Consider the following 427,443-nt stretch of genomic DNA (forward strand, 5'->3'; position numbering starts at 1 on the left):
AGCACGGATGTGCAGGTGCTGACATTAAGTAGGGGTCGGGGGGAGGGCGAACAGCTGGGAGGCACGAGTGGGAGTGACGCGCTGGTGGGAGGGGCCACGGGCCAGCAGCGGTGGGGAGCATGGGAATGAGAGCGATGTCAGAAGAGGAAAGAGGCAAAAAGAGAGGCAAACGAGAAAATTAGATGAGGGGCAAAACAGGAGAACAGCAAATAAAGAGAGGCAAAAGAGAAAAAGCACAAGGACTCAGAGAGAGGCAAAGAGAGAAAAAATTGCAAATAAAGAGGCAAAAGAGAAAAGCACAAGGACTCAGAGCAGGGTGGAATAGCAGAAGAGCAGACTGCTCTTCTATTAGACCACCAGGGATGAGGCACAGGCAGGAGTCTGTGAGTGGAGGAGGGCCTTGAACACCTACCTGGCTCAAGGTCAGAGGCTTAATGGTGGAGCTGCATGGGGAAGAGCAGTGGCACTGACCAAGTAGGTCAGAGGTCTTGCTCCTGCTATGACTCTGAAAACAGGACCAGGTACAACCTTTCAGCACTTGAATCTGGTTGGTAGTGATGGCGAGCAGTGACAGGTTTGTCAGGGAGGTATGCGTGGGGTGCTCATGGTCAGCACTCAACAAACACACATCAGTATCATAAATGTTTATCCAACTGCATGTAGGAAAAGGTACACAATGCAATTTTGGGCCAGATGTACAAAGCTTTTTATTGTTCCCAAACGGCCCAATTCGCCAAACTAAAAAACCTTGAGCCCGATTCACAGAACTAACTTAAGACAAAATCCTAAACTTACTACCATTTTGGTATTCACAAAAGGCACTTCCTCATTTTGGTATTCACAGAAGTCACTCACTCATTTCGAGATTCACAGAAGTTAGGACTCCTAACTTTAGGACTCCTAAATGCCTTCTGTGAATACCGAAAGTCTTAAAGTTAGGATTTCTGTCAGTTTAGTAGTAGTAAAGTTAGAGTCCCCCCCCCCCCCCCCCACTCCCACCCTGACAACAATGCCATTAGTGATCACATCCAAGCACAGGAAATACTTTTGTACAGCATGCATCCGGAAGTTGTGTATTTCAGGGTCCTCTTATATGTGACAATGACGAACAAGCATAGGCATAGCCAATAGGTCTCGCTTTTGGGACCTTATAAGTATTTGGTTATGCAGGACAATATCCTTGGTGCAACAACATCAACTGTTGCATGGCTAAACACTTAGAAGGTCACAAAGGCGAGACCTATAGGCTATGCCAATGCTTGTTTAAACTCTTCTATGTGTTTAAAGAAGTAATTATTTAACGGAGCAGGCAGATTAAGTAATTTGCCCAAAATCACAAGATGTTGAGCTGACCCTGAAATGTGGACCTGGTTCCCCAGCACTAAAGTCAGCGGCTTTGGCTATTATGCCACATCCTCTACTTCAATTTCCACAACAGCAAATTGTAAACATATTTTTAAAATAAATAAATACATTTATTAAATGCACCAAAGCAAGCTAAAAAAAACATAAAGCAACACCATTTTGTCGAAAGATGTATTAGATTATCACAAAGGGTAAAATTGCCTTTAAGCTAATTGTAATGTATTCACACTTTTTTTATCAGCAAAAGAAGGGAGCATAAGCCAAACAGTCTGGGCGAGTATGATAGGTTTGAATAGTTTCTCAAAGTGTTCGGAAAGGAGACAGCGATGGGATAATAAAGTGCAAATTAGGCTCGTAGCAAAGATTGTTATCTTCACTGCAGTGGCATATGTGGAACACACAGTTGCCATAAACAACAAGATCTCAAACTTCCAACAAAAACTATAACTTGCTTCATAAACTGGCGAGCTGTGTAAAGAGCACAGTGAAAGTAGTGAAGCCAAGGGGAAAAAAATTGTACTTTGTCTATTCAAGTCCACAGAAGTAGGGATGAAGAAGGCCAGTAAACGAAAAGTGCATGAAGTCACTAACCTGCCGAGGCACAGGGTGGTGAGTGACGCACATCTGGTGCTGCTTCTGTCTCCATGACGTGCTGCGATTTCACAAGCAGCACAAGTGAGACACAATTAGAGAACTGAAAAAAGGATAGACTCAGTAGAAGCATGTTGTGCACGCTGCACTAAAGAAAAAAATATTTAAAACATGTTTATGTGGTGGTGTTACTTGGACCCCGTGGCAGCCAGGAAATGTTGCAATGGGTTTGGAATTCCAGAGCATTTGTGTGAACTGTGCATGGTGTTTTCTTCTCTATGTATTGCATTGTGATTGGCTACTGCGAGAAGTCCAAAAGAAGACACCGTTTGACTTTTTTAGACACACAATGAAGTCTTTTAGAGGGCAAATGTAGGCTGCCGCAGCACCTGTGTGCCTACCACAAGTGTTACAGTAATTATTAAATGAATCTAGTGGCCAGCTCTGCTTTTGCAAAGAATGTGTCGGGAATGTGGTTGAAGGCTTTATGAAGTAAAGAATGTTTTCCTGATCAGTTTGTTGTTTCCCAATCAGCTGAGTGAGCGATGACCCAATAACAAGCTTTTAGCCCGCATTGTCAGCCCTACGATCACTGCGGGAAGAAAGGGGCACCGAGCGCAGCGTTGCGCTCACTTTCCGAGCTCATGGTGCAGATGGGAGGTGGCTTCGCCTGCATTGGCTTGCCAGCTGTCGTTGCCAGTGGCTGGGCGCCACTCTGAGGGGGCTTGTCGATGGGGCAGGCGCTGGAATACAACCCACAGCTGAACATGAGCCAAGGCAGGAAAAACAATGAGCAGTGCACACACGCGCACTTTAAGGAATGCAGCTGCCATTGTGCCCGCAGCTGCACGCGAAAGTGAAATACCAAGTATCGCGGCCGTAAAAGTAACATTTTGGCTGCGTGAAGTGAAATGCGGGTTAATTTACAAGAACAGGGATAAAGCAGTGGGAGAGCAAAAATTAACAAGCATTGTGGCTGTAAAAGTAACGTTTTGGCTGCGTGCAGTGAAATGCGGGTTAATTTACAAGAACAGGGATAAAGCAACAGCAAAGCGGCCCCGAAAGTGAAAGGGATCGCGATCGCGTACTGCGAGCGATGCTCTTAATGAGCATGACAAGGAAAGCCATATGGCGCCTCTGCTCTTAAGTTTGCGCCCGCGCACATGCACGCAAGCTGTAGGCCGTGTGGCAGCACTTTAAAAAGTCCTTACTAAAAGTCTTGCCAGATTAGCGCATGAGCTGGGTCAGGCGAGACCTAAAAAGGAGGGAAATTGAAATAAAACAATTGCCCAGGGTCACACAATTTGGTCAAGTGGAGAAACCAGGATTCACCCTAGGTTTTCTGGTTTCCCATTGCGCAATTGAGCTCAGCCAGTAAATGTACATGCTTCACTTCCCGTATACCCACTTTACATCCCCTCCCCCGCTGGCATCAGAGATGCCCACGGTCACACCAAAGACCAAACTTTGCAGCCCCTGGTAAAATGTTTGTGAGTACCCATGTGCTAGAGTAACTTGGCGCCTCTTCCTGCTGTCAGGACAGTACCCTTCGCCGGATTAGGTTCTAGCATGATTAGGTTCAGGTGCAGCGTATGCTGGTACTCTGGTTTTAGCACACAGTCTTTATACCTCAATTTACTGGTTTTTACCTAAAGAGTCTCTCTAAGTCTGGGAACAGGCCAGTGCTTCTTGGGGAGCTGCCTGGCTGCTCCGATGTTTGCTCACTCACCCTCTTGCGGGCAACCCCCTATCCCATGCCCACATAGTTCATCCCTTTCTCCTTTAATTACTCCAGTGACAACGTGATTTGGTGCCTTGGAAGGTCTTAGTTTATCTAAACATAACATGGTTGTACATTTCACAATTGTATTTGGTCATTCATAAACATACATACTATAGCATACCTTTATTGTTCTTGTACATTACTTGTCGTTGTTTGCTCCCAGACACCACAGTTATTGCGAGGTGCCCCTTTTGCCGGGCCTCTGTGCTTGCGGTTCCAGGCTTCCCCTTGCTACCATTTTCTGTGGGCGTCCGTCAGGACCTGCCCGGGCTGCAAGTGCCATTCTGCCTGCCCTGGATCCTTTGTTGGCCACTCGCCTGCTCCTCAGGGGCCCAGCCATGTGGCATCCCAAGGTCCCTGTGTGAGCATCTCATCTACTCGGCCTGTGACTGTGTGCCGTCATTAGCTCCCTCAGTGTCCCTGCCATGAGGCATCCCAAGGACCCTGTGGGAGCATCTCATCTACTCTGCCAGTGGCTGTGTGCTGTCATTTAGCTCCCTCAGTGCCCCAGCCGTGAGGCATCCCAAGGACACTGTGTGAGCCTTCTGTCTACCTCTAATAATTTCTTTTGTGTACCTTTCCTGGGTTTCTTCCTACCCTCACCACTACCCTGCGGCTGCGACGCCCGCTTCCTTTGCTGTGGGTGGGTGGGATTCTGACTTTGTCTGGGGGAGGGGGTTTGAATGCCAGTACTGGGCCCTGTGCTCCATCCTAACACCCCCAGCCGCTTGCCACCTCTCTCCCTGGTTGGGGTGGCCAGCGGCTACTTCGGGGCGACCAATGCTGTTCACCCCTTCTTTCGCTGGCTTTCTGCAACGGGGGGAGGGCTTCCCGCCTCAGGGCAGCGTTTGACCCGGGCGCCCAGGTTTCCTCTCGTCCTTGGTCAAAGAGAACTCAGAACAGAAACAATGAGTGGGTCACTGGGTACCACTTTATAGTCAAAGCAGACCGGACATGTCAATCCAGTTTATACTGTCAAAGCAGGGCAGAGATGTGGATCCGCTTCCTGCACTTTCAGAGCCGGGTTGGGCTAGTCTTCATTTCAAGTTTCCTCTGCAGGCTGCTCTCCGGACGCAGAGCTTGTGTAAAGTGATGCTTCTCACAACTGTTCAATCTCCAGCCTGGACCACCCAAACCAGTAACAAAGAGGTACGATCTTTAGACACCTAGCTGTCATCAGCCACATCGAATAGTGATCAGGGTAAAGACAAAAGTCAGCATAATCTAAGGGGCCCCACACCTTGGACATAGAGACTGCTGACCCACCCTTCACTCCCACTATCTAGCAAAGGCAAGTCCTGCAGCAAGACTGATCAGCTGCCCCTCTCAGCACAAGGCCTAACGGAATTTCAAATGGCGCCTTGCCTCTTCTCTCCCCAGTTCAGGTCTCCTCCCTCCAAAAAGGATCCTACCGGCCTCCATTCCTCTGGCTCGCTCACAGACAACATACATGTACCAGCACACACTTGGGGCTTTAGTGTTATCAAATCAAATCAAGCTTTATTCGTGTGCAAGAAAAACAACCATAAAAGCACATAATAGTACATATAGAAAAGTTCCAGTTAAAATTCGATTAAAAAGATAGTGACTAGGGGGCGTGGCTTAGCCAGCGAACATGGCGGTCGTCTAGAGCTGGAGCTCCGACCAGCCGAACAACATCCTTGAATAAATATCCTGGCCCTGGTCGAGAATCGGGGCTCCCTGCCATCCTTATCACTCCCTAGCCCCGAAACGCTTGAAACCTGCAGCTGGTGCCGCCAGAGTTGCCTTCCGCGGCGGTGAGACATCCCGGAGGGGGGCCGCGAGCCGAGCTGGTGGGCGCGGCCCTGGGAGCCAGGGACTCGAGTGACAGAGCGTCCCGCCCGGCAGAGGAGGCCGCGCCGGAGCGGTGGGGACGCCTGACCCGGGTGCTGCCGGAGCTCGGGTGCTGCGGTCGACTGACGGCCCCGGGCCCTGGAAAGGCATACACCGCTGTGAGACGTGGCGGGCGGCGGCGGCGGAGTGGGCTCAGCGAGTCTCGGCTGCGAGAGGAGCAGAGGGGCGTGGCCGCCATCTTGACCTGTGGGGAAGGTCGCCGTCGGCGCTGTGGGGGCTGTGCCGCCCTGCCGGGAGTCTGCGCTGGGCCGGTGAGTGACTGCTGCGGACCAGAGGATGGCCAGACCAGGGGGACACTGAACTGCACTGCCACTGCGGGGGTCGGATCGGGCCCCAAGACCACGTCTGCCTACTTCCCTGAGTCGCCACGCTGCCCGGGGGATCCGGCTGAGGGGAGAGCGGGCCCGGAGCTGGGTGGACGCTTCGGTGGGCTCCCAGGGCCGGTGGGGCCCCGACGCATCTAGGGGGTCGGATCGGGCCCTAGCGCCGGACATTTGTTGAGTGGACTGCGTGGTGCCCCCCCCCTTCTCTCCTCTCCCCCGCTAGAGCCTAGTGACCACGGACTGCACAAGCAGGAAACCCTTTTCTTCTTGTGGCACCGGCTGTCCTCTGCTAATCGCAGTGAGTACATCAACACCGGTACCGCCGCCTTGGCTCGGGGTGCAGAGTCGCAGACGCCATTATCGGAGCGGGGTCCACTGAGACTGTCTGGGGAGAGGCCCTGCTCAGCTCCAACAATATGACGCGGGGTGGAGGTGGAAGCCAGGGCAAACAGGGCCCCATCGATAAGTTCACTGAAGCCGCTGGTGCGAAAGGGGCGCCGACTTCCACGCCGGACAATGCCGCGCTCCTGGCGGCGATCACGCAGTCCCGGGATGCTCTAGACGCCAAGATCGGGGCCGTGGGCGCCGACGTTATGCTCCTCCGACAGGACCTGCGAAATGCTGTGGAACGCATGACGGGCGCGGAGACGCGCATTTCAGCCGTGGAAGATGACATGACTACCCTAAAGAGGAAGGTGGTGGCCCTTGAGCGGACACAAAAAGGTCTTGTGGCCAGGGCGGAGGAGGCAGAGGGGTGCACCAGACGCAGCAATCTTCGCTTCCTGGGGTTCCCGGAAGATTGCGAACAGGGCAATGCTGAACGCTTCCTTACACAATGGCTGGATGCCTCCTGACACCCTCTCGCACTGCTTCGTGGTGGAGAGGGCCCATTGGGCCTTGACTCAGAAACCTCCGGTGGGAGAACGCCCTCGCCCAATGATTGCCAAACTGCTGAACTACGCAGACAGAGACGCTATCCTGAAGCAGGCGAGATTGAAGGGTCAACTTCTGTTTGAGAACTCCCATATTCTTATCTTCCCGGACTACACAAAATTGGTGCAACAGCAGAGACAATCCTTCGCAGCGGCCAACGCCCACCTCGGGGGCCTGAAGCTACCATATGCCCTGCTATACCCGGCTCGATTGCGGGTTGTCTTCCAGTCCCATACCTTCTTCTTTGATACCCTGGAGGCCGTCTTTCAGTGGACGGATGAGACTGTCAGGGTGCGGGTCCATACGGCGAAAGGTGGTGAGTCCGATTCATCGACTGGGGGCCCCTCGGGCAGGGGTCCTGAAGGTCAGCGTAGGCGCCGGGGCAGATCTCGCTCGAGTCGCGGATCGCAGTCGCGGTCCAAGGCGCGCAAGGACGAGGAGTCACAGGAGGCCGACGAAGAAGTGTCCTGATGGTGGGGGGCAAAGACATTAGCCTATCTGATAGACTGTTATCTTTGACCAGGACGACTAAGTTTGGCTGGCCGCCACGCTTACTCGGGGTTGGGAGGGGGCCACAGCCTAGTTTGTCATGGGTTGTGCAGAGGGGATCCATTGGAGGGGAGGCTCCCTGGCGCCCCGTTGGGACCAGGAACGCTCCCTGACCGCGACAGGTGCTTCCGTGTTTGGGAGGTGGGGGGGGGAGTTGTGGTTGGAGTTTGGGGCTGGTTTGAATCAGGGGAAGGGTCTGTGCGAATTGTGCTGCTTCCGATCTGCGGTGAGTGCTGATGCCGCTGTCTGTAACGCGCTCTGTATTAGTTATATGCCATTACACAAATGTCTTCTGATGCGGGGGGCTGGGGCTAGGTCTCTGTGGGACGCGTGTACTGAGCTGGAATGTGAGAGGGATGCTGGACAAGGTGAAGCGGGGGGCTGTCTTTGCTTGGGCTAAGGGGAGGGGGACGGATATTCTGCTGCTACAGGAGACCCACCTAATGGGTACCAAAGCGCTATGTCTCCAGCGAAATGGCTTCACGCAGGCCTTCCACTCGGGTTTCACAAGGGGGTCGCGGGGCGTGGCCATCCTAATCCATCGTAGGGTCCCTTTCATACATAAACGCACTTGGCTAGATGCGCAGGGCAGATATGTGCTTGTGCAGGGGGAGATCGGGGGTGCAGGGGTAATCCTTGGCAGTGTGTATGCGCCTCCTCCGCTGCAGTGGGCCCTAGTTGAGAGGTTGTTGTACCTATGGGTAGATATGCCTACAGCCTTGTCTATTGTGGGGGGGGGCTGGAATGACGTTATGGATGTGACGTGTGATAGATGGCGGGGCGCTGCAGACGAGGTGGCTGGGAGGGAGAGGCAGGTGTCCCGACTGAAAGCGATGGTCATGGGGTTGGACTGGATTGACTCCTGGAGATACAAACGAGGAGTGCGTAGGGATTTCACTTACTATTCCTCAGCGCGAGACTCGTTTTCGCGCCTGGACTATATTTTCCTTCCGCGGGCAATGGCCGACAGACTTCTGTCAGCGGAGATTTTGCCACGGGCACTATCGGACCATTCCCCGATTTCTGTCCTGGTTGATACTGGGCGCACCAGGCAGCCGTTCAGGTGGCGCCTGTCGCCTTGGCAGTTAATGCAGCCTCCCTATCGCGCACACATTGCATGCGAACTTGCGCACTTCCTGTCCACCAACGTGGGCTCTGTGGCATCCCCGGATGTGGTGTGGGAGGCCATGAAGCCCACTATACGGGGCGTTGATATCTCGTGGTGCTCGGCGGCACGGAAGGCGAAGCGTGGGGACCTGGTGCGGCGGGAGGCAGAGTTGGAGGACCTAGAGCGTAGAAGCAGGGGGGAGGACGGCGAACGGATAAGGCGTCAGCTAGTGTTGGCGCAACAACAATACACGTCAATACTGTTGGATGAGGCCCGCCAGGCGTGGCTAGCCACACAAAGTCGTATATACCAGTGGGGCGACAAGTCCTGTAAAATGCTCCATCGCCTGTGTCAAGGCATTATGCATGCGCAGCAACTACCCCAGATAGTCACCCCGGATGGGAAGCCTCTGTTGGAGCCAGGAGCAATAGCTGGCAGCTTTGCCTCCTACTACGAGACTTTGTATGCCCCCTGGGAGTGCCTAGAAGCCGACCTAGTGCAGCGATTCATAGATGACCTCCCTCCGAGGGCTCTCTCGGATGAGGTCCGCGATACTCTGGATGGGCCACTCACGGACGATGAGCTAGCCGCGGCCTTGGGTGAACTTAACCCGGGCAAGGCGCCGGGCCCGAATGGGTTTCCGAGCGAATTCTTTAGACATTTTGCGACGCAGTTGACTCCCCACTTCCGGCCGGTCATCGAGGAGGCCCGGGAAAGGGGGGTGCTGCCTCCGGATTGGAGACATGCGGAGGTGGTAGTATTTTTGAAGCCAGGGCGCCCCCCGGAGCGACATGAGTCCTACCGGCCTATCTCGCTGCTCAATACTGAGGCCAAGATCCTGGCGAAGGCACTCGCTAATAGGCTCAAACCCCATATCACGGACCTGGTCCACCCAGACCAGGCCGGCTTTATGCCCCAGCGCGCCACTCGACATAACATTAGAAGGGCCCAAGTAGCGATCTCAGCCTGGCGAGGTTTGGGGGAACGGGTGGCGTTGCTGCTGGCGGATATGGATAGGGCGTTCGACTCTTTGAGTTGGACTTATTTATTTGCCCTCTTGAGCCGCCTGAACCTAGGTCCTCGATTCCTGGCGTATATCCGGCTCCTCTACACAGACCTGACGGCGGCAGTGCGTGTGGGCGGCGGGACCTCCCGCTCTTTTAATATCCAGCGGGGGACTAGGCAGGGGTGCCCCCTCTCCCCGTACCTGTTCGCGCTCGCCATGGAACCTCTGGCGGCGTGGGTGAGGATCGATGCCCAGTTGAGGGTTTTCAGTGGTCCACTGGCGTGGCTGATAGAATAGCCCTATACGCCGATGACGTGCTGTTCTTTTTCTCCGACTTAGATCGCTCGGGGCCCCGCATTCTGCGGATCCTCCAAATTTTTGGAGACACGTCAGGGCTCTTCATGAACCCCGGGAAGTCCACCCTATGGACTCTAGGGGGCCCGCAACCTCTTAGTGAGTGGGCCGACGGAATTCAGGTGGCCGTGGATGGAGTGAAATATTTGGGGCTGTACCTTACGGAGGATGCGACTGTGGCCCTAGAGCGTAATATTACCCCAGTATGGGAACGCACGAGGGACGATCTCAAGGCATGGGCCAGGATGCCGCTTTCCATCCAGGGCAGATCCGCCATCTTTAAGATGGTCGCCTTGCCGCGCTTATTATATCAATTACAGAACCATCCGACGTTGATTCCACATTCTTGGTTCCGGCGCCTGAACGCAGCATTGAATGGCTTTCTGTGGGAGGGGGGAGCAGTGCGGGTGGCACTGAGGACCTGCTTTCGCTCCACGTATACAGGCGGCCTTGCTACGTCGGACGTACTGTCATACTATCAGGCGTCTCACCTCCTGGTTCTGAACGACTGGTGGTATGCGGACAGGGGCGACCCCGCCTATGCAGTTGAAAGAGCCCTCATGGGTTCTGCCTCCTTGCACACGCTACTTTATTCGGCGTCTCTTCGGAGATCCCTACCATCAGTCACACAGGTGGTCTTTCGGATTTGGCGGCAGGCCCTGTGCAGGGTGGGCTGGTGGAATGTCCTAACCCTGGAGACCCCGTTGTGGCAGAACGGAAGGTTACCTCAGATGGCGGCCCTGGTGGGCTTTCGGAGTTGGGATGCGATTGGCATCTCCACACTGGGAGATGTCATGTCTGGGGGGGTGCTCAAGTCATTTGCTATGTTGCGGGAGGAGTTTGAGATGCCACATACTCAATTCTATAAATACCTCCATCTCCGACATGCTCTGACCCCATATCTTCAGGGATTGGCAGATATACCTGAATTTAGCCCTATTGAGGCCAAGGTCTTCATGGGAGAATTACCGGACAAAAAGATATCCCGCATATACCAGACCCTTGTGCGCCATAGCGCGTCTGACCTTGCCCATCTTAGGACCCAGTGGGAGAGGGATGTGGGAGAGCTAGACGAGGAGGATTGGGTGGAGGCGCTGGAGGGACCTAGGGGAGCGGCCATCTCTACGCGCCTGCGACTGATACAATTCAAGTACCTTCACCGTACGTACTACACTAGACAACGCCTATGGAGGGCGGGCTTAATTGCATCCCCGAATTGTCTTCGGTACAACACAGAGGTGGGGACGCTGCTGCATACAGTGTGGGACTGCGAGGTTCTCCAGCGTTTTTGGGACCGAGTGTTGCGTTGTCTGAATGAGGTTCTGGCCTGGGAGGTACAGAAAGACCCTAAACTAGTTCTTCTTCATGTGCTGGCGGGAGTGGGGGGCAACTGATATAAGCGCCACTTAATGCTGTTGGGACTGACCCTCGCCAAAAGGGACATTGCGAGGTCTTGGAAGGCGCCACGTGCCCCTTCCTTCATAGCGTGGCAGAATGGCATGGACTTTTGTATGGGCCTGGAACAACCTGTCTATATAGCGAGGGGGTGCCCGCCCAAGCACTATAGAATATGGAAGCGTTGGGCCGATTACCGGGGCCTGGACCTGGACCCGCCCCCAGAGGACGACATGCCACAGTTAATCTGACGGCCAGATGGCCTGTGCTATGGTGGACATTGTAGCGCGAATAGCACGTCATGGACAGAGTAAGCAGCAGCACGCACGGGGGGGGAGTTTTGGGAAGGTGAAAGGGTGGGGGGGTTTGTGCAATAATGCATTTCTTTCTTTGTTGGCTCATCACTCATGAAAATGTTTGCATGTTAAGGTAATGAATAACTTGTCCTAGTGAATGTCTCTAGAGCTCAGAGAATTACTTGATGTATTCCTACCATGCAACCAATAAAATCTGTTTAAAAAAAAAAAATGATAGTGACTAAAACAGATAAAAACATGCTAAAACCAAATAGCATATTCACATTGTATGTTAAGTCTTTGCACATTGTACGATTTCAGCCGTATACAAGCTACTAAACAAATGAACTCAAAAACTAAAAACAGTACTGAGATGACACAATCTAAGATCCAAAAGTCTAACACCCGGATCTAAAATTCAGGGGCTAGCATACCGCAGCATGTTTTGACATTAACAATTCAGCCCAAGTTGTGCCTATGTTTAATAACTAGTTTCAGAAATATCACTACCAGTCTGGCAAAAGGTTCAGCATCTAGGAATTGTAGTGCCAGGTAAGCTGGGTGGCACCTACGTAAGCCCATGACTTTGAGGATAGGTAAAAGCCAATAGTGCCTCAGTTCCTTGTAAAACTTACAGAACAGTGTGATTTGAATTGTCGTTTGGGGTGAGCTGTCGTCACAAGGACAAGTCTGAAGGTTTTTTTTCCAAATGTTGGTCTTAGGGAAGGTGACCAAGTGGTGGAAGATGTCCAGTCCAAACCTGGTTAACAAGAATCTCTCATAGCCCGAAAAGTTGTAGGTTAGATAGGGCTGGATCTTAAAAGATGTTTGTATCTGAAGTGAGTGCTGGACCGTTACTTTTGAGACCTCACTAATAAGTCGAAGAGATTCTAAGTGGGCCAGGCAGATCTTTTTAAACTTCTTTCTCGGGATGACAACTATTGAGGTGGGTGAAAGATAGTACTGAATCATGCCAAGGTCGGTTAAGAATTTTCTTACATAAGCAATCCAGCCAATATTTAGAGCCATGTCTAGGGAAAGACAATCCTCTATGATTTCCCGGCAGAGAGTAGTCTTACATGCCGTCCAAATGCGGTGCCACAAAAGAAGAGGCTGGATCCGAATCCGGTCTACTACATAGGACATGCCTACTTCCAAATGATAAGCATACATTGATGTGCCCTGAGGCACTGCCAAAAGGAAACGTAGGAAAGTGTTTTCCACTTTTTGCAGCTCCTCGACCTTGGCGTGTCCCCAAACCCCCGCCCCATAAAGTGCACTTGATATGCTTTTAGCTCTGTATATTTCTAATAGTTCTACAGTGGGCCGCCTGCCCAGTTTATTCGCGAACTTACATAATGCAGCAGTTGTTCTGGTGAAGGACAGTTTTCTAGATTCTATGGCAGACTTCCAAGAGCCTTTATGGTCAAATGTAATACCCAAGTAAGGATACGTAGGAGTCGTCTCTACTTTTTGTGAGTCGAGATACATAGGCTTGATGTTATTTGTTCTCGACCCTGCTACCATCACAAAGGTTTTCTTAATGTTCACCTTTAGGTCAAGAGTAGCCATAAATGTGTGGTATCTTGTGAGAGCACGCTGTAACTCCATGGGGGTGCGGGCTAGGATTACGGCATTGTCCGCATAAAGTAGGACCGGGATTGGGCGCTTATTTATTATGGGGAGGTCCTGGCTACCCGTCAGCATGGCTTTTTCCAGGCCATTAGTATACAAATTAAATAAAAACGGGGCCAGGACACAACCCTGTCTTACCCCTCGCTCTACTTTGACCGACTTTGTAAGTTCACCCCCGTGCCATATCTGACTTTAGCTGTGGCGTCTGAGTATAGTTCCCGCAAGAATGTTAAAAGAGGGGACTCTATACCCATATCTGCTAAAATAGTCCACAGCCTATTGTGGTTGACGCAGTCAAATGCTGCGGAGAGGTCGACGTATGCCATATAAAGGGCCCCTCCCTTAGCGCTTACATATTTCCCTATCAATAAGGACAAATTAAGTGCTTGCTCGATGGTTCCCACGCCCTCCCGGAACCCGAATTGCAGGTCAGAAAGATCTTTGTTATCTGAAGCCCACAGTTGAAGGCGCTCTAAGATAACACGACCTGCCAATTTCCCCAATGAGTCCAAGAGGGATATTGGACGGAAACAAGATGGGAGTTGGCGGTCCCCTTTCTTAAAAATAGGTACGAGGATTGACTGGAACCATGATTCAATAAGCCCAAGGTCACATGTTGCTTGAAGGACCCTGGTTAGAATTGGGGACCATAGATCCATGCTGTACTTACAAAGATCGATTGGGACCCCATCAGGGCCTGGCGCCTTGCCATTCTTACTGGCTTTTAGGGCAAGTTCTACCTCCTCGTGGGTAATATGGATAGGCAACGGGAAATGCATTTGTTCTGGCCCAGTAGAAGCTGGTCGATTTGCAGTTAAGGGGAGGCTGAATATCCGCTCAAAATACTCAACCCACGACTGCTCATCAACAGCAACTTCGATACTGGGGTTATCCGGTGTAACTAATAAGAAAGGGGACTTCACAACTCTCCAAAACACGGCACTATCTCTTAAAGAACACGATCTATGGAGTTGTGACCACAGTTCTTGTTTAAGGGTATTCTTCCTGGTTTTTAGTGCCTGATTATATGTCTTTCTAAGCACTGCAATTTCCTTTGGCATTCTGTCTTTACTGCTTAAGGCTACTTTCAAGTTTCGATGGGCTTTTATGCAGGAACTATCAAACCACCCCTTAGCGCTGATTTTACCGGTTTTCCTTTTAATGAAAAGGTTATCCTTGATTCCTATCAGCAATTTGGAAAAATTAACCAGTATTCCCTCACTTGTGGTTGCTGGGTCTAAACAGTTTGCGAACTCCTGCCTAAAACTTGTAACCAGAATTCTTGTAATAGCCAGCGGATCCACTTTCTTCCATCTTAGTGAGTAGCCATTTACTCTGTCCATTATAAGGTTATTCTGGGACAGAAGGATTTCAATATTGGGCCTCTCGTAATTCTTGGGAGATTTTAAGGTGATGCTGTTCGGGTAGTGGTCGCTGACAGCAATGTCATGTGTTTTGCAATTTAAGAGGGCCGTTCCCACTGTCCCAGATATAAATATAAAATCTAAAAGCAATGTCAAGCGCACACAACCTGCATCAGTGTTCAACAATTAAGTTTAGTATTCATGTACTGAAAAGGATAGGATCAAACTCCAATGTCTTTGACTTGTAAGGTGTTTATTCATTCAATATAGGTATTTGTTTCACAAGAAAAACCAGCCGACACGTGTTTCGTCAACACCGGGGTAAACCCGTGACTCTTCAGGGCTGTAGGGTACAATGATGTGAGCTGTGTCGTCGGACCGGTGATAATTCCAACCCGGTCCTGATCAGGTGTGAGCGAGAGAAGACACGTGGAGGAGGTGCTTCTACGCGTCTCAGTAGTCAGAAATGTTGGGAAAGACCGACGCCGGATGAGCGATCGGGGGGCAAAGGGAAGCAAATCCGCTTGCCCTTGCGTTTGAGCTTGTGGTCGTTATATCGAGGTAGAAAGAAGTCCGCGCGTCTATGAGTATGATGGGGTTTGCATTCACTACAGCAGGTGGTTGCCCTAGAGTAGTCTGGCGACTAAGCAACATTTTCTCCAGATGATCTACTTTATCTCCTATACGCTTTACTCTTTCCAAGAGGGGGGCCATTAGAGATTTCATTAAATGCTCTATTTTGTTCAATAAGCCCACATTATGTGAAGGGAAGAGTAAGGAGTTCGCCGGGTTATCGTTATTTCTGTCCTTAGGACTGCTGTCTTTACTTAGAGCAGGTGTTACGACAGGCATGCCTTTTTTAGTGTATGAACCCCTTGTTTTGGCTGGTATTGTAGCAGCCTTCTTGTGTTTCTGTATTAGCCCTCCCACGTTTGAGTTATCATTAGTAAATAAATGTTCAGGGTTAGAATTCTTTGTGTTAAGTTTGGCTTTTTGCCCTCTGGTTGTAACCCTCAGAATGACGTTCCTTATATTTAACGGGGAGACAGGAATAACGATTGGGCTTGTAGAAGCGTCACCTGACCCAATAGCTATAGGGTCCTCAACCTGAAATGGTGGATTAGTTAATGACTCATTGGTAAAGATGGTTGGAGTCACAGATAATCTAGGCGGCACAGGAAGAAACTCTGGCGATTCATTGCCTATAGTGGAAGGACTGATATGAGTGTTTACAACATGGTGGGTACCAGGGAGGGAAACAAAGGATGGGGCCAAAATTGAATCCAAGGAGGTAATTGTAGTCAACGAAGTATTAGTAGGTGGAAAAAATGGAAGAGACCCAACAGGAAGTGATAGGCATCGTTCGGTATGCTCGATGGCATTAGCCACTACCCCAATGGTTTTCTGGAGCATACGATCGATCGCTGTTAGGCTGGGTAATGGGGGTTTTGGGGCCGCCTGTTTCTTTATTTCTGGGGCAGGCATCGGAAAGGACTAAGCTTCCTCGTGTTTCGATTACTAGCGTCTAGCTATGTAAGATTACCACATGGAAAAGTGGAAAAGTAAATTTTGCCATGTTCTGTGTCCCTACGTGTTCCCCATCTTATGTTATGTGTGCATGATTAATATGCATATGTATCCCCTATGTTTGATTAAAGACGCAATTACAGTTGTGTCCATCTCTAGTATGCCAGTTTCCAGTTCTCGTGAAAGCTACGAGTATCAGGCCTATGTAAGGTTACGTTGCCACGTTTCTCAGTGTGCACGTTATTTCATTGAAAAGTCCCCGTTTCTAGGCCTCAAAAGGGCCCGGACACCAGATTCAGCTCCTGTCTCCTGAGCCCTCGCTGAGGAGCGATACAGCCCCCACCTGTATTCCTGACCCTTCACTTACTTCCTGCCTCACAGTGCCCGGCTTGGCCTGGCTCTGCCTGCTAGTCTGCCAAAAGTATGTTATGATTCTAGTTATCAGTCCAGCCCTCCTTCTCTGCATTCCTTAGCTACTGAATCGCATCAATAGTTTCAGTCATCGTCTAGCCTTTACGTCTCCATGTAAGAGAAATACTGTATTAATGGTCATTTCATATTCTTCAACACGCACTACATGTAGAATAATGCATGCACCAGTCTTAGAGTCTGTTAGCCTTTACCCCGATAACTTCTGGATTCTATCAACATGTTCTCTAAACATCAGATACTAGATAGTGTTTGGGTACATGTCGCCCTGACTCTCCAGACTTCAGTCTCTGCTCCTAGCGCAGAAGTCATAGCCCCCAGCTTCTCCTAGTAACACGTCATTGTCAGTTTGCGCGCACCACTAGGTTAGAGGTCCCGGCTCCTCAGATAGCCCCCTCCATGTTTCCGCCCCATTTATGACATATTCTGTTACGTTTACATCACATGTCTATGTAAACGCCTTCTGTTACACCTCTTTTCACCCTTATCTTTCGCGACTGCTATTGACCACACCCACTGCTCCGCCTATTGTATGTATTGTAATGCAATTGTTTTAGTATATATACTTGTGCACTGTTATTAAATGTTACGCCGATTCCGATCCTGCCCCCGGCAGCGCTGCCATCCTATTCCTGTGCAGGTTGTCCTGTTCCTGTCCTTATGCTGTATTAAACCTGCAAACTCCTACTACCTCGAATCTTGACTCTTATTTATTGAGCTATCTGTTATTACTATGTCCAGTCAAAAATAGATCCGGTATTATTTATTTATATACCACATAATGGCGCCCGAACAGGGACTTGCCCTTTCCCCACGCGCCGGTGAAGCCACGTATGCCCCCTGACCCTCTGCAGCCGTGACGGAACCATACCGTGCACGTGCAGATATTTCTGCTTCAAGTATCCCTCAGGCCCACGGAGGAGACGGAGGTTGCGGTCCAGCATCCAGACGAGGCGGTGGAGGAACGCGGCGAGTCCCGACCAGAGCCCAAGCCGAGAGTCCAAGGTCCGAGGTATCCGGAGGCCCACCCGTAACAGAAGTCCGAAGTGTGTCCGTCCGGCGTCGAAGCAGTCCAGTCCAGTCCGAGGCCTTCCGTTCTTGCTGCCCGGTGAGTACCGTTGCTGGGGTAGTATCTAGACAGGGTCAATCTAATTGACTCTGGTCCGTGGGTTTGGTGGTACACAGATCCAACACGAAGTGTCCACTCCGGTGGATGCGGGTCCTGACGTGTCTCTTCATGAGACCGGTAAGTTTCGTACTGTTTCAGCAGTGCATCTAGTCTCTGTTCTAGTCAGTTCTGTTCTCGAGAAAATTTATGTATTCTGTTTCCAGTATTCCAGGTAGTATTTTGTCAGAACTGTTATTTTAAATGTCATTCATGTATTTTAATGTCGTGGTATGAAAGTGGTGTAATTATCGTGTTCATTGTGTATTGTATTGTGTCTAGATTACAGTTCAGTCATGCCGTTGTTTTCCAAACTGCGTCAGTTAAGAACTAGAAAAGGTCTGTTAGAAGCAGCGGTTCCTGTCCCGCCTAGGGACAGTCCAGGTCACTTTATGTATCAGAAGCATGGCATAAGTGCCATATTGTACCTAGATTTATGGGTAGAGTACACCAAAGAGTTAGAAGAAAAGTATAGATGGCCCGTATCAGGTACGTGGGATGCCGAGTGCATCATGCGAGTAGAAGAAGCATTATGGAAAAAGAAAGCCAGACAGTCACAGAAAGATGCCATCGAGTTATGGCGCAAAGAATCTCATAAAAGAACCGAAAAAGAAATCAGAAAGTCAGAATTAAGTAGAGAATCCTTAGAAAGAGCGAAAGAAAGGGAACTAATCGAGATAGGTGAACGAGTTAAAACCGAACAGTCAGACAGACAGAGGAATGCCCTTATTAAGGGTATGTATCCTCTTCTTGCCGAGGGCTTGCCAAAAGCGACCCCGGAGGCATCCAGTAATTTTCCGCCACCCTTAGTTCCGACCAAGCTACGTCACAAACCGACCGCAGCTGATATTTTTATTTCGTCCTATTTGGACGACACAGTCCCGGAATATGCAAATCCTGTTCCGCCAGTTCCTGTAAATAATGCAATTTCTGCTCCTCCAGACACCGGGGCACCTTTTGCAGTACCTGCTACGGTACCCCCGGTCCAGCCCATAGTACAACTTCCCGCCACATCAGCCACTCTGCCAGCACGAAGAGTATCAGTCGACGATTCTAGTCTAGGGGCCGCAGGAGGAGGTCCTCCTGGTACCCCGCCACCACACCAACGTGTAACGTTAGTCGAGTTACATGAACGTGCGTTACAGCGTACGCCCAAATATAAGTCCGTTGCAGACATCCGACGAGCTCTTACTGAATGCCGCTATGATCCAGTCACAGGCGATGATAGTACGGTTATATACTCCATACGTGTAAGACGGGTGACCGGGTATTTGGACACCCTACCGGATATGAAAGAAGATCTAGACAGAATATATCGTTTCATCCGTACAGGGGATGATCCAGAAAGTATTGGCGAAGCCATGTCTCAAAGGAAAGCTGAGATCCAGCTCATGATATTAAAGTTTCTGATTAATTGTTTAATAAGGGAACAAGATTATCCGACCAAAGATCCGGCCGAAATGAGAACCCTGACAAGGTGGAGTGATAATATAGCCGAGGGTAAGCACAGAACTATCAGTAGTATAGAGAGTATGTACAAGAAAATTCGTAAGGAAATAATAAGGTTACACGAACAACGTAAAACAGCACAAGTAAGCGAGAAAGAGAATGACTCTCCTACAGAAGAGGTAGAGGACGAGAATACCGCCAGAATAGCGTATGTAGGAAAATCTAGATTTCCAGACCGCCATTTACGCCTAGAACACTAGAAAATCTTTCATCATCCAGCACCAGAACAAGGTTCTCTAGAACAAGTATTTCAAGCTACCGATCACATTTTGAAATCGCGAATCGGTTATAGTGAATTAAGTACTATGCATGAACAAGAACTAGCCCGATCAGCAGTCCGATGGACTACTGATTCTACCACTTTTCCAGACGAAATAGTGGCACAAATGTTTCTGAAATTGCCCCCAGCCGAGCAACGACTGGTGGGTATGTATATGATTCAACACCTCATCACATTGTATGAGGGTCAACATTCTGATCCAGGTCCGTTACATGATGTCCTGAACGAGTTACTCCAGTATAGATGGAAAGGTTTAGGTACCGATTTAATTAGTGTCATTCTAGAACAGCGCCATAAATATAGTATGTTTTTGAACCCGCATTTTGTTCATGTCTCACCTCCAGAAAGTAAACCGTTTTACATAGATAGACAGAATCCGTTACGAGAAGTACACCCAGTCAGGACAGCAGATGGTGAAATGCAACGAGTATTTGTTTACACCCCGATTACAAAAATGGAACTCTTAGAGATGAAGAAATTAATTCCTTGTCATGACAAAGATCCAGCAGGGTTCCACCGAGAATTAAAGGACATGCTCCGTATGGGAGAATATACGTATCCAGATATTATTAAAATGTTAAAAGTCCTGTTGCCTGCGGGCATATATGAGAAACTCAAGGAAAAAGAATGGGAGGTGGGAGAGAAAAAGATCGATTGGGCAGTTCTAGAAGCTGAAGATAAGATACGAGTACCAGGTACCGGTCTTGGAGAGAAATTTAAAGAATTACCAGAACTGTTAATACAAGTTTTGCCCAGATTGTTAGCCACTAAAAAGGAAGACTGGGATGCAATCTCAGCCTGTAAACAGAAACAAGATGAAGACACTAGTGATTTTTATTCTAGATTTGAAAAATGTTTTATTATAAACAGTGGATTGAAGACGAGTAGCGAGTCATACCCTCATCTTTTTGTTACTAAATTAGTCGAGAATTCAAGTCCACAAGTTAAGAATCGAGTTTTGAAAGTCGAAAGTACATGGCAAGCTAGTACCCCGTCCCAGATGTTACAGATGCTCCAGTATCATCAGAATAGAATCAGAGAAGAGCAAGAACACGAGAGAAAACGTATGAAAGACACGAAAATGAAAGTACTAGTTGCACAATCTATTCCACAAGACAGTCAGAAGAGGGGTCCGAATCAAGCCAGTCATCCTACAGCTCCCGTTAAAGGGACATGCAATTATTGTAAACAGCCAGGTCATTTCATAAACGAGTGTGCAGTTCTGAAACATAATATAGCTACTGGTAAAACTAAAGAAAGACCACGTCCGCCTAGACAAGTACAAGTTTCACAGACTTCTCAGCCACAGAATGCACAACAGACAGTTCCAGCACCGCAGCCTATTGCTGCAACACAGCATGTTACACAGCAGATGTACCAGTATGCTCAGACAGAGTATCCAGAGTATCAACAGTATTCATGAAACAGCCTAGAGAGGGAGGTAGGCTTGCCTCTCATCGAGATTCCTGTAGATCAAGAAGGTCCCTATGTTCATAGTCAAGTATTAGGGAAAGACAGAAAGTTTCTGATTGATACAGGGGCAAGTAGGACCACTATAAGTCACGCCGAAGTTCCAGGGGCTCCGCTCTCAGGCTCTAGAAATGTTTCCCTTGGATTTTCAGGAAAGCCTATTATAAACGAGATATCTAAGCCAGTTACTTTAGAAGTAGGTCCATTGTCCCGCACTACTGATCTATTACTTACGAAGTCATGTCCAGAAAATGTGTTAGGCATTAAGACACTGAAAGAATTAGGTGCAGTCATATGTTGTTCCCCCGAGGGAATACGTTTGTTTTTACGTGACTTCAAGGGTCACTATGTATTACGAGATTTTGATCTGAGATTGTCTAATGTTCCGCAGCATCTATGGGCGCAAGGTCCAACTGACGTTGGCTTCATGCAAATCACACCCCATCGTGTGACTCTCAAGCCAGGTGTAGTGTTACCACGAATCAGACAGTACAGATTACCACCTGAGGCTGTAGCAGCCTTATCCAAAATTATTGACGAGCTCATGGCTCAAGGAGTAGTTGTAGAAACTGACTCCAATGTATGTAATTCTCCGATCATTCCAGTCATGAAACGTACTGATCCAAATGCACCCCCAGTATATCGATTAGTGATTGACCTTCGAGAACTCAATAAATGTATTATTCCCCAGTACCCAGTTGTCCCAGATATCTCTTCCCTATTGACAGCCATTGATTCCGAAGCCTCATTTTTTACAGTCATAGACCTCAAGAACGCGTTTTTCAGTGTCCCCATTCATCCAGACAGCCAGTTTCTTTTCGGATTTTGTTTAAATGGAAGGAGCTATAAATTCACACGGGCTCCTCAAGGTTTCACAGAAAGTCCTAGTATTTATAGTCAAGCACTTAAGAGACAACTAGACAACATTCACATGCCAACAGACACTGCCCTGCTCCAGTATGTCGATGATCTACTGATCACAGCCCGTTCTGAACGTGCTTGCGAGCGAGCATCACTTACAGTCTTGTATTTCCTTGCCGAGATGGGGCACAAGGTGTCCCCTTCAAAGCTTCAATTCTGTGTCCAGCAAGTGATCTACTTAGGCCACTTACTGTCCAAGTGGGGTAGGCAGTTGACACCAGACCGTATCCAGTTAATAGCGAGTCTTCCTCAGCCCAAGACCCAGAAGGAGGTACGTGCTTTTATCGGCCTTACTTCTTATTGCAGACAATGGATTCCTCAGTATGCATTTCTAGCCAAACCACTGATACAGTTAATGACACAGGAGGCAGCCGTATCGACTGTCCTCCCTTGGACATCTGAACATACACTTAGTTTCAATGAGTTAAAGAAAGCTTTATGCCAAGCACCTGTTCTAGCTACACCGAACTACAGTAAGCCTTTTACACTTTTCGTCACAGAACGTGATGGTACAGCATTATCTGTTCTCACGCAAGATCAAGCAGGACAATACAAGCCCTGTGCTTATTTTTCGAGCACATTAGATCCAGTAGCCCAGGCTCTGCCTGCGTGCCTCAAGTCAGTTGCAGCCACAGCACTAGCTATCAGACAAAGTGATTCCATAGTATTAGGACATTCCTTGACAGTACAAGTTCCACACTCCGTGGAAGTTCTTTTAAACCGAACACAGACTCAGCACTTGACAATTGCACGTTTAACAGGTTATGAACTGACACTGTTCCAGCCACACATAGAAATCAGACGCTGCAACGTTCTAAATCCTGCTACACTGTTACCGTCAGTTATTTCGAATCCTGCCACACACGACTGTGTGGAAGCAGTTAACACTATGACTAAGCCAAGACAAGATCTGACAGATATTCCATTACCAGATCCCGACCTGACACTTTATGTGGATGGTTCATGTATGAGAACGAGTACAGGAGAACTAGTAGCCGCGTATGCAGTGACTACTGACACTGAAGTTATAGAAACACACCGTATTGACACCCTGTCTGCTCAAGCAGCAGAGCTAGTTGCTCTGACTCAAGCCTGCATTCACGCCAAGAACCTGAAAGTTAATGTTTACACAGATTCACGCTACGCATTTGGAGTTGTACACGACTTTGGAGTGCTCTGGCAGGAGAGAGGTTTCATGACTTCTCATGGAACCAAGATTCAGCATGGTCTCCTTATTCAAGCTCTGTTAGATGCCATACATTTACCGACATCTATTGCTATCATGAAATGCAAAGCACATACGAAAGTTACTGACATTATTTCTCAAGGTAATGATCTAGCAGATCGCACAGCCAAGCATACAGCACAGACTCCAGACATGTCAGTTAATCCGACACAGACACATACTCCAGATCCGACTACCTGTATGACAGTTAAGGACCCTACTCAAGATGTCATAGATATCCAGTTACATGCTACTCCCGATGAAATCAAGAAATGGTCCGAACAAGGAGGGGTCCAGACAGATCAGGGATGGGTAACGAAGGGAAAAGCCACATGGTTTCTCCCCGACTCTATGGTTCAAGTCATTATCAATACCGCACATAGTCCAGCACACTTAGGAGAAAAAGCTATGTTAGACAGTATCCAGAACATTTGGTTTAACAAGCATTTACGAGCTGCAGCCAAGCAGAAAGTCCGTACCTGTATGATATGTTGCCAGTTTAATCCAGGTAAAAGTGTCCCGGTGGAACAAGGTGGATTCCAACCCCCTGACCACCCTTTTGAGGTCCTCCAGATGGATTATATTCAGATGGAGCGATGTCGAGGTTTCAAGTATGTCCTTGTAGTTGTATGCGCTTTGTCCAGGTGGACAGAAGCATATCCAGTCCCAGATTACACAGCCGCGACCACTGCCAAGCAGTTGGTTCGTGAATTCTTCCCCCGTTATGGACTCCCTAGGGTCGTATATTCTGATAACGGCCAGCCATTCTCATCTGAACTGATGAAACACGTTTCCCTTTTGTTAGGGTACCAGTGGAAGTTCCATTGTGTACGCCATCCTGAAGCAGCCGGTCTAGTAGAGAGACATAACCAGACCCTGAAAATCCGCATTGCTAAAGTTTGTCAAGAGAAAGGTGTGGACTGGTTAGTTGCTCTGCCAGTCGCTCTGTTTTATATGCGCATGGTCGCACATTCCAGATCAGGTCTGTCCCCGTATGAGGTCGTATTCGGCCGCCCCCCTAATATGTGGGGTACACCTAGACCTCGAAGTATTACAGATGTTTCAAGTAATATGCTGACAGATTACCTAGCTTCCTTGATGTCTGCCCTACACTCTTGTCGTTCACAGGTTGCCACCGCATTTCCAGACAATACCGAGGTGGCACCGCATGAAATCGTTCCCGGAAATCTGGTTCTTGTAAGGAACTTTGATCGTTCAAGTCCGCTGGAGCCCCGCTGGAAAGAGCCCAAGCAAGTCCTCCTGGCCACCCGTACTGCCGTCAAACTGGAAGGCAGGAAGGGCTGGGTGCATTTGTCGCATGTAAAGAAGTTTTATGGACTAAAGACTGTTTCCAAGAACATTTCCCAGGATTTTAAAGACTGCCAAAGTACTATTCTCAAGGACTGTCCCGCAAATGACATTGATACGAAACCCTCCCTGTTAGAGAAAACTCCGCAGCAGGAGTATAAGTTAAAATTAAGGTCTAGTAAAATAAGTCAGCCAGTTTGATTGTCTAAGTCCTCCCCTAGGTGAAACGGTTAGACCGGTTTCTGACATGTATATAAAAGACCCCCATAGAGAGAGAGTTAGTGAGAACTCTAAAAGTTGCATTATTATTTTATGTTTTCTGCTATATCTCAGCCTTATGATTACCTGCATAAGTTATGCATTGTATTTATATTTTCCAGTTTCTCATGTAAATAAGTCTTCTAATACTACAGTAGAGCATACGTTTAGTGATCTGCCTCCTCATGAACTATCTTATCGTCTTGCTATGCGAAATAATTCCTTTATCCGCATGTTACATTATTCACACCAGACCAGCAATGCCACTAATTGTTGGGTGTGTGGTCGACTCCCCCCTTTCCAGACACCGGAGGGAGTTCTGCCACTGTTTCCTTATCCATTTTCACATAACGGTTCATGTGGAGCATGGTCCACGTTAACGTCATCCTCAAATGATATGTCCTTTCTGAACAGTACATGTTTTCCAGACAAGCAAGGTCTTCCCCACAGAACAGGGTTAGATCTAGAAAATGAAGTTTATAATTTGGGTAATTATTCTTCGAATTTCATGGTCCTGAATGTTCAGTCTGATACTACTCCAGACTTACCTGCTATGTCAGTATTACCAGTCAAAGGTGAATTATGTGTCAGAAAGAATGGTTCCGTACATGTAGGACATAGTGATTGTACTACTATTGTCAAGTATAGTGACAGTGGGAAATCTATTTTCAAAGCTTCACGTCATTCTTATTTTGTTTGTGGTCAGACCGCATACGTTCGTCTGCCCCTCGATTGGGAGGGAACCTGTTACATTGCCTTCCTACTGCCACCAGTTTTTCTAGCCCCACCTGACTATCATAGGAACTCCCACCTAGTACATACTAGACACAAGAGAGACCTCCCGATTGTCGATTATACTGAAACTGCTCTAGAACAATACATAGATATCAATAAAGGTGTCTTTCCCTACTTAGGTACTGTCGTGAATAGTAAACTGATACGTAGATTAACCAGAACACTTGAAGCAGTAGTGATTGAGACTACCTCTGCTCTAGGTAACTTAACCGAAGAGCAATCCTTTATGAGAATTGTCGTGCTCCAGAATCGTCTCGTCCTTGACGTCATACTGGCCGATAGGGGCGGGGCATGTAGAGTCATCGGATCTAGTTGCTGCATTTTCATTCCTAATAACGCGCCGTCTGTTTATTCAGCTATAACCAGACTCCATAAAATTGCCCATCTGTTACACCAAAATCCAGGCACCTGGACATGGTCCGGTTGGTTCTGGAATATAATTTCCGCCTGGGGATGGAAAGTATTGTCCTTTCTAGGTATTGCAGTAGCGATCATATTTAGTTGCTGCCTCTGTATACAATGTGGCCCTGCAGCATTTGTGCTACCTCTTGTATTCCTAGTTCCAAGTCCCGTTCTAAATCCAGTTCCAAGAAAATTCGAGACGAGCAAATGATACTGTATGAAATAATAGATGGTATCATGAATATTGATGTTTCCTGATGGAAACGTAGTGACAAGGAGGGAATGTGGAAAAGTAAATTTTGCCATGTTCTGTGTCCCTACGTGTTCCCCATCTTATGTTATGTGTGCATGATTAATATGCATATGTATCCCCTATGTTTGATTAAAGACGCAATTACAGTTGTGTCCATCTCTAGTATGCCAGTTTCCAGTTCTCGTGAAAGCTACGAGTATCAGGCCTATGTAAGGTTACGTTGCCACGTTTCTCAGTGTGCACGTTATTTCATTGAAAAGTCCCCGTTTCTAGGCCTCAAAAGGGCCCGGACACCAGATTCAGCTCCTGTCTCCTGAGCCCTCGCTGAGGAGCGATACAGCCCCCACCTGTATTCCTGACCCTTCACTTACTTCCTGCCTCACAGTGCCCGGCTTGGCCTGGCTCTGCCTGCTAGTCTGCCAAAAGTATGTTATGATTCTAGTTATCAGTCCAGCCCTCCTTCTCTGCATTCCTTAGCTACTGAATCGCATCAATAGTTTCAGTCATCGTCTAGCCTTTACGTCTCCATGTAAGAGAAATACTGTATTAATGGTCATTTCATATTCTTCAACACGCACTACATGTAGAATAATGCATGCACCAGTCTTAGAGTCTGTTAGCCTTTACCCCGATAACTTCTGGATTCTATCAACATGTTCTCTAAACATCAGATACTAGATAGTGTTTGGGTACATGTCGCCCTGACTCTCCAGACTTCAGTCTCTGCTCCTAGCGCAGAAGTCATAGCCCCCAGCTTCTCCTAGTAACACGTCATTGTCAGTTTGCGCGCACCACTAGGTTAGAGGTCCCGGCTCCTCAGATAGCCCCCTCCATGTTTCCGCCCCATTTATGACATATTCTGTTACGTTTACACCACATGTCTATGTAAACGCCTTCTGTTACACCTCTTTTCACCCTTATCTTTCGCGACTGCTATTGACCACACCCACTGCTCCGCCTATTGTATGTATTGTAATGCAATTGTTTTAGTATATATACGTGTGCACTGTTATTAAATGTTACGCCGATTCCGATCCTGCCCCCGGCAGCGCTGCCATCCTATTCCTGTGTAGGTTGTCCTGTTCCTGTCCTTATGCTGTATTAAACCTGCAAACTCCTACTACCTCGAATCTTGACTCTTATTTATTAAGCTATCTGTTATTACTATGTCCAGTCAAAAATAGATCCGGTATTATTTATTTATATACCACACTAAGAGCAGAAGTACTTAATATTACACTATATTCAAGTTCACCACAGATTACGAATAGCAATAGCCAGGTTGAAAGCAGAATCGTAATGAGTATATAAGATTTCCTGTATCCCAGGCCTGTCCACAGGGCCAAGGGAGATGACCCGACCCGACCTCTTCCGGCCACTAACGGCCAAAAATGGCCGAGCCCTTGTCCCGGGCTTCTCCCGGCGCCGCCCGCGTGCGTCCCGCGTTGCATGGGGGAAGGCGGCGCTTTAAGCGCGATGACAGCGCCTCCCCCAGCAGCAGCAGCTGTGAGCAATTGGGCACTCCACCAGCGTCGGAAACAGCACGGTGCACCCTAGGACCATGGGTCCCACCAGGGCGTCGGAAACAGCACAGTAAGTAAGGGCAGGTTCATTCACCCCCCGCAGCCCGCCAGCAAGTCCGCAGTTGGCAGCCACAGGTCACCAAAATTAAATCACAGGGCCCCGTGCTGCATGGGGGAAGGCGGCGCTTTAAGCGCGATGACAGCGCCTCCCCCAGCAGCAGCAGCTGTGAGCAATTGGCCACTCCACCAGCGTCGGAAACAGCACGATGCACCCTGGGACCATGGGTCCCACCAGGGCGTCGGAAACAGCACAGTAAGTAAGGGCAGGTTGATTCACCCCCCGCAGCACGCCAGCAAGTCCGCAGTTGGCAGCCACAGGTCACCAAAATTAAATCACAGAGCTTTAGTGTTAGGATCTGATTAGTGCATAGAAGCACAACAAGTGAGCCACTATGCCTCCACTCATTCAACAACAGTTAATTATAAATTCAATGTACATTTAAAATGAATATTACCTGTCACCCAAGCCATTCTTTAAACTTTTGGTGGCCTGGAATGGTCCGAATTGTAACACTTGTAGGAGTGTGATGGGTAGTGGTTGTGTTGTTAGAGTCATTGTCCGGGGCAATGGGTGGTGCAAGCTGCAGTGGCCTCCTGACGAGTGCCCTGGCACTTGCTTTTTAGGTTTCGCGAAAACCTAATGAGAATACTATGTGGCTTGGGAATCCGCCCTCTGTTCCATTGGCTAGCTCCATAAATGGAGGCTAGCCATTGGAACAGAGATCTGTCGTCATGGCCGGACCAGATTCGTGGGCGTTCCCGCGATTTCTTCCCTCTCCACCCTTTTCTGATCGTCATGCGGCGGTGGGCGGGGTTTATTTTTTTTGTAGTCCACGTTTCGTTTGGCCATTCTGCGGCTGACCGCCGCCGGAGGAAGTCCAGGCCCAGGTGAGTGCTTTGATCGTTCCCGCCCCCCCCTCCCGCTGTCCGTGCCTTTCCCGCCCCCCCTCCCGCTGTCCGTGCCTTTCCCGCTCATCTTGTGTATCCCGTCTTATGTCGTCTCCCCTTTGTGTGTCTCGTTGCTGTGTTTGTGCGTGTATCCTGTCTCGTCTATCCCGTCTCATGTGCCCCAGGCCAAAGTGCAGCACAAAAGAGAAACTGCCGCGCGCCCTAGAAAGATGCACCCCCCCACCCGCCCCCCCTCCCGCTGTCCGTGAGCCCCCCCCTTCCGCTGTCTGTGAGCCCGCCCGCCCCCCCTCCCGCTGTCCGTGAGCCCGCCCGCCCCCCCTCCCGCTGTCCGTGAGCCCGCCCGCCCCCCCTCCCGCTGTCCGTGAGCCCGCCCCCCCCCCTCCCGCTGTCCGTGTGCCCGGATAAGACCCTTCGTGCGTTGGGAATTTCACAGTAAAACATTTTTCAAACTGCAACACACCTATTACATTATTTTTTTAATTCTAGCCATGCTGCACTGTAGCCACGCTGGCTACAAAAACATTGACATGGTAAATAGCTCTGGTAAGCTAGACCTATTGGCTTTGCCAGTGCTTGTTTTGTTACCTTCTGACTAGGTTTAATCTATCTCCCTTTCAAACACTGTAATAAACTCTCTGAGACATGTGAGACTTGTGTGTAATCTTCTGTTATTCCGCGCCATTAAGGGAGGGGGAGGGGGAGTAGTCGACCTGCATTTCACAAATAAACGCTGTTGTCGGAAGAGTTCACTTCGCACCTCTTGGGGTACGGGGCGAGGGGGCATCCCTAGTTCGGGTCCACAAAGGCTTGCGGCAGCCCCAAGGGGGCAACATTCGCACAGGAAGTTAGTACGGTCACCTGGACTCCTGGTGGTACCGTCCTGTGCACTGCCTGCCTCCTCGCTGTTTTCCGTGGAGGAGAGTGGATTGGGTATCATAATATTGCATCAGAGACTGAGAGCAGCAGCATGGGTGCAGTGGCACCCGTCCAGAGCTATGAGGGGTCCGCCGCACCCTATGTAAGGCTGTCCTTTTCTACCTACCCGCGGGTGTGATGGCCCAATTCTTATGAGGGTTCATGGTACCCTTGGAAGCGTCTCTTTAAGCAGCTTCGCTAACCCACTGAGCTATCTTTGCAAGGCGTGATACCACGCGGGACACAGTCTGTCAGGACTCCATTGTCCTTAGAATGATGCCCTGCCCATAAACCCTCGACTGGACGGATATACTGTGGGAGAGCCGTAAAATGGAAGTGCCATGAAATGGATTTAATTTAACTCCGAGCACGGATCTGCCGGGCGCCGTCCCCTCGAAGACCTGCTCCACGGAGCGGGTGGGGGGCAGTGATTTACCTCCCCGTCCTTGCGCCAACAAATCACTCTGAATTTTTAAAAGTGAGGATGCCCGGAGTTTTACTGTTAGTCACTACCTCGGGCCGGTCCATATATCTCCCGCGCGCCGGAGGAATCTCTGCCAGACTGTTACATGAAGTAAACATTGAAACACATTAAACAGCGTATAACGTCTTAGACGGCGCTTTCTCCGTCATTTATTTATGTATGCGTTTTTATATTTGTATATGTTATATAGTAATGACCCAAAGACTTGTAAAAACGGTTGTTATTACCAAAATCAGTGTGAGGTCACATGGAGTGCTAATGCTGCTCCTTGCCTTCTGTGTCGCTTGCTATTCTTCCCTTCATCCTGAACCCCAGCCTGGGCTCCTTTCTTCCATCACTGACAACTTTCATTCCCACTCTGCAGATCCCACCCATTCCTTAACACCCACTCAGCCTTTTTACCTCATAACCTGTTGCCAGACCTCTTCATGTGCTTTCAACCTCTACTACTCATATTCCTGTACCTCCTTTATATTACCCAGTTACTTTTTATCTTCTTTGCAGCCTTGGCTGGCTCTGTGTGTGTGCTGCTGGCTCTGTGTGTGTGTGTGCGGCTGGCTTCGTGTGTGTGTGTGCGGCTGGCTCTGTGTGTGTGTGTGCGGCTGGCTCTGTGTGTGTGTGTGTGTGTGCGGCTGGCTGTGTGTGTGTGTGTGCGGCTGGCTCTGTGTGTGTGTGTGCGGCTGGCTCTGTGTGTGTGTGTGTGTGCGGCTGGCTCTGTGTGTGTGTGTGCGGCTGGCTCTGTGTGTGTGTGCGCGGCTGGCTCTGTGTGTGTGTGCGGCTGGCTCTGTGTGTGTGTGTGCGGCTGGCTCTGTGTGTGTGTGTGTGTGCGGCTGGCTCTGTGTGTGTGTGCGGCTGGCTCTGTGTGTGTGTGTGCGGCTAGCTGGCTCTCTGTGTGTGTGTGTGCGGCTGGCTGTGTGTGTGTGTGTGTGTGGCTGGCTGGCTCTGTGTGTGTGTGCGGCTGGCTGGCTGTGTGTGTGTGCGGCTGGCTGGCTGTGTGTTTGCGTGCGGCTGGCTGTGTGTGTGTGTGCAGCTGGCTGTGTGTGTGTGTGTGTGCAGCTGGGTGTGTGTGTGTGTGTGCGCAGCTGGCTGTGTGTGTGTGTGCGGCTGGCTCTGTGTGTGCGCGGCTGGCTCTGTGTGTGCGCGGCTGGCTCTGTGTGTGCGCGGCTGGCTCTGTGTGTGCGTGGCTGGCTCTGTGTGCGCGTGGCTGGTTGTGTGTGTGTGTGTGCGGTTGGCTCTGTGTGTGCGGCTGGCTCTGTGTGTGTGTGTGCCTTTGTGTGTGTGTGTGTGTGGCTCTGTGTGTGTGTGTGGGTGCAAATGCAATAGGTCTCACATTTGCGAGAGATTAAGCTAATGGCAATGTAAATGACAATGCCATTTATTTATCTGTTTTCAAAACCAACACATAAATACAAATGTTGTCATTTACAATGCCAACAACTCTAACTTTTCCAAAGGCGAAACCATTGCATTGTAAATGTTTGTTTGTTTTACAAATTCAACACTGCCTCCACGACAGTGACCGAGAAAAGAGGGTCAGGTCACAACGATGCGCCCCTCCCGGTCCAAGACGTTACGTGACACATGTGTGAGGGGAAAGGCCCGGGCTTCTAGGCACACAGCAGATTAGAGCAAGGCTGGGACAACATCAAAAGCCCGGATGTCAGGACCACGCATCCGGGCACCCAGGGAGGGGACACGACTGTGCGCCATCAAAGGCCCCAAAACCATTTATTACGCAACATATCACAGTAGTGCCCATTTGTTTAGTACTAAACCCCCTAAGGAGCTCTTTAAAATCTGTCAAATTGTAAGCGCTATGACTGGCCCGTTGCGCCTAGAGTGCACTGTTTGAAAACACCCTTGGGGAATGTGAGATACCATTTCTGCATGAGAAGCACATGCTTGATCATACGTGACGCCACCTTACACCAATATGTCGCCAGACAGACCTCCCAGCACGAAAGGCGCCCTGATGCCAGAATTGCACACTGGGCGCTACAAGAGTGCTACGCAACGAGAACAATAATTACTGTATTGTTTCGTATTCTGACCTCCCCATGCCCCCCCCGTATGTGACTCGGACCCATCTTTTGTGACCCTGCCTCTCCGCCCCCTTGCTGTCTCCCCTCTGCCTCCTTCTGTTATCTCCCCCCTCCTCTTTTGTTCCCCAGCTGCTCCCCCCACTGTCTCTGTGTTTCCCCTCTAATTTGCACCCACGATTTTGCAGTCTTTTATTATTTTTATTGTATGTTTTTACACAGTTTGTGAGTGCGCCCCCTTGTCGTTGTGTCCCGCTCTCACCCCCCCCCATCCCCCGGATCCCCCCTCTTTGTTTTCGCCCCCTCCCCCTCCATCTTTTGTCCCCAGTTTTGTGCTCAGTATCTTTGTGTCACTTTCTCCCTCTGTTGTTGCTGCAGCCGCCTCTTCCTCTATTTGCCCCCCCCGCAGATCATGCCCCCCCTGCAGATCATGCCCCCCCTGCAGATCATGCCCCCCCCTCAGATCATGCCCCCCCCCTCAGATCATGCCCCTCCCCACTTTCCCTCGCAGTAAGTGCTGGGTGTCATTGTTGCGCCTCTATCTCTGCCCCCTCCTCCGCCGCTGCCAGCAGGGGGGCCCTGGCCCGGCCGGGAGGCTGCGCGGCCCCTTTAAGAGGGAGCCTCCGCCTGTGAGTGAGAGCCCTCCCACCCTCCTCCTCCTTCTCTCCCCACCCTCCTCTTCCTCACACAGAGCGAGCTGCAAAGAGGAAGAGGGAGGCAGGCTGGCTTCCTGCAGGCTGGAGCCATCTTCACCCCCAGGGAGCCCCCGCCCTGGCTGCAGCCCCTGCGTCCTGCCCCGGGGGCCCTGAGCAGGACCCCCCACACCACACCCTGCCCGGTGTGCACCTGAGCAGCAGCACGAGAAGAGCAGGGGACCCCCACCGGTGTGCACCTGAGTCTGAGCAGCAACACCAGCAGAAGGGGCCTGAGGGACACCCAGGACTGAGCAGCGCCCCCCAGTGTGCACCTGAGCAGCAGCACCAGCAGACAAGGACCCTCGGGGCTGAGCACGACCCCCACCACTGTGCACCAGGCTCTGAGCAGCACCACTAGCAGACGAGAGGCCTGAGAGAGCGCACCACCAGCAGACAAGAGGCCTGAGGGGGCGCCCAGGCTGATCCGGACCCCCTCCCAGTGTGCACCAGCACACAAGGGGTCAGAGGAACACCCAGGACTCAGCAGGTCCCCCACCCCCGAGGGAGTGACCCCAGGGGGCCCAGTGCACAAGGGATCAGAGGGGCCTCCCAGTCTGAGCAGAGACCCCCTTCAGCGTGCACCTGGCTCTGAGCACCACCACCAGCAGAACAGGGGCCTGAGAGAGCCCCCCCCCCCCCCTGGAAGGAAGCCGGCCTCTAGGGGGCACCTGGATCTGAGCAGCAGCAAGGGGCCTGAGTGGGCACTCGGGCGAAGCAGCACCCCCCCCCCCCGGCGGGAGCTGCCCCAAGTGTGCACCTGAGCACCACCACACCAGGGGCCTGAGGGCCCCCCAGCACTCTGCAGAGCTTCTAGTCACTACAAGCAGCAACCAGGAGGAGGTCGGAACGGGGGCCCCCAGGATTGTGCACAGCCCCCCACCCCTGCAGGGAGCTAACACCTGCTGAACACCTGTGCAGCAGCAGCCCCAGGGGGGCTAGCAGGACCCCCAGCCCACCCCTGCGGGGGGGCTAGCAGGACCCCCAGCCCACCCCTGCGGGGGAGCCGAGCCCCGGATGAGCCTCGGGCCCTGAGCAGCAGCACCCAGGAGGGGCTCTGGGGAGACCCAGGGGGGTGGCGGCTGTGAGTAAGGAGGAGAGGCGAGCAGACAGCCAAGATGGCCGACCTGGAGGCAGTGCTAGCAGATGTCAGCTACCTGATGGCCATGGAGAAGAGCAAGAGCACCCCGGCGGCCAGGGCCAGCAAGAAGATCGTGCTGCCGGAGCCCAGGTGAGGCCGAGGGGACCCTGCCTGTGTGCATGGACAGCCCCTCTCTCTGTGTGCATGGACAGCCATGGGCAGCCCTCTCTCTGTGTTCATGGGCAGCCCTCTCTCTGTGTGCATGGACATCCCCCTCTCTCTGTGTGTGCATGGACAGCCCCCTCTCTCTGTGTGTGCATGGACAGCCATGGGCAGCTCTCTCTGTGTGTGCATGGACAGCCATGGGCAGCTCTCTCTGTGTGTGCATGGACATCCCCCTCTCTCTGTGTGTGCATGGACATCCCCCTCTCTCTGTGTGTGCATGGACATCCCCCTCTCTCTGTGTGTGCATGGACATCCCCCTCTCTCTGTGTGTGCATGGACATCCCCCTCTCTCTGTGTGTGCATGGACATCCCCCTCTCTCTGTGTGTGCATGGACATCCCCCTCTCTGTGTGCATGGACAGCCATGGGCAGCTCTCTCTGTGTGTGCATGGACATCCCCCTCTCTCTCTGTGTGCATGGACAGCCATGGGCAGCTCTCTCTGTGTGTGCATGGACATCCCCCTCTCTCTGTGTGTGCATGGACATCCCCCTCTCTCTGTGTGTGCATGGACATCCCCCTCTCTCTGTGTGTGCATGGACATCCCCCTCTCTCTGTGTGTGCATGGACATCCCCCTCTCTCTGTGTGTGCATGGACATCCCCCTCTCTCTGTGTGTGCATGGACATCCCCCCTCTCTCTGTGTGTGCATGGACATCCCCCTCTCTCTGTGTGTGCATGGACATCCCCCCTCTCTCTGTGTGTGCATGGACATCCCCCTCTCTCTGTGTGTGCATGGACATCCCCCTCTCTCTGTGTGTGCATGGACAGCCCCCTCTCTCTGTGTGTGCATGGACAGCCCTCTCTCTGTGTGCATGGACAGCCATGGGCAGCCCTCTCTCTGTGTGCATGGACAGCCATGGGCAGCTCTCTCTCTGTGTTCATGGGCAGCCCTCTCTCTGTGTGCATGGACAGCCCCTCTCTCTCTCTGTGTGCATGGACAGCCCCTCTCTCTCTCTGTGTGCATGGACAGCCCCTCTCTCTCTCTGTGTGCATGGACAGCCCCTCTCTCTCTCTGTGTGCATGGACAGCCCCCCTCTCTCTCTGTGTGCATGGACAGCCCCTCTCTCTCTCTCTGTGTGCATGGACAGGCCCCCTCTCTCTCTCTGTGTGCATGGACAGGCCCCCTCTCTCTCTCTGTGTGCATGGACAGGCCCCCTCTCTCTCTCTGTGTGCATGGACAGGCCCCCTCTCTCTCTCTGTGTGCATGGACAGGCCCCCTCTCTCTCTCTGTGTGCATGGACAGGCCCCCTCTCTCTGTGTGCATGGACAGGCCCCCTCTCTCTGTGTGCATGGACAGGCCCCCCCTCTCTCTGTGTGCATGGACAGGCCCCCCCTCTCTCTGTGTGCATGGGCAGCCCTCTCTCTGTGTGCATGGACAGCCCCTCTCTCTCTCTGTGTGCATGGACAGCCCCTCTCTCTCTCTGTGTGCATGGACAGGCCCCCCCTCTCTCTGTGTGCATGGGCAGCCCTCTCTCTGTGTGCATGGACAGCCCCTCTCTCTCTCTGTGTGCACGGACAGGCCCGTCTCTCTGTGTGCACGGACATCCATGGGCAGCCCCCTCTCTGTGTGCATGGACAGCCCTCTCTCTGTGTGCATGGACAGCCCTCTCTCTGTGTGCATGGACCCCCCTCTCTGTGTGCATGGACAGCCATGGGCAGCCCTCTCTCTGTGTGCCTCGGAGTTCAGATTGTATCTTCTTTCATGGATGCAAAGTCCCAGTATTCTTTCTCCTCTTGTCTTTGATGCTGAAACCTACATCTCTTTTAATGTGTCGATGCTCCGGTCCTGTGTCTTCTTACTCCTCCTCCTGGGTATGGAACCGTACCTCTATGTTATGTATAATGCTCAGGAGAGGTTTTTAATGTCTCGCTATAGGCTTAACCTTTTACCTAACTTATTAGCTGTCCCACCAGGTTTTACATTATCAGTTGAGCAGAAGGGTGCCTGCGGCTGCGACAATAGGTCTCCGCAGGACACCCTTCACTTTGTACTTCTGTGTCCCTTTTACGCTGCTCCGAGGCGCAGCTTTCTGGTGGGTATTTTAAAACAAGCCAAGTTGAGACATGCTAAAACGGCGCTGCTCTTTTTGCAAAGAGCGAATGACCCCCGTACATTATTCAGTGTCATGAATTTTTTAAAGGTCTCATTAAGATTAAGGAAAACAAGAGGGTTGGCCTGATCATGCACCATGTAAAACCTTTTAACCCATTTGTATAATTATGAGTCGGGATCTAAATAATATATATTTAGGTTTTAAATTGTGTGTATGTATATATACAGGCCTGAGTCTCCTTCCTCGCCAGGGGCTCTCTGGAAATGGTTGGGATTTATGTGTGTGTATATGTGTGTGTGTATATATATATATATATATATATATATATATATATATATATATATATATATGTGCTTTTATGGTGTTTTTTAATCACCGAATAAAGATTCTTGACTTGACTACTCCTCCTGTCTCTGATGCGCAGGCCCAGTGTATTCTTACTGCTCTTGTTCTTGGTGCTCGGGTCCTGTGTCTTCTTACTTCTCTTGTCATGTGACAAAGGCCTCCGTGTAGGCCGAAACGTTATGCTGACGAGGTGCGAACAATAAAAAACTCACCTGCATCTTGGGTCTTTCGTTCCTTCTTTCTATCGCGTTCCAAAGCTGAGGGACTTGTTTGTCAGTTTGGAATAAGCAGGCATATGTATATGTATATATATATATGTGTGTGTGTGTATATATATATATATATATATATCTCTTTTATGGTGTTTTTTAATCCCCGAATAAAGATTCTTGACTTGACTACTCCTCCTGTCTCTGATGCGCAGGTCCAGTGTATTCTTACTGCTCTTCTTCTTGGTGCTCGGGTCCTGTGTCTTCTTACTTCTCTTGTCCTGTGTCTTCTTACTGCTCTTCTTCTTGGTGCTCGGGTCCTGTGTCTTCTTACTGCTCTTCTTCTTGGTGCTCGGGTCCTGTGTCTTCTTACTCCTCCTGTCTCTGATGCTCGGGTCCTGTGTCTTCTTACAGCTCTTGTTCTTGGTGCTCGGGTCCTGTCTCTTCTTACTCCTCCTGTCTCTGATGCTCGGGTCCTATGTCTTCTTACTACTCTTGTTCTTACTGCTCGGGTCCTGTGTCTTCTTACTTCTCTTGTTCTATGTCTTCTTACTGCTCTTGTTCTTGGTGCTCGGGTCCTGTGTCTTCTTACTGCTCGGGTCCTGTGTCTTCTTACAGCTCTTGTTCTTGGTGCTCGGGTCCTGTGTCTTCTTACTGCTCGGGTCCTATGTCTTCTTACTACTCTTGTTCTTACTGCTCGGGTCCTGTGTCTTCTTACTTCTCTTGTTCGGGTCCTGTGTCTTCTTACAGCTCTTGTTCTTGGTGCTCGGGTCCTGTGTCTTCTTACTGCTCGGGTCCTATGTCTTCTTACTACTCTTGTTCTTGGTGCTCGGGTCCTGTGTCTTCTTACTACTCTTGTTCTTACTGCTCGGGTCCTGTTTCTTTTTATTTCTCTTGTCCTATGTCTTCTTACTGCTCTTGTTCTTGGTGCTCGGGTCCTGTGTCTTCTTACTACTCTTGTCTCTGATGTTCAGGTCCTGTGTGTTCTTGGTGCTCAGGTCCTGTGTCTCCTTACTCCTCCTGTCTATGATGCTCGGGTCCTGCGTCTTCTTACTTCTCTTGTTCTTGGTGCTTGGTCCCCTTGTCTTCTTAGTGCTCATGATCTTGGTGCTCAGACCCCGTGTCATGGGTCATGGGTCTTGTCTTACTCCTCTAGTCTCTGATGCTCAGGTCTCATGTCTTCTTACTCCTTCTGTCTCTCTGATGCTCAGGTCCCGTGTCTTCTTACTCCTTTTGTCTCTGATGCTCAGGTCCTGTGTCTTTTCACTTCTCCTGCCACTGATGCTCAGGTACTGGGCCTTCTTATCCCTCTTGCCTCTGATGCTCAGGTACCATGTCTTCTTAATCCTCTTGTCTCTGATGCTCAGGTACCATGTCTTCTTAATCCTCTTGTCTCTGATGCTCAAGTCCTGTGTCTTACTCCTCTTGTTTCTGATGCTCAGGTCCTGTGCGCCTTCTTACTCCTCTTGTCTCTGATGCTCAGGTCCTGTGTCTTTGGTGGTGTGTCTTCTTCCTCCTCCTTTCTCTGATGCTCAGGTCCTGTGTATTTTTCCTCCTCTTGTCTCTGATGCTTAGGTCCTGTGTCTTTTTCCTCCTCTTGTCTCTGATGCTCGGGTTCTGTTTCTTGGGTCCTGTTACTTCTTCCTCCTCTTGTGTCTGATGCTCAGGTCCTGTGTCTATTTCCTCCTCTTGCCTCTGATGCTCAGGTCCTGTGTCTTGGGTCCTGTTTCTTCTTCCTCCTCACGTCTCTGATGCTCCGGTCCTGTGTCTTTGGTCCTGTGTCTTCTTCCTCCTTTTTAGGTCGAGCAGACGTACTCTCAATGCGTGAGCATTGAGAGTGTCTGTCTCGACAACTATTGTTGCCCGTTAATGGGAATGTGGACACCAATGTGCACGAGCGTTTCCTTCGCAGTTTTCACCGCGGCAGCGCGCGTCTCACCCGCGCATGCGCAGAGTAACTCAGCCATTTTTTTTTTTTCCAGCCTCTAACCGAATCAGGTATCAGAGCGCTTTACATATAGGCAGCCCCCACCCCCACCCCTCTGCATGCGCACACACAGGCGAGCGCATGCACACGCAGGCACACACATACAGGCACACGGCACAGACACTCGCTCACACACACCCCCCTCCCCCACAGTCACACACACGCACTCCAGACACATACACACACGCACGCACACACACATACACAGACCGCCCCCCCCCGCACTCGCGCGCGCGCGCACACATCGCGCGCACACATGCTAAACCCCCCCGCCCCGCTCAGCAACCCACTCACCGGCTTCATTCCTGCGGCGGCTCTCCTCAGCTGCAGGGCCCGGCAGCAGGACTCTTCTTCCCTCCTTCGGCACCCGCAGGGTAGGCTCCTGCCAGCTCCGGTGCTTCAAACGCGGCTCCTCCGTTGGAGGCGGGGTAGGCTCCCGCCCTCCTACTTCCTGTTTCCTGTTGTCGCGGACGACGACTTTGCAGTGTTGCAAACGTACCCAATACCCGACTTGTGTGCTTATGTTGTAAAGAGACCAACACACCCCCTTGCACACTCTTGAACACAGGGCAGTGACACATAAACGTGGGCGAAGACGCAGCCCAAAATAACCTCGGCCTGTTGCAGACAAAGGGAGACGTACAGAGGAATATAGAACGTGTGGGCAGCAGGCATCAAGGGAACACAGGGTGTGTTGTGTACCAGGAAGGCACAGTGATGTATGTCAGGAGAGCACCAGGAAATGTGCTTCTAGACCGCCTAGCGCTGTCTTTAAAAACACCCAAAAAAGGACTGGGACAGGTAAAGAGTCCGAGGGATGGAGAAAGACCATATATAACGCACCTGCATTGTGCATACGCTAATCAAAATGCCAACAGGTATCCATGCACACTGTCCAACAGGCGTCAGGCATTCCCTCACAAAAGGTTTACATATAGGCATACATGCATGCACACAAAGACAACAAGAAAAGGCACCATTACAGACAACACATAAAATCACTATTTACACACCAAGAAAGCACGTAAATGCACAACTGTACACAAAGACACACATAGACAGCACTCTTACCTGTGTGTGACAGACAGACAACACGTGCAAACACAGGCAAGAATCATACAGGCAGACATTGCTGGTGGGATGAAAGGACAGGCAGGGGCACCGGGACCGACTAAAGGATTCCTTGGTGCTGGAAGAGTCAGTCGCCGTTTTAATTTAGGCTCTTATTAAACGTATGACGGTAATCCCAATGTGTTAGCCCAGAAAGCACGCGCACTGGGAGCATCCCAAGTTCATATTTCGCAAGGCAAACCCTGATGAAATGTTAATGTTAATGGGAAAAAGGTCCCGTTTTTTTCCTGGAGAAAAGGATGAATTCAGCATGCAAATAATGGCCTTCCCAGATATTCCCTTTGCCCAGCCCTCCAACTGATAACTGAACAGAATTTTGCTACTGGGAATTACCAATGCCTGTGGTATTGGTAATTCCCGGGTGAAAGAATTCTCCCGGGTGAAAAAATTCTCCCCCTATCACTGTATCAATACCTGTCACGATGTAACGGTCAGTAATGTCCTTCCGATTAAACCCTTCCTAAGTAACCATTCCAAAAATGTTTTGGCGGGGCGTGTGCAGTGTAGCTAAGTTCCCGTCTTCACAAGAGGCTGTTTAGAAAGATTTCCTGAATCTGCAAACGGGTCGATACTAAGAGGTGCACAGCAATTTAAAAATATTTCAAACATTAACAAAGCCAATGCGCTTGCATTATGTATTCCAGAGGGACACATCATAAGGGTAAATGTTGTAATGCTTCTCTCTTCTGCTATAAGTGTCACATTTACAAAAGTTATAAGTATTTGCATTGGAAATGACAAAGCTATTAGTTTCGCTATTTTCAAAACCAACACATAAATAAAAAATTTGGCGTTTACAAGACCAATAGCTCAAACTTTCCTAATGCGAGACCTATTGCATTGCAAATGCTTGTTGTCTTTGATGCCCAGGTCCTGTGTCTTCTTACTCCTATTGTCTTCGGTGCACAACCCCCTGTCATCTTACTTTTCCGGTATCTGATGCTCAGGTCCTATGTCTTTGGTCCTGTGACTTCTTCCTCCTCTTGTCTCTGTTGCTCAGCTCATGATGCTTAAAGGCCTGGGTCTGTTGCCTCCTGTCTCGGAGTTCAGGTTGTGTCTTCTTTCTTGGATGCAAAGTCCCAGTATTCTTTCTCCTCTTGTCTTTGATGCTGAAACCTACATCTCTCCTAATGTCTTTGCTCCGGTCCTGTGTCTTCTTACTCCTGCTGTCTCTGATGCTCCAGTCCTGTATCTTCTTACTCCTCCTGTCTCTGATGTGCAGGTCCTGTGTCTTCTTACTGCTCTTGTTCTTGGTGCTCGGGTCCTGTGTCTTCTTACTGCTCGGTTCCTGTGTCGTCTTACTGCTCGGTTCCTGTGCCGTCTTACTGCTCGGTTCCTGTGCCGTCTTACTGCTCGGTTCCTGTGCCGTCTTACTGCTCGGTTCCTGTGTCGTCTTACTGCTCGGTTCCTGTGTCGTCTTACTGCTCGGGTCCTGTGTCGTCTTACTGCTCGGGTCCTGTGTCGTCTTACTGCTCGGGTCCTGTGTCGTCTTACTGCTCGGGTCCTGTGTCTTCTTACTGCTCGGGTCCTGTGTCTTCTTACTGCTCGGGTCCTGTGTCTTCTTACTGCTCGGGTCCTGTGTCTTCTTACTGCTCGGGTCCTGTGTCTTCTTACTGCTCGGGTCCTGTGTCTTCTTACTGCTCGGGTCCTGTGTCTTCTTACTGCTCGGGTCCTGTGTCTTCTTACTGCTCGGGTCCTGTGTCTTCTTACTGCTCGGGTCCTGTGTCGTCTTACTGCTCGGGTCCTGTGTCGTCTTACTCCTCCTGTCTCTGATGCTCGGGTCCTGTGTCTTCTTGCTGCTCTTGTTCTTGGTGCTTGGGCCACGTGTCTTCTTAGTGCTCTTGTTCTTGGTGCTCAGAGCCTGTGTCATGGGTCTTGTCTTACTCCTCTAGTCTCTGATGCTCAGGTCTCATGTCTTCTTACTCCTTCTGTCTCTGATGCTCAGGTCCTGTGTCTTTTCACTTCTCCTGTCACTGATGCTCAGGTACTGGGCCTCTTTATTCCTCTTGCCTCTGATGTTCAGGTCCAGTGTCTTCTTACTCCTTTTGTCTCTGATACTCAGGTCCTGTGTCTTCTTACTCCTTGTCTCTGATGCTCCTGTTCAGTGCCTTCTTACTCCTTCTGTCGCTGATGCTCAGGTCCAGTGTCTTACTCCTTCTGTCTCTGATACTCAGATCCTGTGTCTTCTTACTCCTTGTCTCTGATGCTCTGGTTCAGTTCCTTCTTACTCCTTCTGTCGCTGATGCTCAGGTCCTGTGTCTTCTTAATCCTCTTGTCTCTGATGCTCAGGTTCACTGTCTTTTGTCCTGTGTCTTCTTACTCCTCCTGTCGCTGATGCTCAGGTCTCATGTCTTCTTACTCCTTCTGTATCTGATGCTCAGGTCCTGTGTCTTCTTACTCCTCCTGTCTCTGATGCTCAGGTCTCATGTCTTCTTACTCCTCCTGTCTCTGATGCTCAGGTCCACTGTCTTTTGTCCTGTGTCTTTTTACTCCTCTTGTCCGATGCTCAGGTCCTGTGTCTTCTAACTCCTCCTGTCTCTGATGCTCAAGTCTCATGTCTTCTTACTCCTCCTGTCTCTGATGCTCAAGTCTCATGTCTTCTTACTCCTCCTGTCTCTGATGCTCAGGTCCACTGTCTTTTGTCCTGTGTCTTTTTACTCCTCTTGTCCGATGCTCAGGTCCTGTGTCTTGTGTCTTCTTCCTCCTCTTGTCTGATGCTCAGGTCTCATGTCTTCTTACTCCTCCTGTCTCTGATGCTCGGGTCTCATGTCTTCTTACTCCTTCTGTCTCTGATGTCCGGGTCTCATGTCTTCTTACTCCTTCTGTCTCTGATGCTCAGGTCTCATGTCTTCTTACTCCTTCTGTCTCTGATGCTCAGGTCTCATGTCTTCTTACTCCTTCTGTCTCTGATGCTCAGGTCCTGTGTCTTCTTACTCCTCCTCTCTCTGATGCTCAGGTCTCATGTCTTCTTACTCCTCCTGTCTCTGATGCTCAGGTCTCATGTCTTCTTACTCCTCCTGTCGCTGAGGCTCAGGTCTCCTGTCTTCTTACTCCTCCTGTCTCTGATGCTCAGGTCTCATGTCTTCTTACTCCTCCTCTCTCTGATGCTCAGGTCTCATGTCTTCTTACTCCTCCTGTCTCTGATGCTCAGGTCTCCTGTCTTCTTACTCCTCCTGTCTCTGATGCTCAGGTCTCATGTCTTCTTACTCCTCCTCTCTCTGATGCTCAGGTCTCATGTCTTCTTACTCCTTCTGTCTCTGATGCTCAGGTCCTGTGTCTTCTTACTCCTCCTCTCTCTGATGCTCCGGTCTCATGTCTTCTTACTCCTCCTGTCTCTGATGCTCAGGTCTCATGTCTTCTTACTCCTCCTCTCTCTGATGCTCAGGTCTCATGTCTTCTTACTCCTCCTGTCTCTGATGCTCAGGTCTCATGTCTTCTTACTCCTCCTGTCTCTGATGCTCAGGTCTCCTGTCTTCTTACTCCTCCTGTCTCTGATGCTCAGGTCTCATGTCTTCTTACTCCTCCTGTCTCTGATGCTCAGGTCTCATGTCTTCTTACTCCTCCTGTCTCTGATGCTCAGGTCTCATGTCTTCTTACTCCTCCTCTCTCTGATGCTCCGGTCTCATGTCTTCTTACTCCTCCTGTCTCTGATGCTCAGGTCTCATGTCTTCTTACTCCTCCTGTCTCTGATGCTCAGGTCTCCTGTCTTCTTACTCCTCCTGTCTCTGATGCTCAGGTCTCATGTCTTCTTACTCCCCCTGTCTCTGATGCTCAGGTCTCATGTCTTCTTACTCCCCCTGTCTCTGATGCTCAGGTCTCATGTCTTCTTACTCCTTCTGTCTCTGATGCTCAGGTCCTGTGTCTTCTTACTCCTCCTCTCTCTGATGCTCAGGTCTCATGTCTTCTTACTCCTCCTGTCTCTGATGCTCAGGTCTCATGTCTTCTTACTCCTCCTCTCTCTGATGCTCAGGTCTCATGTCTTCTTACTCCTCCTGTCTCTGATGCTCAGGTCCACTGTCTTTTGTCCTGTGTCTTCTTACTCCTCTTGTCTGATGCTCAGGTCCTGTGTCTTGTGTCTTCTTCCTCCTCTTGTCTGATGCTCAGGTCTCATGTCTTCTAACTCCTCCTGTGTCTGATGCTCAAGTCTCATGTCTTCTTACTCCTCTTGTCTCTGATGCTCAGGTCTCATGTCTTCTTACTTCTTCAGTCTCTGATGCTCAGGTCTCATGTCTTCTTACTCCTCCTGTCTCTGATGCTCAGGTCCTGTGTCTTGTGTCTTCTTCCTCCTCTTGTCTGATGCTCAGGTCTCATGTCTTCTTACTCCATCCTGTCTCTGATGCTCAAGTCTCATGTCTTCTTACTCTTGTCTCTGATGCTCAGGTCTCATGTCTTCTTACTCCTTCAGTCTCTGATGCTCAGGTCCTGTGTCTTCTTACTCCTCTTTTCTCTGATACTCAGGTCTACTGTCTTGGGTCCTGTTTCTTCTTACTCCTCTTGTCTCTGATGTTCAGGTCCCTTGTCTTCTTACTCCTCTTGTCTGATGCTCAGGTCCTGTGTCTTGTGTCTTCTTCCTCCTCTTGTCTGATGCTCGGGTCCTGTGTCTTGTGTCTTCTTCCTCCTCTTGTCTGATGCTCAGGTCCTGTTTCTTCTTACTCCTCTTGTCTCTAATTCTCGGGTCCTGTGTCTTCTTCCTCCTTTTGTCTTTGATGCCCAGGTCCTGTGTCTTGGGTCTTCTTACTTCTATTGTCTTTGGTGCACAACCCCCGGTCATCTTACTTCTCCGGTCTCTGATGCTCAGGTCCTGTGTCTTGGGTCCAGTGTCTTCTCAATCCTCTTGTCTCTGATGCTCAGGTCCTGTGTCTTGGGTCCAGTGTCTTCTCAATCCTCTTGTCTCTGATGCTCAGGTCCTGTGTCTTGGGGCCTGTGTCTTCTCACTCCTCCTGTCTCTGATGCGCCGGGCAGCATGGGAGGAGGGTGGCACGCTCTTGGTTTATGAAGCAGGCTTGCCCGATTAATGAATGATGATGTAGCTAGCATGTCACACCACCAGATGGCGCCAGATGCTGGCGCTGCCGTGCATTATGAAAGCAGAGTATATACATGTATGTTTTAACTTGCAACGGTGCTTGTGCTATGTGGGGCCCCGCATGCAATGCATGCCCCGAGCCCCTCAAACTCTGACATGCCTACTAATGTGTGGCCCTGCTTCTGTTGAGGCGGAGCCCGGTGTTGTTTCTGCATGTTTGAACGATGCATCATGTCTTCCCTCATCCTGTCATGCATCTGTGCCTGCAGAGCACCGGTTTGAGCACAGCCCATCCTGTGAAACAGGTGTGCCGGTTCAAGGAATCTGTTTGCTTCTTCGACCAGTATCTCTGGTGAATCTTTAACCCGAGCTGCGCCCTCGTGCGCAGCTTTACTCGGGTGATTTAGCGCAATCTGCAAAATCTTTAAACAATGACGTAGGTTATGCGAGAGAATGTTTTTTTTTTTCATCCTGTGCTTTTTTTTCTTCTCTCTGCCTCGTTAACCTGCCGTGTGCGTTTGTTTTGTTCTCCAATGAATTATTTTTTTTTGCAGGCAAAGGCCTCTCTCTTTGCCTTTCTGACGCGCAGCTCTGTTTTTCCTCTGGTCTCTGATGAACAAGCACTGTCTCCTTTCTCCTCCTGCCTCCTGTGTGCATGTCCAGTGCTTTTGTGTTCTTCCTCTTTCTGATGCCGTCTCCGCCCCTGTTTCTCCCCCTTTCTGTCTCAGAAGCTGACGCCCACCCAGTCTGTTTCCCTTCTTGCCTCTGCAAAGATTGTCTTTTCTTCCTCCCTTTTGCGCCCATGTCTCTGATACACACATTTTGCTTTTTGTTGTAACCTTAAGGTCTATTTAGCTGAATTATTCTAATGCAGTTTTAAAGATGTATCAATAACTTGCAGTTTTTTTAGACCTAATGCCTGACAACGCTGTCTTTACATGATCTGAGACTTTCCCCCAATGAATGGGTGATTTTAGGTGTGGCATTAAGCCAAGACTTATTTCATTTTTACTAAAATTGTAAATAACATACTTACAATGGTCTTCAGTCAGCCCTCCCTCTCCATTGGTCTGCTGTTGTCATTCACTGCTCACTACAGCAGGGGGCGGTGGATCGAGCGGATCGAGACTGGATATGTTCACTGGGAGTTTCAGCAGTCTGCCCTCACAAGGTGCGCATGCGCACACAAAGTAGTTCCGCTTGAGGCTTCAATGGCGGAGTGTTTTTTTTTTTTTTTAGCCCAAAAAATATTTTTGCATTAAGGTAATTTAATTTTTACATATTGACGAGTGGCTGGGCACATCTTTCAACAATGACGTTTTGCAAAAGCAATGAAAACCAGCATTGGCAAAGCAAAAAGGCCAGACTTCTTAGCTTTTTCAGAACTTGTTTAGAACTGTGCTGGGTTTTAAACAGCAGAACTGTCAAGCATAGCTCTAGCAATATAAATCGAGTTTAGTTTGGGTCTGCCCCTTTCAGACGTTGGTTTACTTGACTAGCTACTTACAGCTGTTGGCTGGAGACTGTCTTTCATGTCTGGGCTCAGCCCAGTGGAGTGTCTTTCTGTTACCTAGTGCTATTGGCTGTTTGAGTGTATCCTTCCACCGTCTGTATGAATTGATCTGTATGAGGGACTACTGTACAACGGTAGCCTTCTCTGTTCTCTCCTGCGGGCTCACTGTAGATGCTACAAACCATAGCACATTTAACCCAGATTTTCTGACTTTGATGTTTGCTATGTCTTAATAAATCAGGTAACACACACTTTTGAAAGCTGCGTACACATTTTTAGTGCATGTGTATGGTAGTGCTGCTCTGCACTACTGTGGTAATCCCGAAGCATACGACAATAGTGCATGTTTAGTACATATGGTGGGGCACGGTGCGTGTGCAAAAAAGCAAAGCCAGGCTGCATGCACTACATGTTCACTGATGACACACTTCATAGATTCTGGTAGCGTGTGCACTCAAACAAGCTGAAGGCCAGCAGGCTTTGCTGATGAGTGTGTTGATTTTTGTTTTTTTGTAGCAATTTTTATTATTGGTATAAATCAAGTACTAAAAAATAACTGCGAGTACAGTGACATGCAAGGCCAGCATGGACCCGTATTGAGATATATATGTTGATTGCGATACATGCACCAATAACAATACTAATCTATAAGAAAGAGAGAGAAGAAAGAGGGATAAGAAAATAAGGTAGCGAAGGAGAAACATAAAGAAAAGAAGGGAGGGAAGACGATACTACAAAGCATGGACGAGAAGGCCGGTCAGACAAAGTTCAAGTATTGTAATGCGGGGTGGTGGGGTTGGATTCATATTGACAGTGCACAGTCTCCATACTTCTCAGACACTGGAGACTGCCGCCTTTGCTATTCAGGATGTTTAGTGCACGCGCGGCCTATCTTGTGAGTGCCACCCGTGTACACCAAACGCTGCTCAACACCATCCAGCGGTGGCTGGTTAGCGCTTGGGCAAACTTTGTGCACATAGCAGAGCTGCTTCACTCTGCTTGTGAAGCTGCGATGCTGGTTTGCCCGTACTCTAGGTAGAAAGAGTTCGATGTATGTTGAGCCTTTGGCTGCACTTCCAACAAATTTCCATTGGTGTCTAATTGAAGCCCTTGAGGGTCAATGTCCACTTATCTTCTCGACAGGATCCGCCAATCCCGGTTTGATTGTAAATTCTGTCACCGAGAGCAGCTTTTCCTAAAATACCATCTCTTCTACTTGTGAGCCATGCTATGCCACTGCCTGTGTCGGGGCGTGCCCTCCAGCCTTGAGGCTGTGATCGCCGCGGTGGGATTTTGATTTGATCGCAATTCACAATCTCAAGTTGCTGGGTCTTCAGAAAAATGTTCTTCCATTTACAGCCAATCTTGATTAGAATTTTGGACTTAATTTAGCATTTCGGTTTACAGATCTCCTTTAAACCCTCTGAAGTAAGCTACCAGAGATGTGTAGCAAACTTCAAACCTTCTGAACAAATATGTAAAGGTGTACAGACATGATACTTCTCCTTTTTGGAGGTGCAAATGTATCCTTCCCAAATATAGCATGCAAACAATCGTAATGACTGGTCCCACGTTTTGAGATTGTGTGTTCAATTCTCCTTTTGGATTCTCTAGATAAGTGGTTTTAAACTTTTTGACTTATGGGGAACCCTACTTCATCATTACTGGAACCCGGGGACACCCCACTGAGTCATTACTGGAAGCCGGGGACCCCCACTGAGGCATTACTGTAATCGGGGGACACCACTGAGTCGTTACTGAAAGCCAGGGACCCTGGCCTATGCATTGTCGATGATTTGAGCCTCAGAACAATGCACAAAAAATATAGAAAAAACACTCCTCAACCAAATGCACAAATGATGACCCATATTATTTAATTGACAAACAAAATAAAAAAACTAATTTTAATAGTAAGTTTGGAGCTTTTCTAAATTCAATTCAGGCCAATCACTTTCAATACTATATTCTGTTTGATGCACCTGCACTGCTCCCACAAATCAATCTGTGGGTATTCATTTAATTTTTAATCTCCAATTTCCGATTCTTTCACATTTGCAGTACGTTTTAAAATATTCAGCTCTACATTTAGCTTCTTTATTTATATACACGTTATTCATCTGTTAATATTGTTTCATTTTCTAAGTAGTTGCAGACCCCCTCCCCCCAGGAGACTTTGCGGCACCCCAGGGGTCCCCAGACCACAGGTTGGGTACCACTGCTGTAGATGGGAAAATGAATAAGGTGCCTGGGTAAGGGTGTAACCTGTAGGACCACCGCTGCAGTTTTGGCCCTTTGATCAGTCTTGTTTTTTGTAGTATTACCAGTTTCACTTTCCTGAATAACTTTAGTGGTGACTAGTGACAAGTTGAGCCATAAAGATGACCGACTCATAACTAGTGATAATAACAGTAAAAAAAAAAATATATAAACATTTTTTACGTCACCTTCCGTGCATTCATTACCACCACCGGAACGAGAGTTGCTTCGTCTGCTTTCGACCCCACGGAAGCAGGTCGCATTAAATTCCACTCCAAACCTATTACATTTGTAGAAGGAAAACGAAGCCGTATGCGGTTTGTAGAAGGAAAACAAAGTCGTGTGCGGTTTCAAGTAAATTTATTCGTATCCACTCGTCAAACGCGTTTAATAAATTTACTTGAAACCGCACATGGCTTCATTTTCCTTCTACAAATGTAATAGGAGGTTTGGAGTGGAATCTATCTATCTATCTATCTCATATACAGTTTCCTCCAAGGACGTGGATTAAAGTTGAATCTTTCTTAGGACTTCTATATGTACTTGCGTTTGCATTTTGAGGGGGGGGGGGCCTGATCGATATGATACAAAAACAAGTAACTGTGTTATATGACTCAATGTTGTCGTTGAGTGGTTCTGGTATCCTCCTAAACCACAAGGCTGAAGGCAGTGTGGTTTGTAAATGTCACCAGAAGCCAAGACGGCAATATAGGACTATATTGCAAGTTACATGTTACCTGTTTTGTATTTGTTTATATTCCATGTTTCTTTTTACGGGTGTTGGCCTGAAAAAGCTATTTTCTTCAAAATGGCCTCTGATTTGGAATTCAATTGTTTAGGTTTTGGTTACCGTTAATTAATTAATAAATAGTTTTAAACAGTGGCAAGAATTGTGCAATTCTGTGGCTGCAGTGTTTACTGCACAACTATGGATTTGTCCTATAATTAACAGATTTCACAAAAATTGTTGTTTCTTGCTCCAATGCACAACAATCACACTGCCAGAGGATGTGCCAATTTTTTACTGCATGATTTATATACCATTGCCACATAATTGGGTACTCCACGCTGCAAAATCTTTGCAGCCCTGACGCTTGCAAAGCTCTAAAGAGGGATTTAGGGTCTGTTATGACAATGAAATCCATGTTTCACGATTCCCTTTGAAATGTGTGATTTACTTTTTAAAATTCTTTTCTTTTTTTTTTTTTTTAATGTACCACTTCATTTTGTGCAATTAAAGCACGACATGCAATTTATGGTTCGCAGATACCCAAAACGAGTTATTGTATTTGCCTTTTATAGAGCTCTTCTTATCACTGGGGTGGTGCTGAATCTCTTCGTAGGTGTGTGGCGCTGTATTGTGTGGCAGCGCCTTGGATAGAAGCTTGTGTGGCTTGCATGTCTGGTGTAAATGCTGTGTGAGGAATCGGGTGGTGCACTTATCTTGTGTTTTTCTCCCTGCCCATGCTAGAGCTTGAAGTGAAAACGAAGGCTAGAGGACAGCCATTTAGGGCCATATGTAGGTACAGCGGTTTTTGCGATTCTCAGTATGCATTTATTTTATTTATTTATTTATTTTAAGGGACTCTCAATTAGAGAATCACAAAACGCAATGGGCTAGAAGGCCCATAGGAATGAATGGGAATCCCAATTAGAGAATCGCAAATTGAGAATGCAATTTCAAGGTTGCAAGGGTGTCAATAGGACACTCTATTGCACCCCTGAAATAAGCATGTGTGCACATGTGGCGCACATACATGCGCTAAGGGCATGTATGTGCGCCACATGGCACTTTGAAAAATGCAATAAAGTGCATTTGTCAAAGGTAGGGGTGGGTCAATGATTTTGCTCCACTCCTTCTACAGTGGTAATTACTACTTTACTTCATTGAGCAGGTCTGCACCTGTGCTTTATCCAGTCGGTATAAAAGTGAGTTAACCAGCCCTCAAGGTGTTAAATCTCTGCTTTGGAATGAACTCTCTTCCAGGAGCCTTGGGGTCTGGCACCGCTTGTGGGACTCGTGAGCCGCTGAGCGTGTTTGCACAGTCACTTCACCTTTACCTCCTAATAAGAGGGTGTTTGATATTTGCACTCTTTTAATGAGTGTGTAATGTTACCATACTTGTAAATAGCATGTTTTATCGAGCCGCATTTATTGTCGCTGATATGGCATAAGTAATGTATAGTATTTATAGAAAATAACACAACTGTACTTTTAATTAGGCTAAAAAAAACATGGATTTTTTTGCCAGATTATTTCTCCAAGCTATGTGCAAGGCTGAGAAAAAGACAGTTTTTTTATCAAAAAGGGCCTTCTTGCGGCCTCTGTTTGGCTCCTGGGGTCGTAGACTGTTAGACGAATTAGGAATCTTTTAGATGACCCGCCTCCTTAGGATGAGACATTAGTGTTTAAAAGTGACCCCTTTGGGTGGTCACTTCCGTTTTGTTTTTGGGGAGGCGGTGAGTAGCAGCTACAATCTCTCATTTGTTCCACGGGGTAACAGCTTTTTCTTTAAAAAATTGACAAAGTCCCTTTTTAGGATTAGGAGTTTGATACTTTTCACTTTCAGACTTTCACTGGACCAACCCGCTGGGTGTATCCGACTGGGGTTTCGGCGCGGTCGGGCTCAAATCGCGCCTAGGTCCCAATCTACTGTGATCCTTGACCAACATTGACGTTTTGTGCTTTTTGGTGCTATTTTCACTTAAATCTTTAAAAATTCATATCTCTGGTTCCCCTTATTGGATATTTGCCATTTTGGACTTACTTTACTCACAAAAGTTTTCTCCTTGTTTTAAAATTGGTTGTGGAACTTTATTGTGTTACCTTTTCTCATATGTACACACTCCTTAAATAGTTTACACATTGACTTTGATTTAAGCCTGACTGCTTTGTGTCTCCTTACTAGGAACTGAGCACAGTTTTATCCAATTTATGGCATCTAGCAGGCGGTTGCCTTATTCTTTGAGGTGGACACTTGTCCATCACAAAGAATCCACTTTCCTACAGCCCTCATTGGCTCAAACACCAAAGAGGGAGGGGAGAGGGCAACAAAGATGGAGGGTAGGAGGAATGTACATGCATGTTTTTGTGGTTATGCAAGTCAGCAGTAGCAACCTATGCTTTTGGTTGAGGCCGCAAGTCCAGAGAAAATAATTTTTTATGTACTTTTGGATATGCAATGTTTCTGCCCCTATTCTACATATTTTAATGGCACTTTTCATTTAAAGAGTACATGCATGTAACTTTGATAAACAAAAGCTTTTTTGGTATTGGGCAATGTAGGGAGCAAATTGCAGCGCTCACTCCAACTCGTTAATTTTTTTAAAGTTCTCATAAATATGTTCCCTTAATATTAACCTAGTTATCACTTGGCTAATGCATCAAAAAATAAATAAAAACCTGGCATCACAACTGTGGCATCTACTTTGTGTGCTATCTGTAATTTGTTGCAGGCTAGTCCTGAAGTTTTTAAAACATTTTGTAAATAAAAGAATTGCAGTATTAACTTTTGGGGTTGCAAACTGAAATATGAACTCTCTGAAGGATTGTATCCCCCACTCCATCAGTCGTATACCACACGCATTACGGGTCTGCACCCTCCAATCCCAGACCTTTGGCGAGTAGCAGCCATCGAAATGTCAATTCTTTCTTTGCCCATATTCGTGTTCATACCACTTTCTTGGCATTTACAATCAAAAGTAGATGGTGTAAATAAAAGGGTTCTCTAGTCGCACAACTCTGCTTTGAGCACCACTACTTATCAAGAGAATACGTACGCCTTCCCTTCCAAATTTAAGGATGCATTGTTTAATGACGTGTTGTGATGCAAGTTGTCATGTAGAAATATGCAGACAACACCAGTGGGTTAAGAGAGGGTTTATTGTAAGTTGAATGGTAATATAAATGACTCCATTATGAGCAGTCGTTGGATTCTCAGCCCTGATCCGTCTGCCTCAACTGCTCTCCAGGGAGCCCTCATAAGACCGACAGTCCATGACATCAAGTCAAGTCAAAGTTGACTTTATTCAGTTAAAATTTAAAACCATCAAAGCACAGATCACATTACGTACTACCTATAACACGTTATAAATAAAACGAACATTGGATACAATTCATATGCCAATTACAAAAAATCCATTTGCCACCCAATAACACGTACTCCCATCGAAAAACGCCATTGGGGTTCAAATAAATGTTAAAAAAGTTTGTCACACAGCAAAATCCTTCATTAAAAAGGTCAATTTTACATAAAATACTTAAAATAGAAAAGAGACCGCGCTATATTTTAAGTTTGTTCCTTCGCCTAATGGCCCCTGAAATATAGCTAGCTACCCCAAAACACACCACCGTGGAACCAAGCATTTGCAAATAGGCTAACGCTGGCCTAACTTGCTCAAAGTTACCCCCCCTTAACAATGGTAAAATAAATTTCCTGCGTAATGGTACATAAAAATCACAGAAAAATACCATGACAGCATTGGGTAACCTTACAAGCTGGATACCACATGAGGCCAGCTCTCTACCTAGCTTCAAACACTTTACCTACCTCTAATTGTTATTTTGAAATCCTTTTGAAAATAAGGTTGTCGTGCAGTCGGCAGTGGACCACTGTCTACTCTTATATGTATTTATTTATTTATATATATTTTTAACACAGCCCTATTTCCTTTTAAGATTTCTGGCGGCATTCAAAGAAATATATAATGTGTGCATACATTTTTTAAGGAATGACTGACGTGGTGGTCTGCGGATGGCTGTGATGGCCGCCAGTCTTAGTGCGTAGCACTTAGCGACCTACCTCATTAATATTGGTGGAGTAGGTTGGATTGCAACCTACTCGGATTTAGAACTTTGTGCACCCACTTAGTCTTACATAGGTCGGTTTGCAAAATACCTCACTGATCGCAAAAATGCTGGTCTCCATTTGAGACTAGTGTTTTGTATATCGGACCCCTAGTGTCACTTTTATTTCCAATCCTTAGAGTCCCACATTAGTTCTTAGTTGACAGCATCAAAAACCGATACTTATACCGTATTTTACCGTATTCCAATAATTCATGCTCCTGTAAAATGATAGGACTATCCCGCCATTTTTTTTCCATTCTGACCCAAATCTTGGGCGTCGGTTTGGGCGAAGTGCAATGTAGTTTACGTTAAAGAGGTTGTCACAGAAGGCCGGTTGATCACCTGAAATACTACAAATCGGGGAATTGAAGAGTGAGGTATCTGGTGTGGATTTCTAGATTTGCATTTAATAAGTGCGTTGAAGTCCCTCCCACTGAAAGAAATTTCTGCAGTAGCAGAAATACCAGAAAAGCTAGTTGCCCATGCTGCATGGCCATATTGCCCTTGGACGCTTGTCAAAAAATGGCAAAATATGCAGAATTGGCATTTTGCTAAAATTTTGCTCTGAAGTATGCACATTGAATGTTTCTAGAATCAGGAGATCGAAGCTGCACAAGATGCAATTCGATGCGACATAAAGGCGCTATCATAGCCGGCTTTATTGCATCAATTCGATGATCATATTTCAAACAAGAAAGATTCCATAATGACAACAGAGGGTAACGAGGCATATTTACTAGCATTAGTACATATGATTGAGCAGGTATAGGGCCATCGCAAAGTGATTATGCTTCTGGGTTACTCTGGACAAAAGCCAGGACTGGATCTACATTTACATACATTTATATTTATAGCTGCTCTTATGAATCTATATAAAATATGACTCACCACTGGAAACTGGCTGATCTGCCTGCATTTTTCGAATGGTGTAATAAAATGATTAGTTGGCAGATATACATTTATACAATAAGGAATGTAACCTGGAAAAAATAAGCTATGGTCCAGATTTCATACCAGAAGATGTATAAATATAAGCGGTTTTGGGATTTTTGTAAGTATTAGTTGTAAATAAATTATTTATTTCTCATTGTAGATTTTTTTAATGCTGGTTGTTTAGCACGCTCTGTGTACCGAATCGCCTCTGGGAGCCCTGGGGAGTGTGACGGGGTGGTTTAGTGCTGTTGATGGGTGAAGCTTTTCTTGTAGGCGCCTTACGTTTTAAATTCAGATGTCTTATTTGCTGAGTAAGACTCTTACAGTACTTAAGGGTAAAAATGTACGATTGCATCCAACAATCGACGAGACATGCACTGGTCTTTCAGGCGCCTGTCAGTGAGGAGAGACTTGTTTTGTCGTTGTTGCTACACAAACCGTGGACACTTTTCTTATTGGATTCATAAAGGCTCTGGATGTATTTTTTGCTCATGGTGTTAACAACATTAACACACAGTTCAATAGTACTGGTTTTACCAACCTTATAGGATGGAAGGATCAATTTGGAGCACCCTACCCACCGGTTCTGGTGCATTAACGTGTTTATAACCCGCCAACATAGCTGTCAGCTGACTCCATGTTGTGATGGCGACTTCCCGTCCTGAATTTGCAGCTGGCAGCACTAGGCATGTTTGGGTTTCCTCTTCATCATATGCTTTGTAAGTTTTGCTTTGCCAAGCCAAGATGTTTACTGTTGTTGGCTGAAAAATTGGGACTGGCTAAAAATCACCATTGTGACCTAGGGTCAGATGACGGCAACACACTAGGCGGTCTTACCCGCCATGTACGTCATTGTTATATCTTGCACCTTCTTAGTGTTGACCATGACTTCTTTCCCAAGAAGGCTTACAGGAGGCCTCTCCAAAATGTCCAATTCCTGTCCCGGAGGTGAAGCGGTACCATCGAAACGAGGCCAAGTGACTGATCTCTGCGATCACATATTGAAAATGGCGGGATCAAGGACCCAATGGCGCGTTTTGTTGTTGACCGTTTTGAATTCCGCAATACAGTACAAGAGAAGACAGTTCCAAGTCCTGTGTAAATATTGCTGACTGGGGGTGAGGTGACATCATACCATAAGAAATATAACTGGGATATGTGTAAGTATCCGTTATCCGGCCAATGTAGAGACAAGTAAGCAAAGCTTCCGTTCTTTTTCCTTGTTGGACAGCATGGAGTAGGCACAGCCTGGTGTAATCATCCTTAAGTGTGGGTGCTGTGAACCCAGGAAAGGCAGTGCTTAATTTGTTCTGGTGGTTGCAGGTGGACTTAGTTTTCATCATCACAGGTTGACCCAAAGGAAGGGAGAAAGGTAGATCAGCGAGACGGAAGGAGGAAAAGACAGGGAGGAAAACAGCAATAAAGGGAGAAAGTGGGAATAAAAAAGAACCTGTAAGAAGGTGATAAAGAGACTGTAAATGTAAAGTAGTTTCAAAAAGAGGCATGAAGTGAATCGAGACTTGGCAGCCTCGGTATTCATGGGATAAAGACACAAGAAGTGTGGGGTGCTAAAAAAAGAGGCATGAGGTGGAATTGAGACCAAGCAGCATCAGTATTCATGAGATAGAGACAAGAAGTGTAGGGTGGTGAAGAAAGAGGTGTGAGGTGGGATTGAGACTGAGCGGCCTCGATATTCATGAGATAAAGAGACAAGAAGTGTAGGGTGGCAACGAAAGCGGCATGAGTTAGAAGAAAGCATGGCCTCTGCATTTATGGTGATGAAGAAAGAGGCATGAGTTAGAAGAAAGACCGCATGGCCTCTGCATTTATGGTGATGAAGAAAGAGGCATGAGTTAGAAGAAAGACCGCATGGCCTCTGCATTTATGGTGATAAAGAAAGAGACATGAGATGGAATTGAGACCTTGTGGCCTTGATATTCATGAAATTAAGAGACAAGAAGTGTAGGGAGGTGAAGAAAGATGTGTGGCAGCGCTGGGCTCTGCTCTTATTTTTCATACAATTCAAGCATCGGAGAAGGGGTTCTAAGGTCCTGTTATCTGGTCCTTTTGTTATCGCAGACTTTTTGTTGAGGCAAAGAATTTAACCTCCAACAGTCTCCTCTGCTTTACTTTCTTATTGCCCAGTATTTCTTCTTACTCCTTTGAATGTGTTTTCCTTCTTTTTTTTTTTTCACCAGCGAGCAGTGAATTATTGCTTCCTCAGAGTATTTTAACCTAATAGGTTTGCTATTCCTGCCTTCTGTGTTCACTTTTGCATTAATTTGCTTTTTCTTGAGCATTTGCTGATGTTAAGCAGATGTGTTGCACTGAGCTTGCTATTTCTTTAGTATAAATGTTTTTTGGAAAAAAACTCTTCTTTGCATTTTTTATTTTAATTTTAACTTCTGTTGGCAGGTGGCTAGCGCCTTCTCCCGTGTAGCTCACTCACAACCATTGTGGCTTCTTTTATGACCTCGTGTCTGGACTTTGGAAGCTCCATCTTGGTTGCCTCCTGGAATACCTGGTTCAATGACAACCGGTGATCCAATACGCAGCTTCTCGATTAATGCTGTGCCTCCCCGCCAGATCATCCGTGTCAACCTCACTCTGGACCCTTCGCTGGTCGTCATTATTTTTTCTTTTTCTTTCCATGTATCTAATCTACAGAGCAGTGAATAACTGTGGTCCAATTTATTCGCGATCCAAATTCAAACCTTATGTTCGAAGTCGCACTAGGTGCTCCTCATCGAGTAGGCTTCTTGCGACTCCCCGGATAAGGAAAAAACCGTTTGGGGTGACGGTCAGTGAGATCTAACGGGGCCAAGCTTTGAGATGAGCTGAACTTTAGACTATCTCCTCTGTGTTCTGAGGGATGGCTCGTGCTCTGATCTTTTTGGAGTCTTTTTAGCTGCAGGGCGCTCTATGTTTAGAGTTATTTGTCGCGCTCTATAAAATCCCATTACCGTACACTACATTGCCTTTGGTTGAGCATTTCTATGACAAAGTTGCAGGGAAAAGTACGGTGAATGTTTTCTAGCTGGCTGAATTTGAGGAGTAAAAACGTTTTCGGTGTGCAATGAAAATTTATATTGCAATGCTGAAAAACATCTCTGCTCAGTCCAGGTAAACCGGGAACCTTCAAAACATTTTTCACAGGGTTTAAATTCCGCATATTTATTTTTGTTCCACACCCTTTGCGGCGACCAGTCCGTGTATTATATCCTTATTGGGAGCTGGGGCTTTGGCCACTGAGGGGCCAGGGCTCCTAGAAATGTCAGCCAGGGTTCTTCAGGCAGAGGAACTTGAGTGAAGTCACCAAAGTATCCTCCTTGAAATGACTAGATCGGCACACAAGTGCAGAGTGAATCCCTCACTTGGTTCAAATTCTTGTGTCTGAGTACCTGTCGCTGAGATGTGTAGTGAACAAGCTCGAAGCAAGGTTGAATTTCCCCAGTTTGTGCCCAAATCCTTCTCTTACGGTTGATACATTTGGAAGGGCATATGCTTGTTTTTTCCATCTGCATGAATTATTTGGTTTGTTTGTCGAGCAGCTCTCTGGTAGATTCTTATTGCATAATTTGAGTGCAACAAAGTCTGCTTCAGGTTATTAAACACTTGTAGGCCTTAAGCAAAGTTACCAGTATGTGTAATGAGGCCACAGAGAACTGTGGGTTGTGTAAAGTTAGTGGCAGTGGCACAGGAAGGTGGGCACCTGAAATGTCTTGACTGCTTGAGTTAAGGAAGTTGTGTAGCTTGTAGGGGAAGTAACCGAAACCCGTTGGCTGCCTTAGTTGGGCAACTGTTCTTCCTTGGTGGTGTCTACCGATAACCGCTTCTGTCTCCAGATGCTGTTTTCATTTTACTTCCTATTTTTTTCAGAGCGTATCCAGGAGCAAAAACTAGACTGTAATCTTGCAGACTAACGTAGAGGTTCATCAGCAGAAGGATGCATTAACCCCAGTCTTAGTCGAGCGGCTGTTGTGGGGCTTAGTAAGGCGGCAACATACATACATTTGTTGAAATAATGACGTAATAACATTATGAACAGATGTGTAACCCATCAACTATGGTGGCCATGGTGTCTTGGCTTTGTTTGGATGGGTTACAAGTTAACACAGACACCTGTATGGGTACGGTTCAGCAACCTGTAATGCGAACCTTTACAACGCTGTACAGTGAAGAAAGATGGTTGAGAAGAGAGACTGCAGCCCTGAGTATGGTTGACCACTGAGGTCGAGGTTGCAGCGAGAAGATAAACAACGCTGGGCAGAACAGCGAGGTTGTTTCAGTGTGCGAAAGTATTGAACACTTCCTGCCACGCGGCTCTAGCATTGGGCGTTGAGGGTTCTGGAGAGGATATGGTGCGTTTGATCTGGGTTGAAGTAGGGTCACTAGCCAGGAGGTTTTTGTCAATCAATCAATCATAACACTTGTATAGCGCGCTACTCACCCGGAAGGGTCTCAAGGCGCTTGGGGGAAGGGGGCCGCTACTGCTCGAACAGCCAGGTCTTGAGTTGTCTCCTGAAGGCGAGGTGGTCCTGGGTCAGCCGAAGGTGGATGGGGAGGGAGTTCCATGTCTTGGCCGCCAGGTAGGAGAAGGATCTGCCTCCGTTAGTGGCTCTTCGGATGCGTGGTACGGCGGCGAGGGCGAGGCTAGCGGATCGTAGCTGGCGGGTGGGCGTGTGGAAGGTCAGGCGGTCGTTGAGGTACTTGGGGCCCAGGTTGTGGAGAGACTTGTGTGCGTGGGTGAGGAACCTGAACGTGATCCTCTTGTTGACGGGGAGCTAGTGCAGTTTCCTCAGGTGGCCGGAGATGTGGCTGCGTCGAGGGATGTCCAGGATGAGTCGGGCGGAGGCGTTCTGGATGCGTTGTAGCCTTTTCTGTAGCTTGGCTGTGGTTCCGGGGTAGAGGGTGTTTCCGTAGTCCAGCCGGCTGGTGACGAGGGCCTGGGTGACCGTCTTCCTGGTTTCGATCGGGATCCATCGGAAGATCTTGCGGAGCATGCGGAGGGTGTGAAAGCATGAAGAGGAGACGGCGTTGACTTGTCTGGTCATCGAGAGGGACGAGTCCAGGATGAAGCCCAGGTTGCGTGCGTGGTCTGTCGGCTTGGGGGCGGTGCCCAGGGCTGGGGGCCACCAGGAGTTGTCCCAGGCGGTGGGTGATGGCCCAAGGATGAGGACTTCCGTCTTGTCTGAGTTCAGTTTCAAGCGTCTGTTCTTCATCCACTCGGCGACGTCTTTCATCCCTTCGTGGAGGCTGGTTCTGGCGGTGTCGGGGTCTCTGGTGAGGGAAAGGATCAGCTGGGTGTTGTCGGCGTAGGAGATGATGTTGAGATTGTGTTGGCGTGCGATGGCTGCGAGAGGTCTCATGTAGACGTTGAAGAGGGTGGGGCTGAGTGATGATCCTTGCGGGACGCCGCAGATGACTTCCGTGGCCTCGGAACGAAACGGGGGGAGGCGGACTCTCTGTGTTCTTCCAGCGAGGAACGAGATGATCCACTTCAATGCCTTCTCTTGGATTCCGGTGTTGCTGAGGCGTTGGACTAGAGTGCGGTGGCAGACAGTGTCGAATGCGGCGGAGAGGTCCAGGAGGATGAGTGCCGCTGTTTCCCCGTTGTCGAGAAGGGCTCGGATGTCGTCGGTGGCTGCGATGAGGGCGGTCTCGGTGCTGTGGTTGGCTCTGAAACCGGACTGCGAGGGGTCGAGGGATCCATTCGTCTCGAGGAAGGCGGTTGGCGATCTTCTCGATGACTTTGGCAGGAAAAGGGAGGAGCGAGATGGGGCGGAAGTTCTTGAGGTCGGTGGGGTCCGCTGTTGGTTTCTTCAGTAGGGCGCTGAGCTCGGCATGCTTCCAGCTCTCCGGGAAGGTGGCGGTGTCGAAGGAGGTGTTGATGACATCTCGGAGTTGGGGTGCGATGGTGGAGTCGGCCTTGTTGAAGACGTGGTGGGGGCAGGGGTCAGTCGGAGATCCGGAGTGGATGGTGTTCATCGTGCGGGTTGTGTCTTCGGTGGTCACTGTGGTCCAGGTGCGGAGGGTGGCGGTGGGGTGCGTTGGTTCGACGGTTGGGTGCGAGGATGGTGTGCCGAAGCTGTTGTGGATGTCGGCAATCTTACGGTGGAAGAACTAGGCGAGGGAGTCGCAGAGATCTTGTGAAGGGGTGATGTCGTTGTTGCCGGTGCTGGGGTTGGAGAGCTCCTTGACGATGCTGAAGAGTTCCTTGCTGTCGTGGGCGTTGTTGTCCAGTCGATCCTTCAGAGATTTCTTCTTGGTGGTGCGGATGAGCTGGTGGTGCTTGCGGGTCGCGTGTTTGAGCGCGGTCATGTTGTCAGTGCTCCGGTCGAGGAGCCAGGCTTTCTCGAGGGTGCGGCAGGTCTTCTTGGAGTCCTTGAGTTCGTCGGTGAACCAGGGGGCCTTCTTGCTTCTGGGTTTGCTGGGAGGGTTCTTCAGTGGTGCGGGGTCGTCGGCGCAGGCGGTCAGCCACTGCGTGAAGTTGCGGGCTGCTTCGTTGGGGTCCGGTGTGCTGGTGGGTGGGTTCTGGCTGAGGGAGGCGGTGAGCTGGTCGGCGGTGATCTTGCTCCAGCTTCTGTGAGGAACCTGCTGCGAGTGGTGGTGGGTAGTGGTTTTTCTGAAGCTGAAGTGGACGCAGCTGTGGTCGGTCCAGTGAAGTCCGGTGGAGTGGCTGAAGGTGATGTGCTTGCTGGATGAGAAGACGGGGTCAAGCGTGTGGCCGGCGTAGTGGGTGGGGGTGTTGACCAGTTGCTTGAGTCCGAGGTTGGTGAGGTTGTCCAGCTGGGTGACGGTGTTGTTGTCGTTGTAGTTCTCCAGGTGGAAGTTGAGGTCCCCTAGGAGGATGTATTCGGCGGAGGGGAGGGCGTGTGGGCTGATGAAGTCCGTGATGTCTTCGCTGAATTGTGCGCGTGGTCCCGGGGGTCTGTAGATGAGGGTGCCTCTGAGGGCCGTCTTTGGGTCGGTGTGAATCTGGAAGTGGAGGTGTTCGGCGGCGGTGTAGGTGTTGTCGGCGTCGGTCGTGATGCGGATGGTGTTCTTGTGGACGATGGCGATGCCTCCTCCGGTCTGGTTGATGCGGTCCTTCCTGATGATCTTGTATTCATCCGGGATGGCGATGGCGATGTCGGGGGCTGAGGAGGCGTTCATCCATGTTTCAGTGAGGAAGGCGACGTCTGGAGATGTTGTGTCGAGCAGGTTCCAGAGTTCGACGGCGTGTCTGTAGACGGAGCGGGTGTTGAGCAGGATGCACTTGAGGTTGTTGCTGGAGCTTGGCTTTGCGTGCGCGGTGCATGTTCGGAGGCAGGTGAACTTGCAGGTTGTGCAGGTGAAGGGTCCGTGGAAGCGCTTCGGGGCGGCCCGGCAGCAGGCGGGGATCCGGCCGGCATTGAGTACATTGAGGGTGGCGGCGTCGTAGGTCTGTCGGGTCGTCTTGCGTCGGTGGGGGCCAGGGGTCCGGGCGCTGGGCGCGGCGCACAATCGGCGCGCCCGCTGCGCTTACGCGCGGTTGCCATTTATGGCGAAGTGGGAGGGAGGAGCAGCTGGGAGGCGGGAGCGGGGAGGGCACAGAACAAAAAGGGGGCGTGGCCGCTAGGACGGCGGCGGGCAGCGGGGAGCGGGGCGGGCACAGGGGGACAGAGACAACAACAATGAGCCTTCACAACAGCGTGCAGGGGACGTGACGATAAACAGAAATGAAATGGCAGTTACAGAACGAAAAAAAGGTTAAATACAGTTATCAGCAAAGCACACGCACGCAAAATGCGGCGGAAAGGCAGGGAACAGAGAGGCAGTCACAGCGGGGCTGCGGGCAGCAGCGAGGCAAGGGGGCACACACATAGCTGGTGGCCGTGTGGCGCGGGGGTGTCCTGAGAGCAGGTCACACTCACCTGGGCCGCGCGGTCGCCATTTATGGCCAAGTGGGAGGGAGGGAGGAGCAGCTGGGAGGCGGGAGCGGGGAGGGCACAGAACAAAAAGGGGGCGTGGCTGCTAGGACGGCGGCGGGGAGCGGGGCGGGCACAGGGGGAACACACACAGCTGGTGGCCGTGCGGCGCGGGGGTGTCCTGAGAGCACGTCCAGTTTGTTCCGTAGACATAAAGAGCTGTAGAGGGCACACTTCAGCATAGTCGAAGGAGTTTGAGCTTTCCTTCAATATGTAATCCACACCCACCAGGTGTGAATAGATAGGTGTTCCGAGGATGTAGAAGTTTGCTGGCAATGATGTTGGTAGTCTTGGAATCAGGGGGATGGGGGGCAGAGCTACTCCCCAAGGATGCAGTGACCAAGTCCAACTTGCAATTAAGGATAATGTGTTCTAGGCGGCCCTTCGTTTCTTTGGAGGGCAGCATTTGTCTGTTTATAGTAGGCCCAGTTTGGCTATATTGGGTAGTTTCCCGTACGCTTAGTTAAGAGAGAAGACTTTACATTGAGCAAGTGAAGGAGATATTTTATTTTTGCAGATGTTGGCTCCTATCACTGCCAAGTCTTAGTGGAAAAAGGCATTCGGTTTACCTCCAGTATTATGTCACTCCATCTAACCAGGTAGAAGATGTGTGTGTGTGTGTGTGTGTGTGTGTGGGGGCGGGGAGGGGAGGGGGGGGTTGTTTGCTGTTTGTGATGGTCGTGATTTTATATATTCTTGAGGCATGGTATCCAGAGTTGTTTAGTTTGCTTAGAAGGTTGGGAAGAGCTAGGTGTTTTAATTTGCCCAGCTTGGGCAAGCTTTAAAATGCAAGAAGTTGTAAAACTCAAAGTCTGGGTGATCATATGTGTGGTGGTGGTCTGCGGAAACGATGGCCCGCTCAGGGTTTCTAGGACCTTAGCCAGACTCCTTTCTGTGTCCAAGATTGCCAGGAGATGTTTTTTTCCTACCTCAGTTAGGTTTTTGGGCCAAGTTGCTAGCCAGTTTGGATAACCAGACCAAAAGCAGTCTTCTATCCAAACAAGGAGGGAGGATGGTGTGTCTGCCAAGGTGTTTGTAGGGTGTGGGTCTGTACGTGTTGTCACTCTTTACAATGGATTTGTTACTACCTTTCCTATACCTGACCATGCTGGTTGGTTACAAGGTAGATCTAATGCCCATTGTGCAGGAAGTTAGCCGGATTGTTAGCCCGAAGGTACTATGTTTTCTGATGCCCTTGCTCTCTTAGTTTTCCGCACAAGGGTGGAACACATTTTATTCAACAGGGAGAAGAAGTTATGAGAAAGTCTGCCGGGAATCATCCTTGATAAAAAGTTGTCGGTTGGTGTGAACATCATCTTCAGGGTTCCTAGTTGATCCCGCCCGGATATATTTTTGGCGACCAGTTGTCCTAAATGCCTTTTATTTTATCTAAGCATTTCGATTCTTTGTGTTTAACTCTGCCAGCCAGCCCTCTGGAGAACCCAAGGCCCAGGTACTTATTAAACGTTGTGTTGCCACTGGAATCCCAAACCTTTTAGTGAGTGGGAGGTTCCTTAGATATCCATTGTAAGAACCTTAGTTCTGTCTGTGCTCGGGCACTGGCCTGATGCTTCTACGTGTTCCTGTAGTATGTTGAAGAGCTAGATTGTTAAACGCTAGATTACAGAACAGCCGTCTGGGCCTGTCCTCTGGTACGATGCCTTTAAGGCTACCCTTCGGGGTCTTATGATCAAATGATGACCAGTAAAAATAAATCGATATGCTATCAATTAAACTACTTAGCACAAGAAATCAAAAAGCTGGAAGCACTGCACTCGCATTCGAGCAACCGATCCAGCTAGAAACACTAAGGTGTTCAAAATAAGATTATAATAAAATATAAAAAAGAGAGCAAACTTGAGGCTTCATTAACATACAGTGGAAAATATATGCTTACTAAATGGAGCAGGCACTACATGGCCTCCTACTTTACTGGCTGTAACTGAACTGTTATTTAATAAAGACCAGGAACTAAACAGTCGAAAACAGATAAAATTGTTAATGCTTTCGAAAAAGTTGATGTAACCTTTATTCCAAAAATGACTGTCGCGAGTGAGAAAGCTGTTGCCTTCCATGAGATATTCAATCCTTTTTGTGTTTTTATAGATCTAAACAGACTGTAGTTGTCTGTTAACACATTTGACACGTTAAATTTGGATTACATATATTCTTTGGCTGGAGATTAAGAATTGTTTTTGTTAATAAATTAAATGCTACCTGCAGAAGCTGACCTTAAATGTTAGGAAACCAAACAAACCCTTCAATAAGCTTTATTGTTTTATTTCTTACTGGAGAAGGGCGGCTGCTACTTTGGAGCAGGAAACCCGGCTCTTCATCAAGGCTACCCTGGTGGATTAGAACTGTAGGTTGACTCTGCCCAAAAAAGCCTGTTTTGTTCGCTACTGGCGTTGGCTGACTCTTCGCAGCAACTCTGGGTTCTGACTGGGTCTGTAGATGGCCTGCTCTAGGCTCTGATTGATGCTTCTCCAGGACTGGCCGGTCTCTGATTGGTGCTGCAGACAGACTGCTCTACTGCTGGACATCTCTGACTGGTGCTGGAGACAGACTGTCTGCAGCACCAGTCAGAGCTAGGAGCAGCCCAGGAGAAGAGCAGTCTGTCTGCAGCACCAATCAGAGACAGGCCAGTCCTGGAGAAGCACCAGTCGGAGCTCAGTGCAGCCCAGGAGAAGAGCAGTCTGTCTGCAGCACCAATCAGAGACAGGCCAGTCCTGGAGAAGCACCAGTCGGAGCTCAGAGCAGCCCAGGAGAAGAGCAGTCTGTCTGCAGCACCAATCAGAGACAGGCCAGTCCTGGAGAAGCACCAGTCAGAGCTCAGAGCAGCCCAGGAGAAGAGCAGACTGTTCTTCTCCAAGGCTGCTCTGGACTCTGTCTGCTCTTCCCCTGGGCTGCTCTGAGCTCTGACTGGTGCTTCTCCAGGACTGGCCTGTCTCTGATTGGTGCTGCAGACAGACTGCTCTTCTCCTGGGCTGCTCTGAGCTCTGACTGGTGCTTCTCCAGGACTGGCCTGTCTCTGATTGGTGCTGCAGACAGACTGCTCTTCTCCAAGGCTGCTCTGGACTCTGACCGGTGCTAGATAAAGACTGCTCCTCGTCAGGGATGCTTTGAGCTCTGACCTTGCTGTTTTATACCCTTTCCACATTGTTGTCACATTTCTCTCCCACATTGGGGTCCTTAAGTATAGCTGCAACGCTCTTTCCTCATCTGTCACTTTTCAGACCCATTCTTTTTCAGCCCAAGTGGCTCAAAAGAAATTTCAAACCATAAGGAGGCAACTTTGTCCTGGCCTACCGTGGCCATCAGCTTGCACCTTTTGGAAAGATCCAATCGCACCACGGTTTTTAGGTCTAGCTTGAGAGCCGAGCTGTCACTGACCTTCTGTAATCAACCTAAAAAGAGCTTTCAGGAGTCTTTCAGAGGGTTTGGCTCTGCCCACATGTAGGTGGACAGGAGTACATGTTTTGACTGATTCGAGGTTGTGTGCTTCTGCAGAAAGTGTTTCCCCTCCACACAGCTATGATTATCTTGTTTATCCAGGTGCCCGAACCAGTAGTATGGCCGCCTAGAGAAACCTCATTAAATGCACAAAGTATCAACCTTACGATAAGATGGAGCTTAAAGTTTCAGTGGCAAGCACACGGTACTCTCTGAGTGTCTTAGATAAGTAGATCATTTACAGTGTTTATTTTTACTCTTGCATTAGCAGAGATCCCCGTCCCTTCCCATCATTGGCTTTAGACTTCAGAGTGCAGTTGTGTTTTGAGAGCTGTAAGCGGTCACAGGGCTGGAGTAATCCTCAGAAATGTTTTAGGTCTGCCTCGGGAACTTATGTGATCAACAAAAGAGAGCTTTCAGAGCACTACGGAGAGAGGGGGGTTAAGCCACACCCACACGCTGGTTTATCTGAAGAGAGCATTTGATTGGACCGATGCTGTGTGCTTCCACCCAAAAAAAAGTGTTGGTGCTGCACTTTTTAACTTGTGGCAAAGCTTCCACTCAGTACAGTAGGACGGAGTTAATTATGGTGGGTAACCAAGGATCATGGCTGTGTTTCTATGTTTATTATAAAATGTTACTGAAAAGGCGGTAGGGCTGATGTATTTGATATGAAAAAATATGTTAAAATCGCAGATCATTTTAAAGGTGGATTGTTCTTACTCTATACTGAAGCCTACGGTCAATTATTTTATTACATGGAATGAATCTCAGAGTCCCCTTAGAGATCTCCCTGGATAAAAAGCCCCTTCACGGGTGCCCGTCGTGCATTGCAGCGCCGGCCCGACGAGGAGCGCTGCCCTGTGATGAAGCATGACACCCACTTGGGTGTGTGAGGGCTTCAGTTCCAAAAGGAACTTGTCTGTTTACTTGGACATTGACCGACCTGCTAATCTTTTCCTCCCTTCTCATCTTTTTAATGGAACTGCATTCTGTTTTTGAGATAATTGATGTTTTTGAGTGGTATATGCTGGATCTACAAGTGCCCCTGGTGCCCTTTCTTTGCGATAACTTGTGCATTCCTGCCCATCTACTGTGGCACACCAGAGATGGCAGCGGCGTGCCCTTGTGCACTCTGGACATTGTAGCGGCACGCCCTTGTGCACTCGGGAGATGGCAGCGGCGTGCCCTTGTGCACTCGGGAGATGGCAGCGGCGTGCCCATGTGCACTCGGGAGATGGCAGTGGCGCTGCCTTGTGCACTCGGGAGATGGCAGCGGCACACTCTTGTGCACTCGGGAGATGGCAGTGGCACGCCCTTGTGCACTCGGGAGATGGCAGTGGCACGCCCTTGTGCACTCGGGAGATGGCAGTGGCGCTGCCTTGTGCACTCGGGAGATGGCAGCGGCACACTCTTGTGCACTCGGGAGATGGCGGTGGCAGGCCCTTGTGCACTCGGGAGATGGCAGTGGCACGCCCTTGTGCACTCGGGATATGGCAGCGGCGCTGCCTTGTGCACTCGGGAGAGGGCAGCGGCGCGCCCTTGTGCACTCTGGGCATTGTAGCGGCACGCCCTTGTGTGCTCGGGAGATGGCAGCGGCGTGCCCTTGTGCACTCGGGAGATGGCAGTGGCGCTGCCTTGTGCACTCGGGAGATGGCAGCGGCACACCCTTGTGCACTCGGGAGATGGCGGTGGCAGGCCCTTGTGCACTCGGGAGATGGCAGTGGCACGCCCTTGTGCACTCGGGAGATGGCAGTAGCACGCCCTGGTGCACTCGGGAGATGGCAGTAGCACGCTAAAGTGCACTCGGGAGATGGCAGTGGCGCTGCCTTGTGCACTCGGGAGATGGCAGCGGCACACTCTTGTGCACTCGGTAGATGGCGGTGGCAGGCCCTTGTGCACTCGGGAGATGGCAGTGGCACGCCCTTGTGCACTCGGGAGATGGCAGCGGCACGCCCTTGTGTACTCGGGAGATGGCAGCGGCACGCTCTTGTGTACTCGGGAGATGGCAGTGGCGCTGCCTTGTGCACTCGGGAGATGGCAGCGGCACACCCTTGTGCACTCGGGAGATGGCGGTGGCAGGCCCTTGTGCACTCGGGAGATGGCAGTGGCACGCCCTTGTGCACTCGGGAGATGGCAATAGCACGCCCTTGTGCACTCGGGAGATGGCAGTAGCACGCCCTTGTGCACTCGGGAGATGGCAGTGGCGCTGCCTTGTGCACTCGGGAGATGGCAGCGGCACACTCTTGTGCACTCGGTAGATGGCGGTGGCAGGCCCTTGTGCACTCGGGAGATGGCAATGGCACGCCCTTGTGCACTCGGGAGATGGCAATGGCACGCCCTTGTGCACTCGGGAGATGGCAGTGGCACGCCCTTGTGCACTCGGGAGATGCCAGCGGCACGCCCTTGTGCACTCGGGGGATGGCAGCGGCACGCCCTTGTGCACTCGGGGGATGGCAGCGGCACGCCCTTGTGCACTCGGGAGATGGCAGCGGCACGCCCTTGTGCACTCGGGAGATGGCAGCGGCACGCTCTTGTGCACTCGGGAGATGGCAGTGGCGCTGCCTTGTGCACTCGGGAGATGGCGGCGGCAGGCCCTTGTGCACTCGGGAGATGGCAGTGGCACGCCCTTGTGCACTCGGGAGATGGCAGTAGCACGCCCTTGTGCACTCGGGAGATGGCAGTAGCACGCCCTTGTGCACTCGGGAGATGGCAGTGGCGCTGCCTTGTGCACTCGGGAGATGGCAGCGGCACACTCTTGTGCACTCGGTAGATGGCGGTGGCAGGCCCTTGTGCACTCGGGAGATGGCAGTGGCACGCCCTTGTGCACTCGGGAGATGGCAGTGGCACGCCCTTGTGCACTCGGGAGATGGCAGCGGCACGCCCTTGTGCACTCGGGGGATGGCAGCGGCACGCCCTTGTACGCTCGGGAGATGGCAGCGGCACGCCCTTGTGCACTCGGGAGATGGCAGCGGCACGCCCTTGTGCACTCGGGAGATGGCAGCGGCACGCCCTTGTGCACTCGGGAGATGGCAGCGGCACGCCCTTGTGCACTCGGGAGATGGCAGCGGCGTGCCCTTGTGCACTCGGGAGATGGCAGCGGCGTGCCCTTGTGCACTCGGGAGATGGCAGCGGCGTGCCCTTGTGCACTCGGGAGATGGCAGCGGCGTGCCCTTGTGCACTCGGGAGATGGCAGCGGCGTGCCCTTGTGCACTCGGGAGATGGCGGCGGCGTGCCCTTGTGCACTCGGGAGATGGCGGCGGCGTGCCCTTGTGCACTCGGGAGATGGCGGCGGCACGCCCTTGTGCACTGGGGAGATGGCGGTGACAGGTCCTTGTGCACTGGGGAGATGGCAGCGGCACGCCCTTGTGCACTCGGGAGATGGCAGCGGCACGCCCTTGTGCACTCGGGAGATGGCAGCGGCACGCCCTTGTGCACTCGGGAGATGGCAGCGGCACGCCCTTGTGTACTCGGGAGATGGCAGCGGCACGCTCTTGTGCACTCGGGAGATGGCAGCGGCGTGCCCTTGTGCACTCGGGAGATGGCAGCGGCACACCCTTGTGTACTCGGGAGATGGCAGCGGCACGCCCTTGTGTACTCGGGAGATGGCAGCGGCGTGCCCTTGTACAGCAGCCGCAAGGCACCCTATTCTTTTCTTCTGCTTCTTCGCTGTGACATTCAAATCTCTTTTTTGGTATCTACCATGCAGTCTGCGCTTACCTCTCTGCCCACCTCTACAAGCACCCTCGCCTGTCCCTTCTGCCCATGCTGAAGGAGTGTGCTGATCTTGGAGAGATGGTGCGTTTTGGGGACCATGCCATCGCAGTGCCAGGGTCTGGGTCCTTCCTTCACCTCACAAGACCTGCCAGGCCTGGAGAGGTGAGTGCAAGCATTGACCATGTCTGCACAGCTGTCTTGGCTTGATGCCGCTTACGAACTCGCAGATTGATATTCTATTCTGCATGTCTGCTCGTGGAGGGGAAATCAATATTCCTCCTGTACTAAGACAGTGCCTGATGTTCTCAACCTTGAGCTCTTCGCGATATGACCTGATGATGTAGCTGTACTCGTGCAGTGCACAGGAGCAGGAGCTTTTGTGATCAGAGCATCGTACATGTCCCTTAGTTGTCGCTCAGCAAGTTGGGACTCTTGGGTCCAGCTCCTTGGAGCCCTGGTTTCGTGGCACTAGGATCACCATCCGTTCCAGCGCTTGCAGCTTCACTCTGACCGTTCTCGTTTCATCCTGGTGCTACCAAGCTTCTGTCCTCCACTGTACGTGCCGGTCCTGCCACTTGATCCCAAGAGCTCTTTTATGCCACTGTGGCTTTTCATTTTGACCATTTTGACCAACATCTTCTGGGGTTCATTCCTTGCTCCCCGTGTTGCTGCCTAGGCAGACAGTGAGGTTTCCAGAAGTGGTCCTATTTGTGTTGGGGACGGTAGCGACCAATCCCCCTACGTTCAGCCCTGGATAACTTCTGTCCCCATCTCCGCCCACCCCCACCTGTCCGGCTAACCAGCTCATCGTCTCCATTGGCTCTCGGCACACATGCAGCCAGGACACCCGTGGACTAGAGATGAAAAAGTGCAGGAAAAAACACAAGGCAGTATGCCTTCTCCATATATGCACGACCTCCCCATATCCTGCAGGACCGCCCGTCGCTGGTGCAGTTTGGGAATGAGCTGAAGACCTATCTCATTTATAAAAAAATAAAAAAATAAAAACATTTTAATGATTTTACAACTCGGGTGAGAAGTGGAGTGCAGCAATAGTATAAAGTACAATACCACATTGTATTACAGTTAAAAAAAAAAAAGCCGTAAAACTACCAAATCCATACAAGTCACCAAAACAACAATCAATATTATAACCGGGCGTGGCATGATCCTCCTGTTTGTACATTGATAGTGTCCATGCCACGGTGTCCTGTGCCCCCACCATTAGACTATGGCCTGTCCATGCTGGACTCCAACTGTATCCCCCTGTACTCCGCCCTGTCTGCAAGATAAGGATTTGTAGACCAAGCATCGGAGCTTACAGAGAGCTTGCTTCTTCATAGGAGGGCTCTGAGTGAGGATTCAGAGATCAGGGTAAAGGTTGCACACCAAACAGGCTGCCATATTTTGTACAACTTGGAGCTTGGCAAAAAGTCCTTCATTCATTGCAACCATCAGAGCGTCTCCGTAGTCCAGGCGACCAACAATAAGAGCCCGGGTGAGTGACTTTCCAGTCTGCAGAGGTAGCCATTTCCTAAGCATACGCATCAGACCACATCATGTGCCTGAGATCGAGGTTACACGTTCTTCCATGGAGAGGTTTTTATTGGAGTAGGAGTCCGTCCCAGTTCTCTAGGCCACCAGTCGCTGGAGAAGATGGTAGGCGCTTTTCCAAAGAGCAGAATCTCAGTTTTACTGGAGTTCAGCTGAAGGCGATCGGCAGACATCCAGAATGCAATCTCGGTCATACAATCCCTGAACCTGTATTTCGTAGATTCCGGGTTGGATCCCACAGTTATGACTAATTGGGTTTCATCTGCATATGAGATGACCTCCAAGCCACAGGATCTTCTTATATTGGCCGGGTGGGGGGGGCACATATGTATTAAAAAGGGTAGGACTCAAAGATGATCCTTGCGGCACTCCCTTATCCAAGGTCCTAGTTCTAGAATTAAGTGTCCGAAGGTACTGAGTACTTTCACTCGGTCAAAACATTTTTCAACTATCCTAGTGCTTTGCCCCCGACACCAGACTCTTGCAGTATCTTGATCAGGACTGCATGAGAGGTGGTGTTGAGTGCTTTGCCCCCGACACCAGACTCTTGCAGTATCTTGATCAGGACTGCATGAGAGATGGTGTTGAATGCTGCGGATGGATCAAGCGGGACTATCCTAGCTGAGTCCCATCCCCCTCCCCACCGAGGACATGTCTGAGCAAGTGAAGGTACAAAAAAAAGGGTATGCTGTTCCTATGGGGGGAGGGGGCGTGTAGGGTTGGATGGTATGGGGGAGGGGGATTGGGTACAAAGAACTACGGGGGGTCCGGAGAGGGCACACTAATAGGAAAGGGGAGAGCTCCAATAGGAGCAAGGGCCCTCACACACCCCAAGGGGTGTCATGCTTCATCATAGGGCATCTCCTCGTCTGGCCGGCGCGGCAATGCCCGACGGGCCCCGCAGAGGGGCTTTGTGCCGGAGATCTTCTGTGTTTGTTCAACTAGAAGGCCCTATGCGATGAGGTGGTGGGGTCAAAGTGTAGTGAGTAGAATGGTGTCCGTGGTGTTTAAAAATAGCTATGAGTGTCCGGAAAGTCCTTTATTGGCTGGACACTGATGCTATGGCCAAAAACAGACAGACTACCGGAGTCAGAGCTGGCAGGACAATTCAACCTGCTACAGCTAGCATGTGTAGTGTGGGGGGATAGTGTGATAAAAGGTCGACATGTTTCACGCCTTGTTTCTCCTGATGGATGAGTGGCGTTTCTTCAGGACCGGGGTGCTAGGGGTACCTAATCTACTCTCTCTTTTTAGAAACGGTCACAGGAATCCTAAGGTCTACCCTTTCCTATAATGAGGATTCCTAGGTAATCCGGGTGGTGGTGGAAAAAACAATGTTAGGATGGCTGAAACCGTCCTTCTCACGGACCTATGGGTTCCGGAGCGGGGGCTTCAGCCTGTGCGTCCACACTAACCGCAACATTGACGGAAGGAAGTGGCCTCCAATTCGGAGCTCCTGCACGCGGTACCTACCCATGTAGGGACCTCTATAAGTGCTGTTTCTGTGTTGTGTGATGCACGGACACCAGACTGAGAGGGATCCGTCAAGGAATGGTGTTCAAGGATAGAGATGAGTTGTTGATTGACTAATGTCTCCATCACCTTTCCAAGAAACGGGAGCCAGGAGCTCGGCCTGTAGTTGACCAACTCTCGGGGACCAGTCGTCGTTTTTATTAGATTCGGTTTGATACGGGCTGCTTTCCATTTTACTGGTAGCGATTCCCAGTTCAGGGAGAGATTACACAGATCCGTGCTGGGTCCTCAGGTGATCCGGATTTAATTCTGTTAACCAAGGCCAGATCTTGCTCTGGGGTGACGAGGTTAAAAGTTTTCTAAAATCGTGGGGTGGCAGATGTCCTAAGGAATTGATGGCATTGAACCTTCTGGTTCTAAGTTGTTGGGGAAAGATTAATGGATTTGGGATATTTTTTGTTCAAAATGATCTGTGAGATCATCGCAGAGTGACCGAGAGGCTGGATAGGCGCTGTGCAGGTTGTAGGATTTGTAAATTCCTTCAGAATCTTCTAGAGTTCTTTTGAGGAATTGACGGCCTTATTACTCCTGTCCGCTATAAAGGACATTCTGGTCGCTTTAAAGTTTTTACGATATTTCTCGAGTACAGTTTTGTAAGTGATCCGGTCTTCAGGAGATTTTGAGGCCCTCATTTGCGTTCCAGCTTTCTACGAGCGTCTTTGTCCCTTTTTTAAGGACTCCTCCATAAGTTATTTTTAAAAGACAAAATAAACATTCTAGTCAGGAGAAATCGCTTGCAAAAAACGTATTCGGCTGGAAAATACGTCTTCACACTTTATTATTTGAACTACGTTAATTTAGTAGTGTTACGGCCAAATCCAAGTTGTTAATAGCAGCCATTGCCACTAAAAATTATTATTATGATAAAATAATTGTTAGGTGAGTTTGCTGAACCACACAATGGATCGCTTAAGACCAGGCACGGTATGGCATGTTCACAGAGGAGCTTTCGGGATTGACTCTTGCAACCTTTCCTCCAAAGGACTCCGCCTGGCCCCTGAAGCCGGTTCTAGCTCTCCAGTAACACTACTTTTTTTTTTTTTTTTACTACTAGCATGCGCAGATTTTTAACATATATCTAAAAGCGAATCTACTAATCCCAGAATGCAACACGTGGTTTGTTGGCTTAAACCCAGGGCTGGCTGAATCTTTCATGCATTCGGTTGAATCCTAGATATCTGTGCATCTTTGAGATGTCAAAACTGCAGAACTAGTGGAGAAAAAAGGGGCTAGAAAAAAAGGAGGTGAATTTTCTTCCTTTTTATCCAGTTGTGCAAATATCAACAGGTAAAAATAATGAGCTAAAAAAGTTGGCCAAGAGAAAATGTGCATGCAACAGAAGTTGCAAATTGTATAGACTTTGGGGGTTACAGAGGTTATGGAAATATACAGCCGGTTAGAGGCGCTTTCTTGTATGTGTGTATGTGAACTTTGGTCATTTTCACCATGTAAATTGTTTAGATACATATTTTGATGACCCCTGAACTATTGGTCTACTGCTGGTGATGGAATAGATGCTGGTGTTTATTGTAGACTTTGTGAATTTTTCATAGCAGAAGAACAATTTTTAACAATTTGGATTTTTTTGTGTGACTACAGATAATAGCAAGATTTTCATGCTGCTTCTAAACCTGTTGGGGTGGAGTCCCTGCTGTAGAAAACAAAATAAATAAAATGTCAGATTTAAGCATTCTTGGATAGAAAGACTTAACTCTTGGCGAAGGTCTACTAGCTTTCACACACATTTCTGTTCTGTTTCAGAGCTTGATATATCCTTCCCTGTAAATTTACATTACGGATCGTGTTTAGAAGCACAGTGAGTCAACATAAATGGCTTCATGGGGAACATGTAAATACAATAAGGAACTGAAAACATGGAACAGTTGTAAAGAACATGCCTGTAGGCAGTCTTCATGCTGCACCTAACTGGCATCTTGGTTTCAGTTGACTCCGGAGGTGGCTCACACGCCTGAGCCTCGCATGACGTTTCGCAGCCACCCTTCTTCAGGGCACTGGCGTGCGACTGTTGCTGGAATACATCGGAAGTCTAATCCAGTAGAACCGGTATGCCAGCATTTCTACCTTCTCCTTTTCATAATCTCCTTTTTATGATTTAATTTTAGAAGACATATTTGTAGACTACAGTTAATCAAAATGACAGTTTGCCTTTCCAGTTGAGGGCCAATTAGTTGGGCAAACTCGGCTGTCACAGTTTTGGCAAAAAAATCAGTTGTGCAAGCTTGGCTGTTGCTGTTCAGCCATGCTGATTCAGCTGGTTGGCAGTAACTAACTGAGTTCAGTTGTTTTCAGTCCCTCACAGACTGCAGTCCTGTGTGTGGTGGGGGCCGGTCTTGTTCTCCTAGACCGAAATCCAATCTGTGAACGAAGTCCGCCTTGTTTTGACCCTCATAGACGGAAACCCTGTCTTTGTTGGATAGTCGTCTTGTTTTCACTCTTACAGAGTGAATGAAGTCCAGTGTCTGAGTGGAGCTGGTCTATTTCTAACCCTCAGAGTTCAGTCCTGTCTGTGAAGAGAGTTCTGCTTGTTCTCATCCTCAAAAACTAAAGTCCAAACTCTGACTAGAATAGCAGTTCTAGCTGGAGCTGGCCTTGTTTACACTCTCACAGACTGAAGTCCTGCCTCTGAAGGGAGTCAGTCTTGCTCTTACCCTCACAGAGTGAAGGCCTGCCTCTGAAGGGGAGTCAGTCTTGCTCTTACCCTCTCTGACTGAAGTCCTGTCTTTGAAGGAAGTCAGTCTTGCTCTTACCCTCACAGAGTGAAGTCCTGCCTCTGAAGGGAGTCAGTCTTGCTCTTACCCTCTCTGACTGAAGTCCTGTCTGAAGGGAGTCAGTCTTGCTCTTACCCTCTCTGACTGAAGTCCTGTCTGAAGGGAGTCAGTCTTGTTCTTACCCTCACAGAGTGAAGGCCTGCCTCTGAAGGGAGTCAGTCTTGCTCTTACCCTCTCTGACTGAAGTCCTGCCTCTGAAGGGAGTCAGTCTTGCTCTTACCCTCTCTGACTGAAGTCCTGCCTCTGAAAGGAGTCAGTCTTGTTCTTACCCTCTCTGACTGAAGTCCTGCCTCTGAAGGGAGTCAGTCTTGCTCTTACCCTCACAGAGTGACGGCCTGCCTCTGAAGGGAGTCAGTCTTGCTCTTACCCTCTCTGAATGAAGTCCTGTCTGAAGGGAGTCAGTCTTGCTCTTACCCTCACAGAGTGAAGGCCTGCCTCTGAAGGGAGTCAGTCTTGCTCTTACCCTCTCTGAATGAAGTCCTGTCTGAAGGGAGTCAGTCTTGCTCTTACCCTCACAGAGTGAAGGCCTGCCTCTGAAGGGAGTCAGTCTTGCTCTTACCCTCTCTGAGTGAAGGCCTGCCTCTGAAGGGAGTCAGTCTTGCTCTTACCCTCTCTGACTGAAGTCCTGCCTCTGAAGGGAGTCAGTCTTGCTCTTACCCTCACAGAGTGAAGTCCTGCCTCTGAATGGAGTCAGTCTTGTTCTTACCCTCTCTGACTGAAGTCCTGCCTCTGAAGGGAGTCAGTCTTCTAACCCTCATCAGAGTGACCTCCACTCTGCCAGTTTGGCTCCCGGCTCCCTGCACTGCAGCCCTCTTCTCTGCTGCACTTTGCTCCCTTTGCTCAGAAGCAGTGCTGTGGCAGGCCTGAAGTCGGTGGATTGGGCTGCCTGCCAGAGTGCGGTAAAGTGCCCACCCTGGTAAGGAGGGGGTGCAGCCGCAGAGCCTGGCACGGGGCACCAGGCCGATCCGAGCTCTGGCTGCCAGGCAGCCGGTGGCAGGACCCCGCACCAGCCCTGCCGCCGGGACGCGCTTGCCCCAGGGAGGTTGGCAGGCTCCTGTCAGCCGAACTGTGCCTTTCCAGGAATTGTAACTGAAGGTGAAACTTTTTGTGCAGGGCGGGAGGTGCGGGAGTTATAGGCGTGTTCAAGGCGTGGCAGCAGGTGCCAGCGGGGAGAGGGTGCGTCTGCCTGGCACCGGGGTGGGCACAGGAAACTTCACTCCTGCCATATGGGCCCTGCCCAGACTGCTCATAGGACCGTACTGCCGTCTTCCCCTCCAAGGCCCCGGGGGCATTTAATAGGCCTTGATTTAGTCCCTCCACCCCCTCCAGGTGGCCCTGCCCCGGCTCCTCTCCTGGGGCAGGTGGTGAGGGCGCCAGCCTCGTATTTCAACTTGTTGTAGGTTACTTGTGAGATGTAGGCCTCACCCCGACTGTTTATGAATCCCTGCTGACTTCTTTGCCTCCGCCCTCTTGGGGCTCGGATCTGTTTTTATTGCTGTAAGTGGTTTTGTGAAGCTACTCTCTTCTGCAGACTCCATGCCTCCCACCTGCTCCACAGGGCACCCGTACCTACGCCCTGCCATCCCCCACATGGGCAGGTCTTGAAGTATTGCCCACCTCCATCCTCCCCAAGCCATTGGCTGGTATTTACACTCCCTGACCCGCACCCCCCTTCCCCCCTCGAGTGACCATGGAGTTGGTTTAGTCCCCACCCAAGCCCCCTCACAGGTAGACACTTCACAAGGCACTGGACTGTTCCATGGCTGCCTTACACCGTGGGGTGAGAGCCCCCTTTACCAGCGAGTCCCATGCGGTGTTCTCTCCACCATCACCTCTTTGGACCAATATTCCATCTGGGGACACTGCTGCTCCCTACATAGTCGGGCGCTGGGTGTTCAGACCCCCCATCACTTTTGACGTCAGAGGCCTGGGTTTCAGTCCTGGCTCTGCGGGGACTGGTTTCCACCTAGATTCAAGCTGTTAGGACTGCGCCTTCTCTTCCATGAACTTTTCTGTCACTGGTCCTTGCTACTCGGTGCACTTGTTTTAAGCTACCAGAGCGCAGCAGGAAGTCGACCAGAAGCCAAGACCGGAAACAAGATGGTGGCCTGATGACCTGGTCTGGGGAAGAGGGGGGCATACTACCCAAGGGTTTATACCATGTCTCATCTTTTTAAAGGATACAGGGTCATAATTTGGACATGGCCCCTCTTTTGAAAGGTTACAGGTAACATTTAAGCCCACACCCTCCTCACAGGGCCGTTGATGGCTTCACTTCACATAAAGAAGCCTCTTGTACATTCCAATTCTTAGACCTGTGGTTTTGCGCAATGTAGTATGCACAATGTATGTACCCTGGGCCCCCCTCCTGCATCAAGGCTGGTAGGCCTGGACTTGCTTTATGAAGGCTCTGGGGTAGCTTGCACCCACTGACGGCGACTCTTCCCTCTCCTACTTCTCCACCCCCATGTCTTCCTGCGCTGTCCCCATTCCACTTCCTGCGCGGTCCCCATTCCACTTCCTACATGTTCACTGCTTCCTGTGGGTCTCCGTTCCACTTCCTGTGTGTCTCCATTCCACTTCCTGCGCTGGCACCTTGTGGTCAGTCTCCGCTGCCTACCACCTCTTCCCTGCCCTGGTGACTTCAGGGCCCGCTCACCGGATGGTGAAGCAGTCTATTGATCCTACCATGCCATGTCTTAGGTAGGCTGTAGGTGGACTGATGCAGTACTGGCTTCCGATCCATGCCCTTCCCACTCCTGACACCTGATATTGTGGTAGGTGGGTGGCCACCACCTCTTGCTGGTCCTCTACGGTGGCATCTGAACACCGTGCAAGGGGTAATGCGTATGAGGCTCGTGTACTCCCTCTCAGTCTACATATTCACAGTCGCTGCATTTCCAGAACAGACCATTCCCTGTCCCTAGTGGCCTCAGCTGGCAGGGCCAGCACTCAGGCTGTCTTGGCACGCTCTCCTGGTGCCCAGGCATAGAAGCCCCCACAGTGGGCATGTGCCAGAAGGTCACGTTGCCCATGGGGCCGGATCTAAAGATGGGTGCAGCACAGAACCGGATGGGTGCGCGGCTTGCACTCTTTGTTTCACCACAGCCCACACTGACCCGTCTTCTGAACGCTTCCAGCCTTGTATTTTCTACTCTAATATTTGAAATATACGAATTGTGGCGAACAGAATCATGTTGACGCATTATTAATAGTGCCCTGTGATTGGTAAGGTGATATAAGTCTATGAATGTATATATTCCGCTTAGTCCTAAACTTAGTGATGGTACTTTTAATGTAACCGAAGCCTGTAATTATAATACTACAGAACAACCTCGCTGCTGTTTGAAGCAAAATTGATGGACGGAATGCTGAATGAATTATACATTCACCCCAGTCAAGACATCTGGGTTAAATCCATCATTTTTTTGCTCACCATGCCTCCCCAGTTTGGTCCCAGATATGCAAATCAGTGTTGACCCTGTGCCTCATGTGAACAGTCTAGTCCAAACTGCCAAGCCAGGTCCTCCCTGGACCGGAAACCAGTATTCTGGGACCGGTTTTGGGGCATCACCCCTCATCAGCCAGGCTAGCTTTAATCCAGTGGCGCAGTGCGTCAGAGACTCACGTCTGAGCATACCCATGACCACTAAGGGCGAACAAAGCAAACACAACAAGATGATGGACGGAGCGCTGAAACCTTTCAAACATTCACCCACAGTCAAGAAGTCTTAATCCATCGTTCTTTTGCTCACTTGACCACCCCAGTTTGGACCCAGCCATATGCAAATCAGTCTTGACCCTGTGCCTCATGGGAACAGTCCAGACTGAAATGCCAAGCCAGATCCTCCCTGGACCGGAAAACGAGCATCCTGGGACCGGTTTTGGGGTATGTCACCCCTCATCAGCCAGGCTAGCTTGAATCCAGCGGCACAGTGAGCACTGGCTGTACTGTACTCATGAGGAGCAGGGTCAAGATTGATTTGCATATGGCTGGGTCCAAACTGGGGAGATTTGGCGAGCAAAAGAACAATGGATTCACCCAGATCTCTTGACTGGGGGTGAGTGGTTGGAAAGTTTCACCACTTCGTCCATCATCTTGTGTTGGCTTAAACTGCCTGTCATCACGAGCCGTTCTTCTGCGAGAGGCTTTGGGTCTGCCCTCTTTGACCAGGGTAGGGGGGCGTGTGAGCCAGGTCTTTAAATGGGCCGGTACTGAGTAGAGGCTTTTTTTTCATTTTGAGAGGCAGAGTACCGGCACTTCTCAAGAGAAATGTAATACTTTTAATTGGAGCGTACCGGCACTTCTCAGAAACAAGCAGGTACTCTGGCAAAGAGTACCTGCACTTTTATTTGTCCATTTCAAGCACTGGTGTGAGTGGTGTTGTGACTGACGCTCGGAAGAGGGGTGTCTGTCCCCCTCCCCCCCCCCCTCCCTATGGTGTCCTGTTCGGTTCCACGGTGTCCCTTTTATATCCGTCTAATGGTGTGGAGTTACTGTGTGTCCATTGTTTCATAGAGTGACATATTTGGGAACCTGCTTTAAAACCAGTTGATCCTTTTGCCAGTGGGGTGATGCTGGCCTGCCTTTCACAAGTTATGCTTACATTGTTGGCTGCACAATAGGGAGTCCAGCTGGTGCAGTGTATGTTACAGGCCAACTCCAATGGGATCAAATATCCGCTGAGTTTGGAGGGGCACTGTCAGTTGTAGGGGTTGGTGCCATGTCACCCACATAGTTTAAAATTAGTGGGCAAGGAGACCACCCGGTTTAGACCTCCTTGTTGGGGAGAGTAGAAGCATTGATAAGTGTAGCGGATTTGCAAATACCATGAAGGTACTACTTCCTTGGCTCGGTAGGATCAGTTCAGAATGGCGGTTTTTGACATTCTTACACGACCGCCACAGTTGTTGCTTAATTACCTTATGCAACTACTGGCCACAGCTCATAGGTGACCGGATGAGTAACCACATGGGTAGATGGGCAGAAGACTTTCTGGTACTCATTGTGGGGTGCATAGGGGACTTTTCTAGAAGTTATCTGCAGATCAGTATTTGTGACACACAATGGGTTTTGCACACAGCAGGGGAAAGGGCCCGTCCAGGTAGTCACGGGCAACGCTATTGTCAATTTTTGTACCTTGTTTAAACCCACAAGGTGAGAGGGTCAAGTCTGGACTTCCGTAAGCGCGGCAAGGGCCCTCCACTGATTTTCAGCAGCGAGTTCTCCTGTGCTATATTTGACAAGATGGTTTAATAATGTTGTTTTCTGGTGGGAAGCACCATCACCATTGTCACCACTGGCGCCCCTGACAATCTGCCATGAGGTGGCACTGTCTGGCTTTTAGGGAGAACCACTAAAACAGGCTCTCAGTAAGTGAAGATCATGGTTGACAATTGTCTTTGGCCCAAGCCATCCTTTTAGCCTTAGGGGGGCCTGGTTTGCCTCATTTGACACACTTTGAGTTCAAGTTAAATAGAGGCTTGTCAGCTATGTAAGGTTGATTGCAACGTTTGCTGCACGTCAAGGACAGAATGAATGTCTCTTGACAAGTTCTGCTTGCATTTGAGGTTGACATTGGGTTTGGGATTTGCAGTATCCTACCACTTGCGGTCAGAGAAAGTATATAACTGGTTTGATATAGCAGTGCAAGATCTGGAACACTTTGCAGTAAAGTAGGCATACATGAAGCACATATGTCGTCATCTGGAAGGGGGATACAGATGGGTCAGTTCTGTTTGGACGAATGCTCCGTTAGTAAGAGTTCCTTAGGTTAAGGCGTGCGCGGCATGGACCTGGGGTAACCAGCACAGGCTTGCTCCTGGGTTTGTAAAGTTGATGTGATGGGCCAATTGATGCTGCACCATGCGTAAGCCTGATGAGTTGAATACTAGCGCATGTCGTGCATAATCAAGACTCACAGTTTTGGATATTAACACGTGCCCTATGCACAGTTACTATTAGGTTCTGATTCCCCTACTCCGGCACAACACCACATATATTGTACATTCAAGGCACATGTTATACGTTCCACCGACCCCGATGAGAGGTAACTACACATCTTCAGTGGTGTCAATCATTACGGGTCAAGAGGGGCGAGTAGGGGTCGCAACAAGACTCCTGCAGCAGGGAGTGCCGCAAAGAGTTGGTGAGAAAGAGGACTGGCAGGTACCGCTGGGTGCCTGCCACCTGGCCACGGTGCTCTCCAAGGTCTTAGGAGGGGGCATGGCAAAGTAAACCTGGGCTGAATCACATGCGGGGTGTGGTGGACCCTACCTCATTTCAAAGGATCACTCCGTATTGGGTCTAGTTAACTATCATCTCAGTTGACTTCTAATTTTCAGCCACTCATTTTGCCATCTGTGACTAGGTTAGCCATGAAACTTAATAAAGCGATGTCAGGCATGTCCTAATAAGGGTCAAGAGGCCAGAAGGCGGCCCTGGTTTTCAAGTTCACAGACCTGTTGAGCGGCAGAACTGTTAGGACTTGTGTTCAACCTCCTGGTCACAGGTTCAGATCCTGGTAGGTCCACTCAGCATTTCATCTGTCTGAGGTCAATAAATCAAGTACTATGGAGTTGAGTATCATGAAACATATGTGAATTCTCCCGCCCAATAGCCTTAGCTGGCAGCCACGCAGGGTGGAAGTTGTCATCCAACAATTGTGCTATGGTCCAAAGATTGGGAAAACTGGGTTAAAGCACTAATGCGCGACAAAGTATTAGAAAACATTTCCCAAGAATACTAGTAGAAGTTTGGGAGGGCAAGGCGTCTCCTAGGGTGGTGACTGGCTTAGTTAGAGGGACATGCTCCAATGAGTGCTAAACACAGAGGTGTGAGTTGAGCATCAAACTGGGGATCGGTGAATTTTGGTGGTCTGAAATAACCCCCCGGCAGGTGTGGCAGGGGAGGGGGGCGTTCAGGGGAAGCCATGAGGACCTCGCACAGGAGGGTGAACAGTGCTATGCGTATAGTTGGGATACACCTGTCCAAAGGGGGAATTAACCTATTCATTTTTTTTTATTTTTTTTTTTAAAAACCTTTATTTGAGTAAGCAAAAAAGTACAAGGATGGGCCTACAACCACACGGGCCGGCCGCTAAAGAGGAGTAGACACATGTCATATATGCCCGCAGAGGTAAAAGTCAATCAACAATGCAATACTCATCACTATTTACAGGACAAAAACAGATTTTATTTATATGAAAGAACAAACACACACAAAAGGCGAAAGTGTATTACTGAAGGTCAGCTCAATGGACGTAAGGGGGGGGACAGCAACAGAAGTACAGTAGCAAAACACTAAGCACTGAGGAGCTCGGGGGGGGGGGAGGGACACAGAAGTCAATACAAAAAGGGGGGGGGGAGGGCCGGAGACACCAGCACAACCCCTATATGAAGGTTCCAAGAACGCTTGCCTAAGGAGACAGGGCAAGCCCAATAGTGCCCACAAGGGGAGGAGTACAAATGTCGCCACGGTAGTCGTTCCATTGACCCCACACCTTCACCCATGCCCCGGGTCTGCCCCTGGCCACATAGACAGTTTTCTCACGGAACATGGACCAATCCATGTTATCCTCCCATTTCGAGAGGTCAGGGGGCCTGGAGGCCCCCCAGAGTTGTGCAATATCTCGCTTTGCAACCATATAGCCCAGGGTGGCCCATCTAGTCTGTGCCACCGAGTAGTCCGTGGGCTCCCAAACATTCAAAAGACATCGACGAGGTTCCGGACGCAAGGACACACCTGTCACCACAGCCATCACTTCAAGCACGGCCGCCCAATAAGCAGCCACCATCGGGCACTCCCAAAGAATATGCAGGAAAGTAGCACGTAAACCACACCCACGCTTACACAATCCATCGGAGGAAAAGCCCATCACCACCAGTCGCGGTCCCGTCACGTACACCCGATGAAGGATCTTCAATTGGACCAGACGGAGACGAGCCGGAATAGCCACCTCCTTCGGGGAGGAGAGGGCTGATTGCCAATCCTCATCATCAAGTTCTAACCCATCTCCCATCCACAATTCCCGAAGTCGGGCCAATAAGTCGGTCCGATTGTTAATCAACTTTTTATAGATCAGGAAGATGTTCATCAAGGATACGGTCCTCAAGGGGGGAAGAGTCAGGCGGAATCTCACCAGGAGCAAACACCGAAGCCAGGGCGTGCCTGAGCTGTAAATAACGAAAGAATTCCCGACCACTCAGGCCATAGTCAGCCTGGAGGGCCTGAAACGAACGCACAGAACCCTTAGAGTATACATCCCCCACCTTAGAAATCCCAATCATGTCCCAACGGTCGAAACCCTTGGAAGACCAAAGACCGCCCAGACGTTCTGAAGCATAAAGCGGCGTCGCCAACGTCAAGCGATCCTCCCAGCCCAAGCTCACATTCGCGGCACGCCACACCGTCAAAGCAGTCAATGTAGGTCCCACAAGATGGCGCCCAGCGGAGCGAGAATAAAGCACTCCGTTAAAGTCACCTCCCGGAAGCTGAAGTTTATCCATTTCAAACGCCGGATTACGACCTGGCGAAAACATAGCGTGATTGATAGCGGACAGATGGGAAGCCCAGTAATATCTCTTAATGTCGGGGAGCGCCATGCCCCCATCATACCACGGGATGGAAAGTTTCGCGAGAGCAATGCGCGGACGCCCATCCCAAATAAGCTGCCTCTGAAGGCTCTCAATCTCCCGAAAATAGGACTTAGGGATAGGATCATAATAATTCTGGAAAGCATAGAGAAACCGCGGCAATGACATCATCTTAAACAGGGCCGCCCGACCCAGGGGAGACAGGGGAAGTTTGCGCCAACGGGCAACGTCCAAACGTAGCCTAAGCAACGGGGGAAGGAGATTACAATCAAAACGAAGGGACGAGTCCAAGGTAACAAAAACCCCCAAGTATTTGAAGCCATCCCTGGCCACCTGAAGAGGAAGTCTGCTCGGCAACGGAGGCAAGACACCAGATAAAACATATACACAGGATTTAGTCCAATTGATGACGAGGCCTGAGTTAGCGCCAAAGGACACAAGAACGTCAAATAAAACAGTTAAAGACTTGCGAGGGGAAGTAAGGTACAAAAGGATGTCGTCCGCATAAAGCGAGACGCGGTCTTCGAAATCCGGGGCCCAGCGAATCCCTTTAAGGGACGGTTCCCACCGGAGCCAGGCCGCTAATGGTTCAAGAGCGAGCGCAAACAACAACGGGGACAGGGGGCAACCCTGACGGGTACCCCTGCCCAAGGAGAAGGGAGCCGACACTCTACCGTTTACCACAACTTGTGCCAGAGGTTCCGCGTACAACAACTGAATCCAGCTAATAAACTCGCACCCGAATCCAAATTTCTAAAGAGTCGCCCATAGATAGGGCCACTCCACAGTATCAAAGGCCATAGAGGCATCCAGGGACGCCAAAATGGCCGGCTCAGTCAGAAGCCCCGCCCTCGCCATCACGCCGTGAAGGCGTCGCAGATTCAAAGCAGTGTTGCGATGCGGGATAAAGCCAGACTGATCCGGATGGACCAAATCCCCGAGAACCGAAAGGAGACGGGTCGCCAAAAGTTTTGCCAAAACCTTGGGTTCAACATTTAACAGGGATATGGGTCTATATGAGGAACAGAGGTCACGTGGTTTACCATCTTTAGGGATGACGACAATTGTCGCCAGGCGCTGATCATAGGGAAGGATGTTACGTTCACGAGATTCTAGAAACATGGCGCGAAGATACGGCGCCATCTTATCGGGGCGCAGCTTGTACAACTCAATAGGCAACCCGTTCGGGCCCAACGCTTTGCCCGAACGGAGCGAACGGATAGCAGTCGCTATCTCATCATTCGTAAAAGGGGAGTCCAAAGCAATACGGTCCAGGTCGGTGACACAGGGCAAAGTGATATCGCGCAAGAGTAAGCGGGAGTCAGCCACGTCCCTCACAGACACGGGAGCATATACAACACGGAAATATTCCGCAAAACGATCAACAATGGCAGTCGGGTCAATCACATTCTCACCACTCGCAGACTGAATCACAGGCACCACACGATTAACTCTTTCTTTCTTGTCCAACCACGCTAGGAGTTTACCTGCCTTATCACCCACATCGTACAATCTGCCTTGTTGCTCACGAAACATCACCTTTGCAGCGTCAGTGACCAGGGATTTATATGCAAACTGTTTTAGACCCAGGGCATGGAGTTTCTCAGGCGTGACACCAGATTCCAACTCGTCCTCCAAAGCAGAGATCTCCCCCTCAAGGTCCACCACCTCCCTCCTCCCGGCTTTTTTGGCTTCAACAATCAAGGAAAGGGCCTGTCCACGAATCACAGTTTTAAAGGCTTCCCACAGGGACACAGCCGAAGGGACCGACCCCTCGTTTTCCAGGAAATATGCATCCATGGACTTGAGCAAGAGGGTACGAGTCTCAGGGGAGGAAAGATACCATGGGTTAATTGGAGCCACTCGGCCCGCTGCCTCCACCCCAACCTCGAAACGAAGCCAGAGCGGCGAGTGGTCAGAAATACCCCTTGTCAAATGCAAAATCTCACGAACCGCCGACGACTGGGCCGCGGGCATCAGGAAATAATCCAGCCGAGACAGACTGCCATGAGCCCCAGAATGGAAAGTGTATTGGAGCTGAGTGGGATGCAAAAGTCGCCAGCAGTCCACAAGGCCAAAGGTATCTAGAAACCCACCCAACCACTGCTGAGCCTGCGGAGTATCCCTAGGGGGATGGCGATCGTGAAGGCCGGAAAGCACCGAATTAAAATCACCGGCCAGGAAGAGAGTACTTTCAGGGAGATCTAACAAAACACGGCCCAAATCAGTGAAAGTAGAAGTCTGTAAACCCGGGGGAACATAAACATTAAAGAGAGACAGGGTGCGGCCCTCATATCTACCCACCAAGACAGTATATCTCCCACGGTCATCTTGAATCACCTTGTCAATTGCTAGGGGGAGGGAGGTTCGAACAAGGATACCCACACCCCTAGATCCGGAGGTAAACCCCGAGTGCGCCACAAGGCGGTAGCCCCATCTATTCATTGCATTACAAACATTACCAATCAAATGGGTTTCCTGCATGAAAACAATGTCTGGCGACAAACGTCGTATAAAATTCAAGACCACACTGCGCTTAATACGATCTCCCAGGCCATTAACGTTCCAGGAAACAAATTTCAACCCTCTACCCCCCATCCCATCCACCCGAGCCAAGACCCCTCATCCACGAGCAAGACACCAGAAACAGCAGCAGACACAGGAGCAATTCGCCTTGAAAACAACACACAAAAAAGAAAGAACTTCCCAGCCCCCCTCCCCCAAACTGAAAGGAAACACCCCCCACCCTGCACCCCTGCAAAAAGCTAAAGAGCCACCCCAACCTGCAGTGTGCCTGTCGCCCCATAACCCCTAGTCTACACAAAGACCCCGGAGGAGGAAAGGTCTCCGTTCCACCCGCCCCTGACAAACATCAAGAACGAAAAGTAACAAAAGAAAGATAAAATAATCACACTGCAGAGGAACGCCGGTCAACAATCCTGAAAATGTATTCAAAAGAAAACATGTGAGCCAAACAGTCAGATCTCCACACCACCTTCGGCACCACCAGGGTGAGCGGCGGATTCAGTCTCAGGAGTACGGTCAGGCAAGGAGTCCAGCCAATCATTAACAGCATCTGGGCGATCAAAGAAAAGGGTACGCTCATTGTACTCGACCCGAAGTCTGGTGGGATAGAGCATAGCATAGCGTAAGCCCCGATCCCGAAGACGTTTCTTGGCCCCACGAAACTCCATCCGTTGTCTCTGAACTTGTTGGGAAAAGTCCGGGTAAAAGTTCACCGTAGCATTCTCAAAGGCCACCGGGCCCTTCACCCGCGAGGCCTGCAGGATAGCGTCCCGGTCTCTATAGTGAAAAAGCTTCGCTACAATGGGTCTCGGCGGGGCTCCCGGCCGAACTTTGCCCCCTGGAACACGATGTGCGCGTTCCACCGTGAAGAACTTCGTATGGCCGGAAGGGGCAAGATGGTTCAAGACCAGATCCTCAACCAGGAGATCCACCGAGTGGGGTTCAGGGTTCTCCGGTACACCAACCAGGCGAACATTGCAGCGACGTGCCCTATTTTCAAAATCCTCCAGGCGTCGGGGCATGAAGTCGTTCACCCGACGGAGATTTCCGACTTCTGTCTGGAGCTCCGAGACGTCCTTCGTGAGGCTGGACGATTTAATGTCCAACGATTGCACCCTCTCATTCGTCTTGCCGAGATCAGCACGAATAAGATTAACCTCAATAGCCACGGTGTCAAGTTTATGGGCCAAGGCCTCGTACTGTAGGCCGGTGGATTCCCTCACGCCCGAGATGGCGCCCATGATGTCCTGTAGGGAGGGCTCCGCCGACTCTTCCAAAACTCGTTCGGACGCTGTACTAGAACCAGGCAGGGCAGCTCCGGGGAACCCCTTAGAATGAGTATAGCGGTCCATGACATTTGATTGAACCGGAGCTCCGCGCAGAGGTGCTTTCGTCTTGCGCGTCTCTCTGTCCCCTCTGCCCGCCATTTTGAAGATGCGTCACAGGACAAGCCAACAGGGTCGACGGGCCCGACACCCAAAGCACAGGATCAAAAGTACACAAAAATGAGGGGCACAACTCGGGTAGAGGTCGCCAAGCCAGCAAATAGTCCGCAGGAAAACCCAACAGCCGATCCGCCACCAGGTCTCAGCCGCAACTCGATAGTCACACCCGTGGCCCAAGTCGGAACAGAATCGAAACCGAAACTTAGGAAGGGGGACCCACAAGGCCAGATCTCCTGCCGTTGTTGTTCAATTCCAGGACGGCTACAGAACCGCACCCCGTCCCGGGCGCACCTCGAGGGCGGAGTCCAAAAGTTCAGACCATCATATCTCAGGAATAAGAGATCCAAATCAATTTCTGAAAGGTGCCAGGCTGATCAGCCAAACGTCCTCCACACGGATTCTTGCAAGAAATCAGGATTCAGTCAGGATAAAATGCCGGGAGCGGCGAGGGTCCGGAGAGCGCTGTGCTCAAGCGGCCATCTCGGATGCCCGCCAAGCTCCTCCCCCGAATTAACCTATTCTTGCTTGATCTGGGTGAGGCCTTGGAATCAGCAGGGTGTAGGTAAATAGGTCTATCGTGGTGGGGGGCCCTGGGGTGACAGTGGCCACACCCAGTGCTGTGGCGGAGTTACAGGGCGATCCAGAGACTGTAAGGTACAGTAAGGGTACCCTCTGCAGGAGCACAGTAAGGGTGCGAAAGCAAAAATCCTCAGGGAGGTCCTCACGTTGGACCCTGGAGGAGCGACGGCGCCCCGTTAGTCCTTCGAGCGGTTGTGGACCTGAGCAACCGGAGGTTGCCTGCAACTCTCCGCCCCCCTGAGTTGGGAGGTCCGTGAGTAAGGGGGTGGACTGGCTGGGTATGCAGTTCCTATGGGGGGAGGGGGCGTGTAGGGTTGGATGGTATGGGGGATTGGGTACAAAGAACTACGGAGAGTCCGGTCCGGAGAGGGCACACTAATAGGAAAGGGGAGAGCTCCAATAGGAGCAAGGGCCCTCACACACCCCAAGGGGTGTCATGCTTCATCATAGGGCATCTCCTCGTTTGGCCGGCGCGGCAATGCCCGACGGGCCCCGCAGAGGGGCTTTGTGCCGGAGATCTTCTGTGTTTGTTCAACTAGAAGACCCTATGCGATGAGGTGGTGGGGTCAAAGTGTAGTGAGTAGAATGGTGTCCGTGGTGTTTAAAAATAGCTATGAGTGTCCGGAAAGTCCGTTATTGGCTGGACGCTGATGCTATGGCCAAAAACAGACAGACTACCGGAGTCAGAGCTGGCAGGACAATTCAACCTGCTACAGCTAGCATGTGTAGTGTGGGGGGATAGTGTGATAAAAGGTCGACATGTTTCACGCCTTGTTTCTCCTGATGGATGAGTGGCGTTTCTTCAGGACCGGGGTGCTAGGGGTACCTAATCTACTCTCTCTTTTTAGAAACGGTCACAGGAATCCTAAGGTCTACCCTTTCCTATAATGAGGATTCCTAGGTAATCCGGGTGGTGGTGGAAAAAACAATGTTAGGATGGCTGAAACCGTCCTTCTCACGGACCTATGGGTTCCGGAGCGGGGGCTTCAGCCTATGCGTCCACACTAACCGCAACATTGACGGAAGGAAGTGGCCTCCAATTCGGAGCTCCTGCACGCGGTACCTACCCATGTATGGACCTCTATAAGTGCTGTTTCTGTGTTGTGTGATGCACGGACACCACACTGAGAGGGATCCGTCAAGGAATGGTGTTCAAGGATAGAGATGAGTTGTTGATTGACTAATGTCTCCATCACCTTTCCAAGAAACGGGAGCCAGGAGCTCGGCCTGTAGTTGACCAACTCTCGGGGACCAGTCGTCGTTTTTATTAGATTCGGTTTGATACGGGCTGCTTTCCATTTTACTGGTAGCGATTCCCAGTTCAGGGAGAGATTACACAGATCCGTGCTGGGTCCTCAGGTGATCCGGATTTAATTCTGTTAACCAAGGCCAGATCTTGCTCTGGGGTGACGAGGTTAAATGTTTTCTAAAATCGTGGGGTGGCAGATGTCCAAAGGAATTGATGGCATTGAACCTTCTGGTTCTAAGTTGTTGGGGAAAGATTAATGGATTTGGGATATTTTTTGTTCAAAATGATCTGTGAGATCATCGCAGAGTGACCGAGAGGCTGGATAGGCGCTGTGCAGGTTGTAGGATTTGTAAATTCCTTCAGAATCTTCTAGAGTTCTTTTGAGGAATTGACGGCCTTATTACTCCTGTCCGCTATAAAGGACATTCTGGTCGCTTTAAAGTTTTTACGATATTTCTCGAGTACAGTTTTGTAAGTGATCCGGTCTTCAGGAGATTTTGAGGCCCTCACTTGCGTTCCAGCTTTCTACGAGCGTCTTTGTCCCTTTTTAAGGACTCCTCCATAAGTTATTTTTAAAAGACAAAATAAACATTCTAGTCAGGAGAAATCGCTTGCAAAAAACGTATTCGGCTGGAAGATACGTCTTCACACTTTATTATTTGAACTACGATAATTTAGTAGTGTTACGGCCAAATCCAAGTTGTTAAAAGCAGCCATTGCCACTAAAAATAATTATTATGATAAAATAATTGTTAGGTGAGTTTGCTGAACCACACAATGGATCGCTTAAGACCAGGCACGGTATGGCATGTTCACAGAGGAGCTTTCGGGATTGACTCTTGCAACCTTTCCTCCAAAGGACTCCGCCTGGCCCCTGAAGCCGGTTCTAGCTCTCCAGTAACACTACTTTTTATTTTTTATTTTTTTTATTTTTACTACTAGCATGCGCAGATTTTTAACATATATCTAAAAGCGAATCTACTAATCCCAGAATGCAACACGTGGTTTGTTGGCTTAAACCCAGGGCTGGCTGAATCTTTCATGCATTCGGTTGAATCCTAGATATCTGTGCATCTTTGAGATGTCAAAACTGCAGAACTAGTGGAGAAAAAGGGGGCTAGAAAAAAAGGAGGTGAATTTTCTTCCTTTTTATCCAGTTGTGCAAATATCAACAGGTAAAAATAATGAGCTAAAAAAGTTGGCCAACAGAAAATGTGCATGCAACAGAAGTTGCAAATTGTATAGACTTTGGGGGTTACAGAGGTTATGGAAATATACAGCCGGTTAGAGGCGCTTTCTTGTATGTGTGTATGTGAACTTTGGTCATTATCACCATGTAAATTGTTTAGACACATATTTTGATGACCCCTGAACTATTGGTCTACTGCTGGGGATGGAATAGATTCTGGTGTTTATTGTAGACTTTGTGAATTTTTCATAGCAGAAGAACAATTTTTAACAATTTGGATTTTTTTGTGTGACTACAGATAATAGCAAGATTTTCATGCTGCTTCTAAACCTGTTGGGGTGGAGTCCCTGCTGTAGAAAACAAAATAAATAAAATGTCAGATTTAAGCATTCTTGGATAGAAAGACTTAACTCTTGGCGAAGGTCTACTAGCTTCCACACACACATCTGTTCTGTTTCAGAGCTTGATATATCCTTCCCTGTAAATTTACATAACGGATCGTGTTTAGAAGCACTGTGAGTCAACATAAATGGCTTCATGGGGAACATGTAAATACAATAAGGAACTGAAAACATGGAACAGTTGTAAAGAACATGCCTGTAGGCAGTCTTCATGCTGCACCTAACTGGCATCTTGGTTTCAGTTGACTCCGGAGGTGGCTCACACGCCTGAACCTCGCATGACGTTTCGCAGCCACCCTTCTTCAGGGCACTGGCGTGCGACTGTTGCTGGAATACATCGGAAGTCTAATCCAGTAGAACCGGTATGCCAGCATTTCTACCTACTCCTTTTCATAATCTCCTTTTTATGATTTAATTTTAGAAGACATATTTGTAGACTACAGTTAATCAAAATGACAGTTTGCCTTTCCAGTTGAGGGCCAATTAGTTGGGCAAACTCGGCTGTCACAGTTTTGGCAAAAAAATCAGTTGTGCAAGCTTGGCTGTTGCTGTTCAGCCATGATGATTCAGCTGGTTGGCAGTAACTAACTGAGTTCAGTTGTTTTCAGTCCCTCACAGACTGCAGTCCTGTGTGTGGTGGGGGCCGGTCTTGTTCTCCTAGACCGAAATCCAATCTGTGAACGAAGTCCGCCTTGTTTTGACCCTCATAGACGGAAACCCTGTCTTTGTTGGATAGTCGTCTTGTTTTCACTCTTACAGAGTGAATGAAGTCCAGTGTCTGAGTGGAGCTGGTCTATTTCTAACCCTCAGAGTTCAGTCCTGTCTGTGAAGAGAGTTCTGCTTGTTCTCATCCTCAAAAACTAAAGTCCAAACTCTGACTAGAATAGCAGTTCTAGCTGGAGCTGGCCTTGTTTACACTCTCACAGACTGAAGTCCTGCCTCTGAATGGAGTCAGTCTTGCTCTTACCCTCTCTGACTGAAGTCCTGCCTCTGAAGGGAGTCAGTCTTGCTCTTACCCTCACAGAGTGAAGGCCTGCCTCTGAAGGGGAGTCAGTCTTGCTCTTACCCTCTCTGACTGAAGTCATGTCTCTGAAGGAAGTCAGTCTTGCTCTTACCCTCACAGAGTGAAGGCCTGCCTCTGAAGGGAGTCAGTCTTGCTCTTACCCTCTCTGACTGAAGTCCTGTCTCTGAAGGGAGTCAGTCTTGCTCTTACCCTCACAGAGTGAAGTCCTGCCTTTGAAGGGAGTCAGTCTTGCTCTTACCCTCTCTGACTGAAGTACTGTCTGAAGGGAGTCAGTCTTGCTCTTACCCTCACAGAGTGAAGTCCTGCCTCTGAAGGGAGTCAGTCTTGTTCTTACCCTCACAGAGTGAAGGCCTGCCTCTGAAGGGAGTCAGTCTTGCTCTTACCCTCTCTGACTGAAGTCCTGCCTCTGAAGGGAGTCGGTCTTGCTCTTACCCTCTCTGACTGAAGTCCTGCCTCTGAAGGGAGTCAGTCTTGTTCTTACCCTCACAGAGTGAAGGCCTGCCTCTGAAGGGAGTCGGTCTTGCTCTTACCCTCTCTGACTGAAGTCCTGCCTCTGAAGGGAGTCAGTCTTGTTCTTACCCTCTCTGACTGTGCCTCTGAAGGGAGTCAGTCTTCTAACCCTCATCAGAGTGACCTCCACTCTGCCAGTTTGGCTCCCGGCTCCCTGCACTGCAGCCCTCTTCTCTGCTGCACTTTGCTCCCTTTGCTCAGAAGCAGTGCTGTGGCAGGCCTGAAGTCGGTGGATTGGGCTGCCTGCCAGAGTGCGGTAAAGTGCCCACCCTGGTAAGGAGGGGGTGCAGCCGCAGAGCCTGGCACGGGGCACCAGGCCGATCCGTGCTCTGGCTGCCAGGCAGCCGGTGGCAGGACCCCGCACCAGCCCTGCCGCCGGGACGCGCTTGCCCCAGGGAGGTTGGCAGGCTCCTGTCAGCCGAACTGTGCCTTTCCAGGAATTGTAACTGAAGGTGAAACTTTTGGTGCAGGGCGGGAGGTGTGCGAGTTATAGGCGTGTTCAAGGCGTGGCAGCAGGTGCCAGCGGGGAGAGGGTGCGTCTGCCTGGCACCGGGGTGGGCACAGGAAACTTCACTCCTGCCATATGGGCCCTGCCCAGACTGCTCATTGGACCGTACTGCCGTCATCCCCTCCAAGGCCCCGGGGGCATTTAATAGGCCTTGATTTAGTCCCTCCACCCCCTCCAGGTGGCCCTGCCCCGGCTCCTCTCCTGGGGCAGGTGGTGAGGGCGCCAGCCTCGTATTTCAACTTGTTGTAGGTTACTTGTGAGATGTAGGCCTCACCCCGACTGTTTATGAATCCCTGCTGACTTCTTTGCCTCCGCCCTCTTGGGGCTCGGATCTGTTTTTATTGCTGTAAGTGGTTTTGTGAAGCTACTCTCTTCTGCAGACTCCGTGCCTCCCACCTGCTCCACAGGGCACCCGTACCTACGCCCTGCCATCCCCCACATGGGCAGGTCTTGAAGTATTGCCCACCTCCATCCTCCCCAAGCCATTGGCTGGTATTTACACTCCCTGACCCGCACCCCCTTCCCCCCTCGAGTGACCATGGAGTTGGTTTAGTCCCCACCCAAGCCCCCTCACAGGTAGACACTTCACAAGGCACTGGACTGTTCCATGGCTGCCTTACACCGTGGGGTGAGAGCACCCTTTACCAGCGAGTCCCATGCGGTGTTCTCTCCACCATCACCTCTTTGGACCAATATTCCATCTGGGGACACTGCTGTCCCCTAATATGACCGGGCGCTCCCTACATAGTCGGGCGCTGGGTGTTCAGACCCCCCATCACTTTTGACGTCAGAGGCCTGGGTTTCAAGTCCTGGCTCTGCGGGGACTGGTTTCCACCTAGATTCAAGCTGTTAGGACTGCGCCTTCTCTTCCATGAACTTTTCTGTCACTGGTCCTTGCTACTCGGTGCACTTGTTTTAAGCTACCAGAGCGCAGCAGGAAGTCGACCAGAAGCCAAGACCGGAAACAAGATGGTGGCCGGATGACCTGGTCTGGGGGAGAGGGGGGCATACTACCCAAGGGTTTATACCATGTCTCATCTTTTTAAAGGATACAGGGTCATAATTTGGACATGGCCCCTCTTTTGAAAGGTTACAGGTAACATTTAAGCCCACACCCTCCTCACAGGGCAGTTGATGGCTTCACTTCACATAAAGAAGCCTCTTGTACATTCCAATTCTTAGACCTGTGGTTTTGCGCAATGTAGTATGCACAATGTATGTACCCTGGGCCCCCCTCCTGCATCAAGGCTGGTAGGCCTGGACTTGCTTTATGAAGGCTCTGGGGTAGCTTGCACCCACTGACGGCGACTCTTCCCTCTCCTACTTCTCCACCGCCATGTCTTCCTGCGCTGTCCCCATTCCACTTCCTGCGCGGTCCCCATTCCACTTCCTACATGTTCACTGCTTCCTGTGGGTCTCCGTTCCACTTCCTGTGTGTCTCCATTCCACTTCCTGCGCTGGCACCTTGTGGTCAGTCTCCGCTGCCTACCACCTCTTCCCTGCCCTGGTGACTTCAGGGCCCGCTCACCGGATGGTGAAGCAGTCTATTGATCCTACCATGCCATGTCTTAGGTAGGCTGTAGGTGGACTGATGCAGTACTGGCTTCCGATCCATGCCCTTCCCACTCCTGACACCTGATATTGTGGTAGGTGGGTGGCCACCACCTCTTGCTGGTCCTCTACGGTGGCATCTGAACACCGTGCAAGGGGTAATGCGTATGAGGCTCGTGTACTCCCTCTCAGTCTACATATTCACAGTCGCTGCTTTTCCAGAACAGACCATTCCCTGTCCCTAGTGGCCTCAGCTGGCAGGGCCAGCACTCAGGCTGTCTTGGCACGCTCTCCTGGTGCCCAGGCATAGAAGCCCCCACAGTGGGCATGTGCCAGAAGGTCACGTTGCCCATGGGGCCGGATCTAAAGATGGGTGCAGCACAGAACCGGATGGGTGCGCGGCTTGCACTCTTTGTTTCACCATAGCCCACACTGACCCGTCTTCTGAACGCTTCCAGCCTTGTATTTTCTACTCTAATATTTGAAATATACGAATTGTGGCGAACAGAATCATGTTGACGCATTATTAATAGTGCCCTGTGATTGGTAAGGTGATATAAGTCTATGAATGTATATATTCCGCTTAGTCCTAAACTTAGTGATGGTACTTTTAATGTAACCGAAGCCTGTAATTATAATACTACAGAACAACCTCACTGCTGTTTGAAGCAAAATTGATGGACGGAATGCTGAATGAATTATACATTCACCCCAGTCAAGACATCTGGGTTAAATCCATCATTTTTTTGCTCACCATGCCTCCCCAGTTTGGTCCCAGATATGCAAATCAGTGTTGACCCTGTGCCTCATGTGAACAGTCTAGTCCAAACTGCCAAGCCAGGTCCTCCCTGGACCGGAAACCAGTATTCTGGGACCGGTTTTGGGGCATCACCCCTCATCAGCCAGGCTAGCTTTAATCCAGTGGCGCAGTGCGTCAGAGACTCACGTCTGAGCATACCCATGACCACTAAGGGCGAACAAAGCAAACACAACAAGATGATGGACGGAGCGCTGAAACCTTTCAAACATTCACCCACAGTCAAGAAGTCTTAATCCATCGTTCTTTTGCTCACTTGACCACCCCAGTTTGGACCCAGCCATATGCAAATCAGTCTTGACCCTGTGCCTCATGGGAACAGTCCAGACTGAAATGCCAAGCCAGATCCTCCCTGGACCGGAAAACGAGCATCCTGGGACCGGTTTTGGGGTATGTCACCCCTCATCAGCCAGGCTAGCTTGAATCCAGCGGCACAGTGAGCACTGGCTGTACTGTACTCATGAGGAGCAGGGTCAAGATTGATTTGCATATGGCTGGGTCCAAACTGGGGAGATTTGGCGAGCAAAAGAACAATGGATTCACCCAGATCTCTTGACTGGGGGTGAGTGGTTGGAAAGTTTCACCACTTCGTCCATCATCTTGTGTTGGCTTAAACTGCCTGTCATCACGAGCCGTTCTTCTGCGAGAGGCTTTGGGTCTGCCCTCTTTGACCAGGGTAGGGGGGCGTGTGAGCCAGGTCTTTAAATGGGCCGGTACTGAGTAGAGGCTTTTTTTTCATTTTGAGAGGCAGAGTACCGGCACTTCTCAAGAGAAATGTAATACTTTTAATTGGAGCGTACCGGCACTTCTCAGAAACAAGCAGGTACTCTGGCAAAGAGTACCTGCACTTTTATTTGTCCATTTCAAGCACTGGTGTGAGTGGTGTTGTGACTGACGCTCGGAAGAGAGGTGTCTGTCCCCCTCCCCCCCCCCCCCCCCCCTCCCTATGGTGTCCTGTTCGGTTCCACGGTGTCCCTTTTATATCCGTCTAATGGTGTGGAGTTACTGTGTGTCCATTGTTTCATAGAGTGACATATTTGGGAACCTGCTTTAAAACCAGTTGATCCTTTTGCCAGTGGGGTGATGCTGGCCTGCCTTTCACAAGTTATGCTTACATTGTTGGCTGCACAATAGGGAGTCCAGCTGGTGCAGTGTATGTTACAGGCCAACTCCAATGGGATCAAATATCCGCTGAGTATGGAGGGGCACTGTCAGTTGTAGGGGTTGGGGGCCATGTCACCCACATAGTTTAAAATTAGTGGGCAAGGAGACCACCCGGTTTAGACCTCTTGTTGGGGAGAGTAGAAGCATTGATAAGTGTAGCGGATTTGCAAATACCATGAAGGTACTACTTCCTTGGCTCGGTAGGATCAGTTCAGAATGGCGGTTTTTGACATTCTTACACGACCGCCACAGTTGTTGCTTAATTACCTTATGCAACTACTGGCCACAGCTCATAGGTGACAGGATGAGTAACCACATGGGTAGATGGGCAGAAGACTTTCTGGTACTCATTGTGGGGTGCATAGGGGACTTTTCTAGAAGTTATCTGCAGATCAGTATTTGTGACACACAATGGGTTTTGCACACAGCAGGGGAAAGGGCCCGTCCAGGTAGTCACGGGCAACGCTATTGTCAATTTTTGTACCTTGTTTAAACCCACAAGGTGAGAGGGTCAAGTCTGGACTTCCGTAAGCGCGGCAAGGGCCCTCCACTGATTTTCAGCAGCGAGTTCTCCTGTGCTATATTTGACAAGATGGTTTAATAATGTTGTTTTCTGGTGGGAAGCACCATCACCATTGTCACCACTGGCGCCCCTGACAATCTGCCATGAGGTGGCACTGTCTGGCTTTTAGGGAGAACCACTAAAACAGGCTCTCAGTAAGTGAAGATCATGGTTGACAATTGTCTTTGGCCCAAGCCATCCTTTTAGCCTTAGGGGGGCCTGGTTTGCCTCATTTGACACACTTTGAGTTCAAGTTAAATAGAGGCTTGTCAGCTATGTAAGGTTGATTGCAACGTTTGCTGCACGTCAAGGACAGAATGAATGTCTCTTGACAAGTTCTGCTTGCATTTGAGGTTGACATTGGGTTTGGGATTTGCAGTATCCTACCACTTGCGGTCAGAGAAAGTATATAACTGGTTTGATATAGCAGTGCAAGATCTGGAACACTTTGCAGTAAAGTAGGCATACATGAAGCACATATGTCGTCATCTGGAAGGGGGATACAGATGGGTCAGTTCTGTTTGGACGAATGCTCCGTTAGTAAGAGTTCCTTAGGTTAAGGCGTGCGCGGCATGGACCTGGGGTAACCAGCACAGGCTTGCTCCTGGGTTTGTAAAGTTGATGTGATGGGCCAATTGATGCTGCACCATGCGTAAGCCTGATGAGTTGAATACTAGCGCATGTCGTGCATAATCAAGACTCACAGTTTTGGATATTAACACGTGCCCTATGCACGGTTACTATTAGGTTCTGATTCCCCTACTCCGGCACAACACCACATATATTGTACATTCAAGGCACATGTTATACGTTCCACCGACCCCGATGAGAGGTAACTACACATCTTCAGTGGTGTCAATCATTACGGGTCAAGAGGGGCGAGTAGGGGTCGCAACAAGACTCCTGCAGCAGGGAGTGCCGCAAAGAGTTGGTGAGAAAGAGGACTGGCAGATACCGCTGGGTGCCTGCCACCTGGCCACGGTGCTCTCCAAGGTCTTAGGAGGGGGCATGGCAAAGTAAACCTGGGCTGAATCACATGCGGGGTGTGGTGGACCCTACCTCATTTCAAAGGATCACTCCGTATTGGGTCTAGTTAACTATCATCTCAGTTGACTTCTAATTTTCAGCCACTCATTTTGCCATCTGTGACTAGATTAGCCATGAAACTTAATAAAGCGATGTCAGGCATGTCCTAATAAGGGTCAAGAGGCCAGAAGGCGGCCCTGGTTTTCAGTTCACAGACCTGTTGAGCGGCAGAACTGTTAGGACTTGTGTTCAACCTCCTGGTCACAGGTTCAGATCCTGGTAGGTCCACTCAGCATTTCATCTGTCTGAGGTCAATAAATCAAGTACTATGGAGTTGAGTATCATGAAACATATGTGAATTCTCCCGCCCAATAGCCTTAGCTGGCAGCCACGCAGGGTGGAAGTTGTCATCCAACAATTGTGCTATGGTCCAAAGATTGGGAAAACTGGGTTAAAGCACTAATGCGCGACAAAGTATTAGAAAACATTTCCCAAGAATACTAGTAGAAGTTTGGGAGGGCAAGGCGTCTCCTAGGGTGGTGACTGGCTTAGTTAGAGGGACATGCTCCAATGAGTGCTAAACACAGAGGTGTGAGTTGAGCATCAAACTGGGGATCGGTGAATTTTGGTGGTCTGAAATAACCCCCCGGCAGGTGTGGCAGGGGAGGGGGGCGTTCAGGGGAAGCCATGAGGACCTCGCACAGGAGGGTGAACAGTGCCATGCGTATAGTTGGGATACACCTGTCCAAAGGGGGAATTAACCTATTCATGCTTGATCTGGGTGAGGCCTTGGAATCAGCAGGGTGTAGGTAAATAGGTCTATCGTGGTGGGGGGCCCTGGGGTGACAGTGGCCACACCCAGTGCTGTGGCGGAGTTACAGGGCGATCCAGAGACTGTAAGGTACAGTAAGGGTACCCTCTGCAGGAGCACAGTAAGGGTGCGAAAGCAAAAATGCTCAGGGAGGTCCTCACGTTGGACCCTGGAGGAGCGACGGCGCCCCGTTAGTCCTTCGAGCGGTTGTGGACCTGAGCAACCGGAGGTTGCCTGCAACTCTCCACCCCCCTGAGTTGGGAGGTCCGTGAGTAAGGGGGTGGACTGGCGGTCCACCAGTGGGAGGGGCTATCCCCTCCCCCAAATAGACAAACACCGGTTGGCAAGGGCCACCGGGTATTTGGCTCATCAGGTGGGCAGGCGGCGAGGGGCTGCCTGCCCTGGGATCGCCCGTAAGATAACCCACCATGTTGGCATATTAGTTATGCAAATAAACCTGCAGCAATTTTCTCCACTAAAAAATGTGTTGTCTGATTATTTCTCCAGTGTATTGCTGTGGGAGGGATGGGGAGTGTTACCGATATTGGCACTAAGCTCCTGGTTCATTGTGTGATCTTGGACGAGTCCTGTGCCTGTTATCTGCAGGGGAGGGGAGGTCTCTGCTCTCTGTAGCGCCTGGTGTCCCCAGCTTCCTTGTTCAAGCGCCACCAGTGTCTGTGCCCCAACAACCAGGGAGAGGTGTTGGCTGCAGCCAGGCAACCACCGATGCTGCAATTAAAAAACAAAAGCCAGCTATTTCGCACAATGCTTGACTAGCGACTCCCCCCGGGGGCTGCTAATTATATTTAAGTTCTGAGAAGTGCACATACCTTAGCTCGTGTCATATAATGTGACGGGGGAACTGGTTTCGTTGGAAGCATTGCTACAGCTCGGTGGGTTCGGCACCTGCTGCAGCTGTCTCCTACAATCTACACGTCACCGTTTCAGAGGCCAGAAGAAACCACTCCTCCTTTTATCCTTACGAGGCAGCTTCCACGGGCACCGAGCAGCAAACACTACGGCGGACTATTAAAAAAAGAAAGACATTCTTACCTGCCCAACTTTTAATTTGTGTTCTTGCTCATGAACTGTATTCTGAGCTGCTCGGGGTTGTCAATCAATAATTTGTAGAGCGCACTACATACCCGTGAGGGTCTCAAGGCGCTGGGGTGAAGTTTGTTGGTGTCTAGAAATAATCCAAACATGCTGGTTAAAACGTCATCCTGTTTATTCTCGCGCCTTCCCTGGACGTTGTGCATGTATTGAATAATATAGATTTTGGGTTTTCAAAACACTGATTTTACATTACAGTGTCAAAATATGAAATCCGCGGTTTAAGACCAGTATCGCACATGCTATTGATGACGTCAGATCGATATTTCCAACTTGAACTTGTCCCTGGTACCCACCAGCTCTCACTCTCACATGGGGTCTTTAAGAACCGGACACATCAAACCGGGAGGGCTTTACAGCAGAATGATGGATGAGCGTCAGTGTGCTATCCTGTTTAGGTCTGGCTGGGCAGTGCAACTCTTGCTTGACTTTATGTGACCAACTGTAAAGGGAATTCCTGTGTTGCACGTTTTGCCTCGTGGAAAAGCTTAACACAGCAGTAGGAGCTGGTTACGGTGAAAACCCAACGATAAAGGCCATAGGCCTGGGCTGTGTATTGTTACAACAAAGGCCTTAGGCCTGGGCTGTATAGTGTTACAACAAAGGCAGTAGGCCACACCTTTATTGTGGGACACATTTGTTAAAACCAGCTCACCTTTAAGTTTTGACATCTGTAATTTAGTGCATATTTATAATTTTGACCGTATTTTAGTAGCTGCCTTAGGTGAACGCTTATGAGGCACACACTTGGCCTGAGTCACCAGCTAGTGACGAAGGCCAGAGGCCATATGGGTTTGTTAAAGACCGATCTGTTTTATGAAAAGTTATGACAAAGGCCGTAGGTCTGACGCCTTTACTGTGAATCCTATTTTATGTTATGTTAAGAAAGTATTTATAAAGATCACAGCTACTCGATGGAGTGTCCCAGCGCTGATAACCTTGTGACGGAGCTGGCCGTGTGCTGTCAGAACCAAGTCGAGTACTATTGCTGAAATAACCAGGTTTTCAGTGACTTCCTAAAAGCAGGGCGGTCCTGCATCTGTCTCAGTTCCAGTGGCAGGGTGTTCCAGAGTTGAGCCGCCTGCACCTGGAAGGAGCGTCCCCCTTTCCGCGCTTGATGATATTTAGGGGTGCGTGCCAACTGCAGCGTTGATGACCTCCGTATTCGGTGCGGGCAGTAGAACTGGACTCTCTCCCTGATGTACACGGCACCTGTGCCATGGAGAGCCTTAAAAGCCAGGACCATTGCTTTAAAACGGATCCTCTTGCGGACTGGAAGCCAATGTGTGGAGTTCAGATGGGGAGACATCCGTGATCTAGGGCCATGCATGAGTATTGCTCTGGCTGCTAAGTTCTGAGTCACCTGCAGGCCTGCCAAAAGATATTCCGGTAGCCCCAGGTACAGGACATTACGTAGTCCAACCTGGAAACAATCGGTGCCGGGACCACCGTTTCCCTGTGTGTGACAGGCAGAAGGGGCAAGAACTGCTTTAGCATTATCAACATGCCAAAACATGATCCAACAACTGCCTGAATCTGGGCCTGCATGGAAAGATTATCATCCAGCTTCACTCCTAAGTTTCTAACTGTCTTTTCAGAGGTTGTGGGAGGCGACATGTCCACAGGCCACCAGTTTCGCCACACGTTGTTAGGGGGGAGGCCAAAAAAGATGATCTCCGATTTTTCAGAGTTACATTTAAGTTGGTTTGATTGGAGCCAGGAGAACACCTCTGATAAACAGAAATTGATTACGTCTCCTTTAAAATCTGAGTCTTTGTCGCAGGTAAAGAGCAGCTGCGTATCGTTGGCATATGATACTATTTTGCTACATGGGCCTCTGCCAGATTCGTGACTTCCGCCAGGAGGGTAAAGAAGGCGAGAGGATTCTAAGATATATATATATATATATATATATATATATATATATATATATATATACACACACATAATGGAGAACCCGAGCGGGTGACATTGATTACGGCTAGGGGGAGGAGCTAACCTGAGCATTTACCTGAACGTGGTTGGGCAGAACTGTTGAGCGGCGCATTTATCTCCTGTATTACAGGCTGGGCGCTGAGGAGGCCACACGGCCGAAATGCATACGCCCGCCCGCGCATTTGTGCTTTGCAGCAATAAAGATTCTCCGATGTGTTCCCCCTAAGTGGCCTCAGACTTTCTTTTGGGAAGGTTACTGGACATATTTTGCACTACTTGCCAGTTTAGTGCTACTGGGCCCCCTGTACACAAGCTGGCTTGATCGTCACTGGCAGCGATGTGCTCCGGCGCATCTTTTCTTCGACTCCGAGGTATCGGAATGCATCAAGCCCACCACTGCAAACAGGAGGGACAGACGCGGTGGTAGAGTCACTGAACTCTGCTCTGGGCTCGGCGCACTGTCGCACTTGCCCCCGTGGATTTACGTACCTGAATGTGGTGGTTGTGCAGTGACTGGGGACGCAAGGAGTTCTTTGGCTGTTGCAGGCAGTGCGGGACACGAGGAGAAAGCTGCCTAACAGTCCTGTTATTCCCCGCAGTAACGTGGCAATCCTGGCAGAACATTGCATGCTGGGACCAGTAGTTCCTCACCACAATGGAGAACCCGAGCAGGTGACATTGATTACGGCTAGGGGGAGGAGCTAACCTGAGCATTTACCTGAACGTGGTGGGGCAGAACTGTTGAGCGGCGCATTTATCTCCTGTATTACTGTGATGCGGCGCCCTCCCATACCGTCCTTGCTCCGCGTCCCTTCAGACCCTCGTACAAAGCAGAGACCGCATCCCGAGCGTCCATGGCAACAACCCGGCCCACCAAACGTCCAACCCTCTGTCCTCTGTTCCAGGAACCAATCCGGAACGGCGGACGCCCGGAAACACACCCTCCTGACCCCGGAAGTACCTCCCCTTCGCGAGGCCCGGACGCTGGTAAAGCAGGAAACAGGAAGCAGTCAGGCGTCGGATTAAGCTTGTGGCAGGAGACCCCGACCGGAGTGGCGAAGGAGAAGGCGACCGAAGAGGAGGAAGAGTGGTCCGAAGATTGGTGGTGTCCGCAGGAGGTTGCTGGGGAGCGGCCGCAACTCAACTTGGAGAGTTGCGGCGGAGCGGGTGAGTGAATCGGAATCACCCCTGTAGCACATTAGGTGCAGTGTAAATAACTCCCTTGTGTCTAGACCTGTCCGTAGGATCACGCCGTCACCCGTAGCACCGTATATATATTGTAAAGCACCATACCACTTTGTAGATAAATCCCCTTTGTCCCCTTCACGTCCCTCCACTCAGCACGTCTACCAGCTCTCAATACCCGTCTTGTGTCCCATACCTACCCCGACCCTACCGTCCCCTCCTCACTGTCGGTTTCTTCCCCTCACGGATACCCCGGTGTTGGTACAAGGGTCCGACCTACGAAGTCCGGTGAGACTAACGGCTACTTTGTTTTGTTTCTTTGTTTCCCCTCCCGGAACCTCCGAGGACGACCCAGACCGGTACTCCGGAAGACCCAGCTTTCCACGCGTCCCGGACCGGACACATCCTTCTACCCGAGGAGCTGATTTTTTGTTGTGATTACAAGACTGTCACCTACCCTGTTTCTCAAGGACATAAAATAAAACAAACATTGCCCACTACATACGGCCTCCGCGCTTGGTATTCCGGTCCGCCACACCCCCACGTCCACAATTACATGCTGGGCGCTGAGGAGGCCACACGGCCGAAATGCATACGCCCGCCCGCGCCATTGCGCTTTGCAGCAATAAAGATTCTCCGATGTGTTCCCCCTAAGTGGCCTCAGACCTTCTTTTGGGAAGGTTAATATATATATATATATATATATATATATATATATATATATATATATATAATATATATATATATATATAATATATATATATATATATTCTCAGAATTGAACCCTGAGGAACTCCCACCTCCAAAGGGGGAATAAGGGCGGCGAAAGGCGGGGACCAAACTGTTTGCTGGCGATCCTTTAGAAAGGAGGCAAACCAATTGAGTACTGTACCCCCAAAACCACACTCCTGGAGTCTCAGCTGGAGTCTGTAATGGGGGATGGTATCAAAGGCTGCAGATAAGTCCAGTAATATCCATACAGCCTTGCCTCCCTTATCTAAAGCATCCCTTATGGCCTCCGAAACTTCCAAGAGCGCCCTGAATCCAGACTGGCTCTGGTGGAGTACTTGATTAGATTCAACAAATGAGGTGGTAACAAGAGTCGCTCATTTTTCCAGGGCCTTGGAAAACAAGCATTTACAATGCAACGCCTTTGGAAAAGTTAGAGCGATTGGCAATGTAAAGGACAATGCCATTTTTTTATCTGTTTTCAAAACCAACACAAATACAAATGTTGTCATTTACAATGCCAATAGCTCAAACTTTTCCAAAGGCGAAACCGTTGCATTGTAAATGCTTGTTAAGGTTATGGCGCTATTGTAAAGCACTCGGACACCTTTGGTCAATGTCCGCGCTATATAAAACTGCAATGAATGAGAGTGACCAGATGTCCCATATTTCACGAGGCCGTATTGGTTTTCAGAAGCTTGCTACGGTGATTTTAGCAACTTCAAATACAGATCTTATTATTTTAAGAGGGAGGGAGCATTTGACTTCCACGGGTGTGGCTCTAGTATGGAACGTAGGTCATCTCTTAAAACAGACTGCATCAGCCCATTTAAAGCAGTACAGGAACGGCTCTGGTGGATCCTCTCGTTAATGATCCCACCAAAGGAATAAGGTCCTGTCATAGGTAAACTTGTTTGAAAATTAGTAGTGCGCGTGCACACACCGATTGTACGGGAGGAGTAGAAGTAAAAGTAGGCGATTATTTTAGAGTGACGTTTGAGCATACAAGACTAATAAAGAGATACCTACGCACGGTTAAATTCCTATTTTAAAAAAAAAAAAAATAGGAGTCTACTTTCGGGTGGATCCTGAGTTTCAAGATCTAGTCATCCTCTTTCCAACTCCACATTACCAGGATACCCCAACGCCCCGTAAACAAATTGATTCTCCCTTTCTATAGCCAGGATGAGAGGTCAATGCTATCTATCTCTCATACAGTAAAGATTCCTCCCTCTCAACATCCCCAAACACCACCACCGAGCCTCCTAATACGGGAGGGATTGTGCAATGCGTTAAGAGTTAGGGGCATTTGTATTTTTCGGGTGTATCCGAAAAACTAGGGCCCTTACCTGCTGCTAACACCAACGGGAATACGACCAGCAACTTCATAGCTGCCTGCGAAATGGATTGCTCGGCTCTTCAAGACAGACTCAAACTATACGCAAAGCCCTCTGTTCCCTTCGTTACCGGAGCTCTGGGCCGCAGTGCAGGAAGTCAGCTGACCAGCTTCCACACCGTGCAATTTATCAACAAGCACCTACGAGGACACAGGGGGCGGGAGAGGACACGGACGCCGGGAGGGGGCGGGAGTGGACACGGACGGCGGGAGGGGGCGGGAGTGGACACGGACGGCGGGAGGGGGCGGGAGAGGACACGGACGGCGGGAGGGGGCGGGAGTGGACACGGACGGCGGGAGGGGGCGGGAGAGGACACGGACGGCGGGAGGGGGCGGGAGAGGACACGGACGGCGGGAAACGTGCACAGGACAGCGAGGGGGGGGCGGAAAGGCACACGGAGGGGGCGGGAATGGACAGACTTTCAGTGAAAGGGGAGGGAACGGGAAAAAACGTAACTCCGCCCTGGGAAAAAATCTCGGGAACGCCCCCGAATCTGGTCCGGCCTTGACGGACAGATCTCTGTTCCAATGGCTAGCCTCCATTTATGGAGCTAGCCAATGGGACAGGGGGGCGTATTCCATTTTCCTTACTGGAATCAAGAGATTTCTCTGGAGGCGGAGCTAAGAGCTCCGCCCTCCAGCGAAACCCTGCTCTGCTGCCTCCCAAGTGCACCTGACACTGTCCCCACAAGTCCCTGCTCTGCTGCCTCCCATGTGCACCTGACACTGCTCCCAGAAGTGCCTGCACTGCTGCCTCCCATGTGCATCTGACACTGCTCCCAAAAGTGCCTGCACTGCTGCCTCCCATGTGCACCTGACACTGCTCCCAGAAGTGCCTGCAGTGCACTGCTGCCTCCCAAGTGCACCTTACACTGCCCCCACAAGTGCCTGCTCTGGTGCCTCCCATGTGAACCTGACACTGCTCCCACAAGTCCCTGCTCTGCTGCCTCCCATGTGCACCTGACACTGCTCCCAGAAGTGCTCTCAGTGCACTGCTGCCTTCCAAGTGCACCTTACACTGCCCCCACAAGTGCCTGCTCTGGTGCCTCCCATGTGCACCTGACACTGCTCCCACAAGTCCCTGCTCTGGTGCCTCCCATGTACACCTGACACTGCTCCCACAAGTGCCTGCACTGCTGCCTCCATGTGCATCTGACACTGCTCCCAAAAGTGCCTGCACTGCTGCCTCCCATGTGCATCTGACACTGCTCCCAGAAGTGCCTGCAGTGCACTGCTGCCTCCCAAGTGCACCTTACACTGCCCCCACAAGTGCCTGCACTGCTGCCTCCCATGTGCATCTGACACTGCTCCCACAAATGCCTGCTCTGCTGCCTCCCATCTGCACCTGACACTGCTCCCAGACTGCTGCCTCCCATGTACACCTGACACTGCTCTCACAAGTGCCTGCTCTGCTGCCTCCCATGTACACCTGACACTGCTCTCACAACCCAGAATGATTTTTTTTTTTGTATTTGTAAAGTGAAACGATTCGCTAACATGCAGTAAAAGTATGGAGCGGAGAACAGCAACTCAAACGTCACTGAGAAACTAGCAGCTGCTGCTGTTAACCATGTACCCACAGTGCTGTTTGTCACTCAAACCTGCAAAGATCGTTATAAAACCTGAAAGTAAAACTGTTTACTGTTACCAATGAGGGTCTATTTTGTCCTGGCTGCATCAAGTCTGGGCTGGCGTTCCCAAGTGATGGATTCAGCAGCTCTCAAGTTGTCCTAACAGTCCAGACTCGAGCAGCAGTTGTCTACTGGTTTTAACGGTATTAGCAATAACAATTTTGCCGTTCATCTCTGAAAACAGATTGAAGGCTGGCAGGAATCCTTTGCACAGAGGACACGGACGGCGGGAGGGGGCGGGAGTGGACACGGACGGCGGGAGGGGGCGGGAGTGGACACGGACGGCGGGAGGGGGCGGGAGAGGACACGGACGGCGGGAGGGGGCGGGAGTGGACACGGACGGCGGGAGGGGGCGGGAGTGGACACGGACGGCGGGAGGGGGCGGGAGAGGACACGGACGGCGGGAGGGGGCGGGAGTGGACACGGACGGCGGGAGGGGGCGGGAGAGGACACGGACGGCGGGAGGGGGCGGGAGAGGACACGGACGGCGGGAGGGGGCGGGAGAGGACACGGACGGCGGGAGGGGGCGGGAGAGGACACGGACGGCGGGAAACGTGCACAGGACAGCGAGGGGGGGCGGAAAGGCACACGGAGGGGGCGGGAATGGACAGACTTTCAGTGAAAGGGGAGGGAACGGGAAAAAACGTAACTCCGCCCTGGGAAAAAATCTCGGGAACGCCCCCGAATCTGGTCCGGCCTTGACGGACAGATGTCTGTTCCAATGGCTAGCCTCCATTTATGGAGCTAGCCAATGGGACAGGGGGGCGTATTCCATTTTCCTTACTGGAATCAAGAGATTTCTCTGGAGGCGGAGCTAAGAGCTCCGCCCTCTAGCGAAACCTAAAAAGGAAGCCGAGATATTGGCCTGTAATTTGAGGCTATCTCTGGATCAGATGACAGCTTTTTTAATAAGGGGAGGATTCTCGCCCTCTTGCACCAGCCCCTTCTGCAGAGAGGTTAAGAATCTGATTTACCTCCGGATTAATAATCTCCGCTATTGAAGCCAGAACAGTGGGTGGGCACGGGTCGGAGGGGGAGCCTGATTTGAGGCCTTTCATGATTTCCAGAGATTTAACCATAGTGACAATGGGGAAACTGCGTGAAAGACCGTTCCATTACTGGAATTGAGGGAGGCTCACGCTCTGTACTGTCTCCGTGCGCAAGAGGCAATTTAGGGGAAGTATCTTAAATATTTTTAATTTTATCATAGAAGTAGGAGGCCATACTGAATGTCCATGCCTCTGAGGGGGTAAATGGCCTGACCACCGCTGCAGGGGAAGAGAATTCTCTAACTATTAAAAAAATGTCCTTATCTTGTTTGCTGCAGATTTAATTTTAGAGGAGAAGAAAAGTTTTTTCTCCTCTTGAACTTGTTTGTAATGAGCCTTCAACGCCTGTTCGTAAGTAATTTCATCGTTCGGATCAAAATGCTTCCGCCAGATCCTCTCCAGGTGTTTACAGGCACTCTTACTTTTCTTGAGGGCTGTCGTGAACCATGGGGTCTTCGCAGAGCGCAAGGCAGGGGTGTTAATTCCTGTGGGTGGGCACATTGGCGCATGAAATCTCAAAAATGAGTGTAGTAATTCGGAAGTGGTGTTGATAAAGTCCTTTCACAAACCCTGGACGTACAAGGTTTGCACTGGGAGGATCTTTACTAGACTAATTTCTGAGGGTCTGGCAGGTGTAGTTGTCCGTGTAATTAAAGACATTATATAAATTCTCTTCATATTTATAGAGTTTTTAGTCCGCCCTCTTCTGTCTGTTCATGGGTCATGCCCTTTTTTTCTTCTTCATAATAATAAACTATGTAGGCCAATCTGTTAGCCAATTTCTGCCAGTAGCTCAGTTGCTCTGGATTTTGCCTGTTCGTAAGCACAGCAGCCTTCAAATGAATGCCCTTCAGTCTCCAGGTTGGTGGCCAGTGCTTTTCGTTTTTTCTTTTCTTTTAAAAGTCCCTCTGCAGTTCCTTTGTTTTCCTTTTATTTTAGAGCATCCAGCAGCGCCCCAGATAGTCCTACCAGGTCACTCTCCTGACACTCACTGCATCTACCCGGGGCTCAGTAGGCTTTAATTACAACCTGAGCAAAATCACACTTAGCGGGGTGTCGCCATGAGAGGTTACAAAATGAGCCAATGCGGTACTAAGTAGGGACTACTAAGCCTTTTGACCAATGAACAGCCACAGTTTACTGTGGGCAATGACAAGCCAATGAAAAATGTGGGCGGAGCTTCAAGTCCTTACCTCAATACAGCATGCCTTGCAGAGCAGCGTATGCGCTGCCCAGGCTCGACCTAAAATGGACAGTGTGACGAAGATGCTCCCCAGGCCCGAGCCAGTCCCATCAACAGTGCTAACGCCATCGCACTGTAAAAAGTCACCATTCCCCTGCAGGAAGTAGCGGTGAGCATTGGGTCATGAATGTCTCAATCTTTGTGAGCGTCTGATCTTGAATGTCTCAATCTTGGTGATGATTGAGCCTGGAACGTCTCCGTCTTGTTGAGCACGGAGTCTTGAATGTCTCAGTCTAGGTATTGAATGTCCCCATCCTGGTGATCAATTCAGTCTTGAAGGTCTCCGAGGTCTTGAATGTCTCCATTTTGGGGGCATTGGGTCTTGAATGTCTTTATTTAGGCATTGAATGTCTCCTCCTTGGGGTGCATTTGGTTTTGAATGTCTCAATATTAGTAAACATTGGGTCTTGCATGTCTTAATTTTGGTGATCGTGTCTTGAATGCCTCTATCTTGGCGAGCATTGGGCCTTGAATGTCTGTCTTGGTGAGCACTTGATCTTGAATGTCTCCTGCTAGGAATTGAATGTCTCCATCTGGGTGAGCATTTGCTCTTGAATGTCTCTTTATTGGCGATCATTGGCTCTTGAATGTCTCAATCATGGTGATCATTGTGTCTTAAATGCTTCCATCTCTGCGAACATTGAGTCTTGAATATTTCAATCTTGGTGGTCGTTGAGTTTTGAATGTCTCCATCTAGGTACTGACTGTCTCCTTCTTGGTGATCACTGGGATGGGCTTGTCGCGGTCTTGGTGAACTTTGGGTCTTCGGGTATGTTTCCATCTTTATGTGCATTTGTGCCTTGAACACGTCTCCCTCTTGGTAAGTTTAGGCTTTCGGTTGATGTCTACTTCTGGGTGAGCATTAGGTTTGGGGAATGCCCCCCCCTCCCCATCCCTTCCTTCCATGTTGCTTCCTTCTTGTTTTCTCATGCATATATTTGCTTCGGTCATGGCCTTGCAGGGCTGTCCTACATCAAAGAATGGATGCAGATCCAAATTCTTAGGCTGCCTGGTTACATTTTTGTCAAGTGAAAATCTCATCATTAAATGTTTCGTCATGTTTGTGGTTTTCTTTGTAGATATTTCAATTGATGCTAACAGGAGCCTGTGTGATGGGCCATGGATAAATATTGGATGGGTCACACAAACTGATTGGTTTGAGTTGTGGCAATTGTTACTACCAGTCGCGTTTTGGACGGTTATACGCGAGCAGTGCATTATGGACTAGTTAATCTTGTCAGATGACCGACTTATCATGGTCTGGCCCCTCGACGGTACATCGTCCGTTTAGAAATGGACGCTTGAATTAAGGTTACCATTGGCACATTTTACGCCGGATGTTACCACGTTTGATTTACACCAGTTCTCAGCTTGGCCAATATTTGGGGGCTATGGTACAAGTTACCAAGAATTAAACACGGGTGGCTGTTGAAGCTTGAGGATGTATACAACTTTTCTGACTCGCCAGGATCTCTGGATGAGCTCTGACTTGTCGTTAGGAACTTACAGTGCACACCATAGACTTCGCGTACTGATGACCCTTTGCGTCTTGAATCTTTGGTTGACAGCATAGCTAATTTGCCTTGCGAAAGTCTGAATACGGATGTGTACAGACGAAACAAGTGTTAGCTTCAGTAACTGCTGGGAACTTTGTTTACACCAATAAAAATAATTTTTCTATGGATGATGTTCGTGGATTACCTCTGAAAACCTATATGGGAGTGGAATATATTATGCTCTCCTTTGGACTTTAGGATCTGACCAGTTTGGGTTATGATACTCAAATATCCTATAAAGTTTTTTGGATTTATTGTAACTAGTAAGGGTGTGCAGAAACAGCTCTTTTCATGAATGTTACAATAGGAAGGGGAGTAGTGTTGTAGCATCCACTGAAACTATTAAAATGACTAAGAATTTTACAGCCTTATTAGGGAAGAAACCCAATTTGTTTGGATTTGAACAACGAATTAGAGAGAGCTCAAAGGTAAACCATGTTTCTCCTGGATATACCTTGCTAGGCATTTGTGGGGCACAGTGTTTGTGGTTTATACTGTTTTGAGTGTTGCTGATTAGCGAGGGAGGCCTGTCAATGGGACGTAACCTATTGTTGTTCTGGATATCTGTGACTGCCTTGGTTAGTATTGTCGGCAGGTTATGGGTTTCTCTGCTGAAGAAGTCTTGAAGAAGTAGCTGGCCATTTACCATTACTTTGTGGTTATGTTGCATTGTTATTTGACTAGCACACAATTGAACATCAGTATGCACTTTAGGGAGCTGGGAAATTACGTTTGTGATTGATTTTGAGGTTTCCACCTCAGATCAGGGATTGATTTGTTTTTGTGGCGGTCTGTGTGTGGGTTGTATATTGAGACCTGAGTATGGTTCATGTTCCACCACTCTTCCTGAGACGTTAGGGCAAGGTCACTGCAGTCGGACAAAGGTACTCCATCGTGCCCTAAAGAGTTTGTAGCAAGGCAGTGGCACAGCTTGTGAGGTGGGATTTTTATCTTCCAAGATATCCGGGCTCTCCCTGTAACCACCTCCTGATTTGTATGCTTTGGTTGGTTTATGAACTTATGACGTCTTGGGTTGACGTGTGCGCTGTTTGCGGAGGGTGTGTTTGTCTTTTGACAGATGGTGTTTTATTACATCTTCTACACTTGTAGTGTAACCCTTAGAGATGCATGTACCGGAGATAGGACTCTCTGGTCTGATGATACACCTCAACCTTTAGCGGCTTGACTTCTGCCTTCCTTGTTGTTGACTCCATGTCTATCGCTTGTTGAGCATCCATCTAGCATCAAGGTTTCTTTTTGCCTCTTTTGTCCAATCTCTACTGCCCCCTTGTACCGCTGACTCTTGTTTCACTCCCATCTCCCTTTTCAGTTTATCTTCATTACTTTCACGTGTATTGATTGGTTGTGCACCTCTCTATCTGCAGGCTCCTGCCAATGTTTACTCTACCACCTCGTTCTGTTCAGTTTCTCTCGACTTCCCATTCGCTGCTTCCTCACACTCCTTCCGTGCCTCTTGGTAGGCCAGCTTAGATTTCCCTGTTGTCATAATATAGCTTCACTGTTTTTACTCCAATTCTCTACTACCATTTCTGAGCCAACACTTTATAATCTAAATAAAAAAGAATAAGTATTGACTGAAAAGGCACCAAAAGATGTGTGTGAGGACACCTCGGTGTTGGCGGTTCCTCCCCGCCCACGGACACTTCACTTCCTCTTCAGATGCCGGATGTGACTCGACGTGCTGGCTTCCCTTGTGCAAGTGTGAGCTCCTCGTGACACTGAGGACTGTGGTTTTGGGGTTTTCTGTTATTCTCCTGGGGGGAGGGGTGCTCAGTGCTGACAGTGTTTGTGTCGGCAGTTCTCGTGGTGACAAAAGCTGGAGCACGTGGGACCTGCTGTCGGCCTGAGCACGCCGGGTCCTTGTTGGACACCTTGGTCCTGGAAGTTGCCTGCCCCACTGGTAGTAATGGTTGTGATGTGGCCTGTGAGGTATTGGTCCTGTGTACAGGGCCTTGAGGTCTGCTCTGGGCTGGTACGCAGTGGATGGTTATGTTGACGGGATGTCCTCAGCAGCCAGAGGTGGTTGCTGTGATGCCTCACCTCAGAAGAGGAAGGTCCCCAGTCTTCCAACACTAACAATCACCACAAACAGGCATTCTAAAATGCTACCTTGTTTGTCTTCTTGGGTTTTATGAATTATTGGGGCATCATTCATTGGATGAGCCTCTACTAAGAAGGCCTAAGAATGACCTTCTAGATTGAAAAATGACCGGAAAGACCTCCCCAAGGGTATTGTTGCAAGCAGAACTCTGCTGGGCCCCCCAATGAGTGTTTGAACGGAGCAAACCTGTAGACATGGCATATACCGGAAGCCATGGAAAACGTTTTTTGCCCCATTGGGTGGAATCTGAGGTCAAAGGCCAGATGCTAAATATGTTTGTTAGATGGTCCACTTAGTGAAGTCTGTGGTAGTCCACATGCTCAATATTCCAATGTGGTACAGCCCACAAGCAGGGTAATGAAGCCGAGGAGAGATCTCAGCAGCTCTCCAAGGTGCAGCCCGTACCATACCCTCCTTCTCTGCATCTTGTTCTGAATTGAACTTAAATTATCGAACAGCTACCTTTCTAGCTCTTCCTTAGAACCCTAAAGTATTATAATTTTTACTTTATTTCAGTCTATAGACCATAAAAGTACATAGCAACGCTTCGCGATCCTAAATAATGTAAACAAAAATGGAAGGCTTAATGAATGAATTGGAAATAAAATGTTGATCACAAATAGCACAACGGTATCTTCTAATTCCTTTGTGTACATAAAAAGGAGCAAAGCATATGGTGCATGTAGAATTGAAAAGAATAACCTCATACTTCTCAAGATAAAACTGCAATACAAGTATAGTACTAAAACGTAGTTGCAACAAAAATATCCATAAATACTAAAATGAGGCCCATATAGGAAAAGTAAATACTAAAAGTTAAAGTGCTTGAGAAACATCTGTGCAATTCAAACATCAGGAAGATCTATTTCTAATAATTAAGGGCGAGAGCAATATTTGCTAAAGGCAAACACAAATCTCCTAGTGGTATCAGATTTAAAGACCCTAAGAACTGTTGGATAGTTTATTAGGCCAAGGTTAAGACATAAAAGACGTAGCCATTTGCGTGTAGGCTTAATATCGTTCACACCTTTACATGGGAGAACCCCTTGATTTTAGTGTTAATGTCTACGCTCCTAACTTCGAGTAATCCAGACCCTTAAGAGGCTAATTTGTGGTGGGATCAAAGTCTCACCCAGTGCAAAAGAGGCTTAAGAGCGGTTTATGACTTTGAGAAGGGCATCCACAATTATGAGAAGATTAGTAGAGCTAGAAGGGTGATTAAGTGGTGATTTGAGAAAGCTAATCTCTTTTGCCACCATAGTGCTTACGTTAACAAAGCCCCATAGTTCAGTCTCGTACAATGCGGCTGATTGTGCTTCAGCCCTGTACACCTGTAAATCCGGGGAAACTGCTTGCTTTAGACTGTAAGGATCTATGTGTTTTTAAGGTAGCAGATACTCTATGTTGGATAATAAGTGAGTTTTTAAATATCTGTTGGGACCATGTAAGCAAGTAAGTAATTCTTAAACCCAGATAATCAAAGGTTTTGTCTACTCAGAGGTGGTCCGCCCCCACGCAAGGTTTGCTTGATCTGTTTTTGTACGGTCTGTAAGCCAGGTCTTTTGTATGTTGATTTCAGGCCCTCTATCACTACAACTTTCTAACTTGTTCAAAAGGCATTGAACGCCAGACCGGATCCTTGACAAAAGTAGCATCTCATCTGCAAAGAAAAGTGCTGGGGTCTTTTAATTTAGGTGCATCGATATTACCACTGTTAAGATGTTCTATAACCCCGTTGATGTATAATGAAAATAAAGTATGGGCCAAAACGCATCCTTGTCGAACTCCTCTGCCCATCGATATTGCATCGGTCATTTCTCCTGATCTGCCCTATCTAACGTAGGCTTCATCAATCCTCCTATGCCCAACAAAAATATATAAAATGTGAGAAGAGACTCCCGTTGATCTACGAACTTTCCATAAGAGGTTTCTGGGAACCAGGTCGAAAGCTGCTCTCGGGTCTACAAAAGCCACATACCAATGATCTTTTTGTAGAGTGATGCATTTCCAAGTGATCAAGGAGAGTCTACTTATTTGATCAATAGTACTGACCTTCAGTCAAAAGGCAGCTTGGACTGGAGAAAGAATATTAAAGCAAACACAAGGAGATGATGGACGGAGCGCTGAAATTTTTCAGATACTCCCCCACTCCCCTCCCCGGTCACAGATCTGGGTTGAATCCAAAATCTTCTTTATCTCACTTCGTCACCTCAATTCAGACCCAGCTTTATGCAAATCAATCTAGACCCTGTGGCTCATGGGAACAGTTTAGCCCGAACTAACAAGCCACGTCTTTCCTGAACCGGAAACTAGCATCCTGGGACCGGTTTCTGGGTAACACCCATCATTAGCCAGCTAGCTTGAATCCAGTGGCAAAGTGAGCAAGGGACCCACGTCTGGGCATACCCTGCCAAATTTGGGCGAACACAGCTAACACAAGGAGATGATGGATGGAGCGCTGAAACTTTGCAGACACTCAACCCCAGTCACAGATCTGGGTTGAATCCATCATCGTCTTTAGCTCACTTCGCCACCTCAGTTCAGACCCAGCTTTATGCAAATCAGTCTTGACCCTGTGCCTCATGGGAACAGTCCAGCCCGAACTGCCAAGCCAGCGCTCTGTCCATCATTTCCTTGTGTTTACTTTGTTTGTCTAAAGAATATTAAAGTCATCCATCCAATCCTGCAATTTGTCAAGAAGCTGAGAGCAAAACATTTTTTGAAGGTTGTCAAGAAGACTAGTAGGTCTATAGTTCCTTGAGTCATTCCTTTCACCTTTCTAATACATTCGGATGATGTAAGCTCCAGCCCAGGAAGCAGGTAGTTTAGCTCCATTCAATATATCATTTGATAGGTGGTAAATAAGGGGGCCCAAATATCATTTTCAGATTTGTAAAGATCCCCTGGGATGGCGTCGGGTCCTGGGGCCTTCTGTGAATGGAGAGATTATATGGCCTTTCTTGTGTCAGCCAATGAGAAAGCTTCATCTTCATGAATTACATGGACATAGTATTGAGCTGATAACCGCTAAATGTGCAGGGGTGACTCTGTTGGAGTTTAGATCTGAAAAGTGCTTCACCCATGTGAGCGAAGGCACAAAGTGATCAGTTTGGAGATAAAGCCTCAATAACCATTTGCCATAACATCATGTTAATCCTGATCTGAGCAGCCACTAAAAGATCCTGTCGGGGAGGAGCCAAGCTCGCGTCCGAGATGGCCGCGTTTTAGCTCGGCTCCGATCACTCTCCTGTCTGCAACAAATATCCTGTACTTAATCCTGCCCCGGGAAGTATTCCACGATGTGCAGTGGAACGACGATAACTCACAGGCACTTACCGTTTGCTCCGGTGATTCCTGGGTGTCACGGATCCTGAGTTACGCCCCTGTCTGCTTCGGGGCCTCCGGAGCGGCCGGGCCTGGCACTCCTTGGCGGCGCCCGGGCTGGACGGGGCGCGGTGGCCGGCCCTTGGTGGTGGTGTGGAGTCGGTCGGAGGGGCCGATGTGCTAATAGACCGATCGCGGCCTCCCGGGCCTGGTCCGGCGGTCCTGCGGCCTGGTGTTGGGGAGCTGACTTCCATGGACGGGGTTAACCGTACATCTGGCTCGTCTCCCCTTTGTTCTCCGGCCCGGCCATTTTGAGTTCCTCCGCCCGGACTCGGAGAACGGTGCCGGCGGCGTGTGGGGTGCCGGCGCATCGCCTTCTTCTGGTGGCTCCCCTTCCTGCCTGGTGGCACTTCCGCTGGTGGTTGCCGGTGTCCTGTTTTGCCCCGCTGATATCCGGGCGGGGGTCGGTGTTTGCAGCGGCCCCGCCGGGCTTCTAAGATGGCGGCCGGCCCCATGATTCTCGGCCTTGCGGGGACCGGCGATGCGAGTCCGCCGCGCGGCACGTTTGCTGAATACTGTAAAGGTGAGCCTACGCTCCGCGACATCCTCGCCGCCCTGCGCTCCTGGGGGGGCACCCATGACCGCACCGACCACTATCCTGGAGGGGGGTCCCCTTGTTGGGTCTGCCGGACCCCCCTCGGTTTGTGCGGCTTCATCTCTGTTGTGTGCTGCTGGAACTTTCCTTGGGGTCGTGGACCTGGAGGCTGCTGATGGTGTGGATGTGCGAGGGTCCGCTGCCCTTCTTCGTCCTGTGCCTCCTTCTGATCCGGAGGTTCCCCGGCTGGATCCCGTCTGGACCGACCTCGATGGGTCTCCTTTTCCTCTTTTGCCTCACATGGCCGTACGAAGATCCTGTGACGGTGCCGCTGGACCGGCTTTCTCCGTATTCTCATCGGAACTTTGCCTGCTTTGCCTGAAGTGGTTACTGTACTTTCTGGATCATCCGGGTCACGATCGCTACAACTTGAGTGTATTTTTGATTCGACTCCCTGTTATTCACCTCCTGTTCTATGTGATCTGGTTCCTGGTGCGCTGGACGATTACAGTTTGCGAAAAACGGGGACAGGGTTGAGCTGATCTTGCCTCTGTGGACTGTTATTTTGTGGTATGGCTGGGTGATCCGTTCATAATTGTATGATTATGTTTGATACGTCTTTACGTTCCTGGAGCTTATCCGTGTGTTTATTATCTTCCCGTGGGCTCTGAGTATTTTCGGGCGGGGGGGTGGGAGCTGAAGGGGTTTTGATTATGTGGCTTCTCTCCCGCTGTTTTTTCCCTGTTTCCCCTTCCCCCCCCCTTTTTAATCTAAGTGATTCTTTCTTTCTTATATTTCTCTATATTTCGGGTTCTAATTAGGGCGATAGGCACGCTGCTGGGGGGTAGGCCATAGCCTTCTGCAGGGGTGCAGGGTGGGCTGTGCGGGGTGGTGGGGGGGTTTGTTTATTGTATCTTTCCCTGTTCCTTTTTTTGGTTCTATGGCTCTTATGTATCCCCTAATTTCGTGGCGCGGTGTCGGCACGTAGCCCCCCGGGGTGTTTGTGCTGGCATGGCCCTTTTGGTATGTCTACTGTCACGGTTTACTACGCATTCATTTCTCCTGTTGCCACTAGTTCCATGTGCCGAATTAGTATTGGGTGCTTTCTTAGCCGTGGGGGGCGTGCACTGACGCTGCGCCCTCACTTTCCCCCTCCCCTTTTTTTGATGTCCTCTTCCTCCCCTTTTTTCCTTTTCCCCACCCCATTTTCTTTTCCTCCCTTGGGTTGTTGTAACGGAGGGCTTTTAGTTTTGTAAACGTATTTTTCGTTGTTTCATTATTATGTGCCCTGATAGTGGTGGGTGGGTGCTGAGCAGCGATTGTGATTGTTCTTGATGTGGGACTCACGTTCTGCCTTTGCCAAAATGTATGGTTCTGTTGGTCTTTTCCTGTATTCAAGACTTCGGCTTGCTCACGGCCCACCGCGGCCCTCTGGCCTTTACAGATTGACATTATCCTGTGACACCCTTTGTTCTATTATAAAATTAACCTACTTTTATCCTGTCCGTGATGGCGTCTCAAAGACTTGTTGCCTTTGCCTTTCATATGAGCTATTTAGAAATCCTGTTGTCTCTCCTGTATTGCCTCGTATGTTTCTTTATTGTGGTGGCCGGCCCGGTGGGTTGTAGGCCCGTATCTGTGCGCGCCTTCTGTACAATAAAGGTTTAAAAAAAAAAAAAAAAAAATCCTGTCGATTGCATCATCCCAGCTTCTTTTATTTTGTACTCAAAATGTTCTGATAAATTGACCTGAATTCGCTGACAGCTTCTGAGTTATGAGATGTAATGGATGTGATGAGGCTGGATTTGGCCCGACAACGCTCTTGAGTCGAACCTGGGGCATTTTGATGTCTTTTATTAGTGTTTTGCTTGATATGCCTATTAATGAGATCTTTAAATTAAGAAAATAGTTTCATGTCCATGTCTGGCATCAACTGATGCTCGTTGGATGAAAGAGGTCAAAATGGATAAGAATGCATCATACATTTTGGTCACTCTAACATGATTACCTGCTAAACTGGGCCATTTGATGTCTCTTCTATTAGTTGGAATGAGTAGAGTTTGAATATCCCTTCCCTTGGCAGACTGATCTTCAAACATGGTTGCTGAAAGTGAGAGTTCCACGCCACCGTGGTCACTATCCCGTCTAGAGATCACGTTAAAATCTGAGCCCCCCCTCCCAGTGCCTAATATCCAAGTTACAATAATCAATTCAACTTTTCTGATTACTTCTTTCAAATGTGAAGGCCCTGTCCTTATTAAGTTTAGACCTCCCATTGTAGGCTCTGAGATCATATGTCCAGGTTAATGATGCAAGCTGTAGAACTGCAGAGTTGGTTTGAGGTGTCGTCTTCCCACTGCGTTACACTGGTCATGCAGGCAAGTGGTTCATAGGTAGTATTCAAATCACCAGCTAGGGTCATGGGGAAAGAATTCTTAGAAGTGGAAAGATATTCTTCAAGCATGGATAATGTTGGAGACTCTTTGTTTTTGGCTACTGAGTGATTATAGATGTTAAAGATATTAACTGCAAGCCCATTTGTGACCTAATATTTATCCCACAATGTCTTCAGATGGAATGTCTGCTTTTCTACAATGCATTGCAAAGAGATCTTAACCCACATAATCAGCCCACCAGAAGGCCTACCATAAGTAGAGGGTGTGGCATTGATTCAATAAGCACCATACCCCACTCTATAACCTGGAGACGTAGCCCTGGATTCGAACAATATGGAAAGTGTCCATAAAGTTGTTCCATTGGGGGTCAACAACCTTGAGGCACATACTGGAAGTGTTCTGCGAAAGAATGCGGATATTATGATCACAGGTAGAACCAACAGTGGAATCAGAGTTTAAATTAATCAACTGTTTGGGGAAAGGCGACAGTTTGTTAGCTGGTAGAAAAGAGTGCTTTTGTAATATCCGGAGTGCCATGGGGTGGCAGGCAATCCGTATCTTTTGATGGTCCGGTGGAGTAAGGCTGAGGGTGTAGAGTAATATTTGGTGCACCTGCAGGACACTCTACAGAACGAATTGTATGCGATTGTTGACAGTCAGGAAAACGATAGATTGTGTTTGGGAAAGGAAGATCTTTGGTGTGCATCTAAATGACCCGACAAGAAACAATCTTGATGACTGAAGAGGAACAGAGGAATATGTTGTATTTGAACTGAATATTTGAACCTGAGGATGGAATAGATTTAGCATCCAGGCTCACTAAACCCTCGGCAAGTTTATTAGTCCATTCTAATCTGATGTAATCAGAGGAGTTGGAACTTCTCGTTATAGGTTGAGCAGAGAGAATTTCAGAATGGATAAGAGATAGGCTTCCCCTCTGGCTCCTAATCCAGTGTGTGACCTTGTTAATCGGGGCATCTGTATTTTGTTCAACCGTTTTCCCTCCATTTGGGGACATTCCCAATGCATCCAGTGGGGCCCTCCCTTCTAGTCCAGATGGAATTGCAAGGGAGAGCAGAATAATGACAAGGCTTTCCAAGACTGTATATTATGGGTCCAGGGGGAATTTCTGATTACAGCCCAGTCCCCCAGGTTAGCTTCGTGAGAGGAAGTCGGGGCGCCGGGGCAATAAATTAAATAAATTAAAGAGAGCCTATTCAATGGCCATTTTCCCAGGTCTAAGACTATTATGAGTAGGAGCTCTGGAACATGCTTCAATCCTCGTCGTCCTGCAAATAGGCTGGTTAGAACGAAGCGGGGGTTGACAGGGTGGCACTACTAAGTTTCTACTTTTTCCGATTGCAGGCACTGGTGGGACATCACTCATAATAGAATGTTCAACAGTGATCTCGGGGTCTATGGCACCTTCTGTGCAGGGGACCCCTTGTTAGAAGGTTGTGAGTTTTTGAGTAGGGTGAGTTACTACAGATTTAACTGCTCAATCTCGTCTGTAAATTTGCACGTAACTTGAAGAAGGATTTTTATAAAGGGCGTATCTTTATGATTGAATTGTAAAGTATAAATCGAGTCCGTGGACGTTGATGAGTTTACTATCTGTGGCTTCACACGATTTTTGATCACTGCAAATCTATCACTACGAGGGAAAAGATGTTCCATTGGTTCTTTTTCTATGTGGGCATTGGGGTCTTTGATCAGAGTAGTTGCCTGGGATTCAGTGGTAGGAATAGGGATAAGGGTTTGGTTAGGTGGTGTGGTCATAGCGGAGGATGCACTTTTTCATGTTGGAGTATGAAAATGAGTTATCTTCGATGAAGCCATACCTTCCTGGCCTTGCCGTAGTTAACATGTGATTCAACCTCTTCAATGAGGGTGTCAATTTCTTTGATGGTACAATGTTTGGGTGCGTGTCTCAATGACGTATTAAGCTTGAGAGAACCGTGAGGGACCTCCTCTGGACCTGGGGATTCCCATACCGGACGGAGACTGCGAGACAACTGTACAGAGAACACCAATGGTATCTAGAAATGACCGATTTAAGCGAATCAATTGTTTTGTCCAACATAGGGCATATTTGACTCCAGGGTGCATTAATAATAAATATTTTAATCTGATCGAGGCATCCTGTCCAAGATACGGGGAGGTGGGAACGGAACTCCTGCACATGTTGTGGACTTGCCCCTTTCTGACTCCTTACTGGAGGAGGTAACGAGTGGTTGCGGATGTCTTATCGAGGGAGGTTAAGTGCTCACCTGCCCATTGTCTCCTGCACTGCTTACCGCACACTTCTAAGACTAAGGTCACAAGTAGATTCCTAGACTTGGCTTACATATTGGTGAAGAGGGAAATCACTAGACACTGGAAGATTTGTGGGGGTCCCCGAAGTATAACTTGACGCAGGGAGCTTGAAAGGTGGGCTACACATGAGGGGGGAGGTATTGCTGCGAGAGGCTAGGCTTAATGGATACGGCAAGGGCATGGGGAACTCTTGATAGATTGTCTGACGGACCTTGAACATCAGTCCCCAAGGATGACGCCAGGGGGCGCACCTTCTGCTGCTTCCCCTTAAACATGGTTGCTGTGTGCACTGACTGCATTTACGATCATCTACATTTCACTGACCGCATCAATTGGCATGAATAGCCGGAATAATGGGTCGATATTACTTATACTTTTTAATCTGCTGTTTGTATCATTATGGGGCACAGCTCAAAGTGGGTCGGGAGTTTGACCTTTGAAGACTGAAGTACTGAGGACAACTTTTGATGTATGTATTGCAAAGTATTAATGATGCGGATAAGGCTGGAGTCTGTAATTTGTTGATTTCGTAAACTTCAATAATTTTTTTTTTTTTAAAGTAAGGGCCCTTCTCAGTTTTTGTCTTCCGCATTGGAACTTGTGCAAGAATTTTTTAATAAGTGTCAGTTAAGTACAATAAACGTCTAAACTTTTACTCCAATCACTAATGTTAAAAAAACAAATGTAAGAAAAAGAGTTGTACCCAAATTGTAAAAACAAATTGAGCCTCAAAACTGGAGAATAAAGGCGGATGGCACAGTCCTGCTCCATCTGGTGATGATGGCCAAAGACGGGCCAGTGTTTGCCTGGGTGGGTCCCACGCAGCAGGGAATGTTGTGGTGGTCAATAGTGCTATGGGGTCTGGCTTTTCCTCCCCCTCGACGTGCCTCACATACACAGTGGGTTGTAAGGTCTCGAGTCCCCCTTTCACGACAAGCGCTAAAGTACTTCTCGATCTTTGACGTTGTGGGGAACCGATGCATGTTACCAGTAAAAAACATGTTCTTACCCATGGGTATCTTTGGGTGGCCCTTCAAAGGTTGATACTGGAGCATTGACCCTTTTGTATCCAGAGAGCTCGCGGAGTGTACGCTGGGACGTTTGGTCTCAATAGGTTCAGCGACATGTATGGCGAGAACAGCAGAGCCCTGCCTGGTATCTGCCCTGCCGATGTCACACGGAGAAGGAGTGGCCTCCTGGGCGACTGTGTCGAATGCTCCTGATTGGTCCATAGGCACCATGATGATGATGATGATGATGATGATGATCATGAATGGGACCTATATTGCGCTCTGTTACTCCGCAGAGTGTCCCCTCGCATTTGCACAGCTCAGAAAAAAGAAAGGCCTGCTTCGTCATTTAATCCAGATTAAGAAGCCAGGTATTCAGCTTTTTTAAGTGCTGCTGGGCGACTAATGGCACAAGGTTCCAGAGAGAGCTCGTTCCAGGGGCACCCAGAGGAGACCAAGATCTGCCTCCGGGTTCTGGGTGTCGCTGCCAGCAGTCTGTTGGCAGACCTCGGGTTTCTAGCTGGAACATGAACACTAAACCTTGCTCCTAGTTATTCTGCGCCTGATGAGTACAATGCTCCATGCACTAACACTAGAGCCTTGTACCAAATTGTTTTCCTGATTGGAAGCCAGCATAGAGCGAGCAGATGAGGTGATATGTGCGCTCTTGCCGGCAATTTCAGGAGGGGACGGGCTGCAGCGTTGTGGACCACCTGCAGTTTCTCCAGCAGGTCCTCTGGCAAGTCCAGATAGAGCACATTGCCATCATCCAGCCTTGACTTGATCAGGGCTGGATGATTGGTTTTTTTCTTCTTTTTTTGCAGAAAATATAGAAACTTTTTCAGCTAGCGCAATACACCGAAACAGGTGCCCACCGCTCATTTAATTTGTGGCTTAAATGACGGGCAATCATCGAATTTAACTCCTAAATTCTTAGCAATGCCTTCCTGAAGACTTAAAGGTGGGGCATTATCGGGCCAGAAAGCCTGACAGCTATCTGAAGAGCTATTGGCAAAAACAAATCTGTCTTTTCCGCATTACATTTAAGCTGGTGTAGAGCCATCCAATTAAAGAACAGCCATCAGACCGGTTTTAATCAGACTCCCGGGAAGCTCTTCTCCCCGACACATGAAAACAGTAGTGGCTTTTATGCAGGGGGAGTTAAAACGATGCTGGAGGGTGATATATGTGTCGAGGCCTAAATTTTAAAGTTTAATCGTGTTTTGCGACAGTTCTTACAGTCTTTTTTGTATAGGTCTCTTAAGAATTATTTTATGTATATACGCAAGCTTTTATGATTCTCAAGAATCGAATAACGTTATTTTGACTGACTGAAAACAGTAGCTGCTTATCATCGGCGTAAGATATAACTTTGGCGTCCAGGGACTCCGCTAACTGAGCAAGAGGAGTAAGATGTGCATTAAATAATGTAGGGCTCAAAGCAGAGCCCTGGGGTACTCCCACAGTCAAGCTACTGGGCTCCGATGAGAAAGAAGTGATTCATACCTGTAGACTTCTTCCAGAAAGGAGGAGCGCTAAGGCCTGACCCACTACCAAATCAACCGTATCCGACCGTATCGAAGGCTGCTGATGGATCTAGCTTGATCAGCACTACCTTTCCCCCTACATCTAGACTGCCTTTGATGTATTCCCAGACCTCCGAGAGTGATGTCTCTGTGCTAAAGTGGGGTCTGAACGCTGACTGGCTCGATGGAGAAGGTTATTGGACTCCAGATATGCGGAGAGCTGATGATTCCCAAGCTTCTCCAACACCTTAGAGAATACCGGGACAGGGAGATTGATCTGTAATTAGACTGAACTCCAGGATCAGCTGAGGGTTTATTCAACAAGGGCAGGATTTTGGCTTGCTTCCAGGAGCTAGGTACCCTAGCTAATTCTAGGGATGAGTTAAGCATCCTATTTACCAAAGGGTTAATTACATACGCCCCTAACGCATACAGGTCATGCGGGCAAGGGTCCGATGGAGAACCAGATTGTAAACTCCTTAAAGTTGGCCATGAACCTTCCAGCAAAATAGCCTAAAAATTGAATGAGGGCACATTGATTACCGGGCCTCGGCTTCTCTGTATCGTGTTCAGTATCCCAACACTTGGTTGAAAGCTGGAGGACAGGCTGGCCTGAATTATCAGAGTCTTGGACTGGAAATAGGATGCTAACTGTTCACACTAAGCAGTCACGGGCAGGTGGGAGCAGCTGCTGGGGCTAGAAACTTTTTAACTGTAGAGAAAATGTCCCTTAGTTTTGTTACCTGCTCTTGCAGTTTTGGCCTAAAAAAACTCTAGGTTTTTTGTGTGCTGATTTCGGCATGATATTTCTTAAGGGCCAGTTTTTATAGCTTTCTTTATCTTTCAGATTGTAACCTTTCCTCCTTTTGTCTCTTTAAAACTTTGCATTTTTTCTTCTCATCCAAAAGACTGCTAGGGAATCGGGGAATAGACAGGTTGGTTATCTTCGATCTACAAGTAAGAGGCGGAGCTAATCTCTCCGTTGAGCCCCTAATCCAGTTTACTAACAGTAGGCCTCCACCTGACCAGCCAGAGAAGGGGAGCTATCCTACAAGGTGCGGATGAATTCCACCGGCTGGATTTTATGCAAAGCTCTCCTAAAAGACACCGCATCAGGTAAACACAGAATCTATGTAATGGCGGCTGACCAGGAGAATTGAATCAAAAAATGATCTGGAATAAAGGATCATCTACCTGCAAAGGCGTATTAGAAAATAACTGATCAATCACGTGTCCCGCTTGATGAGTGGGATTAAATATATGTTGAGTAAGATCTAACGACATTATCAATTCTTTAGGTTCTAATACCCCATTATTGTCCACCTTATCCACATGGAGATTAAAGTCCCCATAAATATAAATTGTGCATATCTCAGTACAAAGTGTCCAAAGCTTTTCCAAGGGATTTCAGAAACGGGCCAGCAGGCCCTGGAGGTCTGATGAGACAACAAGATATACAAAAGCCTATTGCTTCAGCTTCAGGTAGGCTTTCACTTTCTAACGTCTGGCAGTCTAAGTCATCCCTGAGAATGATGGCATTTCCGCCTCCCCTACCAGACTGGCGATTCTCACAGTGTATTTTATAACCTTTGGGCATGTCCAACGCAATTGCCTTTTGACCAGTCCATAAAGGTAGTCCGCCGTCCTTTTGACTTTGTAAGACTAAAGACAGAGTTGAAACGGGTGAAAAGTTGGATAATTCACGAGTGGAATACGTTTAGACTTCTCGACTGTCCTGGTTGTGCCATCCCCTGAGCTATGACAACAGTGGCTGTCCGGCCCCTGAGCAGTAGCCGGGTGGTGGTCCTATCCTGTTCCTCAGTAGAGCATACATTTCCTCCTCACCCACACTGTGTGTAAGCCTGAGCATGTCAGGCACCTTCTATTGAGAATTTCCGCTGGGGAGGTCCCTTTGCGCTCCCTAATCCGGACTTATTCCTGTTCCAAGGGTGCAGGTTTCTTGATTTTCAAGTCAACAAACCATACCTAGCACTAAAACGAGAAAGTAACAAATGGACCTCGAATGCTAAACCTGTTTACTCCCAGGGTCTGCCCAGCCCTACCTTAAGGAAAGAAATTGTAAAATATTAGGACCAAGAATCTGAGGTAAGAGGAGTTTGGAATAGAAGAATGGCGACTCTGCGGTTAGACTTCCATCACGACTGATTGTGGAAGATCTTGGTACCCAGATGCAGGGATCCTTTAGCTCGGACCAGTGAAGGACGTCATGGTGGACACAATGCTAAAGATGAGTAAGGTTAGGCGCTCGATCCCGACTCTAGAATGAACTTCAGTTGTAATGTGTGTAGGCGCAGGTGTACTGCAGGATCCACAGTCGCAAGGAAAGATGTGCACAGTGGCTGACACAGCGTGGAGACGACGGGACAGCAAGAGCTGTTGTCTTCTGGTGTTTTGGAAAGGGCTGGTCTTCAGTGGGCTTCATGCCGCAGGGTGTGGGATTCAACCTGGGACGAGCTAGTCCACAGGTAAGGTGGTCTCTTGGTGTTCTGCAAAACCTGGGAGCTGGAGATAGGAGTGTGTCCCCGATGGTCCAAGCGCCCTATCTTCTCAGCGAGGAGCTGCGCTTTGACCAAAGAAGGCATGGTTGGTGATGGACAGAGCCTTGAAAAAGAGCCGGCCATGGTGGCATCCAAGTGTGGGCCAGGAGCTGCCCCCCTCTCCACCTCTGACGTTTCTGTGCACACTACAGACCATTACCACCAGAACCTGGCTGGCCCCAGTACAACCTGTTGGCATAACCAATGTCCCCGCCGCAGTGAGTGGGAGCTGTTGGTGCCGGAAGGCGATGGGAAGGCCTCTTGTGGGCTAGAATGAGAAACGCATGGAAAATGACACCTGTGGCTTTACCAATGGACGTAGAGTAGGGGCCCTTTACCATGGGGAGGCGGGCAGGCTCTGTAGTAGCCCCGCTCCCTGGTACTCCATGGCGATCTCTCATTGGTGGAACCCATTCAACCATTCATGCTCTGCTTGTATTCAACTAAACTTCAAAAAATACCCTTATTTCAGCTGTTTAAAGCATTACTGCAGGCGTCTCAAAACTCGAGCCTGCGTCAACCTTCCCATACACTTTTCAATATGGGCATTTCTTCCGAGGGCCAAGGAAAAAAGTTCAAAGTAAAACTGAGAAAAACCATGAATTTGAATGAGCACATTTAAACGGGTTCTGTACTGGAGAGTGAATACGTGAGAGAGAAGTCATTTGAGAAACCCAAACTTAAAATCGGTATATTATTAATTGGTCATGCACACACGTTCTTTAAAAAAGAAAATCACCTGGTAGCATCCTATTGGGGGAAAATGCATTTTCCTCTTTTTTTTGTGCCAAACTCTTGCTGTAGACCCCGACCTCGGCCACCTCCAGAGCTGTGATCACGCTTTAGCATGAATGCTCTCGGTGCAGTGAGTAAACAGAGCGCCTCGGCTGGCGGCGCTGGCCTCAGGGCGCTGTCCTGGCGGCGCACGTCTTTGTTTTCGGATGATCGCAGAGCTGCGCTCTCTGCATCCGTGAGTTGTAAATGCGGACCCAGATTAAAGCGTGTCCTTTTCCTAGAAATGCCGGATCGCTGTTTACGTTTCCTGAAGGGCACGCAAGGTCACGTGGCTCCAGGCTTCTAGGCGCACGCCTAATATGGTGAATTGGAAGTCAGACGCCGTTATCTCTGACCTTTCGCGTGTTACTGATTTTCAAAGTGTTTTATTTTCTTTTTTCACCTTTTACCGCTGAACATTGGTGGATTTTGGTGAAAGCTGCGAATTTTGGAAGCGAAAGGTAATTTCGAAAGAGTGCATGCGATGTAATCTGTTTCAAACCGGCGCTGCTGCACCATTAATCATAATATACATCATAATGTCCTTAAGAGGATGATCCGGGCTTCCAATACTGAATTGTGTGGCACTTTAGAAAAAAACAGCCCCTGGTTCTTGATCGGGTTTCCGCTTGTTCTAGTGATGAGTGGGAGCACTTTACACCCACCCGTGACGCGCGTGTGGGATTCGGTCATGTATCACCCAAAACAACATTTAATTTGTAGATTGTGGATGACCCCTCCGATATAACTAATGTCGTGTTGCATTGTACAGAATTGAAAATGCAACGATTTTCCAACCTCTTTGGCAATTTTTGTAACCCCATTGTAGCATTTGAACTGTGCGTTAAACTGGACGTCTGAGTGTAAAACACGTTTTTCGAGGTGGTGGTCGCACTCGCGATCCAAAGATGCGGAGTTACTCAGCCTTTTATCAGAACGACAGATTTAATGAGATGCGAGTCATCCGTAGTTCGTGTTTGTGCAGAACAAGCAAAGTGCCATTTGGCGCGTGTGGACAACGTGAGCTGCAAAGTGCTGGCAATAACAACACAACTTTATTGTAATTGTATTTATATAGCGCTCACTTCACCTGATGAGTTGTTCGCTTTTCGACTACTAGCACGTTTAGGATTAGGGGTGGATTAGTCTAGGGAAATATAAATTGCTAATTTGTTAATAATATCGCAACAAAATGGCATATGTTCATTTATTTTCGTTGTGAAATGCTTTGCATAAAGGGGTGGTTGGGTCACGGGTCCGAGACCAGCACCGAGTGGACGTCATTATCCACCCAACCCAGGTAAATGCAGGCTGGGAATGCACATTCAAATAAATAAACGTGCTGGACAGATACCAGCTTTGCACGTGCATGCCACTAAACTGATGTAGAAAAACATATATTGCAGCTGACAAACTCTTTACTAAATGTTACACAAACCACTCTCCCTTTCATCCAGTTGCAAAAAAAAAATCGTTTTTGCGAAGTAGGCCCAGAGTACTTTGCTTAAAATACAAAAATGTCGTTTTTTAACTAAAAGCGCAGAGTACTAAGCTTAAAATACAGAAATGTCATTTTTAAACTCAAAGCGCATCACATCCTATAGAAAACCCCAAATCAGCCCGAATAATCTCCAACGTACCAGCTACATCTGGACTCAGTATGGTCTTGATGACCTGTTCCTACAACGCGGGCCTTTCTGTAAAAAGCACCGTAAGGGGTGTACCCCTCTCCCCTTTTTTAAAGACCTTGTTTTAGTCTGTGGCCATTGTGTTGTTGTTGTTGAAACCCATGCGCATGTGTTCGTGAAGGCCGCCTTCCCGGGCACTTCCTCTGCTCTTTGTAAGAGTTGGCAAGCCTTGGCGGTTGGGTTGGCTCCGGCGCTTCCTGTTGGCTCCTTGGTGGCATCGTATGAAGAGGTTTCAGTGCCTGTTGATGCTGTGGCACCTTTGCGCGCGGGATGTGTTTGTACCAGCCCTTCCTGTTCACAGTGCAGCGAGGAACTAAATTCAGAAAAACTGTTATTACGTAAGTCGCTAAGGTTGTGGCCCGCCTCGAAGGCTCCCAAAGATAAACTCGACCTTCCTCCGGTGGCGCATCCCTCAAAACGGACTCAAAACTTTGTTTACCTTCAAACTTCCTTGCCTCAAACCGTTGAACGATGTTAGAACCAGTTTGTTATAAATAAATCTGTTTAACAGTTTACACACATCTCCTTCACTGGACTTTCATAAACAAGCTTGGCTATCCTTAAGGATTCAGTTCTTTTCTCCGTCAACTCTTCATTTCTTCAATACTACCTCTTCTTCTTGGACTGTGATCTTCTAAACTTGCAGTATCTTCCAGCAGTTGTCACAGATGCTTTGCTTGTCCTCTGGTCGGCGGTGAGAGAGCTGGTTGGTCACGGTAAAAGGTCGCCATGATACTTTGACCAGTTGCTTCCCTTTATTTTATTATGAAGAAGTTTCACTGATCACCTAATTATTTTTTTGTGCAACGAATTGCTGACCTAAAAGCTAAAAAAAAATCCTTTTTATTTTTTCCTATTTACATTTTAAGACTTATTTACAATTTTACCAGCTGAAAGTAACACTTAACATCTGCCATCTTCCTCTCGCCTTGCTTCTCTCTAACCCGTATCAAGTAGCTGGGGTACACCTGATACTTTGTTGCTTCACGTGGAGCACTCAACTCAGCTTCACGCGTGCCTCTTGGATTTTGCATGGTGGGCATTCGCTGGGTGGAACTTCCTCTTATCCTGTGCGGTGCTGCACTCAAGCGGGAACACGCGCCTCGCACTTTGAAGTATTTACGGAACACTGTTCTTCTGACTTGGAATCCTACTGCTAATTCTCTTTTTGTTAGAAAGGATTGGAAGTGACCTGTTGGTCATCGAGCTACAGGTTTGCTGTACAGTCAGATCTGGTGGCGTCTGATCAGTTGGTTCTTGGCCTTTTATTACTGACCCTGCGATAGTGGTTGTAGCGGACGATCTTGTTGCATGCTCTGTGATTGACAAGAAGCTCTTCTGCTCGGCACTGATCTATAATCAATGTTCTTTTTTGATCGCATCGATTCTCTGAGGTTTTTGTCTACAGTCTGCCATTTCCTGCAAAGACAGGTGGGGTTTCAAGGGACAGCCCTGGAGTGTTTTATCTTGTTTCCCCCTGCTCCTCCCAATGGTAGTCCTTATGTTAAATGTATCTTCCTACAAGCACCGACCCATATGTGGCAGAGTTTCCTCTGTGGTCGACGCGGTCTCCGCGTTTGCATACTGTTGGTCGATCAGAGCTTTGAAGCTGCTAGTGAATAGGACTCAACGCCAAAGGTAACACCAATAAACAAATATGGATCTGTGGCTTCGATATGTAGCCATATATCGATGCCTCCTATACCTACCTTCATTTTACATCTGTCGAACGTCTGCACTTTTTAGAGGGTCCATTCTGAGGTTGGAAGTCCAGATCTTGGCATGCTTTCTGCAGGCACTTCCTAAGGTAGCTTTTTGTTGGTTGCTTCTCCCCAGAGCATCCGAAGAGCTGTAGGTCTCAGGAAGATAACACTGGTGGCTTTTGTCCTCTGTGGGTTTTGAGAAGGACTTTGATCTGCTGAGGTGGGGCAACCATGGCTGACTGCAAACGACAACTGAAAATGCACCCGGTCACTGTTATCATAAAAATAAAAATGGTTTGATTGCTAGTGTTTTGTGACCACAAACATTTCTGAATTCAGTGGAAGGAGCGGTGATCAGCCAGGAAAGACCTGTCCTTATTCGCCTTTCTGATATTAATGAGCCAGCGGTTCACATTTAATTCTTAAAGCTCTTTTACCTGCTGTCCAAGGCCTTCTTCAAAGTCCTCAACCTATCTGCACCGCGAGTAAAGTACACTGAGGTGTGAATATGTGATTGGGGTTCATAGGGAACTGCGATTGAAGCCTCCTGAGATGGCTAGTCCCAGTGACTGAAAGGGGGACTTCATGTTCCAGCAATTTCAGAAATCTGGATTCTGCTTAAAATAATGATTTTGGGCCAACGTTTGGGCAAAATATCAAAATTGCTGGCGTTAAAAATAGACATTTTAAAATGTTAATTAAACCAGCGTTTTAAAATTCACTATATTGTCACGTTTTGTGCTTTAAGCCATTTTCAAAGCTTGCATTTGGAATGTGTTCGTCGCGGCCTCTTCTCCCCCCGCCCCTTCGCCCGAGATCAATCCCTCGGTTATCACCACATTTATTGCTGGTTTCTCAAAGGGCAAAAAGTGCTTCCAATGCCCTGTTTGTGTTCTTTCCTTTGCCCTCCAAATAATGATTTCATTAGAACCTGCCGCGGCGCTCTTTTTATGTCCTTATTGCCATTGTGAAGGAAGTAGACACTTGTACTGAACCTAACGGCCCTTTTAGCCGGCATTTTAAAATATTTTCCATTTCAGATATATTCCAGCGTGAAGCTGAGATTGACTCAGTTGCTCTTTGTGTGAGCTTAAAATAGCCACATGGGTCGATGATAGCAATTTTTAGCGAATAATTGACCTGTTTTGTTCCGTTGTTTCAGGTTCACGATGTATTCTGAGTCTTTGGCGTGTCCGCCACGCCGCGGTGAAAACAAGTCAATAAAAGTAGAAATGGATGACTTCTGAACCTATCTACAGCAGTGTCCTGGGCCCTGGCTTTAGTTCGAACTAAGACTTTGAGGCCTTGTTGGATGACAGGTCTACCAGGCTTTGGCCCATCTGGTCTGGCCTAGATAACCATGGGGGAAATGTAGGGACCCGCTGTGAGAATGGGGTCAGGCCCCAAGAGTCCTCCAGTCTGGACCTACTGCAGGACATCCACTAGGTCTGGAGTTAGCAGAAGTATGGTGCAAAGGCAGAACATCTTGCGGTTATCCCCCAGATATTGCATTGTAATCGCATTCATCGATCGCTCATGACCTCTGACGGGCCGTTAAAGTGCCCTACGGTGAGTAGGGCTCTGCTCTGGTACCCAAGGTTAGATGTTAATCCACGGGTTATTAGCTATTGTTGGTTATTGGGATCAGCCATCAGGAAACTGTTCCATGCATTTTTTCCAGTTCCTTTGTGGTCGATGAAGTTAGTTGGCGTTAGTTGGGTTCATCAGTGTGAGCGAATGGGAAGTGGTGTAACTGGGTGGCCTGGGCGGTGAGATACTGTAAGATTGCAAGGACGGGTTACACAAAGGAGAGTTTGTGATGTTCAGAGGGGGGCCAGTTGGAGCAGTGCTTGCATGTATTTTTATCTTTACATTAATTAGATGTTCGGTTTTGTTTTGGTGACAAAAGTAAATAAATGTATTTAAACCACAACGTTTGTCCAACTAAATGCATACATATATTATTAATAATCTTATACGTTAATTTCAAGCCCCTCTATCCTGTGTAAAGCCAATTCAAATCTTGCAACAGCACAAGTTGCATCAAAGTTGCATGCTGTAAAGAAGGTGCATCGCTTCCGTCATGGTCTCAATTGCACACTTCTTACAACTGGTTTGAATAACCGTGTCTAAAATATAAAACGTATAAAGAGTCCATTAATACGTGTACTTGAGAACAGCTCACCCCTGACCCACAATTGCAGTTCCCTTTGTCACTTCGAATATTTCGCCTTCTCCCTGCCAGTGCAAAGGCCCGGTTCTGTCCCACGTTTATGCACTGCGGGGCTGGGCATACTGGACAGACGGGGGCGCAGTGGCATGCTTCCTGCAGTCCCTTAGGGGGGAGGTGGAGGACAGAGGAGTCAGCTGGCCCAGATCTCTCCTCCTGGACCCCAGAACGCCTCCTCTTTCTTTTAATTCCCTTTCCATATTGAAAGAGGGCGTCACATTTGACATGCTTTACATTAGAGTATTGCACGCGTGTTTGCCCCCTTCCTGGAGTCCTGCCCCACACTCTCACCATCTGGGGACAAAGGTCTGTTCAACACACACCTCATCCGCTTACATGCTTACATGCACACACACACACACACAGCTCTCCCCCGCATACATGTTTACATGCACACACAGCTCTCTCCCGCATAAATGCTTACATGCACACACACAGCTCTCCCCCGCATACATGCACACACACACACACCTCATCCGCATACATGCTTACATGCACACACACAGCTCTCCCCCGCATACATGCACATACAGCACTCCCCCGCATACATTCGTACATGCACACACACAGCTCTCCCCCGCCTACATGCACACACAGCTCTCCCCCGCATACATGTTTACATGCACACACAGCTCTCTCCCGCATAAATGATTACATGCACACACACAGCTCTCCCCCGCATACATGTGCACACACACACACACTCACCTCATCCGCTTACATGCACACACACAGCTCTCCCCCGCATACATGTTTACATGCACATACAGCACTCCCCCGCATACATTCTTACATGCACACACACAGCTCTCCCCCGCATACATGCACACACAGCTCTCACCCGCATACATGCACACACACAGCTCTCACCCGCATACATGCACACACACTGGTCTCCCCCCGCATACATTGTTACATGCACACACAGCTCTCCCCCGCATACATGCACACACACAGCTCTCCCACGCATATATGCACACACACAGCTCTCACCCGTATACATGCACACACACTGGTCTCCCCGCATACATGCTTACATGCACACACACAGCTCTCCCCCACATACATGCTTACATACACACACACACACAGCTCTCCCCCGCATACATGCTTCCATGCACACATACTGGTCTCCCCCGCATACATGCACACACACACAGCTCTCCCCCTGCATACATGCTTAAATGCACACACAGCTCTCCCCCGCATACATGCACACACAGCTCTCCCCCGCATACATGCACACACAGCTCTCCCCCGCATACATGCACACACAGCTCTCCCCCGCATACATGCACACACAGCTCTCCCCCGCATATATGCACACACACAGCTCTCACCCGTATACATGCACACACACTGGTCTCCCCGCATACATGCTTACATGCACACACACAGCTCTCCCCCACATACATGCTTACATACACACACACACAGCTCTCCCCGCATACATGCTTCCATGCACACATACTGGTCTCCCCCGCATACATGCACACACACACAGCTCTCCCCGCATACATGCTTAAATGCACACACACAGCTCTCCCCCGCATACATTCTTACATGCACACACACAGCTCTCCCCTGCATACATGCACACACACAGCTCTCCCCCGCATACATTCTTACATGCACACACACAGCTCTCCCCCGCATACATGCACACACAGCTCTCCCCTGCATACATGCTTACATGCACACACACAGCTCTCCCCGCATACATTCTTACATGCACACACACACAGCTCTCCCCCGCATACATGCTTCCATGCACACACACAGCTCTCCCCCGCATACATGCACACACAGCTCTCCCCCCGCATACATGCTTACATGCACACACAGCTCTCCCCCACATACATGCTTACATTTCATATACACACACACAGCTCTCTCCCCCCGCATACATGCTTCCATGCACACATACTGGTCTCCCCCGCATACATGCACACACACACAGCTCTCCCCCGCATACATGCTTAAATGCACACACACAGCTCTCCCCCGCATACATTCTTAAATGCACACACACAGCTCTCCCCCGCATACATGCTTACATGCACACACACAGCCTTCGCACATGCATGTGAGTGTTTGTGTGTGCCCCTGGCAGTGGGGCCCGGAGCGGCCTCACTCAGCACATAGGGGACGGGAGGGAGGTGTGTGTGTGTGTGTGTGTGTGTGTGTATGTATGTATGTTGTGTGTTTCCAGGCCCCTTTGTTTGCAGTGTTTCATCGCAGGCCCGGCACGAGCCGCCGGCCGCGCGCTCGTTTCCTGGATCCTCGCGCGCCGCAGGAACCAGGAAGTGAAATGGACGGGGCCGTTGCTAGGCCACAGCCCCCCTCCCCCCTGGTTCTTGCACCCTTTGACCCCGCCCGGGAGGGGAAATCCGAACCACGAGTCTCTGCAGCAGGACACGAATTACACTCGAACAGAAAGAGGTTAATGGACGTTAATTGTATTAGCAATTATTCGGTTATTTCTTCCAGGCTTAATGCTGAATTGTAAAAAACGTGCCGTTCACGAGACGCACATATCCTCATTTGTGACAGTCTGTGTGAATGTAAGGATCCCTCCCTTAGCTGATGAGTGAGGGAATGCTGCTGTGGAAGGCTGAGGGCTCCCTGTGTGCCCTGCTCCTGGTGGCCCCAGAGGTGGAGATGCTGTGACACAGCTGGGGCACAGGGAGCCGAGTGACCCTACCCTCCTGTACCAAGGACAGGCCAGGCTTAGTGTGCATGTAAGGATCCCTCCATCCCTTACTGGATGAGTGAGGGAATGCTGCTGTGCAGGTGGAAGGTGAGGCCCCTACTCCTGGTAGCCCCTGAGGTGGAGATGCAGTGATACAGCTGGGGCGGAGGGAGCTGAGTGACCCTATCCTCAGCCAGGCTGTCAGTGTGCATCCCTCCCTTACTGGATGAGTGAGGGAATGCTGCTGTGGAAGGCTGAGACCTCCTGTGTGCCCTGCTCCTGGTGGCCTCAGAGGTGGAGATGCTGTGACACAGCTGGGGTGGAGGGAGCTGAGTGACTGTATCAGCCGGACCAGGCTGTCAGTGTGCATGTCATGATCCCTCCCTTAGCTGATGAGTGAGGGAATGCTGCTGTGGAAGGCTGAGACCTCCTGTGTGCCCTGCTCCTGGTGGCCCCAGAGGTGGAGATGCTGTGACCGCTGGGGCACAGGGAGCCGAGTGACCCTACCCTCAGCCAGGCTGTCAATGTGCATGTCATGATCCCTCCCTAAGCTGATGAGTGAGGGAATGCTGCTGTGGCAGGCGCTAGGCGAGGACCTGCTCCTGGTGGCTACGGAGGGTGGTGATGCTGTGACATTGCTGGGGCGGAGGGAGACGAGTCACCGTACCCTCCCAGCACCATGGACGGGCCCGGTTGTCGCTCTTCATGGTCTATGGTTGTGACCAAGAGACTGTGGTGGGATGGCCAGCCTGAGGAGAGCGGGTGAGAAAGGTGAGCGGTCTTGGCTCGCCGCTATCACCCAACAACTCTTTCCACTCTGAGGAAAGGCGCAATTATTAGAAACCAATTGACGACAGTGCCTACATTATCTAAAAGTGAAGCCAGTCTGACTGAGATCCTGCTGGTGGGCCCGCTTCAAAGACCTGGTGCAAACCCTGCTGTGTAAGTCCCTGTGCAGGATCTGTCCTGGAGGTGGAGAAACCTTGAGATCCGATGGACCACGAGCTTGCGATGGAAAAATAACCTGCAGTTTCTCAAGACGATCCCTGGATAATGAAGGTTTCCATCAAAGCATGGCCCATGTCTGTTCTCCAGCCCGTGTCAGTACTGCACTGATCCATCTTTGGAGTGGGGAGATCCCTGCTGGATTACAAACCCTCTGAGCTGTTGTTGCATGGGTCCTGCCTCACCTCTACTGTGGAGGACAAATCATCTCTGCACACCAAACCTTGTGTCTTCTCCAGGAGGAAGATTGCGCTCAACGCCAGTCTGTGCATGATCCACCATGTCCTTCCCATAGACATTCCAGCTTCTTCCATCAACGCTTAAAAAAAACGAAACCTTTTAAATATTTGCATTTAAATATTTTACCCTGCTTATAAAGCCTAGATGCACAGTCACAGGCGGGGCTTTAGGCTAAAACCAAAACTATCTATCTATTCACGCCCCTTCCCTTCATCTTCTGGAGCCTTGGCCTCAACCTTCTTCGTAAATCACTGGAGGAATTTCACCATTGCAGAGTTTAACCTGATGTGCGATGATTTGAAGGAGGCCAACACTGCCTCTCTGCAGGACCTTATGCCTCGGTCATTCCACATTCTTCGTAGGAGTTCCCACCTGTCCCCCATAGCACAGTATATGGATAATGTCTTCCAGACCCTGGTCGCATAGACTACAATCCACCTGCGCCTCTCGTCCGGGCCGGCTTTAGTGCTGGTGGCGCCCTGTGCGACTGTGTCTGTTGGCCCTCCCCACCCAATGACCACCTCTGCCGCGGATTCCCTCAGTAGCACCCTTTAATAGTGCCTCTCAAGTCTCCATAACCACCGTCTCTCAGATTCATTTAGTTTTATAGCGCCACTCATCATAGTGTAAGGTGTCAGAGCACTTTACACCACACACACATTGCACAGAGACAATCATATGTGTGTAAATCAGTGTATAGGAAATGTTACATCAGACCAACAACAAAGTGTAGTGTAGGAGTGACATGTCATCGATACTGGTAGGCAGTATAGTTTAAGTTCTTACTCCGGAAAAGCACAAATTCAGAATTTAAAGCGTAACATCATTGTTAGGGTACTCTTTCATAATAAGAATTGTTCTCTACCCAAATTAAACCTTTTCACTAGATAGGGATGTTGAAAGGCTGGGCAAAAAAACATATAGCTCTAACATATACCTTGTCGTTTGCAGCAGCTCTAGGGTGACATATAATAGCTCAATGATCTATATTAGGATTTTGACTTATAAACGACAAGTAACAGAAGGAGCTCTCTTACACAAGTAGTAACCCACTGACCTATTTACATTATATGCATTTCGTTATCTGCAGGGTACACATTCTTAGCAGAAGGCATTTTACCCCTCTACTCTACCTTAGGATGAGTCGAAACTTCCACTAGACAAACCTCCGGTCACTTTCCAGGCAGACGATTAATCACAGGACTTCTCTTAACATTTTAATTGATGTCTGAAAGTCGCAGGAGGCCGGGAACGAGGCAGCAGGTGCTTTTAAAATGTTAACCATTTTCAAAAATGACACTCCCCCCACCCCAAGTCAACGCCCGGTGCGGTCGCACCACCCTAGAGCCGGCCCTGCCTCTCGTCTTTTGCATGCAGGATAGTAAATTGAAGTCGGTTGTATCCCCATCTTGTATTTAATTAATTGTACCCTGGTCCAATCATTATAGTTTGCTTACGTAACTCTGTGGTTTCAACTGCATATAAGTATGAACCGCCATCCAGCTGTGTTTGCGTCGAGGCAGGCCTTGTCCTCCAGTAGTGAGAGCACTTGTGTGCTTGCTTACGCCAGCATTTTGAACTCCTGATGGCTAATGGGTAGGTTCCAAGTGTTCGTTAGACCAAGGGAGCTCAAGGCCTGCGACAGGTAGGACCTTGCCGGGGACCTGTGCTTTTGTTTCCAGTTCAGACCACAGGTAATGGCCGAATGAATCTTCTTTTGCTGACCTGAGTTTATGACAACACACCATGAAGGCTGCCTTAAGTGCCAGTGACTGCTTAACAGTGCCAAACTCAGCCTTATCTGGGCTGGAGATGAGTGGGAGGGAAGTTGAAGCATTGATCTGTAGGCTTTGAGTAGCATTTTGTCCAATATTGCGCTATCCCCTCTCCTTGAGAGCCTCGCTTCCGTAAGTTATAGTTGAAAGAACCTTTGCTTGGGCCACCTGGAGGATCGGCATAGGTGTAGGACCTCTTTGTTTTGTGTAGAGGGACCTAAGGCCGAAGGTCAATACATTGCCCTACTTTCTGACTTCTTCAAGTTGATCTCTGTATCTCTCGTTCTTGTTGAAGTAGACTCCGAGGTTCCTAAAACTTTTAGTTGACTCTTAGTCCAGAAACCACGTGGGTTTTTGTGATACAGTCCCCTGAATTATCAGGATTTTAGTTTTCTTTTTGTTAATTGCCATGCCGTTCCTAGTTGAGTAGGCTGAGGTTGCATCAAGAAGACGCTGCAGGTCGCCATTGGTTCTACTGATCAGCACTAGGTCATCCATATACAGCAGATTCGAGGGCTGAAAGCCACCCAGTTTGGGTGGGTGGGAATTAACTGCGTTTAACCCGTTTACCTTTGCCCGTTATTTTGCGGAAGTGCGGCACTTCCGCAAAACGGGCGGGGCCGCGTCGGCCATTGGCCGACGGCAGCACTGGGGAGGTAGTGCTGCCGTCTTAATATGGGAGTCAGGTCAGATAAGAACAGGTTGAATAATTTTGGTGAGAGGACGCAGTCCTGCTTGAGACCTTCCATGGTGTTGATTGGCCTGGACACGCGGGAGCCGTTTTCGATTTTTATGATTTTTATTCCAACATGTGTCTTTGTGCTGTAATTCCAGAGCCCTTAGGCCATCCTGGATGTTAAGGATGACCAGTGTCTGCCAGACCCTCCCCTGGAGACCCTGTCGAATGCAGACTTGTAGTCAATAAAGTCCAAGTAGACAGGTTGACTGTTGGATTTTGCCTGGTCAGATAATAGGGAGAGTGTGATAATGATGATTTGGTTTGATTTAGTAGAATGATGGTATTTGCTCGGCCTAATGCTATAGCTCTTCTAATAACACCACTGCGAAATATTTGGCGTCATTGTCAATTAGAGCTCTTAAACGCTAGTTCCCAGGGACCCCTTTGTCTCCACCCTTGAATGATACAGATTTTGTGGAAAGAGGTTAATAGCGAAAAGAAATATTTTTCCCCTCAAATGTATTTGAAATGCTTACATTTTAGAGAGTGGAATGAATTAAATTGTATTTTACAGCTTGTATAATGTGCTCATTATAAAATGTGGCTAATTGACAGTAGCATGCAAGCCCAGACTTCTGGTTAAAGTACTGTTTTTCCCAATGCCACTGGGAACCCAACTTGCTCCACCCTCTACCTCTGACGTGTGAGGCTCTGGTGAATATCTCTCAAATATTGCCACATTTTGACTTCTAAATTGACTCAATGTACTTTTAGGAAGAGTTGTTGATATTTGCACTTTGAGACTAAAACAGAGTACAGGGCAAAGTGAACCTAGAATTCCTTTTCGTCCTGTTGTTCCATGGTACTGGAGTGTGAGTTCACACTGGGCAGCTGGACTCTTCTTAGGACTGGCACTATTCACAAGTAACTCCGAGAAATGGAATCCCCTGGATTTGTTTCCTGGGAGATTGCGTGGCGGGCAGCTCTGCTTACCATAGGTAAGCTGGGGAGAACAATGTCATCAGGTCCTCGAGTGCCATCTGAAGAGGTGCTGTAGGGTCAGTGCGAATAGTCCCTGGAGCTCAGTGCATATGTAAGACTTGTGGCAGACATAATCTGAGGAATTGCCTGAGATGTATCCTTGTCCAAGGATGCATAACACATTTAATGCATAATCAGGGCACTGGTAACAAGACCCATGGACTTGTCAGTTGAGGTCACCCTATGCATACACCACAACAGACTGGGGTTTAAGCTGTACAAGGCCACACTATGCATACACCACAAAGGAGTGGGATTTTAGGTAGACCCGGTGACCCCATGCATACACCACAATAGACTGGGGTTTAAGCTAGACATGGCCACCCCATGCATACACCACAACCGACTGGGGTTTAAGCTAGACATGGCCACCCCATGCATACACCACAACCGACTGGGGTTTAAGCTAGACATGGCCACCCCATGCATACACCACAACAGACTGGGGTTTAAGCTGTTCAAGGCCACACTATGCATACACCTCAAAGGAGTGGGATTTTAGTTAGACATGGTCAACCTATACATACACCGCTACAAACTGGGGTTTAAGCTAGACGTGGTCATCCATGCATACACCACAACAGACTGGGGTTTAAGATAGACAGGGTGGAGATAGCTATTAAATGTCCCCTCGTTATAACCAGATACCCAATGCTGCCTTCCCTGATGCATAGACTCTGCTCATAACTCTCCAGTTATTTGGAATGTTGGCCTTATTCTGGTGTACAATCTTGGCTATTGGCCCACTGCTTTAAGTCAACCTTTGTAGACTAAGGCAAGACCGCTTAAGCAGTGTTCTCACTTGGATTGGCGAGGAGGCTCCCATTGGTCAATATCAGAGCTGCTCCAACTGTTTGCAGTGATTTTATGAAATACCATTACCGAGAAACCATTTCACCTAAATTGTTTAAGGGAAATTTCAAGATTAATGGTATTGTACCATGTTAAATAAACCAATGTGTAACGAATCTTTGTTTAATATTACAAATGCTACGAAATGCTGTTTTAATATTGAAGAGTTATCTCTTTTTTGTTGTTGTTGCAAGGTTATACTGATCATTTAATGCTTTACTTCCTATATATCTGTGTATACATACATATATACATTAGATATCCTAATAAAGGGGGAGTGTTGGGTGATTTCCCCCCTAAAACGATGTATATCGTGGAGTGAGGATTGTGCATCTTTTCATTGAAAGATGGTTCGATTTAAAAAAAATCTATTAGTGTTACTATTCGCAGTATACATCGCCCCATTTCTAAAAAGAGTGGATTTAAACTTGAATATAATCCCTGTGATACTGCAAGGGCCTGGCACGAAGGGTTTTAGCTTATTCTGACGACATATCCTTGGGTAACTCCCAACCCTGAACGGGCTGTAATGGCAGTAGAAGAAGAAGCTTTGACATTTGGGTCACTATCAGGGTATTCTTTGAATAAAGAAAAGACACAGATTATTATTAATGAGTATGCATCCTTAGTTGGCAGTAGAGTGGTTGAGAGAAGTCTACTTGGGTGGTTTATAAGGGCTGAGTTGGATGAGCTTGTTAACGAAAGCTTGTCGCCGTTCGTTCAGAAAATTTAGAACTCACGGGGTAGGTTGGATAACGTGCACCTGACACTGGTGGGCAGATGCAATTTAATTAAGATGGTCCTTTCCCCCAAACTTTTGTATCTTATGAGAGCTGTCCCTTGTCTTCTCTAACCAAAGGCTGAAGAAATTTTAACGTATGTCTGGGCTTATTTGAGACCAAGAAGATCAGTCAAATTCCTGTAGCTCCCTAAAGAGCGTGGGGGGATTGTTCTTCCTAACCTCAGACTATTTTACAGGTCTACTTCTCTAGCTCATTGTACAGTACTTCCACGGGAATGCCCATCAGTGAGGTGCAGAGGGATCCCTCGCCAAATGAGTTACTAATTGGTCCTGTAGCCTGGGGATGCTTATGGGGACAGCAAGATTTTGGATATTATTTAAAGGGTACATTTCAAGACTCTTGGCCGTTTTTAAAGTTTGCTCTCCCCTGCACCAACAATTGGGTTTAGGCAGGTTGCACTTTTACACTCCCCTCCAGGGTAACAAGAATCTGCCTGAGAGCTTCGATGATCCACATATGATTAATTGGTTTAAGGTTGGGATTAATAAAATAGTTTTTTTTTATTTATCATCTGGTATTAATTCTTATGGTGATCTCTGATCAAATTTTAATCTCACCCATAAAGAATTTTTCAAGTTCCTTCAAATTATAATTTATTTGCAGAAGAAGGGGGAGGGCTATGGGGTTTGGTAAAAATGAGCTTGTACAGAAATTGAATTATTCAAATCAACCCGCCCCTGTGTAGGTAGCATATATAACTTTCTGAACAATTTCTTGAAAGATGATATGGAGAAGTGCTCTGCTAAAGTGGCAAACAAAATTAGATTTTATGGATTCTACGTTTCAGCAAACATTTTCAGTAGCACAGATATTTTTAATCTTCAGGTTCAATTTTATAAGACCTACTTTTCACTATACTACCCCCCACATCGAATTGCTAAATGGGGTGAAGGGAAAGGAATGCATTGTCCACGCTGTGCCCTTTATAGGCTAGATGTTGTACCTATGTTTGCAACTTGTAATTCTCTCTCCTCTTTAATAGATTCAATTAATAGCTTTTTAAGAAATATATTGTTTCTGAACATAGTTATGACTCCCCGCTAATTTTGCTGGGAATACAAAATAACATCAGAATGGAGGAGGGAGGGGCTCTCTTAAGTACTGCAATGTCCATATTTAGGTTATGTATTGCTTCAGCCTGGTTGGACTCAAATCCCCCTTTTCAGCAATGGCTGGCTCGGTATATAATGTGGAAAAAGCTATAAAGGCTTGAAAGGGCTATTGAGCCAGGCAAATTAGGACTACATTTGGAAACACTTCTCTAATTGGGCTGAACAACAGAATGTATAAACTGCACATGCACTTTATGGATTACTCTGTTATCAATCTGGCGGATGGGAGTGTGTTGATTTTTATACCCAATTAGTTTACCCTCTGCAGCTAAAATTGGTTGTTAAATGATGGATTGTACTGAGATGTTGTTGTTAAGAGCTTAATTCACAAAAAAATCTTGTATTTTTGGAATTATGGTTGATGGATCTTTTCTTTTTTCTTGGAAAAATACTGTGTGGGTGGGACGAGGGCAGAGGTGGAAAAGTGATATATTAAATAAAGACATTTTAATAAGAAAAAAACTGCTAGTGAGAACCCGTGCCTTTGAGTTAATGTAGTAAAATTCTGTATTTTTTTTTCCTTCACTGGGATTTGATATGGAGTATGCTGCTTTTTCCCCGTATAATCGGTTGTAGATATACTGTACCTTCTCCTTTTTAAGTACAGTAAAATAATTTTGGTTAGTTTTTCTTTTTCAGTTTTAATGTTATTTTTGATTTAATTGTCTTTCCTTAAAATTGTTTTATTGAAAATGTCTACTTTATTTTTATTTCCTTTACATGGTCTTTTCATAATATTGTTTTTCTATTTGCTGGTTTCCTTTAATTTGGAATCTCCAATTTGCTTTTTAAATGGATTCACATATTTCAGTTCCAACGCGGAGCTGCACTGCCTGCTTCAAACCCCTTGCTCACACCTACTGTGATGCCACTGAAGGTCTGTGCACAGTTCCTATGGGCTGTAATGGAATGGGAATGGCTCATTCTATTATTTACAAACAACAACGGAAGAGTAGCTACTTGAAACAGCTATTAAAGAAGGGACACACAAAAGTTTGTTTTAAGGACCCTCACTCACCAACTTGGTGGTGACATGCTTCATCATGGGGTCCCCACCATGGAAGCTGAGCGCTTCCCTGGTGTGCTACAACGCCTGCAACTGCAGCGGAGCTGGTTGTTTTGTGTGGAGGGTCAGTGTGAATTTAAAAAGTCACCAAATACTACCTATAAAATAATTTATTCCAGGTGATTTGGTTACTGTTAAAAAACTTGGTGACAGATCTGTACTAGCTGATAAGTGTAGCCAGGAGGATCCTATAAATTAAGAGCGTGAAGAACGGTCAACATGTTTCTGCTTATACATGCCCTTTCTGCAAAGCTTTCATCAGGACCAACAAAGGAGAGACCATGGCGGTATACGCGCGCTAAGGCGTATCCTAACCTCTGGTCTTAAGTGATGGCAAAACTCACGGTTCGCCACTTCGATCTTCAGGAATTTTCTAGATCGGGAGTAGTTTTAAAAACTGATGCAGCTTGCATCATGAGTCCAAGGCGGGGGAGCTGCCAGGAAAATTTTCCAAGTTAGCAGAATCCCGCCGTACATCTCATGAAACACGCCTTGGCCCGAATGAACAAGAAGATCGAAGTGGCGAACCGTGAGTTTTGCCATCACTTAAGACCAGAGGTTAGGATACGCCTTAGCGCGCGTATACCGCCATGGTCTCTCCTTTGTTGGTCCTGATGAAAGCTTTGCAGAAAGGGCATGTATAAGCAGAAACATGTTGACCGTTCTTCACGTTCTTAATTTATAGGATCCTCCTGACTACACTTATCAGCTAGTACAGATCCGTCACCAAGTTTTTTAACAGTAACCAAATCACCTGGAATAAATTATTTTATAGGTAGTATTTGGCGACTTTTTAAATTCACACTGACCCTCCACACAAAACAACCAGCTCCGCTGCAGTTGCAGGCGTTGTAGCACACCAGGGAAGCACTCGGCTTCCATGGTGGGACCCCATGATGAAGCATGTCACCACCAGGTTGGTGAGTGAGGGTCCTTAAAACAAACTTTTGTGTGTCCCTTCTTTATTAGCTGTTTCAAGTAGCTACTCTTCCGTTGTTGTTTGTAGATTTAACTGGAGGACTAACAGTGCTATTTTCCCTCACTCTAGTTGTTTTGATTCATTCTATTATTTACCTGGGCCAGTACCCTATGATTCTCTTTTCTTCTTGACAGGCTTTCCTGAGTGCTGTATTTAAAGTTTGGAATTCGCATGCAATAGAAATTGAATGTTTCTGGGTCTCTTGCTGTACAGGAAACAGTGATTTTCTCTTCTCGAATTTTTGTGTAGCTTGACAATTGCCAATAGTGCATCCTATGGGCACTTGGATGCTTGGAAACTGATAACCATTGGGTGAGGCACCCAGCCTCCTTCTTTCCACCTTCCATTGTTCAGAGATGGTTGGCCTGAGTGAGTCACCTCAGTTGTTGATGTGCTCCACTGCAATGCTTGGTGCATAATGTGACCATGGGAGACTTGTTTGTCTCACTCAGTCCTTGTGCCATTGCATTGCATCTTTTGCCGCTGTTTCGCCTTTCTCTGACGTCCATGACGTTGTGCTTTCTGCCACAACTCGTTGGATTAGAGTCATCTTCTCTGCGTCTTGTCCCTATGAAAGTCTTCTTCCAAGCTCTGCGTCCTTGTTGGGTATTCCGTGTGCCAGCTACTCTAGCTTTCGTGGTGGCTTGAAACTGAGGTGAGTTTCTACTTCCTCCGTCTCAGTACATTGACTGGTGCCTTCGGAAATCCTATAGGAGAACTCACAGAGTTGTGATTGCAACTGCAATCTATCTCTCTTGTGACCAAGGCGCCCACGTCCTAGCTCTCTGGAGGCGCTTTAAGCTGATGAGGTTTTCTAGGTGCTTTGACGTTGCAATGCTGGTGTTTTTTTGATGATGTCGCTCATCTTTAAAACTGACATTAAACTTGCAAAAAGACTGCTATCCAAGAGACCTTGTGTTCATGGTTTTTGCTCCTGCATCAGATATCCTCATGTTTCTGCTACAGCTCTTGATGCACGATAGTATCTCCGACCGCCTTACTGCTAGTTTTTAGCTTCTTTTGGCCTGCTCTACTCTGTACGAAAAGCAACAATTCCCAAGATGCTCATCAATGTTGCAGAATTTAAAAATGCATTACATACACCTCTAAAAAGAGAAACTCATAAAATATTAAGAGAGTCAGTCGATAATGTACTAAAACATCCTCACTTGACCATTTGGGAACAGCTTCTTCTCCGATTCGCTCCTGCATTTGCAGTTTTAGACTCATTTCTCACTTTGTGTCTTAATTATTCGATCTTCCTGGTTGTACAAGCTCTTCGTTGCCAAGTCCTTTTTTGAAACGGTGCTGCGGGGTGAACAACTCACAAATCGGTGGTGTCAATATAAAGCTCTGTAGCCTCGCACCCTCCCTCCTAACTCCCCTCCGAGGTAGGGAGGACCTTAACCAGATTTATCTGCCCACTCACCCTCCTCCAAGAGGAGTAAAGAGCAGGAAGTGTGCAACTGACTTTTGAGGAAGCCTTGGCGGGCACATGCTTCTGTGGCTTTTGCACCCCGCACGACTACCAGAGGAAGTTACAATCTGATTATACTGGGGTGGTCACAGAAACCTTTCCAGTGGCCATTCGATGCACATAAATGCATCTGGCTTGACGCAGCTTTTGGCCAGGCTACATGATGCTATTCTAGTGAGGGCTTGTCATGTTATTGGGATGTCCCCTCTCCTTCCATCTTCTGATGCATCCCAAGGTCACAAACTCCAGCTCAAGAAGGCTTGCTGTAATTTGGATGTGCAGCTGCCCCCTTTCTCAAGTCAAGATTGGCACCTTAGCAAAGGAAACCTATTGATTGAATGTTAACTAGACTCCAAAAAGTGTGAGGCCAAAGGCGGGTCTTGTCGTTCATTACAGCTGTTCCCATGTCTGCTCCAAAGACTGGTTTGTGGACGGTCCTTTGAGGGAGCTTTTTAAAGAGACTTTCTAGGGATGCTGGATAGATGAGGAAGATCTCTGTATTTAGAAATACCTAAAAAATTGAAATTACAGGTATGAGACATTAGCATGCGACTGCCATCATCTAAAAATACCATGGGAAGAGAAGAATAAGCTGACAAATGCCACAGAGAGGAACAGAGATCTAATCCCCTTTTGTTTCCTTGTCGTATCCGCCCACACAGCCCATCCTGCTGCATGTTGGCCTAGAATCTCTTTAGTCCCGCTTTAAACCCCAGAACTTGGCCCCCCCACAGTGCCGCTGCCACTGCTGTGACTGGTAAATGGGAAGGAGCTCTCCTTCTGCCCACCCTTGGTACCGCCGGTTAAAATCCAATACCCCATAGACCTCTTGGTGAAGGGCAGGCCTGCTTCTGCTAACCTCTACCTTCCATCTGCTGTTTCAGGCAGTTGTCGTAAGGACTTGTGCAGCTGCCGCAAACTTTGAGGGGAGACTGTTTATCCAGGACCACATCTTGGATGTAGGTATATTTATTACCAGGAGCTTGATTTGCATAAGGTGCTCAGGCAGCGAGTGCAACATCTGCCTTGCTGTGGTACTCACCACAGCTTCGCCCGATGATGGGAGCAGACCTTCATCATCCATCCTCAGAGACCCACCCGTGCCCTCTCAATGGATGTGCCTAAGTTTATGTGCCATCCTATTTGGGTTTTGTGTAGTTCACTGTGCTCTGGATGATTTTGCGTCTTCCCAATCTTGTGACGTTAAGATTGACGCTGTCCTTGAAGGCAGTGGTCTTAGGGTAGAAGAGGGCCTGAAGTGCATTAGTAGATGTGCAGTCCAGTAAACAGCAGCATTGCTGTGCCGGTGTGTGAGTAGCAAGTTGTCCGAATAAGGCATTTTACCCACCAGGTACATCAATGATTACTTTGTGGCGACAACCTTAGAGCTTTATTATTATTATTATTATTATTATTATTATTATTATTAATAATATTATTATTAGTTTTTAAAACACAGCCATTCATCTATCAGGGGTATCTGAGAAGAGTACACAAACATTAGCTCCTACAACCCTGCTTATGGTTGAAAAAAGAATCGAACTAGAATTATAAGGCAGGAAAGAGCCATCATTTTAAACCCTTGGGCGCGATTCTGTGCCTGTGCGGCACTTTTAAACCGTGTTCGGGGTCATGACGGCCCCCAGCCGTCATCAGCACACGCCCACCGTGATGCATGGAAGGGGTTAAAGATTTGTGAACTTTGAGCGGATTGGATTTCTGCCGGAGGCAGATATTTCATCTCGTTGCTGGAGCCACCCCGAAGACTCCACCTCCTACGGTTCAAAGAGCACCTTTGGCACCTCCTAAAAAATGTTTTCCCCTTGAATCTTCAATCGCAACGCAGATGGTACAGTGGAAACACTGGTTGAAGGATGAATTCTTGAGTTAAACATGGCCTTCTGTATTGGACACAGACTTGAAAACAATCCGTTTTTTACATCCGCTGCCAGTGTAGGTTTGTAAATGCTGGAGCGCTCGGGTTCATTGGGCGTAGGCCCAGGACTAATCTTCCAGCAAGTTCTGGACTAGCTGAATATATACTCAAGAATTCATCTTTAATCAAGAAGACATTTTGTATCTTTTCTCTTGTCACGTTTCGCCCCATCCTCCCTTCAACTTCACGCTCTCCACCTTGTCTTTGTTAGAATTGTTGTTGAATCTGTACGGGAGATGCTTATGGTCTTCAAAGAATCCTGTGGATCCAACAGTTTCTCTGTAAGGTTCTCCGATACCCTGTAGGCCTTATCCATGCCATAGACCTATAATGCAAGTAACTTACACAAAGTGTCATGTCTTGATGGATCTTCTGAACCCATACGTGCCCTATGTAGATTTAATGTGTTCCGTAGCTGGGAAGCGGCGATCGAGATGACGCGCCTCCAAGCTGCATTACACTGCAGCACTTTAAGTGGTTGCGTGCGGATAATACTGGACTGCATGGACTAGAGAAGGTAAACCACAGTGCTTTGAGTGTTAGTGGACCAGACACAGAGGTTTATACTTCACTCGATTCAACATGGGCCCCTAGTGCCGGGCTATCAGAGCTAGGGTGCTGTCAGTGGTAGAACTCCTTCATCCCCAGGCTCCCCAGGGCGCTTCGTTTAAGCTTCAGAGAGTTGTAGGGCACTCGCTGGCAATGCCACTTCCTGTGCAGAGTTGACACGTGTAGTTTAGGGTAAACGGGCTTGCTTTTCTCAAGTTTAACATGTTGATTGTGTGTGTGTGTGTGGGGGGGTGTAAAGTCTGTATCACATTAGGTAAATGATAGATCTATTAGTCTGCCTTTTGATCTGTAACCAACACCACAGAACTGTTCTAGGCCAGGGGTCATATGGTGGACATCTTCACTTGGTAAACTTTCTGACTCTTACCGCGTACTGCCGGCATATATGGAGGGTCTAAGTTGGCCCCAATACCTTGGAGTGCTATGCACGGTGAATAAGCACCTCAGTAAAGTGGTATACCTTTTCAGTACCTTCAGTACCTTGTCAGAAGATCTACAGGTGCACAGACCACAAGCCAAGGTAACAATAGAGATCGGAATCTTTTCAAGTAATCTCATACTTGGCGAGACCTTTATGAGCCACAAGCCACACTGGCTCCCAATCCAGAAGAGATGCCAGTTCAAGATGCAGACCCATGCATGCAAAGCCCTGCACAACGAAGGACCAGCATACATCCACAAACGAATGACATTCCACTAGCAAATCCAGCGCCTCGAGCCTCTCACGGGTGGTTTGCTGTGCTTTATAAATCCTGATTGATTCCTATTACTCAGGTGTGGTAGACGACAAGCCTCTAAAACCATGGAATGCATCCCTGTAGAATAATTGGGCAATTTTTCTGAAAACTGATTACTAAAAAGCAAGTGGATCACTCCTTTTGAATTGGAGCATCCGTAGAACAATCTTTATGCGTAAAGATTAACGGATTTTTCGATGTCCGGAAGTGAGAGGGCAAGGATCCTAGCTGCTCAGACCAGAGAGCTTTCTGCACCAACACATCCCCCCCCAAATTACCCTTCTACTGAAGCTCACATCCAGTCATGAGTGGCAGTCAAAACCCTTGGGGATGGCATTATCCGTTCACTCGTCCCACCTGAGCAAACTCAGAATCCACCTTGAGAGAAATCTTCACCATATTTACAAAGCTGTTTATTACAGAAGTTGTGCTGAATGTCACCTGTGCATAACCTCGACATATGAGCTGACTGTGCATTATGCGAGTTTTCATTTTTAAAAAGTTTAGCAGTAAGTAAAAAGGAACACACATTACTCAAACCCATAGGTTTGTCTTAAATGAGCTCACACAAGCAGCCCTTGGTCATGACTTTGTTTACCAGTTTGAGCACAGTAAAGTCAAACCTATGTCTTTACAAAGAAGAAAAAAAACAGGCATTGTCCACTTGGAAAAGTCTCACAAATTACAACAGAGAGTAAATGGCCATTTGAACAGGATGAGTGACGTCATTTCTAGTGACTGTCCCATTATGAGACTAAATAAAGTGTTCTATACCTGTGATATATACCCGTATGCACCTTTGAGATGATTGCGCATGGGGGTAGAGTCTTTGCCACCCGGATGTGGCGATGCCCTGTGTTTTGATTGAGCTGGTGGTACTGCGCATGCCCAGATCTTGAGACACCGATCATCTGGACATGATAGACCATGGGTACTGGCAAACATTTTCCCAGGGGCAAAAATGGTCAGTGATGTGAGCGTGGGCCGCATTGAAGCCAGCAGGGTGGCTGTTGATGGGGCAGGGGGAGATAAGGTGGGTGTAGGGGATGCAAAGCATGTATTTCTATTGGCTGACTTGCACAATGTGAAACCAGAAAATCAGGATCAATCCTGGCTTCCCCATCAGATAAAACAGTAATCCTAGGCAATTGTTATATTTCATTTTCTCTCCATTTACTTCAATATCACATATAAGATGACCTCCAAATACAAGACTTCGGGTTTTGCGCTGTACAAAACCTTCTGTTTTTGATTTAATAAACTATGATGATGTTTCTGAATAATCGCAAACCAGGGTGCACATAACTGACTTCCCTCTTGGTTCACTACTGGCATTGTTGTCAGGGTGGGTGAAGGCATGAATGTTTCTAAATTCATATTTGAAAACTATCACTTTTCAAAAATACTTCTCAATGCACCGATATAAACTGATGGACTAAGGTGAAACAGCTCTGAAGGTAAATACACCTTTTGAGTGTACTTTATCACATTTTACACTTTTACTGCAAAGTTTAATTAACATTTGAAGAAACACTTGCTTGTTTATTTAACTAAAGTTTTAAAAGTTTAATGGAGTCCAGTAAACGGCATCCAAGTGCTTCTTTAAAGCAGGTCAGGAGGGCCGCATGTGGCCCCCGGGCCGTACTTTGAGTATTGCTATGTTGACTATAGCAGCACAGAGGGAGCCGGAGGGCGAAGAGTTTGAGTGATCAGAGTAACCGATTGAGGCATCCTCGAAGTGAGTGAGCCGGACAGTAGCTGCACTCCCACAAAGTCACACAAATGCAAATCACGCAACCTTTGAGTTTCTCTTTAATATATTACACTTTGAGTGAAGTTTATTACAATTATTTGGGCTACATTGTAATACACTAAATTTAATGTGATTGAGTTATTCAGAATGTGTTGCTTTCAGTGGGTAGGGCCTTCTTTCCAAGATGGTTTCTCTGTTCAGCCAAAAGTCTGTGCCATCTTCTGTAGTTGGTGAAAACATTGCACCCCATGCGTTGCAAAGGAAGCGCTTCCATGGAGATACAAAAATGCACTAAAAGCTCCAAAGCCTGTAGTTGAAGGAGAGACCTTTCAAAGCTCATTGTGGCTTTATTGTTTCCTAGAGGTCTATCAACTGCTAAAGCGGCCATTCCAGCCCTTGCACAACTCCATCCCAAACTGTAGACATTGCACCCTTGGCACACCCGCTCCTGCAGTATTGTTTCACATCGTACACGCTCCTCTTTGTCAACCTCGCCCTCCTGTCGGGTGCCTGAATAGGGCCTTGAGGCAGAGACTTGAGTAACGCATGCAGATCTGCAGGAGAGGAGGGCGGGCTGTGAATGTGTGGCTAGAAGTGAGGTTGTGTGGGGTCTTCCATCCTGGGGTCTCCCCTGCAGGATGGCCCTTTCTCCTTGCATCCTCTACTGGAGTGCCATGCTTTGGGTACCAGGCACTTCCTGGGAGTTGAGCTGGAGGTTGGCTTGGGTCAGTTTGCTTTGTGTTTGCCTTCTTGGGGTGGTTTGTGTTGTCTTGGAGAGTGTGGTGCTGGAGGTGTTTGACCCTTTCTCCCCGCTGACCAACATCTTGGAGGATGAGGATGATTGTAACTTTACTGAGAGATGTAAGTTGAGCGCAATGGATAGAAGACCTGGAGGGTGTGATGGGCATGTCCTTCAGATGAAAGGTGTTTCATAGCCTCAATTGAGTTTGCAGAAAGAAGGATTGCAACTAACATTTTGTACTTCATGTGCGCAAGGTTGCATTTTGGGGGTGGCCTCACCAAAAAATGGGTGTTTTTCTGGATCCCAATGCAGCTCCACAGATCCAAGTCCATGACTTGTTGGCGGAGACTGTGGACTTGGAAAATTATTTTCCTGGCGTGTTTAGTGCGGTTAATCACCCCTAAGGGTATCCAGGCGCTGGTAACAGTGCTTCTGCTGACATCAGGCTATAATTTGTATTTCGAATTTGCTGTTTTCTAACATTTAATTTGCTCCTTTTGACATCCAAATCCATGTGTAAGATGCCGTTGTGTGGAATTTTGCTGCTGCATTTCATTATGTGGCGCTTTCCCACCTCTTGTCAAGATTCCAAAGTTCTCAGCAGACCAGGGCTTAATGACTCATATTCTGAGATGCACGTTGTAGTAGTGTAACCTAGTAGTGTTGAGCATTGGTGTCATGTGAGCTTGTTAGTAAACAGAAGTGTGAAGATAGGTCCACAAGGAAAGTGCACCGACAAGTCAGGGTGTCTGATCGCAGGTATCAGAGCAGGTTCTTGAAACGGCCCCTTCACCCATCCAAGAAGAGTCTTTTTTATTGTCTGTATTAAAAAGTGAGTCCACTTGGCATTCCATGACAGGGGACCCCAGGCCGGTGATGTTGTCTGAAGCAAGTCCTGAGAGACCCCCTGAGAACCATCTCCCTGGCTACAGGGCAAGAAGCAGGTAGCCCGTCCTATCGCCACCTGCCCTGCAGTTCGCACATGCGTTGTTGCCCTCTGTTACGATGGCAGGCGGGTGCACAGCAAGAGTGTCATGGGATCTTGTGTTTAGAGCAGGCACAGCTACAGATCTTGTCTTAAGAGAAGCACAGCTTTCATTGTCCTACTGTGGTTGCATCACTTCCTGTTCCTGCCAACCTGCACTGCTTTCTTCCATTAGACTTATTTCTACCATGGCATTGTCTTGGGCGGTCCAGCTGTCGCATAGTGTGTTGTGGGTGTTGACGCTAATCATATGGCCTGTGATGGGTGACTTGTCGGCTCATGCCATCTAGGGCTTCTGGAGATACGATAAGGAAATATAGAAGTGATTTAAGATTATAGGAGCCCCCTTTTAGGCAGCCGAGAGGTGTCTTTGGCTGGTTGGCTGTCAGTAGTTTACATTTAAATAAAACATTTGTGTATCCCTGGTTCCTGGACTCAATTTCTAGATCTCCCTCCTTCGGTGGGTGCATCATTTGCATTCAGCGTGGTAGCTCAAGGATGCCCTCTGAGGCCATCTTGGGACTTGCTATTTAAATCTGTTTGTAGGCCTACCTGTGCCGGTTCCTCCCCTAATTCCAACCTTTCTCTTCACCACTAAAAGACCATAAGACGTGCGCTGGTCACTGGCTGCTCTCGGCTGCAGGACGAGACTTCTTTGCTTTGTCATAGTAGATAGGCTAGGGTTTGGTATTCACTTCAAGATGTTACATCGGTGAAACTGTATGTGCAGTGCGTAGCTGTTTTAAGGTGTGGCCTCCCGGCGTGCGGTCTGTGTGGCCTCCCGGCGTGCGGTCTGTGTGGCCTCCCGGCGTGCGGTCTGTGTGGCTACCTGGCGTGCAGTCTGTGTGGCCTCCCAGCGTGCGGTCTGTGTGGCCTCCCGGCGTGCAGTCTGTGTGGCTGCCAGGCGTGCGGTCTGTGTGGCCTCCCGGCGTGCGGTCTGTGTGGCCTCCCGGCGTGCGGTCTGTGTGGCCTCCTGGCGTGCGGTCTGTGTGGCCTCCCGGCATGCGGTCTGTGTGGCCTCCCAGCATGCGGTCTGTGTGGCCTCCCGGCGTGCGGTCTGTGTGGCCTTCCGGCATGCGGTCTATGTGGCTGCCAAATGTGTGGTCTGTGTGGCTGCAAGCGCTCTGTGTTGCCTCCTGCCCGTGCAGTCTGTGTTGCCTCCTGCCCGTGCGGTCTATGTGGCCTCCTGGCCGTGCGGTCTATGTGGCCTCCTGGCCGTCCGGTCTGTGTGGCTGCCTGGCGTGCGGTCTGTGTGGCTGCCTGGCGTGCGGTCTGTGTGGCTGCCTGACGTGTGGTCTGTGTGGCTGCGTGCGCTCTGTGTGGCCTCCTGGCCGTACGGTCTGTGTGGCTGCGTGCGCTCTGTGTGGCCTCCTAGCCGTGCGGTCTGTGTGGCTGCCGGGCTTGCGGTCTGTGTGGCCTCCCGGCGTGCGGTCTGTGTGGCCTCCAGGTGTGCGGTCTGTGTGACTGCTTGGCGTGCGGTCTGTGTGGCTGCCAGGCGTGCGGTCTGTCTGGTTGCCTGACGTGTGGTCTGTGTGGCGGCGTGCGGTCTGTGTGGCCTCCTGGCCGTACGGTCTGTGTGGCTGCCGGGCGTGCAGTCTGTGTGGCGTGCCGGCATGCACTTCCTCAGTGCGCAGGCTCTGCAGGACTGGTGCACCCGGACTTCAAGGACTTCAGAAGGAGCAAAACTGAGATCAACTCCCAGATTCTTCAAGACTAGCTGGGGTGGCAGGAGCTTCCTGGCAGCAGCCACTAAACTCTGGAACAATCTCACCCTCTCCATTATAACCCTTTCGACCCTGTCTGCTTTTAGGAGGTCCCTGAAAACTTGGGTGTTTAATAAATGGAGGCCCTTGCCCACTACAGACCACCAGCGTCAAGACACCTTTTGATATTTGTGCGCTTAACAAATTTATTACCATAACATAAAATGGCCTGAATATAGGCAACCTCGGCCTGGATGTAACGTACATGAACATGTGTCTGATGTATTTCTCTCTGTCTTTGCAGCATTCGCAGTGTGATGCAGAAGTACTTGGAAGACCGAGGCGAGCTCACCTTCGAGAAGATCTTCTACCAGAAAATAGGTATGGAGGCTCCTGGGCCAAATATTCTAGAGATCTTCATCATGCCTTGTTATCTGAAGGAAATATTTGATTACTTGTATACTTGTGCAAAGGTCCTTTGCCAAGTGCAACTCTCCTTCGTCGCCTACACAGCCACCCCTGCCCACCACCACTTACAGAGCATCTCCCCTCACCCTCCACTCTTCGGTAACCTTCTGGCCCTTGTTGAGCTGGGTTACTAGCAACACCTGCTTTTGAGGTGTACCACTGTTTCTTTTTCCCCATTCACAAAAGTCCAGTCTTGCCACCAGCACTTCTTTTGGAGGTGGGAGTTCCCAGGTCCACTTACACCTCCCCCTGTGGATTCCAGACAGACATGTCCTGCTTCAAGCACCTTGTTCTGATGTTTGAGGCCTTCCCTGCCCCCACACCTAGAGTGCTCCATCTTCTTTCACATGCAACTGAACAGAAGCTCTCCACCTGTAAGGTCCCCTGTGCACTTCATCTCAATTGTCTTTCAACCTCTTCTAATCCTTTGCTGGAACCATCACCGCCTGCACCCCAGGACATTCAAGATGGCCCACATCCAACATATTTCATGCATGAGATGCATTGTGAATCCGAGAATCAAAGAGTATCTATTGGCGTTCGGTGCACGCGGCGCGTGTTGATTCTCAGAATCAAATTTGTTTGCAGCGCGTTGTGAATCTCAGAATCAAAGATGTTTGGCATTAGGTGCCGCAGCCGGTTATGAATCTCAGAATCAAAGAGTATCTATTTGGCGTTAATAAATAAACCTTCAGCGTCTTCTTGAAGCCACCAAAGCTTTAGCTTTCCTGATCTCTAACAGAGGTGATTTGCAGATGGACCTCCACTACTTGGAGGGATTGTCCATTGTGTGTGGCGTGAACACTGAGGTGCCTTCTTTGGTTTCTTTGGGGCCAGATTTCAAGATCCATATTGTGGTGAATGGTCGCACACCTTGTTCAACACGTTTCGCCATTCTTCTAAAAACAAAATTCACGAAGGCTCCAAATTCCATTCTGATTTTAATAAGAATCCAGTACAGGTTTACATTTTTTCCCCTTTGTTTTAGAGCAAGTCCTATTTGTTCCTCCTAAGTCATATCGTCTCGCCCTCTGGTGGCAGGGTTCTTGATTTTTTTTTTTTTATGGTATGCCTTGTAAGCCCTTTAGGTGCCTTGACAAAACTGGCTTTAACAGTAGTTGTGGTAAGGACCCGCAGTTGCTCAAACTTCTCCATCCATAAAAAGGTTCAAAAGGTACAAAAATTCTTTATTGCGTGATTAGTTAAAATCCTTGCAATGGGAAACTCATTCAAGTTAGTCTATATTAAAATTACTCATGAATACAATTAGACAAGATATAAAATCTTTAAAAGTACATATGACATTCCATTTCTGAGCAAAGTTAAAAATACAATAAACAAACCAGACATTCCAGATTAGCTGCTGTTGAAATCCGCTCACCCTACCTTAAAGCATAAAGCTGGTTTGCTTTATCAGTACAATAGTCTGCATATAAGTCTTAAGTCATAGTTTCAGAATTCTCGATTATGCAGCTTAATCAAACTTCTAGTAATAGCGTAACCGATCGGATCATCAATTCGTATTTAAATTGAACCTAGTTTTTGCAGTATTCATAAATCGGACTAGCCTACATGCTAGCTGAGTGTCATTTCCTTCAAAGTTGGCTATTAGTGCTTGCCTACGTGTTCGTATTCCTATTTGGTTCCACAGTGGTTTTAGTAGAATTCTTCGCTCATTCTTTAAAGCTGAGCAGCTGCACAGTATATGCAGAACGTCCTCTTTAAAATCGGCAGTTTGTTTGCTTCTGAACGTTCCCAAGGTGGCAGGTGCTGATTTACGGGCAGGATACCCATCCTCAATTTCACATAGGACTCCTTCGTTTTTCTTGAGAACCCTGTTCCCAAATAAGCTTGTGGCAGAGACTTTGTATAACTTTGAATAACACACCACCCGTGGGCCCTCTTAGTCAGTGTGGCCTTATCTTCCTCCAGAGATAGTCATTTAACTGTTTTATTTACTAGCTTCTTAAAGATTTTGTGAGGCCCATTGAGTTCCCAGAGATCTTGTAAAGCAAGAGATCTTATTGCTGCTTGGAGGTAGTTCATTGTAGGACTGTCTTTTTTTTCTTTCTAGCTCCTTCCATAAGAATGAGTTTATAGAGCCTTCCTCTGCTCCCTTTATCTTGTGCCAGCATTTGGTATATGCTCCTTTTCGAGCTAATTGCTGTTTTTGGAGGCCAAACTCTAGCCTTAATTGTGCTGGCGAAGTGTACTGTGGAAGGTTAAATATTATTCGTATTGTTTTTGACATCACTTGGTCCAAGATCAACTCATCTCTCCCTCTCATACTTTCACTGTCTTAAGTGATGGTTGGTAGCAGTTTTGCTCGGAGCACTTCTAGTAAAGGAGATAGACTCGGTCTTGCTAGTTTTTGCTTGAGATTTTTTTATGCTATTGCTAGTGTGATTCCTCTTGTTTTAATCAGTGCTTTTTGTTGTCCGAATGATCCCCTTCTATCGAACGTTATTCCCAGATATTTATATTCTTTGACCACCTCCAACTGTTGACCTTGCAGTTCCCATTTAGGATAATGTTTATTGTCCTTCCCGTTGAGTATCATCACTTTTGATTTTTCTAAGTTTATTGTTAACCCGTTCTTGTCTGAGAAACTGCTTGTGGTGCTTATAAGATGTTGCAACCTGACTGGGTTCTGCTTATCAGTATTAGATCATCCTCATACAATAGGTTCGAGAGAGATAAACCTCCCAGGTTTGGGGCATGATGGTTACAGGTGTTAAGCTCTAATGGAAGGTCGGAAAGAAAGAGGTTGAACAAGGTTGGGGCAAGAACACATCCCTGCTTCACCCCCTTTGTGGTCCTTATTTTCCTCGATAAGCAGTTACCTGATCCTAGTTTTATTTGCACCCATGTCTCCGAATGAAGTGCGATCAATTGGTTCAGACGTTTCGGATCAATGTCTCAGCCGGATAGTTTAGCCCCTAATTTCTATGCTGTCAAAGGCCGACGAATAGTCGATAAAACAGACGAATAGGGGCCGTTTTAAATTTTATAGTGGTGTCTATTAACAGTGAAAGAGCAAGGATATTAGTCACTGTCCCTGAGTTTTTTTTGAAAGCCAGACTGATTAATAGGAATTACGTCATCCACAATGAATTTAAACTTGGGCTGAATCCTCATCAGTTTCTACTGTCCGTGTCATATGCCCAGCACCTGCCACAAACATTCCCTGCCCTTTTCTAAATAGTGAAATAAATAGTGAAGTTTTTACATTTCCCACCACTTCCCTTCCAACATACTATTTTTATTTTAGTTTAGCTTTATAAATGCAGCATTGACATGTACATGAAGTGTGGAGAAGTGTGGCTCACCGGTTAGAAGCGGCAGACCCTGAAGCAGAGGTCGGCCCGGGACCAGGGTTCAATTCCCGACGCGGCAGGGTCTTGGGTCAATGTCCGCGGACTCGATAATTCTCACTTAGGTGCCTACGCTAACCATGGGTCCCACTCTGCAACTCTGGGCAATAGCTTGCTTAATCTCCACAACGGCCCCAGCAACGCCGGGGATGCCTGGCTTCACCTTGGGGTGCCCTCTCACAGGGAAAGCCAGGACGGGTTCCCCAGCGGTATACAGCGCCAGGACACCACGTAACGAGGTAACAGTGCGCTTTACAAGTATACATACATTACATTACATTACATATGTCAGATCATTTTAGAGAGATGAGACCCGGGTGCACTATGTGTCATGTTTTGCTTTGCAGTGGTTGCTAAGAAGCTTGCAATAGTCATGCTCCAGCAGTGGAGTGTTGTAATGAGATTCCTTCTTGGTAAGTAGGAGTCAGGAATCCAGTTCATGTAGAATAACCGGTTTTAGGTTTATTGAAGAGGTTACAAGTGACATAGTAAAGTACCCCACCAGGAGCAGCATCCTCTCTGCTCACCCCACTCTCTGCAACAGCCAGCCAATCACAAACCAGCATTCCATGACCTCACACACTGGCTGAGCAGAGCAGGGAACAATGGAGGTGTGCACAGAATGCATCACAAGCATAGCAGATTATAACATGGAGTGTAGCTGTATGTTTCTCCTCGCTAGCGTTGCATCTGAAGCCATCGTTGGGGGTGTGCCGGAGGCAGAACCACACTCGCCCAATAAGTCAAGACACGCAGTGTATTGACCGATGGTAACAAAGTTCAGGTGTCTCTTATCACACTCATCCCCTGGCAAATATTGATTGCTGGTACCCTTTGCGCTGGCGTGCAGTGTAAACAGAGGCTGTGGAAAGGTTGAGAGTGAGCAGTTATTAAAAAGAACTGGAATCATGGAAGCGCCACCTTTTGTGCGTAGAATGGGATGGACAGCAGAAGCATAAAGCACCCGAAGCAACGAAACAAGACGCGTCACATTGAGATGCTCGTGAATGGGCGACGTGTGTTTTGCTTTCCTTTTCATTCATTATCTTGCACAGCTGCCACGTGGCCCACATCAGGTGTGTTGTCTTCTGCAGTTTTACTCTTTAGCCTGAAGAACTTTCGGGGACTTGTAGTCTTGCTTTTACCATTCTATGAATGTCTTACGCCTCCAGCGTCTACAGTTGTGCTGTTAATGAAGGCGGACAGGCTTAAAGCCTCATAAACGAGCTGGGGCACTTGAGTCTACCCCCCCTGTTGTACATCAGACTTTGACCCTATATGCCAGTGGTCTTCAAACCTTTTAATGCCGCTCCCCGTGCAAAAAAAAAGCATCCAGCCCTCCTCAAACTTTTTCACAATTATTCTTTTAAACTGGCAATTTTTAAATATGTCAAAAGTTATTTCAACATTGCATGTAAGTTCTGTTACCGTTTTAAAAATGCAATCAAATACATGATGGCCAAACATACTATTCTGGTCAGGCAGGCCTCACTAATGTGTAAAAGTATCCACAGTGTGATTATTAGAAATGGGGGTGGAGGTTTTGAGGAATATTTGGAGTTCCTTCCCTTCTGACACCTTCTCCCAGCCAGGATATAAATGACAAAAGATGATAGTGATGGCCCATTACAGAGCGGCTCACTGCCGCTCATTTCCTTCCACCGAAAATGAAGCACTGTGATCAGCATAATGCTTCTTTTGGCTAGAGCCTGCACCCCCTCCCCTGGGATCACTGGATGCCCCCCAGTTTGAAGACCCCTGCCATATGCACTTTATGGCACCGCTTTTGCAACAAATGTCTGTGACTGATACGGCCCTCGCACTGAGCCAACCATATCGCGTTATTCTTCGGGACTTCAACACATGGTTGAGCTTCAACCAAGGGACCACTATTGGAGGTTAGAACGCTTTACCTTTCACTGCTCATTGCCGATCCCACACACACTGTAGGACAGACTGTTAAGGGAGTTTTTCCAACACTGGCAACAGAACCTCATCTCATTCAAACCTCTACTCCAACACAGAGTGACAATCTTGCCATTTCTGTCACCATCGCTGTACAAAAATAATACAACTTTAAAACAACCTCCTCCTAGAATGCTAGTGTGTGCCTCGAAGTTGAAACTAGACAGTGTAGAAACAACAGGGACACCCTTAAGACCTGCTCCTGAAACATCAGCTGCTGGGCGTTGCGGATTCCATAATGGAACGAATGGCTGTTGGACCTGACAGCCGTAGGTGTGGTCTTCCCCCAAACATTTTGCCTTATCACCTACTGCTTTGCTGAAATTCGTATTTGTTGGTTTTAGGATTCTGTGCTCTTTAGCACTGCTAACGTGCTTGTGCCCCCTCCTTAAAACATGGTACAATTGGCCTACAACTGATTGGCACTTTTAACTTACTAATAAGTCCCTATTAAAGAGGTACTACATGTACCCAGGGCCTTTAAACTAAATGCTACTAATGGGCCTGCAGCACTTATTGTGCCAACCACTTCAGTAGCTCTGAAAAGCATGTCTCAGGCCTGCCATTGCAGCCTGTGGGCAGGTTTAAACTGCCAATTCGCCCTGGCAGAAAAACATGCCTAAACTTCCCTTTTTAATACATATAAGTCAACCATATGGTAGGCCCTAAACATAAAATAGGGCAGAATGAAGTGTATTTAAAAATTTGGACATGCACTTCTAAGTTTTACATGTCCTGGTAATGAAAAATCAGTACATTTGTTTTTCACTACTGTAAGGCCTACCTCTCCCATATAATAACATTGTGTTAACCGATTACATTTAAATAGTGCCAACTTTGGGTTGGGAAAAGGTAGGAATGTTTGATCTCAAAACAATTTATCTCCATGAGGATCCATAAACGAAATACTTGAAAACAAATGTGGGGAGGGTCAAAGGGGGATATAATTTAATGACCTGTCACCTTATGCCCCAATGATAGATATACAACACGAAAAGGAGACCAGGTCAATTTATGGTGTGCTGTCCTAAATGGTGAGAAGGAGTCACAAGAACACCCATGTAGGATAGATAAGTGGGGTTTCACTGGGCTGAAAAAGTCCCATCAGACCACCCTCTTGGCGGTATATCATCATTTGGGGATGGCAATTATTCCATAACCCGCCTATGTATCAGTGCGGGAAAGGAAATAAACGTATTCTGCCACCATAGTGCCCAAAATGAAATGTGCAGACAAAAGAAAGCAGTGCTGTAAAAGAAGTGATACTTAAGAATGACTACCTAGACTGTGGAAATAACTTGACAGCAAAAGTGTAGGTGTCATGATTAAAAACACGCCTGGTAGCGAAAGAGTAGAGCTACATTATGGCGCTGTGTGGAATGGTCGACTAGTTCTAAAGACATGTTCTACCCAGCTTTGTGAAGGTCACTTCCGCTCGACTTCGAGCAGAGGCACCGACGGATAGAGCGGGGCCTCAATTTCCCGAGCGGTTGCCGGGTAAGGTGAGGCTATCACCCACACAAAGCTGGGTAGAACATGTCTTTCCTGTCTGCAGAGGACACAGGGGTTCCAAGTCTTGGGTGATACTTTTCCATTTATATAGTATTTTGATGCAACCTGTGCTTCCTTATACTTGTACACCCTGTAGTTTATTTGGCAGTAGCGTTCTTTATTCAAGGTCCTGATGAAAGCTGGAGCACTACTCTATACAGCTGAAACTAGTCGACCATTCCACACAGCGCCATAATGTAGCTCTACTCTTTCGCTACCAGGCGTGTTTTTAATCATGACACCTACACTTTTGCTGTCAAGTTATTTCCATAGTCTAGGTAGTCATTCTTAAGTATCACTTCTTTTACAGCACTGCTTTCTTTTGTCTGCACATTTCATTTTGGGCACTATGGTGGCAGAATACGTTTATTTCCTTTCCCGCACTGATACATAGGCGGGTTATGGAATAATTGCCATCCCCAAATGATGATATACCGCCAAGAGGGTGGTCTGATGGGACTTTTTCAGCCCAGTGAAACCCCACTTATCTATCCTACATGGGTGTTCTTGTGACTCCTTCTCACCATTTAGGACAGCACACAATAAATTGACCTGGTCTCCTTTTCGTGTTGTAGATCCATAAACGAAACCTCAGATCGGCACAAATGAACCTGCTGACGATTCCATGAGTAAAAGAATGGGTGGCTCACAATTTTCTTTGCTGGGCCCCCCAATTCTGGAACTCCTGGCCGATTGAGATAAGGCACACGACGGATTACATGTGCTTCAGAACAAACCTGAAAACTTGGCTTTTCACTCAGGCTTATTGCTAGATATAACTTCTGGGGTGGCTTCAACTCAGCACCAAGAGACCTTTGGTGAACGTGTGCTCCATAAATTCCCTATAACATAAAACAATTTGTAATTTAAAATCCTCTTTAATGGTAAAGTCGCATTTTAAGTCCCAGGTCTGAAAAAGGCGCTTTTAGAAAGTTGGCATTTTCTTGTCCTAAACATTTGGTGCCTGCAGCCTGTGTCCTATGTCACATGACCGTGAATAGAGTGGCAGAGTTGGCCTTTGTGTTTTCCTCACAGGCAGTGAGACAAAGGGGGACTAGGTGTTGGCAGGATGGGCCATCCGAATAGGCTATATGGGTGAGAGGTGGGGCAGAGCTGTTCCCTGCCCCACTTACATTTCAAAGGGGCTGCCTCCAGCACACTCACAAAGAACTTGACACCAGCCTATTGCCACCCTACACCTTTTGGAAGCTGGGCAGGGGAGGAAGATAATTTCAAGAACTAGATGTGGAGTAGGGGAAGTCTAGAGGTTTCTTTCACGTGAAAGGCTGACACCAGGTATAAATACTGGACCCTAAGACCAACTCTTCAGTTGCTGCTACCAGAGGACTGTGTGCTGCTTAAAGCCTGTCTTTCACCCACAGAGGCCTGCGTTGCTGTGTGAGGCCTGCCTTTGGTGTATGATAACTGCCTTGCTGCATGAGGGCTGCTTTGCTGCATGAGGCTTGCCGTGCTCTGAGGCCTGACTTGCAGCTTGAACCTAGAACTACCACAGTAACTCCAAGAGTTAGTTTTTGGCCTCCTGTTCTGAGCTGCAGGGATGCAAAAGCTCTAACAACCTTAAAAATCTGTTCCTGGACCCTGCCTGAAGTGAGTCCAGCCCGCCAAGTGGTGCCCCAGCAGTCCTGATCACTTGGAAGTGGTGCTAAAGGATGCCCAAAGCCAACAATAGAAACTTGGGAATTGGAAAATTTTCTGCTAAAAAGTGGCCAGAGAACCGATAGACCAGGATCTACCTGCTCACTGATCCGCCCAAGGTCTATTGCCAGTCAGCTTAACTTTGCGGCAGCTCCTGCTACCTTCTTCCCGCAGGTGCAAATCCTGTTCAGCTGGTCCTCTAGGAAAGGTTATCCAGCCTCGTGGAGCCCTTGTCCTCTGCGGCCTGCAGCTTCGTCCCACTGGAGATTTTGGACTTCCAAAAAAATGACCTAGTACAAACGTAGAAATCTTCACTGGAACCTCATCTTGCGGCTCCCGGCTATGACGAGTCTTCTTCGGACACTGCCAGCTGCCTTGATGCACTAAATTTGACCTTCTCAGACATTTAAAAAAAATGATTCTAGGCTTGAAGGCGAGCTGAGAGCGGGCCAAATCCACCGCATGTATCTCAACTGTGCTGCATCACAGCAGTTTTTGACTTTGTATCGATCACGCGGGACTTGATTCTTAACCCCAGTTCTACCGATTGGAATTTTGTCATTCTGGTGTCAAATTTTTCTCTTTTTTTCTAAATTGGTTTTGGATTTTTCTTGTGTTGCATTTTCACTTTATTACTGTTTGAGTGCTGAATAAAGTTGCATAAATACTTAACATACTGCCTCTTAAGATAAGCCTGACTGCTAGGACCAAGTCAGGCAGTGATTAATTTAGTGACTTTTTGTGGTTCACCCTGACGGGGATTGTGGCTGTTGCTTGAGAAGGGTCTTCATACCCCTCAATCAAAAACCCAATTTCTCCCCTCTGTCCAGTCAGTCCCTTATGTAACTTTCATCACAGAGCAATACACCTGGATCACTAGCCAACTCATGCCCCCATCGTTGCACAAACGAAAATCAAATCCTCGCTTAGGTTGTCTGCGGACTAGGAGCTGTGTTTGTTGGTCTGCGTACATGATTATCTTTGATTTTATTATACTTTTTCAAACAAATTTGTTTAGGTCAAGCCTAGAGTCAGCACGCATGTGCTGCTCTGCGAGGCATGCTGTATTACCTCTGTGCACTTTGGCAATGCCCACCGACTTTCATTGGATTCTACTTTGTGCCTTTCAAAATGCCTTTTTTTGTATGTTGAATTGGTTCCATTTGTCCCTCTTTTTGGTGTGTTTGTCACGCCCATGGCGACTGGCCCTGTTACATGGGACATTTTGCTTCAGGCCCTTACTTTTATGTGCAGTGTTCACTTTTTTAAAGTTTTGTGTTTGGCCTGAATACGTACGTTTGTTTTTTAAATCGCTATGCCCTTCACACATGCGATCGTGTTTTTGGGTGCTCTCAGGCGGCTCCTTCTTCACTGTCAATGAATACGGATCAGTGTGACACGCCACGCTTCATTTTTTTCTTTCTGACACCCCTTCCCCCATTCTATCTACAATGCGACTCCTGTCACTCCTGCCCCTCACACGCTCCATTCTCCACAACACTCTGGCACCTTTCACCTCGCCACCAACCCCTGCCTAGGACTTCCACTCAAAAATCCCTGGAGGCAACTGGAACGCAAAATATACTCCACTGTAGTCTGGTCCGAGCAGGTAAACAAAGCATACCCTCCACAGCGCCTCGCGCCGCCGCCTGCCACACCTCCCCAGCAACAGCACTACCCCATCCAAAGGCACCGAACACGTGCACACCCGATGGGCCCAGTGGAAATCCGCTGAACCTTTACCAAAGAGAGATGCCGTACCCCAACTGTGCCTATGGCAGCGAGGTGGGTGGGGTGGGAGGGAGGGGAAATATGTCACGCCTTCCATGCGTGTCCCTCCTGAAAAGGTACTCTTGTAACTCCTGGGAACTGCATTTTGCTTCGCCCAAGTCCATGCGGTGCATCACGCACACACTGGTATCTGCATCGCCCAAAGTGAGACCTGCTCTGCTCTCCATCCTCCCCCGCAAAGCCGCTGGTGAAAGTGTGCTGTGCGAGGAATGTATAAATAGAGACAGGCCACGCTCCTCCCACCTCCCCGAGGCCGCCCCCAGCATGTCTAGGTCCATGCCGCCGGCTATCCCGTCACCTGCCAACCGCACATCCTCTCCAGTCTTCCTCTCACGACATGGAAGTAAAGCAACCGCCAGTGAACCACCACGAACCCTTGTCAATGCCACTGTATAAAGTAACTGCCCCACTTTGCACCAGTCTCGCCCACATCCCTCTCCCATGCCAGCAAGACTCTGTGGTGCTGCCGCATCACTGACCCCGCCAAAACGTGTTCTCCTCCAAAACCATGCAACCCCTCCCTGAACAGCTGCTACCCTCCTCTGCTCTCAGGAAGGAACAATAGCCAAGTTGCAGTCCTTGGGCATCCCACCTTGGCTCCCGCCCAAGCGTGCCAAAATGGGCGAATAAGTTAATCTGCCTCAAAATTGACACGTGCAAGACATTTGTCATATGCTACGCAGTTATTTGTATGATTATGTTTTATGTACTCTTTTTAGTAATGCTTTTATTTTGGCTATATTTGCCCACTCTGCTTTTCTGACATCCATACCTTAGCCTATGCACACACTGTTACCCAAGTCGACACACCCTGCCTTACCTACCTCAGAACTATATCGCACATAGATTCCACCGCCCTTCCTATGCGCTGTTCCCATGTATCTGCGACTACTCCATGTAACGGAGTTTATTCCATATGGAACTAGCACTACTATCACTGTTTACAGTATACTTTTATGTATACTCTTGCTATATCTTTGTGCCTACTCTATACTTACCCCATATGTAACTCTGGTAGCTATTTCTATGACAAATATTTATAGCACTCCGATACCTTCGAGTCGAGTTTGCGCCATACCAAACACTATTACTAAATTACCCATTCTTCCTCCAAAGTTGTCTGTATTGCGCTGACCAAACAGGCAGCACCTGTACCCTGAAGGGTGCCCCCTCAAACTTTGCCCATGGACAATTCATGCAGCGCCCGAACATTCTCACCACCACAAGGTTAAAAAGCTGTCAAGCACCATTTCTCAATCGCCTGCCAGATGCTCCCTCTCTCCCCATACGGCGCAAAACTACCCTCCGGCACCAAACACATGGGCAAAGCCAATAGCTCTGGCTAAACGCTTATACGGTCACAATCGTGAGATCTATTGGGTATGCCAATGCTTGTTTTTTAGAGAAGATAAGTGCGCGTCCTTGTGTATAGTGTCTTACCACCTGTGCTTTATGTGCAGGCACTATTAAAGATCTTATGCCTACAGACTTTGCTAGCCAGTCTCCCGTACTTGCAACCCTTGCAGGACATTTGTTTGAAATATTGAAATCCATCCTAAAAATTCTGGATTAGCGCCAGGTGGGGGTGCAGACATAAAGTTCAGAGCCCTGTGGCCCGGAACTGAAGCAGTAGACGATGCAGCTCAGTGGGAGTACACGAAGTGCTGGTGACGCAACAAGGTCAGTAGCGGCTCCTCGAGGGAGAGCCGAGGGGTGGCGGTGCGGGGGAGGGGCTAAGTGGTGGGTAGTAAACTCCGGCATACGGCCGACCGGAGTTGAGTGAATAAGTAAATAAATAAACAAATTACATTGCGCACGCTGCAACGCCAAATCGGCGATGCAGAGCTCAACTTAATTTGTTTTATTTATTTATTTACTTCTCTCCGGTCGGCCTTATGTCGCAGTTTACTTCTCCCCACCCTGCCCCGCCCTGCAGCACTCCCTCGAGGAGCCGCTATTGAACGAGGTACACTGACCCAGCTCAGTCCAGTACTATGAGAGCAGCTAATATACAAGTGCCCCGGGGGTGCAACAGGCGTTTGCTCCCACTTTGCAAACCCCCCCACCCCCCACCCCTCTGGGGCACTTTGGTATTACAGAAGGGGGGGGCAGAGGCTTGTGAGGCCCCTTCTGTGATACTGAAAGCGCTGGCACACATACAGATCCATCTCTTCCTCAAAAGGGCGTTTCCTCATTTGCACCGGGTTGTGGCCTCCTGCAAATGAGGGGATCCCTTTGCTTCTGCGTCCGCGCAGTATTACAGACGAGGGAGCAGTGCCTAAGAAGCTCTCAGTAGGCGCACTCAAAGTGCACCATCTAAAAGGTGACGCACTTTCAATGCGCCCCGCTGATTGCAGTCCTCTCGAACGGGGAAATGAGGTCCCATGGACCCCCAGACATCCCCTTGCAGGTGGGTGCAGTTACTCACTGCACCATACAGGTGTAAAACATGGCGTTTGATTAATAATTTTACTGTAAAAAGGTAGGCTCCGTGGAGTGAGTGTTAAAGTTTAACTCGCGCTCGCTGGTCATATGGGCCTTTGAATTCTGTTTGACAACCAAAATCTGACAGCTCACCTCTACCTCTATCATCAAGTGTCCTGAGGAGTTTGTAATGGGTGTCGTTTTACATCTTTAACTGGGGGAAGTTGTGAGGCTTTAAAACCCCAACTTTTAGGCCTCTGCCTCATACACACCCCCCTAACTCATTTTACTCAGCTAGGACCAGACGAGCTTCTAGGCACCTCAATCTCTGAAAATAACTGCACCTGAAGAAAGGGGGTGTGGATGGTGTGGGGTGTGGATCCAAACGTTAGTATCATGACTGGTAAACAGGAAACTTTGCTGAATTTACACACTGAAAATGAAACTAATCTCGTATAAGAGTGCTGAAGAGGTGTGGCGCCGCGGCCAGGGCGACTGACGCTGGAATCTGGGGACCACGGTTCGATCCCCGGCTCCGGCAGCAGGTTAGCCCAGCACCATGTGACTCTGGGCAATAGCTTGCTTAATCTTCCCGACGGCCCCCAGCGCCTAGAGACCCTTACGGGTGATTGTGCGCTTTACAAATGTGGATTATATGAAAGATGTAAACAACGTCCCATCGTCCTACATTTTGAAATCGAATATATTGGGCCCTTCCTTGAAGGACATGGCTGCAGGCTGGAATGTGTGCGTGAACGCTCTGGTGGTCCAGCGCGTTAGATTTATGGATTGCTAATTAGGGGTGACACAAGGTGAAAAAGAGAAACGCATCTTAATTCCAGTAGTACAGGCGTCACACTCAGCGGTCGCTCGGAGCCAGGGATCTGTCCCATTAACATTCCCCCTACTCTGGGATACAGGCCATGTTACCAAAGGATGCTCACACATTCCAAACATGCCTTCTTGGTCGAGAGCTAGAAGAAGAAACCGGCCACAAGCCTGCCACTGTTAAATTTTTATTCTGTTACAAATATGATTATAATACCTTCATTGCATCCCAATTACTTTAGGAATCTGACAGGAAGTACTCCCGAGGTCGTGCTTACACTCCTCCCGCCCACCTGTAAAAACAAGCATTTGCAATGCAATAGGTCTCGCATTAGGAAAGTTTGAGCTATTGGCATTGTAAATGACAATATTTTTGTATGTGTTGGTTTTGAAAATGGATACATTAATAGCATTGTTATTTACAATCCCAATAGCTTAAACTTTTGCAAATGTGACACCTATTGCATTTGTAATGCAATATGTGTTGTGTTGAGAGTGGGAGAGCGGGACAGTGGGAGAGTGGGTGGGAGAGTCAGTGAGTGGGTGGGTGGGAGAGTCAGTGAGTGGGTGGGAGAGTGAGTGGGTGGGTGGGAGGGAGAGTCAGTGAGTGGGTGGGAGAGTGAGTGGGTGGGTGGGAGAGTCAGTGAGTGGGTGGGAGAGTCAGTGAGTGGGTGGGAGAGTGAGTGGGTGGGAGAGTCAGTGAGTGGGTGGGAGAGTCAGTGAGTAGGTGGGAGAGTCAGTGAGTGAGTGGGAGAGTCAGTGAGTGGGTGGGAGAGTCAGTGAGTGGGTGGGAGAGTCAGTGAGTGGGTGGGAGAGTCAGTGAGTGGGTGGGAGAGTCAGTGAGTGGGAGGGAGAGTCAGTGAGTTGTAGGGCTGGATTACATTCCATGGCTTCCAATTAAAATTACCATCGGACAATGAATCCAGCAAATAAGGACTTTGGCTAAACAGCTCCCCCATTACCTGTTAAGACATTTTTCATCAAGTATCACTTGGACGCTCATGGACTGTGTGCTTGTGGCAGCTGTATGGGGCATTTGTTATTAGCATGCATAAGCTACTGCTGAAGGTCTTCGAGCAGTTTCCGGTTTTGCTTTATTATGCCTGAACATTAGTATGCAAACTACTAAAGATATTTCAATGTGATTCTCTCGAGGCTCGTTAGTCCCTTATCACATCCCCAAATTCTCCTACAGACTTTACAGACTTTAACTTAGAGATTACTCTCCAGGTTAAGAGGGAAAAAAAAACTAAACATACACGGCGTTCCTGGCGATCAGAATCACGGCAGTAATGGTAACTGCTTTTGCTACTCGAAATGCGAGCCTTAGCGATTTTATTTAGGAGTGGCTATAATTAAACATAATGCATTTTATTTTTCTTGACTGCTGTACTGACCTGTGAACAAAAGAAACTAATTCTGACTGCCAGAAGAGAGCATCATAGTTGCATCCCAGAATCATGCAAGGTCAATAGCCACTGCACAGTATGCCTTTTACAGTAAAATAACAAGGAAGTGTCAGCACAGAAAAGCGGGCGAATAAAATAAAACACAACTTTTACACATATCGAAGTCCTATGTGCTGACGCGGTGCCCAGGGTGATGTGTCTACAGACAGGAAAGGGTTAAAACGCAAACTCACCGCAGCAGCCCGGCTTCAACAGGAAGCCAGGCAACCTTTGTTGGGACGGGGGCGGGGCCGGACACGCGACCGGAGCTTCCCAGGAGGCAGGCTGCAGTGGCTGGCGCATGGCTCCGGTGCAGAGAGAGGAGAGCCCTGCGTGCAGCCGGCGTCCGCCCGGGAAGCCAAGGAGCGGAGTGCCGGTGTCCCTGTGCCCGTTGACGTCGGAAGAGTCCTGCGGAGTAGAAGTCCCGGTGAGTGGGGCTGCAGCGTGTGTATGTGTGTGTGTACGCGCGCGCGCCTGTGTGTGCGTGCGTGCATGCAGAGGGGTGGGGGCTGGATGTGTCCGGTGAGTGGGGCTCCGTGCTTGCGTGTCTGTGTGTATGCAGAGGGGTGGGTGGGGGGCGGCAGCGTGTGTGTGTGAGCGCCCGCCTGTGTGTATGCGTGCATGCAGAGGGGTGGGGGCTGGCTGTGAGTTACTCTGCGCAAGCGCGGCTCAGACGCGCGCTCCCGCGGTCAAAACTGAGACTGCAAAAGCGCGCGTCTGAGTCGTGTCCACTCTCCTGAATACGGGTCACATTAGGTCTGTAGCAGACACTCTCAATGCTCACGCATTGAGAGTACGTCTGCTCGACCTAAAAATGGTGGGGAGCGACGGGCAACTGCCAATTAGGTCATGGGAGCCACGGGTCAAAACAGTTTGGGAACCACTGGCCTAGTGAGATGAACACACACAGCTCAGCCCCGGTACTAGTATAGCAGGTGAGGTGCACAACTCGGACCCAGTACTAGAAGAGCGGGTGCCCCCCCCCTTCCGCTTGAAGTCTGTCTCTGGTGAAACTTGCCTTCAAAGGTCAGCGCCAGAACAAGCGCAGCACCGAGGAGAAGGCGGCAAAGAGGAAATGCGATTTCCTCTTAAACTGTAACTGTTCATTCTTTTCACTTCCGGTGCAGCCTTTAAATGCCAAAGACACCCCTCCCAGGTCACCGCATTACCGCTCTGTAGCCCCAGTTAGGGCTCAACTACTGCTCTGCCGATGCTCCTCAGTCTAAACTACAACAAGCCTTACCGGTCGGATACTGACCACAGCACACCTTACTGGACTAATACAGGACCCATGCACAGCTCTGTCAGTGCACCTCAGTCGTGCACCACAGCACAACTTACTGGACCCACGCACAGCTCTGCCAGTACACTTCAGTCCTGCACCACAGCACAACTTACTGGACCCACGCACAGCTCTGCCAGTGCACCTCAGTCCTGTACCACAGCACAAGTTACTGGACTAATGCTGGACCTATGCACAGCTCTGCCAGTGCACCTCAGTCCTGCACCACAGCACAACTTACTGGACTAATGCTGGACCCATGCACAGCTCTGCCAGTGCACCTCAGTCCTACAGCACAGCCCTGCACCACAGCACAACTTACTGGTCTAATACTGGACCCGCCCAAAGCTGCCAGTACACCTCAGTCCTGCACCACAGCACAACTTACTGGACCCACGCACAGCTCTGCCAGTGCACCTCAGTCCTGCACCACAGCACAAGTTACTGGACTAATGCTGGACCTATGCACAGCTCTGCCAGTGCACCTCAGTCCTGCACCACAGCACAACTTACTGGACCCACGCACAGCTCTGCCAGTGCACCTCAGTCCTGCACCACAGCACAACTTACTGGTCTAATACTGGACCCGCCCACAGCTGCCAGTACACCTCAGTCTAAACTACAACAAGCCTTACCGGTCGGATACTGACCACAGCACACCTTACTGGTCTAATACAGGACCCATGCACAGCTCTGCCAGTACACCTCAGTCCTGCACCACAGCACAACTTACTGGACCCACGCACAGCTCTGCCAGTACACCTCAGTCCTGCACCACAGCACAACTTACTGGACCCACGCACAGCTCTGCCAGTACACCTCAGTCCTGCACCACAGCACAACTTACTGGACCCACGCACAGCTGCCAGTACACCTCAGTCCTGCACCACAGCACAACTTACTGGACCCACGCACAGCTCTGCCAGTACACCGCAGTCCTGCACCACAGTACAACTTACTGGACCCATGCACAGCTCTGCCAGTGCACCTCAGTCCTGCACCACAGCACACCTTACTGGTCTGTTACTGGACTCATGCACAGCTCTGCCAGCGCACCTAAGTCCTGCACCACAGCACAACTTACTGGACCCACGCACAGCTGCCAGTACACCTCAGTACTGCACCACAGCACAACTTACCGGACCCACGCACAGCTCTGCCAGTACACCTCAGTCCTGCACCACAGCACAACTTACTGGACCCACGCACAGCTCTGCCAGTACACCTCAGTCCTGCACCACAGCACAACTTACTGGACCCACGCACAGCTGCCAGTACACCTCAGTCCTGCACCACAGCACAACTTACTGGACCCACGCACAGCTCTGCCAGTACACCGCAGTCCTGCACCACAGTACAACTTACTGGACCCATGCACAGCTCTGCCAGTGCACCTCAGTCCTGCACCACAGCACACCTTACTGGTCTGTTACTGGACTCATGCACAGCTCTGCCAGCGCACCTAAGTCCTGCACCACAGCACAACTTACTGGACCCACGCACAGCTGCCAGTACACCTCAGTACTGCACCACAGCACAACTTACCGGACCCACGCACAGCTCTGCCAGTGCACCTCAGTCCTGCACCACAGCACACCTTACTGGTCTGTTACTGGACCCATGCACAGCTCTGCCAGTGCACCTCAGTCCTGCACCACAGCACAACTTACTGGACCCACGCACAGCTCTGCCAGTACACCTCAGTCCTGCACCACAGCACAACTTACTGGACCCATGCACAGCTCTGCCAGTGCACCTCGGTCCTGCACCACAGCACACCTTACTGGTCTGTTACTGGACCCACGCACAGCTCTGCCAGTGCACCTCAGTCCTGCACCACAGCACAACTTACTGGACTAATGCTGGACCCATGCACAGCTCTGCCAGTGCACCTCAGTCCTGCACCAAAGCACAACTTATTGGTCTAATACTGGACCCACGCACAGCTCTGCCAGTACACCTCAGTCCTGCACCACAGCACAACTTACTGGTCTAATACTGGACCCACGCACAGCTCTGCCAGTGCACCTCAGTCCTGCACCACAGCACAACTTACTGGACTAATGCTGGACCCATGCACAGCTCTGCCTGTGCACCTCAGTCCTACAGCACAGCCCTGCACCACAGCACAACGTACTGGTCTAATGCTGGACCCATGCACAGCTCTGCCAGTGCACATAAGTCCTGCAACACAACTTACTGGTCTATTACTGGACCCATGCACAGCTCTGCCAGTGGACCTCAATCCTGCACCAAAGCACACCTTACTGGTCTATTACTGGACCCATGCACAGCTCTGTCAGTGCACCTCAGTCCTGCACCACAGCACACCTTACTGGTCTGTTACTGGATCCATGCACAGCTCTGTCAGTGCACCTCAGCCCTGCACCACAGCACGCCTTACTGGTCTGTTACTGGACCTACCCACAGCTCTGCCAATGCACCTCAGTCCTGCACCACAGCACACCTTACTGGACCCATGCACAGCTCTGCCAATGCACCTCAGTCCTGCACCACAGCACACCTTACTGGTCTGTTACTGGACCTACCCACAGCTCTGCCAATGCACCTCAGTCCTGCAGCACAGCACACCTTACTGGACCCATGCACAGCTCTGCCAATGCACCTCAGTCCTGCACCACAGCACACCTTACTGGTCTGTTACTGGACCTACCCACAGCTCTGCCAATGCACCTCAGTCCTGCACCACAGCACACCTTACTGGACTAATACTGGACCCACGCACAGCGCTGCCAGTGCACCTCAGTCCTGCACCACAGCACAACTTACTGGACTAATGCTGGACCCATGCACAGCTCTGCCAGTGCACCTCAGTCCTGCACCATAGCACAACTTACTGGACTAATACTGGACCCATGCACTGCTCTGCCAGTGCACCTCAGTCCTGCACCACAGCACACCTTACTGGTCTGATACTGGACCTATGCACAGCTCTGCCAGTGCACCTCAGTCCTGCACCACAGCACAACTTACTGGACTAATGCTGGACCCATGCACAGCTCTGCCAATGCACTTCAGTCCTGCACCACAGCACACCTTACTGGACTAATACTGGACCCACTCACAGCGCTGCCAGTGCACCTCAGTCCTGCACCACAGCACAACTTACTGGACTAATGCTGGACCCATGCACAGCTCTGCCAGTGCACCTCAGTCCTGCACCACAGCACAACTTACTGGACCCACGCACAGCTGCCAGTACACCTCAGTCCTGCACCACAGCACACCTTACTGGTCTGTTACTGGATCCATGCACAGCTCTGTCAGTGCACCTCAGCCCTGCACCACAGCACGCCTTACTGGTCTGTTACTGGACCTACCCACAGCTCTGCCAATGCACCTCAGTCCTGCACCACAGCACACCTTACTGGACCCATGCACAGCTCTGCCAATGCACCTCAGTCCTGCACCACAGCACACCTTACTGGTCTGTTACTGGACCTACCCACAGCTCTGCCAATGCACCTCAGTCCTGCACCACAGCACACCTTACTGGACTAATACTGGACCCACGCACAGCGCTGCCAGTGCACCTCAGTCCTGCACCACAGCACAACTTACTGGACTAATGCTGGACCCATGCACAGCTCTGCCAGTGCACCTCAGTCCTGCACCATAGCACAACTTACTGGACTAATACTGGACCCATGCACTGCTCTGCCAGTGCACCTCAGTCCTGCACCACAGCACACCTTACTGGTCTGATACTGGACCTATGCACAGCTCTGCCAGTGCACCTCAGTCCTGCACCACAGCACAACTTACTGGACTAATGCTGGACCCATGCACAGCTCTGCCAATGCACCTCAGTCCTGCACCACAGCACACCTTACTGGACTAATACTGGACCCACTCACAGCGCTGCCAGTGCACCTCAGTCCTGCACCACAGCACAACTTACTGGACTAATGCTGGACCCATGCACAGCTCTGCCAGTGCACCTCAGTCCTGCACCATAGCACAACTTACTGGACTAATACTGGACCCATGCACAGCTCTGCCAGTGCACCTCAGTCCTGCACCACAGCACACCTTACTGGTCTGATACTGGACCTATGCACAGCTCTGCCAGTGCACCTCAGTCCTGCACCACAGCACACCTTACTGGACTAATACTGGACCCACGCACAGCGCTGCCAGTGCACCTCAGTCCTGCACCACAGCACACCTTACTGGACCCACGCACAGCTCTGCCAATGCACCTCCGCCCTCATCAACTGGATACCGTAAAGGTCTAATATTAAGATGGCCTGAGCACATCTCTCTGCCAATACACCTCACTACTGATTATAATATCCAATTTTATTGGCCTAGTTGCACCCACCGACAGCTACACAAGTGTACCTCCGTCCTGACCTGCATGTTACTTTTCTGTTCCCTGTCGGGGACCACCAAGCAGTGCCACGCAGCTCAGGATGACCTGCGAGGTCTGCTCTATTCCTTTAGTAGAACGATAGAGCTTGGTCAGTGCACCTCAATCCTGACCTCCGCATGGGCCGTTGTACCAGTCCTGTGGCAAGTGGGCAGTGCCAGTGCATCTGCTCTGTATGTTCTGGTGCCCATACACAACCAGTGTCTCTCCAGCTGACCTGTAGTATTCACTGTTCTTCCAGGGCTAGAACCACAGGGCTCTGTCAGTGCACCTCGGTGCATGCCGGCCTCAGCCCTGGTGAGTTTTTGCTGTTCCAGGGCTAGAACTGCAGGGCCCTCTCAGTGCACCTCAGTGCACGCCAGCAGCAGCCCTGGTGAGCTCTTGTTGTCCCAGGGCTAGAACCACAGGGCCCTGTCAGTGCACCTCAGTGCATGGCACTGCAGCCCTGGTGAGTTCTTGTTCAGGGCTAGAACTGCAGGGCCCGACAGGGTCAGCGCACCTCCGTATATGCTAGCAGCAGCCCTGGTGAGCTCTTGTGCCAGGGCCTCAGCCGCAGAGCCCTGTCAGTGCACCAGCGTGTATGCTAGCAGCAGCCCTTGTGAGTTCTTGTGCCAGGGCTAGAACTGCAGGGCCCTGTCAGTGCACTTCGGTGAATGCCAGCATCCGCCCTGGTGAGTTCTTGTGCCAGGGCTAGAACTGCAGGGTCGGTACACCTCACTGCATGCCAGCAGCAGTCCTGGTGAGCTCTTGTGCCAGGGCTAGAACCTCAGGGCTCTGTTAGTGCACCTCAGTGCGTGCCAGCAGCAGCCCTGGTAAGCTCTTGTGCCAGGACTAAAACCTCCGGACCCTGTCTGTGCACCTCGGTGCAGGCCAGCAGCAGCTCTAGTGAGTTCTTGTACCAGGGCTAGAAACACGGGGCCATGTCGGTGCTCCTCGGTGCATGCCAGCAGTAGTCCTGGTGAGTTTTTATTTAGACCTGGAGGCCGGCCATGTGTGGCGAGGTTCACAGGATGTGTGTAGGGGCGGCTGTGTTTACTATCTCTTTCATTTGAAGGCCTGTGGGTTCAGACAGGAAGTGAGGCGCTACTTCCTATTTCTAACTTATCTGCATGCTGTGCTTTATCGTGAACCCCCCCTCACCCTTGTGTCGTTCTGAAAGGCCCCCACGCACGCACGCATTTATCGGCCCACCATTCGCGCATGCATCTTCCTCCCACCATTCATGCATTCATCCTCACGCGTTCATCCCCCTCCACTCACGCATTCATCCCACCAGCACTCGCGCATTCATCCCCCCTCCACTCACGCATTCATCCCCCCTCCACTCACGCATTCATCCCCCCTCCACTCACGCATTCATCCCCCCTCCACTCACGCATTCATCCCCCCTCCACTCACGCATTCATCCCCCCTCCACTCATGCATTCATCCCCCCTCCACTCACGCATTCATCCCCCCTCCACTCACGCATTCATCCCCCCTCCACTCACGCATTCATCCTCCCCTCCACTCACGCATTCATCCTCCCCTCCACTCACGCATTCATCCTCCCCTCCACTCACGCATTCATCCCCCCTCCACTCACGCATTCATCCCCCCTCCACTCACGCATTCATCCTCCCCTCCACTCACGCATTCATCCTCCCCTCCACTCACGCATTCATCCTCCCCTCCACTCACGCATTCATCCTCCCCTCCACTCACGCATTCATCCTCCCCTCCACTCACGCATTCATCCTCCCCCCACCACTCACGCGTTCATCCTCCCCCCACCACTCACGCGTTCATCCTCCCCCCACCACTCACGCGTTCATCCTCCCCCTCCACTCACGCGTTCATCCTCCCCCTCCACTCACGCGTTCATCCTCCCCCTCCACTCACGCGTTCATCCTCCCCCTCCACTCACGCGTTCATCCTCCCCCTCCACTCACGCGTTCATCCTCCCCCTCCACTCACGCGTTCATCCTCCCCCTCCACTCACGCGTTCATCCTCCCCCTCCACTCACGCGTTCATCCTCCCCCTCCACTCACGCGTTCATCCTCCCTCCACTCACGCGTTCATCCTCCCTCCACTCACGCGTTCATCCCCCCTCCACTCACGCGTTCATCCCCCCTCCACTCACGCGTTCATCCCCCCTCCACTCACGCGTTCATCCCCCCTCCACTCACGCGTTCATCCCCCCTCCACTCACGCGTTCATCCCCCCCTCCACTCACGCGTTCATCCCCCCCCTCCACTCACGCGTTCATCCCCCCCTTCACTCACGCACTCTTGGACTTCCCACCACAGTGGCGTCCAGATCTTGGACTTCCCACCACAGTGGCGTCCAGATCTTGGACTTCCCACCACAGTGGCGTCCAGATCTTGGACTTCCCACCACAGTGGCGTCCAGATCTTGGACTTCCCACCACAGTGGCGTCCAGATCTTGGACTTCCCACCACAGTGGCGGCCAGATCTTGGACTCCCCCTCCACAGTGGTGTCCATATATTGGAAGGCAGTGTATGAGGTTGTTCTGAATGCTTGTGGGAGCTGAAGTAATCTTTTCAGTTTTGAGGTGGTGCAGTCGAGATTCTGCAAGCCTTTCATGAAACATGCTGCAGTATGTACAGTGCCTTTCAAGGGGGCCCTGCTGATGCTGGGGGGCGGGGGGGGAGCAAGAGAGTAGGGGCTAAGCAAGGCTTATCTGATCACGCTGTTCCTCTCCCCATACCCCTATTCCTCTCTCCCCATATCCCTATTCCTCTCTCCCCATGCCTCTCCTCCTCACTCCTCCATGCCACTCCCCATGCCTCTTTTCCTCTCCCCATGCCTCTTTTCCTCTCCCCATGCCTCTTTTCCTCTCCCCATGCCTCTTTTCCTCTCCCCGTGCCTCTTTTCCTCTCCCCGTGCCTCTTTTCCTCTCCCCGTGCCTCTTTTCCTCTCCCCGTGCCTCTTTTCCTCTCCCCGTGCCTCTTTTCCTCTCCCCGTGCCTCTTTTCCTCTCCCCGTGCCTCTTTTCCTCTCCCCGTGCCTCTTTTCCTCTCCCCGTGCCTCTTTTCCTCTCCCCATGCCTCTTTTCCTCTCCCCATGCCTCTTTTCCTCTCCGCATGCCTCTTTTCCTCTCCCCATGCCTCTTTTCCTCTCCGCATGCCTCTTTTCCTCTCCGCATGCCTCTTTTCCTCTCCGCATGCCTCTTTCCCTCTCCCCATGCCTCTTTTACTCCCCCCATGCCCTTCTTCCTCTCCCCATGCCCTTCTTCCTCTCCCCATGCCCTTCTTCCTCTCCCCATGCCTTCCTTCCTCTCCCCATGCCTTCCTTCCTCTCCCCATGCCTTTCTTCCTCTCCCCATGCCTTTCTTCCTCTCCCCATGCCTTCCTTCCTCTCCCCATGCCTCTTTTCCTCTCCCCATGCCTCTTTTCCTCTCCCCATGCCTCTTTTCCTCTCCCCATGCCCTTTTCCTCTCCCCATGCCTCTTTTCCTCTCCCCATGCCTCTTTTCCTCTCCCCATGCCTCTTTTCCTCTCCCCATGCCTCTTTCTCTCCCCATGCCCCTCTTCCTCTCCCCATGCCCTTCTTCCTCTCCCCATGCCCTTCTTCCTCTCCCCATGCCCTTCTTCCTCTCCCCATGCCCTCCTTCCTCTCCCCATGCCCTCCTTCCTCTCCCCATGCCCTCCTTCCTTTCCCCATGCCCTCCTTCCTTTCCCCATGCCCTCCTTCCTTTCCCCATGCCCCTCTTCCTTTCCCCATGCCCCTCTTCCTTTCCCCATGCCCCTCTTCCTTTCCCCCATGCCCCCTTCCTTTCCCCATGCCCACTTCCTTTTCCCATGCCCCTCTTCCTTTCCCCATGCCCCTCTTCCTTTCCCCATGCCCCTCTTCCTTTCCCCATGCCCCTCTTCCTTTCCCCATGCCCCTCTTCCTTTCCCCCATGCCCCTCTTTCTTTCCCCCATGCCCCTCTTTCTTTCCCCCATGCCCCTCTTTCTTTCCCCCATGCCCCTCTTTCTTTCCCCCATGCCCCTCTTCCTTTCCCCCATGCCCCTCTTCCTTTCCCCCATGCCCCTCTTCCTTTCCCCCATGCCCCTCTTCCTTTCCCCCATGCCCCTCTTCCTTTCCCCCATGCCCCTCTTCCTTTCCCCCATGCCCCTCTTCCTTCCCCCATGCCCCTCTTCCTTCCCCCATGCCCCTCTTCCTTTCCCCCATGCCCCTCTTCCTTTCCCCCATGCCCCTCTTCCTTTCCCCCATGCCCCTCTTCCTTTCCCCCATGCCCCTCTTCCTTTCCCCCATGCCCCTCTTCCTTCCCCCATGCCCCTCTTCCTTCCCCCATGCCCCTCTTCCTTCCCCCACGCCCCTCTTCCTTTCCCCATGCCCCTCTTCCTTTCCCCCATGCCCCTCTTCCTTTCCCCCATGCCCCTCTTCCTTTCCCCCATGCCCCTCTTTCTTTCCCCCATGCCCCTCTTTCTTTCCCCCATGCCCCTCTTCCTTTCCCCCATGCCCCTCTTCCTTCCCCCATGCCCCTCTTCCTTTCCCCATGCCCCTCTTTCCTTTCCCCATGCCCCTCTTCCTTTCCCCCATGCCCCTCTTTCTTTCCCCCATGCCCCTCTTTCTTTCCCCCATGCCCCTCTTTCTTTCCCCCATGCCCCTCTTTCTTTCCCCCATGCCCCTCTTTCTTTCCCCCATGCCCCTCTTTCTTTCCCCCATGCCCCTCTTCCTTTCCCCCATGCCCCTCTTCCTTTCCCCCATGCCCCTCTTCCTTTCCCCCATGCCCCTCTTCCTTTCCCCCATGCCCCTCTTCCTTTCCCCCATGCCCCTCTTCCTTTCCCCCATGCCCCTCTTCCTTCCCCCATGCCCCTCTTCCTTCCCCCATGCCCCTCTTCCTTTCCCCCATGCCCCTCTTCCTTTCCCCCATGCCCCTCTTCCTTTCTCCCATGCCCCTCTTCCTTTCCCCCATGCCCCTCTTCCTTTCCCCCATGCCCCTCTTCCTTCCCCCATGCCCCTCTTCCTTCCCCCATGCCCCTCTTCCTTCCCCCACGCCCCTCTTCCTTCCCCCACGCCCCTCTTCCTTCCCCCACGCCCCTCTTCCTTCCCTCACGCCCCTCTCCCTTCCCTCATGCCCCTCTCCCTTCCCTCATGCCCCTCTCCCTTCCCTCATGCCCCTCTCCCTTCCCTCATGCCCCTCTTCCTTCCCTCATGCCCCTCTTCCTTCCCTCATGCCCCTCTTCCTTCCCTCATGCCCCTCTTCCTTCCCTCATGCCCCTCTTCCTTTCCCTCATGCCCCTCTTCCTTTCCCTCATACTCCAATTCCTGACCCCATCCCCTCTACCTCTTTCAGCATGTCCTCCATACCCCTCTTCCGCTGTCCTCATGCCCATCTTCCTCTCCCCATGCTACTCTTCCTTACCCCATACTTCTCTTCCTCTTTTCCAGTCCTTTCTAACTTTCATCATGTCCTGCTTCCTCCCCATACCCGTCTTCCTTTCACCATTTCACCATGCCCCTCTTCCTTTACTCCGTGCCCCTCTTTCTCTGCATGCTTCTCTTCTTCTCCCCATGTCTTTGTTCCTGTTCTCATGATTCTCTTCCTCTCTCCATGCCTCTCTACCTTTTTTATCATGCCCCGCTTTCTCTCTTCCCATGCCCTCCCCCTCCCCATGCCCCTGTTCCTCCCCATGCCGTCTTCTTTTCCCATGCCTCACTCACTCTCCCCATGCCCTTTGTAATATTGTGGGTATACGTGTTGTGTGTAGATATTCCTTTATTGTTATGATTTCAGAAAATAGTTGTGAAAAGAGATCAGTTTCCAGAAGTATTCACTGAGAAACTGGGAAAATTGGAAAGCTATTTACACAAAAGCAAGGTAAAACGGAATGCCAAGCCTGTCGCACACAAACTTAGAAATGTTCTCATCAATGTAAGAAAAGAGGTAAAGCAAATGAATAAGGGTGTCAATGAAGAGGTGGAATATTCTGAGTGGGTATCACCTATAGTTTTGTTATGCTAGGCTGGCAACTCTGAGATTATGTATAGACCTTAGATCACTTATTGCCAATATTGTCGTGGATTGTCGCCCGCTAACTAATATCAATGAAGTAGTGTGTTTGTTAGAAGGAGCAAACATTTTATCTACCTTAGATCTGAGGTCTGCATACCACCAGATTTAGTTAATAGAGGATTCCCGTCAACTCACGCATTCCTCATGCCACAGGCTTTATTCTAATTCGAGAGAATGCCTTTTGGGTTAGCCTCTTCAGTGTCTGTGTTCCGGAGAGCAATGCTTCATTTATTTAAAGATATGGAAGGCTTTGTGAAGTGCTTCCAAAATGATTATATTTATTCAAGAATAGAAAGGAACAGATAGAGCACTAAGTGTGCGGCGTTGAAAAAGAAAATAGATTGACATACAAAGAAAACAAGTTCAAGTTTTTGGGTGAATTGGTGGAGTATTTAGGACATACTATGTCTGGCCATGGGGTGATACCCAAGAGATGATTGGTAGATGCCGTTGTTAAAGCTCCTGCTCTTGACAACACTGAGAAATGTCTTATGTCTGCAGGACTGCGGATAATATAGTATGTTCATAAAGAATTTTGCTACGAAGATGGAATCTTCGTAGAGCACTTATATACAAACATTTTGAAGGGGTTTGGACTGATGGTCAACAAACTGCTTTTCATTAATCAAAACTGAAATTGCGGATGCACCCACTTTAAAACCTTTTTGTTTGAACGAGGAATGTGTCATCACGGTGGATGCCAGTATGTATAAAACTGGGGTAGTATAATCTCAAAGATGTGGTAAAGATATATGGAACATGGCTTTTGCCTCTCGCACTCTCAGTGATATTGAGAGGAGATTAGTCGTAATAGAAAAAGAGCGCTTAGCGTATGTCTAGAGAATTGAACATTTCCAAAAGTACATTTGCGACTCCCGATTTGAACTGATCATAAACCGCTTGTTGGGATTTTGCCCCAGGAGGATAGTAGTCTGCTACTGCACATCTTGCAAGATTTATGTCGAGGTTACAGGACTACTGTTGCAAGTTGGGGGTATATGCCTGGTAAAAGCAAAGTGGTGGCTGATTGCTTGTCTAGGCTACCTCGTGAGGAATGCAAGAGGGTTGTTGAAATGTTGAAATTGATGCAGTGGCCGGTGTATCTGAGTTTGTTTTGGATAAGTTCATAGGCATCGAGGAAGAGAAGTGGAGAATGTGTGAGGAAGGTGATGAGCTATTGCAATCCGTGAGAAAATGAGTGGTAAAAGAATTGCCTGGAAAGAAATTGTGCCAGCAGAAAATATAACATTTTGGAAAGTGGCTGAGGATTTGGAGGTAGAAGGTAATTTGCTCTTTAAGGGTGGGAAGTGTGTTCCGCCCAAAGGTATGCAAGACAGGAGGAATGACCCACCTCGGAAATGAACTGGTTTCTGACTCGTTTTTAGCACCAGGACTCCCTAGTGGAGTGACACAAGCACTTCATACAACATATCTATATATCTATCTATCTATATATATATATATATATATATATATATATATATATATATATATATATATATATTAGAGATATAGAGATATGTATGTATATGTATATTTAAATGCAGGCCGGGGTTGCTGAAGAATATGGTAACGGGTGGAAACAAGTTGCTGTCCAAGATGAGGTAGTTGGGCAGGGCGTCCTAGAACTTTAAACGATAGATGTAAGTCAGGGTGTGCTGAAAATGCACGTCACCAGGTAGTCCCTGATCTTGGGGTATACTGTTCAAACTGTTGGTGCTTTACCTGAGAACGCTTGTGATGTTGATGAAACAAGGAGCTTCCCATCAATGGCGTTAATTCTCTTGATCCATTGGGTGTGTGGTAAATTTATGAGATAACATCCTTTGTTTTGGGGACATTCCTTTTTGATCTTTTTAGGGCGGCCTCGATAGGTGTGATGTGGTCCTATTTACAGAGGAGCCCTAAGGCAAACTGGTATTAGTGGTTGTTGGACTTGGCCCTCTTGGCAGGGTCATCCCTGAACTTTTTGCCTTCCTCCAATATTCTCTCGGACCTGTTTTTGTTGGTTTAATGACTCTGGGCACTTTACCACTGCTGACCAGTGCTAAAGTGCATATGCTCTCCCTACTGTAAATTGCTATATGAGATTGGTTTCCATGATTGGCTTATTTGATTTACTGTCAGTCCCCAGTAAAGTGCACCAGGAGTGCCAGGGCTTGTAAATACAAATGCTGCTGGTGGGCTGCAGCACTGGTTGTGCCACCCACATAAGCGGCCTAGTAAAATGTGTCTAAGGTCTGCCATTGCAGAACCTGCGTGCAGTCTGGTACTGTCATGCTGTGTGATGTATTCCTATAGGTTCTGAATCGATCCCCCTATTCCTGACCCTATTCTGGTTAAACAAACCAACAAGTTAACTAGCAGTCAGCCCATGAGGCAGAAAACCCCCATGATGCAGATACCGTTATCTGACGCAGTCACACTACGGCACAGGAACGTGTTATCTGATTAGGTCATAACGCTTGCGATCTAATTAGACAAGCGATATTCCTCCAGCCCCTGATAAGGCATACGGAGTTCTCATAACAAATCAAACCTATGACAACCTGGGCAAAACCCTGCGGCCATTGTTTTGATTTCACCGAGAACTTCAGCAAAAGAATGTGCTAACGAGCAAGTCGTATGACATCCTTATTGACGTATCTATGTCCATCCTTACGTCAATCTCGGCACCTTAAAGGTATAAATATTACCGATATTGCCCTATGCAAACACACGCGGTGGTGACGAGACGGAGCAGCCATACTTGCCGAAGCCCAGAGCAGACCCCGCTGGCACAGCCCCGCCTTCCTGACGCGCTGAGAACGAGACGCGCTGCTTTCTCCTGCCGAGAAATCCAGCACCGGCGCTTCCGGGTAGCCCTCGCAGGCAGCCTGGAATATCGAGACCAGAGAGAGAGATACCATCCCTCATTCATCCTTAATTCCAGGTACAGAACTGAATAACCCCTCGCAGAGAATTCTTTAGTTATTCACTTGGCAAAAACAAACTTAACTTAAACTGTAACTTTCTATTCCCGCCCACGTATTAGGCTTGGGTCAGGTACACGGGGTAGGCGTATTTAGAAACACCAGTTGAGTACGTTTAGTCAAATGTATATGTGTATATAATATATTTTATTCATTTTAAAACATCTTATGGCTTAGAAACCATATCAATGTTTTTACAGTATTATTTTATACTTCTGCTTTTAATGTATGCACTTTACTTAACTATAAGTATTGCAATAATATCGATCCATTTCTCTTGTATGAGAAAAGAGACTGATCAATAAATAACACCTTTTTATTGAACACGCCCGTCTCTTCCTTTTCTCTACATTCTGATGAGACTAAGAATGCACGTACTGACTGAGTAAAATAAATTGCCTTTTGTTCACACGACTCTCGAGATACACTCTTGATTAGGGGCGAGCAAAGTTGTCATGTTCTATGGTTGTCAGAAACTAAATCCCTTCTTGTCTAATCAGGGAAGTTAATTCCTTCCTGAACATTCGAGAAAGTTTCTAGTGAACTCTGAGCTAGCTGGCAAACCCAAAACTTTAAGTCTAATATCGTCAGTAGTAGACCTAGTTAACGTCTGGTCTAGGCCTTTACTATTGAAGGTATTATTCCAATGCGCAGAGCCTATTGGGATAATAGGAACTACACTACAGCTGACTGCGCAAGTACACCTACTTGCCAGTCCCTAAACCTTCCCTTAACTTCATATTAGTCACCCCTATGGTAGGCCCAAGGGCAGGGTGCATTGTAAGCATAAGGTAGGACATGCCCTGATATGTGTGGCATGTCCTAATAGTGAATTACAGCCATTTTCGTTTTTCACTCTTGTAAGGCTACCTGTTCTCATAGGCCAGAATGGGCTGCTGGAATTATTACACTCTATAATCCCAGCAGGCTCAGGGAACATGGTAGAAAGTCAAGTTTAGTATGCCTGAACTCAGAATAATAAAATACTTATTTTAGTAAAGTTTATTTTAATATCCTGTGTTTGCAAATGCTACTTTTAGAAAGTTAGCATTTGCTTGCCTGACTATTTCAGCCCGCGTCTGCCAGGATGTGTGTCTGCTGTCTGGGTTGTGTGAGTGACAGGGCTGGGGATGACAGGTGGTGAAATAGAGGGATTACACCAGAGTGGGTGGTGGGAGTGCCCCTTGACTCTGAATAGGGCTATGCTCTGCCACCACAATGTTGGCTCTGCCCCCTGGGGAGCGACTGATGACTCTGCCCGACACCTGGTCCAGGAAGAGGGAAGACTGTCAACAAAGTACTCCTGACTGTACTTGTCATCACAATGCTGGCTCCACCTCCTGCGGAGCGTCTGCTGTCCCTGCCCCACACTCTGAAAGAAGAAACCAGAGCCTGTAAAACAAAGTGCTCAGAGACTGACTGGATTAGGCAAAGGCCCCCCTGGCCTGCAAGAACAAAAGAAATGTCCTATAAAAGTAGGAGCCCTGCTCCTAAGAAATCAGATCCTGTTTACGCTAAGAAGAAACTCTGCCTGAAGAGAAGGACCTGGGAAAGCTGCATGGAGGACTACTGTCTCTAATCCTGAGAGACTGGCCTGTGGTGGGTGCCTTGCTGCAAGAAGGAAAGAGGACAAATACTAAGAAAGACTTTATTTATTTCAACTTGTGCATTCTTCTACAAAGATCTCCAAGGGCTTGCTGGTGAACTTGCCCCCTGAACTGCGCCCCAGGAAAATTGGGAGCTACCCCCCCAGAAGGAAGAGCTGCTGTTTGAAGGGGTCTGACCCCCCAGTGCTGATCCAGGGAAGCGGAGTGCGTGAGGGAGCCTCCCCGCACATTCCACGAAGCAGGGTGTCCCCCGTCCCCTGAGCACCGCGATCTCTGCTTGGCCGCCCCACAGGAGCAAAGTAAATCCCAGCCACACTGGGCCGAGCACCGTCTACTGTGAGGAAACTGAGCCGTCGTTTTGCAAAGTAAAGAGGACCCGTCTGGTCCGAGCGCCACGAGCTTCTGGCCCCCACGCAGTAGCCCGTAAAGTAAAGACGGACCTCGATCTCCCCGCCGGGATCGCACTGAAGGAAGCGCCCCGCTGCTGTGAAGCGCACAGCTACGGATCGTCCAGCAGGAGAGTACGTCCCGTTGCGCCCAACCCGTACTCCTGCCCGCACCACCTGCAGCCGCTCCCCCTCCTGGGTAGAAGCGTACGATGCGGGTACGTCTGGTCCCCCCCACAATGCACCGTCAACTGAGGAGCACCGCGCCGGCACCAGCTTCGAGCCGTAGCTCGCATTGCCCTCCAGGAGACATCGCGACGTGAAAGGACTGACCTCCGCCGCCATCCGCTTCGAACCCCCCACAAAAAGGTACTGTGTACGTGTTAGAGTGCGCCGCCCTTAGGACCCGAAGTCCATGAGGCGCGCACCACTTTGAGCCCGCTGTTGTCCACACGCGGTACGAGCTGCACAGCCCCCAGCACTCAGTAAGCCTCGTTTCTGCCTCAGCGCCATACGCGTGATACGCGAGACGCGTGAGGATTAGCGGTGCCCTTCTGTTCCCGGCCGTACGAGACATACCGAAGCGCTCTGAAGCGTACCAGCATTAACGAACTGAGTCAGCACGCGGCACCCTGTGCCTAGACCATCGTAGGGCCAAGTTTAAGCTTTCAAGGGTCATTTTGAGACCCAGTGACACTAATTTAGAGATTGAACATTGCTCCTTAAATAACTGTGGCATTTCTACAAGCAACTGGAATATTACTAAGTCATTGAAGCCTGGATTTAAATCCTGCTTGAGAGTTTCTATATAAAGATATATATTTTTACAGAACAAACAACCTTGAGTCTCTGTGTGGGGGGTTAATGATTTATTGTGCGTGTTGTACAGATGCTTAACCACATGTGCTCCAGAGATTAGCCTTTTTTTTTGTCAAATCTATTTTATTAGCATTTTATAGTATTCAAAAGGCAGTGCAATATTCAGATATTATAACAGGACAATCCAGGCGCACCAGTGCATTGTTAACATTACACATATCGGCTTGTTGTACAGTCCTGTGGCCACATTTGGGCAGTGCGTGTGCTGTGGCTCGGTACATACACGCAGGGTTGTGCCCCGGAGTCCTCTGTAGTATTGCACGGCTTCCTGCCAGTCCAATTTGTGCACAGTAACATAATCGCATAATCATGAGGTGAATCCCACTACTGTATACTTACACATAGAGATGACAGTAATCTAACCGTTAATGCAAACATTCAAACTATTGTGGCACAACCACATCATGTCATTCATCCCCTTCCGCCCCCGCTTCAGAGATTAGCCTTGACTCCTTGCGCCACACTACCTAGAGGATGAGCAGGGGTTATTTCCTGAGATAATCCTTTGCCCTGACTTAGAGGAGAGGGTCCCTGCTTGTCGCAAGTACCTACCTGCGCCAACCAGTGGCCACCAAGTCTTAACAGTGGTGTCAAGTAAAGCCTGACCATAATCAACGCAGGAGGGTACGAGTGATAGCATCCCAGTTTTGAGGTCCTTCGTAGGCTGAAAGACTGAAATGTTGGAGGAGTTTCCATAGTTCTGGCCTCACCCACTGTTTCTTTCTTCCTTTCAGGTTATTTGTTATTTAAGGAGTTCTGCTTGAACGACATGGAGGAGGCCAAGCCGCAAGTGGAGTTCTATGAAGAGGTGAGCATGTCCCATGAGCCAGGAGTGCTAGTGAGGGCACTCGCCCTCTGTTGAGTGCCCACTGCTCTCCTGGTAAAGCTGACCTGTCCAGCCTAGCACCGTGTGCGAACGGGGGCTTCAGAGCTGGTACCAGGCCAGTGTCTATGCAACACTCTTTATCTCCCAGCACTTTAAAGCAGTCACTTACAAGGCTGGTGGTCAGGCGAGTGCGGACCCTATATCAGTGTATACCCAAACTCTCCCAGCAACCTACTCTAGGCCCAAATTAACCAGATTGTTTCTTTGGTGGCACCCATGATGCATCTGTTCTGTCTGTATGAGGGGGAGGACCCTGCTGCTGCATAGGGAAACAGCCTTTACCCCACAACCAGTACAAAGCATCGATTTACCCTGCATGTCGTTGCAACGAAAAAGGTGTGTAGCAGTGGGTAGAAGGTGTTGGATTTAACTCCAACACCTACCCTACTGTTACACACACTGGAGTTGGAATAGAAAATGTATCTTTTCCAACTTCTGCGCTCCCCTGACAGCAAGTCGGGGTAAAGTTTGGCGTTGCAACAGCATGCGGGGAAATGGCATGCATTGTAACATCACGTAACCGCTCCATCCGCAGCTCGTCTACTGCTCTCACTTGCATGGAGGAAACCTTACACACAGCTGGCGACGCTTCTGGTTGGAAGCCTGTCCACTGCTGTTCATGAGGTGTGTCGAGGAAGCTTGCCTACTGTGCTCACTTCTTTATTTAGAGTACACCTTAGCTGCTGCTGGTCACACTTCCTTGCATGAAGGAAGCCTTACCTACTGCTGGTCACACTTCCTTGCATGAAGGAAACCTTACCTGCTGCTGGTCACACTTCTTTGCATGGAGGAAGCCTTACCTGCTGCTGGTCACACTTGCTTGCGTGGAGGATGCCTTAGCTGCTGCTGGTCACACTTCCTTGCATGAAGTAAGCCTTACCTGCTGCTGGTCACACTTCTTTGCATGGAGGAAGCCTTACCTGCTGGTGGTCACACTTCTTTGCATGGAGGAAGCCTTACCTGCTGCTGGTCACACTTCTTTGCATGGAGGAAGCCTTACCTGCTGCTGGTCACACTTCTGTGCATGGAGGAAGCCTTCCTTACCTGCTGTTGGGCACACTTCTTTGCATGGAGGAAGCCTTACCTGCTGCTTATAACACTTCGTTGCATGGAGGAAGCCTTACCTGCTGCTGGTCACACTTCTTTGCATGGAGGAAGCCTTACCTGCTGCTGGTCACACTTGCTTGCGTGGAGGATGCCTTACCTGCTGCTGGTCACACTTCCTTGCATGAAGGAAGCCTTACCTGCTGCTGGTCACACTTCTTTGCATGGAGGAAGCCTTACCTGCTGCTGGTCATACTTCTTTGCATGGAGGAAGCCTTACCTGCTGCTTATAACACTTCGTTGCATGGAGGAAGCCTTACCTACTGCTGGTCACACTTCTTTGCATGGAGGAAGCCTTACCTGCTGCTTATAACACTTCGTTGCATGGAGGAAGCCTTACCTGCTGCTGGTCACACTTCTTTGCATGGAGGAAGCATTACCTGCTGCTGGTCACACTTCTTTGCATGGAGGAAGCCTTACCTGCTGCTGGTCACACTTCTTTGCATGGAGGAAGCCTTACCTGCTGCTGGTCATACTTCTTTGCATGGAGGAAGCCTTACCTGCTGCTTATAACACTTCGTTGCATGGAGGAAGCCTTACCTACTGCTGGTCACACTTCTTTGCATGGAGGAAGCCTTACCTGCTGCTGGTCATACTTCTTTGCATGGAGGAAGCCTTACCTGTTGCTTATAACACTTCGTTGCATGGAGGAAGCCTTACCTACTGCTGGTCATACTTCTTTGCATGGAGGAAGCCTTACCTGCTGCTTATAACACTTCGTTGCATGGAGGAAGCCTTACCTGCTGCTGGTCACACTTCTTTGCATGGAGGAAGCATTACCTGCTGCTGGTCACACTTCTTTGCATGGAGGAAGCCTTACCTGCTGCTAGTCACACTTCTTTGCATGGAGGAAGCCTTACCTTCTGCTGGTCACACTTCTTTGCATGGAGGAAGCCTTCAACACTGCGTTGCATGGAGGAAGCCTTACCTGCTGCTGGTCACACTTCCTTTCATGGAGGAAGCCTTGCCTGCTGCTGGTCACACTTCCTTTCATGGAGGATGCCTTACCTGCTGCTGGTCACACTTCCTTTCATGGAGGAAGCCTTACCTGCTGCTGGTCACACTTCTTTGCATGGAGGAAGCATTACCTGCTGCTGGTCACACTTCTTTGCATGGAGGAAGCATTACCTGCTGCTGGTCACACTTCTTTGCATGGAGGAAGCCTTACCTGCTGCTAGTCACACTTCTTTGCATGGAGGAAGCCTTACCTTCTGCTGGTCACACTTCTTTGCATGGAGGAAGCCTTACCTGCTGCTTATAGCACTTCGTTGCATGGAGGAAGCCTTACCTGCTGCTGGTCACATTTCTTTGCATGGAGGAAGCCTTACCTGCTGCTGGTCACACTTCTTTGCATGGAGGAAGCCTTACCTTCTGCTGGTCACACTTCTTTGCATGGAGGAAGCCTTCAACACTGCGTTGCATGGAGGAAGCCTTACCTGCTGCTGGTCACACTTCCTTTCATGGAGGAAGCCTTGCCTGCTGCTGGTCACACTTCCTTTCATGGAGGATGCCTTACCTGCTGCTGGTCACACTTCCTTTCATGGAGGAAGCCTTACCTGCTGCTGGTCACACTTCCTTTCATGGAGGAATCCTTACCTGCTGCTGGTCACACTTCCTTTCATGGAGGAATCCTTACCTGCTGCTGGTCACACCTCTGGTCAGAAGCTTGTCATCTCCTGCTCATGAGATGACTAGAAGGGGATTGCCCCGCTGCAGATCCCTGTGTGTTGGGACTGGGGGGGTCTTAGAAGGGAGGGTTGTTGGTGCCACTGTCTTCCCCATGGGTCTCAGTTCTCACAGCCCCTTTCTTTCCTCAGATCCGGAAGTTTGAGAAGCTGGACTCGCAGGAGGAGCGATTCGCCAAGAGTCGGGAGATCTTCGACAACTACATCATGAAGGAGCTGCTGTCCTTCTCCCATGTGAGTCTGGGCCTGGACTATGAGGGTGGCTGAGGTGGGCGGGGCTGGGGGAGCTGAGGGGTGGCTGGGGGGAGGGCTGGTGCTAGGGGGGGGGCAGACACTGACAGGAGCTGCTGTCCTTCTCCCATGTGAGTCTGGGCCTGGACTATGAGGGTGGCTGAGGTGGGCGGGGCTGGGGGAGCTGAGGGGTGGCTGGGGGGAGGGCTGGTGCTAGGGCGGGGGGCAGACACTGACAGGAGCTGCTGTCCTTCTCCCATGTGAGTCTGGGCCTGGACTATGAGGGGGGCTGAGGTGGGCGGGGAAAGGGGAGCTGAGGGGCGGCTGGGGGGGAGGGCTGGTGCTAGGGGGTGGGGCAGACACTGGCAGGAGCTGCTGTCCTTCTCCCATGTGAGTCTGGAACTGGGCTATGAGGGGGGCTGGGGGTACGAGGGGGTGATGGAGGCTGGGGGGCAGGGCTAGTGCTGTGTGGAGGCAGACACTGACAGGAGCTGCTGTCCTTCTCCCATGTGAGTCTGGGCTTGGACTATGAGGGGGGCGTCAGGGGGCAGGGCTGGGAGTGCATGGAGGCAGCTCTCTTCCGTGCTGATCTCCCTTGCTCGTCGTGAGCTGGGGTACCGCTTCCATGTGGTACATGTGATTGACTGATCCTCCCCAGACATGGAGAGTGCACAGGGGTCTCTCTTCCACAGCTGAGGGGGTTGGGGGGCTTCCTCTCCCTGAGCCATGAGCATATGTGCGCCTCCCTGTCACAAGAACCGATTGGTTACAGAGGAGGTTTTTCCCTACAGGGAGTGGGCATTCCATCCACAAGCAAAAGGTGCCCCTGCGGCAGCCGGACGCCTGCCCTCTGCAGTGGGGTAACTGCCCCAAGAGAGAGGGAATGGACGTTGTATCTGGTTTTTGTGCGGCCTTCGAGGCCGAAACGTCATCCCTTGGAGAGGAGTCGCTGTGAGGGGGGCGGGTGATGCAGCTCGTTCAAGGGAGGATGACGCAGAGCAAGGTCTGGCTACCACCCTTAGGGAGGCGAGTCTGCGTCATCTGATGATGTCATTGATTCCGCTCTTCTCTCCTCAGCCCTTCTCCAAGAACGCCAGCGAGCACGTGAAGACGCACCTGAGCAAGAAGCTGGCGCCGCCGAACCTCTTCCAGGTGTGTATGACCGCAGCCGAGAATGACGCCACGAAGGGGCGCCTGGCACCCAGCGCTTCTTGGCGCTGTGCCTCACAGTAGACTGAAGATGTGAATGCAGAACGTTAGTGTGGATAAACCAGGCCTTTTCAATTCTGTGGAGTTAGGCAATGGGATAATATTCTATAATAAAGACCCAGTTTTTGGTGACTGAGGCTGCCTCCTTTTTGCTCTCGCCCTGCCCATACTGGTCTAGTGAAGTAGCCCCTGGTTGCCCTAGTAGTTCATACAAACAGTAAATAAAATAGTAGTTCAGAGGGATGGTGCTAGAGTGAGCAGCCCTTCTGTCATTGCCATCTGTCCAGGTAAGGAGGACACTTGGATGCCTCAGGCAGCCTGAGCTCGATGCCCCTCCGCTCCCTCCACACCCCAAACGGCTCATGCGGGGTTCCTTGAGCCATGAGGCATCTTCTTCCTTTTAACAAAGCCATGTAAAGTCTGAAGACAGGAGGTGCAGCTATGATACCCGATGAGCTGCTTTCTGATTACATGGTTTCTTGGGGTTGGGGTGGGAGTTCAGCACTGATGGTGTGATGCGCCACTCAGCGTTAGAAACATTGACTTTTGGTGATGCTAATAAGGTGAATGGAAGCACCTGTAGTGTAGCGGCCCTTGACCAACAGAGCAAGCGCCCTAATGGTTTGAATGTAGCTGGTCAGGAGGGCAGCGCTCTGCCCCGTCTAGCCCTGGTTCCAGTAACCTCAAGGTGGGATCTGCTCCTGTTGAAGGGATTGCATAGATTTGGGGACATAAGTTGTTCCCCCAGACTGGGCTCTCACGGAGCGGCAGACTGATTTTAGTTTTCATGATGTTTGAGTAGAGTGGATTGTGACTTGTCCACGCGTCTATCCCTGTCAAACATCACTAAGCAAAGGTCTTGCGTCCCATCCCTGGACCAGATTTGAGCAGGGCCGAGGCGCCTTCGTTTATAAATGTAGACGCTGCTTGAGCACGTGGCAAAATCATAGGGGGGGAAAAAGAAGGGAATAGAACAAAGGAATTGATGGAGTGGGCGGGGCAGTCAGCAGGCTCCACCTCCGCAGAAGCCATCCAAGGCTTTTTCCTGACTCACCACCAGATGTTTGGAGAGTTTTTACTATTTGCCAAGTGGGACGTACTGTCACATCTGTAACATTTTAATTTTTCATTTACTACCTGAGATCTATCCCATTTTAGGTCTCGCCTAGGCAGCACATGTGCTGTGTCTTTGAGACATGCTGTATCTAGGATATGGGCTTCAAAAGCACCCATCTTTTTTATTGGTTCCTTTTGCTTTCCTTTAGAAATGCTGGCTTTTCATTGGTGACTACACTTAGTAATCCCTCCTTATAGAATTTTGTATCATCCCACGAGAACTGACCCTGTTACATGTGTTCTTACTCATCAGGTTATTTATGCCTTGAGAACACTTTTTTTGGTAGGCTTGCCTCTTTGCTCGTTAAGTGTTCGGTTTACTTGTGCAATGAAACTTCCGTTGGCTATATATGCTTGCCGTTCCTTAATTTCCCTGTGCCTCTCCCTCACACAATACTGCTTACAGGCCCTCACCACTCCTCCAAGACCACTTCTCATTTCTTCATTTGCTTAATTTAGGCATACATTGCAGTGTGATGCCCTCATTTAATTTTGCATTGCAGTCTCCCCATACTCCCTCACACAGCACTGCTTGCCCCCCACCTCAGAGATCTCTGCATTGATGTTATTGTTGTTTTAAATCAGTAGCTTTAGTTTTATATAGTGCAGTTATCCAGGTGATTGGGGGGGGGGGGTGGGGAAATTAAAGGATCAGCCCATAATCACAAGATGTTGAGCCAACACCAGACTTGAACACGGATCCCCAGCTCCCCAGTGGCAGTTCTCACTGCTGCGCCATATCCGTTCCCTATCCATGTTGTATGGTGCAGTATCTTATTTTGCCAAAAGAGGTCCCAAGGGACACCTATTGACAGGCTGTTGTACCGCACACTCACAACACTGCTTGCCGGCCCCCACTTCCAAGCTCGCTGCATTTATTTTTGGGAGGTATTTTAAATGAGTAGCTTTCTTTTACTTAGCGCAGGTAACCAGGTGCTCGGGGGGAATTAAGAGATCAGCCCATAATCACAGGATGTTGTGCCGACACCAGACTCAAACACAGATCCCAGCTCCACAGTCGGCAGCTCTGGTCGCTGCACCATATCATTTCTCTAACCATGTTCTAGGATGCAGTACCTTATGCGGCCAAAAGAGGTCCCTAGGGACACCAAGTGACTGCCTTTAATACTGTACTCTTTCACTTCTTCGTGCACAGTAGAACAGTAAATGTTTCTGTACCCACAATAATTTGCTGCATAGCTGAATATTTATAAGGTCCCAAATGCAAGACCGATTGTATTGCAAATGCTTGTTTTTTTATATATATATGACTTGTTCCCAGTTTTGTCAATGGTAACTTTTGCTACTACCTCAGACCCTGGTTCAGTAGTTTTCTTTATCGCTTTAGCACACCTTCCTGACATTTTTGTCTTGCGTATTATAGGCCATGCATCTTTTAACTCTGCATCGCCACTAATCCACAACTTTTCCTGTAATGTTGAATCACGTGCATGCGTTACTACCTGAGCTCCGAAAGAACAGTTCGAGGCATGTGGGCTGCTAAATTCATATCTGATGCATAGATCGCCGCCTAGTGTTGGGTCCGGATGATTGCACATTGTTGTCCTGGAAGAGTCTTCGAAGTATCACGAGATAGGTGGCTCCTCCCCTGGACTACAGTGCGCATGGGCATCGGCTCCATCCCCAGATTGTTTTTTTCCGCCATTGGGTTCGGATGTGATTTCGACGGCTCCCTGTCGGAATCGAAAAACCTTCCTTCTCAAGGCCAAAAGGCCTTCGGTATTCGCGTCGGTATTGTGTGCGAACGGTCCCGAGCATCGTCTGACTCTTCCGGTCAGATTTCAGCGGAGTGGTTTACCCTTCGCGCATCGAGGCCCTGTACTCGCAGCAAGACCCCGACGGCTTCATCATGGAACGGAGCCCGTTTAAGCGTTGCCCCATGTGTGGGTCCAAATACCCACACATCGACGTGCATCCAGTTTGTAATAGATGTCTTTCGCCGGACCACGACGAAGACAACTGCATGGCCTGCTCCAAATTCAGGTCGAAGAAGACGCTCAAGCATCGGCGCGCGGCGCGACTTGAGGCCTTCCACGCAGCCCCGGCACCCGACGACATATTCGACGACCCCGCAGAAGAAGGCCACGGCCATCACCTTCAGATCTCACCACCATCGACGGAGGTCGAGGCGGATCCAGAGGAATACATCGAAGGACAGAGCCAAGACCTTGAATACGTCGAGGAGGTAGGGGACGACGAAGAAGTCTATGGGGCCGCGGAAGATAGCTCAGAGGACGAGCTATGCCCCGAACGTTACTCGATTCAGGCTCCGGTCACGGGATCGCCACTCGGCCTTACCCTCGACCCTGCACCGATATCCCCAGCCCCGCCTTCGGGCCCGGCTACGGATACACCGGAGGAGCCACCGTTGCGCGTATCGAAACCGAAACCGCAACTACTGTTGTCGACGGCGCCTAAAATGGCCGACATCACGCCAAAAACGAAACCGAAACCTTCGGTCTCCACGGCTCCGAAGATGGCCGCCGACTCAGCAAAAGTGAAACCGAAACTTCCGGCTTCCACAACATCTAAAATGGCCGACGTCCCGTCTAAGCCAGCAAAGCCGACTCCGTCTTCAACTCCGTCCGCTTCCAGCCACACGAAGTCCAAGAAGACTGTCGACGCATCGGCGCCACAAACGGCGGCTAAGGACAAGTCCTCAAAGAAGGTCGTCCATCCCGCCTCGGCGCCTACGGCCCAGGATCCGACGACCTGTAGCCGCTACTCATCGGCACAAGGATGCCGGGTCGGCATCGCCGGCGTCGGCGCCTACACCGACCGCAAAGCAGCGTCCCGTGGGAGGCCAAGAATCGTCGGTGCCCACTTCTGCTACGCCGAAGTCCTCCGAAGCAGACAAACATGAAGCATCGGTTACCAAACCCTCGGCTTCTTTTACAAAACAGGTCACCGACTCCCTCAAAAGGATTCGGGAGAAGGCACAGACGTCAACGTCTACCGCATCATCGGATCCGACACCGGTGTCCATACCGGCGAAGTCGTCCTCCAAGCTTCTCTACGTCCTGCCACCAAAGGTGGCGCCCAAAGCGTTTGTGGCCAAGACGGTGTCGAAGAACACCGACACGTCGGAATATTCGACGCCCAGTCCCAGTTTGCAGCGGCCAAAGGCGTCAGGGGACAATTTAGAGCATTACATCGATGCCAACACAGGGAAATTGACACTTTATAAAAGAAAGATCACTTCCCAACCTTTAGAAGCATTTGTTATTCCACTGAAAAAGAAAAAACAAGCACAGGACATACCTCCACTTGTTGAACCTCTTCAGCCTCCGCCAAGGAGGAGTCCAACACCTTCCCCCCACCACTCAGGGGGTGAGGATGATGAACAGGATGACCAGTATAATTTTCCTACTGACACTGACCCTGATGTACACCAGGACCCATATGATGACGCTGGGGACCAGGACAGCCATCAAGTAGTACATGACCCTCAGGTTTTTGGAACACGTACATCACCTACTGAGGACTCAGCAGCATTCACTGCTTTAATAGAACGGGCAGCTGCAACTCATAATGTGGACATGCACTCTGACCCGGTGGAGGAAGATTTCCTGTTTGACACCTTTTCTGTCTCCGAAAGAACAGTCAAAACACTCCCCATGCTGAAGGGTGTCCTTAAACATGCACCAGAGATCTTTAAGGAACCAACAAGGGCAAGAGTGGTAAACCCACGTATTGAGAAGAAATACAGGCCAGCACCTGGAGACCCTGCTTATATTCGGGGACAGTTGCCTTTGGACTCATTGGTGGTCGCAAATGCCCGCAAACGGGCCAACTCCCAAACAACGGGTGAAGCTCCTCCCCCGGACAAAGAGTCGAAAGTGCTTGAGGCTTCTGGCAAGCGGGTGGCTGCGCAGGCTGCCAATGTATGGCGTATAGCAAATACACAAGCACTACTGGCGCGTTACGATAGGGCGCATTACGACACCCTAGAACAGCTCCTTCAACATCTACCTGATGAGTATAAAGAAGCAGGCGAAATGCTCATTCAAGAGGGGAAGCTTATATCAAATGCTGCCATTAAGTGTGCACTTGATGTCGCGGACACAGCAGCTAGGGGTATTAACACTAGCGTCATGCTAAGGCGCCAAGCCTGGCTTCGTATATCTGGGTTTAAGCAGGACATCCAGACTACGATCCTCAACCAGCCAGTCAATCCTGACAGACTGTTTGGCCCTGATGTAGACACCACACTTGAAAAAATTAAGAAAGACAACGAGACTGCTAAGTCCATGGGGGCTCTCCAATCACAACAGTTCAGAGGCAACATTTTTCGTCGCTCAGGTGCACGTGGTGGTACCAGAGGACACTTGGGACAACAAACACAATTCGCAAAAGGTGGTGCGCAATCCTCGTACCCCAAGCAGGGTAGAGGGGGTTACCGAGGTAACAATGCCAAGGGCAGGGGCAGAGGAAACAACAGCTCACGTTCCTCTGCCACCACCAAACAGTGACTCCCTGTCGCTGCCCCCGACCATCCAACACCTGTCGGGGGAAGACTACAGCAGTTCCTGCCAGTCTGGTCGTCCATCACCACAGACAGGTGGGTGAGAAAACTAATCCAGTACGGTTATTGCTTGGAGTTAACATCCACTCCTCCCAACATCCCCCCAAGACGACGTCCTATGTCGGCAGAGCACTTGCACTTATTGCAGCAGGAAGTGCTAGTTATGCTGCAAAAAGGAGCAATCGAACTCGTGCCAGTGGAGGAGGAAGGAACAGGGGTCTACTCCCTGTACTTCCTCATCCCAAAGAAGGACGGATCGCTCAGACCCATTCTAGATCTGCGCCCCCTCAACATGTACATACTGTCAGAACATTTTCACATGTTGACACTGCAACAAATCCTTCCCCTTCTAAACCAAGGGGATTTCCTGACAACCTTGGACCTCAAGGATGCTTACTTCCACATCCCACTCCACCCATCCCACAGAAAATACCTCAGGTTCACCATTCTCAACAAGCACTATCAGTTCAAAGTCCTACCCTTCGGGGTGACTACTGCCCCCAGAGTGTTTACGAAGTGTCTAGCGACAGTGGCGGCGCACCTCAGGAGACAAAACATACATGTCTATCCGTACCTCGACGACTGGCTCGTTCAAGCAAAGTCGGAAAGACAGTGCGCCTCACACATGTCCCACATTATTCACCTCCTTCACAGCCTGGGGTTCTCGCTAAACTACCCGAAGTCGCACCTTCAGCCAGCCCATGTGCAGCAGTACCTAGGCGCGACCATAAACACCCTGTCTGCTATGGCTCAACCAAACACAGTCAGAATCAACAACATTCAGTCGCTAATCCAGAGGTTCAGACCGCAACACTCCCTGTCAGCGAGAGTGTTCATGCAGTTAATAGGCATGATGGCCTCCTGCATCTTCATAGTCCCGCACGCAAGGTTGCACATGCGTCCCCTCCAAGAATGCTTGGCAAATCAATGGACACAGGCTCAGGGACAACTGACAGACCTAGTGTTGGTGACCGGTCGGGCATACAACTCTCTGCATTGGTGGAATCCACACAACCTTTGCAAGGGACGACCGTTCCAGGAGCCGGTGCCACAGATTGTCCTAACAACGGACGCATCTCTCCAAGGGTGGGGAGCGCATGTGCTCCACTACACAGTGCAGGGACTATGGTCAACCCATCAACAAAGGTTGCACATCAACTACCTGGAATTGATGGCAATCTTCATGGCGCTCAAGTCCTTCAAGGTGCATTTGTGCAACAAGGTCGTGTTGATCCGGACGGACAACATGACAGCCATGTACTACATCCAAAAGCAGGGCGCTACTCACTCACCACAGCTGTCTCATCTGGCTCAGAGCATGTGGAAGTGGGACATTCAGAGGAACATCTTCCTCATGGCAGAACACCTCCCGGGCAAGGACAATCAGATGGCGGATCTGCTCAGCAGATACAGCCATCAAATGCACGAGTGGGAGATTCATCCATCAGTACTCCACCCGTACTTCCAGCAATGGGGTCATCCAGAGATAGACCTGTTTGCCACAAGGGAAAACGCAAAATGCCAAAGCTTTGCCGCCAGGTTCCCTCACCCAGAATCGCAAGGGAATACGATATGGATGAACTGGTCAGGCAAATTTGCGTACGCTTTTCCCCCAGCGCCTCTCATTCCGCTGGTGGCAAGAAAGCTAAAGCAACACGCGATGACTCTCATCCTGGTTGCTCCAACATGGGCACGCCAACCATGGTACACCACGTTTCTAGAACTTTCCGTGGTACCGCATCAAAAGCTGCATCTCACACCCAGGCTCTTGACGCAGAACCATGGCGACATTCAGCATCCAGATCCGCAACAGCTCAATCTGGCGATCTGGCTCCTGAGGTCTTAGAATTTGGCTACCTCAACCTGCCTCCTGAATGCATGGACATCATCCGGGAGGCAAGGAAGCCCACGACCAGAGCTTGCTATGCAGCAAAATGGAAGAGGTTTGTAATTTACTGTACTAACAACAATATCAACCCGCTAGATGCATCCATCCCTAACATCATTTGCTATTTGTTACATCTTTACAAATGCAATCTAGCGTACGCTTCCATTCGGATACATCTATCCGCCATAGCGGCTTATCTCCAGAATAGGCAGCACCTCTCTGTTTTCAGGGTGCCTGCCGTTAAAGCCTTCCTGGAGGGACTGAAGCGAGTCATTCCTCCAAGAACTCCACCAGCTCCAGTGTGGAACCTCAATGTTGTCCTCACTAGGCTGATGGGCCCACCTTTCGAGCCACTGCATTCTTGCGAAATTCAATTTCTGGCGTGGAAAGTGGCTTTTCTCATTGCTATCACGTCGCTCAGACGTGTTAGCGAGCTGCAAGCGCTCACAATCCAAGAGCCCTTCATCCAAATACATTCTAACAGGGTAGTGCTCCGCACTAACCCCAAATTCCTTCCCAAGGTGGTGTCACAGTTTCATATCAACCAAACTATTGACCTGCCAGCATTCTTCCAAAACCCACAAACCGTGGCGGAAAGAATGCTTCATACACTAGACGTTAGGAGGGCGTTGATGTACTACATCGACAGGACTCAACCATTTCGAAAAACACAACAACTTTTTGTTGCCTTCTCACCACAGCACAAAGGCAACCCCATCTCCAAAGCAGGGATAGCCAGATGGATAGTTAAGTGCATTCAAATCTGTTACCAAAAAGCTAAGCGCACTTTATCAATTCCCCCAAAAGCGCACTCCACACGCAAATTGGGGGCATCCATGGCATTCCTAGGGAACATTCCCTTAGAAGACATTTGTAGAGCAGCCACTTGGGCTACACCACACACGTTCACTAAACACTACTGTGTGGATGTGCATTCCAAACAGCAAGCAGCTGTAGGACAGGCTGTTCTCAAAACACTTTTTCAAGCTTCTGCAGCTGGCACGGGCAACCGCCGTTAATGGAGGGACTGCTATATATTCTATGCATCAGATATGAATTTAGCAGCCCAGATGCCTCGAACTGAATATGCTACTTACCAGTATGCATCTGTTCTTGGCATGTAGAGCTGCTAACATTCATATCGCCCGCCCTCCTCCCCGGTGCCCGTAGCGGCTGCAGACACTCTTGCATTCATCATTAGCATGGACATCATTTACACTATTTAACTCCATCACTGCCACAATGGCTAAAAACAATCTGGGGATGGAGCCGATGCCCATGCGCACTGTAGTCCAGGGGAGGAGCCACCTATCTCGTGATACTTCGAAGACTCTTCCAGGACAACAATGTGCAATCATCCGGACCCAACACTAGGCGGCGATCTATGCATCAGATATGAATGTTAGCAGCCCTACATCCCAAGAACAGATGCATACTGGTAAGTAGCATATTCATTACCATACAAATTCAATGAGTTGGAGTCTGTCCCTCGTGGTGCATGGAGCAGAGAGCTGCAGAGGGAAGGGACGTGTGCTCATTGGAGAAGCGTTGTGTGTGGCATGGCGCCTGTCTCTCATGAGGCAGGGAGGAAAAAACACCAGGCTGACCGTGTCCCAGCGGTAGAAAGAACTTCAAAGCCATGGAGTCTGCCCTAGACAAGTTGTGACAGCCCAAAGTGATTCGGAGTTATAAATCAGCAGTCACATCTGGCATCTGGTGAAGACAGACCGAGGTTTACCAAGGAGGAGCACCGGCTCCTCCTTGGTAGACCCCTGCTCCTGAGAGCCTCGTCCACACTGCGGGGCACTGTCTCCTCCATGGGAGACCCCTGTTCCTGAGAGCCGCGTCCACACTAGGGAGCACCGTCCCCTCCGTTGTAGACCCCTGTTCCTGAGAGCCTCGTCCACACTGTGGGGCACGGTCTCCTCCATGGGAGACCCCTGTTCCTGAGAGCCGCGTCCACACTAGGGAGCACTGTCCCCTCCTTGGTAGACCCCTGTTCCTGAGAGCCTCGTCCACACTGTGGGGCACTGTCTCCTCCATGGGAGACCCCTGTTCCTGAGAGCCGCGTCCACACTAGGGAGAACCGTCCCCTCCTTGGTAGACCCCTGTTCCTGAGAGCCGCGTCCACACTAGGGAGCACCGTCCCCTCCTTGGTAGACCCCTGTTCCTGAGAGCCTCGTCCACACTTTGGGGCACTGTCTCCTCCATGGGAGACCCCTGTTCCTGAGAGCCGCGTCCACACTAGGGAGAACCGTCCCCTCCTTGGTAGACCCCTGTTCCTGAGAGCCGCGTCCACACTAGGGAGCACCGTCCCCTCCTTGGTAGACCCCTGTTCCTGAGAGCCACGTCCACACTAGGGAGCACAGCCCCCTTCTTGGGAGAACCCTGTTCATGAGAGCCGCATCCACAATATGGAGCACCGCCTCCTCCTTGGGAGACCCCTGTTCCTGAGTGTGCTCCACATCCTCTCTCTGGGGAGGGCTTTCTGCGTGTCTGCTCAGATGAGGAGTGCTCCGCTTTTTAACATGTATGTGCAGCTTCTTGCGGCCCTTCTGCACACATTGAGAGGTGGAGCCCATATGTGCGCAAGCGACACCCAACTGATGTTGGGTCTGCCTGGAACACAAAGGACGACAGCAGGTGGGGTCCATCGGGCCTTCTGACTTCCTGTCCAGCACCAGTGCCTGGTGCTTGTCTGTGATCCATCCAAAACTCATCACCGCCAAAAGGCATCATTGAGAAAGACAAGACTCTGGGATAAAACTTGCTGCGATTTCTGCAAACCCACTTGACTGCTACCCGTGGCTCATCACAGTGTTGACCTTGTGAACCAACTTCAACTGTGACAAAGTGTAACACATCAATAAGAAAATCGAAACCGTGCCTAAAAAACTCAAAATGAATGTGGAGTAATGAGGCTACTGCCTCCATATCCAAAAACTCATCACTGTCAGAAGGCATCTGACAGACGAAGACAAGACTCTGCACACACACACGCACACGCACACACTCGCACACACACTCGCACACACACTCGCACACACACTCGCACACACACTCGCACACACACTCGCACACACACACACACGCACGCACACTCGCACGCACACTCGCACGCACACTCGCACGCACACTCGCAGGCACACTCGCACGCACACTCGCATACATACTCGCATACATACTCGCATACATACTCGCATACATACTCGCATACATACTCGCATACATACTCGCATACATACTCGCATACATACTCGCATACATACTCGCATACATACACACATATATACACACATATATACACACATATATACACACATATATACACACATACATACACACTCGCATACACACTCGCATACACACTCGCATACACACTCGCATACACACTCGCATACACACTCGCATACACACTCGCATACACACTCGCATACACACTCGCATACACACTCGCATACACACTCGCATACACACTCGCATACACACTCGCATACACACTCGCATACATATATACACACATATATACACACATATATACACACATATATACACACATATATACACACACATATATATATACACACATCGCCACGACCTCCACGCAGGGTGCACTAGCCTAGCCGGGGGTAAAGACCATGGCTACAGATTTTATTCTTGGCCTTTGGTTGTGAGCGCACAATGGAGCCCAGGTCTTGGCGGTGACAATGCTTGTTGTTGTTGCGCTGTTGGCTGCAGAATCCCCCCTTGATCCGATCCTGGTTCATGTGACGTCACTTGCATCGTTCAACCTCCGCTTGCAATGGAAGTGGCCTCTCTGCTTCCAGGAAGCCTCTTTACTCCGCGCGCAGGGACCCCAGCTGCAGCCGCCTCTCTGAGGGGGTGTATGGAGGGAGAACCCCCACCTCCAGCGCAAGGGCCCCAGCTGCAGCCACCTCTCTGAGGGGGTGTCTGGAGGGAGAGCCCCCACCTCCAGCGCAGGGGCCCCAGCTGCAGCCGCCTCTCTGAGGGGGTGTCTGGAGGGAGAGCCCCCACCTCCAGCGCAGGGGCCCCAGCTGCAGCCGCCTCTCTGAGGGGGTGTCTGGAGGGAGAGCCCCCACCTCCAGCGCAGGGGCCCCAGCTGCAGCCGCCTCTCTGAGGGGGTGTCTGGAGGGAGAGCCCCCCCCCCTCCAGCGCAGGGGCCCCAGCTGCCTCTCTGAGGGGGTGTATGGAGGGAGAACCCCCACCTCCAGCGCAGGGGCCCCAGCTGCAGCCGCCTCTCTGAGGGGGTGTCTGGAGGGAGAGCCCCCACCTCCAGCGCAGGGGCCCCAGCTGCAGCCGCCTCTCTGAGGGGGTGTCTGGAGGGAGAGCCCCCACCTCCAGCGCAGGGGCCCCAGCTGCAGCCGCCTCTCTGAGGGGGTGTCTGGAGGGAGAGCCCCCCCCCCTCCAGCGCAGGGGCCCCAGCTGCCTCTCTGAGGGGGTGTCTGGAGGGAGAGCCCCCCCCCACCTCCAGCGCAGGGGCCCCAGCTGCAGCCGCCTCTCTGAGGGGGTGTCTGGAGGGAGAGCCCCCACCTCCAGTGCAGGGGCCCCAGCTGCAGCCGCCTCTCTGAGGGGGTGTCTGGAGGGAGAGCCCCCCCCCCCTCCAGCCCAGGGGCCCCAGCTGCCTCTCTGAGGGGGTGTCTGGAGGGAGAGCCCCCCCCCTCCAGCGCAGGGGCCCCAGCTGCCTCTCTGAGGGGGTGTCTGGAGGGAGAACCCCCACCTCCAGCGCAGGGGCCCCAGCTGCCTCTCTGAGGGGGTGTCTGGAGGGAGAACCCCCACCTCCAGCGCAGGGGCCCCAGCTGCAGCCGCCTCTCTGAGGGGGTGTCTGGAGGGAGAGCCCCCACCTCCAGCGCAGGGGCCCCAGCTGCAGCCGCCTCTCTGAGGGGGTGTCTGGAGGGAGAGCCCCCACCTCCAGCGCAGGGGCCCCAGCTGCAGCCGCCTCTCTGAGGGGGTGTCTGGAGGGAGAGCCCCCACCTCCAGCGCAGGGGCCCCAGCTGCAGCCGCCTCTCTGAGGGGGTGTCTGGAGGGAGAGCCCCCACCTCCAGCGCAGGGGCCCCAGCTGCCTCTCTGAGGGGGTGTCTGGAGGAAGAGCCCCCCCCAACCTCCAGCGCAGGGCCCCCAGCTGCAGCCGCCTCTCTGAGGGGGTGTCTGGAGGGAGAGCCCCCACCTCCAGTGCAGGGGCCCCAGCTGCAGCCGCCTCTCTGAGGGGGTGTCTGGAGGGAGAGCCCCCCCCTCCCCTCCAGCCCAGGGGCCCCAGCTGCCTCTCTGAGGGGGTTTCTGGAGGGAGAGCCCCCCCCCCTCCAGCGCAGGGGCCCCAGCTGCCTCTCTGAGGGGGTGTCTGGAGGGAGAGCCCCCCCCTCCAGCGCAGGGGCCCCAGCTGCCTCTCTGAGGGGGTGTCTGGAGGGAGAACCCCCACCTCCAGCGCAGGGGCCCCAGCTGCAGCCGCCTCTCTGAGGGGGTGTCTGGAGGGAGAGCCCCCACCTCCAGTGCAGGGGCCCCAGCTGCAGCCGCCTCTCTGAGGGGGTGTATGGAGGGAGAACCCCCACCTCCAGCGCAAGGGCCCCAGCTGCAGCCACCTCTCTGAGGGGGTGTCTGGAGGGAGAGCCCCCACCTCCAGCGCAGGGGCCCCAGCTGCAGCCGCCTCTCTGAGGGGGTGTCTGGAGGGAGAGCCCCCACCTCCAGCGCAGGGGCCCCAGCTGCAGCCGCCTCTCTGAGGGGGTGTCTGGAGGGAGAGCCCCCACCTCCAGCGCAGGGGCCCCAGCTGCAGCCGCCTCTCTGAGGGGGTGTCTGGAGGGAGAGCCCCCCCCCCTCCAGCGCAGGGGCCCCAGCTGCCTCTCTGAGGGGGTGTATGGAGGGAGAACCCCCACCTCCAGCGCAGGGGCCCCAGCTGCAGCCGCCTCTCTGAGGGGGTGTCTGGAGGGAGAACCCCCACCTCCAGCGCAGGGGCCCCAGCTGCAGCCGCCTCTCTGAGGGGGTGTCTGGAGGGAGAGCCCCCACCTCCAGCGCAGGGGCCCCAGCTGCAGCCGCCTCTCTGAGGGGGTGTCTGGAGGGAGAGCCCCCACCTCCAGCGCAGGGGCCCCAGCTGCCTCTCTGAGGGGGTGTCTGGAGGAAGAGCCCCCCCCAACCTCCAGCGCAGGGCCCCCAGCTGCAGCCGCCTCTCTGAGGGGGTGTCTGGAGGGAGAGCCCCCACCTCCAGCGCAGGGGCCCCAGCTGCAGCCGCCTCTCTGAGGGGGTGTCTGGAGGGAGAGCCCCCCCCCTCCAGCGCAGGGGCCCCAGCTGCCTCTCTGAGGGGGTGTCTGGAGGGAGAACCCCCACCTCCAGCGCAGGGGCCCCAGCTGCAGCCGCCTCTCTGAGGGGGTGTCTGGAGGGAGAGCCCCCACCTCCAGTGCAGGGGCCCCAGCTGCAGCCGCCTCTCTGAGGGGGTGTCTGGAGGGAGAGCCCCCCCCCCCTCCAGCCCAGGGGCCCCAGCTGCCTCTCTGAGGGGGTGTCTGGAGGGAGAGCCCCCCCCCTCCAGCGCAGGGGCCCCAGCTGCCTCTCTGAGGGGGTGTCTGGAGGGAGAACCCCCACCTCCAGCGCAGGGGCCCCAGCTGCCTCTCTGAGGGGGTGTCTGGAGGGAGAACCCCCACCTCCAGCGCAGGGGCCCCAGCTGCAGCCGCCTCTCTGAGGGGGTGTCTGGAGGGAGAGCCCCCACCTCCAGCGCAGGGGCCCCAGCTGCAGCCGCCTCTCTGAGGGGGTGTCTGGAGGGAGAGCCCCCACCTCCAGCGCAGGGGCCCCAGCTGCCTCTCTGAGGGGGTGTCTGGAGGAAGAGCCCCCCCCAACCTCCAGCGCAGGGCCCCCAGCTGCAGCCGCCTCTCTGAGGGGGTGTCTGGAGGGAGAGCCCCCACCTCCAGTGCAGGGGCCCCAGCTGCAGCCGCCTCTCTGAGGGGGTGTCTGGAGGGAGAGCCCCCCCCCCCTCCAGCCCAGGGGCCCCAGCTGCCTCTCTGAGGGGGTTTCTGGAGGGAGAGCCCCCCCCCCTCCAGCGCAGGGGCCCCAGCTGCCTCTCTGAGGGGGTGTCTGGAGGGAGAGCCCCCCCCTCCAGCGCAGGGGCCCCAGCTGCCTCTCTGAGGGGGTGTCTGGAGGGAGAACCCCCACCTCCAGCGCAGGGGCCCCAGCTGCAGCCGCCTCTCTGAGGGGGTGTCTTGAGGGAGAGCCCCCACCTCCAGTGCAGGGGCCCCAGCTGCAGCCGCCTCTCTGAGGGGGTGTCTGGAGGGAGAGCCCCCCCCCCTCCAGCGCAGGGGCCCCAGCTGCCTCTCTGAGGGGGTATCTGGAGGGAGAGCCCCCACCTCCAGCGCAGGGGCCCCAGCTGCCTCTCTGAGGGGGTGTCTGGAGGGAGAGCCCCCCCCCTCCAGCGCAGGGGCCCCAGCTGCCTCTCTGAGGGGGTGTCTGGAGGGAGAGCCCCCCCCCTCCAGCGCAGGGGCCCCAGCTGCCTCTCTGAGGGGGTGTCTGGAGGGAGAACCCCCACCTCCAGCGCAGGGGCCCCAGCTGCCTCTCTGAGGGGGTGTCTGGAGGGAGAACCCCCACCTCCAGCGCAGGGGCCCCAGCTGCAGCCGCCTCTCTGAGGGGGTGTCTGGAGGGAGAGCCCCCACCTCCAGCGCAGGGGCCCCAGCTGCAGCCGCCTCTCTGAGGGGGTGTCTGGAGGGAGAGCCCCCACCTCCAGCGCAGGGGCCCCAGCTGCCTCTCTGAGGGGGTGTCTGGAGGAAGAGCCCCCCCCAACCTCCAGCGCAGGGCCCCCAGCTGCAGCCGCCTCTCTGAGGGGGTGTCTGGAGGGAGAGCCCCCCCCCTCCAGCCCAGGGGCCCCAGCTGCCTCTCTGAGGGGGTTTCTGGAGGGAGAGCCCCCCCCCTCCAGCGCAGGGGCCCCAGCTGCCTCTCTGAGGGGGTGTCTGGAGGGAGAACCTCCAGCGCAGGGGCCCCAGCTGCCTCTCTGAGGGGGTGTCTGGAGGGAGAGCCCCCACCCCTCACCCCAGCGCAGGGGCCCCAGCTGCCTCTCTGAGGGGGTGTCTGGAGGGAGAGCCCCCACCCCTCACCCCCAGCGCAGGGGCCCCAGCTGCCTCTCTGAGGGGGTGTCTGGAGGGAGAGCCCCCCCCACCTCCAGCGCAGGGGCCCCAGCTGCAGCCGCCTCTCTGAGGGGGTGTCTGGAGGGAGAGCCCCCACCTCCAGCGCAGGGGCCCCAGCTGCAGCCGCCTCTCTGAGGGGGTGTCTGGAGGGAGAGCCCCCCCCCCCCACCTCCAGTGCAGGGGCCCCAGCTGTAGCCGCCTCTCTGAGGGGGTGTCTGGAGGGAGAACCCCCACCTCCAGCGCAGGGGTCCCAGCTGCAGCCGCCTCTCTGAGGGGGTGTCTGGAGGGAGAGCCCCCACCTCCAGGGGTCTGAGATTCCTTCATATGCTTCCTGGGCTCCAGAGTGTGGGTCCCAGGTCCCGAAGCCCAGTATTATCCGAGGTAAAGTCCTCCTCTGTGGCCCTCGGAACAGGCCAGGGGCGCCCTCACTGTGGCCTGCCAGGCTCCGGGATTTCCTTCCTCCTCCTGCTCTAGGACTCGTAATCCTGCCGATTCCCAGAGTCCCTGGAAAGTCGTCTTCCAGCCAGATAGTAAATGTCAGGGTCTGCTGGTGCTGTGAGTTGTATGTCAGTCGCCCAGCGCCTTGGCGCTTCCGTCAGGGCGCTTTATTAATGATGAATAACCCAGCTTGTGGCTGTGAGCCTGTCCCTCGGCGGAGGGGACCGCCCCTTGTAAGGAAGGCTGCAAGGTCCAGCGCCTTGGCGCTTCCGTCAGGGCGCTTTATTAATGATGATTAATCCAGCTTGTGGCTGTGAGTCTGTCCCTCGGCCCGGGCGGAGGGGACCGCGACTTGTAAGGAAAGCTGCAAGGTCCAGCGCCTTGGCGCTTCCGTCAGGGCGCTTTATTAATGATGATTAATCCAGCTTGTGGCTGTGAGTCTGTCCCTCGGCCCGGGCGGAGGGGACCGCGCCTTGTAAGGAAGGCTGCAAGGCCCAGCGAGTTCACAAATGCTAACATCAAAGCCCGGCATCTGTGTGTGAAATCTGTTTATTAAACAGAAAGCGAGAGAGAACCATGTGGGAGTGATGGAGGGGGCGGCGCGGAGCCGGGCACGTGCAGTGAGGTGAAGGAAGCACGCACTACAGCTGTGCACAGTGCAGTGGGGTGAAAGGAAGCACGCACCACAGCTGTGCACAGTGCAGTGGTCTAAAGGAAGCATGCACCACAGCTGTGTGCAGTGGGGTGAAAGGAGGCACACACCACAGCTGTGCACTGTGCAGTGGGACAAAAGGAAGCACGCACCACAGATGTGCATTGTGCAGTGTGGTCAAAGGATGAACGTACCACAGCCGTGCATTGTGCAGTGTGGTCAAAGGATGAACGTGCCACAGCCGTGCATTGTGCAGTGGGGTAAAAGGAAGCATGCGCACTGATCAGTGGGTTAAAGAAAGCACACACCACAGCTGTGCAGTGGGGTGAAAGGAAGCACACACCACAGCCGTGCATTGTGCAGTGGGGTAAAAGGAAGCATGCACCACAGATGCGCACTGAGCAGTGGGTGAAAGAAAGCACGCACTACAGCTGTGCAGTGGGGTGAAAGGAAGCACGCACCACAGCTGTGCATAGTGCAGTGGGGTGAAGGAAGCACGCATCACAGCTGTGCACAGTGCAGTGGGGTGAAGGAAGCACGCACCACAGCTGTGCACAGTGCAGTGTGGTCAAAGGATGCACGTACCACAGCCGTGCATTGTGCAGTGGGGTAAAAGGAAGCACGCACCACAGCTGTGCTTTGTGCAGTGGGGTGAAAGAAAGCATGCACCACAGCTGTGCACTATGGTGAAAGGAAGCACGCACCACAGTGTGCACTGGGGTGAAAGAAAGCACACACCACAGCTGTGGAGTGGGGTGAAAGGAAGCAAGAACCACAGCTGTACAGAGGTGTGAAAGCACCACAGCTGTGCACAGGTGTGATCGCAGCATCTCACAAGCAGTGCTGCCGCCCACGCGTTACTGCTGCCAGTCACTCACATGCTTGTGTCTGCTGCCACCCGCTGGCCGGACAGGGAACTGCTTCTGAAAAATGTCTTATGAGGTTCCATCCCATGGAATTGCATTAGAGACATCCAGTCCAAACTATCAAACTCCTCAAGTCATCAACTGCAGAGCTCCCGTTGTGTGTGGCAGCCCGGGCTGAGACAGCCTCCCGGGCACACACAGCCGCACCGGAGTACTTCACAGTTCCTTAAAAGACCATTTGCTTGTTAATGAGGCTTTGGTGTTTTTTCACCCCTTCTTAGAGCTCCTGCATCTCCACTCTGCCTATTGCTGGAAGAATTAGTTCCCCCAACACCCCCCCCCCCCACCCAAATAAATTCTTAGCCCCCGCCCCCACCCCAAAGTTGCTCCTCTGACAAGTAGTGTGTACACAGTGCTGTAAACTGGTGTATGAACTCACTGCACAAAGTGACATATAAAGACCCCCCTCTAACCAGTGTTAGTCATGAGGGACTTGTACAATTTTACATGTAATGTTTCCCCTCTTTGCTCACCTGTGTAACTTTCTAGTGCACTTTCCAGTCCCCGTTGTGTTAGATTTTTATTTATTTGTTCTGCTCTGTTAAGAATCGAGGCATTACGTTTGACAGTCTCTCTTTTCCAGGGCACAAGTCCTAAAAATAAAATGGGGGGCCTAACCTAATAAATCAGAATGCAAGTGGCATCACGGCGCGTGACATCACGGCGTGTGACATTTAGGCACATGAGATGCATGACATCACAGGAAGTGGCATCACAGGAAGTAACATCAAATCTTAAGCCCTCACATATGTTTAGCAGGTCTATCATGAGTACATTTGAGCACACTTTAAGTATACTTGCAAACCCTCCTGATTTAGGCAGAAGATTCACACTTTTGTTCACTACGCATAAAACAATGTTGCCTTTTGTCAGTGTAAAGCTTTCTCTACCCATAGTGCTTTAAAAGAAAAAAATATTGATATTTAAATTATTACAGCGCCTCCTCAGGGGTAGTAAGCGCTATATAAATGCTATTTATTTTGTGCAAATACTGGGAAAGATCAACACATTTGGCGTCTTATGGTGCATGCATACCTCATAAACAGAGCCTGAACAAAGTGAAAAGCAGCCTCTCGTAAGTATGTGTGAAGTGCTAACAAGGTGTGAGCCTTTGTTTCCCCTCTGCTGCCTTTGCTTCTAGGTGTGAGGCTCCTGACTGCTGCCAGCCAGGAGACTTGAACAAAAGGAGGCCTGATGACCCCTCTGATTCGACCTTTGTTATGGGCCCAGTAGGAGTCCGAAATAAGAGAGCCCCATCCCGACCCCCCTGCACGTTGTTACGGATCGAAAGCAGATAACAACCTTTAGGTACTGCTGAAAGTGTCCCGGTGTTTGGAAATTACACCGGGACGAATTCAGCATCTTTTTCAGTGGGGCCCGACTTCTTGGCAGGGGGACGGCATCCACCCTGTGACAAAATTGGGTGTACGCCTGTGAGAAAGGGCCCTCTTTCTTGCATGGTATGCCCCCACTTTTTGCTGAATTGCTGATGTTCTTTGACTGAGTGTGCCCTGTGCTCCTGCTAATCAGGTACGCAGGGCCTATGTTCCTTCCCTAAAATTGCATTGAAGCCTAAACCCAATTGGCATCCCTGCCCACATGTCAGCCCCTGGTAAAGGGTACCACAAGTACCCAGGGCACTATGATCAGAGAAGGCCTCTAAGGACGGTTGCACTTATTGTGCCACCCTTAGAGGCCCTGTACCCTGACACACCCACTGCCTTTGCAGGCTGCGTGACTTGGTGCAGAACAAAGTGAAGAGTTGACATGGCACACACTGCCCCGGCATAGATCAGTCACCCCTCTGGCAGGGTGCACTATATTTGTGGTGAGGGTACAGGTGCATGAGCCCTGTACCCCTACAGTGCCCAAGTCCATTCTTGGGCACTGTAAGTGCAGTGCTGCCATTAAGAGTATATGGTGCTTGGAGTTTGTCATTACGAACTCCACAGCACCATAATGGCTACACTGAAGACTGGGCAGTTTAGTATCAAACTTCTCAGCACATTAAACCCACACTGATGCCACTGTGGGATTTAATATAAAATGCACAACAGAGGGCATCTTTGAGATGCCCCATGAAACTCTACCAACTTCTAGTAACCCGACTGAGCGGCTGCTTAGGCTGCCACCAACAGACCTGTTTCTGGACCCCTGGGTTGAGAGCCTGCTGCTCTCGGGGGGCCTGAAACAATGCACATCGTGGGACGAGGTGCCAAGCCTCCTCCCCCAGGATGGGCAGGGTTCACGAAGGAGAGGCTTCAAAGGCATGCCGCCTTTGTGAGCCTCTCCAGACCATTTGCTGCTTTCAGCAACTGGTCCCCACTGGTTCTACCCCCCACTTTGGGCGGGAGAACCGGTGGGAAAAACAAGTGAGGGAAAGAGGATTGCCCACCTCTGCCAACTCCACCCCTCAGGTGGGGGAGGCGAGGTGAAGCACAAGTCTGAGTCCCCGCCATCTTGAGGATGGGGGGACCCAGCCAACCAGGGACAGGCTCCTGCCCCCCTCGCACTGGAGGGTGGCACGATAGGGGGTGTAGCCACCCCAGGGAAGGGACCCATTGGTCCCTGCCCTTAACCTGCCTGTCACACCCCTAAATCTAGTATTTCGGGGCACCCTGAACCTTGCTTCCTCAGATCCAGACAAGAAGAAAAGAAGGACTGAACAGCCGTGCAGCCAGCTAACAAGAGGAAGACACCCACTGACTTGGCCCCAGTCCTACCGGCCTGTCTTCCCCTCAAACCTGCTCCTGCGAAATCCCGGTGTGTCCTGCAGCAAGCAACCTCGAAAACCCCGGAGGACCTGCCTGCCTTCACTTCCAAAGACTGCTTCTCCCGTGAACACCGGATTTGTTCAACTGCAACCTCTGGCAGCAGCGAGAGACCGCAAATCCAGCCTACTCTGCACCCGCCGAACCCGGCCAGAGCTTGAGCAGAAAAACACCACGAGGAGGTCACCCTGGCGAACCTGACCCAAGATCCTGCGACTCCTGACCAGCCTCAAGCCTCCAGCCGACGCCTGCAGCCTAAATCCAGAAGGCCCCCCTGACCGCGACCTGGAAAGAAGATCCGACCCCAAAAGGCACCCCTGCACCCGACGCCCCACGGCCTTGTGTGCCCAAACCGACAGTGCCTCACCATACCTTAACTTCCCAACTTACCTCTCGAAGTGGTGGTCGCACCCAGAAGTCCTTTGTCTCCCTGCCTGCAATGCTTTTGCAAACCGGAGGCTCTCCATTGATAACAGGGCACCCTACACCCGGCTGCCCCAGTGCCGCTGAGGGTGCACCTTTTGTACTACTTTGTTTCCCCATTTGCCCTGACCTAAACCCTAGGAGCTTTGCTCCCACAACCCAGTGGCCTGCTTGCCAGCAGCCACCAACCGGAGGCCCCATATCCCCCATTGGATCACATTGGGCCTCAACACTCTGCACCCGGCCGCCCTAGTGCCGCTGAGGGTGTAACAAGAGTGCATCACTGACCCTGGGGGACCCCTGAGTCTAACCCCAGAACCTTAACTCCCCCAGTATATAACTGACCTGTGAAACGATAACCTATTTTTCCTTCATAGGTTAACATTGACAATTTTCTTCCAAAAAGTTTCTAAGTGTGGAGTTTGGAAATCTAAAAATATTCTTTAAAAATTGCACAAATAACCAACACACGTTTGCAGGAAATGTCCCAGTGCTGAATCTAGGTATCCAGCACTGAGTTAGAAAAGTAACGTAAAAAGTAAATTACCTGTAATTTACTGGAAAAGCCTATTCATTTCAATGTTCTGTATGTGCTAAGTGTTTCAACCTACTGCATCCCCTGTAAATCAAACAAAGTACAATTTCCATCGCATTTTCAAACTGTTCTATATTCAGCAACATATTACTGGAAAGTATTTAATGCTTACCTGTGCCAGGCTTACTTGGTTCTAAAATGAAACAACAGTATATTTTTTTTATACTAAAACAATTGGCCTAGAGTTCAGTTCTTGAGTGTGTGAATTCATTTCCTGACTTGAGTTTGTACATCAAAAGCTTAACACTGTCCTCTGATACTGCCTTACTGCTCGACCACTCTACCACAAATAGAGAGTAAGGTTCTATCTAACTTTAACCTCTGCCTACCTCTGGGGTCATCTGGACTCTATACACACTATACCTCATTTTGGTGTAGTATATATAGAGCCAGTTTCCTACAATGCCGTCCACCCACATGTACCCCCCGACCCGTGCCCTGCTCTTTTCCACCTCCAGTTAATGCAGTGGTGGGGAATCTCTCTGGTCTGTTCCATGTGCAAACAAAGATTTTGACTTTCTCAGCTTGGAAACGGGTAGTACAGGCTTTAATAATATCTAGGCTTGTCTACTGTCATGCACTGTACTTAGGCCTTCAGGACTATCTGACCAATACATTGCAGCTGGTCCAAAATGCAGCAGCCTGTACTCTTCTGGGCATGCCACTGAGAACACGCGTAACCACATCTAAGGGCGTTGCACTGGCTGCCTATTAGGAAGAGGATCCTTTTTATGACCCTATTATGCGTACATAGGACCCTCCACCACACGGTGTGGATGCCTCTGAGCAAGGATCTGCTTCTATGCTCCATCTAGGCTCCTTTGTTCAGCTACCCTTTTTCTGGCCAAAGTCCCTAGGCTCCGGCGGTCCGGAACTGGTGGCCGGTGCTTCTCATTCTTGGGCCATCAGCATGGAACAAACTCCCCCTGGAGACTCTGGTCATCTCAGCCACCTCCAAGTTTCAGAAATAAATGAAAACATGTTTTTTTAAAAAGCACTTTAATGGTTAGGTCTCTGAGCCAGTCAATATTTGAGGTGCAGAGCGCCAGGACACTTCCTGGAGTAACAGTGCGCTATACAAATGCCCTTTACCTTACCTTACAGTACAAGTCTGTTTCAGTCCCATGGCGAGCCTTTGTTTTTATCCCAGAAAGCTATGAAGCTACAAAGTAACACATTTACATTGATATTTGACAGCACTGGGCAGGTCGGCTGCGGGGCAGAAGATCTGGAAAGTGTCTTGATCTTGGATCACCTTTTTGATGAAGGCATCAGAAGAACCCTCGCCTGATGTCCGGGTCTGGTGGCTCAGTGGACTAATGCATCCACTGCAGGGGCCTGTGTTCGACCTCATGGTCACAGGTTTAAATCTCGGCGGGTCCACTTAGCCTTTCATCCATCTGAGGTCGATAAAATGAGTACCATTGAGTTGAGTAACAAACATCTGTTATTCAGCGCCAAGATGCCTCCAGGTGTACGTGTGCTTTACAAATACAATTTATGTTATGTTTATGATGATGAACTATTCATATTTTGGTAACACAAGGGGCTATAACTTTTCCCATTGTATTGGTCCCCAGCCCTGGTCCCTGTCCGCGGTCGTAGCACGAGGGCTTCAGTGTCTCTAAACGCTCTTCAGGTTTATTGCTAGCACTTTATTAAGGAACTGCTTTTTGCCCTTCAGAATAGCTTCTTTTTGTATATTCGGAGTATCCCTTTAAGTTGTCGTCGTCCTCCATTACCCTAGTCTTCCGCTGCTTTGTTTCCAGTTTCCCACATAGATGGTTGATCCCCCCCTCCCCCAGAGCTGGGGTTAACCAAGATGGAGAAGAGGGCCTTCCTTTGAAAAGGGGTGGAGGCAATGAGTCAGACCCTGATCACTTACTCAAGTTAATCGTTCAATACGGATCCTTATTCGGGTCATCCTGCCTGATGCAAAATTGTTCATCAAGTTTAAGAAGGGTACCTGTCGCAGGTTTTGATAGAAGTGTTTTCTTTGAAGGTGTTTGACTCCACAACTTTTAGATGGAGACAGTCTCTCTTCCCAGGAAGTGAGAAGGTGACCAGAGAGTGGGGTCTGACCAGCCCATAGGGTCTATGCTAATCAGCTTTAACGTAAGCAGTTTATCATATTAGGTTGAGACCGAGACCCTTACTTTGTGGCGGTGCCCTACTTCGTAGATGAAAACTGAGTTTTGATTCAATCCCTTCTTTTGTTTGAAGTTTGGTTGGGTTATCCACCCTAGTAATACAATGTCCAAGTATGATACTCTGGGTCATGGGCAATAACCCGATAGTCTGTAATTCTTGAAGGGGGTCTCTGTTTCCAAAAATTGCCAAGTGCACTTCAGAGTGGTAGGATTGGGACAGTGGAATGTCAACCATTACGAAGAGTTTCAAAGCATATGCTGTCCACCACTGTATGAGCCTGTGTTCTGCCCTGCCTCTAGGGGGCAGACTCACTGCCTTAAAGAAGGAGGTTTCTGGGTCTTAAAGACCGCCGCTTTTGCTTTCCCTCCCTAGAAGTTTAAACTGAGGTTTGGACTCCTCACACAGACTATCGATGGTTTACCCCGACGCCTCTCTTTCTTGTTTCAGCCTTACATTGAGGAGATTTGCCAGTGCCTGGAAGGGGAGGTGTTCCAGAAGTTTATTGAAAGGTGAGAATTTAAGTGAAGAATCACTTTTGGATGTAGAATACAGTGTGGGCAGTTATGGCTGGGGTATGTGTTCTATGCCTCTGGGCACTAAAGCAGTTAGCCATGTCTTCATTTTGTCAACTGGGGAATTATAAAAATGCAACTGGGTTTAGTGTGCACCTGCTATGAACTCCAAAGTGTAGTCTTCACTCTGCACAGGTAGACGAGCAGTTGGTCCTGCTAAACCCTAAGATGTACTCGTGAACTACCCTTGCGGTACTTCATTGAGATGAAAAACTATCTCCTTAAAGTAATTCTTGCTGCAGCTCTACCAGTTTTCAATACTCTTTCCTCTCTTCTTTCACAACCTATTTTGTTGTACATATCCTTTTTTTACTCCCTCATTTATTATCCCATCTCTGCTCGCTCCATCTCTTTGTGCCTCTCTCTTCCACTCAGTGCAGCCCTCTCTTCTCCTTTAGTTCTCCATCTTTCCAGCCTCATGTCCCTTTCCTCACTGCCTCCTACTTCTTCCCTCATTCCCTTCCCATCTCTCTGTCTCCCCGTCTGCTCAGTTAATCTCTCCACTTTCTTTGCAGTGAGAAGTTCACACGGTTTTGCCAGTGGAAGAACACCGAGCTGAACATTCATGTGAGTGATGTCGTACTGCAATGACTTTCCTCATGGTCTTTTTGTCTGGCTCCTGTGTATGTAGCTCCTTTGGGACGTCATCCTTTCCCCAGACGTGGGATGCCCTTCTTGGGTTTCCTGACATGATATTGCCTCACACGGCACCTTCCACCTCCACAAGCCTCTAATCGATGTTCTAAATGTAATCGGGTAACTTTGTAAGCAGGCCTTTGTACAGAAGCAGAATTCACCAGTTTCCCTCTTCAGCTGGTATGTGTTGCACTGTGAAAGGCTCTTGCACTTGCATGGTGTGGGTGTTTATCTGGGACCTGCTCTCACAGGTTCCTTTCCTTGCTGCACCATCACTGGCAGGTGTTTAAGGGAGGGGGGGGGTTCCTTCAGGATACTTAAGAACAGAGTAGGCCTTTCACATCCTTATTGTAACTTGTAGGGTAGGTAACTTTCCCCCTGCTGCACGGTAGCAGAGCTCTTGCACTTCCTCCCCATCTGGATCGTGAAAGTTCCAACCAACTTTCACTTTAAAATGATCTGAAGTTCTGCATTTCCAAGAAACTCCTCATCCATGTGTAGCTATTTCTGGATAAAAGCACATTTCTAAGTGGACTCCCTTCTCTCTACTCTCCCACCCCACCGACCCAAGTGCAGTGGACCCCTCCTCTACTTGCTGTAGTATTAGTCCACCCCCCCTCCTGGCCTCTGTGCTGAGACCCTCACCCTCTTCTACTCTTTCTAGTATCGGTACAGTCCTCCCACCCCACCAGCCCCTACTTCACCCTTGCACGGCATGCACGCAGTTCTGTGCTTTCTTTACAAGTGTCCATACATAGATATATTTTCACGCTTAGCATTCTTTTTTTCCCTCCATTTCCTTGCTAATCAGTTGACCATGAATGACTTCAGCGTGCACCGGATCATTGGCAGAGGAGGATTCGGAGAGGTCTACGGCTGCCGCAAAGCGGATACCGGGAAAATGTAGAGTATTCTTCATCTTATTTTAAGCCTTATGGTATTATGGCAGCCAGTTGTTGACTCTCAGCCCAAAGCGTGGCATCCACCTCCTCAGCACCATTTTTTCAAATTACCATTACATGCTGACCTGTACCATTACGTCAGCTGCCATTAGTGAGACCTGTCATTAACTTGACTTTTTAGTGCATAATTAGTTTAAAAGTAATTCATTAATTTAGGTTTTGAGTCTGTTATCTTTCCTGTATCTCAGATTAGTTGAAATAACATCATTAATAAGTAGCTAAATATTTAACATTTTAGTTTCATTTAAGTTGACGCATTTTAAAATTTTTGTATTTTCCAAAACTATATGCACAATGTATTTACTTCTAGGGTCTTTCAACAAGCCATTTTCTTCCATTGATAGTAGGCCAGCACAGTTAAGCCGTTCGCTGACTTCACCTTTCTTTAATGACCTGGGACGTCTGTGGCAATGTGTGCTTCTTGAGACCAAAAACTGTTGACTTGGCAGCTTCCACAACAATCGAGTTTTGCAAAAACCAAGGCAAATAAAAACAGGCGTTTGCAAAGCCAAAAGGCTTGCGGCCACCACAGACCTATTGGCTTTGTCAAGGCTTGTTACTATTATATGTAAGTATTTAATATTCGACCTAGGATTATCGATACTTTTTCAGTGAATATTATTTAATGTTAATATTCACTTTTGAATTTATTTAAATAAATTTAGGGTAGTGCAAACATGATGGGGATGAAGAAAAGGATATTTACATTTTAAGGTTTAAGGATCAGGGGATGGAAGTTATGGCTTTGGTGGTAGAAGGTCGAGGTAATGGTTTGTCAGTGGGACGGCAGGAAGATAATGGTATCCCAGAGAAATGATGGTGCAAGTAATGACATCCAGCCAGCCCTCATGGCTAAAGTCCCAAGTAATCACCGGAAGCGACCGCCAGGACGGAATTCCTCACTCGTTATTCCGTAGAATTTATCTGAAGAATATTTTGTTTATATTTAGAGTGAAAACTAAGTAAGGCCAGATTTTCAGAGTTAAGAATCTCCTGTGGGTCAACATCCAGACATCATATGTCTGTGAAGCATTAATCTGGCTGGCTGTCTGTCTGTCTATCTAATATTCTTACCAATTCAATTGAAAGATTTTGAATTGAATTGAATATTCTTTCCATGGCCTGTAATGATTGACCCTCTTCCCTCACAACCCTGGTTCCAGGCGTCTCTCATGCTCCCGTCATGCATCAGAGTCAACCCCTGGTCCTCCAGTGTAACTTGTCACCATCCGTGCCACAGTCCAAAACAAACAAGCGTTGATCAGTTCAAGTAAAGGATTCCTTTACCCGACTGTGGCTCGGGTACTGGCATGTTACAATGTGTGACGAGGGACCGAGTTTGATAGATGTTTGTTTCGTTTTGGGGGACGTCCTAGCATTTATTGGAGGAGTTCAGTTCTGTGGCGTTCGTCACCAAACCCAGGGGTATTATTCAGTCTCTATTCTTGAGCACACCGACTATATGTTAGAGGGAAGAAACCTACATGCTACAGCGCATTGTAGAAGGGACAGAGCCAATGTACTGGGAAGGGTGATCCCAGTGCACTGGGAGTTCACCAGTGCCTTCATGTGAATGATGACGTAGTCCGGCGTGCCTATAGTGAAGCGTGTCTGTGAAAGGCCGCACACCCCTCCTTGTTGTCACTCCCTATTCTTACTCTGCGATTGGACAAGGCAGCTCTTCTTTTCTTTCTGTTCTCCTTATTCTTCCACCCGCTGCCCCCTCTCACTTGCCGTACCAGGTACCCACCCCACAGTACCTGCCTTGCTTGCGGTCCTGGGGCGTGTGCAGCCTGGCCGCCCTGTCCTCACTCTGCCTCAAGTAGCGAGTCTATTTTATTCTCCTAGACAGACACTTTAGAGGTTACCGCTATACTCCAGGCTTTGGTAAGTGTGGTTTCTTCTTTCTTGTTTTTCTAAGGGTGGATTTCTTCCTTCTCATTGATGTCACAGAAGTACTGGACATTGGGGGTCCTGCAACCCTCCCTACATTCACAGTATCTGTAGGAGGCCTTTTCCTGGGTCGTGGGGCAGTCAGTGGTTACCGGGAAATTTACTCTCTGGATCCTGTTGTGTACCACTGATGTCCTACTGACTCAGTGCAATGAATTCCATTACACTAGAACCAAATGGCAGTGCTCATAAAGAGAAGGTCAGCACCTCCGAAGGGTTTGCTGTACGTTCGATTCTTAAGGTTTCTGCGTGCTCAGTGTAAAGACTGTGCCATCTAACCAGTATTACCCTGTACAGGAAAAATAATTCTCCTTATACTCTTGAAATCGAAAACTATAGTACAGAGCACAGCATCAAGTTGGTTTTGTAAAACTTACCCTGTTGTCAGTTAGATTTAATCATAAATACAGCGCCAAGAAAAAACACACAATGGACAAGATAATACAGTCCAAATACCAGTATGGAAAAGCCTAAATTCTTGAAAATGTTGACACAAAGTTGTAGCGTAGGTGCAGACATTCGACACGTTTCGTTATGCAGACGACTTTTTCAAGGCTGTTGATAGAGATAAGCAAACACTCAACATAATAAAGTTTGTGGAAAATAGATTGATTTCCTTAATTAACAATTAACAATTTCAAGCAGGTGTTGTTACAACCAACTAAGAAAAGGAGGGGGGATTCATGAAAATTAGAACCCTGGATAAAGTATCCAAGGTTCTAATTTAAAAATACATTTTCAAATTAAATTTACAATACATTTGAAGATAAAGTTTTCAGGGTTCTAATTTTTATAAATACGCCCCTCCTTTTCTGCTTGAAATTGTTAATATCAGGAAATCCATCTATTTTCCACAAATTTTATTATGTTGAGTGTTGTATTGCTTATCTCTATCAACCGCCTTGAAAAGGTAGTCTACACAAAGAAGTTTTGGCTGTCTGCATCTACGCTACAACTTCGTGTCAACAATTTCAAGAATTTTGGCATTTCCATACTGGTATTTGGACTATATCATATCATCTTGTCCATTGTGTGTTTTTTCTTGGCGCTGTATTTATGATTAAATCTAACTGACAGCAGGGTCAGTTTTAAAAAACCTACTTGATGCTGTGCTCTGTACTATTGTTTTCGGTTTCAAACAAATTCAATGGTGTTAGCCAAGGTGCAGCCTTTGGGCTCCGGTCTCTCGCTCTGTAGTGAGTGCGATCACTCAAGGAGTTGGTATGGATTACATAGTTACCGGTTGTACGACACAACGTAAATAATACACTTTGACCTCCAAGTACAGTGAGTGTTTGAACTTCAAAAAGGAGACACGCTCTGTGGGCAGTTAAAATTAAGTTGTACACAAAAAAATCTATATGTAGAGCGGTTACTATCCCAAATTCTACAAAAGCGTTCACTTTTTAGACTCTAGAACTTCTTTAATATTGATCCCCTTGAAAAATGTTACTATTTTTATATACAGTGCTTATGTCCTTTCCTAGTGCTGTAAATAAGAGAGTAATGTTCCTATACGATTGAGACCAGTGTTGGGCCGTGAGGAAGGTCTTGGGTGTTCTCAGCAGCAGTCTGGGAGCTTTGCATTTTCTGCAGCCTCTTAACCTTTCTTGTGTCAGAGGAGAAGTATTATCAGACCTGGGGAAAGAGCGTATTTAATTTGCATATGTGTGGTCCTTCCCTACACTGTGCTTCTGGCGTCCTGCTTTGAGTGACTTCACTTGTCGGGCGACATACAGCTGAATACGCACCGCACCGCTGGTATTTGGTTTTTGGAGTGGCTGTTACACTTTCTGTGTGGGTTACTGTGCTCTCGGGGTCCTTTGGTTGGTCCCTCGCTTCAGTTGGCCGCTGGTTCAGCCCCCTTTTTGGGTAAGAATGTACCTTTTGGCTGTTTACTAAGCCTTGTGTGGTTTCTGCCGCAGGTTTATGATTTTGTTCTCTGATGCGGGATTGTCTTCCCTAAGAGTGGTTCCCATGCTTTCTTTGGGACGTGTCCTACACTATGTGGGGTACTTGTAGCTATCGTATAGCCCTGTCTTTTGCTGGGAGGGTGTGGACTCCCCCTTGCGGGTTCCTCACCTTTTCTGGTGTTGCTGTATTACGCTGGTGCGGCACTTGGTCCTTACTTGAGTGTGGCGTTGGGGTTTTTGCCCTTTGTCTGCCGTTTGGACTGGTCCTCTGTCTGGTGTTTCTGAGGGGATGATTTCCTGTGTCGACAGCCTGGTCCGTCCTACTTGTTTCTCCTCTTGTCTTCTACCTGATCGCACTTCTTCGTGGTTCGATTCTGTCCGAAGCGGTCCACTTTTAGGGGTTGTTCGGGATTTTTTCTGGCCTTTCCCTTGTTCTGAGCCAGATCTGGTCTGGGCGCTTAGTTTGTGGCGCTTGTTAGTGACTAGCTGCACCCGCTTGCTTTTCTGTTCTGTGGCCGGGGGCCTTGGCGTGGGCCCTGGCACTCCTGCATCTTGTTCTGTGGGACTCTTGTGAGATTAAGTTCCTCTTCTCCCGCCTGCCTTATTGCTGAGGCGCCTTTCTGTTTGTCAGTTGACTTCAAGCTGTGATAGGCTCGGCTGCCCTCTTTACTGGGTGTGTTTCCCGGTGGAGGGCTTTGCCTGTGTTTCTGCCGCTTCTCCTTGGAGTCTGTGGGTGGCTCTAATTCCTCGGTACTCCTCTGCATTGCCTGTACCTCTGGGGCTTCTGGTGGAGATCCCTGGTTCCTTGTCTGGGCTTGGGGTGAACTGGCCTCCTTTCGCCTTGTCCTTGCTTCCTCCTGCTTGATGAGGGTTGGGCCGCTTCTTTTTGTCGTCATCACGCACCCCCTGTGGTCCTGATGTTCTTTAGTGATGACGAGGTTCTCTTCTCCCTGGGGGACTGGGCTATTCTCCCTGTCCCTCTGACTCGTCCCCTATTGGGGCCCTGATTTGTCCAGGCTAGAGAGGTTCTCTCGCAGACCCTCCTCCCCCTTGGGTATGGCTAGGGTATCTATTCTACGTTAAGGAATCTGCGGCTAGTAGTCTCTATCAGATGTACGAGTTACTTACCTTCGGTAACGATGTATCTGGTAGAGACGATTCTAGCCGCAGATTCCTTCACGACCCGCCCTGCCTCCCCGTTCTGCGAGGACCCTTCTTTGGTCTTCTGCACTTGCCTGCCTCCGGGTGGTTGTTTTCTGCAAGTGCCTTTTCTTACTCCCTCCCTAGGGGGATGCTAGTCTTGTTGTTTGCTCCATTTCTTCCCTTCTGGTGCTTGGTTGATGATTTCATGGGTGCTCCTTTGCCCCTGTACCCTAGTCTACAGTGTGGGGTCTGCTCGTGCTCTTCTTTCTTTCGTTGCTTGCACTTCTGGCCCCTTTGCAGTCCTGAGGGTTGAGGTCCCTTGGCCGGGTCTCGACCCTTAGCTCTTTTAGGAGATGTCTCTCCCTGCTGGTGTTATCTGGGGGTAAATTGTCGTTTCTCTTCCGTTCTGGCCTTGATGCCCTTCTCTGTTCTGCGCTGTGGTTGCAGACTTCTTCGTCTGCTGTGCACTTTCACATGCTTTCTGCCCCCTGGGAGGCTGTCATATTTGTTTGCAGGCTTGCTTGCAGTAGCTGTGCTCTGTTCTTTCCTTCAATTACTTTTGGTGCCATAGTGCCTGGAACTGTTCTGGATGGTGCGGTTCCACACCATTCGTTTCTTCCCTTTCTGTTAGCTGATTTTGTCGCACGCTGTTCCAGTATTCTCACAGTTTTTGTTGTGATGGCTCTGCATTGTGGAGCGGAAAAGTTCTCCGAAGAAAACTGACATAGGTGCACCGGGGTGGGACTTATGTATCTTCGGTGATGTCACGAACGTGGACGACGTCAGGGCGAAGTCACGTGGTGGCGTCCCCCTAGCGCTGGAAAGCTGTGGCAAAAAGTTTTCCGGATCCAGTCTCATGCCTGGGGATAATTCTACGTTGAGGAATCTGCTGCTACAATCGTCTTTACCAGATACATCGTTACCGAAAGTAAGTAACTCATACTTCTGGCTTTCTTCTGTGGAGTCTTTCTGTAGATGTGACTCATGGTTGAAGAAGTTTCTATCAGCAAAGGACTCACTGACCTTCACTGACACTTCTTCTGATAGCCTGTCTTTCTACAAACTGATCATCCGTCTTTGGGATATGGGGACTACATTGGGGCAAATGTTTCCCTTTTGCCTCATCTTCCTCTCTTGTGCAGAGTGGAATAAAGTTGCATCTGAAGTGAGCGACAGAGCTGTTTTTTTTCTTTTCAAAGAGCTGGCTGTGGCCTTCATATGGCCGCTAAGTCTGCTTTATAAGTTGCTCTTTCGCCACCTTGTGCCTTCATTTAATATTTTTTTGTATGCCAAGTAGAACATCTGCCTATATTTCTTTTTAATGAATAATATACATTTATTAAGGGGGCGTTCCCATAAAACAATTTCATTAAATAAAACCTAGACCATAAACTAAAAACATACTTCACATTATTTTCAATCACCTTCATTACATATTCATGTGCAACAAAGAAAGATTTGCAAGCTGTCATCGAAATCGCTATAATTTGTAAACATTACATGTTGATCAGTCGATCATTGAATGATCTATCTGAGCTCATGATCGATATTCGCCCAATTAACATTACAGATCGGACTATTCTGTTTTGCACAGTATTTCCTTTGGAATAACGATGAATTTGTTTCTTATTCTCCAAGACTGTTTTAACAATTTGCAGAACCGACTGATAGCAGAACAGCAGATTTACAAAATAACAGGGCATTTCGATAGTCAATGCTCCCTCCGATACTGACCAACATTTGAAAGGCTGAATAAGTAGTGAATATAGGGAATAATAAAGAGCCCTTTCTGTCGAGTCTTGGCACACATTACACTCTTTGGATGAGGGATATTTCCTTCCTCCGTGTTTGATCGTATCGGTCTAAACCCAGGTGAGTAACCATTCCTGATCTGCTAGCTTGCTGCGGAGTGGTGCAAAATATAGGTTTACCTAGCTTTGGCATTGCAAACTGGGCACGGGTTGAATTCAGTCTAGAAACTTCACAAACTCAGTTGACCTGTAAGCCTTGTGGCAATTTGCAGATGTTTTGAGCTTTGACCTGTCAAGTAAAAAATGAGAAACTCCATGACCAGATGCAGCAGTTGCAGCCCTAGAGGAAAGATGAGTTTCACCCACTCCCAGCCATGTAAAGCAGGGATCCTCCTTAGAGCAGTATTTGATTCTCCCTCTTGACCCTTTCACTTGAGATGGACAGATTGTCTGCAACTCTTGTCTCTACAGGGGCTGTCACTCCAGCTGTACTGCCAGCTCACTCCTGCAGGGGTCACTGTAACAGAAGCACTGTGCTCTCCTTCCTAGGAGCCATTTCTTCAGGTGCAGTCCCAGACTTGGTCAGCAGGTGTCACTGTAAGATATCTAGTTGTACCTCTCCTAAATCACGGCTTGCCTATGATGTGGCTCCCACTTTGTGTCTGTTTCAGGTATGCGATGAAGTGTCTGGATAAAAAGCGGATTAAGATGAAGCAGGGTGAGACGCTTGCCTTGAACGAGAGGATCATGCTGTCTCTTGTCAGCACAGGGGTGAGTAAAGCGTACAGTACGGTATTGTCCTTTTAAAAATACAGAAATAAATATAAATATATATATATATATATATTAGAGAGATATAGATATATATATATATATAGATGTGTGTTTATATGTTTGTGTGTGTGCGTGTATATATATATGTGTGTGTGTGTGTGTGTATATATATATATATATATATATATATATATATATTATTTATTATTAAACTGCTTATGGCTGCTGCAACACCTGTCACACTCCAATTCCAATTAACTACCAGGATTCTGTAGGGATGGGAGTAAGCAGTCTTGTAAAGGAATCAATCATTCAGGATTTGTAAAGGGCGGATAATCACATGCCAGCTTGCAGATCCCGAAGGCTCATTCGAACAGCCAGTTATTGAGGGCCCTTTGGAATTCCGGAAGTGAGCTGGTGTTCTGAAGTTGCGTGGGGAGGCTGCACCAAAAACGGGGAAAACCAGGGAGAAAGCAGTGAAAGCGAGGGAAAAGCAAGGAGATGGCACAAAAAAATGGGGAAACAGCAAGGAGAAGACAGGAGCAAGAGCGACGCAGCAGCACAGGGAGAGCTGTGCTTGGGAGCAAAGGAGTAAGATGCAGCTGTGAGTGTCAGAAATAGAGACCGCAGTCTTATTTTCAAATGTATGTTCCAACTGATAGGACCACAAACGCTTCTTTCGTGCCGGTTTTTTTTACTTGTTTTTCATATAAGACGTTTTACTCTCTAGCTTTACAGATGCGTACATTTTGGGGATGGCTAATCATGCAGTGATGTGTAGGTAGAGAAACCAAATACCTTGTATGGCACCATATCATCACCTCATGATGGAATAAAACAGAGAGTATTGAGCATCAGCAATAGAAGAGGTCATTTATTGACTCTCAATACTTGGCAAACTGAGGACAACTTGTTAAAGTTTGGCCCTAAGCCTCGACCCCAGGAGAGTGTACATTAAATAGTTACATTCTGGTCGATTCTTTAGGCTAGTGACCAGGGGAACCCAGGAGCTATAATTTGCATGCAGTCTACAATCAGAAGCTAAGAGTGACTGCACAATTTAATTAGATGGTATCTAACTGTATATGAAATGAGTTAGTAAGAGCTTTACATTGTTATATCTACCGAGGAAAGGTAAGAGTTTTAGATGTGCTCTGACTGCCCCACATCCGACCAGTCTTTGGATCTGCAAGTAAGAATATTCGGTGCCCTCAGCAGAGAGTCCTCACAATCCTTCGAGTTCTTCTACCTGCGACTAAGCAGCAGAGTTCTTGCACATGGTTGTACTCGTGTCTCACTGCTGATTCTTGAGACCTCTGCCGAAGAGTGTCCCAGTGTTGAGATGATGGTGTACAGCACTTCGCCCTGCGTGTGGAACTTGAAGGCCTTGCTGTCCCTTCTCATCGACACTGGGGCTCTTTTGCACAAGCGAGTTGAGTGACCGGTGTTCTCACTTGTGGAGGAAGTTAAACACTCATCCATGAGTCCCATGATCCTCTGACTGGTAAAGGAAAGGCGTGCCAGAGGTCTTGATTCTTGCGTTGCCTCTTATGTTACCCATATATGTTTGCTGGACATTATGTGTAGCCCACACTGTGATATAAGTGCAGATGTTTGGCCCCAAATACTTGCTCCATCTGCATGTAGGATAATGCTGCTTCCTGGACCTTTGGCTGTATACTTTGTCCAGTGCAGGAGAAAGACCTTGCCTTTTCTGTGCACTCACGGCTGCCTCTCTCCTCTTTTCAGGACTGCCCGTTCATCGTGTGCATGACCTACGCCTTCCATACGCCGGACAAGTTGTCGTTCATCTTGGATCTGATGAATGGTAAAGAGTAAAAGTTATTGGGGACTGGGATGCAGAAGGAAATGCAAATCAATGTCTGGTGCTGAGGAAGGGGGTGCATGGTGTATGGGGCAGCCGGTAATAGTGGGACAATTAACGGGGCTTAGGGTTATCATTAACACCCAGGTTTAATGTTCCTCTGCCCACTTCCTCCGATTGTCCTTATCCCTCCCTCATCCAAAAGGGTAACTACTAAGGCACGACGGCAGTCTTTCTTTCTGCCTTAGGCAGCTTACCAGGTACTCGTGCAGATAAATATCTAGGTTTAAATTCCACACTTACGTAAGGTGGGGTAGGGTTAACTGTCCTGTCTCCAATAACCATGGCATGCTTTTCTCTCTTCCTTCAGGAGGCGACCTGCATTACCACCTGTCCCAGCACGGCGTCTTCACTGACGTTGAAATGCGATTTTATGCTGCTGAAATCATTCTGGGTCTGGAGCACATGCACAACCGCTTCGTGGTGTACCGGGACCTGAAGGTGAATGCGTTGGTGTACTTGTGATCACATGCGCAGTCGGACGCTCTTTTTTTTTATGCTACTTAGTGCCTGGAGGTGAGGTGGGGGTTGGCGCTTGTATTATTGGAAGATGCCTCATGGCTGGTGTAGATTGTGGTGTCACTGAGTAATCCTCTGGATAGGTCAAAATAGGCCTCAATCCCCCCCTCTCCTCCCCCCCCCTCCCTCCCACCCCACCCCCCCCCCCCGACATCTCTGCATAGCCATAGCTCGAGGGGAAGGAGCGCTGTGTTGGGTGAGGCTAGTTCATTGTTGAAGTGGTTGAGAACTCACGACCTAACGAAAGGATGGATGGAGCTGCTTATTTATGCCACTTATGTGCACTTACCTCAGTTCCTTTCTTTCAGTGCCTTCAGATGCAGACCCAGAGCTCAACTCCTTTCCCCTCTGATTATTTTTCCCTCAAAATGTAACACTGTGCAAGGGAAATATCCCCTCGTAAAACAACAGGGTTTAAACCTTGTGAGGACTGTTGCAAACAAATGTCTGTGGCAGATCCCCAGAAGGCATGCCTCTGGTGGCAGATCTTCATCACTGCCAAAGCCCTCGGATAAAGCATAGAAGCACAAGACGTCCATGCATGAATCTGCCCCTTCCTGCCCTTCCTGTCAGCATGCCACCCGGTCTTGCTCCAGAGAATCTGGTTCTGATGGATCCTCCCTTTCTGGCCCTGTCGGCACTGCCACAGCAAGTCAGGGCCTTGAGGGAGGCCATGTTGCACATATAAAGCACGCTTCCAGCTACCTCAGGCCCCACGGATCTGCAGGGACTTCCAGTCAAACTCCCACGGGTGGGTTTGCCCTCTGCGGTGTCTGTGCCTCTCAAACCCTCCTCAGCTCCACACTGCTTTCGGTCTTAGCACCACTTTCTGTACGGGTCCATTGACCACAACCTATAGTCGTCTCTGACTCCGCGCTGAATCCGTCTTGACCTTGGCCGAGGTGATGCTTCAAGTCCATCAGGGTACAGCCTTTTGGCAATCCTGCCAAAACTGACTCATTGCCTTTAATGTGCATCCACGCACAGACATTACATAACATTTTTGGCTCCGATTCAGACTAGAGCTGTAATTGGAGAGTGGTTGAATTTTCTCCACAATATGGTGGGGGTAATTGGTACGAAGACCTACAGGATGCCAGTGCTCTGGACACTTCACCAGTCTCTCCCCCTGGTCATACCACAAAGGAGAGGGCATCTTTTGGTGTAGTGATCAAGAGGTGCAGAGTTCCTTGATCTGCCCGCCCTAAAGTTCAGAAAGGATCTGAAGACTCCCCTCTTCTGGGAACATTGGGTCTCTAAACACCAGGAATCCTCACCAAGGATTCTTCTCCCTCTTATAAATGATCCTGAATCGCAGCTTTGATGACTCCTATGTTAACGGCTGAAATGTTTTCTTCCTAGGATCACAACTAATACTTTTACATATATTACACACACAGTGTCTCTGGCTTGAGTGGGGACTTATCACTCGCCCAGACAAGATTTTGTGCCTTCGAGAGAGCTAATTGTGCGGGAGGTTCCTAGCCAGCATTGCTGTGGGTGTCCTGGCTTAGCTGAGCCTGTAAATGCAGCCTTTCGCTTGTCTGATTTGTCTTGTTGATGGAGTGAAAACCTGTCCCTGGCTACTGAGTGGGTTTTATCATCTTTATTCTGGGGATAGCAGGGGCAAGTCAATGTTCTTTGCTTTCTTTCTTTCACTGTTTCTTTCACTTAGTGGATTCCTCTTTCTTTCGCTCTTGTCTAGCCAGCGAATATTCTCTTGGACGAGCACGGACATGTGAGGATATCAGACCTGGGCTTGGCTTGCGACTTCTCCAAGAAAAAGCCACATGCCAGTGTGTGAGTATTTCACTGCGTCTTCATTTACCAGATCATGGGTATTTTGCTTATGTACCAGTCACCCTAACTTTATGTAGTTAATTACTGGGCTGACTGGATCACGCTCCCACAGCAAGCCTTCCGCACCCTCTCGTACAGCTCTGCAGTCAACTGTCCTGGACCATAGCGTGGAGTGCCCCACATCCATCCCACCTCCACCCTCATGCAGCTCTGCAGCCGGCTGTCCAGGACCAAAGCGTGGAGCGCCCCACATCCATCCCACCTCCACCCTCATGCAGCTCTGCAGCTGGCTGTCCTGGACCAAAGCGTGGAGCGCCCCACATCCATCCCACCTCCACCCACGTACAGCTCTGCAGCCGGCTGTCCAGGACCAAAGCGTGGAACGCCCCACATCCATCCCACCTCCACCCTCATGCAGCTCTGCAGCTGGCTGTCCAGGACCAAAGCGTGGAGCGCCCCACATCCATGGCACCTCCACCCACGTACAGCTCTGCAGCCGGCTGTCCAGGACCAAAGCGTGGAGTGCCCCACATCCATCCCACCTCCACCCTCATGCACCTCTGCAGCCGGCTGTCCAGGACCAAAGCGTGGAGCGCCCCACATCCATCCCACCTCCACCCTCATGCACCTCTGCAGCCGGCTGTCCAGGACCAAAGCGTGGAGCGCCCCACATCCATCCCACCTCCACCCTCATGCACCTCTGCAGCCGGCTGTCCAGGACCAAAGCGTGGAGCGCCCCACATCCATCCCACCTCCACCCTCATGCACCTCTGCAGCCGGCTGTCCAGGACCAAAGCGTGGAGCGCCCCACATCCATCCCACCTCCACCCTCATGCACCTCTGCAGCCGGCTGTCCAGGACCAAAGCGTGGAGCGCCCCACATCCATCCCACCTCCACCCTCATGCACCTCTGCAGCCGGCTGTCCAGGACCAAAGCGTGGAGCGCCCCACATCCATCCCACCTCCACCCTCATGCACCTCTGCAGCCGGCTGTCCAGGACCAAAGCGTGGAGCGCCCCACATCCATCCCACCTCCACCCTCATGCACCTCTGCAGCCGGCTGTCCAGGACCAAAGCGTGGAGCGCCCCACATCCATCCCACCTCCACCCTCATGCACCTCTGCAGCCGGCTGTCCAGGACCAAGGCGTGGAGCGCCCCACATCCATCCCACCTCCACCCTCATGCACCTCTGCAGCCGGCTGTCCAGGACCAAAGCGTGGAGCGCCCCACATCCATCCCACCTCCACCCTCATGCACCTCTGCAGCCGGCTGTCCAGGACCAAAGCGTGGAGCGCCCCACATCCATCCCACCTCCACCCTCATGCACCTCTGCAGCCGGCTGTCCAGGACCAAGGCGTGGAGCGCCCCACATCCATCCCACCTCCACCCTCATGCACCTCTGCAGCCGGCTGTCCAGGACCAAAGCGTGGAGCGCCCCACATCCATCCCACCTCCACCCTCATGCACCTCTGCAGCCGGCTGTCCAGGACCAAAGCGTGGAGCGCCCCACATCCATCCCACCTCCACCCTCATGCACCTCTGCAGCCGGCTGTCCAGGACCAAAGCGTGGAGCGCCCCACATCCATCCCACCTCCACCCTCATGCACCTCTGCAGCCGGCTGTCCAGGACCAAAGCGTGGAGCGCCCCACATCCATCCCACCTCCACCCTCATGCACCTCTGCAGCCGGCTGTCCAGGACCAAGGCGTGGAGCGCCCCACATCCATCCCACCTCCACCCTCATGCACCTCTGCAGCCGGCTGTCCAGGACCAAAGCGTGGAGCGCCCCACATCCATCCCACCTCCACCCTCATGCACCTCTGCAGCCGGCTGTCCAGGACCAAAGCGTGGAGCGCCCCACATCCATCCCACCTCCACCCTCATGCACCTCTGCAGCCGGCTGTCCAGGACCAAGGCGTGGAGCGCCCCACATCCATGGCACCTCCACCCACGTACAGCTCTGCAGCCGGCTGTCTTGGACCACAGCGCGGAGCGCCCCACATCCTTGGCACGTTCACCCTCTCTTACTACTTGCCATAGCATGCGATCCTGCGCCGTTCCCCACTGCTCCCCAACAACCAGCCTGCTTGCACTATTCGGTACAGCTCCTCCGTGGCTAGGCCTCCAGGGCCATTTCATGCAGCCCCCAGAAGCTATTGCTCTTGCACCAATTTTACATTTCCCCACAGCCATCAGATATGCACCATTCCATATTATTCCTCTGCGGCCATCAGCCTTGCACCATTCACTGCTCCAACCAAGTCCTTCATACAGCTTGACGTCTTTCTTCTCTCTCCGCAGTGGCACGCACGGTTACATGGCTCCGGAGGTCCTGCAGAAGGGCGTGGCGTATGACAGCAGTGCCGACTGGTTTTCACTGGGGTGCATGCTTTTCAAACTGTTGAGAGGGTGAGTGTGAAGAGCAGATACTTTTCTATGGATTGGTATACTATGCATTAAGATTCAGGGGTGGGGAGGTGTAGGGCCTGAGCAAGGCCAGAGTACGGATTATTTGCAAGATTAATGGCCTGTTCACAAACTACATTTTTAAGTATGTTTAGTAGTTCTACAATAGTACTACTAAATGGCAACAAAATGCCATTTACAAACCCTTGAGTGTAAATCACATCCACTTCTCCAAACGTTACTATGGGGAGGTCTTCACACATGTACGTTTACTTCCTAGTAGTACATGTGGGAGGGTCCAGGGTAGTGGTTGAAAAATGGGGCGTACTTATTGCAAAATAGGTGGGGCTTAGGGAGGAGTACAGAGAGGTTAGGAGAGGGTTAAGGAGGGGCTTTGGGAGGGATGTGCATCTACCCACTGGGCGGAGATCTTCTTGAAGTAATATGTAAAAGGTTTCTTGAACCTGGAAAAAAATGTGTAAAAATATGTTTAAGTTCAATACTTTTGTAAAATGACTTACTGTATTAATTTTAAATGTATAACAATATAAAAAGCTACATCATTAACATAATTTCAAATTAAATATGAATTTAAATATATTCAATTAATTACAGAATACGTTGTAAATATTTATTAACAAAAAGCACCCTAAAATAAAATTTGTATTTAATTATGTATTAAAAATGACATTTAACATTTAAATTAATTTACATTCAAAAAACAGTTGCATTTATTTTTAAATTTAAAAATTATTAATATCGTTAACCATTAAATATTTTAAAATATATATTTCTTTACCAAATAAGTTTAATTTATATATATATTTTTTTTAAATTTTATAAATACATTATTGTAATTTATCTATTTCCTATAGGGGTCTACGGTAAGCCCCTGCCTTCATTATTTTCGGCAGTATCAGTGGTTTGCCATGTGTGATGCTGGACTTACAACAGCTCCTTTTTGGCTGCAGTAACTTACATTTGTATATTTGACTCCCACATTTAAGCCTACACCTTTGAGTAACTTACATATCCGTAAATGGTGAATAAAGCAAAAGTAGTAAAATTACTCAAGCGAAAGAGTAAAATTAAATGTGTAGATTACTCACAAATGTAAGTTGACTTTCTGACTAGCACTGTGGTTGTACTGCGATTATAGGACCTTTTCCAGCAAACCATTCGGGCTAAGAACTCGCTCTTCCCAGAAACATCAATTTATGGACTATATTTACACCACAAGCAGGCAGTTTGTTTATGGGCGAGGCTGTCTCCAAAAACAATTTTTGTCAGCAGGGATGCCCTTCCGGCAGAGAGGTGAATGAACCCTTATAGCACTGAAAGCAGGAAAGTTGCTTCTAACGGCAGACCGGTGAACGAGTCTTCGACTGCCATGAAAAAGGACTGCAGGCAGAGAGGCGAATGAACCCTCTTGTACGGAAGACAGTAGTCCCTTTAAGCAGTTTGTGGAATAACACGCAATAAGGTCTTTTTTGAACTCCTTATCCCTTCCCGCTCTTACACGTGGTATTCTTCAAATGTTGTGTACTTGCTCACCTCTTGAATTTGGGTGGGCCTCGAATGGCAGAATTTTGAAAACTCCTAATGTAAAACATTTAAGAAGTACGTGTCCCACCATTCAGCCCTCCCAAACCTCTCCACCCCAAAATGATGGTTTGCAATTTTCAGATATATGGAATGTAAAACTTTGGAATCATATGAGCAATAGAAACACATAGAAGGTAAATAGGGGGAGATCTCCATCAAGAAATGGAGGAGGATGCTCAGTAATATACTTTCTTATGATTAATATTTGGGAATTGAAACCTTTTCAGGCCTACTGAGACAGATAATAATTTCTAGCATTACTGAAGAACACAAGTGGCAAAGAAAGTTGAGCGAAGTTTTTTAAAAACTAAAAGATTTTCCAAAATAGGTCCTCTTGTTATTTAGTTTTTCAGGTATTGCTCAGCTGTATCTTTCTCAAAGCACATTTGCTTAAACTCTTTTTGGGTCAAGACACTTGTAGCAGAGGGAGCCTCAGTGTAGAACATTCTGCCTTTTCACATTCTAGTAATGGCCTATCCCACAGTTTGAAGACTACTGTTGGACTGGGACATCTCCTAATGTAGAGCAGACACCTGTGGAAAACCTTCTTTGGTTGCTGTGGTCGCGAGAAAAACCTTTAATTGCTGTTGCTGCGGCCTTGGTCCGCTGGGGTTTTGCATGACGGAAGGCACAGGAAGGTCCCTGGTTCTGGAGGATGTGGGGAGCGGAGTATGGTGCAGCCAGGCGTCTCCTGTCTATTTTACTTTGATCTTGATCTTGGCTGTTTGTCCTTTCCTTGTCTCCAGGCACAGTCCCTTCCGCCAGCACAAGACGAAGGACAAGCATGAGATTGATCGAATGACACTGACCATGGTAAGTAGCGGGAGGGTGAGCTGAACAGATCATATGTCATTGAGGGGTCAAGTGGGCAGTGGGGTCAAGTGAGCGGTCCAAGCAGTGATTGTGATAGGAGGGTTTACTTTCTATGAGAGAAAGGTGAAGCTGTTGGCTAGGAAGGGGAGGACAAGGAGGCAGCAGAGCCATTGACCGGGGAGGTAAGTGGGCTGAGCCATTGTTTGTAAGGGTCTGAAGAACCAGCTTGTTAATGAGAAAGAAGGAACTCTGCTACTTGGCAAGCTGAGTTTACTCTAATGAACTCTGTGGTTCCCTTTATAAGCACTTCTCCTATTCCACTTGCACCGCTGGAGGAACCGTTTAGAGCGGGAGTCTTCATGACTTATCATGCTCTGTAGTGAGTGTCTTTCAGCCAGAGCGGACGCGGTCAGTTTAAAGGCTGGGTCCCTTTTAGGTGCACTTGAGGCCTCGTTCTTACGCAGTCCAGGGTTCTGAAGTTCATTTCTGACTTGCCTATGACTGCTGCATCTCATGCCTATGAGATGGCCTGATGCTTTAACTCAGTTATTTATTCACAACCCAACTTTGCCTCAAAGTTGACACCAAAGAAATAGGTAAATGTCTTTTTCTCAAAATGATCTCCTGTCACTGAGCCTATGCTCCTCGAAGTTCTGAGCTGTAGTCGCCCCTTTGGTTCTTCCCGGTGTTATGAACCCCAATATAGGCATGTCCTAACAGTAAATACACAAAACCACCCTTTTTCGTGCACACTCCTCCTTTCGGTGATAGTGCGCAGGGGCATCAACTCTATTGTTAGTTTGTTTTTTTCCGCCATCGGGTACGAACGCGTATTGCTGCGCTCCGGTTCGAAGCCATTCTTCGGGTTCCCCTCGGAGCGCAATCCACTCTACCCGCATCGGTATTGTTTCAAACGCGTATCCCACTTCTCTGCGTATTGTATCTGTCAAGGAAAAACTCTATTTCTATTGAAGATATTCGGGAAGGCCGTTTGGCCTAAACGTGTTGGTACACGTTGCTGTGGATGGAACGGACTCCATTAAAACTTTGCCCTCGAGCCATGCCAAGTATCCGTGCACCGACTCGCACGAAGTGTGCAACTTCTGCTTGTCTCCAGAGCACAACGAACAGGACTGCGATGCGTGCAGATCGTTCCGATCAAAGAAAACACTCCGTGATTGTCAGGGCTCGACGTTGCGAGATGCAGAGTAAAAATGTCGATTACATGCCCATCATCTTTGGCGAATCCGAGCACGAATTTGACGCACTAAGGGCTGCGGAAGAGTAAGAAGAACTTGTCTCTATTCCATAATCGGACTCCGATATGAAAGAAGCCTTGCCACAAGGTCAACCTCCCGTGAGTACTGAACGCCCCTTAACACAAACTCCAACTCAGCCGATATAAAAGGCTTTGGTCCCACCCCGCCTTAGGGCCACAGTCAACACCGATAAGATGTTTCTGACGTCCCGCCCTCCGGCTTGGTAACTAAACACGTCACTAAGCCTTCCGACTCGGGATCGAGTCGGCCAAAGTCTGGCACCGAAACCTTCAGGCTCGGAGCCGAAAACCTCTTCAGAGCCGAAATCATTGACCCCAAAAATGTAGCCTCAATCTGAAAGAGACACGTTAGTATTAGATTCCTTACCTTAGAATATCCCCAGGCGTCAGACTGGATCCGGAAATGTTTGCGTAGCAGTACCCTTGCGCGTCGGTAGGCGTCGTCTGCGGCTCTGTGTCCGTCATCGGCGTCGTGGGCGCCGTGATGACGTCGTCGGAGTACTTAGACGCTGCCTCCGCGTGCTGACGTCAGTTTTTTTCCGCGCCAGCAAGCGCAGATCTGGAAAAAGCAGTAACCCTAGTCATTTTTGACTAACTTTTTGATAATTTTTTATTGTTCTCGAAGTCTTTTGACTCCGACGGTGCCGTAGGGATGCCCGGCTTTAAGCACTGCGATGATTGCGACCGACTGATGTCGGTCACAGATCCTCACCGCGTGTGTTTATCTTGTCTCGGCGTCGACCACGACGACAAGGCCTGCTCCGACTGCCGGGCCCTCTCTTCGAAAGCCAGGCGGGAGCGGTCCCGCAGGCGGCTCGAACTCCGGCAGTCGGTCCCGTGCCGCGAGAGGTCTTGATCCCATGGGAGGTCGAGGGACAGGTCGCGGGCTCGGAGCCACCACAGTTCCGAGAGTAGGCCGCACTCCTCCGGGTCGAAGTCGTCGTCAGGTAAGCGGCACAAGAAGTCCAAGCTGCGTCCTCGCTCTTCGGACTCCCCCGCCGACGCTCGCGCGATGCGGCCGGGGGTTCGGGTGACACCACCCACGCGGCTCCGACGGAGTCGCAGGTGCCGCGTCCAGCCCCATACCCTACGGTCCCTGGGCTAAACGCGACGCCGGAGGAGATCGAGCGCTTCCTCATGGCCATGAGGAAACTCTCTCCTCCGACGGGCTCCGCGGCGCCTTTGGGCCCAGCGGACCCGTCTGGGGCCCCTAGCGGGTCGGGGGGATCTGCCCCGACACCGTCGGGTGCTTCGGCCCCGGCGCTGCCGACGCCTTCGGGCCCGGCGCCGCAGGTTCCCGTTATCCCGACGCCGCCGGCGCCTTCGGGCCCGGCGCCGAGGGGTTCAGTTGTTCCGGCACCGCCGGCGCCTTCGGGCCCGGCGCCGCAGGACGCCGCTGGACCTCCTTCGGGATCTGGTTCGTCGCCGGTGGACCTTACGACCTTCCCGGCGTCGGACCCTCAGGTGTCGCCTCCGGCGCCGTCCTCGGGCGGCGCCGTCCCAGGTTCCACCTTCGTTCCTGTTCAGACGCCGGAACGGCCCCGATGGGCGCCGCTCCAGACGTCGTTTGGAGAGTTTCACTTCTATGAACAGGCCCCATTAGTTGAGAACCCTGAGTTTCAGGAGATGGGTGATGAAGAGGACTGGGAGGGGTCTGAGGACCCTCTGACCAGGGAGTGTCAGTCTCATGAGGACTGGACAGGTGACCTTGGGGATGCCAGTGGTCTGGACACTTCGCCGGACACTGGCTTTGTCTCCCCTCTTACCGTGGCTTCGGAGGAGGGGGCAACATATAGTGGGGTGCTGATGAGGGCTGCCAAGGCCCTGGGCCTTGAGCTCCCCGTCGCGGCCGTGAGGACTTACCTCCTCACTGAGGTCCTTAAACCGCAGTCAAGCTCGGCCGAGCCTCTGCTGCCCTTTAATGAGGCCTTGACCGACGTTCTTCTGGGCACTTGGTCCAAGCCCGCTACGGGTTCGCCCGTAGATAGGAACGTGGCCAGACGCCACCGCCCAGCCCCGGGCGACCCATGTTTCCTGTCCTCTCACCCTACCCCCGAGAGCCTGGTCATCCAGGCCTCCAATTCCCAGACCGCATTCCCGTCGGCCCCGCCGGACAGGGAATCCAAGAGGTATGACCAGTATGGGAAGAAGATCTTCTCATCCCTTAGTCTGGGCCTGCGGTCTTCCAACACCGCCTGCCTCTTGGGACGTTACACCCACTCTGTGTGGGATAAGGTCGCGGAGGTGCTGCCAGAGTGTCCGTTGGAGGTGCGGGCCAAACTCGGCCAAGCCCTTGTGGAGGGCCGGGATGCAGCCAAGTATTCCATCAGGTGTGGGCTGGATACCACCGACTCGCTAGGTAGAGCGATGGCAACGACGGTGGCGGTCAGACGCCACGCCTGGCTGAGGTCCGCCAACTTCTCGGCAGATGTCCAGAACACACTCATGGACATGCCGTTCGATGGCCGTCGCCTCTATGGCGACAAGGCAGACCATGCGCTTGAGCGCTTTAAGGACTCCAGGGCTACGGCCAAATCCTTGGGCCTCTCGGGCCAGCGCCAGCAATCGGCTGCCTTTCAGTCCTTTCGTGGCCACAAAAGGGGTGCGCCCACACACGCCGCCAGCCACGCTCCGCAGGACAATACCCAACGCGGTGGCGGCCGTGGGAACCGCCGTCCGGGCGGTCGGGGGCAACGGCGAGGTCAGTCCACACCTTCCCCCGCAGCATCCGCCTCAAAACCCTCCTAGTCCGTGCTTTCAGGCCCATGTGACGCCAGTGGGGGGCAGGGTTCGCCATCACCACCTCCACTGGCGCATTGTCACATCGGACAGGTGGGTGCTGCAAATCGTCCGAAGGGGCTACTCCCTCCCCTTCGAGGCGACTCCTCCAGCCATGCCACCGCAGAACCACCGTGTATCGGGGGATCATTTGCGACTTCTGCAGGAGGAAGTTTCGGCCCTCTTGGCCAAGGGGGCCATCGAGCGCGTTCCTGGGTCAGAAGTAGGGTGTGGTTGCTACTCCCACTACTTTCTGGTACCCAAGAAGGACAAAGGGGGCCTGCGCCCTATCTTGGACCTACGGAACGTCAACGGCTTCCTCCGGAAGGAGAAGTTCAAGATGCTGACACTGGCTCAGGTCCTAGCTGCCCTGGACCCAGGAGACTGGATAGTAGCGTTGGACTTGCAGGACGCTTACTTTCATATCCCCGTCCTGCCTGCCCACCGGCGCTTCCTGCGGTTCATGGGTTGCCACGAGCACTTTCAGTTTACCGTGCTCCCCTTCGGCCTTACCAGCGCCCCACGGGTGTTCACCAAGGTGATGGCGGTGGTCCCAGCTCATCTGCGCAGGTTAGGGGTTTCAGTCTTCCCCTACCTCGACGACTGGTTGTTGAAGGCGGGCTCGCCCCAGACAGTCGTCAGCCACCTCCAGACTACGGCAGACCTCCTGCACCAGCTGGGGTTCTCCCTCAATGTGCCGAAGTCACACCTGTGCCCCTCTCAGAAGCTCCTCTTCATCGGAGCGGTTCTGGACTCGGTGCGGTTTCGGGTTTATCCGCCCGAACAGCGGGTCCGGGATATTCAGGCTCTGATTCCCATCTTTCAGCCGTTATCCCGGGTTTCGGTCAGGTTGACGCTGCGGCTTCTGGGGCTGATGGCCTCCTGCATCCTACTGGTGCATCACGCCAGGTGGCGGATGCGGGCTCTGCAGTGGGACCTGAAGTTTCAGTGGGCCCAGCATCAGGGCAACCTATCCGACCACGTCCTGATCTCGGAGGGCACTGCGAGACAGCTGCAGTGGTGGCTTACGGACCGCGATTGGGTCAGCGGCAGATCCCTCTCCCTTCCCCAACCGGAGCACGTAGTTGTGACGGACGCGTGCCTCCAGGGCTGGGGAGGCCACATGGGAGAGGCGGAGATCAGAGGCCGCTGGTCTCCGGCGGAGACCCGGCTCCACATCAACCTGTTGGAGCTCCGGGCGATTCGTCTGGCACTGAAGGCATTCCTCCCCTCTGTCCAGGGGAGTGTAGTGCAGGAGTTCACGGACAACACCACCGCCATGTGGTACTGCAACAAACAAGGCGGGGTGGGGTCGTGGATCCTTTGTCAAGAGGCTCTTCGCCTTTGGCAATGGCTGGAACGCCAGGGCGTGACCCTGGTGGCTCAACACCTGGCAGGTTCTCTGAACGCCAGGGCGGACGAGCTCAGCCGTCGGTGCATGATGGATCACGAATGGCGTCTGAACTCTGACGTGGCGCAAGGCCTCTTTCAGCGATGGGGAGAGCCTTGGTTAGATCTATACGCCACCGAAGAGAACGCGCAATGTCATCAGTTCTGCGCGTTGGAATTTCCAAGGCGGCACTCGCTCGGAGACGCTTTTCGTCACGAGTGGAGTTGCGGTCTGTTGTACGCCTTTCCGCCTATACCACTTCTGCCCAGAGTGCTGAAGAAGATCAAGCGCGACCGGGCCCAAGTCATTCTTGTGGCTCCGGACTGGGCGAGAAGGTACTGGTATCCAGAGCTACTCAGTATGTCAGTCGATCCCCCGGTTCGTCTGCCTCTTCAGGAGGACCTTCTGTCGCAGCAGCCGGGGACGGTCCTCCACCCGAACCTGTCCAGTCTCCACCTCCATGCTTGGAGATTGAGCGGCGACAGTTGAGGCCATTTGACTTGCCTCCTGAAGTTTGTAACATTATTCTGGCAGCCAGGCGTCCCTCCACAAAGTCGGTATACGCCTGCAGGTGGAACAGATTTGTGGCATGGTGCACAGCAAAGGCTGTGGATCCCCTCAATACCCCTCTTTCTGAGGTCCTTCTCTTCCTTCTTTCTCTTGCCCAGCAGGGCTCTGCTCTGGGCACTATCAAGGGCTACCTTTCTGCCCTTTCAGCCTTTCTCAGGCTGCCTGATCAACCTTCTTTGTTCAAGTCCCCTATTGTTAATAGATTTCTTAAGGGCATCACACACACGTTTCCTCCTGTTCCGTTTGTGATGCCTCAGTGGGACTTGAACCTGGTTCTTACATGTCTGATGTGCGCTCCCTTTGAGCCACTTCACAATTGTCCTCTACGCCTTCTAACTCTGAAGACTGCTTTCCTGGTTGCCATCACCTCTGCCAGGAGAGTGAGTGAGCTCCAGGCCCTTTCTTGTACTCCACCTTTCCTTTCTGTCCGTCCGGACAAAGTGGTGCTGCGTACCTAACCTTCTTTCCTGCCCAAGGTTGTCACGGCCTTCCACATCGGGCAGTCTATCACCTTGCCAACCTTCTTCCCGCCACCGCATCCCTCTAAAGAGGAAGAGCGGCTCCACCGTCTGGACCCAAAACGTGCGCTCTCATTCTACTTGGATCGCACACGCCAGTTCCGGGTGGATGACCAACTCTTTGTTGGTTACGTGGGCGCGAAGAAGGGGAAAGCTGTGCACAAGAGGACCATCTCTCGGTGGATCATCCTGTGTATCCAGGCATGCTACTCCTTGGCTAGGAAGGAGCCTCCTGCTGGATTGCGGGCTCATTCTACCCGAGCCACGGCGACTACCACTGCCCTGGGCAGGGGAGTGCCCTTACAAGACATCTGTCAGGCGGCTACGTGGGCATCGCTGCACACGTTTGCAAGACACTACTGGCTGGACAGCGAAGTCCGGAGGGATGGCTTCTTTGGCTGTTCCGTCCTCTGGGACTTTCTGGTGTGATTATTGGTTCGCAGACCCACCACCGGGGTTGGTATTGCTGGGGTATCTATTCTAAGGTAAGGAATCTAATACTAACGTGTCTCTTTCAGATGCACAAGTTACTACTTGTGTAACGATATATCTGTAAGAGACATTAGTTAGTATTAGATTCATTACCGACCCACCCATCCTCCCCGTTCTGCGAACCAATATCTAGGGTTAGGGTTGTCCCCTTTCAGGGCCCTAGTTTCAATGGCACCAGTGTTGGTTTTTAACATGGCTCTGCGTTTCTGGCGCGGAAAAGCTGTGTCTAAGAACTGACGTCAGCACGCGGAGGCGGCGTCTAAGTACTCCGACGACGTCATCACGGTGCCGACGACGGACGTGGAGCCGCAGACGACGCCTACCGACGCGCAAGGGTACTGCTACGCAAACATTTCCGGATCCAGTCTGACGCCTGGGGATATTCTAAGGTAAGGAATCTAATACTAACTAATGTCTCTTACAGATATATCGTTACACAAGTAGTAACTTGTGCTTCGGCACCAAAACCTTCCTTGCCGAAACGTCATTCTACTCCGGCACCAAATCCTCTGTGCTGAAACCTAAAACTGTTCTTCCGAAGCTGCAGGATCCGATTTTCAATGCCCCAACACCCAAATCAAACCCAAAATAAAAGGAACTTCCAGATACACGACGTGTTCTTACTAAATCCCCTCAGAAACGCAAACCTGAGTCAGAGGACACCCCTTACTATATTCCTTTTGAAGAGGAAAAATGTAGGTACTAACCCTTCCCCTCCTCCACCATATTCCCCTCCACCAACTTCTCCACCTTTGCATCATTTACTGATTACACCAACTAACTCTCCACCACCACCTGAGGATGATGATGATGATGGAGATGGGCGTGGGGGGGGCAATATTTTACTGATAGACCCCTGGAAGTATTATAACACAGATTCCCCTTCAGATAACCACCTAGCTCTTTATCCTGTAAAGCCTTCCCCTCCTGACGACAATGTAGGATATCTAGAATTACTTGATTGAGCTGCAGAATCTCATGGGGTACAGTTACACAAGGAATCTCTAGAGGAAGATTTCCTATTTGAATATCTAAGTAGCACACAAAGAGCTAACCACACTCTACCTATGCTTAAAGTTATGATGAGAAATGCCAATGATATCTTTAAAGATCTAGTGCGTACTCGCATTCTCACCCCAGAATTGATAAAAATATAAGCCTGCTCCCTCAGACCCAGTCTTTATTAAAGGATCGTTACCACAAGACTCCTTGGTGGTCTCCAATGCCCGTAAACGGGCCAATTCACAGACTACAGGGGATGCTCCACCTCCAGACAAAGATTCAAAACTATTTGATGCCTCCGGTACACGAGTAGCTGCCCAAGCAGCAAATCATTGGCGCATTGCCAACACCCAGGCCCTATTATCCAGATATGATAGGGCACACTGGGACAAAACGGAGCTGTTGCTACAACACCTCCCAGATGAGCACAAAGCAAAAGCCCAGGATTTAGTCCAGGAAGGGAAGGTCATATCCAATTCCTCAATTAGATGCTCTTTAGATGCTGCAGACACAGCAGCTAGAGAGATCAACACTAGTGTGTTATTAAGGCGACATGCATGGTTGAGGATTTTTGGTTTCTAACCCGAAGTACAACAGTCTATTTTAAATACTCCTTTTGGAGATGAATATCTCTTCGGGCCCGAAATAGACAAGTCATTAGAAAAGATGAAAAAAGACACAGAAGTGGCCAAGTCTATGGGTGCTCTGTAGTCTCCCTCTAATCGGGGCTCCTTTCATCGCTCCTTCTACCTTGGAGGGACAAGGCTGCTGCCTCCTACAAAGGCAACAGTCAATTTTCCTCTACGATGGGCTTCTTTAGAGGAAGATACAGAAGCAACAACAACAAACGTAGAGGCAGGGGTTCCACACAACGTAATTTCCCCTCCTCCAACAAGCAGTGACTTGCCTACACTTCCCCTGATCATGTAACACCTGTTGGGAGACGTCTTCTACAATTCCTCCCCGTTTGGCAATCTATCACCACAGACAAATGGGTGTTAGGAATTATCCAACATGGTTATTGCCTGGAGCTTACCAACAATCTTCCAAACATTCCACCACGTTCGCACAAAATGTCACTAGAACATTGACATCTACTTCAGCAAGAGGTCCTATCTCTCCTGTCCAAAGAAGCCGTAGAACCTGTGCTGTTACAACATCAAGGGACAGGCGTGTACTCCCTGCACTTTCTCATCCCCAAAAAGGAAGGTTCCTTGAAACCTATTCTAGACCTCAGAGAACTAAACCTCTACATACTTTCAGAGTATTTCCACATGATGACACTTCAACAAGTGCTTCTAAAACAGGGTGACTTTATGTCTACTTCAGTCCAGCACCACCCCCTTTTGTACCACTTTGTTCGCCATACGTTGGCAGGGTATGCTCAGACGTGAGTCCCTTGCTCACTTTGCCACTGGATTCAAGCAAGACGGGCTGAAGACAGCTGAAATGCCAGAGGCCGGTCCTCGGAGGCTTGTTTCCGGTCCAGGGAAGGCATGGCTTGGCAGTTCGGGCTGGACTGTTCCCATGAGGCACAGAGTCAGACTGATTTGCATATGGCCATGTCTGAACTGGGGTGGCAGAGTGGGCTAAAGAACGGTGATGGATTAAACCCAGATCTGTTGACTGGGTGTGAGTGTTTGATTGGTTCAGATACTCCGTCCATCACCACCCCCTGTTGTACTACTTCAGACTCAAGACTCATATTTCCACATTCCAATTCATCTCGCTCATCGCAAATACATCAGATTCATGGTAGCGGGTCATCATTACCAATTCAAAGTACTACAGTTTGGAGTCGCCACTGTTCCCAGGGTATTTACCAAATGTCTGGCAGTAGTCGCAGCACATCTGAGAAGACAACACATCCATGTCTTCCCATGTCTTCCTATACCTGGACGACTGTCTCATCAAAGCCAGCACTTATCAAATGTGTCTCCCACACACTCGAACCACTATCCACTTACTTCACCAACTAGGGTTTACAGTGAATGCGTTGACTTCTCATCTGAAGCCTTTGAACACACAAACTTACCTGGGAGCCACGATAGACGCTCACAAAGCTCTAGCCTCTCCCAATACAGCCAGGATTCACAGTATTCAGTCCCTTCTCACTCAATTTCAACCCAACCAATCATTGCCAGCAAAAGTATTCATGCAACTGCTAGGGATGATGGTGTCTTGTATTATAATTGTTCCCCACTCAAGACTTCACATGCGTCCCCCTTCAAGAATGCTTAGCAAGTCAGATGGCCGGACCCATCGCTCTCTGCAGTGGTGGAACCCACAAAAGTTATCCAAAGGGTGGCCGTTACTCGGCCCTGTTCCACAGACGGTGCTAACAGCAGACGCATCGCTCACTGGTTGGGGTGCTCAATTACAAATCACACAATCCAAAGATTATGGAGTCTAAAGTACAGAGCTATTAGCAGAGTTTCTAGCGCTCAAAGCCTTTCAGACACCAAAAACAAGAGTGGGGAGGGGGGAGAGAGGACAAACACTCTCTCCAACTGTCACACCTAGCACAAGCCATTTGGAAATGGTCCATACATCACAAATTGTATCTCCTGACAGAACATCTTCCAGGAGTAAACAATCAAATTGCAGATTTTCTCAACAGACAGAGACAGTGTGAAGAGGATGTAACCTTACGGCTAGAGCAGTCAACTTTGAAGCTGGGGAACCGGGTTCGAATCTCGGCAAGGATGTTCAACATCCTATGATTCTGGGCAAATCACTTAATCTCCCAGTGCCTAACAAAAATGAATGTGTCCGTCTGTAACAAAACTGGTGCTAATGTAAAGTGCTCTGATACCTGATTTCTTTGGGTCGAGATCACGCTATGTAGAACTCAAAAAAAATATACACAAGTCGGAACTTCATCCTCAAATTCTTCTTCCCTACTTTCAGGAATGGGGATTTCCTCACATAGACCTGTTCGCCACAGCTTAAAACGCAAAATGCCCAAGCTTCACCTGCAGGTTCCCACACCCACTCTCCAAAGGCAATGCCCTATGGATGAACTGGTTAGGGATATTTGCGTACGCTTTTCCGCCTCTCCCACTCATTCCACTGGTAGTTCAGAAGCTCAGACAATCATCCTTCAAACTCATTCTCATAGCTCCCACATGGACTCGTCAACCTTGGTTTACCACCCTGCTAGAGCTCTCAGTAGTTCCACACCAAAAGCTGTGTTTCAACTCCAGTCTCCTCACTCAGAGCCCTGGAGAAATCGGGCATCCAAATCCCAACGAACTCTACCTGGCGATTTGGCTCTTGAAATTTGGTTATTTACAATTTTACCACCAGACAGTATGAATATCCTAAAGGAGGCTAGGAGACCTACCACTAGGACATGTTATGCAGCAAAGTGGAAACGATTGGTTATATACTGTAGCAATATCAATCCCCTTGATGCTTCAACCCAAAACATCATCTGTTATCTCTTACACTTACAGCAATCTGGATTAGCTTATACATCCATTCGGTTGCATTTAACAGCAGTAGCTGCATACTTACATAACAGACTACACTTCGCTCTATTCAGAGCATCAGTGATTAAATCCTTTATTGAAGGACTAAAAAGAGTAATACCACCAAGAGCTCCGCCTGCACCAGTATGGAACTTGAACATAGTCCATTTGGTCTCGCGTTTAAGGGGAGGTTACTCTTGTTTTACCTTAAGCTGTGTAATGATTTTGGGTATTAAACTGCGCCTTTTCTACACTTGTGTTTCAATAAATGTTTTTGCATTCACAGAACATGTTATCAATAGAAAAATTAAGTTGCCTATGGACTTCTGTTAATATTATATAGTGCTGTAGATTTAAATATAATCCACCCTCCACTCCAGAGGCCAGCAGTAATAGTGCATATTTTTCTGCTAAGTACACATTAGTTAAGAAATCACAATGTACACGGCGCACACACAGTTAGTCTACTCTCACCCGCTGAGTTATAAACAAATCTAAGGTGTAGTCGGTGCCCATACCCTAAAGGAGGAGTCCCACAGCATCCTGTGACATGAAGCTTCTTCGAAGGAAAATAACTCGTAGTGTTCAATGCCACCACAAGGTAGCATGAGCATGCAAGGAATGTGCATCTACAGCACTACACACTATGAGCAGATACTTACAGGGTAAGTAACATTTTCCATACTAGCTATGAATATAAAGCAGGCAGTGTCACTATTGCTTTGAAAGAAGCAGCGCCAAAGCATGCTAAGCGATGATTTACCAACCACATCACAGACTTCTTACTGACTCTCTGGGGTTTCTTTTACACTTAGGATGCTGATACTGTTCTGGCGAAGACCTCTGTTGATAAGTGCTGGAACTCGATTTTCCCAAATTTTCTCCTTCCTGTATTAACTTACTGCAAGTCTGAGACTGCTTCTCTAAACAAAATAGAACATTGGGAGACCTTTAACCACTGTGAGGTGACTTTAACACTGCCAGAGACATCACCTGCAGCTTATTAACCAGTGTAAGGGGATGTCACTCACTCTTCTATTAACCGTGTAATCACCTTGAAGTAACATCTTACACCATTCGAGATATCACTCGAATCCACCTGGATAACCAGCATTGAAAGACTTTTCCAGCATGAGATCTTCCCTAGATTCACAACCCTAAAATACCTTTCCCACATTAGGAGTAGATCAAATATGTTCTCTTTACTTAAACACTTTTTAAAATCTGCCATTCTTTCCTCCAGCAGGACTTTGTTGCTATAAGAGTCTGAGCTTGTTGAAATGCTAACTCTATTATTAAGGTCATTTGGAATAATCTGAATGTTTTTTTAAATCCATTATTTTTGTGAGGATCTCTGAACGCTCCTTTTTATCTATTCATTTTCTTTCCAAAATCTTTGAGTGTCCAATTTTTCCCTTTTTGCAATTATTTTGGCTTTTGGCCATCATTTGAGACCAGAAACATCAGATTCCAGGTGGTCTGATGTTTCTACTTTGTATGCAGTTATTGCATTTCAGTGACTGAGTATTGCCTGGTGTAAAGAGATTCTATGATCCTAATGAGGGATAAAGGCAGCCTTCAGGAGAGGTGACCATTTAACTGTGACTAGAGAGTGATTTCTTATTGGCTGACCCCATGTCCATTCTCTGGGAGGATATAATGACGAGGGGAAGAGTGCACCTGCAGGCCTGCCTGAAAGCTGTGTGCTTCGCTCGAGCATTATGGCGAGCTATATCTCAACAACATGTTTTACATTATGGAGAAGAGCGTTGTTTGGCAGCAGCATTGAGCTGCTCTGGCTGGCCGTCTGGCCCCGCCCAGTGGACCAGCTTGAAAGGACCAGTGTGTGGGCAGTGTTTTTTTGTTTTGTTCCTGTGGGTAGTGACTGGATCAAAACAAAACACACACATTAGTCTTTTCAGATGGGCACAGCTGACAGTGCCCAACAGCCTGCCCGGCCAGGCCAGTTCAACAGTGCCTGGAAGGCGGCCTGTGTTGAGTGTTCTCTGGGCGTGTGTCAAGGAGGCACTTTGTCTCTGGGCAGGGGCCCAGGATCCTCTTGCTCTCTGGATATGTGCCAAGGATGCTGCTGGTGGCTGGGCGTCTGCTAAATAAGACCTTTTCTGTATCTCTTGGTCTCTTTTTGCTGAGGAGCCTATTACGCCAAGGGCGCCCCTAACCTGGCTAAAGTGGCTTCATTGCAGTAGGATCTGAAAGAGCCATACATATCAGCCCTGTCGTCCTAGTCGTAAAGTGTAACTGATGCCACAGATGTCTTACAAAGCGGTTTTAAAAAGTGTTTAAGTAAAATGTCCTGGTATCCCTCCTGATAAAGGAGAAGGCATTTTGGGATTAGGAATACAGGGAGATGTGGATGCTGGAGAACTTCAGCTACAGATATAAAAGAAGTGTCTTTTTTTTTTTTCTCCTCTGTTCATACCGACTCATCTCTGATGCCTTCCCTCATCTTCTCCAAACATTGCAGGCAGTGGAACTTCCCGATGTGTTTTCTCCAGAGCTGCGCACCCTGCTCGAAGGGCTGCTGCAGCGCGATGTCAACCGGCGTTTGGGCTGTCTGGGCAGAGGGTGAGTGTCTGTGCGTTCCGCTCTCTGGGCCTTCTTTCCTTTTGGGTTATTCTGATATATGTTGCTGTCTCTCCTTGTCATGAGATGTTAGTCGCTAGAGACATACATATCCAACTCGCCTTATGACAAACCTCTAGAGCCGCGTGTCTTACAGTCATGAGTGCCCGATCCGCAGCTTCTCCGCAGTATGGCCCAGGTGCACAGAGTGTATAGATTCTGACTTCTCTCATTACAAAAAAAATAGTGGAAATGTTCTAATGCAGAATAAGAAAATCCAAATAGGAGCCATTGCACAGTAATCCTATAGTGAATTTTATGATGGGCTGTGAAGTCTGTCATGTGTCACACTGACCATACATGACTGACGGCCCAAGTTTTGAAAAGCCCAGGTTTATCAGTGTGAACATCTTCTAAAGTCATATGCTGTGCATTATCCTGCCATGTACTACTGGGTATGGAATTGTATCAAGTCTTTAAAAATGTTTGACTTTGCACGTCGACCATAGGTAAATTCATAGTGGCTCCTAGTTTAGGCTGGACTGTTCCCATGAGGCACATGGCCAAGACTGATTTGCATATAGCTGTGTCTGAACTGGGGTGGTGATGTGAGCTAAAGAACGATGATGGATTCAACCCAGATCTGTGACTGGGGGTGAGTGTCTGAAAAGTTTCAGCGCTCCGTCCATCATCTCCTTGTGTTTGCTCCCTTTGAGGTCTACCATAAGCCCAATATGTCATTATCCTGTAACAAGCATCCAGCTCGTATGTTCTATCTAACGAACAATCACAATTTAGAAAGGTGTTATGCATGCTCCCATTTTAAAACTAAAACTCCAAACACTAGAAACAAATTGGGGTTAGTTCATTGGGCTAAAATGGAAGTGTCAATGGATTAAGGTTGGAAAAAGTCCAAGAAACATAAGACCTCTATTTTAGGAATGGTTTTGTTTCAGGTTGAGATGGAGGTAACCACAGTTGAAGATCCCAAGGGGAACATTGACTGACTTGGGTGTTGAAGTTCTCAAGTTACTTGTTTGAAAAAATCTCACTAAGCCTTCGAAAGACCCTAGACCATTAATGTCTCAGTGATCAGCTGTTCGGGCACAAAGAATCAACTTTCCATTCGAAAGAAAAACTCTCTATGTCAAACCATTCCAAATTTGAGTGGTCATTGAGAAGCAAAAATACCTCTCTCAACACTGGAAAAAAAGAAATCCCTCGAGACAGAAAAACGCATTTACTGCAGAAAAAACTGTGTTTGAGGATGCCCTTTTAGAACATAACTTGGAAGACAGTCTGAAACTCATGGAAAAATCCAGGCCACGCCTTTCTACATTCCCAGAGGGGCAGGAGAGTAGGAAGATAATTTAGAAAAAGAGTGACTTCTAGAAATGCCTAATAATGTAGAGAAAGGTGTGCCTCACTTACAAGAAAATGCAGGTTTAATATGGCATAATATAGACACTGATTCCTCCTAGGAGGAGATGGAACTGTATCCTTCAAGAGCATCACCTCCAGATGACATGGCGGTTTATCACAGGGGTATCCAAAGGGTGGCAGATACTTAGGAGGTACAACTAGAAGAGAAACAGGAGTAGTCCCCCTCCCTTAGAGACTCTAGAGCCCTATCCAATGAGCAGGTTGTTTTCTTGCCTATGTTCCCAAATAGAATAAAGAATAGAAGAGGATTCACTCTGCAAAAGAGACCATTTACTTGCCTGTAAACTCATTCAATTCATTTTGGAGTTTTCATCACTTCTAGGTTCACGTGCAACCCTCCCACTTCCGCGGTGAAATATAGCGTATATATGAAGAAGAAAAAAATCCAACATGTTGGTCACATGAAGGGACATTATGGGCTTATGGTCAAGGTCATATTCTTTGACACCCATCAAGAGCAGGGAAAACATTTGTAATGCAGCACTTCCAGACCCAGCCGCTAGATTGTGACCAGACTTTTAATCTAGAAGAGCTTCATGCGGTTTCTTATTTTCACTCTTTTGAGCCCCAGCCTGATCATTGGTAGCAATTCTCCTTTGGAAATCTGAACGATACCAACACTGGAGAACTGTTTCTACAAATAGTAACTCATTTCATATGGTTCACCCTCATTCCATGTTTTTCCACAGGGACAGCGCTGTCCTCTGTTGCCTTCTTTCATACAAGTGTGTCAAATGATGATAGAGAAGGGCAGCTAGATTAAAGTCTGTCTGTTTTCCTCTGTATTTAAACCTACTGAGATCCTGGCCATGTTCAAATACTGCATGCACTTAGTGTCAAAGGCAGCACAGGTCCTTCTCCCTCACACCCCATGATTCGAACTGCCCGAACGCTCTTCATCAGGGATAAACTGCCCATAAGGCACCCACTCGCCTGGATACACCGTGCCCCAGCGTGGGTGGCACTCTTCAAATATAAGATCAGTGTAGGAGATCACTAAAAGGCCCTTTGTCCTGGGCAGTGGCTAACAAACACATCAAGTTCCCTGTGAGAAATAGGGTGACATCACTTCCTGTTTTCCTTCTTAGGCCTTCAACCATATGACTGTCACCTTTTCTCTTTTTCATTTCTCTGTTCCCCTTGCTGACCCACCTTCCTTCACTCTCTGCCTTTTCCTCTGCATCTTTCTCTTATATGTTCTCATTTTTGTGGTATCCCTGACCTCTTCTCTCCTTGCCTCTTTAGAGCACAGGAGGTGAAAGAGGAGCTGTTTTTCCAAGGCCTGGACTGGCAGATGGTCTTCTTACAGAAGGTGAGGTTAGCTGCTAGTGCTCTAGAGGTGCACATGGGTATCAGGAGTGAGGCATGGAGGGTGGTGAACCATGTTTTAAAGTGACTCTAAGGCAGCAAAATGTGGCTGGCAGATGTACCCTAGGTTAGCAAAACTTGGGAGTGAGAAAGTCAAATGTAAATAAGATTCTTCAAGGGGGCCTGAGTACTAAAGCAGTGGGCTGAAGAAGTAATAGCGCAGTGGGACTGGAAATGGATGTGAGCCACATCAACTAAAGCAGTGCATGAGGTAATTAAATGGCACATGATGGGGAAGTGGGTTTCTTCGCCTGTGTCTTACCACTCGTGTTTTAAATGCCACTTATTTCATGCAGTATCCACCTCCGCTCATTCCCCCACGAGGGGAGGTGAACGCCGCAGACGCCTTCGACATTGGCTCGTTTGATGAAGAGGATACCAAAGGCATTAAGGTAACAATTCTATGTTCTTGTGGTCTGCTCTGACCTGGTCTCCCAAATTGGGAGGCAAATAGACAAGTCTTTAGTGCTCCAGATTCTGTTTATCTGCCCAGAGCTTCTCAGTGCTGATAGTGACCACAGCTGACCCTGAGCATTACCTCAAAATAGACTGAAGAGGTGGATCAGCTTGGCATTGCGCCTGGGCAAGCCCTGGCACTGCGCCTACGAAGCTTTCTGCTGCAGGATGCTATGCCCCAGCCAGCTCGAATGTCATGGGGTCTAATGCTGGTTCATCTTTCCCATCTCTGTAAGTGACAGCTGGTGCTTGGAAAAGCTTGAGATGACGGAAGGAGGGTGCCATGCTCCAGATCTGAGACACGCATACATTTTAAAGGCTCACTTTAAATGTATATTGGCTGTGCAGTTACTAAGCGTTGCTGCTGTTCCTCAAGATGATCCATTTGTGTAGTCAGCTGGTGCCTGCTTCACCTTCTACAACTCTGTGCCAATTTCAACCAGCACGTATCGTCCTGTGGGTTAACACACTTGCTGCTGTGACACATTCCAGGTCCTTTGCCTTTTTTAGATCTGCATTAAGAGTGGATTTGAAAACTCAAGCTTGGTGCGCTGAGAAAGAATTTGAAATTCGGCACATTTATTAGTTGCCTTTTGCTTTTCTGCCCAAGCCTGCTTTTCCTTCCTATGCGATGCCGTGCATTTTAACTACTATTGCATCATTCATAGGCCGTCACCTTGGCCTTAGCACTGTTCATCCTGGCCTCTTACCCTGTACTCATTCTCCTCTCTCCCAATGCCTCTGCCTCTACTCCTGTTCCATCATCCTCCCTTTTCATTGTTTATTCCATGTGTTGCTTCCCATTCCTTACATTTGACTTTTGTCTTCTTTATTTACTGTTGTCTCCATCTCTCTGCCTCTAATTCCGGGAAACAACCACCACAACGCGGCAGTTTCCACGGAAACATTAACCACGCATGCATTACAACGCATGCATGGTTACCATTACCATTACCATTACTCTAATTCCCTGCTCTTTCTAAATGTCCTCACTACAAATGGAGGCCAAAATGAATCTCAAACTGACCTAAAAGCAATGACCGTCAAGATGGCATTCACAACAAAGTGTAGATGCTGAGGAAGAAAGTGTGCAGTAGAGTGGATAAGAAGACGAGGTCCATATAGAGGAGAGGTTCAACAGGGCAAAGCATCACGTGTTTAGTGTTTTGCTGAAGAACGTACCAATGCAGGGGCTAGAACTACTTGGGATTGAGAAACACAGAGAAGAACCTAAAAGTAAAGTTGATTTGTTTTGAGATAGGGATTAACATCTAGTAGACATAAATGAGTTCCTGCGCTGATCAAATTAGTTGCTGCACATTCAGAAAGAGTGAAAGACTGTCGCAAACAGGTCCCATCGTGTTGTAGAGCTGAGCTTCAACACAGATACAGTTGAATCCCAGCATACACAGAGCAGAGTCCAAGCACAGATGAGCCGAGGGCATCTAAATATATTGTTGAGCTCATTTACAGACAATTTATTTCCTGTACTGAATAAGAGTGGATTCCTTGGTGTTTATATATAGAGAGCCAGTTCACAGGCCAAGTTGACCTATTCCAGTACTCATTCCAACAAAGTAAAAGCTGATCTCTGTGGAGACTGATATACTTTGCACCAGCTCATGTTCAGTGAAAGAACCACAGACCTCTCTCACAGGTTAGTCTTCCACGTGGCCTGTCTCTGATAGGAAGAGAGGAGGAGGAAGTGGGAAGGAGGATGACACAGAGAGAGAGAAGGGACTGATGTAAGAAATTGTGGAGCGAGATAGAAGAGATAGAGAATAGTGAAAAAGAAGAAAGCCAAAGTGAGAGAATATGGAGGGAAAAGAGGAGAAAGAAATGAGTGGAGAATGTGACTGAGACAGTAAAGAAGAGAGGCGTGTGAAATGAGAGATGACAAAGTGAGTCATTTGTGAACAAGCAGTACAACAATGATGCTAAAGCACATTATACAGCAGATTTCACCGATTCCCTTCACTCCTTTCTTCACTAGACATGTGGGTGTCGTCTTGTCAGTGGGTGATACCGATGCTGGCAGTGGGTGGCTGCTGCAGGTACTAATCGATAACTAAACATTCTGGACACCAGCACCTGGACGCCTGGTGACCTGAGTTTGAATCCAACTCTGACTGAAATTTGTGCAGTTATGGGCAAATCAGTTAATCTCACTGTGCATAAACTTTAAATATGAGAGATGCTAGTGTAAGTGTGTGTGTAATTGAAAGAGTTGAACCCCCACTTGAGATCACTTCCCATAATGCATTGGTCTGTGCAATATAAATATCAACACACACTTGTTTTTACATTGTGACCAGGTATTCCAGTTGGTGAATGCCCCTATCTTTTGAGCTCTTGGTGACCCATTGTCATTTTATGACAGCCTATTATAAGCCCCCAATATATGTATTAATCCCAGTACATGCTCCACATCATTATGTGATTCATATAAGTCTACTACTCTGTGTCTGTGAGAGGATGTTCATGTGCTCATTGGGAGATCCTCCCAAAACCTCTTTTTGTTCCTTGGAACCGTTTATTTATTGTTCGACTTATGTTGCATTTACTAAGTAAAGACACTTTGTAATAAGGCTTCAGTACTTTCTTTTCTGTGTATCAAAAATGAAGACCAGACACAGGACTCAGTGCTTAATTTGAGATGGTGGTTGCTGGTGCTCGGCACCTGCAATTAATTGGTTTCCGGTGGTCATCAGCAGCACTTAATTGTCATCACCACACTTAAGATGCTCTGCCACATGGTGGCGCTGTGTAGTAAATTACTTCTCTACTGTTCTCCACTGAATAACTCTGTAGAATGTACCATGACATCATGGAATATCTGAGTGTCTCTCTATGCTTAGTGTCAGTTGGTCAACTGAGGCTGAGCGGCTAGGAGCCTGCTCCTGGTGGGGCTACATCTATACCTTCTATCTTCTCCTACTCTCCTATCCTAGAACCAAGCTTCATTAAAGGTTTATCTACTTATACAGCTGGACTGTGTATCTTCATTTACCACACGCTGCTCATCTACTTTATAGATGAGCAGAGCAACGTTTGTTTATGAATACAATATGCATTAAAAAAATACTAATAGCTGCTTCCGGCTCCCCAGTCGTTCCTTTAGCTTTAGGGACCTGGAATAATCTGAACTGTCGTACTTGCAGGCCAGAGGATGGTTAGTAGTTGTTTTGGTACCCTCATTGGCAGCGATGACGGGCAATGGATGGTGCAAGCTGCAGCGGCCTCCTGGTCAGGGTCCTGCCACTTATTATTTTAGAAACCAAGCCCTGTGCAGACTTCTGATGCGCACAGGTCTGGTGGACACACTTGAAGCTCCAATGGTGCTAAATGTCTCAGGGGAAAGCACTGGTAAAGCCAAAAGATCTGGCTAGAAAATACACGCATGCATCAATTCTGTTTGCGTGCGTTGTTAGCACATCAAAGACGCATATTGGCACGGGGAGATTACGTCATAATTGTATGTATTTTTATTTTTAAAATTAATGAAATAATGAACAAAAAAAAAGACATATTGGCTTTGCTAATGTGTGTTCTCACACTGGATCAGAGGATGCATCCACCCTCATTGCTTGAAGTGGTAGTCTCCAAACCCCCCCCCCCCCTAGGGAGTTCAAGTCTAGTTGGCCCTTTATTCGGCTGTGTGGTTGCTGCCGTCCTCATGGTGGATGGAACATCATTCCTTGGGTGTCCTCTAAGCGAATCAATTAAATTGTCATAAAACGAGCTTTCTTGAAGTGAAACTCATGTATACGCATTTTGCTAACTTTATGCTCTTCGTGCAGTTAAAAGCGCTCCGCTGTCAATGCAGCGTCCAATCTCTGGTCTTGCATCGTTTGACTGTCCGTGACATCGACGTAGCGCGAGCTCCATCTTGTGGCCATTTGGCAGAAAACACTATTCGATGTTCCTGTATATACGGCACGGGAGAGCTCTCGGCGTGTTTGCGTGCCACTGACGTCACACGCAGACGCCATCTTTATTTGGGACAACCTTCTAATTTGTATTTTTTGTATTTAAAAAGCCCGGAATTAAGCCCCGAGGCGTCTAGGCGCGTAACCTGAAAGGCAGTAACTGGAGGGAGAAGTAGACCGGTTTAAACCTAGGAAAAAAGATGCTACAGGATAAAAAGCCAGGATTAAAAAAAAACGGAACACCCACCCAATATTGAACAGGTGTGATGCGTAGAGCCATTGAAATATGCTTTATCTTACCTATATTCGCTTTCAAAAATACATCGGTACAGTAATTCTGCAACCTTTTGGAATATTAAAGCAGTGGTTGCCAGTCATTAGGCCTTGCAGGACTTTATTTCCTATTTTTCTCTGACATTAATTATCGGGATTCTTGACGTTTCATTAACTTTGTTAAACTTTTCAGTTTCTTTAAAAAAAATCAATTGTGACTCGTATCCTGATGTAAATTCACGCACTATTTAACGATCTCCTGTTTTTCTGATCAATTTGCAAACCCCATCTCTTTGCACTTGCATCATGCAACAAACAAGCATAGGTACATATCTAACAAAATTGTCTGTGATTAATGGTTTGGTTTTCGCTCTGATTTGTTAGTAGTTACTGAGGATATGAGGAATTAAGGATTTAACTTTGTCGCATAGTGACATACCAGTATGCATGCAATGAAGAGATGGATAAGGTAACAATTTTGGCAGCCAACACTGCACTGAAACAGATACTATTTTGTGCAAGATTCTTAGTCATGTACAGTTAGTGATAAAGCCCAAGTCCCAATTCCCTATCCTACTGAATGTACCTAAGCCTGATAAGGCCTGGAGTAAGCTGCCCATAGGTATCTTAGGTTCTGCTGTAGTAGATGGAGGCATTCTGAAGTATGGCATTTTTGTGATGGATTTTGATAGCTGTGGCCAGAATTTAAATGTGTGAAAGTCGCTAGTAGTGCCAAAATAATTTGATTTTTGAGTCTGTTTTGGCAGAAAGAGTATTCCCGGTGAGATCTTGTTAGATAATGGAACCATTTCACACCCCTACAGTTTAAAGGGATTTCGAGTCACCTAGGTGTGAAGCACTCTAGAACTTCTTTTTATCCCTCGAGAAGCAGTAGTCTGACTGAAAGTTTTAACAGAGTTATCAAAGAAAATTTACAACTGGCAAGGACTAACAGATTGGATAGTGTACAAAAGATAGGAAAGCTTCTTTGCCCTGTGAGAACTGCTCCGAATGCCATTCCAGGGGTTTCACCTTTTTGTGTTGCTAAGGGAAGAGGATCTATTCATTTAAACTGTTGAGGTCTTAGACGAGAGAATTTTCGTTACCGGATAGAAAGTTACAACAAATAGGTAGCAAAAAATGACATACCCACTCTAAATATGTGGAAAAAGAATAGGGAAATCAGGAATTTCAGTTGGAGATTATGTGAGAGTAAAAGTTTTGAGAATAATACCGAAAGACTTTTCTGCTCCCAAACGAGCTATAGAGATGACCAGTGTGATGAAACTGAATTATAGTAGGTGGCAGAAATATAAAGTGTCCATAGTTTCATATCTTTCCAATGCCGGGAAATGACGAAGTGTCTCATTATGGGAAGATATTGAAACACAAGAGAATGTTGTTGAGAGAGTGCAGGACTTTGTAATGAACATTACATACAGTTAAAATGTCATTTGTGTTTCACATGGTCTTTCATCTATGATTTTTATTGTGTTTTGGAAGATGCATCTAAGGAAAGCTGTCTTAGGGGGGAGGTGTGTTGGCGCGTCTGTTGCTTTAGAGTTAAGACGTTTGTCTTGAATATAGAATGTAGATTAATCATACTGTGCATATCATGAGGAAATAGGAATGTAGAATTTTCGGTGTGGAAGTTTACTATTGTGATTTGAATTTCGAACCCACAAGCAGCTCCTTCCCAAGCTCTTCCTGTTGTCTTTGTATTCTGAATAAAAGAAAACCTACAGAATCCAGCGCCATCTTTACAGATATTTTTCCATTCTCATCTGTTTGCATGCATCTGGAGCGGGTTTGTCCAGCCAAACTGCTCGGAACGCAGGCACCCTTAGAAATGTCTCCTCCTTGTTGGGACTCATTCACGAGGAGCAGTTTGAGTACTATATAGCTTCAAAATCAACAATGAGGGAGAAAGAAGCATAAACGGGAGGTACACTCAGCTTCCTGGGTTAACATCTGAAAAAATCTGTCAGTGCACCCACACCATTCTCAAGCAATTAGTCTCTTCTCAAAATAGTGAGACCCTCAGTGACTACTTTCCTTCAGTGGTATATATTCTCCACTAGAGTACTAGCAGTAGTCAGTAGCGTCATCACAAGGTCTCGCCTCCACCTGGAGGTAGTCTTTCTCTCATAAGAGACATGGTGGGATCTGTGCATAACGTGAATTAAAAAACGGGGACCAGGACAAGGTTAATAGTGTCAGATGTGCTGAAGAAGTTTAGTCTGTCCTTCACATCCAGTAGGTGATCATAAAAAAAGGTCGACATGTTTCAGCCTACTTTTTCGAGAACAGACTCTTAATTCCTTGAGAATGGTTTGGGTGCACTCCCATAAAAAAAAAATTCCAGATGATTACTGTCTAGCTCAGCAAAATGCACAGGCCATCTCTGACTATAACTGTCCTTCTTGGGTAGCTGCTTATTAAAAAGAACAAGAAGTGATGGTTGAAAAGCTGCAGTGTCAGCCAGCAGGAATTACTCTGGACTGCATTCCAGTTTTTCTGTTTTATCCTTGCTGTGCCATTGCAGAAAGACATTAACTATATGAACATGACCTTTGTCCCTGACCTTACAAAACCTTGTTGCTAGTGTAGGTCTCCTCTCTATCGGCCACAATCCACCCCAGACTATCCATACAGAGCACCTGTAATGCATTGGATGCCTGAAGACAGTGGCCATCCCGCGTCAGCATATCCAGAGCATAGCACCAGTGAGCGCTACCTTGACAAATGGGCCAAGGCAGTAATGGGTAGGTGCAGCAGTGGGAGAGCCTCAGATGGGAATCAGCAGCAGCCTTGTTATCGAGCAAGGTCAGGAAGGAACACTGCTTTCTCTCCTTTAATACGGCCTACAGCTGGTCGCCACCATCTATTCTGTATATAATCGATCAAACTATATGATATGCCCTTGACCTGTTCACTATTCCCAATTCACAACACCTAACTTTCATTCACTTTCTGTGCCATTATAACATGCAATCTGCCTGAAGTAAGCCTTTTAGCAACGATGCTGCCATAAAGGAATTGATAAAATAGATACAACTTTAATAATTATATATTTCCCTGCATGTGGCGACTGCTTTGTGACAAGGCCTTGTATTTCCTTGCCCCCTGGCTACATTGCCTCAAGATCTGCCTCTTTTCTTGCTTCCAGTTATTAGATAGCGACCAGGAACTTTACAGGAACTTTCCTCTCACCATTTCTGAGCGGTGGCAGCAGGAAGTGGCGGAAACCGTGTTTGACGCGGTGAACATGGAGACCGACCGGCTGGAGATTCGCAAGAGGGCGAAGAACAAACAGCTGGGACACGAGGAAGGTAAGAGGAGCAGATGAACAGTCACAGTGCTAGTCTGCCTTCAGGGTGTCTCTCAACGCATGCTCAACTTGCGTCTCCCAGCCTGCATGTCAGTCAACACAGCAACAAGCCATCCGTCTCTGGCCCCAGAGCATGCATTCCCATCAAAGTCCCCCACAAGGCTGATCCATGTCAGATTTTCAGTATATCCACCTGAGATTAAATGAATGTAGTTGGTGGTATTGAAACCTTTAGTGTGGGGGACTTCAAAAGGGGACTCGAGACCTGGCTTTTAGACTGAGACCAGCAAAAACTCTGCACCTGGATACCCTCAGCGCTTTATAAATACTGATTGATTGATTCTGCCCTCTTGGGTCTGTGTCTTACACTAGTGCTCTGGGGCCTGTGCCCCTGCTTAGATGCCAGACAGCAAGGATTCTCTACCCCAGCTAGACCACTAATCTCCTACATACTGCACACAAACATCACCCCTTAAAGTCAAGGCCTCTGCACTACATCAGCATAGCCGGCGATCTTGCTCTTTTGCGTATTGAGGCTCTTTTCCTTCCTGTCCCTCCCCTTCTCAATATTCCTGCATTACCTCCTTGTGTTCTTCTTTTTTTGTTTGTTTTCTTGTTAAATGAACTTTCTTTTATCTTTCTTTTCATGACCCCCTCTCCTCTTCTATCTTCTGTTCCTCTTCCTCTCTTCTTGTTAATTGCAATTATCTATCATCACCTTCTTCCTCCATATCACCTTTTCCTTCGCCCCATGGCCTACACTTTCTTCTTTTCGTCCTTTAACTGTTTTCGCCATTCCCTACTTGTTTTCTCACAAATCTTATTTCTCCCTCTTTGCTTCCTCTCCTTTTGTTGTGCTTGTTCTCCCTGTGGTGCATTTTCATCCTCTCTCTGATTTCTTCATGTTTAATCCACTCTCTTCTTCCTGTTGACTGCTCTTTGTACCATTCACCTCTTCCTCCGTCTCTGCTGTCCTTCAATCTCTCTCCTCTTTGCACCCCAGAGTACGCCCTAGGAAAGGACTGCATCATGCATGGCTACATGTCCAAGATGGGGAACCCCTTCCTGCTCCAGTGGCAGCGGCGATATTTCTACCTCTTCCCCAACCGGCTCGAGTGGAGAGGGGAAGGAGAGTCTCCGGTAAGACCATATTCTTTCTCCATCTCCACCCCACCTCCTCTATCTGGCATGCACTCTATGCTCCTCTTGTGAATAGATGTGCACACATGCGGGGTCTCCATGCCGCTAGTGAAACCTGATGACTGTGGTGCACCTTTGAAATCTGGAGCTGTTTGCTTATTTGGCTGTTTTGGGTGAACAGCTGTTCCTTTGAGTCTGTTGAGTTCTGTGACGCCATGCAGCACTTGTGCCATGGTTATGGGGTGAGTTGTGGGGCTGTGTAACCGTGCCTCTCTGCCATCTTCTAAGATATTTCTGGGGGTCCTGGGGCCGTCTGTGGTTAGTGGGCAATATCCTGTGTGGGTACTGACATTTACACTGCCTCCCCTGAGCACAATACTTGTGTACTCCCATTGGCTACCAAGTCACTTCTTTTGGGCACTTCACTTTCTCAAGGTAGCGAGACCAGACAGTCGGTGGAGGAGCTTAGAAACTGTGATTCAGTCCTACACAATAAATAACAACCACATCAATGCCCAGTCAGTGCCTTATGTTTGAAAAACAAGATTACTTTTAGCAAAAGGTAGGTAAATATAATGTTTAAACATTAGCTCAGAAAAGAAAACCAGGCAGTGAAGGCTTATCTGGGGCTGAAATAGTCCTCAAGTGTTGCTATTGCTTCTTATCGCTGAAGTTTTCTTTTAACCTGGATCCTGCAGCCACTGTGGGTAAGAAGACTCAAAATAAGGAAAGTTTACACTTTATTGTAGAGCCGATCTGTCGGCAAAAGTAAAACTCAACTGGCCAAACCTATTTAAGAGACACAGACCAGAGCAAAGGTTTGAGAAAGAACACAAAGGCAGCAGAAACCCTCATATTAATAAGAGTCTGGTGAGTCTGGTACTATCCTACATACAACGCACCTCCCCTCTCTAAACCGCTGAGTCTTATACTATTCTACATACAACGCATCTCCCCTCTCTAAACTGGTGAGTCTTATACTATTCTACATACAACGCACCTCCCCTCTCTAAACCGCTGAGTCTGATACTATCCTACATGCAACGCACCTCTCCAAACCGGTGAGTCTTATACTATTCTACATACAACGCACCTCCCCTCTCTAAACCGCTAAGGCTGATACTATCCTACATACAACGCACCTCCCCTCTCTAAACCGCTGAGTCTGATACTATCCTACATACAACGCACCTCTCCTCTCTAAACCGGTGAGTCTGATACTATCCTACACACAACGCACCTCTCCTCTCTAAACTGGTGAGTCTTATACTATTCTACATACAACACACCTCCCCTCTCTAAACCGCTGAGTCTGATGCTATCCTACATACAACACACCTCCCCTCTCTAAACCACTGAGTCTGATACTATCCTACATGCAACGCACCTCTCCTCTCTAAACCGGTGAGTCTTATACTATTCTACATACAACGCACCTCCCCTCTCTAAACCGCTGAGTCTGATACTATCCTACATACAACGCACCTCCCCTCTCTAAACCGCTGAGTCTGATACTATCCTACATACAACGCACCTCTCCTCTCCTCTCTAAACCGGTGAGTCTGATACTATCCTACACACAACGCACCTCTCCTCTCTAAACCGGTGAGTCTTATACTATTCTACATACAACGCACCTCCCCTCTCTAAACCGCTGAGTCTGATACTATCCTATATACAACGCACCTCCCCTCTCTAAACTGGTGAGTCTGATACTATCCTACATACAACGCACCTCCCCTCTCTAAACCGGTGAGTCTTATACTATCCTACATACAACGCACCTCCCCTCTCTAAACTGGTGAGTCTTATACTATCATACATACAACGCACCTCCCCTCTCTAAACCGCTGCATCTGATACTATCCTACATACAACGCACCTCCCCTCTCTAAACCGCTGAGTCTGATACTATCCTACATTCAACGCACCTCCCCTCTCTAAACCGCTGAGTCTGATACTATCCTATATACAACGCACCTCCCCTCTCTAAACTGGTGAGTCTGATACTATCCTACATACAACGCACCTCCCCTCTCTAAACCGGTGAGTCTTATACTATCCTACATACAACGCACCTCCCCTCTCTAAACTGGTGAGTCTTATACTATCATACATACAACGCACCTCCCCTCTCTAAACCGCTGAGTCTGATACTATCCTACATACAACGCACCTCCCCTCTCTAAACTGGTGAGTCTTATACTATTCTACATACAACGCACCTCCCCTCTCTAAACTGGTGAGTCTTATACCATTCTACATACAACGCACCTCCCCTCACTAAACCGCTGAGTCTGATACTATCCTACATACAACACACCTCCCCTCTCTAAACCGCTGAGTCTGATACTATCCTACATACAACGCACCTCCCCTCTCTAAACTGGTGAGTCTTATACTATTCTACATACAACGCACCTCCCCTCTCTAAACTGGTGAGTCTTATACTATTCTACATACAACGCACCTCCCCTCTCTAAACCGCTGAGTCTGATACTATCCTACATACAACACACCTCCCCTCTCTAAACTGCTGAGTCTGATACTATCCTACATACAACGCACCTCCCCTCTCTAAACTGGTGAGTCTTATACTATTCTACATACAACGCACCTCCCCTCTCTAAACTGGTGAGTCTGATACTATCCTACATACAACACACCTCCCCTCTCTAAACCGCTGAGTCTGATACTATTCTACATACAACACACCTCCCCTCTCTAAACTGGTGAGTCTGATACTATCCTACATACAACGCACCTCCCCTCTCTAAACCGGTGAGTCTGATTCTATCCTACATACAACGCACCTCTCCTCTCTAAACCGCTGAGTCTGGTACTAATTTACATACAACTCACCTCCCCTGAGTCCTACATAGAACACACCTCCCCTCTCAAAATAACAAACGAAAAAAACTGAATATTACAAGCAGAAATGCAAATATTAACAGCAACTTATTAATAATAAACAACATAGCGTTGAGTTGTTTTGGAATTTGTGATTCTCTGAATGGTCTAGAATGTGGAGTTGTTTTATTCTGTGAAATCCTCAAATCGTGTTGCATTTCACCATCTTCTTGAACAATCCCTGAAGCGCTTGACATCGCACAGAGAGCATCAACTCTACTAAACCAGGATTTAAAAACACATCCTGGACATCAGCACTGAAATCAATCTTCACTTTTGCATGTCTAGACACCCCCCACCACGAGCCATTGTTTAAAAGAGCAGAAGTTTTACATACAAAAACATCTATAAAGCTCTTTCAAAACTTGGCTCACCTTTGTTTTTTTTTGTTTTTTGGAAAACCTTTATTTATACAAAAGTGTACACAGCTATTCAGCCGAATGGCACGGCACGGCAGCACATTAAAAGCATAAACTTAGCGGCACACACAGATCATAATATCAGGATACCTGAGGTTTAATTTCCATTTTAGAATCAGGATGAAATTGAATAATACGAATGAAATTCCCCTATGGAATAGAAAAGAAGGGGGGGAAGGAATCCGGTGCCAGACTTTAAAACATAATCATCGAATGAGCGGGCCAAATGAACGAATCCGATACATATAACGATATCAATTAGACGAGTGACTTAGGATAGGCAGGCATACAATCACTATGTGCAACCGTCAAGCGCCCGCCCATTGCTACCAATGACACAGAGAGTGTTAAGGCACAGGCCTCGACATATCCTCGAGATCTCAAAGAGTAACCCAATACACTGATTCCAAACCCAGAAGAAAGAAGTGAAAGAAAAGCCAGAAAAGCAAGGAAAAAAGGCCATAGAAACAAAAAACGGAAACAATAAAACCCCTCCCCCCAACCCTGCACCCCTGCGGATGGCTACGGCCTACCCCCCTTAGCAGCGTGCCTGTCGCCCCGTAACGAAACCCGAAATATAGTAAGAGTGTAGAGTTATAAAGAGAAGAAAAGAAGAAGAAAAAGAAAAAGGGTGGAGGAGAAACTACCAGAATAAACTCCCCGGAAACTCCCCATTCCTCCCGTCCGACACGTACCGCCCTAAACGTAATCAACAATCATGAAATCGGGTCATACAAGACTATGAAGGGAAAACGTTAAACAGCATCCAACCGCCCGCAAAGCAATGCGTTAGTGTCCCTCTCCACTCCCAACGCCCCAGCTTCCGTCTCCAACCAACCGTATCATCCTTGTCCCTTCCGAAGCATCGAGCAAACACCGTCCAGTAGTGCCACTGGAGCCCTTGAAGAATCAAAACGGTCGAACAAGACAATAACCGGTGGTGCGCGTGTACTCGGACTACATTTCACCTCGTAGCCCTCCGTAGCTACCGTGGTCCCCATCACCAATTCAATGTCCCGGGGCACAACAGTCCACAATCCCGCACAGTCTACAGGGACAGCAGAGGGGTCATACATCCATCGGTCGCCATCAAACCCCGGGATAGGGAAGAACCACGCCGTGATTCCAGCAGCTAGGGCACCCGACGGTGGAAGCAAATTTCCTTCCATAGTAGTGAGATCAGTAGCGCTCCGGGACAGAGACAGTGGAGGCAAATCAGGTTCACGGCCGTGGTTCCGGTCCTCCATCTGGCAACCCAGATTATGCCGGTGCTCAGAAGGAGCAGGCGCCAGGCACGATCGCTCGGTGCCAGTGTCATCGGCGACCAGTTCATGAAGCCTCACCTTCACAATGGAGTGTAGGTCCTCAATGGCGGCCATCACGGTCCGCAAAGACGGCTCATATTGTCCCCGGGCTGCCGCCCATCGCTCCGTTCTCAACATCAGTGAGTACCCGATGTCACCGGGCAGGATAACTGGAGTGGGGTCGTCCGGTGACTGAGAGTGCACCTTCGGGTAGCAGATCACGAATGCCGATCTGTGGCCTCACTCTGGCGGCAGCTCAGGCTCCGGGCCAGAAACCCCCCGGAAGGGCAGCCCGGCGATGACAACAATGCTTCTCTGCGTGTATCAGGTCAACCGTTCTCCACATACTCCAGGCCAGGAGGTTCTTTTTCGAGGCAAGGGGCCGGTCGCTGTCCAGATCTCACGGCCGATGTTGTGCAGTTGCGACCCGGCGGGGCCAATACTCGAGACCCCGGCTCGTAAGGCAGTCGGAGGCCGGAGATTTCCACACGATGTAACTCCGCAAATCTGAGCGTTGGAAGGCTCGGGACCACACCAATGGACACAGCAGTCCTTCATCCGTGCGGGGATCAGGCTGGAAATCAGGATGTGAGACAGGATATACGATCGGCGGACAGTGGTCAGCGGAGCCGAGGGCTCAAGCGACCATCTTGCTTCGTTGCATAGCTCCTCCTCCCACCTTTGTTTTTTTGACACACGTTTATTTTTTTTAATCTTACCATGATCGCCCATATTTCCATAGGTATGTGAACTAAAACCGGATTAAAATAATCATTGAAAGAGGTTTGAGTATTTTCAACATTTTCCTTTGCTTCAGCACCTGTTTTTTTCTATTTGAATCTGTTACAACTTACTCGACATCCATCCAGGAGTCAAACCTGTATAGGTTTTCACCCAATGAGAATTTCAAAAGGGGGAAAACAGTGGTACTGTCAGGCTTAACGTTTTGCACCCACCCAGGAGCAAAAGAAAGAACCACACCAGACACCATAGTTGCGGAGGAACAAAATGAAATGTATTTGTTGGTACCAGTGCTAGTTGGCCAGCAAAGAAGAAGTATGTGTACACCATGATGTACGTGGTCTCTTCTTTCCCGGGGTGACTGGTCTTTGGGCCACACATAAAATGCAGTAATGCAACCTCAACAGAACTGGAAGGGAGCTCAGTGCCCAACATGGGCAACAGAGTAATGTAAGGTAGACCCCCTTGCCAAATATACAGATACACAGTGTAGGCAGAAATGAACAACCCGATGAGCAAACCAACGTGGAAGTCTGGAAAAACAAAGTGACCTCTAAGTGGGCTGTGAACAGCTGATGAAGCTTGTCCAGGCAAGGTCCAATGGGAGGCCTTTGCAGCTCCGAGCAGCTTGCTAAAGGGAGAAGTGATAGTTCAGAAGGTCTCTGATAGTGCGGGTGAGAACTTGAACTAAGTATATCTATGTAATGTGTATATATGGATATATATATATTTTTTTTTTTCTTACCCAACAGGTATACGAAGACCAAATTATTTTAGATCTATGCCTTTCTAAATGTATCCCATTTTTAATAGCTAGTTGCATACCTTCAACAATGACTCTATTAAATCTTTCAACTTGACCTTCTATATTTAGAGAATATACAGCTGTATGTCATGCTTGATTACACATCTTTCTAAAAAAAAAAATCCTTAAGTTGAAGCACATTTTTCCCATTATCACTGATAATGATATTAGGGAAACCTTCTTTTTGAAACCATTTTATGTCAAGACGTTCGTGCAGGTAGCATTTTCCAATTTGCCCGCAAAATATGTAACACAAAAAACTATTAAAAACTGCAGTTCACCCTCCTTTACTGGCTCTGTGGTGCCACTAAGCCAGTAAAGAGAGAGTGAGCAACAGGCCAACAGGCAGCAGAGGTGTTAAATGCCTGTGCTGCCTTCCTTTGAAATGCACCTAGCTATTGCTCAGGAGCAATAGCCTGCAGGCCGCCTCACACGTTTGTGTGCCCCCTGTGGACTAACCCCTAACCTCCCACGTCTCCTAATTGTATTTTTTACCTACCCTCAATGTTCTCTGCCTCCACCCCCTGGCCCCCACCCCTCCACCGCTTCTGGTACCGTCTGGGTGTATGCATTAATACATCCATCACTGGAATACATACCTTAAGGTGGCTTCCCTGCTCACTTCTTATACCTAACAATAGAACTGGACATTACAGGGGCACATCTGCCCATGCTGATATGTCAGCACATAAAATACTATGCACCCTGCCTTAGGGCTCAACGCCTGCTGTTGGAGTGACTTACATATATTAGATGCAGTGACTTTGGCATGGTACACAGGAGGGCGTCATGTCGTGTTTTCACTCATGGTTTGTACCATGTCATGCAGCCTGCACTGGCAGTCTGTGTTGAATTTGTATGTGGGTCCCTTAGGGTGGCATAAGATATGCTGCAGATCTTGGGGACCCTTTTTAGTCCCCTTGCCCTAGGTACCTGAGGTACCATTTTCTAGGTACTTGCAGGGGGTTCTAAAGTCCATTGGCAATTGTAGCAAAATTATTGTTTACCTGTTTTTAGGGAAGGCACACTGGCTGGTTAGCGGGCCTCGGTGCACTGTCAAGAGTTAAAAATCGGCATCTAGTGGCTTTTAAAACCAGCATTTGCAATGCAAAAGGTCTCGCATTTGTTAAAGTTAGAGCTGTTGACTTTGAAAATTACAATGTTTTTTACTTTTTTTTATTTGCAGTGTCATAAATATATTTGCATAGCGCAATTGCTATTGGTATAAAAAAGCAAAAGTAAAAAACATTGTAATTTTTAACGCCAACAGCTGTAACTTTAAGAAATGCAAGAACTATTGCATTGCAAATGCTTGTAGAAAGCTACTGATGGGAAGAAGAGAAACGGGAGCGAGCTTAATGTGCAAGGCAAAAACCGGGAGGTCAGAGGGTTATAAGAGAATGCGAGAAAGGCGGCTAGGAAAAAGAACGACGGGTAAAGAAGATTGTGAGGAGTAGAGACAAGGGAAAATAGAAGATAAGCGTCAAGAGACACTCTGAGACAGACACAGAGATGGACACAAAAAGAGACAGACTAGGATAAAAAAAAAAGGCAGAGCTTCCACAACATACACTGAGGGAGGGACGAGAGACACTCCGAGAAAGAGACATTTACAAAAAGACAGGCAAGCGCCTATAAAAAGACAGAGCTACCACAAATTCCCTAAGGGAGTGACGAGAGACACCCTGAGACAGACACAACAAGCTGCACCCAGGCCACCGGCAACGAGCCACGACAAGACTGAGCCCCTGATCCCCTCCCACATAGGTGTAATGCCCACCCCATCGCCCTCTCCCACTACAAGAACACCCCTCAACTCCCATCGCCTACACGATGAGAGGAGGGTGTCACCAGCGAACTCGCAAGTGGCGGGAGCACAGTATAAGGCTGCACCCACGACAGGGGTTCCGAAATAAGAGGGCACACACGTGTGTGACATCAACAGAGACAACACAAGCCCTAAAAACATGAGGAGGGCTCAAATACTATGGTGCGCCCTACTGTCAAACTGCATATACTAATCTCTTCTGCACAACTCATGCCCTGATGCCCTCGGCTCTGCAGTAAAGCTGAAAACCTACACCCTTCTCATAGCCATTCCATGACTATCCCATTAATCCTGCGGGGCGTTCCTGTCCTTCCAACAGGTTGTAAAGAGGGGATGGCGGCTGTCCAGAGCTAAGCAAAACCTAAAATAAAAGGAAAGAGACACGCACGGAAAATACACACGCACAGTAACACAGGACACAAAGTAACACAGCACACACAGACATTCGCATAGAGAAACTTACAGAAAGCGACTAGCGCAGTGACCGAATCACATGCGCACACGCACATACAAACACACACACAAACGTATGCACAGAAAACACAGACAAACAGAAACATAGTACACACATGCACATACAGACATTCGTATAGTGAAACTCACAGAAACAGGGCGGCACCGTGACAGGCTTACATGCGCGCACAACACACACATAGGCACTCAGACAAGCACATACAGGCATTCAGAGTTACACACACACACACACATATATGCATATATACTCACATAGATACACACGGACACACATGTAGGAAAGAACACAGTCACAATACGGAGGTGAAAAGCTAAGAAACTGCGAAACTCCAACATCTTGATCACAACCGGACATAATAATGACAAACATTTATCACAAGTGTAGTAGCCTTATAATAGACTTTATAAAGTGTTTCTGACTTTGTCCCAGCCCACCTGACACATGAGAACCTTACAGAATCCGTCTGAAATCCCCTGCATAGAAGGTGCCTCCACACCAAACATTGGCCGGGCAGGTGGGGGGGGGTGGCGAAGGAGGGGGCATGCAGATTTACTTCGGACTTTAATCCGGATCAGACCCGTCCCAACGCCCTTGATTCACAGTTCGGGGGCACACTTCTGTGGCAAATGATCCCCGCTTAATTTGGCAGCGATGAAGTGGGTTGGTGCCTCTAAAACGCTCATCAACTTGTAATTGCTGCTGTTTTAAATAATGAATATTAAGGGACACTGGGGTTCATAAATGTGCAAATAATTACGCATTTTTTCTTAATTTCCCCCCTTTTTCGTCTGTTGGTTCTTCTGGCAACATAAGATTTTCGCTCAGAGGCAGAAGATGCGAAAAGTATTAAGCGCCATGGAAATGGGACATGGACGCTGGGACAGGAAGCCATGGACGGTAGGAGGGAGAGATGGGGACACTGGGGCAGGTAGATACGGACACTGGGGCGGGAAGACACGGACACTGGGGCGGGAAGACACGGACACTGGGGCGGGAAGACACGGACACTGGGGCGGGAAGACACGGACACTGGGGCGGGAAGACGCGGACACTGGGGCGGGAAGACGCGGACACTGGGGCGGGAAGACGCGGACACTGGGGCGGGAAGACGCGGACACTGGGGCGGGAAGACGCGGACACTGGGGCGGGAAGACGCGGACACTGGGGCGGGAAGACGCGGACACTGGGGCGGGAAGACGCGGACACGGGCGGGAAGACGCGGACACTGGGGCGGGAAGACGCGGACACTGGGGCGGGAAGACGCGGACACTGGGGCGGGAAGACGCGGACACTGGGGCGGGAAGACGCGGACACGGGGGCTGGAAGACACAGGCACTGCACGAACGAGGAAAAAAAAGTGCTCTCATGCTTTTTCATGGAGCAATGTCTGCCTAAAGAGGGAGGGGTGTAAGAGCAAACTGCAAGCAGCGCTAGAGGGAAAGGTAGTTTTATTTAGGGGGTGGGGTCCAAGGGTTATTTTTACTGTTATATTTTTTTGATTGTGTTACGGAACCCCGATCATAGCAGCATTTTGTGTAGAATTCAAACGTGAACTTTACTCTGACTTCAATAACTCGAAAGCACTGCGGGACTAGACCTCGTTGTAGAGAGTTGGTGAGTTTAGTACGCGGGTTCGTCTTTGAAACCCAAGAAAAAGATACCCCAGTAGTGAAGAGCAGCCCTACCTTTTAGCATAATAGGAGAGACCCGGTACTCCTTACGAAGCTCTCTCCCTTGGCATCCTTTAGCCGCCAACGGTTGCCTTCCATGTTCCTGAACACATCCAGGTAGCCCCAGCCCGCCTTCCACTTCCGGGCGCACCACACGAGAACCCCAGCGAGAGTCCTGGGCCTGCAAAGTCCATCTCCTCTAGTCTCCTCCAAGAGCAGATCTTAAGCATGGCACTATGCCCGAGGCAAAGAGCAGGGGAGAAGGAGCCTTGCGCCACCTGCTGCCCTCCACCACCATGCCATGAGGGTTTGGGGGATGCCTAACACTAGAGATGGGGGGGAGCTGCGCATAACTCCCCCCCACCTCCCCTCCCCCCCTGTGGACAACAGGGGGGGACATAAAAACAAGTGCGGCTGAGATCTGAACATTACAAAGAAAGAACGTGATGTCCCTGAAGGGGACACCGTGCTCCAAATCAAAGTAAAAATAAGTAAATAAACTGAGCACGGTGCCCGCTTCAGGGAAACCGCTCTCCGAACCAAAGTAAGTAAATAAACTGAGCGCAATGTCTCTGAAGCGGGCGCCGCACTCCGAAATAAAGTGGACATACCCCCTAAAAATAATAAAAACATAAGTCACATTAAAACAAGCGTGCAGAGGCAGCGCCGCTCAAAATAACAAAGAAAAAGAAGCCCACGAGTGGTGCGCGCGCGCCACAGCGAGACTGACATGTGAGTTCAATTATCGTGCCCGTGTCTGGGCACGATAATTGAAACCACATGACGGCCGGTGTGCGTAATAGACACCAATAGGCCGTGGGCGAGGCAATGCGCCCGCCTTTGGCCTATTGCGTGCTCTTTTTTAAAAAAAAAAACACGCTCGCAAAGCCCAATAGCGTGCCACAAAAGGAAAAGCCCACGCTTGTGCGTGTGCCATTCCTAGGTCAGCTTCTGAAACCCCATTTTTACCTACTAAATGTCTCGCGCTGCGCAAACAGTGCTGCGCTCAGGCAACGCTAGGCGCGAGACCTAAAAAAAGGGGGGGGGTGAGGGCGGATAACATCAAAAAAGCCAAGTGCTCTACAACAGGCATCTTTAAAACCATAAGGGCTAGAAGGATGGTTCAAATGGTTCCACAATCAATGTGAGCTTGCTACAGCGCGGCTCCAGAAATCATTTTTTAATTGTTACTCACCATTTCCCCGAAAGCTAAAAACACACAAATCATGCATCAGTGGGGCCCATAACACTGTGCATTTACCCTGCTCACTTACACTTGGCTTCAAGGCTTTGGTGAAATGCAATGGAGAAATGCTGTAACATTTGGTGGAGCGTCTAAACCTATTTAACTAATTATTATTTACACCTGCAGATTATTTACACTTTACCATGGTTTTATTCAAACATTTAATTATTCAGACACACCACCATAGTGGCAATGGATCTACTAGAATGAAAATTAGGCGTAGGAAAATCACAAGACCAGCTTTAAAATTCCATTTCCCAATTTTTTTATTAATAGCAAAACTTTATTATGTCTGACACTTATATATTAGTAAATTCTTTATTCAGTAAAATCTTAAACTTTATTTCAAAATGATCATTTTATTTAGAGCTCAGAAAAAGTAGAATTTTTAGAATTCAGTTAAAGTTGAGCAAAGAACAGATAGTTCCAAATTCATTCCCTCCTAACATCCCTGACTAACACCCTCATCTTATCCTTCAATTCTGCAAAGCAAACAAATAGAGTTCATAAGAAAAGATCTTACATCCAGGAATCGGTCATCAATCTGGCAGCACTTCGTGAAGAAATCGAAAGAGCGACCCCAACTAGACAAAACCAGGGGTTTTTATACCCTAAATCCCAAACTTAATCTATCTAAAATGTAACTACTGTCACTTATTTGGTTTCTGAATGGACAAAATTGGGGTGGGTGAGCATCATCTCACCATTACAACATCATTTTCTCGATGGTTCAGCAGAAAAATAAAGGGTCTTTGTTTAGTCAGTCCGTGGCCTAGGCACTTCCTTGCATTTGAAACATGCATCAACTTTCTCAGGCTCTGAGCATTACATCGTCCATGCTTGGCACTCATCCTAGGTTTTGGGCCATGGTAGCCTTGAACCTCCTCGAACACAGGCAGTTCACTCTGACTTGCAGGTTTTTTGGTGCGCCTGCGCTGTCCAGCTCTTGCTCACAGTTTACCCAAGCAGCCATTTTTCACGTAGGCCTCAGAGGCCACTTTTGGAACTATCATATAAACAAACACAAATTCATGTTAATTATTGAATTGAAACCCGTTCTGTTTCCTCCCACCATACTAATATTTCCCATTAGTTGTTACCTAGCAGATAAGCCACATAAATGCGTTTTATACTTACATTTTCGACCACTTCACAACATAAATGAATACGATAAGCACATTTAATTTGCATTTTGTTTATAACTAAGCTGTGCATTAATCCACAACACAATAACAATACATATTAGCTAGTTTAATTGCAACATGCAAGCAAAGTTAGTTTCCCCATGTGTAATAAAAAGAAAATAATGTGCGCATCTTACTCTATGGTTGGTTAATTTCACAAAACATGCAATCAGTAAATATTAACGTTATGGGATATTAACTTTGAGAGGGGTACACAAAATGTTGTGTTTGCCACCTCGCTCCATCAATCTCTTCCAGCCAATTTACTCGAGTGGTCGAGATGTAATACAGGAACCCTCGAGGCACACAGTGGTTCATGGAGTTTGCAGGTACGTAATAACGATCACCAGCAGTCTACGGTTCAGATCTTCTTGGGATCAGGTTGATAGGCGCAATCCAGTCCTTGTGGGAAGCATTGAGGCAGTTTTGCAAGCTTGACAGGTTTCCTAGTCTGGAGGGAGATCAGCAAACCAGCAGAGGCTTCTCTCCAGATCTGCTGTGGTGGCCAAGGTAGAGCAAACCAGAGGTTTTCAAACGTTGGAGCGCCCTCTGACCCTGGGTGAGACTGTCTTCCTGTTACTGGCCATATTTCACTGGTATCTGGGCTAACAGCACAATCTGACCAGTTTGAACTACACAAGTTGTGATGTGGAATAATGTCAGGCATAGATGAACATTAGATTCCATTGCAGAGGAGAAAACAATACAGGAAATTGGGAAAGAACAGTAGGCAGTCTCTCCAGACGACAGCTGGTGCCTTCTGGATCAGCGGTACACTCGGGTGTCCTCCAGTCATCAAAGCGTAGCACTGCTGACCGCCAAATCCAAGAAGACGTGAGCAGCTCCACCGGACTGGCATACTAGAGGAATACTCTAAGGGCTGTCCAGAAAAATGTGTTAGGGCAAGGCAATACAGCTTTACCAAGGCTATTGCTCTGTGTCTATTGTCTTTGTCTGAGAAACGTACGCTGATGACTCTTAGGAAGGTATCCTTACGTTTACTGCAGCGCCTATGTCTCCCGCACAGTTTCTTTCCCGTCTGTTCTCATGTGATGGAGGGGGTGGGTATCCCTTTCCCTGAACTGTTCCCTTCTTTATGGTCTCTGTGTCTCAGGGGTGGGCATGTTGTATCTCTGCCTGACTTGCCCCCTTCTCTCCAGTTGCTCATGTCTCGGTTATGAGGGTGTTGTGTATCTTCTGGTGTGCATGTGTATCTGGAGGTGGATGTTGTATGCCTTTGTATCCCCTGTTCCCTTGTATCCTGCTCCAACTGTCTCGAGGATCAGGGTTGCGTGTACTTTTTTCTCCTTCTGTGTCTCCGGAGTATGAGGATTTTTGGTCTCATGGTTGAAAATGCTGTGACTTTCATCTTCTCTCCTGCTGGGCAGGTGTCTTGTGATGAGGATAATGTGGCTTGGGGGTTGTGGGAGTAGAGGTTGCTGTCTCTGAAATGAGACTGCTACATCACAGCAGTGTGGCTGTATGTTCCCTTCTCTCCAGCTGATCCTATGTGCATCTATCTGTTTCTTTCTCGTCGTTCTCATGTGAGGGGGGCTGTACCTTTCTCTGAACTGTTCCCTTCTTACTCCTAACTGTTCCCGTCTCTCTTGCCGTACCTACCTGTGTCACTAGTGGGAAGATGTATCTCTTTTGATATGGATGGGAGTTGTCTCTGGGGTGTAGATGCTGTAATGTTCTGACCTGTTCCCTTCTCTCCAGCATATCTAGTGACTATGGAGGGAGGACGTTGTCTCTGGCCTGGGGATGCTGTACCTCTGTCTGACCTGTCCCCTTCTCTCATGCTACTTTGTGTCTCTGGGGTGGGGGTTCGATGGATTTTCTCTTACATGTACCCTTCTCCTGCTGCACCTGTGTTTGGGCTGGGGTTGCGATGTCCAGTTTAATCTGTACCTTTGCTCCTGCCCTCCTCAGTCTCCGGCTTGGGGCCCCTTATCTCCTGCTGTTCCTGTGTCTTACCTGAGGCTGCTGTGTTTCATGGGCAGGATACTTTGCCTCTCTAGCTTGGCCCTTTCTCTCCTGCTGTCTCTGTGTTTACAGTGAACATGCTGCTTTTTGGTGGATGTGGGGGAGCTACTGTTCCTCCAGAGTAGAAACACTGTGGCTCAGTCTGACATGTCCCCCTTTCCCTGTTCTGCTTTGTTTCTGCAGCAGAGCCTTCTTGCCATGGAGGAGATTCAGAGCGTGGAGGAGACTCAGATAAAGGAGAAGAAATGCATCCTTCTGAAGATCCGGGGCGGCAAACAGTTCATCCTACAATGTGATGTAAGTGCTAACTTTCTCCCTCCGAAAGACTAAACCCTTTTCTTCCCACCACCACCAGTGTCAAAATGAAATCCTTCAGTAGAGCCAAGAACTCTGGCGCCTATATACGAAGGGAAACTTACATGTGAGCAAATCTATACATATAAATGTACTCTTAAGCTTTAGAATAAACTTGCTGCTTTGTGTGGTTCACCATTTCCGCTTGCGAATTCACTCAAATAGTGTAGACGTGCATGTTTCCACTCCCAAAAACCAGGAGGTGGAGCCTAATTTATGAACCTAGTTTACAATTTCATACACTTAGCATTGATCTCCGCCACAAGGGCGGAGATCGGCACCAGATCTCCCTATGGTAAAGTATAGGAAAATTTTAAGAGTTTATTGAATTTAAAAAGAATATTTTTTTGTTAAATATTAAATGTATACATTCATTTTAAGCTTAGAACATAAACAACTTGTTATAGTATGTTTAACTTAATTTTAGATAAAATAAAGAATTCATTTTATTTGCTTGATTTGAAATATATTTAAGTATTATTCTTGAATAAAATACTCCACATACAGTAACATTGTTACATTTATTTTCCATGTATTAAAAAAAATTAAGTAAAGGCTTTAACAGAAATTTTTGATTAAAGAGCAATGGTAAACTATATATTAGTCCCTACCCATCTCTTAGGCTGGACTAGATAGGAGTGCAATCATAGTCTACATTCTGCCTATCTTTGGGACACTATCTCCAAGTATCTTTGGCTAATTCATATACATATATCCTTATTGTAGATCGATCTGCCAATCGAAATGTCCAGTACTGGTCCCTGTGCGGTTCCCATCCTATACCGTTCTTTGATACTTGTATATAGTTTTATACCATCCATTTGACCTACCCGTCGTATACTACATAGAATTCTTTATCTTTGGTTGTTTGTCCTGTATTTTCTGTAAAATTACTCCGTGTGATACACATCCTGGACTTTGCTATTGTATCTTACACATACTTGTGTACCATACATTTTTATTTATCTAACTTATCCAATATATTCGCTATCTGTGGTGGTCTTGTAATGCAAACAGTTGTTTGTGAAAGATCCCCATAAGGTGTGTCTCCGGTGTTTGTGTTCAGGCCATGCAAGGAGTGTGCCCTTATGAACCCGAAGGTGAAATTGGAATGTGAAGCCAAGCTATACATTGCCACGCACCTGAGTAAGTCACATAAGTCCCATTCCTGCTCGAAGTAGAGGGTGCTCGGGCCATTCCCGCAACAGGCCATTATTGCAGTCTTCTTTAAAGCTGAAGTTGAATCTCAGGAAGGTCAAGAGGGACTTGTCCAAGTGATCATTTTTCGGGATCGTCTAGAATGCAGCCCGCGATAGGCTTTCTAGAACTTCTGACACTAAGGTATTTGTCAGTGTGCCAACCTGAGACAGAAAGCTAGTTGAACTTTAAGCACGCACAACCCTCTGAGCAGTATCTGAGTGAGATGCTTTACTCTCAATTCTTTGAGATATCACAGGTATGATTAGTGGAACCCAAACCCTCTTTCATAATAGGAAGGCATACTCAAGAGCACTAGGAAACAAAAAATATATATTTTAAAGATTTCTTTTAAAAACATAATCCTAGCCTAGTGCACACAATATGAATAATAACTATAATAAAAATGAACAGAATAGTAGCTGCAATGGTTTCGAGCATTTTCGACAGCGAATATTGCAACATATTGGTAATGCATAACACTTTCTTAATCTCATTATTTACAATCCCCCCTTCATCTCTTTGGCTAATGAAACTAACCTTTGCCCCATCGAAATAGCCTGATTTGAGTTTCACATGTGCATGCCGTTTTGAACAATGAGACTAATGTTCAATGTAATAGCATCGCCTTGTCTTCGTCATCGTCCTCTTCTTGTCTCGCTTGGCAAGCAGCTAATAAGCCCAGCAAGTGAAGGCTAAATGTGCCTCCCGTTACCCTTAAGCAGAAGTAGGTGAACGGATTCAGCATGGCCTGTTTCAGTCTTCGGTATGACGTTCCCATCTCACCCTTCAAACTCTGTTCTTAGATGATATATCATGACCTGGTCATTGTTGAGTTTCTAGAATTAACGCTTAAAACAAAAATTCCCTGAAATCCGTTACTTATTTTGTTTTTCCAAAGGCATGCCCTTTAAATAATGACAATTATAATCGGATATTATCAACTTTCATGGAACCTTGGTAATAAATCAAAAGCAATTATTTATCACAAAGACTTGAATTTAGATTAAATACTTTGAATATATTCAAGCAGAGTAAATTTTCATGCTACAAAGAATAATGAAATTAAAAAACATGCTCTCTATATTTGTCACTTGTCGTTAAATAATCGACATATGTAACTCTGAAAAGGGGAGTATCTAGAAAGGGAAAAAACATAATTATAACACTAGTCCCTCCACTCTCTTCTGAGAAGTTGGAAGGACGTCAATGTGCTCCCAAGTCTCTCTTCCGGTCTTGTGCTACGAAGCAGATTCCGTTGCTGATGCAGTCTGGAATTTCTGGGCAGTCTGCGACCTTGCAACAGATGTAGCCTTTCAGAGAAGCCATGTTGCAAATCTTTGGCACGCTCCCGGCTCCCTGTGGCATGCCTTTGGTTCCATGGATCCACTGAGGCCTCCAGCCGTATTACAACTGGCGGCTCCATCTGCTGTGTGGTCTTTGTCTCCTGAGCCCATTTTGGGTTCGGGCTGAGCTGGATCTCTGGAGGAGACTTCAAATCCTCCACCAAGATCCACGCCACTTCCTGCCATGTCAACTCAGGCCCTGATGCTGGAGGAGGACGCAGTTTCTATTGTCCTATCTAGCTCTAAAGTAAATTTATCAAGCAAGGTCGTGTCCTAGAACAGTTCTGACACATCTGGTCCCAGTTCATTCTGGCTCTGACAAAACATTTCCTTTACCCATGAGCCGCCCACCGGCGGTCCAACATCTTTTTTGATCAGACTCTGCTCAAAATCAACCAGCTTTCGGTGACAGTGGGGATGAAGGGGGTGAGTTACACCCCGACAGTATGACCACAACAATATATTCTTGCACCTACAAGATGCCACTCTGTTGGACACTTCCCTTGACACTAGGTTGGGTTCTTTCACTGACTCCTCAGTGGAAGAGACAGCCTATTTTGCTGTGGTCATCAGATGTGCAACTGAAGTCTTAGACGTATGGTTATGTATTATTGAAGAAAAATCAATTCTTCACCTGAGCCCTTATCATTCAACAAACCCTGACTTACACACTAATGGTACCTGGGCTAAGCCTTGCTGTAGCCCACCTGGGATATGGCAGGTAGCCCGATGCACTGGTCCTGTTCCGGACATAGCCTCTTATACTAGGGAGCTTGGTGTTTAAGGCATCTACCAGCAGAGTTAACTCCAGCTTATTTCATACAGCCCCAACCCTCAGTCAGAGTCAATAAGAATTGTGGCATTCAGGAGACTAATGTTCTCCTCAGCCAGCCTTTGGGTCAGTCAGCTGCAACTGTTTGCTTGGTCGTCATTCTCATGTATTATGGGGCATGGTCACAGGAAACTTGCCAGCAGTCTTCGAGGAATTCTATGCCAACTTGATGCAGTCTGTTCAAGTTGGCCAGGACACTGCGATATATCATCAGATCAAGACTATGCGCTACTTTTGCAGCGTGAATCTTTCTGGATTCACTATGCTGTGCATTATTCCGCGGTCTTGTGGTTGGGTCCGGATTCGTAGTCTTTTCTTTTTTTTCTTTCTTTTTTCGTAGCCCAGGTGGGCGTCGGCGTCACAGCTCCTTGGGTGCATTTCCGGTGACGTCGGCATGCTTCCTGCGGAAGCTACCACTCTTGGGCGCCATCTTCAGATTCTTTTTTTCCGCGGTCGGGTCTGGATCGTTCCCGTTTTGGGCTCCTGACATTTTTGGAGAAAGAAGAAGGAAAATACAGAAATTGGACAGAAAAATCATCTGAAAACTCCAGGAGACTTCATCGACCTAGAACCAGCAAAGGAGAAGGAGAATTCATCGAGATCTTCGACGAACGTCGACGAACACGCGACCAGGGAGGCCCTGAGCGCTCGATGATGGACAACACGCCGTTCAAGTTCTGCCGTAACTGCCACCACAAGTACGCGCAGAAGGACCAGCACCCGGTTTGCAACCTTTGCCTACTGGTAAATCACGGAAGCGAGGACTGCAACGCCTGCTCCGCCTTCACCCCGAAGACCCTTCGTATGAGAGAGAGACAGAGGGTAGCGCACGCCACCCTGCAGGGGAAGGCCCCGACTCCATCCCTCCGTGAGCTGGGGATGTCCTCCGAGGAAGAGGACAACGATGCCGCCGAAGACGACAGCGACGTAGAGACCGATTACACCAAGACTTCTGATAAGGTAGGAGACTCTCCGGTCCCCAAGAACCCGAGAGACTTTGAGTCTCGAAAAAACGAGGGCAAGGCTCCGAAAACGCTGGCGCCCGCGACTACTCACAGGCCCAGCGGACCCTCTCAGAAGGAGTCCCCGGCACCGAGAGCTGTTAAACAGCAAAAGTCGTCGAAAATCGTCCCCGAAAAGGATCGATCGACGCCGAGGGAGAAGGACCCTAAGACACCGACGCCGACCAGAGACCCGAAACACGGCTCGACATCGAAGCCTCCGGCACCGAAAAGCACGGCGCCGAGCCAACCGCCGAAAAGAGCGGCCAAACCATCCGACGCGGAACACTCAGCCGAGATGGAGAAAAAGAGAAGGCGCCTCGAGGCCGAAATGGAAAACGTCTTGCAGCGGAAGAAAGAATTCGACGCATAGATGAAAACCTTCACGATTCCACACAAGACCAAGCCACCAGTGGTGGAGGTGGTCGAGGAGCAAGACGAGGTCGCCGAGGAACAAGATCCGGATGTCGAGGTGGTCGACGACCAGGAAGAGGACGACAGTCCCTACTATAGTTACAACTATGGGTAAGAAGAGGACAGCAGGACGGACGCCGAGTCGGCCCCCTCGGACATACAGGAGGTGGATTACCTAGATGTCGACACCGACAGCCCAGAGGAGGCGGTCAACACATATCCCTCGAGGCCCTCGCCGCCGGACGACATCGGGGCCTACAACTCGGTGATAAAGTCTGCCGCAGCAGCTTTCAAACTCAAGCTCGACGAAGAGAAGCAGAAAGCAGACTTCCTTCTAGAGACATTGCTCCCCACACAAACAAGGAGCCAGTACCTACCAATGCTCGACAGCGTCTTGGCTCAGGGGAAGGAGGCATTCAGGGAACCCGCAACATGCAAGGCTGTAACTCCCAGAACAGAAAAGAAATACAAACATTCCTCAAAGGACCCACCCTACATTCAGGGCACGGTCTCCGCAGACTCCATTATCACGGCCACAGCAAGAAAGAGGGCTAACGTGCCCACTACTTCTGGACCACCACCGGATAAGGAGAGCAAGAGGATGGATCTGGTGGGCAGAAGGATCGAACGGAATGCCGCGACCCACTGGCGCATGGCTAATTCCAACGCCCTGATAAACAGGCACATGTACCAGATCATGGAGGAGCTGGGGCAGTTGGTGAAGGACCTGCCCCAGGATGCCAGGCAGAAGGCCGAAAAACTGGTTGAAGAAGGGAAGAACGCGGCAAATTATTGCCTCAAGACGGCCCTGGACGGAGCAGACACCTCCAGCAGGCTCATGATGATGGGTGTCACTGAAAGAAGACACGCCTGGCTCAGGATTTCAGGTTTCAAACCCGAGGTGCAACACGGCATCCTGAACACACCGTTCAACGGCGATACGCTTTTCGGAACAACAGTTGATGAGAAGCTGAGTCAACTAAAAAAGGATAACGAAACAGCAATGTCCATGGGAGCATTGCAGTTCAGAGGCAACAAAAGGGGCACCCCGTCGCGGAGGCCTGGCGGGAGAGGTGGAAACCAGCCAGGTACATCACACCAGGCTTTCCAGTAAACGCACCAGGCAGACTCGCAGGCTCAGCAGGGTCAGCAGAAGCAGTCCTACCAACAAAGAGGCCAGTCCTTTCGAGGGAGAGGAAATGGACGTGGACAGAATAGAAGAGGGGGACAGCAGCCCGCCTCTAATTGACTTAAAAAAACTCCGTGTGCCCGCCCACAGAAAAGATCCCAGGGGGCAGCACGTACAGAGGGGTCAAGACAAGCTAAACATCTACGACCACATAACACCAGTGGGAGGAAGACTAAGATTTTACCTCCAAGAATGGAGAGAAATCACATCAGACAAATGGATCCTCAACATCATCCAATTCGGATACTGCATAGAGTTGGAGGGGAGGCCAACAAGCAGAAAACCAAAAAGAAAGCCACTAGCAAGCAAACAGCTAGAGCGCCTTCAGGAAGAAGCAAAAGAACTCCTGCAGAAGCAGGCCATAGAACGGGTACCCTTCAGGGAAAGAAACAAAGGAATATACTCAACGTACTTCCTGGTACCAAAAGTAGACGAGACAATGAGACCCATTCTGCACCTAAGGTCCCTGAACAAATTCATAAGAACGCAAAAATTCAAAATGACCTCCCTGCAAGAGGTGCTCCCGCAACTGCAGATCGGGGACTTTATGGTCACAATAGACCTCAAGGACGCCTACCTGCACATCCCAATGAACAGAAAGCACAAGCATATGCTCAGATTCACCATCGGGGAAAGCCACTACCAGTTCACGACACTAGCCTTCGGGCTGAAATCGGCACCAAGGGTCTTCACAAAGTGCCTCGCAGCAGTCGCAGCGCACCTACGAAGGCAGGGAATACACGTATACCCCTACCTGGACGACTGGCTGGTGAAAGCAAACTCATACCAAAAATGCAAGCAGCACGCACAGACAGTGACGAGCACGCTCATAAGCCTGGGGTTCTCCATCCATTGGAAGAAATCATCAATGGAGCCGTAACAAGTGAAGATCTTCTTGGGGGCATAGATCAACACCTTACAGGGCAAGGTGTTCCCCAGCGAGAAGAGGGCGAGGGCGCTGGTGAAGGAAACTCGCCTCTACCGGAAGGGACAAGCTCGGACAGTGAGGACTGCGAGCAAGATCATGGGTATGATGGCATCATGCATCCACCTGGTACCAAATGTACGTCTCCACATGAGACCCATTCAAGAATGGCTACAGGAGCAATGGTCACAAGCTGCAGGCAGTTAGGAGGATCTAGTGGTTGTGACGCACGCAGTGCAGAAGGAGATGACATGGTGGTCCTTGGAGAACATAACAAGGGGAAAGCCTCTAATGCACCCATACCCAACAGTGACCATCACCACAGACGCATCCCTGAAGGGATGGGGCGCTCACATGGAGGAGCTCAAGGTGAGGGGACTGTAGGCGCCAGCAGATGCGACAAAGCACATTAATTACCTAGAATTGAAGACAATCTTCCTTGCACTGAAAGCTTTCCAAACAAGACTGTACACGCACAAGGTGTTGCTACAAACAGACAACACCACCGCGATGTTCTACATCAACAAGCAGGGTGGCACACAGTCAGCCACGCTTTCAACGCTGGCGCAGGAGATATGGAGATGGGCCATCCCTCTCAAGATAGACCTGCTAGCCATACACCTACCAGGGAAGGACAACATACAGGCAGACTGGCTCAGCAGACAGACATCGGCATCCCACGAGTGGGAGCTCAATGCTCAAGAGACAAGGTGGCTGTTCGACAGATGGGGAACACCATCAGTGGACCTGTTTGCCACACGCCGGAATGCAAAATGCCAAAACTTCGCATCCAGACAGCCCGAGGAGGGGTCCCTGGGGAATGCCCTATGGATAGACTGGTCAAGGACATTTGCTTACGCTTTTCCCCCGATACCACTGATGCACAGAGTGCTGAGCAAGTGCAGAGCGAGCAACATGACCCTGATACTGGTCGCGCCACAGTGGGCCAGACAGACATGGTACTCGCAGATCATGGAGATGACACAGTGTGCACCCCACAGATTCGGCAGGAGGAAAGACCTACTCTACATGCAGAACGGAGAGGTGCTACACCCAGAGAGCATGAACCTAGTAGCATGGCTCCTGAGGACATAGAGTTCGCACATTTGAGACTGCCAGAAAGCACCCTGAGGGTCCTTCAGGAGGCACGAAGGCCCAGCACTCGGAAGTGCTATGTTGCGAAATGGAAAAGATTCACAATGTGGTGCAGAAAAGAAGGACTTCACAATAGAATGAAGAAGGACTCCACAGTGCTAAAGTACCTGACGCACTTGCTGGAGAAGAACCTTAGCTCATCCTCGTTAAGAGTGCACTTGGCAGCGATGGTCACCTACACAAGGGGAGAAACGTGCAGGAGTTTCTTCACATCACAGGTGGTGAAGAGATTCCTGGAAGGAGCGAAAAGGATCGCACCACCCAAGCGGGTGCCGCCACCTGCATGGAACTTGAACATAGTCCTAACGGAACTCATGAAAGAGCCCTTTGAACCACTTCACAAGGCCTCCCTAAAGATGCTAACTATGAAAAACGCTTTCCTGGTTGCAATAACGTCCTTACTCAGAATAAGCGAGCTTCAGGCGCTCACGCTACAAGAACCCTACATACAAATACACAATGATAGGGTTGTGATGAGGACTGACCCACACTTCATGCCGAAGGTGGTGTCCAAATTCCACATGAACCAGTCTATACAGATACCGAGTTTTTTCCAAAAACCAACCACTAGCGCAGAGCGAGCCCTGCACACCCTGGACGCCAGAAGGGCAGTCATGCACTACATTGAGAGGACGAAGGGACACAGGAAAACAAAACAGTTCTTTGTGTCATTCGCCAACAGTTTCATGGGCAAGGCAGTAACCAAAGAGACTATTGCACGATGGATCGCACAAACAATTCAACTCTGCCACAAACGTGCAGGACAAGAGCTAGCAGAGGGGACACGTGCCCACTCGACTAGGAAAAAGGGTGCTACAATAGCCTTCCTGGCTAACACACCCATACAAGACATATGCCTGGCGGCAACATGGGCTTCGGTGCACACGTTCACGAAGCACGACTGTGTGGATATACAGATGAACAAGGAAGCACAAGTCGGACAAAAGGTGCTCCAGCACATATTCAATAACCAACGCTCACCTTCCACCCAGCCGCCACAGAAATGAGAAACCGCTACAAAATCTATGCACAGCATAGTGAATCCAGAAAGATTCACGCTGCAAAACGAATAGTTTTCTTACCTGTCGGTGTAGTTTTGCAGCTTGAAGATCTTTCTGGATTCAGAACCCACCCGCCTCCGCCAGAAAGATGAGGCTGGAGAGAGAAGAGGTGGTTAATAGAAGAAAAAAAAAGGACTTTTAAAAGTACAAAGCGGTAAAATATCACCTAAATAGAACATTGCCATTACTTCTCAAACGAAAGAAACACGGAAAAAAAGAACCCGAAGATGGCGCCCAAGAGTGGGAGCTTCCGCAGGAAGCATGCCGACGTCACCGGAAATGCACCCAAGGAGGTGTGACGCCAACGCCCACCTGGGCTACGAAAAGAAAAAAAAAACAAGAAAAGACTACGAATCCGGACCCAACCACAACACAGCGGAATAATGCACAGCATAGTGAATCCAGAAAGATCTTCAAGCTGCAAAACTACACCGACAGGTAAGAAAACTATTCGTTATTGCTTCGGCAGAGCATCCCGTACAAGCATGGGGCTGTGGACCCATGCTTGAATGAGATCCTCCAGCTTCTCTGGTGATGTCACTTGTGGATATGCCTGTTGATGGGTCTCACCTGTTTGATGAAAAAGCAGATTCTGCATTAGAACTCTTCAAAGACTGCAGATTCGCAGCGTGCTCCTTGGGCCTGTGTGTCCGCAAGGCATTATCCCCAACAGTTTTGCCTCTCTTCAGGCCTCTCCATGTTTTGTTTTATTTGCAGTTTTATATAGCGCCAACTGAAGCCCAAGATATTGGAGCACTTTACATGAGTAAAAGTCACATTACAAAAGGACGCATTCATTTTTTGTTAGCCCCTGAAGATTAAGTGATTTGCCCAGAACCACAGGATGTTGAGCTAAGGTTTTTTTCCTGAGCAAGGACAAATTCAGGATGCTCACGCTGACCCAGGTTCTATCTGCCCTGGATTCAGGAGACTGGGTGGTAGCATTGGACCAGCAGGTCTCCTGTTTCTGTGTTCCCATGCTGAGGGCCACAGGCACTTCTTGCTGTTCAAGGTGAGACCCAAGAATTTTCAGTTTGCCTCACCAGTGGTGTTCACAAATGTGATGGCAGTGGTTTGCAACATGTCTTCGGAGACTGGGAATACTAGTCTTACTCTACCTTGATGACTGTCAACTGTCTGTTGAAGGCAGGCTCGCCACCTCCAGTCTTCCTGTGACAACATTTGGGTTCTCTATCAATGTGTCAAAGTCACACCTGACTCCTTCCCGAAGACTCCCATTCATCAGAGCCATTCTAGATATAGTGCATTATCAGGCCTTCCTCTGAACCAATGAGTTAACACATTCCGGCTATGATCCTGATGTTTCAGCCTCAGTCTGGGTATCCGTGAGAGTGGCTCTGAGGCTTATTGACTTCCGGAATCCAGCTCATCGACTGTGCCTGATGTCATTTGCGGGCTCCGCACCAAGGGAACCTGTCCAATTCCATCCTGGTTTTGTTGGAGAGATCTGCCGTGGTGGCTGCTCAACTTCAACTGGTCCTGCAACAGATCCCTCTTCCACCCAGAGCTGAGAGTGGGGACACTCATCACTGCTGGGTTGGGGAGGTCTCCTGGGAGTTATTGAGATCAGAGGGCTCTTATCTCTGGTGTAAACCCAACTCAACACTAACCTGTTGGAGATATCAGCCGTTTAGTATTGGAAAACTTTGTACTGTTGGTCCAAGGAAGGCAGGTACAGATTCTCATGGACAACATTACCACCATGTGGTATTGCAACAAACAGGGCGGGTGGGGTCATGGGTCGTATGCCAAGAGGCCATGTGGCTCTGGAACTGGTTGGAGAGTCAGGGCATTTCCCTGCTCCTGCTCCACCTGGTGAGATTTTAAAACGCCAGCGTAGACTAACTCAGTGGACGACGCCCAGAGTATCACGATTGGCAATTACATCCAGAGGTGGCATCTTCCAGCAATTAGGTGAACCTTGGCTCAGTTTTGTCACTACTGCTTAGAATGCACAGTGTCAACACTTTTGAGTGCTGAAGGCTTTCTCTGAGACTCATTCCTCCTGGAGTGGAGCACGGGACTCCTATATAATGTCCTGCTTTGCCTTGATTTCTGAAGAAGATTAGGAACCACCAGGCCCAAGTCATCTAGTGGCTCCAGATTGGGCCAGGAGAGTGTGTTACCTGCAACTTCTTGCTATGAGCATCTGTCCTCCGATCAGGCTGTCACTTAGGGAGAATCTTTTGTCTCAGCAGCAGGGCAGGGTCTTGGACCCAGGCTTGCACAATCTGCACCTCCATGTGCAGAGATTGAGCGGTGGCAGTTGACAGTATTCAGTATTAATATTGCTGCCACGCGTGCTTTTTATGTTAAGTTGTGTCGATTTGTTGAGCGCACTAATCGCCATTGAGTGTATCAAGGAACGTGAGCAGGAGAGTAGGTGTTGTGGACACCGCATAATTATTTAAAGAGCTTGGTCTTCAGGTTCTTGCAGAACTCAAGAAGTGAGGAGGCGGCTCTGATGTGTTGAGCAAGATTGTGACATGTTTCGGGTGCGATATAGGAGAACAAGTGGCCTTATCTGCTTTTTGTGAACTCGAGGGGTGTGCGAGAGTGAGGCTGGGTGTAAATGTCTAGGATTCTGGTGAAAGTGTATGCAGCTGTTCAGATATGCTGGCCCATTGTTGTGCAAGGCTCTGTATGTGTGCGTGAGGAGTTTGTATTGGCTGCGTTTATGAGTTGGGAGCTAGTGGAGTACCCTTCTACAAAGTCTGTTTATGCCGAGCCCTGGGACAGGAATGAGGCCTGATGTTGCAACTGTAATATGACCGCATTGCAGGCCAAACGGTTGAATGTTTTTGTTGTTTGTTTTGTCTTTCTACCACAAGGACTTGTATTGGACAATGTTAAGTGATTCGTCTGCCCTTCAGACTTTTACTTTACTGGGCCAGCTCTTTGTTTAAATCACCTTCTGCAATGAGATTTCCTAACAGCTTAGCCTTTATGTTACCCCGAAACCTTTTGTGGTGTCACAGTGGGATCTTAATTTGGTTCTCTCTTTTCGTATATGCACCCCCTTTGAACCGATACACAGTTGCCCTTTATGTCTCCTGACTGGAGAATGTTTCTTGTCATGAAAACTTTGCTTATCTCATGAGTGAGCTCCATGCTTTCAGTCGAGCTGCTCTGCACCACCTTTTGCCAGACAAACTAGTGCTGAGGAGTAGAGCAGCCTTTTTGCCAAAGATTTTGACTCCTTGTCATGTCGGACAGCCCGTTACTCTTCAACATTCTTTGGTCCACCTGAACCCTTGAAAAAGACAATAGGCTCCTTCGTTTGGACCCCAAACGAGTGTTGAGTTTTTATTATCACACCAAAGACCGTCAGGTGGACGATCGGGTCTTTGTTGGGCTCTCAGGGAGACAAAGCAAAGTACGGATGTGCAGAAAAGGACCTTATCAACATGGATAGTCCTTTGTAGTAAGATCTGCTACTCAAGGTCTGAGGGCTTATTCCACCATTGCATTGACGCGCAGAGTGCCCATTCTGGATGTGCGCTCGTTCACGAAGCACTAATGTCTTGATAGCCAGGTTTGATTGCAAGGGCATTTTGCCTATTTGGCCCTGCAACACTTTTTGGTCTGAATCATTGCACAGAACCACCACCTTGGGAGGTACTGCTTTCATATCTACTCACATGGTAATGCATCTAGGCTTAGAATTATCCATTAGAAGGACAAGCTGCCTTAATTAAGGTAATGGATCTAAGGGGATTTTCCTAGCACTAAAACTTTCTCAAAGTCAAATTACCAAAACATGTAGAAATGTTCACATACAACACAACAGCAATGATTTCTCTGAACATGCGGGGACACTCCAAAGCTAGCAAAAGAGTTTTGGACATGGCAATTGCAACAAACCTCTCAGTTGTAGTACTGGGATACCGTAGGCACTTGCTGGAGTGCAGGACATTACAGCTTACACTAAAGGCATTCATAACCAGCAGATGTGCTCCACTCCAGTAAAGAAACGTTTTCGGGAGGGTGTAAAAAGGCAACCTCCTCCATATTCTGTTACACCACTGCAGTCGAGCCTGAATTTAGTATTGGCAGAACCAATGAAAAGACCTTTTGACCGGCACACAAAGATCCTCTGAAATATCTAACGACCTTTGTAATTGACATAGGCTCTTTAAGAAAAGTCGGAGAAATTCAAGCCCATCCAGTTTAAGACCTATATATGATTATTCAAACAGACAGTCATTTTGTGAACATAGCCAAAATGTATCCCAAGGTAGTTTCACCCTTCCAAGGTAATCAAACAGTACAACCACCATTCTTATTTTATTTCTCCAAAAAGTCAACAAATGCAGCAGTGTTGCATATGTGAGAAGGGCCATAATATACAACATACAAGACACAAAAGATTCCAGGAAAACTAAACCGTTCTTTGTAGCTCATGCACCACGGCATTGGATACACCAGTAGTTAAGAAAACGACTGCACAAGAGACTTCCACTTTTCAAACCCCTACACACCTGTGACCTAATGTGCCTACCTTGAAAGGTGGCTTGTCTATCAGCAATCACCTCTTTCAAATGTATTGGTGAACTCCAAGTTCAACCCCAAGTTTCTATGAAAGGTTGTCTCACCTTTCCACACCCTTGAGCTGCCTGTCTTCCAGAATCCTTAGCTAGAAGGGCCCTTGACACCCTACACTTTAAGAGGGCACTGTTGTGTTCTGCTGGTATAAATGTTTTCGTAAATCCAATCAACTTTTTGTAGCCTTCATCAAACCCTACAAGGGCTACTCTATATACATTGAGCATTGCAACATGGATTATCAAGTGGAACCACATTTATTATGCTAGGTCCAAGTAGCTCCTTTAGACCCACTCTGCACTAAAAGAAAATCAGCCCCTTTGTACTGTGTGACAACCCTTTACCTCACTTCTGCACGGCTTCCACTCGTTTAGCTCTGCACACTTTCACCAAGCACTACTGTGTGGCTATTCTGGCCTGTCAAACAGGCTTTAGTTGACCAAGCTGGCTGAGGAACTCTGTACCGAACATCTGCTCACAAGCTGGCTGAGGAACTCTGTACCGAACATCTGCTCACTAGCCACCTCTTTGGGGAGAAACTGCCTTCGAGTTTATGCAGAGCACGTGCATCTACAGCTGCACCCTTTACAAATTAAAATGTTACTTACCCTGTAACCATCGCTTTCTAGAATGTAGTGCTGTAGATTCACCTGCACCCACCCTCCTCCCTGGAAACCAGAGATGGTCACAGATGTTCTCTTCTCTCCACTTACACTACTCACCCGCTGACCAGAAAACAATTTGAGATGGCGCCCGTGGTCGGGTGCATTGTGGATCAAGGGTAGAATCACAACTGGTTTTGTGACTCAAATTTCCTAGAAGATGAGTTGAAAATGTCCATGCCTGTCATTTGATGGCAGGAGTTTGTAGAGCATGTGAATTTATAGCACTACTCACTATGAACAAATGGTTAAAGGGTAAGTATCATTTCCCATATATGGGTGTGTAGGACTTTGATATCATTCAATGAATCTTCACAAAACTTTCCAAACAAAGTCTCTTACACCTCAACTCCTTCCCGGACCGTTTCAAGGTCATCCATGAAGCAGGGACTGAGAAAAAAGGGGGTCCCAAAACACGTTTTCCCTATTCATTTCAGCAGTAGGAAAGATACACCTGCAGCCAAAACTGTTGAACGTAATTACACCATGTTTGGCAGAAAGCAAGACCTGCTTTTTGTGATTTGGTGTAATTCCGGTTCTGTCGTTTTTTGAGAAATTAAAGGTAAAAGAAATATAGATATTTAACACAGTGGAGCACATAGATGGAGAGATCAGATCTGATTGGCTGCCACCAAATCAACAGAAGCTTAGTCCCCTGTCCTGAAATTGTTTTTTTTAATTTTTATTTTAAATCATATGGGGCAGGGGGTGGGAGAGCTAAGTGCAGGGCATGGTTGAAGGTCAAGTCCTGTGGCCAACCCCACAATGCGGTCGGGGCTGGCCTTCCGCAGGGGATGGGTGCAACCAGCCCCCACCCCAACCGCTGTGCTCAGCCAGAGGCCATGTGCGGTTGGGGGTGGGCAGCCCATGCGGAGTTCGGCACTGGGCCTGGCTGAGGGCGGTGGAAGGTTGGCATAGTTGCGTAAGGTAATGACATTTTAGTTTTTTTAAAGAAAAAACCCTAGAAATTCACCTTGCCATGTATTTAGGAGAGTAGGATCTGCTTACTATGGTTACTCCCACTTTTTGCTGGTGTTTCACTGTCTTTGGACTTTAGCATGGCGGGGGCCCTGCTATTCAGGACCCCAGCCTAGCTGCTTCCTCTCTAAATTGATTACATGTACTTTAGGTATACGCTCCAGATTGGTTACCGGGATACCCTTGTGAGTCCCTAGTATATGGTATCTTAGGTACCAAGGGCATAGGTACTCCAAAGGCCTACCAGGGGCTGAAGCATGTATTATGCCACCCCCGGGAAGCCTTCCAAAATGGCACCACAGGTCTGCTACTGCAGCCTGGGTATGGTGGTGCTTGCACCCCTTACTAAGATATAGGCTACCTATATCTACCTTTAATCACTGACACATATGTACCTGTAAGTCACTCCTGTGGAAGGACTTATCAATCCTGAAGGAAGAGTGTTTGGTTTTGTGTGAGAGGGTGCCCAAGCATGAACTGAGCCCCTCTGCAGCTTTCGGAATCTGTTCTCTGAGGCTGTTCTGTGATGCAGCCAGACCATATACTCTTAAGTGCATTATAACCTCACGGTAAATGCTAACTTTGGAATGGCTGCATGAAAACATGTTGTGTTTGGTGTCAAACACTTTGGAATCCTACACCTCCCCCCCCCCCTGCCAGTTCTGGCAGCGGGGGTAGAATTCCACCCTTCTAGAGGGAGAAGACATGTACACACTTACCTAACCGGTAATAGTTTAAAAGAGCCACAGCATCACAAAATGGATGCTGCTGCCACAGACACGAGTCTGACCTTCTGCTGCTGGACGAAACTCTGGCAGGGGAGGCCTGGACAATACAGGCTTTAGTGCCGGGGTCTCCAACCGGTCGATCGCGAGCTACCGGTAGCTCGCGGAAACCCCGGGAGTAGCTCGTGTAGCCCTTCAGTTGTATTTGGTAGTATTTTGGGCTATTAGCCTTTCCAGCTCCATTTGCCCGCCCTCACCCAAACCAGCCGCTCGGATTGGAGCTAAGCTGGGGTGGGGCGGGCGAAGAGGATGACGTTCCTCTCCTGGAGCTGCAGACTCCTCTCGTGAGAGTCTGACTCTTGTGACGTCATTGTGTACTGAAAACGCGCGGGCATCGCAATGTCTGCCATTGTGCGCCGGATGCCAGCGCGGAGCAGTAGGAGACGTGACTTCGACCGCCAGAAGCAGCCAGGAGACGTGCATTCCACCGCAGGTAAGCTCAATGGTGGAATTAGGGATCCCGTGGGAGGAATGGCTGACAAGGCGTCAGAGAGCGCTGGTGGAACAGAGGGCAGAAGAGCACAAAAAACGAAGGAAAAACGAGTGGAACAGAGGGCAGAAAGGCACAAACAACGAGTGGCACAGAGGGCAGAAAGGCACAAAAAACGAGAGGAACAGAGGGCAGAAGGGCACAAAAAACGAAGCAAAAACGAGTGGAACAGAGGGCAGAAAGGCACAAAAACGAGGGAAAACTAGTGGAACAGAGGGCAGAAAGGCACAAAAACAAGGGAAAAACGAGTGGAACAGAGGGCAGAAAGGCACAAAAAACTAGTGGAACAGAGGGCCGAAAGGCACAAAAGACGAGGGAAAACGAGTGGAACAGAAGGCAAAAGGGGCACAAAAACAAGGGAAAAACAAGTGGCCTTTTGGTGTTCTAGGGAACTCTTAAGTCAGGCCTGTCTTGGGTATTTTGTTCAAACCACAGTATGGGCTCTGATGAAATTAGGCTTAAAGTCAATGAAACTGGGCGTGGGGGGTCTCTCGGAAAAATGTGCAAGTTGCTTCGGGTTCAGTAGCTCATGATGATTTTCACTGGCCAGAAGTAGTTCTGACTACACAAAAGGTTGGAGACCCCTGCTTTAGTGTATTGGGGCTGGGTGGGTACATTCATCGAATGCTTTTCAGATTGTGCTGGGGGTGCACTTGGTGGCCCTGTGCATGTCCCAGTTCAATACAGTTGCAGGGGCATTCAGCCCCTGCTGTGGCACGAAACTGGACAAAGGGAAAGGGGTGTAACCACACCCTCCCTGGGTCCTCCCATAGGTGGGACCCTAGAGTAAGTACATCCCCTAAACTTAGTACAAGTATAGGAACCCAGTCCTTAGGACTTTAGATTATACCCGGACGAAACTCTGCAACATAAATCCTGGAACTTCGACATTCTATTTTGACTAGAAGACGGAAGGATCTCCCTTGGGGTCATGGAGTGACTCCCCTGCACAAGCAGGCACCAAAGAAGCATCTTGCCGGTCTGCATTTCCAAGGCTCCCGACGGATTTGCGACACAGGACACAGACTTTCAGACTTCACCGAGGCCGGCACGAGATCCCAGCAAAGCTGAGACCCGCAGCCCTCACGAGTGACGTGGACCTGGAACCCCTGGACACCGTGCACATTTGCTAGTGCATCAACTTCCCAAGCTTTCCCGAAGTTGTGCATTGGCTAACTGTAGTCCAAGCCCCGAGCACCATCTGCACCGAAGATTGTGGGCCTACAATCCTCGAGTGTTCCACGAGCCCGCTTCTAGCATTTCTGCTCGAAGGCCCCTTCACGATCCATGCTCCGTCGACTGGTAGGTCCCCACGAAGGTAACTATTCTGTTTCTTGGGCTTCCCTGGTTGCTCCAGACGTGCCCTGACTCCCCTCCAAAGGGTGAGTCCATCAGACCTCGCTGGTCTGCACCGAAGCCAAACCTTTGCTTTCTGCATGGGTTGCTGTTGCCAAGGCTTGTTGTGTCCAATCCAGAAACTGACACCGCAGCACTCCACATCCTTCGTGGGACAGCTCGAATCCAGCTCCTGGTCGTCGTCGACGCCTCCTGGTCCTCGTGGCTGAAGAGTCAAGCTTCACCTGAAATCACCCGACATCGGTGGGCATCTTCTCATCGCTTTCCTGGTCACTGGCAAGTGACCCAGACTCTGTCCCCTCTGCTTTCAGGTTCTTCAGGTCTCCGATCCAACCTTGGATCCATCCAGACACTTTCCACTTGGTCGCATACAGCACTTTTCAGCAGCTCGCCATAGAAAACGACGACGAAACCCAACACGAAAAGACACCTATGCTCCCGGCTTCCCTGGGTGAGGTAACTCAAGTACTCCGGTGCTCCCATGGGTATTGACTCTAGAACTGCTTAGTTCTAAAGGGGTTTGCTCCAAGTCCACTTCTAAGTGTCCCTATTCTTTAAAATTCTAATCGCAACTTTCTCCATAGAAGTCAATGGTGATTTGCGGCTGTGTTTAGACACTGCACGTGTCCCCCGTGGGTCCCCTGTGTCACTACCTTGGGTGGGTCCTGGTTGCCCCAGCGGTTCTACAGGCTCTAGGCCTGGTCTCTGTCTATTGTGGTTCTTATACCACTTTCTTGGTATATGGTTTGGTACTCCGCTAGGGCTAACCATCTATTGTGCTCATTTACTGTGTGCTAAATAAGTTTACTGAATGCACTTTTGCCTCTAGCCTCATAAAGAGACTAGAGGGATGTGTTTAGAATAAATACATATATTTTATAAATATACCTAGTGTGGTTCTCCTTTCATTGGGTCATTCATGAGATTATAGACTGGTAAAACTAGCTGCTTTACATTCCTTCAAGACTTACCTGAAGGCTGCTCTCCACAGCTACCACTAGGATAGCTTTCTATAAAGGTTGTCTTTAAACCTACCATCAATAAGGGTCGTTTGGACTGGTGCAAGGTGCCCACTAGAATAGTGGACAGCATATGCCAGGCCAACTTTTCACAAAGCACAGCTTATAACCTCACATATTATATCACTTATGACATATATTAAATGACACCATTAATACCATCACTGATATCTCAAAAGACTTCATTGATGACATTACTGATACCAACCTTGGTGTGATTCTGTCCTGCTGGTTTTCTTCTGTATTGGTGAGCAATCTTTGATATGAAAATTAAAATTAGAAGTCACACATTTGGGATACCCCCCTTTTTTTCTTCATCCCCACTTGATGGATCATAATCAAACGTTCTGTGAAAGACCCACAGTGGACACATTTTTTTTTAATGTTTTGTCCAGATTTGTTAAATGGCACCAAAGTTATTATGAAAACAAAAAATGTCTTTCATATCAGTTCTACAGCCTAAATATAACTAGACTTGAGGTATTGCAGCCAGTGTAAACATTTAAATTACACCAGCATAATTCATGTAATTGGTGTAATTTTTGTAATTGCAAAACTTTGCCAGTAAGACGTAATAAGCTGGCATTTCTGGTAAAAATGTACTGGAACGACACAACGCAAGTGGCTGATCACAGTGCTTTTTTTTTTTTTGCACTCATTGTAGCGCGAAAGATGTTCCTGTTAAAAAAAAAATTACAGCTAAGGAGTTTTTACGCTAAAATATAGCACTACATAGAGGATTTGAATTTCACATAATTTCTTATATTTTTTGTAAAATGTTGCATAATCTCGCGGTAGGAAATTGCACACATTTTGCACACTTTAAAACTGTTGTTACAGGTAAGTAACTTTGGCAGCTTGAGCGTGTTCTGAATTCACACTCTGTGCGTTACTCTTCTTCTGTTCCATCCTTCTGCTCTTCTGACATGGTTTTTCGTTCTCTTCCTTTAGAGCGACCCGGAGTTCACTCAATGGAAGAAGGAGCTGCGTGACGCTTACCAGGAGGCCCAGCAGCTGCTGCAGCGTGTGCCCAAGATGATCACGAAGCCCCGCTCGCCAGTAGAGACCAGCAAGCCACCACTGGTCAGCCGCAGCGCCAACGGCCTCTGACCTCTGGATGGCCCCGTCCACTGCTGGCAAATGGCGCCTGCCCTTTTATTCTTTGCACACTCGAGCACGCGTGCACATATGTGCGCACACATGCCCTCTCCTACCAATGCCGCTGGACTGTGAGAGTGCTGGCCAGGCGAACGGTTGTGATAGGTCGTGGGAGTGGAAAGGGAGGAGATAGCCAAGCCGGCTTATAAAAAAAAAAACCTGATGTGGAGTGAGGAATGTTATTTGTTTCAGGAAATTTTAATTTATTTTTTTGGAATTATTTTTCTAATTGTTTCCTGCTGGGGGGGGGGGTTATTGTTTTATTGCCAAAAAAGGAGGAAGGAAAGAGGATACCTTTGTTTTCTTCCACCTTCGCCATATGTTTTATCTTCTGAGCCCCTCCTGAAAACACTTTGTCTGATTGTTGTTTGATGAGATACTGAGGGGTGCTGAAGAATGGGGTGGGACACTAGGAACAAGAAGAGACACCTTGGCTATGCCCCTCCCTGCCACAGGTTACCCTGGTGTCATTTCAGGCACTGACTTATGCCCGGCATCTTGGAACCTACTGAAGGTGTTTTTGAGTGTTCACTGAACTGTATCAGCTCCTGCAGTACTGAGGGTTCCAGGGCTACGGGCAGGTGTGTGGGGGGCCTGGGAATGTCAAGCTGCAGATTACAGAAATCCAAGCAAAGTTTGGTAGTCATGCTAACATTTTGGGAAAGTCTGTAGGAGTTCAACTGGGGATTGCAACTGGTCTCTCTCTCTCTCTCTCTCTCGCTCTCTCTCGCTCTCTCTCTCTCGCGCTCTCTCGCGCTCTCTCGCGCTCTCTCTCTCTCGCTCTCTCTCTCTCGCTCTCTCTCGCTCTCTCGCGCTCTCTCTCTCTCGCGCTCTCTCTCTCTCTCTCTCTCTCTCTCTCTCGCGCGCTCTCTCGCGCTCTCTCGCGCTCTCTCTCGCTCTCTCTTGCGCTCTCTCTCTCCTCCCCCCTCTGTATACATCACCCTCCTCTGTCATCTCATACCTCAAAACCTCTCGCCCCTCGCATACAGAGCCATCCTCTTTTTATTGACTCATACCTGGAAGCCTCTAACCCATCTGTTTACGGAACCCGCCTATGTTTGTAGTCTCATACCTCGAAACCTCTACCCTCTCTGCATACAGAGCCCTCATCTGTTAGTACCCTCGTACTCTTATGTTCTATTACGCTCTCTTACTTGAAGTCTTATTCCTCCCCACCTGTCATACTTCTGTCTACAGAACCTTTACCTTGTATTGGACCACTGTTCATCCCTAGCCTGCAAGACCACTCTTTCCATAGAGCCCGCTGTGCGTAGCTCGGCTACCCCAGTCTGTAACTGCTCGGCTCAAATAGCACCCTGCCTGTAGCTCCGAGTCCTGTGACCTGGCGGTTGCGCTTAACCCACAGCCCGTAGCCCTTCTGGATACTGGATAGTCCTACTGTATGTTGTTTTTATGTCCTGGTCTGTAGCACATTCCTGTGAACATCCCCCGCAACCCCCATATCTCTCCTTCCCCTCCTCCCGCTTCCTTGCTCCCATCCCTAAGTCTGAGACCAGTTTGCATAAAGATCCTTGTGCGGCATCTCCTATTCCACAGCCTGTACCCCCTCATTGTGAAGTACACTGTTGCCTGTAGGCTGTTATGCCACAGCCTGTTACCTTTTTGTACAAAGAGCCGCTGTTCTGTTTCACGTATTCCGCTCACATGTACCTCTGTGTGAAGAATCCCCTATCTGTAGGTCCCAATCCCACAGCCTGTAACCCTCTGGGGTGAGGAGCCCCTGTTCTGCTGCTCCTATTCCCCAGACTGAAGGGTTCTGAGTGAAACCTTCCCTAGCCTGTAGAAGGCTCTTTGCCACTCTCTTAACCCTCAGCCTAGTCGGTGGGTGTTTGTCCTTGCTTTAAACCCAGGGACTCTTCTAGCTGTTGGACGAGACTTGCAGGGATGAGGCGAGAGAGGCCTACCCTGGGCTAAAGATGCAGGCGAAGGCCACTGGAAGGGGCAGAGAGGCCAGGCCTGTGGGAGCAGAGAGAGACCAGATTTCTTTCTAGGTATGACTGAAGAGGAGTAGGGTGAAGTTCTGCCGCATGTGAAAAGTGGTAGATAGAGTGAATCGTGATGTCCTGGCAGAAGGGTAAAGCTGAGGGGAAAAGGCTATTTGCATCATTTCCATTCATGGCATGACAAGCATTGGTAATATGTTCGGCCACCAAGTGAAACTCTGTGCTTGTTTTGTTTAGGAGGTTTACACATCAGTACTACACCATAGTACTTTTTGCAATACCAGCACTGGTACCAACTCAGAGCAGCGCCAGTGCACCTCAATAGTGATCTCCTATCGCGGTTTCTATTCTGCAGCAGAGGCCCCTAAACCTTTTGCCTACGCACCTCAGTCTTGACCTGCAGCAACCCTTGCTCTTCCAGTAAGGAGGGCCATGCAGTTTTCCAGTGCATCTCAAGCTTGACTTGCATTGTTCTGTGACTGTTCCCTATGCTAGTATTTTTCTCACTTCTTTGCAGACACTTCCTGTTCTTTACTTGTCCGTAGGCTGGTTTTATTCTGATCTGCACCCGATATCCATATTAAGTTGGATAGTAATTCCTGTTTCTCCTGTCCACTCTCTTCATATAGACTGTACTCGATGTGTCTCCGGTCTTCCTTTAGAGTGAAGGCAGGAGACACCAGTCTACACACTGTCTCTTTTATCTATACTTTGTGCATGGATGCTTTACTCTGTTCACTTCACCATATTCCATAGTGTGTTCTCTGTTTCTCTCCTGAAAATTGACTGGTGTCTCCTGGCTGCACTTCATGCAAGAACGGTTCCTCACGTCTCCCCTGTACACCCAGATAATGTCCTCTGTTTTTCCTGTTCATACTTTGTGCATAGAGGGCTTCCTGCAACTCCCATCTGCTTTCTGTCCATAGATTGATTAACAGGTCTTTCCTGGCCCACCCTTGTTCATAGACAGTCTTCTTCCTTCTAAGTCCACTTGTTCTCTAGATCTCCTTACTTTCACAGTTTCCTGCTTAGCTCTCCATGGGGTCTGCTGTACGCATCTCTCCTTTATCCTGAGAAGCGGTTCTAGTGCCTCTCCTTTCCTCAACAGTTCATATTCACTTATCCATGCTTCCTTATATCTGTTCAGACACTTCTGCCTGGTTTCATTTTACATGAGCAGTTGCTTGTTTCTCTCCTCCCTGCATCTGTCCACATCTGCCTTCCAGTTTCTGTTCTCATCTGTCTGTAAGTGATCCTCAGTGTCTCTATTCCTTATAAATATATAAACTGTTCTCTATCTCGTCTTTACATGCTATGCCCATAGATGGTTCGCCAGGCCTGGCTTTACCTGTTTGTACATGTTTGTCAATATCTTACTTAAAGTTTCTAAATGCGTATCCTTGTGGTCTGTCTCCACTTCGCTCAAGTGTAAATGGACCACTCTCTGTAGCATTAAAGGTAAATAGTCTGTTGTCCTGTCAGTCGTAATCTGTTCTCCATGCCACTTGTTTCCATCCTCTATCTTTAGGATGTTCTTCCTCTGTCTTTTCTTTGCTCCCCTGACCTAGAACACTTCTGTCTGTAAGCAATTTTCAGTGTCTCCTTTTCCTATATTTAAATAAACTCTCATTGTTCTGTTTCTCACCCACCCCCGGACGGTCCAATGGGCCTCTCCTGTAATTACATGTAAATAAACTAGTCAACTCTGCCACTTGCCTTTCCTCATCTGTTGATATGCTGTTCTCGTGATCCTTTCCGTCTATAAACAGGTATCCCTAGCATGTCCATCTTCATTGTTAATCATGAATCTCCTTCCCTCAACTGTCCATGTACAGTTTTGCATTACCTCACATCTGTGGGCCTACATTCCTCACTCGGCCACTTCCATTATGGACGTCGCTTCCTTCTGGAGAAGAGGGAGTTCATTAGCTGGTTCTTCTTTGTCTGAAACATGACCAGCGACAGCAGGAATCTTAAGTTCCTAAACTTTAACGCCACTTGCTACATGGCAGAGGCTGACCTTCCCAGTATAGAGTAGGGGAGGCATGCTGCAGGCAGTAGCCTCCACCTCTAGATCTAAGTGATTGTGTCAGATTAGCCCACTTTCTCACCTATTTTGCTGCTATAGCAGGGATTGCCAAATTAAGTTTTATGCTTTTGCCAGATGATAGTTTTTGTGTAGCAGTTTAGGCCTCTCGGGTATACTGCCGTTCAGCGTGCCAATTTCTGTGGGACCAAGCCAAGATTGATGCACTCTATTTGACATCACCTAAAGACACCCAACTTCCCAGCTATACGTAAAGAGAAGACCTCTTTCCTCAGCAGAACCTCAAACTGCGTTGATCCAACTCCACCCAGGATACTTGTCCCGTTGACCACCACCAGCCATTTGGTTGTCAATTCTCGGTCTGCATCTTTTTATTAACAGATTCTCAGTCCAGCATTCCCCTTGACTATATTCCAATTCTGCAATGTTACCGTTGAGCTCCATGTCGTGGTCCAGTTTCTGTCCCTGAACAATGAATTTTAGACATAAACCAATTGCCTTTGCCTGGAGCCTGTGTATTTGGTTCCATCCAATAACTAAGTTATAAAACTTCTTCTGCTCATTGTCCTTAATCCAAATGCACTTCACCCTCCACCTTAGGGAGGTGGTAAAGCAGCTTCAATTCTCTCATTTTCCTATGGTCCTAATGCAGAGCTTTTTTCAAGAATCTGCTACTTCATAATGCCGAGTCAGTGCTCATTGGTAAATGCACTGTTGCTGGCCTTTACTTCTCACTACCATCTCTTTCATTGGTGCTCTCATTGGATTGAGGCGGATCTCATTTTTTTCTTTACATGTTTTTTACATTGTAAGTGTTAATCTCTGCAGTCATGGACTGCATTGAACTAGTAGGCATACATGCCAACATTTAGAAATTCTCAAGAGGGGAGTTTTGCAGAAGGAGCATATTTGGTTTTGACAATTGACATTGGACCAGTGAAGAATTTTGGAGAGAAAATCAATTTTTTTGTTTAGAAAAAAAATTGGATCCAAAAGATCAGATTTGGAGTATATGCCGCTGAGAATCGCGCACAACCATTTGGAGGCGGATGCCTGGCCAAGCCCATATTATCTTCATTGAAGCTCTTTCCACATTCCAGCCCTATGCTTACAACAATGCCTGGGGAGGGAGGGTATTTATTTATAAACTTCATTATATTTTGTAAGCTGCTTTTTTAATTATTTGTTTTTTTAAACTGCTGCATTGTGTTTTGAATTTTTGTGGCCAAATATTGATAACATACATTTTGGACTTCTTTTTTGAATTATTGCCAAAATTGGAATTCTCCCTCTTTGGTGAGGCACACTACTGTAAAGACAATTTTAGGGAGAAGTTGAGGAGTGGCGATGCATCGTGATTTAGATTGGGTTGCTGTAGCGAATTTGTTCTTTCTCAGGTATCATTCCTGGACTTTTTGTCAATAACAAGTCATGTGATTAAGAGGTCGTTTAAGGTTGTTCTGCCTTCTCTGAAAATATGGAATGCTGAAACGCAATTGCCTTAGATGGTATTTGTATTATGGTAATCAGTGTTGAAAAAGTCCCCTCAGTGCCAGTGTATTAGGATGCAGGTGTTTTTTCCATGAGACATGCCTCCTCCACCATCTGGTAACCTTGCCTGTAGTCTTTGTCAATTGACTTACAATGCTGTGCTTTGCCTGCTTCAATATAACCATGTGCCCTGGCAGCTGCTGAACGTTCCTGCAATATAGTCCTGAATAGGGGTCTGCGAGCTATGAATTCAGCCTAGCCATTCCTACTCCTCTGGCTGATTTGCCCGGATGCATTATCAGTCTTGTTTCCTCAATCACTCCAACCCCTACTTAGTGTGTGACTGTGTTTCATTTGCATAAATCTCATCTCTTCAGATTTGGGTCTGATTTTGTGTGTCACTGCGCTGCCCATCTGTAACACCTTGTCTCTATTCAGTGCCAATGTGGCCTTCTGTAAGGAGCACAAATCACCAACTCAACCTTCAGAGGCACTGTTGAAATTAATGATGCCAGAAGGAGAGGAACCATGATTATTATTATTGTGATCAAAAGCAAAAAGGAAGCTGTCTCTGAATACGTATTACTTCCCATAGACCTTAATGGATACATTTGAGAAAGTGGTAACTCTCATCAGATTAAACAGATAATAGTTTGGAACAGAGTGCACGTTGGAAACCTGCTAAGGTAGGGGTCACTAGTGCAAATTCACCCTCAGCCGGCCAATGATCTGGGTCTCCTGAAATTCTTTCTTCTGTAAGACCCTCTTTTAAATTCGTTGCCAATCATTCCAAGCCCTATCCTTTCCCACTTCCCCTCCGTGCACCTGTTCAATACTATTCATCCCAGAGGCAGACTACAATTCTGGACAAAACAAACCCTCAAAGAAAGTAATCAATGCAACGGTTAATAAAGTCTGTAACAGTGGAGACACCACTGGGATTAGGCAATGCAAGCGTTCTGCTGTTTGTTTTAATTTGTTTTTAGAGTCTCTTCTGTGGTTAGAGGACACAATTCCAGAAGGAGGAACCTCACATGAGGAATATAATGGGCAAAATTCAGTTCTTTGATGGCAGTGAGTCACATAGATCCAGAAGAGGAGTATTCGGGCTAAGGCACACTTCTATCTCATGGTGGAGCTGTTTAAGGAGGGTGCATAATGTGACTAAGGCTAGCAAGTTGAACTACTACTCCGTCAGTTGGACAACTTTATAGGAAACGCAGGTTGGGGCCGGGGTAAACTGTATTTCATGCATACTCAAAACTGTCACATCCTGATCTGTACCAGCACATAAGCACCACCAGTCCTTCAACAGAGTGAGGATTGTGTTGGGTAACTTATTCAGATGTGACGTTAGGATAAAGCACATTGGGTGTGTTCAGAAGAGGTGAATGTTATTTTGTCTGAGTAAGTGCGTGTGCCCCCCCTTTTACCGCCATAAGTTTGCACCAACATTGGGGACTTTACCTGTGTCTGTTTTTTTTTTTTTTTTAATTTGTGTTCATTTGCCAAATCTGCTGAGTTATGAATATTTGTTGTTTTATTTTGAAGGAGAAAAGGAATAAAGTATCTATATATAAATATATATATATATACATATATATAATTTTAAAAGATGTTGTCTTAAGCATGTAAATATCGGTCAATGATTCTTCTCAACTGTGGGTATGATAGTAAAAGAAATCAAGACTTTTTACCAACCTGTCTCAGACTCTGCTTCGTCTCGTTGTCTCATTGAATGCTGTGGATGCAATTTTGTTGAGGGCACATGGTGGCGAGGGTAAGCTGTTGTGTTTGAATTGACTTTGACGTGGAGTTCAGTTTGATGCCTTGATATGGAAGAAAGGAGAGTGAGGTAAATATGCTTGACAGCATCTGACATACACACACCTTTGTCAAATGAGCATCCAGCTATCATGGTTAAAAACCTGAGCAAACATATGTTTGCCGACATGTGTAGCGGTAAATCAGGAATTTGCATTGTGCGGCCCAGGTGCCACTAGGGGTCCTCCTGACATTTACACGTGGACCCTGTGAACAGCAATGCTGGACTGCTGTTTACTGTACTGAGCTAGAATTTTCAGAAACATATTAAACAAACAAGCATGTATTTACACATAACTGAAGTAAACAAAAAGAGGCACAGAATGTGCCCTGCATCACATTTATCTTTAAGATTTATGTTTAAAGAAATTGGACATGGGCAACAAATGTAAAAATATGATAGTCAAAATTCAAATAAGTGTATATTCAAAGCATGTGTTGGCTGCAGATACACATGCTATGCATACTTCTGCCATCTAATGTTGGGCCAGGACTTTGCAAGTTGTTTTTCTCGAGGAAGCTTTATGGTCGGCATGGTTTCGTCCCCCACCCCCTACGAGGTATTGCGCATATCGAGCACTTTGTGCCTCAAAGTTTTTTCCACCATCGGGCTCAGACGGACTACGTGGAAGCTGTTCAGAATTCGACTCTACACGACCTACAGGAAAACAATTGCTATCCGAATCAACTTCTACACTGGCAAAGGACTTCGAGTAATCCGACATAATCGTCTCTGGGTGACGGAGACGAAGAAAGAACTGGGCTCAGAGCCAAGTGGACACACTCTGACACACAACATTTGTAACGTGTGCCTCTCTCCGGAGCACAAGGAACAATGTGCACGACTCTTCGACGAGATCGACGCCTCGCACACACTATGGAACATGCAGTCGAGGCAGAGTTTAGCCATGACCGTGACGTGGACAGTAAGGCCAGCGCTCCGACAGGATGTACGGACATTGCCAGCCCACACCACTGTGTGCAAGATATCTTCTGGGGAAGAACAAGCTCCGGGTCAGCCCAGTTCACTGGCGCCCATCACAGACTCAGGACTGCGGACCAAGACAACACCACGTACCGTTTGTACTACTCCTCCCCCCACCTACCCCCATGCAAAGAAGATAAAACACTCACCACCACCAGTACTCCACCATCAGGGTGACCAACTGGCATTGGTGCAAATTCAGGACGGTGAGTGTAAAAATTCAGGACAAAGGGTCAAAATTCAGGACACAAATTCAGGACAGGAGGTCAAAATTCAGGACAAAACTTCAGGACAATAGGTACGTTTTACAGACACATCAGAGGTCGCGCAATAGTATATAAGTAAGCCCAGCCATTTCCAAACATATTCAACCATTTGCAAACCTATCCATCATGTATCCTTCCATCTATCATTTCACTCATCCATCCCTTCATCCATCTCCTCATCCATCCTTTCACTCATCCTCCATTATCCATCCATCCATCCACCCTTTCACCCTATCCATCTGTACACTTATCCATCCACTCTTCATCCCATCCATCCATTCACTCATCCATTCAGCATTTACCCTTTCACCAATCCAGCCATCCTTTCACTTACTAATCCTTCCACCCATCCACTCTTTTAGTCATCCATCCATCGTCCATTTCTCTCTCCATCGACCCTTTCACTCAGCCATCCTTCCTTCCATCCATCCATCCACCCACCCGTCCATCCATCTACTCATCCACTCATGAATCCATCCATTGACCCTATCACTCATCCATCTATCAATTCACTCCTTCACACATCTATTCATCCTTTTGTCCATCTACCCTCCCTTTCACTCGCTCATCCATCCTTACATCCACCCTTTCACTCATATGTCCATTCATTCACCCTTGCACTTATCAATCCATCCATCATTTCACTCATCCACCTACCCACCCATCATCCACCCAACCATCCATCCACCCACTATCCACCCACCCACTCATCCATCCTTTCACCCTCCCACCATCCAATCCACTCATCCATCCTTTCACCCACCCACTCATCCATCCATCCTTTCACCCACCCACTCATCATCCATCCATCCTTTCACCCACCCACTCTCCATCCATCCATCCTTTCACCCTCCCACCATCCAATCCACTCATCCATCCTTTCACCCACTCATCCATCCTTTCACCCACCCACTCATCATCCATCCATCCTTTCACCCTCCCACTCATCATCATCCATCCATCCATCCATCCTTTCACCCACCCACTCTCCATCCATCCATCCTTTCACCCACCCATCATCCATCCGTCCGTCCCCTCATCATCCATTCATCCTTCCCCTCATCATCCATCCATCCCCTCATCATCCATCCATCCTTTCACCCACCCCCTCATCATCCATCCATTCCCTCATCATCCATCCTTTCACCCACCCCCTCATCATCCACCCTTCCCCTCATCATCCATCCTTTCACCCACCACCTCATCATCCATCCTTACCCTCATCATCCACCCATCCATCCTTCCCATCCATTTATCCTTCCCCACTATCCATCCATCCTTCTCCTCATTCATCCATCCTTCCCCTAATCCATCTTTCCCCTCATCCATCATCCAGCTACCCTTCCACCCATACATCCAGCTATTTACATTTTCTCTCCATCCTTCCCCTCACTCATCAATCCATCCATCCTCTCTCATTATCCATTTATTCAATCTTTCATTAATCCATTCAACCTTTCACTAATTCATCCAGCCATTCACCCATTCCTTCCCTTACTTACTCGCCCACCTTTCCATATAAATTTTGAGCTGAGTCCTTTTGAGAAGAGGCCCATCAAGAACTTCACCCTCGCTGCAGGGGCCGTTCCAGGACTGGGACAGAAGCCACCCAGGGCGGAGACAGGATCCACCACAGGGGAGGGACAAGAACCATCACAGGCGGGGGTGGACTGGAGCCACAACATAGGGGGACAGGAGCAATCACTGAGGGGAGGGCAGGAGCCATCACAGGAGAGGGAACAGGATCCACCAGGGTGGGCACAGGGGTGGGCATGCAGTATTCTAGTATCATCTTGGGCTCCTCGCCCCCTCCTGCACAAGACAACGAGAAAACAGGCTCTCTGTCCAAAATGCCATCCCCCACTGTGATGTATAGTACTTACAGGAGATACTCTAAGAGAACTGGTTGAACTGATTGTCCTCCATACTTTGTTAATCAGTGTGGGTGCGATTGTGCCACTTCTTTATTGTATTACATTATAGACTGCATGTTCAAAGAACCGAGGTTTGCTTACAATTTAGTGACAGTAATTAAGCTCTGTGAAGAGAAGCACGTGCTGCCTCGGTGTAATCAGGGGTGTAATCGCCCTGGGTAGAAATGGAATGTGTGAGCCCCCCTCTAAATAGCAGAGACATGATGCATTCAGGGCTGTTTGCATCTGAATGGATGCCCCTGCTCCTGAACCTGCAGCCCCTCCTCTCAGTCACCTTCGAGCACCTCTTAACAGCTCATCAAGGGCTGGAGGTGTCAGGGGTGCCATCCTGCTGTGCCTCTCCAATGCTGCTGGTGTCTGAGATTCGCTACTGCATGGGAGTCAAGAAGGGAGGTGGGGGCAAGCTGTGCCGGCTTTAGGGTGGGGCGACCAGGGCCCGGCTAAAATGACGGACAAAAGGCGTCCGTTAAAGAATCCTTCACGGGCAACGGACAGACGGCCGAAATTACGGACTGTCCGTGAAATTTACGGACGGTTGGTCACCCTATCTGGTGCCTCACAATCTTTGGGTCCAGGCTGACACCGTGACTAAGCCTCTGAGATGAGAAAGGACGAGAATATTCTTGATCCTGATTGGGTGGCCAGGCAACAACAAGGGTAAGGTTAAAAAACGCTAATGGCACCGAAGAGTGCATTGGTGCCGACCAAGCCTTCGACACCAAGGCTTCACTCAGAACCAACAAAAATATTGGCACCGAGGAGTTCCAAGAAACCTACATCGGAGCCAAAAAATCTTTGGAATCGAGCAGAATGAAGTCGAAAACTTCAGAACCGAGTTGTGAGAAACACCACGGGCACTCTTCTAAACAGAAGAAACTCCATGATTCCACATTTCAAAGCCTCAAACTGCTTCTCAAAGCACTTCTTCTGCACACAAGAAACAGAAGACAAAGTACTAACCCACTTAAAATCAAGGGGTAGTATTTGAGGGACTGCAATATTTTATGCTAGAACAAAAAAAAGAGGCTGCTAAAAGAAAGGCAAAAGAACAACAACTTCCTCAGCCTCCACAAAAGATTGTACCTCAAGCCCTTTAATGTTTAGCGTACCTGCTTCCCCTCAAACTTGTTTACCCTCTCCACAAGGAGAAGAGGGAGAAATACAGGACTCTGATTACAAGGGCACACAACATACTGATGACACACCTGCCCCATGGGAAGACTATGTTATGGTTCTTCCAGATTCACATATGGAAGCACCAGAGTCTACAAAACATTCGCCCCTGATGACACTTCATCCTATCATAGCGTCCTGCAAAGAGCAGCTGATTGCATGTGCCTCCAATGCATCCCACAGAAGAGGAAAGTGGCTTTCTCATTGAAACACTTTCACGCACAGCACACACTTTCCAATGTTTCAAATCAAGGGTCCTAACGCCACGCATAGAGACGTTCCAGGTAATCCCGCAGCAGATTGCCTTGTAGTCACCACTTCTAGGAAGAGAGCAACTGCAGAAGGCACTGGAGAGGCACCTCCTCCAGATAAGGAAAGCAAAAGGATAGACGCAGTTGCAAAAAACGTTGCCAGAGGGCACGCAAATCATTGGAGAACTGCAAATTCTGTGGGCTTGCTTCCATGCAACAGAGCAACCTGGAGTGAAATACAGGAGCTCATGCAACATCTTCCAGAGGAATATAGAAAAAAGGGAGAAGATCTGGTTAATGAGGGTAAAATCATATCAAATGCTACCATCAAATGTGCCTTTGATGTAGCAGACACTGTGGCTATGGGCATAATAATAATAATAGGAGACTTGGAAAGAGCACGGGCTACCTCCAATGGAGATGTCCCGGCGCTACTAGTGCTAATGATCTAGTTGTGATGAGCCATGTTTTTAATGCTCTCCTGAAGATCTGTTCAGGATGTATCTTCCTTAGGTAGTCAGGCATGGTGTTCCACAACTTTGCCTTTTTAACCGAGAAGGAGCAACCACCGGTCCTGGCCTTTGCAAACCGTGGAATGACCAGCAAGTTCCTATCATTAGATCTGAGTGCTCTCTTGTTACTGTACCGTACAAGTCTTCGCCTCAAATATAGAGGACCGATGTTGTTCATTGCTCTTTGGGCCAAAATACGTGCTTCATACTCTTTATACTCTACTTATCACTGGCAACCAGTGAAGACTAATCAGGTGGGGAGTTATGTGGTGCCCCATTGGCACGTTACGCACAAGCCTTGCTGCTGCATTTTGAACAGTCTGCAGTCTTCCTAGTAAGTACTCCGGAAGCACATGTATTATGCTCAGAAGACGTGTGGCTATGCATTTCTGGGTTCAAATTCAAAGTACAACAACATATTTTAAATGTGCCTTTTGATGGAGAACATCTTTTTGGCCCTGCAGTAGATGCTCAGCTGGAACAAAATAAAGACACCGACACTGCCAAGTCAATGGGTGCTTTACAGACCATAACACAAAAACAACCCTTTAGTAGATATCAAGGTAGAGGAGCTTCAAAAACATCTCCCACAGAGAATACTTCCTACTGGCGTCAACAGCAACAATACCATCAGCAGGGGCATGATTACTATCGTAGAGGCTACAACAATAATAGAGGAAGAGGCACACCTAACAAGGGCACCTCAACCCACACAACAAAATGACTTGCTCACACTTCCCCTGAACATAAAACACCTGTCGCGGAAGGCAACACTTCCATCTATTGTGGCAGAACATTCATTTAGACCAATGGGTATTAGAAATTGTTAAGCAAGGATATTGCCTAGAAGTACTCCAACAACCACCAAATATTCCACCAAAGAAGAAGGTATTAAATCCACAACATCTACACTTGCTCAATAAAGATGTAAAGGCATTAGTACGAAAGGGGGCCATCGAAATAGTCCCACACAAGTACCAAAAGAAAGGAGTGCACACCATTTATTTTCTAATACCGAAGAAAGATGGAACTCTTAAGACCCATCCTGGAATTACCCCCACTAAATTGCTAGATACGGTTAAAACATTTTCACATGGTCACACTACAAGATGTAATACCAATACTTCAACAAGCATTGGCATAGCCAATAGGTCTCGCCTTTGGGACCTTATAAGCACAATATTGTTTTTTTGAAGGATTAGTGGGGGTAGGATTAAATCGGGTATTTGTTTGACAAGTTAATGTTTTGAAAGTAGCTGTGTATTATCACAGCAGCAAAACATGTAGCACAACATCTGTAGCTATCGACATGAACCATGTTCCCCACTTTCCAAGATTCATTATGCTCTCCCCATGCCAACCACCCCTAAAATAAACTAGAAATGAAGCGCACTATGAAATGAGCCAGTGGACTTCAGTATATTCAATGCATTAGGCAAATGAAAAAAATATTGTAAAACACATGAACACATTTTTTATGCCATTGTCAGTGCATAATATTCCAACAATGTTGCATCACATTATTATTGACATTGAATACATTCCTAAAGTTATTAACAGAATGGCAAATCATGACGTGCGTAATTACCAATGCATTTCGGGTTATTCCACCCTGCTTCAGGGGCAGCTGTAAACCCAATAATATGCCAATTACCACATTGTAAGGAACGTGACTCGTTTCTAAAGCAATCTAGTTCTATCAATGGTATGAAAGAGAAATCAACAACAAGAAGTATCTAGTGGTCAACAAAAGGAAACAAACTCAACTCACAATTTATCCTCAATCAAGACCCATTTTGTTGTATTAATGAAATTTGTGTGGAACCCCAGTGCTCATTTGTGCAAAATTCTGTCACTATCACACCTTTAGACTGTGGACATATTTACTCCTGGGTAAGGAGTCCCCAGATGATGTCAAAAGGGCGGTACAGATCGGCAACTGATGGGTAAACTTCATCTGCCCTTGGGGTTTCTTTGCCCTCGTGTATTGAATTTTGCACAATTGAGCACTGGGGTTCCACACAAATTTCATTAATACAACAAAATGGGTCTTGATTGAGGATAAATTGTGAGTTGAGTTTGTTTCCTTTCGCTGACCACTAGATACTTGTTGTTGTTGATGATAGTAGTGGGGGCGTGTAAATAGTATTGGGTCATTAAACTTGCCCTAGGACCCCCTTTTTCAAATAAATTGTGTGTTGTATGAAAGAGAAATGCCCGGCACAGTGTTGTAAACCAACTCTGCAAATCAGTCATCATGCACTGTAAATATTCAGCACACCACCAGTATGTGCTTAGAACCATGTGCTCAGACACGAACGTTATAGTGCCGCTCTTAGTTTGAGTACCCAAAACACACAGTAAAGACTAAAAAAAGGAAGAACAACCAAAACCCTTGCTACCAGTGCTAATAATTTTATAAAAATGAAATGTCTTTCTGATACGGGGTGCAGCATACTACAAGATCCAGCATGCATCAGAAATCTTACTTGTGCACTGAATCATGCTGGCTGAATCTGAGTGCAAAAACTGCGTGTCCTTGTGCACCACAATCAGACATTGATAGCCTCTGGAAAAAAAGTACTGCGCAGTGTATGTATCTCACTCCCCAATAAAATCCTGGTAAGTAAATATTTAATGTGGAAGCACTGAAACCGTAAGCGAACCGTAAAGCGATTGACTGTCCCCTCCCCGTCTGATGCCCGGCTCGAGTTTTCTTAAAGAAGAAAATAATCGGATGCCGTCCTATCTACCGGGCACTATGCCTGCACGAGTTACCAATAATGCAGTTACCTCGGTTTGAAGTGTCCATTCTCTGTTATGTGAAGTGGTAATACAAGCCCTGTCCCATTCGTCCTTAGAGAAACGGAAGTGCCCGATCGTGTATTCTGCTACCCTATACACATAAAAAACAGACTATCTGGACCAATGAACCCCATCTGACGCTGCGAACTTCAAAGCTAACTAAACCAAGTGTGGCAGCGAAAGTGAAAGCCACCGCGCTGTTTATATAGTAACCATGACCCGAGAAGGAATGCAGCTGCACCCTGCGCGCCGCTACTCGCTCCCGAGACCCAAACATCGTGGGAGTGAACATTTGAAGATGAGGTGGGACATACACACGCCTTTTGCCATTTGCATACTTTCATTATTGAAAGCCACACGCAAAGGCCAATCAAATGTGTGGGCAGAGTCACACCCACACAGAGAAGTCTCAGGGAAGTTTGGAGTGCTCACAAGAAGCCTCCCATAGAGTAGAGCATGTGCGCTGCGCTGGGCTTGATCTAAAAAGGCGACTTCATGAATGCTTTATTCCTGAAGGATGCTTACTTCCACATTCCATTTCATCCAGCACACAGGAAATACCTGAGATTTTTGATAAGTGGGTGTCATTATCAATTCAAATCACCCTTTGGAGTAACAGCAACCCCAAAGGTATCCACAAAATGTCTAGCAGTAGTAGCAGCAAAACAAAGAAGACAAAACATTCATGTGATTCTCTACCTTGACTATCCAGAAAAAACAAATATCTACCGGGCCCCAAAGGACAATAAATCTACTGCATCGATTGGGTTCCTCTATCAATGTAACAAAATCACATCTCCAACCATCCCAAATTCAACATTATCTGGGGGTCAATTCTCAAACCCATCTCGGGGACTGCTTACCCTAATCCTCAAAGGGTTCTCACTCTCCAGAACCAACTGTAACTTTTTCAGCTGCATCATCACCTACCAGTGAAAACAATCATGAAAGTATTAGGAATAATGGCACCTTTCATAGCGATAGTGCCTCATCCTCGCCTACACATGAGGGATGTTTAGCATCTCAATAGTCACAAGCGGGAGGGAACATGGACGATCTCGTGTTGGTTTCACCCAAAGTTCATCAGGCTGTATTATGGTGGAACACTCCAAGCATGTTGGTAGGGCGAGCCTTCAAGGATTCAATCCCGCAAATAACAATCAAATTCGATGCATCACTTATGGGATGGGGAGCTCATATAAAGGACATTGTGGTTCAGGGACACTGGACAACATAACAACAGTTACACATCAACATGTTAGAACTAATAGCCATTTTAATGGCTCTCAAAGCGTTTCTCACAATTAGCAGGAAAGACTGTCCTTCGACACACAGGCAATATGACCGTGTGTATTACATACAGAAACAGGGGGGGGGAACCCATTCCATACAATTGCCCCAATCAGCACACAACATATGGAAATGGGTCAACAATCGCAATATTCACCTCCTAACACAATACATACCAGGAGAGGAGAGCACAACACTGTACTTCCTCACCAGAACACACCAGCAAGTTCACAAATGAATGATACACAGTACGTTACTATAAAATTCAAAATGCCAAAGCTTCGCATCCAGACCGCCACACACAATCCAAGTGCAATGCTCCATGGATGAACTGGTCAAGAATATTTGCTTTTCCTCTTCTCCACTAATACCTTCTGTGGTCCTGAAACGCAGACAGACTTCAAGGACTCTGATTATGATCGCACTCACATGGGTTTATCAACCGTGGTACACAACACTCCTGGAGCTCTACCTACAACTGCACTGTAGAGGCCTGGGATTAACCAGGTCTGTGAGGCGCTCAGCCCGATCCCTAAGGTTGCCCGATCCCTAAGGTTTCTACTATAAACTTGAAAATTAAATTTGTGTTAAACTAATGGTTATATTTTGTATGTAAACATTACACATGTATCTTCAAACTTTTAACGAAAGCAAATAGTATTGAAGCATTTCTTATATCAAAAGCAATTCGAAACAAAGAGACCTTATTTAACAAACAGTTGCCTTGTACTGTTGTTCTTTGACAGCAAAATGTGCATCATACATTAACAAAATTCTTAGCATAAAACAAGAAAAAAGCCCAATGCATTTCGGGTTTTCTAAAAACCCTTTGTCAGGGGTATGATTCCAATGTGTATGTTTTTCAGATAAATTGCATGCTGTCGTTCCTTCAGTAGGACGCTACAACGAAAAAAGAACAGTGCCATGACATGTCCATAAAACAAAAACAGTATCAGTACATCACATAAATTACTAATAGGATTTGCACATGCAAAGAACCACGAAGGAAGTACCAGCGAAAGTGAACCACCACGTGAAGAGAAAAATGCGCCTCATTAATCAGCCAGGTGATGTGGACAGTGACACTTCTGAAAAGAAAACCAGTGAACTAAAAAGTGCCTGAAAGACGTTATAACATACATGCCTGCCAAAAGTAACACAAGCTCTGCGTACTCACTGAGATATATATAAACGGCTTCACTCAAGACAGATGTCTGCTGAGTGTTATCAACCGTGAAATCAATGCGCAAAACCCTGTAGTCAGAAGTATAGGTAACGTGAATATGAGTCTACAAAAGATCTACTATTCACGGTAATCAAACCCGGTGACCGAATGCAACACATGTAGAATACCTGCTCACCTTAAGGTATCCAAAAAACATACACGCGAGACCTGCCACAGATAATATGACCCATCATTTAATACAATGTATCCATCTTTCCTTCGTGACGGACAAAGCTGTACTACGTTATACTTAGAGCATACAACCGAGAGCACTCACCGCTCCTTGCAAGGCACCACCAAATCAACTCCCTCTCCACCATAAAGACACAGCGCGATAACTGTGCGCCGGCACGTATCTCGTTTAAGTGGGCCCGGCCGTCCACCTTGTTATGTGAGCTTAACCGAAACTTTATTGAGCATACGAATCCAAAAACAGTCTACGACTTATACCGCTATTCAGAAACAGTGAGTCTCCGTTCTCTAAAGCTTGCCTAGTTATACTATGGAACGTGACCAAATCCAGATGTCTTAAATCTGCTTGACCGCTAAAAAATACATATCAGTTATGTCACTGATGAAGGGCTAATGCAATGTTGAACACAGCCACAATGTGCAAAAAAAGCGAAGAAACACTAATAATAAAAAGACAGAAACAAATAGGAAATAACAATAGAACAAGAGAATGAAAGTGATATGAGCTGATAGAGATGCATGTGCAAATCCTGTACATGCAGATGGTTTGGTTGCAACTGTATTATACCAGAGCCATCTCATACATATATCATTAATCCAGGTCAGAGAAAGCACAGCATTTCATATTGATCATTAAGACCACCTGGGGTAGGAGTGCCTAAATTTTTAATCCAAAAGGTGTCCCTGCGGGCCAGGGATGTGTGATAATCTTTACCCACTGTGTCTTCAACTTTCTCTAACATTGTGTACCTGAACGGAGGGATGGTTTGTGGAGTGTTCACCCAGTGAGCAGCGAGACTTGATGTCAGATGTTTATTACAAATTGTACTTTTATGTTCAATGATGCGGGTTTTAACTTTTCTTAAGGCCCTTCCTACGTACACTAACCCACATGGACACTGGATGGCGTATAGGACGCCCTCAGTATTGCAATCAGATGTGTGTTTTAGAGGCATTTTGTTGCCTGTTTTAGGGTGTGCAAATGCATTGCCTACGATCATGTTGCTGCACTGGCCGCAGTTCCAGCATTTCCGCATGCCCTTAAATGTGATGTTCTTTGATGTACTTTTCTTTTTCAATGTTTCCCTAATGTTTTGGGGCGATTATGTGCAAACACTAGCATGCCCTTAAATAAAGCAGCGAAGTCTGGTTCTTGTGCAATGATCTCCCACTTCTGTCTGATAATCCTTTTGATTTGTGAGGCTTGCGCTGACTGTTTTAAAACAAATACCATACGTTGGCCGGAGCCCTTGACTGATTTCTGAAGTAAGTCTGTGCGGTTCCTTTCGTCTACCCTCCGTAGTGCGGTTTTCAGGACATCATCTGGATAGCCACGTACCTTAAATCTCTCGACCTGTTCTTGGATGAGATTTGCATGCAACCAACCCTCCTTTTCATCCCATCGTACCTGGATGTGGATCGATACACGAACCTATTGGTTGGTTCATGGACTACCATTTACAACCATTAGGACAGGAATGGGGAACATATGTGAAGGATACCACAGTCTGTCTTAATAAACTTGAACATGTGAGACACCTTATAAACGATGAGACCCTATTCTGCACTATAGATGTAGTGGCATTATACTCATCCATTGCTCACAATGAAGGTCTTCAGGCGGTGAAATGGAGGCTATTCAACTCAACTATCGATCAAGACTTTGCTGTATTCTTATTGGAGCTACTCCATTTCTCTTTATATCATAGCTATTTCATCTGGCAAGAACACTACTATTTGCAATGGACTGGAACATCAATGGGGTTTCCAAGGGCCTTTTCGTATGCAAATACGTTTATGGCATACTTCGAAGACACTCATATTCTACATGACCAGACTTGGCGTGAAAATACCACTTTATACCTGAGATACATTGTGGATATTTTAGTCATCTGGCAAGGTGACAGATTGACCCTGGAAGAATGTATACGTGATCAGAACCTGAGGAACCCAAGGATTAAATTCACACATAACATTCAACCGCTTAAAATCCAGTTTTTGGATATGGAGATCCAGGAAACTGAACAAGGGTTCTCCACTACGGTTTATTGCAAACCCACTGATGTTAAGAACGTATTACATTAATTGAGTGTGCATCCTTTGGCTTTAAAAAATCATTTACCAGTATCACAACTAATCAGGATTAAAAGAATTACATCTGACGCAAAGATCAGCGAAAATCTCATCCAAGAACAGGTCGAGAGATTTAAGACATGTGGCTACCCAGATGATGTCCTGAAAACCGCACTACACAGGGTAGACGAAAGGAACCGCACAGACTTACTTCAGAAATCAGTCAAGGGCTCCAGTCAACGTATGGTATTTGTTTTAAAACAGTCAGCGCAAGCCTCACAAATCAAAAGGATTATCAGACAGAGGTCGGAGATCATTGCACAGGAACCAGACTTCGCTGCTTTATTTAAGGGCATGCCAGTGTTTGCACATAATCGGCCCAAAAACATCAGGGAAATATTGAAAAAGAAAAGTACATCAAAGAACATCACATTTAAGGGCATGTGGAAATGCTGGAACTGCGGCCAGTGGGGCAACGTGATCGTAGGCAATACATTTGCACACCCTAAAACAGGCGACAAAATACCTCTAAAACACACATCTGATTGCAATACTGAGGGCGTCCTATACGCCATCCAGTGTCCATGTGGGTTAGTTTACGTAGGAAGAGCCTCAAGGAAAGTTAAAACCTGCATCATTGAACATAAAAGTACAATCCGTAATAAACATCTGACATCAAGTCTCGCTGCTCACTGGGTGAACACTCAACATACCATCCCTCAGTTCAGGTACACAATATTAGAGAAGGTGAAAGACACAGTGGGTAAAGATTATCACACATCCCTGGCCCGCAGGGACACCTTTTGGATTAAAAATTTAGGCACCACTACCCCAGATGGTCTTAATGATCATTATGAAATGCTGTGCTTTCTCTGACCTGGATTAATGATATATTTATGAGATGGCTCTGGTATAATACAGTAGCAACCAAACCATCTGCATGTACAGGATTTGCACATGCTCTCTATCAGCTCACATCACTTTCATTCTCTTGTTCTATTGTTATTTCCGATTTGTTTCTGCCTTTTTATTATTAGTGTTTCTTAGCGTTTTTTTGCACATTGTGGATGTATTCTGCATTGTGTTAGCCCTTCATCAGTGACATAACTAATATGTATTTTTTAGCAGTCACGCAGAATTAAGTCATCGGGATTTGGTTCCGTTCCATAGTATAACTAGACAAGCTTTTGAGAACGGAGACTCACTGTTTCTGAATAGAGGTATAAGTCGTACACTGTTTTTGAATTAGTTTGCTCAATAAAGTTTCGGTTGAGCTCACATAACAAGGTGGGTGGCCGGGCCCACTTAAACCTGATAGTGCCGGCGCACAGTTATCGCGCTGTGTCTTTATGGTGGAGAGGGAGTTGATTTGTTGGCGTCTTGCAAGCAGCACGGTGAGTGCTCGCGGTTGTATGCTCTAAGTATAACGTAGCACGGCTTTGTCCGTCACGAAGGAAAGATGGATACCATGTATTAAATGATGGGTCACATTATCTGTTGCATGTCTCGTGTATATGTTTTTTGGCAACCTTAAGGTGAGCAGGTATTCTACATGTGTTGCATTCGGTCACCACGTTTAATTACCATGAATAGTAGATCTTTTGTAGACTCATACTCACGTTACCTAGACTTCTGACTACAGGATTTTCTGCATTGAATTCACGGTTGATAACACTCGGTAGACATCCGTCTTGAGTGAAGCCGTTTCTATATATCTCAGTGAGTACGCAGAGCTTGTGTTACTTTTGGCAGGCATGTTTGTTATAACGTCTTTCAGGCCCTTATTAGTTCACTGGTTTTCTTTTCAGAAGTGTCACTGAACCACTGTCCACATCACACGGCGGATTAATGAGGCACATTTTTCTCTTCACGTGGTGGTTCACTTTTGCTGGTACTTCCTTTCTTGTTCTGTGCATGTGCAAATCCTATTAGTAATTTATGTAATTTATTAAGCAAAGTTCAAGGCTTTGAAAGCTAAAAAGGCTGTTCTTAAGGGGGTACACAGTCACAAGAAGAAGAAAATTAGGACAGCCAGCCCCCACTTTCAGGAGGCCGAGGACCTTGAGGTTAAGGAGGCAACCAAAGTATCCCAGGAAGAGTGCTCCTCCTATGTTATGTTATGTTAAAAGAATGTATTGAGCGCAACTAACACCATTAGGTTTCTTGGCGCTTATGCTGAGGGAGCGGTGAAGGGAACGTGAGACAGAATCTAAATATAGGACTCAGTGAAAAGGAGGGTTTTAAGAAGTGATCTGAACCCGGAATATGAGGGTGACAGCCTAAGAGAAAAGGGAAGGGAGTTCCAGAAAGATGGAGCCAGAAATGAAAAACTGAGGCCACCATGTTTCTTCCTCTTGAATCTGGGAACTGATAACAAGGCCATCTGAGATGACCGGAGATTGCGAGAAGGGACGTACGGATGGAGGAGGGAAGAGATAAAGAGAGGGCCTTGGCCTGCAAGAGATTTGGAAATAATGCAGCCGAGCTTGAACTTGCAGCGAGCAGATACCGGAAGCCAGTGGAGACTTTTTAGGAGAGGACGAACATGTTGATCTCTAGGTTGGTGGTAAATCAGGCGAGCAGCCTGATTTTGGATCAACTGGAGTCTCTTCAGATGATAATCAGGAATGCCTACGTACAGTGCGTTTGCGTAGTCAAGCCGCGAGATGACTAACGCAAGCAGAGCCAGAGTAAGGGCTTCGGTGGTAAGCAGGCGAGAAATTTTTCGGATTTTCCTGAGTTGAAAATGGCTAGCGGACACTACTGCGCTGATCTGGGGTGTCATAGAAAGATCGTTGCTAATGACAACACCCAGGCTTTTGGCACAGTTAACTGGGGAGGGAGGGCTACCCAGACTAGCAGGCCAAAAGGACGGCTGCCAAGGATTGGAGGGTCCCCCGACAAGAATCAGTTCGGTCTTGTCGGGGTTGAGCTTCGGATGGTTTGAGCTCATCCAATTACTAATGAAGCCAAGCGTGTTTTGGAAGGTAGTGATGGAATCATCAGAAGAGTCTATGGTGAAAACCAGTTGTATGTCGTCCGCGTAATTAAACGCGGCGACATTAAACCCACGGAGGGAGCGAAGTAGAGGAGCCAGGTACAAATTAAAAAGAAGAGGGGACAAAGAAGAGCCCTGCGGGACACCACAGGTCAGCGCGACCTGGGTAGCAGAGAACTGGGACAATCTGACAGCTTGTTGGCGTTCAGTCAAGAAGGACTGAACCCAGGCCAGGGCGGTGCCCTGGATACCGGCCTCTCTGACACGGCCGACCAAAATACCATGGTCGACCGTGTCAAAAGCGGCCGATAAATCCAAGAGGACCAGGGCCTGACGGATGTTAGCGTCGGCCCCTCTGCGCAGTTCATCCATCACGGAGAGGATGACTGCCTCCATGGAGTGCGCAGGTCTGAATCCGGCCTGCTGGGGGTCCAAGACACATTAATCTTCGACAAAGGTGCTGAGTATGTGGGTGACATGCGACTCCAAGACTTTGCTGAGGAAAGGGAGAAGAGATATAGGGCGATAGTTGCTCATGATGGAGGGGTCTGCCAAAGGTTTTTTCAAGATAGCGACCACCTCAGCCTGTTTAAAAGAACAGGGGACCTCCCCGGTGGCCAAAGAGTTGTTTAAGAGGGCCAAGGGGGGTTCAGGGCAGGAAGTGAAAGCTTCCCGAAGGGCCGAGGGAGGGCAACAATCGCGTGGAGAGCCGGAAGAGACTTTGTGCAAAAGGGAGAGAAAGTTGATTGTCGAAATAGGGGGGATCTGGGTTAAGATGTGAGGATTGAAAAAGTTGATAGGGACGGTGAGCGGAGAAGGGGCTGACGGGGCTTGGACAGAGATACTGGTTTTAATTTTAGTAATTTTATCAACAAAAAATTGATTCAAAGAATCACACAAGGATTGGGAGGGGGAGGGCGCAATGGTTACTCTCGCCGGGTTAGAGAGTTCCTCCACAATTGAAAATATATCCTTAGATTTGTTGGAGGAACCTAAGATTCTGTTGGAGAAATATAGGGATTTGGCCGATGCTATAGCTGATTTATACTTTTTGAGCAGGGAAGAGAATATCTCCTTGGTCTCGGGGGAATACCCCCGGCGCCAGCGTCGTTCTGCCTGGCGGAGACCAAGTTTTTGGGCTCTCAAGTCCTCGGTAAACCACCTCTGGGCGTCGTGGCATCATCTCGCTCTGACTAGTTTTAAGGGTGCTACCACATCAGCAGCAGAGGTGAGCCAATGGGTGAGGCTCAATGTCTGGGAATCGATGGAGACGGATGGACCGGTGGTGGGTGGGACAGATGAGCTAAGAAGAGATGTAAATTCATTTAAGTCTGCCCTGTTCCAATTGCGGGCCAGGAAGTTGGTATCTCGGGTCTTAGTGGCAGGGGAAGGCATTGCTAGGGTAAAAGTAATTAAAAAGTGGTCTGACCAAAGGCAGGGGAGGACAAGGGGAGCAGAGATGTCTAGGCAGGATGTCCAAACCTGGTCTAAGGTGTGACCCTTGATGTGCGTGGGTGAGTAAATGTGTTGGGTACAGTTTAGGCCTAACATAAGGTCTGAGAAAGCTAGAGAGCCTAGGGTTTCATGGGCATCCGACGGCCAGTAATTGAAGTCTCCCAGGACCAAGACGTTGGCGTTATTAATAGTGAGCTGGGAGATAAGATCGCCAAATTGGGCCGGAAAATTGGGCATAGATCGGGGAACAAACTCGACCATTATGCGATTATTAAGTTCCCTCTTACCACAGAATCTGCCATGAAGAAGATTGAAGATGACAACACGCTGGTCGTCATTGTGGATGTCAAGGCTAACAAGCACCAGATCAAACAGGCTGTAAAGAAGCTTTATGATATGGATGTTGCCACGGTCAACTCCCTGATCAGGCCAGACGGCGAGAAGAAGGCATATGTGCGTCTAGCTCCAGACTATGATGCACTGGATGTAGCCAACAAAATTGGCATAATCTAAGCCTGCTCTGTAGACGCCGGACAGTTCAGAATAAAATTTAAAAACGAAAAAAAAAAAAGTAATTTATGTGATGTACTGATACTGTTTTTGTGTTTTGGACATGTCATGGCACTGTTCTTTTTTTATTATAGCGTCTTACTGAAGGAACGAAAGCCTGCAATTTATCTGAAGAACATACACATTGGAATCATACTCCTGACGAAGGTTTTTAGAAAACCCGAAATGCATTGGGTTTTTCTTGTTTTATGTTAAGAATTTTGTTAATGTGTGATGCACATTTTGCTGTCAAAGAACAACAGTACAAGGCAACTATTTGTTAAATAATGTCTCTTAGTTTCGAATTGCATTTGATATAAGAAATACTTCAATACTTTTTGCTTTCGTTAAAACTTTGAAGATACATGAGTAATGTTCACATACAAAATATAACCAGTAGTTTAACACACAAATCTAATTTTGAAGTTTATAGTAGAAACTTTAGGGACTGGGCTGAGCGCCTCACTGACCTGGATAATCCCAGGCCTCTACAGCGCAATTGTTAACTTAGGGGTTCGGGCTGTACCCCTTGTGAGGCAGCACGCCTATTCAGTTAAAGTAGTGACCAAGGTGCACAATAACTTTTGTTTCACACAATCAATAGGGTGTTAGGTTCCACACCACGTCAGAGCTCTCCCTGCAACCTCATGAGACGCTATCCAATTATCAAAATCTTCTAACACACAGCAATGGCCGGGTGAGCCAGCCCAACCCTCAACAGCTCAATCTTGCGATATGGTTCCTGAGGTCATAGAATTTGGATACCGCAATCTGCCTGAGGAATGTATGACTATTCTAAAAGAAGCAAGAATACCTACAACAAGAGCTTGCTATGCAGCAAAGTGGAAGCGTTTTTGCATTACTGTGCAACACAACACCATTTATAAAAGTCACAGTTAGCATACACCTCAATATGACTACATTTAGCAGCTATTGCAGCATATTTACAAAACAGGAAGCACCAGTCATTTTTCCGCCTTCCAGTAATCGAAGCCTTCATGGAAGGATTAAAGAGTCATTCCACTACGTACTCCTCCAATACAGGCGTAGAATCTAAACATCGTCTTAACACCACTTATGGGCCCACCATTTGAGCCGCTATAAATGCCAAATACAATTTATGACATGGAAAGTGGCTTTCCTTATAGCAATAACATCCTGAAGAAGGGTCAGCAAAATACATGCCCTCTCAATTAAAGAACCTTATTTCCAAGTCTTCTCAAATAGTGTGTTAACGCAATAGTCCAAAATTGTTACATAGGTTATCTCACCACTTCATTTGAAGCAAACCTTTGAATTGCCATTCTTTCCAAAACCACAAACTGTTGCAGAATGTTCATTACATACATTAGAGGAGTAGTCACACTGATAAACAAGAGAGCCAGACTAGCAGTACATGAGATCTACGCCGATGAGGAAGGGAGAGTCCTAATAACGAGCCTCAAACGGGGGGGGGAGAGGAGACGATCCACATTGCCAACATGTATGGGCCCAACACAGACGACAATGAGTTCTGGGAAGAAGTTGAGAACAGACTGAGCAAGCTTCCCCAAGAGGACCTCCTGATCGTAGCTGGGGACCTCAACCAGGTATTAGATCATGCCACAGACAGATACCCGCAAAGAAGCAGCCACTGCACTCAGGGGCAGAATACCCTGAAGAACTTATGCACCAAGTTCCATCTTAGGGACCCCTGGAGACTCCAACACCCCGACACCAGGGACTACACCTTCTACTCGCATCCGCACAACTCCTACAGCAGGATGGACTACATCCTCATTTCAGCCTCACATACACATCTCATAGATCACACAGAAATCGCCCCAAGAACAATATCAGACCACTCACACATTAGTCTAACACTCAGCGGGCGACATAACGAACACGCAAGCCGCAAGTGGAGATTCAACAGCGACATCCTTAAAAACCCGGCCAATGTAACTGAAATAGAGGGAACCATAAAAGAGTATCTAGAGTTCAACGACAATCAAGAGACAGATAGAGACACCCTTTGGGACGCCATGAAAGCCACAGTCAGGGGTAAAATACTTAGCATTAAATCTAGAATGAACAAAGAAAGAAACAAAAAAGTATTAGAGCTAGAACAGCAGATTAAAGCCCTGCGATTAAGCCATATGTCCAACCTAACAGACAAGAAGACCCTCACAGACCTCACCAGGAAGAAATATGAGCTCAACAAGATGCTAAGTGAAAGGGCGGGCACGTGGATAAATAAATACAAAGCAATAAACCTATGCACAGCGAACAGAGCAGGGAAAGCACTAGCCGCATAACTTAAGAGCAAACAGAGGCAGCACACAATTGCCGCAATTACTGACACTAATAAGAAGTCGCAAACGTCAAACAAGGGAATCCTCAAGGTCTTTAAAGACTTCTATGAGTGCCTTTACAGGGAAGACAAAAACCTCAAAACGGACGGAGGAGCCAGCCTCCTAATCAAACTAAACCTACCCAAGCTGTCGGATACACAAAGATCGTCCCTAGAACAAGACATAACGGGGGCAGAGATGGAGAAAGCGGTAGCAGCACTCAAGGACAACAAAGCCCCTGGGCCAGACGGGTACACAGCAGCGTTCTATAAACACTTCCTCCGCCTAATCAAACCCACAATGGAAGAGGTCTTCACACACTGCATCCAAAAGGGTAAGATGACCAGCTCAGAGGCCAACATAATAGTCATTCCAAAAGAGGGCAAGGACCCACAACACCCACAAAACTATCGTCCCATCTCACTAATTAACGTAGACTGCAAGATCTATGCAAAGATTCTTGCAGCAAGACTAAACGTGCAGCTCCCAAATCTAATCCACAACTCCCAGGTGGGATTCCTCAAGAACAGGATGTCCCAAGACAATACGAGACTCCTATGTCATTTAATTAACCACGCCTCCACCAACGACGTGCCAGCAGTAATGATCGCACTTGATGCAGAGAAAGCATTTGACAGGGTATCTTGGCCTTTCCTTGTGCAATGCATGCAAAAGTTCGGAATAGGAGAAAAATATAGAAGAATGATGATGGCGCTATACAACGCACCGAAAGCCCACGTGGTAGTCAACGGGGGCACCTCTGAGCTGCTGACACTAGGCAGAGGGACTAGACAAGGCTGCCCACTCTCCCCAGCACTCTTCCTACACTCCCTGGAACCACTTCTGTCCATGATCAGGGATAATAGTGAAATAAAAGGAATCCCAATCAAGGGCATGACGATTAAGCTAGCTGCATACGCAGATGACATACTCATTACAACTGAGAACCCCGGCCCCTCGATAGCAGCTCTAATGTCAACCATCGAGGAATACGCACAAGTCTTGGCCTATAAACTCAATAGGGACAAGTCGGAATGCAAACCTTTAAATGTCCATACAACTAGGGCATTATTGGGTGTCTCTGGGCTGGCTTGGCAGAAAAACTTCCTGAAGTATCTCGGTCTTCACTTCGGAAGGGATCTCAAAACGACACTCGACTACAGCGAAAAATCAATACTAAACAAACTGAAAGAGAAGTTAGACGCATGGTCACCAAAATTTATCAGCTGGTGTGGAAGGGTGGAAACAATAAAAATGATGCTAACACCCATGGTTAACTACCTGCTCAGCATGCTCCCACTATTAACCACAGAGGATGTCCACAAAAAAACTAGATACCCTGACCAATAAATTCCTCTGGAGAGACAAGAAACCCAGGATTAGCCTGCAGAAACTAAGACTAAGCAAAACACTAGGAGGACTAAACTATACCAACTTCAAGACATTCCAGACAGCATGCCTAGCCAAACAAGGGATATACTGGCTATCATCCGAGCAGGCGTACACACCGGTATGGCTGGAGCTAGAGAGAGCAACCCTAAATGGTCTCGACCCCTTAGCCCTACTTACTGCTAACAAACATCCCGAGGCCAACAACACCATACACAAAAACACTAAGAACGCTCTCCTCAAGGTCGAAAAAAAGATGGAGAGGAGCATTAAAAACACAATTTGGGAATCTATATGGTACAATACCAAAATAAAATACAATGACAAGACACTAAACTTTAACACATGGTACGAACGGCACATCTCCACGGCCACCCTAAAACACTTGCACAACCTACCAGATATTGAATTCTATAGCTTCCTAAAAATAAAGGCGGCAATTACAAGAGCAGACCTTACCAAGAAGGTCCCATCGATTCTGCTATACACGGCGAACCTAAACAAAATTGGACACCAAACGTCACACCTATACAAACTCCTCTGCCCGGTAACAACAAGATTAAACGCCAAAACATTAGATTATTGGGAAAACCAACATACTAGACAATTCAGTGAGAGAGAAAAGCTCCGCCTCTGGACCTCAGCATCCAAAAATAAGGTGACTCCAACCCTAGCCCAAACTAAATACTGGCTCCTCCATAAAGCATATTGGACCCCAGCCCGACTGGCAGCGGTCGGGCTATGCGAGACTGACCTATGCTGGAACTGCCATAAACAAAAAGGAGACCTAGCACACCTCATCTTTTACTGCACCAAAGTTAAGACATTGTGGGGTAAAATAAGAGACTTCATAAACAGCATAACAGGCCACTCACTACAGACAGATTTCCTGGGGCTAGTAGCAGCCTTCATGGCCCCAGAAATCCAGTCCAAAAATGATAGTGAACTAATCGACCTCCTTCTCACAGCGGCAGTCAAAACTATCCTGGCGAACTGGAAAGACACAGGGAAGGCAACCTTTAAAAGCTGGCTAAACTGGATCACATTTCTAAGAGGGGCGGACAACATAACATCAAAATACTCATCCCACCCCACCACAAAGGGCGAGATGTGGCACTCCTTAGACAACTACCTGAGCTCACACAAACCACCCTAGGTAGGACGTCCCAGCCTCCATGCAATATATACCCTGTAGCTTGGCGTACAATGACCGCGCTACCAACCCTGTCCTCTCTTTCTTCCTCTCTTTTCCCTCTTTTCTCCTTTTCTTTTTTCCTTCTTACGAGGGCAACACATAAGACCGCCAAGGTCAGCGCACACCTAGAACTCGATTGCCTAACTATTGGACATACGACCAATCATGTCAACAATACGCCTCCTGTAACCCTAACAGCATAGAACCACACCAGTATTGCCTTCACTATATATGTACTGTGTATATAAAATGTATCTAATAAAATCTTTTGAAATAAAAAAAAGGGCACTTATGTACTATGTGGAATGTCCTAAACCCTTCAGATAAACAAACCAGCTTTTTGTCTCTTTTTTTTAAATCCAACAAAATGAAATCTTAGATCCAAAGCAGGTATAGCAAAATGGATTGTTATACGCATCCAAATATGTTAAGCAGAAGCAAAAAGAACACTTCAAAATGTGCCAAAGGCTTATTCAACAAGAAAAAAAGGAGAAACCATGGCTTTTTAAGGAAATATCCCTCTCTCAATGGTTTTTGCAAAGCAGCAACATGGATAAATCCACAAACTTTCATAAAATATTGTGTCGATGGTCAATCAAGACAACAAGCTTTAGTTGGACAAACAGTCCTTCAAACATTATTTCAAAAGACTGCAATATCTCATTCCGAATGCCACCGAGTGGCACGGTACTGCTTTACAGTCTATGAATGGCACGTGTATCTGCAGCCAACATTTGCTACGAATGGATCATGTTACTTCCCCTAAGAGCATCTATTCATTGCGTGTAGTGCTGCAGATTCACATGCACCCTCCTGCCTCCCCGGCAGGTATTAGATGGTAACAAAATACCTAAGAAACAGCAAAGCAGCATGTCTAACAGAAAACGCTTACTAAGCAGACTATACCCTCACTCCTTTGACAAAAAATCTTTCTGAGGAGCAAAGCGTTCGACATGCGCAATACCTTGAGGGGGAGAAGAAACTACGCAAAACGCCAATCATATAGCTTCCTCGAGAAAAACAACTTGCAAAGTCTGGTCTCAACACTAGATTGCAGAAGTATGTATAGCATGTGAATCTGCAGTACTACACGCTGCGAATTGATGCTTGCAGGGTAAGTAACATAATCCTTTAGTAGCATGTGTGACTGTAGATACTCATGCTTCTCATACTCATACCATCTAATGTTGGGCTTGGACTGCACCAACTTGTTTTTTCCAAAGACGTCTTTTGAGACTCAAGGCATCAGTGACTCCTCTTCTAGTAGTGAACGTTCATGGGCACCAACTCCATTGTTCGATCATTATTTCCTCCAGGTTTGGATATGTATCAATGTTGCTACTTGTCTCGTTTGCTGAACGGCATGGTCCCAGGACCTGTTGATTCCCTTCCCACTGCTGAGAAGAGCTCTACTTCAACAATTGGCCAGTTTCCTTTTTCATCTTAACCTGCTCTGAATATCGCCGTTTACGACTGGCACTCATGCCAGGCCCCCCTACCTTCCTTACAGATTCCATGCGTTGAGGGTGATGGACAGGGCACCCTTCAAGTGAAGCCCTCAGTGGCACTCGAGGTACCCCATGGCTGACCCCTCAGCATCTCTAATTTGTGGCTCTCCAGAGCGCAATGACATCTGCTACGACTCCTGCCCAGCTTTCACCAGCAAGAAGACCCTTAGGCAGCAGAGATACTGGAGCTCAGCCTACAACAAAATGTACCACTTATTCTCTGAAACACGGGACATCTTCGGTGAGGTGGACCCACACGGTGCTGAAAAGGAGGAATAAGACGAGCTGTCTGGTGTACCAGCTTATCATCCCAACTCAGAGGTAATCCACTGTGGTTCTTCAAGGCCAGAGAAGGAGGAAGTCCAAGAGGAGCAACAGACGCTCAAGGACGTCTCGTCTATCTCACTTGACACCGGACCTCACGCCACGTCCATGCTGAGGTGCATGAGTATAGTCAATGTTGGACTTGGCCCTTCCTTCTGGCAGGTTCACCCATAAACCTTTTGCTTATAGTTGTGACCTGGTGTTAGTGATTTGTGGCTTCTGCCCACTTTAACACTGTGTCATAGTGTAAAGTGCGTGCGTGTGGTGAGATTGACCTGCCCTCCCATAGGAATACATTGGGAATGTGTGTGTCCATGGTAGTTCCTGTTGTGTGGGGAGTGCAGGGTCGAGTTTGGTATGTGCGAACTCATGAGATTGAATGCTGCGCGATGATGTTTGCGGCGTTAATGTGTCTAGTGTTGAAGTGCCACTTCTAGAAGTTGGCATGTCTGTGTAATAAATGTGAAGTGACTGTCTGGCTTGTGATTGGCTTGTGATTGGCTGGAGCTGGCTGGTGAGCCCGGCCCCAGGAGTCAGGATGGGTCTGCCCCGGTGGTGAATGGAGAGATCTGCATGTTAATGTGAGGGAGGGGTGCACCTGGGACCTGAATAGGGCTGGGCTTTCCCTACATAATGCTGGCTCCGCCCCTTGTGGTGCGACTGATGTCCCTAGCCTGTCCTGTGAATGGGGAGAGGGGCTGAGCTCAACAGAGTGCTCCAGAACCAGCTGCGTCTGGGTTTCCCCCCACCCTGCAGCCAGAGACAAAGGAATATGTGTATAAAAAAGGGGCTGTGACCCCATGAAAGGGTTCGCTTCCTGATCCTAACTTGAGGGGGGCCTGCTGCTGCTGCTGGGCGCCAGGAGAAGCGCCACTGGGGACTGCCTCCCTGCCTGGAGGGCCCTGTGAGCTGGCCCCTGGGCCCAGCCTTTGCCCCTCTGCCTTCCTAAGGACTTTTGCTGGACTTTCCCTGGACTTTGGGGACCGTAGCACTTGGGAGCACTTGATTGTGGTGCTGGGGAGTGCAGTGCTTCCCGCTTCGAACAGCAGCACGGAGCTGCGATTCCAGTCCTGAGGGATTCCCCGGCGTGGGGATCCCCCTTTGCTTATTTTCGAAGCAGATGCCCACCCTGCATTTTGCCCGCACTGTCTGCCGCATTATTGCCAATTTCGGCGCGGGTGCCCACCCCGCGTATCTGCCGATTTTTGTTGAAGTCCCTAGTGGGTGCCCACCCTGCTTTATCAGTTAATTCGAGGGACCCCACCCCTCATCTAAAATTCACCGCCGCGACCCGGAAGTGCTTCAACCGAAAACCGGAAGCCGACGGGAGCCCACCCCACGCTCCGGTGTGGAAGGGAGAAGTGAGCGGAACGTAGAGCCCAGGCGGGAGCCTACCCCGCATTGGAATCGGACCGAAGGAGCAGAAGAGTCCCGGAGAGCCCCCGGAGCTCCAGCCAGGTCGAAGCAGTTGACCGCCTGACGTCAGGGCTCCCGTGTGAGCGAGGGGAGCCCCGCCCAGCCAAAACCCAGAGAAGAGCACCAGCACCGAGAGAAAGCAGCCAGTGAGTGTCGACGGGCTGGGGGGAAGCTCCGGCCCGTTCGTAGTGCCTGAGAGAGGCACAGTTGTATTCGGGCCCACAAGGGTCCAGGGGGCATTTGGTGTTCAGAGCCCCGTGGCTCCAACGTTAGTGGCGGCATTGTGGTTTCGAGCCTGATAAGCTCCAACGACGGGGGCCTTTTGTTATCTCGAGCCCACGAGGCTCCAAGGGCACATTTTTGTTTCAGAACCCAAGAGGCTCCGACGTGAGAGAGGCTCAGTTGTTTCGAGCCCACGAGGCTGCAGGGGGCATTTTGTATCTAGAGTCCACGAGGCTCCAACGTATGGCTGCATTTTAGTTCCCGAGCCCACGAGGCTCCAACATGGAATTTGGTGCATTGTCTTTATTCCGAGCCTACGTGGCTCTACCGTCGTGAGGGGCATTTTTGTCATTTAGGAGCCCACAGAGGAGGCTCAGAAGGCACGCTGGTGCCCATACGCAGTTCCACGGCTGCCCAGCACTTAGTGGGCAGCTGCTACGTTTAGGCCTGTTCTTTGGCGCATTCTTCTTTGGCTGCCTGCGCAGCCAGCCCAGACATTCTGGACATTGGGCCTGTGAGCCCCTGAGAGGCCAAGTTGGCCTGGGGTCAGTTCTGTGATCTTTTGTGCAAATGTAATACTTGCCTAATGTGATATATGCATTACCTTTTTGCCTATACCTCTAAATGTGTGTTTATGCTTAGGAGGTTGTTTTTCCTAGTATTGTTATGCTAGTGAGTTCATGGTTCCCTGCGTGATATATGCCTAAGGTGTTTATGATTGCGTAGGGTGTACTTACCTTTTACCAGTGGTTACTGGTTGTGTGCTACATTTGCTATTTGGTGCTACAATTATTCTATGTTCTAAGTGCTATTTCTACAAAGTGCTAGTTCTACCAAGTGCTTATTCCTGACAGTGGTCCATGTGGCCCTGTCCTGTGTATATAATCCCCTGTAAATTCCGCCCGTGCCAGTGTCACAGTGTAAAATTATCTAATGTGTTTGGTATAATACAAAGGCTATTTTTATATATAACCTTGTGTGGAGTTTCCTTTGTGGTGGGCCTTGGGTGTTGTTGCTGGGTGCGCGTGCAAACGCTTCACACATCGCCTCCGGGATAAGCCTGACTGCTCGTGCCAAGCTACCAAGGGGGTGAGCAGGGGTTATCTTGAAGTGTGTCTCCCTTGCCCTGACTAGAGTGGTGGTTTCTGCCTGGCTGTGGCGCAAGCCTCAGCCAACCAGCAATCCCCATTTCTAACAATCAACACTTCGACTTCCAAAAAACACAGTAGCCACTGCCGAGGCGGAGCATGCCGTGGTCTTGTGTCTCAAGCCCCATGCTCACAACCCCACCAGCTCCAGTAAACACCACGGCAAGATGTCCAAGCTGAGAAGGGATCCAGCCTCAAACCTCGACCCCCATCAGCCTTCAAGTCTGGAAGCACACTTCTGGTCAAAGATGCCAAAATCTGCATTGGCACGGAGACTATCCATGGCCAACTCTTGTTGAGAGGCCTTTCCTCAAGATGCTCTAAAAGGTACTTGAGACTGGCGGTGATGCATCATCATCCATCCCTGCAATGGCAAGATCTCTGCCTCCTCTGGAAAGCCTAAAAAAGTGGAGACAATCCTTTGAGGACACTGCACAACCAGACACTCCTACATCCTGTGTCTGCCAAGAAAGGACAAGGATACCAGCCCTCCAGCACCTCTTCCTCCTCTGCCTCCACATCCTTCTAACACTGGTACTGGCTTGCCTCAACATGTAAGAACTTGGGCACTAGACAAAGTAGAGCAGCCCTGAGAATCTTGACTATGGATCCCTCACCTTGCTGTGCAATCCCTTTAGCTAAGTTTCTAAGGTGGATGTGGTGCATAAGATCAAAATTTGCTGTGAACGAGAATAATCTTGCACCTGTATAAGTTGTTGTTTCTTTCAGTGGGACATTGCTATGATCTCGCTATCTAAACTCTATTACTTTATTTGCACATCATGTCACGATTATGTTTTTAATTCTTGCTGGTGTTTTAACTTCATGTTCTGATTTTAATCTGTCGTCTTTTCATAACATTGTTACCTGTAAGACTCACAGCCTACCCTCTTCTGAGTTGTGGCTCCCAATTTATTTAAATATTAACTTATTGTTTAAACTTGTGTACTCGCTGTATTTCAGAGTTTTATTAATCAACTTGACCATGGTCTTTTAGCTTTATCTCTGATGAATTTGCAACTTCTAAATGTGAACGATTGTGCCTGAAAGATAAAAAAAAAGTTACGATAATTTTATATTTTATGCTGTAACGCTTTTATGAAATTTTGTCGAAATAAAGCTCTTTTGAATTGAATTAAAATTGTCAACAGGCTGCAATGGCAGACCTGAGACATGTTTAAAAAGTATACTTAAGCAGGCCGACTAGTAGCATTTCATTTACAGGTCCTGTGCACACGTAGTACCACTAGGTGCTCATAAGTGAAGTAAATGTGCCAGTTGGGTGTAAGGTAATTTTACCATGTTTAAAGGAGAGAGCACAATCACTTTAAAACTGGTTAACAGTGGTAAAGTGCACAGTCCTAAGGCCAACAAAAACGAATTCAGAAAAATTGGACAGATCAAAGCAAAACATTTGGGGATGACCCAGCAGATAGGGCCTAGCCCCTAGTACATTCACCCCATCGCCCAGATAATAAATACTAAAGGGGTAGCACATGCAGCTTTTTGCAAATAGCCACTGCAAATAAGAGCATCATCTCAATCTCCTGCTCTGAGAGATTTCTTCTCCTCTGAACAGGCATCATAGCTGAAGCACGATCACAAGGGAGCGGCCTGGTAACAGTCTGGAAATGTTGAAGTGTGAAGAAACCGAGGCATGGTCTTGGCCACCTGGTTAGAAATGAATGATTTTCAGGTGTAAATGATTGATTTCAGGTGGATATACTCACTAATGAGGTTGCCTTGTGTAGTTCTCACCTTCTCTGCCATGCGAAGTCCTTCGGAGACCCTTTCACTTCCTCCCTGCCCAATTTCCCCCACAACAGAGCGACCATTCCTCAGTCTTGCAGCAAGAAGTTGACCATCTGCTGGCCAAGAGTGCCATTAAGCAGGTGTCTGCTTTGGAGATAGGAGAATGGTGCTACTCGCCCTACATCATACTATGGAAGAAGGACAGACACCTCAGGTCTATACTGGACCTCCATCCTCTTTAGGCCGTTTTGCAGCGACGTTGTCCGAGGCATACCCGAATACTATATTTCCTCTGTGACATACTTGGGAAAACACATTTCCAAATCACTGCTCGCCAGAATACAAAACAAATAAAAGATGAATGTACACATGACTGTCAACATAAATGCACTTTAAGAGAACTAATAAAACCAAGAGACAAATACTCTAAAAGTTATGAAAACCAGCACAAAGAGAAACAGAGTTATGCAAGAAATAAATCATACATTATAAATTAGAGCCACACACAGGGACATATAAATATTATACATCTCTGATATTTTTGTATATGCGAGCGTATACACAGAGACTTACACAGACACTAAGACACACACATAAACACTGCTTAAATATCTAAGACATACAAATGCTCTAAATTTGACCTTAACACTAAGAACCACACAGAGTCAAAAACTGCATCTTACAGAGAGCAGATGTCTTTTAAAAGGTCTCTAACAAAGCTTAATTGCAGAAAAGGTAAGAATCTGATAGAGACATCTAGCCGCAGATTCCTTAATTTAGAATATCCCCAGGCGTCAGACTGGATCCAGAATTTTTTGTGCAGTAGCACCTCTGCGCGCCGGGGATGGCACCACACGACCCAGCCTTGACGTCGTCCATGTACGTGACATCAGCGAGGTCATAATAAGTCCCTCCCGGGGGGGTGACGTCAGTTTCTTTCTTTTCCGCGTGCAACGCGGATCCGGAGTAAGCGGTTCCTCTGGCCTGTTTTCAGGCCCTTTTTTGACGCTTCGCATCTAGAACAGTGTGCGATGCCTTCGGGCTTTAAAACTTGTACTTCCTGTTCACGGCAAATGTCCGCGACGGACCCACATCTTATCTGTATGTGGTGTCTGAGCGAGCACCATGACTCCACGGACTGCGACGCCTTCCAACATCTCAACATCTCAAGTCCCGGCGGGAGCGCCGGATGAAGCTTCTTTCGGCATGGCTGTCCCGGTCAGAGTCGTCTCGTGCCCCGGCCTCTTCAACGTCGGCAGGCCCCTCTACCTTCCAATTCCACCGTCAATCGCCCTATGGGGTCCGGGGAAGTAGTTTGCCACTTATTGGTAAGTCGCGGCGCATGTTGCAGAGGTCCTCAACCTCACTTTCATCTGTTGTCGGGGGCACTGGTTCCCGGAACATTCCGGATGTGTGCCCCAACAGGCACCCCCCTCTATCTGCCCTATCCGGGTGCAGGGGCGACTCAGACCCAGATGGAGACCTATGCGCGGGTCTGCAGGCCTCCCTTGGGTCCTCTCCCGTCCCTGGGGCGTCCTCGGGGCCTCCGCTACTTGTGGTGTTCCCGATGGACTCGCTGGTGGGTTCGCCCCCAGCGCCAAATGAGACCTTGCCCTCCAGGGATGTCGGAGATGTGGTGTCGTCAGGGCGCTGCCCGGCTGGGTTCCCCTCTACGATCCATATAGCGTTGTCCCGGTGCAGCCCGGCTGGGTCCCCCTCTACGACCCATTGCACCCCTGCCCCGCCACATCGTCCCGTGGGGTTCCCTGTGGCATCGCAGGTAGTTGCTGGTGCTCAGAGCCTTGCTTTGAGCACGCCTTGGCCTTCCTGGCAGGCAGCCACCTGTCCGGAGCCGGGGTTGGTTCAGTTCCGGCACCGTAAACTCGCCTCCCCGGCTCCGCCTCCGCTTCTTTTATCGGAGTCAGAGCCTGTTGTGGTTGAGGCTGAGTCGGCGCTGGTGTAGCACCGCAGGCTTGCCTACTCGGCGCCATAATCCTTCTTCGGAAGGGGAGCTTGTCGTGGATTCGGCGCCGGACGTGGCCGACTCGACGCCAGATGGAGTCGAGTCGGCACCGGACGGGGCTCGATCCGCGCCGACTAAAGTCGTTTTGGCGCCGCATCGACGTCTGGTTGTTGACTCTTCTCCGGAAGCATCTGGAGAGAGTTTGGCGTCGCCCTCATGCCCGGGGACGCCAAATGTATTTTTGCCTGTGCCCCCCCTTAGAATATGTGGAACCGGCAGGATCCCCGCCTCCTCAGGAGCCCACGGACCCAGCGGCCTCCTCGCCTCCTCAAGTGCCCCATGGCCTCCTCGCCTCCTCAAGTGCCCCATCAGGACCCCCATTTGTCAATGGGGCTCCCCTGACTCGGGCATTGGTCGCACCCTCAGTGTCTTGGGAGGGCTAGCTTACAGCCCTCACCTACAGATGAGCTGCTGTCCACTCCACGGAGGGCTACCGAGGCAGGTGCAGCTTTTCTGAGAGTAGTCTCCTTGGCTACTCAGATTTTGAACATGCAACCCCCTTCAGCACCCTTGTCTGTGGACCCTCTACTTGATGTCCTTCACTGTGGGTCAGGGAATATGGAGCTGCTTCTACCCTTTGAAGCTTCCCTTTATGATGCCCTTTTGGGTACCTGGGTTCGGCCGGCATCCGGTGGCTCGTTCTGTCTTGCACTGCCACCGTCCTGCTCCACATGATCCAGTTTGCTTATTTGTGCATCCTGACGTGCAAGGCTTTGTCTTGCAAACTGCCTTCCCTTCCTTGCCCCAGCTGATGCTTCCTCCCTCCCGGGAGTCCAGATGGCTTGAGTCATGGGGTCGGAACATCTTTGCCTCCACTAGTGCTGCCCTATGGTCACTAAATACAGTGTGTGTCCTGGCTCGGGCTACCTCTGCCCTGTGGAACTCGGCAGAGTCTCTGCTCTCTGCCACGTCTGAAGGCGCTTGTGTTGACTTCCTTCATCTTCTCTGGGATGGCCGTGACCTTGCTGAGTTCACGATCCGCTCGGCCTTGGATACTGCTGATTCCTTAGGCCGGGCTATGGCTGGTTCAGTTGCCTTGCGGCGCCATGCTTGGTTGCAGGATAGCGTCTTTCCGGAGAATATACAGGAGCGACTTGTTGATTTACCCTTTGATGGGGTTTTGTTGTTTGATGCTCACGCCAAATCAGCTCTTCAGCGCCTCCTTGAAGGCTTTCCCCCTCTACCTTAGGCCTGTAATCCTCAGGCATTTGTTCTGGGGTGGTCCCATTCCATTCAGCATCCTCTGGATGCGTTATGTGTTTTAGGCCGGCAGTAAGCCTCCGGTCGTCTTTTCGCATGGTCGGGGGTAGTTACCCTGTTATTTAGCATCCTTTGGATGCATTATGCATTATGCGTTTTGAGCTGGCAGTTAGCCTACTATGGCAGTGTTCTACAGATTGTTGTGACTGGTCCTCTGACAGTGGTTTACCATAAGAGGTGTTCCCCGTTGTTGGGGTATGCATGCTCCGTGTGGGGTACTTGTATGCTATTATATAGCTCTGCTTTCTGCCAACTGGGCCTAAGAGATCCCTTGGGCTCTATGTGTCACCTGGTGCTCTTATCTGCCGTTGTATGGTGCTCAATGTTGTGCCTTGGTGCCTCTTCTATACCTCATGGGTCATCTTGCTTATTTGCCTCATTCTCCTCCTTGGGAGGTTTTCAGGGTGTTTATAACACTTTAAATGCGGCTACCGTCTGCCATTAATGCACTAGGTGTATTCCTGTGCAACCATGTTGCATAGTTGTGGCTCATTTACCTATCTTTGCTATATATATTTATATTCTGTACTCTTCCTCCTATGTCTTCACCTCTCTTCAAGGCTGCGAGGTCTGGTCCAATGTCTCCATGTGTCAGGGAGCTTTTCAGTGATACATGCGGATTGCCAATGAGCTCCCATTTTTGCATTCCACTTACTGGGGCGGTTCCCCAGTTTTGCACTGCTCCCTTCTTGGTGTTCAGACACTGAACGATATCTCTCTTTCTGGACAAGGGTTACTTTCCTTCCAGTCAGAGGGTGTGGTCTAGAACTCTGAGATTCTTCCTCCGTTTCTACGCCTTGGTACTTTGGTGCCTCTGCTGCCCCTTCCTTTGGATGTGCCTCCTTCATTAGGTATCACCCTTTATTATATCAGCTGGGCATGCGGGATGGCTCTTCTGATGTCAGTCGTCCTAGGTCTACACCCTGCATATCTGTATTCCGCGTGTTGGTTTTCACCTTGGTCTTCAGCTGTCTGGTCGGGCAGTCTTATGATTATTTTAGCTACGCGACCTTGTGGTCTCTGTGGCTGTTTGCTCTGTGTATGTTTCTGTGGTGGCCCGCACCAGCGTGCTTCAAAATGTTACTGTTCGCCCCTGTTTGGGACTGGGTGTGCACTTGGCGTGTTTCTTGTTTCTGCCTGCACTTCTAAAGGCATTGCTGAGTTCTACCTCTTGTCCTTTGGTTCTTGGCTGTAGCCTCTTTGTCCTTCCTTCCATGGGCTAGCCTGGTAGGCTCTGGTTGCATCTCTTCATGTTTCTTCTCAACCTTTGGTAGGTGTTCACAAAGTGCTCCATTAAGCTGAGAGTATTCCTTCTTCCTCTCTCTCTCTTTTATTCTGGTATATGGCTGGTGCTGTTTCTACCTCTCATGCTTGTACAGGTATGGTATAGCACCATTCTGGCATTCTTGGGATGTCTTGCATCCCGTTATCTTCTGCTCTTCCGAGCTAGTTGGGTTGCAGTCTGGCTGTTCCTCCACAGCTTCCCCCACTGTCCGTCACTCTGTTGCCGGCTCAAGTGCTTGGTGCTTTCTGTTGTACTGTTGCAGACCCACCTTCCCCTTTGGGTAGGGCTGTGGAATCTATTCTAAGTTAAGGAATCTACGGCTAGATGTCTCTATCAGATGTACGAGTTACTTACCTTCGGTAATGATGCATCTGGTAGAGACCATGTCTAGCAGCAGATTCCTTAACGCCCACCCAGCCTCCCCATTCTGCGAGGACCTTACCAAGTGGGGTTCTCTACTGGCCTCTTTCAGTTACCACTGGTTTTTTCTCTCACGGGTGCTCACATTTTTGCATCCCTTTGAGAATTGCCATTTACAGCTGACTCTCTTCAAGGGGGTTTCTTTCCTGTAAAATGGTGCCTTTTGATTCACCTTCACCAGGAGATCCATCTTTTTCTTTTCCTCTCCTGCTGCCTTTCCTCCCTCCCACCTTCTATATTGACTCAGGGTTCTGGTCTCCTCTACAGTCGTCCTTTGGGGATCTGTTGACCTCTGTTTCAGACCTCCATTACTGTTGGAGCATTGCTAGTCTTTTCATACCTTTCTGCAGTGGACTGTTGTCCTCTCTGTGCTCCGTTCTTGCTGGATGACACAGTTCCACATGGTAATGACAATCTATTTCTGTCTGTTGAGATATTCTTCCCTTGTTGCACTTGGGGAAAGGTCTTCGCTTCGCTTGCAGGGTTTTTTCTCACAGCTTTTTCACTTATATGTGGGCAATGTCTAATTCTGTCTTTTACAATGGTACTTTTCACCATCCTCTTTCTTTATTCATGGATTTTTCATCCCTCGCACACTGTTTCCATACTTTCACAGTTTTTCACTGGTGGCTCCGCGTTGTGCCGTGGAAAAGTTTCTCCGAAGAAAACTGACGTCAGTGTGCCGGGAGGGACTTATATGACCTCGCTGAGGTCACGTACGTGGGTGACGTCAAGGCGGGGTCATGTGGCACGGTCCCCCGGCGCGCAGAGGTGCTGCTGCTGCTGCAAAAAATTCTGGATCTAGTCTGACGCCTGGGGATATTCTAAGTTAGGGAATCTGTGGTTAGACAACGTCTCTACCAGATACATCGTTACCGAAGGTAAGTAACTCGTACAACAGAAACACTGACTTAGAGGCATCATACACATTCTTTGCATCGCTGCACCCTACAGAGCCTCATGTCATTGAACTAATGCTAGGGTGCACACATTGATGCGTTTGTATACCTTTTACTATGAGACCGCATCTATCAGTGTCTTACATCCTGTTCCTCTCCGTTACTCAATAAAGATAAAGAAAGTAATATGAAGAAGTAAAAGTACTGATATACACACCCAGTCAGTCCTCACAGATTATTGCGAAACCCTAGATTAAAATCTTTTTAAAAACCAAATGCGCTCATAAAAGAAATCCATTACTAAATGACACCACATTAAATACAACAAAAAACTAAAGAGGAAAGAAAAATAACAAAGTAAGGAACAATTGACACTAAGCATGTGAGAAGCACTCTGCCATTTCAGAATAGTATAGGCTTCAAAATACTAACTAACATCACACGTTGATCTTTGTTCCTCCATTTTCATACAAAACCGTTACTCTTTTTAATGGATACTTCTAACTGCAGATTCCTCAGCGTTAGGATATCCCCAGGTTCCAGACTGGATTTGGAGATTTTTCTTAGCAGTGTTCCAGGACACAGGTAGATGGCATGGGGAGGCTCTGTGGTAACTCTGTACCGCCGTGGAAGTGATGGAGCAGAATCGCATGTATCTCGGCAGCTTCTGATGCTAATCTGGAGCTCCACTCCCAACTTTGTCAGTCCTCTGATTTTGAAGTTCATGAAAAGTATTCTAGGGAACAATGACCCCACCGAAAACGACGGGCTTTGAGTTGGGCCATGACTGCAAGAAGCAAATGTCAGTCACAGAACCGCCCCAGGTAGATCTCTGGTCCTGGGTGACAAATATACCATCAGAAACCTGCAGGTGATCCGAGACTGGAAGGCAAAACTCTGTCACCGAACACAAGAGGAGGTCCTGGTCGGACCATAGGTCCTGGTCTAAGTTGGGGACCTAGTTGTAGTCCTGATCAGTACGCTATTCCTGCGAGAGGTCTACATCCTGCATGAACTCTTTTAGGAAGTCAAAAACGAAGCCCAAGCATTAGAAGATGAAACCATACTCATCCTCTTCCTGCCCCTCGGAATCCCACAAGTGAGCACAAGGGTGTCAAGATAAAAATCACACCCCTTCAAAGTTCCCAGAATCCAAACCAATTCTGCAATTGGTCCTGGTGCCCCACGTTTCCTGGGCCATCATGGACTCTGCAGCTGATAGTGGCCTTCAAGGAGGCCACGCTGCAGATTGTTGTTGTGATTACAGCTGCATGTATGTATGCATGTGTAGATGTAAACATACATGTGTGTATATATATATATATATATACATATATATATATATATGTTTGACCAAAGAGCCCCTGTGCTCTAAGAGGGAACACACGCGCTACGTGTTGCTTATGGGTGAAAACAGCACGCAAGTTGGTCTTTCTGCCTACTGAAGGTTAATGACATTGCAAACCACACAGGGGGACCCAGCCCACTTAGGGATCGTATGTATTTCACCATTTTCGGGACTATATTGAGCAGCATGCTGCTGGATTCCTTGTAAATATGCCACGCCCACTGGGGCGGTTCTTTCGACAATAAAAGGTCGGAACAAGGAAATGGGGAATGTTTTGAGCCCTCCTGTGGAAGTCCATGATGAAGGGGCGTTACCGCCTTGAAACGCGTCGGATATCAGCTTAATGAAAAGAAATTCTAACCTGCGAGCATCAGAGAGGCATTTTAAACCGGATGGCAAGCAGCGCGTGTATTCCCTCTTAGAGCACAGGGGCTCTTTTGTCAAACATATATATATATATATATGTATTACCTACTGGTGATTGCCAGTCGGTAGTTATAGTTAGGACCTTGCTTCTATTCAAAAAAGCATTTTTTCTTTTGCCAATATCTTTGGGGCCGTTTGACGAATCTTCGTGGAATATTCAAAACTAACGGTTCACTCTGGTCAGCTCCTGTCTTGAAAGTTTCAGGGTGATTCGTCAAGCGGGGCAGAGATAAAAGGGTGGTCCCAAAACACGTTTTCTCCATGTTAATTTCTGTAGGAAACTTTAGACAAAGCTAAAGCCCGAATTGCTGAACAGAATTACACCAAACTTGGCAAAAAAGTAGCTCTTGGTTCAGAAAGCGACCTTTTAAAAAAAACTTTGTGTAAATCAGTTCAGTAGTTCCTGAGAAATTCAAAAATAAAAAATATCAATATCTGGTGGCCGTGGAGGATTCGCGAACACTCTCGAGCATGAGCTTCATTTTGATTGGCGGTCAACAAGAAAAGGGGCAGGGTAGAAACACCCTGACACCCTAGGCCTGCTCACGGAGTCTCTCAGGGACCCCCAGGACCATAAAAAGCATTTTCTTTTTTTGGCCGGAGTCTCGCTGGTTGCACGAATCCGGGCGGAAACATTTTTTAAAAACGAAGCGCATGTTCTCGTGCTTCGTTTCTTTAAACCCCTGGGTGGGCCACGTCCCAGGGGCAACGTCCAATTTATTAGCAGGGCCCCTGCAGCCCCGGGGACTGCTGCCTGCCCCAGGGCTTCATCAATGTGTGGGGGGCACGCAGCCCCCCACAGCCCCAGGGACCGTCACCACCCCGGAGTGATGTAATCAGTCATGTCACTGACCATGTCATGAGTGATGTAATATGTGATGTCATCAGCAGTGCATTGCAGGGGCGCGAGTTATAGTTAGCTCAACTAACTATAACGGTGGATTTTCTCTGGTTTTATACAAGTGAAATATCCAACTAACTATAACGTCCCTGAAACCTGTGTTTTTTCAGTGAAAAAAAAATATATTTTATCCAACAAAGTGCTCTGCTGCTAGGACGCACTCCACAACAGATGGCTCCCAAGACCTTTAATATTCACACCAACAAATGCGTTCTGAAAGTTCTTCATGTCTGACGCGTTTCGAAGCAAGGCTTCGGTCGTGAAGGGCTGCTGTGTGGGGCCGGAGGAGCTGGGAACATTACAGCATCTTAATGGCACAACAGAATTCAGAAATAACAACCAGAGTGCTGCCTGAAGCCCACTGAGGGTTGAATAACTGCAATAATTATGGAAGTATTTTCGGGACCCACTAAGGGGAATAATGAATTTGGTGCACTGCGATGACCACAATGCACTGTGCTATGTCAGGAGAGCTACTTAAGCCAACTCGTAACGTAGTGCGTCAACAGTGCCGGAAATCTACATACACTGCCTTTGAGAAAGAAGCCTTGCTTCAAAACGCGTCAGGCACGAAGAACTTTCAGAATGCATTTTCTGGTTTGAATATTACAAGTCTTGGGAGCCATCTGTTGTAGAGTGGGTCAGTACCAAACTTTATACAGTCTCCCACAAAAGTGCCATGCCAGTCCCCACCACATCAATGGTGACGCAAACTTCACCAGTGCCAGTAGAAGACCTGTTGCCAACACCAATCTCTTGGCATATGCCAAAATCAGCCTGATCTAGATTGAGGTCATACTACGAAAATACTGAAGCGCAAGCAGTTGTTAAACAGCTTGACTATAATCCAAGATCTCTGCCTTGACCCTACTACCAGCAGAGACTCCATGATCATTTTGACTCTGATTCTGACCTACTACAGGAGGTACACATGGCCCTTCAGGTCACTGATGAAGATTAGGATGGATTTCTTCCCCTCTAGACCTGTAGAATGTCAGTGGGCTAGAAACATCCCCTGAAACACATCTTGTCTCGCAATATGGACCATCAACAATGGAAAGTACCTTCTTTGCAGTGTTAGTTCGAAGGGCAGCTGAGACACTAGAGCTGCTTTTGCCCACCACTGAGGTAAAAACATGGCCTGGCTTCCTTATAAGGGCCTTTTCATTACTACTATTTCATGAAGACCATATGCTACATTCCTCAAATATAGTGGTCCAACCAAAATTAACACAAATTATGAGTCAAAAAAGTTCAAGTAGAATGTCTAATTTTCTGTTTCTTCTTTATTTTATATTCCAATTTGCTTTTGAATTTTGATCATTGATGTTCACACTGTTACAGCCTCAGCCAGCTAACAATACAAACAAACACATAAAAAATAACACTACATGCACATAAAAAGCAATGATAGTGCTTCATAGGTGATGATGCAAACCTGTTCTCACATTATGCGTATAAAACGGAGGCAAAAATAATCCCTAAGTATGAATATGCCTGATCCTGCGTAGAAGATTTACTCTGCTGTGCTGTACTTAATTTGTCAAGGTCTCACCTGGGTAAATAACCTAGAATCATCTTTTGACTCAGGATTTATTATCGTTGGGTGCACCTCCATGTTTGAGGAACGTTGTCTGCATAGCACAAGTACCTAGAAGTGGTGGATACTGATAGAGTGTGCACCATTTATATACTTATTGAGATATAAGTTAACCTTTTCCCGGCCGTCCAATGTCACGGTGGGTGTGTGTGGAAGACGGCTGGGGGCACAGCTGCAGAATGTCAGCCGCAGCAAAGCGGTTATGAAAAGAGAAGGACGTGCCATTAGGTTTACCTACTATTTTTGTTGGAACCATTTGCTACATTGTCCAAAACATGTTCCTGCTCGCCAGTCAATTGACCTCCAGTTGGAGGACATAGACCTGTTCACGATGAGCCGAACTTTCTTACTAAGCACTCAACACTGGAGAGCCTGACTGTGCAGACCCTACTTCTGAGAGTCTGGTGATTTAGGAGTCCACTAGGAGAATGAACCCAATTCTTTTCCCACAATTCCCACCACCCCCCTCCAGACAGAGAATTGAGGCTTTTAGGAAGAGGATGTTTTCTTCACCTAGCCTCATCCTCAGACCAGTCAGTGCTAGCTGTTTTCTGGTGTAGAGTAGTTCCTATATTCCCAATCGGCTCTGCGCATTGGAATAATGTTACCTATAGATTAGACTTAGGACTGAGGTCAACTAGGTCTCTATCGAATATACTAAACTTAATTGTGTAGGTGCCAGCTAACTCAGAGGTCACTAGAAACTTTCTTGAATTCACAAGAAGGGATTCGTTTCTGACAACCGCATAAACATGACAACTTTGTTTCCCATGAATAAGAATATATCTCAGAGTCGCGGAAACAATAGATAAGTATTTCACTTAGTCAATCGTGCATGCTTCATTTCTACAAAGTTGCAGATAAATAGACTGGGGTTTTCAATAAAAGGTTTATTGAACAGTCTTCTTTCTCATGCAAGAGAGGTGAACTGCTACAATTGTTATGCAGACTGCAAAGTATAATGTGTACAGCTTAAAAAGTAATATGAATTAATATTGTAAGAGCACTGTATGGTTTTCTAAGCCATATAAAAATACATACATAAATAAACAGACTAAAATACTCAACTGGTGCTTCTAAAATACGCCTACCCCAATGTACCTAACCTAAGTCTAGTACGCGGGAAGAAGTAAGTGTTGTTTAGCATAGGTTTAGTTTTTCTCTGCCAAGAATCTACCAACGTTTTTTCTAGGTTCTAATCAGCTCCATACCTTAGATCAGAATGAAGGATGTCTGGTATCTCTGTCTCGGGACTCGATTTCCCAACACCCCGCAAGGGGAGCCGGAAACACTGGAGCTGAATTCTCGGCAAGAGAAAGGCAGCTTCCTGATCAGCTGGAGAGTCGGCTTCCTTCGGCACTTGCTGTAGCGAGCTGCGTCGGGCAAGTAGGCTGTAGATCTGCTCCGAACCACAGTAGTTTGCCATAGCAAGTGAAGGTATATTTATACCTTGAAGGTGTTTAGGAATGCCATAGTTTGACGTAAATTCGGGCATATGAATGTCATAATGAACCCCTGGTCAATAGTTGTTAATTGTAAAACTAACTGAGTTCTTGGAGAAATCAATATTCAAGCAAGGGGAAGTTCCCTAACTTAAGCTTAAGCCGATTTTCCAAGAAATCGTTGTGACGTTTGGTACGGGCGAAAGTAGCCATGCCTGTATTTGGGTAGCATGGGCTATGCCTAAATAAGGGCTTGATTTATATGCCTATACAAGGGCAATGTGAATTGTACCTATATAAGGGCATGAATCTGGGAAATTCACTTGGAGCCTAAAACGCCACACAACACCCACTCCACTGTCTTATGTACGACATTACTAAGTTCTAAACACATAAACACATATCTAAACATGATGTGTTAAAAACCCACCCAAAATACATAAAAATGCATTGGTACTGGTTGTACACGAAAAAGAGCATTTGTGCTGTACACATTTAAAAGCAATGTTTCATTCAAAGCATATAGTTTGACATTTAGAAAATGCTATCCGAATTAATCACAAAAATACATTCATGAAATGGCTCTTCAATACAGAAGAAAAAGTCGAGATCATTTCATGGCAGATTATATAAACTGTTTGAATGTGGACAAGGTCAAATATTGTCTCTGGAAGTTGTTTCAAAGAAATCTATTTCTCTATGAATAGTTCTACTTTAAGCAGATTACTTTGTGCCAAATAATGAAAAATAAAAATTTGGAAAAATTAATAATCATAGAAAAAATTGAGTTCCAAAGTTAGATCTTTGTTTTGAAAAATGAAGGTCAAATTCAGAGTCTCTCAGAACACTGTGTGCCAATTTCAAAAGTCAGTGTTATTGTTTGGAGAAAACATCAAATCTTCTAAGTCTGTAAAGAATTGGTCTACCATTGTAGGTGAAAGATGGATTACCTCGTTAAGATCAATCGCACATATATGTGAAGCATTGGTCGCATTAGCAATGTTCGAATTGGAAGGTACCTGTGTGCCTGTTTCCTCTCGTACCTCAGCAGTAGCATTTTGCGTCTGTGAGATCTCCATGAATGCCGTCATCAGAATTGGTAGCCATTGGGGACAACACAGTGCATGAGCCGTTAATGGTCCAAGCAAAGTATCAAGATCCGATGGCATGACTGATGGGAGTGTGAGACAGATGTCTAACATGCATTCTTCTCCGCTTAGCAGGCAGCATAGAACAGGTAAGATGCAATCTTGCCAGATTGGTCTGAATGACAGAAAACATGTGGTATTAAATTCTCTTAAACGAGTTAGTCCCAAAATTTGGATTATGCGCTCACGACACTTCATCGCTAGTAGAGTGTTTTCCACGGTGAACTGGGTATCGCTGGTGATTTGGCTTGCCATATCGGAGAGGTAGGAGCACAAATAGTATCCCTGCTGTGAGTCCCAAAATGAGAGGCAGTCCGCCAAACACAGAGTGCACGAAGTTTGGAAATATTCCTAGGACTGCTTCAAAAGGTGCTAACAGTCCCGAAAAAACTGTCTTAAATACACGTACAATACCACTCGTATTAGACATGTTTAAGATACGACCTAACATTTCTGAGAAATGTATAGGGCAATTTGTGGTCAAAAGGGCATGTATCTCTGCAGAAGTCCTTGCGACTTGCAGATCATATGTCTCTTTGGCCGAGGTCAGTGGCACAGTTTTTTGTAAAAGAATGGCTTTCATTCTGCTTAAAGTATCAATTCATATAGAAGAGATGTTCAGTGAAGGCCATAACGGTGACTCCAGGTCTGTCTTGGTTTTTGGAAAGAATACTTGCATACAGCAAGTGACCCTGGCTGACACAGTTACGAGATAGGCTAAACCTGGCAACATGCCACAGCAACTGTGATGATTCAACATAATGTAACTTCCATTAGAAAGTTGCCTAAAAATTGGACCAATCACTATAGCTGGTGAACCTTTCAGGTGGCAGGATAAGTTGTTCGAGGAACCATCGCAGGCCCAATGTGAATTAATACCCTGACAAAGGAGAGAACCACTTAGTGCGTTTTCACAATTTTGTACCACTAGGAAACACTTCTTTCCCCCCCTACTCCAACAGCTGTGTGTGTATGGTAAATCCCAGGATGTCTTGATGTATTCTCTACCCAACCTTTCATGTATGCCTGCTGGTATATGTTTTAAGCAATACTGAAAATGGAAAATTGTTACAGGCAGAGTGATTGTACCGTGTATTATCCATTCTGTTGCTGGTCTTTCAGCGACAGTTAATGGCAATCTTTCCAGGTTTTCAATGCTCAGCGCTGTATAGTCTGCTCCCCTCTGTGCCAGTTTGATCTGCTTATCAGGGAGATTGAATTCTGTCTGAAAACAGTGACGTGGTGTTGATTAGACGCCAAGGCACATAGCCTGAATGAAGGTTTTGTAACGTCCAGCCTAATAGCATTATAGAACGTAATTGCGACTGACCATGTTGCAACATGACCAAGTCCTGTTCCATATGTCTATGGCAGAGGATACTATGATGTCCAAAGAATATATCCTGGATGATAGAGTCGTTAACCCATTGTCAACTACAGAGAGAGATTTCTCTAAGTTAATACGATCAATTTCTCGTATTCGTTCTGTAGTCTATGCTTGCGTAATCTTCCATGCTTCATTATACAATGCATAGATACCAGCGTATATAAAACGTTTATGACGCGGTGTAGTAGGTCCATGTAAGAAGTCCCTCAGATCAGCGCCATCTTTAAGTAATGTTTTACTTCCTTTAGTGTAGATTTGTGTAGCCACTCAAGGCACAGTTTCCCTACACTGTATGTTGTTACTATTCCTGGATGCTGTCTCTGAACATATCTTGGATCTGGCCTAGTGAATCTGAAACCCTGGATTTTGTTCAGGAATCTATCTTGACAGGTGTTTGTGTCTGTGGGTCATATGAACCATTTTTTCCAATCTGGATCTGTTCTGTTGTGATGAAAAATAGTATGTACGTCGACCACCCCCTGTGTAGTGTTGTTACTATCAGGTGTAGGTATGGACGAATTGTTTAAATCTTTTATCTTGGCTAATCCAAGACAGGATGTCTGTTGGACAGTGTCATTCAAAACATAATTTGCTCAGGGATGATGCAGGCTCTAAATAAGGCTTCCAATCCCTGCTCCTGCCAGTCTTTTGTGTCCCAGACAGTTTTTGTCTCAATGTTGTCTTTTCAAAAGTGAAAACCTAATGTAGACAGCTGAGCATAAAAGGCCGCAGAATAAATTTGCTTGGTATTTGTTACATACTTTTCATTCCTGTTCTATTGACATTTTTAAAGTGAAATGATTCTGGATTTGAAACATTAAAACCTGAAAAGTATGGAAATTTGCCATAAACTTTTTTGGAGCTACCCTTTGGTGACGTAGGACAATGCTCCCATTGATTATACAGTAATTCATTTCTAGAGTTTGCAGATTTGTGCCAGAAATGATGACCATAGTGATTATAACAATACATTTTTTCATAATCTGATGAACCTTCTAAATATTCATGATTTGTAAACTTTGCAGACTTCATATTATTACCAGTCTCGAAGTCCCAATCATCAGAAAAGGTACTAGATGGAACAAAGTCATTCAAGGAAATCTTGAACTGGTGTGGAATCTTCAACAGCTCCGCAGGACCAAAAATGTAATAGTCCGTTCTATCCCAAGCTATACCACCAGGTGTAGGCACGGCTGTGATGTTCACTGGTGACAAGTCTCTTTGTTCACGATGAGATGATTTGTGTGGCTTGAGTAGTAAGTTGATGTTCTTACTTGCTGTGTCCTTTTTAACATATCTCCTATTTATCAGCATTCCCAAAGTTGTTACAAGAGTCAACCAAAGTAGAAGAAAAAGTACACCCCACTCAATCCAATATTCAATCCATGGTGAAACCAGATAAGTCTTTTCCAGGCGATGAAAAGTTCTGTTGCTTGTTCTTTGAAAGTTATTTTTGCTGGCGTCGTTTCAGGTTTGATGGGATCCTCTGAAAACGTATCAAAGTTAATGAACTAGCCAGAGGCAGTTCTGTCAATTGTACGGATTGCATCAGGATTCGTTGAAATCGCTGGAATCACTTGATCACGTGTTACATTTGTATAGTCAGATGCTTTTTCATTGTAGACAGGCGTTTCTTGATGTACTGTTATTTGGGTCTCAAGAGGTACAAGTTCCATGGTTTTGTTGCATAGTCCTTCATTTCACACTGCAGATTCTCCAAAAGTGATGAGTCTCTCAGTTTGAACCTCTTGGATAGTAGCCAGATTCCGACGTCGGCTACATCTTTGGAGTCCACTTGGCCTACTGCTTATGATCGGCCACATAATGGGGTTTTACCGGGTCGATGGACACAAACCTGTTCTCCTTTTTACCAGCAAGGGGCGGAAGTATCACTGTTCTTGATCCGTAGATGGCTAGGACAGGTAGTGGTTGTCTGTAAGAAGGTCCAAATTCCTTCTTGTCCGCAATCTTTTCTCTGACTAGATTACCAATCTTTGGAATCCAGACAGGCCTTGCTGGGATGGTCGGTTTCTCTTCAATGGTCGTTGGCTTCAGGAACACATTACTTTGGCTTTTTCCTATTTCATTTAATTCCTGCAAAACAGCCAAACTGTCTTTGATATCAAAGGGTTTTTGTTCTACCACTGAAGTGTGACAATCTAGATCCGAAATAATCATTCTTGTTCCAAAAAGGATTACATATGGAGTGATTCCCCCTAGAGAACTTCTTGGCAGATAGTTAAGACTACGTTGGACACTTATTAGATGTTTGACCCACCCGTCACCCGAGCCTAATACCCTAGCTGTTATAGATTGCTTTATGTCCCGTTTTTTTCTCTCCACTACCGAATTTCCTCAGGATGGAATGGACTAGAGTACCGCAATGCAATGCCCAATTAGGCCATGGCCTCCTTGTAAGCTCGAGAGCTAAACTCAGGACCCTGGTAGAATGTAGTGTGCCGACTGCATATGTGCCGATAAAGACTAGCAAATCTTTTATAACAGTTCGTGCGTCAGCCGAGCGCTGAGGCCACATACAAATTAACCTTGTCTTAATATTTGTGGGATTGCGTTTGTCCATAGGGATGTCTGTGTGTAGATAGTCTAATGCTGTCTAACAGTGGTGTCTGTACTGGGCTGGCTATGCTATGCTATAGTCTGGTATCTGGCAGTGTTCTATGATGCGATCTCTTTTGCAGCCTATGCAGTCAGTGACAAACATATGAATGTGAGCATTCATTCCTGGCTACCAGTACATCTCTTTTACCTTCAATATAGTTTTAGTGATCCCTTGATGTATCAGACCCTCTCCCAAATGTGCTTCGTATTTCAAAGCTACTCTACATTTCCTGTTTGGAATTACTCTATCCCCCACTCCAGGGATTTGAGCAAAAGGAACAGAGTTTGCATCAATTATGTATGAGTATTTGAGTGGAAACTTATTAGGTAACGCTGCACTGCTGCCTTTGCACGAAGCATTGACAGCTAGCATTATTTCGCCGTCTATTTTCGTTTTTGAATGAGTGATTGCAGCTACGGAAGCCGTTTACACAGCTGCCTTCGTGGCTTCATCAGCCAATGAATTCCCTGCAACGTGAGCGCCATCACGCTGATGACTCAGTGTATGTATCACGTGAGTCTTTTGTAGTTCTTGTTGTACCTGAACTATTTGTTCCCAAAGCAATTTATGCTTGATTGTGCCACATTTTGCAACTTTGTAACCGTTTTGAATCCAGTTTGCAAGTATTGATTGTAAGATTGAACACAGTAATACGAATCGCACACTGAGTGTGGGGAATTCGCGATCAGTATTTTCAAGCACCATCTTGAATGCTTGTAGTTCAGCTCACTGAGCTGCACAATCTCCTAGAGATTGAGTTTTAGTGACCATTGGTCAGCTGCACTTAAGGTTGCAAGAGGCAGCGCTCCATAGAATTCAAGCATTCTGTTGCGAAACAGTGCCAGACGTGACAGCTTGTCTCGAGACACAGGATGTGCATCCATTTTGAATGAAACAAAACAGCAAAAGAACGCCTGCAGCCAGAGCCAGTAGAATGGGAAATCCACCAAATAGGCTGGAAAAGATCGAATGAAAGAAAGCAGGAAAGACCCCGAATATAGTTTGAAATGAAGTCACAAGACCGCTGCTAACCACTTTAAAAAAGTGTGCCAGCCTCGTTCTGGAGGATGCATTAAAGATAGTGTGAATTAATTCACCGAAATGCAAGGGCAAGTCAGTATTTAATAAAGCATGCACCTCCGTGCGGGTGTTAGCCACGTGAAGGACAAATGTTTCACGAGCAGATGTGAGGGTAACTTCTGTTTGGGACAATAGAGCTCTTATTGAACTCTGCTTTCAAGGTCGGAATCTTGGGCCAGATGGAAACATCGAGTTTCCCATGTGGGGGTGGATACATTACATTCTTACAGCAAACCACACGCTCACTGACGGTAACGACATAAGCAATACCTTTTATTAACCCACAACAATCTTCATTGTTTAAAAGTAAATAACTCCCATTTGCCAGTAATGTGAATGTGGGAACGATAGCAGGCACAGGGGTACCTTTCAAAATACAGGCTAAATTTGTCTCGTTCTGATTACAGGAGCCATCTAATTGGATATGTCTACACATTAATGAGCGATCCGGTGTTTCAGTGCAATCCTCACCATTCAAATAAACTTCCATGCCCTCCCTAAGGCATCTATATGTAAAAGGAAGCGACCAGGCTTCATGGAGATAAGAACTACCAAGAGGCTTGTATCTACCAATGGCAAAGTACTTCATACAGCTTTTGAACTCAAACAGGGGAAACAGGAGAGTTATCAATCCGTGGATAAGCCACGTTGCAGTATTGGCCTCTGCCACAGAAAACAGTAAAGACTCCAACCTCTCAATGTGTAACATGGAAAAAGAGGCATCCTTCATTGAAAGTAAACGCTGCTTGTCAGTCAAATTAAACGGGGCAAACAGGGAAGAGGTATTCATGTAATGCCATGGCACTTTTCCTGCCTTAAGCGTCTGCAGGGTCCAACCAAACTGCATAATAGAACGCAATTGATTTTGACCATGGTACAACACTGACACTTCATCTTGCACAATATCAACAACAGATGACACAATATTATCCAAAGTGTAAATGCGGGAAGAAAGCGTGTTTATGCCATTATCTACAACTGCTAACACTTTTTCTAAATTAGCTTGATCTATAGCCCTAAGGCTGGTAGCCGCCTCAATCTGGGATGTTTTCCAGAATTCGTTATAAACTGCATATATCCACCTTTTAGATCTACTTTTAGCCGGGCCTTTTATGAAATCATTCAGATCAACATCGTCGGTCAGTTTAGATAAATGCTGTTTAACTGACGCCAAGGTAGAATGTTTGAGCCAATTCTGACATAATTTGCCTCCAGAATAGGTAGTCACAGAATGGTCACTTTCAAAACGGGGATCCACCCTGACCTGTGTAAAGCCTTGGGCCAAACCCAGAAAACGATGCTTGCACAAGTCAGCACTTCTGTGCCAAAGCAACCAGCCATTGGGATCCAAACTGGATATGTTAAAATAAGAATTTAGCAACAGATTTTGCAACTCCCTGATGGAAAATTTTGTAGTATTACCCCAACCTGAATATTCTTCTAAATCAGGGAAGGAAGGAGCATTTCATTTTTTAGAGGTAGCCAATCCAAAGCAAGTTGTCTGTGAAATTGTAGAATTCAAAAACAACATATGATTCGGGATGAGACATGCACGGTGCAAAGCCTCAGTGCCTTGCACCTGCCAACTTTTAGAACCCCAAACAGATTTAAGGTCAACTGTTTCCTTCCACAACTTGTAGCCTCCAACAGCTAACTGGTCTAGAAAGGACTTCGAGTACAATAATTTAGTATCGGTAAGTCTAACTTTGGATGTGGACTTTTCGGTCATTTTAAAATAAAATGTATTAGGATTTGATTGATTAAAATCTGTAAAATAAGTGAACCTTTTAAAAAAGGAAGCAGAACTGCCTTGTATAGGAGCTGGACAGTGCTCCCATTGTGTATAATTTACAGTGTTTCTCCTGGTATTAGTTTTATGCAGGTAGTGATTACCAAAATGTTGGTAACAATATAAATCACCGTAATTAGCAGATTCTAAATCCGAATCTTCAGCATCAAAGGCAGCATAATATTTCAAATCAGAAAACAACGCTTCTACGGCCTGAACATCCCAATCATCAGAACGTATATTTTGTTTAACTACATAACCCATGTTAACTCTAAGCACATTAGGGACATTTATAACCTCAGTGGGGCCATGGATTTGAAATTTAACAGCATCCCATACAATCCCATCTATGACAGGCAAAGCAGTGATGTTTACAAAAGCCAAGTCTCTCTTCAATCTGTGTGATGAGGAATGGGCTGCCAATGTTCCATTGATATGTCGAATGCATGTTCTCTCCTCGACATAGTGTCCATTGACGAGACCGAAAAAATAAAACACAAAACCAATTGACATAAAAAGGTAAATCGAAAAAAGCACCATCCAAATATAGGTCCAAGGGGGAATCAAAAAATGCTTTTATAAACAGTAATCCTCGAAGGCTTTCTTGATGTGTGTGAAACAGTGTCAAATGAAAATCTGGATTCTGTGGGCAAACGAGTTTGTAAATCAGGCATCGATAAGTCAGTTGGGTAAGTGCAGTCAGTTTCATCAAGTTGAGTACCAGGCAGTGTACTCAATAAAGGACTAGAAATTGCAGGCATCTCAAGGGAAACATCAGGCACAGGATCTGAAGCCGGGGCCAAAACAGAATTTCTCACAATCGAAGGACATGAGACCGCCGGTGTCATACTAAGAAGAACCGGGCACTCTGTGTATCTTGACATTGTCAATGGAGATATACCTGTTTTCCTTACGACCTGGAAGTGGTGGTAAAATGACTGTTCTTGTGCCCTTCACACCAAGCACTGGAACTGGAGCTCGAAAAGAGGGACCAAATTCTTTCTTGCTTTCGATCTTCTCCCGAACCAGTTCTCCAACTTGGGGTAGCCAGCCAACTACCGGGATCTCCAACACATCATTCGAGGTGGAGGGCAAATGTTTCTTTGCAAGACTATCTCTCGTTTCTTTTAGATTCTGTAAAACATTGCAATGTTCATCTACGTCAAAGGAGTCAACAACAGCCGCCGAGTCTAGACCGTCAAGGTCCGGTACGAACATCTTGATACCAAAGAGCATTTCGTATGGGGTCCGCCCACCCAGAGACCTTCTAGGAGATTATTTAGAGCACGCTGCACGCTATTGAGGTGGGCCAGCCAGTTCCTGCCAGTGCCTAGAACTCGAGCTGTCAAAGACTGCTTTAAATCTCGGTTCATTCGTTCCACAACACTATTACCCTCGGGTCTGTATGGAGACGAAAACTTGATTTGGACCCCAAACGAAGTCATGGCATCCTTACACGCCTTAGAGGCGAAAGCCGGACCCTGATCCGAATGGAAGGTACCACAGGCAAAAATCCCTACAAAGACACGCAAGTCTTTTATGACAGTTCGTGAATCAACGCTGCGGTGAGGCCACACCCACACAAAGCGTGTGCATGAATCAACTGCTACTAAGATGTACTTATACGCAGTATCAGAAGAAAAAGGACCGCAGTGATCTAAGTAAACACAACCTAGTGGTTTATTAGATATGTACAACTGTGTCTGGGGCGGATGCGCAGCAGTTGAAGGCTTAATCTGCTGGCAAATGTCACATTGAAGGACATAATCACGCGTCTGTTTGTACAGTCCCCGCCACCAGAAACGCTGTTGTAACTGAGCCACAGTAGCCGAAACGCCCGCATACGCAACTACTTCATGGGCCGCTGTGAGCAACGTATGCCTGCGATCTGCGTTGGGAATTAACCTCTCACCAACGTCAAGTATTTTCACATAAGGAACTTTATCAGGACTTAAGTGGTATGAATACTTCGAAGGGAACCCCTTAGGATATTTAATTCCCTTCTCTGTCGCAGCAACAGCTGCCAAGATATCATAATCAATATTACTTTTGGACTGTGTAACTGCTGCAACCAAATATGACAATACTGCTGATTTCGCTGCCTCATCGGCCAATGAATTGCCAACAGCGTGGACTCCCACACGCTGATGACCTAGAGTATGAATTACAAACACGAGTAGCAACTGCTCTTTAAGCTCAGCCACTCGGACCCAGATCATTTTATGTTTTATTGTGCTATCCTTGGAATCACGAAAATCATTCTGAATCCAAAAGAACAGGTTTTCATTGTAAGACTGGACACAGTAGTAAGAATCACTCACAATAAGAGTTGTCACACTAGGATCAGCGTACTCCAATGCAAGCATCAGAGCACGAAGCTCTGCCAATTGTGCGGTGAGTCCCCTAGAGTCTGCGTGTGCACGACTCTGGACTTGAACTCATCATTCACCATGGCACCTACCACAATGGCGCAAGCTGAAACGTATGCGTGCTTAGACCCATGCGCAACTTGCGCTGTACCATCAGTGTATATGATGCAAGGAAATCCTCCAAAGGTGCAGGATGAACAAATTCATATTGCAAAAACTCATGGAGTTGGAGATGTATTGATGCATGCTTTGGAAGATCTCAATGCACATTTTATGCCTGTGGTGTGTGTGGGAGTCGACAGATACAACTTTTTCCAAAGAAAACAAGGAATTACTGAACGTGTGGATAGTATGTTTCTGCCCTGAAGTGTCTTGCCAACACTTCAAGATGAGTTGATATGTGATCAGATTATTATGCATGCCAGCAATTCAAACATTCCCTGCAAATTCTGGGTTAGTTATGAAATACCATTAAAGCATGTGGTCGCTCTTGTAAATAAAAAAAAAACATAGCATGAAGCTGATTTAACAGGTCGTTTTGCAAAGGCTGTTATTGATGAAGTTCAGGATATAAATATGGTGACATAGTTGCAATTTTTAAGAACAGGAAAAGTGCCTCTTTGTAGGCAATTGGGGTTTATGTTTCAGGGAGGTGATAACCTTTCTCAATAAAAACCACCATCCTTGTCAGGGTCAACGTCACTAAATTAGCCTGTGCTTAACCGTCTGGTATCTCTGCACAAAAGCAGTCAGGCTTAACCTTGAAGCAATGAGTTAAGTTTTTATGCAGCGCACAAACAGTAATGAAGTGGAAACGCAACACAAGAAAAATCCCACACCAATTTAGAAAAACAGAGTGAATTGTAATATATAAAATGATACTAGAACGACAAAATCCAATCAAGAACTGGAGATATGCAATATCAAAGTTTTAGGTAAGTATAGTGCCTGAAAGCAGAAAGCGCCACTCGCAGTCGTCTGGGCATGCTTGCATTCCGCGATAGAGTGCAGGAGGGATACAAGGACCAGGCTAATCCTGCAAAAAAAGTTATCTTCTCAAAGACCGGCACAAAGTGTCCTGTTCGTGGTGGAGGATGCCGGCAGGAGCATGGGGAGCATCGCGGATGGGTTTCACTACAGCATGAAGAGCAGGCATGGCGTTGTGGATGATTGTTGCAGTACTGCGAAGATCCGGCCGGGTGTTGCGGACAGTCGTTGCTAGAGCTTTGCATTGTCAGTCACCACAGGCTATAGTTGATACAGCGCCAAGTGCACATCTTGCATTACCTGTTGTCACTGGTGGTCACTGCAGCGTGAAGAGTTGGGTTCACTGGAGATTCAAGTTAGCGGTCGTCACGGGCGGCAGAGTCTCAGCTTGAACTGACCCGGTCACGAAGAGCTTAGAATTTCAGGATTTCTCCTTTCTGTTCAGAGGAGTGTACTCTGAATGCCAGCCAAGTGTCCAGTACCTGGAAAGGCACCTCCTGGGGATCAGGGACTCACTCAAGTAGAGTCCAGAAGGGCTCACGTAGGTACAGTTGCAGCAGATCAGCTGGGCAGGTGGAGGGAGACATCTTGAGCTTATTGTGTCTCTGTAGCTCAACACAGGAGGCCAGGCAAATAGTCCTTAAGTCATTCTGCTGGTCCTGGGTTCAAAGAGCAGGTTCAGGCTTCCTTCCTCAGGACACAGGGCAGTCCTTCCAGAAGCAGAGAAACAGGGCAGTTCTTCTCCTACGCATTCCACTGATTTGATGGGTGGTTCAAGAGGTCTAATATTTATACTTGGTGCCAGCCTTTAATGTGGGAGAGGGCGGCTCCCTATACTACCCCCACTTCTACTAGGCTATTCACAGTCATGTGGCCCAGGAAACAGGCTGCAGGCACCAAATTTTAGGACAAACAAATGCCAACTTTCTAAAAGTGGATTTTTCAGGATTATAACTTAAAGTCCGACTTTACCGTTAAAGAGGATTTTAAATTACAAGTTATTTGAGTGTAAACATCATTCTCTGCTCTGCTCCCAAACTAAAGGGTCCTTTAGGAAAGTCCGCCCACCACTCTAGCGGTGCTGGGACCGGCCGCCAGTGGTGCGGCGATCCCGCACCAGCAATTAGGATGCCACCGCCACGTGGCTGTGGCATCCCCCATCCACAACATTGTGGTGGGCGGTGCTCACAGCACTGCCCACCACAATGCTGTGGATGCACCTTGTGCATTTGCATGCATGCGGTGCCTGCTACGTTGTGCCCTCCCTAACACGCCCACAGTCAGGAACCGCATGCCTTTCCATGGCGACAACGCCGCCATGGAAAGGCACTACTCCGTCTGTATTGTAATATGGATGGTGGTGTCTTGCAGACACCGCCACCATATCCAGCCCCTTTTCGGCCCGCTCGACTCATAATATGGCGGGGGGAAATGGGAGGCAGGCGGCAGGTAATGGCGGGCGGATCGCCACCGCCCGTATGACGGTGATGATCCGCCCGCTATTATAATAGACCCTATAGTTATCACTTATTGAGTGTAATGGTAACCCAATGGCATCCTATTGGAAAGATAGGCCTTGCAATAGTAAAAAACGACTATAGGAGTTTTTCAATACCAGGACATGAAAAACTTAAACCCAAATGTACTACGTTTTAAAATACAATGCAACCTGCCCTATGAGCCTTTAGGGCCTTCCTGCGGTGTGTAATATGTTTAAAAAGGAAGGTTTAGGCCAGGTAAAAAGTTTGGCAGGTCGAATTGGCAGTTTGAAACTGCCCTACAAGATGTAGTGGCAGGGCTACGTCAGGTTTAAAAGGCTACTTTAGTGCACATTGAGTGCTGCAGGCCCACTAGTAGAATTTAATTTACAGGCTCTGGGTACATGTGGTACCACTTGCTAGTAAATTTAATGTTCCATTTAGGTGTAAGCCAATTGCAACATGTTGTAGCGAGTGAGCACAGGGACTTTAGCACTAGTTAGCAGTGGTAAATTGCAAAGAGTCCTAAAGCAAACTGTAGTGTAGTTCCTATTATCCCAATAGGCTCTGCGCATTGGAATAATACCTTCAATAGTATAGACCTAGGACAGAGGTTAACTAGGTCTTCTACTGACGATATTAGACTTAAAGTTTTTGGTTTTGCCAGCTAGCTCAGAGTTCACTAGAAACTTTATCGAATAGGCAAGGAGGAGTTTAACCTCCCTGGATAGACAAGAAGGGATTTAGTTTCTGACAACCATAGAACATGACAACTTTGCTCTCCCCTAATCAAGAGTGTATCTCTAGAGTCGTGTGAAAACAAAAGACAACTTATTTTACTCAGTCAGTTCAGTGCATTCTTAGTTTCACCAGATTGTAGAGAAAAGGAAGAGACGGGCGTGTTCAATAAAAGATGTTATTTATTGATCAGTCTCTTTTCTCGTACAAGAGAAATGAATCGATATTATTGCGATACTTATGGTTAAGTAAAGTGCATACAATAAAAGCAGGAGTATAAAATAATACTGCAGAAGCATTGATATGGTTTCTAAGTCATATGATATTTAAAACTGATAAAATAGATACATGCATATATACATTTGACTAATCGTACTCAACTGGTGCTTCTAACCATGCCTACCCCAGTGTACCTGACCTAAGCCTAATACGTGGGCGGGAGTAGATAAGTAGCAGTTTAAGTTAAATTTGTTTTGCCAAGTGACTGACTCAAGAATTCTCTGCAAGGGGTTATTCAGTTCTGTACCTGAGATCTAGAATGGTTGAGGGCTGGTATTCTCGTCTCTGGTCTTGATATTCCAGCTGCCTGCGAGGGCTGCTTGGAAGCGCCGGAGCTGGATTTCTCGGCAGGAGAAAAGCAGCGTCTCATTCTCAGCGCGTCAGGAAGGCGGGGCAGCGCCAGCGGGGTCCGCTCTGTGCTGGCCTCTTCGGCAAGTCTCGCTGCTCCGATCTCGTCACCACCGCGTGTGTTTGCTTAAGGCAATGTCGGTAATATTTATACCTGTAAGGTGCCGAGATTGACGTAAGGATGGACATAGATACGTCAATAAGGATGTCATACGGACTGGTCGTTAGCACATTCTTTACTGAAGTTCTCGGTGAAATCAAAACAATGGCCGCAGGGATTTTCCCAGGTTGTCATAGGTTTGATTTGTTTTGAGAACTCCGTATGCCTTATCAGGGGCTGGAGGAATAGTGCTTGCCTAATTAGATGGCAAGCGTTATGACCTAATCAGATAACGCGTTCCTGTGCCGTGGTGTGGCTTAATCAGATAACGGTTTTTGCACCGTGGGATGGCTGCTAGTTAATTATTAACCAGAACTGGGTCAGGAATAGGGGGATCGATACAGAACCTATAGGAATACATCACACCCACTCCACGCAGACTATGTCCATATTTACAAATCTAGGCATAGTAAATATACTAGTAGAGCACGTGTATACCGTACCACCCCAAAATACATCCATATGCATTTTGAAACCATGAAATATACGAAAATATATTTATATGCATTATATGCACTCAAGCAGTATAACAATGCTAAATAAATTACGCATATTCATACATCATTATTAATAAAATATGAAAATTACACATGAAATGGCTCTTAAGACAGAAGAAAAAAATGCGAGACCATTTCATCACAAAATAAAATATATATGAACATGCCAGAGGGCAGCTAATGTCTCTAAAGTTCCTAAAATAGAATTTTAGTTCTCTAAGAATAGTTTCTACTTTAAGCAGAAGATAAGTGTCCCGAAAAATTGCAACATATTTTGGGGCCGCTGAAAAAATTATGTTCCGCTGTCCGTAAACTGGAGAAAAATTGTTCACAATACTTTATTATCAAAGTTGAAGGCCAAATTCAGGGTGTTGGGAACGCCGTGTGCTAGCTTGCTCAAAAGCCATTATTTCTGCTCTGGTGAGAACATTATATCATTCAGACTCTCGAAAAAGCTGTCAACAGCTTCCTGTGAAAGTTCCATTAACTCGGAAAAAGATGTTATCATGCATTCATGAGCATGATTGCCTTCCTTGATGTTTCGATCAGCATAGCTGACAGAAGGTCGTACCTGATTGATGCTGCTTTCATCTTGAACCTCACTACCCCTCAATCGTAGTGGTGAAGTCTCCACGAATGCCGTCATCAGGATTGGTAGCCGTCGGGGACAGCACAATGCATGAGCCGTGACCGGACCCAACAAAGTTTCTGCATCCATTGGCGCATCCGATTGTAGCGTCAGACAGGTGTCCAACACGCATTCTTCTCCGCATAGCAAGCACCTTAATACAGGTAAAACACAGCTTTGCCACATTGGTCTAAATGAAAGAAACCAAGTCATGTTCAGGTCGCTAAGCCGGGACAGTCCAAGGATTTTAGATATCTGGTCCCGGTATCCAATGGTTAGGATTGTTTCTTCCCTTGTCGCAGGTGTTTTGTCTGTGACACGGTTTGCCATAGCGAAATAACAGGATCAAAAATAGGATTCCTGCCACTAGTCCCAAAAGGAGCGGAAGTCCACCAAAGATGGAATGGACAAAGTCCGGAAAAATACCCAGAATGGTTTTAAATGGTGTTAAAGCCCCCGAAAACACTGTCTTAAATACATTTGAGACTCCACTGGTATCAGAAATATTTAAGATTTCGTTCAGGATTTCTGCGAAATGTATGGGGGAATTAGTTGATAACAATGAATGAATCTCTGCCGTTGTCCTTGCAACTTGGAGATCATATGTTTCTTTTGATGACGTGAGCCTGGTCGGCGTCTGAAGGAGCACTGTTTTCATTCTGCTTAAAGTATCAACTCGAATGGAAGCAATTTTCAAGTTCGGCCATAACCATGCCTCCCTGTCTGGCATTGCGCTGGGGAACAATACTCGTTCACAGCACATGACCTTCGCTGTCGTAGTTATGAGATAAGGTATTCCGGGCACCAAGCTACAACATCTGCGGTCTACAATTATAATGTAACTCCCGTTCGATAGTCTCCTAAAGAATGGTTCTATTTGTGTCGCAGGTGTGCCTAGCTGGTGACATGAAAGGTTATTTGAGGACCCTTCACAGGCTCCGTGTAAACTAATACCATTACACAGAAGTGTACCGCTTAGTGACATCGCACAATTATTGCCACTAAGAAACACTTTCCGGCCTTTATTACTGACACAAGCATGTGAATAGGGCAAGTTCCATGTTGACTTAATGTACCCTTTACCCAATTTTTCGTACATGCCAGCCTGTATATATTTTTGGCAGTATTGAAACCTGAAAGTAGATATTGGAATATTAATTATTCCATGTATTATCCATTCACTGACAGGTCGTTCTGACATTGTCAATGGTAATCTCTCGAGTTTCTCAATGCTCAGGATTGTATAATCAGCACCCTTCTGTGCCATACTGATTTGTTTATCAGTAAGGTTAAAGATATTGAATAGTGACGTTGTGTTGATTAAACGCCAAGGCACATAGCCTGAACGCAGATTTTGTAACGTCCAGCCAAGTTGTACAATAGAACGCAATTGGGACTGACCGTGTTGTAACAACAGTAAGTCTTGCGATATTATGTCGATTGCTGAAGACACAATGCTGTCCAAAGAGTATATTCTGGAGGACAGAGTCATTAACCCATTGTCCACTACAGAAAGTGATTTTTCCAAATTAATACGGTCAATTTCCCGTATTCTCTCTGACGTTTCAATTTGAGTTATTTTCCAGGATTCGTTATAAGCTGCATATACAGAGGCTGCTATGAAGCGTTTTTGACGCTGTTTGCGCGGTCCCATAATGAAATCACGCAAGTCAGCACCATCAGTAAGTAAAGTCAGGTGTTGCTTAATTTCTGCCAGTGTGGATGTTTGTAGCCATTGAAGGCAGAGCTTGCCCACACTGTACGTGGTAATTATCCCTGGGTGTTGTCTTTGGGAATATCTAGGGTCTGGCCTTGTCAATTTGAACCCCTGCATTTTGTTCAGGAATCTGTCTTGACAGTTATTAGTATCTGTGGGCCACATCAACCACTGTTTCCAATCAGGATGTGTTCTGTTTTGGCTTAATATATGGTTTACGTCTATCTCCTCATCTAAAGATATATTACCGTTCATTGATGGTTTAGGAATAGATGGTTTGTTTAAGTCTTTGATTTTGGCTAGGCCAAGACAGGTAGTTTGTTGAACAGTGTCATTCAAAAATATAATTTGTTCTGGGATCATGCAGGCTCTAAACAATGATTCTATACCTTGTGCTTGCCATTCCTTTGTACCCCAAACACTTTTTACTTCAACATTTTTGTCCCAGTATTCAAAACCAAATGTACTCATTTGCTCAAAAAAGGAGTCTGAATATATCAATTTAGTGTTTGTAAGCATGGTCTTTGTACCTGTCTTATTTGATAATTTGAAATAAAATGTTTCTGCATTACTTGTGTTGAACCCTGAAAAATAAGAATATTTGTCATAAAAAGTTCTTGAGCTACCTTTTGGAGGGGTTGCACAGTGTTCCCATTGATTATAATTTAAAACATTTCTAGGTTGTGCAGATGTATGCAGATAATGATTACTATAGTGATTATAGCAGAACATTTTATCATAATTAGATGAACCCTGCAAATAATCATGTTTTGTAAATTTAGCAGACATCACTAGGTCAGACATCATATTATTAATGCTTTCAACGTCCCAATCATCAGCAACTGAGCTTGGTTTTACAAAGTCACTCAATGAGATCTTGATTTGATGTGGATACTTCAGGATTTCAACCGGACCATAGATTTCATAATCAGTATTGTCCCATGCTACCCCACCGGGTATAGGATTGGCTGTGAAGTTGACTGAAGAAAGTTCTCTTTTCTCGACGTGTGAAGACGTGTGTGGTTTGAGGACCAAGTTGATTTTCTGGCTTGCTGTGTCCATTTTAGCATATTTTCCCTCAATGAAGTGTCCCAAACATAGTACCATGATGAGACAAAGTATGAGGATAAGTGCACCTAAGGCCACCCAGAATTCAATCCATGGAGAAATCAGATAGGTTTCTTTCAGATGTTGAAAAAGTTCCTTAGCTTTGTCTTTAAAGGTTTTTGTTGATGTTTGTTCCTTTGATTCACTCAGGTTTTCAGATGAATCATTGAAGTTGATGAAGTAACCGGATGCCGTTCTGTCTATTGTTCCTATTGTTTCAGGATTGCTGTTTGCTTTATTATTGTGTTTTGTTGCAGCAGCATAGTCATTTGTTACTTCATTGTAGATTGGTGTGTCTCTGCTAAATGTTTTTATTTGGGTTTTTAGAGGTTTAAGTTCCATAGCATTGTTGCATAGTCCTTGTTGTTGTTCTGTTGGCATTTCAAATGTGAGTAGCCTCTTAGATTGAACCTCAGTGCTTGTAGCAAACCTTGGTGTTCTACTACTTATCGGGAGTCCACTTGGCCTACTGTTCGTTATCGGCCATATGATTGTGGTTTTATCAGGTCGATTGATACAACTCTGTTCTCCTTTTTACCAGCAAGGGGCGGTAGTACTACTGATCTTGTCCCGTTGATAGACAAGACAGGAACTGCTTTTCTGTAAGAAGGCCCAAATTCCTTCTTTACCGCGATCTTTTCTCTGACCAGATCCCCGACTTTTGGAATCCAGACAGTTCTTGCTGGGACAGGTGGTTTTTCTTCAGTGGTCGTTGGCTGTTGTTTCAACTTTATGTTGCTCAGGTCTTTCCTTGTTTCGTTTAAGTCCTGTAAAATAGCCAAACGATCTTTGATATCAAAGCTTTTTTCTTTAACCACTTCAGCGCTAATGACAAGGGTAACTCGTCATGGACTTTCCATTGATTTCAATGGAAAGTCAATGGAAGCTCATCAGGTACCTTAGCAGCCAAGTGGTTAACCACTGAAGTCTGACTGTCAAGATCTAAGACCATCATTCTAGTTCCAAACAATAATTCGTACGGACTGAATCCCCTCAGAGAATTTCTTGGCAGGTTATTTAGACTACGTTGGACACTTATTAGATGTTTGACCCACCCAGCTCCCGAACCTAATACCTTTGCTGTTATAGATTGCTTTATGCCTTTGGTTTTTTCTTTACACCATCCCGTTCGCTCAGGTAGGAAGTGAGAAGAGTCCCGCTATGCTATGCTCATTTGGCCATGTTTTTCATACGCTTTAGGGCAAGAAGAAAAAACATTCAGCCAAACGTAGCATGCTTCTAGCGTATATGCCATTATAGACTCGCAAATCTTGTTATAACAGTCCAGACGTCAGCCGAGTGCTGGGGTCTACATCACAAGTGGAAACTAGTCTTTATATGTTAATTGGACGCATTAATTTTTATTGTTGATCAATTCTGTAGTGAAACGCCATGCTAATATACCGTTTCTCTCGCCACTGCGATCTCTATTGCAGTCTGGGCAGTTCTTTACAAAGATGTGATGATGCAGGCTCATACCTGGCCACCAGTACACTGATTGTAATTCTTCCAGGGAATCTTTTAGTTTGAGGTGTCTGAGACCTTCACCCATATGTGCGTCTGATATTAACAAACCTCTCCTGTCCATGTTTGGAATCACTCTGTCCCCCACTCCAGGGATTCGAGCAAAAGGAACGGAGTTTGCATCGATTATGTATGTATAATTGAGTGGATAGTTGATCGGTAGTGCTGAGCAGTCGCCTTTTGATGACGTTTTCACTGCCAGCACTGTTTCACCGTCAATGTATTTTACTGCACGCTTTTTCTTGACTACGGAAGCCGATTCAGTTGCTGCCGTTGTGGCTTTCTCAGCCAATGAATTCCCTGCAACGTGAACGCCATCACGTTGATGACTCAGTGTATGTATCACGTGAGTCTTTGGTAGTTCTTTTTGCAAATGAACTACTTGTTCCCAAAGCACTTTTTGCTTTATTGTTCACCTGTGTCATCTTTGTAACCGTTTTGAATCCATTTCTGTAAATCGTTATTGTATGATTTGACGCAGTAATACGAATCGCACACAATAAGTGTCGGGAATTCGCGATCGGCATTATCTAGCGCCATTTTTAACGCTATTATTTCAGTTTGTTGTTCTGAATTATTTTCTACTGAGTGTGTTTTTGTAAGTAGAGGTCTTAATTTACCTCCGCGCCACACTTCTTTTACAATTTCGCATGTGGCCTTGTAAGCCAGCTCTCCCCAAACTGAGGGTTGAGCATGCCCGTCTGTATGTATTACACAGGCGTACTGTCGTACAGGCAGAATGTCGATTGGCAGAGGGTATGTCATTTCATATTCTAGATATTTTAATTCCTTTAATTCCTGATCAAAGTAGTATTTTACTTTGTCCGTTGTAATTGAATTCACCCATTGTATCCATTCTGGATTCAACGCTGTTGTTGGTAAATTACATGGGGTTGTTAATGCCTCAAAGGCTGACTCCGCTGTTCTGACTGTGATACGTCTACCGTCAGCGTTGTCTTTTTCTCTTGCTATAGCCGTTTGAACTGCATGAACAATGTTGTCTTTAATACTGAACTTCTTTTCAGCTTCTGTGTACAAGTGTGATTTGTATGCAATTGGTACCTTTTCTCCCTCATTAGAGGTCAGGTATGTGAATCCGCATCTTCCTGGGATGACTCGAATCACAAGATTGCGTGTGTTGTCACGTGTTTCTAATTTTGTTTTAATTAACATGTCTGTTTGTAAAGATCTCAAAATTTCTGTGTGTTTTTGAGTCCAATTGATTCTTTTAAAATCTGGTTTTATTAGATCATAAAGGGGTTTGATCCTTTCTGCGTAATTTGCAATGTATGTTCTTCCGAAATTTAGGAAGCCTAGAATTGATTGTAAGTTTTTTAGTGTTCTAGGAGCTTGGAGTACAGCACATTTCTCTAGGAAATTGTCAGCCAGGCTTTTGCCTTCACTTGATAATTCATATCCTAAAAACAGGACTGTTAGATGGGCAATTCTTGATTTTTTAAAGTTGAATTTGTAACCCTCTGCTGCGAACCCAAGTATTATGGTGTTCACTCTCTTCAAGTGAGTATCCAAGTCATCATCTGTTAGGTAAATGTTGTCGACATATGATAATGCCTCGTCATCGTATGTTTGTAGTAATTCTGTTACTCTCGTTGAGAATAATCCTGGGCTATTCTTGTGCCCCTGGGGTAAACGGCAGAAACTTTTTTGCGAGCCATTTACCGAGAACGCAGTCAAATATCTGCTCTCTGGTGCTATATTTTGACAAAAGAATCCATTAGAGATGTCTAATGTTGTTTTGTATTTTTTGCGCACTATGTTATTCATTAGTGCAGCACTATGCGAGTTTTGTACTGCAAATGTTTTGCAACATGAGTTAAGGTGTCTGTAATCCAAAACTAGACGATATGAGTTGTCTGGTTTGGAGACAGGAAACAAAGGATTGTTCATTTGTGAGGTGCAAGTTTCAATCACCCCCTGGTATTCAAGTTGATCTAGGATCTCTTTTACCTGTTTTTTAGCTTCTTGCTTAATTGGGTACTGCCTCTGTGCAGTAGGTTGTGATTTTAACTGGATTTTGTGGGGAGGAGAGTCCTCATCCCATCCTACATGATTTTTATATAAAGCAGGAGCTTGAGCTACTGCCCACTTTCTAGCAAGTGTATATTTTTTATGAATTGGAATATGATTTGAGAAGGCAGGCATAATTATTTCTTCGCCATGAGGGCACTCCCTGACAAATTCTGGAGGCCAGTCTCGTTCAGCTAGAAGGATGTCATAGCCCTTGGACAGATTATCCCAAAATAGTCCCCTTATTTTTCTAGTCTTATTCCCCTCTATACGCAATGTAATTTCATATATTTTATGAGGTTTGCTAACTCTGGTATCTGCAGTTTCCACCTGAATGTATTCATTCGTGTCCACTGTCTCCAGATGATTCATAAGGACTTTGCGAGCTATGCTCACTTCTGCTGCGCTGTCTAGCATTGTCTGAGCCCATTCTCCGTTTTTCAGCTGTGTTCTCAGTATTCTCGGCATCTTTGATTACTTTAATACTGGCTACCTTCTTTTTTGGAAATTGTAACTTTTTATTTGGATGAGCAGGTTCCTTGTCTTTGGACTTGACGTGCTCTTCCCTGTGTTCTGATCGTCCTCTTCTTTCCGATTTCTGCGAGGAAGTCTGAAAAGATTGAGAGGGACGTGTATCATTATCTTGATATCTATCAGGTTTCTTTATATTATCCCTATTTCTAAGGTTGTATTTTTTCCCAGAGGGCTCACTTTGGGGAGACCTGCGTCCTTGGTTCGGAGATCTTTCTCTCCGCCGAGGAGACCTTCCTCTGGACTGGAATCTTTTTTCTTTAGGATTGGATTGTTTGTTTCCATCCCAGCTCTTTTTTTGAGTGTTTAAATTATTTTTAATAAATACCTTTTCAGGACTTTCAATCAGTTGAGGTTTTACCGGTATTCCACCCAGACTATCTCTTCCTAGTTCTTCGTAGGATTTCTCTATGATTCTGGCAATTTCAGTTGGTTGGTCTGCTATATCTGTCTCTTTTAACCTTTGGCGGATCGCCACGTTTGCTGCTTCTCCCTTTATGTTGGCTAATAATATAGCCGAGACCTGCTTGAAGTCTTTCAGTAATTTCATACCAAGAGTTAAGGCGGGTTCTGGACCATATTCATCTTGAATTTGTTTTAGCACATCTGGTATTACTGACATGGATGGTACACCATGTGTTTTGTGTATATGGAAGCAAAGACTGTACCCCAAGTGTCACAGTCTTCCACGTGTGGTGCGATTCCCATTGGAAGACAGATAGTCAGAATCCTGTGTTTTTCTACCGGGGTGGTGTCTGGAAACACCGCCTCTATTTGAGTGATTTTTTGTGCTAGCCAGAAAGGTATTTGCTCCCGTTTTGCGGATACTTTACCCAGACAGGACTGTATGTTCTGTGGTGTAATTTTATTTGTGTTACCCTGATGAGGGTTCAGCTGTGGAATTTTAATTGCTGGTTGGACTGTTGAAGTCCGCATTACATATTGGACTAATTGTCTATGTATTTTGATTAGTTGTTTTAGCTGTATTAAAAGCTCTGCTGCAGGCATTTCTTCAATGTCTGGATGTGGTGTATATCCGGCTAGGACCGGCCACGTTGCTCCTGGTCTACCTAGTGGACCGAGCCTGGTGATGTGATTATTATGTTTTAGGGCGCCATGAAACAAGAGCAGGTGCTCTTGGAATTTGAGTGGTATTTCCACCTCCTCGAAAGGAGTGTAGATATCCGGTGGTTCCTCTATTTTATAATAGTGGAACTCTTTTGTTACAGCGTTTGCTGCTGGAAAGTTTATCCATGAATAGAATACCTCTGTCTGCCGATATTCGTGTGCCTCAATTACGAATATGACTGTACCACCTCTTGGTGTCAGTCCATTTTCTATAAGTTTTAAGGTTATAGATTTCCTTATGTTGACCGGGATGAGTATTGCATTTGGGTCATTTTCCAGCAGAGTATTGTCTGCTACTAGGAGTTCAGCTGCTATTCTAGCTGTCTCCCTTTCTTCATCACTGTCTATCATTTTACCGACAGGAAGGTTATTCTGTTTGTTTGCAGATCAGGTTTCTATGGAAACAAAGATTAGATGCACAATATTTTGGAACAGTGTATCCTTCAACGTTGACTAAACCAAGAACCATACATAGGAGTCTCCTCCTGCGAGGTTTGGCGGATATGACCTTTCACCCACTCCAGACGTCTTTGGAGTATTATGGGAAAAAAGGGGTCTGTGTGAAAAAGCACGACTGAGTTACTCTAATGTCTTGCGTTAGTTTTATCGCCTATCCAAACGTTTAGCGCCATGTAGTGTAGTTCCTATTATCCCAATAGGCTCTGCGCATTGGAATAATACCTTCAATAGTATAGACCTAGGACAGAGGTTAACTAGGTCTTCTACTGACGATATTAGACTTAACGTTTTTGGTTTTGCCAGCTAGCTCAGAGTTCACTAGAAACTTTCTCGAATAGGCAAGGAGGAGTTTAACCTCCCTGGATAGACAAGAAGGGATTTCGTTTCTGACAACCATAGAACATGACAACTTTGCTCTCCCCTAATCAAGAGTGTATCTCTAGAGTCGTGTGAAAACAAAAGACAACTTATTTTACTCAGTCAGTTCAGTGCATTCTTAGTTTCACCAGATTGTAGAGAAAAGGAAGAGACGGGCGTGTTCAATAAAAGATGTTATTTATTGATCAGTCTCTTTTCTCGTACAAGAGAAATTAATCGATATTATTGCGATACTTATGGTTAAGTAAAGTGCATACAATAAAAGCAGGAGTATAAAATAATACTGCAGAAGCATTGATATGGTTTCTAAGCCATATGATATTTAAAACTGATAAAATAGATACATACATATATACATTTGACTAATCGTACTCAACTGGTGCTTCTAACCACGCCTACCCCAGTGTACCTGACCTAAGCCTAATACGTGGGCGGGAGTAGATAAGTAGCAGTTTAAGTTAAGTTTGTTTTGCCAAGTGACTGACTCAAGAATTCTCTGCAAGGGGTTATTCAGTTCTGTACCTGAGATCTAGAATGGTTGAGGGCTGGTATCTCTCGTCTCTGGTCTTGATATTCCAGCTGCCTGCGAGGGCTGCTTGGAAGCGCCGGAGCTGGATTTCTCGGCAGGAGAAAAGCAGCGTCTCGTTCTCAGCGCGTCAGGAAGGCGGGGCAGCGCCAGCGGGGTCCGCTCTGTGCTGGCCTCTTCGGCAAGTCTCGCTGCTCCGATCTCGTCACCACCGCGTGTGTTTGCTTAAGGCAATGTCGGTAATATTTATACCTGTAAGGTGCCGTGATTGACGTAAGGATGGACATAGATACGTCAATAAGGATGTCATACGGACTGGTCGTTAGCACATTCTTTACTGAAGTTCTCGGTGAAATCAAAACAATGGCCGCAGGGATTTTCCCAGGTTGTCATAGGTTTGATTTGTTTTGAGAACTCCGTGTGCCTTATCAGGGGCTGGAGGAATAGTGCTTGCCTAATTAGATGGCAAGCGTTATGACCTAATCAGATAACGCGTTCCTGTGCCGTGGTGTGGCTTAATCAGATAACGGTTTTTGCACCGTGGGATGGCTGCTAGTTAATTATTAACCAGAACAGGGTCAGGAATAGGGGGATCGATACAGAACCTATAGGAATACATCACAAAACAAACACTAGTTCAGCAAAATAGAAGGGGTTAAGACAAAAAGTTTGATGGGCTACCACCCAAGGGTGTCAGGTCTAATGCTCTCTGGAAAAAATCAGAGGGTAATAACACTAATTAAACAAAACTTGCATCGGTGGAAACACTTAGTTCTATCGAGGTTTGAAAATTTTATAGGTGTGGTGGTCTTGGGCATTTGGCTTTTTAACAAATGATGCCCGGCAAAAAACATCATTACATATGCGGTATTAGAGGTCATTACACCAAAGTATGTAGAAATAAAAATGTCTCTAAAGTTGAATATATTCAGGGGAAAGAAAACTCAGGATCAGATGAGCAAGAGGTTGCTGATGTTAGATGTGTTTATGCATTGAGTATGATGTGTTGGGTATTGATCATATTAAGAAAAATAAGCCCATATGTGAATTAAATGTTGATGCAATAAATGTGAATGTTGTTGCTAATTCTAGGTCATCCTTTAACATATTTAATGAGGATGTGTGGAGGGGATTGTCAGTCAAATATACTTTTATTTGATTTCATTAAAAAAATCATAAAAGGGTGGGAAAACCACCATAGATAAAACATGCAGAAGTATACATTGTTGTTAATATTAAATAAGGTATAAAAAGGCAATATTTTAAGAAGAATTAACACGTAAACAAGGCAGTCAAGGGATTTCAAAATCAAATGTTCTAGCACTGCTTGAGTTGGTTAGCAGGTTCTGCATTGTCCAGTTCTTTTGTCGCATTTTTTAAAAAAGTTTATGGTTATGCAGGACTGTGGGATAGATGAGCCCCTAAGACAATGAATCACTGCTGCTCTGCAGGTTCTTATTTGTTCCTTCCTGAAAACCTCCCGAAGGCCCATTTTGCGTGTTACTATTAAAGTGGGACAAATGCATTTTAGATGCAATAAAGACTCGTCCCAAGCTCCGCACAGGCGGCATTCCTTTGATTGCCATTCGTATTTCCATTTAGGGGTTAGGTCCTTTGATGGATAAGACCCAAGCCTTAGTAGCGTGAAAAAGTGATTTTTCTGATGCGGGAAATGGTCTAGCAAATAAGGTTGGGGTTGCAACCTCTGGTATGTCTGTATCACGGACCAGGTGTGTTTTTTTTGTTGCTAGGGCTGTTTTATCTAAAGATAACGAATTCCGTTTTATGGCTTTGTTAACCACAGATTTGAAGCCGGGGTATGTAGAGACAGTGAGCCAGGGCTCCTCTAACTTCAATGCCAAGAACGAAGCCTTCAAAGCTTCGAAGATTGAATTTTTGATTCTGGCTTGCTTTTCAATTTCTACCCAACAAGAGTGGGCGAGTGTGTTCTCCTCTGCGTCCCGCATCCTCCAGTAGTACTTAACTAATGCACCTTGTCTATTGAGGATCTGATATCTTAGGCCATATTCCAGTCGGATTTGAGCTTGCGGAATACGGCGGGGATTGCAAACAGTTTCTTAAAAAGAATTGATTGTGCTAAGTTGAAGCCTGTGGCGTCCTTGCCATTCAAGATTTCTGTGCTGTATGAGATGGAGGGCAAGAATGTTGCTGCTATGATCTTTAGTAGGTGACCGGTGGCACCGCCTGCAAGCTTGTTTTTTAAGATTTTGAAGGCAAACTGCAGCTGTTGAGATTTTGTGCGACCTTGGTGCAGATGTGTCTCATGGGTACGTTTGCGATCAATTTGGAAGCCTAAGTATGTGTATGAGTCCACCTCGGTCAAAGGTCGCTTGTCCAAGGTCCACGGGAATGTGCAGTCAGCTTTATGGTGTTTGTTAAAGCATATCACCTTCGTTTTTTGGTGATTGATGGTTAGTTGGACTGAGGTGGTATAATCTCTAAGTTTGGTAATTAATCGTTGCAATCCGACTGGCGTTTGCGCTAGTGAAACAATGTCATCCGCGTATTGAAGACTGTGGATGGGTATTGTGTCAAGTTTCGGAGGATCAGATTGAATTGACCGAAGGTGCTCGTCCAGGTCAGCAGTTTAAATGTTGAAGAGGCAGGGTGCCAGCACACACCCTTGTTTTAGCCCGTTGAGTGTTTGGATCTTCTTAGTAATGAATGAATGCCACTGAATGGCAGAATCAAGTGGCCGCCACGGCTCCTTAGATTCCAGGGGATTTAGATGAGGCCACATGAGTATATACTACCTGGCTGGAAGGAGCTACTAACAAACTAGCCCCTATGAAAACAGTCCGTAGCAATAGGGAACGGCGTAGTGCACCATGGTACTCACAGGACCTTAGGAACAGCAAAATCCTCTGTAAACATCAAGAGAGGATGTGGAGGAGGGAGTACAATGTAGAGGAAAAGGAGAAATATAAAGCCTGTTTATCAGATTACAAAAAACTACTACATAAAGCAAAACAAGAATTCTTTGTAAAGAAAATACAGTCGGCAAAAAACTCCACTAAGGAACTATTTAAGACAGTCACAACCCCAGCGCATCCTCCCTCAAATCCCGTGGCTGCTAGCCAAGAACTGTGTGACAAAATAGCCAACTCTTTCCTCAAAAAAGTGGATGATATCTACAGCACCTTTACAGTAGATATCAAGTACATTCCTCAATCAAAAGTGGCTAAGGAAGAAGAGTTGGGGTATATTGTACCTCAGCTCTCCCAATTTACACCTACCACAGAGGTGGATGTCCATGCCATTCTGATGAAAATTAAATCAGGATCCCCAACAGACCCATGTCCCCCCTCCAGTACTGAAAATGGGATCAGAACCAGTCATACACACTCTGACCAAGATTATTAATAAGTCTCTCTCAGAGGGATACTTTCCGAAGGTTTGGATAAAGGCATCAATTTTACCTTTGCTCAAAAAACCAAAACTTGACTCAATGGATGCCAATAACTTTAGACCCATATCTAGATTACCTCTTCCAGCAAAAATCACAGAAAAAATTATAAATACCCAACTGAGTCGATTTTTGGAGGAGGGTAATAAATTGGATCCCACGCAGTTTGGCTTCAGAGGGAGCCATAGTACTGAATCGGCCCTCCTTAAATCAACGGAAGAAATTATGGCCACTCTCGATCAAGGAGGGAATGGAGCCCTGATTATGTTGGACCTCTCTGCGGCGTTTGACACGGTCCATCATAATGTATTGATGGACCAGCTCCAGGAGATTGGTGTCACTGGCACTGCTTGGAAACTGATTAAATCTTTTCTAACCGATAGAGGGCAGACAGTTACGCTTGGAAATTTTTATGCTAAGCCTTTTTCCCTCCCCTGTGGAGTCCCTCAGGGATCATCTATGAGCCCCACGCTATTTAATGTTTATGTTTCTCAGCTGGCTCCCCTCATTCGCCAATGGAAAGAGGAATTTCCCTGGACCGTGATTTTTTTATAAAAACACAAATTATGACAATATAATATAACAACGTAAATCTATGTATAAATTGAAAATTTATTAAAAGTGCATCTTAAAATTAAAAACAGTAAAACTTATGTGCATTTCTTGGTCCCCACAATACAAGAACATAAATGAAATCACTTTTAACACAATAAGACAATTATGACCAGCATAATTTACACAAGACAGAAAGGGTTGTATGACTTGAATTTGTAACTACTATTTGTACATCTCATATATTCTTTTGCCACATAATGTCATACACTTTCAAATAATTAATGATTGACAGAAGTGTGCTTCATGGGATTGTACAGGTGAATGCGTCGACGTGTTTCGATGGCTTGAATGTTTTACACCATCTTTTTCAAGACAAATGCATTTTGTCTGTCTCTGTCAGGGTTATTTGTCTTTTCCCTATAAAGATATACAAAATTAGATTCTATTCTCTCTTAATCATATCATTTCACATTTTATCCATCAGGTAGATTTAAATGCTATACTTCGACATCATACACGTTGCTTCACATCTAGAACATTTGATACATTTGAACACAGTCTTTATGCAGCTAAGGCATTATCATTCTTCCTTTATTCAACAATGTATATGCCCCCATATGTATTGGTTAATCAAATGTTCATGAAAAATCCGTATTTTTTTGGGGCATTTTTCTATCGTTGTAATTGTATACAAAACAACAGTTGATGGACAGAATGCAGAACAATGTCATACATTCACACCAGTACAGCGATCTGGGCCTAAATCCATCGTTTTTTTGCACTCCACACCACCCTACTTCAGACATGGCCATATGCAAATCAGCCTTGACCCTGTGCCTCATGAGAACAGTCCAGCCCGAACTGCCAAGCCATGTCTTTCCTGGACCGGAATCAAGCATCCTTGGACCGGTTTCTGGCTATCAGCCGTCTTCAGCCAGAATAGCTTGACTCCAGTGTTGTGGAGAGCATGAGACTCACGTCTGAGCATACCCATCCCACTCGGGGTGACAAATGCAAAACAACAGTTGATGGACAGAATGCAGAACAATGTCATACATTTACCCCAGTACAGCGATCTGGGCCTAAATCCATCATTTTTTTGCACTCCACACCCCCCCAGTTAAGACATGGCCATATACAAATCAGCCTTGACCCTGTGCCTCATGGGAACAGTCCAGCCCGAACTGCCTAGCCATGTCTTTCCTGGACCGGAATCAAGCATCCTAGGACCGGTTTCTGGCTATCAGCCGTCTTCAGCCAGGATAGCTGAAGATAAACCATCCCATTCTTTGAGGGTACTGTCTTGGGGGATGTTTGTATAAAGGGCTTCAATATCAAGGGTGACCAGATTCTGTGTCACCCTATTGAAGCCCCGTCCCTCAAAACCAGAAATGGAATGCGCCGTATCCTTAAGATATGATTTCTGTTTCCTCACTAATGGTTTCAGAAAAAAGTCCACGTATCGGCTCAGAGGTTCTAATACTGAGCCGATACTGCTAATGATGGGTCTCATTGGGGGATTGTCCACATTTTTGTGTATTTTCGGTAGTCCATAAATAGCCGGAGTTATGGGATGGAGTTTAGACATATATTTATACTCTTTTTCACTAATGGATCCTATCTGTCACGGGTCCAGCAGTCAGGAGCCGAGTACCCCCAAAGACTGGTGGTCCGCCACCCCCCTCTTACCATGCACCTTCTCCCCACAGCCGCAAGCCTGCACTTGGTACGAGAACCCCGAAGACCCCGAAAGTGAATGGCCAGAGGAGGATGCCGTGGACGGCTCCTTTAAGGAACTGGCTCAGGACTACGAGACTCCGCCCCTCACCGGGAGGGTGACGCCAAAAGGCGGAAGTGCCAGGAAGCGGGGGGACGGCGATTCCCCGGAGGAGACGGAGCGCGAGGAGGAAGGAGGACGGTGTCGAGAGGAGAGAGAAAGCGAGAACGACAAGCCAGGAGGCCAACGGTCGGACGCTTCGCCCTGCCACGCGCCCACAGGAGGAGCGTGGCTTCGAGAGGTACGGGGCCGGGTCGCGGGTTGGGTTGGGAGGCGGAGGCAGCCCCCGGTGTGAACCCTGTATGAGACTTTCCCTACGTGAGCACGAGCACTCCTCAGCACGCCCGTTTATAACTTGAGCACGTTACACGGTCTCTGTGTCCTCACTCCCGGCCCTTACCCCTATTCCCAGAGTTCTGTGCCTGACCCGTGTTTCTCCTTTCATTTACGGTACCCGACGAGAGGTCCCCGGTGAAAAGACGTCCCATACAGAAAGAAGACCTCCAGGACCACGAAGCTTCCTGAAGTACTACCCTGTCTACAGACTGAGTTCACTCCCCCATCTTTTGTTAATGAAAAAAACGTACATCCCAATAAAACCTTCACTAACACCCTTATTGAAGGCACCAGTGTTTCTGTTCACTCCGCCCACTCCAGTTCAGGTGGTTGAGAATCCGTCCACCCCGGCACCCCCGGGACAACTGGTGTCAGAAGTGGGATCTCCACCAACATCCGTCTGCCAGAACAAGATGGAGGCCCTTATCGACCACCTAATTAAAGGCCAAGAAAAACTGGAATGGGCAGTGGAAAGTCAGCTGACAATGGCCCAGGCGGACAGGGAACTGTTTACCAAAACCATAACTGCCCACGTGGAAGGCATCAAATCACTGCCGCTCGGCTCCCAACCCACTACCAGCGAGGTCCGCCTACACAGCCCCCACCCCCATGGAATGGCACTTCAGAAATATGTGCCCGGTGAGGATCCCAACGCATTTCTTTTGAACTTTGAGAGGGCGGCCCGAGCAATGAGCTGGCCCGAAGAGAAATGGCCGTTTTTCCTAGCTCCCCTTCTTACGGCTGAAGCACAATCCGCGTATCAAGCCGCTAACCCCCTGGGAACTACCCCATATGTGACCATTAAAATGGTCATTTTGGACCACCTGGGACTAGACCAGGAGGCCTATCGAGTCCGCTTTAGAAAGGAAAGGGGGGTCAAGGGGAGAACCCTAAGACATTGTTCTTTCGATTAAAAATGGCAGCCGACAAATGGCTGCGCCCCGATGTCTGTACGAAAGAGGATGTCCTAAATAAAATCTACCTCGAACAATTCATGGAGGCATTGCCCTATGCCACCCAACGATGGCTGCGTCAACATGTGGGGATTACGGTAGAACAAGCCATAGAAATGGCTTCGCAGTACGCCCGTGCCCAACCTAATACCACTCCTTGGGAGCAAGAGAAGACGTCCAAGACCCTACCTCCCTCAAAGCAGGACAAAAGACCGAAAGTAGTACCAGAGGTTCCCAGAGTCTTTAAGCCCCCAGGGTTGATGACTGCTATGAACAAAGGTCCCCAGTGCTTTGAGTGCGGGGAATGGGGCCACATAGCGAGAATGTGCTAAAAAAGGAAGACCCAAGATGAACCCATGGAAGTCGGCTACCTTCCGCGGACAGTGATGTACTCAGCAGAAATGGGCAGCACGTTCTATGTGAGTATGTGGATGAATGGTTGTAAATTAAAGGCCCTATTAGATTCAGGGTGTCGACAGTCAGTCATACAGACGCGTTTTGTCACGTCCGAACAGATGAATCCCCAGAGTCCTGTATACATTAGGTGTGTCCACGGGGATGTGAAGCCTTACCCAGTTGCCTCTATCACCATAACCCTACCGGATAGAGATCCATGTACAGTCCGGGTGGGGGTGGTGGATTCCCTACCAGAAGATATGATCCTAGGGACAGACAATCCCGACTTCCTTTCCCTCTTTAGGGAACACCTGTCCAGACCAGAGAATAGGGAGAACATTCCGTCTTATTTATCCCCTGAGCCCTGGGTCATAGACCGAAGTTTTCGCTTTGCCCAGGGGGAAGACAGAACCCTGTACCATGCCTGGGAGAACGCACACAACCCCGATGGAGTCTCTTCCCAGACATACCCCCGCTTCCTGATAAGGAACGACTTGCTATACAGACAGGCCAGCTCCGAGGGAGAACTACAGCTGCTGGTGCCCCGGTCCTTTAGGGAACAGGAGCTCTTTTTTGCTCATGCCCATTTGACGGCCGGCCACGCCGGCAAGGAGAAGACCACAGATAGCATCCTCAGAAATTTCTTTTGGCCAGGGATCTACAAAGATGTACAGGACTTTTGTGCGAAATGCGAAATATGTCAACGCCGAAATACCCATCGACCCCCGGCTGCGCCCTTACAAAGGATGCCCCTCATAGGAGCACCGTTCGAGCGAGTCGGCATGGATATAATTGGGCCCCTACCAAAAACAGGACGCGGACATCTGTATGCATTGGTGATTGTCGACTACGCAACCCGGTTCGTAGAAGCATTTCCTTTGCGAACCACCACAACAGCAGCCATCGCCGAGAAATTCGTAGAACTGTTTTCTCGTGTTGGGTTCCCCAAAGAAGTGCTGACGGATCAGGGGACCCCCTTCACCTCAAAACTCATGAAAGAAGTCTGTGCCTCTTTGGATATCAAACATCTGAAGACGTCAGTGTACCATCCCCAGACCGATGGCCTCGTGGAGAGGTACAACCAGACCCTTAAGCAAACCCTGAAGAAAATGCTGACGGCCGAGGGGCCCAAATGGGACCGACTCCTGCCCATTGCCCTGTACGTCATAAGGGCCCAGAAACAAAGCAGTTTGGGATGTTCTTCCTTCGAGTTTTTGTATGCAAGACTACCGAGGTCCCTCCTAGACATTACGAAAGAAATGTGGGAAAACGAGGAAACCCAAGAACAGAAGAGCATGCTGGAATACACCACTCAACTAAGAACTAGACTAGGAAAGCTCCGAGAACTCGCCTTCTCCTCTATGGACCACCAACATGAGAGATATAAACGAACGTACGACAAGGGAAAGAGGTTGAGAACCCTAGCCGTAGGAAAATGGGCTCTGGTGTTGTTGCCATCCATCAGTAACAAGAACAAAAACGAGTGGCAAGGCCCCTTTCGGGTTATCAAGTCCATTGGAAGAACCACCTACCGACTACGCCTTTCACCCACCAAAACACAAACATACCACATCAACCTCTTGAAGGAATGGCTGGGACCGGTACCCCGAGCGGACCATTTCGTGGGACAGACCAGCATCCCCCACACCTCGACCTTGGAACATCTGGTAGTGAACCCGGCGTTGACCTTCAAGGAGAAAAACGACCTGATAGACACACTGAAACCGTATGCCGACGTGTTCTCAGACCTCCCCGGAAGAACCACCCTAGCAGAACACCGCATCGAAACCCTACCGGGAGAAGTGGTGAAACAGAGACCCTACAGAATTCCAGCAGCCCGGAAAGAGGCAGTGCGGCAGGAAGTCCAGGACATGCTCAAGTTGGGGGTCATTCGGCCCTCACAAAGCCATTGGTCCTCACCTATTGTAATGATACCTAAACACGATGGCTCAAAAAGGTTCTGTATGGACTTTCGGGCCCTGAACGCAGTCTCTCACTTTGATACCTACCCTATCCCTAGGGTAGACGACTTGATCGAGAAAATTGGAGCTGCCACCTACATCACGACTATCGACCTCATGAAGGGGTATTGGCAGGTGCCTCTTCGTGAGGAAGACAGGAAGAAAACAGCCTTCGTAACAGACGACGGGGCATATGAGTTCACAGTCCTTCCGTTTGGCCTACATGGGGCCCCAGCGATGTTTCAACGCCTTATGAACCAGGTCCTACAACCGTACGCCGCCTTTAGCTCCGCCTATTTAGATGACATTGTCATTTATAGTCGGGAGTGGGAGGAGCATCTGCGGCATTTGCGAACGATACTGACAGCACTCAGGCGAGCGGGACTCCATATCAACGCAAAAAAATCACGAGCCGCTTTCCAGAGCGTGAACTACTTGGGATATGTTCTAGGGGAAGGAACCATTGCTCCCCAGAGTGAGAAAGTGCGAGCGATAGCGGCAGTCCCGTTTTCCAGTTCCAAAAGAGACCTACGAGCCTTCCTTGGATTAGTCGGGTACTATCGCCGCTTCATTCCCTGTTTCGCCAAGTTGGCTGCCCCCTTAACAGACATGCTTAGAAAAGTTACCAAATCCCAGGAATTTGGTCATCCCTCACCTGAGGCCTTGCATGCGTTCCACACCCTGAAAACTACCATGACTACTGCACCCGTGCTAGTGTCCCCTGATCATGCGAAGCCCTTCACGTTGGCCACCGACGCCTCAAATCAGGGGATAGGCGCAGTGTTGTCCCAAGTCAATAGCGAGGGGGTTGAACATCCTATTCTGTATGTGAGCAGAAAGTTATTCCCCAGGGAGTGTAGGTACTCCACCATTGAGAGAGAGGCCCTGGCTATAAAGTGGGCCATAGAGAAATTAAGGTACTACTTGGAGGGCAAACCATTCATCCTACATACCGACCATGCCCCCCTGAAATGGATACATCAAAACAGCAGTCACAACCCCCGAGTGTTAAGGTGGTTTCTATCCTTGCAGCCCTACTCCTTTACTGTACACCACCGAAAAGGGAAGGACAATGGCAATGCGGACTTCCTTTCCCGTGTCTTTCCTCTCCCCGAACGGGAGAAGCCAGGGGGGGAGGTATGTCACGGGTCCAGCAGTCAGGAGCCGAGTACCCCCAAAGACTGGTGGTCCGCCACCCCCCTCTTACCATGCACCTTCTCCCCACAGCCGCAAGCCTGCACTTGGTACGAGAACCCCGAAGACCCCGAAAGTGAATGGCCAGAGGAGGATGCCGTGGACGGCTCCTTTAAGGAACTGGCTCAGGACTACGAGACTCCGCCCCTCACCGGGATGGTGACGCCAAAAGGCGGAAGTGCCAGGAAACAGGGGGACGGCGATTTCCCGGAGGAGACGGAGCGCGAGGAGGAAGGAGGACGGTGTCGAGAGGAGAGAGAAAGCGAGAACGACAAGCCAGGAGGCCAACGGTCGGACGCTTCGCCCTGCCACGCGCCCACGGGAGGAGCGTGGCTTCAAAAGGTACGGGGCCGGGTCGCGGGTTGGGTTGGGAGGCGGAGGCAGCCCCCGGTGTGAACCCTGTATGCGACTTTCCCTACGTGAGCACGAGCACTCCTCAGCACGCCCGTTTATAACTTGAGCACGTTACACGGTCTCTGTGTCCTCACTCCCGGCCCTTACCCCTATTCCCAGAGTTCTGTGCCTGACCCGTGTTTCTCCTTTCATTTACGGTACCCGACGAGAGGTCCCCGGTGAAAAGACGTCCCATACAGAAAGAAGACCTCCAGGACCACAAAGCTTCCTGAAGTACTACCCTGTCTACAGACTGAGTTCACCCCCCCCATCTTTTGTTAATTAAAAAAACGTACATCCCAATAAAACCTTCACTAACACCCTTATTGAAGGCACCAGTGTTTCTGTTCACTCCGCCCACTCCAGTTCAGGTGGTTGAGAATCCGTCCAACCCGGCACCCCCGGGACACTATCCTAGAAAATTAGACAGCCGTGAACACCCGGAACTAAACTGAAGCAGCCAACGATCTCTATATCTTTTATGATTTAAGATAAGGTAAATGTAGCAATAGGGTGCAAAGAATGGGATAGTTTATATAAAAATCCCCACACTGACAGGGATAACAAGAAACTCTCGCCTTTATTTTAGATTGGTTTTAAACAAGAGACAACGCTCCTAAAGGCAAGCAATAACGGAAGAATAAGACGTTTTAAACAGCATTTAGGAACTTAAAGATAAATTCATATGAGGTGAGCAGCCCCTCTTTCTTGGTTGTCCACGACCTGACCAATTGAGAGTAAGCTCTCATTAGAGACATCGATTCAAGAATTTTTCAAACTAAAAAAGATTTTACACTTATTACCTAGAGCCCACGAGGGACAGTAACAGAACAGCCCGAGGGGACTTATCATACACGATAGCATTGGGAGCAAAAAGCACGGCAAGCTAACAAAGGAAAAAGATGGTGTAAAACATTCAAGCCATCGAAACGCGTCGACGCATTCACCTGTACAATCCCATGAAGCACACTCCTGTCAATCATTAATTATTTGAAAGTGTATGACATTATGTGGCAAAAGAATATATGAGATGTACAAATAGTAGTGACAAATTCAAGTCATACAACCCTTTCTGTCTTGTGTAAATTATGCTGGTAATAATTGTCTTATTGTGTTAAATGTGATTTCATTTATGTTCTTGTATTGTGGGGACCAAGAAATGCACATAAGTTTTAATGTTTTTAATTTTAAGATGTACTTTTAATAAATTTTCAATTTATACATAGATTTACGTTGTTATATTATATTGTCACAATTTGTGTTTTTATAAAAAAATCACGGTCCAGGGAAATTCCTCTTTCCATTGGTTTAATCACCCCACTTCCCTTGACGCTTTCAAGGGGTACCTCTCTCTTTCTGAGTCCCCTCATTGGTTCCTTTGGACTCAATTTGACCTCATACGCTGACGACACCCAGATAGTGGTCTCTGTACTTCCTAAGGAAACCCAGGAGCCAGGAAGGCGGTTTTTCATGACTGTATGACAGCTGTAGGTGGTTGGATGGCCCAAAACTGCCTAAAACTTAACTCAGCAAAAACGGAGGTGAGTCTTTTTGGAAACAATCCGCAATTGTGGACCCCAGATTGGTGGCTAGACTCCCTGGGCCTGCTTCCTACACCAGTGAGAAAAGTGAGGAATCTGGGTTTCGTTATTGATAATAAATTAACTCATAAAGATCATATCAACTCAGTGGTGGCTACAACGTCGTACACCCTCAAATCTTGTAGAAAAATATTGGATTTTATCCCCACAGCTAGCCAAAAAACGGTGGTCACAGCACTAGCAATGTCCAGGCTGGACTATTGTAATGGCCTATATGTCAATGCACAAGAAGGTCTCATTAGGAAACTGCAACTCCTACAAAATGCTGCTGCCAGACTGCTGTCGGGCACACCAAAACACAAATCCATCTCGGCAGAAATTAAAAAGCTGCATTGGCTGCCAGTTAGGAAACGGGTGTTATTCAAGGCCCTATGCATAACTCATAAAGCATTGCATTGTATGGGTCCTAAACACCTGATCCAAAATACAAAATGGTATGTCCCGTCTAGATCTCTACGTTCCTCGGGTGCCAAATTGATTCGGATTCCATTGGCAAAGAAAGCCAACTGGGGTGGTAGAAGTTTCTTTGTGGGCGCGGCTAAGGCATGGAATGCCCTCCCATTCCCACTTAGAGGCACAACAGAGCTGCTTGCTTTTAGAAAAGCCTTAAAAACCTGGCTGTTCAACACATAAAGTCTAGGCATTCAAATGTGCCTGCAGGGGATCATCATCTATAGCGCTAGGACGCCCTTGGGCAACAGTGCGCTCTACAAATATCTTTAACATTAACAGTAATGCTGCCCCCATCTCCTTTCCTGATCTGGACCCATGTTTGAGAGTACAGGTTGATTGTAGCCTCCAGCAACTTAGCTGGGACAGTTGTACATTTTTGCCCAGAGCTTGGCTCTTGAGACCTTATCAAAGACCGCTTTGAGGTCGATGAAACATGCATAAAGTGGCCTTGATTTTACGAGGGTTTGGTTGGCCAGGAGGCTTACAGCAGAAATATTCGTGCCCATCCATGCCCTGAATCCGGTTGGCGTATGAGGAATCAGGTTTATTCGCGCCGCCCAGTCCTCTAGATCTGCCAGAAGGTTTGAAGCGTATATTTTAGCCTCCACATCAATTAACGCGATCAATCTGTAATTTGAAGGATCGGAACGAGAGCCGGATTTATATATTGGGCTTAGAATACTTCCCCTCCAGGAGTCAGGGATAATGTTAGAGGCTAGGATGTCCGAAAAAAGAGGAGTTAGGTTATCCGCCCAAAACGGTGGATTGTGCCGAAACAAGGCGTTTGGGAGGCCGTTAGGCCCAGGGCCACCCTCAGATCTTAGGTTTTTTATTGTTTTTAAGACTTGTTCTTTAAGGATCTGAGGAGGAAGGTCTAAATCGGGGCGTTGTTGTTGTTTACTTGGTCTCTGGCAATAGCTGCGTTATTTAGTTTGAAGCCGCAATCGACAATGCCTGGAGGTGGAGTTTCATTATATAGTAATTCAATATGGGCTCTCCATGTTTCCTCCATGATGTCCGAGTTGTGGTGTTGGTTCCTGCCGTTGGTTAACTGATTGATAATTTCCCAGAAGAGCTTGGAGTCTCTTTTTTTACAGGAGTAATGGGGTTTCGCCCAAAGATGTTCATGGAATGCTTTCTTAGCTGCCTTAATGCCTCTTTCAAAGTTTTTTCTGGCTTTGGAAATTAGTAGCAGTTGGTCTTGGATGGATGATGAGCCCTGAGTTCTTAGTTGTCGTAAATATTTATTCAATTGTTCTTTTTGAATTCTAAGGCTTTTGGTGAACCATGCTGCCCCCAATGGTGTTCCTGCTTTTCTGCCAGTTGTTTGTTTAGAACACTTTTGATTTAGCTCTCTAGTAAATGACTCCCAGGACTGGATACTAGATGGTTCGGTTTTGGACTTCGTCAAGATGCTGATACATGAATCCATAAGCTAGCTTATGATGTCCTTTTTCCAGGTGAGGCGTTTAAGGTTATAAAAGCAAGTGGTGATGGACGGAGCATCTGAACCAATCAAACACTCACACCAAGTCAACAGATCTGGGTTTAATCCATCACCATTCTTTAGCCCATTCTGCCACCCCAGTTCGGACATGGCAATATGCAAATCAGTCTGACCCTGTGCCTCATTGGAACAGTCCAGCCTGAACTGCCAAGCCATGCCTTCCCTGGACGGAAACACGCTTCCTAGGACCGGTTTCTGGCATTTCAGCCGTCTTCAGCCAGGCTTGCTTGACTCCAGTGGCAAAGTGAGCAAGGGACTCACGTCTGAACATACCCTGCCAACTTATGGCGAACAAAGCGGTACAAAAGGGGGTGGTGATGGACGGAGCATCTGAACCAATCAAACACTCTCACCCAGTCAACAGATCTGGGTTTAATCCATCACTGTTCTGTAGCCCACTCTGCCACCCCAGTACAGACATGGCCATATGCAAACCAGTCTGACCCTGTGCCTCATGGGAACAGTCCAGCCCGAACTGCCAAGCCATGCCTTCCCTGGACCGGAAACAAGCTTCCTAGGACCGGTTTCTGGCATTTCAGCCGTCTTCAGCCAGGCTTGCTTGAATCCAGTGGCAAAGTGAGCAAGGGACTCACGTCTGAGCAGACCCTGCCAATTCATGGCGAACAAAGCAGTACAAAAGTGGGTGGTGATGGACGGAGCATCTGAACCAATCAAACACTCACACCAAGTCAACAGATCTGGGTTTAATCCATCACCGTTCTTTAGCCCACTCTGCCACCCCAGTTCAGACATGGCCATATGCAAATCAGTCTGACCCTGTGCCTCATGGGAACAGTCCAGCCCAAACTGCCAAGCCATGCCTTCCCTGGACCAGAAACAAGCTTCCTAGGACCGGTTTCTGGCATTTCAGCTGTCTTCAGGCAGGCTTGCTTGAATCCAGTGGCAAAGTGAGCAAGGGACTCACGTCTGAGCATACCCTGCCAACTTATGGCAAACAAAGCGGTACAAAAGGGGGTGGTGATGGACGGAGCATCTGAACCAATCAAGCACTCACACCCAGTCAACAGATCTGGGTTTAATCCATCACAGTTCTTTAGCCCACTCTGACATCCCAGTTCAGACATGGCCATATGCAAATCAGTCTGACCCTGTGCCTCATGGGAACAGTCCAGCCCGAACTGCCAAGCCATGCCTTCCCTGGACAGGAAACAAGCTTCCTAGGACCGGTTTCTGGCATTTCAGCCGTCTTCAGCCAGGATAGCTTGACTCCAGTGGCGTAGTGAGCATGGGACCCATGTCTGGGCATGTCCGGGCATTCTGCTCCCACATAGGGTGAACAGCAAAATACACAAGATGATGGACGGATAATTAATTCATTGGTAATTATTGGTAATTAATTTTTAATTGATTAATTGATAATTATATTAACAGTGTTAATTTTTTATTGGAGCGGGTTGTGGGTTTCTGGGAGTATAGGGTGGGAAGTAAATTAATTATAATAAATTAATTAATCATTCTTATTTTTTGGTATTGATAACTAATTTATTGTTTATTAATTATTAATTAGTAATGCATTTTTATTAATTGATTAATTGATAAATATAATAATTGTGTTAATTTAGTTTAAGAGCGGGATGTGTGATTATAGGGGAATCGGGTGGGAAGTAATTTATTATAATTAAGTAATTATTAATTAATATTTATTGGTATTGATAATGAATGTATTGTTAATTAATAATGAATTGGTAATTTGTATTAATTATTATTTACTGGTATTGATCATTAATTTATTGGTAATTATTAATTGGTAATTCATTTTTATTAAGTATTTGATAATTATATTAATTGTGTTAATTCTTATGCAGAGCGGGTTGTGGGTTTATTGGGGAATAGGGTGAGAAGTAATTTAATGTTATTTAAGTAATTATTAATGTTATTTTATTAGTATGTATAATTAATTTATCGTTAATTTATCAGTAATCCATTGTTTAATGTAAAAAATGATTTAATTGATCAGTATGTTATTTTTAACCCCTACGCTATCCAACACTTTCCCTACTGTTGCACTCACTGGAGTGGTAATAGTAATTTTTACCCCTACGCTATCCAACACTTTCCCTACTGTTGCACTCTCTGAAGTGGGAATAGTAATTTTAACCCCTACGCTATCCAACACTTTCCCTACTGTTGCAATTATTTGAGTGGGAATAGTAATTTTAACCTCTTTGCTATCCAACACTTTCCCTACTGTTGCACTCACTGGAGTGGGAATAGTAATTTTAAACCCCTACGCTATCCAACACTTTCCCTACTTTTGCACTCTCTGGAGTGAGAATAGTAATTTTTACCCCTATGCTATCCAACACTTTCCCTACTGTTGCACTCACTGGTGTGGGAATAGTAATTGTTACCCCTATACTATCCAACACTTTCCCTACTGTTGCACTCACTGGAGTGGAAATAGTAATTTTAACCCTTTCGCTATCCAACACTTTCCCTACAGTTGCACTCTCTGGAGTGGGAATAGTCATTTTAACCCCACACTATCCAATACTTTCCCTACTGTTGCACTATCTGGAGTTGGAATAGTAATTTTATTCCCTCCGCTATCCAATATTTTTCTGTATTGTTTTAGTTAATGTTGTGTATATTTTATTTTAAAAAGAGTGAAAATATTGTAGTTTTTTAATTTGTTATATATATTTTTTATATTTGTATTTATATTATTTTGTATGTGGATATATGTATTTATAATGTTTAAAATGGTTTTAACAATTTATAAGTTATTAAAATAATTATTTACGAATATTAAGTAAATATTTTATATTTTATATGAAATGAAATACCAGTATTTGTAAAGCGCACAGCTACCTCCGAAGTGGTGTCCTGGCGCTGGGGGCCCTCTGGAAGATTAAACGAGCTATTGCCCAGAGTCACATGGTGCTGGGCCAACCTGCCGCCGGGGGCTGCGCCACACCTCTTCCACAATGTATTGTTTAATTTATTTTCACATTATATGTATTAGTTATGATTTGTACATATTTTTAACTATGTTTCTTTTAGTAATATGTATTATTTACTTACATTTTTTTTAAATAGACTTTATTGTCAGACTACACATATTATGCAGGGCCCTGAATGGCAAAATATTCTCAGATGCTTTGAAAAGCAATTTTACATGCTTAACAGCATATAACCAATTCACAAAAATGAACTTTTACAATGAAAACAGTAGATAATGAGAGAGCTGATGATTTTGGGGTCCCCCCTAACCTAGGGGGAGCACCAAGCAGATGCCTTGAACACCAAGGGGCAGATTTATGTTAACTGGCGCATCCCCAGGGATGCGTCAGTTAACATGCGCCACAGTGCGCCACTGCTCCGCCACCCATGGTGCGCCGCATTTATGATGCGGCGCACCATGGTGCAAGGAAGTGAGGATGCGTGACGCATCTCTCGGCGTACGGGCGGCGCATTGCAGGAGTCATGTCTCCTGCAATGCATGACATGACTCCTGCAATGCACAGGAGCCACCTATTCCATGCATTGTGCGTCACCCTTACGCCTGCTTCAAGCAGGCGTAAGGAATTGACGTAGAAAGTGGCTGAGTGAAATCTCATAGATTTCACTCAGCCACTTGTAGGAGGCGTTCCTGCGCAGGAACGCCCCCCCTGCGCAGGAACGCCTCCTTATGGCGCAGGGGTTTCCAACGTGACGCATCTCCTAGATGCGTCACATTGTAAATAGGGCGCATTGTTTGCGCCGCCGTTGCGTCACATTACGTGACGCAATTGCGGCGCAAGGGCATCATAAATCTGCCCCAAAGAGCATAAACAAAAAGCACATTTTGTTGAACTTCAGTGGTGATCCCATCATTTTAGGACCACCCCAAGCACAGTTATTGGCAAAAAACAATCCAAACCAAAGGCCCTGCAAAGCATTATGGGACAAGATTAGCAGTGGCAGTGAATATTATAGTATCCAATATCAAAATAATTCTACAAAGAGCTGCAGTTCCACAGGTCGTCCCTAGATGTCCCTCACGAGTCAAATGCAAAGCATTGAAATTATTCTTACATCAAGCTGCAGTTCCACTGGTCGTCCCTAGATGTCCCTCACAAGTCAAATGCAAAACCATTGACACCCTTTCATCAAGCATTTGCATTTGACTTGTGAGGGACATCTAGGGACGACCAGTGGAACTGAAGCTCTTTGTAGAATTCTTTTGATATTGTATACTATATAATATTCACTGCCCACTGCTAATCTCATCCCATAATGCTTTGCAGGGCCTTTGGTTGGGAATGTTTTTTTGCCAATAACTGTGTTTGGGTTTGTCCTAAGAGGATGGGAGCACAACTAAATTGTTCAATAAGATGTGTTTTTTTTTTGTTTTCAAGGCATCTGTTTGGTAATCTCCCTAGGTTAGGGAGGATTTCAAAATCATCACATCTCCCACTGCTTGCCAAGTTGTCAGTTTCACCATTGTGAAAGTACTGTATACATTTTGGTATATAAAGATAGAAAAGCTTATTTTATCATATCTGGTCATGTACAGGAAGCTTATAGCAATTATTTTGTAATTATAGCACAGTACAGATAAGTACACAGTGTCTTCAGCTATGCTACACAGACTACTACGTGTACTACCTGAAGCTACATGTAGTGCTGCTACGCAAACTACGCCCAGGCCTAAATAGAATGTGTGTATTTGACAAGGGCAATTTATTTTAAAATCTCGCGGTAGACAACATTTCTTGTTTCATTAGAATAGGGACGGTTAGAATAGGTACGGAGAAGGGCCAGCTGCAGCCCTGGTTGATGTTAGCAGGCGAGTGTAATTGGTGTAGTGATCCGCCGCCTGAGCCCGGCTACAGCCCTGATTGATGTTAGCAGGCGCGTGTAATGTCGTTGAATGAGAGAGTTATCAGCCGCGGGTAAATCCGTTTAATGAGAGAGTTCAGTGACAGCGAGTAGGAGAGGCTGCAGTAATTGTCCCCGCAGACATGCTCATTTGCGTGTTCCCCCGCTTGAGGCCCAGATGCAGGCCTGTTTGATGTTAGCAGGCGCGTGTTCCCCCGCTGGAGGCCCAGCTGCAGCCCTGGTTGATGTTATCAGGCGCGTGTAATTAGTGTACTGATCCGCCGCCTGAGCCCGGCTAGAGCCCTGGTTGATGGTAGCAGGCGCGTCTAATTTCGTTGAATGAGAGAGTTCAGTAACAGCGCTCAGGAGAGGCTGCAGTAATGTTACTTACCAGGCCTCCAGCTGAACGCGTTTGTCATGCCCCCAAGCACACGGCCACAGCAGACGATCTTCTGATTAATGTACGACCCACATGGCATGAAGGGCGGAGCGTTTCTCGCGCCCCCAGCGTGCCCCTTGATGCAGCGCAATTAGGTTCACATGGCATGAAGGCCGGACACACGCCGCCAGCATTTCTCATGCCCCCAGCGTGTCACACCCCCAGCGTGCCCCTTGATGCTGCGCAGCAACGTAATTGGCGCTTGTATGTACGACTCTCATGGCATGAAGGGCAGACACACGCCCCCAGCGTTTGTAACGCCCCAGCACACGCCCACAGCCCACGATGTGATGGCCGTACCACACGCCCCCAGTGTTAGTCACGCCCCCAGCCCACGCCACAGCACAACGCAGACACGCCCACAAGGGACTACTTTGCTGGCACGTTCTTTTACCATTTAAATGTATATGGTGTCCTACGGTACAATTGTATGTCTTGCACTGTATGATTGTGATGAACACCACTGTTTCTTGAAAAGTTAATAAAAACAAACAATTTTTTAAAATAAATATGTATGTGGTGGCCGTCTGCATAGCCTATGTCCTTCTGCTGCAACTGCCCTTTCCAACGCTGTAATGGGTGTTGTGATTGGTGCTGTGGTTACTGAGATTACCCGCCTCAAATGTTTGGGCTCTCTCTTTATAATATTAGAAAAAAACAATATTTTTAACAACGATATTTTAGACATCGATATTTTTTTCTCAATATTTTTGTACTTGCCATGATGTAGATAGGATGTTGATATTCTTGACTTCGATATTTTTGTATCTCGATATTGTGGTAGTCGATATTTTGACAATGATTCGAATGGAAGATAATAAAAGTCCCAAAACCCTTGCCAAGTCTCTAAGTAGTATTGAATCTTTGGATAAAACCAATCTCACATCCTTCTTTATCTTTGTCACTTTCTTGTGCGGAAGAACTAATTGAGATACAATAGAATCTACCTGAAAACCTAAAAACTCTATGCTTTATGTGCGGACGATGACGGACGTCTCTGTATTTATTATAAAGCCCAAGCTTTCTAGAAGCTCCATTGCCCAAGACAGATGTTTTTGAAGCGCTGACTTGTCCTGTGACATAATGAGTATGTCGTCCACGTATATAATTAGTCGAACTCCTCTTTCCCTGAGGTAGCTTACTAAAGGACAAAACACTTTGGTAAAACACCATGGGGCTGAGAACAGTCCGAATGGTAGGCAGAGGAACTGATAAAAAGGCCCCTCCAAGCGAAGCCAAGATACTTCTGGCTGTCCTTGTCCATGAGTATTGTCAAATAGGCGTCCTTGAGGTCCAATTTTACCAGCCAATCCTTAGCCTGCAAAATGTCTCTTAAGAGATGGTTACCCTTCATCTGGAAGTGTCTGTAGTTTAGAAATGTGTTCAATTCCTTTATGTTTATAACCAGGTGCCAGCCCTTGACTTTCTTTTTGACCCAAAATATTGTACTCACAAACCCCCCTAATGTTTTTCAGTTCTGTGACTTGGGTTAATGCTCCATTCTCCATCATTATGGACACTTCCAAGTCTATGAGAATTATTTTTTCTGCATCTAAAATCAACTCTCTGGGATTTGTCAGTTGAACTGGGTATTTCCAAAAGTCTGTTTTGAAACCCCCAAGGGTTTCGCACACCCATGTGTCCTGCGTTATTCTTCTCCAATTCTGAATAAAGAGTTTTAACCTTCCCCCTAACCTTATGAGGGAAGAAGTAATACTGCTCACCTTGCTATCCTTGGTTTGAGCTTCTAGGACTTCATCCAAGGTTTCTTGAGGTCCGTCCTTCCCTTGTTGATGTTCGCTTGTAGTAATGCAATCCGGCAGTGCATCAGAAGATGCAATGTCGTGTCAGTTGATCATTGTTTCCAGGGAGCAAACTTGTTGCTAGAAGACTTGTGTAAGGATAAACTTTGGTTTCTCTTTATATTTTAATATTGAGGCTTGCTGTAATCTTTTTTTAAATAGAGGGCGGAGGACGCGACACTGCTTTAATAAAGGCGATCGCGTCTTCCGTGCTGAATTCATTGCGTTCATCTCGGTGGTCAGCATTATGTAGCAAACATCCAGTGTTACTTCTTACGCTGACAATTTTAATTTGTTCAATAGGTAATTATGGTAACCAAATTGGTACTTACCTGGCCCGCCCATAAATTGGATGGGCATACGAACTCCAGGGCATTGATACCACCTATAAATACATTTCCAAAGTGAGATAGCAATAACAAAGGAACCAATATTATACTATAGTTTAAAAACCATTATTTAATATCTTAACCATAATATCGTAACATGTTTCTAAGTTTTAGTAGTAAAGGTAGATATACGTATCTTGTTGAGGAGCAGCTAATAAAAGAGAGGATGGCTTTGTGCACTGGATACTTATAGTCCCTCACGAGCATTCTAATGTTTTATGATGTATTAATGTTCTTTAAAGGGCTGCCGGTCTTGTAATGAAATTAGTATAGATAAAATGGTACCAATATATGGTGATAACGATGACAGTGAGTACATTATTGGGTTAATGGATCACTTTCAAAATGGCAAAATGTGGAGCTTGTGAGGAAAGCTGATGGTGAAAGTACTGTGCATTTCATTGACAAAATCTTTATGAGAGAAGGATTATTGAAGTGTAATATTTCTGATAACAGGGCTCAATTTTTGTCAGACAAATTTTCAAAAACATTTTGAAGAGAAATGGTATCATTTATATTTATTTATTTATAAAGTTTTATATAACGCGAACAAGATCCCGAAGGATATCAGGGCGCTTTACAGTAGGCAGAAGGAAAGAACAAGGGGGTAGTATAAACATCAACATCAATTGAGAAACAGCAGCAAAAAAAAAGGAAGATAGTACGTCCACATGTGGAAAAAAACAACAACAGAGGAGATGATCCATTGTATAAAAACACCACTGTGTATAATCCCAAAGGGAATGGGGTGTATTATATGGTGTGGTTGTGAGATATCATGGTATAATACTCTGCCAAACCTTCTAAGATCAGTCAGGTTTAGTTTGTCAAACCTTACCTCAACCATGGGTAGCTGAGGCTTCAAGCAATCAGGCTTCAACAAACGAACAAGAGTAAAGCAATTAAACAGAACGAAAACAATTGAAGAAGAAAGAAACACGACTTTCAAGACATCTGACACCAATTTTTAAAAATAGCTTACATTTTAATGAATTTGTGGACACCAAAATAACATAAAAAGATCCACCGCAGGGTTCCAGACTTATAGATTTTACAAACAATAAATCAAGACTTTTCACTTACCCATGAACAAGCATTAGCAAATTCTAGAAATTTTACGTTTAGAAGCTTTTTAAAGAAAACTCTGGTCAACGTAGAAATAGATACTTTGGGTGACCCACTCTGTCTGGGAGCCAGTCAAGGGGACCAGCAAGGTCCGAAAAAAAAGTTACCTCAACAAGAAAAGCAGTCTTCAGTCTAGTTCTAGTGTCTGTGGTCCATTGCTATTGACTTTTATGGAGTGGTCCTGATGGAAGGTATAAAGGATGCTGAAGATGTGCCGTCGACGGGGACCTTCCTGGGGTCACTCCTCAGTCATGGTCCTGGTGGGACAACTTTGTCCACAGGGGTTGACTTTCCTTGAAGTCCGCTTGGGTCAAGCAAAAGTCCAGTTGCCATTGGACTACTGGTCACCTGGCACAACAAAGTCAGCGGTTCTCTTCTTTTGGAGATAAGTTTCCTCTTGGGAAAGTACACTGCACTCAGACGACTAGCCCAGGTCCAGCAGACTTGGGTGCAACTTTTGAGCGACGAGGAGTGTTGATCCAGTGATATTGGCTACCAACTTGCCCAGGCAGGCCTTTTCTGCTTTTGTGGCCCTGTGCTGCGAGCAGGCAGTCAGCCAACTGACTATTGGAGTCTCTACTTTTGCCTGGCTCATGGGATGACTTCTCTACAAGCAAGACAAATCTGGCACAGTCCTTCTCTTCACTAGCCCAAGGAGCAGAAGTTGCACTTCAAATTCAGTGCAGCAGCTTCTTTGTCAGTTCTAGGGCCAGCAGGGCAGTCCTTCTTTAGTCCTCTTCTCCAGTCCAAGTGAGGTCTGAGTTTGGATTGCCATGGGGGCCCCTTTAATGGCCAGAAAGTGACCTCGGGGTAACTTGCGGTCACTAGCCAATGGGCTACTAAGTCCCTTCACGCCTGATGACAACTCTTGTGCAGTGTGGCATCTTGCTATCCTACAGTGCCCTACTCTGCCCACTCCCAAGATGGCTAAACCCCTCTCTTGGGGCTGTGGAGCTCATTTGCCCATCATAGAGAGGTGGCTACATGCCACACGGACATGGGAAAACCGATCTGGCCAGTGTTTCTCCCTTTCTGTCCCCGACTCTAACCGGTCTACCCAGACAAAAGAGCAATCCCTCTCAAGTGTGGTTACCATCTGCCCTTCAAAGGTGGCTTCTCCTTTGAAGCTCACTTTTTGTGCTCCCTGTGTGATTTCCTTTCAGGCAGAAGTAACACCTCCTCCAGCGGCGGTCCTCTACTGTTGCCTGTCCTGGGAGCAGTGTCCCGTATCCCCGGCTGAAGGCTGTCTCATGGCCAGGCTTAACAACCTGCCACTGGAAAACTTGGGCAACAGAGTGGTAACTTTCTAAAAGTTGCACATGGCATCAAGGTACATTAATTTGGACTTGAGGCATTCAGTTGGGCTTAATGTAACAAATTGTTTGATAACTTGAAGTACTAACTTTGATAGTCCCATTCAGAAGTTACCACAGCTGAGTTGTCAGCGTATAACTCTGTACTCACCAACCGGGCTACCTATCCCTCTCACAGTAAATGTTTTAAATAGAAATAGTAAAAACGACAATGATAGGTTTATATTGTTACAACCAGGGCACAAGTCTTAAAAAAAGAAGTGGGACGCTGTCACCGGAAGTGACGTAACGACAGGAAGTGACGTCACGAAAGGTGGCTTGCACCATCGGGCTCATTGCCCCCCTCGCTCACCCCTTAGATGCGATTGCTTCTGTGAAGCCAGCGTGTGTGCAGCGTGCTGTGAGCTCCGATCTCGTCCTAGAGAGGGCAAAGAGTAAAGTTCAGCTGTTTGGCAGGGGGGACGGCGTACCCCGGTAAAATAAGTGGGGGAACGCCGTCCACCCGCGTGGTACCCCGACTCGAGCCCTGGATACAACATGTTAAAAACATGTTCTAGTTTTGTCAGATCTGTAACCAGTAACCTGGTCAATCCGGCTGGCGGGGCAATGGTGAGAAGACAGTCCAACCACTCCAGTTAGTGTTCAACCTGAGGGACAGATGAAACTGCCTAACAAGGAGAGTACCCAGGGGAATGGGGGAGTGCAGAAAACAATAAAAAACAGCCTATGAATACTGGATGGGCTTCTCTTTTTGCGTCTTCTGGAAGAGTCTCAATGACCAGCGTAGGAAAGGAGCCAAACCTGAATGGCGTAACCTGCAGTCAATATAAAGGGAACAGAGAAGACAGTATTACACTCGCAGTCCTCCGACCAATCTCTTCACACGCACACATTTGCTCCACCACCTCCGGTACTCAGTCAATATGCACATTTAGAATGACAGCTGAATTGAAGAGAAAAGAGTTTAAGAAACATCACTCCTCCACTTCACACTGTTTCGAATTGCATTGAGGTCCATCTCAATGAACCCTTTGGCAACAGGTTTTTTTCCAGAACATAAGCAATCCAAAGGAACGAAGAGAAACTAAAACAAAGTCAAGGGTTCTAGAGATAATCTCTCTCTGGTGCTGCTGAAAGGTCAATGATATGCCAATAAAACGATAACCAGGTTGCTATGTGCATACATGCATATAATAGTCAGGGCACAAGTCCTACAAAAAGAAGTGGTGGGACGCTGACGTCACAACAGGAAGTGACGTCACAAAAGGTGGCTTGCACTCAGTTGCAGTTTATAGTTCTCGAACTCCCGGTAAAATAAGTGGGGGGACGCCGTCCACCCGCATGGTACCCCGACTCGAGCCCTGATAATAGTATACTTAACTCCTGAGCGCTGCTCTGTCCTTGAGCGTTCTCCCCAGGAGGTCAGCAGCAGAGCGTCTATAACCGCCAGAAGCCGCAGAACTTGAGAGCGACACCGGAGTGAAAGGATGCCGGGAAACAGCGGGTGCTAAGAATGCGCACTCACCCTTTGTTCTGGGCCGGGAGAAGCATCACCAGAGTCCATGACAGAGCCCGCCTTTGTCTAGGTGATCAGCCAGCAAATGTGGAATCCCCAAAACTGCCTAGCAAGGTCTGAGGCACCTCATGGCAGGTGCCGGCAAACAGCCGGTCGAGTCGGGAACTTCAAAAGATGCCCAGTAGGGACCAGGGAAGAACACGCCCAGAAGGGTGAACAGCCTGCACAACTCTGGAAACTGGGCTGGTCCAGCAAGGACCGGGTGCTGGTAAAGTTGCATGGTTTGTGAGGTAGAACTGTCTTCCCTGCTTCCGGGGTAGTTCGACCAGCAGCGGGCACCTAAAAGGGGTGTGGCCTTTATACCGCTGGGAATCAATATTTATTTATTTATTTATGCGTTTTTCTATAGCGCGGACTTTACCCGAAGGCGTCAGAGTGCTTCACAATAGGAACAGAACTGATACAAGAGAAAATTACAAGTGAACAAATTACAAAACCAAAAGTTACATTACATGAGGCAAACAATATACAAGAGGTAGCAAAAGGTGCATTACAGGAGGAAGAAGTGACATGTGTGCAGGTTACAAAAGCGTACAAAGTACAAGTAGAGGTATAATACTGCAATAAATGGAGGACACTCAAACACCAGAACAAACGTTACGTAGGCAATGGTGGCAGTTGTGCTAGTATCGAAAGCAAACAAAAAGTAAGAGGTAGCAAACAGTGTGTTACAAGAGAAAAGTGACGTGTGCAAGTTACAAAAGAGTACCAAACACAGGTAAAAGGGTAGTACTGCAATAAATGGCAGACTCTCAAACCACAAGAACACACTGGGAAGGCACTTCCATAGTCATGGAGAGTAGAAATTTTCTATACTAAAAGGTCTTCCTTCAGATAATAGGGCCCGATTCACAGAATGAACTTAAGACACAATCCTAAACTTACTACTATTTTGGTATTCACAGAATGCACTTACTACTTTTGGCATTCACAGAATGAATTTACTACTTTTGGTATACACAGAAGTTAGGATGTTGTGGCATAACAAGTGCTGCAGTCCCTGATGGAGCACTCTAATTTACAGGCCCTGGGTACTCTTGGTACCATATACTAGTGACTTAGAAGTAAGTGAGCTTAGCCCAACTGGGCAGCCAAACATACACATTTAAGAGTCTGGGCTCTGGCACTGAGGTTTGAGTGCAATCTCAGAGTCGAAAAACCTGCAGCATCAGTCCAACACTTATGGGGTGATCATACAAAAAGGTTACAAATGGTTTGGATGAAAGCTCCAATAGAGTGAACAAGGGCATTACACAATATGCCATGAGCAAAAGACTAAAGTGGGAAGAGGAAGTTATGAAAATGGTTTGGAAATATAAAATCCCACTGTGCGACGCCACAGATCAAAGTCTATTTTTTTTTATGAGAGGACGAAAACCGGCCAGTAGGGATTTGTGCTGGTTACCAAAAGCTAAACAAGTTAAATGGTCACCTGAAAATATCAGAAAGAAAAGTGCAGTGGCGCAAAACGTATATGAGGCTTGGTATGACAAAAAATGAGGACACAAGGACTTGTCATTGGAGGCTGGTGATTGGGGGAGAGTATGAGAGGAAAGTGTGCAAAGTTTTAGGGCAGCTCTCTAACCCTTTGAAAGTGTACAAGATATTTTGTAATTCAGTGATGTTGATTGACGGGAAAGTGTGCCACATGAGTAGATTGTATAAGTGAAGCGATGAAATGAGAGAGAGTGATGCTAAAGAAAGGAATTATGATTGGATGGATGGTGAATATATCAGATGATAAAGCGATAAATGTTCCAGATAGTTGTAATGAAAACTCTGCTCAGGATTATGTATTGAGTGGAGATGAAAGATCTAGTCAATCTGAGTCGGAGCACCAGAATACTTCTGGAAGGAGTGGAATAGTTATAACCCAACCAAAGAAAGTTAAAGATGATATTTGTATATATTTATTGGTTAGAGATTATCTTTGCTTTCTTTTATTCAATTTATCTCCTGTACAAGGGGATGAAGTGTTATAATGTCAAAGTGTAGTCTTTTCAATGTATTCTGGACACTTAGGGGCCCATTGGGATGTCGGTGCCTGCCGCTTTGTGTATCCTAAGTGTAGGATATGTGTGTAGAATTCCTAGAATGTGGCAGTTCAAGGGAAGCTTTTTGTGAAGAAGGGTCCAAATTTGTGTACTGATCTAGGGCTCCAATAAAGACAAGACTACATTTTATTGTTTGCCAGTTTCCTGGAATTATTCACATTGTGGTATCTCCTTTTTACCCCCATGCTATCCCTCTCCCAAATGCAAGACCCTCCCTTTGCTGCAGTGCCTCCTTCCTGCCTCCGTGGGCGCCACCGGGTAGGAAAGTGCCCCCTTTTGATATGGTCACCTCCACTATTTGCCTGGTATTTGATGTGATTTCGACTGTAAGTGCACTGAGTTTCTGCTAACCATGTCCCCAGTGCCAGATCTCTTTCCTAAAACTGTGCAATTGCTTACCCAATTGGCCATACTTTTAGCACCCTCAGTAGGTCCCTAGTAAATGGTACGACAGAGGATCCTCAAGGGCTGCAACATGAATTGTGCCCCTCACCAAGCTCATGCAAACTGCCACTGCTGCTGCCCATCTTGGGTGCAGACCAAAAGTGAAAACACGACATGGGACACAGCCTGTTTGCCCTGTCTGCAGACACTGTATGCAGTATAGGTAAGTCACCCCTACGGCAGGCCTTACAGCCCTATGACAGGGTGCATTATGCTACATGTGAGGGCATAACTGCGTGAGCAGATATGCCCCTGTGATGGTCAGTTCCATTACTGCCAATACATGTGATCAGGTAAGACATTTTAAAAGCATGTACTGAGTACTGGTGAAAACGAGTTCCCTAGCTACATGATAGCGTCAATGAACATAGGGATGTTTGGTACCAAACATCTTGTATTAATAAACCCACACTGATATCATTATTGGATTTAGTAATACATGCACCCAGAGGACACCTTAGACGTGCCCCCTGAAAACCTACCAGCTACGGGTGTGCTGACTCATTTTTGCCAGCCTGCTACCACAGACACATTTCTGACCCCAAGGTTGAGGGCCTTTGCACTCAAGAGGTCAGAAACAAAACCTGCAGGCAGGGGGTGTTTACACCCATAGGAGAGTAGGATCTGCTTACTATGGTTACCCCCACTTTTTGCTGGTGTTTCACTGTTTCTCGACTTTAGTCTGGCTTGGGCCCTGCTATTCAGGACCCCAGCCTAGCTGCTTCCTCTCTAAAATAATTGCATGTACTTTAGGTATTCTCCAGATTGGTTACCGGGATACCCTTGTGAGTCCCTAGTATATGGTACATTGGGTACGAAGGGCATAGGTACCCCAGAGGCCTACCAGGGGCAGCAGCATGTATTATGCCACCCCTGGGAAAATGCTACTAAAGCTTAAGGAGTTAGGTCCCGGGACGTGGGGGGGGCTGGACCCTCTGAAATCAATAATATACAACTTGCTCCCCTCACACTTCTTTGTTGCTTGATAGTACAAGTACATGAATCAGGACTACTTCTGATTATGTAGGTTTATTTAGTTTCACCCTTTACTTTTCAATTTCAAATACAAAAAAGTTTTTCATTGCATGTATGAGAAACACGAAACATATAACACGTTATGACAAATAGGAAAACCATAAATGACAACACAATAATTTCAAAAACATCAAATTCAAAAAATGAAACAACACATTGCACATTATTTTAGTATTGCAACATTTGTTCAAAATACTCAAATTGCAAACAAAATGCTGGTATCAAAATTACTCTTTTTCATAAGATCATTGAAGGACAAAGAGTCTGAAAGAGGGCTAATTGGATACAAATCAGTGAGTCCAAATCGCAGTTAATCCTGTTTGTTTTGTAGCCTTCTTTGTGCCGACGCGTTTCGAACCCGTTAATTGAATGAACGGGGTCTCATCAGGGCCTTGTCACTTCTAATATCTGTATGTTATGTGCAAAAAGAGAAAAGAGAGAACAACATCTTAGTTCTGTTGTTCTGTCCCATTTCGCTTCACTTTACCTCTGCCTTTAAACAAATTCATACCTGTAGCTTTACATGTGGCCGGATTCAAAGGTTCAACAGCCTTCTAGCTCTCTGACTGTCTCTGGGAATTCTGTAAGAATAGTTATACCTATTTAGAAAAATGGAGACTGGGTGGTGATCCCCCTAGCTCGTGAACGGTGCTTCCAATTCATACCTGTTTTTGGCACCGCTGCTCATAAAGTGTGTCTTCGTCTCCCCCTTGTTTTCTGTCATCTGTTTTTGTATTACTTCTGGAACTGCGATATGGCTTGTGCTCCCTATTTACAAAAAGTCGAGGTTTTAAAAAAATGCATATTTGGGCGTGCTTATTTTTAACGTTTGTGGATGCTCAAGATCACCCTACCTTCAAGGGAAACGTCCCTTGGCAGGCGTGAGTCTGCTCTCTTGGCGTTGCGGTTCCGTTTTTCTTCAATCTATCGAAAAAGCGGGGATTTGAATCACTCTGTGTTTCGCTTGCGTTTATGTGGCATATTTTTATTTATTTCAGCCCGTGGCTCCTACCTTTAGTCATAAAAACGTGGGGCTCAGAGTTGGAGCATCTAGCAGTCTTCAGCGCTCGATCGTTCTGTGCTTCCGCGTTCCAGCCGGCGTTCATTGGCAACAGCCATCTGGCTGCCGGCGTCATAAGGAACTTTCGGTGACGCAGTCCAGGAATTGTGGGACTTGTGGTTCGAATTAATTAGGGTGCCACCTTGCATGAAAGATGTTTGCCAAAGTGGCCCATTGTTGAGCTGACTCACACGAAGCACTATTCAAGTATTTAACCATAACGTTTTTGAAGGGAGTTAGAGCCTTGAGACTTCTGACAATGTGTTTAGCCCACTTGGGGTGCTGTTAAATTTCAAAATTAGATATGCCTCTTTTGTTAGAAGAACATTTTCAGTGTCTGGGGGACATTTCATCTGATTGATTCTGTATAGTACTGTCCATTTAAATTCAGTTTCTCGATGGTTTGCCTCTGTAAAATGCTGCACCATAGGCGCATTTGCTACCTTATTCTTTATTCTAGATCTGTGCTGTGTAATGCGAGTATTCACTTGTTGGTTGGTTTTCCCAATATAAATTTTGTCACACGGACATACAATTGCATACACAACATTTCGTGTCCGACAATTAGAGAATCCTACATTCTTCCATTTGATGTTTTTATGGGTGAATTCAATCCCTTCCATTGTGGTATCGCAAGATACGCAGTTCCCACACTTATGGTGTCCCACTATGGGTTTGAGGCCCCATTGGGAGAGCAAGTCGCTTTTTGGTTTTTGGATTCGCACATCAGCACGTACCAGTTGCTGACCTATGCTTTGGTTCTTTTTATATGCAAATATTGGCCTCGGGAAAGGACATTCAAGTTCCTCTAGGAGATGCCAGTTTTTCAGGATCATTTGTCTGACTTTGTGGGTGTCGGGGCCATATGTGGTCACACAGACCATCTTGTCAAGCTCTGGTTTTTGCTTATCCTGTGTTAGCAGGCACTCACGGGGAGTGTATCGTGCCCGTTTGAACGAATGCTTAAGTAGTTTTTTAGGGTAACCTCTGTTGATCATCTCACCACAGAATGTCTGGGCATGTTGGTCATATTCCGCAATTTCTGAGCAGTTTCTCCTTATCCTAAGGAGCTGCCCATAGGGAAGGTTTGCTCTAAGATTTCTAGGGTGGTCACTACTATGGTGTAGGATTGTATTTTTGTCGGTCTTTTTCTTATAGAGGGACGCTTTTAGGTGACCCTCATCATTGGAAATTTCTACATCGAGAAACGTCATTTTGCTGTTGCTTTGTTCAATAGAGAATTTAATATCCTGGTGTCTGTTGTTCAGCCATTGGTGAAATGCCATCAACTCAGTGTGGCTCCCCTGCCACAGGAGCCACACGTCATCAATGTATTGCAACCACTGTTTAATATGTGCTTTAAATGGATTATAGTTATCCACAAATTTGTGCTCATATTCTGCCATGTACAAAACTGCCATCTCAGGCGCATAGGGACAACCCATGGCCGTACCCTTGATTTGAATGAAGAACTGATCATTGAAACGAAAAAAAATGTTCTTCAATGTCAGTTCAGCTAGTTGTAGAATGAACGATGTGGGGACCCGATGGGGTCTCTCTCTGGTATCTAAGTACATTTCCATAACCTCTAACGCCTCATCTTGTGGTATTTGCGTATAGAGTGACGTGACATCCATGGTCACCATGATCTCAGTTTTATTGTCAAATTCCGTTCCCTCAACTTTAACCAAAAAGTCGGTGGTATCCCTGAGGTACGATTTTACATGACTCACAAACGGCTTCAGGAAAAAGTCTACATATTTAGAGATCGGTTCCAGGCACGAATCGCACCCGGAAACGATCGGTCGGCCTGGTGGATCATTTAGGCTCTTGTGGATCTTGGGTAAAAAATACAAGATCGGTGTTCGTGGACATTTCTTGACCAAGAATTCTGCCTCCTTGGTTCCTACGAACCCACTGTCAATCCCTATTTGCACTAGTTCTTTTATGACCCCTTGTATCTGTTTAGATGGATCTTCTTGGAGTAGTCTATACCACACCTGGTTATTTACCTGTGTGGACCCCTCTGTAAGATATTTGTCGCGGGGCCAGATCACTACTGCCCCGCCCTTGTCGGCCGGTTTGATGACCACAGTTGGATCCTCCCTCAGTGCCCTCAATGCCACTTGCTGTCCTTTGCTTATGTTCTGTTGAACATACTTTTGGTTCCTTTCAAGTTTGTTTAAGGAGGATAGCAAAACTTGTTCAAATACATGAATTTGTTTCGGAATATTATGATTCGGACAGAAGGTGGATTTGTTCCTGAGTCCTGTTGTTTCCATATCAATACTTGGGGGTTGGTTGGCAAAAAATGCCTTTAGTCGTATCTTGCGACAGAAAGCGATGATCTCCATTTTGGTTTTTGCAAAATCTGTATGTTTTCTAGGAACAAATTTTAATCCTAGATTTAGCACGGACTCTTCGTCCTGTGTTAAAACTTTTTTAGACAGATTGACAACAGAAGAGGGTGCTTTTACGACTTGTAGAATTGTTTGCGTGTCCGCATTTCCCATGGTATTTTTTGCCTTTGTTTTGGCTGTTGGCCCTTTTCTAAAAAAGCAACTTGTTTTTTATTGTTATTACCTCTCGATCAAGAACCCGAAGAGTCTGATGAGGTTGTCTCTGAGAATGTTTTAAATCTATTGCGAGAGCGTCCCTGATAGTTATATAGTGCTCCGCGTGAGTCCGCTTGTGAGTAGTAGTCGTCTTTCAAGAATGGGTATGCCTTCTCTAACGTGAATGACTTTGAATCTCGTTCGTACTGGGCAGTTTTATTATTGATAGTGATGTCTTTAAACTGCAGGATTTCCTTCTCTATTAAAGTCTTTGCATCGGGGATCACCTCACTTTCTGCAATACTTTTGGTTAATTTCTCAATTTCCTCAAGTTCCTGTCGACAAAGTCTTTGTGCGGTCTCAATGGTGTGAACCATGAGGTCCCGGCTACATTTTGTATTTATCCGACTGAAGCCTAATTTGTATTCCGCGTCCTCCGTAAAGATTACTGGGACATTTTTCACCTGTAGCCCCTGGGAAAATGGCACCACAGGTCTGCTACTGCAGCCTGGGTAAGGTGGTGCATGCACCCCTTACTAAGATATAGGTTACCTATAGCTACCTTTAATCACTGACACATATAAACCTATCAGTCACTCCCATGGCAGGCCTTATCAATCCTGAAGGCAGAGTGCTTGGTTTTGTGTGAGAGGGTGCCCATGCATGAGCATGGCCACTCTGCAGCTTTCGGAGCCTATTCTCTGAGGCCGTTCTGTGATGCAGCCAGACCATATACTTTTAAGTGCGTTATAACCTCGCGATAAATGCTAACTTTGGAATGGCTACATGGAAACAGGTCTTGTTTGGTGTCACACACTTTGGAATCCTTCCCCCCTTCCCCCGCCAGTCCTGGCGGCGGGGGTAGAATTCCACCCTTCAAGAGGGTGAGACATGTACACACTGACCTAAGCGGTAATAGTTTAAAAGAACCCTAGCATAACAAAATGGATGCTGCAGCCACAGACACAGGTCTGACCTCCTGCTGCTGGACGAAACTCTGGCAGGGGAGGCCTGGACAATAGGTTTCCTGTCACAGGGATGTGTAACCACCTCCCAGACAGGCTTTAGTGTATTGGGGCTGGGTGGGGGCACTCGGAGTGCTTTTCAGACAGTGTTGAGGGCACACTTGGTGTCCCTGTGCATATGCCAGTACAAATTGGTTGCAGGGACACTCAGCCCCTGCTCTGGCGCGAAACTGGACAATGGGAAAGGGTTGTAACCACCCCTCTCCCCAGACCCTCCCATAGGTAGGTCCCCAGAGTATGTCCAACCCCTTTCTTGAGTATAAGTAATGGACCCCTGGCAAGAGGACTTTAGATTATACCTGGACGAAATTCTGAAGTTGAATCCTGGAACTTCGACACACTACTAACGACTAGAGGACTGAAGAATCTCCCTTGGGGTCAAGGAGTGACTCCCCTGTTCAAACAGGCACCAAAGAAGCATCTTGCCGGTCTGCATTTCCGAAGCTCCCGCCGGACTCCAAAGTATTTGCGACTCAGGACACGGACTTCCAGACTTCTCGGAGGCTGATACGAGATCCCAGCAAAGCTGAGACCCGCAGAACTCATGCGTGATGTGGAACCGGAACTCCTGGACACCGTGCACATTTGCTAGTGCATCGACTTCCCGAGCTTTCCCGAAGTTGTGCATTGGGCTACTTGTAGTCCAAGCCACAAGCACCATCTGCACCGAAGATCGTGGGCCTACACTCCACGAGTGTTCCTTGAGCCCACTTCTAGCATTTCTGCTCGAGGCCCCTATGCGATCCCTGGTCCGTCGACTGGTGGGTCCACACGAAGGTAACTCTTCTTTTCCTTGGGCTTCCCTGGTTGCTCCAGACGTGCCCTGACTCCCCACCGAGTGGTGAGTCCCTCAGACCTTGCTGGTCTGCACCAAAGCCAATTGCTGCTTTCTGCGTTGGTTGCTGTTGCCAAGGCTTGTTGGGTCCAATCCGGAAACCGACACCGCAGCACTCAACATCCTTCGTGGGACAGCCTGAATCCAGCACCTGGTCATCGTCGACGCCTCCTGGTCCTCGTGGCTGAAGAGTCAAGCTTCACCTTCTTCACCTGAAATCCCCCGACATCGCCTTCCTGGTCACTGGCATGTGACCCAGACTCTATCCCCTCTGCTTTCAGGTTCTTCACATCTCCGATCCAGTCTTGGATTCACTCTCACACTTTCCACTTGGACGTCAGCAGCACTTTGCAGCAGATCGCAATTGAAAACGTCGACGAAACCCGGCACCAAAAGACAACTATGCACCCGGCTTACCTGGGTGAGGTAACTCGAGTACTCCGGTGCTCCCGTGGGTATTGACTCTAGAACCTCCTAGTTCTAAAGGGGTTTACTCCAAGTTCTCTTCTAAGTGTCCTTTAGCTTTAAAATTCGAACTGCGACTTTCCCCATTGAAGTTAATGGTGATTCGCGGCTGTGTTTAGACACTGCACGCGTCCCCCGTGGGTCCCGTGTCACTACCTTGGGTGGTTCCTGGTGGATACAGCGGTTCTACAGGCTCTAGGCCTTGTCTCTATGTGAGTCATGGTTCTTATACCACTTTCTTAATATATGGTTTGGTACGTCCCTAGTGCTCAACGTACATCGTGCTGATTTACCGTGTGCTAATTAAGTTTACTGAATGTACTTCTGCCTCCAGCCTTATAAAGAGACTAGAGGGATGTGTTTAGAATAAATACATATATTTTATATATATACCTGGGGTGGTTCTCCTATCATTTGGTCATTCACAAGATTATAGACTGGTAAATCAAGCTGCTTTACATTCCTGCAAGACTTATCCTGAAGGCTGCTCTCAACAGCTATCACTAGGATAGCTTTCTATAAAGGTTGTCTTTAAACCTACCTTCAATAAGGGTCATTTGGACTGGTGCAAGGTGCCCACTAGGATAGTAGACAGCATATTCCAGACCAACTTCTCACAACACCCCTTCCCACAAGATAACCTGCAGATTAGCATTCCAAGGCAGGAGAGCTTCAACAAGCCCACTTCCTCTGGTGTGCAAATCTGGCTTCCCTTACAGGAGAGGATGCTGCCTCCCTTTATCCTGAGCCCTTTGGCACCTGGGCAGATGGGCAAATTAGCATGTCAGATGGGCGTGTACACCCTCAGGCTAGTGTCATTCCTAATGTGGGCTACCTGATATGGAGGCCACTTTTCAAAGCAAACATAGGAATTCTGGGACAGGGCGATGCCCACTTTCCACAGGAAGTGGTCATTTAGGGGGCGTAGTGACCCCAAGGGTAGGTAGCCCATTGGCTACTACCCTACACTCCTGACACCCCTAAATTCAGTATTTAGAAGAGCCCAAGGCACCAGAAAAGGAGATCCTGCTGACCTACAAAGAAGGATACTGAAGAGCTGTGAAAGCAAACACTGAAAATAGCGGAAATGACCTGGCCCCAGCCCTGCCGGCCTTCCTGCCGCACTCTGTCTCTTCTCCCTCACTCCCTTCTTCCTGCCATCAGTCCCTCCTCCATGCCGTCAGTCCCTCCTCCCTGTCATCAGTCCCTCCTCCCTGCCATTATTGCCTCCTTTCTGCCTCCCTCAGTCCTTCTAACCAGCCTCGCCTCAATCCCTGCTTCCCTCAAGTCCCTCCGTTCTGCCTCCCTTTGTCTCTCCTCTGTCACCCTGTCTCTCCTCCCTCACTTCATCAGTACCTCCTCCCTCAGTCCCTCCTTCCTGCCATCAGTCCCACCTCCCTCCCTGCAGGCCTTCCTCCCTCAGTCCCTACTTCCTGCCTCCCTCAGGTTCTCCTACCTCTGTCCCTCCTCCCTCACTCCCTCCTTCCTGCCTCACTGCCTCTCCTCCCTCACTCTGTCTCCCCTCCCTCATTTATTTATTTATTTATTTAATGCGTTTTTATATAGTGCAGACTTTACCCGAAGGTGTCAGAGCGCTTCACAATAGGAAATTCGACCATATCTCCCCTCATCTAAAAGCATTAAATTGGCTCCCATACGAAGCCAGAATCCAATTCAAAATGGCATGTGTTACCCACAAAGCTGTACACTACAGAACACCAAGATACCTGGCCCAGAAGATCGAGCTGTCTGGAGGAAGCAGACCAGTAAGGAGCGCCAATCTGCTGATGCTGAAACCACCCATCTTCCGGAAAAAGAAAACATACGACAGAGCTTTCTCAGGGGCAGATCCTAGAATTTGGAACTCACTCCCTCCAAATATCAGAAAAATTACAAACACAACAACATTCAAAAGGGAAACAAAGATCTTCCTAATGAGTAAGTTCTTTACATAGCCAAGAAAGGACCACTCCGCCACCACGTAAATGTGTCAAATCTGAACATTGAATGGAAGAAAGAGAAAGTATATACTAGTCAGGACAAGCTGGAGATACTTTATTTACCCAGAAACGGATTGAAGAATACACAGATAAAAGACAATGCAAATCATTTGAACTGTAGTACAACTTACAGAAATAATAGATTAGTAGAATAACCGGGCTGACGCAATCTGAAAATATAGAGAAAGATGTAACACTGATGTCAATCACTTTTCTATTCTTACGAATCCAGAGTACATATGCTAGGATAGGTTCCTTATATACTTATACTTAACCTACCTCTTAGCAGCGGGAAATGTTTAATATATAACTTATACTTTAGACTTATACCTAACCTACCTCTTATCAAGGGAAATGCTCACTACATATCTCTGTACTTCCTAACCCATGCACTATATGGTAATGATGTACGAAATATATATATATGTACTTATGTTCTATATAGCCCTATACCTTAGATTATACCTACCTACCTCTTATCAAGGGAAATATTACTATATAGCTTATACTATCTACCTCACTCACGGTATGGCAATGTTTATGCAAAGTATACCCCAATACCATGTATATGTATCTGTGAAGCGCTCTGATACCCAAGGGTCACGTTCGCGCTATATAAAACTCTCTAAATAAATAAATAAACAGTAGTGAATCATGAGGAAAAATTGCAAATCAGCATGTTACAAAAGCAAATGTTACGTTACATAAGGCAATAGTGACAATTGTGCATGTATCAAGAGCAAAAAAAATACAAGGGGTAGCAAATGAAACGTTACAAGAGGATGTGTGTATGTTACAAAAGCATACAAAGTACAAATAAAGGTATAATACTGCACTAGATGGCAGATACTCAAAACACAAGAACAAACATTACGTTACATGAGGCAATGGTGGCAGTTGTGCATGTATCAAAAGCAAACAAAGTACAAGAGGTAGCAAACGATACATTACTAGCGGGAAAGTGATGTGTGCATGTTACTGAGAGAGCGCCATTTACAGTGAAATTTGTAGGGGTGCAGCATATGTACAAGTAGTTAGCACCCGCATATATAAAGGACTTTTAATCATGTTTAGACGCAAGGTATGACAGGTACTCAAGTAAATTGGTATCAGAGAATGTGCAGAACCAACGTTACAAGGTGCAAATTCATATTTGCTGCAATTTAGAGCTGCTTTGAAATGAAATCTTTTACTACTTAGAAGAGTGTTTAGTTGATTTTCTAATGTGTCTTCAGATTGACTAACTGAAATGTGATCATGCTTTATGTACTCAATAATTAGTCGAATATAGAGAAAATGCATTCATTAAGGTTGAAGGCCTAAGTGAACACAGAGAATTGCTCATTTAAACGTAAGGCCTAAAGTCTAGCTGAGGCCTAGTTATGGAAATGGCGCAGGCCTGTATGAAAATGTTTTGCTTAAACATATAAACGGTAGAAATGCTTATGAAAGAGGCTTTAGAAAATGTTGCAACATTATTAGAATGTGAGCCTATTTGCGTATATTCTTTTGCAGGTGCATCATCCAGTAGATTGTAGAGTAGAAGGGCCCATTGTGTATGAGAGTTAGAAATGCTAGACTCAGACATGGAGGAGTAGACCAGGAATTTGAAGATACAACTGGAAGCGACAGAGAGTCTGAGACCCAAGGACGTTTAACGGAAAAGGATGGAAGAAGGCCAATGTGGAAAAATTCATGTAATCGACACCTTGAAGAGGGCGTACCTGAAGGCGTGTCATTCACATTTTGGGGTTTCGTATTAGGGACAGCACCCCGAGGGTGGAGGCAGAGCAGATGGGCTGAGGAGTCAGAGAGAGTGGTTGGTCTTGGTAAATAGCTTAGCTATGACAGAGGATTCTCTATTCTTGGAGAGAAGTGAGTGAACTTCTTTGAAGTCACCACTGCTGACACCTTTGGTTAGGTTGGGCTATTGTTGAGTAGGGATGTCACTTAGAGTAGTGTAGGGACAGATTAACCTGGATTTATGTATTTTATTCCGATGAGTACCAGAACCCAGGTTATAGCTATTTTGTTTAGTCTGATGGTCCTGGAATTGATCTTGGTGTTGTTCATCAGTCGCCTGAGACTTTTCCGTAGGATTATGTTTGTATTAGTGCCTGTTTACCTTTTGAACCTCTTGCTGAGGTGTTTGTACCTGCAGTTATTTTTGGTTATGTAATAAACTTTTCAAACTTAGTTTGGTCAGTGGTTCTTGGGGAAAGCAATTGGGATTTCTAAATTGTTCATTTGTTATGACAGATTGCCTAATTCACTCTATGACAGGTAAAAAGGTCTAGTCGACCTGTGACGGGATTCTGGAGAATGATAAGCACACTCTAGAGGTAAAATCCCGCCTTTCCAGTTGGTAGCAGAGTAGGATGGTTTACCTTCTAGAGTGAGGGTAATCCAGAAGTAGGTTGAGATTTCCCCGAGGCCCATAGAACCAAGGATGAGTGTCCAGAGAATTGCGGAAGGAGGACGGCGTTCCACGAAAACTGATGGAGAGTGACAGTGCGGCAGAAAGCAGCAGGTCGAAGGAGAGTGAGTATGAAAAGGGTCATGCGTTGCTAGATTGCGGTGTTAAGTTGTATTGTGTGTTGTATTGTCTTGCGGAGTTGAATGCTTGTAGTGTGAAAGAGGAACAGGTTGTGAGCGCGCGCAACCAGTGAAAATCTTGGGCTCAGGGAGAGTCCAAGTGGTCCGGGTGTATCGAACACCCATAGTAATTGTCGACCATTGTTAAGGGGGTTATGAGGTACCATTAATCGCCCGCAGGACCGAGATAGGGGGAACGAATGTGTGAGTGCGTGGGTAACAGACGCTGGTCGGAAGTTGCCGTGAGTTTGTAACCTATCAGTGAGGCGATTGTCCGGTCGTTCGCGGACAGACATTTGCCAGTTCGGGTGACAATTACAGTTAGACTGTGGCCGTACAGTCAGGGAAGTGGTTGCTTGGTCGGAAGTAATCATTTTCAGTGTATGATTGGGATGCATGAGCGACCGCGAGAAGTACGGAGAAAGGAGGGGAACTGCTGCGAAACGGAGGCGAGTGACGTCAGAAAGAGCCGCGCTGAGATTGGTCGGTTGGTGTGGAGCCGCGCTGAGATAGGGCGGTTAGTGAGAAGCCGCTCTGAGATTGGTGGATTGTCATCAGGAAGTAAACAAGCGCTGTGGAACAAGGAAACGTTTGGGTTTTCATCATGAAATGTTTTAAGGTGTTGCGGAAATGTTTCAAAGGCGAAAACAAGATAGAACCTCGGGGTGGGGAGGAGGCTCCACCAGAGGATACTCCAACTCATTACATGGCTACGAATGTTGGGTTGCATACCATATTGTGGCTTGATACCTGGTGTAAGATGACAGATGGAAATGAAGAATTGACTTTCCCTAAATACGGGACGTTTAGACTAGAAGTGTTGTATCAGCTGAAAGCGATTATGGCTGCGTTGCGACCTTTGCCCAGACCAACACAATTTGAAGCGCTAAATGCATGGATCAGGGCAGCCCATGACAGGGGCAGAGATAGGCGACAAGAAAGAGTGAAACGATCAGTTAAGGCAGTCCAAGAGGCGAGATGGGATGCCATGGAAAAGAGATGGAGAGTACAGACTATAGAAGGAGATAGATTGTACCCGTTGCTAGATGCACAGAGGCGAAATACAGAAGACGAGGATGAGGACAGCGAGACAGACGATGGCCTGATAGAGAGGATGTTGGCAGAGAGACCACCTCCATACAATCCCGAGTTAGGGGGAACGCCAATGTCAGCCAAATGCGGGGAACATTCAGATGGGGATGGTGGGGTCAAAATGGTGAGTGATAAGAGCACCTCAGAGGATATATTTTACCCAGTGAAGGGAGAAAAAGCACCTCCACCCTCCCCAGTGATGAGAGTAGTGGGGCGATTCACAGTGCAGAAGGTTCGGGTAGAAGAGGGTGTCCACTCACAGAAATTGCCAGATGCGCTTACGGTACCTGTTACCATAGGTCCCATAGTATCAGTGTACAACCCAGAGCAGAAACAAGTTGAGAATCCGTTGCAAAGGGGGAGTGAGAGATGCACCAGTGAAGACAGGAGTAATGGGACAGAAGAAGGGTGGAGGCAGTTGCCAACGCCAGTAGACAGAAGTACACCTTTGGTGGCATCGGCAGACTCCTCGGAAAAACAGACGGGTTGGAGGGGACCAATGGATCTAAGGGGACCAAGGCCGAGGTCGATGAGAGAATTAAGGCCAGACTTGAGAACGTGGGAAACGGTTGTGGACACTCAGAGTGATCGATCCAGGAATGATTTCGGGTCTGACAACCAGGAAGAAAGGATGGTATCCCACTGTGCGCCTAGTGAAAGCAGGCTGGAGTGGGAACGAGAAGGGGTGGGGAATAGGGGGGCGTCCCATCACACCTCTAGCGATAGTAGGCAGGAGTGGGTTCGGGAAGGCTGGGAGAACCGAAGGGTTCCCCCTAACACACCTGAGGAAAACAGACGAGAAATTCAGGACAGTGGCGGGAGAGGCTCTAATGGAACTACCAGCCAAGGTACATTGAGGGCTGTGATAAAGGCAAGAAGAATAGATGTGCTGAGGCTGAAAACAGAAGTGGAGGAAATAGTGGAAGGTACATTGCCACTAGAGAGAATTGAACTATATGAACCAGATGAGCTACTGTTTGTAGCGAAGGATGTTACACGGAGGGCTAGGGCTGCTCATGAGAAACTCTCGGAATTGGCAAACAAATACAGCGTAGATTTGACAAAAACAAAAGCTTTGCAGAGTGGCCACCGGTTACAGTATTCAGATCAAGATCTAGAAGAAAAGAGGGTGATCGGATTAAAAACTCACATCAGGGAGCTGATTGTGGGAATACGAACGTGGTCCCCTCTGGAGAAATGGGAGGAAAGGTGGTCAAAGAGAAAGAGTGTTAGAAGGAGCGTTCTGGAGACATCTCCGGGAGGAGGGTTGATGCATGCAGAGGCATACCCCTTGCGGGAGGTGGCTCATGGAGGCTATGTACATGTACCCTGGAGTAGGGGAGATCTGGCTGCCTTTACGAACACATTTCCAAAGTTGAGGGAGAGTCCAGTGGAATGGTACAAACAGGTGGAGAGATTTGTTAAAATCTCAAAGGTGCTGTGGATTGATCTAAACACACTGTTTGATATTGTGGTCCCAAGTGATTTGTGGATAGCATGCAAGGTCAGTGTCGAATGGCCCACAGCGGAGCCAGAGAGAGATAGCACCACAAATGGACCGTCACCAAGGGTAATGGCAAAGTATGAGCAGGCAATCACGTGGCTGAAGACTAAGGTACCACCACAGGACATAGACTGGGTGAAAATAGATCGGACTAGACAGGAACCAAAAGAGACAGTGCATGAATACTACGAGAGGTTATTGCTGATCTTTAAGCAGTACAGTGGGTTAGATGTGATGGACCCAAAGGATATGGGACAGTTCGTATCCAAATTTGTCCTAGGACTAAGGCCTGATATTTGCCTTATGATACAGCAACATCTGATCTGTTGGCAAAATAAACCCCTAGATGAGATTTTGAGGCATGCGAGGTACTGCAGTGACGAGATAGACTCGAAGACAAAGAAGCTTAAGGACAAACTGATGTTAGTACAGATGCAAGCGGGAGGACAGGGTCAGTCAGGCAATGGCACCATGGGAAGGAGATCAGGGGGGCAGAAGAGGGACGGAGAGGAAGGTCCGAGACCTAGGATAGATATAGAGGCCCTGAAAAAGACGACCAAGTGCCATCAATGTCACGAGGTGGGGCATTGGAGACGCGAATGTCCCCATAACCCTGACAATCAGGTACAGGAGGAGGAGGAGGAGGAAGTACAAGCCCCTCCAGTACGGAAGGTGACAGTGACCAAATCCCAGACGACGAAAGGGGGGACGTCAGCCCCTAGGGTCCAGTTCCCCAGGCACCGAAGATTTCAACAGGTAGCAAGGTATACAAGCAGATGCCTTTCATAGTGGAAGGGGACGAGTGTTACCAATTTGATCCAGTGACGGGATGGTATGTGGATGGGGAGGAGGGCTGTACTCTAGGAGCTGTACTGGAGGTAGACCAGAGAGGTCCTTTTGTAGAGGCAGATGTAGATGGCCATCCCACCACATTTTTGGTTGACACTGGTGCCTCTCGGTCCACTGTGAGGTCTGCGGTAGTCCCCAACTTACCCCTTTCAGGACAGACCATCCAAGTTGTAGGAGTTACAAACAGAAGAATGACAAACCCCCTGACTGAGCCAGTCCCTGTAAAGATTGGAAGTTTTAGTGACCGACATCAGTTTGTGGTGTGTGATTCCAGTCCTGTGTGCCTGTTAGGAAGAGATCTTTTGTGCAAACTTAATTGCACCATCTATTGTACCCCAAAGGGAGTGGAATTACAGACTAACGATGATGATGCAGATTTTAAGGTTGCAAATACGCATACGTGCATTGAGTTGTACCCTGCTATAACTGTGGAGGAACTCCCTTGGGACTTGAGAGACTCGGTCTCCCCAGAAGTCTGGGACTTCACAGGAGAGGAGATTGGATTGATCAAAGGGGTAGAGCCAGTCAGAATTCAGGTGAGACAGAATGTTGAATTTCCTCGAACTCCCCAGTACAAACTGACCCCAGAAACGCTTGAAGGTATAAAACCTGTGATTGAGTCCATGGTTAGACAGGGAATTCTGAAGGAAGTTATGGGAAGTCCCTGTAACTCTCCGATAATGGGGTTGCAGAAACCAAGTGGGAAGTTCAGGATTGTGCAGGATTTACGAAAAATTAACAACATTGTTGTTCCATGCTGTCCAGTGGTACCGAATCCATCAGTGATACTGTTTCAGATACCGTTCCAAGCCGAATGGTTTTCTGTGATAGATTTGTGTCAGGCTTTCTTTTCTATCCCATTGCACGAAGAAAGCCAATTTCGTTTCGCATTTAAAATAGAGAGTCGTGTTTTAACATGGTGTCGTATCCCACAAGGGTATACAGAGAGTCCATCGATCTTTAATCAATTGCTGAAAAGGAATCTTGAGAGTCTAGTACTGCCGCAGAACTCCGTTCTTGTGCAATACATAGACGACCTCCTTGTTGCATCAGACACCGAAGATGCTTGTAGGATTGATACCATTGCCTTGTTGAACCATCTGGGGAAAAATGGACACAAGGTATCTCCCAGTAAATTACAGTACTGCCTACAAGAAGTGCAGTATCTGGGTCACAGAATAGAGATGGGGAAGAGAAAGGTGTCACCTGACAGAATTGAAACTATCATGAGAATGAGTGTGCCCTCGACTCAAAGAGAGGTCAGGATGTTCTTAGGCATGGTTGGCTACTGCCGACAGTGGATTGCTAACTTTTCTCTGAAAGCGAAACCACTGCAGAAACTGACGCACAAGGACGCGAGTGATCCGGTACCATGGGACACAGATTGTATGATGGCCTTTTTGGAGCTGAGAGAGGACCTGTGTCGCGCTCCAGCTCTGGGAATGCCCGATTACACCAAATCATTCGCATTGTTCTGCTGCGAGAGGGAGGGGTGTGCATTGGCAGTCTTAGTGCAGGATCATGGAGGAGTCCGTAGACCAGTTGCATACTTTTCGGCTACCTTAGATCCAGTAGCCGCAGCGTTGCCCGGATGTCTCAAATCCGTTGCTGCAACAGGTGTCAGCATTGAAAGGTGTGAAAGTATTGTGATGGGATATCCACTGACAGTGCATGTACCTCATTCTGTGGAATTGTTGATGACCAGGACCAAGACACAGCACTTGACAAACAACAGGCTCACACGCTACGAGCAGGTTATACTTGCTGCAGAGAATGTGACTCTCAGGAGGTGCTCTGTCTTGAATCCTGCTACTTTGTTACCATTACCGAATGATATAGAAGATGATTGGGAAGACCATGATTGTGTTGATGTAACTGAACTATGCACCAAACCTAGACCGGATATTGTTGATGTGCCATTAACAGACCCTGATGAAATTTATTTTGTGGATGGCTCATGTGTAAGAGACAATACTGGTCAGTTGAGAGCAGCCTTTGCTGTCTGCACTATTTCTGGAATAATTGAAGCAGCCTGCCTGGAAGGAGTACACTCTGCGCAGGTGGCTGAGATAATTGCATTGACACGCGCCTGTTTAGCAGACAACGGCATTAAGATCACCATATTCACGGACAGCCAGTACGGATTTGGGGTGGTTCATGACTTTGGCCAGTTGTGGTCTCAGAGGGGTTACATGACATCATCGGGCTCCCCAATCAGAAATGGTGAATTTATCAGGTTATTGCTGGAGGCCTTGCAGAGACCTGCAGAAATAGCTGTGGTAAAATGCACGGCACACACAAAGGGAATGGATTTTGTGACACAAGGGAACCGTTATGCGGATGAAGTTGCACGCTATTGTGCAGAGCAGGGATATTCCTTTACGGAACAAACAATTGAGGGACCAAGGGAAAGAACCGAACTAAGCATGATGCTTGAGGTGGCAGACACATGGGAAGAGCTGAGAAACATGCAAGGACAGACATCTGATTATGAAAAAAGGGTGTGGGAATCGGCTGGCTGTGTCAAGGGAGATTTGGACATGTGGGTTTCAGCTGATGGAAGAGCTGTGTTACCGAACGAGTTGGTGAGTGCAATGGCACGACAGATACATGGTCCTGTGCATCTGGGAAGGGATGCGCTGGTGCGTGTATTCAGGCAAACGTGGTATAACCCAAAATTTAGACAGGCCGCAGAAGCAGTATGTCAGAGATGTGTAACCTGTCAACAGCTGAATGTTGGGAAAAGAACACCTGTTACATTGAGTCACATTGGGAGGTCTGGTGGACCTTTCTACAGGATGCAGATAGATTTCATCGAGATGCCGAGGTGCAATCGCCTCAGGTACGTCTTGGTGATTGTGTGTGTGTTTTCTAGATGGGTTGAGGCATATCCCACTCGTAGGTGCGATACACTCACAGTAGCAAAACTTTTTTTTTTTTTTTTTTTTTTGTTAAAGACTTTTATTGAGCAATCAAATAAAAATTACAAAGATGGGCCCACAACCACACGGGCTGGCGGCTAATAGCAACGCACAACATAAGAAGCAAACGATCACTTTTGTGGCCAGGCACATATCATATACCAATTATTGCTCAAAGCATAGGACAGGACATAAAAAATTTCTGTATTAATCATAAAAACAACGAACTCTAAACAAGGCGAATGCACATTAATCAAGTCAGCCCAGAAGGCGGAGGGGAAGGCCACTAATCAGGAAGACAAAAGCAAATCAATGGGACTCGGCAAGGCCGGGGGGGGGGGGCAGCGGGGAGGGCAGGAAAATCCTAAAACAACATGAGAAAATTTCGGGAACGTCAGCCTAGGGAGATAAGGTAACATCGGGAGTGTCAACCAAGGGAGGGGTACAAATATCTCCACGATATGCATTCCACTGACCCCAAATCTTCGTCCACGCCCTGGGTCTGCCCCTAGCCACATAGACGGTCTTCTCTCGGAACATGGACCAGTCCATGTTATCCTCCCACACCGAGACTTCGGGAGGTCGGGATGCGCCCCAAAGTTGCGCAATGTCCCGCTTCGCGACCATGTATCCCAAGGTCGCCCATCTGGTCTGGGCCACAGAATAGTCGGTGGGCTCCCACACGTTCAACAGGCATCGTCGGGCCTCAGGTCGCAGGGTAATACCAGTCACATCAGTCATCACCGCAAGCACATCAATCCAGTAGGCTGCTACCACCGGGCACTCCCAAAGAATATGCAGAAATGTAGCACTCATCCCACAACCACGCTTGCATAAGCCATCTGGGGAAAAACCCATCACAACCAGACGCGGACCAGTTACATACACCCGGTGGAGGATCTTAAGTTGAACCAAACGGAGACGGGCGGGGATGGCGACCTCTTTCGGAGAAGAGAGTGCCGACTGCCAATCCTCGTCATCCAAGTCCAATCCGTCACCGACCCAAACCTCCCTAAGTGGGACCAATAAGTCAGCGCGATTATTAATCAGTTTCTTGTAAATAAGGGAGATAGTGCTATCAGGCAGGTGTCCATCCAGTATGCGATCCTCAAGGGGGGAGGACTCGGGCAGGGTCACATCAGGAGTCAGAACTGAGGCCAGGGCATGCCGGACCTGCAAATACCGAAAAAACTCCCTATCACTCAAGTCATATTCTGCCTTAAGGGCCTGGAAAGACTTCACTCTACCCTTCACACAGACGTCACCCACCTTACATATACCAATCATATCCCAGCGGTCAAAGCCCTTAGTAGACCAGAGACCCCCCAAACGTTCAGAAGCATTAAGCGGAGTCGCCATTGTCAGTCGGTTCTCCCATCCCAAACTCACATTCGCGGCGCGCCACACATTGACAGCGGTCCTGGACGGGCCCACAAGATGGCGCCCGGCCGATCTGGAATAAAGCGCTCTATTAAAATCCCTCCCCGGCAGCTGGAGTCTATCCATCTCAAAGGCCGGATCTCGACCCGGGGAATACATTGCGTGGTTAATGGCAGACAGCTGGGCAGCCCAATAATATCTCTTGATATCGGGGAGCGCCATGCCCCCGTCATACCAAGGGATGGTAAGTTTCGCAAGGGCAATACGTGGACGCCCGTCCCAGATCAGCTGCCTCTGAAGACTCTCAATCTCTCGGAAATAGGTAGCGGGAATGTCGTCATAAGAATTTTGAAGCGCGTAGAGGAATCGCGGCAAATACATCATTTTAAAAAGGGCAGCCCTGCCCAGAGGAGACAGGGGTAGCTTACGCCAACGGGCCACATCCAGTCGCAGTCTAAGAAGCGGGGGGAGGAGGTTACGCTCGAACCGGAGTGAGGAGTCCAGCGTAATAAAGATCCCCAAATATTTGAAGCCAGATTGGACAACCTGGATAGGAAACCTGTCCGGTAAAGGGGGCAAAACACCCGAGAGAACATACACACAGGACTTAGCCCAATTAATAACCAGACCCGAATTAGCACCAAACGAAGTAAGAACGTCAAATAAGACATTTAAAGATTTACGCGGGGAAGTAAGATACAGAAGAATATCATCCGCGTAAAGCGAGACGCGGTCTTCAAAATCCGGTGACCAACGGATCCCTTTGAGTGAAGGTTCCCATCGAAGCCACGCAGCCAACGGTTCCAGAGCAAGCGCAAAAAGCAACGGAGACAAGGGGCACCCCTGACGGGTCCCCCTACCAAGACAGAAGGGGACAGAAACCCGACCGTTTACCACTACCTGTGCCAAGGGTTCAACGTATAACAACTTCACCCAACCAATAAACTCAGGCCCAAAACCAAATTTCTCAAGAGCCGCCCAAAGATAGGGCCACTCTACCGTGTCAAAGGCCATCGAGGCGTCTAGTGAAGCCAAAATGGCCGGCTCCGTCAGAAGCCCCGCCCTCGCAACAGCGCCGTGGAGACGACGTAGGTTAAGAGCCGTGTTGCGATGCGGGATAAATCCGGATTGATCCGGATGAACCAAGCCACTAATGACCGTCAAGAGGCGGGTAGCCAGGAGCTTAGCCAGGACCTTGGGTTCAACATTCAACAGGGAAATGGGCCTGTAAGACGAACAAAGGTCCCGAGGTTTACCTTCTTTGGGAATAACAACTATCGTAGCCAGACGCTGATCATATGGGAGAATACCCCGTTCGCGGGATTCCAAAAACATGGTACGAAGATAGGGCGCCACCCTGTCAGGACGTAGCTTGTACAATTCAATTGGCAATCCATTCGGGCCCAAAGCTTTGCCCGAACGGAGTGAGCGAATGGCCGTCGCTATCTCGTCCGTAGTAAAAGGGGACTCCAAAGAGACTCGGTCCAAATCGGAAACACTGGGCAGAGCTATATCACGCAACAAAAGGCGAGAGTCATCAACATCCCGTCTAGACACAGGGGTATAAACCACACGAAAATAATCCGCAAAACATTCAACTATTCCAACCGGGTCTGTCACTCTCACACCGTTCAAAGTTTGAATCACAGGCACCACACGATTCGCCCTCTCCTTCTTATCCAACCATGCCAGTAATTTACCCGCTTTGTCCCCCACATCATACAAACGACCCTGTTGCTCCCGAAACATCAGTTTAGCCGCATCTGTGACCAAAGACTTATAAGCAAATTGTTTCAGACCCAGGGCGTGGAGTTTATCAGATGTAACATCCAATTCTAGGTCAGCCTCTATCTCAGCAATCTCCCTCTCAAGGTCCACCACCTCCCGATTCCTCGCCTTTTTGGATTCAGTAATAAGGGAAAGGGCCTGCCCACGAATCACCGTCTTAAAGGCCTCCCACAGGGATACCGCAGAGGAGACGGAACCCTCGTTGTCTAAAAAATAATTGTCCAAAGACTTAATCAAGAGATTGCGGGTCTCGGGGGAGGTGAGATACCAAGGGTTGATAGGAGCCACCCGGCCCGCCGCCTCCACTCCCACCTCAAAACAAAGCCAGAGCGGAGAATGATCAGAGATGCCCCGGGGGAGGTGTCTAATCTCACGAACCGCCGGCGACTGCGCCGCAGGCATCAGGAAATAATCCAGTCTAGACAGACTCCCATGGGCCCCAGAGTGGAAAGTGTATTGAAGCTGAGTAGGATGCATAAGCCTCCAGCAATCCACCAGGCCGAACGTATCCAGAAACCCACCCAGCCACTGTTGGGCCAAAGGGGTGTCCCTAGGGGGGTGACGATCATGTAGACCGGAAAACACAGAATTAAAGTCACCTGCTATGAAGAGAGTACTATCTGGGAGGTTCAACAATACACGGCCCAAATCGGAAAAGGTAGAGGTCTGTAGACCGGGGGGCACATAAACGGCAAACAAGGAAAGGGTCCGACCCTCATAGCGACCCACGAGGACGGAATAACGTCCCCGATCATCAAGGATCACATCATCAATAGCTAGGGGGAGGGAAGCCCGAACAAGGATACCCACCCCCCTAGAACCCGTGGTAAACCCCGAATGCGCGGCGAGGCGATAGCCCCACCTATTCATTGCACGACAGGTATTGCCCACCAAATGAGTCTCCTGTAGAAAAACAATATCTGGAGACAAACGTCGTAGACATCGCAACACCACACCCCGCTTAATACGATCCCCCAGACCATTAACATTCCACGAAATAAACCTCAACCCGCTACCCCCCATCCCACACAGCAACGCCGCAACCCCCTTCCAATGAGCATGACATCAAAAACATCTTTAGCAAGATAGAATCGCCTTGAGAACACAACACACAAACATCAAACTTCCCATCCACCCACCCCCCAACAATAAAGGAAACACCCCCCACCCTGCACCCCTGCAAGAAGCTAAAAAGCCACCCCAACATGCAGTGTGCCTGTCGCCCAAGAACCCCCATTCTACAAAAAGACCCCGGAGGAGGAAAGGCTCTGGCCCACCCGCCACCTCCACAAAACAAATAACAAGGAAAACACATAGACAATAGAGGCACTGAGGCATAGAATCCCAGAAGAAGTTACTTTACACGAGGACCCGGGCATAGACCAACAGTTCAGCTCTCTACACCACCCTCAGCACCACCCGGGTGGGCGGCGGACTCAGCCGCAGGAGGTCGGTCCGGCAGAGAGTCCAGCCAGTCATTCACAGAATCAGGCTGATCAAAGAAAAAGGTTCGGTCATTGTACTCAACTCGCAGCCTGGTCGGAAAAATCATAGCGTAGCGCAATCCCATGTCCCGGAGACGCTTCTTAACTTCACGGAAGCCCATACGCTGTTTCTGCACCTGTTGAGAAAAGTCCGGATAAAAGTTCACCGTGGCATTCTCAAAGGCCACCGGGCCCTTCACACGTGATGCCTGCAGGATAGCGTCCCGATCCCTATAGTGGAAGAGTTTCGCAACAATAGGCCTCGGCGGGGCGCCCGGCTTACCCTGGCCTCCCGGAACACGATGGGCACGCTCCACGGCGAAGAATTTACTCAGCCCAGACGGAGAGAGGTAGTTCTGGATCAGGTCCTCGACCAGGAGATCAACAGAGTGCGGTTCTGGATTCTCCGGAACGCCAACCACACGCACATTACAGCGACGTGCCCTGTTCTCAAAGTCCTCCAAGCGCCGGGTCATGAAATCGTTCACCCTACGGAGGTTGCCAATCTCCGTCTGTATCTCTGAGACGTCTGCCGTGAGGCTGGATGACTTGAGATCCAATGACTTCACCTTCTCATTGGTTTTAGATAGGTCGGCCCGAATCAAGGTCACATCAATGGCCACGGTGTCGATTTTGTGGGCCAAAGCTTCATATTGTTGGCCTATCGTTTCCTTCATGCCAGAAATGGCGCCCATGATGTCCTGCAAGGACGGTTCCATTGACGCATCCACACTGTGGTCAACCGCACTTGGGCCAGGCAGGGCGGCTCCGGGGGACCCCTTCGCATGGGTGTAGCGGTCCATAACGTTAGACTGGACCGGGCCCCACCGCAGGGGCGTCTTGGTCTTTCGTGTCTCTCGGTCCCCTCTGCCCGCCATGTCGGAAACCGCGGCACCAGGAGACCCACTCGACCCGATGGAAATGGCCACAGGAAGGCAGGGCGTCGGGACCAAAAGGCAGCTGCAAGGGTACCACTAGGAGAGGACCAGCCTGAAAGGAGAATAAGCCAGCCAAAGGCCCGACAGCCGTCTCGTGCGCCGGACCCAGCCCAGGCCAGACTCCCCAGCCAGATGTCTCAGTCTGAGGCCGAATCGAAACCGAAACTTAAGAGGGGGACCCACAAGTCCAATCCCCCTGCCGCTGTTGTTCAACTCCGAGACGGCCAGAGAGCCTCACCCAGTCCCGGGCGCACCGCGAGGGCGGACCCCGAAAGTTTGAATCGCCGTAACTTCGGCGCCCCGGGTCCAAATCAAATTCCAAAAGTCCCAGGAAGATCAGCCCAGCGTCCTCTACATAAATCCTCGTGAAGAATCAGGATATGTTCAGGATATCATGCCGGGAGTGGCGGGGGTCCGGAGAGCGCTGTGCTCACGCGGCCATCACGGATGCCCGCCAAGCTCCTCCACCCACAGTAGCAAAACTGTTGTTGAGGGAGCTAGTGCCACGATTCGGGGTTCCGACCTCTTTGGAATCGGACAGAGGAAAACACTTTAATAGGGAAGTTGTGAAGATGCTTTGCTCAGCCCTGAACATTGACCAGAGACTGCATTGTAGCTATCGACCGGAGGCTTCTGGCATAGTGGAGCAAGTCAATGGGACTTTGAAGGCTCGAATGGCAAAAGTGTGCTCATCCACGTCCCTGAAGTGGCCCGATGCCTTGCCATTGGTACTAATGAGCATGCGTAGTACCCCAGACAGGAGGACAGGGCTCTCGCCTCATGAAGTGCTGATGGGGAGGGCTATGAGACTGCCATCTATTCCTACAACTGCCTTGATGAATATCACAGAAGATGTGACTCTTGACTATTGCAGAGGACTTTCTGATGTCATGCGTTCTGTGTCTCTTCAGGTGCAGGCTGCTGAAATTCCGGCTTCTAGCGACCTTTGTCACGACCTGTGCCCTGGTGACTGGGTCTTGGTGCGGAAGCACGTCAGGAAGAGCTGCCTGGACGTACGTTGGAGGGGACCTTTCCAAGTGATCCTAGTCACTACTACTGCTGTGAAGTGCGGTGGATTGCCAAATTGGGTCCATGCTTCTCACACCCGACGAGTCCCAGCACCCAAGGAGAGAACAGCTCCTCTCGTAGATGAAAATAATAACGAAGAAGAAGATCCATTAGAGGGAGCGAGTCAAGCTGTGGGGGGGCCTGTTGAACTTGGGGACTCCCCTGATCAAGCAGGAAACGGCCAAGACGAAAGTGACACAGAATCTGCCTCAGAGGGAGGAAGTGGCGAAGAAGACGATCTAAGTGCAGAAGAGGTCGACAGTGGAGACGAACAGGGTGTGCGAACGAGAACAAGAAGGGCAAGAAGTACAGGGGATCATTGGCCCGAGAGACGGAGGCGAATGAATGTGAGATTGGCTTCCGAAACAGATCTTGCTCCTGTGTCCGAAGAGTCAGATCCTGAAGAGGGAGAACAAGGAGCTGAGCAAGGGGGTCAAAGAAGGTCAAGGAGGGTGAGAGTACCTTGCCAAAGATACGCCACCCCAGAGTGGACCTACCCTTTTGCCTATGCTAGGAGTACCAATGCCAGGAGTACTGAGGTCCGGGAGGGTGAGGTCAGTAGCAGTGACCAGTACGATCCCAAATGTTAAGCTGGAAGTGATACTGTTGGTTCCTGGACTTGAGATCGAAGGTAAACTGACACTCACCATTCCCAATCCCCCTCTCCTAAGCAAGATACGTGATTTACTCCTGGAAAGACTGATTTTTCCAACGTGTGTACCCGACATGCCAGTATATGATGAAGTTGTGCTCCGCATGGAACTTTTAGATTATGTGTTGCAAACAATCGGATCAAGTATAATCATAGACTATTGAGAACTTTGAACTTTAATTTTTGCTTTGAAAGACTTTGAAAAGACTTTGTAAATAACTGTTGAACTTAACCTAGAGCCGAGTGGAAGAAGAACAAATTTAGGGACTTTCCATAGAGGACGGAGAAGGGTTAAGGTTGTCTGTTGTTGAAACAAAAGAAGAACTGAAACGGGACTTTCTGCTTTTCAAGGTGGTTCGAGAGACTCAAACAGCACAGAGGGAGGCTTTGGGTGCTTTCTGAGAACAAACTACTTTGTACTGAGACCATGGCGTCTGGAAACCCGAATCGTAGAGCCAAGTGCATAGTAGGCACTCTTTTAGGAGGAGTAATACTCCTTATAGCTGTAGTAGTTTTAGTTTCTTATTTTGCACCACACGAACAAGTAGAGAAGGCTGTGGGGACACCGACACCTGCCACCCCTAGCCAGAAAGAAGAGAGAGAGCGAAGAGAGAAAGCCATACTGGCTGCAGAAAGTCGTAGGCTACACACTGATCTGTCTAAAGGAAATTTTGGGCAGAATGCTTATGCAAAGCTGTTGTATGAATACATTGAGGCGATGGATGCAAAGGACTGTTATGTGTGCATGCAATTACCGGCTTCAGGAGATGAGGGTATTAGATACCATCACCTTCCATTGACATATGGAATATCCTGTAGTTTGCTGATTAGTATCCTTTATGGGCGAAATCACTTTGAATATTTCTTTTCGAATTATGATGCTGTGTTGCCAGAAGTTCCGAATTATAAGCATTTGAACAAGTGGGACTATTATAAGTCAGAGGACAGACTTGGATATTTTTTCATTCCCACTCGAGAGCTAGACACCCCGTATGCACACCGACACAATCTGATATGTTCGTTGTCAGACGTAGAAAAGAAGTTCATTGAACAAGTAGAAGATAGGTACACGAAACAGAAAAAGTTGCTAGATTCAGGGCAAGGAAAGATAGATTGGACCGAAGAAGAGAAGCAGCATGAGTCAAGAGGGAGTTATGGCCCAATAGCTCTGGATGAAGTACAGAAAGGGAAGTTGTGTCTGCACAGACCACAGACGTATTATGAAAATGTGTATGTGGGTCAGACTACGTGTGACCACACCTTCACATTAGAATACTACACAAAGGACTTTTTGAAGAGCGTGGTTCAGGTGATTCCTACTGTGTATTTTGTCTGCGGAAAGAATGCGTATGTGAGATTGCCAGAGAAGTGGTATGGAACGTGTTACCGAGCAATTATCTTTCCCAAAATTTACCATACTGAGGATTTCAAACTCTTAGAGGGAGGGTCTCAAAGGAGGGTTAAGCGAGGGGAAAGTGCTGGAGCGATTGTGGGAGATGTATTTGGAGCAGCGATACCTATGTTGGGTGTCATTTTGAATGACATAAAGATACGGCGGCTGGCAACTGTTGTGGATGAATTGTCGATGAATACTGCCAAGTCATTAGTGTTGGTTGAGGGTGAGATGTTGTCGATCAGGACAATGGTTTTACAGAACCGTCTTGCCCTTGACGTCATTCTAGCAAAAGAGGGCGGGGTCTGTAAACGTTTGAAGGTCCAAGAATGGTGCACTTATATACCAGACAACACTAAGGATCTGGAGAAATATATAAGCAACATTACTGCAATCCATTATGAAATTGAGGACTTGACGCAAGAGAATGCATGGGAGACGGTTGGCAAGGGATTTGGGAAGGTTGGAAGCTGGTTTGCCAACTTGGGAAAGAGTTTTCTTGGATTTGTACTGAAGCCCCTTATCATAGCAGTGGCATGTGTGATTGGATTGTGGGGTTTGGTAAGATTGTACAAGTGGTACAGGTCCAATAGGTTGGCGAGATCAATGAGAGCTCAAGAGATGCGAATGGAGAGGCTGCAGGATAGTCAATACCGCAGCCTGAGAGCGTTGGAATCGTTCAAACGATGGTAAATGGCCACAAGCTCAGTTTAGTTGGTTCTTACCCTAAGGAAGATGTATGGGTGGTGATGACACGGGTCATCAAAGGGGGGAACTGAGAGAGCGCCATTTACAGTGAAATTTGTAGGGGTGCAGCATATGTACAAGTAGTTAGCACCCGCATATATAAAGGACTTTTAATCATGTTTAGACGCAAGGTATGACAAGTACTCAAGTAAATTGGTATCAGAGAATGTGCAGAACCAACGTTACAAGGTGCAAATTCATATTTGCTGCAATGTAGAGCTGCTTTGAAATGAAATCTTTTATTACTTAGAAGAGTGTTTAGTTGATTTTCTAATGTGTCTTCTGATTGACTAACTGAAATGTGATCATGCTTTATGTACTCAATAATTAGTCGAATATAGAGAAAATGCAATCATTAAGGTTGAAGGCCTAAGTGAACACAGAGAATTGCTCATTTAAACGTAAGGCCTAAAGTCTAGCTGAGGCCTAGTTATGGAAATGGCGCAGGCCTGTATGAAAATGTTTTGCTTAAACATATAAACGGTAGAAATGCTTATGAAAGAGGCTTTAGAAAATGTTGCAACATTATTAGAATGTGAGCCTATTTGCGTATATTCTTTTGCAGGTGCATCATCCAGTAGATTGTAGAGTAGAAGGGCCCATTGTGTATGAGAGTTAGAAATGCTAGACTCAGACATGGAGGAGTAGACCAGGAATTTGAAGATACAACTGGAAGCGACAGAGAGTCTGAGACCCAAGGACGTTTAACGGAAAAGGACGGAAGAAGGCCAATGTGGAAAAATTCATGTAATCGACACCTTGGAGAGGGCGTACCTGAAGGCGTGTCATTCACATTTTGGGGTTTCGTATTAGGGACAGCACCCCGAGGGTGGAGGCAGAGCAGATGGGCTGAGGAGTCAGAGAGAGTGGTTGGTCTTGGTAAATAGCTTAGCTATGACTGAGGATTCTCTAGTCTTGGAGAGAAGTGAGTGAACTTCTTTGAAGTCACCACTGCTGACACCTTTGGTTAGGTTGGGCTATTGTTGAGTAGGGATGTCACCTAGAGTAGTGTAGGGACAGATTACCCTGGATTTATGTATTTTATTCCGATGAGTACCAGAACCCAGGTTATAGCTATTTTGTTTAGTCTGATGGTCCTGGAATTGATCTTGGTGTTGTTCATCAGTCGCCTGAGACTTTTCTGTAGGATTATGTTTGTATTAGTGCCTGTTTACCTTTTGAACCTCTTGCTGAGGTGTTTGTACCTGCAGTTATTTTTGGTTATGTAATAAACTTTTCAAACTTAGTTTGGTCAGTGGTTCTTGGGGAAAGCAATTGGGATTTCTAAATTGTTCATTTGTTATGACAGATTGCCTAATTCACTCTATGACAGGTAAAAAGGTCTAGTCGACCTGTGACGGAATTCTGGAGAATGATAAGCAGACTCTAGAGGTAAAATCCCGCCTTTCCATTACAAAGGAGTACACAATACAAGTAGAAGTATAATACTGTAATACATGGCAGACTCTCAAACCACAAGAACACATTGGGAAGGCACTTCTATAGTCATGTAGAACAGAGTTTCCTATAATGGAAGGCATTCCTTCAGATAATCGATAGGGCGTGAATTAAATTTGGAAGAGTCTTT

General features: G+C 47.9%; 1 protein-coding gene across 1 annotated transcript; it reads left to right on the forward strand.

Annotated features, from left to right (window-relative positions):
- The first annotated feature begins 32,734 nt into the window (after positions 1-32,734).
- GRK2 (G protein-coupled receptor kinase 2) lies at positions 32,735-297,211 on the forward strand. Its single transcript, XM_078657665.1, has 21 exons — positions 32,735-33,972; positions 155,832-155,908; positions 189,312-189,385; positions 192,385-192,486; positions 193,561-193,635; positions 217,757-217,818; positions 218,397-218,448; positions 219,329-219,420; positions 226,911-227,010; positions 228,763-228,841; positions 229,209-229,339; positions 231,123-231,217; positions 233,519-233,626; positions 235,975-236,041; positions 250,029-250,129; positions 252,815-252,881; positions 253,234-253,329; positions 260,765-260,927; positions 261,930-262,066; positions 276,818-276,931; positions 296,916-297,211. Exons 1-21 carry the CDS (start codon positions 33,860-33,862, stop codon positions 297,072-297,074), a joined length of 2,064 nt encoding a protein of 687 aa, XP_078513791.1. The 5' UTR covers positions 32,735-33,859; the 3' UTR covers positions 297,075-297,211.
- Positions 297,212-427,443: the final 130,232 nt, after the last annotated feature.

The sequence above is a fragment of the Lissotriton helveticus genome, chromosome 1_1, assembly GCF_964261635.1.
Source record: "Lissotriton helveticus chromosome 1_1, aLisHel1.1, whole genome shotgun sequence".
In the NCBI taxonomy this organism is placed as follows: domain Eukaryota; kingdom Metazoa; phylum Chordata; class Amphibia; order Caudata; family Salamandridae; genus Lissotriton; species Lissotriton helveticus.

What these genes read in the sequence shown, in the direction of transcription:
- GRK2 (XM_078657665.1), top strand. Translation starts at nt 33,860, where the DNA reads ATGGCCGACCTGGAGGCAGTGCTAGCAGATGTCAGCTACCTGATGGCC. An exon ending in ACACCGAGCTGAACATTCAT is followed by an intron (nt 218,449 to 219,328) that starts GTGAGTGATGTC and finishes CTTGCTAATCAG; the next exon opens with TTGACCATGAATGACTTCAG. An exon ending in ACAGCTGGGACACGAGGAAG is followed by an intron (nt 260,928 to 261,929) that starts GTAAGAGGAGCA and finishes TTTGCACCCCAG; the next exon opens with AGTACGCCCTAGGAAAGGAC.